Below are 561,134 nucleotides of genomic sequence, written 5' to 3'. Positions count from 1 at the left end.
GGGACACTCAGGAAGGACTGAGAGCCTATTTCTCATCAGAAGCCATGCGAGCGGGAAGGCAGTGGGATGATGTATGTAAGGTACTGAAAGAGAAAAACTGCCAGCCCAAAATTCTTTATCCAGCACAACTATCCTTCAGAAATGAGGAAGAGTTTAATATATTCACAGATAAACAGAAATTGAGAGAGATCATCAACAGAACACATACCTTATAAGAATTACTAAAGGGAGTTCTGCAAGTTGAAAGGAAAAAACAGAAGAGAGTTTTTTGGAGCAGTGTGAAGAAATGAAGATTATCAATAAGGATAACTAAAAGGGTAAATGCAAAACCCAATACTACTGTGTGCTTAATATGCAACTCTAGTCTTTAATTCCTATAAGAGTCAGAATACAATTGAACAAGAAAAAAGCATATTTCCTGATAATAGACATGAATGGAATATTGGAATATTAGCTATAAAAAGTAATGAAGTCCTGATGCTTGTGAAAACATGAATGAACTTTGAGGACACTATGCTGAGTGACATAAGCCGGACACAGAAGGACAAATATTGTATGATCTGACACGAACTAATTAGAATAAGAAAACTCATAGTGTTAGAATCTAGAATATAGGTTACCAGTGTATAGTTTGGGGTAAGAGAATGGGGAGTTGATGCTTACTTTGTACAGAATTTCTATATAGGTTGACTGGAAAGGGGTAGAAATAAATAGTGATGATGGTAAAAAAAAAAAAGGTGGGGGACAGACAGACACGGACAGAGACACACGCAGAGAAAGACTGACAGAGACGGAGAGAGAGAGGAGAGAAGGAGACAGAGAGATGCAGAGCGAATGGGACAAGGGCCTGGAGAGGGAAGAGGAGGGGGTGCAGAGGGGGCTCCTGGAGCCCCGAGAGCAGGCGCAGGTTGGGGTGCTGCGGCTCAGAGTCTGCGTCCTCCCGCAGCCTCCCAGAAGGGCTATCTCCACACTGACATGCTCACACGCACACAGGCTCACAGTCGCGTTCACACACCTGCCACACCGGGACATGCACGCTGAGGCTGTGTGCTCTCGGGACGGGACAGGCCTGAGCCCAGGCGGCTAGGGGGAGCGGCCAGGCCGCCAAGTGACAACAGAGCCACGTTCCAGGCCGCGCCGTGGTGGCCAAAGGAGAACATCCAGCCACGCTCCGAAATACAGAAATAAGGCCTGGGACGCGGGCACTGGGTCCCTACCGCGGCCCCCTGGGAGAGCACATGGCTGGACATATTCGAGGCATCAGCCGAGAAATAAGGCAGCTGCAAAGCAACAGAAGCATTTTTTGGGGTCTTACAATTGCAATTCCGGGAGCACAGACCCAGGTAGCAGCCCAAATGCCTGTCTCTGCACTTCAAAGCAAGGAAAAGAAGATCAGGCAAGTTGTTTGTGGTTAGTGGAATATTTGGGGCCCTTCAGTTGTCCTTCGGGTTAATAAGTAACTGAAGTCTTTATCTTGGGGTTTGTTTTAAGGCCCCATGGCCTGAGGATTCGAGGAGCTTTGTTGCCTGGGGCCCTGCAGGCTGTGGCGGCTGTGAGCTCTGGCTGAGCCCTGCCCAAGAATCACCTCCAGAGTGACCTCCCACCTCCGCTTTTAATCTCTTAGCCAGAGTAACTCTATTTTATTTTATTTTATTTTATTTATCAGAGGATGTGAAAGATTCAAGTCACATTTATTCTAGTTTGCTAATGCTGCCAGAATGCAAAACACCAGAGATGGATTGGCCTTTATAAAAAGGGGTTTGTTTGGTTACACAGTTACAGTCTTAAGGCCATAAAGTGTCCAAGGTAACACATCAACAATTGGGTACCTTCACTGGAGGATGGCCAGTGGTGTCTGGAAAACCTCTGTTAGCTGGGAAGGCACATGGCTGGCGTCTGCTCCAAAGTTCTGGTTTCAAAATGGCTTTCTCTCAGGACGTTCCTCTCTAGGCTGCAGTTCCTCAAAAATGTCATTCTTAGTTGCACTTGGGGTATTTGTCCTCTCTGAGCTTCTCTGGAACAAGAATCTGCTTTCAACGGCCATCTTCAAACTGTCTCTCATCTGTAGCTCCTGTGCTTTCTACAAAGTGTCCCTCTTGAATGTAGCAGCTTGCCCCTTCTGTCTGATCTTATATAGTGCTCCAGTCATTTAATTCAGACCCACCCTGAATGGGCGGGGCCACACCTCCATGGAAATTATCCAACCAGAGTCATCACCCACAGCTGGGTGGGGCGCAAAGAATTACAATCTAATTAACACTGATAGGTCTGCCCACACAAGATTACATCAAAGATAATGGCGTTTGGGGGGACATAATACATTCAAACTGGCACATTCCAGCCCCTAGACCCCAAAATGACATTATCTTTCCATATACAAAATACATTCATCCCACAACAATATCACAGAAACTTAAATCATTTCAGTAACAATAGGTAAGTACAAGATCCCATCAAAATCAATTACAGGTGCAGTCTGTCCAAAAGCAAAACTCCCCTCTGACTGTGGACCTGTAAACTTAGAACAAGATATATGCTTCCAATATACAAAGGAGGGACATTCATATGATAAACATTCCCATTGCCATAAGGAGAAACTGAAAGGAAAACAGGGTTCACAGGATCAAAACAGTTCCTAAAACCTGCAAGACAAACTCCATTAGATTTCAAAGTCTGAGAGTCATTTACAGAACGACGTTGCATCCTTGGGGCTTGAGAGAGCGAGAGTCTAACCCTTCCTAAGGGCCTTTTCAGCAGCCCTTTCCTCTCCAAACGCTGGGGTGAGTTCTCCAACATATCTACAAACTGGGGAGACCAACTTCTCAGCTCCACCCTCCTCAAATATTGGGGCAGCACCCGGATTCCCTTCCATCTCCATGGCACATGCTGAACCCCTTCAGAACAGTGGGGTGGCAGCCAGGCTCTCCCCAATTCCCTGGGAATGTGCTCCACCCTGTTTGGCACTTGGGGTGGCAGAACATTTCCTGAGCATTAAAGGCCCAACCTCAAACTCCAGGGAAAACTCACCTGTGCCAGTTTGAATGTATTATGTCCCCCCAAAGCCATTATCTTTGATGTAATCTTGTGTGGGCAGACCTATCAGTGTTAATTAGATTGTAATTCTTTGCGCCCCACCCAACTGTGGGTGCTGACTCTGATTGGATAATGTCCATGGAGGTGTGGCCCCGCCCATTCAGGGTGGGTCTGAATTAAATTACTGGAGCACTATACAAGATCAGACAGAAGGAGCAAGCTGCTACAGCCAAGAGGGACACTCTGAAGAAAGCACAGGAACTACAGATGAGAGACAGTTTGAAGACGGCCGTTGAAAGCAGACGTTTGTTTCGGAGAAGCTAAGAGAGGACAAATACCCCAAGTGCAACTAGGAGTGACATTTTTGAGGAACTGCAGCCTATAGAGGAACATCCTGGGAGAAAGCCATTTTGAAAGCAGAACTTTGAAACAGACATTGAAAGCAGACTCTTGCTCTGGAGAAGCTAAGAGAGGACAAATACCCCAAGAGCAACTAAGAGTGACATTTTTGAGGAACTGCAGCCTAGAGAGGAACGTCCTGGGAGAAAGCCATTTTGAAACCAGAACTTTGGAGCAGACGCCAGCCACATGCCTTCCCAGCTAACAGGTTTTCCAGACACCATTGGCCATCCTCCAGTGAAGGGACCCGATTGCTGATGTGTTACCTTGGACACTTTATGGCCTTAAGACTGTAACTGTGCAACCAAATAAACCCCCTTTTATAAAAGCCAATCCATCTCTGATGTTTTGCATTCCCACAGCATCAGCAAACTAGAACATCACCCTTTCCATGTGTGTGGGTCACTCTGCTCTCCCAGCCCGAGACCTCTTGACTCCAGACCTCAACCTCTATGGCTCTGTCTTTGAAGAAATTTTTCCTTCAATTTGTTCCTTGTCTGTCTCCTCCAGTCCCGACTGGCAGCGGCTCTGTCTGTAAAGAGCTCGCAAAAATTCTGTTGGCTTCGCATGAAGCACACAGGGGTCAAAGCCATCAGACAATAGGACTTTCCACAAATCCTTTCCGTCTAACTCCTTCTCCAATCTTGGGTTGTACTGAAATGGTGGCTGGGTTCCATGTTTGGTTAAATCCTCACGTTGGGCTGTAGATTCTGGGGTTTTCCCCCTTGGAAGCCCAGAGCTTTTCAGGCCATCAGTTTCTGGTTTCTTTGAAACCAAGGGTTCATTTCTCAGCTTATCTCTGTCCTCTTGTATTTTACTGTAAGCTGCAACTAAAAGCCAGGCTATTTCTTCTATATTTTGCCTGGAGATCTCATCAGCTAAATATTCCAGGTCGTCGCTTTTAAATTCTGCCTTCCATCCAATACCAGGACTCAATTTTGCCAAATTCTCTGCCACTTTAAAACAAGGATCGCCTTCCTTCCAGTTTACAACAACAGATTCATCATTTCTGCTCAAGACCTCATCAGAAGTATCTTTAGAGTCCATATTTCCACAAACAGTCTCTTCGAAACAGTTTAGGCCTTTTCTATCAAGCTCCTCACAATTCTTCCGGAAACTTCCCCTTATGCATTTAAAAAGCCGTTCCAACATGTTTGGTATTTGCAAACTCAGCAGCACCAGCACCGCACTTATCTGGTACCAAAATCTGTTCTAGTTTGCTAATGCTGCCAGAATGCAAAACACCAGAAATGGATTGGCTTTTATAAAAAGGGGGTTTATTTGTTTACATAGTTACAGTCTTAAGGCCATAAAGTGTCCAAGGTAACACATCAGCAATCGGGTACCTTCACTGGAGGATGGCCAATGGTGTCCGGAAAACCTCTGTTAGCTGGGAAGGCACGTGGCTGGCGTCTGCTCCGAAGTTCCGGTTTCAAAATGGCTTTCTCCCAGGATGTTCCTCTATAGGCTGCAGTTCCTCAAAAATGTCGCTCTTAGTTGTACTTGGGGTATTTGTCCTCTCTTAGCTTCTCTGGAGCAAGAGTCTGCTTTCAACAGCCATCTTCAAACTGTCTCTCATCTGCAGCTCCTGTGCTTTCTTCAAAGTGTCCCTCTTGGCTATAGCAGCTTGCCCCTTCTGTCTGATCTTATATAGTGCTCCAGTAATTTAATTCAGACCCACCCTGAATGGGCGGGGCCACACCGCCATGGAAATTATCCAATCAGAGTCATCATCCACAGCTGGGTGGGGCACATCTCCATGGAAACACTCAAAGAATTACAATCTTATTAACACTTGATAGGTCTGCCCACACAAGATTACATCAAAGATAATGGCCTTTGGGGGGACATAATACATTCAAATAGGCACATTGTTAGTGATTTTGATTTCATTTTTATGTAAAGTGTTGTGTGCATAGACAGTACAAATTTCCCTCAAATCACAAAAAGAAAAAAAGAAAAGACTCAAGCCAAGCCACAAGTCAAAGCTCAAAACAATTTCAAAACATTGTTCAGGTCACATTTTCAGAACTTAACTCTGTAAAACTAAATATTAATGAAACAAAAAAGTACAGTAAAACCTGGCCCTTCTCCCCCTACCTGGGACATGACTCCCAGGGGTGTAAATCCCCCTGGCAACGTCAGACATGACTCCCAGGGATGACCTGGACCGGGCATCCTGGGATTGAGAAAGCCTCCTGGAACAAAAGGGGGAAGAGAAATGAAACAAAGTAAAGTTTCAGTGGCTGAGAGATCTCAAATAGAATTGAGAGATCAGTTCTGGAGGTTATTCTTATGCATTATATAGATACCCCCTTTTAGTTTTTAGCTATTGGAATAGCTAAAGGGAAATGCCTGAAACTGTTGAACTGCAGCCCAGTAGCCTTGATTCTTGAGATTGTGTAACTGTAGCTTAAGGTGTGATTGTGCGATTGTGAGAAACTTATGGCTCACACTCCCTTTAGCCATTGTATGCACAGTTGAGTAGAAAAATGGGCACAAAAAGTAAATGCGTAACAGGGAGGGATGGCGGGACGGGATGTTTGGGGTGTTCTTTTTTTTAGTTTTTACTCTTATTTTTTTGCAGTAATGAAAATGTAATTAATTGTGGTGATGAACGTACAACCATCTGATGGTACTGTGAACAATTGATTGTACACTTTGGATTATTGTATGGTATGTGAATATATCTCAACAAAATTGAACTTAATAAATAAATAAAATGCACAGAAACAAACAAAACAAAAAACAAAAAAAACCCTGGTCCCTTGAAAATGTTAAATCATTCAGGAAATCAAGAACTAAAATCATGTTCTGTTCTCAGATCAACAGCCATGAGCACACGTCTAGATACGCAGCTGTCTGGATCGATGCCCTCCCAGATTTTGCCATTATTGCTTAGTTTCATTATTAAATTAAAGAAATGTAGCATTCAACTCTAAACTAGAACAGAAAAGTCATCTCGAAATGAGCAAAAGAAAATAAGGACAAAATAATGAGAAATAAAGCAGAAACTAATTGGGAAACAAGTAATACCTGATTTTTTTAAAATCCAAAAGACAGTTTCTCAAAAATTAAAATTATATAGGGTGGTGAACACCCTGGCCAATTTGATCAAGAAATGAAATGGAGGTGGACACAGCAGCTGGGGGAGGGACTGGTGGGGGAGGGGGTGTTGTGTGAAGGCAGGGGGTGGAGGCGTGGGGGGAGGTGGAGGCGTGGGGGGAGGTGGAGGCGTGGGGGGAGGTGAAGGCGTGGGGGGAGGTGAAGGTGTGGGGGGAGGTGGAGGCTTGGAGGGGAGGTGGTTAAAGGCGTGGGGGGTAGGTGAAGGTGTGCAGGGCGTGAAGGCGTGGGGCAGGTGGGGGTGAAGGCGTGGGGGTGAGGGGTGTGAAGGCGTGGGGGAGGGGTGAGGCGTGGGTGGGGGTGAAGGCCTGGGGGGGTGAAGGTGGGGGGGGTGAAGGTGGGGGGGAGGGGTGTGAAGGAGTGGGGGAGGGGTGAAGGCCTGGGGGAGGGGTGAGGCGTGGGGGGTGAAGGCGTGGGTGGGGGGGGTGACTGTGGGGGGGTGAGGCCGGCCAAGGAGGCCCGGGCACCCCACGCCCTGCCCGGGAGCCGCATCCCGCCTGCCCGCCTCAGCCGTAAATAGTGAGGCCCGACCCGGCCCGGGAGCCCCAGGAGGGAGCGCCCCGCCCGGGGTGCAGCTCGGGGTGCGCAGCCGTCTTTCTCCCCAGATCTGCCTCGTTTAACGCAGCTCCTGCCCAGGTCCCCGGAGGATCTCTGTTATCTTTTGAAACTTGGAAAAGAAAGTTCAGAGTTCATTTCTAAGAATAAATGAGACAAGCGAGTCATAGAAATTCCAAGAGCTCACCGCTTCCTATCTGGAAATGTCACTTTGACCCCGCAGGGGTGTGGACGGCTCCCTGCGGGCAGGACCGTGTCCCTGGGCGCCTGCAGATGGGGAGGGGGCGGCGGGTCAGGGGCGCCCTCGGGGAGGAGGGGGAGCCTGTGGCCCAGAGGCTGTTAGCAGGGTGGGGACCCCCTTTCCTGGGCCCCCAAGCAGGGGACCGTGGGCGGGGCAGGTGGGAGACCCGGGCGGGAGGGGACATGGGGTGGTGACTGGGTGCCGGGAGCACAGAAAGGGGACGGGAGTGTGGTCTGGGGGGGGCGCAGACGCTTCCACGCTGACTGCTCACGGCCATCCCTGGGGAGGTCCCAGGCAGGAGTAGGGGGTCTGCGAGGGAGGGCTCCTGGGGCTGCGCAGGGGCAGAGGGGAGGGGTCCCCATGGGGAGAGGGGCGCGTGTGAAGTCACGTGAGTGCACCCCACCCAGAACCTGCCTGACCGCGCCCCTCACCTCCCGGACTCCAGCTGGCTGTGCCCCAACCTGCAGCGGGGGCCGCAGCCGGGCACCCCAGCCCCAGCTCCCCCGGGGGGTGGAGGGCCGGAGCTTCGGGGTCCGAGGAAGCACCCTCCTGGGGGTCCGACACCTCCTGGGAGGTGAGGGGATCTGTGCCCGGGCCCCGCGCCAAGGCCTTCCGTCAGCTCCTCACCCCACCTTCGCTTGGTGCGGGTCACCTGCAGTAACCCGCCGTGGGAACTCGCAGTGACTGCATTCCCGAGACGCACCAGCAGGGGGCGGGCGCCACCCGTCCTGCTCGCCAGGGGCTGGCCGCGGTGGCCGCCCGCCGTCCCCGCCTGACCCAGGCGCCCTGCCGGCCATCGCCAGCCTCCCACCTGCTCGGGAATCGGGCGCCGGTCTGTGCCCTCGCTCCCCCCTCTCGCTGAGGCCCGTGTCCCCCGCGCCAGGACCGGGGGTGGCCGTGCTCACTTCTGCTCCCCTGGCTCAGCAGCGGGAGGCACGCACATGGGGTAACGGGGCCCCTGGCATGTGGACTGCTTGCCTGAGAGTGGCCAGCTGTGGCCACAGTCCCTGAAGGAGGCATGGCCGGAGCGGGGGACCCTGGTCCTGGGGTGGCTCTGGGGACCTGTGGTGGTTACCGGAGCCAGGTGCCGAGATGCAAACCGACACCAGGTGGCAGAATTGGGCAGAGGGAATGCGCTGGGGCTTGGGAGAGAAGTGGGGTCACATTTCACCCCCTGAAGCTCTGTCCCAGCGTCAAGCGCACCCCGGAGGTGGCCCATATGGCTACAGCATCAAGCTGTGTGAGTGCCTCTTACCCCAGGTGACCCAATCCCAGCTCACCTGGGGCAGGTGGATGGCAGGTGGGTGCTGCTAGCAGCGAGAGTGGCTCACCAGGGAGTGATGCGAGCCCTGGGAGGTGCCAGGCTCCTCGGAACCACCCACCTCCCTGGCAGACCCTGTACCCCTCCCAGACTCACATCCTAGGGGAGTCAGTGACCCACTCAGTGACAAGACAAAGGCTGTCACAGCTCAAACATGGAGCCCTGCTGGTTATTAACAACACAGATGCTTCTAGAAGAAGCAGTAACCGCCTCCTGGGAGGAAATGGGCCTCTTCTAATGACTGGATCCCTGGTCGCGACAGCACCCGGCCTCGGCCCCCCTAACGGCAGGTGCAAGTTAGTGCAATTCCCGTGGTTTGCCCCATTTCTCTGATGCAGAAGAGACTCGTCACTGTTTTGACACATGATCCATTCCTTGGAGGATTCAATTGTGAAGCCACTTATTTGTGGATATTTTTAGGGCTGTGTCAAGTGGCTTGACAATTTAAACACCTGTGACATCCGTGTCCCAAGCCTTATTTTGGTGGCTGGCTTGGGGATGGCAACATACTGAGACAGATTTAACAGAATGAGGAAGTTTCTGAAAGGCATCCAGAGCAGGGAACTCTAGCCAGGCCTCCAGATGGCAGACGGCAGCCTGAGCCAGAAGGGTTTGAAGGTTCCTGGACCCAAGGACGGGCAGAGCTCCCCAGGCCCGGGCGGGATTTGGCTCAGCTGACTCAGACCCAGACGCTGCCGGCCGTGGCTCTGGGACTGGCTCTGGGCGTGGGCTTCTGGTTCTGGCCCGGCTGGCCTTACCCAGCCCCTGAGGAATCCTGAGCCTGAACCCTTCAGTCCTGGCCCCCAAGGAGAGGAAAGCTCCAGGAAAGGAGTTTCCCCCACCTGTTGTTCCCCACCTGGGAACCCTGCAGACGTGGTGGCTCTTCACAAGAAATAACAATTATAAACACATACACACCTAACAACAGAGCCCCAAAATATATGAAGCAAAACTTGACAGAATTGAAAAGAAAAGTAGACGACAATAATAGTTAGGGGCTTCGATATCCCATTTTCAATAGTGGGTAGAACAACCTGAAAAAATCAATAAGGAAATGGAGGACTCGAACAACACTATAAACCAATTAGAGCTAACAGACATATACGGAACATTCCAGGCAAATACAGCAGGTGCATAGTCTTCTCAGGGGCACATGGAACATTTTCTAGGACAGATAATATGAGAGGCCAAAAAAAGTCTTAACAAATTTTAAAAGATTTAAATCATACAAAGTATCTTTTATGATCACAATGGCTTGAAACTAGGAATCAATAGCATAAGAAAAACTGGAAAATTCACAAATATGTGGAAATTAGACAACAGACACATAAATAACTAATAAGTCAAAGAGTAAATCACAAGGGAAACAAGAGAATACCTTAAGACAAATGCAAACAAAAACACAGCATAACAGAACTTATGGGATGTGGTGAAAGCAGTGCTAAGAAGGAAATTTATATCTGTAAATGCTTCCATCAAAAAAAAGACAAAGATCCCAAATCAATAGCTGATGTTATACTTAATGGAAATAGAAAAAGAAAAAAGAATGCTAAACCCAAAGCAAGCAGAAGGAAGGAAATAATGAAGACTAGATTGGAGAAAAATGAAATAGTAAAGAGAAAAACAATAGAGAAAAATCAGTGAAACTAAAAGTTAATTCTTTGATGTAAAGATCCACAGATAGACAAACCTGTAGGTATACTGACTAAGAAAAAGAGAGAGAAGACTCAAATTACTAAAATCAGAAATGGAAGTAGGGACATTACTACCAATTTTACAGAACTAAAAAGGATTATAAGAGAATACATGAATAACTCAACAAATTTGATAACATAGATGAAATGGAAAAATTCCTAGAAACACACAAACTATCAAAATGGATTCAGGGAAAAAAAAGAAGAAAATCTTTACTTTTTTACAATAAAAATTTTGTAAAGAGATTGAATTGGTCATCAAAAACCTCCCAATAAAGAAAAGCCCAGGATGAGATGGCTACACTGTTGAATTCTACTAAACATTTAAGGAATAATGACCACCAATCCTCCTTAAACGCTTCCAAAAAACTGAAGAGGAGAGAACATTTGCTAGCTAACTGTAAGAAAGGAATAAGTTTCGTTTTCACATAGAGACAGCATGGAATAAGGGAAATGGAGGCAAAACCAGTTTAAACAAGCCCCAGACAAAGAGAAGAGAGAATCTGCCTGATGTAAAGAGACATGAGGTAGTATCAGAGGCGGGAACTCACAGCAAAAAAATAAAAATTTGGGGGGAGGCATTGGCTAATCAGTTCAAAATCTCAATAATGAGCTAGTTGGCTCTCTGGGATTGGCTGTACAAATTAAAATCTCAAAAGATGAATTAGTTAGGTTCTCGGATAGGCTGTAACCTCTGTAGTACCCAGTCAATGGGGAAACAGGGGAGGGACTTGCGAATTAGGAGTAGGAGATTTAAACATCGCCATTCTCTTCCTCTGGGGCGCCAGCCTTCCGCGTGTTTGGCTGGACGCCCCATCTTGCAAGATCGTAAATAAATTCTTTTCTCCTCCAGAACCGAGAGAGCGTTTATTCCCTTACAGGTACCGCTTTATTTCCGACAACTTGGGGGCTCGTCCGGGATCCAAAGCTTCGGAGGGGGACCCCCGAGGTGGACAAAGGGAAGGCGCGCCCCGCTGATTGAGCGGTCTCGGACTCCGCCATTGGGGGCCCATCTCCGGCAGCTAAAGGGCCCGAGACCAGACGCTTGGATCTGCCGGTTGTGGATGAGAAAAGGGGGAAAGGGCTTGCCTCTGTTTGACCAGGCAACTCCGTGCACGGACCAAGGTAAGGAAAGTAATATATTGCCTTGGTGGTCGGGAATTCCTGATGAGTCTGGAGCTGCTTGTGTGTGACTGAGACGTGCAACATACTGCACGAAGCGAGTGCGGAGTCTCAATCTGCGGTTCCCTTCTCCCGCGAGGGAAAGGGCCAGAGACAGACGAAGCGAAAGGAACTGAGAGAAAGAAGCCCAGACAAGACTCAGGATGGGAAATAGAGGCAGTTGGCCGGCCGGGGAAGAAGAAAAGGGGGCACCTATAGAGTCCCTCGGGGACATCCCTCCAGATAGCCCACTAGGTAGGATGTTAAAATATTGGACCGATAGCGATCGGACCAAGGGAAAGGACAAAAAGAAAATGATTAAATACTGTTGTTACATTTGGACTGAAGAAAGCATTTCACCGCCAGATGTATTCTGGCCAAAGTATGGGTCAGAGGAGGACTGGCTTTGTGCCAACCTTGTAATTTATGTTAATGAGAAGAAACCCTTTTCTAAGGAGGAGTCTGATTATGCCACGTGCTGGCTAAAGAACAAAAAAACTCCCCTTTACCTTGTGAAAAAAAACCCAAACTTGGAAGATGAGTTGGTAGAATCTAAACCCTGGGACCCCTTATTAAGCCTTCCTCCTCCCTACTATTCCCCTCCTCCCCCAGGGCAGAGATTGTTAGAGTCTGAGGACCTAATAAGGTCCGCACAGGTTCCAGGGGAATCAGGAGGCCCATCGGCGCCAACTGCCCCACCAGATATGACCCATCAATGGTTGAGGAAAGAATTAACACAGTGCAAAAAGGATGTACAGAATTTTCCATTTCCAAAAACTCTTGAAGGAAAGAGAGTAAGGGAACATCACCCCGTTAAATCCCTTTACCCCTTGAGGGAGGTGCCTATGGGGCCAAAGGAAGTCGGGTATGTAAATGCCCCATTAACGAGTGCAGAAGTAAGAAATTTTAAGAAGGAGATGAAATTGCTAATAGAGGACCCAATGGGGCTGGCTGAGCAAATAGATCAGTTCCTAGGCTCTAGCCTATACACGTGGTCTGAACTTATGTCCATATTAAACATCCTCTTTACAAAAGAGGAGAGAGGAATGATAAGAGGGGCTGCTATGAAAGAATGGGAAAGGCAACACCCGCCAGGGCAAGGGGTGATGGCAGCAGAGCAAAAATTTCCAAATACTGACCCTGATTGGGATAATAATGATAAAGAGGATAGGGCACAAATGAAGGATCTCAGAGACCTCATTGTAGAGGGAATAAAATTGGCAGTACCCAAATCTCAAAATTTGGATAAGGCCTTTGAGGTAAATCAAGAGAAAGATGAGTCTCCCTCTGCTTATCTACAAAGATTGAGAGAACAAGTAAGGAAATATTCAGGTATGAATCCTGAAGACCCTGTAGCCCAGGGAATGTTAAAGGTCAGCTATGTGAAGGGATCTTGGCCTGATATTCAGAAAAAGATTCAAAAAATAAATGGATGATTGAATAAGCCATTGGAGGAGTTATTAAGGGAAGCACAGAAAGTATTTGTAAGAAGGGAGGACGAAAAACAAAAGCAGCAGGCTAAAGTCATGATAGCCACTGTTGACCACTTGGTCAAGAAAAGATTAGAAACAGGAAATGGGGGATGCAGACAGAGGCGAGATAGGGGAGGGGGCTGGGCTGATTTAAAAAAAAGGAGCAAGGAAAATGCAGAACTCTGCAGGGTGTTATCATTGTGAAAAGCCTGGCCATTTCAAAAGGGAGTGCCCAGACTTACAGAAGGAGGGTCGAGTTATACCGCTAATGAATTTTGAAGACTAGGAGAGTCAGAGGCTCCTCATCTCAGAAGCCCACCGGGAGCCTTTAGTAAATTTAAAGGTGGGCCCATATCAAGAGGAAATTACATTCTTGGTAGACACTGGAGCAGCTTGCTCCTCTGTAAATCATCTTCCAAAGGGGGCCAGGCTCTCTGGCAGTTCCCTCACCGTCACAGGGGTAAAAGGGGAAGGATTTAAAGTTCCCATTCTTGAACCTACTAACATTTGTTGGGAAAATAATCAAATCATAGCTCCCTTGTTGCACATCCCAGAAGCTGGGAGTAATTTATTAGGAAGAGACCTAATAATACCTATGGGACTGGATTTAGAGGTAAGGAATGGACGGATTGAGGTTTTGGCCCTGCTCACTGAAGAAGATGAAAGAGACATTAAGGAGGAGGTATGGGTAAAAGAAGGAAACAGGGGAGGGTTGCAAATTCCCCCAATTAAAATCAAGTTAAAAAAGGAAGGGGAGGTCGTGTGCCAGAAACAATATCCTATTCCTCTTAAAGGAAGACAGGGACTCCAACCCATCATTGAGGGTCTCCTTCGGGATGGACTCTTGGAAACCTGTATGTCCTCTTTTAATACTCCCATTCTCCCCATTCAGAAACCAGATGGTAGCTGGAGAATGGTGCAGGATCTAAGGGCCATTAATAAAATTGTCCAGGTTCGACACCCTGTAGTTCCTAATCCTTACACTCTCCTGAGTAAAATTCCCTTCCATCATAAGTGGTTTAGTGTAGTAGATTTAAAGGATGCCTTCTGGGCCTGTCCCCTTGATCCAGAAAGTAGAGACCTGTTTGCCTTTGAGTGGGAAGATCCCTTCAATGGGCGAAAGCAGCAATACAGATGGACGGTCTTACCTCAGGGTTTCACGGAGTCCCCCAATCTCTTTGGGCAAGAGTTAGAGAGGGTACTGGAAAAAATTTCCAGTCCCACCTGAAATCACCCTTCTGCAATATGTAGATGATCTATTAATATCAGGTAAAGAAAGGCAAGTGGTGGCTCAAGCTACGAAAAATCTACTGAACTTTTTAGGGGAACAAGGATTAAGGGTATCTAAAAGTAAACTGCAATTTGTAGCAAGGGAAGTTAAGTACCTAGGCCACCTCATAAGTGAAGGAAAAAGAAAAATCCATCCAGAAAGAATCCAGGCCATAGTAGAGTTACCTCTTCCTCAAACAAAAAGAGAGCTAAGAAAATTCCTGGGATTGGTAGGGTACTGTAGATTGTGGATAGATTCTTTTGCATCTCGAACTAAAGAGCTATACCAAAAATTACTAGAGGAAGAGCCTGACAAGATAGAATGGGAGGAAGTGGAAATAAAGGCATTAAATGAGCTCAAGCAGGCGCTGATGCAAGCTCCTGTTCTAGCACTTCCTTCCCTCGAAAAACCCTTTCACCTGTTTGTTACAGTAGATAAGGGAACAGCTTTGGGGGTCCTAACCCAAATCTATGGAGGCCAAAGAAAGCCAGTGGCTTTCCTTTCGAAGGTTTTAAATCCAGTCTCTAGGGGGTGGTCTGGGTGTGTTCAAGCCATTGCAGCAACTGCCCTTTTAGTAGAAGAAAGCAGGAAATTAACCTTTGGAGGGGCATTAGTAGTTAGTACTCCTCATCAAGTGAGAACTATTCTGTCTCAAAGGGCAGGGAAATGGTTAACTGATTCTCGAATCTTAAAATATGAAGCAATCCTAATGGAAAAAGATGATTTGGTCTTAACAACAGATCATAGCCTAAACCCGGCCTCCTTCCTCTGGAAGGGGCCTGAGCAAGTAGAGACCCCTGAGCATGACTGTTTAGACCTTATTGAATACCAAACTCGAGTCCGACCTGACCTAAGGGATCTTCCCCTGCACTCGGGGGAAAGACTGTTCATAGATGGATCCTCCAAAGTCCTAGAAGGAGAAAGGCACAATGGCTATGCAGTTGTGGATGGGATAACTTGTAAAGTAAAAGAAGCTAGCCGATTGCCCAATAAGTGGTCAGCTCAAACTTGTGAATTGTATGCACTAAATCAAGCCCTCAAATTATTAGAAGGAAAGGATGGTACAATATACACTGACTCTAAGTATGCCTTTGGGGTAGTCCACACCTTTGGAAAGATCTGGGAAGAAAGGGGATTAATCAATAGCAAAGGAAAAGAACTGGTTCATGGGGAATTGGTGAAACAAGTATTAACCAATCTACTCTTACCTAGAGAAATATCAGTGGTGCATATAAATGGACACCAGAAGGGACCTACTTTTGAGGCAAAAGGCAATAGGTTGGCTGATGAAAAGGCTAAGGAGGCCTCTCTCTACCCCCCTTTAAAAATAATGATCCTAATACCCTCTATCCCTAAGGAATTTGGGGTCCCTACATTCTCTGCCAAAGAAGTAAAAGAGTTGAAACAGTTAGGAGCAACCTTAAATGATCAGGGGAAATGGTTTCTCCCAGATGGCAGACAAATGTTAAATAAACAAATAATGAGGGAGATATTAGCAGTCCTACACCAGGGGAGTCATTGGGGGGTACAAGCCATGTGTGATGTAGTACTTAGACAATTTGGATGTGTAGGCCTTTATACAGTTGCTAAACAAATCTGTGAGCGGTGCATAATTTGTCAAAAAAATTAATAAAAAGGTTTTAAGAAAACAGGTACAAGGGGGAAGAGAGCCGGGCCTGAGACCATTCCAGAGCATTCAAGTTGATTACACTGAAATGCCACCAATCGGTCGTTTAAAATATATTTTGGTAATTGTCGACCACCTCACTGGATGGGTGGAAGCCTACCCTCTATCCTCAGCTACAGCATTGGGAACTTCTAAAGTTATCCTTGAACAAATCATTCCCCGTTATGGGTTAGTGGAAAATATAGACTCTGATAATGGCAGTCACTTTACCTCCCATGTGTTGCAAAATGTCATGAGAAGCCTGGGTGTCACTTGGGACTTCCACACTCCCTGGCATCCACCATCCTCTGGGAGAGTGGAAAGAATGAATCAAACCATAAAGAAACATCTTTCTAAATTAGTTTTGGAAACAAAGTTACCTTGGATCAAGTGCTTACCTATAGCTCTACTAAGAATCAGGACTGCCCCTAGAAAAGAACTGGGAATTTCCCCTTATGAAATGCTTTTTGGTTTGCCTTTCCCCAGGTGGACTGGAGAGCTCCCCTCCCTAGACACAAAAGATCTTTTTCTTAAGAATTATATACTGGCCTTGTCTTCTACTTTATCATCTCTCAGGCACCGTGGACTGCTGGCTCAGACCCCGCCTCTTGAATTTGCTGCCCATCGACATCAGCCTGGCAGCTGGGTTCTGATCCGGTCGTGGAAAGAATCCAAACTTCAACCGATCTGGGAAGGACCCTATCAGGTCTTGCTGACAACTGAGACGGCAGTCCGAACGGCAGAAAGAGGCTGGACTCATTACACACGAGTGAAGGGACCGGTGCCTGAACCAGACGATAAGTATCCAGCAACTCAACCTGAATCCTGGAAAGTGACTCCTACCTCAGATCCCCTAAGGATCACTTTAAATAGGCAACAGTTGAAAGAACATACTAGGAGGGAGGAAGGGCTGGATTAAACCCTGTGTTTGCATTGTGCTCTGTGTATAGCTTAATGATGAAATTGCTTATACTGATCATAATGTTCTATATTCAAGGAGTAACAGGTTCTGCTAAGCTGGTTATAAGTGTAGTCAAAGGCTTAAAGTCTCAAACTGTACAATTTGATGTTTGTCAAGTAATGAGCTGTAAAAATCTAAAACGTCAGCAACAACTGAGGGAGGAATATAAGCATTTATGTAAGCAGACTGTTCAAATAGAAAGCAAGATTGTTGGGGGGCGAACATTTGAGAGTATAACTTATGAGACAGACACCTAACCCCTGTTATTCTTGGAACACTGCTTGGTGGACCACACAGTATGAGGGATGGGTCTTACCCAGGTTAAAGGAAAAACCATTAACGGAAACTTGGCTGGAATTTAACTCTCCAGTTCAAATTGACCCCAAGGTCATTAGAATACTTAAGGCCAAAGACTTAAAGCAAACCACAGAAATAGAGACAGGTTATGGAAATACAAATGCCTCGGTAGAATGGGGCAAACATACCATCCAGAGTCTAAACAGAAGTGACTGTTATGCTTGTACAACCAAACAACCCACTGTTCAGATTATGCCTTTCCCCTTGGGGATGAAAAAGCATGAAAGGGAGTTTAAATGTATAACACTCCTCTTTCAAAATGCTACTCCTGGTGAAAGTTGTAGTACGTTGTCCTCCCTTTTCCCTCCAGTCCAGAAGGGAAGTGTCAAAGCCATACCAGCGTCTCACCTTGGTCCCGGAAACCACTCTGCCTGTCTCTCCAGATGGGAAGAAGGGCTCCAGGATCTTGGTACCATGGCTCTGTGTACACAGGTGTGGAATGTGAGCAAGGATAGTACTGGCAACTTCTCCAGCCTAACTATACCCCGAGCAGACCTCTGGTGGTACTGTGGGAAGGGCATCCTCTGGCCAACACTACCTGAAAGGTGGGGAGGAACCTGTGCTCTGGTTCAATTGGCTATCTCATTTACCCTGGCATTTGAAAGTAATAAAGTACCAACCCAAGGCAAAGGAGGAAAGAAAAATGTACAAAGTGTACCTAGTTCCTTCAATAAAAAAATTGTTTGTAGATAGTATAGGGGTCCCCCGGAAAGTTCCTAATAAGTTTAAAGCTAAAAATCAAGTAGCTGCAGAATTTAAATCATCCTTATTCTGGTGGGTCACCATCAATGAAAATGTCAATCATCAGCTAAAATTTATCAACTATACCAGGAATGTCATTAAAAAATAGCAGAACAGTTAGATGCCACTAGCCGAATGGCATGGGAAAACAGAATGGCCCTAGACATGATGCTAGCTGAAAAAGGAGGCGTCTGTGCTATAGTTGGGGGAAATTGTCGCACATTCATCCCCAATAATACCGCACCTAATGGAACTATCATCAAAGCCCTACAAGGCTTAACAGCCTTATTTCAGAAACTAGAAAAGAATTCTAGCATTAACAACCCACTCATAGAATGGTTGGAAAATTGGTTCGAGAAATGGAAAGGAATTGCAACATCTATTTTAATTTTCCTTATCATTCCAGCCAAAATGTTTATAACAGCTGGGTGCTACATAATCCCGTGTGCTCAAAAGCTAGTTCAAAAAGCCATCAAAACCACTAGAATCAAAAATAAGAAAGATCCCTATGATGAGGAATGTAAAAAAGCCCTTAGCAAATTTGAGAATCTAAAATGTGAAAACTAAAAGTGTTTAAAAAAAAAAAGAGGAGGGAATCTGTAAGAAAGGAATAAGTTTCATTTTCACATAGAGACAGCATGGAATAAGGGAAATGGAGGCAAAACCAGTTTAAACAAGCCCCAGACAAAGAGAAGAGAGAATCTGCCTGATGTAAAGAGACATGAGGTAGTATCAGAGGCGGGAACTCACAGCAAAAAAATAAAAATTTGGGGGGGGGGGGCATTGGCTAATCAGTTCAAAATCTCAATAATGAGCTAGTTGGCTCTCTGGGATTGGCTGTACAAATTAAAATCTCAAAAGATGAATTAGTTAGTGTTCTCGGATAGGCTGTAACCTCTGTAGTACCCAGTCAATGGGGAAACAGGGGAGGGACTTGCGAATTAGGAGTAGGAGATTTAAACATCGCCATTCTCTTCCTCTGGGGCGCCAGCCTTCCGCGTGTTTGGCTGGACGCCCCATCTTGCAAGATCGTAAATAAATTCTTTTCTCCTCCAGAACCGAGAGAGCGTTTATTCCCTTACAGGTACCGCTTTATTTCCGACACTAACTAATTCTATGAGGCCATCTTTACCCTGCTACCCAAGACAGACAGAGAAACTAGAAGAAAATAAAACCACAGGCCAATACTCCTTATGAATATAGATGTGAAAACCTTCAGCAATGCAAGCAAACCACAGTTGACACATAGTAAAGGGTTATACACCACGACCAAGGGAGACTTATCCCTGGAATGCAAGGGTGGTTCAACATGCAAAAATCAACAATGTAATGCACCTTATTAGTAGAATGAAGGAAAAAAAAACTACATGAGCATCTCAATGGATGCAGAGAACATACTGACAAAATCCAAATCCCTTTCATGATAAAAGCATTCATAGAGCTCGGAATTAAAGGGAAGTTCCTAAACATGATAAAGGCCGTCTATGAAAGCTCAACAGTGAAGCACCTCCCCCACCCCAAGATCAGGAACAAGACAAGGATGCCCATCTTTATGGCTTCTAACTTTCTAATTAGCATTATACTGGAAGTTCAAGCCAGAACAATTAGGCAAGAAAAAGGAATAAAAGGCATTCAAATTGGAAGGGAAGAATGACATGGTCTTATAGGAAACTCTGCAGAATACACACACATACACACACAAATGTACAAATGTTAGCATTAATAAATCAGCAAAGTTGCAGGATACAAAATCAGTGCACAAAAATCAGTTGTATTTCTATACACGAGCAAAGAACAATTCAATAAGAAAATTAAGAAAGCAATTCCATTTATAACAGCATCAAAAAGAATAAAATATGTAGGAACAAATTTAGCCAAGGAGGTGAAAGACTTGTATACTGAAAACTACAAAGCATTGTTTAAAGAAATTAAAGACAACCTAAATAAATAAAAAGACATCCTGCGTTCGTGGATTGGTAGACATAATATTGTTAAGATGACAGCATGAACCAAAGCAATCTAGAGTCAATGCAATTCCTATCAAATTCCAATTGGTTTAAAAAAAAAAAAAAAGTAGAAAAACCCATCCTAATAGACATATGGAATTTCAAAGGATCTAGAGTATCCAGAACAATCTCGAAAAAGAAGAAAAAAGTCAGAAAACTCACACTTCCCAGTTTCAAAACTTGCTACAAAGCTACAGTAATCAAAATAGCATGGTACTGGTTTAAGGTTAGACATATAGACAACAGACCAGTGGAATGGAACAGAGAGCCCAGAAACAAACCATGACATCTACGGCCAGTTGATTTTGAAAAAGGTGCCCAAAACTTTTAATAGGGAAAAGACAGGCTTTTCAACAAATGGTCTTCGGAAAACTGGATATCCACATGCAAAAGAATGAAATTGGACCCCTGCCTCACATCATATACAAAAACTAACTCAACATGGATCAAAGACATAAGTTTAGAGCTAAATCTATAAAATTCTTAGAAGAAAACATAGGGGAAAGTCTTCATGACCTTGGATTTGGCTACAGCAGCAAAAACACAAGCAACAAAAGAAAAAGATAAATTGGACTTCATCAAAATTAAAAATTTTGTGCATCAAGGGACAGTATCAAGAGAGTGAAAAGACAACCCACAGAAAGGAAGAAAATATTAGCAAATCATGTATCTGATAAGTGATTACTATCCAGAATATGTAAAGAATGCTTACAACTCAACAACAAAAGAACGAATGACTCAATTTTAAAAATGGACAAAGGGCTTGCATGGATATCTCTCCAAGAAGATATACATGTGACCATTCAGCACATGAAAAGATGCTCAGTCGTTAGGGAAATGCAACTCAAAACCACAGTGAGAGAGCATCTCACATCACCCACTGGGACGTGAGTGGAGAGCAACGTGTGCTGGTGAGGACGTGGAGAAATTGGAACCCGCATGCGTCGCTAGTGGGAATGTAAGCTAAACTTAGGATTCTCACCTGACCCAGCAATTCCACCCCTAGGATAACGCTGAGTGGACACAAAGGACTCCATCGGTGTGAAGAACCCAGGACAGGTAGCTCCCCGGAGGCGGAAGGCGGGGGGGTGATGACCAGGGCCAGGAGGAGGGGACAGTGGGATGACAGCTTAATGGATGTGATGCGTCTTTCTGGAGAAATGATAATGTTTTGGAACTAAATACATGACTGTGACTGACCTCATGAATGTACTAAATGCCACTGACTGTCCACTTTAAAATGGTTAATTTTAAGTTATGTGAATTTTACCCCAATAAACATACACCTCTGTTAGAGTAAAACCAGGCAAAAGATCTCACCTAGGGCAAATGAGCACTGGAAAAAACATCGTTAGTCATTAGGGAAATGCAAATTAATATTCCAATGAGAACGCAGAACGCCTGTTGGAAAGGCTGAGCTTGAAAGGTCTGCGTGCACCGAGCGTGGGCGAGGCGGTGGGGGGGGCCGCGCGTGGGGAATGTCAGCACGGTGCCGCTACTTTGGAAAGTGGTTGAGCATTTTCTTGGAAGGTTCCAGATGAGCCCACCAGGCGTCCACACCTGGTCATTTATCTGAGAGGACGAGAGGCTGCGTTCATTGCAGCTCTGCTTGTGATAGCAAAAGCAGGAACAGCCCAAATGCCCCCCAGCAGGTGAAGGATAAATTGTGGCACCTCCACGCTACGGAGAAGGGTTTAGCAGTAACAAGGATGAACTCCCGATCCGCGGAACAACATGCGCGAATCTCAGAAGAACTTGCTGAGCACAGAAGTCAGGCTGATGGTGTCCTCACTGCCTGAGGCCACGTGTGTGCAAACCCAGGGAATGCAGACTCATCGGGGGACAGGCAGAGGAGGGGGCTGGCGGTGGTTGCTAACGATCTTGATTTGGGTGGTCGTTTCACAGGTGCATTCTTATCAGATTGTACACTTTAAACGTGGGCTGTTCATTTGTGTCTCATAAGCAATAAAATGGAGGGGGGCATAATGATCCACAAAACTGGAAATGTGGGTTTTTAGGGTAAAAATCTGTGAATTGTCGGGGTCACAGGCAAGGCATGAGGGTGGGGATCCTAGTGCTGCCTCCTGTGTTGGCCTCAGAATTGTCTTCTGGTTCTTTGGAGATTTTAAATGATAAATCTAATTTGGAGACTCCCAAACCTGCAAAAGCAAATAATTTAACCCGGAACACACCAACAGAAGCTGCGTAATGGGACCTGATTAAATTTCACCCTATCTTGTTACACAGTAAACAACTTACATTGAATAATTCATAATTTTAAAGACAAATGTGCATTCTGAATTCTGTCTTTGAATAGGCCTCAGGTTTAAAAAATGACTTTGGGTAAGAGTGCATTTTCCTCCGTGGCTGGGTGGAAACCTGAATCAGGCCTCGCCAGCCTCGTAGCCGGAGGAGTCCAGCCCGCGTGGCCCGTCCTGGGGAGAGGGACCAGATCTGGACCCCAGCGCTCGGGTGGAAATTTCCAGCGATGCATCTCCTGCACCAGGTCTTTAATTTTTAAACAGGCCTCTCTGCTGCTGCGGTTGCCAGGAGGACGGGCTGCCAGGCCCCAGCCCAGGCTGGCCAGCAACCCAGGGAGCGTTTGCGCCCTCCTCAGAGTGTGGCGGCAGCTGCCCCTCAGCGTCTGGGGGCCCAGGGTAGCGGAGACCGGCCAGGGTTTGTCGGACTGCGGCTCGGGGACACTTGGGGATGCTCGGGGACACTTGGGGACACCTGGGAACACTTCTCAGGGATGCCCGGGGATGCTTGGGGCCTCATTCCTGTCTGCAGGGCCGGTGCCGCTCAGCCGCCCTTTCTTCCTCGTTCAGTGGGAGGAAATCGACGTGCAGGCGAATCGCCCCTTCCCCAGGCGTCTGGTTCATGCATGTCCCCCGGGCCGCACCCTCCTCGTCGCCCCACGCAGGGCTCCCTTCTAGCCTAAAGCTCCAGGGCTCTTCAGACCCTGATTCATGCTTTCCAAAACATAAAAGGTAAAGTCGATTTTCTACGATATAAAAGTAAAATGGCACGGCCAAAGGCACCGACGAAGATGAAAGTCTTACATGGTCCCCGCAGCTTTGCATCCAGGGAGAACGCCTGAAGTCTTCTTGGTGTGACTCCTGCAGCCGTGTCAAAGGTCAAAGGTCATTGTTTGGGTACAGGCTGGAGCAGAACACAGCAGGGACTGTTTGAAGTTGAGGCGGGGGTTCAGGGGAACCCTGGGGTAGGGGGTGCAGTTTGAGAACACTTCCTGGCAGAGGACGAGGAGCTGGACGGGGCCAGTTCCGCCGGACCCCCCACTCCTGAGCCGCTGGGGCTCCGTGCTGTTTGGGGAAGGGTGTCCGGGACCCTGGGCTGGCTGCCCAGCCGCCTGCCCCATCTCCCGGTGACTCCCCGTTTGGACGGAGCGTCCACCTCCCCCCGGGAGCCCAGGTCACCGCAGAGGGTCGGGTCCTGTTAGCCGAAGCGCTGGGTTCGGGGGAGGACACTTGGCCCGCCCAGGCCCCCGGGGCATTTCTGGGCCTTTGCCGAAGTTCTGGACGGACACTGCATAGTAGGAAACCTGGTCTCCACCAAGCCGTCTGTCTGGCCTCCGTCCCAGCTCCTGGGTAACCCCGAAATCCTGGGAATTTCATGTGATAGACGGGTCTTTGGGTGTCCATGGTGGCCGCCCCCAATACCTGAGGATTCAGTGGGGAGGGGGCTTCAGAAGGACCAACCGCAGGATTAGAAGGGTGGACTCTGCACCTGGTCCCGGCAGCCCAGCCTCTGGGGGTGGCTGGAGACGGGGTCAGTGAATCCCACCTGTGAATGAGACCCCGGTAAGACCTCTGACACTGACGCTTGGGTGGGCTTCCCTGGTGGGACACGTGGATGTGCCAGGAGGGTGACAAGTCCTGACGCCACCTGGAGAGGACATGGCGGCTTCACATTGGAGACCCTTCCTCACTCGTCCTGTGGGTCCTCCTTTTAGCCTCTTCTTATTTGTATTCTTTCTACCTTTATAAAGCCCTAACAAGCGTGGTCTCTCCTGAGTTCTGTGGGCCCCTCTGATGAGTTATGGAACCTAGGGTGTGTGTAGCCAGTTGGCCAGGGCTGTGGGTGGCCCAGGAGGCCCTGACTTGTGGCCGGTGCCTGAGGGGAGGTCATTCCCGGGCCTGGGCCCTCGATCTGTGGAGTCAGATCTAACTCCAGCAGTTAGTGTCAGAACTGCTCTGTAGTTGGCGTCAGAAATTAGTGCAGAAGCTCTCGCTGTCTTGGACGGCATGGTGAGTGGGTGTGATGCCTGGAACCACTGCAGCTACTTTGACACCTCAAGGGCATCTACCCTGAGGACACATCTGGAACTTGGAAGACAGCGTAACAGAGGGATTTGTAGAGAAAGGTGACTGGAACCCAGAGAACATCACACCTGAAGTCTTCCCTTCCTCTGGCCTTTTTAGTTCCAAGAGTCAGTATTAATTAATAAGTTCATTTTTAAGCTGGTTTGGGTTGGGCAGTCCGTTTCTTGAATCATAGAGGGTCCCAGTCCTTGGTGGCGTGTTTCCGGAGCTCCCATTTGGCTGGAGCGTCTTTCTGTGGGTTCACGTGGATAGTGGTAAAGTGACACATGGGCGGCGGCCAGGACCTAGCACTGGGCCTTCTCGGGCAGCAGCCGCGTCACCCTCAGGAGCAGGAACTGTAATTGTCACCGACGTGCAGTGGGGGAAGCAAGCGGAGCCCTCACACGCAGCCCCCTGCACCCCTTTATTCTTCCCAACTCGGGGTGTGCAGGGGGAGACTGCGGTCGGGCCGACTCCTGCTTCTTTTGGAAGGTTTTGTGTTTCTCCCCCTCCAATTTTTGTTTTTTTCCTCTCTGGATCCACATAGGATGTTTTTAAGTACATGGAATTTAAACAATTCCCAGCATGTCTGTGTTTCTCTGCTTTGTTTTTTTCTTTAAGCAACACAGTAAACATTTCAATCTGCATAAACAGATCCTTTCTGGGCCCAGGAGAAATATTTATTCCCACATATGTCTTTCATCATATTTTCCATTTAAATAGTTTTTGTTTATTCCTCAAAAATATCTGTGATCGTTCGTCTGTGGGGCCTGCCTCCCGTTTCCCACCTCATTTCCCACCGCTCCGTGATGGTTTCCTCGCGCGCTTTCCCCTGGGCCCGGCTCCGGCTCCGGCCAGCCACCGTCTGGATTTTCTCAGGGTCTGTCCAGGTCCCCCCACCCATGGCCCCCGTGCCGCTGCATCCCCTGGAGCCCGCGGGGCTCCCACCCCCGACCACCTCGGCCTCTAGTTCTCCCACTTTCCACCGTGTTCTCTCCAAGGTCGGACCGTCTGTCCGTGTGGGGACCCTACGCGGTTTCCTTGCGTCCTGCAGTGGGTGCTTCAGGGCCGGTTGCCCCCGGCTGCAGCCGCCGTGGCTGGGAGGCCGTGGCTTCTCCGCGTTTCCGTTGGCCCGGCCCCCGCCTGCAGAGACCCCTGCGCCTCGGTGCCAGGCGGTCTCCTCCTCATCACCCCAGCTCCACTGCCCCTGCCCCCTGTGCTGAGGTTGGGGCTCCCCCAGGGTGGGCTGGGGATGGAGAGCTGCCTGCGGTGCCCTCCCAAGGGCCAGAAAGGGAAGAAATGAAGCGGGGATCCAGCCAGCCCCAGGCCCCTCACAGGCCGTTCCCGCCTTTGCCCAACCCCAGCCAGGGACCCCAACCCCGACCAGGGACCCCAACCCCCATCACGGACCCTGACTCCCATCATGGAGTATGACCCCCTGTCAGGGACCCCAAAACCCATCAGGACCCCAAACCCCACCAGGGGCCCCAACCCCTGTCACAGACCAGATCCTGAATCCCATCAGGGACCCCCACCCCCACCAGGGACCCCGACCCCCACCAGGGACCCCAACCCCCATCATGGACCCTGACTCCCATCATGGACCCCGACCCCCTGTCAGGGACCCCCAAAACACATCAGAACCCCAAACCCCACCAGGGACCCCAACACCCGTCATGGACCCCAAACCCTGTCACAGGCCCTGAATCAAGTCAGGGACTCCCACCCTTGTCAGGGTCCCCAACTCTCATCAGGGTTCCCAATCTCCATCACAGACCTTGATCCCTCTAATAGACACTGACCCCTGTCACAGACCCCAACCCCGTCTACCAAGTAGGGCGGCTGGGATCGGAGGTGGGGGATGCTGGGAATCCCCGTGGTGGCCGCTCAGCACTGCCTCCCCCTGCAGGTCACTCACATGCTCACTGGACAGCAGGCTGAGCACCAATGGGCACGGGACCGGGGTTTCCGAGGGGCCGCAGGGTCCCTCACGCACTGACCTGTGCTGCAGCTGTCCCCCAGTGTCACTGCTCCTGCTCCCCAGAGCTCACCCACCTCTGGGTCTCCAGGGTCTGTCCCACATTTTGTTTTCCCAAGCCAGTGCTCCGGGGCAGCCCTAAGCACCCCACACCCCAACCAACACCCCAGAGTGTCCAGGCCCCGTTACCCTCCTTCCTTGTGTGGAAACGAGAAGGCCCTTGGTGTCTAAGTCTGCCCCCTGCCCTCAGTGGCTTCTGAGTTCACCACTTGGTTTGTCCATGACAAAACCAGCCTGTGCCCGCCCTTCTCAGAGCAGATTCAAAACCATCCCCAACGCAAGAATGCTTTCTAAGAAAGGAGGCCAAGGCCGGGGGAGGCATGCGGGGGCCTGTGTTCCAGGGCCGGGTGAAGAGGAGAGGGTGTGGGACAGATGGTGGATGGAGGCAGAAGGAGGATAGAGGGATGGGTGCAGGATGAGGAGGAGGGTGGAGGATGGGGAGGAGGGTGGAGGATGGGGAGGAGGTGGAGGATGGGGAGGAGGTGGAGGATGGGGAGGAGGGTGGAGGATGGGGAGGAGGGTGGAGGATGGGGAGGTGGAGCATGGGGAGAAAGTGGAGGATGGGGAGGAGGGTGGAGGATGGGGAGGAGGATGGAGGATGGGAAGGAGGTGGAGGAGGGTGAAGGAGGAGGAAGGTGGAGGATAGGGAGGAGGGTGGAGGATGGAGAGGAGGTGGAGGATGGGGAGGAGGTGGAGTGTGGGGAGGAGGATGGAGGATGAGGAGGAGTGTGGAGGATGGGGAGGAGGGTGGAGGATGGAGAGGAGGGTGGAGGATGGGGAGGGGGTGGAGGAAGGTGAGAAGGGTGGTGGAGGAGGAGGAGGTGGAGGATGGGGAGGAGGTAGAGGATGAAGAGGAGGTGGAGAAGGAGGAGGTGGAGGATGGGGAGGAGGGTGAAGGAGGAGGAAGGTGGAGGATAGGGAGGAGGGTGGAGGATGAGGAGGAGGGTGGAGGATGGGGAGGAAGGTGGAGGAGGAGGAAGGTGGAGGATAGGGAGGAGGGTGGAGGATGGAGAGGAGGGTGGAGGATGGGGAGGGGGTGGAGGAAGGTGAGAAGGGTGGTGGAGGAGGAGGAGGTGGAGGATGGGGAGGAGGGTGGAGGATGGGGAGGTGGAGCATGGGGAGGAGGGTGGAGGATAGGGAGGAGGGTGGAGGATGAGGAGGAGGGTGGAGGATGGGGAGGAGGGTGGAGGATGGGGAGGAGGTGGAGGATGGGGAGGAGGATGGAGGGTGGAGGATGGGGAGGAGGGTGGAGGATGGGAAGGAGGGTGAAGGAGGAGGAAGGTGGAGGATAGGGAGGAGGGTGGAGGATGGAGAGGAGGGTGGAGGATGGGGAGGGGGTGGAGGAAGGTGAGAAGGGTGGTGGAGGAGGAGGAGGTGGAGGATGGGAAGGAGGTAGAGGATGGAGAGGAGGTGGAGAAGGAGGAGGTGGAGGATGGGGAGGAGGATGAAGGAGGAGGAAGGTGGAGGATAGGGAGGAGGGTGGAGGAGGAGGAAGGTGGAGGGTGGGGAGGAGGTGGAGGATGGGGAGGAGGTGGAGGATGGGGAGGAGGTGGAGGAAGGTGAGAAGGGTGGTGGGGGAGGAGGAGGTGGAAGAGGTGGAGGACCCAGGAGTTGCTGCTCGGCACCCCGCGGCCTCCACCACCCTGGAGCGTCCTGGGCAGGCCCGGCCTTGACAAGTGTCTTTAGAGTGAGGACGACTTGGGCAAAGGTGGGCGGAGGGGCTCAAAGCGGGGGGCACGCAGGGCAGAGGCACCTGGGTCCAGGCCACGCTTGGAGCCCCTCCGCACGCCCGGGACAGCGTCGACGGCAGCCTGAGCAGGCGCTGTCTGTGCGGAGAGCCGTGCTGTCGTGCTCACCTCTGCCCTTGGAGGTGCCGTTTCGGGGAAGTGCCGCCTGCCGTGGGAAACGGAGCGGCGTGGAGCCCCTGGGGAACCCCCGGGGACCTGCCCGGTGCCCCAGTCCCACCTTCCCCGGCCTGTTCGGGCCTGGCTCTGTGTGACCAGGCGGGGACCTGCCTCCCTGGGGGGCTCGCAGCCCTTCCCGGGGGGGACACAGAAGCCCCCTGGCCGCCCGGGGGCTGGTGGGCGAGGCTGTGCTTTTCGCCCCCTCGCTCGGCGCCTCTGCAGGGCTCCAGCCGCCTGGACACTCTCTCCCCAAGCACGGGCACCGCGAGGCCCCGTGTCCTCGCAGGGCCCCAGAGCCTCCCCGGAAGACGGAGCGGGCGGCCGAGGGGAACGCCGATCAGAGGCCGGGACCACACGGGGAAGCCCCGCGGGCCGGGAGAATCCGGTATTTCCCAAATATCTTCCCTCACATCCACCTATGAAAACCTGTGGGGATTTGGGTCCTTCCTTCGAGAGACAACAGCAAGGAAATTTGGTTGTCAGTAGTTCAGGTCATTGTGCGTAACTGAAGTTACTGGCGTACAACAAAATGCTCTTAAGTTAGGTGCTCATGTCTGTGAGGTTTTCTTATTTTTGGTGCATCCAGTTTTCTTTATTTAAAAAAATATATATTTATTTTTAATCATGGTAGAATATACATAACATAAAAATCCTTTTAATCTTTAAAAGTGGACAATTCTGTGACATTAAGTACGTTGACAAGGCTGTGTAACTTTCACTGCTATTTCCAGACTATTTTCATCATCCCAAACTAAAATTCATCCTTGTTTAGTGAGAGCTCTTCTGCCCCTCTCCCCCATCCTCAGTCATCACTATTCTGTTTTCTGTCTCCATGAGTTTGCTTATTAAAATATGAAATACCTATCTCATATAAGAGATATGCAACATCTGTTCTTTGGTGTCTGGCTTATTTGATCAACATGACGTCTTCGAGGTTCATCTGCGTTGTCGCATGTAACAGAACTTCACTTCTTTTTATGGCTGAATAATATTCTGTTGTATGATATGCCACATTTTGTTTATCCATTCTTCTGTTGATGGTCACTTGGGTTGCACCCCCCTTTTGGCAATTGTGAATAATGCCGCTGTGAACACTGGTATGCATTTAAATGTCTCTCCAATCCCTGCTTTCAGTTCTCTGGGGTATAAACCTAAGAGTGGAACTGCTGGGTCAGAAGGTAATTCTATGTTTAGTTATCCGAGGAATTGCCAAACGGTTTTCCGCAGTGGCTGCACCGTTTCACATGCCCGTGAACATTTCTCCATGTCCTTGCCCACAATTTGTTATTTTTAGTTTCATCTAATGGCCATCCTCGTTGGTGTGAAGTGGTATCTCACTGAAGTTTTAATATGCATTTCTCTAATGGATAATGACTTTGAGCATCTTTACACATACTTATTGGCCATTTCAATATCATCTTTGGACAAATGCCTATTCAAATCTCTGGCCCGTTTTTTTTGTTTTTTATTTTTTTTATTAAATTCAGTTTTATTGAAATACATTCACACACCATACAATCATCCATGATATACAATCCACTGTCCACAGTATGATAACATAGCTATGCGTTCATCACCACAATCTATCTCTGAACATTTTTCTTACATCAGAAAGAACCAGAACAAGAATAAAAAATAAAAGTGAAAAAAAAACACCCAAATCATCCCCCCATCCCACCCCATTTGTCCTTTAGTTTTTATCCCCATTTTTCTACTCATCCATATACTAGGTAAAGGGGGTGTGATCCACAAGGTCTTCACAATCACACTGTCACCCCTTGTAATCTGCATTATTACATAATTGTCTTCAGGAGTCCAGACTGCTGGGTTGGAGTTTGGTAGTTTCAGGTATTTACTTCTAGCTATTCCAATACATTAAAGCCTAAGAGGTGTTATCTATATAGTGCATAAGAATGTCCACCAGAGTGACCTCTCGACTCCGTTTGAAATCTCTCAGCCACTGAAACTATTTTGTCTCATTTCACATCCCCCTTTTGGTCAAGAAGATACTCTCAGTCTCACGATGCCGGGTCCACATTCATCCCCGGGAGTCATACTCTGCGTTGCCAGGGAGATTTACAACTCTGGGAGTTGGGTCCCACGTAGGGGGGAGGGCAGCGAGTTCACCTGTCGAGATGGCTCAGTTAGAGAGAGAGAGGGCCACATCTGAGCAACAAAGAGGTACTCAGGGGGAGACTCTTAGGCACCATTACATACAACTTTAGACTCTCCTTTGTGGTAATGAGCTTCATAAGGGCAAGTCCCATGCTCGAGGGCTCAGCACATCAAACCGCCAGTCCCAATGTTTGTGACAACATCAACACCAGTCCAGGTGAGGATGTCCAACACATCCGCACCTTCCCCCAGATCCTCGGGGCTGGGGAGGGGGAGGTTGTAAATATATTTTTAATTATCTGTCTGGCCCGTTTTTAATCAGGTTGTCTTTCTGTTGTCGAGTTGTAGGAGTTTTGTTTTTATTTTTAATATTCTGAATATTAAACCCTTACCAGATATATGGTTTCCAAATATTTCCTCCCATTCTCCAGGTTGTCTTTTCCCTTTCTTGCTAATGTACTTTGACACACTAAAGTTTTTAATTTTGATGAAGTCCCATTTATCTATTTTTTCTTTTATTGCTAGTGTTTTTGGTGTAAAACCTAAAAATCCATTGCCTATTATAAGGTCCTGAAGATATTTTCTTATGCTTGTTTTCTCGTCAGAATGTTATAGTATTAGCTCTTATATTTAAGTCTTTGATCCATTTTGAATTAATTTTTGTATCTGGTGAGAGGTGGGGGTCCGCATTTGTTCATCTGCCTGTGGGTTTCCAGTTGTCCCAGCACCATTTGTCGAAGAGATGACTCTTTCCCCGTTGAGTGGATTTGGCACACTTGTTGAAAATCAGCTGGCTTAGATGTGTGGATTTTACTTGGATTTTCAAGTCTATTCCACTGGTCTATCCTTATGCCTGTACCATACTGTTTTAGTTACTGTAGCTTTGTAGTAAGTTTTGAAATCAGAAAGTGTGACTCCTCCAACTTTGTCTTTTTCAAGAGTGTTTTGGCTCTTCGGGGCCCCTTGCAATTCCATATGAATTTGAGGATCAGCTTTTCCACTTCTGCAAAACAGACTGCTAGAATTTTGATAAGGATTGCACGTAGATCACTTTAGGCAGAATTGACGTCTTTTTAAATTTCTTTCAGCAATGTTTTGTAGTTTTTGTTAGATCCCAGAAGAAGAAACTAACATGTAGAAGGAGTTTCTAACTCAGGGGACCCACAGCTTATCTCACAGAAAACAGGTGCCCCATAAACTAAAGAATGGAGGCTGTTCAAAGCTGTTCAGGGCCGTCCCAGTGGCCCCTCAAAGACGGGTAAGGCAAGGACAGATACGCCCGTAAAAACAACCAAAAAGGCCTGCTCTCCCCAGTTAGATAATGCAGCTGCTTTCCTAAAAGAATATTGTCTCAGAATTCTACCGACCAATCACCCCAAAACTAGATAAGCGCTCACCCAATCGAGGCACAGAACATCACAGCAGAAAGCCTATCCAACGTGGGTCCCTTTTTTGGTTAAAAAAATCTGCTTCCAGATAGACAGCGGGAGCCATTATCTTTTTCTTCTTTTCTGCTGGCTCCCACCTGCTTTCTTCCTATAATAAATCTTAAACTTTATACTTAAACTTTGACTCGCTGCATTGTATGAATTCTTGAACAGCTCCAAACCTAACAGTTTTCAGTGTACAAGTTTCACTCCTTGGTTAAATTTATTCCTAGGTATATCATTCTTTTCCATACTATTGTAAATGCAATTGTTTTCTTCATTTCCTTTTTGGATTGTTTATTACTGGTGAATAGGAGCCCAACTAACCTCTGCGTGTTTATTTTGCATCTTGCAACTTTGCTGAACTTGTTTATGAGTTCTACTGGCTTTCTTGTGGATTCTTTAGGATTTTCGATACATATGATCATGGCAACTGCAAAATGAATAATTTGACTTCCTTTCTGTGCCAGTTTGGATATATTATGTCCCCCCAAAAAGGCCATGTTCTTTAATGCAATCTTGTGGGGGCGGACGTAGTAGTGTGGATTGGGTTGGAACCTTTTGAGTAGATTATTTCCATGGAGGTGTGGCCCCATCCAACCAGTGTGGGTTTTGATTAGTTTTCTGAAGCCCTCTAAGAGCTCAGACAGAAGGAGCTCAGTGCTGCAGCTGAGAGAGGCATTTTGGAGATGGCCGTTGAAAGCATGGCCTTTGCTGATGCTTTGGAGATACTAGCCCAGAGTTTGTCCTGAGAAGCTAAGCCCAGAGACATTTTGGAGAACACCATTTTGAAACACAACCTGGGAGCAAGCAGACACCAGTTGCGTGCCTTCCTAGCTAACAGAGGTGTTCCAGACACAAACGGCCTTTCTTCAGGGAAGGTTCCCTATTGTTGATGCCTTAGTTTGGACACTTTCATGGCCTTAGAACTGTAAAGTTCTAACTTAATAAATCCCCTTTATAAAAGCCAACCCATTTCTGGTATTTTGTATAATGGCAGCATTAGCACACCTGAACATTTTCCGATTTGGGGAAATTTCTTCCTTTTGCCTAATTGCTCTGGCTAGAACTTCCAGTATAATTTTGAGTAACAGTACTGACTGCAGGCATCCTTGTCTTGCTCCTGATTTTAGGGGGAAAGCTTCCAGTCTTTTACCACTGAGTATGATATTTGCTGTGGGCTTTTCATAAATGCCCTTTATCATGTTGAGAAAATTCCCTTCTATTCATAACTTCTAATCTATTCCCTTCTGTTAATATCATGGAAGGATGTTGGATGTTGTCAAATGCCTTTTCTGTGTCAGCTGAGATGATCGCAAGGTTTTTCCCTTCATTTCATTAATGTGGTGTATTACATTGATTGATTTTCTTATGCTGAACCATCCTTGTATTCCTGAAATAAATCCCACTTGGTCATGGTGTATAATCCTTTTACTAATCTGTTGGATTGCTTTGCCAGTATTTATTTTGTTAAGGATTTTTGCATCTATATTAATGAGAGATATTTGTCTAAGTTTTCTTGTACTATCTTATCTGGTTTTGATATCAGGGTAATGCTATCCTCAGAGAATGAGTTAGGAAGTACCCTCTTCTCTTCTATTTTTTTGGAAGAGTTTTAGAAAGATTGGTGTTAAATCTCCTTAAATGTTTTGTAGAATTCAGCAGTGAAACCATCTGGTCCTGGACTTCTCTTTGTTGAGAGATTTTGGATTACTGATTCGATATCTTGTTATAGGACTGTTCAGATTTTTACTTCTTCTTGTGTCAGATTAGGTAATTTGTGTATTTCTAAAATTGTTGTGTATTTCATCAAGGTTTTCTAATTTGTTGGCATATAATTGTGCCTAGTATCCTCTTATAATCCTTTTTATTTCACTTTGGTAATCACGTCCTCACTTTCATTCCTGAATTAGTTATTTGTGTCCTCTCTCCCTTTTCTTTAGCAGTCTGGCTAAATGTGGATTTTATTGATCATTTAAAAAAAAACAACTTTTGGTTTTGATGATTCCCTCTGCTGTTTTTCTGTTCACTATTTCATTTATGTTTGTTCCAGCTTTTACTATTTCCTTCCTTCTTCTAACTTTGGGTTTAGTTTCTTCTTGTTCCAGTTTCTTTAGGTCGGAGTCAGGTTGAGTTGCGATGTCTCTTCTAATGCAGGCATTTAGAGCTATGAATTCCTTTAGTTCTTTGAGGATTACTTCAGCTCACTGAGCATAATTTAAGATGTCTGATTTCATGTTTTTGACTAATAGTTCCATTTTATGAACTTCCTGAGGGGTGGTCACTGGCAAATCTTTTCTTTTCCCCTGTGAATGGGGAATACTTTCCTGTTTCTTTCTGTTTTGTGATTTTTTGTTGCGCACTGGGCATTCTGAGCACTAGGTTGTAATAAGCCTGGAAATCCTCACTCCTCTGGGATTGCCAGGGTTTGTTGTTGCTGTTGAGGGCTGGCCGGTCAGTTTGTGGCTTATCCAAACTACTTTTCTTCCTAAACAGGGAACAGAAAGTGTCAAGAGGAGAAAAATGGAAAAATGCTTGGTAGTTCCTCTTTAAGGTACAGCCTCTTTGCGATCTGCTGCTGCTTTTCCCTGGGGGTGGGAGAACGGCACCCTCGGAGCCAGCGTCCCAGGGAGGTGCAGTGAACGACCCAAAGCCGTGGCCAGTGGCAGCCCCCACTGCCCGGAACAGGGGGCCCGGTCCCTGTCACCCACCCCGGCACCGGCTGCACTGGGAGACCGGGCTGCAGCCCCCTGCGCCTGCCACAGGGCTGGGAAGGGGTGGCGGACGCTGCCGGAGGAGGAAGTCACTGGTGGTCACTGTACTCTCCCGGCCTCCTCCCCAGCTCTTCCCCGGACGCTGCATGGCGCTCCCCGGATGCCAGGCTCCAAAGTAGCCGATCCACAGTTCCTGCCAGTGCAACAGCTGTTTCCAGAGAGGGACGGATTCCAGGAGCTTCTTGCTCCTCCATCTTCCCACAGTCTTCCCCACTTCCATGAGTTTTGACAGTTGCACACGCCATCCGGAAAAAGATACACACCATTTCCGTCACACCTGAGATTTCCCTGGTGCCCCTTTCCAATCCGTCACCCTGTCCTCCTCGTCCCCAGGGAGCCTGGCCTCCATCAGGCACGCCCTCGGAGCCAACCTCCTGCACGGCACAAAGGGTCTTGAGTGAACTGCGGTCAGCTCCTTTTATTGCTGAGCCATCTTCCATTTCAGGAACGTTCCACATTTGTTTATCCGTTCTCCCGTGGAGACATTTGGAACGTCGCCCGTGTGGGGCTGATGTAAACAAAGCTGCTGCACACATTGTGGACGTGTGCCCTGCCTTGCTCTCCTGCTGGTGCAGTGTTGCTGGACTCACCTCTCAGTGCACCTGGCTCCCAGCCCACCTGGCTTGCACCTCACTCCAACCTTGGACTCAGGAAGGACGCGTCTTCTAAGCAGCTGGCGACCTGGCCTGGCACCATTGCTGCTCTGTGTCCTCATCTCCTAAGGACCCGGGAGGATGCTGCGAGCAATGCAGGCTCCGGGCCTGGGTGACCACCTCCCTCGGGGCCCAGGGGTGTGCAGCCCCAGCCTCTTCGGCAGTGGGCACAAGTCGGCAACTGGGACACGCTCTGGCTCCAACTCCTGACCTCTGTCAGGCGCAGGAGGTGGACCCCTGCCTCCTGATTCTGGAGCCTGACCCAGGTGTCCCCCAACATCCACCCATGGACACCCCAACATGCCCCCATCACACGGGCACCCCGTGTAGTGATGCTGTTCTCGGTGTGCATTCAGCCGGCTTCTTACACTTGGAAACCCTCCCCAGAGAGAACAGCGGAGACCCCACCCCCACCCCCCTCCGGCTCCTCCCCGGGTGGGATGCCTGTGGCCTGTGTCCCCGCTGCTCTGGAGGTGTCCTGCTTGGGGGCCTCGGCCGTCAGCCTCCTCCAGGTGCCTCAGCGTCTCCCCACAGGTCTGCTGGTGACGACGCTGCCTCCTGCTTCGGGGCTGGCAGGTGCGGCCCTGCCCAGTGCTGGGAAGGGGCTCGGCGTTTGCCCTGCTGCCAGGCTGGGTGCTGCTGTCCCAGTGTGTCAGGCGGCGTGAGCACCTGCCCTTGAGCTACCGTCCGTCCTTGGCCGGCCTTGGGGGACGGCAGCAGGGGCGGTGCCCGGGGGTGCCCCAGGAAGAGGGGTTGGGAGGGCGGGTTGCTGGAGGTGACTTTCTTTCCACGCGACTCCCCAGCATGGCGGTGCCACTTCCCGTGACGTCTGCCCCGTGGGTCCAAGCAAGCCTGGCCGGCCGGCCCCCACCCAGGCCCACTGGGGGGCTTCAGGGTGCCGGTGGGAGCTGGCAGGGACCGAGGCTGTGGCAGGCTGATTGGTATTTCAGACACGGACGCTCGCCCCTCACTCTGCAGTGTTTACACCGCCCACAGCCCGCACTCCATTAGCGAATTACATTTTTTATTGCCCTTCATTTGTTAGAAATAGAAGTTGGCTGGGTCCCCTGAGCTTTCACGGGGACCTGTGTCTTCTCTGGTCCCATGTTTCTGTCTTCCTCTCCTTCACTGGAGACCCCAGCTCTCCTTTTGACCAAACCAGCCACACCCGGCAAAGATTACTTCCCTTTGCATTGAGCATGGGCCCCACTGTGCCCCTCGAGCCCCCCAGGGGCTGGGCCAGGGCACACACCCCACCTGCCCTCCCGGCAGGCCTGGGGTCCACAGAGGGGGGCGCCTGGGGTCTGCTCCAGGCCGTCCATGTGGAGCAGGTGGGAGCCGTCTGGGTCACTCCATGCACAGGCTCGGCCCCACCCCCACTCGCACATGGGGAGACGGACAGGAAGGGGGTGCCTCCCGCCTGGCTTGGGGGTGCTGGTCCTGCCATGTCAACTGAGCCTGGGCATTCGCAGCCCCTGTAACTGCACTGACCCCTGCCCGCAGCCCCCACTCGGGGCGATCCCCTGAACTTCCGTTCTGGGGGGGCCAAAGGCGTGGCCTGCTCTGTCCTGCTGTCGGTCAAGGTGGGAGGGGGCAGCCCCGGCCCTGGCCGGCTGCGGAGGCGCCTCCCGGAACCCAGGGCTCCCAGGGCCGGCTAACCTGGGCATGTTGCAGGGATCGCGTGTCCTGCGGGAACGGGGGCTGACGGGGGTGCCCCGGCCCCACAGAGAAGGAAAGGCCCCCTGACCCGTCCCACCGGCTTCACGGGCATCCCTCCTGGGGATGCTTTCGCGGAGGGTCAGCGTGGGGTGCAGGCGCCGCTGCTTAGGGGTTCCCCCCTGTGCCAGTTTGAATGTATTGTGTCCCCCAAATGCCATTATCTTTGTGGTCTTGTGGGACAGACGTTTTGGTGCTGGTTAGATTTGCTTGGAATGTGCCCCACCCAGCTGTGGGTGGTGACTTCGGTGGGATACTCCCATGGAGGTGTGGCCCCACCCACTCAGGGTGGGCCTTGATCAGTGGAGCCATATAAAACATGCTGACTCAAAGACTGGACAGAGTGCAGCTGTGAGTGACGTTTTGAAGAGGAGCAAGCTTGCCAGAGAGGAACGTCCTGGGAGAAAGCCATTTTGAAACCAGAACTTTGGAGCAGACTCCAGCCACGTGCCTTCCCAGCTAACAGAGGTTTTCTGGACGCCATTGGCCATCCTCCAGTGAAGGTATCCGATTGCTTATGTGTTACCTTGGACACTTTATGGCCTTAAGACTGTAACTGTATAACCAAATAAACCCCCTTTTTATAAAAGCCTATCCATCTCTGGTGTTTTGCATTCTGCAGCATTAGCAAACTAGGACACCCCCAAACCTCCCTGCCCCCCCAGGCCCGAGCGTTCCGTGGGATCAGACCCCACGCCCCAGGCTGCACCCCGGACCCCACGGCTCTGGGCCACGAGGCCGCCCGGCTGCGGCGCGTCTCCCGGCGGACCCGGCAGAAATTTGCACCTTTCTGGGTGGAAGAAGCGGCAGCCGGGCCCGAGCCCCCCGGGAACGCCTCCGTCGCAGTCTCCCCGGACCCAGCTCGGCAGGCTGGGCAGGAATCCACTCGGCAGACACGCCTTCAGCGCCAGGCGCCCGCCCCGGACGTCAGGGACTCAGGAACCTTCCCTTCCCGGGGCCCACCGGCCCGGGAGCCTGCGGAGACCTCACCACCGCCGGGTCGTGGGCCCAAGGCGCTGCTGCCTTCGCGGGGCCTTCCTCCCCGAGAACACGCAAACCACAGCAGATGATCACAAATTGTGTTTGCAACTGAGTTAGTATAAAGGCAAGGGTCCTAATGTCACATATTAAAACTTATTTCAGGATGTGGCGACTTGGAAGCAGAGCCTGGCTGACGGGATGCAGATGTGCAGCCGCGCGGAGAGCAGTGCGGGGCCCCTCGGGGTGACTGGAACGGCGGGAGCGCTGCGGTTCGCCGCCAGGTGCGCACCCGGCGAGAGGGAGACGGGCTCAGACACCTGCACACCAGCTTTCACTGCCGCACGTTCACAGTTACCAAAACTGGAAACCACCCAAGGGTCCACGGAAGATGGACGGATAAGCGGCGGGAGGGAGAACGGAGCCCCGAGAGCCGCGGCCGCGCGGACGAACCTTGGAAAGGCGCGCAGGCAGCCGAGCAGGACGGTGAGGACGTGTGGGCTGACGACACGCGGGGCACTAGGACCAGCGAACGGGCGCAGGCGGGAAGTCGATTAGAGTAGGGGGCGTGGGGAGGAGGGAAGGGGGTGTATGTTTGCTGGACGTGAGTGTGTGTAAATAAAATTAATTTTTAACTTAAAAGTTCTTTTTTAAAATTATTGTTCTGATTTTAAAAATTAATGAAAACATTGTTGCGCTCGCTGGGCCTGATGGAGGGGCGACGCTGGGCCGGACGGGAGGGGTCTGGGGTCCTAGGGGACCAGGGGACCGCGGAGAGGCGGAGCGTGAGCGCGCCGGGTCCCGAGGGAGAGGCAGCGGCCCGTCCGCCAGGGGCTCAGCGGGCGGTGGGTGCAGCCCGGGGGGTGGGCGTCGCGGCCCAGCGAAGGCCCCGGTCCCGAGCGGGCGCGGACCCCCGGGCCAGGCGCCGTCTGCCCAGGTTGGCGGCCGCGCCCGCCACGCCCCGGGCTAAGGGGGCTCGATCCGCTGCGGGCGGGCGGGGACCCCCGGAGCGCAGGGCTGGAGGCTGCGTCCGTGGGGCGCGGGCCGAGAGGACCCCCTCTGGGTGAGCCCGCGCCGGTCCTCGGCCTGGGGTGGGGGGGTCCTCTGCGGGACGAGGGTCAGCGGCCTCCCCCTTCTCGAAGCTGCCGCTGGGTTCCCGCGGGAGCTCCGCGCTGCCCGTTCCCCGCGCTCCGGGCCCGGGGCGCTCCCCCCCAGACTCATTTCCCAACCGAGGGCGGGGGCTCAGGGCTGAGGCCGGCTCCGCGCAGACGCGAGGGCGAGGGAGGGTCCACCAGGCCGCCTCGCCCTTCGCCCCCACCCCCGCCCCCACCCCGAGCCCGGCCCCGGCCCCTCCCCTGAGTCCCGCCCCCTTCTTTTCCCCGCCCCCTCCCCTGTCCCGTTCGGCCCCGGCCACGCCCTGGCCCCTCCCCGCCCCCTGGAACTGGACCCTCAGTCCGGCTGACAGCCCGTGGACCAGAGACCAACAGCCCTGCTGAGCCTCCCGACTGTGAGCAAAAAAAAAAAAAACCCCGAGGAGGTCCTGGTTACAGGGTCACTCGTTATGCAGCGCAGACAGCGAGAGCCTCTGGGGGAGGACTGTGACGTGGGCAGAGGGCTCCTGCCCCCTCCCCAGGTGCCAGCCTGTGACGTGAAGCCATCGAGACTCCGGAGCTTTGCACACTCCCTGGCATTCCCTTTGCTCCAGTTTTCTGGGGACTGCGGGTCGGGACAAGCTCTGGGAAGGGGCTGTGGTCTTCCTAGAAGCATCCGGAAGCAAAGGGGGTGTCTCCTTTCTAGCCCGAAACAGCCTGATCTGCCTGCCCTGACTTCCTGGGAGGGCAGGAGGCACGTGGGCCACTTCTGGTTTGTGCCGGTGAGGTCCCGGGATCTCTATATCCTAACCCACACCGCTGAGCTTGGGAAGAGAGTCCAGCATGTGGGAAGTCTTGGGAAGAAGTTTCTAAAGGAAGTGGCAGGGAATGGACACCAGCTGCCTCTCCCTAAAAGGCTTGTCCTGTTTTGGTACATGTTTCAATTTTCATAATAAATAGGTTGATGCTCATATACCGTGTTTCTTCTGCTCCTTGAAGAAAGACTCAGAGCAATTATTTCTGTCATTGATTTAGTTTGGCCTCACAATTGGGAAACCAGCTGGGTACCTGTTCTAGTTTGCTAATGCTGCCAGAATGGAAAACACCAGAGATGGACTGGCTTTTACAAAGGGTGCGGGTGTCTGAGCTTGTACCTCGGCTTGCCAGGCCTGGGCCAGGGGACCTGATCACCCCCTGGGGAGGGTAGTAGGTACGGGCGTGAGTGCCCTCTGCAGCCCCCCCGAGCCTGGGGAGCGAGGTCAAGGCAGCTCCCTTTTCCTCACCCCAAATGCCACTGGCAGGGGAGGCTTGCCGGAGGAAACCGCCTTTCTCCCAACTGCCCTTTCCCCACTTCCTTATCTTACCCACTCACTCCCTGGTGCCAAGGCCACTCCTGCCACCGCCAGCGCGCATGCACCGTGGCCAAAACAACCCCCGCCCCGCTGCAACGGCTCCTGCGTCCTCTCAGAACCAATCCTAGCCCCTATCCCTTCAGTATTGCCATTTAAGGCTGCTTCACCTCCTTTCCAGCCCTGCCCTTCTTACCAGCCTATATAACCTGTAATCACCCCTGAATAAATCTCTTTGGCGCATACTCCAACTGGATGAAGAGTGTCTTGTCCCTATCGCCGCCCTGCACACCTTGCACGCCTCTCGCCGAGGACCCCGGCCACGTCCTCCGCCTCGCCCTCGCCTCCGGGAAAGAGCCCCCGCCGCCGGTACCCTTTAAGCAGCCCCGAGAGCTGAGGGCTTAACTACCGGCCGCCCCTCCCCCTAGAAGCAGTAACCGCGACCGCAACTGGTGCCCCGTGTGAGGAAACGTCTCCACACAACAGTTCAGCAGGTCGATCGCTCGCCCGGACGCCTCTTCAGCTCCCCGTTTCCTCGCCTGCAAGGTAGGGCCGCCTCTCCTTCGCCGCTTCCGGAGCCGTGGGAGGTTCACTGCTCCGAAGCCGCTCCTCCCTTCCCCCACGCTCTCTGCGTCCTTTTGTATGCGCACTTCTATGACCCCCGTTCCTCCTAACGCTCTCCCTCTTCCCCTCCATTACTTTGCTGTAGTTCTTTGTATCTTTATTTCCTCATTTGGTGCCGTGTGCCTCTTTGCAACCGCCCCCCCTGACTGCTCCCGTTGCCAAAGGGCACTGCTTTCCGCTCTCGCCGTCTCCTTCGGCCTTGCGGCCACAGCTTATCTCATTCTCTCTGCTCGGTAAACAACTCCTCCTCCTCCTCCCTGCCAGCCGGCCGGCCCGGCTCGGGAGCAATCCCCCCTCCTCCCCCCTCAGCTATGGGTAATCGTATATCTACATGTCAGGCACCTCAAGTTCGTGCTCTAGCGGGTCTCCTAGATACGCATCGCTGTAAAGTGTCTGTCCGGCAGCTGCAGGTGTACTGGGACCTCCTGCTCCCCTTTAACCCATGGCTCACCACTTGCCATCTTTGGGACCCTGTTACTTATGATCGTCTTATTGATCGAGTCACTAATGCCATGGAACATGAGAGCAAGCGCTTCCCTCCCGGCTTGCTCCCCACCTTGATAACCGTCCGCTCCTGCCTTCAAGGCTCCCTCCCCCCTGATCGAGGCCCCGTTAAATCCAAGCGATGACATCAGCCCTAAGCTGGGCCGAAAACCGCATATGCTTTACCCCGCCCTTTCACAGGGCGGAGCTAGTCCAACATCTTGTGCCTTAAACCCCGCCCTTTCACAGGGCGGGGCTGGTCCACCATCTTGTGTCTTAGCCACGCCCACCGCGCCGCCATCTTGCGACGCTTGGGGCCTCCCACTTCCGCCTTCCTCTTCGACAAGCTCCCCCTCGGAGCCGCTACCGGCAGCTGCCGCCGCTCCTTCCACCCCGCCGACTAACAACCCCTGGCTGCCTTCTACACCTCAAGGCAACCCTTGGGGCAACGCTCCCCCTACCCCCACTCCCGCGCCAAGCCCTCTGCAGGCGCGTCTTCCTTTCTCTCGTGCTTTTCGCTGCTTTCCTCTTAACCTTGCCCCCACCCCACAGAAACCGTATGACTGGTATCCCATTGACTCAGATACTATCAAGCAGCTTCGCAGGGCCGTCAAGGAGGACGGGTTAGGTAGCCCATACGCTTCCCAAATACTGCAGGATCTCGGCATGGACTATTGCATCCCCCAAGACTGGGCCTCGCTTGCCCGTTCCATTCTTAACCCCGGCCAGTTTGTTAACTGGCGTGCTCACTTCCAGGCGGAAGCAGCTCAGCAAAGTGAGCAAAACGCAGCCCTTGGAGTCTATCATCCCCCTGAAGCCTATTTGGGCACTGGAGCATTTCTAAATGCGTCTGCTTATATTAATGTCCCTGCTACCTTCTGGACTGTCCTCAGAGGCATCGCCTTACGCGCGTTTGCCAATTGCTCTGCCTGTCGGCCTAATAAATTCACCAAGCTCTTCCAGGAGCCGAGTAAGCCTTTCGCCACCTTTGTCTCCAGAGTCGAAGAAACCTGCGCTCGAAAGGTAAGTAATCCCCAGGCCCAATATTACATGTGCCCATCCTCAAATCCTGAAAAATCGTGCTGTAATTCCCCCAACGAGTACTACTGTGCATACTGGGGGTGTAAAACACTAACCACTAATTGGAAGCCTCCTGTTCCTGATCATTACCTTACCCTAAAGTGGGCCCCTACAGGGTGCAAACTCCCTACTGTTAACTGGCTCGGCCAAGAAAGTAAGGGATCCTGCACACATCTTAATCTTACAGTGCAGCTCCCCACTAATCCCTCCTGGTTACTCAGTCAAACTTAGGGCTTCAGAATCTATGAAAAAGGAACCGACCGAGAATCACTTATTCTAATAAAAAAGAAGGCTGTAAGCCAACCATACCAAAATACTGCTTTAAAAACACCCTCTGGCATAGGTCCCAACAAGGTCATTAATCCTCTTTTTCCACAGCTCTCCAGCCTCACCTCAACTACAAGCAGCGCATCCAGAAGCCGCACCTCAGCTGCAAACAACGCATCGCCAACCCCACCACCCCAGCTTCCTCTGCCCCCTTCTCGTTATTCCTCTCCCCTCCTCAGCCTCATCCAAGCCGCCTTTGCCTCAGTAAACTCCTCCAACCCCAATTTTACCTCATCCTGCTGGCTCTGCCTCTCCACCTCTTCCTCTCTATACGAGCCCGTTGCCTCCAACCTCTCCTTTTCAGAAAACACAGAGGACAGCCCCTTAGAATGCAATTGGAATACCTCTGCCGTCCCCCTGACCTTTCATTCAGTCTCCTATACAGGAAAGTGCGTCCGCCCTCGCTCCAGTAACTCTCCCGACCTCACTGCCTGTGCCAGCTACTCATCTCCCAGCAGCTCTGCAAAATTTCTCATTCCTCATAACTCCTCCCAATGGCTCTGCTCCTCTACAGGACTTACCCCCTGTCTCAGCACGAATATCATCAGTGAATATAAAGAAACTTGCCTCCTAATTGTCCTTATCCCTAGGGTCTTATACCACAGCGAAGAAGACTTCTTCCTCCGTCTGGAAAAAACTGCGGCTCCTGCCCCACTGCAAAAGCGAGAGCCCATCACCGTCCTTACAATTGCCTCCCTCCTAGGTCTTGCCAGCGCTGGCACCGGAATCGCTGCACTAGCCAGTCAAGGCTCCGCCCTAACTCACCTCAGGGCGGCTGTTGACGAAGACATTCATCACTTACAAAACACTATTCACCATCTAAAAAATTCTGTCAATTCCCTCTCTGAGGTAGTGCTCCAAAACCGCCGAGGTCTCGACCTTCTCCTCCTCAAAGAAGGAGGCCTCTGCGCCGCCCTAGGAGAAGAGTGCTGTGTATATGCCAATTCCACAGGTCTCGCCGAGGACAGCCTAAAAAGGGTCCGAGAGGGACTGGAAAAGCGTAAAAGAGATCGTGAAACCACCAGTTATTGGTCCAGTTTTTTCACTCCCATCCTCCCATACATCCTTCCTTTTCTTGGCCCCTTATTAATAATTATTCTAGCTCTCATCTTAGGACCCTGCCTCATCCGCAAAATTGTCCAGCTTGTAAGAAAACAAACGGATGCCATTTTTTCCTCATTCGTGCAAATCCAGTATCAGCGACTCGCCACCTCTGACGCCCCCCACTCCAAAATGACAGCCAACCCTCCGCGACCTCAACGCCACCGGTCGACTCGCCAACCGCGAGACCCTTCTCAATTACCTGAACATCGCTCTCACCTCGAGTTCCAGCTTCTCTGAACCCCTGAACTTTAAACCCCTCACCTTCGCCCAGCCCGCTGCAGCGAAGCCATTGTCAAGCGCCCGGGCACCACACCAACACTGAGCCCCAGCCTCGCTGAGCCACCGTCAACCCCTTTTTCCCTTCCCTAACCTCCCCCTTCCCTCACCCTTAGCGGGCCTCTCCGGTAAAGCCTCTTCCTCTAATTAGAAAAGAAAGGGGAATTGCGGGTGTCTGAGCTTGTACCTCGGCTTGCCAGGCCTGGGCCAGGGGACCTGATCACCCCCTGGGGAGGGTAGTAGGTACGGGCGTGAGTGCCCTCTGCAGCCCCCCCGAGCCTGGGGAGCGAGGTCAAGGCAGCTCCCTTTTCCTCACCCAAAATGCCACTGGCAGGGGAGGCTTGCCGGAGGAAACCGCCTTTCTCCCAACTGCCCTTTCCCCACTTCCTTATCTTACCCACTCACTCCCTGGTGCCAAGGCCACTCCTGCCACCGCCAGCGCGCATGCACCGTGGCCAAAACAACCCCCGCCCCGCTGCAACGGCTCCTGCGTCCTCTCAGAACCAATCCTAGCCCCTATCCCTTCAGTATTGCCATTTAAGGCTGCTTCACCTCCTTTCCAGCCCTGCCCTTCTTACCAGCCTATATAACCTGTAATCACCCCTGAATAAATCTCTTTGGCGCATACTCCAACTGGATGAAGAGTGTCTTGTCCCTATCGCCGCCCTCCACACCTTGCACGCCTCTCGCCGAGGACCCCGGCCACGTCCTCCGCCTCACCCTCGCCTCCGGGAAAGAGCCCCCGCCGCCGGTACCCTTTAAGCAGCCCCGAGAGCTGAGGGCTTAACTACCGGCCGCCCCTCCCCCTAGAAGCAGTAACCGCGACCGCAAAAGGGGGTTTATTTGGTTACACAGTTACAGTCTTAAGGCCATAAAGTGTCCAAGGTAACACATCACCAATGGGTACCTTCACTGGAGGATGGCCAATGGTGTCTGGAAAACCTCTGTTAGCTGGGAAGGCACGTGTTTGGTGTCTGCTCCAAAGTTCTGGTTTCAAAATGGCTTTCTCCCAGGACATTCCTCTCTAGGCTTCAGTTCCTCAAAAATGTCACTCTCAGTTGCACTTGGGGTATTTGTCCTCTCTTAGCTTCTCCGGAGCAAGAGTCTGCTTTCAAAGACTGTCTTCAACTGTCTCTGTAAGCTGAAGCTCCTCTCTCAGCTCCTGTGCGTTCTTCCAAGTGCCCCTCGAGGCTGTAGCAAGCTCGCTCCTTCTGTCTGAGCTTATGTAGTGCTCCAGTGAACTAATCAAGGCCTACACTGAATGGGCGGGGCCACACCTCCATGGAAATTATCCAATCAGAGTTATCACCCACAGTTGGGTGGGGTGCATCTCCATGGAAACAACCTAATCCGAACGTTCCAACTTAATCCCCACAATATGTCTGCCCCCACAAGATTGCATCAAAGAACATGGCTTTTTCTGGGGGACATAATATATACAAACCGGTACAGTACCTTTTGCAAGGAAAGTTAGTCAGATTTTTAAACTGATTTTTCCTTCTTTTTAAAAATTGGTATACAGTGAACACTTGTGTGGTAAACATGATAAAAGGAGTAAACTTGGATATCTAACTTTCTCTTTGCCCTGCTCCCTACAAACTCCAGTTCCAGTCCTCACTATTATATTACTCTTATGTCCTGTTGGAAACATACATGCAAAACCAAATGGCACAGTGTGTGTGCACATACAAACGACTAAGGCATCACTGAGATCACAGCGTGTAACAGGCTCTGCGTCTTGATGCACTGAATAAATCACACTGTGCAGAAGTCTTTCCAGAGGAGTCCAGAGAGACCAACTCATCCTCCAATGTCCTAATTTTGGTTGTTGCCATTGTCGTGATTAGCTGGTGTTGGAGGGTGATGTGTAAAAGTTCTCTCCTGAGTGTGGCCTTGTGAGTCCGTCAGTGTTGCTTTCTGTTTAGAGACCAGTTTCATGACGGTTTGTCTGCCTGGTGGTGTTCCTCTGCTCTTATCCTGTCGTCTCTAACCTCCATGATGCGTGTTTCTTCACGTCTGTCTTGGGGGTAGCAGTGGTGCTTCAGCAGCTTTCTTTTGGGGAGTTTTTGGTTAATCTGTCCTTCCCCTTATTCTCAGTCTTTCTGTGTTCTATGTTGGTGTCTCTTCTAAACAGCCTAGTTTATAAAATAATAGGAGCAATATGTGTACAATGGAGAAAGTGCAGGCATCACAAAAGGTAAGAAATGAAGAAAAGAACTTCCTTCCCCGAGGCAGTAAGTAGTTTCTCGCAGATCCTTGTAGAAAGCACTTGATAAAATTTCTGTGTTTGCAAAGTGCATCGCACTGTGCCCACCTTACCACCTTCCGCAGCAGCACTGCCTGTTGCCCTTGGAGCTCGGCGCACACCGAGGTGGGCGTGGACCCGCGGCCCTGCGCCGTCTCCGGGAGGGGACCGCGGGCAGCTCTGAGGTGCCCGCTCTCCTCCCCTGGCCACGGGACTTGCTTTTCCTCCCTTTGTACCCAAACAGTGATTTTATCTGTGACGAACGTTTACCAAGAGGGGGAAGACTCCTGCCACAGCGGATTTCAGGCTGCCAGCACGAGGCCACTGGACGCGGAGCTGGAAAGAGATTTGCTTCCGTCACGGTCACCTTCCGTGTAGCAGCTGCACCATCTAGAAACAGTAGCCTCCGCATAGGTAGTGGTAAAAGGTAGTAAATAATCAGGAAGCAGGGTTTTGAGTATTTATTGCCTTTTAAGAATATGAGTGGGGTCTGGTGGCTGGGAGTGGGCTGCCTGGCAGTGTGTGATACACACGTGCCAGAGGCTGACGCCATGCCACCCACGCACACTCACCCACACACACTGTGTGCACCCCCACGGACACACTGTGCACAGCCTGGCACACGCACACACTGACACGTGCACCCATGCACACACCTACATGCACACACCATGTACACATACACACATACCCACAGACACACACAGACATGCACATACCATGCACACACATGCTTCTGCCTCTGCACACAATGCCTCCTGCACGCACACCCACACAGGCACACTCTACAAACTCACACATCCACACCATGCAACAGCCCCGTGCACGCCCACGCATGCACACCCCTGCTTATACCTCTGTACACATTACCCACAGCACCCCACAGCTCACACACATACACCGCTCGTGCACATACACCCCTCTCCGCTCCATCCCCTTGCACACAGCTCCCCCTGCGCACTGACTGTGCATACCCCCATGCACACATGGGCGACTCCTACCCCAGTACCCTGTGTGCCCCCACATGCTCCATGCAACCCACTCCCAGCCACCAGACCCCTCGACAGTTTCTCTCCCAATCCGAACTTGGGGCCGACAAGTGTGGGGCTGTTGCCTTGTCCGTGGGGGCACAAAGCCAGGGCTGTGGTGTGGGGGGTTGCTGAGAGGAGCTCAAAGGCCACAGAGTGAGAGTGTCCAGGGAGACGCTCCCCCCCCCGGGGGGTCCAGGCTGCATGTCCCCCCTCTGCCCCCATCACCAGGGATCCTGTGGCCCCGGAGAGCTCCCCAGGGTGGCCAAGGCCTCCTAGGCTCCAGTGGCCTGGCCTGTGTCAAGGCCCATGTCGGGGCCTGTGTCGGGGGCACCAGCTGCTGCCTGGGGGCTCCCCCTGCCCGCCTTTTCTGGGCATCATCCCGCCCACTTCCCCAGCCCCGTCTGCCTCTCCCTGGGCCTCCCATCCCCTTCTTCAGGTTCAGAGGCTGCCCCGACATCTGCTTTTCCAGGGAGCTGGGCAGCCGGTGGAGGCTGTGGGCAGATGGGGCGCAGGGCTCGGACGGGCTCGGGAAGCAGGGGAGCCAGCCCGAGGAGTCACACGTCTTTTTGGGATAAACTCCAAAACATACAGAATTAATTGTTAAGCCTTTAAAAACAAAGTCAGGAAAACGGAACCTAGTTACAATACAGTGATTATAAAGGGTTTGATTTTGTTGAGATGTTACCCTAAAGCTGTGTGGCCACTCATGCCGTTTTCCCAAGTTGTTTCTTCTGTAAGGGGTCCTCGCTGCCCCTGGGTGAACGTCAGGCTGCGTAAACTTACTTGCTGGGTTCGCGACACCCCCCCCCCCCCTCAGGTGACCTCAGACCCTCACGGGCTCCCCACCCCCCCACCTCCCGCCACCCTGCCCTGCCCACCTGGGAGCAAGCACCCCCAGGAAGGAGAGGGGGCCCCAGGGACAAGCCCTAAGAAGGCAGCAGGGCACAAGGTCCCTGCGTGGGGCACGATGGTTCTGGGACCCACCCCCAGGATGCACGGGGGCCTTGTGCACATCCCCAGGACTCGCAGGGGCCCTGCGTGCACCCCCTGGCCGTGTGGGCGCCGCCCAGCCCCCCCCCACTCCCCACGGGCTGAGAGTGAGGCCTTGCTGGGGGCCCCTGGGAGCAGCTTTCCCTCCCCTCACTCCTGCCTCCGGGGCCGCCCCAGAATCATCCCTGGAGCTCGTCCTTGCCTCAGGCTCTGCCTTTGGGGGAGCTCAAATCAAGACGGGTACCAGAAGGCCCCCAAAGGCCCCCAGCGTGAGCTTCTGGAGGAGCCGTTGGGTCCTTCCTGGGGGGAGACCACAGCTGCTTGGGCCTGGGGGGTGGGGGCAGGCGGGGAGCCGCGGGGTGCGGCCGCTCCAGCAGCCCTGCGGTGACCCCATTCACCGTCTCGAAAGCTGGGGAGAGTCAGCGGGTGCAGCACCGAGCTCTCAGGGTGCTCCTCCCAGGTGGGGTCCGGGGACCCCCAGATTGTGCTGACGTTCACCTCTGCGGGGCGGAGCTGCAGGGGGACAGCGTGGGGCCCCACGAGGGAGCAGCGGGACCCACAGACTGGGAAGGGGAAGTGGGGCCGGGTGGGCAGAGGACCCTGGCCCTGAGGTTGGCCCCCCGGGGGGCCTGAGCCGCAGCCCCCAGCCGACCCCCAGGGCTGCCGGGGAGATGGTGGCCGTCCTTGCAAGGTCCTTCCCTTCTCCCTCACTGCCTCAGGGCCAGCAACCGGGGCGATCCACAAATCCTTGAGCAGGTCTCCAGTGGTGGCCCCGGGCCCGGGAGGAGACGGCCCCCTCCCCTGGGAAGGGCTCGGCCTCAGCACCTGCCCCACTTGCCCCGGTAAGGAGCTCCCGGAGCAGCTTCGAGGCCCAGGCCGAGCAAATGGGAGGAGACGCCGGGCCTGTGCTGGCGGAGGACCGGGGAGGGGGTGGGGGTCGCCGTGAGGGTTACTCTCGGCCTTTGCCGAGACGGGGAGGGCTCCGCGGTCCCTGAGCAGCTCGGCGACACTGTCCTCCAAGGGCCAGGGCTGGCGTGGGCGCTCTCGGGGAAGCAGGCCCCGCAGTGCCAGGGGGTGCCGGGGTCCGGGAGGGGCAGAGGCCCGATGGCAGCATCGAGCCCCCGGCGTTAGGCAGAACGGCACTGGCAGCGGCTGCAAAGCCAGGCTGGCGGCCAGAGTGCCTCGGACATGGGGCTGGGCAGAGGCTGGAGGACCTGGCATGATGTGATGGGCTTGGAGCCGGCAGCCAGCTAAGCGCCTACTTGATCAAATCACAAGGAAGAGCAAGAGTGTGCAACAGCGGAAGGGTGGGAAACCATCGTATCTCACAGGGTTTCCAGGTTTCAGCCAGATTTCAGACTCGGAATCCATTCCCCGAGTGGATCTGGGACTCGGAATCCGTTCCCTGAGCTGGAGGTGAGGTCTCAGCCACAGTGCCCCGTGTGTAAACGTGACCCTCCATTCTCCCCTCCTAGGGCGCAGTGTCCACTCCTTGGGGTCAGTGCATCCTCGGAACGGTGGCCCCTGACCTGTCAAGGCTGCTGGACTCCGTCTCACCTGTACCTGGACGGTGCCATAGCTGGGGTGAGGGGTGCTCCGCGGTGGCCAAGTGATGCCCAGAGCCCTGACTTGTGTCCATCCCACGTGGGTCTGGTTGACGTGCAGACCACCCCGTCTGCTTCCTCCAGCCCGGAGTGCACAGCTGGAGGGTGACGTGGTGCTGGAGCACATCTCACATCCGTCCTCTGTCCCGGGGAGCAGAAGCCACCTGCCAGGAGGGGCTGAGCCCTGAGACGCGGCCCTCCTGCCCGGAGCAGCGGGTCAAAGCAGCGCCAGGCCCGGCAGCACTGCGGAGATGAGGGCCCTCGAAGGCGTAGAGGATGCGGCCGGGCGCCCCCCGTCTCTCCTTGCGGCTCACCTGTGCACCGTGGAGGCCGTGATGGGTGGTGGGCGGCTGTCAGCCCCAGGAGCCCCGGGAGTGAGGTTGCAGCGGGAGCAGGTTCCCCCTCTTCTGCCCAGCACATCCTTTCTGTCCCCGTCAGGGGTGGTGGGCAGGGCCGGGTGGGGGCGCAGGCCTGTGCTGACTCTCCTCCTCTCAGGGCGCCGTGGCCGCAGGGAGCTCAGCGCCCCGATCCTCCACAAAGCATCTCGCTGGCCCCCGCGTGGGTGACGCGCCCGCCGGAGCAGGTGGGCACAAGGAGGCACCGGCCCCAGACGTGGCTGCCGGGGGCCTGGAGAGGACCCCCGAAGGCGCGTCGGGACCTTTCCCGGGTGGGTGGCAGAGGACGGCCCGAGCCCCTCTCCAGTCGGACAGAGACGCGGCGCTGGCGGGGCGGGGGCTCTGGAATTTGGGGGCGGTGTGGGCCACGCTGGGGGTGACGCTGCCCTCCGCGGAGCGCGGTTGGAAGGTGGCCCGGGCCGGAGTGGGCCGTGGTGCAGCAGAACCCACGGGGCTGGAGGTGGGAGGCGGAACCGGCCGGTCACGGAGACTTCAAGGCGCTGCGCGCCCCATCGCGGCCGAGGGGCCTCTCGGGGGTCAGGCGGTCTCGGGGCCGGGCACCCCAGCTCCACCTCCCCTCCGCCCACTCTGGGGTGAGGTGCACCAGGAGGCCGGCCTCGGGCGTCCCTCCCGCGGGCCCCCAAGTCTCCAGCCGTGGTGGCGTCAGCTGAGTCGAGGTCTCGTCGTCCACGTCAGGCCCCTGCGGAGGAAGTGCCCAGCGTGGCCCCTGAGGTCAGCTCCCCTGTGGGAAAGCCGGGGCCGGAGGGGCCGGGCCGCCTGCTCCACCCGCCCCCGTGCAATGTGGCGGCAGACGCCGCGGTTCCAGAAGGGAGCGGGGGGCGGTCCCTGCCGACAACCCCAGCGGAGCAGCCCACCTCCCTGCCCTCCTCGGGGGAACGCGCGATGGGAGGGCCAAGGTGTTAGCAGCTGCGCAACCCCCCGCCCCCCTGCCTCCCCGCTCCCTTGTCCCCCCCACCCCACCTGCGGGGCTCCACGTCCCAGGGGTCTCTCCACTCTGAAGTGCCCACACCAGTGGGGCCTCTGCTCTTAAATTCTCTTAAAACTGAGGATTCCCCCTCCTGGGTGTCCCCCACCCCACATCTCCCCCCTCCTCCTGGGCATTCCCCGTCCCCCACGTCCCCTCTCTCCTCCTGAGAATTCCCCGTCCCCCACGTCCCCCTCTCCTCCTGGGTGTGCCCCACGTCCCCCTCTCCTCCTGGGTGTCCTCCATGTCCCCCCCTCCTCCTGGGTGTTGGCCGCAGGCCCCACATCTGTCTCCTTCCGGCCGAGATGCTCTTGGACACAGATGCAGCCTGGCATGTCTGCAGCGGCCTAATCAAATATTTACCCTCCACGGCACAGTCAAGGTGGAGATGGAGGGGGACACTCTGTCTTGTCAAGTTGTAAACCCAGTGGCGCCACATCCAAGCTGGGGGAAGGCCCGGGCAGGGGCCGGCATTGGGGGCGGCCAGGGAGCTGCGGACAGAAACTCCCCAGAATGGCGGCTGGGGCCTCAGGGTGCCCCCAGCCCCAGCGCACAGAGCCCATATCCCTGGCCCGCAGCGGGGGTCCACGCTCCTGAGCCTTCAGGGCTCCTGCTGGGGGTCGGCCCTCGCCTGGTGCCCCTGCATCCGCAGAGGGCTGGCTGGCGAGCCGCGGGCCTCACCTGGGGAGGGGGCCCTGGGGCCCAGGCCATGGCTGGCTCACTGTCCTGTCGTCTATCCCCTCCTGCCCCTCAAGGGCCCCTCCACTACCCCGCTGGGCCTCAGCCAGGAGCCGTGGGGAGAGCGTCTGGGCTGCACACAGCTCCGCAGTGTTGGGGCCACACCCCACTCACGGAGGCCACAGAAGTGGGGGTGTCACCTCCCCAGGCCGGCCCTGTTCCTGCAGAGCTGAGGACGGGTGGGGTGGCGAGGCTGGGAGCTGCTGTCGGGCACTGCAGCTGGGTTAGGGGCAAGTGCAGGGTGCAGGGTTAAGGTCAGAGGGAGGGTGAGGGGCAGGGTTGGGACCCCGAGGGGCTCAGGAGGCCTCGGGGTCCTTTCTCTCACACCTGAACCTGCTCTGCCAGGACATCCCAGCCTCTACCTGCAACGTTTGTGTAGACTCTGCCTTCCCCAGTGTCATTCCCTGCCCCAGCCTTGTCCACGCCTGGTTGTTCTCTAGAATGTTCTCAGAGCCTCCTGGACGGATGTCTGCGTCCACCCTGTCCCGGCCTCCCCCCTTAGCCAGGAAGAGCCTCTGGTCAGCGTCCCCTTTCTGCGCCAAACCCCCAGCGTGGCTGCCGCGAGCGCGGCTCCTTCCCACAGGGGCCGCCCGGCTCTGCCCTGAGACACCACCTGCCTTGCACCTGCTGCGTTCCAGGACGGCTCCAGGCACTGGGGAAACTGCTGGACAGAACAGCGGAGGCTCTGACCACACAAGGCCCTCAGTCTCCCGGGCAGACGGCGACACACCCAGCAGAGAAGAGACGAGGCTCGTCACGTGGTGATGTGCGAGGCAGGGACGCATCGAAGAGCCGGGTGGGCACCGAGGCCAGGCGAGCCAGGGCGGCCGGGGGTCCTGCGGGGGAGCGCATGGCCACGGGGGCCTGTCCGGCGAGGCCCGTGGGGGCTGGCGTGAGTGGAGGGGCTCCGGGAGTGTTGGGGGCCTCACGAGATGCTGACTTTTACTCCTGGAAACAGGAAACGTCATTAGTTTAAAAAAAACAAAATAGCTTATAGAAAAATAAGTAACTAAAAATCATAACAAAGGGTGATGCTCTAGTATCCTTAAATAATTTTATTTTTAGTACGTGACACTCCTCTGCAAAACCCAACTGAAATCTGTTTTACGTTTCTCTGAGGAGCAGATAACACATTGCCCCAGACCACAGAACGCCAAGAGAAAGAACAAGTCCAGACCCCACGGCTGATTCCTTAGCGTCTTGAAGTTCTGCGCGTAAGAAGCAGAAGGCAGACGCGAGCGAAGAATCGGGAAAACAAAGCGCAACATCAGGACGAAGGTTTACGTGACTCCGCCTTAGTTTAGTTCCCTTCCTCCCTGTAGAAGCCCCCGCTCACAGCGCGCCCTGAACGGGTTCCGGGACGGTCCCCCCATCCCTCGCTGTGCCCTCGCAGGGGTCACCTCCCACCGAGCCATGTCCCCCTCTGTGGGCGGAGCCGGGCGGCCCCTGTGGGAAGGAGCCGCGCTCGCGGCAGCCACGCTGGGGGTTTGGCGCAGAAAGGGGACGCTGACCAGAGGCTCTTCCTGGCTAAGGGGGGAGGCCGGGACAGGGTGGACGCAGACATCCGTCCAGGAGGCTCTGAGAACGTTCCGGAGAATGCCTGGGCGTGGACGAGGCTGGGGCAGGGAACGACACAGGGGAAGGCAGAGTCTGCAGAAACCTTGCAGGCAGAAGCCAGGATGTCCTGACAGAGCAGGTTCAGGTGTGAAAGGACCCGAGTCCTGCAGCCGCAGCAGCTGGAAGTGGACGAGGTTCACGGAGGGCCTGGGCGTGGGCACTGCCTGCAGGTCTCCGGGGGATGCTGAACACGGGCGGGTGCGCACCGTCTGCAGTCGGGGGCAGGTCCGCCCGGGCTGGGGGCGAGGGCAGGGCTGTCGGTACAGACAGCGTCAGAGCCTGGAACTGAGGGACCGCACCCCGCGGAGGTGAAACAGGTGGGGAGGAGGGGGCTGAGCCCGGGTCCCACCACAGAGCCGGATCCTGGGCCCCCATGGAGGCTGAGCCTGGGTCCCCCCTGGAGGCTGAGCCCGGGTCCCACCACGGAGCCTGATCCTGAACTCCCATGGAGGCTGAGCCTGGGTCCCACCACAGAGCCTAATCCTGGGCTCCCCATGGAGGGGAAGAGAGAAGAGGAGACTGATAAGGAGTGGCTGGGGGGGGGGTGGGGGCAGGAGGAAATCCAGGCAGCGCAGAGCCCTGCAGACCCAGGACGAAATGTGTCAAGGAGGACGAGCAGCCAGCTTCGTCAAACTCTGCTGCTGCTCAGTTGGGTAAGACGGAGAATCGGCTGTCATTTTACAGAGCCACGCTCTGTCTCCCCACCCCGCACCCTGGTTCCTGTCACGTGACTCCTCCTGGTGGCCTGACCCCACTGCTGGCCGCTTCTGGTCCCCCGTTGCCAGGTCACTGTGGTTGGACGGCGTCCCTGCAGGGAGGCCAGGAGGCAGCGTCACCTTTGGGGGGCAGCTCCCACGGCATGTTCCGAGCACACCCCACCGAGCAGGTGGCTCTTCCCCGCACACGTGGGGTCTCACTGCCCGCGTATTTCTGCTTCTGTTTGGGGGGAGGCAGCTCTCTTCCTGGTGTGCCCTCAGTGTGTAAGCCCTTGCTCTCCTCTCCTCCCAGCTCTGGGTCCGTGACTCCGGGTACGGGGTCCCAATTGCCACCAGGTGCGCGTGGGAGAGCCGGCAGGGCGCGTGTCTCCCCTCGGCAGGTGCACTCACCTTTCCACAAATTTGTTCTGGAGGAACATTTGCACGTGCACACAGAGCACATGAGCATACACAAAAGTGTTCAGCATTGTAGTGCTTGAAATAGCAGAAGAAAAGAAACCATCCACATTTTCATAACAGCACATGTTTATCCACATATAAAAGCCTAGATGAGCCACACGGTGGGGGCCGTAAGTGTATCTTTATGGGACATGTTCAGTAAAGACGTATATGTATATGAGGTACATTCAGTAACAAAAGAAAATCATAAGCCAATTCTACTTGGGAGCAGGGTGCAAAAATCTAAAATTAAAAACTGGCTAATTGAATCTGATAATGACTTAAAAAATAACACCCCATGGTCACGTACGGTTGTCCCAGGAGTGCAGCGATAATTGAACACGAGGACAGTCTATCTGTGTGTTTTGTGCACTCGCCAGACGCGGCCATGCTGGCTGGGTGGTCTGTGGCTGCTCTCCCAATACCACACGGCTGTCTGTGCAGCATTTTATACGCGTCAGGCAGGTGACGGTTTTGTTAAAATCGTCTCCATCCTTGCTAATTTTTTCCTGCTTGTTCTATCAGTTACTAAGGGAGGTGTTTTAAAAATTTCTGCCTTGATTGTGGATGTGTCTATTTCTTTCTTTAGTTTTGCAACTTTTGTTTTATTGATTTTGACACTGTATTATTAGATGCACACAAACTTAGAACTGTGTGGAAGTTTGGAACTGTGCATGCCCTGGGGGCGTGGGCCCATTGGGAGAAGGACCTTTTGGTGAGGCGACTTCAGATAAGGCTTGTGTGGCTCCCTCAGTCTGCAAGGGTCTTAAACTTATTCTTGAGTCCTTTAGACCCAGGGAAATTCAGACAGAAAGAGAGAAAGCCACAGAGAGAGCAGCAAAGCTGAACATCCCTGGAGCCTGGAGAGCAGGGAGAGCCCAGAGAGGCTGCCGTGTGCGTCACCGAGTGGCGGGATCCCAGGGCCCAGGGTCGCCAGCAGCCAGCCCCAGACACCAACTTCGGGAAGAAAGCATCGCCTTGAGAGCTGCTCGATGTGGACCTTTCTCTAACCTCAAAATCACGAGCTGATAAATTCCCATCGTTTAAGCCAACCCACTGCACGGTATTTGCTGTAGCGATGAGGAAACCGAAACAAACTGCATCTTCCTGTTGGATTGAACTTGATCTTGTGAAAAGAGACGCCCTGTCCCCAGCGAGCTTCCCGTCTGCTCGTTTACTTGGTCTCGTGTCAGCATCACTCGACCAGCACGGTTTGGGGTTGTTTGCGTGGTGCATTTTTTTGTCTCCTTTCCGTTTATTCTCTCGTGTCCTTGTACTGGGTTGTGTCACATTGAATCCTGTCTGACAGTCCTTATGCTTTCACTGGAATATTTGGATCTTTCACATTGGGGTTCAATCTACCACATCAGTACTGGTTTTTCACACCCCCACCCCCACCGTTCTCGGCTCTGCCTTCTCTCTTCTCTTGGCTTCTTTCAAGTGGATTATTTTTTATTCTGTGTTTATCCTCTATTGGCCAATCATACTAATATTACTATACTAATGACACTAATATACTACTATTTATCTAGTACTCCTTCAGTAGTTACCTCCAGGATCATAAGAGGTAGCTTTGGCTTGTTAAAGGCTGACGTAAATTAGTACTTTCCTCTCGTACCAGCAGTATAAGGATGCAGAACTCTTTAGCTCCACTTTCTACCTCTACCTTTTGTACTATGTTCTTATGTATTTTAATTTTACTTGTATATATGTAACCCCCAAGGCATTATTATTATTATTACTTTGTAAGATGGTATTTGCTTGCGTTTATTTGGTAGTTGCTGTCCCTCGCTCTCTGTCCCCAGGCTTCCTCTGGGGTCCTTTCCCTCCTCCCTGACGAGCTCCCTTTGTTCTTGATTGTGGGTCTCTGGGTGACTATTCCCCCTTTCTGTCTCTGTATCACCTCCTTCTTTGCTTGGTTGTTGAATCTCACCTCCTCGTGGCCTTCTGGCATTTTCCATGGAGTCACAGGCTTTTCTCGGACAGTGTGCTGTGGCGTTGGGGGCCCCGGGGTGTTCTCTTCACGTGTGTGTGTGTGTGGGGAGCTTGGGCTCCTGCTCCTGCCCAGCAGCCAGGTGGGAGGTGGCCTTGGCCATCCGAGCCTCGGGCCTGTGAGGGTCAGACCACTCTGGTTCTCCTTGGAGCTCCTACCAGAGCCCAGGGCGTTCACCAGGACCCCTCCTTGCAGGCCCTGAACTCCAGCATCGTCCTTTCGGCCTGTGAAGATGGGGACCGCTACACCCTCAGCTCCCAGAAACGGCCGGCAGCCCCGGGGGAGGAGCGTGCCTTCCCTCTCCTTTCGGACCTTGGCCCTAAAAGTCCTCACTGCTTCGGTCACTCTCCAGTGCTTTCAAGCAGACATTTAAAAATAGTTTTCCATCTTTTCAAGTTGTTCTTGGTGGGAAGGCTGGTCAATGCCACGTAGCTCCATCCACAGAGCCTTAAATTTGGAAACGGCTTATTGTACATTTCAGACAGCCTTGTGTGTGCACACGTGTGTGTGCGGGTGTCACACTTGTGTGCATGTGTGTGCATCTGCATGTGCCTGCACGTGTGCACGTGGGGGTGCATGCGCGCGTGTGTGTAGGTGTGCATGCACGTGGGTGTGTGCGTGTGATATCAGTGTGTCTTCTGGATGGCTCTGCCGCTGTCTGCTCTAGTGCCCTCTGCCCAAGCCGTCCATGCAGCATTGTGGGATCCCGCAGCACCCTGTGACCCAGCTCTGGAGATGTCCGAGCAGAGCCGGGCAGCTGGGGGGTGGGCACAGCCACTGGTGACTGGCTGGGGCTGGGGGAGCTGCCCACCTGTCCCCACAGGGCACAGGGATCCCCTCTTTGGCCACAGGGCTGGGGGCACCTGGGCAGCTGCCAGCACGTCCTCCCAGAGCCAGATGCAGCCCCGGGTCAGCAAGCCCCTGTCTGAGGGACCCCGTTTCTTCTGGCTGGGTCTGCTGGGCAAGCACAGCCCTGGCGAGGGGCTCCCTCCCCCAGCCCCCATTCTCCCCGACGGGTCGAGGCAGGACCTGCATGCAGAGAGGGGTCAGGAGCCAGCTCCCAGCCCACCCTCCTGTGGATGACCTCTGGGTCGTCCTTCCGTGGTAGACAAGCACGGATGTGATTTTGTTTCCTTGGCCATGATTTAAAACACAGAAGTCTAGCAACCTACCTGCTGCATGCCAAGGGGAGATAATCCTGACCTGGATGGAGGCAGGAGGCCCCGAGAGCCAGCAGGGATGTCTCCACCAATGTGTGCTCCGAGGTCCCCGGGAGACAGGACCCCGGAAACACGTCATCACGGGAGGATAAAATGCACAGTGCTGAGCGCTGCCACAGAGCCGTGGCCTGGGCAGGCCTGAGCGCCCCGGACCTCCGCGGCGGGGGCCGAGCACGGCTGCAGGCTGATCCCGCAGAGGGGGCTGCCCCCGCCCACCAGCCGCTCAGGGAGGCCCCCGGGGCTCAGGGGCCTCGAATGGGAAAACGTTCATCAGGGAGTCCGTCAAACAGAGCATACTCCGAAGCGAGGACGTCTGGTTGGCTGGTTTGCTGAGTAGGCTCCCAGGATCGGTCTGGTAGCAGAGCTACTTCCAAAGTTAGTGATTCTACGAGGAGAAAGAAAATCCCTACTCGGAGGAAACGGACACATCTTGACAATCAGCATGGATTTACCTTCTCAAACTGGCTGTTACTGGCCACATTTGCCAGAGAGTTTCCACACCTGCAGGTGAACAGACGCACGTCCCAGGAGCGTCGGCTTTGCTCACCAGCACGGTGCTATAGGAAGATACGACACTAAGACGCGCGTCCCCTGGAGCCGCCGGAGCTGCAGGACGAGCAGGACTTGCAGGAAAGCCGCCCTTGCACCTGGAGGCCCGGCCTGTGCGGGGGGTGCCAGGCTGCTGCAGCCCCCGCCCTCAGCTCATGGGGACCCTCACCCCGGAAGAGGCTCAGCAGCCGATGCCGACTGCTCACCTGGGGCCGCCCGGGTCCCTAGGGCCCCCCAGCCTCCTCCATGCTCGCCTGTCCAAGCGGTCCCCATGACCCAATGTGGCCCCCTCCCCTGCACAGACCGCTGCCCCATCTCACCGGCCGCAGGGCCACCTCAATGACATCCTCTCTCTGCCTGTTCCATCAAGAACCCACCTCGGTGTTTGGCGCCTGGGGTGTCACATAAGTGTTGCCCAAAGTTCAACATGGGGCACGCAGAGGAGAAGGGGAGCCAGCCGTGCATCTACAGGCTGCCCCAAGGGAAGGAACATGCTCCGGGCTTGGCCCCGAGGGCGCATAGCTCAGGTGGCAGCCAGCATCTCCCCAGTGCTCCCCTCACCCCCCACACCCCCGGCGGGCAGGGTTCTTTGCAGAGAGGACCCCGGGGTTGTGTGGGTGGGGCCACCCCTGCCGCCTGCTGGTGCCCCACCACCACCACCAGGAGGAGGCCTGGAAGGGCCCCCGACCCCCAGGCACTGCCCCCTGGTCGGGCACCTCGGTAGCTGCCAAGGGGCAAATGGTGTCCCCACGAGGACCCGGTCTGGAAAGAAGCTCCGGGCTGGGCTGTGGACCAGGCGGTCTCGGTGTCGGTCCACGTTCCGGGGGAGAGTTGGACCTTGGATGGGGAGGGTTCTGGTGAGTGTGGCCCAAAGAGAAAGAGAGAAAGTCACAGAGAGAAGCCAGGCATTGGTGGACCCAGAGGCGCCGGGGAGGCCATCCTGGCCATCGGCACGGGGCAGGGGACAGACGGCCAAGGGTGGCGGCGGCCCCGGGCACCACCTTCTCTGCATTTAAGTCAGTCATACAGGTTTTCTCTCTCATTCTGTCGATTACATGGATTGATTTTTGAATGTTGAAATTCCTTGCATTCCTGGGATGGCTTCTGCTGGTCACAATCGTTATCCTCTTCTACATCGCTGTGTTCAGGTTGCTGGGATTGTGTTTGGATCCTGCCCCACGTGGACAGGGAGACCCACCTGGTCCCGGAGTCAGGGTCGGGCCGGCCTGGGAAGGCGCTGGGTGGGCTCTGGAAGGAGCCGGTGCAGGACCGGGTTGGTTCCTCCTTGAGGATCAGGTGGAGTTCACCAGCGGTGCCCGCAGGCCTGACGCTTTCCCTGCGGAAGGTGATTTCATGGTTTTTGTGTCGGCTTGTTTCAACTTTGGCAGGTTGTGTTTTTCAAGGCGTTGGTCCATTTCATGCTTGTCTTAACTTCCAAATATCAGTAAGATCTTCTTTAATGTCCGCATTTTCATTCCTATGAGTAATTTAGGGTTTTTTTTTTTGTTTTGTTTTCCTCTTGCTTTTTCTTTTTATGTGTTTCAGTTTTATTAATCAATTAAAAGAACCAAGTTTTGGCTTTGTTGATCTTCTGTGTGGTACATCTGTTCTATTTAATTGAGCTCTGCTCTGTTATTCTCTTCCTTCTCCTCTCTTTCAGTCTCATTTGCTCTTCCCACTGCCTTCTCCATTTCTTTGTACATCTGTCAGCCTCGTTGCCTCTTCACTCCAAAAACGGCTGGAGATTGCAACAGGGCTGTTTGGGGCCCATGGGCTCTTGTTTGGACCCGGGAGGAGAGGATGCTGAGGTCACCGAGAAACCTCGGGCGGAACACCAGGTGCACCCGGAGGACATCGGGGACGAGCGGCGTCCTGGCGGCGTGCCCGAGACACGCATTGACGGGTGACGCGGGGAGATCTGAGGACGGGGGTGGGGGGTGGGGGGTGGTTGCCGAGGCTCCAAAGCTGCCGTTTCCGGAGACCTGGGCAGCAAACCAGAAGCTTCCGTGCCAGAAAGACGCTTCCGCTCCTCCCAGCAGTGCCTGGCTGAGAACGCATCACGCCAAGGGCCTCAAACCCCGAGACGTGAGGAAGTGTCTCAAACCCCACCCGACGGAGGCTTTCCTGAGTCCGCTGGGGCGCATCGAGGGGTCGCTCTGTCGTCTAGAACCCGAAGGCTCAGGCCTGGGAGTCCGGCTTTGTTTTCCAGGGAGCACTGAGGAGGGAGCAGGGGAGCTGGCGTTGCTCATTCAGCCGATGATTTCCTGGGCGCCTGTTGGCCTCGGCCTGCGACCACCTTCTGGGTTGTGGAGAGGCGAGGCTAGCTCCCACCCTCGGGGACTGCGCGCAGCGTGGGATTCTGGAGGCTGTGAGAACGCGGAGCTTCCTCTCTATAGTTACGTATTTAACCTTCAACCATGAGGAAGAAACTGCTAAGCAGCGTGTCCGAGGGTCCCACACCCCGGCGGTGCTTGCCACCCCGGCGAGGCAAGCGGGGTCCACAAGGTGGGGGCTGGCCCCCTCGGCCCTGCCCTTAAGCGCGTCCTGAGGCCCGTGCGAGGGAAGGTTCGCACTTACCTGCAGCCCTGAGCTGTCCGGGCACCATCGAGCCTCCCGGGGCCCGGTGGCCTGGCCGAGAGCTGCCCGGCTCCACCAGCTCTGCCCCCACCTGGCCAATGCCCCTCTTGGCTGCAGCAGCCGCACCCACCCCGTCCCTAACGGGCTCCAGGTCCCCGCCCGCCGCGGAAGGACTCAAACCAGCCGAGCCCGTGCCCTGTGGGAACCCGCCGGCACTGTGAAGCCGCCACAGCCCCTGTGGCTCACCCTGCCCTGGCCGCGCCTGGTGTGCGGGGTCCTCCTTCCGCAAGTCCTTGTGACTCATGAAGGGACGTCCCTGTCACCTGTCCAGGGCCGGGTGTCGCACGTTTGGCCTCTTGAACTATAAATAGTCATAGAAATGAATAAACACAGCCACACGCAGCAACATACGTGGCTCTCACCTCATGTGAGTGAAACCAGAAGCCTCGGAACAGGCATCCAGGGGTCCCCACGGGTTACGACTGCAAAGCTCCGAGCGGCGGGCTCCGGGGCCACAAGGCTCTCCTTCTTCAGCTGGGTGACAGCTCCACAGGGATTGGTGATGATTCTCTGAGCTGTTCATTTCTGCCTTGTGGACTTCCCTGTGTGTCTGTTACACGGCAGTAAAAGTCAAGCACTTGGAAAAACAGGCAAATGCAGCGTCCTGTCACGCCTCCACGGAGGCAAACCTTTCCGGGACTTCTCACGGTGACAAAGTTTCACAGACTGTGACAAGCGTCTCCTATTCACGCCACATAGCTTATTCCAAGCTGCATTAAGCAGTTTAAATAACAGGAAATGCTCCAGAGCACATTTATCAAGGTTCCATGTGGTCAGCACAGTTCCCGTCGGCAACACCCCACTTCCCCGCGGCCACATGCCCGCTGGCCTCGGCGTCCCGCAGGAGGACCCCACGTGTCCCTTCCCGCCCGTCGGGAGAGGCCAGCAGACCCTCCGGCTCCTGCCAGCTGACGGCATCGGCTTTTCCACCTGCCCAGGTGTGTGGAGCAGACACCTACCTGCAAACTTGGGGGCTGCCCAATAGCCATCTTCAGTCACCAGAGGGAAGGAGCCCAGCCGCCTTGCTGAAATTCGCCACCTTGCTAGCGGGCTCAGGCCGGGTCTCCGGGAATCCTCCCCTCCCCCAGCTCTCCGTCTCTGCCTGGGAGTGTTGTTTGCATTTTAAATCATATTTAAGGACACAGATGCCATGAAACACATTTTAGAAAAGTTAAATGTGTACATTATCTTGAAATGACGCTTTTGAGTTGAATGGCTGAATTAGAGCACTTTGAAGTCGTGGTTCTCAGAATGAGCTTTGGTTCCGGGGTCTATATGTCTGTGCCTTGAAAAGGCCTCCGACAGAGGCCCTGCTCGGGGACATCCCGGCCGCGTGGCCTGGGACAGGCCAGCTGCTCCTGGGCGTCGAGGACGGACGTCCACGCGCCTGCCGACGGCTCTGCATCCCCACGGAGGCGGCCTCGGGACGGCGGGGTGCAGGGCACGTGGCGGGAGCTCTGCAGCCCACCCCACCCCCACTCCGCCATCCCGTTTGTGCTTGATGCGCACAGATGGGTGGGGGGTAAACAAAGTGCGTCCTTCACACGCAGGGAATGGTGCGAGCAGCTGGCTGTGGTTTTGCCTTCGGTAAGCAAATCCGGCTTCTAAAAGGAACATGGCACTCCCACGTGGGCAAACACGTCCTGGCTAGCGAGCTCGCCCGCGCGCAGGGAGGCTTTCTGTCCTGCCATCGCCCCTGCTTCCGGGCTCGGGAGCCTGGCATGGGACGTGGGTCCGACCGTTCTCAGAGGAGCCGGCGGCGGGGTGGGGGCTGCCCTGGGCAGCGGGAGGTGCTGTCCCTGGTCGGTGGGCCGTGTCCTGGGGCTGCCGGAGCACAGGGCCACAGGCCAGGGGCTCGAAGCAGCTTCTTCCCGGTTCTGGAGGCCATGGGGCTGCAGTGCATGTGCAGCAGGGCCAGGCCCCTCCCTCCCAAGGCTCGGGGACCCTTGTTTCCTCTGGGGGCCCTTGTTGTCTAGGGGCCCTTGTTGCTTCTGGGGGCCCTGGTTGCGTCGGGGGGCCCTCGTCGTTTTGGGGAGCCCTCATTGCCTTGGGGGGCCCCGGGCGTTCCGGGGCAGCTGCACCCCTCCGGTCTTCGAGACAGCATCGTGCAGCCTCCCCTCTGGGGTCTGCGTCAACCTCCCCTGCCTCCCTCTTGTGAGGACCCCGCGATTGCATGTGGGGCCCACCTGGGTGCCCCGTAACCCCGTTTTGAGATGTTTCACTTAATCACGGCTGCGAAGAACCTGTCTCCAGATAAGTCACCTTCACAGGACTGATGGGTTCGGGCAGTTACTCAGCTGCTGCTCCAGGCACGTGAACCCCCCGTCTGGAGCAGGCAGGGACCATCATTCCAGAAACTTCCTTGCTGCTTCCAGGGCCGCCAGGTGCCTGACCCCCCAGGGCCCATCCCTGAGAGAAGGGCACCGGCAGGCCCTGCGGTCCATTCTGGACAGGGTGAGATAAGGCAGAGGGTGATGGGGACATGGAGGGGCCCACCCTGGGCTGGGACGTGCAGAAGGGGGTGACTCAGAATCTACCGGTCTCTCCAGGGGCCGAGGGGCTGCAGGCCGACCTCTTACCCCGGTGAGCGGCCCTCCCCCAGCCCACGGCCCCCGCCCGCCCGGGGAGGGGACGCCCGAGGGGGCCACGCTCTGCCTTGACGCTGAGGTGGTCCCGCACTCGCCCTGGGGGCACTTTCCCCAGATGGGCGGACCCCGGAGAGAGGTGAGGGACGGCCCCGATCCCTGGTGCCCTCCCTGGAGCTGGCGCCAGCGGCCTTCCCACTCCCCCAGGATGGGGGCTAAGAACCACAGAGAAAGAGTGGGCCCCTCTCCTTCCCTCCTTTCCCTCCGTCTCCCTGGGTAGCTCCCGGGAGCTCCATCACAGGGCCAAGGGGCTCCTGTCTGAAAGCAGCTGCAGACCCTGCACGGGGGAGGCCCCTGCTCGGCCACCCCTGTGGATGCAGCAGCCCAGGCTCCTCCAGGGGCTGCGGCCAGCAGGACGCTGTGTCCGCGGTCCCTCGGATGCACCGTGTGTGTGGAGAGGGCTGGCGTGGGGGTGCAGGGAGAAGGGGCCGGGCAGTGGGTGGCCCCAGGCCTGGCCCCCTGGTTTGGCCATCGTGCGCTCGCACTTGGCCACGTGAGATCGTCCTGTTCCCCTAGACAGAAGGACGCGACTATGGTTCAGAGGTAAAAGCACGGCCACTTGGGGCTCAGGCCCAAGCCCGGGTGGGGCCTGGGGGGCTGCTCCAGGGCGCCCAGCCTCCCCTCCCCTGGCACGGGTCGTCACTTAGCTTCCCGTGTGAGCAGGTTACCGGAGGGCCACTGAGCCCCAGCAGCTTGCGAGAGAACTGCCCTTGCTCCATGGAACGGCTCTCAGGCCAAGCCTGTGCCCGCAGCCCAAAGACGCACCAGAGGCCGAAGCTGCCCCCCTTTCCAGCCCCGAGGCCATGGCTGGCGTCAACCCCCGGAGAGGCCCCGTGCCTTCCACCATCCAGTCGGTGCAGATTTTTCCCTGAAGATTTTAATGCTGAGTTTTGGCCTGAAATAACTCGTTTGTTATCCCTGGGGGGGCTGGGACCGGCGCTCCGGGGCCGAGGACCTCCAGCTCCCCGTCGTGGGGGCTCCGGGGCTCTCGGCAGATCCGCTGCCGCTGACACACGGAGCCGCTGGTCGGAGCGCTTGGAGGCACTGTCCCAGCTTCGGACTGATGAAAATTCGGCTTTTAAAGAGGCTGGCCGCAGCTGCCGGTCGGTGGCTTTCGTTGCTGTTTCTTTTTGCTTTGCTTTTGTTTTTGGTGCCCGGGGCCAGGCGGGGACGGTGTTTTCCGCAGGGAGCAGGGAAGTGAGCGGAGGCGGCCGCAGCCGAGGGGGCCGCCTCGCAGGCTTGATGACCCCACTCCCCTTCAGCGCCTCCGAGGGCCTCGGGCCACTGTGCCGGGCCCCCGTGTTATCCACGCGTGTCCCCGCGGCAGGGCAGGGCTCTGCACAGAGCAGGCACCCTGGGGTGCTGTCGCGTGGATGGGGACGAGTGTCCCTTCTCCCTTCCCCATCCTCCCCGCCTCCCAGGCTCTCCGAGGACCGCGGCTGGGGAGGTGGGAGCCTCCGACCTGGCGGGTGACAGCGGCGCCAGCATCCCTCCCGGGCAAGACCGCGCAGCAGGGAGTCAACCCACAGCGGCGGCACGGGCGGCGGCTGGGGTCCTGGCCGCACCCCTTACTCCCAGTTCCAGTTACCTATTTCGGGGTGGCCAGTCGCTCCAGTGCTCGGAGGCTGAAAGCAGCACTGGTCATTTGGTTGTCATCGCCGTGGCTCCGGGGTGACCGGGCTCAGCCGGGCGGTTCTCACGCAGCAGTTTGCTTTCGGCCACACTCAGATGGTGGCTCAGGGTCACCCAGAGGCTCGCCCACTCACAAGTGGGGCGCCTGGGCTGGGATGACTCGCACGGGGGCCTGGAGGAGCTGGGGCAATGCTGTCCCCATGTCGTCTCTCCAGCAGGACGGCTTCAGGGAGGCAACTTTCCACTTTCTATTTCCGCTTTCTGAAAGGCAACTTTTAACTTTCTATTTAATCACCTGGCGGCTCAGGGCTCCCGAGGGATCAGCACCCGGGACAAAGCCTGGCGAGAGTCTCGGGCACCCCGTGCCCTCTGGCCTGCACCAACCCTCAGGGTCCACGGGAAGGGACACGGACCCTGCACCTTCACGGCGAGCGGCAAGTGCTGAAGGCGCACGCGGGGCAGGATCTGTTCTGCTTTTAGAAAACGCCGCCGGCCGCCTGTCGCTCCACCGTCTCTGCGCCTGGACCCACCTCTGCACCGGGGTGACGGGGTGACGCTGGCTGCTGCTTGTGGGTCACGGCAGGTGACATTCACACGTCTTCACAGCAGCTCACTCACGGCGGTGGCCACCAGCCTCCGGCGACTCGCGTGTGCCCCCAGTCCTCCGGCCAGCCTGTGGTTGCCCCATTTTGCCGGGGAAGGACTGAGGCAGGAACCCACTTCACATGGCTGTAATCCCTGAAACGACTGCATGTCTCCCGTGTGCTGTCCATTTTCCTCTCATTTAAAATATATTTGTTATGTAACTTGATTAGTGGTCTTTTGATCATCGAGGCCTACCAGTAAAAAACATCTCAGCAAATTCCTTCAAATATGTACATGCTCAACTGTACTAAAATGTCAAATACACTAAAAAACACACAAAAATGAAAAACGATGATCTAAATGAAATGAATAGTACTTTTAAATGTTTCATTATACTTATTAATGAAAAACATTCTGCACCCAATTTAACCTTCTTACTAATTGAAAATTAATTATGATACTATTTTGGGAGGTTAGTGTCAGTGAATATGCTTCACTATTTTGCACACCTTGGTTTGGCATATTGTGAAACCGTGATTTGAAGGATCTAGTCTAAGACTGGCTTATTTCATTTCATCCTTGGTTTTAACGGCAGTCATAGATAAAAAGAACACCTCAAAAAAAAATGTAAATTCAAAGAAGTGCATCGTTGGCTGCACCTACGAAACCATGTGTTTTCGTTTCAGTCTGTCCATCCGTTACGCAAAGGCTTTTGGTGAAATTCCACTGGTCAGCAGCCATCTGTCCCGACACCAGTCACTGCTCTTTCCCACAAATGGGAAAGAGTTGCATTATATCTATATATTTATATATCTATTTTAAAAATGGGTTCAAAACTCACTGAAACTCTTTGGAAGACATTTTAACAGGTGAGAAAAATGTCACTATATTTCTAAAATGAGCAAATAAGAGAGTTAAAGGTGAGAATTTCACGGGCTTTGGCTGTGGCGTCACGTGACCTTAAAAACAGTTCCAAATCCCTGTTTCCAGAGTGCCTTCTCCAATCACCTGTTATTCTCTCCAGTTGTTAAAAACCTCACTTTCACCGTGAAGGGACGGATGGGGTGCCCTCCTGTTTTCTGCCAGCGATGCCGGCCAGCCTTCCACTCTCGCCCGAGGAGAATGTCGCGGTTGTTTCGCCCCGTGAGGTGCCGTGGGCAGCTTGTGCGAGCGGAGCTGGCGTGGCTGGTGCTGTCTGGGGACCGTGGGTGACTTGACGGCCACCTGCCCCCTTCGTGAGGGAGGTTCATCAAAGCAGGACGGGACGGTCTGCAAATCCACGCCATTGGGTACGGGCACCCCTAGATGCAAGGGTCTGCTCTGACCCCTCGGACCCTCCTCGCCACACCTCTCCCCATGGACTAAGAAGACCGTGGGATCCCGCCTTTCTGAGCAGGCCCTGGAATTCCTGGAATTCCCTGCCCAGACTCCCTAGGATGCTTCCAGGGCCCACATGCACAGCATGTAACCCCCGGGCCTGCAGCTGGTTAAAGGGTGGCCGTAGTCAAAGGGCGGTGGACGGAGCTTGGACGGTGGGACAGTGCTGGGGACGGAGGAGAGGCCCATGGGAGCCCGGCTCCAGGCTGCCTCGGCCACCGAAGTTCAAGGTGGGCCTGCCACCACCATTCCCGCTCGGCCGAGAGAGAGGACGCCAGCAGAGCCACTGGTCTGTGCAAAATAAAAGAGGCCTCTCTGATGGCTGGAGCCTGCTGGGGCGCTGCCTGGCGGGAGAGGGCGGCCAGTGTACCCCACTTCCTGTTGTCACGGCCAGGAGCCTTGAGTAAAGGAGCCTTGGGTGAGGACTGGCATGTGGCCGTCCGATGGCAGCCAGGACGTGGGGTGCAGTCGGCAGGCCCCACTTGTCTGTGGGGTTTTAAAACAGGGAGTGACTTCGGAGAGCTCCAGTGTGTGCCTGCCCCTGGAGGGGCACTTTGTGTCGCCCCCCCTGTGCCCACAGCTCGCCTGGAGGACCCCTGGGCTGGTGTCTCGGTTCCCCCTCACTTCCCCGGGTTGGTGCCTGTGCTGTCATTTGTTTTACATGCACAGCTTGCTGAGATTCGCCAACACGTTCTCGGGTCCAGCTCCCGTTGCCTCCCGACCCCAGGCCTTCCTTCCGGCTTGTTTCCTCGTCTCCTGACTGGACTTCACCGACAGCCTGTGATACCCTCTGCCTGTTGTCTGAAAACGACTTTGGCTTCATGCAGTTTTGCAGGGCAGGCCTTCCAGCTTGACTCTGTTTTCCCTCCGGACGGCAGAGATCATCTCCTGCTCGCCTGGTGTCTACCGTGGCTGATGAACCGTCCTCGTCACTCTCATTGTCACCCTTTTAGGCAGTCCACGTTTCCTCTCCAGTCATCTTCCAAGCTTCCCTTGTTCTTTGGGATTCTGTGTTCCAATCTTGCTTGGGTCTTGGAGTCCTGCTTCCATCCTTTTCAATCTTCAGGCATGTCCCATTCTGGAAACTTCTTAACCATTACCTCTTCCTGGTTCTCGCTTATATTGGATCTGCTCATTCTATGTTTAGTTTTTCTTAACGGCTTATATTTTAAATATTTTTAATCTTTCATTGCTATTTCCTGGATAATACTCTCATCTCTGTATCCCAGCTCTGTAATTCTCATTTTCTCTGTTTCACTGGATTTTAGCCTTTCCCTTGAGTTTTTAATTCTACAATTTTATTTTTTTCTTGAGTTTCTAAACTATTTGCTTTTATAAAAATAAGTTTATTTTTTATTCATGTTGCCTCATTATATTATTGTTTCTATTCCTTCCTTTATTTTCAGTTTGGGGGATACAAATCTTACTGCTTCTTACACTTCTCGACTCTCTGATGCTGTTCTTTCCCTCGTACAGCTTGAACATTTTTATTGTAAGCTCATCTTCTAGGTTGTAGAAGTGTCCTTAGGGAAAGCATGCTTTTTTTTTTCTTTCCCAGTCTCCTGGCATTTCAGTTGTATTAGACAAGTTTTTATTTTACTTTATTAGCTTGGGACCTGCTCACCAAGAATCAGTGGAAATTCAGACCGTGCACTGTCACATGCCACAAGCTCAGAGGTTTTATTTCTTTGGGGCGTCTTTCTTTCTCATTCAGATCTCTAGGCAGGTGGAAATTGTCCTTGCTGATGCCTTGGAGCAGCGGGTGGAATTTCTCTCGTCTTCCGTCTTGGCTGGATGCCCTTCAAGGATCTGGGTGTGATGCAGGAGGCCACCCCCTGCCCGGGCACTGGAACCCAGCCTGTCACCGCCCAGGGCTCCTTCCCAGCCCTCGTCCCGCCGGCTGGCCCCCGGATCAGCCCCCAGGACAACACTGCCTTTTTGGCACTGATAAAGATCTCTTTCACCCTTCTGAGCAATGCGGTACAGTTAAAAAGTGATTACTGTATATTGTATATTCTTGGCCTTTGTTTAGTTCCGTCATTGCTAAAGCAAATACCACACAGTGGGTTGGCTTAAGCCATAGGGATTTATTGGCTCATGGTTTTGAGGCCAGGAGAAGTTCAAAATCGAGGTGCCAGCGAGGCGTGCTTTCTCCCCTGCGACTGCAGCGCTCTGGGGCTGGCTGCCGGTGACCCGTGGTCCTGGGCTTTTCTGTCTCACGGCAGCGCACGTGCCGGCGTCCTTTCTCTGCCGGGTTCCATCGGCTTCCAGCTTCTGGCTGCGCCCCGCGGCTCCTCTCTGTGCCCAGCTTCCTTTGCTTATCCCTTCCTGCGAGATTAAGGCCCCTCACGTAGTTGGGTGCCTTAACTCCTGAGGTCTCCAAGGTCCTGTTCACAAACGGGGTCACGCCCATGGGGCCGGGGCTTGGGACTCGAACATGACTTTCGTGGGGACAGGCTTCATCCCCGACAGCTTGGTTTCCCCCGAGAAGAGCCCGAGGCAGAGGTTTATGTGCTAACACCGGGCCGGGGAGAGCAGTCCCAGGGACACAGGCGTGAGGGAAGAGGGGACTGAGGCAGGGAGGAAGGAGAACAAATATAAAAGAAGGTGCTGCTGCCTGGCCACTGCTCCATTGCAAGCTGATTCTTGGCCTCGCGGTATGTGTCCAGTGAGACCAGGCGACGCTGTTGCTTCTCCAACCTGCCTGGCAGCAGACGGAGGGGGGAGAATTTATGTTAGCTGTCATGGCTCATTGGTCAAAGCTCTTTCCCGCAGATACTTACTTCCTCACACTTCCAGGTTGCGTGTGCATGGGTGCTGAGCAGGTCCTCATCCGTCTCACCCCAGGACCCCGTGAGAGCAGGAAAGAAGCCTCTAGCATGGAGTTGAGGAAAGGCACTGCTGGGTTTTGCTCACCCAGGGCACGAGGCCCTGGAGACAGCCACTCAGGTGACCTCCCGCCAAGTGTTGCAATGGCAAGAGGAGGGCAAGATGTAGGGCAGGGGATCCCGCCAGTCCAAAGTGATCCAGTACAGTCCACGCCTGGCTCTTGCCATTTTACGATACGCTTGTCTCAAATGGGAACAGTTGTCTTGACTTATTTCCCAAAGGCGGTGCAAGTACAATTAATTCCTCCAGTTGATAACTAGCTGCCAGCTACTAAAAAGCCATCAAAAAGGGGCGCCAAGCCAAACGATAGTCCCTGCTGCTGTGACGAGTCCCAGGGCTGAGTGACGCGCGTTCCTCCCCTACCTCAGCCAGAACTTGGGCTAGCCTGAGTCCTTCGCCCCGAGGGGTTTGAGTCTTGGCTGCCTGGCCTCTGACGGCTCAGGGCTACTGCAGTGGCTGTCAGGGTCACTGCTCAGCGTGGGAGCAGCAAGAGGAGCCCCCGTGGGTCTGTCAGTTCCAGACATTCTCCGGCCCCATTGCGTAGTCGGGGAACCACGGGGCCTCACAGTAAGGGGGTGCTAGAACCTGCTTCAAGGTTCGGTCGGGTGATTTTGGGGAGGGGCCAAGAAAGCAGGGGTTGTCTCCAGATTGGGAGCTGTTATGAAGTGAGGACAAGTTTATGACTGCATAGCTCAATAAATCCCACCTGTGGGAAGGGCAGACGAGAATGAGGCTGAAGCTGGCATGAGGAGCCGAATGGCGACCCAGGGCTGGTCTGTGCTCCAGCAGGTCAGGCACTCAGCAGCGGCCGTCACCGGGTCAGCCTTGACAAGGAGATGCCCACGCTGTCAGACCCATGCACGCTTCCAACCTTTACTTGTGGCCTTGTCACGGGACACTCGCGTAACCGTGGCGTAGCTGACGAGAGGCTGTTTGCATCGAGGGGATGGGCCCTGCTCCCGCGCAGCTGCACGGTGCCCCCTCGGCAGGAGGTGTGTTCCGGAGTGTTCACGTAAGATCAAAGAGCCTCACAGGCTGTGCCTCTTTCTTAGGGCCATCTACGTGCCTCTTTCTCTAAATTTCTTATTTCCAGTTTTTCTAATCTTGCTTCTTTTAGGTCCTTGATCAACAACCCACGCCATTTGCTACTGCCTGTGAGCGTGGATGTGCTGACCTCAGGCCACTTGTCCTTACAGATAAACGGCGTGATTACACGTGATGTGGAAGCCGTCCACTTCTGGCTAGCACCAACATATTTTGTTGACCCACCTGTGCTGCAGGCTAGGATACCTTGCTCTGCCATCACTTGCCGTTGGGCGTGCCCACGAGACCACGGCCGTAAGCTGAGGGCGGGCACTGGTGTGGTGGAGGTGGGTGACGCGGGGGTCCACACCACCTGGGACCTGTGCCCTCCGGACCCACTAGGCCTGGTCCCCGAGGTTCTGTTTCCATCATGCGACGGACAGCTGCGGCCCTCAGCCAGCCTCAACTCGGCGTCTGACCGCACCAAGCTCCCGCAGGCCTCGGTGGTCACAGGGCCACTTGGTGTCGGACAGTCTCTCCTGAAGTGGGTTTTCTCTGCAACAGGGTGCGGCGGCTTTTCCTGAGAACCATAGGGGTCTCTTCTGTGAGTCTCTTGTAGGATTTAGCAGAAACTGCCCATGCCATGATCTCCACGCCTCTCCCTTGGACCCTGACTCCTGCTGACCCCAGGGGACGAGCGGCCCAGCCTCTGGCACCACAGTGTGCGCTGGCTGCAGAGCCTGTTTGCCGGGCCCTGCTCGAGTCGGGCAGCTTCTGAACCTCCTGACGGGCGGGTTGGAACCCTGTCTCCACCTGGGTAAATGCCATCTCCAGAACCTCAGGAGGTCTGCCTGACCCCGGGCCTCTTTCCTAATGGCCAAAGGTGCAAGGTGAAACAGCTTGTCATTTACCTACAGGGCACATCCAGGCCTGCCCCCAAACTCCTAAAACTCTTTCCTCATCACCTTTAGCTCCCTCCTCTGGCACAAATGATACTGATCAAAAACGGTAGGTTTTCTGCTGGAAATGCTCAAACGACCAATTCCTGAGACACCTGGGTTTCAGAAAGAGAATGTCTATTGCTAGGCAGGAAGCAGGAGAGCAGATGGCCTGTCGGCCTGAAAATCTGTCTCCTTGAACTGCAGTGACTCTGATAGTTTTCCAGTATCAAAAGATGGCAGGTTTTAGGATAATGAGCACAATGGCTCGAGAAGAGGAGGTTAGCGATGATCTAATTATTGAGCATATGCAGATTGCTAACAAGATGGTTTTGGAATTGGGGTGGGTTAGTTCTGGGCTGACCTTCATTAATAAACGTTAGTCTTTGGTGATCGTAAGACTCCAATGTTGGAAAACGGGGTAAGAGGGTTCCAGTGAGGGACAGTCACAAGGTTTTTACGTTCTCTAGATAAAGGCTATATAGTTATGCATTCATCATCAGAGATCAAGGCAGCTGGATTACAGTTCAGAGATTTCAGGCATTTCCCTCTGGCTACTCTAATATACGAGAAAGTAAAAAGAAGTATCTATATAATGATTCAGTAATCATAATCATTTCTTAAATCCCAACTTACTGGTTATATGAATGCATCTCACTAGAGCATCTGGGTTTTGGTCCCTTCCAGCCCCCCAGGCTGATTAGCATAAAAGTTATCGATGTAATGGGCCCGGCAGTCCAGGCGCCGTGGGCCATGCTGTGGAGAATGCAGAACTGCCACCGATGGGGACTGGGGAGCAGGCACCTGTCCCCTCATCCACGTACTGTACTGGAGGCTGGGTTGACGGGCCCCAGGGAAGATACCACATCTGTCGCAGCAGCACAAGGGGCTTCTTGATTCTGGTCACCTGGCCTCCACCACCCCGACCCGTCACCTTCCTTCCCCCGCAGGGCCAAGGCAATGGAGGGGAAGGGGCAACATCTGCTACAGCTTCTGGCATCTCTTTAGAAGGCATATGTGTCTTGGAGGGGCGGGGGCCATGTACTGACCTCCCTCGGCATGGCACTGAGCTGTCATCAAGGTCACTGGGAAGTCCCCTTCAGCTCTGAGCTGCATAACGTGCCCTGCAAACCCGGCTTTAAATCTCTCCTCTCCTCATCCAGATGCCACCCTCAGTTCCTCCCAAATGGAAGCTCACAACACAGAGCAGACATCGTTGCGCTGGTGTCAGACAAGGTGGCGATCTGCCGAGTGCTAGAGCTCGCCACGCTCCTGCTGCAATCGAGCACCTGTTCTGTTCACCTTGGGAGGTCCCAGGTGGGCACCTGGCAAACCTGGGCCGGCGGCGGTGCCTGGGGCGCTGCTTCAGAGGGGAGGAACCAGAAGTAGGGGGCTAAAGCAGTAGCCACAACATCTTGCTTGTGTATGGCATTTGGGGGTTGCCAAGTCCACCAGTGCACAAGTCCACTGTGTGTTGACTTCCTCCTCGAGAAGCTTGCAGGTGCCATCGTCGTAACGTTCACACCAGCGGATGGAGCGCGTGCTGTCGGCTCCTTCTGCGAGCTGGTACCTGTCGCGCTCCAGGGGAAAGCAGAGGCGTGAGGGTCGGTGGTGGCAGAGGGGGCCGTGGGCCGGAGGGCCTGTGCGGAGCTCCCCCCAGGAGGCCGCCCCTGCCCTGGTGGGGGTGGCTGCGGAGGCTCTTGGTGGGCGCTGTGACCCGGGAAAGTGAAAGCGGAGATGTCCCCACTGTCCCTTCAGTAGCTGAGCTGGGGCCAGCACAGGGACGGGGCGGGAGCGGCACTGCGCCCACCAGGGTTTAGGTGCCCGACAGCCACTGTGCTGCTCCCTCCAGGGCAGGTGTGAGTGTAACGGTGTCCGCCCTGCCCATGAGCGACCAGGAGGCTCCCGAGGTGCGACAGGAACGTGGGGCCCGGCCCGGGCTTGTCCAGGCGTCGGGCTAAGGCGGAAGCAGGGCTCCCTCTCTTGCTCTGATCCGCTCCCCATGGTCTCCCTGGGGCTCTGCGAGGCCAGGAGGGCAGTGCCCCTGAGCTTTCTCATGGTTTGCTCTGTCAGCTGGTCGCTGTACCCGGGTTTGCTACGTGCCCGTGCGACGAGCGGTGGCAGTACTGGGGGAGAGGGGGCTTGACAGACCCTTCTGTGGGTCCGATTTGTCTCAAGGATTCCCAGTTTGTGGTCCCTGCCACACCCAAGGGGCTTTCCCCCTTAGCTTTGTATTTTAATAGTTTCTTTCTTGCCACTTTCTTTAATTTTTATCTTAAAACCCCTTGTCAGAGCGCCGTGAGTGCAGAAGGCTAAATGTGTGTGGACTTTACAGTGCAATTACCAGACAGAAGGCGGGGCCCCAAGTAAAGAAAGGCTTGGCAGGGCGGGCAGGCCTGTAGCCCACCGCCCTCCTGGTATGCGAGTATTCGGTTAAACGGTTCTCAGTGTTGAAATCTGTCTCTGCCAGAGAGATCCCTTAGAGACGACTCCATACCTCTAATAAGATAGTTTCATCTGACCCTAGTCACAAAGGCAGCAAACGGATATACGTTAAGAGTCGGTTTTAGAAACTTAAATGTAAAAGCAAGGGGCAAAGCAAGGGGTGCCCACGACACACAGCCACCTCCAGACGGCCAGGCCCCAGCGCTGGCAAGTGCCTGCTCTCCCCCTAGCCTTGCACTTCCCTTCCAAGCACTCCCCGAAGAGAGCAGGTGGTGTGGAGGGAGGGCGCTGGTGACGTGGCAGCGGCAACCAAAACAAAGATAGTAGTTCTAATTTTAGAGACCAATGGTGCCCGTGGAGGCAGACGGAGAAGGGTGGAATTTGGGCTGCCTTCGGGAGGAATGACTTTGAAAATAAGGCAGTCCCAATGACCCCTGACTCTACGGCTACACGTGAGTGTGTGGGGATGTGGGTTTTTTCTTTTTTCCCAGAGAGGGTGATAAAGTCAATACCGCGTGGTTTATGCAAAATACTAGAAACCTTGCATTTAAAAAAAGATAAAAGTGGAGCTGCTCTGCCTGCCGTGGGGGAGGGGCCGGGCCCGCATGTGCTCCGGGACCGCAGCGCACTGTCTCTGTCTCTCACACACATGCACACGAACTCACGCACGCACGCCCGCTCCCTGCCAGCAGTGACTCATCAACTCCGGGGGCTGAGATGTCTGTCTGAAGCTGGGAGAGGCCAGGGGAGGGCAGGTCAGAGATTCGTTCTGCTCTCGAGGGGGAAGGCCCAGAGGACACAGGCAGCTGGCCCCGAGCACAACCAGCCATAAAACACCCCACGCTTATTGTAGGTTAAAACTCGAGAGCCCACCAGGGAAGCTGGGGCTGGCGTGTCCCCGATGGTGTCATCAGGACTTGTGCTCACCTCCAGGATGTTTAATCTGCATGTTTTGGAGCCATCTGTTTCCCTCTGTTCTTTGAACCCAACTTACCAACACTGGGTAACTTCTGGTGTCCTTCGCATCTGCAGATAGTAGCGCAGACGCACATCACCGCGTGTGCTCGGTCCGCGTTTCCAGGAATCAATGTGTGTGGGGGTTGGTAGCAAGGACACACCTTGTGGGAACGCAGAGCCGGTGCCTGCCGTGGCTCTGGGAGAAGTGTGGGACGAGGGCCTCCTGGGGGTTAAACTGCTGCCTGGGAGGAGGGCGTGCAGGCCGCGCCCCGCGCAGCACCAGGATCCACACTTTTCTTCCCTGCGAGTCTTTGGAAGGCTCCACCACACTCACCTCTCCCTTCAGGGCAGATCCCGGGAAAGCGGCCTGGTGGTGCCAGCTTCGGCATCCCGCGCTGGAGCGTGCTTCCCAGCAGCTGGGCCACGGCCTCCTGTCCCCGGGCAGGTGCCCCTGCACCGAGCCCCCTCCCCCAGCCTGGTCAGCGGGGGGGGGGGTGGGGGGGGTGGGGGTGGGGTGGGGGGGGGGGGTTCTGGGGGTGGGGCGAAGGGCACGGGGGAGGGGCGCTTGACTGGCCTGCCTAATAAATTGCAACCAAACACTGCGGAGATCCTGTGACTAGGCTGGGTACATACATTGTGACCCAGTCCTGGCAAAGAAGAAAACTCAAGTCCAGAGGTTTGGTGAGTTTCCTTAACCAGGGCATTTGGCACGGGCTTGGTTCTTGTTTTCCCTCCATCACCCCGGGCTGCTTCCCAAGGCAGCTTTTTAGGAGAGGAAACTGAGGGGCAGAAGTGCAGGGATGTGCAGGGAAGGAGGGGAGGTGGCAAGACTCGGAGGAGCCCTGAGCAGGAACAGTGGCCCCGGGGGCAGGGCCTGGGCAGCGGCCTCTGTGAGTGAGGAAGCGGATATCAGCCGCAGGACGCCGCCTCAGCGGCCGATCTGAGGCTGGGTACAATGCTTTCTCGTCTAGGCCGAGGCCTAAGGGGCCGAGTGCTCCCCGCGTGGAGGCTGCGGGCGGAGCCGCCAGGTGCGGGCAGACACGAAGGTCTCGGAGGGCCGGTGTGCGACGACCCCTGCTGCCCCGTCCTCTTCAGCGCTCCTTCCCCTCCAGATGCCCAGGCCCATGGCCCTGCGGTGGCAGCAGGGAGGCCGCTGTTGCGCCGATCAGGGCAGCCTTTGCGCGTGGAGACTTCCTGGGGCTTGATCTGACACCACTCCAAGAAGATAATTACAGGGCTCCTTCCTCCGCGCTCTCGCATCCCCCAACAAGACACCATGGAGTTATTTATACATGCAGGCTCCGGGGTGCACTTCTCACGGGGAGGACCCCACTGACAGTGACGGGAAGGGGGCGCACAGCACCGGCTCGCGCTAATGGATGGGCGGAAACGCACCGACACACGTTGCCGGCGAGGGCCCAGCGGCTCCTCGGCTCGGGGATAGTGGCCCGGGTCTGCCTGGCCTGGGCGCAGCTGCTGCCGGCGCGGGGGTGGGCTGCTCGGGTCGCAGCTTGGCTTCCAGAGCTCTGATAATACCGGATACCATGCGCGCAGACACACATTATCTTGTGTCGAGGGCGGAGGCACCAGATGAGCTGCTTTTTTCCTCCCAGCTTTGGCAGGAACCTGCGGTAATTGAAAGTTGTTAGGGTCCAACAAGCTGTCCTGAAAACACTATCATTACTTTCCTAATGACTATCTGTGTCTTTCAGGATGCGCCCAAGGCAGCCGGGAGGCCGCGGGTCCTGGAGCTGACGGGAAGTGGGAGGCTGACAGCCTGTAATCGGGGTGGGGGAGTGGGGTGGGGGGGCACCCCCTCCACCCCCTCTGCCGCGGTCCACTGGGAACCCTGGCTTCTGAGCCTGCCTCCCCCTGGGTCCAAGGCTGCGCCATCCCTTCTTGGTCACTTTCAAAGCCACATCCAGCTGTGCTTTGCTAGCGTCCACCCAGGCAACCTCCCTCCTACCCCAGGGTGGGCTCTCCGGAGCGCAGGAGCCTCCTCGGCTTCGCTGGTGGAAACCTGTGCAGTGTCGCCGCTTTCCCGAGTGGGGGCTCCTCTAGCCCCCGCCACCAGGATCCCCCTCTGAAGTATTCATGACCCAGCCACTGCCCCACCTTCCTCATCCGGCCACTCCACTTCGAGTCCCAGCCTGGGGGAGGGGTGGGGGCTGCTTTCCTGCCCCAGCCACCACCTGCTGCTCACCCTTCTGCCCTTCCCTTTCCCTTTAAAATGCTGTCTTTGAATTACACAGGAACATTGAAATACAAATGAGAACAAACCTCTTCCTGAGCCTGCCGCCCATTCTGCTGCCCTGTGCCTAGTGTGGACCTTCCAGACCTTTCTGCCCTGAATAGCGTGTCCCTGTCTCCCAGCTGAGCCGGCCTCTGGGAGAAGTGGCCCAGAATTTTAAACGGGGGAGGGGGTTTCTAACACCTCCACAAAAAGAAGGGAGCATGATGGTGGCTTTGAGGTGCTGCAGCAGAGCTGGGTGAGCTTCCAGGCCCTCAAATCCTTCGGAGCAGGCAGAGAGGGGGGTACGGACCCTGTTACACTTAATGCATAGCTGTTGCCACTGGGTTACGGTCACCTGGAACTACTGGCCGGCCTGAGGTGTGTTAGGACGCCGGAGTTTTGCTGGCTCCCTTTGAGTTCCCGCTGTGACCCAGCCTCTCCCCGACCCCAACCCAGGGCCTGAGGAGGTGGGGTATCAGAGGAGAGGCGGCTGAGGCCTGGAACCGGTCGCCTGGAGAGGGGCACTCGGCCCTGGCTGCGAGGAGAAGCACTGCCTTCCCCTCCAGTCCAGAAGGGGCCAGGGGTGCCCATGTCTCTCCATAGCTCCAGAGCAGATGGGCCTGTGAAGGGGCCGCGAGCGGCTCCCCGAGAGGGCCCGCAGTGGTGGGGCTCAGTCCTGCTCCAGGGCGCCGCCCCGGGCCCCGCCAGCTCGGGTCGCCTTCGCTCGTGAGAAGAGGCTCTGGGTCGGGAAGGCGCCCCCTCCCCAGAGCGTCTGGAGACCCGGCCCCGCCCCGTCCTGCCCCCGGTGTGGGGGGCCTCAGGACCCAGAACCAGGGGGAGGCCCCGCCCCGCCTCCCGGGAGCAGAGGCAGGGCTTCGGGGTCCAGGTCCGGGCGGAGTGCGCGTCCTGGGACCCCCATCCGGACCCCCGCAGCCCACCCTGGCGCCTGGTCCTCGCACAGCGCGGCTCCGAGGACGCGCTGGAAAACATGACTCTATGCTAAGAACAGGCCATAATTCATAGACGAGGAACCAAGGTTTCAGCTTCACGCAAATGAAACAAACAAAAAGTGCAGGCGGCCTCGGGAGGTGGGGAACCGATAATGAAATTAACAACGGCCCGAGGAAGGCCGCGGTGCGGGTCACCCGTGGGACGCACGCCGACAGGTCGTCGGGACTGTGCGCAGACGCCCACCCGCGGTGCCGGGGCCGACGCCCAGGAAAGCTTCCCCGGCGGTCTGGGGCTGAGGGGCCCGGGCGAGGGGCCCAGACCCGTGGGTGCGGGGCCGGGGTCGCGGGGCGGGGACCCGGGGGTTCCGGCACCCAAGAGGACCGCGCGCCCGAGGCTCCGCTTCCGCCCGGGAAGGAGGGGCGGGCCCGGGGCGGGGCGCACCTGTGTCCCTAGCGGACAGGGACCGGCCGGCGCCGCCATTGCCCCGCCCTTTCCGAGGCCCCGCCCCATCCCAGTGACCCGCCCTTCCCGAGGCTCCGCCCCTCCCCGTTCGGGCCCCGCCCTGCCCCATTCCCGTGACCCGCCCTTTCCGAGGCCCCGCCCCATCCCCGTGACCCGCCCTTTCCGAGGCTCCGCCCCTCCCCGTTCGGGCCCCGCCCCGCCCCATTCCCGTGATCCGCCCTTTCCGAGGCCCCGCCCAATCCCCGCCCCATTCCCGTGACCCGCCCTTTCCGAGGCCCCGCCCCATCCCCGTGACCCGCCCTTTCCGAGGCTCCGCCCCTCCTCGTTCGGGCCCCGCCCGGCCCCGCCCCATTCCCGTGACCCGCCCCGCCCCATTCCCGTGACCCGCCCTTTCCGAGGCCCCGCCCAATCCCCGCCCCATTCCCGTGACCCGCCCTTTCCGAGGCCCCGCCCCGCCCCGCCCCATTCCCGTGACCCGCCCTTTCCGAGGCCCCGCCCAATCCCCGCCCCATTCCCGTGACCCGCCCTTTCCGAGGCTCCGCCCCTCCCCGTTCGGGCCCCGCCCCGCCCCATTCCCGTGACCCGCCCTTTCCGAGGCTCCGCCCCTTCCCTTTCGGGCCCCGCCCCGCCCCATTCCCGTGACCCGCCCTTTCCGAGGCCCCGCCCCATTCCCGTGACCCGCCCTTTCCGAGGCTCCGCCCCTCCTCGTTCGGGCCCCGCCCGGCCCCGCCCCATTCCCGTGACCCGCCCCGCCCCGCCCCATTCCCGTGACCCGCCCCTTTCCGAGGCCCCGCCCAATCCCCGCCCCATTCCCGTGACCCGCCCTTTCCGAGGCCCCGCCCCTCCCCGCCCCATTCCCGTGACCCGCCCTTTCCGAGGCTCCGCCCCTCCTCATTCGGCAACCCCCGCCCCGCCCCATTCCCTTGACCCGCCCTTCCTGCGGCCCCGCCCCCGGCACGTGACACGCCCTTTCCGAGGCCACGCCCCTCCCATTCGGGGCCCCGCCCCAGCCCCGCCCTATTCCCTGACCCGCCCTTCCTGCGGCCCCGCCCCCGCCCCTCGGCTTTGTCCCTTCCCAGCTTGGGCTCCGCCTCCATCTCCACCCCCGGCGCGTGACTCGCCCTCCCCGCGGCCCCAGTGCGCCCCTCGCCCACAGCCCCACCCTGGGCCCCGCCCCTCTCTCTGACGCAAATTATTTCTTCGCGGGTTCCGATTGGCCGCGGCTGTCGCCGTTCGGCGGTCCGATTGGCCCGCAGCGCCCGCTTTCGCGCGACTCGCGCCCGGTGGGGCGGGGCCGGAGGCGGCGGGCGGCGCGGGATTGGCCGGCGGCCCAGGGGGCGGGCCCGAGCCGCGCGCGTCGCCAGGGCTGGAGCGCCCGAGCGGCGGCCGCCCGTCAGTCGGCTCCCGCCAGTCGGCTCCCGCGCCGGGACTCGGCCGCCGCAGCGCCGCTGCTCGCGCTTCCCGCCGCCCGGCCGTCTCGGACTCGCGGCCCCGCCCGGCCCGGCGGACACGCCCTCGGCCGCGGGACAGGTGAGCGGCGGGCGGGCGCCTGGGCCCTCGAGGGGCCAGTCCCGGCGGTGGTCCCGGCCCAGACCCTCCCGCCGCCGCCGGGCCCGAAGTTGGGCAGGAGCGCCGGAGCGCGCGGCGCGAGACTGGGGCTTGGCGGGCGCGTCCGCCGGGTCCGCGTTCGGGGCGAGCCTTAGACGTCGCCCTTCCGCGCGCTGCGACCGGGGAGGCGGGGCCGGGGAGCCCGCGGGGTCGGGGTGGGGGGCGCGGGGATGAGGAGTGCGGGGTGAGGGGTGCGGGGTGAGGGGTGCGGGGCGCGGGGCGAGGGGTCGGGGCGCGGGGAGCGGAGTGAGGGGTGCGGGGTCGGGGCGAGGGGGGCGGGATGAGGGGTGCGGGGCGCGGGGTGAGGGGTGCGGGGCGCGGGGTGAGGGGCGGGATGAGGGGTGCGGGGCGCGGGGAGCGGAGTGAGGGGTGCGGGGTCGGGGCGAGGGGGGCGGGATGAGGGGTGCGGGGTGGGGCTCGGGGCTCGGGGCGGCCCGCCCGCCCGCCGGGGGCCTCGGGGACAGGCGTCTGCAGCTCGGTCCTGCCTGTGGGGCAGGGCGGCGCTGTGGTCTGTGTCTCCCGCTACCCGGACAGGGTCGGAGGCGTTTCTTACTGTTCCCACAGCGCTTCTGGAAGTAGAGTTTGGGAAAGCGTTGCTTTTTTGCCAGGTGGTGGTTTCTAGTTTTTTTTGTTTTTCTCTACTCTAAAGCATATTATTTACATAGCACAATCGAAAGTTAACGGCAAGTCAGGGTTTAAAACGTGTGGCCCGGAGCTGGTTGCCTCCTCCTTTCTTTCGAGGCGGCGCAGCCTGCAGGTCTCCGGGCGCTGCTTGTGAGCTTGTGCTGCTCTTGGTTGACCAGGGCATCCGTGGCATTCACCCGAGGGAGAACCCTGGCAGCAGGGAGACCGGTAGAGACTGCACCAGACAACGGACAGGCTCTAATCTCACTCACACTCCTCTGGTACAGGCCCTCTCACCGCCTTCCAAAATTTTGCTTGTTTTCAGGAGCAAACCGTAGTCTCTTTTCTGTTCCTTTGCATTTTCTGGCATGTGGGTCCCAGAGGAAGTATGCAAAGGCGCTTAGCCACTGAAGAAAACCAACGCCCAGTCCCCCATGCACAAGAACAGTTCAGCAGATCCATCTTCAAATGCCCCAAAGATGCCCATTTTAGCCCAAAGAAGACTGCAGGACAGTGGCCCTGGGGGAATCATTGGGAAGATCCAGAAAGACCTGATGGCGCCTCGCGTCTGCGGAGCCAGGAGCCTGGGGTAGTCGCACATGCCAGCGCTGTCACTGACCGCTGGATGCCTTTCACTTTTGAGCACTGCTGTTTGTGATTTGTATGTTGATGCTGTTGTTCAGGGCAAGTTCAGTACAAGTGTTTTCAAATTTATAGAACTTTATGTATTTTCTTAGCCAATTGATACTCCATATAATAAGGTATGGATAAACATTTGATGGTAAAAGGGCACTTTATGACTGAAAAGATAGAAAGAATCCAAGGCTTTGTAGCTGGTGTTGTCACCAGTGGTGCTAATTAGTGATGACACTGGATTTTAGAACATCACTTTTCCTGATAGCTGTGTTAATACTCAGAGTGGGAGAAAATCCTCACAGCTTTATGGTGACATTTTTAGCTATCTATGAGAAAAACATTTTTTTTCCAACACAAGGTCACTTTTTCTTAGGTGTTTAGAAAGAAGTTATCCTTTTTCCTGCTGTTAGAGGGAGGCTGAGGACTGCATTTATCAATTTGCTGAAGTCCCATGAGGTCCTTGAAGCAATCCAGCCATTCAAGCCTAGGTGCCGTGTATCAGTCACAGCGAATTCAGTTCCTGGAACTGTAGCCATGTGTCAGTGGCTAATCATTCCAATTTTCACAGAACTCTCAGGGTTTTATTGTAAGAGTGATCCCTGAAACAGATTTTGGAGGGTGGAGAGTGTATCTCCCCTTGTTGAGATACACTGGTACTTTGGGCCATAACAAAGAAGAATGTGCTCGTGTATAGTGATCATCCCCAGCTTAGACGTTAGAGCGAATGCTGTAGTTTTTTGGCAGCTCCGGTGGCAAGGATTCTCACAGGCAAGTTGTGGGCCCACTGTCCATGGTGCTGAACCCGAGCCATCTGTTTCTGTTTTTCTCTCCTCAAACTTTCTTTTCAGTGTGAGAACTATATTGGAGCATATTTAACATTAATTTCAAAATTCGCGCTATTAAAGAAAAGTTGAACAGAGGCATTCTTTTGACTCTGAATGGGAGCATGCCTTTAAAAATCTCTAGCCATGTTACTGTCTCTATTTTTTTGAAGTGGATAATCGTGCCAACTCAGCATCCTTTTCCTTTGCGTAGTCTTTCTCCCTCTCCCCAAGAGGGAATTTTTGCTAGAGCATGTGTATCAAGTCACAGACCCATGAGATTAAATGAGACCCTGCTTTCTTATCAACTGGTCCTCTAAAAAAAATGGCACCCTTTATTACAATGCATGCATTTATCTAAATGTAGGGGAAATTCATTTGTTCCCAAACAGGGTTGATTGGAGCACCTCTCCCACCTGCCTTTAGGCTGTTTCAGAGTCTTTGCTGGTTCCTGGGGAGGGGCTGGGGCACTCTGGATATTGGTGGGCTGTTGATTGGTTGCCAGGCATTCCTGCTATGTTAGAGCAATTTCTCCTTTTCTATAATTTTGAAGACATCTTTATAAATCATTTTAGATAAATCCTTTGTGTCTCTTGAAGTTAATTTTGTCAGTTATTGTAGAATTGCCCCACTGGTTAGCAATAAAAAATGTTGGGTATCAGATTCTTCCACATAATATATTGTGTATCACAGTAAGCTGTGGATTGTTGAGGGTTCGTTTTTGTTCTGAGCATGTGAACTGTTCTTTTGTACCCTTCTGCCATATATTTAACCCTGGTTACTCTTCACATTTTTTGTTGTTGTTGTTGTTGAGGGAAACTCAGTGCAGTTTCCTTCTAGTTTATCCAAGCTGTGGAGATACTCTCTGATTGCCCACTCTCTGCCAACCCCGTGCTCTGTTCTGGGCACCCACGGGGAAGGCGATGGAGCTCTTAACACTGGAGGGCTCACCCGTTAGGCACGAGGAAGGGACTTGTAAACAGATGGTCACCCTGGGCCACACTCAGTGCTATGGTCAGGATCAAAAGAAAGATGGGTGGGTGTGTTGAGGAGGGGGTGATTCATTTTGGCTGGGAATCATCAGGCATCAGAGGGGAGGTGGCCTTTGAGCTTGGGCCCTGGAGGGTGAGCTGTAATTATTTGGGCACAGGGAACAAACAGTTGATTAGAAAAAGGCAAGAAGGTTGTTGTAACTGGAGAACAGGGTTTGTGGCCTTGTGGAGGCTAGAGGTATGAGTGTGTGGGGGTACTGTGGAGGGGTTGCAGCTCTGCTGGAGGGGTGTGTGTGTGTGTGTGTGTGTGTGTGTGTGTTTGTGGTGGTGAAGGGGTTGTGTGAGAGGAAGAAGCTGTCTATGTCCTAATTCCAAAAACCTGTGAGTATTTTATGCAACCTGGTAAAGGGGAATTAAAGTAGATGGAATAAAGAAATTATAGCTGACTTTGAACTCGGGAGATTATCCTGGATTATCTGGGTGGGCCCCAAAGTAATCACAAGGATCTTTTAATGTGGAAGAGGAGGGAGCAGAGTCAGTGTCAGAGTGTTGTGAGGCTGCAAAGGTGGAAGGGAGTCCTAAGTCAGGAACACATGCAGCCTCTAGAAGCTGGAAGAGGCCAGAAAATAGATTCTCTCTCTGGACACTCCTGAAAGGATGCAGTCCTGCTGACACCTTGATTTTAGCCCAGTGAGACCCATGCCAGACTTCTGGCCGCCAGAACTGTAAGGTGATAAATTTGTGTTCCCATGCCTCTAAGTTTATGGTAATTTGTTACAGCAGCCATAGGACAGTAATACACATTGGGACTTTGCTCTAGGCAGTTTTGGCCAGCGAAGTTTAAGAAGGAAATAGCTTCAGGTTGGCTTTTTAGAAGAGAAAACAATCCAGCTGCTGGTGGGTGAGTGGGGTAGTTGTCGAGGCAGATGTGGCTCTGATCCCCGGTTTCACCTGGGCAAGACTAGCTCCTGATGGTGTCTTAACCGGCCTGAATCCCACCAGCAGTCTTACTGCCAGCAGCGAGCTCAGCCTCTACCCCTGTTAATTGTTGTTTCCCACGGGTGCACTTTTGTTGGGGATTGAATCATGTCCCCCACAAAAGACATGTTCAGGTCCCAACCCCTGGTCCTGTGGGTGTGAACCCATTTGTAAATAGGACCTTTGAAGATGTCATTAGTTAAGGTATGTCCAGAGCCTGAAAGAGAAAGGAAAGGACATTACCATGCATTGGAAAAGCTGAGGGACCCCAATGATCACCAGCAGGCAGTCTCTTCAGGGAGAAAGTACAGCTTTGCTGGCGCCTCGAATTTGGACGTATCCTACCCTCAAACCCATGAGCCAGTAAATTCCTGTTATTAAGTCAACCCACTGCATGATATTTGTTTTAGCAAATAGTCATCTGGAAACTAAAACACCTTTCCTATGTGCTCAGCACTGAGCAGACCAGGAAAATGCCTACAAGTGGAATTATGGGGTCTTCGGGTAGGTGCAAGTCTAACCTCATAGTTGTTGCCAAATTACTCTCTAGAGTTTCGTTTTTCTACATTCTCACCAATCCTCTGAATTTTCAGATGTTTTAATTGTTGTGCATCAGGTGGGTGTGAAGTATTTCAGTGTGTAATTTACACTTCCTTGATTACTAGGGAGTTTGAGGATTTTTCACCCATTTGTTGGCTATTGGTGGTCTCCTTCTATAATTTATATTCTTACATTGTTTGTCTATTTGTCTTCAGGGTTATCCTTTCTATAGCATTCTAAAATCTGGATTCTATTTGTGTCCCCTTCTATATTCTTTTAAAATGATGTTTTGACAAACAGATGTTTAATTTTAATGTAGTCAGATTTGTCAGTCTTTCCTTTGTGGTTTGTGGCTATTTTTTAAATAGGTGATGATCCTTTGTTACTCCAAGGTCATAAGGTGATGTCCTATTTAAAAATATGTTTGAAAGGTTTGAATTTTACATTCTACTTGGAATTTATTTTTGTGCGGAGTGTGAGTTAGAGATCCAATTTTAGAATTTTACCAAATGTATGATCAATTGTACCAGTACCATTTATGGAGTAGTATATCCTTTCCACAATGATTGGCAGTGCTACCTTTGAGACATACCTCATTTCACTGATGTATAGACCTGTTTCTGGTTTTTCTGTGTGAATAATGATAATTTCATTTCTTCCTTTCTAGTCCTTAAATCTCATTTATTATTATTATTTTTTGTCTTATTTCCTTGGTTTGGACCACCAGACAAGGTTGCATAGAAATCACGATAAGGTGATTCTTATATATATATATTTTTTCATGTTAAAGGGAATGATTTTAAAACTTTAAATATGAAGTTTACTGTTTCTTTTGGTAGGTTTTTTTTCTTAGATGATGGGTAGTCTCTGTTCTGGTTTGCTAATGCTGTTATGCAATGTACCAGAAATGGCTTTTCTAAAGGGGATTTAATTCGGGTACAAATTTACAGTTCTAAGGCCATAAAATGGTCCAAACTGAGACATCAACAAAAGGATACCTTCACTGAAGGAAGGCTGATGGCATCTGGGACACCTCCGTCAGCTGGGAAGGCACGTGGCTGGTGTCTGCCGGTCATTTGCTTCCCGGTTGCGTTTCAGAATGGCTTTCTCCAAAACGTCTCTGGGCGTCTGTCTTGGTTCCTCTCTCTCAGCTCTTGTGTGTCCTTGCTTGTTCTCCCAGGGCATTTCTCTCTAAGCGTCTGGGGGTCCTCACTTAGCTTCTCCAGGGCAAACTCTGGGCTTCATCTCTTAGCTTAGCATCTCCAAACGTCCTTCAGTCCGCATCTCCAAGTATCTCTCAGCATCCCTGTCTGCTCTGGCTCTGGAGCTCTCTTAAGTACTCCAGTGAACTAATCAAGACCCACCTTGAATAGGTGGGGTCCACACCTCCATGGAAATTAATTTAATAATTGATTACTAGGGAGTTTATAATTGTTTACTAGGGAGTTTAATAATTGATTACTAGTTAAAGTCTGTTGGTTAGACTTTAACCTAATCAACAGACTAATCAGTCTGCCCCCACAAGACTGCATTCTGTGGGACATAATATATTCAAACCGGCATAGTCTCACCTACTAATAGTTTGATAAAAAAGATTTTTTAGAAGTCATGATTAGATACTGAATTTTATTAAATACTTTTCTGTATTTGTTTAGATGATTTTCTGAGTTGTTTCCTCTTTAAACTATGATTAAGATGAAATATATTGATATTTTAACTTTAAGCCATTCTTGATTTCCTGGGATAAACTGTACTTGTCATGATGTACTGTATTTAAAAAATAATATTGGATTCAGCATGACAATATTTAATTTTGGATTTTGGCATATATGCTCATAAGAGGTATTGACCAATGATGCTCTTTTCTTGTATTGTTCCTGTTCAGATTTGGTATCAAAGCGATGCTTCATCGTCTCTGTAATAGTTTATGGAAGGGAGGGATTTTTGTTCCTTGGAAATTTGGCCAAATTGCTTCTTAAATGGTCTGGTTCTGGACCCTTTTGAGAGCATGGAGAATATCACACCAGGAATTAGATGCTTTGGAAGGATCACCACACCATTCTGCTCATATTTCATCGGCCAAGAGGACTAATTCTTGCCACTCCTAATTTCACACTGGTCAGGAAAATGTAAGCTTCCATGTCCTGGAAGCACAGGAAAACTGGATACTGGTAAATGTCAGTGATAGATACCACATTGTAGAGGCTAATTGATGTCAGTGCTGCTGAGTTAGCCAAAACCCGTATGGTGTTCCTTTCTGAGTCTTGTTTGTAGATTTTGCAAGTGTGTTTGCCATCAAAGGACTAATTAGAATATGAAGGTAGACATTGTATTTGGTTTGTGTTTCTTGTGAACAAACCGTCCTGTTTACTTTCTCCAGAACCTACTTTCGGAATTCCTGCCTCTGTCTCTGCTTATGTCAGAGGAAAATGTTCTTCCTCCTCATTGACCCATTCTTCAAGAGTGGTGCAGGGCCTCCCTTCCTACTGAAATTCTCTGCGTTAACTTTGATCTGTGGGGAACTCTCCCTTCACTTATGCCCCAGCAGTGCAGAGAGCAGTGTTCGGTTTTGCTTATTGGGTAGTCAGTCGATCAGAAGAGTCTTGAGAACCAGGCGCAGGCTTTCTTCCTCTGCTCTCTGTGCTGGGAGTCTGGATGTGGTAAGCAGATGCTGCTCGGAGATTCGTGCCCTTGTAAACCCCTTCCCACTCGGTGTGGGGGACCTGTCACCTTCTTCTAACCAACAGAATACGGCAAAGGTGATGGGATACTACTTCCTTGATTATGTTACGTTATATAAGACTCTGTCTTGCTAGAACCCTCGCTCTAGAGACTCTCCCTGCTGGCTTGGTGACGTAAGTGGTGATGGTGCAGAAGCCCACCGGCAAGGCTCTGTGGGAGGGTCTAGGAGCTGAGGACGGCCCTCACGGATAGTCAGCAGGAAGCAGCGGCCTCGGTCTTAGCACCACCAGGAAACAAATTCTGCCAGCACCTGAGTGACCTTGGAAGTAGATTATTCCTCGTTCGAGTCTCTGGGTGAGTCACAGCCTGGCTGGCACATTGATTGCTGCCTTTGCTGGGCAGCCGACCCAGCAAAGCCTGTGCAGACAACTCACGGACACTGTGAGCTAGTAAACGTGTGTTGTTTTAAGCTGCCAAGTTTGTGCAGTTTGTTATGCAACAGTAAAAAACCAATGCATTGGATCCCTTGGCCTCCCAGTTACCCACTCTAGAAATGGATTGGGTTGCTCTTATAAAGGACGTTTGACTCAATTCAGGGTAATCAGTTTATTATTATTATTATTTTTATTGACATTTATTTTCTCCTTATACAAGTAATACAAATGTTCTGTTTAGAAGAATTGGAGCAAACAAAATTATAAAGGACAAAATAAACATTATCTATAATCTTACCCTATAAATATGGCCAGTGTTTTTTTCTGCTCACGTATGTATGATATGCATATCCTAAAATCGGTATTCGTTACATAATATGTAACAATTTTTATTCTTTGTACTAGGCAGTGAAAATTTCCTTGTGTCATAACATGTTCTTCTAAAATATGATTTTGTGTAGTTGCATACTATTCCAGTGGGTGTCCCAATTTATTGGACCACTTCCCTAGAGCTGGACATTAATGTTGCTTTAAATATTTACCATCATGAGTAATGATCTGAAAAGTATCCTATAAAAATCACTGTATCACTGATTATTTCTGAAGGATACATTTCTGAAATTGGAATTATTAGGTCAATGTGTGTAAACATTTTAAAGGCTTTTCTTACTTAACCATTTAGTTTCCACCATTTCTGAAAAATACTATAAAACTCCGACATCTGTTTCTGTAATTCACCAGGTTGGCGTAGGACAGAACTATTGATTTTTGAGCATTAGGTTCCTGCTTTCTTAACCCATTTGCAAAGTGCTTTTAAATTATTCATTAAAGTGCAGTATGGATTCTATTTATAGACACTTTTGTGTATGAAATTCCTCCTTTCATGTTTGGGCAAAAAGCCTACGAGTGGCTGTTATCCCATCCCTATCTTTGTAAATCCTTTCCCAGTCCCGTCCGCCCTTCCTTTGTTCTCACTGAACCGTACAGACACCGAGAACCCGTCCGTGTGGCCTTACGAACTGAGAGGCAGTGGCTCCTCTGACCAGCTCTTGCTCTTTTCTTCTTGCCCTTCATTAATTAGTTTACCTCACAGAGATGAACAATCAGCAGAATGATAATTATTAATTCAAATGTTTTCTTGGTTCCTGAAGTAATGGGTGTTTATTTAGGAAATTAAAAAAAATAAAGATTAGCTTCAAAAGCAGAATAAAAATCTTGATAAATTTATCGCCCATAGATGACCATTATTTAGACACATATTTTTACAATAGTTTTCTGGGTTTCATTTACTAATATCTTGTTTGGTACTTTTGCATCCTTGTCTATGAGTGAATTTGGCCCATAATTTTCCTTTCTTGTAGCTGTTCTCTTTCTAATTTGAGATGAATAATTTATTAATATTCAGCTTTTCTCCTTTTCTAATTTGTACATTTAAGGTAATACATTCCCTTATAAATATTGCTTCAACTGTATCATACAACATTTGATATGCTGTATTTTCATTGTTGAGTTTAATATATTTTCTAATTTTCATTTTGATTTTTTCTTTGAGCCGTAGGTTCTTTAGAAGTATATTTTCCCATTTCCAAACATGCATGTATTTTCTTATCATTTTATTGTTTTCCAGTACCGTTGCACTGCTTGAAGATCTTGCTCTCTATAATTTTAATCCTTTGAGATATGTCGATGTGCCTTACAGCCGAGAGTATGGCCTGTATGTTTTCTCAAAGTTCCATGTGTGCTTTAGAAACAATTGGGTTCAGTGTTCTATATATTCTATTCTGTTCAGTTGATAAGCCTCGTACTCCAGTGTTCAGTTTTCTGACTAGTTTCTCTGGTTACTATATCCAGTACTGAGATAATTTCATTTTATTGTGGATTTGTCTTGCTTCTACTTGAAATTCTGTGAATTTTATTTATGTATTTTAAGGCCATGTATTGGGGCATATGCAAGTTAAAAATTCTTCTATCTTCCTGGTGAATTGAGTCTTCTATCAGCCTTCGTGTTCTCCTTTATCTCTAGTAACGCATATGTGTTTTTGTGGTGTAGTGCACCTGGTGCTAATGTAGCCATTCCAGATTTCCATATTCGCGTGATAGCTTTGCTTTTTAAAAATAATTTTAGTTTCAACGTTATTATATATACTTATACTTCAGATATGTCTCTGGCAAAGAGTGTACAGTTAGGTTTTTTTTGATCCAGTCTGACAATATTTGTCTATTAAGTGAACATCTGATTTGCACATAATATAATTACTGATCTATTTGAGTTTAAATCCACATTCCTGTTATGCATTTTTCTAGTCTTACCTTTTCAATGTTTATTTTTTTTGCCTTTTCTTGCCTTATTTTAAGTTGATCCTATGATTTTAAAAACCATTCTATTTTTTCGCACTCTCCAGTAGTCTGGAGATAATGTCCTGTTTTTCCTTCTTATAGTGATTACCATGTGAATTAAATAACGTGTTATTATCATACCCGGATAATACATTTTCACCTTTACCTTCTTCCTGGACAATGCAGACATCTTAATTTCTTTGAATGCTTGTGTTCCATTCACTCCTTCAGATTTGTGTGATATTGTGTATTTTAATTCTGTATGCTCTTTTTTAATGCAGTAATACAATATTTTTATTAATATTAGCTGTATTGTTTTTTCATTTATAGTCAGTATTTATTTAGATTATTCACATATTTACCCTTTCTTTGCTCTTCGTTGCTTTCTGACATTTCTGACCTTCATTCTGAGATCTTTGACCTTCTGCTGGAAGGGCCTTTACAAAAATTTCCTTTATTGCAGGTCAGCACATGGGAGACTTGTCAGTTTTTTGTTTCTTTAACCCTAAAAATATTTTTATTTCAACTTTGTCTGTTTTTAATTTTTTTCAATTAAATTTTTTTTAGATATTATTCACATACCATAGAAGTCACCCCTTTGAAGTGTACAATTCAGTTGCTTTTAGTATATTCACAGAGTTGAGCAGCTACTATCACTGTTGTGTATTCACAGGGTGGTGCAGCTGTCACACCTGTCTAATTTCAGACCAAGAGTCGTCCGTATCCATTAACAGTCACTCCCCATCCTTCCCTTTCCCCAGGCCGCATCAGTCATTGATCTGCTTTCTTTCTTAGACATTTCTTATGAATGGAATCATACAATAAGTGGCCTTTTGGGTTTCACTTCTTTCACTTAGCAGAGTATTTACAAGGTTCATCCATGTTGCAGCATGAATCAATACTTCATTTGTTTTATGACTGAATAATATTCTATTGTCTGGATATAACAAATTTTATTTGTCTCTTTATCCATTGATGGACATTTCAGTTGTTTTCACTTTTTTTGTGTGACTATTATAAATAATGACGATATCAACATTTGTGTACAGATTTTTGTATGAACATGTTTTCAGTTCTCTTGAGTGTATTCCTAAGAGTGAAATTGCTGGGTCATATGGTAACTCTGTGTTTACCTTTTTGAGGAAGTACCAAACTTTTTTCCAAAGTGGCTGTAACATTTTCCATTTCTACTGGGAACGTCTGAGGGTTCCAATTTCTCCGCATCCTCACCGGCACTTGTTATTTCATAGTTTTTGGCTTTAGCCGTTCTAGTGGATGTGAAGTATGTCATCTGTGGTAGTAATTTGCATTTCCCTGGTGATGAGTGATTCTGAGCATCTTCTCATGTGCTTATTGGCCATTTGTTTATTTTCTTTGGAGAAATGTCTATTCAGATCCCTTGCTCACTTTAAAATTGTGTGGTTTGTCTTTTTATTGTTGAGTTGTAAGAGTTCTTTATATGTTCAGCATATTAGATGCTTATCAGATATATGATTTGCATATATTTCCCCCCAACTTTCAGTTTTGTTTTCAGTTTTCTTTCTTGGTAGTGTCTTTTGACTATTAAATTTTGATGAAGTCCAGTTTTTCTATTTTTTCTTTGGTTGCTTGTGCTTTAGGTGTCATATCTAAGAAACTATTGCCTAATCCCAGGTTACTAAGATTTACAGCTATGTTTTCTTGTAAGAGTTGTAATGTGTTAGCTTTTGCATTTAAGTCTTGGATGCATTTTGAGTTAATTTTTGCAGTGGTGTGAGGGAGGGGTCCAGTTTCATCCTTCTTCAGGTGGCTGTCCAGTTGTCCCAGCACCATTTCTTGAAGAGTGGTCTTTCACCAGGGAGTCATCTTGTTGAAAACCAGTTGACTATAAATGAAGGGGTTTATGTCTGGACTCAGTTCTGTTCCGTTGATTTATATGTCTCCTATGCCAGTGCCACACAGTTTTGATTACTGTAGCTTTGCAGTAAGTTTTGAAATTGGAAGCCTGAATCCTCCACTTTGTTCTTTTTCAAGATTATTTTGGTTATTACTGGTTACTTGTATTTGCATATGATTTTAAGGATCAGCTTATTTCTGCAAAAAAAGGCAGCTGAGATTTTGACAGAGGTTTCATTGGTTCTGTAGATTAATTTGGGGAGGATTGCAGTCTTAACAGTATTATGTCTTCCAGTCCATCTGTGAACATGGGACTTATTAGCTGTAACAGTTTTTTTAGTGGGTTCCTTAGGATTTTCTATATACAACATATGTCATCTGCAGATATAGATAGATTTACCTCTTCCTTTCCAATTTGGATGTCTTTTATTTCTTTTTTTTTTTTTGCCTAATTGTCCTGGTTATAACCTCCAGTACAATGCTGATTTATTCTGCCAAGGTTGGACATCCTTGTCTTGTTCATCATGTTAGGAGGAAAGCTTTCAGTTTTTCACCATTTCAGTTGTGGACTTTTTCTTAGATGTCCTTTGTTAGGTTAAGGATGTTCCCTTCATTTCAGTTTTTTTTTTTTTATCTTGAAAGTGCATGGGATTTTTTTTTTTTAATTAGAGAAATTGTGGGTTTATAGAACAGTCATGCATAATGTAGAGGATTACTATATACCACCCTATTAGTAACACCTTGCATTGGTGTGTTACATTTTTTACAATTGATGGAAGAACATTTTTATAATTGTACTAATAACTACAGGCCATGTTTTAACATAGGGTTCCTGTTTGTGTTGTACCCTTCCAGGGATTTTTAAAAAAATTTATTCTAGTACCATATATACAACCCAAAATTTCTGTCAGCCGGGAATGCACATGACTGGCATCTGCTGGTCCTTTGCTCCTGGGTTATGTTTCAAAATGGCTTTCTCAAAAATGTCTCTGGGTGTCTGTCTTTGCTGCTCTTTCTTAGCTCCTGTGCATCCTTGCTTCTTTCTCTCTAAGCTTCTGGGGTTCTCTCTTAGCTTCTCCAGGGAAAACTCTGGACTTTGTCTCTTAGCTTAACATCTCCAAACATCCTCTGTCTGCATCTCCAAGCATCTCTAAGCATCTCCAGGCATCAGTGTTAGCTCCTTCAGTTTCTGTGTGTCCTGGCTTAGTGTATCCTGGGGCATTTTTGTCTCTCTGCTCTCTATGTGAGCTCTTTTTGAAGGACTCCAGTAAACTAATCAAGACCCACCCTGAATGGGCGGGGTCCACACCTCCATGGAAATAATTTATTAAAAAGGTCTCGCTCTTAGTTAGGTGAGTCACATCTTCATGGAAACACACTCAAAAGTTCCACCCATCGGAATTGGGTTAAAAGATCATGGTTCTTCTGGGGTCCGTAATAGTTTCAAAATGGCACACTACCCTTTCCTCTCATTTAATCACTTTCTCAAGCTTCAGGGGTGTCTAGGCAGTGACCACCCTAACTTGTAATCGTATTGAAAAAGGGTGTTGACCTTATGGGGAAGGGGGCTGCATCTGGTTGTTATTCTTAAAGGGGCTGTTGCTTCTGGGTTTTAGGACTTGTCTGGCATAGGAACACTCTGGTGGATTTAAGTTTCTGAGCGATAAACTTAGTGACTGAAACTTTTATAGAGTCTCAGATAGGGACCTAGGTATTTCATGACTGCTGTTGGTTAGGGATTGGTATACTGTGGCCATTTGGGATATCTAACTGGAGCTTCCTTAAGGGTACCTCCAGGATAGCCTCTTGACTATTTGAAATCTCTTAGCCACTGTTACCTTATTTTGTTACCTTTCTTTCCCCCTTTTGGTCAAGAAGGCGTTTTCAATCCCTCGATGCTAGGGCCAGTCTCATTCCTCAATTGTTTTTTACACTGCTTTTGTTGTCTCAAACTGCTTTTGCCTGGAGGGCAAATTCTGGGAGGTGGGGCACATCGGAGAAGAGTTTCCCAATTCAGTCTTTCCCAGCCAGAGTAAGACCAGGAACCCAGAAAGGGAGTTCCAGCTACCTCCACACTGCCCTGGAGAGGGGGTTGAGGGAGGGTTCAAGAAGGGCACCAGAAGCTTCTTCCAGGGCTCCCCAAAGCTATGCTTTCTTGACCTGCCCAGCATATGTAGCCCTCCACCTGTCCTCTGCAGCTCTGAGGAAGCAGAGCATCTTTAGTCTCCTCAGCTGCCTTTGTCTGGGGTATGTTGGAATGGTGGCTGCCTCAGAGCTGGGCCTCCAGCAGTCTGAAGTGGCTATTCAAAGGCTATGATTAGTGATCGGCTGGTACCCACCCTGGATTTTGGGGAGGTGGACTTTTATATCCCTTTCTGGCCTCAGCCAGCTACACCCAGGGGCTGGACCCCACTGTGGGCTGCAGTGAGAGTGGGAGATAGGCACTGGTAACCATCAAGCAGAGATAGCACTTTACTGGTCTTTACCGTAATTTACTGACCTCTTCCTCCCGTTCTTTCCTGGATGCCGTGCAGTGTTCTATTGGACTTGGGAGTTTCTGAAGAGTGATTCAGAACAACAATTCAGTGCTGTTGGAGGGACTGATTCCTGGAGCTGCCCACTCCACCATCTTCCCACAGCCCTCTGAGTCATGTTGACTTTTTCAAATGCTTTTTCTGTGTCTGTTGAGATGACTATGTGGTTTTTGTCCTTTGTTCTATTAATATGGTGTATTATGTTGACTTTATGTATGTTGAGCTAACCTTACATTCCTGGGATGAATCCCACTTGGTGTATAATCCTATTTATGTATTGCTGGATTCAATTTGTTAGTATTTTTTTTGAGGATTTTTGCATGTATATTCTTTTTTTTTTTTGAGTAGTTTTATTTTATTTTATTTTTTTATTAAATTCAGTTTTATTGAAATACATTCACACACCGTACATTCATCCATGGTATACAATCAACTGTCCGCAGTATGATAACATAGTTATGCGTTCATCACCACAATCTATCTCTGAACATTTTCCTTACATCAGAAAGAACCAGAACAAGAATAAAAAATAAAATTGAGAAAAGAACACCCAAATCATCCCCCCCATACCACCCCATTTGTCCTTTAGTTTTTATCCCCATTTTTCTACTCATCCATACACTAGATAAAGGGGGTGTGATCCACAAGGTCTTCACAATCACACTGTCACCCCTTGTAATCTACATTATTATATAATTGTCTTCAGGAGTCCGGACTGCTGGGTTGGAGTTTGGTAGTTTCAGGTATTTACTTCTAGCTATTCCAATACATTAAAGCCTAAGAGGTGTTACCTATATAGTGCATAAGAATGTCCACCAGAGTGACCTCTCGACTCCATTTGAAATCTCTCAGCCACTGAAACCATTTCGTCTCATTTTGCATCCCCCTTTTGGTCAAGAAGATACTCTCAGTCCCACGATGCTGGGTCCAGATTCATCCCCGGGAGTCATATTCTGCATTGCCAGGGAGATTTATACCCCTGGGAGTCGGGTCCCACGTAGGGGGGTGGGCAGCGAGTTTACCTGTCAAGATGGCTCAGTTAGAGAGAGAGAGGGCCACATCTGAGCAACAAAGAGGTACTCAGGGGGAGACTCTTAGGCACAATTATATTGCATGTATATTCTTAATGGGCATTGGTCTGTAGTTTTCTTGTGATGTCTTATGTGACTTTGGTACCAGCTTAATCCTGGCCTCATACAATGAGTTGGGAGGTGTGGTGGTTTGAAACTGTATGTACCTCAGAGAAAACATGTTCTTAAACTTAATTCATTGCTGTGGGTGTGAACCCATTGTGAGTAGGACCTTTTGATGTGGGTACTTCAGTTAAGGTGTGTCCCCCCTCAGTTAGGATGGGTCTTAATGTGATTACTAGAGTCCTTTATAAGAGATTGGAATTCAGAGAGAGAGAAGGAGAAAGCCACAGAGGCAAGAAGCTGAAATCAGTGAAGCCCAGAAGAGACCAGCAGATGCCGCCATGTGCCTGGCCAGGTGGCCGAGGAGCTGAGATCGTGGGCAGCCAGGCTTTCAGGGGAAAGCATCGCCTTGATGATGCCTTGATTTGGATTTTTTCCCAGCCTCAAAACTGAAAGCGAATAAATTCCCGTTGCTTAACCCAACCCATTTCATGGCTTTGAGCAGCCTGGGAACTAAAACAGGAGGTGTCCCTGTCTCTTCGTTTTTTTTTGAAGAAATTGTGAAGGATTGGTGTTAAATCTTTAAATAATTGGTAGAATTCGCTAGTGAAGTCATCTGGCCCTAGACTTTTCCTTGTGGGAAGTTTTTTGGTAACCACCTCCATCTCTTTACTTGTTTAAATCTATTCAGATTTTCTGTTTCTTTCTGAGTCGATTTTGGTTGTTTGTGTCTTTCTAGGAACTTGTCCATCTCACCTATATTATCTGACTTGTTGGCAAGCAATTGCTCACGGTATTCTTTTATAATCCTTTTTTTTTTTGGTGAGGTTGATAGTAATGTCCCATCTTTCATTTCTGATTTTAGTAATTTGAGTTGTCTCTCCTTCTTTTTCCTGGTAGGTCTTGCTAAAGTTTTGTCAGTTTTGCTGATCTTCCAAAGAGCCAACTTTTGGTTTCATTGATTTTCTCTGTTGTTTTTCTGTTCTTTCACTTCTGTTTTAGTCTTTTTATAGCTTCTAATCTCTTTCAGAAAATTTTGAGTGTGTATTTTATGTTTTTAATTATAACAAGTGGTAGTTTTTTAGGTAGTCTATATTGGATAATTCTAATTTCCCATGTTTTTAGGTCTGTTTTCATTTTTTTGGATATCTGCAGTTTTGTTTTCCTCATGGTGTGTTGTTTTCTTGCATGTGCTAGACACTGGTTTGTAGAATTGTTTTGAGGAATTTGAGAATGACTGTATTGTTTTCCTGTCTGGTGGTCCTAAGGTTGTCTAGTCAGGAACCACCTGCATCCCAGTAGTGTAAGGCCTGAAGACAAGAGATGAGTGGAAAGAAGCTGTAAGTGATTGTAAGAGCTGGAATGCTTTTTAATCCTTCTCCACCATTAGAGTTTAGCCCTTTGCGTTTCCAAAGCCAATAGAGGAGTCGTTTTTCAGAGTCTCATTCCTGGTCAGACTTGTTTTTACTCTGTACATCTAGCCCCTGATTTCTGTATTATTTAGGGTGACTTGAGCATCTGTAATAAACTCCCCAATTTCAAGGGCCTTAATGATAAAATTTATTTCTCATTAATGTAACAGTTCACTTTAGCTGTTCCTCATCAATGTTCAGCTTTCTTCCGTGGCAATTCAACAGCCCAGGCTGTCTGCAGTTGTGGTTCTGCCATTCCCTCAGTTGGCAGCATCTTCTAGGGCCTCCTAGCCCTCTCTGTCCACCTGGCAGGTGGGGAGTATAGCATCAAGGAGGCACACATGCTTCTCAGTGCCATTGGCCGGGAGGTGACATGTATAATAATTGTGTTAGTTTGAATATATTGTGTCCCCCAAATGCCATTATCTTTGATGTAATCTTACGTGGGCGGACGTTATCAGTGTTCATTAGATTGTAATTCTTTGAGTGTTTCTGTGGCGCTGTGCCCCACCCAGCTGCGGGTGATGACTCTGATTGGATAATTTCCATGGAGGTGTTGCTCCGCCCATTCTGGGTGAGTCTAAGTTGAGTCACTGGCGCTATATAAATGAGCTGACGGACAGAGGGAACTCAGTGCAGCTGTGAGTGAACTTTTGGAGAGGAGCTACAGCCAAGAGGGACACTTTGAAGAAAGCACAGGAGCTACAGATGAGAGACAATTTGAAAACAGCCGTTGAAAGCAGACTGTTGCTCTGGAGAAGCTAAGAGAGGACAAATACCCCAAGTGCAACTGAGAGTGACATTTTTGAGGAGCTGCAGCCTAGAGAGGAACGTCCTGGGAGAAAGCCATTTTGAAACCAGAACTTTGGAGCAGATGCCAGCCACATGCCTTCCCAGCTAACAGAGGTTTTCCAGACACCACTGGCCATCCTCCAGTGAAGGTGCCCAACTGCTGGTGTGTTACCTTGGACACTTTATGGCCTTAAGACTGTAACTATGTAACCAAATAAACCCCTTTTATAAAAGCCAATCTGTCTCTGGTGTTTTGCGTTCTGGCAGCATTAGCAAACTAGAACAGATTTTGGTATCAGAGAAGTGGGCTGCTGGTGCTGCTGAGTTTGCAAATGCCATCCCTGAGAGTTTCATCCTTGTTGTTTGTCTTCCACGGGCACATCTGGTGTGGGAATTGGGGGGGATGTCTTTCTTGATGTGGGGCATGATGTGTGTGTGTGCACACGCACACAGATTGCATAGCTTCCTTCACACTTTTGAAGTTTGGAAGCCTGAGAGTTGTGTTGACAGTCACTGACTTGAATTTAGGTTCATGGTTTCTTTGGCAATACGATTTCCTGCAGACTTTAGTAGGCTTCTGATGTTTGCTTCCCGCAGTTCCATGGATCAGTAACTCTCGCAGAGTTCTTTCCTGGCCACAGCCTTTAAGCCTGTGTCCTATCTTTGCTTTCTCCTGTTTGGGTCTTTCTCCTTCTACTCAGGGTATCTCAAAGCATCGGAAGCAACAGGCATGAGTGTGGCTGGGAGAGAAACCCCTGTGGGTTGATCTGTGTGTGCAGCTGAGCCCTCTTCTGTAATTCAGAAGTCAGCAGGGGCTTTTTCTGCTCATCGCTCTCTGCAGCCTCGTATCTTACACTTGGGGTGCAGAGGGAGTGGCTTTCTCCACTTGGCCTGCATTTCTGGGCTGTCTCTTTCTGCTTTCCTTTTCCTCTCAAGTCAGCCAGTTGTTGCCCAAGTTCATCTTTCTCCATGATGCCTGATCAAGCGAAGCAGGTAACAGTCCCCCAGACTGCTGGCGCTCCCTTTTCACCTCTCCTTCTTGAGCAGTAGGCTGGGTGTGCGTGTGGTTTGACTTGCTGGTGATCACCAAATGCCTTGCAAGTGCATGAAGTGGGTGTTCCACGTCACCAGCTGCCTGTCTGTGGGTTTATTATGGCATCACACCTTTCAAAGAATCAATTCTGTTCTACTTAATCTCTTGAAATATGTGTTTAATGATAGTGAACTTAAATGAGGAAAATGTCTGATCTAAAATCTTTCTTTGGAATTGTTTGACCTATTTTCTATTTCTCTCTGTTTTTCCACTGCTTGAAAATGAAACTGTATGTTCACGTCTGTTTTCTAGGCAGACATTACAAAGGTATGACACTCGAGTTCATCTTTCTTGTTTTTAACTGTATTTGCACTGGAAAATTTAGGTTTTTCTGACTTCTTACAAGGAGTAAAGAAAGACATTTCACATTTTTTGGGGGAATAAAGTGGAATATAAATAAAATTGATGAAGCAATCCATTTTGAATCCAAGCTGCAGTGATGTAGAAGATGTGCAGAGGCATCTCTCTCTGCCTGGTAACCTGGGCTCATCCTTTGATCTTAGTCTTTCTGTTTTGCGAAAAGGGATGAGAGGACTTGATGGGCATTTCTCCTGGAGTCAGGGACAGGAAGTGGGATAATTGACGTGCAGGCACTTTAAATAGTAAAGCTCGCTGGGTGGATAAGGCATTATTATTTTATCCTGAAGTACTTTGGGGGGATAAATAATTTATTTAGCACACTAAGTTCACCCTCTGAGGCTGAGTGCTTGCTATAAGGTACGCAAGCCAGCACTGACAACTTTCGACATTGTAGACAGAAGAGGTCAAGGAAGCCCGTCTGTCCATCTGTGATTTTTTACTAAGGTGAATGCTTTCCCAGACAAGTTTTGAGTTCTAGTCATAATTATTCTTAAGTAAATAAGAAATATTCCAAAGTGGTGGTATCATAGAGAATGCAGTATTATAGTTATTTGCTGTATGACAGAGTTAATCATTTTCCATAATATGTAGTATCCCAGACTTGTATTTGAGCTTTCATGGAATTTCAAAAATATGAAATTTTGTAATAGAACTGTTTCTTACTAATGTCTTCCATAACACATTTTGATTAAATTGTTGGCGTGTTTTCCTGACTTGATAAATTTATTCAATAATTAAACATATAATAATAAAATAGATTAATTTGCTTACAGAAGAATTGTTAATTTTGAGGTAGCCAAACTTTGTCCACCTCGGAACTGAGACTTTTGGTTTAATGATCTTTTCAAGGCTGATTTGTACGTTAGCCATGTGATTGAGCACGGAGGCTGATATTAAGAGAAGATGTGATAGCTTGCTTTTCTTTGAGGGTTTGGAATAAGATGTGAACCACTGACTGCCACAGTGATGTGTGACTCATGCTTTGGCTGGCTCTCTTCCCTACCTCCTGAAACTAGACCCCAGCTCCACACAGCCCTCTTAGTCTGAGTCATTTGGACCTCCACAGGGAGCCCCTGATGGTGCCCACAATTTCTGCTGATCTTGCTGTGAGCACTACCTCATCTTTTAGGCATGGCCACAGCTGCTTCTGGGCTAGTGGTGATGCTGCCCAGCGTTTGGAGGCAAGGTCCCAGCTAGGGAACCGAGCACGGTTGATGCAAGGCCCTGGGTTTCACGTGCCGTCCTGAGGCTCGTCTCTCACTCTCAGGTCTGCCTTTCTTTGGGCCCAGAAGTAAGTCCATGGGACCAGCGGGGTGTGGGCCAGCTCAGGGAGCATGTCCATGGTGAGGCAGAATCCCTCTTCTTTCCGTGGCTCCTGAGGCTTGGTTCTTGAGCCAGACTTGTCTTCCCTGAGTTCCACTGGCTCAGGAACAGGTCTTGTTCAGGTGAGCATGCCCCTGTGGATAGGCCCAAGCCCTGCCCTGGGCACCGTTAGGCTCAAGCTGGGCACCACCAAAGGGAACCCACATTTACTACCTCAGAGTTAGTACTTGCTGCACCCATTAGGCCAAGAATTAGATTGGAAGGGAACTTACAAGTCCCCACTGAACAGAAGAGAAAAATGAGACCCAGAGCGGGCAGTGATATCTAAGGCAGTCATTACCACGCTCGTTCATGAGCACCTGAGATGGATCAGGCTCTGTGCTAAGTGCTTTATGCGTGTTGCATAGCCAGCAGTTTGCAGAACTGGGATGCAAACCCTCTTCTCATCCCGCTAATAACCCATTGGAAGCCCGTCAACCTCATGGAAGCCCAGGGCCCTTAGGGGTTCTGAGACTCTTTCAGGAGGTTTGTAAAGCCAACACTGTTTTCATAATGGTCCTGGGACATGATTTCCTCTTTCACTGTGTTCACATGTGCACTGTTGGCACAGACGCCGTGAGGGGGAGCTGCTGGAGCTCTCGCACCTGTCGAGGCTGCTGAGTGGTGCTGACAGGCGCTGCACTCTCCCGCCACACACCCGTGTGAAAAAAGCCAGCATCGTTCGACAGTGCCCTTCATAAAGCAGTGAAAATTATTAATTCTTTTAAATCTTGACCCTTAAGTGCATGGCTTTTTAATATTCTTTGAGATGAGATCTGAAGTTCTCAAAGTGCACTTCTGCATGTCGCAATACAGTTGTCTTGAGGAAAAGTACTTGTGTGATTTTTGAGTCAGGAACTGAATGAACTGCCTCTTTTCCCAGAACACTATTTTTACTTTAAAGAACAACTGACAGACAAAACCTTGGTTATTTAGATTTTTTGTTTTTGGCAGACAGTGTCTCAAAATTGAACTAAGTGAGCTTGTCATTTCAAAGGAAATAACCACCTGTATTTGTTGCAAATGATAACATTCAAGTTTTCAAGCAAAAATTAGAATTTTGGAAAACTTTTCTCTGCCATGGTGAGCTAGGTTGACAGCTTCCCAGTATTTAAAGATTTTTCTTATGAGGTCAGTGGTAATATCACATTTAAAAATGTGATTTTTTGAGATTATATTTTGAAATGTGTTAAAGATATGCATAATTCAGTGAACCAATATTTTACACATGACTAATGCATAATGTTCCAAAAGTCATGCATGGATAAAATATCTGTTCGAAGTGCAAGACTGATAGAGTAATGGGTTTTAATGAAGAGTCCAGAAAGTTTATTGATAATGATTCAGATTCCATGTAACCTTTAAGAAACTGCCACTTGTCAAGTTTTGGTATGGCATCAAAGAATAATATCCACAATTATCTGATAAGGCAATTAAAATACTCCTTTTTCTAGCCATGCATCTGGGTGAGCCTGGATTTTTTTTTATATACTTCAATGAAAACAACCTATCACAACAGATTGATTGCTCAAGCAGATGTGAAAATCCAGCTGTATTCTATTAAGCCAGACATTAAAGGGATTTGCAGAAGTTCTTTCAATTTATTTTTGTTTTGGAAGTAGAGTTATTTTTGTTAAAAATGTTAATTTTGTTATTGTGTAATGAGTTTATTATTCATTTAAAATAATGAGTAAATATTTTAAAAATTTCTTAGTTTTAATTTTAAATATGTTAAATATCAATAGCTATAACCTGCTCGTGTTATTTGGGAAGAAGAAAGGGGTCCTGAGTCTAAAAAGTTTGAGAACCACTGGTTTAGTCTAACAGGATACTGTGGTGCATGACTGGAAATGCAGGTCATTTTATGAAGAACCATGGAGAGCCACTGAGATGACCAACACTGCCCATTCTCTTCCTCACAGTCAGCGAGAAGAGTGAGTGAGTGAGCCAAACACTCACCCATCCACCATCCACCTATCAGCCATCCATACAACTTTCTGTCTGTCCACCTATCCACCCACCCACCTATCCACCTATCCACCCATCCACCATCCACCTATCCATCATCCACCCATCCATCCACCCACCAACCGTCATCTACCCACCCATCCCCCATCTATCCACCTATCCACCCACCCATCATCCACCAACCTGTCAACCATCCATACACCTTTCTATCTATCTATTCACCTATCCACCCATCCATAATCCACCCACCCACCCATCATCCATCTGGCCTTCCAATATCCACCATCCATCCATCCATCCATCTCACCCACTCCCCTCCCTCCCTTCCTTTTTAGGTGAGTGTTGTTAATAGGAAGGTGGGTTCACCTGGGAAGATTGACACTGAGAAGAAAATCAGTTGCCTGAAAAGTCATTTTAATATTGTAAGTAATTTAAGATGTTGGCGTCATGATTTGATTTCTCCGGCAAAAGCCCTCCAGGCAATTCTACTTTGGGATGGTAGCTCTAAACTAGATCTTTCTGTTGGTCAGTATCATTTATTGAGTATCTGTGGGTCTGTGCCGAGTGTTGAGAAGGTAGTCAAGGGTATGGTAGATGATGTTTCTGATCCTAAAGGTTAAAAAAAATACTTTCATGAGGGAGAGAAGATTGGTAGGACAAGCTCTCAACTGAGAAGCTGCCTGGGAAGATGTAGGACAGAGGAGGAGGAGACAGAAATTTGATGTCCACCAGAGCAGCTCCTCTGCAGCAGGGCCCGTGCTGGAAGGCGCAGTGGCCGAGGTGGTGGCCGGCTTCCGCCCGGAGCTGGAGGGAGCAGTCTGACGGGTTAGGTCACCTGCTGAGAAATTCACGCTTCACTGCCTGTGTCAGGAGGCAGAGCTCGCTGGCTGGCTCACTGTGCGTTTTCTGTGCTCTGAAACCGGGAGAAGCAGATATGTGAGCTCCGGGTACCAGAGAGTGCCCAGCCGTGTGCCCGTTGGGGAGTGCCGGGCCACTGGTCACTGCGGCCACGTGCCAAGGCATCCTTGCCTCACCTCATCCCTTTGTGTACGCTCTGTCACTCCTTATGGTGATATATTCAAGTCTCTTCTCATGTTGGAATCCTGGGGAGAAGGGAATTCTGACTTATTGCATTTCCCTTTTGGTTTCAAGACCATCAGAAAAATTTTGAAATGGGTAAGATTACCTTTCCAATTTACTACCTAGAATGTTAAACATGATCAAATCTTTCTAAAAACACAGGATTTTTCAGGGCATAACCTTAAGGCACAGTTGACCATAGTCTCACCTCAGTACTCTGGACCCCTGAGAACCCTTCTGGTGTCGATCTTATCCCCAGCAGTGGCCTGGAAGCTTTTCTTCTGTAGGTGCGACTTCCCTCAGGGGTTGCAACACACTCCCTGGGGGGCCCAGGTCCCTCTTGAGGCTGGGCACCGTGATGGACACTGCTGCTGGCAGGAGGGTCCATCCCTAAGGTGCCTTGGGAGTATGATTGAAGTCAGAAAATGTGGGTTCCCGTGTCCGGTAGGACTTGCTGGGCATGACTTTGGGCTCTCAGCGCCTGTGCTGCTTTGTCAGAGCTGGGGTGGGGGTGGGAGCAGTGCTGGCCACCAGTGAAAAGTGGGAGAATGGGCTGGGTGGGTGAAATCTTTGCTGGAGGGAAGGGACTGTGGGGCAGTTGTGGACTTCGGCTTATCTTGCAGACACCGTCATCGCTTGCTGTTTAAGGGTCAGTTACAGGGGCCCCAGTATCCCCCACAGGGTCTCCAAAATGAAAGAAGAATGACAATGCAGAAAATCAGCTGGGAGAGCCCTGGGCCCCTCTTGGCTGGGGATTTATTTTCTGATGCCCTCTGAGGTGTGGATTAGGTGGTCGGTGTCTGTTTTAATTTCCTCTAACATCTTTCATTCCCTTGGTGTATGAAGCTTTTCATATGCTTGTGGGACATATTTGAATTGCTACATAAAGCTCAGGGCTGTGGCAGGTGACGCTAATGAGCTAGCTGGTCTTTAAATAGCAAACTCCTATAAACAGAATCACCTGTTTTATAGTCTGATACTGAAGAGGATTGTTCACAGAGGATTCTGAATGGCTGGTAGAACATTAGAAAGGCAGTAAAATACTCCCCCACCCCCATCCCTGCCAGGATGCAAGACCAAGAACACACACTAACAGCAAAGAGACTTCCTCTAGGTTGGACTGGAATCATCCCTCATGATGCATTAAACTCAGGTTGCACTGAAATGGAGAAGGGTGAAGCCAAAATCTTTTCCTTGATTATCGGAAACTTAGTCATTTGTTCTCTGAGTCAGCTTAATGGTGTGTAATGTTCACATCACATTGTTTTGGGGCTGGGCCAAAAAACCAGCAAGCTTGCCAACATTTCAGCAATGAGCTAATCAGCTTTTGGCTCCCACATTTCTGGCCAGCAGCTCCACTGGAATGAATTCTGTTGCTGCATCAGGCCAGACCCTCACTTGGTTGCTCTTTCTTTTCCTGTCTGTCATATGCTGGGCCCTCTTTCTTCAGACGATCCCTGGACCCTTCCTTCCCCAGAAAGCCTTCCCAGGCAGAGGCTCTGAGTTGGGATGCTAGGAAACCAACCCAACAAGTTACTTATTGAAAAATCCTGTCCTGATGGCTGCTGAGAATATAAACAGGTGGGAGGTAGCCCTGCCCTCAAGGGACCACCAGAGCTCTGGAGAGCCAGGAGGAGGCCTGGGAGAGGATGGGGCATTGCAGCCTGATCTTGGAGGGTCTCTGGGATGTCAGTGTTGTGGGGACTGAAGGAAGAACAGTGGCCGTCCTGCCACCTGGTGGTAGGTGACCCAGAGCATGTTGTGGGGATCCAGGCCATGCAGGAAGGGGTCCTGGCGCGAGCTGCCATCACAAACACCACGCAGTGGGTTGGCTTAAAGAATGGGAATTCATTGGCTACCCAGTTTTGAGCCTAGAAGAAGTCCAAACTCTAGATATCAGCAGGTCAGTGCTTTCTCTCCAAAGACTGTAGCATTCTGGTGTTGGCTGCCAGAGATCCTTGGGGTTCCCTGGTTTTCCTGTCACATGGCGATGTCCTCTCCTTTCTCTTCTGGGTTCCCTCTGACTTCCAGCTTCTCTTACTGTGTCTGAATTTCTTCCCCTTATAAAGGACTCCAGTAATCCACATTAAGACCTACCATCATCCATTTGGGCCACACCTTAATGAAAAATAACATCTTTAAAAGGTCCTGTTTACAATGGGTTCACACTCTTCAGGAATGTGGATTAAAATTAAGAACATGTCTAAATTGGGGTATATAATTCAGTCTACCACAGCTGCTGTTGTAACTGTTGTTATATTGCCTAGACTTCTGTTTTCTAATTTGTAGACTAGAAAATATCCCAGAGATTAAATTGTGAGGCCCAGATGACACGACAGGATGCGATGGTGGGCAGCAGGGCACGGGGCAGCCAGGCCTTGGCGGGCGACGACTGAGGTGCCTGAGACTGCCTGGTGTCCCTGCCTCCTCTACTGACTCAGGGAGCAGAGAGAACACCCTCTCCGTTTTCATGGGAAGTAGTAGAGGACAAATAACAAGTTAACAAATAAGCCAAGGCTACGTGTCTGTCTGTCTTACTAACAAGATACTGATAGCAAGGTAATGATCCCTTTGTGATTTTTTTAAAGGTGTTCAGTGTGATAAGGGGAAAAAGTTCTAAAAAATCAGTAGTGAGGGTATTCTTGACAAGTTTGTCCCAGAGCACGTGTTCATAAAAACCTTCAGGGGAAACCAGGAACTGGCTCTAAGGTGAGGCTTAAAGGACGCACTTGGTTCTCAGCATTAACCGTGGGGTCGGGGTTGTGGCTAAGTGAGAGCGGGGGCGGGGGGAGTGGAGAAGGGCCTCCGGTTTAGGCCAGGGTGGACCCGTGACGGGTTATCTGGGCGCTGCAGCGGGCCAAGCTAGTTCTGGCAAGCGGTTCGTGTGCCTGGGGAGTTTGGCTCCATCTGTGGCAACTCAGCAGCGTCCTCCTCCCCTCAGGGCTTTGTCCTTCCTGCACCCTCCACCTGGAGTGTCTCCCTGCTCACAGGCCACCATGTGGAGAGGCCTGCCTGCCTTCCCGCTGCCCCACCCCTGCCAGGCCCCTCTCTGGCACCTCACCCTGTTGAATTCTTCTTGGTAGCACTTGGTCCCTTGGCATTTTATTGTGTCTGTTTATTGCCTGTCCCTTGAGGACAGTCCTCGGGTGGTTGCTGCTTGTGCCCTGCATGATGCAGGGTGTGGGAGATTTTATTCATGAGTGGGTGGTGGCTGGTCACGTGTGCTCTGGGGTCACAGGATGGAGGGGTTAGGGGTCTTACTCTAGGGTCTTTTATTTGTTCATTTATCTTATTTGGCCAAGGAGATGAGGCTGACAGCGTTGGCGAGGAGAGTGTGTACCGGTGCCAGGGTTGTGAGGGTGCCTGTCGGGCCGTGTTCCCTCACAAGCACCCTACAGGGGAGCATCCGCTGCAGCTCCCCCATGATGGGGGCACAGGGGCTTAGGGAAGCGAAGAGCCAGGCGGAGACCTCACTGGGGGGGAGCCGGAGCCTGGCCCCCCTGCCACCCGGGCTTTGACTCAGCCTTCTGTTCTTCTCATCTTCCCTTTTTGTTTTTGTTTGCTTTCTTGAGGTGCAGCGTAACATACGTATAGTGAGATATACAGATCTTAGGAATACAACTGGATAAATTTTTACACACACACACACACTTATATAAGCCCCACCCAGATCAAGATATGGAGCATTTCCAGCCCCCCAAAAGTTGCCCCCCACCCCTGGCCTGAGGTAACCACTTTTCTGAGTTCTGTCACCACAGGGTGGTTTTGCCTATTCTTGAACTTCATTTAAATGTGTCTGGCATCTCTTGATTATTAATATATCTGTGAGATTCATCTAAGTTTTTTGTAGCAGGAGTTTTTAAATAGCTGGGTAGTGTTCTGTTGTACATATATACCCTAGTTTGCTTGTCCATTCTGTTCTTCTGCTGATGGGTGTTTGGGATGTTTCCAGTTCGGACTATTAAGAAGAAAGCTCTTATGAACATTCTTGTTGATTTCTTTTGGTCAAGGCATGCACACATTTCATTTCCCTTGCTTATAAACCCAGAAGTGGCATTATTGTGTCATAGGGTTTGTGTAGGTTTAGTTTTAGTAGACAATTGCCAGTTTTTCAAAGTGCTTGCTCCAGTTTGCAATGTATGAGATTTCAGTTGCTCCATATCCTTGCCAGCACTTGCTGTTTTCTGTCCTTTTCATTTTCGTCTTCCTGAAGGTTGTGCAGTGGTGTCTTATTGTGGTTTTAATTTGCATTTTCCTGTAAATTGCATTTTTCTGATAATGTTGAGCACTTCTTTGTATGTTGACCGTTTCATTGTTCTCTTCGGTGATGTGTTCGCTCAAGTCTTTTGCCCTTTTTTTGGTTGGTTGTCTTTTTAAAAAAATTGATTTTTAGTTATTCTTTATACATTTGGTTACAAATACTTTGTTTAGTATATGTATTGCAAGCACTTTCTCCAAATCTGGCCTGTCTTTTCCCCTTTCACTCTCCTAATGGTGTCTTTTGACAAACATAACTCATTGTTTTTCATGAAGTCCTGTTTATCAATCTTTTATGAGTAGTGCTGGTTGTATCTTATTTAAGAAACACTTGTTTACCCCAGTGTCATGAAGATATTCCTCCATGTTTTCTTCTAGAAGCTTTATTGTATTCCGTTAACAATGAGATCCAATCCACTTCTGTCTGGTATGAGATAAGGTCCAGGTTCATTTATTTTTCCATATGGATATCCAGTTAATTTAGCTCCATTTATTGAAAGACTGTTCTTTCACCACTGAATTGCAGATGCAATTGATGAAAGAATATTATAATTGTACTATTAACTATACTCCATAGTTTATATTAGGGTGCCTTTTCCCCCCATATACTACCCTATTAGTAACATCTTGCATTGGTGTGATAAATATGTTACAGTTTATGAAAGAACATTTTTCTAATTATACTATTAACTGTAGTCCATTGTTAACAATAGGGTTCACTGTATTGTACAGTCCTATGTTTTATCTTTTGATTTTTATTTTAGTAACATATATGTGACCTAAAATTTTCCCTTTTAACCACACTTATATAATTCAGTGCTGTTATTTATACTCTGTGTTGTGCTACCATCACCATCATCCATTTCCAAAACTTTCCAATCAACACAAATAGAAATTCTGTACAAATTAAGCACTAACTCCCCATTCCCTACCCCAGCCCAGCTCCTGGTAACCTATATTCTAGATTCTAACTCTATGAGTTTACTTATTCTAATTATTTTGTATCAATAAGATCATAGCAATATTTGCCCTTTTGTGCCTGGCTCATTTCACTCAGCACATTGTCTTCAAGGTTTATCCAAGTTGTTACATGCATTAGGACTTCATTCTTCTTACCGCCAAATAATATTCCATCGTGTGTATATACCTCATTTTGTTCATCCATTCATCGGTTGATGGACACTGGGTTTGCTTCCATCGTTTGGCAAATGTGTATAATGCTGCTGTGAACATTGACGTACAAGTATCTATTCGAGTCCCTGCTTTCGATTCTTCTAGGTATATATACCTAGTAGAGGGATTACCAGGTCATATGGTAATTCTATATTTAGCTTCCTGAGGAACTGCCAAACTCTTCTACAGTGGCTGCACCATTTTATGTTCCCACCAGCAATGAATGAGAGATCCTATTTCTCCACATCCTCTCCAACACTTGTAGTTTTCTGTTTTTTTAATAGTGGCCATCCTAGTGGGTGTGAAATGATATCTCACTGTGGTTTTGATTTACATTTCCCTAATAACTGGTGATGTTGTGCATCTTTGTATGTGCTGTTTAGCCATTTGTATATCCTCTTTGGAGAAATGTCTGTTTAAGTCTTTTGCCCATTTTTAAATTGGGTTGTCTGTCTTTTTATTGTTTGAGCTGTAGGATTTCTTTATATATTCTGGATATTAAACCCTTATCAGATATGTGGTTTCCAAATATTTTCTTCCATTAGTAAGTAGTCTTTTCACTTTCATGACAAAGTTTTTGAGGGGGGTCCCATTTATCTGTTTTTTTTCTTTCATTGCTTGTTCTTTGGGTATAAAGTCTTAAGAAACCATTACCTCCCACAAGATCTTGAAGATGTTTCCCTACATTTTCTTCTAGGAGTTTTATAGTCCTTGTTCTTATATTTAGGTCTTTGATTCATTTTGAGTTAACTTTTGTATATGGTATCAGATAGGGGTCCTCTTTCATTCTTTTGCATATGGATGTCCAGTTCTCCCAGCACCATTTGTTGAAGAAATTATTCTTTCCCAATAAAGTGGACTAGGTAGCCTTGTCAAAAAACAGTTGGCCTTAGATGTGAGGTTCTCTTTCTGAACTCTCAGTTCAATTCCATTGGTCTATGTATGTATTCATGCCAGTACAGTGCTGTTTTGACCACTGCAGCTTTGTAATATAAGCTGTAAAGTTAGGAAGTGGTGGTCCTCCAACTTTGTTCTGTTTCAAGATGATTTTGGCTATTCAGGGCCCCTCACTGTTCCAAATAAATTTGATAATTGGCTTTTCCATTTCTGCATAGTAGGCTGTTGGAATTTTGATTGAGATTGCATTGAATCTGTAAATCATTTTGGGTAAAGTTGACATCTTAACAGTATTTAGTCTTCCAAACCATAAGCTTGGAATGTTCTTCCATTTATTTAGGTCTTCTGTGATTTCTTTTAGCAGTGTTTTATAGTTTTCCATGTATAAGTCCTTTATGTCCTTGGTGAAATTTATCCCTAGATATTTGATTCTTTTAGTTGCTATTGTAAATGGGATATTTTTTTCTTGATTTCCTTCTCAGAGTACTCATTACTAGTGTATAGAAGCACTACTGATTTTTGCATGTTAATCTTGTACCCCACAATTTACTTAATTCATTTAGTAGCTCTAGTAGCTTTGTTGTAGATTTTTTGGGACTTTGTATATGTATGATCATGTCATCTGCAAACAGTGAAAGTTTTACTTCTTCCTTTCCAATTTGGATGCCTTTTATTTCTTTTTTCCTGCCTGACTTCTCTGGCTAGCACTTCCAGTACAGTGTTGAATAACAGTGGTGACAGTGGGCATCCTTGTCTTGTTCCAGATCTTAGAGGGAAGCTTTCAGTATGATGTTAGCTGTGGGTTTTTCATATATGCCCTTTACCATGTTGAGGAAGTTTCCTTCTATTTCCTGTTTTTCTAAGTGTTTTTATTAAGAAAGGATGCTGGATATTGTCATAAGGCTTTTCTGTGTGAGTTGAGATGATCATGTCCCCCCCCCCCTTCTTTTTGTTAATGTGATATATATAGTAATTGATTTTCTTATGTTGAACCAAACCTTTGCACAGCTGGGATAAAACCTACTTGATCATTTTGTATAATTCTTTTAATCTGCTGTTGGATTCAGTTTGCATGGATTTTGTTGAGGATTTTTGCATCTATATTCCTAAGAGAAATGGATCTGTAATTTTCTTGTAGTATCTTTATCTGGTTTTAGTATTAGGGATGTTGGCTACATAGAATGAGAAATTTAGTGTTTCTTCTTCATTTTTTGGAAGTTTGAGCAGCATTGGTATTAATTCTTCTTGGAATGTTTGGTAGAATTCACCTGTGAAGCCAGCTGGTCCTGGGCTTTTCTTTGTTAGGAGGTTTTTGATGACTGATTCAGTTATTCAATTTCTTTACTTATAATTGGTCTGTTGAGGTCTTTTATTTCTTCTAGTGTCAGTGTGGCTTGTTCCTGTGTTTCTAGGAATTTTTTATTTCATCTACATTGTCTGATTTGTTGGCATACAGTTGTTCATAGTATCCTCTTATGTTCCTTTTTATTTTTGTGGGGTCTTTGGTAATGCTTCTCCTCTCATCTCTGATTTTATTTTTTTGCAGTTTCTCTCTTTCTGTCTTTGTCAGTCTACCTAAGGGTGTGTCAATTTTATCTATCTTCTCAAAGTATCAACTTTTGGTTTTGTTATTTCTATTAAAAAAAATCTCAATTTTCCTTTTTTTCTGCTCTAATCTTTATTTCTTTCTTTCTGCTTGCTTTGTGTTTAGTTTGCAGTTCTTTTTCTAGTTCTTCCAGGTGTGCAGTTAGGTCTTTGATTTTAGTTCTTTCTTTTTTAATATAAGTGTTTAGGGCTATAAATTTCCTCTCAGCACTGCCTTTTTTGCATCCCCTCATTTTGATATGTTACCTGCTTTTCATTTGTCTCAGGATATTTACTGATTTCCCTTGCTATTTTTTTCTTTGACCCACTGATTATTTAAGAGTGTGTTATTTAACTTCCATATATTTGTGGATTGTCCAGTTCTCTGCCTGTTATTGATTTACAGTTTCATTCCATTATGATTAGAGAAGATGCTTTGTATAATTTCAGTCTTTTTAAATTTATTGAGACTTTTTGTGTCCCAACATGCAGTCTGTCCTGGAGAATGATCCATGTGCATTTGAGAAGAAAGTATATCCTGCTGTTTTGGGGTACGGTGTTCTGTATGTGTCTCTTAGACCTAGTTCGTTTATGATAGTATTCACGTTCTTTGTCTCCTTATTGATCTTCTGTGTCGAAGTTCTATCTGTTGATGAGTGTTGTGTATTGATGTCTCCAACTATTATTGTAGAGATGTCTGTTTCTCCTTTAGTTTTGCCAGTATTTGCCTCATGTAATTATGATTGTATTACTTCTTGGTCAATTGACCCTTTTATTGATATATAGTGTCCATCGTCTCTTGTAACACCTTTTGGCTTAAAGTCTGTTTTGTCCGATATTAGTATAGCTATCCCAGCTCCTTTTTGGTTACTGTTTGCATGGAATATCTTTTTCCAAGCTTTCACTTTCAACCTATTTGTATTTTTGTGTCTCAAGTGAGTTTCTTGTAAACAGTATGTAATTGGATCATGCGTTTATATCCATTCTGTGCCCTGTGTCTTTTGATTGGGGAGTTTAATCCATTAACATTCAGTGTTATTGCTATATAGGCAATACTTACTTCAGCTATTTTGTCCTTTGGTTTTTTATGTATATCTTTTTTTGTCTCTTTTTTCCTTTTTTGAAACCTCCTTTTTTCATATAGTTTATTTTTTGTGACGTATCTGACTGATCCCTTCCTAATTTCTGTTTCTGTATGTTTTAAAAAGAGTATCTTTGTGGTTACTCTGGGGTTTATATTACACAACTCACATCTATAACCTACGAATTTGAAGATACAAACTTAGCTTCAGTAGCATACATGTTCTCTGCTCCAGTTTCCCCTTTTTGTTGTTTTTTATCCCATTTTACAACTCTATATTTTCCACGACCATTATCAGGAAATGTGGCTTTTTCTTGTTCAATTGTATTCTGACTCTTATAGGAATTAAAGAGTAGCGTTGTATATTGAGGATTCAGTACTATTGGGTTTTACATTTATCCTCACTGTAATCTTCATTTCTTCACACTATTCCAAGACACTCTCTCCTGTCTTTTTGTTTCAACCTGCAGAATTCCCTTTAATAATTCTTGTAGGATAGGTTTCTTGTTAATCAACTTTCTCAGTTTCTGTTTATCTGTTAATATTTTAAACTCTCTCTCATTTTTTAAAAATTCAGCTTTATTGAGATATATTCACACACACCACACAACCATCCGTGGTGTACAATCAACTTCCCACAGCACCATCGCACAGCTCTGCATCCATCACCCCAATCCATCCCCTGAACACCTTCCTTATACCAGAAAAAGTAAAAATAAGAAAAAAAAACAAAAGTAAAAAACACCCAAATCACCCCCTCCACCCCATTTTCCACCTAGTCTCTGTCCCCACTTTTCCACTCATCCATCCATACACTGGACAAAGAGAGTGTGATCCACAAGGACCTCACAACCACACCGTCACCCTCTGCAAGCTACATTGCCACACAATCGTCTTCAAGAGTCAGGGCCACCAGGTTGCAGTTTGATAGTTTTAGGCACTTACCTCCAGTCACTCCAATGCATTAAAACCTAAAACGGGTTATCTGTATAGTGCGCAAGAACGCCCACCAGAGTGACCTTTTGACTCCACCTAGAATCTCCCAGCCACTAAAATTCTGCCGTTTCATTTTGCATGCCCCCTGCCCCCACCCACATAAAGATGTTCTCAGTTCCATGATGCTGGCTCCAGATTCATCCTGGGGAGTCATATCCTGTATTGCCAGGGAGACCCACACCCCTGGAAGTCAGACTCCATGCAGTGGGGAGGGCAACAAGTTCACCTGGCAAGTTGGGTTAGCTAGAGAGAGAGGGCCACATCTGAGCAACAAAGAGGTACTCAGGGGGAGACTCTTAGGCACAATTACAAGCAGCCACGAACCCCACAAGGGCAAGTCCTGAGATAGAAGGCCCAGCACTCCAAACTGGCAGTCCCCAAAGCCCGTGAGAATACCAGCAACAGTGGAGGCGAGGAAACCCAACACCTCTGCATCTTCCTCAGGGGGTCTCCCTCATTTCTGAAGGACAGTTTTGATGGATAAAGAATTTTTGGCTGGCTGTTTTTCTCTTTCAGGACCCTAAATATATCATGCCAGTACCGTCTCACTTCCAATCTTTCTGTTGAGAAATTGGGACTTAGTCTCACTGAGGATCCTTTGTATGTGATGAATTGCTTTTCTCTTGCTGCTTTCAGAATTCTCTCTTTATCTTTGGCATTTGACTTTCTGATTAGGATGTGTTTTGGGGTAGGTCTATTATGGTTTATTCTGTTTGGAGTATGTTGCGCTTCTTGGACATGTATATTTATGTCTTTCATAAGAGTTGGGAAATTTTTGACCATTATTTTCTCAGATATTCTTTCTGCCCCTTTTCCCTTCTCTTCTCCTTCTGGGACACCCATGATACGTATGTTTGTGCACTTTGTGCTGTCACTCACATCCCTGAAACACTGCTCAATTTTTTCTGTTCTTTTTTTTATCTGTTCTTCTGATTATATGATTTCAGTTGTCTTGTCTTCTAGTTTGCTGTATTCACATCTGTTGTTGTATGCCTCTAGTGTATTTTTAATCTCTGCAACTGTGTCTTTCATCCCTGTAATTTCTGTTATATTTCTTTTTATACTTTCAGATTCTTCTTTGTGTTCACACATTGTCTTCTCAATATCCTTTATTGCTTTAGGCATATTTTCCTTCATGTCCTTGCATTGATTTTTGAGATTTTTTGAACTTCTTCCAAATTCTATGTCTTCTCTGAAGTTTTTATTTATTCCCTTGATTGAGTCGTATCTTCCTGTTTCTTAGTATGCCTTGTAATTTTTTGCTGATGTCTTGGCATCTGATTATCTTGATGAGTCAACTCTGAAGGTCAGTTTCTCTCTCTTCTCTAGAGTTTTATTGTTGATTGATTTTGTGTGAAGACTCTTCTTTGATGCTTGGTACAACTTATTCCAGATCTTTAGAATAGCCTGTGTTTAACTGTTCACATGTTCTCAGCTCTTTGTTATCTGATTCTGCCCCTGGATATATGGTACAATTTATAAGATTGCAGTCTGTATTTGTTTCACTTCCAAGAGAAAGCTTCCTTTCCTCTGTTTCTTCTCCTGAATCTTGTCCTGTTCTCTTTGTTTTTGTGCAGAATTTTCTCCCTATTTCCTGTGGATTTGTTTAAATTCTCTCCCTCACTCAATGCCCATTTTCCTTACACTTTTCAGTTCCTGTACCTTCCTGTCTTACAGCAGTTCTGTTTAACCGTACATATTTTTTTTTTTTTCCTCTGTGAGGCTTTTCTGCCTCCGGTTTCTTCTCCACCAGAGTATTGTGCTCCGTGAGCCTGATGGGTCAATCCAGAAATGTGGGTCACTCTAGAAAAGTCTGTTTGTGTTTAGGTGGTCCAGTCAACAGAAACTGAATTGACTTAGTGCAGCATTTTCCAGTTGCATTTTTACTGTGGGTTCGTGGTTTCTCTCCTCCCACCCCCAGGGGCCTTTTTGTATGCAGCCCTCCTCAGGGGCTTGTGTTCTGCCTGGGTCTCTGGATTTGGTCCCCTGTGCTTGGGCGTGTGAGGGGCTCTAACTCTGTGCAACCCCCCAAGCTGCACTGGGCTGCGTCAGGGGGTGGGGTGGGGATGAGTCCGGACTGGCAGTTCTGGGAAGAAAATATCCTCTCTGATCTTGGAGATTGTTTTTCTTTTTCTTCAGTTCAGCATTTGTGGAGTTCTTCTCCAGTCTCTATCATCCTTCATAGTTCCAAGCAAGTGGAATTTATCCTTTTATTAGTTGATTGTGAATGGAGGCTTTTACAGGGGATTTCTGATGTCACCATGTTGATATTGTCACTCTGCCTTCATTTTTGAAATATTTTCCCACTCTATATAGAATTCTAGGTTGGCAGTTGTTTTCTTTCTGCATTTAAATATGTTAGCATTTTTAGTATCTCTGTGTCTTCTGGCTTCTACAGTGTCTATTGAAAAATAAGCCTTAGTTTTATTGTTGTTCATATAAAAAGAATATTGTTTTTTTCCTTTGGCTTATTTAAAATTTTCTGCATTTTTGTGCCTGTGAATGTGTGTGCTTTATATTTCTCTGGTTACACATGTTAGACTTTTGGACCATGTTCCACAGATCTCTTATGCTCTGTTCTCTTCGTTTCATTTTTTCCCCCTCTCATCTTCAGTTTGGATATTTTAGATTGTATCAGTCTGAGTTTCTTTAATCATCTCTTCAGCTCTGGCTACCTTACTGTTAAAGGCATCCAATAACTTCTTAATTGTAGACATTGCATTTTTCAGTTCTAGGATGTTCATATAATTCCTTCTTTTATAAATTCCATTCCTTCTTTTATAAATTCCAATATTCTGTTGAAATTCTCCATCTTTTCATCCATTTGCTCCTCTTTTCCGTTTTAAAAAGCATATACATGGTTATTTTTCTTATCTAATTTATTTGAGGAATGATTTATGTAATATAAACTATTTCCATTAAAAATGTACAATTTAATGAGTTTTGACAATTGTGTAAAGCCATGAGACCACTACCCTATCAAGACATAGAGCATTTTCCATGCCCCCCCCCCCGCAGATTCTTTGTGTCCCTTTGCAGTCCATTTGTCACTCTTCCACAGGCAAACACAGGTGTGCTTTTTGTCATTTTAGGGTGGTTGGTATTTTGTACTTATGGAATCATACACTGAGTGCTCTTTTTCTGTCTGGCTCCTTTCATTCAGCGTAATAATTTTGTGGTTCCTCCGTGCAGTGGGTATCTGTGCAATATGAATGGAAGTGCTGAGAGTAAACATACTTGATTATTGCCGATCTTAGGAGGAAAATGTTCAGTATTTTATCTTCAAGTATGATGCTAGCTGTAGGGTTTTTATGTAGATGTCCTTTATCAGGTTGAGAAAATTCCTGTCTTTTCCTTGTTTGTTGAGAATTTTTATCATCAGTGGTATTGAAATTTGCCAAATATTTTTCTGCATCTATTGAGATGATTGCATGATTTTTCTCCTTTGTTTTGTTAATTTGGTAAATTATATTGAATGCTTTTTGAATATTAAACCAACCTTGCATTCTTGGGATAAACACCATTTGGTCATGTTACTTTATTCTTTGTAAATATTTCTGGATTTGATTTCATAATGTTTTAAGGATTTTAATGTCCATTTACAGGAGTAGATCATTGTTCTGTAGGTTTGTTTTCTTGCAATATCATTATCTTATTTTGATATCAGGATAATATTGGCTTTATAAAATGAGTTCAGAGATGTTTCTCCTCTTTTATTTTCTGGAAGAGTTTGTGTAGAATTAGTAGTATTTCTTTCTTAAATGTTTGGGAGAATTCATCAATGAAACCCTCTGGGCTTAGAGTTTTAATTAGGAATTAAATTCATTTAATAGACATGGGCTATTCAGGGTTATCTATTTCTCTTTAATGAGTTTTGGTAATTGTTGTCTTTGAAAGAATTTGACCAATTCTTCTAAGTTGTTGAATGTGTTGGCTAAAGTTGTTCATGATATTTTTTATCATCTTATTTTTGTATGGTTTGTAAAGGTAATTCCTCTTTCGTTCTTGATATTGATGACTTGTGCCCCTTTTTTTCCTCCTTAATCTTTCTAGCTATGGATTTATTGATTTTGTTGATCTCGGAAAAGAGCTAGCTTTTGGCTTTAATTTTCTCTGTTTTCAATTTTGTTGAATTCTGCCTTTCTTGTGTTTAATTTACTTTGCTCTTTTTTTTCCTAACTTCTTGATGTAGAATCTAAGCAAATTGATTTATAAATGGTAGTTTGTCTCTTATCTTGAGAATGGCCGTCCCAGAGTTTTGATTGAGACCCTTGCAAGTCCTTATTTCTTCAGTCCTGAAAGTTCAGCCAGGTAAGGATTTGATCTTACTTCTCTAGCCTCTTGCCACACACCAATGAGTTCAAAATCTGGCAGATGTCTTGACGGAGAGGTATATTATTTGCTTGTTGCAGACCCTTTTCTTTTAGTGCAACTTTGTTTCCTAAATACCTGGCAGTTTGGGGAGAGATTTCACTCTAGCTTTCTGGCCAGCCCCTGGCATTTTGTAGATTGCCAGAACTCAGCAATATCTGGTGGGGAATAATACAGGCCTGTGTTTTCAACTCGTTTAGCTTCCTGTCTGTTGCATAGTCCCTGTGACTGCAAAAAAGCTCTGCTGGTTTTTCTTTGCCTCAGTAGAATCCCTTAACTCAGACTAAACCTAATTCTTAGCCAGTGTTCGGAATTAGAGGCTTATTTTTAGTTCATTTAGGAAGGACTCTTCCTTGTGTGGAATTTTAACTCATGTAGTCTTCATTGCTTTGATTAGTTTAGAAATACAGTTTTTACAGTTTTTCATGTTTTCAAAATCTAGTTATTTCTGTGGAGCAGTGCTGGCCTGCTCTGTCCAGCTGCATTCTAATTGAAGGCCAGAAGCCTCTCTCTCGGTATAATTTTTGTGCAATAAAACACATCTGTTTTAAGGGTACAGATTGATGAGTTTTGATAAATTTATGGCCCATGTAACTGCCACTACCGTCAAGGTATAGGACACCTCCCCAAAAGTTCTTGTGCTCCTTTCCCTTCAGTATCCCCACCTCACCCCCTAGCTCAAGGCAATTACTGATATTCTTTTGTCACTTTTGATTAGATTTGCCCTTTTCTGGAACTTCGGATAAATGGAACATATAGTATGTGCTGTTTTGTATCTGGCTTCTTTCTTTCAGCCTTTATGTTTTTGAGATTGAGCCATGTTTTGTGGATGCGTTTCGTTCCTTTTCATTGCTGAGTAGTATTCCACTTTATGGATATAACCGATATGTTTGCTTATTTTCCTGTTGATAGACGTTCAGGTTGTTTCTGACTTTTGAATTTTATAAATAAAGCTGTTGAGAACATTTGTGTAGAAGTCTTTATGTGGGAATATGTGCATATGCTTTCCTTTCTCTTAGGTTAATATCTAGGAGTGGATGGCCAGGTGACATGGTGGGTGTCATGCTAAGGGACTTTATAAGGATCTGCCAAACTGTTTTTCAAAACTGTTGAATGGTTTTACATTCCTGCCAGTAGTGTGTGAAAGTTCATTTCCGCTTGTTTGTATCAACACTTGTTTTATTGTCAGTCCTAATTTTAGCCTTTCTACTGCATGTATTGTATATTGGTTATTCATTGTGATTTTACTTTTTATTTTCCCAGGGGCTCATGATGGGTGTTAGTATATCACTGTGATTTTAGCTTTTATTTTCCCAAAGACCAATGATGGTGAGCAAGCTTTTTGTATGCTCATTATTATTTGTGTATTTTCTGTGATCTATTTGTTGAAACCTTTTGCTTTTTTTAAAAATTAGGCTACTTGTCTTCTTACGGAGTCAGACAAGTTCTTTTATGTTCTGAATACAAGTCCTTTTTCAGATATATGTAGGGCAGATATTTTTTCCAGTCCCTATTTGCCTTTTCATTTTGTAAACAATATCTTTCAAAGAGCAAGAATTTAAAATTCTGATAAAATACGAATGATCGTTTTCTTCCTTTTATTGATTATATTACTCTTTTGGAACTAAGAAATCTTAGTCTGCCCCAAGGTCAGAAAAATTTTCTCCTTTGTTTTCTTCTAAAAATTTTATAGATTTAGCTTTTATATTTAGGTTTATCATCTATTTGGAGTTAATTTTTGGATGCTGTGAGATAAGGATTGAAGCTCATTTTTTTTCTTTTTCTTTTTTTTGGATATGGATATCCAGTTCTACTGAAGCAATTTGTTGAAATAACTTTCCCTTCCTCATTTAGATGCCTTGGCAGCTTTGTTGAAAATCAATAGATCATGTATGTTTGGATTTATTTTTAGTTTTTAGACTCATTGAGTTCTAGCTCTGTACCTGTCTTTATAGTAATATCCCATTGTATTAAATTACTGGAGCTTCGAAATTAGGTAAAGTAAGTCTTCCAACTTTGGTCTTCTTTCTTCCAAATAGTTACGGCTTTTCTAGGTCTTTTGCATTTTTTTTTTTTTTTAATTTTAGAATCTCAACCTCTGGCAGAAAGTCTGCTAGGATTTTAATTGGGCTTGCTTTGATTTTATAGATCAATTCGGGGAGAATTGCCATCTTAACAATATTAAGTTTTCTAGTAAACGAATATGTTTAACTCTCCATTTATTCTCTTCTTTAGTTTCTTTCAGCAGTGTTTTGAAGTTTACAGTGTTCAAATCTTGCACATATTTTGTTGAATTTTATTGTTTGATGCAGTTTAAGTGGTAGTTTTTCTATTTCATTTCCAATTGTTTATTGTTAGTATATAGAAATACAATTCATTTTTGCATATTGAACTTCTATCCTGTAACTTAGCTAAAGTCACTTATTAGTTTTAATATCCTATTTCTCCATAATCTTGTCACTTGGAATAAAGATAGTTTTACTTCTTCCTTTCCAGTATGTATACTTTTTATTTATTTTTCCCACCTTATTTTCAAGGACCTCCAGTATAATGTTAAATGGAAGTGGTGAGAAAGAGTCTTGCCTTGTTTCTCTTTTTGGGGGGAAAGCGTTCAGACATTCACCAGTATGATGCTAGCTGTATGTTTTTTATGGATCCCTTTATCAGCATGAGGAAGTTCCCTTCTTTTTCTTGTTTCCTGAGTGTTTTAAATTTTTTTTATCATGAATCTGTTGAATTTTGTCAAATACTTTTTTTGCATTTGAGATAATCTTTGTTTTACTGATATCTTGAATTGAATTTATTGAATTTTTTAAAAAATATTGATTACTTATGGGTTTTTTTTCAGAAATTGCCTGTTAATATTTTTATTTTGCTGTTTCTTTCTTGTTTTTTTTTATCTTTATTTATTTGGAAGGCTTTTCTTTAATTGAGATTGTTCACATACCATACAATTATCCAAAGATCCAAAGTGTACAACCAGTTGCCATGGTACCATCATACAGCTGTGCATCCATCACCACAGTTAATTTTTTTTCAATTTTTAGATACTCCAGAAAAAAAGACAAAGGAAACTCAAATTTTCTCTTACCTCTAATCACTCCCCCTCCATTATTTATTCATAGTATTGGTATAGTACATTTGTTAATGTTGATGAAAGAATGTAAAATATTACTAACTGTAGTATATAGTTTACAGTAGGTATATATTTTTTCCTATATGCCCCTCTCTTATTAACTTCTAGTTATAGTGTCATACATTTGTTCTAGTTCATGAGAGAGATTTCTAATATTTGTACAATTAATGACGGACATTGTCCACCACAAAGTTCCCTGTTTTATACATTCCCTTCTTTTAACCTCCAGCTTTCCTTCTGGTGACATACATGACTCTGAGCTTACCCTTTCTACCGTCTTCACACACCATTCAGCACTGTTAGTTATTCTCACAAAGTGCTACCATCACCTCTGTCTATTTCCAAATGTTCAAGTTCCCTAATTGAACATTCTTCTCATAATAGGCAACTACTCCCCATTCTTTAGCCTTGTGTGCTGGTTTAAATGTATTGTGTCCCCCAAATGCCATTATCTTTGTGCTCTTGTGGGACAGACGTTTTGGTGCTGGTTAGATTTGCTTGGAATGTGCCCCACCCAGCTGTGGGTGGTGACTTTGGTGGGATACTCCCATGGAGGTGTGACCCCACCCATTCAGGGTGGGCCTTGATCTGGGGAGCCATATAAACGTGCTGACTCAAAGAGACTGGACAGAGTGCAGCTCTGAGTGACGTTCTGAAGAGGAGCAAGCTTGCTAGAGAGGAACTTCCTGGGAGAAAGCCATTTTGAAGCCAGAACTTTGGAGCAGACGCCAGCCACGTGCCTTCCCAGCTAACAGAGGTTTTCTGGACGCCATTTGCCATCCTCCAGTGAAGGTACCTGATTACTGATGTGTTATCTTGGACACTTTATGGCCTTAAGACTGTAACTGTGTAGCTAAATAAACTCCCTTTTTATAAAGGCCAATCCATCTCTGGTGTTTTGCATTCCGCAGCATTAGCAAACTAGAACAGATTTTTTTAAGAACTGTTTTGGTCCTGTTAACCCTGTTTTCCTTACTGTTTCTCCTTATGGCAATGGGAATGTTTATCCTATGAATGTCCCTCCTTTGTATATTGGAAGCATATAACTTGTTCTAAGTCCACAGATCCAAAGCTAAAGGAAAAGTATGCCTTAGGACTGACCATGCCTATATTTGATTTTGATGGAATTGTTATTCAGTAACTATTGTTATTGAAATGATTTAAGTTTCTGTGGTATTGTGGGATGAATGTATTTTGTATTTGGAAAGAATATGTTTTTCTGGGGTTCAGGGGGTGGAATGTGCCAGTTTGAATGTATTATGTCCCCCAGAAAAAGCCATATTCTTTGATGCAATCTTGTGGGGCAGACAGAATAGTGGGGATTAAGTTGGAACGTTTGAATTAGGTTGTTTGCGTGGAGATGTGCCCCACCCAGCTGTGGGTGGTGACTCTGGTGGGATACTCCCATGGAGGTGTGGCCCCACCCATTCAGGGTGGGCCTTGATCAGTGGAGCCATATAAATATGCTGACTCAGAGATGGAACTCAGTGCAGCTGGGAGTGATGTCTTGAAGAGGAGCAAGCTTGCTAGAGAGGAACGTCCTGGGAGAAAGCCGTTTCGAGGCCGGAGCTTTGGAGCAGATGCCGGCTGCCTTCCTAGCTAGCAGAGGTCTTCTGGACACCATTGGCCGTCCTCCGGTGAAGGTACCCGATTGCTGGTGTGTTACCTTGGACGCTTTGTGGCCTTGAGACTGTAACTATGTAGCGAAATAAACCCCCGTTTTATAAAAGCCTATCTATCTCTGGTGTTTTGCATTCTGCAGCATTAGCAAACTAGGACACCTTGTCTATATCTTGGTAACTTACATTTCATGTATATGAGTTTACACATTATAATTAGTTCATATCAGTGAGATCCTGCAATATTTGTCCTTATGTGTCTATTTTATTTCACTCAATATAGTGCCCTCAAGATTTCTTCATCAACCCATTTTTTTAAAGACGGTTTTGTTCACATACCATACATTCCGCCCTAAGTAAACAATCATTGGTTCCCCGTATAGTCATGTATTTATGTATTCAGCACCATTGCCACTATCTACATAAGGACATCTCCATTTCTTCTACAAAGGAGAAGGAAGAGTCAAAGAAGGTAGAGAGATAAAAAAAAAAAAAGAAAAAAGAAAAGAGAGAGGAAAAAACATGATAGCTAGAAAGCAACAAAAGGAAATATAGCATTAAACTAAAGTAGAATAAAGAGTCAGAAAACATCACCAATACCGGGAGTCCCATTCCCTTCCCTTATGTCCCCCCACCCATATGCATTTAGCTTTGGTATATTACCTTTGTTATATTAAAGGAAGCATAATACAATGTTTCTGTTAATTATAGTCTCTAGTTTGCATAGATTGTGTTTTATCCCCAATCCCACCCTATTTTTAACACCTTGCAATGTTGACATTCATTTGTTCTACCTCATGTAAAAATATATTTTACCTTTTATTACAATTGTTGAGCACCCTAGGCTTCACTGAGTTATACAGTCCCAGTCTTTATCTTTCGTCTTTCATTCTGGTGTCCCACGTGGTCATAACTTTCCTCTTTCAACCATGCCCACGGTCATCTTTTTCAGAGTACTTACATTGCTGTGCTACTATCTCCCAAAACTGTTTTCCAAACCTCTCACTCCTGTCTTTTCCTTTCTGTCTGCAGTGCTTCCTTTAGTGTTTCCTGTAGAGCAGGTATCTTGTTCACAAACTCTGTCATTGTCTGTGTGTCAGAGAATATTTTAAGCTCTCCGTAATATTTAAAGGACAGTTTTGCCAGATATAGGATTGTTGGTTGGTGGTTTTTCTCTTTCAGTATCCTAAGTATATCACTCAATTTCCTTCTTGCCTCCATGGTTTCTGTTGAGAAATCCATACATGGTCTTATCAAGCTTCCTTTGTAATGTGATGGATCACTTTTCTCTTGCTGCTTTCAGGATTCTCTCTTTATTTTTGACGTTTGATAATCTGATTATTAAGTGTCTTGGCATAGGCCTATTCAGATCTATTCTGTTTGGAGTACGCTGCGCTTCTTGGATCCGTAATTTTATGTCTTTCATAAGAGATGGGAAATTTTCATTGATTATTTCTTCTATTATTGCTTCTGCCCCTTTTCCCTTCTCTTCTTCTGGGACACCCATGACACCTACATTTCTGCATTTTGTGTTGTCATTCAGTTCCCTGAGATGTTGCTCATATTTTTCCATTCTTTTCTTTATCTGTTCTTTTGTGTATAGGCTTTCAAGTGTCTTATTTTCCAGTTTTCTGGAGTGTTTTCTTCTGCCTCTTGAGATCTGCTGTTGTATGTCTCCATTGTGTCTTTCATCTCTTGTATTGTGCCTTTCATTTCCATAGATTCTGCCAGCTGTTTTTTCTAACTTTCGATTTCTACCTTATGTACGCCTGATGTTTTCATTATATGCTTCATCTCTGTTGCCATATCTTCCCTAAACTTTTTGAATTGATTTAGCATTGGTTGTTTAAATTCCTGTATCTCAGTTGAAGTGTAAGTTTGTTCCTTTGTCTGAGCCATAACTTTGTTTTTCTTAGTATAGGTTGTAGTTTTCTGTTGTCTAGGCATCTGGTTTCCTTGGTTACCCCAATCAGGTTTTCCCAGACCAGAACGGGCTCAGGTCTCAGAAGGAGGCAATAGTATCACATCCCCCTAAGGGAGGCTTAGAAGATTGATACACCCTGTGAGACCTCAAGCCAAAGTGCTTTTCTGCCCAGCAGGTAGTCCCTGTCAGCCTGTGGTTCCAGACTGGTGTAAGGAGGTGTGGCCCATGGCTGTTTTCCCCCAGGCTCTGGGGTCTGGTTCTGAATGGAAGATGGGTGGTAGAGCTTGGCACCACTTTCTTCCTCTTAGGGAAGATACACCCCCTGGGTGTATCTTCATTTGCATTTGAATAGTTTTTCTGACTCTGGGCTTTACTTACAGTTCTGTGCTGCAGTCTCTGTCCTTTCATCCATTCCATATGGTGTATGATGTGTGTCCAGTCAGGGAAATTCCCCAAGCAGTTGTTCCAGACTAGTTACTAGTTGTTCCTGGCTATTTACTGGTTGCTCTAGAGGATTAACTAAATTCCACGCCTACCTATGCCACCATCTTTCTCTCCCTCCAAGGATATTCAGTCTTACTCCACATAGTACATGTGTTGTCTGCAGATGACATAATTGTCTATGTAGAAAATCCCAAGGAATCAACAGAAAACTCTGGGAACTAATAAGTGAGTTCAACCAGGTTGCATGATATAAAATAAATACACAAAAGTCAGATTTTCTTGTTACATGGTCAGTGAACATGCAGACATCAAAATTAAAAATACAATACCATTTACAATCCTTGTAAAAAAAAAAAACTATATACTTAGGTGTTAACATGTCCACATAGAATTTTTTATGCTGAAAACTACAAAACATTGATGGAAGAAATAAAAGCAGATCTAAATAAATATTCACATTTTGGAAAATTCAACATAGTAAAGATAGCAGTTCTCCTGAAATTGTCATACAGTTTTAACACAATTCTTGTAGATACAAAAATTTCTTTTAGATACAGACAAGCTGATTCTAAAATTTATATGGAAAAGCAAAGGAACTAGAAGAGCTAAAACAATTTTGAAAAAGAAGAATAAAGTGGGAGAAATGAGTCTACCAGATTTGTAGCCATAGTAATCAAGACTATGTAACGTTGGCAAAAGGATCCACACAGAGATCAATGGGTCAGTATTGGGAACCCAGTATAGAGAACCACAGAAATATGCTTAACCTATTTTTGATAAAGGTGCAAAAGCAGTTCAATGGAGAAAATAGAACCTTTTCAACAAATAGTACTAGAACAATTGGACATCCATAGGCAAAAAAAGTCTTATACCTTACACAAAAATTAACTCAAAATGGATCACAGACTTAAACCTAAATGCAAATTATAAAATAGAAAAAAAAGGAGAAATTTTTGTGCTGTAGGGCTAGGCTTAGGCAAAGGGTTCTTAGACTTGGCACCAAAGCAACATTTATAAAAGGAAAAATTGATAAGTTAGACTTCATCAAAATTTTTAAAATTTTCTTAATAGGGAAAGACACTGTTAGGATGAAAAGTCAGGCTGCAGATTGGAAGGAATATTTGTAAAACCGTATTGAGAAAAGTCTGCTACTGGACTCTATTAAGAATTCTTGAAACTCAACAGTTTTAAAAAACTTCATTTAGGAACTGTGCAAAGACATGAAGAGACATTTATCCAAAGAGGATATACAGCTAGCAAATAGTGCATGAAAAGATGTTCAACGCCATTAGCCATTTGGGAAATGCAAATTAAAACCACAAGGTACCACTTACTACATACGTATCAGAGTGTCTACAAAAATAGTGACAGTAGCAAATGGTGGCAAAGAAGCTGAGAAATTGGATAATGTTTGCATCGCTGGTGAGATGTAATGTGGTACACGCCACTCCTGAAAACAGTTTGCATTTTCTTATAAAACTAAAACTGCATCTGCCACATGACTCAGCAGTTGTACTCCTGGACATTTATGCCAGAGAAATGAACTTACTTTCATGAGAAACCTATGCAAAAATGTTCATAGTATATAGATATTTGATGTAGCCCTAAATTGGAAAAAACCCAGGTGTCTTCAGTGGAGAAATGGTTGAAAACTGCGTCCATCCATACTAAGGAATACTACTCAGAAATAAAAAGGAAACAGATTACTGATACACACAACAACTTAGGTAAAATACAACAGAATTATCTTTTTTAAAGCCAGTTTTATTGAGATATATTCACATACCATACAATCCATCTAAAGTGTACAGTTAGTGGATTTTATTAATAATCACGGAGTTGTGCATTTATCAACACAATCATTTTAGATCATTTTCATACCCCTTAGCAGTCGCCCTCTCAGTCCCTCTATCCCCTCCCTACATAACCACTAATCTCATGCTGTCTCTATAGATTTTATTTACGTTTTTATATACAAATGAAATCATACCATATGTTGTTCTTTGTGTCTTGTTTCTTTCACTTAGCATAATGTTTTTTTTTAATTAGACAAGTTGTAGATTTAACATAAAAGTCATGTAAAAAATACAACTTTCCCATATACCTCTTATTGTTGACAACTTGCATTGATGTGGTATCTTTGTTAACAGTTGATGAAATAATATTAAAATATTACTAGTCCATAGTTTGCATTAGATATATTTCTTCCCATATACCATCCTATTTTTAACACCTTGAAATAGTGACATACATTTGTTATAATTCATGCAAAAGCATTCTTATATTTGTACTGTTAACCACAGTCATCATCCACAACAGGGTTCACTGTGTTATACAGTCCCATGTTTTATTTTTAAGTTTCCTTCTAGTCTCAGAATTATCTTGAGTTTAAAAAGCCAATCCCAAAGGTTACATACTATATGATTCCATTTACATAACGTGTGTGAAATGACAAAATCACAAAAATGGAGAACAGATTTGTGGTTGACAAGGGTTAGGGATGGTTCCTTAACACTTGCATTAATGTGGTAACCTCTGTTACAATTTTTGAAACAATGTTATAAATATACTATTATCTGTAATCCATAGTTTACATTAGGGTTCACTGTGTCATACAGTCCTTTGGTTTTTAAAAATTTTGTTCTAGGAACATATAGTTAACCTAAAATTTCTCCTTTAAACTACACTGTAATATACAATTATTGGAGTTAATTACATTAGCAATATTGTGCTACTGTCACCACCATCCACTAGCAAAACTTTTCTGTCACCCTAATTAGAAACTCTGTCCTAATTAAGAATTAAATCTCCATTTCCTACCCCCATCCTGGCCCCTGGGAACCTATATTCTAGTTTCTGACTCTGAATTTGCATATTTTAATTATTTCATATCAGTGACATCATACAATATTTGTTCTTTTGTGTCTGGCTTATTTCACGCAACATGATAATCTTCAGGGTTTATCCATGTTGGTTGCAGGAATCAGAACTTCATTCATTTCTGCATCTCAGTAATATTCCACTGTTATGTACTACATTTTGTTTATCCATTTATGTGTCGATGGACATTTGAGCTACTTCCATCTTCTGGCAGTTGTGAATAATGGCACTGTGAACATCAGTGTGCAAACATCTGTCCAAGTCCCTGCTTTGAGTTCTTTTGGATATCTATCTAGAAGTGTGATTGCCAGGCCATGTGGTTAATTCTATACTTAACTTTCTGAGGAATGAACTAAACTGTTTTATACAGTGGCTGCACCATTTTATATTCCTATCAGCAGTGAATGAGGGCTCCTCTTTCTTTAAATCCTCTCTAACACTTATTTTCCATTTTCTAAAAAAAAGATAGTTGTCATTCTAGTGGTTGTGGAATGTTATCTCATTATGGTTTTGATTTTCATTTCCTAATGGCTAATGATGTTGAACATCTTTTAGTGCTTATTGACCATTTGTATATTTTCCTTGGGGAAATGTCTATCAAGTTTTTTCTTTCTTTTCTTTCTTTTTTTTTTCTTTTAACAATGGGGTTGTTTGTCTTTTTGTTGAGTGCTAGGATTTGATTTCTTTATATATTCTGGGTATTTAATCTTTTATCAGATATGTGGTTTCCAAATATTTTCTCCCATTCTGTAGGTTGTCTTTTGACTTTCATGATGAAGTCCTTTATGCACCAAAGTTTTTAATTTTGATTTGATTAAGTCGCATTTATCTATTTTTTTCTTTTGTTGCTGGTGCTTTGGTTGTAAAGTCTGAGAAACCATTGCCTAACAGAAGATTGTGAAACTGCTTCCCTATCTTTTCTTCTAGGAGTTTTTATGATTTGGTTCTTATATTTAGTCTTTGATCCATTTTGAGTTAATTTTGTATATGGTGTGAGTTGGGAATCCACCTTCATTCTTCTATTCGTGTATATCCAGTTTTTCCCATCACCATTTGTTGAAGAGACTATTATTTTTCCATTTCGAGGAATTGGCACTCTTGTCAAAAATCAGTTGGCCATAGATGTTAAGGGTGTATTTTCTGAACTCTCGATTTGATCCATTGGTTCTGTATGTCTGTCCTTGTGCTAGTATTAAGTTTTGATTACTGTAGCTTTTGTAAGAAGTTTTAAAATCAGGAAATATGAGTCTTCCTACTGCATTCTTCTTTTTTGAAGATTTTTTTTTGGCTATGTGGAGGCGCCTAACCTTCCATATAAATGTGATGATTGGCTTTTCCATTTTCTGCAAAGAAGGCTGTTGAGTTTAGATTGGGAGTTGTGTTGAATCTGTAAATCACTTTGGGTAGAATTGACATCTCAGTAATGTTTAGTCTTCCAATCCATGAACACAGAATGTCCTTTCATTTATTTAGGTCTTCTTTGATTTCTTTCAGCAATGTTTGTAGCTTCAAGTCCTTTAAAATATCCTTGGTTAAATTTATTACTAGATATTTGATTCTTTTAGTTGCTATTGTAAATGGATTTTTTTTTCTTGATTTCTTCTTCAGATTGTTCATTACTAGTGTAGAAGCCTACTGACTTTTGCATGTTGATCTTGTACCCTGCTGCTTTGTTGAATTAATTTATTAGCCCTAATAACTTTTTTTGGTGGATTTTTTCAGGATTTTCTCTATATAGGGCCACGTCATGTGCAAATAGGGAAAGTTTACTTCTTCCTTTCCAATTTGGATTCCTTTTATTTCTTTTCTTGCCAGAGAACTTCCAGTACAGTGCTGAGCAACAGTGTTGACAGTGGGTGTCCTTGTCTTGATACTGGTTCTAGAAGGAAAGTTTTCAGTCCTCTCACCATTTAGTGTGATGTTAGCTGTGGGCTTTTCAGACTTGCCTTTTATCATGTTGAGGAAGTTTCTTTCTATTCCTAGTTTTTTGGAGTGTTTTTAATAAAAAGGAATGTGGGATTTTGTCTAATGCCTTTTCTATGTCAGTTGAGATGATTATTGGTTTTTATACTTCATTGTATTAATGTAGTGTATTACATTAATGATTTTCATTGGGCCACCCTGAATACCTGGGATAAATCCCACTTGATCATGGTGTATAATTCTTTGAAGTGCTGTTGGATTTGGTTTGCTCATATTTATTGAGGGTTTTTCATCTATATTCATAAGGGATATTACCTGCAATTTTCTTTTCTTGTAATATCTTTGGCCTTGGTAATATGGTGATGTTGACCTCATAGAATAAGTTTGGGACATGTTCCCTCTTCCTTATTTTTTGGGGGGAGTTTCAAACAGGATTGGCGTTAATTCCTCTTGGAATGCTTGGTATAATTTACCGTAAAGCCATGGTCCTGGGATTTTCTTTGTTGGGAAGTTTTTGATTAATGATTTAATCTCTTACTTGTTAAATGTCAGTTGAGATTTTCTATTTCTTCTTGAGTCAGTGTAGGTAGTTTGTGTGTTTCTAGGAAATGTTCCATTTTATTTATGTTATCTAATCTTGTCATAGAGTTGTTCATAGTATTCTCTTATAATTCTATTATTTCTGTGGAGTCAATAGTAATATCCCCTTTCATTTCTGATTTAGTTATTTGCATCCTCTTTCTTTTTTTCTTTCTCAATCTAGCTAAATGTTGATTTTTATTGATCTTTTCAAAGAACCAACTTTTGGTTTTGTTGATTCTCTCTCCTTTTTTTTAAATTCATTATATCATTTATCTCTGTTCTAATCTTAGTTGTTATCTTCCTTCTCACTTTGGGTTTAGTTTGCTCCTCTTTTTTAGATCTTCCTGTTGTGAGGCTGGGTCTCTGATTTAAGATCTTTTTTCTTTTTTAGTTTAAGCATTTAGAGCTATAAATTTGCCTCTCAGCACTGCCTTTGCTGTTTCCCATAAGTTTTGGGTTTTTTTTTTTTTTTCTTTTTTTCATTTTCGTTTGCTTCAAGATATTTCCTAACTTCCCTTGTGGTTTCTTCTTTGACTCATTGGTTGTTCAAGAATGTTGTTTAATTTCCATTTATTTGTGGATTTCCTGGTTCTCCCTGTTATTGATTTCTAGCTTCATTCCCTTGTTGTCAGAGAAGATACATTGAATGATTTTAATATTTAAGACTTGTTTTGTGACCTAATCTATAGTCTACCCTGGAGAATGACCTGTGTACATTCTGAATCTGAGAAGAAAGTGTGTTCTGCTACTGCTGGGTGAAGTGTTCTACATGCATCTGTTAAGTCTGATTGGTTTATAGTAGCGTTCAAATCTTCTGTTTCCTTATTGATCTTTCATCTCAATGCTTCATTCATTATTGAAAGTAGTCATGCAATGAAGTCTCCTACTATTATTGTGGAACCATCTGTTTTTTCCTTCAAATCTGTCAGTATTTGCTTCATATACTTTGGGGCTCTGCTCTTAGGTGCTTGTATCTTTATAATAGTTATGTCTTCTTGTTGAATTGACACCTTTATCAGTATATAGTGACCTTCCTGCCACTTGCCCCAGCTTACTTGGTTCTTACACATTGACATCCTTGCTGCTTTTCAAACACCAAGAACACAATCAAAATTGTGCAACTCATTTTACTTTCTTTTGCATTTGATTTCCGGAAACACAGCTTTGGCACAAACTGTTCTTTAAGTCAAATTTATGGAGCACCTGCTAGCTGCCAGACCTGCTCTGGGTACTTGGGATTTATCAGTAAACAGACAAGGACCCCTACTATTCTGGCTGGGGACATAGACAGTAGACAGTAAATGTGATAAAGAAGTAACTTGGCTGTTGTGTTAGAAGGTGGTGTGGGTAAGGGGGGCCAGCATGCCAGTCAAAGGAGGGCAGTTCGGTGTTTAAAAGAGGTGGACAGGGCTGCCCTTGTTGAGAAGGTGGCATTTGAGGAAAGTCTTGAAGCAAGTGAAGGAGTTGACCAAGTGGTTGTCTGTGGGAGAGCATTCCTGGGGGAGGGAATGGTTCAAGCCTGCCTGGACCAGCAAGGAGAGGTTGGTGTGCTGGAGAAGTGTGGAGGCTGAGGTGGTAACAGAAGAGTCACGGTGGCAGGAGGGCGAGCAGGTGTGGCAGCACCTTGTTGGCCTCTGTGAGAATTGGCTTTGCCTCTGAGGAAGCTTGGGAGCCAGTGCAGGGTTCTGAGTAGAGCAGTGGCGTGAAGGGCTCAAGTTCTAACAGGAGGACTCTCATCCCCAGCAGGGGAGCAAGGACAGAAGGAGACCCAACAGCTAGTCACTAAACCAGGAAAGGGGCGACGGTGGCTTGTATCGGGGGAGTAGTTGTGGAGGAGTGGAGTGGCTGGCTTCTTGGGTTTGGTCTGGTGGCAGAGCTCACGGGGCGTGCGATGTGGAAAGGGGAGTGCCGAGAGTGGCCTCAGAGTCAGTGGCCTGGGAAGGTGTCGTTGCGTTGTCAGAGCTGGGGAGCCCTGGGTGGAAGTGATGTTGGAGATGTCTGTTCAACATGCGTGGAGAGTGTGTCTTACAAAACAGGGAACAGGCTGTTGCACGGGGATATGATTTGGATATAGTTGGGCACTGGTTTGAATTTAGATGGATGGATGAGATTACTAAAAGAGGAACATGGAGAGAGAAGATGACTGAGGCCCACGGATATCAAGAGGTCAGAGAAGACACTCTTCACCCAAGGAGCCAGTCAGTTGGGAGAAACTAAGAAATACTGGCCAGCAGCTGAGGGACTAGGTGGTGAAGGCTGTGTCAGACGCTGGTGGTGACTCAGCGAGACGAGGGTGGGGTGTTGGCAGGAGGACTGAGCAGCTGGAGTTGCTGGGGCTGGAGCAGAGCAGGTCTGGCCCAGGGGTGGGGCTAAAGCTTGACTGGAGGTGGGAGGAATTGAAGACAACAATTAGGAGAGAACTGGAAGAAAATGGGTGTGGTTGGTGGGGAAGGGAGGTCAAGGGCAGGATTTTTTTTAAATGCAAGACATAATGGCTCACTGTTTGTTGTGGCCAGCGAGCTTGCCATGAATGAGAGGCTGCCAGGGGCCTCCGTCCTTGCCCGTCGCCCACCCATCCTCCAGCACAGGCACCGGGGTGATGCCAGCGGACTGCTGTCCGTAACTCGAGGCACTCCGCTGTGGGGCGAAGGTGGACACGCGGGCACGAAGCACTGTCGGGACGAAGGGCAAGCCTATTCGGAGTAATTTGGAGATTGGCAGGAAACTCATAAAGGGAATATGGAATTCCACGTACAGCAGCAAGAGATTGCCTTGTCCACAGCTTCCTGCCCTCTGAAAGAACAGAAGTTGCTGCTGGCAGAGTTCCAAACATGGAAATGTAAGATGGAATTGAATAATCTCCCCTAAATCAATTTTGTGAGCCAGATGACCTCCTGGTGCTGGGATATGGCGCAGGTGGATGGTGCAGAGCGCTGCTGTCTGCTGAATATATTATGACAATCGATTTTGAAGAGAGCCAGATCCCGACTTTCTTCTGGTTTCTGGAGCCTGGCTGACGCTCTTCAGTGACCTCCACGGGGCCGCGTGTGCCCCCGTCTCCAGTGTGCTGGTTCAGGTTTTGTCAGTTGGAGGGGCTCTCTGTCTGGGCTACTTCCCACTAGCCCCTCACTGGGGCTGTCTGCACAACGTGGCAGTGGGGCACAGCCGCGGGACTGGGGTTCCTTCCCACGGTGGTGTGTTCTGAAGATTCAGGGCGCCCCTCACTCGGGGACCTTCGCAGGTGGCGGCTGGGATTTTTCCTTGAGATTCTGGGGATGACCGAGAGTACAGCTCCACTGGGCTCGCCCTTTCAAGGCTTTCTGGGGCTTTCCTCTGTGCGATTGCCAGCGAAGAACCCATTGTGCAGGCCTGTGCTTGCAACGTCTGTGCCCCTGGAGCTGCCAGGGGCCAGGGGTCGGCAGATTATTTCTGTTATAGGTCCAAGAGTGAATATTTTCAGTTTTGAAGGCCGCATATGGTCCATGTCTTTGTCTCCTTTTTTCCCCTCAATCTCTGAAAGTTGCAAAAACCACTCTCAGCTCATAAGCTGTGTGAAAAGGGCCATAGTTTACCCACCCTACCACCATCCCCGGCGGCAGAGATACAATGTTTGCTTGGTTGTAACTTCCACTAACACCGTCTGCTTCAGGTGAGAGAGTCAGGAGGCACATCCAGTGCTGGGACAGACCGTTGTTTTTGTATGTGTTTATTCATGTTAGTATGAAAACCAGCCTCGGAAAGGGCCCTCTGTGTGTCTTGCGGAGGACTCTTCCACCATTCAGGATGCACAATCGTCATTACTTTAGCAGTGTTGTGTTTTATAAAATCCACCGCATTATTGCAAAATATGTGTTGTGATGAATTTAGGTGAGCCTTTGTCTTCCTTGGGGGGTGTTGCTCTGGCCTGAGAGCTTTCCGTGGCAGAGACGCCCAGACCCCTCTAACCCGCTGAATCAGAAGCGCTGGGGTGGGTGGGGTGGGGCCTGGGCATGGCCACTTCAGAAGCCTGCTCGGGCGAGTCTGGTGTGCAGCGCCTGGGGACCAGGCTCACTCATTTGGTTGTGTGCCTCCCGGTAGCAGGGGCCATGAGATTTCCTGTGGCCAGAGTCTCCATCATGTTGGGTTGCAATAAAAGCTCGTTATTGCTGTTTGAGGTCACCTTGGCCTTTGCCTCACGTATGTGGCGAATGCTCCAGAATGAGGAGAGGGTTGTGGCGTAATCAGCGAGCGCTGGCTCGGTTAGCACGAATCCCAGGTGGCACCGGAGGGCCTCTCAGCACTGTGGGTGGGACGCTCTCGCCAGGCCGAGGGAGGCGCTGAGGGGTGTCCACTCCGTGAAGCTGTGGGACGGACTCACCAGTGTCCAGATGGCATCAGATGTGTTCTTGTTCTTCAGTTGGCCATAGCTGCACTCCTCAGTGGGACTTATCTATAGGAATTGGATGTTTGTTTACTATAATCAATATTTATCTTCGCAGACTTTGATCAGAGAAGAAAATGCTTAGAGGGAGGCTGGTAAAAGATGATGAAAATCTCATGGCTCTGAGACTTATCAGCACGCTTGTTTTTTCTTTTTCTACAGCTTTTATTCTGAGGCTTTTGAAGCCAGTCTCTGTTTACGCTTTGTGCTGACTGAATGTGCACACACGTTATTAATAGCAGGAGTGGTGAAGAAAGAATGCTTTCTACTCTGAAAATGTTACCTGATATAAAGTTGTTAAATATTCCTGATATAAACCCTGGAATTGAAATACTTTGTGTCTTTAGGGATCTAGGCCAGTGCTTCTCAAACATGAGTGTGTGTGAATCACCTGGGATCTTTTCAAATGCAGATCCTGATCCAGGAATTCTGATTCAGTAGGTGCGAGGCTTGGGATTCTGCATTTCTAGCAGGCTCCCCTGGTCCACTGACCCCACTCCGAGAGGCAGGGTTCTTGGCTGTTATGCCTGATCTTCTGCTGAAGTATAATCAGATTTATTCCAGAAGGCACATGGCATCCAGGTGTTGGCGCTGCATTGTTTGCTGCCTGCCTGGCGTTAAGCTACACCTGGAACATGCAGAGAGAGAGCGCGTTAGAAGAGTGGTGGCCCTTAGCCATCCCTGACCCTGAGACATGGGCACCCCCACATGTTGTCTCGCTGAGGCTCTCACTGGCCTGGGATGGCCGCTCTCGGTTACGGATACTGAGATGGAGAGGAGTTTGAGAAACTTGCCCAGGCTTGTTCATCGTCAGAGTGAGGATCTGGGTCCCGCATCACCGTGAATGACAGTGGCTGGGACTGAGGCAGTTGAGCCGGACTCGGGGTGAACCGTGTCGTGGTGGGGGGCTGGGCACTTCCCCGTCCACTTCCTCCGTCGTCATGAATGTTCGCTCCCCGAAGGCCTGAAATTGCAGAAGGAATTAGATCTGTTCTGTGTGCCAGGGGCATGCTGCTGGCTGTGGGGTGCAGCCAAGGTGGCCCTGAGGTGGGTGTGCAGGTGCGGAGGGTGGTCACGCAGAGGCTGGGGAGCCGCCTTGTGGGAGGCCCCAGAAGAGAGGAGACACTCCAAGTGGTGGGGACAGTTGAAGAAGATGACTTCTGAAAATTCCATCCCATTCTGAGATTAAATTTCACCTGGGAGAGTTCAGGGTCCTGTTTCTCCTGTGGTCTGACTTGCTGAACCCTCAAGGGGCCCCGTCTTGGTCAAGAAGCCAGTGAGGGGGACACCACTGATTTTCTACTTTAGATTTGGAAACCAAATAAATTTTGGAAGTTGAAGAGGGATCCTCCTAATATTCTGGAAATAAAGTGAAAGGAATCACATTTAAAGTAATAGCTTTATGTAGTAACCTTAATGGAGGTAGGAAAATAAAATGAGTGTCTCACTTAAGTAGAAAACGAAAAGCCAGCAACTGTAGCATATGGGGTTGTGGGTTGGGTGATACAGTGAAGGGTTAATCCTTTTGAAGGTTCAAAAATACTTTTACAGAATTAATGTCCAGGACCTAATGGCATATTGATGGCTGTGATTCATGTGGGTTCAGTAAAAGCTTTTAGCCCCTGGCTCTGTTTCAAGGGCACAGATTCAAGATGACTCCTGATCTTTCTCCATGTAGGAAGACTCCTTTGTTCCCCACGGGAGCATTTGCACTGTTCACAAAAATATCCACTTGTCCTGAAAGCTCTGCAGGCAACTGGTCCAGGCCCTGCTGGCAGGCCATGTTTTCTATCCCTGACGGTGTGCAGAGAGCCAGAGGCACCTGCAGCGGGGATTGGCCTGGAGGCAGGGGCTGACCCTGAACTTCAGTGCCACACAGGCCTGGGTTTGCACCCTGGCTCCCTTGCTTACCAGCTCTGTAACTTTGGACGAGCTGTGTAGCCTCTCTGGGCCTCAGTTTCCATAGCGAGTACCTCTCTTGCAGAGTTGAGGTGAGAAGAGCCACAGTGCATGTGAGGAGCCTGCTGTGCTGGAAATGCTCTGCGGAGGGTGCTGCTGTGAAGGCAGTGACGAGCCATGAGGGAAGGATTTTACTGTGGATGAAACTGATGGCCCCTCTTCCAGAATATTCCATACCCTGTGCTGCATATATCAATATAAGAATTAAGAAATGTTATTGAGGCAAAGCTGACATGTTATTCTGCTGTAGCCAGAGAGAAAACACTTTGTGTCTTGGGCACACTAAAAGCAACAGGGTCGCCCTCATGATGAAACCTTAAGCATTTCCAGTAAACTTGGACCTTCCAGCAAAAACATCTTCACCTCAGCTTTTACAATATCGTTCATTGTTTGAGGAAATGTGACAATCTAGGTGAAGTTGATAATACCGTGAGAAAGTTGGTATTTTCCCACTATGACCAAACTAATGAAAACTTGGTCATTTTGGTCATTTTTTTCTTTAATTTCTGTTTTTTTAAAGCTTTTTGTTTTAGAACAGTGTGCCAGTTTGAACGTATTGTGTCCCCCAAAATGCCATTGTCTTTAATGCATTCTTGTGGGGGCAGACATACTGGTTGTTAAGTTGGAACCTTTGGATTGGGTTGTGTCCATGGAGATGTGACCCACCCAACTGTGGGTGATGACTCTGATTGGATGGTTTCCATGGAGGCTTGGCCCCGCCCATTCAGCCTGGGCCTTGATTGGTTCACTGGAGCTCTAGAAAGGCTCAGACAGAAGGAGCTCAAAATGTGAGACACGTTTTGAAGATGGCTGTTGGAAGTTGATGCAGACATTTTGGAGAACGCTATTTTGAAACACAACCTGGGAGCAAGCAGATGCCAGCCACGTGCCTTCCCAGCTAACAGAGGTTTTCCGGATGCCAATGGCCTTTCTCCAGTGAAGGTACCCGTTGTTGATGGACACTTTATGGCCTTAAGACTGTAACTGTGTAACCAAATAAACCCCCTTTTTAAAAGCTGGTCCATTTCTGGTGTTTTGCATTCTGGCAACATTAGCAAACTAGAACAAACAGTTTTAGATTTACAGAATTATGGAGATAGTACAGAGAATCCCCATATACCTCACACCCACTTTAACTCTTACATTAGTGTGGTACTTTTGTCACAAGTAATGAGCCAGTATTGATACATGTTTCAGTTTGCTAAAGGTACCAGAATGCAATATACCAGAAATGGGTTGGCTTTTTCAATCGGGTTTTATTAAGTTGCAAATTCACAGTTCTACGGCACTGAAAATGTCCAAATAAAGGTGTCAAGAGGAAGGTACCTTTGAGGAAAGGCTGCTGGCATCTGGGGCTCCTCTGTCACAGGGAGAGGCACATGGTGACGTCTGCTGGCCCTTCTCTCCTGGTTCTGGTTTCATTAGCTGTCTCCAGATGTCTCTGGGCGTTTCCTTCTGAGTGTCTGTGGGTCCTCTTGAGCTTCTCCAGGGCAAACTCTGGGTTTCATCTCTTAGCTTCTCTGAGCTCTCTGAGATTCCTCTGTCCTTTGCCCTCTCATACAGGACTGCCGCAAGGGGATTAAGACCCACTTTCAGTGGCTGGGTCACATCTCCGTGGAAACAACCTAATCAAAATGTCCCACCCATAATCGGTATGCCCCTCAGGGATGGATTGAAATAGCATGGTGTTTTCTGGGGTACATTACAGCTCCAAACCAGCACAATACACTGTTATTAACTATTAATAGTCCTCAGTTGTTTCCTGGTGTCCTTTTCTGTTCCAGGATCCCATCTAAGGTCCCGTTTTGAGTTTAGTTGTCCCATCTCCTTGGGCTCCTCTTGTCTGTGATGGTTTCTCAGACTGTCTTGTTTTTGCTGACCTTGATTGTTTTGAGGAATATTGGTCAGGCATTTTGTAGGATACCTCTCCATTGGGATTTGTCTAATGTTTTTCACATGATTAGGATGGGTTATGGATTTTTTTGGGACAACCATAGAGGAAAAGTGCCGTTTTCATGATATATCAAGGGCACACACTGTCAACATGACTTACCGCTGTTAATACTGACCTTGACCAGCTGGTTGAGGTAGTGTTCGTCAGGTTTCTCCATTCTAAAGCTGCTCTTTGTGTTCCCTCTTCCAATATGGACTCTCTGGGAGGAGGTCACTGTGCATAGCCCATACTTGAGGGAGGGAGTATGCTCTACCTCCTTGATGGGGTGTTTGTGTAAACTATTTGGAATTCTTCTGCATGGGATACTTGTCTCTTCCATTTATTTATTTATTCAATCATTTAATAAGTATGGACTCTGTACTCAGTTCGGTAGCGTATATACCAATTGGAACATTACAGCAATTAGCAAGGCCTCTGTGCAAGGATGCCACGCAAATCAGTGTAGACTCGTGGATCTTTGTTTTATACTTTGGATTATATTCCTGTAGTACTTCACTTATTTTGTTGCACAAACTGTTCCATCATTGGCCATTGGGAGCTCTTTCAATTGTCTCCTGTAATCTCTTTGACATATCTTCATCATTGTGTATGTTTAAGCACTTTCTTTTTTTCTGGCATTACAAGATGCTCCAGGCTCATCTCGTTTAATTCCTGCCTCTGTCCTAGAAGCAGCAATTTGTCCAAGGAGCCCTGGTTCCTTTTATTAGAGAATGGTATTGGAAATCAAGATCTGGGTGCTGGGTATGCTCATTGCTACTAGGATATTTTTGCTTCTTGGTCCTCTCAGCTGCCCGAGCAAGGAGATATATGTCCATATACTAATCTGTGTATATAAACATACCTATAAATATTTCTATTCAGGACCATCTCCATCCATCCATCCATCCACCCATCCATCCATCCATGTATCTAGGTATTTATTTAGGCATCTATCTATTGTATGCTTATCTATATTAAGCAAAAGTTCCTACTGATACCCCAACTCTAATCCATTCTCACATGGATTATTCTAGCACACTCCCTTGCCCATCTGTAACCTTGCACTCCACCCGCCATCCACTTACATCATTGTTCAATTCCATTATGCATGTATTGAGTTTTTAGAATTGTTGACCTGTAGCCCCTTGGGAAACTCCTTTATCAACTAGAGTGCAATGACTGCACAGTTCCTTTTGTCCTTAGTCTTACAGACTCCACTCGTTTCTAGAGTTATGTCAGTGTTTATTTTCGTAACTTGTCACTGAGGAACATTTATAGAATAGTTTTTCTGCCCTAAAAAATGCTCTGTGCTATGATTTCAGCCCCCAAATTCATGGTAACCACGGATCTGTTTACTGTTGCTATAGCTTTGACTTTTCTAGAATGTGACACAGTTGGTTTATACAGAATGTATGTTTTTCAGAATGGCTTCTTTCACTTAGCAATATGCAATTAAATTTCCTCCAGGGCTTTTCCTGGCTTGATAGTTCATTTCTTTTTATTGCTGAACAATATTCCATTGTATGGATGTACCACAGGTAAGCCATTCACTTCTTGAAAGACACTTTGGGGGCTTCTGGTTTTTGACAATAATGAATAAAGCTGTTATAAACCTTCATGGGCAGGTTTTTGTGTGGACATAAATTTTCATATCACTTGGGCACACGTGTGAGTGGGATTGCTGGTTCCTGTGGAAAAGACCATGTTTACTTTGAAGGAAACTACCAGAATGTCTTCCACAGTGGCTGCACCATTTTGCATTCCCGCCAGCAGTGAGTGGGAGCTCCTGGTGCTCCACAGCTTTACCTGCACTGTTGTCAGCGTTTTGGATTTGGCTGTTCTAATAGGTGTGCAGTGGTTTTGCGTTGTTTCAATTTGCGATCCCCAAATTTGGCTGTTTTATTTAAAATTTGGCATGCCACTTTTGAAAACTGACTTGCTGGTACCTCTTTCAACCGGTATTTTTCTTTTCCAAATGATTTTTTCTGAATCTTCTGTTGACAGTATAAACATGAGTTTGTGGTCAATATCTTATTAGCTTGAGCTGTTTTCAGGATCTACATTTATATAATAATTATGATTGTGCATTTTTAGTGATGGTACTTCTGTATTATTTATATTGAAATATTTCTGTTCTTGCAGTGAAATACACAAATCATCTCCTAGTGCCACACTGAAGTTTTGGGATAAGCATATTAGAAAAACTTTAAGAAATTACTCCAACAGTAATTTGACGGCAGATTTCAACATTCTACTACTGCTCAGAGGTTGTCCTTGGCTTCTTATTACCTCTCAGGTAAAGTCCAACCAAGCACGCCTTAGCCGGGCATTCAGGGTCTTCTGGCTTCCTCGTACCCGTCTTGCTTGACTTACCACTTCTCACTCTAAAGTCGCTAAGCTGGGGTGGATCCCTGCACTAAACCTGGCTTTCTACCTGCCAGGACCAGCCTTCCACAGACGCTGTACATGCTACTATGCCTTGAGGGCCTGGCTCATATGCCATCTTGTTTGAGCATGTGGTTTACTTTATCTGCCCAGGAGTAAGCAGTGTTTCCTTTGAATATTGTAGCTCACGAATTATTCCTTTCTTAAGGCTATGGGAACTTTTTACCTTGCCTCATGACTGTTTGTGTACACCTCACCTTGCTCCTCATACAGTGTGTGCTCTTTGAGGACACATTTGAACTGTTGACTCCCTGCTCTGCTCCCTGCTGTGGGAGGGCCCAGCCGGCAGGGAGGATGTAGGGATGGCAGAACGAGCAGCGTGCTTCTGAGACGCCACCATTCGGGCCATTGCACACTGGGTCCCGTGGGAGGGAGGTTCTGCCTCACCCTGGTTCGTGGGTCAGCAGTGTGATGAGAATGACAATATTGCTGTGCATCCTTGCAGCCTTTTCCTACACTGACTTGACCAGACTCGGCGGGAAGAGCTTCTAGTCAGTTCAACTCAGAAGTTCTCCTGTGTGCACAGGCTTACAGTTACCCTTTTAGACATATGCAGATTCCTTTCCTCATGATCTTGTTCTTATCTGCTTCAGTGTCTCTTCCCAGAACTTTCCTTAATGGGGGGCCGACTAGACTGTATTGGCTCTGCTGCCAGTTTCTGTTTTCTTCATTTGCATTTGGCATTCTCATTGTTGGCTTGGAGAAGGAGGCCTGTTGCCAGGACAGCTGGGAGTGGGACATGCTCAGAGCCACTTGGTCAAATTTCATTTGTATTCATAGTTTGTCTCAATTTTGGGATTTGGAGAATGTACACATTTTATCTTTCTGCCCCCTTGTTTTTTCTACTCCTCTAAAGGGCCTAGTTACGCCACACTCACTCTCCTGAATTCACTGCCTTCACTCTTGGTGTTTCTACTCTCTTCAGTATGCTTGATTGCGTCTCCATTTACCTCACTGCTTTGGTGATGTCATCCCATTTCATGGCTGTCAATACTATCTGTATTCTGATGACTCCCACCCGGACCTCTTCCATCAACTCAGGACTAATTTATCTCATTGCCTATTTGACATCTACGCTTACGAGTCTAGTAAGCATTTCAGACTTCACTTGTCCAAAACAGAATTCTTGAGCTTTCCATAATAGCTCCATTTTTTCAGTTGCTTAAGCCAAAAATCTTGGAGTCATCCAAGATTCCTCCTCTTTTTTCAAACCCTTCATCTAATCCACCAAGAAATACTGTGTTTTAGGATACCCAGAGAGTTGGTGAGGACATGAGGCTCATAGGATTGGGTTTAAACAATACAAAACAAATTTCTTTCAATTGCTATAAAAGGCAGTTCAAAAATGAGCAAATCAGAAACATAATCTATTATAAAAACTATTCAGTCTTGGTATTAATTCATGAAATATTAATTGAAAGCTTTGAGATACCATTTCACATTGATCATATTGGCAAACATGAAGACAGTTAATTATTGGTGAGGTATGGGGAGATGAGAACTGTTACCCCTTGCTTTTTTTTTTTCCTTGTATGTTTTTATTTTATTATTCTTCTAACCATACACTGGATAAAGGGGGTGTCAGTCACGAGGATTTTACAACCACATGGTCACAGGATGAAAGCTACATAGTTATGCAATCATTACCAAAGATCAAGGCTACTGGATTACAGTTCAACAATTTCAGTATTTCCTTCTGGCTATTCTAATATGCTAGAAACCTTTAAAAAGAAATATCTATATAATGTTTCAGTAGTCATATCATTTGTTAAATCCTAACTTCTGTGTTACAACTCCTCTCTCATTTGATCATTCTCTCAGTCTTCAAGGATGTCTGGGCAATAACCATTCTAACTTCTTCATGCTGAAAAGGGGTGTTGACTTTAAAGGATAGAGGAATGAAACTGGTTGATGTTTTTGGAGAGACTGGTACCTCTGGGTTTCAGGGCTTATCTGGCATAGGAACAATCTGGAGGCTTTAAGTTTCTGAAAAAAAATAAACTTAAGTAAAACTTCTGTAGAGTCTTAGGTACAGCTCAGGGTATTCCTTAGGGTTTTCACTTGGTAAATAGGCTAGAGTAGTACACCAAAATGAGGACTATGTTGCTCTAAATGCCCACTGTGCGTTGTGCCTCTTTTTTCATTGTAGGAGGAGCCTGATGCAACAGCTTATCTTTCACTTACATTGACATGCCCCACACTGCTGGACACTTAGAAATTTCACTGAGGTGGAAGGCCTGTGGATTTTGTTGGATTTATCTCCCATTGTCTGACAGGCAAAAGCCTTACCAGTAAGTTTAAAGTAGTTGATACTTCTTGCTCACTAGGTCCAGTCAACATATCATCAATATAATGGACCAGTGCGATGTCTTGTGGGAGGGAGAAATGATCAGGGTCCCTGCAGATGAGATGATAACAAGGCTGAAGAGTTGATATACTCCTAAGGTAGGACAGTGAAGGTGTATTGCTGGCCTCACCAGCTAAAGGAAAACTGCTTCTGGTGGTCTTTACCAACAACAATTGAGAAAAAAGCATTTGCCAGAGCAATAGCTGCATACCAGGTTCCAGGGATGTGTTGATTTGCTCAAGCAATGATACCACATGTGGAACAGCAGCTGCAATTGGAGTCATCACCTGGTTAAGTTTATGATAATTGGTTATCCTCCAAGATCCATCTGTTTTTTGTACATGCCACTTACCCCTGCATTTTCAAGTCCTTGATGGTGGTACTAATCTCTGTAATCCCTCCAGGAATGCAGTATTGCTTTTGATTTATTATTTTGCCAGGCAAGAGCAGATCTAGTGGCTTCCACTTGGCCTTTCCTATAGTAATAGCCCTCAGTCCATGAGTCAGGGAGCCAATATGGGATTCTGCCAGTTGCTGGCTATGTCTTTTCCAATTATGCATTCTGGAACTGGGGAAATAACCTGGACCCACTGGACCCACTGTGAGATGGACCTGAGCTAAAACTTCAAAGGTCACCTGACCTCCACAATGACCAGTGGACCAGGGTGATGTTTTGGGTTTCCTGTAATTAATGTCACTTCAGAGCCAGTGTCTAAGAATCCCAGAAATGTCTATTTCCTTTTCTGCATTGCACAGTTACCGTGGTAAAAGGCCTTAGGTCCCCTTGGGGAAGGCTGGGAGGAAGATTAAAAGTATACATTTTTGGCAGTGTAGCAGGGTCCTTCCCCAAGGAGCCTCATTCAGGGGGCTCTGGGTCTGTCTCAGGAAACAGATAGATTCAGGTTGTCTCAGACTGTCTCAAGTCTGGGGATTTATTGATGTGATTGATGCTGCGTTTTTGTGATTCAAGTTAGATTTTTGATCTCTTGACCTAGAACTCTTCTGCTTATACAGATCAAGTAAAACTGTAGTAGACTGCCCGTCTGTTTCATTTCCAGGCATCTCATGATCAAGTAGCCAAATAGGTCTCTGCCAGTCACTATCCTGACTGCTGCTTTAACTCTCTGCTGTCCATTATGGTAACCACCCCCAACTTATCTTTGATGGTTAGGATTAACCTGGGATCCAGTCATCCCCTTTGTGTTTAAGGATCCAAGTTCAGTGACAGCAGTTCCCACAGTAGTATCTGACCTACAGAGAAGAGTGATCACAGAGCTCTTCAGGGGTGACAGAGCTGCTGCCACAGATTTATTCCTCACAGTCCTGGTGAAAGGTGTGTCCTCTGGACATTCCAGGGGGGGGTGAGCAGGTCTTACCTGATAAACCCGCTGTACCATTCCAGTCTCTCTAAGCCTTTGGATCCCCTCGTCTGCATTACACCAGGGCAGTTCTGGCATTTCAGCTTCAGATGATGTAGGCCACCTTTTGGTCCATGCTTCAGCCAACCACCCGAAGAAGGTGTTAGAGCCATTTCTAACCCTGCTGCTTAGTGGTCCATATCAATAAATTCAGCCTGATGGAACTTGATATTCCTTCTACCAGTATCCCACACCCTTAAAGTCCATTCCCACACATATTCCCCTGATTTCTGTCTGTATAAATTGGAAAAAACATGCATTTCTTTTGTAGTGTAGTGCACCTACTCATGGTTCACACTTTGTACCTCACCTTTGGGGCCTGCTGGGACTTCAGTCTAGTTACACGTCTGGAAGAAAGGAGGGGTAGTAGGCGTGGGTCCTGAGAGGAATTAGCAGTGTCTTGCAAGCCCACCATCTCAGACATCCATTGCGGTTTCATCTGGTGAGACAGGGTTAATCTCTTCAGGCAGAGGAGTGAGGGCTGGTTTTCAGGGGAGGCCGGGTTTGGATGTCTGATTCCTCAGGCGGGCTGCAGGTCAGGTGGCTGTTTCCTCAGGGCAGCACACACTCAGCAGAACCTATGTTTCGGTGTCCTCACCACCAGCATTATCAGCCCATATGTTCCCATTCCAGTTCAGGATCCCATCCTCCCCAATCAGTGCCCTCACTTTAAACAGCAGACACTCTGCAATGTTGGAAATTCAATTTATGATGTAATTTAGCCACTTGCACAATGAGACTCTGGGTACACAAAATAGGAGTTTCTTTCAGGGCACACATAGAAACTTTCTTGTCCTCTGTGCAGTGCTTGAATTGGGAATTCAAAGCCTTGACCTCATCCGTTTCTTAACAACTGTATCCAGCGTATTTAGGAAAAGCCAGCCAACACGATTAGACCTTTTAACTCCACAAAACTGTTAAGATATCAGATACTCTCGTGCCCAGAGCCTCTCCTCTTACAAGCCTTAGTTTAGCAGTATTCAGTGTGATGCTTTGTGTCTCTCTATTATCAACTCAGGCCATGGCCTGTCAGCGCCACCCTGATAGTTGGAGATACAGTCATTATTGCCTTTGAATCTGATCATATTAGAGAACCAATCCTCAAAGCTGCAGAACCAACTCAGAGATCTCATCCTTAAGATTCTGCTCCTCAGTAATCTCTCTTGGTTCCCACATCTGTATTAGTTGGGGTTCTCCAGAGAAGAAGACCTGACGGGCTTCAAGGAGGGACACAAAATGCTTTGTGTCTGTCTTTCGTTGCTGGGGTCACTTGCTTTTTCACACATTTCTGCATTTTCTAAAGTGTTCTGAATGAACATACTTTTTATACTCATGGGAGAAACTGTATGTTTTTGTTATTAGAGAAAACTACTGCATAGCAGTCAGCCCTCACGGGGGCTTCTGGGAGGTTCTGGGGTGTACAGAGCTAATTCTAATACTGATTGAAACTGTCATCATTTTGGAAATTTCTTAGAAAGTCTGTTAGATATATTTTTTTGCCAACTTTATTACCCTAGCGAGAGGCCAAACAGACTACCCGTGTCTGATTCTGGTAATCAGACTGACACTCAGAAAACTAGGAAATTGAACATAATGAAGTTTAAAATTTTAATAAGTCCACATATTAACTGACACTTAAACAAAAGTATTTTTTATCATTGTCAGTTTACTTTATAAATAAAGTCTATCAATATAATGTTCAAAGATTTGAACATTGTACGTGTCTGTATTCACACACACGTGAACTATGATCTTAAATAGGAAAACAAAGCAAAAAATACGATCTCCCTGAGAGCGGGTGGGGGTTGTGGTGACGCTGAGGAGAGGTGTGGTCACCGGGCCCAGGGGACGTGGGTGAGGGCGGCCTGTGTCGGGCTAGGGCCTCCTGGAGCCTGTGCACCTGGCCCCTTTGATCGCCATCACCACCACACATTGTCCCGAAGATGCCCTGCTTTGAGGTGGAGAGGTAAAGCTTTCTTCTCCTTGCTGCTGAGACTGTCACCAAGAGTGCTAATTAACTAAACATGGTAACTGCATAGGCGGAATCTTTAGTATAGAATTAAGGTGAGTCATCCTTGTCCCTCCTCTGTTACACTCTGGTTACCCCACTGACTTCTTGTTGGCACTGCAGATCTCTGAAGTCACTACTGCAGGGTGTGAGTTAATGATACACTTGGCCCCCCAAATCTGGAGAAATTCAGAGTCAAGGCTGTCCTCCTCCAAGTCACATCCTCACTGTGCTCTATTTTGTTTTTGGGTAGAAACATAGTGGCATTTTCACTTCTTCCTTTATTGAGATCTGTCAGAGTCTCAGTTGGTGCTGACACATTTAACGAAAAATAGGACTTAGGAAAAAATTCCTGGAAACTACATTATCAAGTGTGTACAGCTGTTGAATCACCAGTGTTACCTCTGGAAGTTACTGGTATTCTGGTTAAGTGTGGTGGGATGGGCAGGAAGCTGGGGAAAGCCAAAGTCATTATAAAGTGGTCTTTGGAAGTGGTGGGAGCAGCCTTCCCCGGGGACGGTGCGTGGATGTTGCTCCACTGTCTGATAGTCGGAGAAGGACGGGAGCCCCACCTGCTGCTCATGCATCCTCTCCCTCATGGGGTAGCCTCAGGAACCAGGACTGCGTATCAGAAGGAGCCCCTCTGGGTGGAGCTCATGCATGTCCCATTCCTGCCACTGCGGAGGGAGGCTGCGGCATTCTGGGAAACTCCCTGCATTCGTGGTGATGGGGCCAGGCCATTCGCCACATGAGACTGAAGTCATATGTAAAATGCTATGGTATCACTATGAGTAAGAGAGCGGCAGTGCGGTGTGCAGTGTGTGGACGTGTGCAGTGGTGGTGGGAGAGGGAAAAGGCAGGGGCAGGGGCTTTGGGATGGGGATGCAGGCCTCAGTGGGATTTAGAGGAAACGCTCCCTCTGCTGAAGTAGAGACCTGCTGGCTGTGGTTTCCCGGCCCTCAGTGCCGGAAGCACCTCTGGTTGGGGTGGGTGGCAGGAGGACAAGACACCTCAGGAAAGAGGGTTTATATTTAGGTAGGTGCTCAGGTTGGAATAACAATATTCCATGAAATTCCTCTTCAAGTGAAAGTTGGAAAATTAAACACAATAGTTCAAATGAGACAGTATAACTATTATATCTATGGTTAAATCTACAAAAGTAATGAAGTTTTGTTTCTTTTGCCTCATTATTAGGCTGTACTTTGAAGATGTCTTTCTAGTGATAAGATCCAGTTTTGGGGTATGTGGCTGCATGAGAGGTGCAGTGTCCACACTGACGACCTGCGGAGAGCTTGGCTCCGGGCTGCCCCACGCCTAGTTCCAGCCCAGGTCTAAGGCAGCTCAGCGATTCTGAGCTTTCACGTGGGGTAAATGACATGGGAACTGCCCTGAGCGATGCCCTGATAGTCTGTACTCAGATGTGTTCCAGTTGTATTTTTTTCTGATTACTTGGTGAGTTAGTTAGGGTTCTCTAGGGAAACAGAATCAACAAGAGGTATCTATAAATATAAGACTTTATACAAGTATCTCACATAACTATGGGTATGCACAAGACCAAATTCTGTAGGGCAGGCAGCAAACTGGCAACTCTAATGAAGGTGTTCGATGAACTCCTCAGGCAGTGAACTGGCACTCCGACGAAGGTGTTCGATGAACTCCTCAGGAAACGCTTCACTGGCTAGCCGAAGAAGAAGTAAAGTTTCTATCTCTCTCTTCCTTAAAAGTTTTCAACTAATTGGGTTAAATCCAGCTGACTGAATTCTCTCATTGTGGAAGACATGCCCTTCGTTGATAAAATCAATCACTGCTGCAGTCAACTGACCGACGATTTAATAAACCAGCCTTCTGGTATATTAACCAGCCACAAACGTCCTTGCAGTAATGGTTAGGCCCGTGCTTGCTTGACCAGACAGCTGAGCATGATCACCTAGCCAAGTTGACACATGAACCCAACCATCACACTTGGATTGCAAGTCTCTTGTGGGAGGTACATCTCTTCCTTTTTTCCTATCCAATAAGTACTTACTTTCAGTGAATGTTTTAAGAAAGAAAGAGTATGTTCTGGGCTGCTCAGCATGCTTTTCCATACAGTTCTGCCTGCTCCCACTTGGGGTTTGCACTGCAGGGAAAGGAGCCCCACGTGTGCCGCAGGCCCTCCTCGTGGTGCAGCTGCCTGCTTTTTCTTTCGTGTGCTTTTTATTCACCCCCTGAGCATCTGAGTGCTCACCTCCTGTCTGGGCACTGAGGTATAGCAGTGGACAGACAGACAAGGTCCCCACCATGGGCTTACCTGGTGGTTAGGTGAGAGACCACAAACAAAATCATGCAAAAGCATAGTAGTGCACATGCTGTGATGACTCAGAGCGAGGGCTTGGCAGACCGCGCTTGTGGGGCTGCTTTGACGGTGGCTGGGGAGGCCTCTCTGGGGAGGTGCAGGTTGAGCTGCACAGCCTGCGAGCGTCTGGGCAGGAGAGTGGCTTGTTCACAGGCCTGAGGTGGGAACGTGCTTGGTGGGGTGGAGAGATGAAGAAGGGAGCTGGAGTGGAGTGAGGAAGAGGCCAGTGAGATGAGGTCAGAAGCACATGGCCGCTCGGTGGCTCTGAGACCGTTCTCAGGAGCTTGGCTCTCATTTCCAGGTGCAGGGAAAGTCATGGTCTGCCTTTCCTTTTTAAAGAGCCCGCGCTGGTGGCAGGGAAGGCAGGATGCTGGTTAGGAGGCTGCCCTTCCCTTTTCGGGAGGATGACAAGGACTCGATGGTGGGGCCAAGCTAAGGGGACTTGCTGAAGAAGGATCAGGGAGGAGAGAGCAAGAGAGGACTCAGGCCGACTCTGAGGGGCACAGTGGGTAGCCTCAGGAGGCCAGTTTGGGGGAGGTCCTGGGCTTTGTGTATTACACGTCTGTTTTAGTTCCCCAGGCTGCTTAAAGCAGTACCATGAACTGGTTCGGCTCAAGCAAATGGAATTTATTCCCTTACAGTTAGAGTCCGGGAAACGAAGGCATCACCAGGGCGACGCTCTCCCCGGAAGACCAGCTGCCGGCCGTCCTTGCCCCTCTGCCACGTGGAAGGACACAGGGCAGCGTCTGCTGGTCTCTCGCTTCTCCTGGGTTTTGTTGATTTCAGCTTCTTATTTCCATGGCCTTCTTTTCTCTCTCTTTCTCTTCATTCTGTTTATAAAGGATCCGAGTAAGAAGATTGAGACCCATCCTGATTGAGGTGGGTCACACCTTAACTGAGGTGGCTTTATCTGAAGAGCCTACGTGTGATGCGTCCACACCCACAGGAATGGATTAAATTTAAGAACATGGTTTTCTGGGGTATATGCAGTTTCAAGTCACCACGTTCCACTCTCTGGACCACAAAAAGACATGTATTTGCCACATGCAAATACATTCATTCCGTCATAGTCTCCCCAAAGCCTTAGGTCATTTCAGTAACAATATTAAGGACAGAGTCTCTCAAAATCAGTTATAGGTGTGGTCTGTCCTGGGGCACAATTCCCCTCCATGTGTGGACCTGTGAAACCTGGAGAGAAAGTTACCTCCTCTCAATATACAAAGGAGGGACAGTGTGGGATAAACATTCCTATCCCATAGGGAGGAATTAGAAAGAAATCAGGGGTCACTGGTCCCAAACAATTCTGAAACAATTCAGGGCAAACTCCATTAGGTTTCACAGTCTGAGAGTCACTTGTAGAATGACATTTTATCCTCCGGGTGTGATGGAGTGGCATCCCCAGCCTTTCCAAGTTCTTGCACAGAGGCATGCTCACTCTGAACACTGGGTTGAAGGCTTTGTGCTCTCAGAACACTGGGGTGATGGCCAGACTCTCTGCAATCCCCAGAGAATATGCTCCACCCTCGCAGTGCTCTTCCTGAACAAGGGGGCGGAGGGCCCGCCCTCTCCAGGCTCCAGGCCAGACTCACCTTCTCCACACATGTGGGTGGGCTCACTCTCCTGGCCCGAGATATCTTTGTTCCAGACCTTAGCTTCCATGGTCCTGCCTTTGACATGATTTTTCCTTCAATCTATCCCTTTTCAGTCCCTTTTAGTCCAGGCTGGCAGTGGTTCCATTCATGCAGATCTTGCAGAAGTCTTGTTGGTTTTGCATGTAGTACACAAGTCCAAACCGGCAGACCGTAGGACTTCCCATAGGTCCTCCTGGGATAGCTTCATTTCCAGTCCCAACTCTCTTCGAAGCAATCAGGGCCTTTTCATCAAGCTCCTCACAATTCTTCCAGCTGCTACCCATCACCCAATTCCAAAGCTGTGTCCACATTTTTGGTATTTGCAATAGCAGCACCCCACTCTCCTGGTACCAAATAGGCAGTTGACATAGAAGCTCAGGGGAGAGAGCAGAGATGACAGACTCATGTAGGGAGTTACCAGTGGAGAACAAGCTTAGTGTGCCAGTTTGGATATATCATGTCCCCCAGAAAAAGCCATATTCTTTAATGCAGTCTTGTGGAGGCAGACGTATTAGTGTTGATTAGGTTGGAACCTACTGATTGAGTGTTTCCATGGAGATGTGACTCAATCAACTGTGGGCAAGACCTTTGATTGGATAATTTCTATGGAGGTGTTACCCCACCACTCAGGGTGGATCTGAATTAAATCACTGGAGCCATATAAAAGAGCTGACAAACAGGAGGAACCCAGAGCAGCTTGGAGAGACATTTTGAAGATGGCCGATGAAAGCTGACACTGACATTTTGGAGAACACCATTTTGAAACACAGCCCAGGAGCAAGCAGACACCAGCCATGTGCCTTCCTAGCTAATAGAGGTTTTCTGGATGCCAATGGTCGTCCTTCAGTGAAGGTACTCTATTGTTGATGCCTTACCTTGGACACTTTATGGCCTTCAGACTGTAACTTTGTAACCAAATAAACCCCCTTTATAAAAAGGCAACCCATTTCTGGTATTTTGCATGACAGTAGCATTTAGCAAACCAGAACACTTGGTGTGGATTGGGTAGGCTCACTTGAGGATCTGCATGTAATAAATAGAGGAAAGCAAAGGGCCCAAGTCCAGCCCCCAGGAAGCTAGTGGTTGGCAACAGTCAGAGTATCAAAGGGTCACTCCTGGAGGGTGGGGCTGGCTCCTCTTCAGTCCCGGAGGGCTCTCTTGCCCCCATTCCTGACAGTCTACCCCCAGGAGTCCTAGCAGAGTTCAGACCCCCACCCCCATCTCCTAAGGCCCTGCGCCTTCTCCTCTCAGTGGATTGCAGGCTGCGGGGAGCACTCTGTCCAACCTGGCCTGCCTGCCCCTGTCCAGCAGATGCTGAGGCCATTTCTGGTGCTTATCCCTCCCTCCTGGAGGCTTGTGTGTACACTTTAGATTCCTTCCACCAGGTGTCAAAGGTTGTGAGGGAAATGTCTCCCAGTGAGCTGCACTCTTCCCTCATTGGTGGGTCCTGGTAGGACAGCAGGCTTTCCTCTCCTTGCTGGACAGCCTTACATTCCACCGTGGGGCAGTCCTTCTGGGCTCCGAAGGAAAGAGGCTCTCCCCTGCCTGAGTCTCGGCTTACCACCGACAGGAACAGGCCCAGGGCTGGAGTTCGGAAGTCCCCCTGACCTGTCTCTCCTGTGACTGGAGCCCATTCCATTCTGTGCCTGTCCCAGGAGCTGTTAGGACTGCCCTTTCCTTACCAAGAGAGGGGCTTTCTAGGAAAAAGTCAAGTACTGCCTTTTTTCAAGCTACCTTTTCTGGTGGCTTTTGCAACTTCAGCAACCCTTTTGTGACTTGAATGCTTTCTGCCTTGTGTTCATTTTTTTGCCCTTAATTTAGCTCACCTACTCCCAGGACCTGGGTGGCAGAGGCATGGTCCTTGGCACAGGCTAGCTCCTGCTAGCAGTGAGCAGCTGCCTTGAATGGGTGGCAGACAGGGCAGCTCACTGTGGAGATGTCTCCGTCTACACTGCTGCCCCTCCTCACCAGAGCTGGCGACGGGACTCAGGGCTGTGAGCACGGGGGAGGGACATGCAGCACTTAGAGGAGTTCCCATGCAAACTCATTCACTCTTTTTTTTTTTAATCATTTTATTGAGATATATTCACATACCACGCAGTCATACAAAACAAATCGTACTTTCGATTGTTTACAGTACCATTACATAGTTGTACATTCATCACCTAAATCAATCCCTGACACCTTCATTGGCACAGACACAAAAATAACAAGAATAATAATTAGAGTGAAAAAGAGCAATTGAAGTAAAAAAGAACACTGGGTACCTTTGTCTGTTTGTTTCCTTCCCCTGTTTTTCTACTCATCCATCCATAAACTAGACAAAGGGGAGTGTGGTCCTTATGGCTTTCCCAATCCCATTGTCACCCCTCATAAGCTACATTTTTATACATCTGTCTTCGAGATTCATGGGTTCTGGGTTGTAGTTTGATAGTTTCAGGTATCCACCACCAGCTACCCCAATTCTTTAGAACCTAAAAAGGGTTGTCTAAAGTGTGCGTAAGAGTGCCCACCAGAGTGACCTCTCGGCTCGTTTTGGAATCTCTCTGCCACTGAAGCTTATTTCATTTCCTTTCACATCCCCCTTTTGGTCAAGAAGATGTTCTCCGTCCCACGATGCCAGGTCTACATTCCTCCCCGGGAGTCATATTCCACGTTGCCAGGGAGATTCACTCCCCTGGGTGTCTGATCCCACGTAGGGGGGAGGGCAGTGATTTCACCTTTCAAGTTGGCTTAGCCAGAGAGAGAGGGCCACATCTGAGCAACAAAGAGGCATTCAGGAGGAGACTCTTAGGCACAAATATAGGGAGGCCTAGCCTCTCCTTTGCAGCAACCGTCTTCCCAAGGGTAAAACTTATGGTAGAGAGCTCAACCCATCAAACCACCAGTCCCTTATGTCTGTGGTCATGTTAGCAACCATGGAGGTGGGGTAGGCGAATACCCCTGCATTCTCCACAGGCTCCTCAAGGGGGCACTACATCATTTTTTTTCCTTGTTTTTCTTTCTTTCTTTTTTTTTTTTTTAACTTTCCCTTCTTTTTTAAATCAACTGTATGAAAAAAAAAGTTAAAAAGAAAACAAACATACAATAAAAGAACATTTCAAAGAGACCATAACAAGGGAGTAAGAAAAAGACAACTAACCTAAGATAATTGCTTAACTTCCAACATGTTCCTACTTTACCCCAAGAAAGTTACATAATATAGCAACCTTTCTGTGAACTTGTTCCTACTATACCCATCAGAAATTAACAGACCATAGTCATTTCTGGGCATCCCCAGAACGTTAGCTTATCTGTTCTTCTTGGATTATTGTTCCTCCTTCCTTAATTGCTCTCTACTGCTAGTTCCCCTACATTCTACATTATAAACAATTTGTTTTCCATTTTTCAAAGTTCACATTAGTGGTAGCATATAATATTTCTCTTTTTGTGCCTGGCTTATTTCGCTCAGCATTATGTCTTCAAGGTTCATCCATGTTGTCATATGTTTCGCCAGATCGTTCCTTCTTACTGCCGTGTAGTATTCCATCGTGTGTATATACCACATTTTATTTATCCACTCATCTGTTGAAGGACATTTGGGTTGTTTCCATCTCTTGGCAATTGTGAATAATGCTGCTATGAACATTGGCGTGCAGATATCTGTTCGTGTCACTGCTTTCCGATCTTCCGGGTATATACCGAGAAGTGCAATCGCCGGATCGAATGGTAGCTCTATATCTAGTTTTCTAAGGAACTGCCAGACTGACTTCCAGAGTGGCTGAACCATTATACAGTCCCACCAACAGTGAATAAGAGTTCCAATTTCTCCACATCCCCTCCAGCATTTGTAGTTTCCTGTTTGTTTAATGGCAGCCATTCTAACCGGTGTTAGATGGTATCTCATTGTGGTTTTAATTTGCATCTCTCCAATAGCTAGTGAAGCTGAACATTTTTTCATGTGTTTCTTGGCCATTTGTATTTCCTCTTCAGAGAACTGTCTTTTCATATCTTTTGCCCATTTTATAATTGGGCTGTCTGTACTATTGTCATTGAGTTGTAGGATTTCTTTGTATATGCAAGATATCAGTCTTTTGTCAGATACATGGTTTCCAAAAATTTTTTCCCATTGAGTTGGCTGCCTCTTTACCTTTTTGAGAAATTCCTTTGAGGTGCAGAAACTTCTAAGCTTGAGGAGTTCCCATTTATCTATTTTCTCTTTTGTTGCTTGTGCTTTTGGTGTAAAGTCTAGGAAGTGGCCGCCTAATACAAGGTCTTGAAGATGTTTTCCTACATTATCTTCTAGGAGTTTTATGGTACTTTCTTTTATATTGAGATCTTTGGTCCATTTTGAGTTAATTTTTGTGTAGGGGGTGAGGTAGGGGTCCTCTTTCATTCTTTTGGATATGGATATCCAACTCTCCCAGCCCCATTTGTTGAAAAGACCATTATGGCTCAGTTCAGTGACTTTGGGGGCCTTATCAAAGATCAGTCGGCCATAGATCTGAGGGTCTATCTCTGAATTCTCAATTCGATTCCATTGATCTATATGTCTATCTTTGTGCCAGTACCATGCTGTTTTGGCAACTGTGGCTTTATAATAAGCTTCAAAGTCAGGGAGTGTAAGTCCTCCCACTTCGTTTTTCTTTTTTAGAGTGTCTTTAGCAATTCGAGGCATCTTCCCTTTCCAAATAAATTTGATAACTAGCTTTTCCAAGTCTGCAAAGTAGGTTGTTGGAATTTTGATTGGGATTGCATTGAATCTGTAGATGAGTTTGGGTAGAATTGACATCTTAATGACATTTAGCCTTCCTATCCATGAACATGGAATATTTTTCCATCTTTTAAGGTCCCCTTCTATTTCTTTTAGTAGAGTTATGTAGTTTTCTTTGTATAGGTCTTTTACATCTTTGGTTAAGTTTATTCCTAGGTACTTGATTTTTTTAGTTGCTATTGAAAATGGTATCTTTTTCTTGAGTGTCTCTTCAGTTTGTTCATTTCTAGCATATAGAAACATTACTGACTTATGTGCATTAATCTTGTATCCCGCTACTTTGCTAAATTTGTTTATTAGCTCTAGTAGCTGTATCGTCGATTTCTCAGGGTTTTCTAGATATAAGATCATATCGTCTGCAAACAATGACAGTTTTACTTCTTCTTTTCCAATTTGGATGCCTTTTATTTCTTTGTCTTGCCGGATTGCCCTGGCTAGCACTTCCAGCACAATGTTGAATAACAGTGGTGACAGCGGGCATCCTTGTCTTGTTCCTGATCTTAGAGGGAAGGCTTTCAGTCTCTCACCATTGAGTACTATGCTGGCTGTGGGTTTTTTATCATGTTGAGGAAGTTTCCTTCAATTCCTACCTTTTGAAGTGTTTTTATCAAAAAGGGATGTTGGATTTTGTCAAATGCTTTTTCAGCATCTATTGAGATGATCAATTGATTTTTCCCTTTTGACTTGTTAATGTGTTGTAATACATTGATTGATTTTCTTATGTTGAACCATCCTTGCATGCCTGGAATGAACCCCACTTGGTCATGGTGTATGATTTTTTTAATGTGTCTTTGGATTCGAATTGCAAGTATTTTGTTGAGGATTTTTGCATCTATATTCATTAGGGAGATTGGCCGGTAGTTTTCCTTTTTTGTAGCATCTTTGCCTGGTTTTGGTATTAGATTGATGTTAGCTTCATAAAATGAGTTAGGTAGTGTTCCATTTTCTTCAATGTTTTGAAAGACAAACTCACTCACTCTTAGGTGGCAAGCTGTTTTTATCAGGGCAGGGATGATGTCTTGCTCATTTCATAAAAGTGATATCCAATAAATACTTACGAAATGAATGAATTGATGTATGAAACAGTGGCTATAATCCAGGAAGCCATTGTTGTGTAGTAGCTAAACACATGGGTTTTGGGCTCAGCTTCAGTTCAAATGTCAGTTTTCACTGAATTTGTTATGTGAACTAGGCAAGTCGTTACATCTCTTCAGTCTTCCTGTAAGTGGGGATAATAGTATATGGTAGATTGAGTTGTAATTTGAATTGAATAAAATGCTTAGCACAAAGCTTAGCTGTCAGTGGTCACCACGTCAGCGACAAAGTGAGTGCTCCATCGACCACAGCTTGGCACCACCAGGTGTGAGGTGAGGAGGTGCCGAGGCCCCGGCGCTGCCCCCTCCACGACTGCACCTGCTGAGGGTGAGCGCCCGGGAAGAAAAGGTGGCTCTGCCTCGAGAGTTGTGTAGACACATGCACCAGGTGGGCTCAGGGTGGTAGACAGGGAATTTTGTGAGGAATTCCCTTAGTTGCTTTCTGTAAGGAGCTCTGACAAGCCGTGTCTGCGTGTGCTTAATCCTTTGGCAGAGCTAAGTGCTTCTCACGGCTTGCGAGCATCATCCGCTGGCTCTCCTGAAGGCTCCCACCTAGAATGAAGTCATCCCTCACTGTCACCTCCACAGGGCTGTGCTGATGTTTTGGGGTCTTTTTTTGTCTTATTTTTTTTTAGTGACTTATAATTGATATCTTTAGTGAGATATAATTGACAAAAAAAATTTAAATGTTTCATAGTAGTCACCTGTGAAACCATCACCATAATCAAGATAATGGATACATAACTGTCACCGCCAAAGATTCCCTGAGCTGCTTTATAATCTATTTTCTGCTCCTTCTCCATCATAAGTGTACATTCTGTCACCGTGTACTTTGGAATCATGTAGTATGTTTTGTTTTTAGTCTTGCTTTCTTTCATGAGCTAATATCTTGAAATTCATCCATGTTGTGGCATGCATCAATAGTTATTTCTTTTTCTTGCTTTTTCCCTTGATGGACATTTGGGTTTCCAGTTTTTGGCTGTTAAAAGTAAAGCTGCAATGAACAATCATGCAAGTCTTTATGTGAACATAGCCCTCCCCCCACTTAATGCAATTTTTTTGAGACACATTCACAAACCATACAAACTTCTGAAGTATACAATCAGTGGCTCCCAGTATCATTATATAGTTGTGCATACATCCCCATGATCAATTTTAGAACGTTTTCATTACTCCAGAAAAGAAAGAAATAAAAAAGAAAACCTAAGTCCTCCCATACCCCTTATCCCTATTATTGACTCATAGTATTGGTGTGGTATATTTGTTACTGTCAATGAAATAATATTAAAATATTACTGTTAACTATAGTCCATAGTTTGCAATAGGTGCATTTTCCCCATATTTCCCACGATTATTAACTCCTTATAATAATGTCATAAATTTGTTCTAGTTCATGAAAGATCTTTTTAATATTTGTACAGTTAGTCACAGACATTGTACACCACAGGATTCACTGTTATACATTCCCATGTTTTAACCTCTATCTTTTTCCTTCTGTTGGCATACGTGACTCTAAACTTCCCCTTTCTGCCACATTCACACACCATTTCAGTACTGTTACTCTTGCTAATGTGCTACTGTCTCCTCTATCCATTTCCAAATGTTTGCGTTCACCCTAGTTAACATTTTGTATATGTTAAACCACCGTTCCCCATTCTTTAACCTCATTCTATATCCTGGTAACCTGTATACTGTGTTTTATGTCTATGAGTTTACATATTTTAATTAGTTATTATCAGTGAGATCATACAATATTTGTCATTTTGTGTCTGACTTATTTCACTTAACATAATGTCCTCAAGGTTCATCCATGTTGTCACTTCAGGACTTCATTCCTTCGTACTGCTGGATAATATTCCATCATATGCAGATACCATATTCTGTTTATCCATTCATCTGTTGATGGACACTTGGGTTGTTTCTATCTTTTGGCAATTGTGCATAATGTAGCTATGAACATCGGTGTGCAGATGTCCGTTTGCATCCCTGCTTTCAGAACTACTGGGTATAGGCTAATTAGCGGGGTTGCTGGGTGGTAAGGTAACTCTGTATTTGGCTTCCTGAGGACCCGCCAAACCATCCTCCACAGTGTACCATGTTACATTCCCACCAGCAGTGATTAAGTGTTCCTGTTGCATCACATCCTCACCTGCACTTGTAGTTGCCTGTTTGTTTAATAGTGGCCATTCCTGTAGGTGTGAAATGATCTCTCGTTGTGGTTTCGATTTGCATTTCTCTAATAGCTTAGTGAAGCTGACATATTTTGATGTCCTTTTTAGCCATCTGTATTTCCTCTTTGGAAAAATTTCCATTCATGTCTTTTGCCCATTTTTAAGTTGGGTTATCTTTTTATTGTTGAGTTGTAGGATTTCTTTATATATTCTGGATATCAAACCCTTTTCAGATTTTTGGTTTCCAAATATTTTCTCCCTTTGAGTTGTGCGGTCGCAGTTGATTTGTCTGGGGGGGGGGGGGCGGCCGGTTGCTGAACCCTCGGCTCTCGGCGTTGCTCGGAGGGTACCGGCGGCGGGGGCTCTTTCCCGGAGGCGAGGGCGAGGCGGGGGACTGGGCCCGGTCCCCGGCGGAGGCGTGCAAGGTGTGGAGGGCGGCGAGAAGGAACAGGCAGGACACGGTTCTTTGAGGGTGAAGAAGCCAAGAGAGTTTATTAGGGGTGAGCACAGGTTATATAGGCTGGCATAGAGGGCGGGGGTAGTTACAAGCCAATGCTGAGGGGATAAAGGCTAGGATTGGTTCTGAGAGGGTGCGGAGGTTAGGATTGGTTCTAAGAGAGCACGGAGGTTGTTTGAAAAGGGGCGGGAGTTGCTCTGGCAACGGTGTCTGGCAACAATGTTGGTGATGGGAGTTGCACTGGCAACGGGGAGTGTCCGGGCAAGATAAGGGGGTGGGGAAAAGGCGGTTCCCTCCGGCAAGCCTCCCCTAACAGTGGTATTTTGGGTGAGGAAATGGGGCCTGCCTCCGGCCTCACTTTCCCAGGCCTGGGGGGCTGTGGAGGGTGCTGTCGCCCGTGCCCACCACCCTCCCCAGGGGCTGATCAGGTCCCCCAGCCCAGGCCCGCCAAGTCGAAGCACGTAATCAGTATCCCGCAGAGTTGGTTGCCTTTCCACCTTTTTGACAAAGTCCTTAGAAGCACTGAAGTATTTGATTTTGAAGAGTTCCCATTTATCTATTTTTTTCTTTTGTTGCTTGTGCTTTGAGTATAAAGTGTAAGAAACTGCCTATCACTAGATCTTGAAGATATTTCCCTAAAATTTTCTTCTAGCAGTTTTATGGTACTGGTTCTTACACTTAGGTCTTTTATCCATTTTGAGTTAATTTTTGTATAGTGTGTGAAATAGGGGTCCTCTTTCATTCTTTTGGATATGGATATCCAGTTCTCACAACACTATTTTTTTAAGAGACTGTTCTGTCCCAGTTGAGTAGAGTTGGGAGCCTTGTCAAAAGTCAGTTGACCATAGATTGGAGGGTCTCTTTCTGAACTCTCAGTTCAGTTCCATTGATCAATACGCCTATCTTTATGCCAGTATCATGCTGTTTTGACTACCATGGCTTTATAATATGCTTTAAAGTCAGAAAGTGTGATACTTCCCATTTCATTTTTCGTTTTCAAGATGTTTTTGGCTATTTGAGGCCTCTTACCCTTCCAAATAAAATTGATTATTAGCTTTTCCATTTTCTGCAAAGCAGTCTGTTGGAATTTTGATTGGGTATTGCATTGAATCTGTGGATCAATTTGGGTAGAATTGATATCTTTATGACATTTAGCCTTCTAATCCATGAACATGGAATGTCTTTCCATTTATTTAGGTCTTCTTTGTTTTTGTTTTTGTTTTTTTTTTTTTTTTGTTAAGAATGTTTGGTAGTTTTCTGTGTACAAGTCTTTTACCCTTTATGTCCTTGGTTAAGTTTATTCTAGATATTTGATTCTTTTAACTGGAATTTTTTCCTTGATTACCTCCTTGGATAGCTCATTACTATTGTATAGAAACACCATTGATTTTTGCATATTGATCTTGTATCCTTCCACTTTGCTGAACTTGTTTATTAGCTCAAGTAGCTTTTTTTTTTTTTTTTTTTTTCATTTTTTCAGGATTTTCTAAATATAGGATCAGGTCACTGCAAATGGTGACACTTTTACTTCTTCCTTTCCAACTTGAATGCCTTTATTTCTTTTTCTAGCCTAATTGCTAGAACCTACATCTTCTAGCACAGTATTGAATAGCAGTGGTTACAGTGGGCATCCTTGTCTTGTTCCTGATCTTAGAGGGAAAGCTTTTAGTCTCTCATCATGGGATATGATGTTAACTGTGGGTTTTTCATATGTGCCCTCTATCATTCTGGGGAAGTTTCCTTCAATTCCTACCTTTTGAAGTGTTTTTGTCAAGAAAGTATGTTGAATTTTGTCAAATGCCTGTTCTGCGTCAATTGAGATGATTATGTGGTTTTTCCCTTTTGATTTGTTAATGTCATATATTACATTAATTGATTTTTTTCTTGTTTTTGAACCACCATTGCATAACTGGAATAAAACTCAATTGTTTATGGTGTATAATTCTTTTAATATGCTGTTGGATTTGATTTTCAGGTATTTTGTTGCAGATTTTTGCATCTATGTTCATTAGAGAGTTTGGTCTGATGTTTTCTTTTCTTGTAGTATCTTTATCCAGCTTTGGTATTAGGGTAATGTTGGCTTCATGGAATGAGTTTGGTGGTCATGTTCTTCAGTTTTGGGGAAGAGTTTGAGCAGGAATGGTATTAATTCTTCTTGGAATGCTTGGTAAAATTTGCCTGTGAAGCCATCCGGTCCTGGGATTTTCTTTGTTGGTAATTTTTTGATGACTGATTAAATCTTGAGATTGGTTTGTTGAGATCTTCTATTTCTTCTCAAGTCAGTTTAGGTTGTTTGTGCGTTTCTAGGAAGTTGCCCATTTCATCTTAATTGTCTAGTTTGTTGGCATACAGTCATTCATAGTAATGTCTTAACGATCTTTTTTATTTCTTTGGGGTCCATGGTAATGACCCTGCTCTCATTTCTGATTTTATTTATTTGCTTCTTCTCTCTTTTTGTGTTTGACAGTCTAGCTAAGGGTTTGTCAATTTTATTGATCTTCTCAAAGAACCAACTTTTTTATACTGATTCTCTTGTTTTTTTTTTATCCTCCATTTCATTAATTTCTGCTCTAATCTTTTTTTCTTTCGTTCCTTTTGCTTGCTTTTGGATTATAGTAGTTTGCTCTTCTTTCTCCAGTTTTTCTAGTTTTTCAGTTAGGTTATTGGTTTTAACTCTTTCTTCCTTTAGGGCTATAAATTTCCTTCTCAGCATTGCCTTCACTGCATCCCATAAGTTTTGATACATTGTGTTCTCATTTTCATTCATCTCAAGATATTTACTGATTTCTCTTGCAATTTCTTCTTTGACCTCCTGATTGTTTGAGTGTGTTGTTTAACCTCCATATATTTGTGTATTTTCCAGTTCTGTTTGTTATTGATTTCCAGCTCCATTCCATTATGATCAGAAAAAGTGCTTTTTATAATTTCGATCTTTTTATATATATTAAGACCTGTTTTGTGCCCCAGCATGTGGTCTATCCTGAAGAATGTTCCACGAGCATTTGAGAAGAATGTACATCCTGCTGTTTTGGGGATGCAATGTTCTGTATATGTCTGTTAGGTCTAGGTCATTTATCATGTTATTTAGGTTTTCTGTTTCTTTATTGATCGTCTGTTTAGATGTTCTATCTATTGGAGAAAGTGGTGTGTTGAAGTCTCCCACTATTATTATCGAGTTGTCTATTACTACCCTCAGTTTTGCCAGTGTACTTTGGGGCACCTTGATTTGGAGCATAGATCTTTATGATCGTTATTTCTTCTTGGTGAATTGCCCCTTTTATTAATATATAATGCCCTTCTTTATCTCTTATAATATTTTTGCATTTAAAGTCTGTTTTGTCTGATATTAGTATAGCTACCCCAGCTTTTTTTTTGTTTTCTTTTTTTTGGTTACTACTGGCCTGTAATATCTTTTTCCATCCTTTCACTTTCAGCCTTTTTGCATCTTGGGCATAAAGTGAGTGTCTTGTAAACAGTGTATAGATGGATCATATTTTTCAGTCCATTCTGCCAGTCTGTGTCTTTTGACTGGGGAGTTTAATCCGTTAACATTCAAAGTTATTTCTTTAAAGGCAGTTCTTACTTCAGTATCTTTTGTTTTTTGTTTGCCAGATCTGTTTTTTTCTCTCTTTTTATCCTTTTAGTTACCCTTACTAATACTCTTCAATTCTGTGCCCTTTTCCAGACCTCTCTCTCCTGTCTTTTCTTTTCAGCTGGCAGCACTCTTTCTAGCAGTTCTCCTAGCACTGGTCTCTCACTAATGAACTCTCTCACCTTCTGTTTATCTGTGAATATTTAAAACTCTTCCTCATTTTTAAAGGGCGGCTTTGCTGGATAGAGATTCTTGGCTGGCAGTTTTTCTCTTTTATTATCTTCAGTATAATGTACCATTTCCTCCTTCCCTCCATGGTGTCTGATGAGAAATCAGTACTTGGTCTTTTTTGGCTTCCCTTGTATGTGGTGAATCACTTTTCTCTTGCTGCTTTCAGAATTTTATCCTTCTCTTCTGCATTTGACAGGCTGATTAGTATGTGTCTTGGAGTGGGTCTGTTCAGATTTATTCTGTTTGGAGAATAAATTTATTCTGTTTGGCTTTTTGGATTTGCATATTTATGTCTTTTATAAGTGTTGGGAAATTTTTAGCCATTATTTCTTCGACTATTCTTTCTGGCCTTTGCCCTTTTCTTCTCCTTCTGGGACACACATGATGCATGTTTGTGCAGTTCGTGTTGTCAGTCATTTTCCTGAGACTATGTTAAAATTATTCCCTTTTTTCTCCCTTTGTTCTTTGGTCTGTTCAAATTCTGTTGCTCTGTCTTCTAGTTCACTGATACTTTTCTTCTCTCTCTTCAAATCTGCTATTTTCTGTTTTGAGTATGTTTTTAATTTCATTTTACAGTGTTTTTTATTTCTATAATATTTGTTCTTTTTCTGTGTTTCTTTAAAATTCTTCTTTATGCTCTTCTAGTGTCTACTTAATATCCTTTATCTCTTTAAACACATTTTCCTTCATTTCTTTGAATTGATTTAGGAGATTTTTTTGAATCTCTTTGATTAGTTGTTCCAGATTCTGTGTGTCCTCCAACTTTTTTTTTATTAATTCAATTTTATTGAGATATATTCACGTACCATACAGTCATCCACAGTGTACAATTAATTGTTCATAATACCATTATAGAGTTGTGTATTTATCACCACAATCAATTTTTGAACATTGTCATTACCACACACAAAAAAGAATAAGAATTAAAGTTGAAGTGAAAAAGAGCACCCCAAACATCTCATACCCCCCTTCCCTACCTATTATATATTTACTTTTTGTCCTCATTATTCTATTCATCTGTCCATACACTGTATAAAGGGAGTGGGAGCCACAAAATTTTCATAATCACCCACAGTCACACGGTGTAAGCTATGTAGTTATACAATCGTCTTCAGGAATCAAGGATACTAGGTTGCAGTTCAACAGTTCAGGTATTTCCTTCTAGCTATTCCAATACACTAACAACTAAAAAGGGATATCTATATAGCGCATAAGAATAACCTCCAGGATGACCTTTTGACTCTATTTGAGATCTCTCAGCCACTGAAACTTTATTTTGTTTAATTTCTCTTCCCCCTTTTGGTCCAAGAAATCTTGCTCAATCCCACGATGCCAGGGCCAAGCTCATCCCTGGGAGTCATGTCCCACGTTGCCAGGGAGATTTACATCCCTGGGAGTCATGTCCCATGTAGAGGGGAGAGCAATGAGTTTACCTGCAGAGTTGGCTTAGAGAGAGAGGCCACATCTGAGCAACAACAGAGATTCTCTGGGGGTGACACTTAGGCACAATTTTAGGCTTAGTCTTTCCTTTGTAGTAACAAACTTCATAAGGGCAAGCCCCAAGATCAAGGGCTCGACCTTCTAAATTGGTAGCTCCGGATGCTTGTGAGAATATCATTAATTCCCCAGGTGGGGAAATTTAATATTTTCACGTTTTCTCCCAGTGTCTCAAGGGGGCTTTGCAATTACATTTTTATTCTCTGCCCAAATTACTCTGGGATGTATTGGGGCTTCACACTAACCTGTACAAAGACAACCAGATTTCACTCCCTGTTCAACATTCCATGTAATTATGTTGTTTGAATAAGCTGGCCATACAAGTTAAATTATATAGTGTTACAAAAAATACAGATTTTTTGCACCTAATAAACATCTCTTCCTTTGGTCTCACACAGAAGTTGAAGATTTAAAAACATCGTCGCTATTGTCCTTTACCCTTCAATCTAATTTACCTTAGTCCTAACCAAGTCCCTTTTGTTCATATGTCTAATTGAAGTCTGATGTCTTTTTTTCAGACTCCTTAACATTTGCTGTATAGCTGCCGGACACTGGCTCTGAGTCTCAGGTGTCACACAGATACCTGAAGTTCCAGGGACTGACCAGGTTATACACAAGCAGTTCAGCATTTCAAAATTTAAAAATAACTGTAACAACTCAGGAATAGATGTAACTGCTGTAAGAGCTTACAATCTAGGAACTTTTATAATAAGCCTTCCCCTGATAACTATGCTCTCAGAATCAATTCTCAGAGTTTATACATTATAGTTAGTCCATATTAGTGAGACATTAGAAAGTTTTTCTTTCTGTTTCTGGTTTATTTCACTCAACATACTGTCTTCAATGTCCATTCATCTCACAACTTCTTGTGGCAGTCCAATATGCCATTGTATGTATACACCACAGTTTGCCATTCCGTTCATCAGTTGATGTACCCTTAGGCCACCTCCATCAACTGCAAATTGTGAATACTGACACCATAAACCCCACTGTGCAAATGTCCACTCGTGTCCCTGTTTTCAGTTCTTCTAAGTATATACCCAGTAACTGGGTTGCAGGACCATATGGCAAACCCATGTTTAGCTTCTTGTGGAACCGCCACACTGCCCTCTAGATGGGCTGGACCATTCTACTTCCCCACCAAGAGTGATTAGGTACATGCCTTTCTCCACATTTTCTCCAGCGGTTGTATCCCTCTTTATTTTTTAGAAGGTTTTATTCACACGCCATATATTCCATTCTAAGTAAGCAATCAGTGGTTTCCTGTGTAATCACATAGTTATGCAGTCATCATCACTATCTGTATAAGGACATTTCCATTTCCTCCACAAAGAGAGAAAGAGGTGAAAAAAGTAAAAAGAAAAAAGAAAAAGTAATAAAATTACCACTAAAAAGCAACGAAAGAAAAAATAAAATTAAAAGAAAATACAATTAAGTCAGAAAACACCAACACCAAGAATCTTATATGCCTCCCTTATATTCCTCTGTTATAGACATTTAGCTTTGCTGTATTGCCTTTGTTACAATTAATGGAAGCTTATTACAGTGTTACTGTTAACTCTAGACCCTAGTTTGCTCTGATTATATTTTTCCCCAACACCACCCCCTTTTTAACACCTTGAAAAGTTGACTTTCATTTGTTCTCCCTCATGTAAAAACATATTTGTACATTTAATCACAGTCATTGACCACTCTAGGCTTTACTAAGTTTACAGTCCCAGTCTTTATCTTCTGTCTTTCCTTCTGGAGGCCTACATGCCCCTAACCTTCCTCTTTCAACTGACTCACAGTCATCTTTGTTCAGTATTCTTACATTATTGTGCTACCATCACCCAATACTGTGCTCCAAACCTCTCTTTCCTGTCTTTTCCTATCTGTCTGTAGTGCTCCCTTTAGTATTTCGTGTAGAGCAGGTATCTTGTTCACAAAGTCTCTCAGTGTCTTGTTTGTCTGAAAATATTTTAAATTCCCCCTCATTTTTGAAGGACAGTTTTGCTGGATATAGAATTCTTGGTTGGCAGTTTTTCTCTTTCAGTATCTTAAATATATCATACCACTGCCTTCTTGCCTCCATGGTTTCTACTGAGAAATCTTCACATAGTCTTATCTTGCTTCCTTTTTATGTGATGGATTGCTTTTCTCTTGCTGCCTTCAGAATTCTCTTTTTCCTTGACATTTGATAATCTGATTATTAAGTGTCTTGGCTTAGGTCTGTTCAGATCTATTCTGTTTGGGGTATGCTACCCTTTTTGGACCTGGAATTTTATGTCTTTCATAAAAGGTGGGAAATTTTCAGTGATTATATCCTCCTCTATTGTTTCTGCCACTTTTTCCTTCTTGTCTCCATCTGGTATACTCATGACACATACATTCCTGTGTTTCATGCTGTTATTCAGTTCCCCCAAACCCTGCTCATATTTTTCCATTCTTTTCCCTATCTGTTCTTTTTGTCATGAGTTCGTCTCTTTATAGGAGAAGGCCTGAGCCTAATCAGGTCATGATTCAATGGGTTTGGGCTTCTTTCAAGCAACTTCCCACTCAATTAAGGGTATAGGGACAGACAGTAGTTTAAAAATAAAGAGCACTCAAGACAAAAATTCATCTTTAACAAATTTTTATTAAAGGAACACTTAAGGTAAAAGGAACAAGTATACAGTATAAAAATTAATTGATACTTTACAAAGCCTGGGAGCCCCCACTCCTCCAGATGCAGCTGGACATGAGGTCAGAGAGCTCCCCCTTGTCTCAGTTAACAGAAAATTATAGCACTTGATTTAGAGTAACTTTAATTGTCATATTCTATTTTTACATTAAATGATGCTTCATGAACATGAATGTCTCATGAAATGAAGCATCTCAACCCATGAGTTGTTCAAGATCAAAGGAAGGTATCCACATTATCAGAAACTTAGCCTTGAATGCACATAAAACTCTACTGGTAATATTTTTACTAATTAAGCTATGATTTCTGTAAGAGCAATGTAACATACTTTTACTTGTATAAAAATTATAAAAGAGATTACTATTACTTGTTTCTAACTTATTATAGTTTTTTCACTTTATTCTATTGATTAGTTTAGCCATTACATCTTATTGAGAAACATACACTTGATTAGGACTATATTCAACCTTGCTACATTATTTATGATTTCTCTATAATTAAAGTAACAACTGCAGTCCATCTTGTTTTCACAGAGGACTAGGTGATTACAAGTTATTTATATCTAAGAAGGTTGAGAGGGCCTTTCTGCTTTCTTGAAAAATATTCAGTTTGTTTAACTGTTTAGCTTCTCCTTCAGTATAATTTTCTAATATAGGACTTGAGAATATGAATCATATGTCCCAGTTATTATTGTAAGGACATTCCACTTGTATCATTTGGAAATTATACTTGAGAGTTTTTAGGTAAAAGTTCTGTTAAAGATGCTTCTATATCAAAAGGAATAACTGGTTCTTCACTATCAGAACAGAAAACATCATGTGGTCTATGAGAGCAGCATAGAGAGAAAGAATCAGCATTTTCATTATCTGATTCCTCAGTAGAGATATTGTCCTGCGATATTTTGTTTGTAGGATTTCAGGTGTCCTGTCCTCCAGTTCATGAATCTTTTCTTCTGCCTCTTCATATCTGCTGTTTTATGTGTTCATTGTTTTTTTTTTTAATCTCTTGTTTTGTGCCTTTCATCCCTGTCAGTTCTGGATATTGTTTTTTCAAACTTTCGAGTTCTTCCTTATGTTTACCCAGTGTCTTCTTTATATCCTTTATCTCTTTCGCCATACCTTCCCTCAACTCATTGATTTGATTTTTGATTTGATTTAGGAGATTTGTTTGATTAATAAGTAGTTGTTTCAATTCCTGTATCTCAGTTGAAGTGTAAGTTTGTTCCTTTGGCACATATCTTTGTTTTTCTAATGTGATTTGTAATTTTTTTTTGTCTAGGTGTCTGGTTTCCTTGGTGTTCTAGTTTGCTAATGCTGCCAGAATGCAAAACACCAGAGATGGATTGGCTTTTATAAAAGGGGGTTTATTTGGTTATGAAGTTACAGTTTTAAGGCCATAAGTGTCCATCAACAAAGGGTACCTTCATTGGAGGATGGCCAATGGTGTCCAGAAAATCTCTGTTAGCTGGGAAGGCACGTGGCTGGCGTCTGCTCCAAAGTTCTGGTTTCAAAATGGCTTTCTCCCAGGACATTCCTCTCTAGGCTGCAGTTCCTCAAAATATCACTCTTAGTTGCACTTGGGGTATTTGTCCTCTCTTAGCTTCTCTGGAGCAAGAGTCTGCTTTCAACGGCTGTCTTCAAACTGTCTCTCATCTGCAGCTCCTGTGCTTTCTTCAAGTGTCTCTCTTGGCTGTAGCTCCTCTTCAAAACATCACTCACAGCTGCATTGAGTTCCCTCTGTCCATTTATATGGCTCCACTGATCAAGGCCCACCCTGAATGAGTGGAGCAACACCTCCATGGAAATTATCCAATCAGAGTCATCACCCACAGCTGGGTGGGGCACATTCCAAGGAAGCACTCAAAGAATTACAATCTAATCAACACTGATAATGTTTGCCCATACAAGATTACATCAAAGATAATGGTGTTTGGGGGACATAATACAAACTGGCACACTTGGTTACCCCAATCAGATTTTCCCAGACCAGACAGGCCCAGGTCTCAAGAGGAGGCTGAGTATTCAGTATCAGTTTTCCCTGAGGATGAGACCCAGCAGTTTGTCAGACTTTCCTGTGAGGCCTCTAGACTCTTTGCTTTTCCTCTCCTTCCCAGCAGGTAGTGCTTGTCAGCCCACAGCTCCCCACTGCTGTAGAGAGGTGTGGTCCTTTTAATTCTCAGCAGACTCTTTCCTGGCCAGGGGCTGAGGGTGTCAGAAGCCAAGCTTAAGTTGTTTCTGGCCCCCAGCTCCCAGGCCCTGGGGTCTGAATTCTCTGAGGGAAGGCAGCCACTTGAGCTGGGTCCTGCCCTCCTTTTCTTAGGGAAGATACACCCCCTAGGGAGTTACCTCCTACACTTGAATTCCTTTTTTGTCTCCCTCTCTTAACTCCACTCTTGCCTGAGTCAGCGCTGACAACTGAAAATGCCTGAGGCTTTCTCTAATGAGCTACTTGGAGTGGGCGGAAAAAAAGAAGGAAAAAGAGTGAAAGCCCCTTTTTAGAGCCAGTCCTCAGCCCTTAATTTTGCTTGTCGACTGGTGTTAGTACCAGTTCTCTGTGCCTCTTTTCTTGGGACACAGCTGTTTTCAAGTATTCTGAGCTCAGATGTCTCCAAAAGCCTCCATTTATTATTGTTATTATATTTTTTCCCATCAGCCCTGTTTCCTGTCTGCTGGGAGGAACCTCCGGTTCCTTTCCTGCTTGCACCAGGTTTATCTGTGCTTGTAGCTTGTATTAAGTAGTCCAGATTTGTTAATTAAAACCACATTTGGAGCTTGGTTGACTTACTTTCTCTCATTCCAGGTAACCTGCTTTTTTTTTCCAGAGGGAATGTTTCAGCTCAGCCTGCTTTACTGGTTGGGTGTGAGGTGCCATCTCCACAGTTTGGGGAGCTTTACTTACAGTTCTATGCTGCAGTCTCAGCCATTTCACCCATTCCAGGCTGGTGTACAATGTGGGTTCAGTCACAGATGTTCCCCAACAGTTGTTCCAGACTATTTACTAGTTGTTCCTGACTATTTACTAGTTGCTCTTGAGGACTAACTAAATTCCACACCTTTCTATGCCGCCATCTTGCCCCGCCTCCCTCCTCTGGCTTTTTTATTTTTTCCTTCGTCTGGACCATTTCTTCTTGTTTTAGTGTGCCTTGTGATTTTTTGCTGATATCTAGTCATCTGATTATCTTGGTGGGCCTATTTTGAAGGTTGGTTTCTTTCTCTTGTCTAGGGTTTAGTTGTTGCCTGCATTTATATTAGGGCACTTCTTAAACTGTTGGGTTGTCCATATTTCTCAGCCAAAACAGCGCTGGGTCCCCATGCAGGGGGTGTAGACCAGCTCCAGTGGGCCTGGGACAGGGTCTGGAGAGGCTCTGAGAAGCCCTGCAGTTTCCCTGCAGTTTCCAGCCTGCCCAGCAGATGGCACTGTTTGGTGACTTACTCATCCTCAGAAGCTGTTTATCTCCTGGAGCCCAGGCTGTGTCTGACCGGGTGGGGCTGAAACTGCAGGCTCCTGGGCCCTCACTTCTCCGGCCAAGATCTGGCTCAATGTGGGGTGTGTCCCCCACTTCACTTGGGGTGAAGGACTCCCCCAGGTACCCCCGTCTGCAGCCACCCCCCAGGCAAGGACTGGACCACCTGCTGCTGTTTCCTTTAGTGTGGGGGGTGGGCACCAGGACCCAGGGCTGGAAACGCAGTCTCTGCCCACATTTTCTCAGACTCTTCTTCCCTCCTGACCTGGGCCTTGAGATGTCTTCTCCCGTCCTCCGGATCCCCAAGTAGTCAATTTGGACTGTTTCTGCCTGGCTACTTGCTGCTTTTGGGGAACATTCTGTGGTTGCCTCCCTAATCTTCTGTTTTGAAACTCCTCCTTGCTGCTCTTTGTATTCTGCCCTTTCCAGCAGCTTGTGTCCTACCATGGGTCCCTGTGGGCTTGGGTCTCTGTCTGGATAGAGTGAGGGTCTGTCACTGCTATGAGGGATTTTACGGTCTGTGTCCCTGGTGGGAGGTGGGAGGGATCCCGGCCTCTGCCTCTGGGAACTTCCTGAGCTGCATGAGACTGAGTGAGGTGGGGGTGAGAGGACTGGCTGGTCTAGGACAGAAGTTTCCTACCGGATATTTCTCTTTCTTTGATTCAGCGTTTGTGGGATCATTCTCCCATCTCTACTTTCCTCCAGAGTTCTGAAGAGGTAAGGACTGGCCTTGTTTCCCCTGACTCTCTGGGGAGAGGTTTTCAGTAGCTGTCCCATGTTGCCATGTTAATGATGTCCTGGTTCTGATTTACACTTCTTTTTGATAAATACCTAGGAGTGGGATGGCTGTATCATATGGTAGATGAATATTTAACTTTCTAATAAACTGCCAAATGGTTTTCCAAAGTGAAGGGACCTTTTATGCATTTCTACCAGCAGTGTGGAATAGTTTCAGTATCTCTGCATCCTCACCAGTGCTTGGTATGGTCAGTCATTTTAACTTTAGCCATTCTAATAGGTATGTAATGGTATCTCTTGGTTTCAATATACATTTTCCTAGTAAATAATGATATTGAGCATCTTTTTCATGTGTTTTGTTGCCATCTGTATATTTTTTGATAATGAGTGTAATCAAATATTTTGTCCATTTTAAAAATTGGTTGTTTGTTTTCTTATTGAGTTTTGAGAGCTCTCTTTATTCTGGGTACAAGTCATTTATAGGGTACATATTTTGCAGATATTTCTCCCGGTGTGTAGTTTGACTTTTCATTTCATAGCCATGTCTTTTGAAGGTCAAAAGTTTTAAATTTTGATGAAGTTCAGTTTATCAGATTTTTTTCTTTAGTAGTTCATGCCTTCTGTGTAACACTTACTTCTTTGAGAAACCAATGGTCAGCAAGATTTTCTCTTTTTCTTCTAGAAATTTGACTATTACATTTAAGTCGCTTGCCCATTTTGAATTAATTTTTGTATTGGATGGGAGGAAAAGGTCAAGGTTCTTTTTCTAGTTTTTGGTATATGATTTGTTCCAGCACCATTTGTTGAAAAGATTGAAAATTCAGTTTACCGTATATGCAGGGACTATTTCTTGGTCCTCTTCCACTCCAGTGATCAATTCAGTTTTTTTATTACTGCGTCTTAAAATTCTTGAAATCAGGCAGTATAAGACCTCCCACTTTGTTCTCTGACAACGTTTTTTGGCTATTTTATGCCCTTTGCATTTGCATACAAACTTTAGAATCTGCTTGGTCTGCTTAAATTTGGATTCAGATTGTATTGAATTGATCAACTTGGGGAAAATCGACATCTTACCAATGTATTGAGCCTTCCAATTCAGAAACAACATGATTTATCTCTTCATTTATTTAGGTCTTTAATTTTTCACAATCGTGTTTTGTAATTTTTAATATGTATGTTTTGTATATTTTTTGCTAGATTTTTCCATCAATACTGCATATTTTTGATGCTGTTGTCATTAAATGATACTTTTATTTTTAATTTCTGATTGCTCCTTGCTGTAGAATATAGGACAGTTGATTTTGTATATTAGCCTTATACCTTTAAACCTTGCTAGATTCTGTAGGACATTCAACAGGCATGATCATGTCTTCAAATACTGTTTTATTCTTCCTTTCCAATCATTATGCCCTTCCTTCCTTCCTGTTTCCCTTTCTCTCCTATTGACATGCTAGAACCCCCTGTCCAGTGTTGAATGGAAGTGGTTAGAAGGGGTGTTCTTGCATTGTTCATATCAGGGGTAAACATTCAGCCTTTCACTCGTAAGTATGGTATTAACTATATGTTTGTCCTGTAGGTTCTTTTTCAGGTTGAGAAAGTGCCCTTATATTCTCAGTTTGCTGAGAGTTTTTAATATAAGTGGATATTGAGTTTTGCCTAATGCTTTTTCTGCATCTAGTGAGATGATAATTTGGTTCTCCTTTTTTAGTTTGTAAATATGGTGAATTACATTGGTTTTTGATTATTCAGTCAACTTGGCATTCTTGGGTTAACCCCCACCTTGTCCTGTTGTACTTTTTTATATTATTGGATTTGATGTGCTAAAATTTAAGATTTTTTGCATCTCTTTTCGTGAGGAATGTTGGTGTGCTCTTTACTTTTATTGTCTTTTTTCTGGTTTTGTTATCAGGTTAATTTTGGCTTCAGAATGGGTTTGGAAGTGTTCCCTCATATTCAATTTTCTGGAAGAATTAATGGGGATTTTTTAAATTTATTCCTTGGATATTTGATAGAGTTCACCAGTAAAGCCATTTGGGTCAGGTCTTTTCTTTATGGGAAAATTTTTATTAGGATTTAATTTCTCTAATAGATATGAGGTCATTTATTTCTTCTTGAGTGAGTTTTGGTAGTTTGTATCTTCTAAGAATTTGTTCCATCTAAATTGTGAAAATTTTTTGGCAGAAAATAGTTCATAATATTTAAAAAAATTTTTGGATCTGTAGTAATAATGTTCAGTTTTTCATTCCTGATTTTGACAATTTGTGTCTTTTCCCTTTTTTTCTGATTGGTCTGTCTGTATGTTTACTGATACTATTGATCTTCTCAAAGGAAAAACTTTTGGTTTCACTGATTTTTTGTAATTTTTAAATTATTTTCTACTTCATTTATTTCTACTCTATTATTTCATTTCTTTTGCTTACCTTGGGCTTAATCTGCTCTTCTTTTCCTGTTTTGTATAGTAGAAGCTTAGGTAATTGATTTGAGACCTTTCTTCTTTCCTGATATGTACTTTTAGTGCTATAAATTTTCCTCTTGATACTGCTTTTTCTGCATCCCACACATTTTGGTATATCATGGTTTCATTTTACTCAGGTCACAGTATTTTCTCATTTCTGTTGTGATTTCTTCTTTGACTCGTGTTATTTAGAATTTTGGGGTTTTCAAGTATTTGTAAAGTTTGCCAAACTTTTCTGTTACTGATTTCTAAGTTAACTCCTTCAGTCAGAGAACATACTTTTCCTGAGTGCATTCCTTTTAACACTTATTGAAACTTTTTTTTATGGCTCAGAATATGGTCTATCTTGGAAAATGTTCTATGATTACTTGAAAAATGTGTATTTCCTATTATTGTTGTGTAGAGTGTTCTATAAATGTCAAATCATGTTTGGTGATAGTGTTTGAATCTCCCAAATCCTTTGCAAATCTTCTGTCTAGTTGTTTTACCAATTATTGAGAGAACACTGTTGAAATCCCACTATAATTGTGGATTTGTCTATTTCTTTCTGTTGTATTCAGTTTTTGCTTCATGTATTTTGAAGCTCTTTATTAGGTGTGTAAACATTTTGAATTATTATGTTCTCTTGATGAATTGATCACTTTACCATTATATAATACCCTTATTTACTTCTGGTAATAGTCTTTGCTTTGAAATCTATTTCTTCTGATAGTTGATATAGCCACTCTTTCTTTAGATTAGGATTAGCGTGGTACATCTTTTTCCATCCTTTTCCTTTGAGCCTATTTGAATGTTTATATTTAAAATGAGTTTCTTATAAATAGCAAATAGTTAGGTCCTGCTCTAGTTAATCCAATCTTACAGTCTTTGCTTTTTAATTTGAATCCTTAGAGTATTTACAATTAATGTGATTATTAATATGGTTTAGTTGTATCATCTTGCTATTGGTTTTCTGTTTCTTCTATTTGAGATCCCCTTTTTCTTTCTTTTTTTTTTTTTTTTTTTTTTTGCCTTATTTTGGATTGAGTACTTTTTATATCCACTTTTATCACCTCTAATAGCTTATTAGCTATAACTCTTTGGTTTATTTCTAGAGATTGCTTTGAGATTCATTATACATCTTTTAGCTTATCAAAGTAACATTATACCAGTTCGCATGTAGTATAAGAACCTTACAACGATATACTTCCATCTCACCTCTCCTGGCCTTTATGTTATTGTTGTCAGGGTATTTTACTTCTACTTTGTTACAAACTCCATTGCGGTCGCAGTTGATTCGTCTGGGGGGGGGTGGTGGCCGGTAGTTAAATTTTAGGCTCCCAGGTTTGCTTTGAAGGTACCGGCGGCGGGGGCTCTTTCCCGGAGGCGAAGGCGAGGCGGGGGATTTGGCCAGGTCCCCGGCGGGGGGGCGTGCAAGGTGTGGAGGGCGGCGAGAAGGAACAGGCAGGACACGGTACTTGAGGGATGATGAAACCAAGAGAGCTTTATTAGGCGAGAACACAAGCTTATATTGGGCGATTAGAGGGCGGGGTAGCTATAGAGGTTGAAGGCTTGGATTGGTTCAGAGAGGGCGCGGAGGTTGAATGACAAGGGGCGGGAGTAGTTTTGGTAACTGCGCATGCGCACTGACGGTGGGGGAGTTGCTCTGGCAATGGGGAGTGTCAGGGGCAAGATAAGGGGGTGGGGAAAAGGCGGTTTTCTCCGGCAAGCCTCCCCTAACGGTGGTATTTTGGGTGAGGAAATGGGGCTTGCCTCCGGCCTCACTTTCCCAGGCCTGGGGGGCAGTGGAGGGCGCTGTCGCCCGTGCCCACCACCCTCCCCAGGGGCTGATCAGGTCCCCCAGCCCAGGCCCGCCAAGTCGAAGCACGTGATTAGTATCCCGCACTCCATGTTATGTTACTTTTTATTTTTTATTTTAGTAATCTATTATTTTTTAAAACAATTTTTAAAAATAAGAAAAAATCATCTTTTTAATTTGTGTACTTATTTTCTCTTCCTGGCTTTTCATTTCTCTTTGTAGATTCAGATTTCCTTCTAATATTGTTTTCTTTTTGTAAAATGGACTCCCTTTAATATTATTTATAATGCAGGTGTATTGGTGATGATTTATTTTAGCTTTTGCTTGAAAAATCTTTATTTTACTTTTGTATATGAAAGTTATTTTCACTATGTGTAGCATTCTGGTTACTTTAAAGATATCATTCCATTAGCTTCTGGTCTGCACTGTTTCCAAAAAGTCCCCTGTTAGTCATATCTGTGTTTGTCCTTCTACATATATGATATCCCCCCTCTGACTGCTCTTGAGATTTTCTTGTTATCATTGGTTTTAGATAATTTGATTATGACGAGCCTTGGTTTTAATTTCCTTCATGTTTCTTTTCTGCTTGGGGATTGTTGATATTCATAAATCTGTGAGTTCGTAATTTTCAAGTTAAAATTTATTGTCATTAGTACTTTAAATAGGTTTTTGTCCCACCCCTTCCCCCCTTCTGCTTCTCCAGTTACATGTGTAGTTGGTTGCCTTATATGATCCCACAGCTAACTAATGTTCTGTTTTGTGTGTGTCTTTTTTTTTTTTTTCTGTTTCATTTTAGTTTCTGTTGTTCTCCTTGCACATAGACTAACCTTTTCTTTTGTGGTGTCTAATGTAATATTAATCCCATCCAGTGTATTTTTCCTTTCAGTTGTATTTTTTTCATCACTAGGTGTTCAATTTGGATCTTTTTGTCTTTCCTTAGCATTTTGTGCATACCTCTATCTTCTTAAACATATGCAATGTATTTTTAATTGCTGTTTAATGTTCTTCTGTACTAATTATCTCATCTGTGCAATTTCTCAGTCTGTTTCTGATTGATCAGCTATTTTCATTATAGAACATATATTCATGCTTCTTTGCATATCTGGTAATTTTTGATTGCATGATGGACATTGTGAATTTTATGTTTTTGGGCTCTGTATTCTTTTGTGTACCTGTAAATATTTTAAACTTTGTTTTGGAATGCATTTAAGTTACTTGGAAAAAATTGGATGCTTTTCTGATTCGCTGTGAAGTATGAGGCAGATGTTAGTCTTCTGCTCATGTAACCTGTTACTGAGGCCTTTCCCTTCGGAGTACCCACGTGTTATAGGGTATCTCCAGTCTGGGTGTTGGGAATATGAACTCTCCCAGATAGGTGTGAACTTCATGTGTTGTTAGTCTGGCTTCTTCCTGGTGGTTCTTTCCCTGGCCTTGAGTAGTTTACTCACTTGCATGTGCTCATCAGTATCCAGGTGATGACTCGGGGAGTTTCCCACAGCCCTCCGGAGTACTTTCTCTGGCAGCAGTCTCTTTTCCAGTACTCTGCCCTGCTAATTCCGGCTGCCTTTGCCTCTGAGTTCTCCACTCGGTCTCTTCTGGCTTTGCCTGGCTTCCCTCTTCCTCCCTGTGGCCTGGAGGCTCTCTAAGCCGTGGGCTGGGGCAGTCATTGTCCTGTGCTGTCTGCTGCTCAGTGTGTGAAAGCCCTCATTTCACATCCTTGGTCTGGTTTTTCACTGTTTGAGGCAGGACACTCAGTGGGTCCCTCTTCCTCTGTCGTGGTTGGAAGAGCATGTCCTCTGTTCCAGGTGCCTGGCAGTCCTTCAGCCTTGAGTCGTCCCTGGACAGGTGGCTGTCCAGCGTCTGTGGGAGTGTCTGGCAGCATTGCTTACTTGTCCGTTAAGTCCTCATTCAGGGCGGGCTCCTGCGTCCTGCTGTCCCGCTGGGGCCACGTGGGGCTCCTGAGGTCTGCTGGGGGTCCCCTCCCACCACACTCTCCTGCCTCCTGCCAGATTCGGCGGGATTCCCGTTTCAGCGCTGCCCAGAAACTTCAGTCAGCCTTCGGATTCAGGGTCAGCTTTCAGAGGAGTCTGGGGCTCTAAGCTTTACTCAGTGTCTTTTCAGTTACAGACCAGGTTTAGAATCTAAACACTTTTTATGGATTTTTTTTCCTCTCGGAAATTGCCTTTGACATTCCAAATAACTGACTTATGAATATATTCTTTTAATAAACTACTTTGGTTTGATGATATTTAATATCTAAGGGTGATAGATGAGCATGGCTTCTGCTTTTCTTTGGGTTCTTTCCTGCCTGTGACTTCCAGTGGTAATTATTTTTTTTAAACTATTTACAGGGGTATCTACAAAGAGAGAAGATTTCCACATGGTTCCATGTAAGTAGTGCTTCCTACAATTCTATTATAGAGGGTATATCTTTAAATCGAGTGGTTCTTTTTCCCTTGATTAAATGGTGAGGCTTCGTGTGCATTTAATGCATGTGTCCTGCTGTCCCTCGTGTCTCACTCCCACCTGGGCCACGTGTCGGCCTCACTGGCCAGGACTTGACCGCAGGCCTTCTGACGTCAGGAGCCTTGAGTCTGCTCACAGTGAGAGGATAAGAGGGAACGGCTTTCTTTGGGGTGGGGTGGGGGCCTTCTTCAGTGTCGATGGCAGCCCCTGTGTGGCCGCTGTGGGTCCCCGTGGAGAGGGGAGCTGCTGCTCGGCACGGCTGCTGCTGGCCACACAGAGCGTCCATCACCCACAGCCGTGGACAGCTGCCGAGTCCAGAGATGGCGTGTGAGGAGTCAGGGGTATCGGTGTGTGGGTACTCGGCTGAGGGTTGTCTGAATCCTCACGTTCACAGAGGAGGGTTCTCCCTAACATGCTGTTTCAACATGGACTGTGGTTCTGTTCCATTCATCTCTCTGATATTTGCTGATTGCCTGTGAGGGGCTAGGCATTCCTCTAGCCCTGGGGGTCCCCCAAAGAACAAGGCTGATGAGAATTCCACTTCCTTGTTGCCTTTATTCTGTGTGTGTGGGTGAAATATGAAAAATGAATGTAGTAAGTAAATATGGCAGATAGCATTGAGGTGGTGATGTCTGCTATGGAGGAAGACAGAAGGGGAGGGGGCTTGGGCGTGCTGGGGTGCAGTTTTGAGTGTGGGGATCCACATGGGCCTGTCCGAGAAGGGGGTGACTGAGCAGAGCCTCGCAGGAGGTGCAGGAGCGAGCCCTGTGGGTGCCGGAGGGTGGAGGCTCCGGGCAGAGGCTCTGGATTGGATCTGCTGGCGTGTTCACGGGGTGGAGGCAGAGGAGGGCATGTCCGAGGGGCCTTGTGGGCACCATGCCCGGGGCTTGTGCTGCTGGCTGGGGCGGGGTGGGTGGGGGGGGCCTTTTCCGACATGGCTTGAGACTAGGCCATGGGAGACCAGTTAGTCTTTTCCTCTTTGTTTCATTGTCTCTTCAAACTAAGGCTGCTGTGTTACCTGTTTCTTAGAGGCCATCCAGTCCCTGGTGGCTCGAGGCCAACTTGGTATCTGGCAGGTCTGACTCTAGCTTCACAGGCGTCTGGAGGGCAGGACCCCTGGAAGCTGAGCGGAACAGCAGCCCTGTGTGCTGTGCCTGCCTTCCTCCAGGCCTCGGGGCCGGGCACGGCCTCCTCCAGGCTGATGGGAAGCTCGAGTCTGGGCCTGACCTCCAGCTCTGGAAGTCAAACAGCCTGTGAGGACAGGCGGCCCGTCCGTGGGCTCCACAACCAGAGCCGAGTCCACAGCAGCCAGGCGGAGAGGCAGGAACAGGAGATGCAGTGTGAGCCGTGGAGACTGCGGAGCAAGGGGGTTGAGGAGGGCGGCAGGTGGGTTCTGGGACCCCTCTGCAGGGGGAGGGCACTGTGAGGAGCACGGAGCAAAGCAGCGATGGGCTTGCCCTGGTCGGCAGTCCCGGGGGCCCTGCGGTTTCTCCCGGTGGTTCCACACAGAGGCCGTGCTCACCTGCAGCGGGCACATCCAGGGAGCGGGCGGCTTTGGGATAGTTGGTTGATCATCCCCGTTTGTCCTGGAAACGCTCACACTTTTAGAGTGAGACCAGCTACAGTCTTTCCCCGTGTAGCCAAAGATGGGCCTTTTCTGGTTTGTAAGAGACAACCTGCGCTTAGAGATGTGTGGACTCTAGAAATCCTGTTTTATTTTGCATGTAAGGAATTGAATCTCACACACTAGTTACTGACAGAACTAACTAGTCCCAGCTCAGGGCTGTTTTTAACAGGAAATTAAGAAACAATAATAATGAAAACTTTGCTGGAGATTTTTATTTACTTTGAGGTCTTTTATTATTTGTAGTACTGCATTTGTTATTTTCTTTAAAAGTTTTTCACATTACCTTAAGTTTCCTTGTACATTTGGAAAATACAGAAAATATAAAAAAGAATTTTAAAGCTTACCTACGGTTGTACAGATGTGATGACTGTGCAGATGGTCCTCGCACTCCGTCATCCAGACGTGGACAGGCGTCCAGGTGAGTGTCCCCGTCCATGACCTTGGGGACCTCACCTCCCTTTTCATCCAGCTTGCAGCCCAGAGTTCACTATCTTATGCGTACTCCTCGTCGCCTTCTCTGCTGCGTCCACATGGTAGAAGGACCACACAGGGCATGCAACCACCCAGACTTGCTTTGCTTTAAATTCATGATCAGAAAGCTCAGAAAGGCTCTCCAGCCCTGCCCCAGACACCAGCACTGCCCTGGTAAATTTGCTTTTATCTGAGATCATTATTTCACATCTGTTCTTCTTTCCCAGCTTTTAATGTAATCAGCTTTCAGCCTCAGCTGGTGGCCGTGCCTCATGGTTCAAGGAGAGGGAGGTGCTCCGTTCCCCATTTCTAGCTCTGCCCACTCCCCATTTGCTCTTCCAGTGGAGGGTGTGCCCTGCTCCCACCTCAGGGCCAGCGTGTCCCTCTTACTTCCCCTGGGCTTTGCTCCCACCATTAATTGGGAGCCTTCCCTCCAGCCCCAACGGTTTCTTCTCACTGGTCGATCATGTTTATCAGCGTCTAAGGTGACCAAGAGGGCTGCGCAGCTCCCATCATACATTTAAAAACACCCTCCTTTGATTTCTGGCAAAAGTGGCAGATTGAATTCACAGTGACCTTTGCTTCATCTTAAAAACCCGCTGAAACGACAGTTAAGGTATTTCGAAAAGGCAGAAGCTACGCAGAGGAGCTGACAGGATTTGGAAGTTGCAAATCAGATCTGGAAAATCAAGACACTAAGAGGTGTGTGCATCTGTGCATATGGGTTCTAGGAGCGAGCACATTTGCACTGCAGATTGTCTCCCCACAGTCTCTGGAGGGGCATTACCAGGTGCCTCTAGAAATGTGTGTGTGTGTATGGGAGAGGGGGTGCTGAGAGGAGGGGATTAGTTGAAAGCCTGTTTAAGAAGCAGATTCTCAGTCCTCCCCTCTCACCCCCTCTCCCTTGGGGCTGAAGACTATGGGTCCTCCCCTGGAGAGGTGGGTCAGGAGATGGCGTCACAGCGGTGGCGGGAGCTTCCTAGCCTGAAAATGGGGATGGCGCCAAGGTTGACCTGTGGCGCAAGATGCCCCCAGCCCCTGCCCCATTGGCTCCCAGAGGACTGCAGCGTGGGAAGGGTTCTCTTGGAGGTAATGGGTGGGCAGACGGGGCAGCAGCCCTGGGGAATAGCTCCCCTAGGGAATGGAGGTGGGCAGGAAGACATGACTCCAGGAGGAACGTCCCCAGAGGAAGAGATGGGTGGAGTGTTTCCTGCTGCATTTGGATGGCGCAAAAGCTGATCGACACTGCTCGCTGAGAGTTTGCAGATTAACTAACAATAAGAACATAGAAAACCAAGCTAGCGAACAAGGCCCTTTTTCACTCCAGGAGACACAAAAACTGTACAAAAAGAGAAGTACTGCATCGGGTGTGAATGATAGCTACACAGTCATCATAAGGTTGGTTGTTGTTCGGCTGATATTATAACTATTTTGAGAGATTGGAGAGGAGGAGGAAGGAGAGGTATGTGGGGTAGCGTAAGAGAGCTGATTCCCATCTTTCATAGTAGGAAGCTAATAGATGACACATGGCATTATTGTCAACCGAGGAAATAGCAGTAGAAACTTGGTAATTAGGAGTCTGGAGATAAATCCCAGAAGAGGTACGAGTTGACAGCGATGGCCTCTGGGATGGTTGCAGGGGTCAGGGTGCGGAATGGGGCAGGAGGCCACTGGGTTTCATTATAAGCCTTGTAGAATTATTTGGTTTTAAAAATTTATGGATATTTGTAGTTTTAATAAAAATTGAAAGGTTTTATATGGCAAATGTTCATAATTTCTTTTTGTATGAAACCAGGGCCCACTCAGGCTGCCTCCTGTTGTCTCTGGCCCTCTTAGAGCACAGCTGTTGGAGCCCCTCCCGGGACGGAGCTCCGCGTGGGGCCTTCCTGTAGCGTGCTCCTTCTTAGGCTTCCTAGACCCCTGCCCTCTTGGCCCCCTCCGGGAAGGCTAGGCCTCACCTCCTGGAGAAGACCCCTGCTGGAGCCTGGTGCTCAGGGCTTGTAGGGAGCCAGGGGACCCCTGCAGGCTTTCGATGCCTTTCGTTCTCTACTTTTGAAGACCTTGGGGACTGACATGGCCGCCCGTGTTTGTGTCCTGCTTCTCCGACGAGTGGTCTATGGAAAAAGGTTCCACGTTAGCAATTTTTAAATGGGTGCCTAGTTTCCACTGTGTGGCTGTAGGTGTCATTTTATTTGGTCATTCCCTCTTTGTTTACTGCATTTGGATTTTTTTTTTCAGATTGTCGCTAATACAGATGGCAGTGAGGTGGGCATCCTTGTGTGTAAATCCGCATCTGCTTCTCCTCTTCCCCAAGCAGTATTCAGAGAGAACGCGTTCCTGGGTTGAAGGAGGTGGGCAGTTTAAAAGAGGCATAATGCGTAGGTGCCAAATTGCTCTCGAGATTGCTGGTTTATACCAGTACCAGAAACAGGTGGCAGTACTGCGTTCATGCGTTGGCATCTGTAAATGGGAAACAGACATACATGTTCATTTTTAACCACAGTTTGGTTAGTCTTACCCTTATGGATTGATAAACATTCTTGATTTATTGACGATATACTTTTATGTTTGTTTTCCCCATTTGAATCCTTACCTCTTAATTTGATCTGTGACATTTTTGGCAGTTACATCATTATTTTCCTTTGTGATGTCATCTTCTATTGTGTTTACAGTTAGAAAATCCTTTCCCATCCTAAAATGTGGGTAATCACTTATGTTTTCTTTTATGCTGTTATTGTTTGCATTTACTTGTTTAATCCAGTTGGGATTTAATTTATTAGCTGATGATATAACTTATTTTTTCTTAAAAGTATTGTGAACACTATTTATTAAAAATAATTCATTTTCCTAATGACTTGTGCTTTTTTTGTCTTTTAATCTTCATCATAAATGAAAATATTGTATATGTTAGTGTTTGTTTCTGAAGTCTAATTTATCTGCTTGTTCTTGCGCTGCTAAAACTTTTAAATATCTCAACTTAGCTTATATTTAAATATCTTGTAGGTTAGGAACCCCATTCTTTTAAAAAATATTTTGGCTATTCTTGCCTAATCACTTTCTATAGGAACTTCAGATTCATCTTCAATTTTAAAAAAGTAATTATGTTGAGATTTCATTTCGAAAGGATTAAACCTATAATTTAAATTGCAAAGAGCTGGTATTTTAACAATATTCAGTTTCCAATAAGGAAGATGTTCTGTCTCTCCATTTACTATGTTATAACCTTTAGTTACATTTTATAGCTTTCTTACCATAGATTATTTCTCTCCTTTGACCTTTTTTCTCAACCTATTTATGTTATTTGGTTGTCATAATTGGGATTTTTCCTATTGTATTTCTCTAATATATACCAGTGTACAGGAAAGCCATCATTTTTTATATATTTGGATGTGGCCATGTAATTTGGGATGTATGTGGAGGACTGTCCTTTGGTTGCTCAATTTCCACTTTTAAAGCATAGTGTTTGCAGAATGTGGCCAGCTTGGGTTAGATAAGCTTGACATGGGGAGAGGGGAGCCCTCTGGGGCTTTGGTAATGAGAGCTTCACATTGGCTAGTGGTCCCAGGGTTAGGACACTGGGGAGTGGGACGCTGCAAGTTACCATCTCCCAGAGTACTGGGCTGTGTGGCAGAGAAGACTCCGAGAGTGGCAACAAGGTTATTTCATTTCTGAGTGGCTGGGAAAATGGAAAGATCATTTTTGACACAAAAAGATCTGGAGTTTTGGGAGATGAGCTTTTCTTTTAGATCTCAAGGAAGAAATTCCTCAGGAGCCTTTGAAATCCCGGTCCAGAGCTGAGGGGTGGGCTTGGGGTCGGAGGCACACATGGGGAACCCTGTGCGGAGAGTAATAGTTGAACCCGTGGGGGCTGCCGTCGGGTGAGGATTAAGCACATGAAACATGGATCTCCCCAATATGTGGCCCCAGTGTGATCGGGTTCATTTCTCTGACGTCCTGTTACGGGTGGGTGAGCGGCTCTCTGTGGGCCATCCCATCCCGCCTGCATCCCCGGCCGCATTGCCGGCCCCAGGCTTGTAGGTGTCCCTGCCGTTCTCAGCGTGTGGTTTCTGTCTCTGGGTCTGAGGCGGCTGCTTCTGCTCTTGTGACCTCACAGATAGTGTGAGCGCATGTGCTCCTCGAAGGTTCTCTAGCCTGTGGGAAGGGGAGGAGGTGCAAGAAGGGCGAACAACTTCATTTTTACAGATTTGAAGCCAGAGTTATGCCAACAACATATCGTGGGAGGTTAGGGTTAGGGTTAGAGTAGCTCTAGGTTAGGTATCTCTAGTTGGGCAGCCCTGTCATTATGGAGGAAGGGGAGACGGCATTTGGGGGAACAGCTGGCAGCCTGCCGTGGGCAGGGGAAAGAGCCCGTGGCGAGTGCCAGGGAGAGACCTGGGGTGAGAACCTTGGCAGATTGTCCACGTCTCAGAGCCAGTGGGGAGCGGGACTCGCTGGAGCGGGTTGGAGTTATTTTGAAGGTATTGGGACTTAACGTGGTGTTTTGTCAGGACAGCTAAACCAAGAAAAGTGCCTTGTTCTGGGAGGGAGTGAGACCGTGCTGAGGCATTGCTTCTGGTGCTCCCCACCGAGGGCAGAGCCTCCCAGTGTGCTGACCATCAGGGGTGCTGGCCGAGGCTCAGGCCCGCCCAGTGGGGCCTGCTGCTCCCCTGGAAATGCTGTGGCAGCAACAGAGTGGGAGCTACCCACCTGCCCATCCCCAAGCCAGGATCACCAGGGCCCAAAGGGGCAGGGATGGCCACTGCTTATTGATTGAAAAGCGGCCTCAGAACCAGGAAGACTCGGGGTCTTGGCATGGTGAGGGAAAGACATGTTACATCCCTGACATAGACGTGCTGAGGCATGGAGGGCTGCAGAAGCTTCGAGTCTGACTTGGTGGTGTTCCCTCACTCTGCTCCTTCCTGGCTGTGTGCCCTCAAAAGTTCTGCAGTCCCACCGGATCGGAAACTGTCTCTACAGTGGGACTCACACATGCCTGAGAAGCTCTGACGTGTCTGGCACACAGACGGGGCCTCCGAGCACGGATCTCCTGCCTTCTTCCCTCCCTCCCTCCCCTCGGGTTCTCTCTCTCCTTAGGAGGGTGGTTTCACTGTGTGCTCATTTTCTCCTCCCGCAGGGATTTTGGAGAGTGCTGCCCTCCTTCCTAGAGGTTTAGATCATTCTCAGCCTGGTGCGGAGGGGCTGCTCATGTTTTGCGAGAGGACTCATTCTTCTATTTTGCTGCGCTTATTTCCAGGCTGCCTGGCTGCCCTGCACTCAGAGATAGGGGTGGATCTGGGGAACTGTTATCACTGGTTGATGGTGGCCAGGGATGATGTGGTATACAGCAAGTTACCTCTAGGTATACATTTATAATATGCAGCAGTCAACTTTTCTGTATGCTTTTGTTTTAGGCATGTTCCATGCATCCATTACAGACTCTGCACATTAAATGTTCGTTAGCATGAGTGGGTTGGGTGTGCCCATGTGCAGGTGGGCTGTGCCCCCTTCAGCGGTAGAGGAGGGTGGCCTGATGTCTTCTAACCCTGGGGGGGTGTCATACATGGTCTTGAGAGGCCAAGAATGCTTCTGTTTCTTTGGTTCCACATTTCTCATTTTATTCACAAACTCATTCTGCTTACTCCAGGCCTTCATTTTCTTTCTCCCTAACTTCAGTGGCACTTGTAGTTTACACTGTTGTACTTGGCGTTCACTCCTATACCATCTTATTTCGTATGTCAGTTGTATCATGGTGGTTGGCTTATCTTTGGATATGCAAGAACACTGATAGTATGCTCCAGAACAGTGAGCGGGAAAGAGGTGGTCTGTGTGGGGCTCACTTTTTCCCGGGTGCTCTTGGCTGTTTTGTTATTCACTTGTTTAAGATCAACCCTGCAGCCTTCATCCTGCTATTTAGTCCATGTGTTTGATTTTACTCACCTGTCTCTAAGCTGCTGCTTTCCAACAAGCAGCTGTGAGACTACCTCTTAACACCCTGAACCCAGGAGCACCTTGTTCTCAGGGCCTGGGCCCCGAGCCAGGTGCAGCAGGGCTGGTCACAGCTGAAGAGCAGCTGTTTTCTGGAGCACAGTGCTCGGCTGTTCTCATCATCCCCTTGTACTAATTTGGCAGAGCATGAGTGGAAATAATGAGAGGAGAGCTTTCGGGTAGGAGGCCCCCTGGCCTGGGAATCCAGAGGATTGAGTTCTGTTTCCAGCTCTTCTCCCAGATCGCTGTGTGACCTTGGCTGCCTCATGTGCCCTGCTTCTCCACCTGTGGAGCTGAACTCTCCTCACCTGTTCCTTCCCAGCACTGCAGGTGGAAGGGGGCAGGTATGAGGAAGGCATGCAAGCAATTTAAGATCTACAGAGAGGGCGAGGGGCCTCAGCATCTTCCAGGGTACAGATATATAACCGTGTCCCAAGCCAGTTCCTCACTTGACCCTAGCATTTCTTCCAGGTCAAGCCCTGGTCTCTCCCATTTTGTCAGTGAGCAGTGAGCAAGCTGAAGCCAAAGATGAGTCAGCTCCAGAGCAGAAATTCAAGTCTAGGGCTTCCCTATTCTCTGTTAAAAAGAATCTTTTGAATCCTTCAGTACATTACTTTTAAACTGTAAGAAGTTCAGATTCTAAGTACTTGTTGAGGATTGCATCATGTCCCCCAGAAAACTCACATTCAGGTTCCCATGACCGGTTCTGTGGGTGTGAACCCATGTGTATAGGACCTTTGAAGATGTTGTTAGTTAAGATGAGGCCAAACTGAGTGAGGTTTGGCCTTAATTGATACACTGAAGTCCTCTTAAGCAATGGAGATTGAACACAGAACGAGAAGCCATGGGGAGCAGCCAGAAGCTGGAAGTCAACGGAACCCATGAGAGGAAGGAGAAGATGCCGCTATGTGCATTGCCAGGGAACCCCAAAGATTGCCAGCCAGCTGGAAGATACTGACCCCTGGAGGAAGCAAGCCTTCTGGCCTCTGAGACCATGAGCCAAAAAATTGCTGTTGTTAAGCCAGCCCATTGTGTGGTATTTGTTTTACAGGAAACTAAAAGCCTACCCATGGTCAAATTACCTTCTAGAAAATTGACCATTTTACATTTTCACCATTTGAGAGTGCCTGTTTTAGTGTACCCTCAGCACCACTGTGTATTACGAGAAAAATGCTTTTTCTTTTTCCAGGTTGAGAAGGGAGAAAAACACAGTAAGATAGGGACTGAGAAATGTCCATTGGATTTAGCGTGAGGATGATCAGAAGGGCATTGGAGACTTCAGGGAGAGAAATTCAGCCTCTGACAAGAAGCACGATTGAGCTGGATCGACGAGTGGTGGGGAGGAAGGAGTGGAGGGGCAGCTGTACACATTAGACTCTGAACACTGGAGGCCTGGGAGAGGCTTGTTTGTTTGATAGGAACTATTTGAATGTGTTTAAACCTGAAAAGGAGTCGGCAGAGAGACACTGATGATTAACAAGACCGGGGAGAGAGCATAGACACTCCTTAGATGTTTGTCTCTAAGGAGTCAGCGAGGGTTTGGGTAAAAGGTATGGGAGGGGCTGTGGCCTGGCCAAGAGGAGCCTGCATGGACTTGAATATCTGTGGCCTCATATTATATCCTTTGTTATTCTCTTATTCCATTTGGATAGATACCTTTATTTTCCTAAATTGGTACTGTATTTTAAATAATTGCAACTTTCTGATGCAATTTAATATTTGGTAATAAAAATGCCTCTGCATTTTCAAAGTTTCTTGGCTAGTATTATGCACTTAGTCTTCCAGCAGAACCTTGGAATCATTTTATCAAGGTATACAAAGATTTCTCATGGGATTTTTATTGAAATTATATTAAATGTACAGATTAACACTTAAAATCATGGAATATTCCCATCCAGGTTGATGGCATGCCTGCCTCTCTAAGTTTTATTTTATAACTGTTACAAAACTACAGTTTATATTAAAATCCTGTATTTTCATTGCTAAATTTTCCCTAGGTATTTTAATAATTTTCCAAGTGTTTTATTTTTAATTATTTTATTTATATACATAAATATATAGGTTTCCTATATATTATTTTGATAGCAGCCACTTTACCAAAATTCTTATTAATTCTGATGACTCTTTTAGGTTTTCTAGTATTTGAGGAAATATTTTTCAAATAAGTATAATTTTGTTTCTTTTCATGTCTTATTGCCTTGTCTAGATTACCTAGAAAACTGATGTGATAATAGTCTTCATTTTCTTTTTCATGAATTTATCATCCTTTTCCCATGGCATCATTCAATTTTTTAAAATTCTCAGCTTATTAAGAGCTTTTAAAAGTAATAATGGATTTTGAATTTTATCTGAAGCCTTTTTATATTTATCTAAAGGATCATTCTATTTATTTCCTCTTTTGACCTATTGATAAAGATGTTAGTAATGTACTTCTTAATATTAAGCCATGTTTATATTCCACTAATCTGTTTTTCCCACTACATCTACCAACCTTTTCTCAGGCCTCATCCCTTTCTTGAAATTTTCATTTAGGAGTCAGAATATAGACAAAATTTGGAGCTCAGGGAAGGCAGCTCGTCAAACTGGTAATGTAGTTATGATCGTGCACCTCTTGATGCCCTGTTGCCTGAGAAGGGGTCCTCCTTCCTGTCAAGGAGTGGTGCCATCACGTGAGCCCTGGGCACTGCCGCTGCTCATCTCCTCAGGGACTTCACTCCATCTGTACCTCTCACCTGGGTCCTTGGTCTTTTCCTGTGTACTGAATTGTTCCCATTGGCATGTAGACACCCTCCAGTATCTTTTATTTTAAAACTGTTTTCGTAGCCTACATCTCCTTCCATTCTTTTCTGTCCTGTCACAACAAAACACATGAACAAGGCTGTCCAAGACACTGCCTCTCCTCTGTTGCTTCCCATCTTTCCCAGCCCTGAACAGTACGGCTTTTGCCTCTTTATCACCACTGGAACTCCCACGACCTCCACATTGCTAAATCCATGGGCCCTTTTCTGTTCTCAGCACACGTGTGCCCAAGAACAGATACATGCGTGGAAAGGACTAGGCAGGTCCCTCTGCTTTGTCTGGAGTCAGCTCTGGATTCACTGTGCGGATAATGCCTGAAGAAGGGCACACAGGTCAAGGGAAACTCTGTTATAAGACTAGATGGATACAATCTTAAGGAACAGGCACCTCAGAGTCTAAACTCCAGTGATACATTAAAATGTCAAAGCATTCAGGTTTCAACAAATGGCTACATAACATAAAGAAACAGGAAATGATGGCCCAGGCAAAGGAAGATTGAAGCATTAGAAACCATCCAGGAGCAGGACCAGACCTGGGACATACCAGACAAAGACTTAAAAAACACAAATTGTCCTAAATATGCTCAAAGTGCAAAAGGGAAATGTGGACAGAGTACTAAAGGAAATCAGGAAAATGATAGCTTAACAAAAACAGGAGACTGTCAATAGAGAGATGGAAATTATGAAAGGGAACCAAACAGAGGTAAAGACCACAGTTAAATTAAAAATTCCCTAGAGGGGTTCTTCAGCAGATGGGAACTGGCAGAAGGAAGAATCAGTGTGAATATCAGGCAATTGGAATTACCCATTCTGGGGAGCAGAAGGAGTGCATGAAGAAAAGTAAACAAAGCCTGAGGAACCTGTGGGACACCATCAAACATACCAATATGCACATTGTAGGAGTCACAGAGAAGAGAGAAAGGAGAATTATTATTTGAATATAATCAATAATTCAAATAATAATGGCTGAAAACTTCTGAAATTTAACAAAAGACATGAATATACACATTCAAGATGCTCAATGAACTCCAAACAGGATAAGCCCCAATAGACCTACACAATGGCGTATTAAAATCACACTGTTGAATGTCAAAGATGAAGAGAGGAATCTGAGAGCTGCAAAAGAGAATCAACGTGTCATGTACAAGGGAGCCTCTATAAGATTGAGTGTTGATTTCTCATCAGAAACCATGGAGGCAAGAAGGCAGTGGGTTGACATATTAAAAATGTCAAAAGCAAAAAATTACCAACCAAGAATTCTATATCCAGCAAAACTTTCTTTCAGAAGTGAGGGAGAGCCACGAGGCTCATTGCAGACAATGTGGTAGCAAAGTCCACGAGCCAGGCGAGTGCCGTGGCAGCAGCTGCGGGGCCTGTGCGTGGTAGGGTGGCCTGGGCGTCGGCTTCCCTCTGGTTCCCGGGAAGCGGGCCGGCGGCAAGTGCGGGAGCAGCAGCAGTAGAGGCGGAGGCTCTGGCTCAGCTCTCTCCTCGCCCTCAGCCTGAATGGGAATTCTCCTCACCAGGATATGGAGACTGTTCAATCACCAGGAGCACAAAGTTATCATTGTTGGGCTGGATGATGCAGGGAAAACTACCGTCCTTTACCAGTTTTCTATGGATGTTGTTGTACATACGCCCCTACAATAGGAAGTAATGTAGAAGAGACAGTCGTTAATAGTACGTGTTTCCTAATTTGGGATATTTGGTGGGCAAGAATCTCTTCATTCTTCCTGGAACATTTACTACACTAACACTGAGTTTGTAATAGTTGCTGTGGACAGTACAGAGAAAGGATTTCTGTAACTGGAGAAGAGCTGTATAAAATGTTAGCGCATGAGGACCTAAGAAAAGCTGGATTGCTGATTTTTGCTAATAAACAACATGTTAAAGAATGTATGACTGTAGGAGAAATCTCCCAGTTTTTGAAACTAACTTTTATTAAAGATCACTAGTGGCCTATCCAGGCATGCTGTGCTCTTACAGGCGAGGGACTGTGCGAGGACTGGAGTGGATAATGTCACGACTTCAGATTAGATGATCTCTGCTGACCTCTTCTCATAAACTTTGTGTAAACAAAGTGCTGGATTTTTCCTGAAAGCTGCAAAAATTAATGGTTTAGCTATATTTACAATAAACTGATTTAAACTTTTTCTATAAGAAGAAAAATTGTGTCCACTTATTTGAAAACAAAGATGAAGTCTCACCTTTCAATTGGCTTTCTCATTAGTTCCTTCCAGAATTAAGTCTTAAAGCTGTGACTGACATTTTTCTCATAATGAAAATGACCCCTCTCAGGACATTGTGTAGCCTATGGCTATGAAAGAAGGAAGACATTTAAGAGCTTTATTGTCAGTATAAACCTCCCCTGTTGAATGTTGTTCTCTTCTTGTTCTATTAAGTCAAAAGACAAATCAGCACAGATATTCAGTTCCCAATATTTTAATATGTAGTGCTACTTATGAAAAATATTTTGCATAATGTTGAGTATGTATTATGTATATACCTCAAGTTTGAGTTAATGGCTTTGATTTATGTTCTCAAAAAAAGTGATTAACATGAAAATTAATTTATCCTTAGTTGTAACCATATGTGATGAGTGCTGGCATTGGTGTTAAGTGCCATCTTGTACTTTTCCCCCTAGGTTCTCTGTATTGTAATAACCAACTCCCAAATCATTGAACTGTTCTTAAAAAAAAAAAAAAGAAGGAAGAAAAAGGAAAAAAAGCTTGATGTTATGTACGTATTTTTTTGTTGATCAAATCACATGGAAACACATACTGCAACTGAATGGAACTTACATCAAATCCTTGGCTTAAGTATTACCAATGGGCAGAATTACACGGCGAATAATTATCAGATCATTCCGTGTATGGTTCTGTATGCCATCTATATTACTGAAAAAATTGTTGATCCACTAATCAGTCAGTCATTACTTGTGATTAAAATTATCAAGTAATTTTTTTCGACATTAATTGAAAACTGTTTGGTGAAACATGTCTATCCAGAGAAGTAACAGAATATTTTTTGGTATTAACTTATATGTCGAGCATTTAAAGTGAATTTCAGATGAAAAGTGAAGCATATTTTCTAAGCAACAACAATAATTTCTTATTTCTAATTTTAGGAATTGGAATAGTTTGAGATATTTTATTTCTATTAGAGTTGTCTCGTATCTTCTTTCACCACATGAACACACTGTTTGACAATTAGAAGATGCAATTGTTTTTTGAATGCTTTTAATTAAGAATTTGGTATAAAAATTGATTGATGTGATGTATCATTTTCACTAAGAAGTAACTTGACCAGTCATAACTTTTATGTTTACTTAGGGTATTTTTTTTTTCATTATCTGAAAGTTGCAGATATTTCTGTCATATTGTAAATTTATCATAAATGTGTTAAAAGAAAAAAAAAGCGAGGGAGAGATTAAGATGTTCCCAGATAAACAAAAGCTGAGGGACTTCTTCGCCACTCGACCAGCCCTACAAGAGATGTTAAATTGAGTTTTGCAGGTTGAAAGAAAAGAACACTAGACAGTAGACTGAAGCTGCATGAAGAAATGAAGATCTCTCATCAGGTTAATGACATGGGTATATGTAAATGCCATTGTTGTATTTTTGGTATGGAACGCCACTTTTACTTCCTTTGGTATCTAAAAGACAAATGCAAAAAATGGAATGATAAATCAGTGGTTTTGAACTCTGTATAAACATTAAATTTGTGACAATAACTACATAAAGGTTGGAATTGAGGGGTACAGGAACATAGTTTGTGTTTATGATTGGAGTTGAGTTGGTGTCTAAGCAGATGAGAGTATTAATAGATACAGGATGTTAAATTTAAGCCCCATGGTAACCACAAAGCACGTAATGGAGAATATGCAAGTACATAGAGACAGAATACGGTCCGGGTTGCTAGGTGTGGGGGACAAGGGGAGTGGGGAGTTAATGCATAAAGGGTGTAGGTTTCTGTTTGGGGAGATGGGAAAGTTTTAGTAATGGATGGTGGAGAGGGTACCACAACAGCATAAATAAGAGTAATTCCACTGAATGGTATGTTTGGGGGAGGGGTTGAGATGGGGAAGTTTATGTTGTATGGATAGTCCCACAGTAAAAAAAAAATGGAGAGATTAAAGAGACAATGGCAGTTAAATATAATACATGCTCCTGGATTGGGTCTTATAAGGGAGGAGGCCAAAAACGACATTTTTGGGACATATGAAAAAAATGGAATATAGACTGTAAACTTTATATCAATGTTAAATTTTCTGTACTTGATAACTGTACTTACGGAAGTTACATATGTGAATATTTTTGTTCTCAGGATATGTACGTGGCAGTATTAAGTGTTCTAGGAAAATGGTGTGTGCAACCCACACTTAAGTGTTCAGAAAATGGATTAATAAATAGATTGATAGACAGATGGATTGATGATGGATAGATAGAATGATGTGTCAAATGTGGCAAAATAGTGAAGTTAATGTTCTGGGTATCTGGGGGTGGGGGTTGATGGTATGTTGAAGTCCTCTGTATAGGGAATTATTTTTTTTGTTTCTGCCCTATAATTTTGAAAGTACTTCAAAATAAAAAGTTTTTAAAAATTAAGAAAAGAAAACACAGTGGATTAAAGCCCTGTACTATCTCCATGAGCTCTTTCGTAAATCCTCGTTGAATGTGTGTGTGGGTCTGGCTCCAACCCGTCCTTACAACGTGGAGTAGAAGTGGCGGGAGCAGGAGCCCAGCCTTGCTCTTGGTTGTAAAGGGAGAACTTTCAGTGTTGCTCTAAGTTTTCTGATTATTGTACATGGTTGTGTAAACCCTTAATCAGCGTAAGGAAACTCTCATTTCAGCTAAGATTTTAATTTTTTAATCTTGGATGGATATTGAATTTTAATATATGATTTTTTGCATCTCTTGAGATAACTGTTTACTTTTACCTTTTATTCTACTAATGTTTAGTGCATTGTATGTTAACTGATTTTCTGGTGTTAAATTGGCCTTGCAGTGTTGGAATAAATCAAGGTTGAGCACAATGCATTAAACTTTAAACAGCACTAGATTCAATTTTTCAAGCATCCGTTGAGAATATTTGTGTCAGTTCTGATGAGTGAGATGGGCCTGTGATTTCCTTTTTACACTGTCCTTGTGTGTGGAAGCCGGATAATGCTAGCTTTAGAAACTGTGTTGGGGATTGCCCCCCTCAGCTGAAATTATTTGTTTCTTGAATATGTGTTATAACTTACAAGTTAAAATTGCCTGAGCCTGGAGTTTTCCTGGAGGAAGATTTTTTTTTCCTTGAAATTATTTTATGAAAATTTGCAGACCTCAGCAAAGTTGTAAGAATTTTACTTCCTACCCCAGAATACCCACCATCTAGATTTTACTGTTAACATTTACCTGTGGTCTTAGTTTCCTAGGGTCACCATGATAAAGCACCACAGACTTTATGGCTTAAACAACAGACGTTTATTCTCTCAGCCGTTCTGGAGGCTGGAGGCCCAGAGTCAGGGCGTCCCTGGCCACACTCCCGCGATGTCGTTGGGGAGTCTGTCCCCTGCCTTTCTCCAGGCTTCTCGGTGTCCCGTGGCTTGTGGCCGCGCTCGCTGTCTGCCTCTGTTGTCGTGTGGCCTTCTGCTCTTGCTCGGCCCCTCCATGTCCCCTCTCCTGATGAGGACAGCAGCCTGTTGGTGAAGGCCCCTTCCAGCGGGACCGCACTCTCACCCACCTTTCCCGTCCGTAGCAACCCCATTTCCAAATAAGGTCGCTTTCTCAGGTGCTGGGGATTTTGACTTTCATGTATCATTTTGGGGGACACAGTTCAACCCATGACAGTTGCTTTATTAAATATCTATAAGAGAAGATTCTTAACCGCTAACTAAAGATCGTAGGGTTAGTTCAAGTTCTCGAGTCAGTTTTGTTATACTGTGTTTCATAGTCCTTCATCCATTTCATCAAAGTGTTCAAATTGTTTGGTATAAAGTTGTAATATTCTCTTATTTTCTTTAGTTTCTTTTCCTCTGATTGGAACTCACTTTTCATTCCTACTAGTGCTTGTTTCTCTCTCTTTTGGAAACTCAATCTTAGCAGAGGATTGTCAATTTTATTAGAAAAGTTATAAGAACAATGTCAACCTGCATGCCGTTTAGCCAGATTCACCTATTGTTAACATTTTATCCCATTTATTTTATCATGTGTACATTAGCTCTCCCTCTTTTCCATATATATATGCATATGTATACATATATGCATGTATGTATATATACAGTACATAAGTATATGTGTATATATTATACATCAATACATTCTATACATTCTATATTTATGTTATATATAAAACAGTATATTATATAATACATTATATATATTATATGGATTATGTACATATGACATACATGTGTATAATTTTGCTTCCTGAACGATTTGAGAGTAAATTTAGTGCAGAATGACCTCTTATACCTAAGTACCTTTGTGTGTGTTTCCTAGGGTAGGAATAGGGATGTTCTCTTATATTACCACACTACCATTATCAATTAACAAAATTTTAATTTATTGACTGTATTCCCATTTTGTCAGTTGACTCGATTTATGGCATTGTTTTCCTCCTTTCTCCTTCCTTTCCCCCTCCCCTTCCTAACTTTCCTATATAATGCTCCAGGATTCTCTTGCACCTAACCTGCCCCAGCCCTTGAATCAGACAGTTCTTTGAAGGACCCAGGTCTCTTGTAGTGGGGAAATGGTGTAAGAGAGTGTGGCGGCTCGGAGCTATACCCCAGAAAAACATGGCTGTCAGTGTAATCTGTCTCTGCGGGTGTGAACCCTTGAAAGCAGGCCCTTCAGTTGAGTGGCCCAGCCAAATCAAGATGTTAAGCCTATTCTTGAAGGCCTTACAGGGAGAGTCATGCAGGGAGAGCCACAGAGGAGCGGCTGGCAGCTGGAAGTCCGCAGAACCCAGAAGCCAGGAGGAGGCCGCCATGTGCATCGCCAGGTGACAGCAAAGCCCAGGACCAAGAATTGCCAGCAGCCAGCCCCATGATGCTGCAGTCCTCTGGGAGAAAGCGTCACGTCGATGGCACCTTCATTCTGGACTTCTCCTAAAACAGTGAGGCAAACAATTCCGTTGTTTAGGCTGACCCGTTGCTAGCATTTGCTTGAGCAGCAATAGACGCATGTGCACATATACCTGTGTGCACATAAAATAAACGAATTCTGCGACATCCTTTCTCTGTTCTGTAACCCCCAGCCCTGGTGCTTAACGGGGTTTCTTCTCAAGGTGGCTCTGCCCAGGTCCTGAGAGCCAACTCTGCACATTTCCCAGCTGCATGTTCTCTGATGTCATGTGACTAGCCTGGAGGGAGGACTTCCACCCTGGACATCGACGAGCCCTACAAACCAGGGCTCTCCTCTGCTGCCCTCCTCTCTGGGAGGCATTGCTTAAACGTTTCCCAGCACACCACTGTAGGGAAGTAACTTCTGATTATTGTTTTTGCTTATTTTTCTGCGTTACTTTGAAAAGAGAAGCAGAAAGAGATGTATATTTTCTAAGTTTCTCTCCTTTTTACACAAAAGATTATATATTTTCTTTTGCACTTTGCAGTTTTCATTTAACACTATCTCATGGAAATTACTCTGTACTAGTTCATAGAGAGCTAGCTCATTTCTTTTTATTTTGTTTCTTTTTGTTTTTGTATCTCTCTGGTGCTTCTTCATTGTGTGGATTTTTACAAACAGTGCTATGATGGATCATCTTGTGCATTTGTGTTTTCATATTATTGTATCTTTAGGGTAGTTTCCAAATTCCTCTTCTTAGGGGTTGCTACAGTTTTCCATTCCCACCAGCAGGGTATTTGAATGCACTTTTTACACTGCCTTACCAACAGAGGGTGGGGCAAAGTGGTGGTGAGTAGTTGTATGTCAGAGTAGTTTTCCTTTGAGTTCTCTTCCTGTAAGTAAAGGTAAACTTTTTCATATGTTTTAGGGCATTTTAATATATATATTTGTGAATTGTCTTTTTATTTCTTTTGCTCATTTTTTGATAGAATTTTTTGGTGTCTTCCCCCACCCTCAGTTTAAAAAAGATTTTTTTTTTTTTATATTAGGAGTATTATCTTATTTTTCTATAATATGTGTTGCAAATATTGTTATCCATTTATTATTTGTCTTTTGTCTTTGCTCATGGCATTTTTGCAATGCCAAAGATTTTTAATTTTTATGAAGACAAATTTATCTATCTTTTCTCTTATTGCATCTGGATTTTTAGTTATAGATAGAATGCCTTTTCTTATACATAGGGTTAAGAGGAAATCACTCATATTTTATTCTAGTATTGTATAGTTTAATTTTTATGTGTTCATTTTTTATGAAAACGAAAATTTTCAATATTTTTGATCTTTTCCATGAGATTTTTTTTTTCTGTTTCGTTTTCTGTTCTTATTATATCTTCCTTTTAGTTTTTGGGGTTCATTTTGCTGTTCTTTTTCTACCTTAGGTTGGATGCATGTTCATTAAAGTTCAGCTTTTTTTAATATAAGCATTTAAAGTTATACATTTTTCTCTAAGTACACACGTTTAGCTATATAGTACTTTTATTATCTTTGACTTCTAAATGTTATCTTGTTTCCTCTGTGATTTCTTTTTTGACTTGAGATTTATGTGGAAGTGTTTCTTACTTCCATATGCATGGAGTTAAAAACCTTTTATATGTAGTGATCTGTATACATTATATAGTGTATGTAATATATATGTGAAATATTTTATGTTCAGCGTGTTGTAGAGAAGGTGCTCTCTGTGTTCATAATCCTTTCACATGTGTTGACGCTGCTGGATGGCTCATGGATGATCACTCACCATAAATGTTTTCTGTGTTTGAAAATAGATATACTGCAGTTTTGGAGTATAGGCATTCTGTATATGTTCATTAGCTGAAGCTTGATAATCTTGTTCAGATATTCTCTATCCTTGTATTTTCTCTACTTGATATATCACTGAAAGTTGTGTTCAAATCTAGTTTGATTGTGAATTTATCTATTTTCTTACATTTCTGTTTCTCCTTTATATAAAAGGTTGAGACTTTGTTTTTAGATGCATGAAAGTTTAGATTTATTGTATCTTGCTAAGAAATTCAAGCTTTTTATCTTTATGTAATGCAGTCTATCTCTGGTAATGCTTTTTACCTTTATTAAAGATGTATTTGCCCAAATATGTTTTTTCTTTTCTCTTCTTTCCCTTCCTCTTCCCCTTTCCCTTCCTTCCTTCCTTCCCTCCCTCCCTCCCTCCCTTCCTTTGTATTTATATTTTAGGAATATCTTTTGAAACAGTATCTAGTGACATTTTGTTTTATTCTCTTTGACAATCTTTTCTTTTAACTGGGACATTTAGTTTACTTTTATTAATTTTAATTACTTGTATATTTGGATCTTTTTCCTGCAGTCTTATTTGGGCTTTCTTTTTGGCTCATCTCATATTTATATTTTCTCCTTTCTTCCCGTCTTTTGATTGATACAAATTTTTTTCCTCATTCAATTTTTTCCTCCACTATGTAATTTTCGTTTCTCTTATTTTTGTGTTTGCCTTTACACATAACGTTTGATTTATCAGTTTCAGCAGTTAATTAGTAGCTTTATCTATGTCACAGATAATACAAGAATCTTAGCAAACTTTATCTCTGATTATCCTCTCCTGACTTAAATGCTGTTTCATTTTCTGTTACTGTATTTTAGTGCCGTGAAGCCTTATTTATTATTTTATACAGTTGTTGCCTGTTTAGTTTAAATTATGCCCTATCACTTCATTTCTTCTTGTACCTCATATGCTGTGTCTTCTAAAATGCATCCTGGAGAGAATGTTGTTGGGAATTTAATTTCATTTAGAATTAAACATTTTCCTTGGAATTTAATATTTTCCTTTCATTGTTTTATTTTAAATATTCAAAATGTATTTTACCTACTAAGTCATTTTCAAGTTGTTTTACCCAAGATTATTTTCTGAAATGAAAACCAATATTGATGGAAAAATTGACATGCAACAAATCCTTTAGGAAAAGCTTTATTTATACATTCAGGAGCAATGATGTATGTATTTGTTAAATGTATTTACAGTACTAGTGTAATGAGAATGGGTATCAAAGAATAGTGCAGATATTCAGTGAAACATTAGTGTACTCTTCATGTGTTGACGTGCTCATTGAGTCTTTGCCAGCCTGATCTTTCGGGCCGGCTGACCGATTTCCCTGTAACTCCTTTATCTCCCTGGGCTGTGTGAATCTGGCCTTCGTGTCCACTGAAAGCTCCCAGAGTCTCTCAGGACCACCAGAAGTGACCTCAGGTTTCCAGCAGCATTTTTTATAGCTTCGTTTTTCCTTTTGGTACATCTTGAACACCTGCATGGACTTGACCCTTAGCCTAGCATCTCGTATTCCTTGCAGCAGCACAGAAATTTACCTGGCAACTGCCAGTGTGCCCTGCTCTATAGTCCGGGGAGAGGCTGGAGGCTCAGGGACAAGGCAGCTCATGAAAGTCCCCATGTCTAGCCCAAAGCAAATACAACAAGCGTGTTCTGAAACAACCTCAGAATTATCCTTTGCCTTTATTTTTAAACTGTATTTCCCTGGCCTGAAGTTCTGGGTGGAAGCCTGTTTTCCTGGGACGTGGCAGGGGATCACCCTCTCCGTTCTCTGGAACCCGTTATTACGATTTAGAAGCCAGCTGTCCATCTAAAGGATGTGCCTTTCACGTGTTCTTTCTAAAGTCTTGAGTTTCTTTGAGATCTTTATGTCTTTGGCCTGCTACAGCTTCACCTTTATGTAACTATGTGTAGATTTCCTTATATTTTTCCTGCTTAGGATTCTTCTAAGTTTTTTTAACATCAACTTTATTGAGGTATAATTTACATAATGTAAAATTCATTTTAGGGATCAGGTTTTATGAGCTCTGACAACCATATGCACACATTACCTGTCAACACAATCATAATACGGAATATTTGTACCATTTCCAAAATTACCTTGTGTCCCTTAGCCTCACCCACCGCAGGCCCTGGAAAACACTGATCTGTTTATTGTAACTACAGTTTTGCCTTCTTAGAATGTTATATAGATAGAATCGTAAGTATAGAGCCTTTGAGTCTTTTTGTTTTTGCTTACCATATGCTTTTGAGATGCATCCATGTTATTGTTGAGTACCACAATTTGTTTATCCGTTTACCGACTGAGGGACATTTGGAGATTTGCAGGTTTTAGAGATTGTAACTAAAACTCCTCTGAACTTTCTCATTACAGGCCTTTGTGTAGTAGTATGTTTCAACTTCTTCCTAAGTGGACACCTACCACTGGGCGTTCCTTGGTTGTAGAAGCGCATGTTTACGTTTGTAAGAAACTGCTATGTATTTTCCAAAGTTCCTGCCCATTCTGCATTCCCAAAAACAATGTATGAGAGTTCCTAGTGCTTTTGAAATGGTCAGTGCTTGACATTGTAAGATTTTAAAAATTTATCTTTTTTAGTGGTTGCGTGGTGGTATCTTATGGTTTTAATTTGCATATTTCTGATGACTTAACATATTGAGTGTTTAATGATTTTTTAGAGTGTTTTTCTTTTGCTTATTTGTCATATGTATCTCTTCTTTGGTGAACTGTGTTCAAATCATTTGCCACCAAAAAATATTTATACTGCTTTTTTTTCCAATTATTGAGTCCTAAGGTTTGTTATATACTCTGGATATCAGTCATTTGCTAAATATGTATTTTCCAAATATTCTCCCAGTGTGTGGCTTGAATCTTTATTTTCTTAAGAGTGACTTTCAAAAAGCAGAAGTTTTAAATTTTGATTTGTCAGTTTTTCTTTTATGGTTTGTGTTCCTTTTTGTCTTTTCAAAGGAAACTTTCTCTATTCCAGGGTCACATATTCTTTCCTATGTTTTTTCCTCTAGAAATTTTATGGTTTTAGATGTTACATTGGGCTCTGATACTTTTCTTCTGTGATCCATTCGGAGTTAATTTTTTAAATATGATGCAAGATATGGGTTGAGGTTCATTTTTTCCTCACATGATGTCCCTTTCTTTTGGCATCATTTGTTAAAAGAGAGTTTTTTTTTTTTTCCTCCATTGAATTACATTTGCTCCTCAACAATCAATCGGCTATTTATATGTGCAGGTCTATTTCTGGACCCTGTTCTGTTTGTTTGCTCCACATGGCTGTCCGTTCATCAATACTGCAGTGTTTTCGTTACTATAGTTTATAATCAGTCTTGAAATCAGCTAGAGATGAGCCTCCCAATGTTTGTCCGCTTTCCAAATTGTTTTTCCTGTTGCTCTTCTGCTTTTCCATATACATTTTAGAATCAGCTGCCCATTTCTGCAAAAGATAGTGCTACAGTTTTGATTGGGATTGGTTGGCTATATAGATCAATTTGGGGAGACGTGGCGTCTTTTCTTCTTTATACTCTCTTACTGAGATGTAATTTGCATAGCATTACAGTTCATTGTTTTGTAGTACACTCACAGGATTGTTCACCCTTCACCACTCTGATTCCAGAACCTTTTCATCTCTCCAGAAAGGAGCCCTATCCGTTGACCATCACTCCCATCTCTCCCTGCCCACAGCCCGTGGCAACTGCTGATTTACTTTCTATCTCTGTGGATTTGCCTATTATGGACATTTCATATAAATGGAGTTATTTAATCTGTGGCCTTTGTGTCTGGCTTCTTTCACTTAACATAATGTTTCCAAAGCTCATCTGTGCAGTTGCCTGTCTCAGCACTTCAGGCCTGGTTAAAGCTGACTAGTATTCCGTGGTATGGATATACCGCATGTTTATCTGTTCATTAGTAGTTGACAGTTGGGTTGTTTCTGCTTAGTGACATCTGATGAATAATGCTGCTATGAATGTGTGTGCAGTTCTTTGTGTGTATATACATTTTCAATTCTTGAGTATACAGGAGTGAAATTTCTAGGCCATATGGTGATTCTATGGTTAACGTTTTGAGAAACTGGAAGACTGTTTTCCAAAGTGGCTGCACCCTTTTACCTTCCCACTAGCTGTGTATGAAGTTTCTAATTTCTCTTAATCCTCTTCAACATCTTGTTATGTCCATGTTTTGATATAGCCATTCTCATGTCTTAGATTAAGGTTAGGCTACACTTAGTTGTATATTTATTGTTACGCACCCTTCTTTCAAATCAGATAGGTAAAAATAATTTACAAACAAAAAATATATTTATACTTTCTTTTATATTTATATATAGTTTCCTTTTCTAGTGCTCTCTTATTACTTCATTGGGATCCGAGGGAATGTCCAGTGTGCTTTCATTTCAGCCTGAGGGCTCCGTTTAGTATTTCTTGTAGAGGTGGGTCGCAAGCACCAGTGTCTTGTTTTTGTTTATTTGGTAATATCTTAATTTCTCCTTCATTTTGGAAGGGTAATTTTGCTGGATATAGAATTCTTGTTTGAAAGTTTTTTTTTTTTAATCAGCACTTTGAACAGGCCGTCTCAATGCCTCCTGACTTCGTGGTTTCTGATGAGAAATCAGCTGTTGATCTTCTTGAGGATCCCTCGTGTATAACGTGTTGTCTTTCCCTTGATGATTTCAGTATTTTCTGTCTTTGGGTATGACAGTTCAACAGTACAATATGTCTAAGAGTGGATCTCTGTGTTTATCGTATTCAGCACTTCTTGAACTTCTTGGATGTGTAGGGCAATAGTTTTCATCCAGTTTAAGGAGATTTTGGCCATTATTTCTAAAACTGTTCTTTATACCCTTTCCTCTCTTCCTGTGCTCTTGTTATGCATGTACTGGTATGCTTGATGGTGCCCTACTGGTCTCTGAGACTTAATTTTTCTTCTTTCTTTTTTCTTTCTCTTCCTCAGATTGGATAATTTCAATAGACATATCTTCAGTGTCACTGATTTTTTTCTTCTGACAGCTCAGATCTGTTGAGTCCCTTGGGCAAAATTTTTAACTCCAGAATTTCTTGTTTCTTTTTAATGTCGTTCTCTTTATTTATATTATCTATTTGGTGAGACATTGCTCTCACACTTTCTTTAGCTCTTTTGACATGCTTTTCCTTTAGCTCTTTGAATTTATTTTAAGTAGGTGATTTAAGTGCTTGTCTAGTAGGACCAAATGCAGGTCGGTTTCTATTGATTCCACCCCTCACCCCATGTATAGTCATGCTGTCTTGTTTCTTGCATGTCTCATAATTTTTTTGTTGAAAATTGGGCGTTTCAAATAAAATAATGTGGCAACTCAGGAAACCAGATTCTCCTCTTCTGCCTTTTATTTGATATCCCCTGCTTGTGAGAACTGGCATCTTAACCATATTGTGCTATCTCCTGCATTAACTTGGTGTGTCTTTCTGTTTAGGTCTTTTTTCGTTTTCCTCATTATTGTGGTTTAGTTCTCAGCATACAAATGCTATACGTGTTTTATTAGATTTTTCCATAAGTATTTCTGTTTTATTTGTTTGCTGGTAAATGTTCATTTTATTTTTTATTTCAATTTCCAGTTACTCTGTTAGATTATAGAAATGTAATTGATTTTTATGTTAACTTTATATCCTGTGACCTTGTTAAATTCACTTACTAGTTTTAGTACCTCTTTTTTTAATTCTTTGCAATTTTATACATATAAAATCAAGTAATCTGCAAATAAAGAGAGTTTTAGGTCGTCCTTTCCAATCCAAATGCCTTTTATTCTTTTTCTTCCTTTATTGCACTGCCTGGGTCCTCTTGTATGATGTTAAATAAAAGTGGTGATGATGGGTAGCCTTGCTTTTTTCCAATATTAGGTAACACTCGGTGTTTCGTCATCAAGTTTGACGGTGGATGGCTATGGGTTTTTATAGATGCCCTTTACCAGGTTAAGGAACTTGTTAATTTTTGTCATGAATGTTTGTTGAATTTTGTTAAATGCTTTTTCTGCATCTGTTGAATAATCATGTGGATTTTTATTTTTAGCCTGTAAATATCCTGAATTACATTCACTGATTTTCCAGTGTTGATATTATCTTATATTTCTGGCTTAAATCCCACTTGATCATGATGTATTATATAAAAGGGATTTTTAGTTAAGGATTTTTTGTGTATATTCATGAGGAATTTTGGTCTGTAGTTTTCCTTCCTTGAAATGGCTTTATGTAGTTTGGTGTTTTAATGTCATTTTGACCTCATGCAATGAGTTGAGAAGTGTTCCCTCCTTTCCTGATTTTGAAAGAACTTTATGCAGGTTTTGCGTTCTGCTTTCATTATTTGGTAGAATTTTCCTTTAAAGCCATTTGGGCCTGGGGTTTTCTTTGTTGGAAAGTTTTTAACTATAAATTCAATTTCTTTCATTATTATAAGAAACTATATTTATTTGTGTAGTCCCAAGGTTCTGTTTGGTATCATAATTCTGCAGCCTCAACAGTTTCCTTTAGTGTTCGATGTTATGTGTTAACTTGCAAGATATTACCTTTTCCACATTATTTTACTCCTCTTCTGGAGCCCCAGTTATGTTATGTTAGATCTTCTTACTCCACTGCGGTCGGGGTTACTGCTTTTAGGGGGAGTGGCGGCCGGTAGCCGAGCCCTCAGCTCTCGGGGCTGCTTAAAGGGTACCGGCGGCGGGGGCTCTTTCCCGGAGGCGAGGGCGAGGCGGAGGACGTGGCCAAGGTCCTCGGCGAGAGGCGTGCAAGGTATGGAGGGCGGCGATAAGGACAAAAACACTCTTCATCCAGTAGGAGTATGCGCCAAAGAGATTTATTCAGGGGTGATTACAGGTTATATAGGCTGGTAAGAGGGGCAGGGCTGGAAAGGAGGTGAAGTAGCCTAAAATGGCAATATTGAAGGGAGAGGGGCTAGGATTGGTTCTGAGAGGACGCAGGAACCGTTGCAGCGGGCGGGGGTTGTTCTGGCCACGGTGCATGCGCGCTGGCGGTGGCAGGAGTGGCCTTGGCACCAGGGAGTGAGTGGGTAAGATAAGGAAGTGGGGAAAGGGCAGTTGGGAGAAAGGCGGTTTCCTCCGGCAAGCCTCCCCTGCCAGTGGCATTTTGGGTGAGGAAAAGGGAGCTGCCTTGATCTCGCTCCTCGGGCTCGGGGGGGCTGCAGAGGGCACTCACGCCCGTACCTACTACCCTCCCCAGGGGGTGATATCAAGTCCCCTGGCCCAGGCCTGGTAAGTCGAGGCACAAGCTCAGCTACCCGCACTCCACCCTTCCTGTCACTTAACTTCTACCTAGCTGCCATCTTCCTATGGCTTTTTTTGCTGTAATTTAAAGTGCTTTTCTAGAATGAAGCACAAGGAAAACAGATATAAAATATGAAATGGAGGGTAAGCAATTTGGAAAGATTGTGATAGATATGACAAAATTTATTGGTGTTCCAGAAAGAGAAGAGAGAGACAGGTAGTATTTGAAGAGATAATGGCTGATAATTTTCAAGGATTGATGAAAGCCAGTCTACAGCTTCAGAAATCTTAACACATACCAACCAGATTAAATGAAAAGAAATCTACATGTCTGTGGTGGTTTGAAACTGTGTGTCCCCCAGAAAAGTATGTTCTTAAAGTTAATCCATTCCTGTGGGTGCAAACCCATTTTAAGTAGGATCTTTTGATGAGGTTACTTCAGTTAAGGTGTGGCCCGCTCAATCAGGACACGTCTTAATTCTCTTACTGAGTTCTTTATACAAGAATGAAACTCAGGGAGAGAAAGACCTGGAAGCAAGAAGCTGAAAGCAACAAAGCCCAGAGGAGAAAGGAGAGGCCAGGAAACGGCTCTCTGTGCCTTGCCATGTGGCAGAAAAGTCAAGAATGGCCAGCAGCCGGTCTTTCAGGGAAAAAGCATTGCCCTGATGATGACTTAATTTTTCTCAGCCTCAGACTGTAAGCTGATAAATTTCCATTGTTAAAAGTCAGCTCATTTCATGGTATCTGCTTTCAGCAGCCTAGCAAACTAAAACATTGCCATATAGGTGTATCAAGGTAAAACTATGTAATACTGAAGACAAATAAAAGATCTTAATGGTCAGAGAAAAGAGGTATTGCCTTCCAGGAAGAAACATTCAAGCTGACAGATGACTTCTTAACAGCTCCAGTGGGAATGAGAAGAGTTGAATGATATCTTTCATGTGCTGAGAGAAAAGAAATCTTTCACCCAGCATTCTGTGCTTAATGAAGATATCTTTCAGGAATGAGGGCAAGATAAACACATTTTGATTCAAAGAAAAATTAAGATAATTTGGTACCTATAGGTCTTTTAAAAAAGAATTTCTAAAGGATGTATTTTAGGAAAAAATGAAGTTGTCCTGTATGGATGATCTGGTATTTAAGAAACAATTAAGAACAAAGAAAGTTCTATGCATATGAGTGAATCCAGACATGCAATAACTGTGTGAAGCAATGAGGTTAATGTCTTCTGGGATTGAAAACAAAAGGCAGAACTGTCATACATTACCACTGTGTCAAGTCGGGAGGAGTGGGTGGGATTATAGAGTTCAGATCCTTGGGATGTTGGCGTGGAGTGTGAGGTTATTAGAATTTGGTAAGTAGGGATTTATGTGATCATTTCTAGGGTAAGAAGTAAAAAGAAAAAAACTTATAGTGGAAGGAAAAAATCCAAAAGAATGCAAAAAAAGGGTATTTAAAAGAAACCTAGAAAGATAAGACAAATAGAGAACATAACATAAAATGGAACATAAATCCAGATATATTAGATACTTCCATAGATATTAATGGGCTAGCTGTTTAAAACAGCCCATTGAAAGAATTTTCACTCAGAACTCTAGTGTTTTAGTTTTCTTTTTAGTTTTCACTGTTTCTGTGTTGAAATATTTAGGGCTCTCTCTTCATCCTTGGATTTTCTAGATTTAATTAAGATATATCTAGATGTTGTTTATTGGGTCCTTTCATTCTAAAGACTTTTTTTTTTAGCACAGGGAATTTTATTCTATTATGTCCTTGTATTTTGTTTTCTCTCTGTCCATATTCTGTGTTTATTCCTTCTGGAACTTAAGGACTCTTCTTAATGCATTCTTTCTCTTTTGCCTTCAGTCCGCATATTCAAGAGTTGCTTGGCTTCATCTCCTAACTTTCTACTTCGTTCTTTTGTTGTGTCCATTCTCCACTTGAACTCATATATTAGACTTTTTATTTTGACAGTAATACTTCAGACTTCCAGTATTTCCAATACTTTTTCTCTCTCTTGTATGGAGAATCATCTCTTTATCTTGAGTACATAGGTGAATGTTTTTTGTTTCTTCGTATGTCTAATCTTATTTTAAGAGATTACCACATGGGTTTTCTTCAAATATTGTGTCTTTGTTGGCTGAGATTCACATGTTGAGAATGCCTCTTGATCGTTCTGTGGGTGTTGGTGATTTCACTGTGGCCCCTTCCTGGTGGCTGTGGGAGAAAGTTGCGGAGTGCATAGCGAGTGTGGGGTGCGGTGAGGGCCTGTCTTGTGGGGGTGTGTGCTGTCACACACCTCGTGGAAGGCAGGGACTGCTGCTCCCCTCTGTCAGCCTGAACCTGGGAGCAGAAGGCACCACTGCCCCGGTGGGGAAGCTGTCAGCGGCCGCAGCTGCCCCAGTTCCGCCCTCCGCTTCCCCTCCTGGCAGTGTCGCCCTGCGCCCATGTACAACTTGCACCTGTTTTCTCTATACCTGACATTTCTGTGGCACTCACGGTCATAATTGATGCAGGCTTCTCTGGGTGTTTCGTGCTCTGGTTTTCTTTAGGATTGTTTCTCCATGAATCTTATCCCATCTTTTTTCTTTCTAGTGGTTTTCTTTCGCTGTGTAACAAATTACTCCAAAACTTAGTGGTGTAAAGCAATAAATACTTACTATTTCACATTTTCTGTGGGTCAGGAGTTCAGGAGGGGCTTACTGGGTGGTTGTGGCTCAGGGTGTCTCATGAGGTTGTGTCAGAAAGTTGTCCAAATTGCAGCCATCTGAAGGCATGACCGGGGCGAGAAGACTCGCTTCCAAGATGTCTCACTCACCTGGGTTTTGTCAGGAGACCTCAGGTCCTCATCACATGGGTCTCTCCTTATAGCTGCTTCTGTGTCCTTATGGAATGGCGGTTCACTTCCCCCAAAGTGATCGACGGAGACAGAGCAGGGAGGAAGTCACAAGGCCTTTTACATCCGGATAATCAATGTCACAGTGTCCCTTCTGCCACACAGTGTTCCTTAGAGGTGCATTACGAGTATGGCCCTCCCTGAAGGGGAGACAGATTAGTCTCTACCTTTTTAAGGGAGAAATATCAAAGAACTGGTGGACATATTTAAGACCTCCTCACTCCTGTTAAGGAATTACTCCAGTTTTCTTGTGGCCTACTGAGAAGGAAGTGCCTGTGTAGGCCCAGTGTCCACACTGCCTCTCCTTTCATATGTCTTATACTTTTTGTGGTTATTTTCATTGTCTTCTCCATCCCAGGTTTTTGTCTTGGCAATTCAATTTTAAAAAGCAGGGTAAGTGTCCCTTCATTACTGTTCGCTTACTTGCTGGCTCACGACTGATTTTGACATTCATCTCTAAGAAGTTCAAATTGGGTCACGACTGGGCAGCAGATGCTGCAGGAGACTCTCGAAGGTGGCCTCCCTCAAACCCACCATTTAGCTGCAAACCAACATGGACAGCAACAATCTTTCTGTTATTTAGGGCATATTTTGCAGTGCTGAGGCTTTGCAATTTCCTTCATTAAGTGATAGGACATTTCTGTATCCTGGCTTAGATTGGATAAAAATTTGTTTATTCAACATTCATTCAGCTCTTACTGTATCAAACATCAGGCACTGTGTGAGGCACTGGGGACATGAAAGTTCACAACACAGCTCCTCATCTGAGGAAGCTTAGCATCTAGGGGAGAAACATATTTTATTAATTTTTCTATAAAACATACTGTAATGTGTGTGAGAGTGCCATGAGAGCATGACAGTCTGTAGGTAGATTTTGTTTTTCTCTTTCATTTAAAAAAATTAATTAAAAATTTTAATTAGAGAAGTTGTAGGTTTACAGAAAAATCATGTAAAAAATACAGCATTCCCATATACCCCCCTATTGTTGACACTTTGCCTTAGTGTGGTATCTATTACAATTGAAGAAAGAATATTAAAATTGTACTACTAATTATAGTCCGTAGCTTCCTTTAGATGTTTTTTTTTCCCATATGTCTCCCTATTATTAACACCTTGTATTAGTGTGCTACATTTGTTATAATTTATGAAAGAACATTTTTATAAATGTACTGTTAATTGTAGTCCATTGTGTATGATAGGACCACTGTGTTATACAGGCCTCTATTTTATCTCTCAACTTTTTATTCTAGTAAAAAAATATGACCTAAAGTTTCCCCTTGTAACCACATTTGCGAATATATTTTATTACTGTTAATTATACTCACAATGTTGTGCCGCCATCACCATTACACATCTCCAAAACTTTATAATCAACCCAAGTAGAAACTCTGTACAAATTAAGCATTAACTCCCCATTCCCTAGCCCTAACCCAGTCCCTGATAACCTGTATCCTAGACTCTTCTGTGACTTTGCTTATTCTAATTATGTCATATCAGTGAGATCACACAATATTTTCCCTCTTGTGCCTGGCTTATTTCATTTAGCATGATGTCTTCCAGGTTCATCCATGTTGTCCTGCGTATCAGAATTTCATTGCTTTTAATGGCTGAATAATATTCCATTGTGTATGTATACCACGTTTTGTTTATCCAGTCATCAGTTGATGGACACTTGGGTTGCTTCCATCTTTTGGCAATTGTGAATAATGCTGCTATGAACACTGGTATGGAAAAAATCTGTTTGAGTCCCTGCTTCAATTCTTTTGGGTTTATATTTAGTAGAGGGATTGCCAGGTCATATGGTAATTCTATACTTAGCTTTCTGAGGAACCACCAGACTGTCTTCCACAGTGGCTGCACCATTTTACATTCCCACCGGCAATGAATGAGTGTTCGTATTTCTCGATATCCTCTTGAACACTTGGAATTTTCTGCATTTTTAATAGTAGCCATTCTAGTGTGTGAAATGGTATCTTGTTGTGGTTTTGATTTGCATTTTCCTCATGGCTAATGATGTTGAGCATTTTTTCACATTCTTTTTGGCCATTTGTATATCCTCTTTGGAGAAATGTCTATTCATGTCTTTTGCCCATTTTTTAATTGGGTTGTTCATCTTTTTATTTTTGAGTTGTAGGATTTCATTATACATTTTGGATATTAAACTCTTACCAGATATGTGGTTTCCAAATATGTTCTCCCATTGAATAGGTTGTCTTTTCACTTTTGTGCTAAAGTCCTTTGAAATACAAAAGTTTTTTTGATGAAATCCCATTTATCTATTTTTTTTTCTTTCTTTGCCTGTGCTTTGGCTGTAAAGTCTAAGAAACCATTGCCCAACACAACATCCTGAAGATGCTCCCCTACATTTTCTTCTAGGAGTTTTATAGTCCTGGTTCTTACATTTAGGTCTGTTACCCATTTTGAGTTAAGTTTTGTGTATGGTGTGAGATAGGGGTTCTCCTTCATTCTTTTGCATATATATGTGCAGTTCTCCCAGCACTGTTTCGTGAAGAGAGTACTCTTTCCCGAGTGAATGGACTTGGCAGCCTTGTCAAAATCAGTTGGCCACGGGTGAGAGTCTGTTTCTGAGCTCTCAGTTCAGTTCCGTTTGTCAAGGATCAGTGGCAGCCAGTGTGTGGGCAGGAAGCACTGCGTTGATGATGCCTTGATTTGGACATTTCCATGGCCTCAAAAGGGCAAAGCTTGTAAGCTAGTAAATTCCCATTTTTAAAAGCCAACCCATTTTATGGTGTATTGCTTTAAGCAGCCTAAGAAATTACAACAGATACAAAGTTGGCTTCGATAGCATACGTCTTCTCTGCTGCCACATCCTTCTGTTTCCCTTCCTTTTTGTTTTCGTCTCACTTCACCTCTTTATATTTTGCATGTCCATTGTTTGCTAAAGCTGCTGAAATGCAGTATACCAGAAATTGATTGAATTTTAACAATGGGGACTTATTAGGTTGCAAATTTATAGTTCTCAGGCCATGAAAATGTCCAAATGAAGGCATCAAAAAGTAGATACCTTCTCTAAGGAAAGGCGGATGGCATCCATGGTTCCTGTGTCACATGGGAAGGCACGTGGCTGGTGTTTGCTGGTCCTTTGCTCCCAGGTTCTGGTTTCAAAACAGCTTTCTCCAAAATGGCTCTTGGCTCTGTCTCTCTTAGCTTCTCTGAGTTTCTGTGGGTCCTCCTTGCTTCTCCTAGGAGCAAACTCTGAATTATGTATCTTAGCTTCTCTCCAAAATGTCTCTCTCAGCTTCTGTCTCCTGGGATGTTTCTAAGTGTGTCTCTTAGCATCTCTCTGCTCCTGTGAGTGCTCCTTGCTTCTTTTGAGGGCAAAGTCTGGATTTCATCTCTTAGCCTAGCATCTCCGAATGTCTTTCTGTCTGTATCTCCAAGCACCTGGGATTGTGTTGCCTCTGAGCTCTCTTATGGACTCCAGTAAGCTAACTACCACCCACCTTGAATGGGCAGGGGTCACATCTCCATGGACATAATCTAATCCAAAGCTCCCACCCACAGTTAGGTGGGTCACATCTCCGTGGAGACAACCTAATCAAAAGATACCACCTGTGATAGGTCTGCCCCCACAAGACTGGATTAAAAGAGCATGGTCTTTTATGGGGTACATAACAGATTCAAAGCAGCACATCCGTTATCAGGAAGTACGACATTTTCTTACTCAGTTGTGTTTTGGCTCTTGCAGGAATTGGAGAGTGGGGCTGTACATTGAGGACACAGCGCTGTCGGGCTTCGCACTTACCCTCACCGAAGATCTCATTTCCTCACGCTGCTGCAGACCACCCTCTCCTGTCTCTTCCTTTCAACCTGCTGAACTCCCTCTAGTAACTCCTGTGGGGCAAACCTCTTGTTGGCAAACTCTCTTAGTTTCTTTCGTCTGTGAATATTTTAAACTCTCCCTCATTTCTGAAGGATGGTTTTGCTGAATAAAGAATTCTTGGCTGGCAGTTTTTCTCTTTCAGTACCTTACATACATCATCCCACTGCCTTCCCGCCTGCATGGCTTCTGATGAGAAACAGACTCTCAGTCTTCCTGAGCGTCCCTTGTGAGTGACGGGTCACTTTTCTCTTGCTGCTTTCAGGATTCGCTCTGTATCTTTGGCATTTGACTTTCTGATTAGGGTGTGTCTCTGAGTAGGTCTGTTAGGATTTATTCTCTTTGGAGTATGTTGTTGTGTTTTTGTGCAGAATTTTCTTCTCAGCTCCTATGATTTGTTTAAATTCTCTCCCTCACTTGGAGCCCCCTTTTCCTCACACTTGTCAGTTTGGAGACCTGTCCTGTCTTACAGCAGTTCTGTCCCCTGCTTCCTTTTTTTTCTCACTCTGATTTCTTCCCCGCTAAGCTATCCTGCCCTGGGGAGCCAGATGGCATCAATCCAGAGAGGTTGATCACTCCAGAGAAGCCCATTTTGCATTTTGGCGTTTCAGCCAACAGACAGTGGATGGACTGTGCACACCTCTTGCCAGGAGTCCTGCTGTGGTCTTTCTCTTTTGTTTTGTACCCCTGGGGCCCCTTTTGCATGCGGCATGACTTAGTGGCTTGTGTTCCTCCCTGGGTCCCTGTGAACTCGGGTCTCTGTGCCTGGGCGTGCGAGGGGTTCAAACTCGCGGCCCTGAGCGCCTCCAGAGCCTGCATCTGCACCTGGAGGGGCCCGGCTGCTGCCGCTGCGGCTCCCAGGTGGTGCGGACCGATTGAGGGCATCCTGAATGGCAGGTCTCGGTGGAATTTTCATACCTGATCTTGGAGATTAGTTTTCTTTTTGATTCGGCATTTGTGGAGTCCTTCTCTATTCTCTGTCTCCCCCCAGAGTTCTCAGCAAGTAGAGTTTGTCCTTTTATGAGCTGATTCTGAGGGAAGAGTTTGCCAGGGGATATCTTATGCTACCATGTTGATGAATCACTCCTCTCCCTTTCTCATTGTCCTTCCTTCCGTTTTTACTCTGAAATCTCCTTGCATAGAGGAGTGTATGAAAGAAAAATGAGTAGAGGGTGGCAAAATTAACTGCAGAGGACTGATTTTGTGGAAAGCCTATGAGATAAGAGTTGCAGCAAAAGGGGAATTCAGAGTTGTGGAAAATGTCACGGTGGTGAGTTGTTAGCCGTCTGGTACAGATTGTCACAGTGGTCAGGTGCCAGTGCTCATCCAGTTCACACGCGTGTGGATGGTCACAGTGGTCAGGCGTCGGTGATCGTCTGGCTCACGCGTGTGTGGATGGTCATGGTGGTCGGGAGCAAGTGCTCACCTGGCTCACATGCGTGTGGATGGTCATGGTGGTCGGGCATCGGTGATCATCTGGCTCACACGCGTGTGGATGGTCATGGTGGTCGGGCGTCGGTGATCGTCTGGCTCACACGCATGTGGATGGTCACGGTCGGGTGTCGGTGATTGGCTCAACCCTTGTGGATGGTCACAGTCGGGTGTCGGTGATCGTCTTGCTCACACACGTGTGGATGGTCACAGTGGTTGGGCACCAGCACTCACCTGGCTCACATGCATGTGGATGGTCACAGTGGTTGCACGCCAGCGCTCACCCGGCTCACACACGTGTGGATGGTCCTGGTGGTCGGGTGCAAGTGCTCACCCGGCTCACATGCGTGTGGATGGTCATGGTGGTCAGGTGCCAGCGCTCACCCGGCTCACACGTGTGTGGATGGTCATGGTGGTCACACGCCAGCGCTCACCCGGCTCACACGTGTGTGGATGGTCATGGTGGTCACACGCCAGCACTCACCCGGCACACACGTGTGTGGATGGTCATGGTCGCATGCCAGCACTCACCCGGCTCACACGCGTGTGGATGGTCATGGTGGTCGCACGCCAGCACTCACCCGGCTCACACGCGTGTGGATGGTCATGGTGGTCGCACGCCAGCACTCACCCGGCTCACACGCGTGTGGATGGTCACGGTGGTCGGGTGCAAGTGCTCACCTGGCTCACACGTGTGTGGATGGTCATGGTGGTCGCACGCCAGCGCTCCCCCGGCTCACATGTGTGTGGATGGTCACGGTGGCCAGGTGGTGGCGATCATCCTGCTCACCGTGTTCCTGGTACAGAAGCAGCGGGCTGTGGGAGGGTGGCGGGGTGCAGGGCTCCTTCCTGCTCAGCCCCTCGCACTTCCATAGCTCTCTGAGAGTTGCTGCTTCTTGACCGGGGTGGTCTCGCCCGTGCAGCCGGCTGCGGGAGGACTGTCTGTAGCTTCCCGGGCCTGCTTCTGGCTGCCGAGCAGCATGCAAAGGTTCAAAGCTGTTTGGTGACCCTCTCTCTCACCCCACATGGGTTCTGGGGACACTGACTTCACCCTTGTTTATCCAGTGTGGCTGTTAGAGCCTTTGTCTGCACACTGGCTCATTTTGGTCTGGACCTGTGTGCAGGAGTTTCTCATTATTGTTTAGGCTTGATTTTGTCTGTACCAAATAACCAATTAATTTAGCTTTAATAATTGAATGCATTTAATGCTGTACTTGACTTTTGTTACTAAATGACTGCAGAAGAGAGATTTATGGTTGGGAGTCTGAACCTTGCTAGTCCCTACGCACCCCCCCTTTTTTCTTTTTTGAGATAATTGCTTTTGTAGTGCCGAGTCTCACAACCACGATTGTGCTGTGCGGAGCCAGCCGGCTGCCACACTGTGCGTGGGTGCTTGCTGTTCTTGCCTGGCTCCCGGCTCTTTCACGTAACCTCGCCGCCCTTCACGAAGCCTCCTGGGAAATGCCGCTGCAGGGGCGAGGGCAGGGAGCTTGCAGAGGTGCTGCTACCCCAGGCTTCTGGGAGAGGCAGGCAGATGCGGGCAGGGGTGCATGTGGGGGAAGGAATCGGCCAACTCAAGGGTGCTTTTGTGCTTTTAGTTTACACAAAATCATAGAATGTAAAAATTAGCTTAAACATGTTAGTTTTCCTTTTGCCACATCTGGCAAGGGAAAGAGTGGTGTAATCTTCCTGTGTGTATTCGCTGAGTGTTAATTACAACTGTGGAGACAGACGTCAGCTTCCTGGGAGCTGGGTGGGGGCTTTCTACAGGAAGGGAGAGGGGAGGGGGCATTTGGCCTGTTGACTGGATGGCACTCTGGGAGGCTGGGGGCTGGGACGGAGGGCTGGTGGCCGAGGCCCAGGGCAGCCCGTGGGGCCTGGGCTGGGGCGGCTCTGGCAGGGTCTTGCGTCACTGCTCTCTGCGCCACAAGCCTGGCCCTGCCTACCTTGAGCTCTTCTCTTGCCGCCATGTGAGCATGTGCCCATGGGCGTAGAGCCACGTGGAGAGGCTGGTCCAGGGAGCTGCAGGGACCTGGGCACAGGGCCACCCTGATGGGGGTCGGGCCTGGCCCGGCCTAGTCCGCAGCTTCTTGGTGTAACTAGTGGCTTGAAAGGTGCTTGGGGTGCACAGGGCATTGTGGCTTCTGGAGGCCTGCTCTGCAGGAGGGCAGCCTCTTTCCCCACCCCTGCACTCCCCAACGGAGGCCATTCTAGGGATTGGGGGATGTGCCCTCCATGCATTTCTCCCACCACGGGAACCTCATCCCCTACAGCTCACACTGGGCCCATACACCATGAGCGTGGCCTGCTCTGACCAGCTGGGCGACTCGAGCAACTCGCTTCATCTCCCCCAGACTTGGGGTCATCAGCCACCTGCTACCAGGGGTGGCTGTGAGGACTAGTCAGGAACCTCAGGTAACTGCACGGGAACCTCAGGTGGACACACAGGAACCTTAGGTGGATGCATAGGATCCTCAGGGAGACGCAGAAAAACCTCAGGTGGATGCATAGGAACCTCAGGTGAAGGCAGAAGAACCTCGGGTGGACGCGCGGGACCCTTGGGTGGAGGCCTAGCCTAGGAACCTGGCCCCTGGGGGCTCCCTGTTCCTCCTGGGAGCAGCACTGATACCCAGCCCATCTCCGAGCACCTGCACTTTCCTGCTTTTTTCACAGGACCACCACCTGTGGGGAGGGTGGGGCCTCTTCTCCTGTGACTCCCCACCTTGAGCTCTCTGACTGCCCCTCATGGGCTCCCTGCACCACACCTCCTGCCCTACCTCCCTCTCATCCCCTCTGAGCCTGGAAGATTTTCCCAGTCTGAGTTCTGCCCAGGCCTTTCGTGAAGATGGACATTGAGAATATCCAGGGATCACTGACCGTAGAAATGGAACTGCTGGTTGTTCTCATCTAGAGAGGGGTTACCTGGGGCCCAGCTCCTCTCTGCTTCTGGGTAACCTTGGCCTGTGGTGCAGTTGCAGTACCTTGGGCCTCTCCTGGTTGAAGTGTCTCCATCAGGGCTGCTCGCGGACACAGGAGAGGCTTGCACAGCGCTGCGTGGACCTGAGGAACCTCCGTATCATCTTCAAGGACCCCTTTTTAAAGAATTAAGAACACTGTTTAACGTGCACGTCATATGCACACACAGCAGACTGATGGACAGTAGAGGGTAGACAAGTTGCCAGGTGCCTGCTGTGAACAATCCCGTGTGCTTGGTAATCCCGTGTGCTCGGTAATCCCCTGTGCTTGGTAATCCCGTGTGCTCGGTAATCCCCTGTGCTCGGTAATCCCGTGTGCTCGGTAATCCCGTGTGCTTGGTAATCCCCTGTGCTTGGTAATCCCCTGTGCTTGGTTTCTGGCACGTAGAGAAACCTCAGCACGGGTGGTCTGTGCTCTTCTCCAGCCCAGGGCCTTCCCCTTGGTTCTCACGTGCACACACACGCTGCTGGCCCATCGCCCCCACCCGGATCCGGAGCGGCCGTTGCCGCAGAGCTTCTCTGCAGTCCAGGGCAAGGCTCTGCCTCCGCGGTCTGTGGGGAGTGGGCTATCTCTGTACCTGCAAGACGAAGACTGATGCCAGCTCATTTTGCTTGGGTCTGGGAGACGCTGCTTTCTGAAGCTGCTGTTTTGTTTTCAGAGGTGACGAGGCTGCAAGGTCAGCCGGACGCCATGCTGACTCAGGGCTGCAGAGGCAGAAGGGGGTCCTCAGGGGAGGGGCAGCGTCCTTGGGCCCTGACCTGTCTTACCTTCCGGGGCATCGGCTTCCCCGTCTGCACAGCGGATGTGCCCATGAGGTGCCCCTGCCCCTCCACTACCAGGCAGAGTTGGGAGGTCTCACGGCTGGTCGCGGCAGAGCTGGGTTCAGAGCCGGAAGGTGCCGGCCCTCCAGCCACATGCCGCAGGGGTCTGGGTGCAGAGTTCGGTTGCTGCCCAGGAGGAGGCCGCTGTTTGGGTGGGGTGGGGGGGGCGTGCTTCAGGTGGGCAGAGCAGCACAAGTGGATGCTCTGAGTGGGCCGGGTGACAGGGCCACGGGCACCCCCCGCCCAGGGCTGCTCGGATATCCAGGTGAGGGCAGTGGAGCCAGGCTGGGCAGGGCTCAGGAGACCCTTCCAGGGCACGGTCTGTGGCCCTAGCAGGGCCAAAAATGTGGGGAATGATGAGGCTGGGTTTTGTGTTAGAAATACCATGTTCTTGAAGTGAAGCTGGTAGAGTAGGAACACCAGCCTGTGATGGGAGGAGGGTGCAGGTACACAGAGGAAAACACCAAGGTTGGACCTGAATTGCCGAGGATGTGCGAATGTGCAGGTTCGGGGCCTTTCCCAGCCATGACGGTTGGAGGGGCCCCCCAGTGCCTCAGTCGGGGTCCCAGGTCCTGTCCCTGCGGCCTCCTGGGGTGGGGCCAGGCCCTGGGGCTGAGGCTGTGCTCCTTGGTCGCGTACCCCCAGAGTGAGTTGCAGCAGCTCATCCTGTGGCACTGCCCTCTCCTGGGTGGGTTGGTGCCAGACCCTCCCACTTCCTGCCCAGTCCCAGCCGTCAGCCCTGGGCTGAACAGGCTTCCGTGGGGACGGACAGGCTGCCAGGGCGCGGGTTCTGCGCCGGCTTGCTCATGAGTTTGATAAAGGTGCTTGTGGTGCTTCAGTCCGGGGCAGGGCCACGTGTCCTTGCTTGCTGCGGTGTGCCCAGCTGGGGCTTTCCGAGCTGCTTCTCCTTTCCTGGGTGCGCTCTTGGGGATTGTTGTCTCGCCTCCAACCCTTGGCAGAGAGGCCACTCCTTTGTGTGCCGCGACTCTGTTGTGGTGCCTGGTGGAGTCCGAGCCCTGGGCTTGTGTGCACTTGTGTGAGGGGAGGACACTGGACCACTCTTAGGTTCTGTAGCAGAAAATGACACCTTTAGCTCTTGGACAAAAGGAGATCTCTGCCATCCGGAGACTCTCACTTAGAATGCCATGTTACTTAACTTTGCTTTTACAAATAATACATTGCTGAAGGCACTTCAGTTACCCTGGGAAAATCATTAGCAGAATTCTTGTTTCTTAGCATCTGGTTTCTTAGGGTGGTGAAAGAGATCCACTTGAAGTGGGATTTATTCACATTCACATATGTCATTACCTCTTGTGTGGTGGCTCACCAGCAAGTCAGTACATCAGTGCAGCTTTTCTTTTATAAGCTGTGGAGATTTAAATTTGTTTAGCAAAGGAGACAACAAAGACGCTAGAAGGTGCTCCTGTGTAGTGTGCACAGCATGTGAGAATGGGTGGTTTTGCCTCCTGGTGGCCCTTGTCCCCTGGCACCAGGCACTTGTGCAGACAGTGCTCTGGGGTCCCTGGCCCTGCCCGACTGGAGGTGCAGCCAGAAGGGCTCAGAGGATGCCCTGCACCTCTTGCTGCCAGTGTGCCCTGTCTGCGCCTGCATTTGCCCTCCTGTGGCATGGGCCTTCACAGCCTGCCCCGCCGGCCCGGGGGTCTCAGTTGCAGCACGAGGCCCACACAGACACACAGGCCAGCGAGAGGCTTCCTGCCCGGGGATGAGTTTGGTGGTTTCCAAGAGTAGCAGTCAAGCTTTGTGTGACTTTGGCCACAGACCCAGTTGGTACATCTCTGTCACTCATTCATTTGCTCCCTCACATGCCCCAGGCATTTGCTCACTTACTTGGTCCCTGCGGAGTCCCAGCTGAATTTATGCCCCACAAGGTGTTGCAGGGATGCGGAGATTCTGGGGCCCCACAAGGTGTTGCAGGGATGCGGAGATTCTGGGGCCCCCGAGGTGTTGCAGGGATGCGGAGATTCTGGGGCCCCCGAGGTGCTGCAGGGGATGCAGAGATGCTGTCCCTCCTCAGTGGGGTGCTGCCTCGGGCCACAGCCCACGGGGTCTCAGCAGCTCCCCGCAGCGCCGTCTCCTTTACCCGGTGACCGAGTCTAGTTGAACCGCTTCCACAGCAGGCAGGGTGGCAGCTGGCCCACTCTCACCTGCCCCGAATGTCAGGTGGCCGTGTGTGCTCGCCTTGGGGATGTGTGGGTTTTAGTGTCGGGCCTGCTGCTGGCTGGGGATAGGGCTTTTGAGTAAATCACTCCCTGTGGGGGCTGGAGGGTCCAGTGTGCCACATGAAAGGGGGGTGCTGAGTGGCGCTTCTCAAGTGGAACGCTTGCCACTCTTACAGCCGGCGTGTCCAGGCAGCGCGCTCTTCCCATCAGCAGAGACAGGTGGGATCTGGGCAGATCTCTAGGCCCGAGTCCCACAGCCGCAGGGCAGGGCTCCCGGCCCCGGCTCACCAGGGACTGCAGGGCCTCCTGCGGGCCTGCATGTCCCGTGCGTCTGTGCAGATTCATCACTCTAGCCAGTTTCTTTGTACGTGGGGTTTCTCTAGTGTAATTGGTATGATATTCACGGAGAGAAAATGGCCCACTCATTTCACAAGTGATACAAATTTGATAGTAAACTTATTTCATGGAAAGCTTGTGACAGCATAACAAGTCCAAAATACAGTTCAGTAAAATCTGTGTAACTCCTATTGGGAAAATTCAGTTTATTATTAACCTGTGGGAAGCATAAGATGAAGAAATAACTGCCCCACGGTGTCTTTCGGCCTGTGGGGAAGTCTCCCAGCAGCCGCAGCCAGCCCTGCCTGGACACTGGCAGCGGGGGACAGCTTGCGCTTCAGGCCCTTGTGCATGGCGGACGGGAAGGGACAGCCACTGCCCCTCCTCCCCCAGCCCCCTCTGGGCGTCACGGCGGGACCCAGGAGCGCCAAGGGGCTCGCCTCTCTCCAGCTGGCAGGTCACATCACAGGCACAAATTAGGAATATGAAAAATAAATAAGCAAATTGAAGTTAGTAATTTTGAAAATTGTTTCATCTCATGATTGCTTGATTTTGTTTTTCTTTTACAGTTCAAATCCAATCTTTGTCTAAAGCTATTTTAAATTCTCTTACATTTGTTTCCTGATAGTTTTATTTCCTTTTCTTTGTAGACTGCCATCTTAACAATTTTTGTATCTCCTGTTTCACTGAGTTTTTGTGTTCTTTCTTCTCCCTGAAAGCAGGTAGCAGGCTGTTGACTGCAAGTGACTCACATTTCTTTTTGTACATATTGTCAAACATATGTTCTTCTACCTCCTGCTGTATTTCTGTTTTTCTTTACTGGTGGGACTTTTTTCATGGTTTCTATGTTTGTTTCTTCATTCCTGAAGGGGAAGTCAGGTCTTGTCTTATTTTGCCCCTGGCTGTGTGGACCTGCTCTGCTAGGGCTCACTCGTCTCCCATCTCCATCAGAAGGCCCTGCAGACTCGGAGCTGGGTGGCGGTGTCGTTGCGCCCCCACAGTCTGGGGACCAGTGGCCTGGGAGGGGCGCTGTGAGGTGACTTGGTGCCCCTTGCCCCTCTGTGGGGCGTGCTGTTTGGCTGGGACCAGCCCTTTCCACCAGCCCCGGGGGTGCCACCCTGGGTCCCTCCATTCCACCTGCCTTTCTAGAAGCGGGTTCAAAGGGAGCCCTGGCCACTCCCAGCCATCCGAGCTGGCCCGTTGGAGCACCAGAAAGGACCCTGTGCTTGTGGAGCTGGGAGGTCCATTTTGCTGGATTCATCAGAAGGTTAGGAGATGTGGAGAGTACAGGCGTGTTTCTGGATTAGCACTTCCTGTGTTAGAGCTCCTGTCTCCCTCCTTCTTTCCTCTTAGCTTAGCCAGAGATCTAGGTTGTTGTTCATTTGGCAGGAGTCACAGGTGCCTCATGGACCTGCTGCTCTTGTTGCCTTGAACTAGAATTTGAATTTTGCAGCATTTAGATTTTCCTGGGTGTATACCCAACAGATGATCTATTTTGAGGCCAGGATGATTGCCAACTAATACTCAGCACAAGGTCTGGTAGGTTGAGTGTTGAGTGACTTCACTACAGTTTTACGTGAAGCGCATGCTGGGTATGTGGTGAAGACTTGGAGATTTTGGTTGACTCTAAACTTAGTATTAATTAACAGTGTAGTGCGGTGTGTGGCTAAAAAGTAAGCGTAATGGATTGTGTGGGTGTGAATATATGTCAGTAAAATTGCATTGAAGGAACAGAAAAGTAGGCTCTGAGCATTTTCTGAGCCTCCTGCTGCCTGGACCAGGAGGTCCAAGTCCCTGGATAGCATGGTGGTTCCCAGCATCCGGTTGTTTCTGGAGCAGCTCCCTTGCAGCCAGGTCCAGAGGAGAGCCAGACTGGGTAAGGTCGGCACACCAAGTCGTGTGGCAAGTTATCGTCTGGTTCACAGACACCTAGCGTGTGGCTGAAAGCCCGAGGGGTGTGGAGTGGTCAGGGAGGGAGGGCATGCTGACAACTGTTCCTAAGTGACGGGGTCTCACTGACAGCACCACATGACAGCAGACAGCGTAACTGGAACCCAGGGTGCACACAGAAGGGTCTGCCCTGGGCTCGTGAAGAGGAAGCACTGAGGATCTTAGGGGCCTGTCACGAAGGCCCTGCGGGGTGGTGTGGATGCCAGTTGTCAGCAACCACACGGGCGTAGCAAAACCACGTGATGCTTCACAGTCCCCACTCAATTCTTAGGTTGTGTGGTTATGTGAAATATTTTTAGATGGCAAATTCAGTTAAAATAACTAAATTAATTTCCTCTGGTAAAATATATATGAAATTTGAATTTAGTTTTAGTATTTGAGGAAAAATAGGACACTAATTTAATGAGGAGAGACAGTACATTTTATTCAATATATCAGTAGGTATTCTTGTTAAACAGAAGATCAGTGGAATTCCCTTCCCTTCCTTTTTTTTTTTTTAATGCTTCCTAACAGGCTGACCTATTTAGGCTAAGGAACAGGTTTTTCTTTTAGTATTAGCATCAGTTTCCAAATATTAGCTTCCAAAACAGGTGCACTCTTTAGCTACTGGAGCAACCAAGTCTTCCTCCCAGGCAAGAATGACTCAATTTTTGTATTTTCTTGGGAATCCTGATTTTTTATGGAAGAGGGCACATCCCTGTTTTTTTCCTCACATCCTTTTGGGCTAGTTTTCCCAGGGAGCTTCTGCCTCTGCCCAGCTGGCTTTAGCCGTGCCTTGAAAACCCTGATGACAGCCATCGTCATCTCCGTTCCCAGGCATCTGCTACTCAGATGAAGAGGAAAGCGGTGGCCTGAGGCCCCGTGGTGCTCCTCTCTCTTCTGGTGTCACTGCCGTCACACAGACGTGCCTGATAGGAGTTTGAGAATGTCTTCTCTCCCACTAAACTTCTCGTCCAGGACCAGCAGTTCCAGGACTAGAGCACTTGGAGTGGATGATATTTAAGAGAGGGCTAGTTAGGAGCAAGCTCATGTTCTCGTATTAATTACCACTCCCCTCCCACAGTAAGTTCTATCACTTCGAACATTTCTCGAGTGCTGGAAGCCAGTATGTTTAAAACTTAAGAGCCCAGAATGCTTTCATTTTGCAAAGCATGTGAGAAGTTAACCTAAAAGGTGGCCGTGGACATCAAGAAAGGAAAACTGCATTGCAAGTCTCAAGGTCTGGGCCTGAGATGTTATCTGCATTAACCAGCTGCATGGCTTCCATCTGGTCACTTTCCACCTGGAAGACTAGAGTTCCTGGGTGTGAAAAAAAGGGTATTAGAGAAGGTTATAGGTGGTGTGCCAGTTTGAATGCATTTTGTCCCCCAAACGCCATTATCTTTGATGTAGTCTTGTGGGACAGACTTTTGGTGCTGGTTAGATTTGCTTGGAATGTGCCCCACCCAGCTGTGGGTGGTGACTTTGGTGGGATACTCCCATGGAGGCATGGCCCCACCCATTCAGGGTGGGCCTTGATCAGTGGAGCCATATAAAACATGCTGACTCAAAGACTGAACAGAGTGCAGCTGTGAGTGACGTTTTGAAGAGGTGCAAGCTTGCTAGAGAGGAATGTCCTGGGAGAAAGCATTTTGAAACCAGAACTTTGGAGCAGACGCCAGCCACGTGCCTTCCCAGCTAAAAGAGGTTTTCCGGACGCCATTGGCCATCCTCCGCTGAAGGTACCCGATTGCTGATGTGTTACCTTGGACACTTTATGGCCTCAAGACTGTAACTGTATAGCCAAATAAACCCCCTTTTTATAAAAGCCAATACGTCTCTGGTGTTTTGCATTCCACAGCATTAGCAAACTAGAACAGGTGGGTTCATGCGGTCGCAGTTGATTTGTCGGGGGGGGGGGGCGGCCGGTTGCTGAACCCTCGGCTCTCGGCGTTGCTCGGAGGGTACCGGCGGCGGGGGCTCTTTCCCGGAGGCGAGGGCGAGGCGGGGGACTGGGCCCGGTCCCCGGCGGAGGCGTGCAAGGTGTGGAGGGCGGCGAGAAGGGAAAGACAAGACACTCTTCCTCCAGTAGGGGTAGAACAAAAGGGTGGTTTATTCAGGGGGGTAAAGCCAAGAGCGTTTATTAGGGGTGAGCACAGGTTATATAGGCTGGCATAGAGGGCGGGGGTTGTTACAAGCCAATGCTGAGGGGATAAAGGCTAGGATTGGTTCTGAGAGGGTGCGGAGGTTAGGATTGGTTCTAAGAGGGCACAGAGGTAGTTTGAAAAGGGGCGGGAGTTGCTCTGGCAACGGTGTCTGGCAACAATGTATGCGCACTGGTGGTGATGGGAGTTGCACTGGCAACGGGGAGTGTCCGGGCAAGATAAGGGGGTGGGGAAAAGGCGGTTCCCTCCGGCAAGCCTCCCCTAACGGTGGTATTTTGGGTGAGGAAATGGGGCCTGCCTCCGGCCTCACTTTCTCAGGCCTGGGGGGCAGTGGAGGGCGCTGTCGCCCGTGCCCACCACCCTCCCCAGGGGCTGATCAGGTCCCCCAGCCCAGGCCCGCCAAGTTGAAGCACGTAATCAGTATCCCGCATTTCCCCCTTCTTTTCTAATTAAAGGAAGAAGCTTACCGGAGAGGTCCGCTAAGGGATGAGGGAAGGGGAAGGTTGGGGAGGGGAAAAAGGGTTGACGGTGGCTTAGCGAGGCTGGAGCTCAGCGTTGGTGTGGCGCCCGGGCGCTCGACAAGGGCCTCGCTGCCAGCGGGATGGGCGAAGGTGGGAGGTTTAACTGGAGCTCGAGGTTGGTACGAGGTTCAGGCGATTGAGAAGGGCCTCGCGGTCGGCGGGTTGACCGGTGGCGGTGAGGTTGCGGAGGGTTGGTTGTCATCTTGGAGTAGGGAGCGTCAGAGGTGGCGAGTCGCTGGTACTGGATTTGCACGAACGAGGAAAAAATAGCATCTGTTTGTTTCCTTACAAGTTGGACGATTCTGCGGATAATGCAGGGTCCTAAAGTGAGAGCTAGAATGATCATTAGTAGGGGGCCGAGGAGAGGGAGGAGGTAAGGGAGGAGGGGGGTAAAGATGTGGGACCAATAACTAGTGGCTTCACGGTCTCTTCTACGTTGTTCCAGTCCCTCTCGGACCTTTTTTAGGCTGTCCTCGGCGAGACCTGTGGAATTGGCATATACACAGCACTCTTCTCCTAGGGCGGCGCAGAGGCCTCCTTCTTTGAGGAGGAGAAGGTCGAGACCTCGGCGGTTTTGGAGCACTACCTCAGAGAGGGAATTGACAGAATTTTTAAGATGGGAAATAGCGTTCTGTAGGTGACGAATGTCCTCGTCAACCGCCGCCCGGAGGTGAGTTAGGGCAGAGCCTTGACTGGCTAATGCAGCGATTCCGGTGCCAGCGCCTGCAAGACCTAGGAGGGAGGCAATTGTGAGGGCGGTGATGGGCTCTCGCTTTTGCAGAAGGGCAGGATCTGCAGTTCTTTCCAGGCGGAGGAAGAAGTCTTCCTCGCTGTGGTATAAGACCCTAGGGATAAGGACAATTAGGAGGCAAGTTTCATTAGTGGTATTGAGGGTTTGCACGTTAAGGCAGGGGGTAAGTCCTGTAGAGGAGCAGAGCCATTGGGAGGAGTTATGAGGAATAAGAAACTTGGCAGAGCTGCTGGGAGATGAGTAGTTGGCACAAGCTGTGAGGTTGGGAGAGTTACTTGAGCGAGGGCGGATGCACTTTCCTGTAAAGGAGACTGAATGAAAGGTTAGGGGGACGGCAGAGGTATTCCAATTGCATTCCGAGGGGCTGTCCTCTGTGTTTTCTGAAAAGGAGAGGTTGGAGGCAATTGGTTCATACAGGGGGGAAGGAGGTGGAGAGGCAAAGCCAACAAGAGGAGGTAAGATTGGGGTGGGAGGAATTTACCGAGGTGAAGGCTGCTTGGATAAAGTCGAGGAGGGGAGAGGAGTAACGAGAGGGGGGCAGAAAAGGTTGGGGTGGTGGGGTTGGCGATGCGTTGTTTGCAGCTGAGGTGCGACTGGTTGGAGCTGAGGTGCGGCTGGAAGGCTGTGGAAAAAGGGGGTTCACTCGGACTGGGGTCCAGGCCCAGGTGTACTGTTGTCATTTGGTGCACCAGGCTGCGGAGACGACGGCGTTCTCGTCTCGTTAGACGCGTGGTCGCTGGTGGCAGGCCGGATTGCCCTTCCTGGGATCCAGATTGGTTGTGCTGCATCATCTGGGAAAACACAAGCAAACCCGCGCCCCTGGGCGAGGAGTGGGGAGGGACCCTTCCAGGCATTATTCTCTGGGTTTTTCCAGTAGACCATCGGGGCCTGGGTGGGCCTATACGAGGGCCCCCAATGTTTATGTAGGGGCGAAAGCCCTTCTTTATTGAATGTGAGTAGATTAAGGTGAATAAGGGCTGCTATAACAAGGTCCCCTGGAGTTGCCTGGGGGAGCATTGCCCTTTTTTTTTCAATTTGTGTTTTTAAGCGGCGATGGACTGCTTCCACAATGGCTTGCCCCTGTGGATTATAGGGGATGCCGAAATGATGGGTGATGTTATATAACTGAAGAAAGGCCGCAAAAGAGGCACTGCGATAGGCAGGCCCATTGTCCGTTTTTAGGTCCCAGGGGACTCCCATGAAGAGAATTCCCTGTCTTAGGGCCTTGATACAGTGTTTGGCCGTTTCCCCGGCGAGGGGGACTGCATAACACATGGCCGAGAAGGTGTCAATCATTACATGTACATACTTGAGGCGTCCAAAGGACGGAACGTGAGTTACATCCATTTGCCATCTAGAATTGGGTTTTAAGCCTCGTGGGTTGACTCCCTGAGGTTGCAGGGGGCCAAGCGGCGCAAAGGGCGCACAAGTTGCACAATTGCGGACAAGATGTTTACAGGTGTCTAGGGGGAGGCCACATAAATGATGTAACGACGTAGCCGAAAAGTGAAACCTGGAATGCAATAACTTGGCCTGGTTAACAGCATCCCCCGGAGGGGCTGCCGTGTGGGTTAGCATAGCTTGGGTATTCTGAGCTGAGACCGCTTGGTCTACTATACTATTGCTATTAGCCAGGGGCCCCGGAAGGCTTGAGTGACTACGAATGTGGCTAATGAACCAAGGATCCTGTTGATGCTTCAGGATGCTTCTGAGGTCAGAAAGTGCTTTATCAATGGCTGAGTCTCCCGGGAAAAAGGTGGAAAACGCGAGGACTCGGCAGACCTGATACGTGTAGAGGCTGTCGGTGAAAATGTTTACTGGGTGGTTACAGTGGGTGTTTAGCGCGTATGACACTGCCAAGATTTCCCCCACTTGGACTGAGTGAAGGTTGACATAACTGAATAGGCGGGGTTTCGGGTGGTCCTGGGAATAAGAGAGGAAGGCGAAACGGGTTTTGGAGGCGTCAGTGAAGACGGTAGTGGCACCCGGGATGGGTGCAGAGGAGGGGAAAGGATGGAAGGGGCTGCGGAAGGGAAGCTTGGCGAGCCCCTGTAACAGTCGATGGCTAGGATAGTGGCAGCTGAATTCCCCCTGAAATCCTTCCAAGAGGATTTGCATGTCCGGGTTATCACGGATAAGTAGGCGGGTTTGGCCTGCGTTCAGGGGCCAGATAATTTTTTCCGGCGGCTCTCCAAATACATGAACAGCTAGAGTGACTAGATCTGAAGCTAGGCTGATCCAGAGCCACACTGCGGGGCAAATTTTCCTAAGCCGGCTTTTAGCAGGGTGCACTCAAAGTAGAGGGCCTGGCACGGGAGTGGGGGTAGGGGGAGCGTTGCCCCAAGGGTTGCCTTGAGGTGCAGAAGGCAGCCAGGGGTTGTTAGTCGGCAGGGTGGGAGGAGCGGCGGCAGCTGCCGGCAGCGGCTCCGAGGGGGAGCTCGCCGGAGGGGGAGGCGGAAGTGGGAGGCCCCAAGCGTCGCAAGATGGCGGCGCAGTAGGCGTGGCTAAGACACAAGATGGCGGACTAGCTCCGCCCTGTGAAAGGGCGGGGTCTAAGGCATAAGATGGCGGACTAGCTCCGCCCTGTGAAAGGGAGGGGCCTAAGGCATAAGATGGCGGACTAGCTCCGCCCTGTGAAAGGGCGGGGTAAAGCGCATGCGGTTTCTGGCCCGGCTTAGGGCTGACGTCATCACTAGAGCACTTCCTCCCCTCAGTGGAAGAAGAAGGAGGAAGTTCGCCATTTTGGAGCAGTCTGGGGGGGCGGTTGCAAAGAGGCACAGGGCGCCAAACAAAGAGAGAAAGACACAAAGGAGGACAGCAAAGTAATGGAGGGGAAGAGGGAGAGCGTTAGGAAGAATGGGGGTTATAGAAGAAAAGAAGGAGAGGCAGCCGGGATAAGTGGGGAAGGGAGGAGCGGCTCCGGAGCGGCGAGGGAGAGGCGGCCCCTAACGCGGGGCGGCGAGGGAGAGGCGGCTCCGGGAGCGGCGAAGGAGAGGCGGCCCTTACCTTGCAGGCGAGGAGAAGGGGAGCTGGAGAGGCGTCCGGGCGAGCGGGTGGTGTACTGGATCGCTGCGTGGAGAGGTCGCGCCCCACGTTGGGCGCCAGTTGCGGTCGCAGTTGATTTGTCGGGGGGGGGGGGGGCGGCCGGTTGCTGAACCCTCGGCTCTCGGCGTTGCTCGGAGGGTACCGGCGGCGGGGGCTCTTTCCCGGAGGCGAGGGCGAGGCGGGGGACTGGGCCCGGTCCCCGGCGGAGGCGTGCAAGGTGTGGAGGGCGGCGAGAAGGGAAAGACAAGACACTCTTCCTCCAGTAGGGGTAGAACAAAAGGGTGGTTTATTCAGGGGGGTAAAGCCAAGAGCGTTTATTAGGGGTGAGCACAGGTTATATAGGCTGGCATAGAGGGCGGGGGGTTGTTACAAGCCAATGCTGAGGGGATAAAGGCTAGGATTGGTTCTGAGAGGGTGCGGAGGTTAGGATTGGTTCTAAGAGGGCACAGAGGTAGTTTGAAAAGGGGCGGGAGTTGCTCTGGCAACGGTGTCTGGCAACAATGTATGCGCACTGGTGGTGATGGGAGTTGCACTGGCAACGGGGAGTGTCCGGGCAAGATAAGGGGGTGGGGAAAAGGCGGTTCCCTCCGGCAAGCCTCCCCTAACGGTGGTATTTTGGGTGAGGAAATGGGGCCTGCCTCCGGCCTCACTTTCTCAGGCCTGGGGGGCAGTGGAGGGCGCTGTCGCCCGTGCCCACCACCCTCCCCAGGGGCTGATCAGGTCCCCCAGCCCAGGCCCGCCAAGTTGAAGCACGTAATCAGTATCCCGCAGGTTCACAGTTCAGCCTCAGATGTGTTTGTTTGGCCTTTACAGTGGTATATTGCTTTAAAGATTTTTTAGTTTAGTGTTTCAAAGAAAACCTAATTTTGTTTTCAGTTTTTAAAAATTGGGCAAGTTTTCTACCTTTTCAAAAATGTGGAAGATCTGTCAAAACTTGGCCTACTTTCCTAAATAAAATTATGGCATAGGCAGAGAACTCTTGGACAACAACCAGGACATATGATAGTGAAAAAACAAAAGTAGATGCTTATGATAGTTAATCTTTTTAGGGGTAGGCAATGATTACCTTTGAAATATTACCAAACTTATTTCCACCATACCCTCAATCTTCAAAAAAGACATGAAAAGCAGGTAGTACTCAGGAAAAGGAATGAACATAAAGTTATATTTCAGAAATGTGTCATGTTACAAAGAATTCAAAGTAAAGACAGAACTGAAAACTGGTGTACAGAAGATAAACCGTGGGAGGAAAGCAGGCAAAATAATATAGAAAAGAATGAAGAGTTAACACAAAATGACAAATGTGGACAATGTATACCAGAGATAACCTACCTATAATGGGTGAACCTGAAAAAGAGGACAAAAGAAAAGTAAAAGTCGTAATGGAAGAAAAAGTTTTTAAAACACAGGAAGTTTTGAAATTACAGACTAAAAGGGCACACCGTATCCAATGGAAAGAGGGAGATCAAAACTTGTATGTGGACTATGGACATTAGGTTAGATAATGATAGAAAATTTTTTTTTCTTCCTTTTTCTTTGTTATTGAGAAATGTAAGAAACCTACAGAGAAGAACATAAAAAACATAATGCATTAGAAAGTAAAAATCTAGGTTACAATCACTGAAGTAAAAATATATGTCTATCATTGGAGATTTTTGGTTCTGGCCATGATGGCATAGCTTATATTGAAATAACCCCTCTTATCCAAAACAGCTATAAAAACTGGAGGGAAAAAGCCCATATAGCTCAAGGAGCCAGCAATGTGTTAGGACTTAGGAGCTACACTCCTTAAGAGGATGGCAATGCAAGAGCTGAGCTGTCCAGTCATAGTGGCTTGTTCTGGAGGACATTTCCCATGTCATGATTTGTGAGAATTGAGCATAAGTTGAAGGGGCAGGTTTTCTGGATTGAGGAGACAGAAGTTGAGGTTTAGGGCCACCAAAATGGCTGGGACTTAATGAGCAAAATCCTGGAGAGAAGGGAATTATAGGAGCCCAAATTTCTGTTTAGAAACTTACTTCGAGTTTCTGTCTGACTGTTAAGCTGCTTGAGTTGATGGTAAGACAGTGGCGGGGAGGCTCAAATCCGAGCAGAGTTTCCAGTAGCCACACACTGCTGAGGAAACTGAGATTGGACTTTAAGTACCTTCAAGGTGGAGGACTTCAACAGACATTCTAGATTTTCAAGGGCTATGCTGTAGGAGTGTGGACCACACCCTTGGAGGAAGGGCAGACTAACAGATGACCTTTTAACAAAGACTGAAATCGAGCCTCAGGTGAACCAAGATGTTCTTCTGGTGCTCTGCTTGTGGCCAAGTTGGAGCAACAGGGACTGGTTATGCTCTCCTGCCTAAAACAAGTAAAAGCCTGGACAAAATGTATGGAACAGTGGTTGTTAGACAATAGACACCAGGCAGTGAAGGACAGTGATACTTGAGAGACAGGGAACAAATGCAGTGAGCCATACAATTGCCCTGTCTAACTGCCCAAAACAGTTTCTAGGTCACGGCTCACTGATGGGAGAACCCAGGAGGAGCCTGGCAGGCTCTCTGGGTTGAGGAGATGGAGCCAGGAGTCTAGGACACCAAAGCAGCTAGATCTCACAAGACAAAGTGCTGGGGAGGAGAGAGCTGTACACAGAAAGAGCAAGCAAAATCTGCACATGGTCCCTGTTGAGTTTTCAGCTGAGTACTGATCAGCATATCCATGTGAGGAGACTACCTAAAGCCAGGGAAGGAGCCACGAGACAGAATTAGAGAGAACAAGCCTCAGAGCTCACATAGGGCCAAGGAGCAGTTTGCTTTCCCAACAGCCATGATGTAAAACCTAATAATCCCTGGGGTATTGGGAAGAGAACTCTGGAGTTCACCTAGCCCTATATAGACACTGCTCCAGTCCCATTTAACAAAGATTACAAGCAAGACCTGAAAGGATCAAACTTTCCAAGTAACTTAATTGCATCCCAGAACAGAGCTCAAGAGTGTATAGGAATCCAGAAATTTCTAGCACCCACCAAGAAAAAATTCACAATATCCTCTAATAAAAAATTTATCAGACATGCAAAAAAGAAGAAAATTATGACCCATCATGAAGAGAGAAATAAAAAAAAGGAACCAACTCAGAAGAGATACAGATGATAGAATTAGTAGAGAGGGAAATTAGAACAGTTGTTGTAAACTGTATTTAATATACTCAGGAAGTAGGAGGAAAAGTTTAGCATGTCAAGTAGAAACATGAAGATTATATTTATATGAAGTGAACTTCTAGAGATGAATACTGCAATTTCTGAAATAAAAATTTCACTATATGGGATTAACAGCAAATTAGACCCTACATAAGGAAGGTTTAGTGAATTTGAGGAAATGCAATAGAAACTCTGACTGAAAAAATAAGTACAGAATTTCAGGGAGCGATGGATCTTCAGTTAGCATATTTCTATAACTGGATTTCATGAAGGAAAGGGGGGCAGCAAGAAGAAAATCAGTGAAGAAATAATGGCTGAAAACTTTCTAAATTTGATGAAAACTATACACTCATAGATCAGTGAACACCAAGCACAAAAACATGAAGAAAAACGGCACCAGGACACATCAAAATCAAATTGCTTATAACCAGTGTTAAAGAGAAAATCTTAAACCTAGCCAGAAGCAGACGCACATTGTGTACCTAGGTGCTCCTTGTCAGAGGCAGTGAAAGGCAGGAGACGGTGGAGCAGCATCTTTAATGTACAGCAAGGAAAAAACCCATCAACCTAGAATTCCATAACTTAGTGAAAATACATTTCAGAGATGAAGGCGAAATAAAGACTTTTTCAAACACACAAAAGCCTGTAGAATTCATCACCCATAGACCTTAAGTACGAATGTTAAAGGAAGTACATCACGCAGAAGAAAAATGATACCAGAGAGAAATCTAGATCTACACAAAAGAATAAAGGACACAGGAGATGGTAGCTATGTGGCAGTTACAAAAAACACTACTTTAATTTACATCTCTTTAAAAGATAATTGACTGTTTAAAGCAAAAAACAATAGTGATATAACATATAGTTGTATAATATATGACAATAATAGTACAACAGTTGGAGGGGAGAAATGGAAGTACACTTCCGTTGCCTATTATATATGTAAAATGCTGTATATCACTTGGAGGTTGTGCCAGATGGAAACTGTTAGGTACCCCAGAAAAGCCATACTCTTTTAATCCAGTCTTCTGGGTGCAGACTTATTGTCGGATCTTTTGATTAAGTTGTTTCCATGGAGATGTGACCCACCCAGTTGTGCATGGGACTTTTCAATTAGATTACTTCCATGGAGATGTGACTCCTCCCATTCAAGGTGGGTCTTAATTAGTTTGCTAGAGTCCTTAAGAGAGTTCAGGGAGAGAGAGAGCCCTCAGAGCCGACACAGACCCGGACACTTGGAGATGCAGACAGAAGGCATTTGGAGAGAAGTTAAGAGATGTAATCCAGAGTTTGCCCCCGGGAGAAGCAAGGAGAATTAACCCACAGGAGCTGAAAGAGCTCAGAGAAGCTGAGAGAGACATTTTGAAGAGAAGCTAAGGTATGTAATCCAGGGTTTACCCCCTGGGAGAAGCTAAGACAGAAGCTCAGAGACGTTTTGGAGAAAGCCATGTGTTCTAGTTTGCTAATGGTGCCAGAATGCAAAACACCACAAATGGATTGGCTTTTATAAAAGGGGGTTTATTTGGTTACACAGTGACAGTCTTAAGGCCATAAAGTGTCCAAGGTAACACATCAGCAATCGGGTACCTTCACTGGAGGATGGCCAGTGGTGTCCAGAAAACCTGTTAGCTGGGAAGGCACGTGGCTGGTGTCTGCTCCAAAGTTCTGGTTTCAGAATGGCTTTCTCCCAGGATGTTCCTCTCTAGGCTGCAGCTCCTTAGTTGCACTTAGGGTGTTCGTCCTCTCTTAGCTTCTCCAGAGCAAGAGTCTGCTTCCAACAGCCGTCTTCAAAATATCTCTCATCTGTAGCCCTTTGCTTTCTTCAAAGTAGCTCCTCTTCAAAACGTCACTCACAGCTGCACTGAGTTCCTTCTGTTTGTCAGCTCATTCATATGGCTCCACTCATCAAGGCCCACCCTGAATGGGCGGGGCCACGGCTCCATGGAAATTATCTCATCAGAGTCATCACCCACAGCTGGGTGGGGCACATCGCCACAGAAACACTCAAAAAATCACAATCTAATCAACACACTGATACCTCTGCCCACACAAGATTACATCAAAGATAATGGCGTGGAAACTGGAAGCTGTGTGTGCCTTCCCATGTGACAGAGGAGCCCCAGGTGCCATCGGCCTTTCTTCAGAGAAGGTATCATCCTGTCGATGCCTTAACTGGAACATTTTCACGTCCTCAGAACTGTAAATCTGCAAATTAATAAACCCCCATTGTAAAAACCAATCCATTTCTGGTATTTTGCATAGTGGCAGCTTTAGCAAACGAGAACAGAAGAAGACAATGATAAGGCAAAGATGGATGCTATAAAACCCGCCAACCATTATAAAGTACAAAAATAGTTAATAAGGCAATAAAGGAAATAAAATGGGAAAAATGGAAGAGAGAAGAGACAATACAAATAACAACAAATGTAAGATGGTGGTTTTAAACCCAATTATATCAATAATTACAGTAAATGTGATCAGTATAAAATAACAAGCAGGGATTGTCAGATTGGATGAAAGAGCAGGACCCAACCTGCCTGATGCTTCCCACAAGAAACTCCCTTTAAGTACCAAAACATAAGTTAAAAGTGAAAGATTGGATTGTAGAATGTAAGGGACCTAGTGATAGACAGCAAGTAGTGAAAGGGAATGAGAATCCAATAAGAACCGATAAGTTATAGAGGGTAATATTACATGTTGAAGCAATGTAGTTATTTTAGATTATTTGTTTTTCTTATTCTTTGGCTTCATTTGAAATGTAGTTTTTTTATTGTTTTTTAATTTTTTGATAAAGTTTAAAAAAAGTAAAAGATTAGAAAAAGATATAGCATACTAATGTTAATATAAAGTGTTGGAATGGCTATTTTAATAACAGAAAAAGTAGCTATCAGAGTAAAGAATAGTACCATTAATAAACAGAGTCATGCGTAATAGGGAAGGGACTGAAACGGTGGAACTGTAACCCATAACAATTTTTGAAATTACCTATATAACTTCTTGTTGAGCTGTCCATCGAAAGTTGAGAACTTTCTGTGTATTTTACAATAATGGAAATGGCTGAAATTGTGGGACTGTGATCCATGACATTCTTTGAAATTTGCTCTCCATCTGCTTTTTGAGTTGCACTTTGAAAGTTATCACTGTTATGTATATATGTTAGAGTTCACAATAAAAAAATGCAAAACAAAAAACAAGGTCTTATCATAATGATAAAGAGGTCAGTCCACCAAGAGGAAATACAGTCTCCAAAGTTTATGTACCCACTGATAGAGTTTCAAAATAGATGAAGCAAAAACGGATAGAACTACAAGGAAAAATAGACAAATCCACAGTTATAAAGCAGGGGATTTCAACATACTTTCCCAATAATTGACAGAAGAGAGATACAGAATCTGCAAGGATACAGATTTGAATAACACTCTCAACCAATGTGACTTAATTGACCTTTATAAAACATGTCACCCCAAGAGCAGAATACATACTTTTTAGGTGTACACAGAACATTTACTGTAATAGGACATATTCTGAGCCATAAAGTAAATTTAAAGGATTTCAGATTGCACCAAGTATATTCTCTGACCACAATGGCATTAAATTAGCAATCAGTAACAGAAAGATATTGAGAAGTCTCCATATACGTGGAAACTAAACAGTACTTTCTTAAATAACTCATGGGTCAAGAAGAAACCGAAAAAGAAATTTAAGTTATTTAGAGATGAATGAAAATGAAAACGCAATATGCCAAAAATATTTGGGATGCAGCCAAAGTAGCACCTAAAGAGAAATTTGTAACACTAAACATTTATATTAGTGAAGAAAAAATGTCTCAGATTAATAATTCAACTTCCACCTTAAGTAATTAGGAAAGTTAGATTAAAGTAAGCACAATAAGGAAAATAGTTAACTATGAAAACAGGAATCAATGAAATATGAACTAGAAAAAAAAAAACAACAGAGAAAATCAATGAAAGCAAAGGCAGTTATTTGGGGAGATCAATGAAATTGATAAACCTCTAGCCAGATTCATAGGGAAAAAAAATAAGACATGAATTACATATATCAGGAATGATAGCAGCAGCATCACTAGAGATTCTACAGATACTAAAATGTGATATATTATGATCAACCCTATGCCAAACATTCAACAAATCCAGCACATTTTTTTTTTTGGAAGACAGAAAGTACCAAAGCTCACTCAAGTAGAAGTGGGTTATCCTCATAGCCCCTATAGCTAGTAAAATTGAATTTTTATGAAAATCCTCCTCCCTCACCCAGAAAAAGATCTCCAGCCCCTGAGGGCTTCACTAGTGAATTTTACCAAAAATTTAAGGGGGAAATAATAATTCTACATTAACTCTTCAAGAAAATTGAAAAGGAGGGAATACTTTCTAAATCATCCTGTGAAACAAATCGGTGGTTGCCTGGAGTCAAGGGGTTGGTGCAGAGAGAAGAGCGAATGTGTGGGACAGTGTAGTCGTTATCCTGATTGTGGTGAAAGTTTCATGGGATGTACATATGTTAAAACTTTCCAACTTGTACACTTAAAATATGTACATTTTGTAATATGTCAGTTGTAGCTCAGTGCTGATATTTTGCCAAAAAGAAAGCAGCTCACTTCTTTTTAGAGCCAGATAACATTGTCTAGAACCAAAATTATTTTTTCAGCTGCAATGTGCAACATCCATTCAAAACTTACGAAGCAGGCTAAAAGCGGGAGCAAATGAGCAAAAAACGAGACAGAAAACAAATGAGAGAGAGACCCTTAGGTGATTCATATGATGCTGTTACCAGACATTAAGAGTGATAAGTTGTAAAAAATAGGGGGAAAGATGGAAAACATACATGAAAAGGTGGGAAATTTCAACATGGAGTTCTTATTTATAAAAAGAATCAAATGGATGTTCTAGAACTGGAAAATGTAGGATCTGTAGTTAATAGTTGCCTGGACGTGTCTTAACAGCAGGCAGGAGACAGTGGAAGGCAGGCTTATATGTCGGGAGCAGTTCAGTGAGTGAACCCACGTTGAAGCACAAAGGAAAAGGGGTGGGATAACGCGGAGCAGATGGAGGAGGCCTAAGGGGCGGCTCGAAAGGGCTGAGTGAGAGGAGAGAAGAGACAGAGGAGGGGTCAGAAAGAGTGATTGAGGAGATAAGGCCATGGATTTTCCCAGTCCACTGAAAGACGTCCGCGTACAGATCCGTGAAGCTCAACCTACCTTGAAATGAATAAATAAAAAGCAAACAAATAGCAAATTGAACTTCTCACACCTAGTCATGCCATTGTGTGTTGAAAACTAAAGACAGAGAAAATCTTAAAAGTGACAGATTTTAAAAGTGGCCCCTTGCTTCCCAGGAGCCACGGTGCACTCTGGCTGGTTTCTTGTGATCTGTGCCAGCTCAGCCGTTCCCGAGGCATGCGCCTCGGTGTCGCTGCCGGGCCACTGGCGATGCACGGCTGCACCTTCACCTGCGGGGCCCCAGGGTCCTGCTTTGCTCACGTGTTTGTATTCCTGCAGCAGAATGCAAACGCTTCTCATACAGGGACGGTTCAGGCAACCACTGTTTTTACCCAAGTGCTCTTGGAAAGCAGTACCAAGTTTTGGACTGCAGCAGCTGTCATCCCCCCACCGCCACCCCATGCAACGACTTTTTTTTTTAACCCCCAAACATATTAAATAAATAAACCATATGGAGTGATCTTGCAGCAGTATGGTTTAAAAAAACTTACCAATTTCCACCAGAAAATATCATATGGAATATGATATCATATGGAATGAGTTTGCATTTCATACAACATTTGGATGAGCGCCAGGCCGTTTTTACTTGCTTTACTTGTCTTGTGAGGGGCTGAGGAGGAAGCATCTCCCACGTGCGTGGTTCTGTGGTGTTTACTCTTTCCAAGTGTGTCCAAGTATTCTCATGCCTGGCTGTCATTCTGTCCCCACGGTGTCTGCTGTGCTGTAACTGTTTTTAAATGCACTCGGCGTGCACACTGTCCAAGAGCCTCTGAAAGGTTATACATCAGTGAAGACATGGTGCAGAAAGAAGCAGGTACTTCCAGAGAGGGCCTCCCCTGCACCCCACCCCGGCCAGTGCCACCTAAAGTCTCCTCCTCCTCTGCGGACCCTGCCGCCAGCCCTCACCTACCACGGTTTGACTGCTGCAGTCTGGGCCTGTTTGCTTTTGAGTTATCACAGACCCACCTCAGAGACTTCAAGGGCTCGGTCCAGACCTCTGAACAGAACAGGCATCACGACAGAGTATCGTACAGGGGTTATGTTACACTATCCTCTAGTCCAGTCGGTGTGCAGTGGCATTATGTCGAAAAAAACAGCGTGCATCCCCTAATAAAAACGTGAGAGACCCAGCGCACACACCTGCTGTTGGAAAAATGGCACCAACAGACTTGTTCTTCACAGGGTTGCCAGAAGCCTTTAATTTGTAAAAAAGGAAAAAAAAAAAGGCACACTAGGTGAAGCACAACAAAACAAAAATCCTTGTTTGGTTATCTTTGGGATTGAATGCATCATACTTTTAGTGGATAACTTTTTTCCCATGATAGCCGAAGGATTTTCAGAACAAATTAATCACATTAAGTGGCTGGAAATTTTTAAGAGTTCCCATTGCTCTTGGTTCTTGCTGACACTTGATGAGATGTTGGTAGACTCTTAACTTTTAGGTGTCTGGAAGGTGTGCATTTATAGCTACTTTGTGTTTTCTTTTTAATTAAATTCAATTTTATTGAGATATATTCACATACCGTGCAATCATCCATGGTGTACAATCAACTGTTCACAGTGCCATCATATAGTTTTACATTCATCACTACAATCTATTTTTGAACATTCTCCTTACACCAGAAAGAATAAGAATAAAAAATAAAAGTAAAAAAGTAAAAAACACCCAAATCATCCCCCCATCCCACCCTGTTTTTCATTTAGTGTTTGTCCCCATTTTTCTACTCATCCATCCATACACTGGATAAAGGGAGTGTGATCCACAAGGTTTTCACAATCACACTGTCACCCCTTGTAAGCTACATTGTTCTACAATCATCTTCAAGAGTCAAGGCTACTGGGTTTTAGTTTCAAGTATTACTTCTAGCTATTCCAATGCATTAAAACCTAGAAAGTGTTATCTATATAGTACGTAAGTATGTCCACCAGAGTGACCTCTTGACTCCATTTGAAATCTCTCAGCCAGTGAAACTTTATTGCGTTTTCTTTCATATCCCCCTTTTGGTCAAGAAGATGTTCTCAATCCCAAGATGCCGGGTCCAGATTCATCCCCGGGAGTCATATCCCATGTTGCCAGGGAGATTTACACCCCTGGGAGTCAGGTCCCATGTAGGGGGAAGGGCAGTGAGTTCACCTGCTGAGGTGGCTTAGCTAGAGAGAGAGGCCACATCTGAGCAATGAAGAGGCACTCAGGGGGAGACTCTTAGGCACGATTATAAGCAGGTTTAGCCTCTCCTTTGCAGTAACGAGCTTCATAAGAGCGAATCCCGAGATAGAGGGCTCGGCATACCAAACTTTCAATCCTCAATGTTTGTGAGAACATCAGCAACAATCTCCCAGCTCCTCAGGGGAACCCTGCATATATATTTTTATTCCCTGCCCAAATTACTTTGGGATGTTTCGCTATTTCACACTAACTTATACAAACCTACCAGATCTCACTTCCTATTCAGAGTTCCATGTAATTATGGTGTTTGAACAAACTGACTGTAGAAGTTATATTGTTTAGAATATATAGATCCTGCACCAAATAAACATCTCTTCCCTTGGTCTCACATGGAAGTTGAACTTTTAAAATACAGTCAGTTTTGGCCTTTACCCTTAGGCCTGATTTGCCCTAGTCTTAACCAGATCTGCTTCATTAATATCTCTAGTTGAAGTCTGGACTCTTTCAGCCTTTTCAACAATTGCTATATGTTCTAATACTGACATTCATATCTGCCGAGTTCTAGCTCTGAGTTTCAGGTGTCACACAGATACCCAAAGTTCCCAGGATTGATCAGGTTATACACAAAGGCATCAGCATCTCAGAATTTGGAGATAACCATTACAATTCAGGAAGAGATGTGACTGCTGTAAGGGCTTACAATCTGGGGACCACTACAGTAAGCCTTCCCCTGATAGACTGTGTCCTTTGTGATTTAATTTGTGTATCTTTGATTCCTGAGGAGGCTGAGCACCTCTCATGTGCTTATTGGCACATGTGCTTATTGTTTGAATCTTGTTAATCTTGTCTTTTGGGGAGTGATTATTTAGTTTTCATCCATTTTTCTATTTATGCCTATGTTATTTATAAGGGGGAGAGATCAGGCTGGCCCCAGATCTTTCTACAGCAGTTTTTATGCCAGAAAAAGGTGTAGCAATGTATATAGCATCTTCAGAGAAAGAATTTTCTCTGCAATACATTTTCAAACCTGCAAGAACTTGGGGAAAGTGGTGCTCATGAGCCCTTGTTGAAAAAACTCCTCGAAGACGGAACCAAAGCACAAAAACTAGGAAAGGAATAAAGGAAAGGTCAAAGGGAGACTGGAGGCGATGCCCAAGTGCACACTGCACAGGGAAGTGAGGGCAGGACTGAGAACAGAACTTAATGTTGCAGATGGTGCCAGGCAGAGATGCCACTGCACTGGTGGTGATGGAGGAGGGCAGTGTGGGCAGGAGCCGTGGTTACTGTCTCACGCTCCCTCAGGCCAGTTACTCAGGCAGCAGGAATTTAGGAACAGCATTCAAAGATTCCCGTGTGCTGGTTTGAAGCTGTTATGGACCACAGAGGAGCCATGATCTTTTAACCCAATCTTGTTGGGTGGAAACTTTTGATTGAGTGTTTCCGTGGAGATGTGACTCACCCAACTGTGAGTGAAGCCTTTGATTAAATTATTTCCATGGAGGTGTGGCCCTGCCCATTCAGGGAGGTCTTGATTAGTTCACTGGAGTACTTAAGAGAGCTAAGAGGTGACACAGACGCTGAGGCTTGGAGATGCTTGGAGATGTGGATAGAAGGACGTTTGGAGATGCTAAGCTAAGAGATGAAGCCCACAGTTTGCCTCAGAGAAGCTAAGAGAGGATCCCCAGATACTTAGAAATGTCCGAGGAGAACCAAGCAGAGAGCTGAGAGAAGCTCAGAGAGACAGAAGCCCAGAGACATTTTGGAGAAAGCTATTTTGAAACACAACCTGGGAACAAAGGACCAGTAGACACCAGCCACGTGCCTTCCCAGCGGGCAGAGGTGTTCCGGATGCCATTGGCCTTTCTTTAGTGAAGGTATACTTGTGGTGATGCCTTAGTTTGGACACTTTTATGGACTTAGAAATGTAAATTTGTAACCTAATGAATCCCCTTTATAAAAGCCAATCCATTTCTGGTATTTTGCATTACAGCAGCATTAGCAAAACTGAACAACCCATAAAGAACCCCAAATAGCAACATATCCTATTCATGCCCTGTATTGGGTGGGGGATAAATATGGTAATTCTCTCATCATTCCTGTGAGCCATCAGTTTATTCTGCTTAATGGACAAAGGCCATGAGCAGGCCATTACATGCACATGCACCAAGGAGAACAGGTAACTAATAAATACAAAAAAAAGAGCTCCGTCTTACTAAACATATTTATAGTTCTAAAAAATTAAAAGGTTGAGGTAACAGTTTTCCCTTTTTGGTTAGTCAGATGTTTGAGTGTGCATGGTATGAGCAGGTGTGAGAATCGTGCTCAGATTTTGGTGGGAATAAGATTTTCAGAGAGCTCTTTAGAGAAGGTTTTGGTTAGCATCTCTGAAATTAAAAATGCATGATACTTCACTTCTCGTGCTGAGGTACTTTGGAATGTGTTGATTCAAAAAGTTCTAAGATGTATTGATTTATAAAGAATAATACAAAGGTATTGATTGTTAAGAATATGCAACATGTAGAACAAGGCACGTGCATTTCACGTCCATTGCATAGAAAACTTCCGGATGGACCCCCAGAGAATAATAATGTGATTCTGAAGTCGAAATTAGTAGCAGAGAGTCTTATTTTTCACTATATACTTATATTTTACTCTTTATATTTGAATGTCTGTGGTTTTGAAGAGTAATGAAAACCACATAAGAACAAGAAGAGTTTAAGTAGTTATTATTGTTAATAAAATAATTTACATTTCTTGCTACCTTCATCCAAATCTTGCTGGTATGTTAATACTTCACAAATGAGAAACCTGAAGTGAAGCAATTCACCCACAAGTTTGCAGTCTGTGCAGAGCAGACGCTGCTCTGCATCTTTACTGCTCCCACATAGAAGGAACACAGAATAACAGTCATTAAAACGCTGCAAATAGCGGTGTGTCCCGACTTCACCCACCCTCGGAGGGGGCTGCTGGAGGCCCTCCCGCCTCTTCCCGGGAGCCCGGTGGTCTGAGGAGGCGGGCGGCCTGCTGCTGCGGAAGGGACTCGGGGCCTCGGCGCTGAGATTACGAGCCGTGGGACCCTGCCCAGCCACGTTCCTCCGTAAAAATGGTGCTGACAATTCCCACTTCCCGGCCTGGTAAATATTAGGTGTAGGATAATAAACATGAAAGTGCTTGAGAATAGTAAAGGGCTTAAAAATGGTTAGTTTCACCCCCTTTTAAGATTTAAGATTTATGTTTTCATAATCCAGTGCCTATTTCTGGAAAATAATTCTCTTGGTGAGATTAGGATAGACTTAGGATAGTGAAATATTGAGATTTCCTCTTAAGTTTTTGGGAGGTGTTTTCGTGCTACCTAAATTCCACAGAGGAGCCTTCTGGAAACTGAGGCAGCTCCCTCCGGCTGGTGCGGTCGTCCCCTGTGCACTCGAGCGGCCGCACGGGTAGGGAGCAGCGGGGAAGACCTCCCAGCGCTGAGAGCTGCCCCGGGCAGGGTCCTTTCTCTTGGCTGCTTTGCTCTGTTAAAGTGGACAGGACACCTGGTTGGGTCCACAGGACGCAGGCCCCTCGGAACCCTTCGCAGACCTGCCGCCAGGCTCTTGCGAATGCGTTTCTGCTCCACCCGAGGATGCCCGCTGCTCTGGCAGTGTCTTGTGAGTCAGATGCTGCACTTCAGGGACCGCGCTTGGAGGTGTCGTGCAGGTGGAGCTGTTAGTGCACCGGAGCAGAGGCAGGGGCCCGAGGGTGGCGGAGCTTTAGGGGTGTGCCGGGGAGCACAGTCGGGGGTGCTCGGTGTCCCGTGAACAGCGACCCATGGTGGCACTCCGCCCCCTGCTCGCGGAATGTAGCACCACACTCAAGTAGGCGGGCGGTTCTGTGACCCCCGAATGCGAGAAAGGTAAGGCACTGAGGGCCAAGCGGGATGTTGTCTGTGTGCATTGACATTCGCCTCGTTGAGTTCCCGGGGTCATCTGACTATTTTCCCTTGCTTTTTGTTAGATGGACAGTGTTCTCACCCTCGGGGGAAGCAGGTGGGCTGGCATGACAGGCTTCCACGGGCCGGGAGAAGGAGACGCTCCCAGGTACTCGCGTCCACCCCTGCTGGTGAGCTGCCTGCCCACCCCATCCTGCCAGATGATGGCTCACCATGACCCCTGCCTCTCCTCGCGTTGCTCTGCCCACCTGTGCCCACCTGTGTGCCTGATCTCAGTGCCTGTTGGTTGACCGACCTCAATCCAGCTCTCGATCCTCCCTTTTCCCACCCGGACTCGGGAACGTGATCCTGACTTCTGGTTGCTCCCTTTGCTTGTCAGTTTCCTTTGGGGCTCCTACTCGTGAACTGCACCCTCAGTCCCATTAACCCTCCCCACCGCGGGCTTGTCCAGGGGCCCCCTCTGACAGAGGCAAGCCACACCTGTGATGGTCAGCGGCCTCTCGGGTGCTGGCCTGCTTCTCCTCTGTTCATTTCCTAAATTTAACACGGTAAATTTGTAATGAATGGAAAAAAGTTTTGTTCCTTAACATAATCTGGAGTAAATTGTGATTGTTATTTTCCATCTACCCAGAATGTTAACTCTGATTGGCCACACAGTAATCCGTAGCTGGTTAGAAACAGAATGAAGATAATGAGACATTTCAGATTAGAGCTGATTTGAGGAGTAATTCTAAATGATGGTGAAAGGACTGGATTGTTATCTATGATTCAACAGATCCTTCAGCAGACATACTCCAACACGTGCTCTGGGCCAGGAGCTGGTTCTGGGGCCGGCGATAGATTCATCCATGAACAGAACCAGCAGATTCTGTTCTCAGAGACAGGCGGTCCGCAGTAGAATTAATATGGAAGTAGACCAGAAGTTCAACAAACGACAGAAATGGTAGTGCCCAGGAGTGTGGGAGTGTGTTTGGGGGTAGCCATGTTCAGAGGGGTCACCAGGCGGGCCTCTTTGAGGTGCCTTCTGAGTGGCGAGGGGTGAGCCACAGCAAGGCAGAGCATTCGGGGGTGGGGGTGGGGGCAGCCAGCCCAAGAGTGGGGCTGGAGCAGAGGGGGCAGCGGGCAGCAGAGGGGCGGGCTCTAAGAGGCGAGGGCCAGGCTGCTGTGGCTTCATGGCTATCGTAAGCACTCACTCCAATGCATTTTTTTTAAATTCAGTTTTACTGAGATTATTCACATAGCATACAATCATCCACAGTGTACAGTTGTTTATATTGCCATCATATAGTTGGGCCTTCATCACCACAATCAATTTTTGAACATTTTCATTACTCCAAAAAAGTAAAAATAAGAATAAAAATTAACGCCCAAAACATCCTACCCCCATCCCACCCTATTTTTCATTTAATTTTTGTCTCCATTTTTCTACTCATCTGTCCATATGCTGGATAAAGGGAGTACGAGCCATGAGGTTTTCACAATCACATGGTCACACTGTGTAAGCTACATATACAATTGTCTTCAAGAATCAAGGCGACTGGGTTGCAGTTTGACAGTTTCAGGTATTTCCTTCTAGCTATTCCAATCGTACAAAAGGATATCTATATAACGCCTAAGATTAACCTCCAGAATGACCTCTCGACTCCATTTGAGATCTCTCAGCCACTGAAACTTTATTTTGTTTCGTTTTTCTTCCCCTTTTAGTCAAGAAGATTTTCTCAGTCCCACAGTGCCGGGTCCAGGCTCATCCCTGGGAGTCATGTCCCACGTTGCCAGGGAGATTTACACCCCTGGGAGTCAAGTCCCACATAGGGGGGAGGGCAGTGAGTTCACCTGCCGAGTGGGCTTAGAGAGAGAGGCCACATCTGAGCAACAAAGAGGCACTCTGGGGGAGACTCTTAGGCACAATTATAAGCAGGTTTAGCTTCTCCTTTGCAGTAACGAGCTTCATAAGGGCAAGCCCCAAGATTGAGGGTAGTCCTCAATGTTTGTGAGAATATCGGTAATAACCCAGGAGGGAAGTTTAATATTTCCACATTTTCCTCCAGTTTCTCAGGGACTCGGATGAATTTTGAGCAGAAGAGGATCTGAACTGAGATTAGGTTCTTACAGAATTGTCCTGGCATCTGGGCAGAAAACAGACTCTGGGGGTTCGGGGAGGAAGGAGAGAGTGACTGGGAAGGAGGCTCTTCCCTGCCCCCAGGTGAGGGGTGCCGGTGACCAGAACCAGGTGCTGTGGAGGAGGTGGTGAGGTCTGCTTGGATTGGGATGTGTTTTGAACTTGGAGCCCCTGTGGTCTCCTGGCAGAGTGGAGTGGCCATGGTACGGGAGAGAAGGGGCCCGGAGGGTGCAGGCCTGGGCCTGAACTGCTGGGAGATGGCACTGTATGCACAGGGGAGGGGCGAGGACTATGAAAGAGCAGGTTTGGGGGAAGGCGGTCAGGGGCGTCCCTGCTGTGTCACTTTGAGATTCCAGACGTTCCAGTGCAGCCATCCCAGACACAGTTGGAGTGATGAGCTGGAGCTGGGGAGACGGATGTACAGACTTGTGTTTGTGAGTTACTGGCGGAGGCTGAGAGACCATCGGGGGCGGGGGTGTTGGCAGAGAGGAGAGGCTAGGTCGAGGCTGTAGCCTTGCAGGCCGGGATGACGGACGAGCAGGCTGGAGTCCGAGCAGGTCTGCCCAGGGAGTGAGGCAGAAAACCAAGGACTGAAGGCCCAGTGCTCAGCTGCTCTGGGGGCCATGGATGGCCTCTGTGGGGGACTCGGGAGCAGCCGTCAGGGCTTGTGGAGGTTCCTGATGCCTTGAGTAGATTTGGGTGGGTGGCGGGGAATGGGGGTGGGGAGCCAGAGTGGGTGCATGTAAGAAAGAGGACAACAGAGGAATTGGGGCAGTGAATATAGATAGTTCTGAGGAGTTTTGCTGCAAAGGAAAATAGAGCAGTAGGGGAGAAGCAAGGCCAAGAGAAGTTTTATTTGAAAGTGGGAGAAATAGCAGCTTGTTTTTCTGCAGACAGCAGTGATCAGCGGAGCTGCCTGCAGGTGAGGGCAGGTTTGGGGAGAGCTGCCTGGGGGTGAATGCGGGTTTGGGGGGAGCTGCCTGGAGGCCCCGAGGTCAGCAGGAGGGGCGATGCGGGAGGTGGCAGCTGAGCAAGACCTTCTCTGGGGTTCCAGCGTCTCAGGCCATTGGCCAAGGGAGGGGATGGGGGCGGTGTGACGACCGGTACAGAGTCTAGGTTAATCTGTGTGAAACTGCCACCATTCACCTGTTTTTGGCATACTGAAAAAGGCAGTTTCCTCTCACTCAACTTAAGATTTGTGAAGGGTGGGAGTTCGAGTCCGCGGGAGTGCAGTGTGATCCTTGGTGCTGACTCCCGGGCAGCTGTGGCTTCGTGTGCTCCTCCAGGTTGGGGCACCCGCATGGGCACACGCATGGGGCTGGCAGTGCGTTGGACGGCAGCAGGCACGAGGGAGTGTGCCAGGGCCTCGGGAGCCGAGCGTGGGGTGGGGAGGAGATGAGGGGATCTGTGGGTGGAGGGGAGCAGCGGTGCCCCAGCAGGTTCTTTTGCATTTGGTGGCTGTCCTAAATTAATCTCTACCCAAGTGGAATGCACCTAAAAAGTTTTGATACAACCACCTTTTGGAGTTAGAGAACAGTCACTGTCAACCATTTTAAATCCACGCTAAACTTTGGGTAATTTAGGGCACAGGGTAATTACAGCAGGGAAATTGCAGGGCAGGTCTTAACTCCATGCAGCGCGGCTGGGTGCTTTGCTGCAGTCCCCAGAGGGAGGCACAGGGTTTCTCTCCGGGTGGGGCTGGTGTTGGACCCCGACGGCGTGCGCCCCGCTGGCAGCACCCCTCGCTCTAGGAGCTTCTGGGGTCCACTGGCCAGAGCCCCTGAGGAGACCCCTCCGGGCAGACAGGCCGAGAAGCCTGGAGGCCATGCAAGTGGTCCAGGCCCTGGCTGTTAGGGTTAATTTTATCAACCACAACTTTTAAAAATGTGTTTCTAGCCTCTGGGTAGCTTATAGGTTTGTTACAAAACGAAAACCTAAATGGGTGTTCTTTTTAAAAAAGGGCGATACAGATCAGTACACCACTCCTCCCCGTGCTAGCCTGTCTCCGCTCTGCGCCGGGATCCTGGGGAGGACGGGTTTCCAGAGCAGCACCAGCGGGAACCGTGAGGCGCTGGAAACGGGGTAACCGCAGTGGGGGGCCCGGCGCCGAGTAACTGCCGGGCTGGGGGCAGGCAGAGGGTGGGCAGGCGGGTGGGCCGCGAGCACTGGGGGTGGGCTCTGGGCCAGGAGTGCGGCACGTGCGCCCTTGTCCCAGCTCAGGGACCCGCTTCCAGAAGACCCAGCGCTGGCACTGCGGCCCCGAGGCCCGTGTGGGCCAAGCAGGGCTCGGCTTCGGAAGGAAACCAGCAGCGGAGGAAGGAAACATCACAAGCCTCAGGAAGGGGACACTCGGGAGCAGACTGAGTGCCTCAGGTAAAAGAAAATACTGAGCCTGGAACAGAAGCAACCAGAGACTTGGGAAGTGGAGGTCAGTCCACGTGCACCTCTCCATGATTTGCCCGGCAGAGGGGACAGGCGCGAAGGAGCCAGCGACCGGCGGAGCGGACCCCACGGGTGGGCACGGAAGCCCGGGGGTCCCATCTTCATCTTCTGTTGCATGGAGTTTGAGGAGAGAACAGGGAAGATTGGGGTGGGGGGCGGAAAGTATGAAGAAGACGCGCCCGGAGCCGGGGAGTGCAGCCGCAGGCCGTGAGCGTGCGCAGTGAACGGGGCGGCGCAGGGCTCGCTGAGGGTCTCGCCGGCTCCCGAGGACTGAGCTGTGTTCCAGGGGCCATCGGAACAGTGTCTCACAGCCCTCGGCCGGTACGTGGCCCGACTGGCGTTCACCGCAGCGACCCAGTGAAGGCGTTTGCAGACGGTTAGGGGCTCAGCGTTTTCCAGCCTCACCCCGTTCTGAAATAAGCACTTGGGTTAAACTGTGGCAAAATGGAAAAAAAAAAAAAAAGACTTTATAAAAGAGGGTGATGTTTGATACCACAAATAATGGTGAGGAAAAATATAGCATAACCTGTAGCTAGATCCAAATAATTGTTGATGTATGTTTGCAAATTAACATAATATTCTAAATGAAAATCTTAGATATATTTATATAGTGATGGGAAAGAAAAAATGAAAGTTTACTAAACTTCTGGTCTTTTTCAGAGGGACTATATAGATACTGTTGTAACTTACAGTACATAATATATATTTAAATGTGTTAACAGTTCAAAAGAAACCACCAGAGGAATAAACACAGACTGAATAACTTCTAATCTTGTAGAGGAAAAGTTCTGGAACAAAGAAAACTTGATCAGTCGACCAAAAGAGTAGAAGGGGAAAAAAATTAGATATTATAGAAAATATGTAAGGCAATGCTTTTAATGCATGTTAGTTCAAATATATCTATTAAATTTCTCTATTAAAAGAACTCAGATTGTCTTAAAAATAACATGAAACAAAATAAAGGGATAGAAGAGAACACTAAGGAAATGGTAACCATTGGAAAGCTGCCATGATAATATTGTCAGTAAAGGATGAAAGCATTGAATAGGACGTAGGTATTTCATCTTGATAAGTTCTCTAAGATGTGATATTCATGAATTTTTGTATACATAATTATATAACAATGAAATTTATGACAGAAAAATTTGAGAATACAAGATGGACAAATCCACCAAAACTGTAATTGTCAAGTGAAGAAGATAAAAAAATTCATAAGGTTATGACAGGTATTTATTTTAGATGGAACATTTTGTCCATTTACCTTTTATGCAGTTACTGATATTATTTGGTCTTAAATTTAGTATTTTATTTTGGGCTTTTCTTTGTCCTGCCTGTTACAATTTTGTTTTTCTTGCCTACTTGCTTTCATTTCAGTGGAGTGCTTTTTTTTCCCACCTTTTCCCCAGTATTAATTTGGAAGTTTTCCCCTCTGTTTTCTAGTATTTTAGTGGTTATTCCATACGTCATTTGTCAAATTCTAAAACAAGTAAATACATTTACTTCCTCTCAAGTATACCAGGTCCTTAGAACTAAGTCCATTTATGCACTTCTCAATGTATGTAACTACTGTCATGGAATTTGATTTTACCTTTTTAACTTTGCAAGTCATAATTAATATTGTTTTATATAGTCACAGTGTTTATTTAGACTTTCACATGTGCTTACCTTTTAATTTTGCTCTTCATTTCCTCTTGCATCCTAGGTCTTCTCCTGGGGATCATTTTACTTTTGCCTGAAATATTTTCCTTAGAACTTTCTTTAGAATCTAGGGTCTCTTGGTGGTGAGATCTTGTTTTTGTCTGAAAATATCTATTTTATCTTCATTTTTGACAAGTATTTTTACTCAGTAGAGAATGTAAGATTATTCCTTCTGCCCCAGCATTTTTTTTTTTTTTTCCACTGAAGGGTCACCTGTCAGGCTAACTATTGTTCCTTTGGTAATGGTGTTTCTTGTTCTGTTAGCTTTGAAAATTTCTCCCTATTTTTGGTATTCTGCCAATTCATTATAATGTGCATGGGTGGGAATTTCTCTTTATCCTGTTGAATCTCTGGGTTGATGGTTTTCATTAGTTTGGGAAAATTTCCAGCCATTATCTCTTCACAATTTGTTTTGGATTCTTTCTGTTCCTCTTAACTTTTACTCCAGTTGAATGATATTAGTTTTTCTCACTTTCTTTTCACATTTCTTAACTTCTCTTCTGTATTTTCCTTCAAATAATCACTCACATTTTGTTTAATTTCTTCCAACCATCTGTGTGTAATCTTGTTAACTCACCTACTGAATTTTAATATTGTTTAGTCTTTTTCTTTTCCATGTATTTTGTTTTTATTTTAATTTTTTACTCTCTCAGTTCATTTTAATGGCTCTCATTACTTTTTAGGTATTTTCAAGGTATGTGTTTGTGCTGGTTTGGGTCTATTATGTACCCCAGTCTTGTGGGTGCGGACCTATTGTGAGTGGGAACTTTAGACTAGATTGTTTCCATGGAGATGTGACCCACCCAGTTCAAGGTGGGTCTTAATCCTCTTGCTGGAGTCCTTTATGAGAGGGTGAAAAGCAGAGACATTTTGGAGAGCCTAGAGAAGCTAAGAGAGAAAGAAAACTCCCTGGGAGAAGGCCATTTTGGAGCCAGAACCCAGGAGAAGAAGGACCAGCAGACGTTGCCTCCTTGTGCCTTCCCAGGTGACAGAGGAACCCCGGATGCCATTAACATATGATAATGTTATTATATGTTAACATCCTCTTGATGCCTTAATGTGGACATTGGCATGGCCTTAAAACTTTAAGTTTGCAACCTAATAAATCCCCATTGAAAAAGCCAGCCCGTTTCTGGTATATTGTGTTCTGGCAGCTTTAGCAAACCAAAACAGTGTTTATTGCTTTAAGCATGCTAAGAATAATTATTTTTTTTAATTCTATACCTTTGTCTAATAATTCCATTATCTGAAGTTATCTATTCCTATCCACCTTTGCTGTCTATGATTTTGAGGGTTCTTGCTCCTACTACCTTAGTTCCTTATGGTAAACTTCTTTTTGTCTTTAAAATTACTTGCTGGCATTCTTTGAGCCTAGAATGAAGATGCTACCCTCCAGAAAGAATTTGCATTTATTCAAGTGCCTTGGGAGATTACCCTTTATTAGAATCATCTTAACCAAGTTCACGACTTGAAGTTTTCTGGACTTTCTAGACCAGTGGTTCTCAAACATTTTGGTCTCAGGATCCATTTATACACTTAAAAATGATTGAAGACCCAAAAGGCTTATGTTTATATGGATTTTGTCTATTAATATTTAGAAATTGAAATGAAAATTTAAATATATGTTAATTTATTCAAAATAGCAATGAACGCATTACATGTTAATATAAATACATTTTAATGAAAAAATAGCTATTTTTCAAAAAAAATATCGAGAGGAGTAGCATCATTGTTTTTTACATTTTTGTAAATTTCTTGAACATCTACTTAATAGAGCAGCACTGGGAATTCATAACTGCTTCTCCGTATAGTCTGTTTGATATGTTGTTTTAGTTGAAGTTTATAAAGAAAATTATCCTTCCGCAAATATGTTTTGGGAAAGGTAGGAGTATTTTAATGGCCTTTTTAGATAATTGAGGATATTCTTTGGTATGACACCAAAATGCAACAAGTAGTAATTTGTTAGTTGCAAAGTGGAGTATTAGTACTTCTCCATGAACTTTTTCTCCTCTGTTACATTAAAATCAATTTGTCTGTCTTGAACTTTGAGTGGATCTTTTACCCATTTTGTAACATGACACAAATGTGGCTCTGGGGCTCAAATCTTCCCTGACTTTTCTTGGTCCCAAATGTCCTTGAGATTTTTGCACTGCTAATTTCTTACAAAATTATCAGCTATTCGGTGTTTCCAAGGCAATTAAAAATTATTCTCAATTGTCTTCCATGGGTTGTTGTCCAGCTGCCTAGACCAGCGAGCCAGAGGGCAGCAGGGGCCCCTGTAGGAGGCTGTGGTGTTGCGAGCTTTTGCTTGATGTGAGCCACGGACAACCACGCTGTGGAAAGGTGGTCTGCTGATGGCAGTCTCGGACCCTGAGGGACAGATGACTGTTGCAAGACTTTGTTATCATGGATGTCCTTGCTACACTTCCTATTAAATATTTTAAAAAATAAACTTTATTTTTTTGGAACAGTTTAGATGTACAAGAAAACTGCATATATCCCCATATCCAGTTTGCTGTTGTATTAGTATGGTGTTTGTTACAATTAATGAACCAATATTGATGCATTTTCTAAACTCAATGATTTTTTCAGATTTCCTTAGTTTCTTACCTAATGTCCCTTTTCTGTTCCAGGATCCCATCTAGGACACCAGATGACATTTACTTGTCATGTCTTCTTGGGCTCCTCTTGGCTATGACAGTTTCTCAGATTTTGTTGTTTTTGATGACCTTGATAGTTTTAGGCATTGATTAGATATTTTATACAATACTGCCCTATTGGAATTTGTCTGATGTTTTTCTTGTGATTAGGTGGGAGTTATAGTTTTTTGGGGGAAGACCACAGAGGTAAAGTGCTATTTTCATCGCGTCATATCAAAGGTGTATAATATTAAGATGACATCACTGTTGATTTGACTTCGATCACCCAGATGATGTAACATTTATCAGTTTTCTCCACTGGAAATTTACTCTTTTTTTTCCCTCTCCGTTTCCGTTCTGTACTGTTTGGAAGGAAGTCACACTGTGCGGCCCAAACTTAAGGAATGGGAAGTGTGTGTTCCCCGCCTTGAGGGCAGAGCACCTGTGTCAATTATTTAAATTATTCTGCACAGATTTGTTTCTTCTCCCCATTTGTTTATTTATTTATCCAATCACTTCTTTATATCAGTATGACTCAGGGACATTTATTTTATACTTTGGGTTATAATACAATAGTACTTCACTTCATTGCTCAAATTGTTCCGGCTTTGGCTACGGGAGCCCTGTCAGTTGGCTCCTGTGTCCCTTTGACAGACCCCATCCGCTGGGTGTGTTGCTGAGCATTTCCTTATTTAATTCAGGCACTACAAAATGCTCCAGGCTCATCTAATTTTATCTTGCTTATTCCTAGTTGCAGTCACCCTGGTTCCTTTTTTGGAGAATGGTACTGGAAACCCAGATCTGGGCACTAGGTTTACTCATTGCTACTGGGGTGTCATTGCGTTTGGGTCCTCTCAGTTGATAGAGGAAGGCGATAAGTGTGTATACACTAACCTGTGTGTATGTACGTACCTATAAATATTTCTTTATGTAATTATCTGTATCTATATTTAGCTAAACATTTGTTCATATTGATGTATCCAACTAAACCATTATTGCATGGATCATTCTAGCTTCCTGCCTACAAGGATATTCACTTATATAATCACCTTAAATGCAGTTACCAAGTGCAAGAAATTTAATATTGATACGAAGCTTTCATTCTATATTCCAATTTTTTCTTATATCCCAGTAATGTCCCTTTAAACCTTTTCTCCTCCCTGACTACATGCCATCCAGATTCATATATTGCATTTAATTGTCATTATCTCTTTAGTTGCTCCACTTTTTTTAAATTGTGGAAACATATATACAACATAAACTTTTCTGTCTCAGCCACTCCCAAGCACACCATTCAGTGGAATTAATCACATTCACAATATTGCAGTATGCTCTCCACCTTCCATGACTAAAACTTTCCCTCTTCCCAAACAGAAACCCTACTCCCATTATGCATTAGCTGCCCATTCCCCTGCCCCTGGCAACCCATACTCTAATTTCTGTCTCAGTGAGCTTGCATGTTCTCCAGTATTTTCTTGGGTTACCAAGGAACATAAATTTGACATCTTTTTTTTTTTATAATAAATTTTATTTTGAAATAAGTACAATCTTACAGGAACAGTTGTAAAAACAGTACAAACCCCATACATAGAACTCCATCACACCCCGACCCCCCTCCCCCGATACCCCGATCCATCATCCTTAAGATCCTGTCACATCACTGTCTCTTTCTTTCCCTCCCTCTCTCCCTCCCTAACACCCATCATCTATTGCTCCGTCCTCTGAACATATGGGAGCAAGCTGCACATATCTTTGAACAAACAATATAATTCACATATACCTTTCCCATGGACAAGAACATTATTTTATACAATCTCATTAAACACAGCTAAGAAGTTCAAGAAATTCAACATTGATATAAAGCTTACATTCTATATTTCCTTTTTTTTTTTTTTTTTCTTTGTGTCCCATCTGTGTCCCTTTGAGCCTCCTCTCCTCCGTCCTCAGATCCCATCCAGGATCATCCTTGGCATTTAATTGTCATCTATTTAGACTGTCTTATTTTTTTTTTTTCAATTGTGGAAAGATATATATAGCCTAAATCTTCCCATTCCACCCCCTCCCTAGCATTCCATTAGTGGGATTAATCACATTTAGAATGTTGCAATGCTGTCACCTTCCGACCATCCATTTCTAGAAGTTTCCCTTCACCCCAAACAAAAACCCTACTCTCATTTCTTAACTCCCCATTGCCCCTTCCCCCACTTCTTGGAACCCCTACTCTACTTTTCATCTGTTTGGTCATATTCTCTGATACTTTCTTTGTGTTTACCATGGAGCTTAAATTTAACATCTTAAATCTATAACAATCTTGTTTTTCTTTGATACCAACTTAACTTCAATAGGACACATAAACAATTTTCCTATACTCCTCCATTCCCTCACCTTTGTGTAGTTCTTGTCAAGAATTACATATTTTACATTGAGTCCAAAACCACCGATTTATCATTACAGTTTATGTATTTTAGACCCTGTAGGAAGTAAATAGTGGAGTTATAAATCAACAATACAGTAGTATTGGTCTTTATATTTACCATGTGATCTTTACTGGAAATCTTTATTTCTTTATGTGGTTTCAGTCAATTGTTTAGTGTCCCTTCCTTTCAGCCTGCTTAGGACTGATCTACTGGTGATGAAGTCCCTCAGCTTTTGATTATCTGGGAATGTTTTCATCTCCCCCTCATTTTTATCCTCCAGGTGTTTGTGAATTCTCCAAGTCTCTGATGGTTATTGACTTCTATTTGTATTCCATTGTGGGCAGAGAATGTGCTTTGAACAAATTCATTTTTTTTTAATCTATTTTATTGAGGCTTGTTTTTATGTCCCCGCATACAGTCCATTCTGGAGAAGGATCCGTGATCACTAGTGAAGAACGTGTGTCCCAGTGACCTGGGATGTAATATTCTATATTTGCCTGTTAAAAGTCTCTATACCTCTCTCTCATTTCTTTGTTTCTCTGTCGGTAGGGCTCGCTTTAGTATCTGAAGTAGGGCAGGATTTTTATTAGCAAACTCTCTCAGCATTTGTTTGTGAAAAATTTAAGCTCTCCCTCAAATTTGAAGGAGAGTTTTGCTGGATAAAGTATTGGTTGGAAATTTTTCTCTCTCAGAATTTTAAATATATCGTGCCACTGTCTTCTCGCCTCCATGGTGGCCGCTGAGTAGTCATTACTTAGTCTTATGTTGTTTCCTTTGTATGCGGTGAATTGCTTTTCTCTTGCTGCTTTCAGAACTTGCTCCTTCTCTTCAGTATTTGACAGTCTGATCAGCATATGTCTTGAAGTGGGTTTATTTGGATTTATTCTATTTGGAGTTCACTGGGCATTTATGCTTTGCGTATTCATATTGTGTAGAAGGTTTGGGAAGTTTTCCCCAACAATTTCTTTGAATACTCTTTCTAGACCTTTACCCTTCTCTTCCCCTTCTGGGACACCAATGAGTCTTAAATTTGAACGTTTTATTTTATCTGTCATATCCCTGAGATCCATTTCAGTTTTTTCTGCATTCTTTCTTTTGTTCTTTCATTTTCTGTTCTGTGCTCCTCGAGGAGGCTGAGTTGTTGTTCAGCTTCCTCTAATCTTGTATTATGAGTATTCAGAGTCTTTTTAATTTGGCCTACAGTTTCTTTAATTTCCATAAGATCTTCTGTTTTTTTATTTACTCTTGCAATATCTTCTTTATGCTCTTCTAGGGTCTTCTTTATGTCTTTTATATTCTGTGCCATGCTCTTCTTCAAGTCTTTTATATCCCGTGCCATGCTCTCATTGCCTGTCTGTAGTTCTTTGATTAATTCTGCCAGGAACTGTGTGTCTTTGGATCTTTGATTTGAGTGGGTTCGGGTTCTCCATGTCATCTGGTTTTATCACATGCTTTAAGATTTTCTGTTGTTTTTGGCCTCTTGGCATTTGCTTTACTTGATCTTTAATTTGTCAGAATTGCAGCTTGGTGACATACACTTTCTCTAACTAACCAGCAGATGGTGTCCGTGAGTCACTTATTCCCCTCAAGTCAGTTCTCCCCAACTTTGTGGAGTGTGGGGATCTGATTCTTTTGGGGTCCAGTTGGTGCACTTAATTTGGGTGTGTTGTTGGTGCTGTCTGCCCTCAATGAGGGGCGTGTGCCTGAGTGGTTAGGGAGGAAGGGCAGGTTTAACAATCAAACCCCCCCGGTGTTCCCGGAGATTTAAGGCTGTTCTCTGCTGCTGACACAAAAGTCCTTGGTATTGGCGTAGGTTCCCTGGGATTTCCGAGCTGTTCCCCCCTCCCTGCTGTGCTCTTCCAGGACCTCTGTTGAGGGGGGGAGGGCCATGCCACATCACAAGTGAGCGCCGGCCTCCGGGGAAGCCCTGGGACACTGGGCTGTGTAGGGGCATTCCCAGCCCGCTTCAAAGATGGTTGAATGGGACACGTTAACTTCCCCCTTTCCTCACAGCTCTGCTCTCCCAGCTCCGGGAGAATCAGCTGTGGGTGTATTCAAGGCCACTGTCCACGGCTGATATTGTGGCGTGTGAGCAGTGCTGCGGGAAAGACTCCCTGTCAGGCTGGGTTTCTTGGCTCGGCTCTGTGCTGTGTGTTCGGCCCCGGGCAGGAGTAGCCCCGCCCGCTGGGGAGACGGCTGCAAGTCGTGCATCTCCCCTTTGCTCCCCTGGACCTGAGACAATCAGCAGTGGGTGTGGGAAGGGGTATCCTCCACCCCAGACACTGAGGCATTAGTCCAGACCGCTCCCGTCTTATCTGCAGCTGTTCCCGGGCTTCTTTTTTTTTTTTTTAAAAAACGCCAACCCACTGTTTCCCCACACTGCAGCGTGGCCGAGGGATTCAGCCAACTCACTCACTCATTTCAGAATGCAGACTCCTGGTTTCACCAAACGCACGTTCCCTGTGGCTTTAGCAGAACTTGTCCGGCTGGTGCTACTCTGGAAGTGGTGTTCTGGGTAACTTTCTGTTTTTTTATCTAGTGTTTTCCACAGAGGTGTTTTTTTCTCTGTCTCATCTAGCCGCCATCTTAGGTTCCTCTGAATTTGACATCTTAATTCTATAAAAATCTTGTTTGTTTTGATAGCAGCTTAACTTCAATATTATACACAATGTCCTATTCCCCATCCCCCCCTGCCTGTATGTAGTTCTTGTCACAAATGACTTATGTATGAGTCCAAGGCCATTGATTTTTTATTTCATTTTCTTTTAGATCTGTAGGAAGTAAAATGTAGAGTCACAAACCAAAAATTCAGTAGTTTTGGCGTTTGTATTTGTTCACGTCATTACCTTCACCAGAGATCTGTATTTCATCATGCAGCTTTGACCTGTGCCTTTTGTCTTTTCCTTTCACCCTGAAGAACTCTCTTCAGCATCTCTGATAGACCTGGACTAGTAATGATGACCTCCCTCAGCTTTTGTTTATTAGGGAATGTCTTAATCTCTCCCTCAGTTTTCAAAGACAGTTTTGCTGGGTATGGAATTCTTTTAGTTCGCAGATTTTTGCTTTCAGCACTTTAAATATGCCATCCTCCTGCCTTCCTGCCTCCATGATTTCTATGAGGAATCAGCACTTAATCTTACCAAGATTCCCTTTTACATGACATGTGGCTTCTCTCCTGAGGCTTTTCAGAATTTTCTCCTTATCTGTGGCATTCAACAGTTTCATTTTAATATGTTGCAGAGTAGGACTATGTGGGTTTATCGTGTTTGGATTTCATTGAGTATCTTGGATGTGTATATTAATGTCTTTCATTGAATTTGGGAATTTCTCAGCCATTCTTTCTCTGAATAGTCTTTCTGCCCCTTTCTCTCCTTCTTCTTCTGGGTTTCCCACAACACATTTGTTGGCATGCTTGATGGTGTCTGTATTAGTTAGGGTTCTCTGGGGAAACAGAATCAACAAGAGATATCTATAAATATAAGATTTATAAAAGTGTCTCACACAACTGTGGGGATGCACGAGTCTAGATTCCGTAGGGCAGGCAGCAAACTGGCAACTCTGATGAAGATGTTCTATGAACTCCTCAGGCAGCGAGCTAGGGACTTCGATGAACATGTTCAATAAACTCTTCAGGAAACGAACTGGCAACTTCGACAAACTCCTCAGGAAACACTTCACTGGTCAGCCGAAGAAGTGAAGGTCCTCTGTCTGTCTCACTTAAACGTCTTTAACTAATTGGATTAAATCCAGCTGATTGAATTCTCTCATCATGGAAGACAGCCCTTCATTGACTCATCAGTCACAGCTGCAGCCAGTTGACTGATGATTTAATAAACCAGCCTTCTGGTTTATCAAGCAGCCACAAATGTCCTTGCAGTAACGGTTAGGCCAGTGCTTGCTTCACCAGATACCTGGGTACCATCACCTGGCCACGCTGACACATGAATCTAACCATCACCATGTCCTATCAGTTCCTCGGGCTCTGTTCACTTTTCTTCATGCTTTCTTCCTTTTGCTCCTCAGAGCAGATGATTTATATGGTCTTATCTTCAAGTTCATTGATTCTTCTGCTAACTATAATCTGCTGTTGAACTCCTCTAGGGAATTTTTAATTTCTATTACTGTGTTCTTCAGTTATGTTTGGTTCCTTTTCATAATTTCCATTGCTCTAGTGATATCCTCTTTGTGTTCATCTGTTGTTTTCCTTATTTCCTTCAGTTCTTTGTGCATAATTAGGACCACTCTTTTAAAGTCTTTGTCTGAAACTTCTCAGTTCTGGACCTGCACATTGTTGGCTTTGAATGTTTTAATCACCTTTATTACATTAAAGGAAGCATAATACAATGATTCTGTTAGTTACAGTCTCTAGTTTATGCTGGTTGCATCCCTCCACCAATGCCTCCCCATTTTTAACACCTTGCAAGGTTCACATTTGCTTGTTCTCCCTTGTAAAAGAACATATTTGTACATTTTATCACAATTGTTGAACACTCTAGATTTCACCAAGTTACACAGTCCCAGTCTTTATCTTTCCTCCTTTCTTGTGGTGTCTCACATGCTCCCCACCTTCCTCTTTCAACCGTATTCATAGTTACCTTTGTTCAGTGTCCTCACATTGCTGTGCTACCATCTCCCAAAATTGTGTTCCAAACCACACACTCCTGTCTTCTATTACCCTGTAGTGTTCCCTTTAGTATTTCCTGTAGGGCAGGTGTCTTGTTCACAAAGTCTCTCATTGTCTGTTTGTCGGAAAATATTTTGAGCTCTCCCTCGTATTTTAAGGACAGCTTTGCTGGATATAGGATTCTTGGTTGACGGTTTTTCTCTTTCAGTATCTTAAAAATATCACACCACTTCCTTCTTGCCTCCATGGTTTCTGCTGAGAGATCCACACATAGTCTTATTAAGCTTCTTTTGTATGTAATGGATTGCTTTTCTCTTGCTGCTTTCAGGATTCTCTTTCTGTCTTTGCGATTTGATAATCAGATTATTAAGTGTCTTGGCATAGGCCTATTCATATCTCTTCTGTTTGGAGTACGCTGCGCTTCTTGGCTCTGTAATTTTATGTCTTTCATAAGAGATGGGAAATTTTCATTGATTATTTCCTCTATTATTGCCTCTGCCCCTTTTCCTGTCTCTTCTCCTTCTGGGACACCAATAATATGTACATTCTTGGACTTTGTTTCATCTTTCAGTTCCCGGAGATGTTGCTCATATTTTTTCATTCTTTTCTCCATCTGCTCCTTTGCATGTAGGCTTTCAGGTGTTTTGTTCTCCAGTTCTTGAGTGTTTTCTTCTGCCTCTTGAGATCTGTTGTTGTATGTTTCCATTGTGTCTTTCATCTCTTGTGTTGTGCCTTTCATTTCCATCGATTCTACTAGTTGTTTTTTTGAACTTTGGATTTCTGCCTTATGTATGCCATGTGTTTTCTTTACAGACTCTATCTCTTTTGCAAAATATTCTCTAAACTCTTTGAATTGATTTAGCATTAGTTGTTTAAATTCCTGTCTCTCAGTTGATGTGTACGTTTGTTCCCTTGACTGGGCCATAGCTTCGTTTTTCTTAGTGTAGGTTGTAGTTTTCTGTTGTCTAGGCATCTGACCTCCTAGGCCACCCCAATCAGGTTTTCCCAGACGGGAACAGGCTCAGGTCACAGAAGGAGGAAATATTCAGTATCTGGTTTCCCTGGTGGTTTTTCTTAGAGGATTGATCCACCTGTGCTTTTCTGCCCGGCAGGCGCATCTGTCAGCCTGTGATCGCCTGTGTAAGAGGGTGAGGCCTGTGGCTCCCTCCCCCCCCCAGGCTTTGGGGTCTGGTTCCAGTAAGGCAGGCAGTAGGCTGGGCCCCTCCCTTTCCTCTTGGGAAGCTATGCCCCCTCCAGAAAGGTCATCTGAATATCAATAAGTTCTTTGTTTCTTTGACTCTGCTGATCAAAGTGTTTTGATTTTAAAATGGCTGAGGCTGTCTTTACTGCAAAGTGCTGCGGGCTGAAAATGGCTGAGATTTTCTCCACAGAGAGAGAAGGGGACAGAAAAGCTCCCAGGTTCACCCGTCAGCCAGAGATAGCACCCGATCCTCTGGGCTCCCTGTCCTGAGACAGATGTGTCCTGCAACTCTCCGAAGGTCAGTTGTCACCAAAAGCCTCTGTCTGCTTGTTGGGGATTTGCTATCTGTATTGAGCAGTTAACATTAAAACCCCAGTTGGAGCTGGGCTGAGAGAGTGCTGCTCTCTAGCACTGTGAGGCTTCCGTGAGGGAGGGGCTCTCGGCTCTTGGCTCTCAGCTCTCAGCACGGGTCCGCCGTTTTACTTACAGATTTTATGCTGCTATCTTGGGCATTCCTCCCAATTCAGGTTGGTGGATGATGAGTGGACAGTCACGTTTTGTCTCCCCATAGTTATTCCAGGTTACTTACTAGTTTTTTGGTCATTTATGAATTGTTCCGGGGGTGGCTAACAGGCTTCCACTCCTCTCTATGCCTCCATCTTAGCTCCTCAGTCACGAATGTTCTTAGTGGCATCTAGAATGGTGAATTCTTTCCAGGAGGTTTTTTATTTACTTTGCCCAGATTTATCAAAGGAATCACTATGCAGCTGTAGTCTTAAGAAATATGTTTCTTAAAGAATGGGATTTGAAAGTCAAAGTGACTCCTGGATCCATGGACTACAGAATGGATATTGTGTTAGCAGGCATGAAAACAGCACTTATCTCTTTGTACATCTCCATCAGAGCTCTTGGGTGATGTGCCAGTTTGAAATTGCTATCGACCCAGGAAAGCCATGATCTTTTTATTCAGTCTTGTGGGTGAGATCCTTTGATTAGGTTGTTTCCGTGGAAATGTGACCCACCTAATTGTGGGTGGGACCTTCTTAGATTATTTCCATAGAGAAATGACCCCACCCATTCAGGGTGGGTCTTGATTAATTTACTGGAGTCCTTTAAGAGAGCTTATGGAACAAGAGAGAAGCTGAGAGAGACACTTTGGAGAGAGGCTAAGTTTTATAATCCAGAGTTTGCCCCCTGGAGAAGTTAAGAGCCAGCATAGACCCAGACACTTGGAGATGTGGACAGAAAGACAGTTGGAGATGGCTAAGCTAAGAGATAAAGCCCAGAGCCTGCCCCAGAGAAGCTAAGATAGAAACGCCCTGGGAGAACAACCAAGGATACACAGGAGCTGAGAGAGAAGCTAAGAGAGACAGAAACCCAGAGACATTTTGGAGAAAGCCATTTTGGAACCAGAACCCAGGAGTAAAGGACCAGCAGATGCTGGCCACATGCCTTCTCTGCTGACAGAGGTGTTCCGGACCCTATCAGCCTTTCTTCAGTGAAGGTGTCCCCTTGCTGATGCCTTAGTTTGGACACTTTTATGGTCTCAGAACTATAAATTTATAACCTAATAAATCCCCTTTATAAATATAAGGCCATTCCATTTCTTGTATTTTGTATAATGGCAGTTTTAGCAAACCAGAACAGGTGACCAGGTGCATTGTCAGTGAGCAGTAATATTTTGAAAGGAATCTTTTTTTCTGAGCAGTAGGTCTCAACAATGGGCTTAAAATAGTCATCAAACCATGTGTTAAACAGATGTACTGTCATCCAGGCTTTGTTGTTCTATTTACTGAGCACAGAGTTGATTTAGCACAATTCTTAAGAGCTCTAGGATTTTCTGAAAGGTAAATAAGCATTGGCTTCAACGGCTGCGTCAGCCCCTAACTAGACAGTCCGCCTGTCCTTTGAAGCTTTGAAGCCGGGCACTGACTTCTCCTCTCCAGCCAGGAAAGTCCTAGATGGCATCTTCTTCCCGTGGGAGGCTGTTTCATCAACGTTGAGAATCCGTTGTTTACTGTGGCTGCCTTCCACAATTGTCTTAGCTGGATCTTCTGGATAACTTGCTGCAGCTTCCACATCAGCACTTGCTGCTTCCCCTTGCATGTTTATGTTACGGAGTCAGCTTCTGTCCTTAAACCTATGAACCCACCACTGCTAGCTTCAGACTTTTCTTCTGCAGCTTCCTCACCCCTCTCAGCCTCCACAGAATTGAAGAGAATTAGGGCCTTGCTCTGGATTAGGTTTTGGCCTAAGGGATTATTGTGGCTGGTTTGATCTTCCATCCAGAACACTAAAACTTTCTCCATATCAGCAATAAGGTTGTTTCTCTTCCTTATCATCCATGTGTTTACTGGAGTAGCATGTTTAATTTCCTTCAAGAACTTTCTCTTTGCATTCGCAGGTTGGCTAACTGTTTGGCACAAGAGGCCTAGCTTTCAGCGTGTCTCAGCTTTTGGCATGCCTTCCTCCCTAAAAGTAATCATTTCTAGCTTTTGATTTAAAGCTCTTCCTTTCACTTGAACACTTAGGAGCCATTGAAGGGTTAATTGGCCTAATTCCAGGGTGATTGTTCCTCAGGGAATAGGGAGGCCTGAGGAGAGGGGCAAGGTGGTGAAGCAGCCAGAACACGCATTTGTTAAGCTCGCTGTCTCATATGGGTGTGGTTCATGGCACCCCAAAACAACTACAATAGTAACATCAAGGATCACACTGATCATAGATCACCGTGACAGAGAAATTAATAATGAAAAAGTTTGAAATATTGTGAGAATTACCTAAATATGGGACCGAGACACAAAGTGAGCACCTGCTGTTAGAAACATGGCACGATGGACTTGCTCAATGCAGTGTTGCCACAGACCTTCAATTTTTAAAAAGTGCAAAATCTGTGAAGCACAATAAAGCAAAGTGCAATAAAATGTAATATGCCTGTATAGATCCTATATATTTTTTGTTAGATTCATACTTAAATATTTCATTTTTTGGTGGTAAGGTAAATGGTGTTGTGCTTTAAATTTCAATTTCTAATTTTCATTGTTGATATGTGGGAAAGCACTTGACTTTTGTATATTTTCTTGGTATCCTGCAGCCTTGCATTAGTTGCTTATTAGTTCCAGAAGTTACTTTTTTTATTCATTTCAGATTCTCTACATAGACAATCACGTAGTCTGTGAACAGAGTTTTATTTCTTCCTTCCCAATCTGTTTATCTTTTGTTTTCTTGTCTTACTGCATTAACGGGGACTTATGGTGTGGTGTCGAATGGGAAGGGTGGGAGGGTGGGAGTGCTGAGAGGAGGCGTGTAAGGCCACGCTCCTGAATTGGAAGACCCCCACTCTCAACCGTAACTAATATTTTTTAGGGTAAGGCCAATTAAAATCCAACTTTTTTTTCTTTCAAAATTGACAGAATGACTCTAACATTCATTTGGAAGTACAGAATTGTGAAATAACCTAAAGTTTTGGAGAAAAAAATAGGAAGATGTGTCTTGGCATGGCTTTGCTGTAGAAATAAATGTGTATTAATGAATAGAATGTATCAGAACATTCTGAAAGGGGCATGTACCTATAATGAGTTACTATGCGATAAAAGATGCGGTTCCTCATCAGTAGAGAAACGTTTGATTCATTGTAAAATGGTACTGAGACAAATGCTGACCCTTTAAAAACAAACTAAAAAATCAAATGCAGTCATCACTCTGCCAGTTAATGCAGCTCTTCTATGCTGCTGGGGCTAGAAGTCTGTAAACTACATCTCCAAGGTTCATCTGTGTATTAGTTTTCTGTCGCAGCCTTATGAATTATCAAAAACGTAGCAGCTTAAAACAACATTCATTTATTAGTTCACAGCCTTAAAGAAGCCTGGTCTCACAGCCTGGCTGGGTCTCCCCATCGGAGGGCTCACAAGGCTGCAGCCAGGCTGTCAGTCGTTTGGGCGCCCGTCTGGAGCTCAGGGTGTGCCTTCAAGCTCACGCGTGGTGGCTGTAGGACCGAAGTCCCCGTTTCCTTGCTGGCTGTCAGCGTCTTCGGGCTGCCTGCATTGCTTGCCACAGGGCCTCTCCATCTTCTGAGCCTCAAAGGCTCATGGTGAATCCTCTCACGCTTCCCCTCTCTGACTTCCTTCTTCTTGGCCTCTGGACCCAGATTTAAAAAGCTCCTGTGATTAGGTCAGGCCCATCCAGGTACTCTCCCTTTTGATTAACTTGGAGGCTATTAGATGCCTGAACTACATCTGCAAAGTCCCTTTTTCCAAATACAACACATCACCTTTCTAACCAGTTCCCTGTATTAAATGTGCTCTGTCTTGCAGTGTGAGAGTGGGATCCATTTCTGACTGAATCTTCACTTATAGAGTTATCAAAATATATTCTAGATAAATTAGAGATCAAAATACAAAAAAAAAATGACAATGAAGTTACTATATGAAATCATTAAATAATTATATATTTGTGTGATGAGGAAGACATTTATATGCATGAAACCAAAAGTGGAAAATCATAAGTGAAAATCACTCTTAGAAATCAGTAAGGAAAAAATTGATTCTCCCTAAAGGCAAATGGGGAAAACAGTTAAGTATATAATTCACAAAAGAATAAAAACAACTAGTAGGGGATTTTAAAAAATCCTGTATACTGTATCCAAAGAGAAGGTGGGGGAGGGGCCCCAGCAGCAGGCTGCAGGAGCTCGGGCGTGTGCCCAGAAAGTGCCAGGGCCCATGCCTGGGGCCGTGTCCCAGGACGGACAGACGGGCTGCTGGGGCCTTTGGCTCTGCCCCCAGGCGACCGGGGACCAGGGGCTCTCCTGGGGGCAGGCTGGCCCTGCAGCCTGGGGTCCTGGTTCTGTGGCAGCCTCCTCTGTGCTGGCCCCGTCTCATCTCTCTGACTCAACTCTGCTCAGCTCAGTTCTCATTCCAAAGGGGACAATGAAAATACCCACCTTTCAGGGCTGCGGTAAGGCACATTATAATTTGCAAACTGCTGTACAAACGAGAGGCCTGTAAGCCTTGTTTTCCAGTATAATTCTAGACTAAGAGTAGGAAGTAAGAGAAGGGGCAGAGACAAGGGTGAGGAGTGCATTTACTGTGTGATTTCTGATTTCTGGATGTTTCCAGGTCCAAACAATGCCAGGATGCCATCACTTGCTGCTGGGGTAGAGAAGACAGACAGACTTCTGCTGTGTGACCCTGGTGGAACGTGTCTGCTGACCTTACCTCTGTTTCCTCCTCTCCAAACTGGGTGGGTGGGTTACAGGAACCCTGAGCCCCTCCCTGCACCCGGTGGTGACTGCACTTGGCCCCGGGCAGACAGGCGGCCCCTTCCGAACCCTGCTGCTGTGCGAGCAGAGCCGTGTGCCTGTGTGCCTGGACCCTGCCAGGCACTGCTCAGAGCCGGCGCTGCCCTCACCCCTTCTGCCTTTGCCCTCTGGCCAGGGCTAACGTCTGCCTTCAAACAGGAGTAACTCAGGGTTTAAAGAAAGTCTCCAACAACGCTAGTGTGTGCTGCCCTTGTGCCTTTTGATTCTTCTGTCTCCTTGTGCATCTGAGGTTTTCTCGAAGTCTCAGCAGTGGGAACAACAGGTGGCCATACCTTAAAAACACTAGTTAACGTTGGGAGGGAGAGTCTTCCAGCTCCGGAATGTGGCAGGCTCTCTGCTCATGCTGCATCCGGGGCATCCGGTTAAATGTTGTAGTTTTCTTTGTGTAGATCGTGCATGTTCTCCTGTTGAAGTTATCTTTGGTCATTTTATGTTTCACGGTTTTGATTGCTATTTTAAGTATTACTGATATGTAGTAAAGACATTTATTTTTGCATCTTTAGTTCCTCACCAGCCATCTTAGGAAACTCTCTCTTCTGGTTCTCATAGATGGGGATATTTTAGGTGGAGAATCATGTTTTCACAAATAACACGAATCCCTTTCCTGTTTAAGTATCTATACCTCCTTGTTTTCTTTAGTTTACCAACTGCATTGGCCACAATTTTTAAGGATAATGTTAAATTGCAGGCATCCCTGTCTTGTATGTGACTTTTACTCATGCTTCAGCCATTTACCAGACATCTACCCCTTTCCTGATCTGAAACTGCGAGGATGAAACTTTTGCGTTATCTGCTGATTTTTAAAATCGATGGATTATTTGCCATTCTTATGTTCCTTTCTTGGAAATTCTTCTCTGGCTGGGGCCCTACCCCTCCCCAACTCCTCTGTGCCCCTGAGAATGCTCCTTTTCTATCTCCTCAGTAGGTTCTTTTTCTTAAAAGTCGAGGATCCTAAAAGTCCTGTGATCTGCCTGCTCTCTGGGTGCCCCTCTCACAGAGGGTGGGCGTGAGCACCGCTGTCCCACGCGAGGCCTCTCTCCCACACTCCGTCCCTGGCCTGACCAGCTGTCCGCTGGCAGTGTCGTCCTGGATGCCCTCCCTGCAGGACCCTGGTCCCGGAGTCTCTGCTCCGTCCGGGCCTCCCTCACCCGGCCGCACCCTGCGTCCCTCCAGGAGATGCCCCTCACGCACTCCTGGAAGCCTGCCTGCCGGCTCATGCCCTCGGCCTCAGTCCCACCTTCCCTCACGCTCTTGTTCGCTCTGTCCTCATGTTGCAGAATACACAAAGAAGGCCTGCAAATCAGTAGGAAAAGGGACAGAGCGCCTCGCAGAAAACTGGGTAAAGAATGAAGAGTCTCGGCAGAGGCAAGCCGCTGGGCCGTCAGCACACGTAGAGGCATGTGGCCTCAGCAGCAGGGAAACGTGTAGTGACATGATGCTGAGGTGCCGTTTCCTCACCACCCCTGCAGACCTTGTCTGGAAGTATCAGGGCGGATCAGCTCGCTGGGGGAGGGGCCCTCCTGCGCTGCTGGGGCTTCAAAAGGTGCACCCGCCCTGGAGAGCAGCTCGGCACCACCCCGGAGGCCGAGGACGGCCACTGCTCCCTGAGCCAGCAGCGGCCCCGCTCCCAGGAACACGCTCAACAACGCAGCACGTGTGTTAGAGAGACACATAGGAGTGGGTGCATGTGCAGATACTTGGAAATAACCAGTCTGCATGGGACTAGATATATGAATACACTTCATTTAAAAAGAAGAATCAGATCTGCTCGTGTAATCATGAGTAAATCTTGGCAACAGAGATATCCAGCAGGAACCTGACATAGAATATAAGCAGGAGTAGGATGTGTGGAGGGTGATGCCACTTATGCCAGTTTCTGAATGTATAAAGCAGTAGGATATGTTGTTAGGGGCACACGCGTACGGGGCAGAAGTATGAAAATACGCCTGGAGAGAACATCCCCACTGCAGATGCACCTGTGTGGGGAGACCGTCCCATTGCAGACACAAGCATCTGTGGGGAGATTTTGGGGGATGTTTGGAAAACACAGTGCCTTCTTCCCTGCAGTTCTAGTGCTCCTGTGCCTTGTGGTAAAATTTAGAGCATTTCTCAGAGAAGAAAAAACATCCTGTGTTCACTTTTATTCACGAAATAGTCACTACAATAATTAAAATGTCCAGGCTCATGTGCTTTAGTTGAGGAATGCCATCTGGCATAACAAACACAAAAATGAGCAATGACTCAAACATGATAGAGTTTTCTGTTTTTCCTAATCCTTGATCACAGGGATAAAATTGAATTGCTGTTTCAATTCTAGATTATATTAGAAATATGGATTAGAAGGAAAGAGGATGAATATCTCCCAAATTACTGACAAAGATAAACAAAATGTCCAGTACCTAGCCCAGTTTTTTTAAGCAACTGAATATTAAATGAAAATATATTTCACATGTGCCAGAAACATTAAATAAACAGCAAAAAATCATAAGGGAGAGTTGATAAGATTAATTATACAACTACTGATAATAAATGGAAATTATTAAATGCTATTTCAAAATAAGCAATCATTAAATTGTCCTATTTCAGAACAGTTCTTAAATTGGTTTAGAAAATGAAACTAATGCTGTGATATTTTAGGAAGACATGCCTAAAATTAAACAACAGCTAAGTCCTTGGGTGGTCTGAGGAGTCAGACACTTCATGCCTTGCTCAGTGGTGGATGTAGGAGTGTGGCGGCAGCACCGAGGGGGAGAATTCGTCAGGATCTAGAAAAATTACGTTTGCATTTATCCTTTGATCCAACAATCTTGTTTCTAGAACTCTATCCCAGATCATCGCTGGCAAAGCTATGAGATAAGGTAATCACTGTAGCATTATATTAATAGCAAAAGATGGGAAGTGATCCAGAGATTCACCTAGGCCGAGTAAATTATGGGGTCAGGAGTGCGGGACGGTGCAGCCAAGGAAAGGAATGGGGGGTGTTCCAGTGTCCTAAGGCTGCTGGAATGCAGAATACCAGAAATGGGTTGGCTTTTACAATGGGGTTTATTAGTTCACAAATTGACAGTTCTAAGGCCATGAAAATGTCCCAATTAAGGCATAAACAGGACGATACCTTCCCTGAAGAAAGGCCGATGGCATCTGGAATTTGTCTGTCACATGGGAAGGTGCACGGCCAGAGTCCTCTGGGGTTAGCTTCTCATTTCCATTGCTTTCTCCAAAATGTCTCTGAACTTCCATCTTAGCTCCTGTCTCTCAGCTCTTGTGCACCCTTGCTTGTTTCTCCCAGGGTGTTTCTGTAAGCATCTGGGGGTCCGCTCTTAGCTTCTCCAGGGCAACACTGTTATTTCATCCCTTAGTTTCTTTCCTGGTTCTGGTCTCCAAAATGTCTCTTGGCATATTCTCTCTAAGAGTCTCTGAGCTTTCTTCAAAATGTCTCTGTCTTTTATCCTCTCTAGAGGACGCCGGTAAACTAATGAAGACCCACCCTGAATGGGCAGGGTCACATCTCCATGGAAACAGCCTAATCAGAAGGTTCCCCCCATGATGGGTCTGCACCCACAAGATTGGATTAAAAGAATATGGCCTTTGTGGGGTACATAATAGATTCAAACAAGTATGGAGGTATCTCCATATTCCAATTTGCAGTGATCTCTAGAATATATTAAGTAAAATAAGCAAGGTGCAGACAATGTTTCTAGTATTCTACCTTCTACATATACAAGAGTGAATGTATATAGCGTATTTGTTTATATTTTCAAAAGAAACAATGGAAGGAAATATTAAAAGTTGGTAAAGAATTATTACTTATATGGGAAGGGAGAGACCAGAAATGGACAGAGAAGAGAATATTTCTGTGATTAAAAATTTTATTATATAATTTATACCTTCCATATAAAGGTTTTTGTATAATCAATAATGTTTTAGTTTGCTAATGCTGCAGAATGCAAAACACCAGAGATGGACTGGCTTTTATAAAAAGGGGGTTTATTTGCCTACACAGTTACAGTCTTAAGGCCATAAGGTGTCCAAGGTAACAAACACATCAGTAATCAGGTACCTTCACTGGAGGATGGCAAATGGCGTCCAGAAAACCTCTGTTAGCTGGGAAGGCACGTGGCTGGCGTCTGCTCCAAAGTTCTGGGTTCAAAATGGCTTTCTCCCAGGACATTCCTCTCTAGCAAGCTTGCTCTTCTTCAAAACATCACTCACAGCTGCACTCCGTTCAGTCTCTTTGAGTCAGCATGTTTTATATGGCTCCACTGATCAAGGCCCACCCTGAATGGGTGGGGTCACACCTCCATGGGAGTATCCCACCAAAGTCACCACCCACAGCTGGGTGGGGCACATTCCAAGCAAATCTAACCAGCACCAAAACGTCTGTCCCACAAGACCACAAAGATAATGGCATTTGGGGGACACAATACATTCAAACCGGCACAAATAACATTTAAATCAGGAAGAAATAAGAAAGCCATTTCTAAATACTGAAATTATATGGAAATGAATTAGTGCAAATGTATGTCAAGTTGGTGATAAAATCATATAGGAAAAATAAATTACTTCAAGTGACTTTGTAACATGGTAGTTTTACTCTATGTCCCTAGTGGGATATATTCCTAAAACAGCAACAACAGCAAAACAGAACAGTCCTGTGGAGTAATTGTTGGTAATAATATTGTTACTGTTATTTTTCAACTATTACATATACTTTGGTAAACTTTTTCAGTATCCCTGTCTTACACTCTGGTCTGTTTTTTTCTATCCTTTTTTATTCCTCTCTGTACCTCATTTGGACCTTTTCTGTTGACTTCTTCGAGTTCGCTGATCTGAACTTGTGCTGTGTCCAGTCTGCTGTTAACCCCATACAGTGATTTTTTTCTTTCATATTTTATATTTTGCAGTTCCGGGATGCGTTTGCTTTTTTTTTCTTTAAATTTTAATCTTTGTTGAGATACTCGTTGCCCATTTTGCCCAACGTTTTCTGCATATTCTATAATGTAATAATCACTGTAATATTTGGATCACCTCTGCATATGCTTCTTCTGACTTTATTTGCTAAATACCAGTCACTGTTTGCTGCTTCACTGCATGCCCAGGAACGCCTTGTTATGTACCGTGTGTCGTGGGTGAAACGTTGCAGGGACTGAAGAGAGTTTCCCTCTGACAGCGTCAGCTTCTCTCCTGGCAGACACCTGTCTCTGTGCCGGCTCCAGCAGGACTTAGGCTCCTGCACGTCTGTTTCCGTTTGGCATTTCCTCCCAGGCCGTGAGCCTCAGTCCTGGGCATGGCCTCTAGGCGTGGGGTGTTGGCCAGAGCTCTGCTCCCCAGCCGGGCTTGGAGCTCCCGGGCTCCTTGGCAGGGTCCACCGCAACTTCCAGGGAGCCCCCAGTGACCTAAGAACCCGGAGTCCCCTCGCCCCCGCAACACACCGTTGTGAGGTACACTCGAGGTCTGAGGAGGAGGGTTTTTTTTTGTTTTTTTGTTTTGTTTTTTTTTGCATTTTCTTGCCTGTGTGCATTCTTTTTTTTTTTTTAAACTAAATTCAGTTTTATTGAAATATATTCACATACCATACAGTCATCCATGGTGTACCATCAACTGTTCATAGTACCATCATATAGTTGTACATTCATCACCCCAATCTATTTCTGAACATTTTCCTTACATCAGAAAGAATCAGAATAAGCATAAAAAGTAAAAGTAAAAAAGAACACCCAAATCATTCCCCCCATACCACCCTATTTTTCATTTAGTGTTTGTCCCCATTTTCTACTCATCCATACACTAGATAAAGGGGGTGTGATCCACAAGGTCTTCACAATCACACTGTCACCCCTTGTAATCTACATTATTATATAATTGTCTTCAGGAGTCCAGACTGCTGGGTTGGAGTTTGGTAGTTTCAGGTATTTACTTCTAGCTATTCCAATACATTAAAACCTAAGAGGTGTTATCTATATAGTGCATAAGAATGTCCACCAGAGTGACCTCTCGACTCCATTTGAAATCTCTCAGCCACTGAAACTTTATTTCGTTTTATTTCACATCCCCCTTTTGGTCAAGAAGATGTTCTCAATCCCACAGTGCCGGGTCCAGATTCATCCCCAGGAGTCATATCCTGCGTTGTCAGGGAGATTCACTCCCCTGGGAGTCAGGTCCCACGTAGGGGGGAGGGCAGTGAGTTCACCTGCTGAGGTGGCTTAGCTAGAGAGAGAGGCCACATCTGAGCAACAAAGAGGCACTCAGGGGGAGGCTCTTAGGCACAATTATATGCAAGTTTAGCCTCTCCTTTGCAGTGATGAGCTTCATAAGGGCAAGTCTGAAGAGGAGGTTTTACAAGGATGTTGGGGTTCCCTCTAAGCTGAGTGGGAGCCCCTCACTGCATCTCTGCATCGCAGTGTGGAAGACGCCTCAGGGCTCTCCCAGGAGTCACCCTCCCTAGGATCGAGTCTCCTGTCCAGCAGCTGGCGTCCAGCTCCCACCATTGGGCTCATGGCCCCGTCGTGAATCCGATCCTGGAGGCTTCGAAGCAGGAACCCAATCACTAGTTACGTGGATGTCATCACAAAACAGGATTTTTAGCTTAATAGCGCAAGGTGTTTGTTGAGAAGTTTTGTTGTGTATGGTATTGAATTTTGTGAAGTTATTTTTTCCTGCATCATATTATCTTCTCTATATATTCTTGGATTTGTTTTGCTAATATTTTTTAAAAGATTTTTGCATCTGTGGTCTTGAGAGATTACTTATTTGCAATTTTCATTTTTCTCATATCTTTGTCATATTTTAAAATCAGGGTTATTCTTGCTTTATCCAACAATTTTGAAAGTCCCTCTGCCTCTGTTTTCTGAAAGGGTTTGTGTAGGACTGGTGTATTTATTTCTTTGCATGTTCGAGAGCATTTGCCAGTGCCTGGAGTTTTCTATATGGGAAGATACTTGAAAACAAATTCAATTTTGTTTCTATAGCTATAGGAATATACAGATTTTCCTTTTTAGTGTATGTCAGTTTGGGGAGATAGCATTTTTTTAGTTTGTCTAGTCCACCTAAGTTGTTATGTTTGTGGGCCTGAAGTTATCGTAACAATCCTCTATTACCAGTTTAACACCTGTAGATTCTGTAGTGAGAACTTATCTTTCATATCTGTTATTTGTGATTTTTTATTCTCTTTTTTCTTAATCAAGGGGATTTTCAATTTTAAAAAACATTTACAGAGAACTAACAATTTTGTTTTCCTTTATTCATTATTTTTCATTAATTTCCATGCATAGTTATTATTTTCTGCTGTATTCATTCTCTATTGCTGCTATAAAAAAAGTTACTACAGACATAGTGGCTTCAAACCACGCAAGTTCATTGTCTGAGATTCTGAGGTCAGAAATCTGACCCAGGCCCCCTGGGCGGAAGCCAGGTGTGGGCAGCGGAGCCCCTTCCCCAGGTGCCAGGCGAGGCCCCGTCCTTCTGGACCACACCCGCCTCCTCCCCTTACAAGACTTCACTTGCTCTACCTTTTCTAGCTTCCATACCTTTCCTCTTTTCTAATGAAGCAAAAATTTTTCTCTGTGCTCTGCTTTAGCTGTACCCCATTTTTACAAATTCTGATAACGTAATTTCTCATTATATTTCATTGCCAAAATATTTACTAATTTCTCTTGTAATTTCCTTCTTTGACCTGTGAGTTATTTAGAAATGTTTTTAGGTTCAGGATATTTGGGGAGTTCGCGATATCTTTTTGTTACTGATTTATAACTCAGTTTTATCACCGTCACAGACATGCCCTGTTATTTCAGTCTTTCTGAAGCTTTGGATCTTTCTATGGGCCGAGGCACAGTCTGTCACTGCCAGTGCCCAGGGAGACTTGGAAAGCATCTGTGGTCTGCAGTTGCTGGGTGTGACATTCTAGAAGCAGTAATGAGGCCAAGTTGGTTGATGGCTGCTCAGATCTTCTCTATTCTTATTAATATTTTGTCTATACATTCTTTCAGTTATTAGTAACAGAGTTTACAATCTCTAATTGCAATTTTGGGTTTATTTAAATCCCTTGATTTTGTTAGTTTTTGCTTCATGTATTTTGAAGCTATGTTTTTAGTGGCATACATATTTAGGATTATTATGTTGACTTGAGAAATTGACTCTTTTATTACTTTGAAATCTCTCTCTTTAAGTCAGATAATGCTTGCTGTCTTGAAAGCTGCTTTGTCTGATATTAATTAGCCATTCCAGGTTTTCTATAATTTCTGTAGTATTTTCATGATACATCTTTTCCCATTGTTTTACTTTTAACTTGCATCTTCAGAGTTGTTTCTCTTAAAAGTGTCACATACTTGGGTCTTGCTTTTGTTATCTTAGTACACGAATGTTTAATTGGAATGTTAAAATCTATTTACATTTATTATAAAAACTGATGTGGTCATATTTAATTCTACCATCTTGTTATATTCCATTGTCTGATCTATTCTTTTATCCTATTTTCTTCTTTTCTTGCCTTAAATTGATCAATTAACTATCCCTTAGTATTTTATTTTATTTCCTCTATTTTTGTCTTTTAGTAGTTGTTTGTGTTATTTTGTTGTTATTGCTTTAAAGATTACAATATACATCCTTCTACCAGACCACTTTGAATTTATGTTATATATACCTTTTTACATTTACTGTAAGAACCTTAATACAATATACTTTCATTTAACTGCTTCTGACCTTTGTGGTCTTACTGCCATATAATTTACTTCTCATATTATAATCCATACAGTATATTTTTATTATTTTGCTTTATACAGTCAATTGTCTTGTAAAGAAATTAAGAACCAAAAAATATTCTTTTTATTTACAAATACATTTTCTGTTTTCTTTTGGCACTCTTCATTCCTTCTTGTAGATCTGAGTTTCCTTATGGCATCATTTTCCTTTAGTCCAAAAAATTTCATTTAATATTTCTTGTAATGTGTTTTTGCTGGCTGTGAATTCTTTTAATTTTCATTTATTTGTCAATGTCTTTATTTTGCCCTTATTTTTAAATTCTGTATAGAATTTTCAATTAGAGTTTCTTCCCCCCTTCTACCTGTAAGGTGTCATTTCATTGTCTTTTGGCTTCCATTATTTTTTACGAGAAGCCATCCATCATTCTTTTTTAATTCCTGTCTGTACAATGTGTCTCTTTTTTTCTATTGCTTTGGAAATTTTTTTCTCTAACTTAGTATTTCAGTATTTGCCTATGATGTGGCCTTTTTTATGGCTTTCTCTTCCTTCCTCCCTGCCTTTTTTCCTTTCTTTTTCGTTGGAGTTCACTGAGTATCTTTTCCATGTGTGTGTGAACTTATACTAGTCATCACATTTAGAAAATGTCCAGCCGTTATCTTCAAGTATTTTTTTCTACCTCAATCTTTCTTCTGTTTTTCTGGATTCCAGTTAAAGATATTTCAGATCTCTCAGTATTTCCCCACAGGTCTTTGAAATTCTTTTATTTTATTTTATTTATTTATTTATTATTTATTTTTATGCATTATATAGATATTCTTTTTTTTATTAAATTCAGTTTTATTGAAATACATTCACACACCATACAATCATCCATGATATACAATCCACTGTCCACAGTATGATAACATAGTTATGCATTCATCACCACAATCTATCTCTGAACATTTTCCTTACATCAGAAAGAACCAGAACAAGAATAAAAAGTAAAAGTGAAAAAAAACACCCAAATCATCCCCCCATCCCACCCCATTTGTCCTTTAGTTTTTATCCCCATTCCTCCACTCATCCATATACTAGATAAAGGGGGTGTGATCCACAAGGTCTTCACAATCACACTGTCACCCCTTGTAGTCTACATTATTATATAATTGTCTTCAGGAGTCCAGACTGCTGGGTTGGAGTTTGGTAGTTTCAGGTATTTACTTCTAGCTATTCCAATACATTAAAGCCTAAGAGGTGTTATCTATATAGTGCATAAGAATGTCCACCAGAGTGACCTCTCGACTCCATTTTGAATCTCTCAGCCACTGAAACTATTTCGTCTCATTTTGCATCCCCCTTTTGGTCAAGAAGATACTCTCAGTCCCACGATGCCAGGTCCACATTCATCCCCGGGAGTCATACTCTGCGCTGCCAGGGAGATTTACACCCCTGGGAGTCGGGTCCCACGTATTGGGGAGGGCAGTGAGTTCACCTGTCGAGATGGCTCAGTTAGAGAGAGAGAGAGGGCCACATCTGAGCAACAAAGAGGTACTCAGGGGGAGACTCTTAGACACCATTACATACAACTTTAGACTCTCCTTTGTGGTAATGAGCTTCATAAGGGCAAGTCCCATGCTCGAGGGCTCCGCACATCAAACCGCCAGTCCCAATGTTTGTGACAACATCAACACCAGTCCAGGTGAGGATGTCCAACACATCCGCACCTTCCCCCAGATCCTTGGGGCTGAGGAGGGGGAGGCTGTAAATATATTTTTTATTATCTGCCCAAATTACTCTGGGATGTGTCACTATTTCACATTAACCTATACAAACCTACCAGGTCTCACTTCCTAGTCAAAGTTCTATGTAATTATGGTATTTGAACACACTGTACAAGTTAAATTGTTTAGAAAATATAGATCCTGTACCAAATAAACATCTCTTCCCTTGGTCTCACATGGAAGTTGAAGTTTTAAAACACAGTCAGTTTCAACCTTTATCCTTTGGCCTGGCTTGCCCTGGTCTTAACCAGACCTGCTTCATTCATATCACTAATTGAAGTCTGGGCTCTTTTTCAGTTTTTTTTTTTTTTTTTTTTTGACAGTGGCTGTATGCACTAATACTGACATTCATATCTGCCGTTCTCTAGCTCTGAGTTTCAGGTGTCTCAGAGATATGCATTGTTCCAGAGACCAATCAGGTTATACGCTAGGGGATCAGCATCTCAAAGTTTAGAGATAGGCCTTACAATTCAGGGATAGAGTTAACTGCTGGAAGAGCTTACAATCTAGGGACTATTACAATTATTGTGTCCACGTTAGGCTATGTTCTAAGATTCAATTCTGAGTTTACACATTGTAGTTAGTCCATATTGGTGAGGCATCATCCCTCTCACCATGTTTTCTCCAACACTTTTACTCCTATATATATTTTTTCCTACAATTTTATAGAGTTATATTCACATACCATACATTTATCCACAGTGTACAATCAGTTGTTCATGGTATCATCATAAAGTTGTACATTTATCACCACAGTCAGCACTTGAACATACTGATTACTACAAGAAAAATTGTTTTGTTTTTTTTTTTAGCAATAAGAAAAAATGATAAAAACAAAAATAACATGTCATACAATACAATATACTACTAAGGACAGCAAATAACACCACTACCAAGAATCCCATATTACTCCCCTATATCCCCTTCTCATATACATTTAGCATTGGCATATTGCCTTTGTTACATTTAATGGAGGTATATTACAATGTTACTGTTGACCATAGACTCCAGTTTGCTTTGATTATGTTTTTTCCTGAATACCATCCCTTTCTCAAATTTCTACATGGTTGACATTCATTTGCTTTCCCACATGCAAAAACATTTTTATATTTGTGTATTTAGTAACAGTCATTGGCCACTCCAGTTTTTGCCATGTTATACAGTCCCAGTCTTTATCATCTATCTTTACCTCTGGTGTCATACATTCTCCTATCCCACCTCTTTCAGCTTTACTGACAGACATCTTTGTTCAGTGTACTTACAATACCGTGCTACCATCACACAGTATTATGCTATCTATTTCTGGATCTATGCAATCAATCCTAAACATTCTGTAGTCCTTCAGCATCAAATGGCTGATCTCTGCCCTCTTTCTATCTCCTGGTCGCCTGTGTTGTCAGCTTTTAACTCCCAAGTTTGTTCATTAATGTCTGTTCATATTAGTGAGACCATACAGAATCTGTCCTTTTGTTTCTGGCTAACTTCACTCAACATAATGTCCTCAAGGTTCATCCACATCATTACATGATCCATGTCTTTGTTCTGTCTTACAGCTGCATAATATTCCATCATGTGTATATACCACAGTTTGTTTATCCACTCATCCTTTGATGGACATTTGGGCTGTTTCCATCTCTTGGCAATTGTGAATAATGCTGCAATAAACATTGGTTTACAAATGTCTGTTTGTGTCTTAAGTTTCAGTTCCTCTGAGTATATACCCAGCAATGGAATAGCTGGGTCATATAGCAAATCTATATTTAGCTTCCTGAGGAACCTCCATACTGCCTTCCAGAGTGGTTGCACCATTCTACATTCCCACCAACAATGAATAAGTGTGCCTCTTTCTCCACATCCTCTCCAGCACTTGTCATTTTCTGTTTGGATAATGGCCATTCTGGTAGGTGTGAGATGATATCTCATTGTGGTTTTGATTTGCATTTCCTTAATAGCCAGTGAAGTTGAGCATTTTTTCATATGCTTTTGAGCCATTTGTATTTCCTCTTCAGAAAAATGTCTGTTCATGTCTTTTGCCCATTTTTTAATTGGATTGTTTGTCTTTCTGTTACTGAGATGCAGGATTCCTTTATATATTTGGAATATTAAACCCTTATCTGATATGTGGTTTCCAAATACCATCTCCCATTGTGTAGGTTGCCTTTTGACTTTTCTGACAAAGTCCTTTGATGTACAAAAGTGTTTAATTTTGAGGAGATCCCATTTGTCTATTTGTTCTTTGGTTGCTCGTGCCTTGGGTGTGAGGTCTAAGAAACCACCTCCTTTCACAAGATCTTTAAGATATTGCCCTACATTTTCTCCTAAGAGTTTTATGGTCTTGGTGCTAATGTTTAGGTCTTTGATCCAGTTTGAGTTAATTTTGGTATAAGGTGTAAGATGGACATCCTCTTTCATTCTTTTGGAAATGGATATCCAGTTCTCCAAACACCATTTATTGAACAGGCTGCTCTTTCCCAGTTGCTTCGGCTTCCCTGCCTTATCAAAGATCAGTTGTCCATAGATGTAAGGGTCTACTTCTGAACACTCAATTCGATTCCATTGATCAGTATATCTGTCCTTATGCCAGTACCATGCTGTTTTGAGCACTGTAGCTTTGTAATATGCTTCAAAGTCAGGTAGTGTGAGACCTCCCACCTCATTCCTCTTTCTCAAGATATTTTTGGCTATTCGGGGCACCTTACCCTTCCAAATAAATTTAGTTATTGGTTTTTCTATTTCTGTAAAGTAAGTTGTTGGGATTTGAATTGGTATTGCATTGAATCTGTAAATCAGTTTAGGTAAAATTGCCATCTTAACTATATTTAGTCTTCCAATCCATGAACATGGTATGTTCTTCCATTTTTTCAGGTCTTGTTCAATTTCTTTTAGCAGTTTCTTATAGTTTTCTATGTAAAGGTCTTTTGTGTCCTTGGTTAAGTTTATTCCTAAGTACTTGATTCTTTTGGTTGCTATTGTAAATGGGGTTTTTTTCTTGATTTCCTCCTCTTGTTGCACATTACTTGTGTATAGGAACACTACAGATCTTTGCGTGTTGATCTTGTAGCCTGCTACTTTGCTGTATTCATTGACTAGTTCTAGTAGCTTTGCTGTAGATTTTTCTGGATTTCCTACATATAGAATCATGTCATCTGCAAATAGTGAAAGTTTTACTTCTTCCTCTCCAATTTGGATGCCTTTTATTTCTTTTTCTTGCCTAATTGCTCTAGCTAGAACTTCCAGCACAATGTTGAATAGCAATGGTGATAGTGGGCATCCCTGTCTTGTTCCTGATCTTAGAGGAAAAGCTTTCAGTCTCTCCCCATTGAGTGTGATGTTAGCTGTGGGTTTTTCATATATTGCCTTTATCATATTGAAAAAGTTCCCTTCTATTCCTATCCTTTGAAGTGTTTTCATCAGGAAAGGATGTTGAATTTTGTCAAATGCCTTTTCTGCATCAATCGAGATGATCATGTGGTTCTTCTGCTTTGATTTATTGATGTGGTGTATTACATTAATTGATTTTCTTGTGTTGAACCAGCCTTGCATATCTGGGATAAATCCCACCTGGTCGTGGTGTATAATTCTTTTAATGTGCTGCTGGATTCGATTTGCGAGTATTTTGTTGAGGATTTTTGCGTCTATATTCATTAAAGAAATTGGTCTATAATTTTCTTTTTTTGTAGTATCTTTGCCTGGTTTTGGTATTAGGGTGATGATGCCTTCATAGAAAGAGTTAGGTAGCTTTCCCTCTTCTTCAATTTTTTTGAAGAGATTGAGCAGGATTGGTACTAATTCGTTCTTGAATGCTTGGTAGAATTCACATGTGAAACCATCTGGTCCTGGGCTTTTCCTTTTTGGGAGCTTTTTGATGACTGACTCAGTCTCTACTTGTGATTGGTTTGTTGAGGTCATCTATTTCTTCTTGAGTTAATGTTGGTTGTTTATGCTTTTCTAGGAAGTTGTCCATTTCATCTAAGTTGTCTAGTTTATTAGCATATAGTTGCTCATAGTATCTTCTCATTATCTCCTTAATTTCTGCAGGGTCAGTAGTTATATTTCCTTTCCCATTTCTGATTGCATTTATTTGCATCTGCTCTCTCTTTTTTTTTATTAGCCTAGCCAGTGGTCCATTGATTTTATTGATTTTCTCAAAGAACCAACTTCTGGTTTTATTGATTCTCTCTGTTGTTTTCCTGTTCTCAGTTGCATTTATTTCTGCTCTAATCTTTGTTATTTCTTCCCTTCTGCTTGCTTTGGGGTTAGTTTGCTGTTCTTTCTCTAATTCCTCCAGGTGAGCAGTTAACTCTTCAATTTTTGCTCTCTCTTCTCTTTTAATATAGGCATTTAGGGCAATAAATTTCCCTCTCAGCACCGCCTTTGCTGCATCCCATAAGTTTTGATAAGTTAGTGTTTTCATTGTCATTTGCCTCGAGGTATTTACTAATTTCTCTTGTAATTTCTTCCTTTACCCACTGGTTTTCTAAGAGGGTGTTGTTTAGCCTCCATATGTTTGTGAATTTTATGACCTTCTGCCTTTTATTTATTTCCAACTTCATTCCATTGTGGTCTGAGAAAGTGTTTTGTATAATATCAATATTTTTAAATTTGTTGAGACTTACTTTGTGACCCAACATGTGGTCTATCCTAGAGAATGTTCCATGAGCACTTGAGAAAAAAGTGTATCCTGCTGTTGTTGGATGTAGTGTTCTATAAATGCCTGTCAAGTCTAGTTCATTTATCATACAATTCAACATCTCTGTTTCTTTAGTGATCCTCTGTCTAGATGTTCTATCCATTGATGAGAGTGGTGTATTGAAGTCTTCAACTATTATTGTAGAGGTATCTATTTCTCCTTTCAGTGATCGCAGTGTTTGCCTCATGAATTTTGGGGCATTCTGGTTTGGTGCATAAATATTTATGACTGTTATGTTTTCTTGATGAATTGACCCTTTTATTAATATATAGTGTCCTTCTTTGTCTCTTTTAATTGTTTCGCTTTTGAAGTCTAACTTGTCTGATATTAATATAGCTACTCCCGCTTTTTTTCTGGTTGTTGTTTGCATGAAATATCTTTTTCCAACCTTTCACTTTCAGTCTATGTTTGTCCTTGTGTCTAAAGTGAGTTTCTTGTAGACAGCATATAGATGGGTCCTGTTTTTCAATCCATTCTGCCAGTCTGTGTCTTTTTATTGGGGAGTTTAATCCATTTACATTTAGTGTTATTACTGTAAGGGCAGTACTTTCTACTACCATTTTGTTTTTTGGAATTTATATGTCATATCTTATTTTTTCCTCTCCTTTTACCTTTCCTGATAATCTTCATTTCTGCACTCTTCTCCAACTCTCTCTCTCCTGTCTTTTCCTATCAGCCTGTAGCACTCCCTTTAGTATTTCTTGTAGTGCCGGTCTCTTATTCACAAACTCTCTCAGTGTCTGTTTGTCTGAAAATGTTTTAATCTCTCCCTCATTTTTGAAGGAAAGTTTTGCTGGATATAGAATTCTTGGTTGGCAGTTTTTCTCTTTCAGTATCTTAAATATATCATGCCACTGTCTTCTTGCCTCCATGGTTTCTGCAGAGAAATCTGTACATAGTCTTATTGACTTTTCCTTGTATGTGATGGATTGCTTTTCTCTTGCTGCTTTCAGAATCCTCTCTTTGTCTTTGACATTGGACAATCTGACCAGTAAGTGTCTTGGAGTAGGTCTATTGGGATCTATTCTATTTGGGGTACGTTGTACTTCTTGAATCTCTAATTTTCTGTCTTTTATAAGAGTTGGGAAATTTTCAATGAATATGTCTTCTATTACTCTTTCTGCCCCTTTTCCCCTCTCTTCTCCTTCTGGGATACCCATACCACGTATATTTGTGCGTTTCATGTTGTCACTCAGCTCCCTAAGACCCTGCTCATATTTTTCCATTTTTTTGCCATCTGTTCTTTTGTGTGTATGAATTCGAATCACCTGTCTTCCAGTTCACTGATCCTTTCTTCTGCCTGTTCAAATCTACTGTTGTGTCCCTCCATTGTGTTTTTCATCTCCTCCATTGTGGCCTTCATTCCCATGAGTTCTGCCATTTGTTTTATTAAGTTTATGAATTCTTCTTTATGGTCAGCCAGTGTCTTCTTTATATCCTTCAGCTCTTTTGCTATATCTTCCTTCATTTCATCAAATTTATTTAGCATTAGTTGCCTCCACTCCTGTGTCTCAGCTGAGCTATTAGTTTGTTCCTTTGGCTGGTCCATGTTTTCGTGTTTCCTGGTATGGCTTGTTATCTTAAGTTGTCTAGGCATCTGATTCTCTTGATTAGTTTATTTTGGAGCTTGTTTTCTGTCTTTTACCTAGTGGTTTTCTTGTTGGTTGGCTTTGTTCTCTGGCCTCTGTTATTCAGTTCAACTTATTCTAGACCTCTAACTTAGGTTCTATTTAGTTGATCAGAATTTTTCCCCTTTTGTTTTTTCTGTTTCTTGCTCTGCCTCTATGTAACCTTTTTGTGAGTGGGTCTCCTCAGATATGGTCGACCCTAGTCAGATTTTCCCAGTCTAGTGAGGCCCAGGTCTCATTGGAGGGGTATGGAGTTTTCCTGAGAATGAGACCCTCCTATGAGGCCTTTAGAATTGGTGCTTTTCCTCTCCTGTCCAGCAGGTGGCGATGGCCAGCCCGCAGCTCCCCCACCAGTGTAAGGAGGTGTGGAGCCTTTAGTTCTCCTGGTGACTCTGATCCTGTCGGGGGCGTGGCTGATGGAAGCCGGAATCTGAATTCCAGCCCCTGGGGTCTGAATTCCCAGAAGGAGGACTGCCAGTTGAGCTGGACCTCCCTCCACTCTCCCAATCCTCAGAACTCCAGTTGTCTCTCAGAGGCACTATTGCCTTCTCCCCTCTCCTCTTTGGGGCCTCTCCAGGCAGATTCCTTGGTCAGCCTGAGTTGCCAATTAAAGACGGGGGTGGAGGCCTTCAGTAGTGAATACGGAACTCAAAGACACTGTGGGTACTCTTATCTCCCCCAAGCCCAGCCTAGTCCCTCAACCTGGGCTTTCCGATAGAAAATAAACACATATATTACTTTTAGATTAAAAAAAAAAAAAAAAGTAGAAAAGAAATCAAGAAAAAGAAAAAAGGAAAAAAAAAGAGTCTCTTTTAAAAGTCTTTCCCCAGCCTGGAAGTTGGGTGAGGAAATGGGGCCTGCCTCCGGCCTCACTTTCCCAGGCCCGGGGGGCTGTGAAGGGCGCTGTTCACCCGTACCCACTACCCTCCCCAGGGGTGGCCGATCCCCTGGCCCAGGCCCGCCAAGTCGAAGCACATAATCAGTGTCCCGCACCTAATTGCTCTGACTAGAACTTCTAGCACAATGTTGACTAATATTGGTGACAGTAGGCATTCTTGTCTCGTTCCTGATCTTAGGGGGAAGGCTTTCAGTCTCTCACTGTTGAAAATGATGCTGCCTATGGGTTTTCCATATAAGCCCATCATTATATTGAGGAAGTTTCCTTCAATTCCTGCCTTTGAAGTGTTTTTATAAAAAAAAAAAAAGGATGCTGAGTTTTGTCAAATGCTTTTTCAGCATCTACTGAAATGATCATTTGATTTTTCCCTTTCAATTTGTTAATGTGTTATATTATATTGATTGATTTTCTTATGTTGAACCACCCTTACATGCCTAAAATGGATCCCACTTGGTTGTGGTGTACAATTCTTTTAATGCGCATTTGGATTCAATTTGCAAGTATTTTGTTGAGAATTTATTAGGGAGATTGGCCTGTAGTTTTCCTTTCTTATAGTATCTTTATCTGGTTTTGGTATTAGAGTGATACTAGCTTCATAAAATGAGTTAGGTAGTGTTCCTTTTTATTCAATTTTTTTAAAAAGTTTGAGCAGGAATGGTGTCAGTTCTTTTTGGAATATTTGCTAAAATTCCCCTGTGAAGCCATCTGGCCCTGCACTTTTCCTTGTAGGAAGATTTTTGATGACTAATTGGATCTCTTTACTTGTGATTGGTTTGTTAAGGTCTTCTGTTTCTTCTTGGGTCAGTCTAGGTTGTTCATGTGTTTCCAGGAAATTGTCCATTTCCTCTAAGTTGTCTAATTTGTTGGCATACACTTGTTCATAGTATCCTGTTATGATTTTTTTTACTTCCTTGGGATCCATAGAAATGACACCCCCCTCTCATTTCTGATTTTGTTTATTTGGGCCTTCTCTCTTTTTTACTTTGTCAGCCTAGCTTGTTGATCTTCTCAAAGAACAAACTTTTGGTTTTATTTATTCTCTCTTTTGTTTTTGTTCTCCAGATCATTTATTTCTGCTCTAGTCTTTGGTATTTCTTTTTTTCTACTTGCTTTAGGGTTAGTTTGCTGTTCACTCTCTAGCTTCTTCAGTTGTTCAGTTAGGTCTTCGGTTTTAGCTCTTTCTTCCTTTTTAATGTATGCGTTTAGGCCTATAAATTTCCCCGTCAATACCACCTTTGCTGCATTGCATAAGTTTTGACATGTTGTGTTCCTGTTTTCTTTCATCTCTAGATATTTACCAATTTCTCTTGCAATTTCTTCTTTGACCCACTGATGGTTTGGGAATGTGTTGTTTAACCTCCACATAGTTGTGAAAGCTCTGGTTCTTTGGTGGTTATAGATTTCCAGCTGCATTCCATTATGGTCAGAGAATGTGTTTTGAATAATTTCAGTTTTTTAAAATTTATTGAGACTTGTTTTGTGCACCAGCATATGATCTATCCTGGGGAACGTTCCATGAGTGCTAGGGAAGAATATATATCCTGGTAATTTGGGATGCTACGATCTATATATGTCTGTTAAAACTAATTCATGTATCACATTATTTATGATCTCAGTTTCCTTATTGGTCCTCTGTCTGGTTGTCCTGTCTTTAGAAGAGTGGTGTATTGAAGTCTCCCACTCTCATTGTAGAAATGTCTATGTTGCTAGTCAAGCTCCCTTTAGTATTTTTGCAGGGCAGGTCTCTTGTTAACAAATTCTCTCAGCATTTGTTTGTGAAAATTTTAAGCTCTTCCTCAATTTTGAAGAAGAGCTTTGCCTGATAAAGAATTCTTGGCTGACAATTTTTCGCTTTCAAAATCTTAAATATGTCATACCACTGCCTTCTCATCTCCATGGTGCCACTGAGAAGTCAGTACTTAGTCTTATGTGGTTTCCCTTGTATGTGGTGAATTGCTTCTCTCTCACTGCTTTCAGGACTTTCCCCTCTTCAACATTTGACAATTTGATTAGTATGTGTCTCAGAGTGGGTCTCTTTGGATTTAATCTATTTGGAGTTCATTGGGCTTCTTTGATTTGCACATTTATGTTGTTTTATATGGGTTTGGAAGTTTTCCCCATTTATTTCCTCAACTACTCTTCCTAGCCCTTTGCTCTTCTCTTCTCCTTCTGGACACCAATGATTCTTATATTTGTGCACTTCATGTTATCTATTATTTCCCTGAGATTCATTTCAGTTTTTTTTTCACTATTTGTTCTTTTGTGTGTTTACATTCAGTTGTTTGTCCTCTAGTTCACTTATTCTTTCTTCTGCCTCTTCAAATCTGCTGTTGTGTCTCTATTATATTTTAAATTTGATTTACAGTATCTTTTATTTCCATACAATCTGCTATTTTTCTGTTTACTCTTTTAAATTCTTCTTTATGCTTTTCTAGAGTCTTCTTGGTGTCCTTTATGTCTTTAGCCATCTTTTGAAGTTGTTCTGGAGGTTTGTGTGTACTTCTTTAGTTAACTGCTCTAAATTCTGTGTCTCCTCTGGCTTTTTAATTTGGTATTTGGCCTGTCCATATCTTCTTGGATCTTCATATGCTTTGTGGTTTTCTGTTGACTTTGTGACATTTGCTTATCTTGATAAGTTTTTTGGGGAAATGCAGGACTATTGGGACATTTAAGTAAAATTTGGCAGAACCGCAGCTTGTTGGAGTGCACTTTCCCTTTCCTACCAGCAGATGGCACTCTTGAGCTACCTGTTACTCTCAAGCCAGCTTCTCCCAACTTCACCTGGCTGCGGTGCCAGCTGAGTGGGAATCCAGTCAGCGCACCGGTTCTCCAGGTGCACTGGGCACTGTGTGCCCTGGAGTTACGATGTGGGCCCTTTGCAGACCAGCAGGGAGTTCACTTAAGGGCACCGTGGGTCTGGTGACCCCCAGGCCTCTGAGTGGATCAGTCTCGGGCTGTGGGGCTGCACGTTTCACCCTTCAGCTCAGATGTGCCCCTTCCCTGCCCACCGTGTGCCTGTGAGACTCTGGGGTGTTGGAGGGTCTCCTTCTGCTTCTGTGTGGCCCCCTCCCTTATTCCTGATACTTGCCTCTCACCCATGCACACCCCGGGCTTCCATGGAGCAAGAGTAAATGCACCACATGTTTTGTGTGTGGCCAACACAGGTCTTCTGGTTCCCTAGTCCCCTCATGGCAGCTCCTGGCCACAGGGCTGAGAAGGGTTCTGTCCCCAGCTGACTGCTGAGATGAGCTGCAGGAGTGGAGAGCTCCTCCCTCCCCTGCTCCGTAGCTGTCCCAGTTGAATAAACTCCCCCCATCCTTTGACACGTAATTTCTCTGCTCTTTCAACCACGTCCCCCTATATATTGTAGCGGTGCTTCTCTGGCCGCTCATACCCTGGAACCACCGTCCCGGTTGTTTTCTGCCTTTTCTCTAGTTGTTCCATGGGGTAGAAGTTTGCACTGCCTCTCCTATTCCACCATCTTCTGGAAGTCCTGTAAAGACTGTCTAAATGGCAGATTCATTTCTTTTCTTTTCTTTTAAATGGAACACAGAAGACTGGGCTCTCTGCTGAGAAGTACAAGGCCCAGCACAGTCTCAAGTGGGCTCATGATTGTCTTTTAAAATTCCCCATCTGATGATTCCAAAATCTCTGCCTTATCTGAGTCTGGTACGGATGCTGGCTTTTGTCTCTAGACTGTTTTTTTTTTTTTTTGGCTTTTAGCATGCCTTTTAATTTTTTGTTGAAAACCAGTCATGATATATTGGGTAGTAACACTGAGGTAAAAGGTAGGCCGTTAGTGAGAGCCGGTTTATGTTCAGTTTGCTGGTAGTCTGGGTCTGATATTTGCTATAGTCCTAGCTGCCGGGGCCTCACATTCTCTGAGTGAGCTTGTTTTTGTCTCCTTTTTAAATGAAGACAGTATCTGTCGGTTTTCATCTGGAATCCACTGTTATTATACTGGAGCCCTGTTGATAAGGGTGGAAAGGTGTGGTGGGGAGGGTAAGTGTTTATGATTAAATCTCAGTCTTTTAGTGGGTGTGTTCATGAGCTGTGACCTTCTCAAGTTTTTCTTAGTGTTTGCCCCATCGCACTTGGGTGAGACAGGGAGGCTAGAGGGGCTGGGATCTGAGAACTGTCCTCCCCCTGGGCGAGTCAAGGCTTGTGCCATCCTCTTCTGGAGAGAGTGGCTCTGCTGCTGAGGACACTCTGCCTTACCTGACCGTGGTTGCTCTCCCCCAACCCAGCCAGAGCTGGGAGAGTGTTCCATAGACCTTCCCTGTGAGAGCCTACATGGGAATGTGGGCGCCCCTTAACTGCAGCACCCTGGAGTTCTTGCTCGTGGACTCGTCCACTGCCATCCTCCTGCAGTTTGTCAAATCTGCCATTGAAGTGTCCTACCAGTTTATGGCTCTCGCAGTTTCTGATCCAGGTAAGCAGGTCTTGGCTTTGGTTCTCTGTATTCACCTTTTTCTCCAGAGTTTGGCTTGACAGTTTTCCATAACCTCAGTTCTCTGATGAGTCAGTCCAAGAAAGGTCATTGAATTTTAGTGTGTTGCGCCTGTTTCTTATCGTTAGGACAGGTGTGATGACTTCCAAGCTCTTTATGTGTTGGGAAACTGATGCTATTTTGTTGTAGACAATGTTTATTTTTCTAAATATTTTAATCTTTGGATTCATGATTACTCACTTTTCTTTCTTGAGTCTGAGGGGAGTTATGTATTGATGTATCTATTCTTAAAGTTTTAACTCTTATTTAATTCCACTAGTATTTATGTTGGTATAGTGTATGAGGTAAGAATCAGACTTGGTGAGTCTGAATAAAAACCTAACTGGGGTTTTGACCAGGGTTTCATCGAGGCGCTTTGTTGTAGAAAGTGCAGCCACTTGGCCGCGTTGTGTCTCCTCACCCAGGGCCACGTGGCCTTTCTTTCCACTTACGCAGATTTTCTCTGACGTCTTGTCAGAACCATTTTGTGTCAGTTATTTCTGGAGAGTTTTGCCCCCAGGAACTCATCTAATGTGAGGGCAACTAGGTTTAATCCTTTCATTGCTGTGATTTACCAGTCATTCCCAAAAGTGTGGTCAACAGACAGGCAGTGTGACAGGAGTCCTGGGGTGCATCGGAGGAACCCCATCCTTGACAGGCACCTTGCATTTTGTGGCGCCCCTTCTCTTCGGAATCTCCTAACATGCTCATCAAGGGATGGGTCTGTGGCTCTGCGTGGACAGTGGGAACTTCACCCGCTTCCAGACAGTGATTGATCAGAAAGCAGTTAAACTGGCAGCGGTGCGGGATCCCCTCCCTGCAGTGGTTTCTGGATCTCTTGGCATGGGGTTTTCCCTTGAGTCTGTGGTGTTTTTGTTTTTTGAATAAACCCAAACACATACATGGTTTTCTGTATTTTTTTATTTGAAGCTCAACAGCCATGTCGATTTTGATATGTCAGGTTTGATTTACTCTCCTGCTGACAGACCTTTGCCCCCACATATCTGCTGCCCAAAGGGGGCTGCAGGATAAATTGCCGGGCTCCCGGCAGCATCCTGAGTTCAGAGGTGGCCTCTCCGGCTCCGTCAGTGGGGCCCGCGTGGCAGGGGAAGCCCCACTCCGTGAACCCAGCACATGCACCCTCTGCCCGGAGCCGCCAGCAGCCCCACTGAGGGGTCCTCAGCCCCGACGCCCACAGGTCCCAGGAGGTCGGTCTACAGCTCAGGAGCCACCCGGGGAGAACAACGCACGTGGGTCCTGCCCGCAGACACACTCCGTGCCCCCATTTCCCACAGCTGGGTTACTGCTTCCAGACTGAACTTCCTCTTCGCCAAGAAGGCCAGCTTTTCCACCACGCTGTCTGCACGTTACAGGGCTGGAAGACTCGGGGGGGGGGCGCCGGGAGCCCCCGCTCTTCCCTCCAGATGGGGGATCCCAGCCCACGAGTCCCCTCCTCTGGCGGTCTGGTTTCGCCCAGGTTTCATCACACGGAACGCGCCCACGCAGACCATGGCTCGTCAGCAAGGCTCTCGGCCCAGAGTGACAGTGCCGCTGGCCCGGTCATGGTCTCCAGGGACAACCGGCGTGCAGCAGCGTCTCTACTGAGGCCACGTGTCTGGGTTTTCTGCTGCCTGAAGAATGCTGGAATCTGTCTTCTCCACAGCATGTGACTGCTGATGTCTCTGCTCAGCTTTGTTTTGTTTTAATTTTTGTTTCCATTTTTAGGATGACTTCCTAGTGATTGTCATATCAGTCATCACAGCTACCTGCTCCACCAATTACTGGTCTGAGGTTCTGCTAAAAACGTGCCCAATGAGGCTGCCACCCTTTGCCAGAGGATTTGAGGTTCAGTAATTTTCTTTAATAAATCCTCCCTAAGTTGTTATATGCCTTTGGTTGACTCCCAGCATCCTGTAATGGTTTTGACAATTTGTCTGGTTTTGTCACTTCTTTTTGGGGAGAGGGTTTTCTGAACTATTCACTTTCCATTCCAGAAGTGTCACCTCCCTCACGATTTCTTTAGAATACTTACTTCACTTCTGTCATTGCGCTGAGATGTGAATCAGTTTACAGAGGATAGGCTGTTTTAAAGCACTTAGATTGTTGCTGTATTTTTGGATCCCGTGTTTTCTTCCCGTTCTACATTCTTTCATTTTCCATCCAAGAGGATCTTAGAGCCTTAGGCCAAATCCTAGCAGAAGGATGGGCTACCAGATCTAGTTTCCCAAAGTTCTTCAATCATGGAAGAGGAGTCTCAAACTGACATCATATTCCATAGGCCCCAGAATGAAATTTTAAAAATCCTGTTCCTTAACTCACAGACACTTGTCACAGTATCAGCCTGGGATTTTACAGTAAAATTCTGTTTGCTTTTCAAAACAAATCAGCAAGCTTGTCACCTTCTCTGCCTGGGCTTTGTCCTCTACCACATGCAGATCTTAACGGACTGGTAATTTGCGTGGGGGGCTGAGGTGATGTCGGTAGCAGTGGAGACTGCATGTGACGAAGTCCGGACAGCTGGCCCCAGTTCTGCGCCGCACAGGCTGAGTGCTGCTTCCTCAGTGCACATCGGCAAAGGTCTTTTCTTCCATTTAATCCAGTGTTTCAACAGGAACACGAATCACCCTGTTTTTGTAGAAGATGCTTTCAAAAAACAAAACAAAATAAAATATGCAGGACTTTTGGGGCCCATAAAAAGAGTTGAGATTTTTGCCAACAGTAAATATTTAAACTTCCTGAGGAGCCCACATCATGGCTTTATATATATTGGGGTCTGAGAAAAATTTTAGTTGGGAGAAATATGTTTCTCCTTATAAAGTGTTCACAAACTCCAAACCCCCCATTTTACAGATGTGGCAGGTGAAGAGAAGTGGCACCTGAGGTACCTGCAGATCCCCCGAGATGGCTGTTGGGTGTCTGGCTCCCTGAGACCCATGGCCAGCACTTGTCTGTGTGCTACTTTGGGTATATTATGTCCCGTCAAAAGCATATTTTTCAATGTGGTCTTGTGGGGGCAGAGGTATTAGTACTGATTAGATTGAAATCCTTTGAGTGTTTCCATGGAGATGTGACTCAGTCAACTGTGAATGAAACGTTTTATGGGATGATTTCCATGGAGGTGTTGCCCCGCCCATTCAGGGTGGTGTTGATTGGATCACTGGAGTTATGTAAAGGAATCACAGACAGAAGGACCTCAGAGCAGCTGAGAGTGACATTTTGGAGACTGCCATTGGAAGCTGACACTGACACTTTGGAGAACGCCATTTTGAAATGCAACCTGGGAGCAAGCAGACACCAGCCACGTGCCTTCTGAGCTAACAGAGGTTTTCTGGACGCCAATGGCCATCCTCCAGTGAAGGTGCCCTATTGTTGATGCCTCACCTTGGACACTTCATGGCCAAAGACTGTAACTTTGTAACCAAATAAACCCCCTTTATAAAAGCCAATCCATCTCTGGTGTTTTGCTTAATGGCAGCATTAGCAAACCAGAACACCTGGCATACAGTAAGTGCCAAGTGTCGGCTCTCGTCTCATGCTGCACATTCGGTGATGGCAGCTTTTCCAAACACCACCCTCGCGCCTTGCCCTCAGGGTTCCAGGCCATTGGCCTCGGGTATGCTCAGGTCATCCCTGTGTTTGCAAGCTCCAGAGTGAGTCTAAAGGGAAACCAGGGATAAGTCACTTGAAAATCTTGATGAAAATGTTTTGGATGTGTTCATTTGAATAAATAGCCCCTTTAGACTACCGCTGTTTCTTTGTCTCAGTTTTTGCAGTTGAGCCTCATCCGGATGGTGAGACCCTGGGAGAGGAGAGAACGGGGCAGCCAGGTGAAGGGAGGGAACGTCCCCTTCCCTCCCTGCTCCTAGGAGGACCTGAGGGTGCCCGGGCACAGCTGCCCTCGGGGAAGACAGATGGGTGAGCCCATGGCCAGCCCCCTGGTGGGCCTCCCAGTGTCTGGACCCTCCTGTCTCCTCAGCCCTGCCCAGTGGGGGGAAGTGGACAGAGAGTTTGCAATCTGGCCACCCCCTTACCTGGCCGGCTTCACCCTTATGTGAGGAGGATCCCTGGGCAGCCGCCTTCCCTGCAGTTCTGTGTCGCCATGCTTATGATCTGGGATGCAATGTTCTATATATGTCTGCTAGGTCAGATTCATTTATCACATTGTTTGGCTTTTCAGCTTCCTTATTGGTCCTCTGGTTGATCTATCTATAGGAGAGAGTGATGTATTGAAGTCTCCCACAATTGTGGATCTGTTGCTTCCTTCGGTTTTGTCAATGTTTGCACTTTGGTGCACCTTGATTGGATGCATAGACATTTATGATTGTTATTTCATCTCGTTGAATTGTCCCTTTTGTTAGTATATAGTGACCTTCTTTGTCTCTTATAACATCATTGCATTTAAAGTCTATTTTATCTGAGATTAATATTGCTACTCCTGCTTTCTTTTGGCTATAGCTTGCATGGAATATTTTTTCCATCCTTTCACTTTCAATTTCTTTCTGTCTCTGGGTCTAAGATTAGTCTCTTGTAAACAGCATATTGATGGTTCATACTTTTTAATCCATTCTGTCAATCTGTATCTTTTAATTGGGGAGTTTAATCCATTCACATTCAATGTTATTACTTCGAAGGCATTTCTTGAATCAGCTATCGTATCCTTTGGTTTTTATTTATCAGATATATCTTCCCCCCCTCTCTTAATGTCCTTTAAGGTACCCATACTGAATATCTTTAGTACTGAACCTTTCTCCATATCTGTCCCTCCTTTCTTTTTTTCTCTGCCAGTAGGGCTCTCTTTAGTATCTCTTGTAGGGCAGGTCTCTTGTTAGCAAATTCTCTCAGCATTTGTTTCTCTGTGAAGATTTTAAACTCTCCCTCAAATTTGAAGGAGAGCTTTGCTGGATAAAGAATTCTTGGTAGGCAATTTCCCCTTTCAGAATTTTAAGTATGTCATACCACTGCTTTCTCACCTCCACTGTGGACACTGAGTAGTCACTGTTTAGTCTTATGTTGTTTCCCTTGTATGTGGTAAATTGCTTCTCTCTCGCTGCTTTCAGAAATTGCTCCTTCTCTTCAGCATTTGACAATCTGATCAAAATATGTCTCGGAGTGGGTTTATTTGGATTTATTCTGTTTGGAGTTTGTTGGGCATCTATGATTTGTGTATTTATGTCTTAGAAGGGTTGTGAAATTTTCCCCAACAATGTCTTCAAATATTCTTCCTAGTTCTTTACCCTTCTGGAACACCAATGATGCTTATATTTGTGCGCATCATGTTGTCCATATATCCCTGAGATCCATTTCAAATTTTTCATTTTTTTTCTCCATTTATTGTTTTATACTTTCACTCTCCAAAACATTTTCTTCAAGTTCACTTACTCGTTCTTTGAGTTCATCTAATCTGCTGCTGTATGTTTCCAGGTCTTTTTAATTTGATCAACAGTTTCTTTTATTTCCATAAGCTAATCAATTTTTTTATTTACTCCTGCAAATTCTTCTTTGTGCTCTTCTATGGTCTTCTTGATGTCCTTTATGTCCTGAGCTATGATCTTACTGTTTGTGACTACTTCTTTATTTAATTGCTCCAAGTTCTGAGTCTCCTCTGGTTTTTTGATTTGGGCATTTGGATTATGCATATCTTCTGGTTTCTTCATATGCTTTAGAATTTTCTGTTGTTTTTTGGCCTCTTGGCATTTGCTTCTCTTAATAGGGTTCTTTTAGGATATGCAGCTTATTTGAACAATTATCTATAAATTGATGGAGCTACAGCTTGGTACAGTGCACTTTCTCTGACCTACCAGCAGATGGCACCCCCAAGCCACCTATTACCCTCAAGCCAGTGCTCCCCAACCTCCTTGTCTATGCAGCAAGTGGGGGTCCAAAGCTTGTGGGGGTCCAATCAATGTGCCAATTTTCTGTGTGTAATTGGGACCTCTGGCCCTGAGGGTGGGGGCGTGCCCTGTGCAGTTAGGCAGGGAAGATGGCTTTAAGACCCAGACCACCCAGCCGTTCCTGGGGCTGTGACTGTAATATCCTAGGGTTGTTGCACGAGTCCAGCCTTCAGCTCAGATTCCCCACAATCTCTCTCTGTTGTGGGCCCACAAGTCCCTGGGATTGGTGGTGGGCTCTTGGCACCTCCATGTGGGACCGTGCCTCTAAGCTGTGCACTTCATGGACTGCCACGGAGGAAGACTGCACAGTGTCACAGACTCGCAGAATCCCTAAGGAAGCTCTTGGCCATGGCACCATGAAGGGGCATCTCCCAGCCCGCTGAAAAGATGGCTGTTCGGGGCATGGTAACATCCCACTCCACAGTCCTCTGCCTGCTGCAGCGGTCCATTCCTGACTCTGGGACAATTAGCTGTGGGTGTGCGGAAGGCTGTCACCCACGCCAGATACTGAGGCAGATGCTGGGGTGTGGAAGGCTCTCCCCACCGCGCTCAGCTGTGTGGCTGTCACTACTGGATCCACAGCTGCTTTCTTAAACAAACCCGTCTCCAAACGCCGACCCCAGGTTTCTCCCCATCGTGGCCGCCGAGTGCCGCTTCCCAGCAGCTCACTCACTCACTCAATTCCATACGCAGTCTCTTGGTTTCACCACGTGCGCGGTTGCTGTGGATGTAGTGGATCTTGTGTAGCCAGTAGAACCCTGGAACCACTATTCTGGAGCACTTTGTCTTTTTTCTAGTGTTCTTCACAGAGGAGTATTTTGCTCTGTCTCTCATAATCCGCCATCTTGGATCAGCCCTGGTCACTGTGTTGAGATTCCTGGAGGTTATTTGCCTGTTTTTAGTGGGGGCGTCCTTTCTTGGTTTTCAGTGTTTATACAGATTATTCCTTGTGTTATATTTCTTGTTATATCTCAGTAGGAAAGCCCAAGATGACAGAAACGGGAAGGGGGAGCTCTAGACGCCTGACGTGACACTGCCGGAGATGTTAGCTGGGCTCAGCGGGAGGCAGCCAGGTGGGGTGGCCTCTGGCAGTGCCCTCCACCTGCTAGGAGACAAGACTGAGGTGACTCCAGAAGTGGAGATGGGCTGGTGGGATGGGTGGCATGTGAGGCGCTTCATTTTACAGGGAGGGATTCATTTCCATTTCATTCTTGATGTTGGCAGAGAAATAAATTCAAATGTGTGTTCTCCTTATTTTACCCTCTAGTATTAAAATCCAATTACTTCCAAATTACTATCGATGACACAAAAATATATAAATGCAGACAGGAAAATAAAACAATAAAGCACAAAAGAGAATGCGACAAGGCCAAGCACCATCAGTTATAGCAATAAATTTGAATGGTTAAACTTTGCTATTAAAAGACAAACATGTGTGAACTACTGATACACACCACTACATGGGTAAACATGAAAGTAATTATGTTGAGTGAAAGAAGCTGACAAAAAAGAGCCTATACTCTGATTTCCAGGAAGTCAGTCTATAGTGACATAAAGTAGACCAGTGTGGGCTTTTGCTTCCAGGAAAGTGGAGTAGACATACTTTCCCGTTCTTCCCCATCAGTACAGCAACAGCCCTGGACCCTACATATAAAACAGGCAGTGGACGTCTGAAAGCTGGAGAGAAGAAAGAAGACTGGAGAGAGGTCTTGGGACATGGCAGCGAGTTCCCTGAGCTTTCACCCAGGTTTTATCCCAGATTAGGTATTGGAGAGGCTGGCAACCTGGAAGTGCCAATTGCACAGACAGAAACATCAACAACAAGAAAACCCTGCTCTCTGTAGCCAGAGGAACAGGAAAGGGGCAGCCTAAAAAAGACAGAAACTTTTAGACAATAAGCACTTTACTCTAGGCAACCATGTACGGAAAAAACTGTGACTCCACCTCTACCCCTGCTAGCAAAGGTCAAGTGGAGGGATTTCTAGCCTCAGCAGCCCGTGACAAGGCTCTCCACCCTACCAGGCTGGAATCAGAGAAGGCTGAGTGGGGGGCCAGTCTCTAGAGGCCTCCCCCCGCCATGTCAGTGGAAGCCCACGTGGGGGACAGGAGAGTGGTGCCAGCAGAGGTCTGGTGGGGACTGGGACTCCCCCTCCCCCCTTGCTGAGCAGGGAACCCCCTCCGCCCTTGCTGTCAGCAGAGGCTGAGCAGGGACCTGGACCCCTGCCCTCACCTGGCAGTGTTGCGGCAGTGTCCCCCCCTGCCTTGCCGATGCGCTCTCAGAGGACCGCTGCCGAAACATGGGATTTAAATGACATCCAGGGTCTCATAACGTAACACCCAAAATGAAAGGCATTCATCATGTCAAGAACCAGGAAGACCTCAACTTGAATGACAGAAGACAATCAGTAGACACCAACACTGAGATGACACAGATATTAGGATCATCTGAGAAGGATTTTAAAGCAGTCTTCATAAAAATTCTTCAGTGAAAAATTCTGAATACATGTGAAACAAATGAAAAAGATAGAAAATCTCAGCAAAGAAGTAGAAGATGTAAGAAAAAAGCAAATGGAAATTTTAGACCTTAAAAATACAATAACATATATATACACATATATATATATATACATATATATACATATACATACATATATACACATATATATAGATAGAGAGGGAGACAGACAGACAGACAGACACACTGACTTTACTGGTTAGGTTCAATGGCAGAATGGAGAGACCAGAGGAAAGAATCAATGAACTGGAAGATAGAACAATAGATATTACCCAATGTGACAATAGAGAACTGACTAATAAATAAAAATTAACAGAGCCTTAGGGACCTGTGGGTCTATAACAAAAAATCCAACGTTCATATCACTGTTGTCCTGGTAGAAGTGGAGAAAGACAGTGAGGCTGAAAAAAGCATTCAACGAAATAATGGCTAGAAATGACAAAAGTCATATGCCTACAAATTCAAGAAACTTGAGCAAAATCCAAGTAGGATAAACCCAGATAAAGCCCTGGCAAGACACATCATCATCAACTTCTGAAAAGTAAAGACAAAATATCTTGAAAGCAACCAGAGGGAAGCAACACATTACTTATAGAGGAAGAAACATCTGAACTGAAGCAGATTTCTTACCAGGAACCATGGAGGCCAGCGGGAGGTAGCACAGCATTTTTCAAGTGCTGAAAAAACTGTCAATGCAGAACCCTATATCCCAGTGAAAATATCCTTCAGGGATGAAGGGGCAAGAAAGGAATCTTATAATACCAGCAAGGAAATAAGAATGGGAAGAGCAAAAAATATGGTTAAGTACAATAGGCTTTTCTTCTCCCCTTGAGTTTTGTAAATTATATGTGATGGTTGAACCAAAAATCATAACAGTGTCTATTGTGGGCTCCCTGTGTGCGTAAAATAAATATTTTAGACAATTATTTTATAAATAGGGAACGATAATGGTTGTTAGGTTCTATACATTCAAATGGGTTCAATGACACCACCAGTAGACTATGATAAGTTATTCATTTATACTACAATACCTAGAGTAACCATTTAAAAAGCTGTACAAAGACATGCACTCAAAAATTCTACAGATAAATCAAATGGAATTCTAAAAATGTTAAAATAACTCTTGGGAAGGTGGGAAAAAGAAAATGGAAATAAAAAACAGAGAGACTAAACACAAAACAAAAATGAAATGGCAGCACTAACCCTGACATATGAGTAATTACATTAAAAGTAAATGGTCTAAATACATCAATTAAATAACAGAGATTGGGAGAGTAGATTTAAAAAAAAAAGTGACCCAACTCCCAAAATCTCATTTCAAATATAATGATATAGGTAGAATGAAAGAAAATGATGGAAAAAGATATGCCATGCATATGTTAATAAAGCATATCAGTGGTTGTCTGGGAATGGGAGTGGGGAATGGGATGAGAGGGTGGCATTACAAAGGGGCATGAGGAAACTTTTGGGGAGATGGATATGTTCATTATCTTGATTGTGGCAGTAGTTTCATGGGTGTACAAATATGTCAAACTCCTCTGTTGTAAACTTCAAATATGTGCAGTTTTGTGCACATCAATTACACCTCAATTAGGCTGTTAAAAAATGATCATATTTGGTCCCAGAGAAATTCGACACATGTTCTTTACAAGACACCTAAAATAATGACCCAGAAAGTTTAAATTTAAAGAGGTCAGGGAAATTAGTAGATTCATGCCAACAAAAAGAGGGAAACGAAATGTGGAACTAACCTGCTTTCTTTATTTTCCTTGCATGGAGAAACTGTTTTCCTATTTAGAAGCATATAATTCATTTTAAGTTCATATCTGAAAGTCCAAAGATCCAACATTTAATTACTTTTAAAAAATTTTTCATTAGAGATGACTAAGCAAATAGGAAAGTATATGGTATATGTATCTAGGGTGCAGTGTGATAGTTTCTACAGCGTGGGCACACCCATGTAAGAAGCCCTTCCTGTTTCCTCCCCTCACAAAAGTACCCACCATCCTGACTTCCCACAATGGATATTATGTTTGCCTGTTTTTGTGTTTTATGTGAATGGAATCATGCTTTATGTGTTGCTTCTCTTAGCATACAATTCATTAATTTTTGCCAGGTGTTTATTAAACTCTGTATCAGTCAGGATAGTGTAGGTTAGAGGTTTTTAAACCTTAACTTTCATCAGTCTCTCCTAACAACTGGCTTGTTAATGATACACAGTTTGCTGATCCCGTTGCAGAGTTCTGATTTCGCAGGGCTGGAGCAGGGCCTGAGAGCGTGCACTGCTCACACGCTGGCCTGGGGACAACGTGTGGCGAAGCCCAGTGGGTGCCTTCACAGAGTCTGGGTCAACTTGCGATGACAGATGATCTTCAAGTCTCAGCGGATTATGAATATAAAGGTTATTTTCATTCATGTGGGTCAACTGTAGCTCTTGTTTATGTTACCTCCACCCTCTTCCCAGGCTAAAGGTACGGCCTCTTTCAGGACTTTTCTTAGTATTGTGGCAGAGGGAAAAGAGAACGTGGAGACCTGTGCACTGCTCATCGTGCTTCTTCCCAGAAGTGCTTCAGCTCCTATCTTGCTGGTCAGAGGAGTTACCTGGCTGAGCCTGACACCAGTAGGGCTGCGAAGTGTAGTCCTCTCCAGGGGCGGGCACTGGGTCTTTAGGAGCAGTGACATGGTCACCATGGTTTGCCCTTCTAGCCACAAATATCTGCCTCTCTGGTTTCCCCCTGAAAAATGTGTCTTACCTAAGAGAGATGACCGCACGCCACCAGGCGTCACAGCCGGGGTCTCATTGCAGTTTGGCTCCTCTTGCTCTGGACACCCAAGAGCTCCTGAGGGTCCGAGACCACGTACAGGAGTGAGGTCAGCCCGTGGTAACTCGAGCAAGCCCTCCTGCAGAGGGACTCTGCCTGCCCCCTGGCACATCCAAAGCACGCTGGGCAGGCCTGGGGGCCATACCAGGCTGGCCAACGTTTCTTCCCCCAGACCCCAGTTTTGTGCCCTGGGCAGTGCCCTCCACTCAGTTGTTCCATTGTCCTCTCTGTCCCTTGTCTTGAATCCTCCAGAGCAGGGTGGGCAAACTGCAGAGGGCTGGATAGTAAATGTTTAGGCTTGTGGCCACACACAGCCTGTGTGTGCTGCTCATCTCTGCTGTTGCCGTGGAAAAACGCGAGGGGACATGCAGGCTCCAGCAAAACACTGTTGACGGAAGCAGGCAGTGGGGTGGGCCGGCACTCCACAGTGATGGACCCTGCTCCAGAGGTCTTGCTCTCGGCTGGACTCTCGGCCATGGGAGTCCGTCGCTAGAGATGGCTTCCCCGAGGGCTGAGCAGTTTCCCGGCTCACCGCCGGCGTCCCCCCAAGTCTGGCAGCCATTTCTCTTTACTGGTTCTTTGCCAGGATGGCACTGTTGAAATCAGCTTCTCCACTGAAGGGCAGCCCTCTCCACTCCAGCGACCACTTGCACATCCCTCTCTCTAGACCGAGCTGCCGCCCGAGGCTGTGATGCTCCGCAGGGAGCCTGGCAGCACGCGCAGCTGCGGGGTTTGCGGGGGGCACTCGGCCAGGCGGCGGTTTAATAGAGGGTGGGACTGGGCCTATCCGACTTTGACCCTTGTTGTGAAGGGGAATTTTAATAGATGTTTGCTCCTCACGGGATTCTGTTTTATCCTTCAGTGTTGCAGTCCTCAGAGGGGGGTCAGTGGGTCCTGGGGGTCCCCAAAACACTTCCAGGGGTTCTGCAAGGTCTAAACTGTTCTCATGAAGATCTGAAGCTGTGATGTGCCCTTGTCGCCTGGGCTGGGGGTGGGGTGGACTGCTGGTCCTCAGCAGGGGTCAGGCTGCGGGGGTCACTGCAGGAGCGAGAGGCCGGCCCCACTCAAAGGTGTCCCTGATTTAAGTGTAGGAAGTCTTGAGCCCTGAGTATGCCTCTTGTTAATATTCTGTGAGGTGACGGGGAAGTTCGCGTACAGCATTTCCGCTGCAGACTGAAGTGCAGTGGCTGCTGGGGAAAAGCACTCAAGCTCACGGCGGTGATGGTGGACACCACTCGTACCTGAGAGAAGAGCTGGCAGACGAGCGGGCTGGTCCCCCGGGCATTCCGCAGACATCCTCAGAACGGACAACGTGAGCCTGTCGCCGCAGGGAAGAAGCTGAGGGTTCCATTGCCACTGATGACCTTTGAGCTCTCAAGCAAAGAATTTTGGAAAACTTATCTGCTACTGTTGACAGCTTCCTAATACTTTAAGCCCTTTGTGTTGAGCTTTGTAGTGATATTAGCAAATGTGATTTTTTTTATATTATATAATAAAATATGCAACATTTGGAAGATCTGCAGTACTCAGTGAACCCATGATTTCCAAATGACTAAAACATGATGTTATAAAATTCAGGCATTGATAAAAGGTCCAGTCCATGTTTCGGGTAGATCAACAGCTTTCAGAATGTAATAGAGTCCAGAAAAGTCATCAATATGGTTTTTCATATGATTTCAGATTCTTCTTTGCAACTAACCCTAAAGAAACTACCATTGGTGTGTTTTGGTTTTGTATCAATTATCTGAAAAGGCGATTGAGATATTCCTCCTTTCACATCTACATGTCGGTTTGAGTTCAGTTGTCGTCATGTGCTTCAACCAAAACAATGTATCACAGCAGGTTAAATGTAGACACACAAAGGAGAGTCCAGCTGTTTTCTATTAAGCTGGACATTAAAGAGATTTGCAAAAATGAAAACCACCACCACACTTTTCCCTAATTTTTTTGTTTTGGAAATTATGGTTGTTTCATAAAAATGGTTTTTGAACTTGTAATGGGTTTTTTATTATTTTTAAATGAAATAATAAATTATTTTAAATCCCTCAGTTTTAATTTCTAATGTAAATGTCAATAGATACAACCCACATAAACAAAAGTGCTTTTTAAGCAATTTTTAAGTGAGTACTGGGGTCCCGAGATGAAAAACTTGGAGCAGCACTGCCCTCTTGGCTGCAAGGTGAAAGCAGCTGCAGCTTCTCCCCTTGCAGTCCCTTGGGCTGGGCTCTCTCTGTCCCTGTCATTTGTGCTTACCCACCAGCCCCTGCACCATTCTTTCACCGGTTTTGTCTCTTTCTTGCACCTTCTTAACCACAAGAAGCAAGGCGGAAAGGAATTGCCCTCTCTGCCTCTGCCCAAAGCTCTGCCTTATCAGGAAAGCGTCTGCTTCCCCAGTCCCCACAGGCAGTCACCGTGCCAGCCCCTCTGTGCTCTGCCATGGGTGGCCATCATCCCAGCCTCGGACGGGCTCTGCTGCCGCTGCCCAGCCCCTCTGTGGGGCAGCCCCTGGCCTGGCCAGGCCTCTGCTGGCGTCTGTATCAGTCTATCAGTCAGGATGGGCCGTGGCCACCCGTGAGCCCCAGATCTCTGCAGCGTGGGGTGCACTGATTCATGCCCTGCGCATGCTGCATGTCGGTGCTGAGCCAGCCAGCAGGACGTCTCCAGGATGCAGGTGGCCAAGAGGCCCATCACCAGGGCAGAGAAGCCACCGTGTCACGTCTGCTCGCATTTCATTGGTTTGACACTGATGGGATAGCAAAGTATTCTCTCCAGGGAGGAAAAGAATTTGTTTTTAAACAATAATAAAATGAATCACAAACACTTTTGAACTGAAAGTCTAAGGTTAACTTGGCTTGGGGAGAAATGCCTTTGTCTTTTCTCTGATGACTTTTCCTGCATCTTTTCTGTTCTTGCTATTGACCTGTCCAGATCTGCCCACCGCCTCTGGGAACCCCCCGAGGCCCCTGCTGTGCACACCTGCTGCTGCAGCAGGAGGGGGCAGGGGCCTTCGTCTGCTCGCCTTCTGCTTCAGGTCGGGTAGAAGCTGTTGTCTGGTGGCTCCTTGTTGAACCTGGCCTCCGTTCCAGGTGTGGCGTGGACAGGCCCAGCACCCTGTGCCGGGTCAGGACAAGTTCTGAGGCGGGGCCCGTGCCTCCCGTGGCCGTGTCACGGTGGGCTGTGCTGGGAGATGCTCTGCAGCGCTTTCCTCCCGGCCGGCCTGCCCTTGGGCACCTGCGGCCCCACGTGGTGAAAGCAGGTTCTGCCAGGGCCCCCTCGGCTCAGCCTCCGCCTTCACTCGTCTTCCTGATCCTCATCTCTTCAGCATCTTCCTCGCTCACTCTCCGTGGATGGCACCTTGCTCTGGGATTGGAATACTTTTCGGGGGTTGGGACATGATGCGCTCAGCCTTCAGGGGGGAAGGTGGAGAGTTGAGCATAAAGCCCCTTCTGGATGCCGTTGCTGGGGAGGTGGGCTGCAAGGCTGTGAGAGCTGGAGGAGAGGGTCTGGAAGGCTCAGAGGAGGTGATGGCTGTGCTCTGTCTTGGTGCATGGCAGGAAGTGCTGGGTAGGAGCGAGTCCCTGCAGAGGGGAAGCAAGGCCCTCCGTGTGGCGCTGGGTCGGGTCGGGCAGAGGAGTAGGACGTCCTGGGGTTGAACCCAGCTGTGACCTTGGACTTCCAGGTCTTCCCCTGTGAAGTGGGTGTGATTATAGTTCTCATCTCAAAGGGCGGCCGTGAGTATTAAACAAGTGAACATACCTGGCGTTCGACGATGGGGGCAGCAGGGTGTGCTCACAGGGCTGCAGGGATTCTCGACTGCACTGGAGGACCACAGCGAGACTGGAGAGAGAGGGGCAGGCTCTGGATTGTAAGTGTAGGCTTCATCTTGAAGGCACTGGGAAGTCTTTGAGGCTAGAATGAATAAGGGTTGGGCAGAAATGCACTTGCATTTTAGAAACCTCGGCCATAAGCCACAAAAGGGTCTGAAGCTGTGTAGTCAGCCATGCCGAGGCCCTGAGCTCAGGCCTGTCCATGGAGATGTGCTGGGGGTGGTAATAAGGCAAGCCATGTGTTTATCATGACATTTTATGCATTTGCAATTTTGATCCTGTAGGAAGTAAAAAATGAGATTACAAATCAGAAACGTGATAGCACTGGCATTTATATTTACTCATGCCATTCTTTACCGGAGATCTTTATTTATTCGTGCAGCTGCAGTCTGTTGTCTAATGCCCTTTCCTGTCAACCTGCAGAACCCATTCAGCATCTCTTGTAGGGCTAGTCTAGTGGTGACAGAGTCCCTTGGCTTTTGTTTATCTGTGAATGTCTTAATATCTCCCTCACTTTTATAAGGCAGTTTTGCCAAATATAAAATTCTTGGTTGGCAATTTTGTTTTCAGCATTTATGTAGATTGTCTCACTGCCTTCTTGCCTCCATGGCTTCTGTGAGAAACTGGAACTTAGTCTCGTTAAGCTGCCTTGTACATGCTCCTCTCTTGCAGCTTTCAGAATTCTCTATCTTTGCTTTCGACAATTTGATTATCATATGTCTCAATGTGGGTCTATTTCGGTTTATTCTGTTTGGAGTTCATTGAGCTTCTTGGATGTGTATATTCATGTCTTTCGTTAAATTTGGGAAGTTTTCAGCCATCGTTTATTTGAATATTCTTTCTGCCCCTTTGTTTCTTCTCCTCTGGGACTCCTACGATGTGCACGTTGGTGCTCATGACGGTGTCCCACAGGTGGCTCAAGCTCTGTTCGCCCTTCCTTCCTTCCTTTTGCTCTTTGGGCTGAATAATTTCAACCATCTTATCTTCAAGTTCACTGATTCCTTCTTCTGCCAACTCTAATCTGCTGTTGATCCCCTCTAGAGAATTTTTAATTTCTGTTACTGTGGTCTTCAGGTTTGTTTGGTTCCTTTTCATGATTTCTGTCTGTTTATTGACATTCTCTTTGTGTTCATCTATCATTTTCCTGATTTCCTTTATTCTTTGTCCATGTTTTTCTTTATCTCTTAGAGCATGTTTAGGACCATATTTGAAAAGCCTTTGTCTGATATATTGAAGCACTGGTCTTTCTCATTGGTGGTGCTTCTCCTTGGCACATACCATCATTTCCTGTTTCTTTTTATGTTTGGTAATATTTTGCTGCAACATGGACATTTTGATATTTTAATGTGTTATCTCTGACATTTAGACACAGACAAGCATGTGTTTCTTAAGCTTTTATCCTGCTAGTATTATGACACAGATTTCCTTGAATGCCTGGAGCTAAGAAAAGAGGAGCAGGAGGAGGAGGGGAAGGAGCGTGAAGACGGGGAGGGGAGGAGGAGGGAGGAGTGAGAGGAGGAACTGCCTTTCTCAGTCTTCCCAGTTGACCTGTGTGGTTACTCTCCTTCAGAGCTTAGCTGACTTAACAGTAAGTTTAGAGACTAGCCTGAGGCAAAAACACAAGGTCCTACCTAGTCTTTCTGTGCAAGTGTATTGCCCTGGGCATACACATGTGGCCCTAGGGAATCCCCCATTTACACAGATCCAGCCGTCTCCTTTTCCCTAGGAAATGATGTTTCCTCCCAGTCCCAGGCACTGCCATGTACATCTCACAGCCAACAAACCTTTGCCCCTGGCAGCTGCAGTTTGACTGTCCTGCAGTGTTCTGTAGGAGAGCTCGCTGGGACTGTACATGCTGGGCAAGTTCTGCGATGGAGAGCCTGTGATGGTTATCCTAGTTTGGTCCTTCAGGCTCCCACAAGACAGGTTGGCACAGATATACATGTTCCCAGTATGTGCATGAGGAGTACTCTGCTCCCTCCAGAACTGGGACCAGGCACCTGCACTGGGAGAGCGGGCCAGCTCCATGCTGAGCTGGTGAGGGCATGTTGGCGGGACCAGCCAGGATGCCATGAGATCCTGCGTTTTTATGTTGCTTTTTCTTGATTCTACACTTGTCCAGTTACTGTAACCCTTTAACTGTTTTCAGTGTATGATGGATACAGTATCTTTGCATCCCTGTCAGCATTTGGAATTATCACCTTAAAAAAAATTAGTTCTAATAGATACACATTTATACCTCACATTGGTTTTAATTTGCATTTCCCTAATGGCTAATAATGTTGAATTATTTCCATGTGCTTATTTGCCATCCATATATTTGCTTTGGGGAATGACTATTTATGACCTCTGCCCATTTTCTAATTGACTATTTTTTTACTATTGAATTTTGAGAGTTTTTTACATCGTTGACATATCAGTCCTTTGTCAGATATATGGTTTACAAATATTTTCTCCCAGTCTACAGCTTGTCTTTTCATTATCTTGACAGTCTTTTGCAAAGTAGAAGTTTTAAATTTTGATGAAGTTCAATTTATTAATTCTTCCTTTCATCGATCATGCTTACCATGTTGAATTTAAGAACTCTTTGCCTAGCCCTAAATCCCAAAGATTTTTTCTCCTATGTTTTGCTCTTAAAAGTTTTATAGTTTTATCTTTTACATTTAAGTTATTTTGAGTAATGCATTTTGAGTTAACTTTTATGTGAAGTGCAAGCCTGAGGTTGCAATTCTTTTCTTTCTTTTCCTTTTCTTTTCTTTTTTTTTCCCTATGAATGTCCACTTGCTTCAGCACTATTCATTGAAAAGGCTATCCTTTCTCCACTGAATTGTTTTTGCACTTTTGTTCCATTGATCTGTGTCTGTCCCTCTGCCAATACCACACTATCTTAAATACTGTAGCTATGTAATGGACCTTACTGTCTGATAGAGTGATCCTTCCTGCTTTATTCTACTATGTCAAGATATTTTAGCAATTCTAGGGCCTGTTTCTGGCCATATTAATTTCAGAAAAAACTTGCCTATGGCTACAGAAGATCTTGCTGGGATTTTTATAGGATTCCCATTAAGTCTCTAGATCAGTTTAGGGAGAATTGAAATCTTTATGTTGTCTTATAATCCATGGATATAGGGTGTCACACCTTTATTTAGGTCTTCTTTGGTTTCACTCATCAGCATTTTGTAGTTTTCAGCATACAGATCCTATCTATGTTTTGTTAAGTATATGCCTAAGTATTTCATTTTATTTGAGTGATATTAAATGGTATTATGTTTTTAATTTTGATTTCTCTCTGTTTATTGTTAGTACATAGAAATGTAACTAAATTTTCTGTGTTAATTTTGTATCCTGTGATGTTTCTGAATGCACTTATTAGTTCTAGGAGCTCTTTTTTAGATTCTTTGGGATTATTTAGGTAGACAGTTGTCATCTGCAAATAAAAATAGTTTTAGTTTTTCCTTTCCAACTCTTATTTGGCTCGTTTCTTTTTCTTGCCTTATTGCAGTGACTGGTTAGTGGTGAGAGTGGATATCCTTGCGTTGTTCCCAATCTCAGGGTGAAAGCATTCAGTTTTTCACTGTTAAGTATGATACAATTTCTGTGGGGTTTTTTTGTAGATGTTCTTTATTAAGTTGAGGTAATTCTCCTCAATCCTTAGATAGGTTTTGAGTGGGTGATTTAAATAGATTTTGCCAATTTCTTTTTCTACATTAATCAACATGATTGAATGATTTTTCTACTTTAGCTTGTTGATATATATTGGATTATATTGGTTTTTTAGTATTGAACCAGCCTTGCATACTTGGAATAAACTCCACTTGGTCACAGTTTTTTAAAATACATTGCTGGATTCACTTGCTGATGTTTTGTTAGTTTTCTTGCGTCTGTGCTCCTGAGAGAGATGGGTTTATGTTTGTTCTCTTTGTGCTGTCTTTGTCTCTGGTTTGGTGTCAGGATACTAGCAGCCTCACACCACAGGCTGGGAAGTGGCGCCCCCTCCCCTACTTCTCTAAAAGGCTGTCTCGGTTGCTGTTAGTGCTTCTTACATTTGGTAGCATTCTCCAGTGAGATGATCTGGGCCTGGAGGCTTCTTCTGGGAGCTCTTAATCCTAAATTCAGTTTCTTTAATGGTTATGGGGATACTGAGAGTGACTGTCTCATTCTGGTTAATTTTTGATACTTGTTAGCTTTCCTTCACATCTTCTTTCTCTTTGTTGAGGCTTTATTTTCTTCACTTGTTTCAACATGTGTTCCTAAATGTTTGTTAAAGCATTTTTATTACAGCTGCTTTAAAATCCTTGTCAGCTAGTTCTGACATCTCTGTCATACTGTGTTGGCATTTGTGGATTTTTTTTTTTTTTTTTATCTTTCACCTTGAGAATTTCCTGGTTTTTTTGTATGACAAGTGATTTTTGTTTGTGTCCTGGAATTTTTGTTGTTATGTTGTGAGGCTCTGATCTTAGTTAAGTCTGTTTTAGTGTCTTCCACTGACAAGTGGGTAGGGAGAGGGGCGCCTTGTTGCTGCTGTGGGAGCGGCAGAGTGGGCCCCCAGCTCGGCCCCTTCTGGTAGGGGTTGATGGGCTGGTGCAGTTTTCCTCCGGGACTGGAGTAGCTTGGCAACATTGACAGGGTCCCCACTTGCTGGGCCTCCCCTTTCCCAGTCCTTGGCCTGGAGAGCGAGACTTTTCTTGGTACTTTGTTTTTTTATTGGCCTGGGCCCGTTCACATTTTCAGGTTGTGGCTTTTCCAGTGTCTAGTGTGGGATATATGACAGGAAGGAATTAAAAGCAGCAGACTCACTGCTGTGTTATCCTTTGAATCTGAGGTTCTGGGCCATCCTCCTTCTCGCCACCTTTCGGGGTCTCATGCTTGTTTTATATATAATGTCCCGAGTTTTTAGAACTCAACAGAAAGAACAGGGAGAAGTATGTCTGCTCGGTCTTGTCCAGAACCAGAAGCCCTTGTCTTCCTTTTAATTACTAAAATAATTTGTGCCTTCTCAGTTTTTTTCTTTATCAATCTTATCAAAGGGTTGCATATACTTTTAGACTTTTTTTGAAGAACCAACTTTTGTATTTGTTGATCTTCTTAATTGACTTGTTTTTTTCTTTACTTTCTGATCTCTTATTACCTTCTTTCTACTTTCTGTGGATTTAAGTATCTTCTAATTTACATGTTGTTCCCATCAATTCTGATTGAGGCATTTAAAAATTTGTTTGACCAAGGGAATTACAAATTATCTTTCTGCAGTGGTTTTCTAAATTAATTGCCTAGTGGGTAGAAACCATGGTCTGTTGATTCTGTATCTTCAAAATTTATTGACACTTGCATTATGGGCTAGAACATTGCCAGTTTTTGTTTGTTTTGTTTTATATGAGAATGTATAACGTCTGATTTTCGGGTGCAGATACACGTACACACGTGCACTTCATCAGGTTTGCTGTGTTGTATATTTCCTATCTTTATTATTTTTCTGGTGTCCTTGTGTGAACTGTAATTGAGGTGTATGTGGGCATCTACTATCTGGTGAGGGGTTGGTGTTGGTACCTTTAGAGCTCGGTTGTGGGCTCTCGGTGCGCCTCTCCGCGTCCTCATTACCTGCAAACAGTCCTATTCTCTCCTGACTGGACTGTTACTATGGTACCCTAAATTCTCTCCTGGCTTCTCCTCCTGCCCCTTTTCACCTTCAGCCAGTTTTCCACGCCAGCAGCCAGAGTTCGCGGGTTAAAATATTGCGATGTAGGACGCGGCTCCTTTGCTCCCATCCCTCTCTCAGCTGTTTCCTGCCGCTCCAGCCACGCGCCTGGTCTCTGCTCCGGGTCCTGGGCTCGCCCGCTGCCGCCCTCCCCGCGCGCCCCTCCCCCGCCGGGTGGTCTCCTGCCCCTCCCCGCGCGCCCCTCCCCCGCCGGGTGGTCTCCTGCCCCCTCCCCGCGCGCCCCTCCCCCGCCGGGTGGTCTCCTGCCCCGTCTCCGTCCGCCCCTCCCCGGGCGTGGCCTCCTGCTGCTGCTCAGCCCCCGACACTCCTTCTTCGGGGCCTGTGGGCGTCTCTTCCCTTTTCTCGGGCCGTCCCTCCCCTGACGAATGCTCGTCTCCCCCCTTCACCGCCTTCAGGCCTTTATTACCAGCATTTCTGGTTAAGATGGCAGCCCCCACCTCCAGGGGACCGTGCCTGCTTTAGTGGGCCGCCTCCAGCCCGGCTCCGGGGTGTGCCCTCCGAGATGGGGTGACCCCTGCCCTGCCCCAGCTCAGGACGTCTCGGGGGTCGTCGCGCCAACTCGGACACTGCAGTCCCAGCGAAAGCGGAGGGTGTCCCAGCATCTGGAGACCCTGTATCATTTGGGGTGGTTGGGAGGGGGCGCTGTGTGCGCCCCCATGATGCCCAACTCCACAAGAAGGAGCTCTCGGGGCGCACTGCCTGCGCCTTCCTCCACCCCGTCGGGGCAGCCGGACGCCTGCCGTGGCAGAATTCCGTGCAGCAAAAATAAGAGACGCGCTGAGCAGTCTCGGCTCCCGCACGCCGGGAGCGCCCACCCGGTGTCGGGCCTTGCGGGCCTCCCCGCGGACACGCTCCACGTCGTCGGGGGGCGCGCGTGTCCAGGTCCCACGCCAGGGCGCCGCGGCCTCGCAGAACCTGACCGCGCGTGAGAGGAAAGCTGGGTCTGATTGCATTTTGTTGTTTTTGAACACATTTTTGTGTTAAGCAGAGCTCTAGTCCCATCAGTTTATTCTCAGGCACTTTGTTCCGCGCTCCCCGGAGGTTTAGACCATCCTCTCCGAGCTCCCTGAAAGCAGCACCCGCAGTTCCTGAGGCGCCAGGGAGGGGGTTGGCAGCGCAGGGGTCCTAATCCGCCTGTTTTTCTTAACCAGTCTTGGTTAACAAAGGACGCCTCCTGCCAGATGATCTCTTGGTGGGTCAGGAAAGTGGCCGTCCTGGCGCCTCTGAGAGCAGATGGCGCGTGGAGGAAGCCTGAGGAGGGAGCGGGGACCCTACGTGGCCTCATAGTTGTCTGACGTTTCAAACCCCTGATGAAGCGCAAGCCATTCGCTTGGAGCACTGACTAACGCGTGTGCACGCGTGTCGGCAGCAGCGGCGTGAGCTGCGTTTGTCTGGCGGGTGCCCCGGAGGCGTGGGCCATCTCTAGGGACTCTCTGACACTGAGTCCTGGGCTGTGTCCCGTTCAGCAGGACGTTAAAGTCTTTTCTGTCCTCACTCTGAATGGGCTGTACAGCGAGGGAGGCCGCGGAAAGGGGTCACACACTGCGGTTCATCTTCTCGTCTCCCCCCGTCCAAACACCACCTGTGTTTTCCCACTGGAAAGCAAGCAGACCCCTCTCATTGTGAGTCTTAACTGCACAGGGTGCTTCATCTCCCAGGCTCCCCAGAGCTTGTCAGTGATGTTGGAAGAAGTGGGTCACTGCGTGTGTCTGTTGTCACATTACCCTCTGGATTTGGGGGCACATGGTGCTTCTTACCAATTTGGTGACTGATCCGTATCACAGAGATGAACAAAAACTTGCGCGTGTGTGTGTATAATTATACATATACATACATGCTGTATATATAGTGAACCGGTTTCCTTTAGGTGTTTTTAAAACAATATCAATTAGAAATGGAATATCTTTTGGTTAACATTTATCATTTTCTGTTTTGATTACATTATCAGACTGTTATCTGTACTATTTACATTTTATGGAAGTTACTGATACTTTCTTTTTGACCCAGAATATGCTAAGTTTTTAAAATATGTTTCAATAAGTTTATATGTAAATGTTCCACATGTGTTTGAGAAGGCCTAGTCTCTGTTGCTGGAGTGTAGTTTGATGTATATATCCCTAATATCCACCACATTATTTTATTAGGTCCCTTTCGTGTTTACTTATTTTTGTCCCTTAACCTGTTTTGGATGAGAGTGGTGTGTTCACATTTGCTATTATTAGGGTGTTTCTGGACCTTTCTCTTTCCAGGGCCTCTGGCTTCTGTTTTCTGGTTCATGTATGTTTGTAACTGTTGCATCTTCATTGTGGATTGTATCCTTTAGCATTAGCAAGTCTCCTTCACAGTCTCCTTTAATGCCTGGGGACCCAGGTTGGGCCTTGTCTGCTCTCCAGGTTACCCCACCCCTGCCCTTTACCTTCTGTATCAGCCTGATACACTCTTGCCCATTCCTTTGGGTTTAGCGTTTACTAATCACTTTGCTATTGGGGTGTCTCTTGTATAAAGTAGACTTGGGTGAGCCAACCTGAAACTTTTAACAGGTGGCTTAAGTTAATATATTCAGTTTTGGGTGAGTGCCCTATAACTTGTTGCTGTATTTAATGTCTGTATGATGTTATAGTAATTGTGAATCTCTTTCTATATGGTTCTGTTTCCTGTGCTTTTTTTTTTTCTTTTTTTCCTTCTTTTAATGCTTTGAAAAATTAGGAAGGTTTGTATTTTTTGCTCAGTTATTTACCTTTATAGAATAACTTTTGGTATGCCTTAGTCTCCATTTTTATCTATCTTTGGCTTTTTAATTTGGTTTCTCAACTGTAAAGGGTATCATTTTCTCCTTTTTATTTTCTACGTGGTAATCCAATGAGCTTATCCTATTTTCCCTTTATTTTTGACTCATTTTCTTCTGAATCATGTAATTGTTTTTACTTCTTCAGAGCAATGCCTCCACAAAACAAAATAAAACAAAAGTTTCCTACTACTTTTTCATCGTCATCTTCACCATTTGTTTTAGTCTTTGATCAACAAAGACTTGTTACTTTTGTTTATGCCGAATTGCCCCAATTATCCTTTGGTTTGAAGGAGCTGGCACTATAGATTTCCCATGAAGGGCTTGGATATACAATGTTCCTTGAGTTCTTGGATATTTAAAACTATTTTTCTATTGCTTTAATTCTTGACAGGTGGACTGAATATAAGATTCTTTGGTCACATTATTTTTATTTGAGTTTATGAAAATAATGCTCCATTGTTAATTTATTTTTGTTCGCTGAGGTTGGAAAGTCTTACACCAACCTGATTTTCTTTCCTTTGTGAAGTGGGCTGGTCTTTTAGCCTTAACCCCCAAGAATTTTTTCTTTACCTTTAAGTCTTAGTAATTTTACTGGAATATGCCTCAGAGGTGACCCAGCAATTCTGGATCAACATGCCCAGTTATGTGACAAACCTTTTCAGTTAAATATTAGCATTTACTTTTTTATTTCTAGAAACATTCCCAAGACTCCTTATTTTAAGCATTAGTTCTGTTGCATAGTTTTGTTTTTCTTCTTTGGGAACTCTAATTATATCTTTCTTGGAGTTTTTTGTTTTGTTTTGTTTTGTTTTGTTTTTTGTGCCTGTATTCTATACCTGTCAGTTGCTCTTTGATCATTTTTTAACCTCTTGCTTTGTTTCTTTTTCTCTTGGTGCTTTCGGTCCTCTCTCCAGCATCCTTACATACATTCAGTTGAATCTGTTCTCTGACATCTTACAGTATTTATGAACTAATTTTGTCTTTCTCAGTAATTTCTCTCCTAAGTTAAGTTAATTTTCATTTCACAGCTTCTCGTTTTATCTTATTTGTCCACTTCTGTTCTGAGATGTTTAGTTTTTCATTTCTGGTGTTTTCATATATGCCCATGCTTTTGAAGTTTTTTCTTTTTGCTGGAATCTTGCCCCAGAGTTCTTTCAGCTCCGTGGTTGGGGAATAATTTCATCAGCTGAAAAGCGCTGAATTTTTCACCTTCTGTTTTCTTCTTTTAACCTAGGGTGCTGGGCCCCCTGCTTTGAGAAGCCCATTTCCCTTAAGGAATTTTGCTTATCTTTTTTGATTTAATTTAGAAGGTGCTTCTAATTGGGAGGAGGGTCTCGAGGTGGTATGGGGTTGCTTTCCAGGTTTCTTTGTCCAAAAGCATCGTTTTGTGTTGACTGGCGAAATTGTTGTTTTGTTTTCTAGTAAGTTGTACTCTTAGAGATGGGGTTAAATCAATGTGTCTTCTGATTGTGTGATAGTTTCTGTAAGAACTTCCTCTGTTTCTGTACTTAGTTGCTTTCACCACCAAACTTATAAGATGTGCATCCTTCTTCCAAGTTTGCCTGACTCCAAAAGCACTTTCCCAGGATTGTCAACCTCTGGCCTTGTGCACTGTCAAATCCCTTCTTTTTGATTCCCCAGAAGTCAGTGCTTTGGCTCACAAACCCACAGGGTCAAATATGTTCTCATTATTTGCCTTTTGGGCTGAAATCTTCTCTTCTTAGTAGTGATATTCTCTGCGTTCTGCTGCTGCTGGGGCCCCAAGTTCTCTCCCCTTTGTACGAGCTCCACCTGTCTCTGTGCTCTGGCTGGTCTCCAGAACTGATTCTGGCAGTTTGGGATGTTCATTTCTCCACTGACATCAAATTAAAAGATGTGGTGTTCACTGTCTCCTAGTTGTGCTCTAGTGATGTGTTATGTGCCGTTTCTTTCCTCTCTTTGTTGATTGGTGCCTTTTGTGGAAGATGTGGAGAGATTCCGACTTAGGTAGCCTGTGTTATTTTATAGGACCCCGGAAGTCTACACTCCATTTAGATGTTTCTAGCTTCTAATCTTGTTATAATTTGAGTCTAATGTCGTGATCCTTTGTGTGTGGCCTGTAATATTTTTAATGTCTGGAGGGTTTTATGATCTTTTTCCCAATTGTATGTAACATTTCCTACGCTTGGGGTGGACTTTTCCATCCGTCTTGAGAACGAAGGTTATCTTCACCTTCAGAGGGTGACCCCCTGGGATGTTGACTGTGCGCGCGTGTCCGGGAGGGAGCGGAGTAGGTCAGAGCCTGGAGAAGGAGGGGAATGCAGGGCCCTCCCCAGTGCCAGTTTCGGGAGAACGGAAGGAGAGAGGGGAGGAAGGAGCAGGAGCAGAAGTCCAGGATCCTGAGAGCAAGCAGAGGCGTCAGGTCGCAGAGCCTGTGCGGCCACAGCTGGGCCTGTTTCTGTCCTTACCAGTCTTTCAGCCCCCACCCCCCGTACTTTTTAGACTTAAGAGACGGGGTCCCACTGAGCAGGGCAGAGCCGGGGTGGCCCCAGCTCAGGAGTCCCCGTGGCTGGGAAAGCAGCTTGGCCCCCCACCAGTGCTCTGCCTGAGGTCGGGGGCAGGCGGACCCGGAACAGCCGCAGCCTCTGCAAGGGGGTGGGGGGCAGGTCACGCAGGGCTACAGTGGCGGAGAACCCCAGCCTCAGGCCCAGGATCCAGGCAGCCTGGAAGCTGGCGTGGGTGCCCTTCCGGCTGCAGCCTCCCTGCAGGGCCCTGGAGACTGGAGGGGCCGGTGTAGGGGCAGGAAGGGCGCCCCAGGGGAGCGGGGCAGAGGGGCGTCAGTCACACCTGGGCCCGTGGTGCCCCCGGAACTGTAGATGAAAGGGAGAGCTGAGGCCAGAAGGGCAGGACGGGGAGGGGGGCTTTGGGGCTTAGAAACCTGGGTCCTCTCATGCGCAGGGAGCAGGGCCAGTCAGGGGGCCCAGGGAGTTGGAGGGAGCCCACGGCCTTGGGACCCCAGCACCACCCCAGCACCACCCCAGCAGCCGCGCCAGCAAGCTCCCGACACACTGCCCCTTCCCCAGCCACTTGTCAGGGCCAGTCCCCGTAGCCCCGCAGCCTGGGTGCCACCCGAGATGCCGCCCTCGCAGGCCAAAGTTGGTGTCCGCTCTGCCCGGAAGGGGAGTGTCGCAGCCCATGAGGGCCGTGCCAGTCCAGAGGTCAAAGTAGACCACGAGCATTTTCTGATACATGAACATTTATTCAGGGCTTACTTACAGGGTGAGAAGTCTGGAGAGATCATGACGGCTCTCTCAGGCCGGGCAGACATCGTGTTCACAGGGAAGACGACTGAGCTATGCAAAAAGGGCAGAAAGCCTTTATATAAGGGTTTAAGACAAAGGCCTTCCTAAGGGTGGGGGGAGCATAGATGCAGGAATAGGTCATTCTGACCTGGGGGATGGTGCAGGAAGGACTAGAATAGCACTTGAATAATTACATTTTGCTCTTTTTGTGAGACTAAGAGCCTCTCACTTCTTGCCTGCTTGTATAAAGTTACATTTTAAGGTCAATTTACCTTTTTTCTCTTTACTGGCTTAGAAAGACAATAGGTTGAACATTTAGCTGCCTGGGTCATGCAGACTGCTGGGCACCAAGGATCTGCAGGCCTGTGTTGCTCAGGCCACAGGTTGCCACAGGGAGGCAGGCGGGAGAGCGCGGGGTGCAGAACTCGGATTCCCACGAACCCAGAACCTAGAAATCCGGGGAGAGTCGGAAGCTGGAAACCAGCCGTGCAGGGCAGGCCTGAGGGCCAGAGAGGGGGGAAGGAGCGTCCCAGGGCCGCCTCCCGTCGCGGGCGTTCCGGAGGATGAGCGGGAGCGTGGGAGACACCCCTCTTCTGCAGGTTTCCTGTTTAATCTGTTCATTAGCTCATAGACACGGAAGTGTTCTGGATCTAACAACCCTGTATTGTTCTTAAAAGAAAAATATTTAGTGTGTCCTTTCATAGGGAAACGCGTGTCCTTCGATTCAAATATATTTTTGTGTTTTACCTTTGAAGACCTTTTCTCCAATTTCTCTGCACACTTTTTCTACAACAGTTATTCAGATGTGCCTCCTGGATTTATCCTCCAGTTTCTTACCTTACCTCCCCCATTTTTTATTCCTTTGTCTTTGTTCCTTTAGGAGATTCGTAACCTCATGTCCAACCTTTCAGTTCATCTTCATTTCTTCATTTTCTGCTATCACGTATTTAAATTCCAAGAGCTGTTCTTCTTTCCTGACTTTCATTTGTAACTTCCTGTTCTTCTTTCACGCTTTTGCGTGTTAATTTCAGGAGTTGTCCGGGTACTCTCCTGCTCCCCGTATGTTCTCTCCCTCGCTCCCCCCATCTCTACTTGCTGGTTGCCGGGGCTGGACGGGGCCTCCCAGCCGAGGGTGCAGGAAGGGCTGACCCGGCAGGCATGTGGCCATTTAATCGCGGGCCATCAGGTGACAGAATTGGGCATCGCATTTCACTAACAGGTAAATCCTTAATTCTGATTTCAGAGAATGATTCTGTCTGCTAAAAATTCTGAGAACCTCTTGGGAGAAGAAGCAAGAAGTCTTCATTTTTCAGTCCACTTTCTTCCACTTAACTCTTCTCCCTAGCAGGTTTCGGCATCTCACACTCTGTCACTGTCCTCATGTCCAGGGCCGCCGTCTTCAGAGGGTGAGCCGTCAGCCTTCCGTGAGGACAGGAGTTGTTAGCTGGCAGTGGGAAGTGCAGTGTGTTTTCTGGGGGTCTGATGCTTCTCTGGAAATTTTTGTTTTATTCACTCACTTCCAGACTTACCTTTCAAGTCACCCACAGCCTCTGATTCCTGCCGCCTGCCAGAGTGCCCAGTACCAGCCGGCTGGTTTCCCGCTGCTGCCTTGTTTGCCTCCTCTACACCCTGCTGGTGAGGGAGGGACGACCCTCCCTAGAGTGTTCACGAGGCCAAGCATGCGATGCCTGGCCCTGGACAGACGAGAGGGACGTGTTCATGTGAGAATGATACCAAGTTTAGCTTCACACAGAATAGGTGTGCCTTGCAGGGTGGGGCAGTTAAGAAATTGGCAAAAGGTTAAAAAGACAAACTGTAATCCACACTCAGTCCCCCTGCTTATCCACCCACTATCTACTATCCTTGCAAGATGGAGACTCCGGGTAAAGGTTCCGAAAATAGTCTCATAACTTGCTACCAAACTAGCCCAGACTGGCTCTAAAGAGGCCTGGGCATAACCATTATAGTCAAGGGTGAAGATTTGTTCCAAGGGTTCCTAATGTTGCAAATTTGCACAGGAAGGGTATTTCAAATGTTTCCAGTTTGGGTGGGTTGCATGTTTCAAATTTGCTGGGCTAGTTAGGCTTGTTGAATACAATGTAACCTCTGGAGTATCCAGCTAATGGAGAAACAGGGGAGGGACTTGCAGTCAGGCGTAGGAAATAAATACTGCTGAGTCTATTGTTCTGCGTGCCAACCCCCACATTTGGTTGGGCACCCGTTCTTGCAAAACCATGAATAAATTCTTTTCTTTTCCACAATCAGGTGAGCGTTTATTCCTTTTTAGGAATAGTGCTTGTTTCTCACAGTTCATGAGTCATGGGAACTTGCAACCCTGCACGAGGACCCCATACACAAGGCGGGGCCACTCGGGCCACTTGGGGCCACTCAGGACACGGTGAGCTGCAGGGGCTGTGGCGGCTTTGCAGTGATCAGTGGGTTCCTGCAGGGGACAGGCTCGGCTGGTTTGAGCCTTCCGTGGCTGGTGGAGACCTGGAGCCCGTCCTTGGGGATAAGCAGGCACCATGCCTGGTCCCTGTGACGAGGAGGGGTGCTTGGTTAGGAGGTCCCACACAGCAGAGGGGAAGGGGGTCTTGTGGGTAGGCATTCGAGGCCCTCCCCAGTTTACCAGAGGTCAAGGCAGCACTCAGTGCAGGGCTAATTTCAGACCTTGCAGCTCAATCCACCCTTTGATGCCTTGACATCAGTCTAAACCTTGGCGAGGACTGAGACATTCAGGGCATCAGGGAAGTGCCTCCCTAGGAGGCTAAGTAGGCACATGACCAGGAGGCAGGGGCCAGGGCACTGTCAACAACAGGGGCTCTGGAGGTGCTCGCCGGACGGGAGCTGTGAGGTGCTCCCCTTTGTGGCAGTCAAGGCTGTTGGGGCGTCTGTTTGGCTTTGGTATAGGGGGTGTGTCTGAGTTAGACTAGCAAGAAGGGTATCCATTTGTCCCTTTTCACTTAGATACGAGTTCTTCAGGGAATCCCACGGGCCTCTGAATTCAGCGGCCACCTAGAGTGTACGGGGAGGGTGGCAATTCTGTTGCACACCTTTTCCAAGGATGCAGCGTTGTGTGTGCTGAGAAGTGAACTGTCAGCAGTGCTTGGAGCCCTGGAAGGGTCAGGAGTGTTCTGGGGAGGCCTTGCCTTGTGTCCTGAGCGTCCGTGGAGACATGGTGATCTGTATTCCCAGAGTTTTCTGCCCCAAGGGGCAACTCTTGGGGAATGGCCCAAGGAGCTGTAAAAATGTGCAGATGGGGCCATCTGTTGACCAAGACATCCATGCTAAGATGATGGCCCTCCACCAGTTGTGCTGACCCTCTGTTCCTGTCCTTTATCAGGGACTTCCTGGTTAAAGGGTGTAACACACTAACATTCTGCTGAGCTCCAGCGCTTAGCTACGGTGACAAATCTGTCTGTAAAACGTGTGGACCCCAGTTGTTGTCTTGGAGAGGTGACTTCCTGCAGCCCTGCGGCACCGGCACGGAGGAGACACCAGGTGCCCAGGCTTGGCCCCTCCCGTGGCAGGCAGGCCTTGGTGACCACGCCGGGCTCCAGGGGTGCTGCTTCTGTGACCCAAAGCACGGCTGCTCCCGCCCAGGGTCTGTGAAAGCTGCTCCCGGGCGAGCCCAGCGTGCCAGCATTGGCCGCTCTAACGTCAGGTGTATGCGGATGTCCTGGGGGAGGCTGTCACCAGTGTGATGTCACTCCGCACTCCTGGAGGAAGGTGGGTGCCATCAAGATCTTGCCTGCAGAGGCTGGGCAGTGCCACGGGCACCAGGTCGAGGTGGGTCATGTCCCTTCAGAAGCAGACGCAGAAGGCTCCGACAGGACACGCTGGCCAGGTCTTGGAGAGCAGCGTCTCCCGTGCCGACTGGACAGTGTCAGTAATTCCAGGGCTGCTGGGTGCTGGGCCCGGTGGTGTCCCTCCTTCCTTCACACCCAGGAGCGGCCGGCCGGGCTGCTGAATGGAGACGAGGGGGGAGAATCTCCCCTTCATTAACTGGGTCCTACCTAAGAAGCTTTCACCCTTAGAGGCCCTGTTTTAATTACATTTTATAACCATGAAGTCACCCAATACAGCCGCCCGAGAGGCAGACATCATTACCTTTGTCTTCTGGATAAGGACACAGGGAGGCAGCGAGGGGCAGCGACTTCCCGGAGGACACTGGCCAGTGGGAGCCGCGGCTCTGACCCCACAGGGTGCCGTGTGAGATTGGAGCCCCCGCGCCCGTGTGGGGCGTCTCAGGGCAGTGGGTGCTGAAAGGGGAGTTTAGGGTTTAGGCAAGCCCGGGGCTCAGGGAGACGTGCCTGCTTGTCCTCTGTACTGCAGTAAGTACCTCCCCTGCAACGAGAGGGGTTACCGTGTTTACACTGAGTGAGATCCGGGTCTAACTGTAGGTCGAGCCTCCCGAGGGGTTTCCAGTTGGTGCATTTCAGCAGATGTCAAAGTGAATTCAGACCCTACATTGTAGAGACACAGAATCAAGCAGCGTCCTTTCATCCTTTTACTGTATACATTATTTCAGTAGTCTTTTGTTTCCAGTTGGGTCAAATTGTGTACCTTTGTTTCAATTTAGTTTTTTAAAATGTATTTTTTCATTGTGAAATTTAACATATATACATAACAGTGACAACTTTCAAAGTACAATATAACAAGTAGTTGCATAGGTAATCTCAAAGAATGTTATGGCTTACAGTTTCACAGTATCAGTTCTTTCCCTATTGTGAAATATAAGATGTATACAGAAAGGTGATAACTTTCAAAGTACAATTTAACGAGCAGCTAGAGAGCAAGTTTCGAAAAATGTTATGGGTTTCAGTTCCACCATTTCGGTTCTTTCCTTCTAGCTATTCTAATACCCTAGCATCTAAAAAAATATTTATATGAAGATTCAGTATTCGTAATCCTTTGATAAATCCTATCGTGTCTGTTGCTACCCTTCCTCTCCTTTAATCACTTTCTTGATCTTCAGGGGTGTCTAGGCAGTGACCACCGTAACTTGTAATCATATTGAAAAGGGGTGTCGACCTTATGAAGAAGGGGGCTGCATCTGGTTGTTATTCTTAAAGGGGCTGTTGCCTGTGGGTTTTAGGACTTATCTGGCATAGGAACACTCTGGTGGATTTAAGTTTCTGAGACATAAACTTACTGAGTGAAACTTTTATAGAGTCTCAGATAGGGACCTAGGTGTTTCATGACTACTGTTGGTTAGGGATTGGCATACTGTGGCCATTTGGGATGTCTAGTTGGAGCTTGCATAAGAGTAACCTCCAGGATAGCCTCTTGACTCTATTTGAAATCTCTTAGCCACTGACACCTTATTTTGTTACTTTCTTTTCCTCCTTTTGGTCAAAAAGACATTTTCAATCCCTCAATGTCAGGGCCAGGCTCATTCCTGGGAGTGGTCTCCCACGTTGCCAGGGAGGTTCACTTCCCTGGGAGTCATGTCCCACATAGGGGGCGGCTAATGAATTTATTTGCTGAGTTGGCTTAGAGAGAGAGGCCACATCTGAGCAACAAAAGAGGTTCTCTGGAGGTGCCTCTTAGGCAAAATTATAGGTGGGCTCAGGCTCCCTTTTGCAACCCTAAGTTTCACAAGAGCAATTTAGTTTTGTTTTTTGTCACTGGATGTATTTCAGGGGGGGTGTCACATCCTGCTCATGTTTATAAATTTCTTCCTCCGGAGAGCCTCAAATCACTATCTTCAGGGTTAGGGGTCTCCCTTGTGCCTCAGCTGGGCATGGCTCCCACCAGCTGACACGGGCTGAGGCAGTGGGTGGTGCTTAGAGGCGCCCGGGGGAGAGCCTCCCTCTGCCTCCTCCTCCCAGCCCCCCACTATGGGCTTACCCTGTTTTTTCTGCTTTTTTTTTTCTGCCCCTCATACACATTCCCTCAGATGGTTTAGACCTATAACCGTGTCTCTGCTCAACCACACCTGTCATGGGCCTTCTGGGAGGTTCCGGGGAAGAGGAGCCAGCAGCCCCCATTTGTTGTCTCCTCCTGTAGAGGCTGCCGGCCTCCGGGATTAGAGTCCTCATCCAGGGAGGCGGCTGTGTCCACCATACCCTGAGGCTGCAGCTGGGGGCCCGTGGCACCCTGCAGAGCCCGGCACCCTGGCTGGGGAGCCCCAGAGCCCTTGAGAAGCAAATGCCCTCAGAGTCCGGGCCCCTCTCCTGGGTGTGCCCCGTAGGCTTGGGGGGCAGGGGAACACCCCACAGCAGCAGGGCAGCACCCGCCTCCCCGCATGGGCTTGTGTTCCAGCTTCCTTTGCTTGGTACCATATTCACCACGAATTCAGCCACTTTCCAGAGTCCAGGGCAGTGTTGGGGACTCTTGTTTTCTCTTGACTTCTTAGAGCTTATGGGTTTGTGCCTTATGCAGTGTGTAATTGGAAGTCTTTTCCACTGCTTTCTTTTTTTAATGTTGATTAATCCTTTTTTAAAAATTTGAGGTATAATTCACATACCATAAAATTCACCATTTTGAAGTGTACAATCCAATGGGTTTTGTTATATTAACAAAGTGTGCAGCTATCACCACTATATCACTGTCACCCCAAAAAGAAACCCCTATCCTTTTGCAGTCGCCCCCCTTTTCCCCTCCCCTGGCCCTTGGCAGCTGCTTGTCTGCTTCCAGTCGCGATGGATTCCCTCCTCTGGGCAGTTCATAGGAGTGGAGTCGGGTAGCGCGTGGCGTTCCTGTGTGGCCTCTCTGTCTTGTCATGTGCTTTCAAGGCTCGTTATTATGTACCAGGCTTCAGTGCTTCCTTCCTTTTCATGGCTGGATAACATTCTGTGGTAGGTTTGTGAAGTTTTTGCATGAACATGTGTTTCCAGTTCTCTTGGGTATACACCTAGGAGTAAAATTGCTGGGTCATGTGGTAACTTGATGCTTAACTCTTTGAGAAATTGACAAACTGTTTTCCAAAGTGGGTGTAGCTCTTTATATTCCTACCAGTAGTGGATGACGGTGTCACATTCTCATCAAAACTTACTGTTTTCTCTTTATTTGTTTACTTAATTACCAACTTATAACATTATTGCCATCCTAGGAGCCTGAAATACTATCTCATTGTGGTTTTGAGTTGCATTTCTCTAATGTGCAATGATGTTGAACATCATTTCATGTGCTTTTCGGCCATTTGTGTATCTTCCTTGAAGAAACCTGTTTTGCAGATCCTTTGCCCATTTTTAAATTGGGTTGTTTTCTATTGTTAAGTTATTATAAGAGTTATTTTTATATTATAGATACTAGTCTCTTACAATATACATGATTTACAAAAATCTTATCCCATTCTTTGAATTTTCTTTTCACATTCTTGATGGATTCCATTGAAGCACCACAGTTTTTAATTTTTGAGGAAGTCCAGGATATATTTTTTCTTTTGTTGCCTGTGCTTTTGGAGTTATATCTAAGAAACCATTCCTTAATTTATAGTTCCAAAGATTTTTGCCTGTGTTTATGTTTTCTTCTCAGAGTTTTATAGTTTTAGCTCTTAATTTATCGTCTTTGATCCATTTTGAGTTAATTTTTATTTGTGGTATGAGGCAGGGGTCAGACTCATTCTTTTGCATGTGGCTATCCAGTTGTCCCAGCACCATTTGTTGCAAAGACTGTTCTTTCCTCCTTTGAATCGTCTTGGCACCTTGTCAAACATTCTTCCATCATTTTCAGATAATTCCCACTCACCAATTTCAAGACCTAATTCAATGGCCAACATCTCTGTACTCCTTTTTTTGCACTTGTATGTGACTGTCTTCCAACCTAATGTAATATGTGCCCATATAAAAGGGGAAGTTTTACTAACAAGTATCTTTTATGGAATTTCCTTACATTTGAGTCTTTACAAAGTATTTTTTTCATTATGCTATTTTACTATTTATTTCATTTTGTCCCTCAGATTTTATACGGAGACCAAATATTAGCTTCAAACAAATGTAGTCAGTGCTGTGTTTGTTGCCTCAAGAGGTCTTGGACTAAAGAAAAAGACAAAGACATTTAAACCCTATTTCTAATTATTGTTGATGCAATGAACTCACAGTTCCAAATGTTGGATGCTCTTGTAAACAGGCCTTTTAAGATGTCCATGACAATGATTCCTAGAGGTCATAACATACACCCACAAAATAAGTTTAAAAGTACAACAAAAGGGTAATGTTTATGAAAACAGGTACTTGTGACTGGAGACCAAATTTCCAGTGTCAGCAGCAAAAATTAGTTCAAAAAGTAAAAAAGTCAAAAAACTTAGAGCAAGGTAAGAGCAGTACACTCTGCAAAAACATTGTTGGCACAGAAGGTGGCTGCAGTGGGCAGAATGATGTGCTGAAGTTAAAGAGTTTGAATGAAATTATTTACTAACTATGAAAGTACAAAGCCAGCAATGTATTTAGATTAATATTTACTTTTATAATGCTATTTTAAATCAACATATATGCAAAATAAGCAGACTAAAATATTGTAAGTAGACAGTTGTGCGGTCGCAGTTGATTCGTCTGAGGGGGGGGGGGGGGCGGCCGGTTGCTGAACCCTCGGCTGTCGGCGTTGCTTGGAGGGTACCGGCGGCGGGGGCTCTTTCCCGGAGGCAAGGGCGAGGCGGGGGACTTGGCCAGGTCCCCGGCGGGAGGCGTGCAAGGTGTGGAGGGCGGCGAGAAGGGAAAGATAAGACACTCTTCCTCCAGTAAGGGTAGAACAAAAGGACCTTTATTCCGGGGTGAGCACAGGTTATATGGGCTGGCATAGAGGGCGGGGGTTGTTACAAGCCAATGCTGAGGGGATAAAGGCTAGGATTGGTTCTGAGAGGGTGCGGAGGTTAGGATTGGTTCTAAGAGGGCACGGAGGTTGTTCTAAAAGGTGCAGGAGTTGCTCTGGCAACGGTGTCTGGCAACAATGTATGCGCACTGGTGGTGATGGGAGTTGCATTGGCAACGGGGAGTGTACGGGCAAGATAAGGGGGTGGGGGGAAGGGCGGTTGGGGGAAGGGCGGTTTCCTCCGGCAAGCCTCCCCTGCCAGTGGCATTTTGGGTGAGGAAAAGGGAGCTGCCTTGACCTCGCTCCCTAGGCTCGGGGGGGGCTGCAGAGGGCACTAAACGCCCGTACCCACTACCCTCCCCAGGGGGTGATATCAGGTCCCCTGGCCCAGGCCTGGTAAGTCGAGGTACAAGCTCAGTCACCCGCACAGTTGAATACTTTATTCAGATTCTTAAAAGTTTAGACAATTTTCTTAAGGGCGTCTTTGGTCTTCTCACTCATATTTGGAGTGGCCTCATGTGGGGGTGAATGCGGCAATTTTCTCAGGAGAAGTTCCCAGTGGCATGCTTATTCCTCTCCATAGACCATGTGGGGCCTTATATTTGAATGCTTAAGAGACGTTTGCTGCTTTGTTGGATGCAAGAAATCAATTCTGTTGAAGCTGAGCTCTTAACAGCCAAGCTTGTAAATATGTCAGCTCACATGTCTTGTGTTTTTGTGTTTTAGGTAGCTGGGCTCCACAAAAAACATCACTCCCTCTATAAATCAGCAGTTCCAGTCACGATGCTCAAAGTTACAATATGTGAGGACACTTGGTCTCTGTGGATCTGCTGTAAACCCTAGAGCCTGCTCATGGGGGAAGGTGAGTTACTCTAAAGTATCCTTTGTTTGCTTGTTGGTTTGTCTACGAAGATTGTATATAATGTGCTTGAGAGATGAATTGAAAAATGAAATATGTACTGTGCATTTTTCTGCTTTAGCCCATGAAATACTAGCAAATCCAATCTAATAGCATATTAAAAGAATTACACACCCTGACCAAGGGATTTATCCCAGGAATGCAAGGATAGTTCAACATCAGAAAATCAGTCAATGTAATACACCACATTAACTGAATGAAGGGTGAAATAGCATGACCATCTCAATTGATGCAGAAAAGGCTTTTGACAAAATCTAACACTGTTTCATGATAAAAACATTCAGAAAAATAGGAATCAAAGGTAACTTCCTCAACATGATAAAGGGCATATATGAAAAACCCACAGCTAACATCATACTCAGTGGTGAGAGGCTGAAAGCTTCCCCCAAGATCAGGAACAAGACAAGGGTGCCCACTGTCACCGCTGCTCTTCAGCATTATAAAGAAAGTTCTGGCCAGAGCAGTTAGACAAGAAAAAGAAAGAAAGTGCACCCAAATCAAAAAAGACACCATGATCCTTTATATAGAAGATTCCAAAGAATCTGTAAGAACACTCTAGATCTGATCAGCAAATTCAGCAAAGGCACAGGTTACAGGATCTACACGTAAAAATCAGTTGCATTTTGGAAAACACAGCTGTGAAATGAAAATTTAAAAAAATCCGGTTTGCAATAGCTCATGAAAGAATAAAATACTAGGAGTAACTTTAACAAAGGAAGTGAAGGACTTGTCCCTGAAAACTACAAAACATTACTGAAAGAAGTAAAAGAACATCTAAATAAATTGCAATCTAAATAAATGGCCAAAATTTAGTACTCTAATAAAAGGCTCTTGAGATGAGACGAATGTAAGGAGGACGCTTCATGCTTTGAAGAGAATGACTCCATAATGTGTCATAATGTGTTGGTTCTCCTCATCAATTCATTCATGCAGTGTAATGTCAAGTCAGAATTCCAAGGAGACTTTGAAGAGCTCAGTAAATCTAATTTAAAAGCCAAATTAATGTCCAAAGATCACCAAAGATTCAAGAAAAGATAAGTTAACATCAAAGAAGAGTAAAGCTGGAAGACTTGCCTTTCCAGATGTTAAAACATAACACAAAGTCATCGGTGTAAAAGCAGCTTTTTGGAGGCAAGATGGCGGCATAGAGAGGAGTGGAAGCTAAGCAGTCCCCCGGAACAACTACAAAAAACCAGAAACAACTAGTAAATAATCCAGAATAACTGCGGGGGGACAAACGAGACCATCCACTCATCATACACCAACCTGAATTGGGAGGAATGCCCAAGAACACAGCATAAAATCTGTAAGTAAAACCTGTGGAACCAAGTCGTGAGACCCCCTCCCCCATAGCCCGAGCTGCGGAGCCGCGTGGTGCCACAGAGAAGCTCTCTCCCAGCAAGCGAATATAGCTCAGCTGAGCTCCAACTGGGGTTTTAAGTAGCGAGTGTGAACTGCTCACTACAGGTACGCAGCCCCAAAAAACAGACAGAGGCTTTGGGTGACGACTGACCTGGGAGAGCCGGAGGGTCGCCTTGACTGGGTCTGAAGGGGACTATCTGTTTCTTTTTCGGCTCAGTGGAGAAAGCCCCAGTCATTTTAAGTTTCCAGGGCTGTGACTCGGGGAAGGGCGGAGACACCACAAGCAGAGAGCGAGACCATTGAAATGCTAATGACCTCCACCTGAGGGCTCTGTCTTCTCTAGGAGGAAAGGGGTGGGGCCCTTTCCATTCAGAACCAGACCCCAGAGCCTGGGGGAACACGGCCATACCTCCTCACACCAGTCAAGAATTATAGGCTAACAGGCGTCACCTGCTGGGCAGAAAAGCACAGTGACCCGAGGCATCAAAGGGTGGAGCAATTTTCTAAGACACACCCGCAGGGAAACCAGATACTGAATATTTCTTCCCTCTGTTCTGGTCTGGGAAAACCTGATTTGGATAAACAAGGAAACCATGACTAGACAACAGAAAATTACAACCTACACTAAGAAAAACAAAGTTATGGCCCAGTCAAAGGAACAAACGTACACTTCAACTGAGATACAGGAATTTAAACAACTAATGCTAAATCAATTCAAAAAGTTTAGAGAAGACATTGCAAAAGAGATAGAGGCTGTAAAGGAAGCACTGGACCTGTATACGGCAGAAATCAAAAGTTCAAAAAACCTACTGGTAGAATCTATGGAAATGAAAGGCACAACACAAGAGATGAAAGGCACAACACAAGAGATGAAAGACACAATGGAAACATACAACAACAGATCTCAAGAGGCAGAAGAAAACACTCAGGAACTGGAGAACAAAACACCTGAAAGCCTACACACAAAGGAGCAGATGGAGAAAAGAATGAAAAAATATGAGCAACGTCTCCGGGAACTCAAAGATGAAACAAAGTACAATAATGTACGTATCATTGGTGTCCCAGAAGGAGAAGAGAGGGGAAAGGGGGCAGAAGCAATAATAGAGGAAATAATTCATGAAAATTTCCCATCTCTTAAGAAAGACATAAAATTACAGATCCAAGAAGCGCAGCGTACTCCAAACAGAAGAGATCTGAATAGGCCTACGCCAAGACACTTAATAATCAGATTATCAAATGTCAAAGAGAGAATCCTGAAAGCAGCAAGAGAAAAGCAATCCATTACATACAAAGGAAGCTTAATAAGACTATGTGCGGATCTCTCAGTAGAAACCATGGAGGCAAGAAGGAAGTGGTGTGATATGTTTAAGATACTGAAAGAGAAAAACCACCAACCAAGAATCCTGTATCCAGCAAAGCTGTCCTTCAAATATGAGGGAGAGCTCAAAATATTTTCTGACAAACAGACAATGAGAGACTTTGTGAACAAGATACCTGCCCTACAGGAAATACTAAAGGGAGCACTACAGGGTGATAGAAGACAGGAGTGTGTGGTTTGGAACACAATTTTGGGAGATGGTAGCACAACAATGTAAGTACACTGAACAAAGGTAACTATGAATACGGTTGAGAGAGGAAGATGGGGAGCACGTGAGACACCACAAGAAAGGAGGAAAGATAATGACTGGGACTGTGTAACTTGGTGAAATCTAGAGTATTCAACAATTGTGATAAAATGTACAAATATGTTCTTTTACGAGGGAGAACAAGCAAATGTCAACCTTGCAAGGTGTTAAAAATGGGGAGGCATTGGGGGAGGGATGCAATCAGCATAAACTAGAGACCGTAACTAATAGAATCATTGTATTATGCTTCCTTTAATGTAACAAAGGTGATATACCAAGGTAAATGCAGATAAGAGGGGGGGATAGGAGAGGCATGTTAGACACTTGACATTGGTGGTATTGTCTGATTCTTAATGGTGGGTAATGTCCATGATCAACTGTACAAATACTAGAAATCACTTCATGAACCAGAACAAATGTATGACAATACAATTAGAAGTTAATAATAGAGGGGCATATAGGAAAGAACTATATACCTATTACAAACTATATACTACAGTTAGTAGTATTTCAACATTTTTTCATAAACAGTAACAAACGTACTATATCAATACTAGGAGTCAACAATTGAGGGGGGTTGGTTAGGGATAGGGGAGGATTAGAGTTTCCTTTTCTTTTTTTCTTTTTTCATCTTTCACTTTATTTCTTGTCTGGAGTAATGAAAAGTTTCTAAAAATTGAACAAAAATTAAGTGTGATGGATGCACAGCTGTATGAGGGTACCCAGGGGCAAGTGATTGTACACTTTGGATCTTTGGATAATTGTATGGTATCTGAACAATCTCAATAAAAATGAAAAAAAAAAAAAAAAAAAAAGCAGCTTTTTGTTTACATAAAATAAGAGAAAGAGGTGGATGTATGAGAATAAAGTGCTCAGTGACAGACTTTTGGGGCCCTAATGTACAATAAAGCCTCCAAAATTTAGTGAAGGCAGGACAAATTGTTTTAAAGATGCTGGTGGGGAAAGGCGGCTCACCCTGCAGAAAAATAAAACACAACCCTTTCCTCACACCACACACCACGATGGGCTCCAGATGGATTCAAGACCTGGATGTTAAGGTAAAAACATAATGGAAAAAACTGTATTTTTAATAGCTGAGGGCAGAAAAGGACTTCTTAAAAACAAAAACAAAATATGACAAAAATTTGGTAAACTGGGTTATACCAAATTAAAGATTTCTCTTCATAGAGGACTCCATGGATAAAGTCAGTGAAAAATGAGAGAAAGGAGAAGATCCATCCAAGTCTGGAACCGAGAAAGCGTGAGGCCTGCTGCTGCCTGTGTTCCGGGCTCGGCTCAGGGTCCGGTGAGGGTGACCGGCTCTGTCCTCCCTTGGACGGCGGGCGGGGCCCTTCCCGGGCACGGAGGCCTCGGCTTCCCGCGGTGCTGACCAGCTCCGCTCCTCCTTTGCGTTCCAGTCTGGCTCGGAAGGACTCACAAAGAAGTATGCGCTGTACCCTGTGCGCCGCAGCTGAGGCACATTTTGCATTATTAAATATTAGTAAGTTTAGACTTGAAATATCTAGAGCATCGCGCCTTTACGTTGGCAACTGAATGGACACTGAAAACTAGAATTGTGAATGTTTTATTTTCATGAAATAATAAATTAATAAGATACTGAAATTCTTAAAAATTAAATTTTCCTGTTTTATATAATTTGTTTTAAAATCATGTTCATTAATTATAATTTGTACTTTGCCTTATAATTTTGAATATTTTTAGAAAACATAGCCTTTTTTAAAGCATAAAAGTAATTTTAATTTTTATTCACATTTCATTTAAATGTTTTGATGATGGTAATTCAAATTTTGACTGCTTTATATAATAATCTGCGGTCGGGGTTACTGCTTCTAGGGGGAGTGGCGGCCGGTAGCCGAGCCCTCAGCTCTCGGGGCTGCTTAAAGGGTACCGGCGGCGGGGGCCCTTTCCCGGAGGCGAGGGCGAGGCGGAGGACTTGGCCGGGTCCTCGGCGAGAGGCGTGCAAGGTATGGAGGGCGGCGATAAGGACAAAAACACTCTTCATCCAGTAGGAGTATGCGCCAAAGAGATTTATTCAGGGGTGATTACAGGTTATATAGGCTGGTAAGAAGGGCAGGGCTGGAAAGGAGGTGAAGCAGCCTTAAATGGCAATATTGAAGGGAGAGGGGCTAGGATTGGTTCTGAGAGGACGCAGGAGCCGTTGCAGCGGGCGGGGGTTGTTTTGGCCACGGTGCATGCGCGCTGGCGGTGGCAGGAGTGGCCTTGGCACCAGGGAGTGAGTGGGTAAGATAAGGAAGTGGGGAAAGGGCAGTTGGGAGAAAGGCGGTTTCCTCCGGCAAGCCTCCCCTACCAGTGGCATTTTGGGTGAGGAAAAGGGAGCTGCCTTGACCTCGCTCCCCACGCTCGGGGGGGCTGCAGAGGGCACTCACGCCCGTACCTACTACCCTCCCCAGGGGGTGATCAGGTCCCCTGGCCCAGGCCTGGCAAGCCGAGGCACAAGCTCAGCTACCCGCAATAATCCTTTGGACTTTTTCTGCTAATAGAATACGAATTGGCTAAAATATTTTATTATAAGAACATAATCAGTGCTTTTACTAAGATGAAAGCCATACAAATAAATTTATGGAAGAAATACATAATAACATTTTAATATGTTTGCGGTCGGGGTTACTGCTTCTGGGGGGAGGGGCGGCCGGTAGCTGAGCCCTCAGCTCTCGGGGCTGCTTAAAGGGTACCGGCGGCGGGGGCTCTTTCCCGGAGGCGAGGGAGAGGCGGAGGACTTGGCCGGGTCCTCGGCGAGAGGCGTGCAAGGTGTGGAGGGCGGCGATAAGGACAAGACACTCTTCATCCAGTAGGAGTATGCGCCAAAGAGGCTTTATTCAGGGGTGATCACAGGTTATATAGGCTGGTAAGAAGGGCAGGGCTGGAAAGGAGGTGAAGTAGCCTTAAATGGCAATACTGAAGGAAGAGGGGCTAGGATTGGTTCTGAGAGGACGCAGGAGCCGTTGCAGCGGGCGGGGGTTGTTCTGGCCACGGTGCATGCGCGCTGGCGGTGGCAGGAGTGGCCTTGGCACAAGGGAGTGTGCGGGCAAGATAAGGAAATGGGGTAAGGGCGGTTGGGAGAAAGGCGGTTCCCTCCGGCAAGCCTCCCCTGCCCGTGACATTTTGGGTGAGGAAAAGGGAGCTGCCCTGACCTCGCTCCTCAGGCTCGGGGGGGCTGCAGAGGGCACTAACGCCCGTACCTACTACCCTCCCCAGGGGGTGATCAGGTCCCCTGGCCCAGGCCTGGCAAGCTGAGGTACAAGCTCAGCTACCCGCAATTCCCCTTTCTTTTCTAATTAGAGGAAGAGGCTTTACCGGAGAGGCCCGCTAAGGGTGAGGGAAGGGGGAGGTCAGGGAAGGGAAAAAGGGGTTGACGGTGGCTTGGTGAGGCTGGAGCTCAGTGTTGGTGTGGTGCCCGGGCGCTCGACAAGGGCTTTGCTGCAGCGGGCTGGGCGAAGGTGAGGGGTTTAAAGTTCAGGGGTTCAGAGAGGCTGGAACTCGAGGCGAGAGCGATGTTCAGGTGATTGAGAAGGGCCTCGCGGTCGGCGGGTTGACCGGTGGCGTTGAGGTCGCGGAGGGTTGGCTGTTATCTTGGAGTGGGGGGCGTCAGAGGTGGCGAGTCGCTGATACTGGATTTGCACGAACGAGGAAAAAATGGCATCCGTTTGTTTCCTTACAAGCTGGACAATTTTGCGGATGAGGCAGGGTCCTAAGATGAGAGCTAGAATAATTATTAATAGGGGGCCAAAAAAAGGAAGGATATATGGGAGGATGGGAGTGAAAAAACTGGACCAATAACTGGTGGCTTCACGATCTCTTTTACGCTTTTCCAGTCCTTCTCGGACCCTTTTTAGGCTGTCCTCGACGAGACCTGTGGAATTGGCATATACACAGCACTCTTCTCCTAGGGCGGCGCAGAGGCCTCCTTCTTTGAGGAGGAGAAGGTCAAGACCTTGGCGGTTTTGGAGCACTACCTCAGAGAGGGAATTGACAGAATTTTTTAGATGGTAAATAGCGTTTTGTAAGTGACGAATGTCCTCGTCAACAGCCGCCCTGAGGTGAGTTAGGGCGGAGCCTTGACTGGCTAGTGCAGCGATTCCGGTGCCAGTGCCGGCAAGACCTAGGAGGGAGGCAATTGTGAGGGCGGTGATGGGCTCTCGCTTTTGCAGAAGGACAGGAGCTGCAGTTTTTTCCAGACGGAGGAAGAAGTCTTCTTCGCTGTGGTATAAGACCCTAGGGATAAGGACAATTAGGAGGCAAGTTTCTTTATATTCACTGATGATATTCGTGCTGAGACAGGGGGTAAGTCCTGTAGAGGAGCAGAGCCATTGGGAGGAGTTATGAGGAATGAGAAATTTTGCCGAGCTGCTGGGAGATGAGTAGCTGGCACAGGCAGTGAGGTCGGGAGAGTTACTGGAGCGAGGGCGGACGCACTTTCCCGTATAGGAGACTGAATGAAAGGTCAGGGGGACGGCAGAGGTATTCCAATTGCATTCCAAGGGGCTGTTTTCTGTGCTTTCTGAAAAGGAGAGGTTGGAGGCAACGGGCTCGTACAGTGAGGAAGAGGTGGAGAGGCAGAGCCAGCAGGAGGAGGTAAAATTGGGGTTGGAGGAGTTCACTGAGGTGAAGGCCGCTTGGATAAGGCCGAGGAGGGGAGAGGAGTAACAAGAGGGGGGCAGAAAAGGTTGGGGTGGTGGGGTTGGCGATGCGCTGTTTGTAGCTGAGGTGCGGTTTCCGGATGCGCTGCTTGTACTTGAGGTGCGGCTGGAAGGCTGTGGAAAAAGGGGGTTAATGACTTTATTGGGACCTATGCCAGAGGGTGTTTTTAAAGCAGTATTTTGGTATGGTTGGCTTATAGCCTCCTTTTTTATTAGAATAAGTGATTCTCGGTCGGTTCCTTTCTCATAGATTCTGAAGCCTTAAGTTTGACCAAGTAACCAGGAGGGATCAGTGGGGAGCTGCACTGTAAGATTAAGATGTGTGCAGGATCCCTCGCTTTCTTGGCCGAGCCAGTTAACTGTAGGGATTTTGCACCCTGTAGGGGTCCATTTTAAGGTAAGGTAATGATTAGGAACAGGAGGCTTCCAATTAGTGGCTAATGTTTCACACCCCCAGTATGCACAGTAGTACTCGTTGGGGGAATTACAGTACGATTTTCCAGGATTTGAGGATGGGCACATGTAATATTGGGCCTGGGGATCACTTACCTTTTGAGCGCAGGTTTCTTCGACTCTGGAGACAAAGGTGGTGAAAGGCTTACTCGGCTCCTGGAAGAGCTTGGTGAATTTATTAGGCCGACAGGCAGAGCAATTGGCAAACGCGCGTAAGGCGATGCCTCTGAGGACAGTCCAGAAGGCAGCAGGGGCATTAATATAAGCAGACGCATTTAGAAACGCTCCAGTGCCCAAATAGGCTTCGGGGGGATGATAGACTCCAATGGCTGCATCTTGCTCACTTTGCTTAGCTGCTTCTGCCTGGAAGTGAGCACGCCAGTCAACAAACTGACCGGGGTTAAAAATTGAACGGGCAAGCGAGGCCCAGTCTTGGGGGAGGCAATAGTTCATGGCGAGATCCTGCAGTATTTGGGAAGCATATGGGCTACCTAACCCGTCCTCCTTGACGGCCCTGCGAAGCTGCTTGATAGTATCTGAGTCAATGGGATACCAGTCATACGGTTTCTGTGGGGTGGGGGCAAGGTTAAGAGGAAAGCAGCGAAAAGCACGAGAGAAAGGAGGACGCGCTTGCAGAGGGCTTGGCGCGGGAGTGGGGGTAGGGGGAGCGTTGCCCCAAGGATTGCCTTGAGGTGCTGAAGGCAGCCAGGGGTTGTTAGTCGGCAGGGTGGAAGGAGCGGCGGCAGCTGCCGGTAGCGGCTCCGAGGGGGAGCTCGCCGAAGGGGGAGGCGGGAGTGGGAGGCCCCAAGCGTCGCAAGATGGCGGCGCGGTGGGCGTGGCTAAGACACAAGATGGCGGACCAGCCCCGCCCTGTGAAAGGGCGGGGCCCAAGGCATAAGATGGTGGACTAGCTCCGCCCTGTGGAAGGGCGGGGTAAAGCGTATGCGGTTTCCGGCCCAGCTTAGGGCTGATGTCATCGCCGGAGCATTTCCTCCCCTCGATGGAAGAAGAAGGAGGAAGTTCGCCATCTTGGCGTGGCGCAGTGTTATTTTGCTTTTTGGGAGTCACCTCGAGCGCGTTGTTAATCTGCTCGACTAAGGACTCCGTGTCCGAGTCATGATTTGAATTAGTATCGCTATCTGAATCTGTTGGCTGGGTTGATAGGGCCTCTTTGGATTTAACGGGGCCTCGATCAGGGGGGAGGGAGCCTTGAAGGCAGGAGCGGATGGTTATCAGAGTGGGGAACAAGCCGGGAGGGAAGCGCTTGCTCTCATGTTCCATGGCGTTGGTGACTCGCTCAATAAGACGATCATAAATAACAGGGTCCCAAAGATGGCAAGTGGTGAGCCATGGGTTAAAGGGCAGCAGGAGGTCCCAGTATATCTGCAGCTGCCGGACAGACACTTTACAGCGATGCGTGTCTAGGAGACCCGCTAGAGCACGAACTTGAGGTGCCTGGCATGTAGATAGACGATTACCCATAGCTGAGGGGAGAGGAGGGGGAGTTGTTTACCGAGCAGAGAGAATGAGATAAACCGTGGCCGCGAGGCCGAAGGAGACGGCGAGAGCGGAAAGCAGTGCCCTTTGGCAACGGGAGCAGTGGGGGGGGGCGGTTGCAAAGAGGCACACGGCGCCAAATGAGGAAATGAAGATACAAAGAACTACAGCAAAGTAATGGAGGGGAAGAGGGAGAGCGTTAGGAGGAACGGGGGTCATAGAAGTGCGCATACAAGAGGACGAAGAGAGCGTGGGGGAAGGGAGGAGCGGCTTCGGAGCAGTGAACCTGACACGGCTCCGGAAGCGGCGAAGGAGAGGCGGCCCTTACCTTGCAGGCGAGGAAACGGGAAGCTGGAGAGGCGTCCGGGCGAGCGGGCGACCTGCCGAACTGTTGTGTGGAGACGCTCCTCACACGGGGCACCAGTTGCGGTCGGGGTTACTGCTTCTGGGGGGAGGGGCGGCCGGTAGCTGAGCCCTCAGCTCTCGGGGCTGCTTAAAGGGTACCGGCGGCGGGGGCTCTTTCCCGGAGGCGAGGGGGAGGCGGAGGACTTGGCCGGGTCCTCGGCGGGAGGCGTGTAAGGTGTGGAGGGCGGCGATAAGGACAAGACACTCTTCATCCAGTAGGAGTATGCGCCAAAGAGGCTTTATTCAGGGGTGATCACAGGTTATATAGGCTGGTAAGAAGGGCAGGGCTGGAAAGGAGGTGAAGTAGCCTTAAATGGCAATACTGAAGGAAGAGGGGCTAGGATTGGTTCTGAGAGGACGCAGGAGCCGTTGCAGCGGGCGGGGGTTGTTCTGGCCACGGTGCATGCGCGCTGGCGGTGGCAGGAGTGGCCTTGGCACAAGGGAGTGTGCGGGCAAGATAAGGAAATGGGGTAAGGGCGGTTGGGAGAAAGGCGGTTCCCTCCGGCAAGCCTCCCCTGCCCGTGACATTTTGGGTGAGGAAAAGGGAGCTGCCCTGACCTCGCTCCTCAGGCTCGGGGGGGCTGCAGAGGGCACTAACGCCCGTACCTACTACCCTCCCCAGGGGGTGATCAGGTCCCCTGGCCCAGGCCTGGCAAGCTGAGGTACAAGCTCAGCTACCCGCATATGTTTTTATTTTATTTTTCATCCACACATCACCATCCCTTCAACAGAACACCTGGCCATACACAATGATAATTAGATTATGCGTTTCTTGATATTTTGTCAACTTTCCTGGCATATGAAAACCATACTTTGCACGTGTTTTTCCTCTCGTTGTCAGGAAGGTAGAAGGGTGGTGTGCATTTTACTTAGCAGCGGGACTTGTCATTTGGCTGTGTAGATACATGGACCAGCCTGGGCCTCACACCTGCTGGGGGGCTGTGTGCAAGCCCCCACCCCCCCACCCCACTTTGGGACTGCATGGGTGCCTGGGGAAGGAGGAGACCTGGAGCTGGGTGGCTGTGTTAGAACCTCCCAGAGGCCAGACGTCTCTCTGCTCCAATTCTGCGTCTCTGTCTGGGGGTCGTGGGAGCCTGGGCCTGGGGTCTGCCACGCGGGTCATGTGAGGAGTGTGTGTGGCCAAGCGTGCTGGTGGCTGGCCGAGCTCGTGCCGTCGGCAGTCCTGGGTGAAGCCACCTGGCTCCCGTGGGTGGGCAGGGTGCATGGAAAGGTGGTGTGGGGGTGGAGGGGAGGAAGAGGGGGGTCTCGCCACGCTTGACGGGCCATGTGGCCTCAAATGCCCACAGGCTGCCCAGTCTTCCCCCCATGACCTGGCCCTGGGCCCCAGGCACCTCCCGGCCTGCCTGCCCCTCCTCTCTGCAGGACCCTGGCCCAGCTCTGCGCCTGCTGGCCCTGCTGCGCCCCAGGGGTCTGGTTTGGGAGCAGGGCCAGTGCGGTCGCAGCTAGGGGCGGGCACCCACGGAACCCTCTGCGCTCAGCGTTGCTTGAGGGGTACCGGCGGCAGCTCTTCCCAGAGGCGAAGGTGAGGCGGGGGACTTGGCCGAGTCCCCGACGGAGGCGTGCAAGGTGTGGAGGGCGGCGAGAGAGGGACGCGAGACACTGTCCTTTAGAGGTGGTAGAACAAAGGCCTTTATTCAGGGGTGAGCACAAGTTATATAGGGTGGCATAGAGGGCGGGGTCGGTGTTAGGGGTGTGGGGTCCTTATATGGCAATGCTGAGGGGATAAAGGCTAGGATTGGTTCTGAGAGGGCGCGGAGGTCGTTTGAAAAAGGGCGGGAGTTGCTCTGGCAATGGTGTATGCGCACTGGCGGTGGCGGGAGTTGCTCTGGCAACGGGGAGTGTGTGGGCAAGATAAGGGGGGCGGTTTTCTCCGGCAAGCTTCCCTTAACGGTTGTATTTTGGGTGAGGGAGATGGGCCTGTAGCCGGCTCCACTTTCTCAGGCCTGGGGGGCTGTGGAGGGCGCTACTGCCCGTGCCCATCGCCTCCCCCAGGGGCTGACCAGGTTCCCTGGCCCCGGCCCGCCAAGTTGGAACTCAGCACCAGCAACCCGCAGCCAGGGCTCTGCTCCCATGGGTGGCATGTGAGTAGAGCTCTGCTGGGGCTCCCGGGAAAGTCCCCCAGCTGTGGCCCAGCAGGTGTGGGGGCAGTGCTGCCCCGGGTCAACTTGGAGGCCCTGCTGGCAGACTTCTCGCTTCATGGCCTCCACACCCGGACCCCAGAAGCCACTTCAAGTTCAGTTTCCTGTTACTTGCAGCTGGGATCATCCTCAGAGAACCAGATCATGACAGAGCAAAATTCTAGTGCTTCTAGTTCTAATCAGTATTTTAAATGGAGACTCCTGGCTGAACAGAGATTACCACTTAGGGGTTTTCACACAGAATTTTGAGGTTTTAAGGGGTTGACTAATATGTCTCTTTTCCCATCTGGACTTAAGAAGCAGTAGCCAAGAGAACCAAGAGACAAATGGCGGTGTCCTAGTGCCACAGAGGCTGCCTGGAGCCAGCCTGCAGAGCACCCTCCCTGGTGGAAATGTCAGGAGTGAGAAATGAGCCTTCTGTCCTGCCAGTTCCCTGGACTGTTGGATTTAGTCTGTAAGGCAGTGGCCCACAGGGAGGTCAGCCCTTTGCCCTGTCGCCTGAGGCCCTCCCAGCTGGGTGGCTGGATAGGCGAGCAGGTGGGCAGCTCAGCTCTTCACCCCCCATGCAAACAACAGATGACTGAAAGCTGAAGTTTCTGTTCCTGCGTGTTCTGTTCCCTGCCCCAGGCAACCTTTTTTCCTTCCATTTGAGGAAGACTATTGTAAAACTCCATCTTATTTCATGTCCCACTAAGAAAAAAGCTGCCAATGAAACCAAGACCCACTTCCAGCTTCAGAGCTGCTGCAACGTGAAAACGCTGCCGTGAGCACGTGCCCTCCCGCAGCCCCCGCCCGCCCCCCTGGGTGGGTTCCGGCCAGGTGCTCCTCTCCTTGTCCTCGTCCGCGGGCCGGGAACATCTGTTTCCATCACCTGCTCGTGCAGTTGGTCTTTTGGACTCTCCCGTTTGAGAAGCCAGTGGAGGCTGTGGCTACCCAGACCCCAGCCGTGTGCAGTGAGCCGCGTTCGTCCGTGAAAGCCAGACAGTCTCTCGTGTACCCATGGGGCCACCCCAAGCCCTGCTCCCATGCCCCGATGACAAAACTGGTCGGCTGGACCCCGCCCGCAGGTCTGGGCACCAGCCCTCATCGTCCATCTTCCCCTCGCAGATCTCTGCGGCTTTTTACAGGACGTGGCCCTTCCAGAGGGTGGCCCCCCAGCCGCTCTGTGCCTCGCTGCCCCCACAGCACGGGGCGGCCGCCTCCGTGGGGTCTCCTGAGCGCACCCTGCATGGGACGTCCCCCTCCATGCCGAGGCCCTGTCTTCCTGCCTCTCCTACCTGACAGCGGGCCCCAGGCACCACTTCTGATTTTTTAAAACAGAAACACCCTGTCCTTTCCCAAGCGCTCATGTGGAGCGGTCAGTGCATTTCCTGTGGACAGCTGTCCGAGAGAACTGCAAGGAACAGTCTTTCTCCCCAAGAGATCTCTCTCCTCCCCCGCGGAATCAGCCAGGAGTCCTTAGTTTTCTTTCATGCTGGTCAAAGTACATTTTAAAAACCAGTCCAGTTGCTCCTTGGTCTCCTGAGTGAATTTGCTCCTGGATGGGTGTGTTGGCCTCGACGCCCCTGGGTTTGTGGTGATGTCACCAAGGCAGTTTCTCGGCCTCCCCTGGGCCCCTCCTCCTCGGTCACTCCTGCGCCCGCCCGGGTCCGAGGACACGTGTTGTTTCTCAGGACGTGTGCTGCAGCCAGCAGCTGCGGAAGTGGAGTCAGAGCTGGGCCGGGGGAGTCTGTGAACCCCAGAACCGCACACTCTCCCCACCCCCCCGCGCTTCCGAGCCCGAGGCCTGGCCCAGGACGGCGCTGAGCAGCTTCCCAGGGCCCTGGCGCAGGCCGCCGAGCTGTGGGCCTCGGTGACAGGCTCCTCAGGTGGCCGAAGAACCGGTTGTTCCTGGTTTACCTCATTTCCTGCAGAAAGAGCTTTCTAAACCACTGCGTGAGTTTCCACGATCCTGAAACAAGGATTCTGAAACTTAAGAAAGGATGAGAAAGACTGCGAGCCGTTCTCATTTATATGTTGCATTGGAAACAGCAGGGATAAATATCAGCAAATTAGATCCAGTCAAATATGAAAGGAAAACCTACTAAGAAAGACTTCATATCCCAGAATAAGAAAATACTTAAAAATATTTGAACATCGATTAATATAATGTGCCATCAGTAGCTAAAAGGATAAAATTCTTAAGAGTTTCTTAGTGAAAGCCCTTGGGGAAATTTTAACATCGGATTCTAAGGAAGCTCTTCGTGAGCCGGGAGCCGAGAGCGTCTCGCCCCCCAAGTGGGGGTCCCTCTTGGAACCCGCCAGGCTGCAGGGCGCCCCGGGCACGTGACGCGTTGCCAGGCTGGCCGAGACGGCAGGGCGGCCACACAGACGTTCCACGCGGGTCAGGGAGTTTGTCAGCGCAGTGATGAAAGACACCAAAAGAAGGATGCATTCGCGTTTCTGTCAGAGGAGGAGACAAACTACCTAGAAGAACTGAAAGAAATAGGTGAAAACTTGGTTGAGTAAGGCAAGGGGACTCAAAATAATATGGATTTCCCGTACACCAAAAGTACACGAAAATGTCATGGAATTCAGACATCAAGGCCAGAGACGGACCCACTCGGGCTACAGGCTGTCGGTGCTGCCTCACCTGCGTGGGCTGCCGGGAGGAGGCAGCGGGTGCTGTGCTGGGTGCACCTGCTGAAACGGGGCTGCGTCGGGAGGTGGCGCGTGATGCCCGGGGTCAGAGGCCTGCCCCAGTCCTGCAGCGAGTGCGTGGAGCTTGGCACCCAGCCTGGCTCCATGTCCCCACCCCGAGTGCGGGTGCAAGCGTGTGGACAGGTTCCCGCCACAGTTCCAAAGGGCTGCAAGTCGCCGAGAGTTTTAGGAAATGGGAAGGAATTTTAATGCAGACATGAAAATGTCTAACGAACAGATACGAAAACATACAATGTTTAAGATAGTGTGTTCCATGTATTGCTAGAATATTGTCTGAGGGTTAGCAGGGGTAACCTGGGAAGCCGGCTGTCTGTGTCTGCTCCTCAAGGTGGAAAATTGATAGCACCTCCCCCAACCCTGATCGCTGCACACTGTCCCCTCCCCTGCACCCTCCCTCTCCCCCGCTTCCCCCCTCCCCCAGCCTGCCGAGGCTGTGAATTAAACAGCCGCCCAGCGCCCGGGCTGTGCCTGCTCCTGGGGTGCCGAGACCTTGGCTGGAGGCTGGGGTTTATCTGCAGTTCTCAGGACAGAGGCGCTCTCCTAAGCTCTGCCCCTCTCGCCAGTGGTGGCTCCACCTTCCGGAACCACCCTGGACCGTCTTGTCTGCTCCCTGCTCTTCCCTGAGGCTGGCTGGGACGCCGAGCAGCATCTGAAAATTATTCCCGACATAGTTTGCCAGCACGCAGGCATAGCACATCCTGGGCCTGTGGCTTTCCGTTATAACTAAGTCTGAGCGCAGACTCGGGCTCTGGGGCCGATTCTCAGGTCTGTCGTGGTGGGCTGACTTCCCCAGGTATTTGCGCACGCGGTGCCTCGACGTCTGGAGTTTAGGTCTGTGTTTATCAAGGTGTTCTGCAGCCTGCTCGCCTGGGTCTGGGTGTCAGGGTGCAGCCCAGTGTGCGCTGGGAGGCTGCGGTCGCAGTTGATTCGTCTGGGGGGGGGGTGGCGGCCGGTTGCTAAATCCTAGGCTCCCAGGATTGCTCGGAGGGTACCGGCGGCGGGGGCTCTTTCCCGGAGGCGAGGGCGAGGCGGGGGACTTGGCCAGGTCCCCGGCGGGGTGGCGTGCAAAGTATGGAGGGCGGCGAGAAAGGAACAGGCGGGACACGGTTCTTTTAGGGTGAAGAAGCCAAGAGAGTTTATTAGGGGAGAGTACAAGCTTATATCGGGCGTTTAGAGGGCGGGGTAGCTGTAGAGGTTAAAGGCTTGGATTGGTTCTGAGAGGGCGCGGAGGTTGATTGAAAAGGGGCGAGAGTTGCTCCGGTAACGGTGTCTGGCAACAATGTATGCGCACTGGTGGTGATGGGAGTTGCACTGGCAACGGGGAGTGTCCGGGCAAGATAAGGGGGTGGGGAAAAGGCGGTTCCCTCCGGCAAGCCTCCCCTAACAGTGGTATTTTGGGTGAGGAAATGGGGCCTGCCTCCGGCCTCACTTTCCCAGGCCCGGGGGGCTGTGGAGGGCGCTGTCGCCCGTGCCCACCACCCTCCCCAGGGGTTGATCCGGTCCCCCAGCCCAGGCCCGCCAAGTTGAAGCACGTAATCAGTGTCCCGCATTTCCCCCTTCTTTTCTAATTAAAGGAAGAAGCTTACCGGAGAGGCCCGCTAAGGGATGAGGGAAGGGGGAGGCCGGGGAGGGGAAAAAGGGGTTGACGGTGGCTCAGCGAGGCTGGAGCTCGGCGTTGGTGTGGCGCCCGGGCGCTCGACAGGGGCCTTGCTGCTTGCGGAATGGACGAGGGTGGGGGGTTTAAAGTTGGAGGTTCAGAGAAGCTGGAGCTCGAGGTTGGTGCGATGTTCAGGCGATCGAGAAGGGCCTCGCGGTCGGCGGGTTGACCGGTGGCGGTGAGGTCGCGGAGGGTTGGTTGTCATCTCGGAGTAGGGAGCGTCAGAGGTGGCGAGTCGCTGGTACTGGACTTGCACGAACGAGGAGAAAATAGCATCCGTTTGTTTCCTTACAAGCTGGACAATTCTTTCGAGCACAGGTTTCTTCGACTCTGGAGACAAAGGTGGCGAAAGGCTTACTCGGCTCCTGGAAGAGCTTGGTGAATTTATTAGGCCGACAGGCAGAGCAGTTGGCAAACGCTCGTAAGGCGATTCCCCAAAGGATAGGCCAAAAGGTGGCAGGTGCATTAATATAGGCAGATGCATTTATAAACGCTCCCGTGCCCAAGTAAGCTTCGGGGTGATGATAGACTCCAGTGGCTGCGTCTTGTTCACTTTGCTTAGCTGCTTCCGCCTGGAAGTGAGCACGCCAATCAACAAACTGGCCGGGGTTAAGAATGGAACGGGCAAGCGAGGCCCAGTCTTGGGGGAGGCAAAAGTCCATGGCGAGATCCTGCAGTATTTGGGAAGCGTATGGGCTACCTAACCCGTCCTTCTTGACGGCCCTGCGAAGCTGCTTAATAGTATCAGAGTCAATGGGATACCAGTCATACGGTTTCTGTGGTGTGGGGGTAAGGTTAAGAGGAAAGCAGCGAAAGGCACGAGAGAAAGGAGGACGCGCTTGCAGAGGGCTTGGCGCGGGAGTGGGGGTAGGGGGAGCGTTGCCCCAAGGGTTGCCTTGAGGTGTAGAAGGCAGCCAGGGGTTGTTAGTCGGCAGGGTGGGAGGGGCGGCGGCAGCTGCCGGTAGCGGCTCCGAGGGGGAGCTCGCCGGAGGGGGAGGCGGAAGTGGGAGGCCCCAAGCGTCGCAAGACGGCGGCGCGGTAGGCGTGGCTAAGACACAAGATGGTGGACTAGCTCCGCCCTGTGGAAGGGCGGGGTAAAGCGCATGCGGTTTCCGGCCCGGCTTAGGGCTGACGTCATCGCCGGAGCACTTCCTCCCCTCGATGGCTCAGTGTTATTTTGTTTTTTGGGAGTCACTTCGAGCGCGTTGTTAATCTGCTCGACTAAGGACTCTGTGTCCGAATCGTGGTCTACATTAGTATCGCTATCTGAATCTGTAGACTGGGTTGATAGGGCCTCCTTGGATTTAATGGGGCCTCGATCAGGGGGAAGGGAGCCTTGAAGGCAGGAGCGGACGGTTATTAAGGTGGGGAGCAAGCCGGGAGGGAAGCGCTTGCTCTCATGTTCCATGGCGTTGGTGACCCGATCAATAAGGCGATCATAAGTAACAGGGTCCCAAAGATGGCAAGTGGTGAGCCATGGGTTAAAGGGCAGCAGGAGGTCCCAGTATACTTGCAGCTGCCGGACAGACACCTTACAGCGATGTGTGTCTAGGAGACCCGCCAGAGCACGAACTTGGGGTGCTTGGCGTGCAGATAGACGATTACCCATAGTGGAGTGAGAAAAGAAAAAGGGGGGTTGATTATTGAGTAAAGAAAATGAGGTAAACCGTGGTCGCGAGGCCGAAGGAGACGGCGAGAATAGAAGGCAGGAGCCTCTAGTAGCGAGAGCAGTTTGGGGGGGGGCGGTTGCAAAGAGGCACACCGCGCGAAACAAAGAAACAAAGACACAAAGGACCACAGCAAAGTAATGGAGGGGAAGAGGGAAAGCTACTGGAGGAAGAGTGTTAGGAGGAATGGGGGGACATAGGAAGAGAAGACGAAAGGTAGTCGGGGGTAAGAGTTAGGTTAACACGGAAAGGAAGAGCGGCCCGGGCGCGGAGCGGCGTGGGAGAGGCGGCTCCGGACGTGGAGCGGCGAGGGAGAGGCGGCTCCGCGGGGCGGCGAGGGAGAGGCGGCCCTTACTTTGCAGGCGAGGAGAAGGGGAGCTGGAGAGGTGTCCGGGCGAGCGGGTGGTTTTACTGGACCGCTGCGTGGAGAGGACTTTTAATCCCAGTGCCCCACGTTGGGCGCCAGTTGCGGTCGCAGTTGATTCGTCTGGGGGGGGGGTGGCGGCCGGTTGCTAAATCCTAGGCTCCCAGGATTGCTCGGAGGGTACCGGCGGCGGGGGCTCTTTCCCGGAGGCGAGGGCGAGGCGGGGGCCTTGGCCAGGTCCCCGGCGGGGTGGCGTGCAAAGTATGGAGGGCGGCGAGAAAGGAACAGGCGGGACACGGTTCTTTTAGGGTGAAGAAGCCAAGAGAGTTTATTAGGGGAGAGTACAAGCTTATATCGGGCGTTTAGAGGGCGGGGTAGCTGTAGGGGTTAAAGGCTTGGATTGGTTCTGAGAGGGCGCGGAGGTTGATTGAAAAGGGCGGGAGTTGCTCCGGCAACGGTGTCTGGCAACAATGTATGCGCACTGGTGGTGGCGGGAGTTGCACTGGCAACGGGGAGTGTCCGGGCAAGATAAGGGGGTGGGGAAAAGGTGGTTCCCTCCGGCAAGCCTCCCCTAACAGTGGTATTTTGGGTGAGGAAATGGGGCCTGCCTCCAGCCTCACCTTCCCAGGCCTGGGGGGCTGTGGAGGGCGCTGTCGCCTGTGCCCACCACCCTCCCCAGGGGCGGATCCGGTCCCCTGGCCCAGGCCCGCCAAGTTGAAGCACGTAATCAGTGTCCCGCAGGAGGCTGGTGCTCCCCATGTCGAGGGGCTCCGGGGAGTCCCACTGCAGAAGGAATCGCCTGGGTGTGTCCTGGAGGCTTCGGAGATGCCCATGCACACAAACTCGGAGCTTCTCGGGGAGGACCTGCTCCCAGCCCTGACGGTGCCTGCTCTGGGAACCAGGCGTGTGGGGCTGTGGGGTCCCAGCTCGTCGTCGTGTCGCTCGTGTTTAGCCAGTGTCTGCACCACTTTACTTGCTAGGAAATGAAACGCAGCCTCCAGGAAGGTGCCCCATGCAGAGCAGCCTGGGGCCCTGAACCTGGCACCAATGTTGCTTGGTCTGTTTGGACGGACACATAGACGGATGGCTGAGTGCACTTTCAAAGAACAGGCTTAACCGCCTTCCTGCACCTGGCACCAGGTGAAGCGGGCACAGCCTGCCCCCGAGCAGGGCACAGCTTCCAGACGGGGCAGCCCGGCCCCTCCATGCTGCTGTGTCATGCCTGCAGGGAGACCAGCCAGGAATGCACTGCGCAGCGTGGGCTTCTGTCCTGGGCATGGGCGGGCCCAGCCAGGGATCAGGCTCATGGGCCGTGGGGTGCTGCTGCCCCTCTGGGCCTGCCCTGGAGACCTCCGTGAGTCCAGGGCCGTGGCCAGGGCTCTCCCAGTACGTCTGATTCTTCTTGGCACGAGAAGATGGGTGCATTCAGGGCCTCACTCACCCAACTTAATACCCAATTTGGGGAAGGCCAGGAATGCAGATGCCAGCCCAGGTGCCCCTGCTCAGCAGCAGGTCTAGGTAGAAGCCTCATTCCCGGAGGCTCAGGCAGCCACATGGCTCTGGTCTGGAAAGCAGAACATGACCGTGGCTCCTCCCCCGGGCAGCCCTGCAGAGCAGATGTGATCAGGGGCAGGCTAGCCTGTCGTGCCCGCCGTCTCCTACTGGGTAACAAAGCACGTCAAAACTGAGAGGCAGAACGGCCCTCGTTTACGTGCTCCCACACCTGCAGCTTGGGCAGGGCTTGGCAGGGAGGAGCCCTCTGTGGCCGCCCACAGCTGCGGCCTCTGCTGGACATCTGCATGGCCGGGCCTGGGCTGCTGAGGGCGGCTTCCTCCCGCGGGTGCTCTCTGTAGGGGCTGGCCTTCCCCAGAGACAGCCTTCCAGCCTGCGTGGGTATAAGCTGCAAGGCTTGTTGCACTCTAGCTGGGGCACCCCTGGAGGTCACGCCGGCCGCACTGCCTTGATCCAAGGAGCCGCTGTGGCTGCCCCGATTCAAGGTGAGGGGAGTTAGCCCCTGTCCATCGGAGCAGGAGCAGGAGCCAAGGGCTGGCAGAACCTGCAGCCCACCTCACCTGGGGCCTGCGCTGTGGAAGGGAATTTGAACGGCTGCTTTCGAGTGTAACGGTGTAACATTTCCCTTAACTACGCGGCGTCAGTAACTGATAGGTGTCAGTTGGGGGTGCTGTTGGGAGAGAAGTGAAACAACTGAAAATAGAAGTTTAACACAGAAGAGGAAGTATGTCCTACAATGGAGCGATAGAATTCCTGGTTGCTCTTGAAAAAAACACGTTTAGTTTAGTTGGAGTTTAGTGAAGGCAGTGGGTTAGGAGGCAGAGAAACTTTTCCAGCAGCATTTTTTCTGTGAAGTTCTTAGGAACACGGGTCCCCTCCGAGCTCTGTTCCCTTAAATGTTCCTTGTACGAACCCCTCCTAGGCCTTCACTCCGTCGTTCGGGTGGGAACCTGGAGAGCTGGGTCACTGCGTGTTCATGGTTCACACACACATGAGTACTCACTATGGGCAAGGCCGGTGCTGCGCTCCACGTGCTAGCCCCGCCCTGGGTGCCTGTGGTGTGAGCACTGAGAGAGGGCGGGAGCATGTGTGCAAGTGCAGTGTGAACAGAGATGTGGAGCGTGTGTGCATGTGCGGGAGTATGTGTGCAACTCCTGGGAGCGTGCGAACTACAGAGCATGTGTGCAAGTATGGAATGTGTGTGTAGGTACAGGAGCATTGTGCAAATATGGAGCATGTGCACAAGTGCAGAGCATTATGCAAGTGCAGAGCAAGTGTGCAAGTGCAGGAGCATGTGTGCCCTAGGGTGCAGTGTGTCTGCAAGTATGGGAGCATGCATGCAAGTGTGGGAACATGTGTGCAAGTGCAAAGCATGCATGCAAGTGTGGAGCATGAATGCAAGTGTGAGAGCATGTGTGCCCAAGGGTGCAGAGCATGTGTGCAAGGGCAGGAGCGTGTGTGCAAGTGCACAGCATGCATGCAAGCGTGGGAGTGTGTGCAAGTGCAGAGCATGCACACAAGTGCAGAGCATTGTGCAGGTGCAGGAGTGTGTGTGCCCATGGGTGCAGAGCATGTGTGTCTGAGGGAGCATAGCATTGTGCAAGCGCAGGAGTGTGTGTGCAAGTGCAGGAGCATATGCATCTCAGGGTGGGGAAATGTGTGTGCCCCTGGGTTTGTGAGCGTGTGTGGGTGCAGAGCATGTGTGAAAGTGTGCATATGTGGGAGTGTGTGTACAAGTGCAGGAGCATGTACCACCAAGGGTGTGGAAATGTGTGCACCTTTCGTTTTCCCAGCGTGTGCCCGTGGGTGTGGGAGCACGTGCATGGGTGCAGCATGCATGCCGGTTAGGGAGCATTTGCGCCCGTGGGTACACAGCGTGTGTGCGTTGCTTTGCACCCAGAGCCTGAAGCGCTCTGGTAGCCGCCCAGACCCAGGTTCTGCCCACGTGGACACGGCACTGCTCGGGCATCTGTGTTCTGACCTGTAACCTGAGGCCTCTGAGATTCCGAGGCGCCTTCCCTGGTCATCTCCAGTGAGTTCTGATTTGTTAATCCGGGTGCGTTGCGTCACGAGGCCCTTGCCAACACCTCGATAAAGCATTCTGGGGCCCTGCTCTTCACCCAGGGCCACAGGTTGGATACTGAGAATCTATTTTAAAGTGTCACTCAGTACAAATTCACAGTCTCCGTGTTGGGTCCGAGCTGCAGCGCCTCTCGGCAAATGACAGGAATATGCTCGTTCTTCAAAGTTGCGGTCGCAGTTGATTTATCTGGGTGGGGGGGCGGCCGGTTGCTGAACCCTCGGCTCTCGGCGTTGCTCGGAGGGTACCGGCGGCGGGGGCTCTTTCCCGGAGGCGAGGGCGAGGCGGGGGACTGGGCCTGGTCCCCGGCGGAGGCGTGCAAGGTGTGGAGGGCGGCGAGAAGGAACAGGCAGGACACGGTTCTTTTAGGGATGATGAAACCAAGAGCGTTTATTAGGGGTGAGCACAGGTTATATAGGCTGGCATAGAGGGCGGGGGTTGTTACAAGCCAATGCTGAGGGGATAAAGGCTAGGATTGGTTCTGAGAGGGTGCGGAGGTTAGGATTGGTTCTAAGAGGGCACGGAGGTTGTTTGAAAAGGGGCGGGAGTTGCTCTGGCAACGGTGTCTGGCAACAATGTATGCGCACTGGTGGTGATGGGAGTTGCACTGGCAATGGGGAGTGTCCGGGCAAGATAAGGGGGTGGGGAAAAGGCGGTTCCCTCCGGCAAGCCTCCCCTAACGGTGGTATTTTGGGTGAGGAAATGGGGCCTGCCTCCGGCCTCACTTTCCCAGGCCCGGGGGGCTGTGGAGGGCGCTGTCGCCCGTGCCCACCACCCTCCCCAGGGGCGGATCCGGTCCCCTGGCCCAGGCCCGCCAAGTTGAAGCACGTAATCAGTGTCCCGCATTTCCCCCTTCTTTTCTAATTGAAGGAAGAAGCTTACCGGAGAGGTCCGCTAAGGGATGAGGGAAGGGGGAGGTTGGGGAGGGGAAAAAGGGTTGACGGTGGCTCAGCGAGGCTGGAGCTCAGCGTTGGTGTGGCGCCCGGGCGCTCGACAGGGGCCTTGCTGCTAGCGGGATGGGCGAAGGTGGGAGGTTTAAAGTTGAAGGTTCAGAGAAGCTGGAGCTCGAGGTTGGTATGAGGTTCAGGCAACTGAGAAGGGCCTCGCGGTCGGCGGGTTGACCGGTGGCGGTGAGGTCGCGGAGGGTTGGTTGTCATCTTGGTGTAGGGAGCGTCAGAGGTGGCGAGTCGCTGGTACTGGACTTGCACGAACGAGGAAAAAATAGCATCTGTTTGTTTCCTTACAAGCTGGACAATTCTGCGGATAATGCAGGGTCCTAAAGTGAGAGCTAGAATAATCATTAGTAGGGGGCCGAGGAGAGGGAGAAGGTAAGGAAGGAGGGGAGTAAAGATGTGGGACCAATAGCTGGTGGCTTCACGGTCTCTTCTACGTTGCTCCAGTCCCTCTCGGACCTTTTTTAGGCTGTCTTCGGCGAGACCTGTGGAATTGGCATAAACACAACACTCTTCTCCTAGGGTGGCGCAGAGGCCTCCTTCTTTGAGGAGAAGGTCGAGACCTCGGCGGTTTTGGAGCACTACCTCAGAGAGGGAATTGACAGAATTTTTAAGATGGGAAATAGCGCCTTGTAGGTGACGAATGTCCTCGTCAACAGCCGCCCGGAGGTGAGTTAGGGCGGAGCCTTGACTGGCTAATGCAGCGATTCCGGTGCCAGCGCCTGCAAGACCTAGGAGGGAGGCAATCGTGAGGGCGGTGATGGGCTCTCGCTTTTGCAGAGGGGCAGGAGCTGCAGTTCTTTCCAGGCGGAGGAAGAAGTCTTCCTCGCTGTGGTATAGGACCCTAGGGATAAGGACAATTAGGAGGCAAGTTTCATTAGTTGTATTGAGGGTTTGCACATTAAGGCAGGGGGTAAATCCTGTAGAGGAGCAGAGCCATTGGGAGGAGTTGTGGGGAATAAGAAACTTGGCAGAGCTGCTGGGAGATGAATAGTTGGCACAAGCTGCGAGGTTGGGAGAGTTACTTGAGCGAGGGCGGATGCAGTGTCCTGTAAAGGAGACTGAATGAAAGGTTAGGGGGACGGCAGAGGTATTCCAATTGCATTCCGAGGGGCTGTCCTCTGTGTTTTCTGAAAAGGAGAGGTTGGAGGCAACTGGCTCATACAGGGGGGAAGAAGTGGAGAGGCAAAGCCAGCAGGAGGAGGTAAGATTGGGGTGGGAGGAATTTACCGAGGTGAAGGCTGCTTGGATAAAGATACAAAGGACTACAGCAAAGTAATGGAGGGGAAGAGGGAGAGCGTTAGGAGGAATGGGGGTCATAGAAGAAAAGAAGGAGAGGCAGCCGGGATAATTGGGGAAGGGAGGAGCGGCTCCGGAGCGGCGAGGGAGAGGCGGCCCCTAACGCGGAGCGGCGAGGGAGAGGCGGCCCCTAACGCGGAGCGGCGAGGGAGAGGCGGCCCCTAACGCAGAGCGGCGAGGGAGAAGCGGCTCCGGGAGCGGCGAAGGAGAGGCGGCCCTTACCTTGCAGGCGAGGAGAAGGGGAGCTGGAGAGGCGTCCGGGCGAGCGGGTGGTGTACTGGATCGCTGCGTGGAGAGGTCGCGCCCCACGTTGGGCGCCAGTTGCGGTCGCAGTTGATTCGTCTGGGTGGGGGGGCGGCCGGTTGCTGAACCCTCGGCTCTCGGCGTTGCTCGGAGGGTACCGGCGGCGGGGGCTCTTTCCCGGAGGCGAGGGCGAGGCGGGGGACTGGGCCCGGTCCCCGGCGGAGGCGTGCAAGGTGTGGAGGGCGGCGAGAAGGAACAGGCAGGACACGGTTCTTTTAGGGATGATGAAACCAAGAGCGTTTATTAGGGGTGAGCACAGGTTATATAGGCTGGCATAGAGGGCGGGGGTTGTTACAAGCCAATGCTGAGGGGATAAAGGCTAGGATTGGTTCTGAGAGGGTGCAGAGGTTAGGATTGGTTCTAAGAGAGCACGGAGGTTGTTTGAAAAGGGGCGGGAGTTGCTCTGGCAACGGTGTCTGGCAACAATGTATGCGCACTGGTGGTGATGGGAGTTGCACTGGCAATGGGGAGTGTCCGGGCAAGATAAGGGGGTGGGGAAAAGGCGGTTCCCTCCGGCAAGCCTCCCCTAACGGTGGTATTTTGGGTGAGGAAATGGGGCCTGCCTCCGGCCTCACTTTCCCAGGCCCGGGGGGCTGTGGAGGGCGCTGTCGCCCGTGCCCACCACCCTCCCCAGGGGCGGATCCGGTCCCCTGGCCCAGGCCCGCCAAGTTGAAGCACGTAATCAGTGTCCCGCAAAAGTCACAAACCAGCCGGTTGTCTGCCCGGGCCAGAGGCCGTGTGGGCAGGCAGGCCCGCACCCAGGCTTGCTGCCCTGTTCCCTCGTTCTTCCCGTCACCAGCTGCTCTCCCACCCTCTCCAAACGTCTGCTGTCTGGGGTTTTGTTTGGGCTTTGGAGATGGCAGCTCAGCGTTGAATCCCTGTGGTGCTGGGCCTGCTTCCTTCAGCCTTGCTCTCCTTCCCAGGAGAGCCGTAAGACACCCCAACCTGGAGGCGTCTCGCGGTCACGCCGATGACTAGTCCCAGCAGAATTGGCACAGGCTGGGGACGCTGTGGCTGTGCGGTGGGGCTGGCTGAGTGCCGGAGGTGGCAGCTGGCCCAGCCCTCAGTGCCGTGGGGGCCGCCTCCGCTTGCTGGGCGGTTCCGGGCCCTCATGCAGAGTCCTCGGGTGCGGTCGCAGTTGATTTGTCTGTGGGGGGGGGGGGGGGGGCCGGTTGCTGAACCCTCGGCTCTCGGCGTTGCGCGGGGGGTACCGGCGGCGGGGGCTCTTTCCCGGAGGCGAGGGCGAGGCGGGGGACTGGGCCCGGTCCCCGGCGGAGGCGTGCAAGGTGTGGAGGGCGGCGAGAAGGAACAGGCGGGACACGGTTCTTTGAGGGTGAAGAAGCCAAGAGTGTTTATTAGGGGTGAGCACAGGTTATATAGGCTGGCATAGAGGGCGGGGGTTGTTACAAGTCAATGCTGAGGGGATAAAGGCTAGGATTGGTTCTGAGAGGGTGCGGAGGTTAGGATTGGTTCTAAGAGAGCACGGAGGTTGTTTGAAAAGGGGCGGGAGTTGCTCTGGCAACGGTGTCTGGCAACAATGTTGGTGATGGGAGTTGCACTGGCAACGGGGAGTGTCCGGGCAAGATAAGGGGGTGGGGAAAAGGCGGTTCCCTCCGGCAAGCCTCCCCTAACAGTGGTATTTTGGGTGAGGAAATGGGGCCTGCCTCCGGCCTCACTTTCCCAGGCCCGGGGGGCTGTGAAGGGCGCTGTTCACCCGTACCCACTACCCTCCCCAGGGGTGGCCGATCCCCTGGCCCAGGCCCGCCAAGTCGAAGCACGTAATCAGTGTCCCGCACTCGGGCACGGGTGGGATCGGGACACAGCGGGCACCCCAGGCCAGGGGCTGCAGCCCACCGAGTTCTGGGCGCAGAGGGGGCCCCTGTGGGCTGGCACAGGCCCCCCACTGGGCTTTCTCGCCATGGGGTCTGCATCTCTTCCCAGCCACCCTGGACAGAGGGTGTGGGGCTGCATGGCTGTACCTCCTCCACCCCCGCTCTGCTCCCTGGGGTGTGAGCTGAGTATGGGAAGAAGGTTCTGGAAACCACACAGCCAGGGAGGGACTGGCAGCCTTCTGGTCCAGACCAGCTCCAGCAACTGGGGAGCAGGCCCAGGCTCCAGCACTGCCCCCTCCATGCCAGGACCCCACCTGGAGGTGGGGATGAAAGCCCCGGGGACGGGGAGGGATCCGGGACCCTGGGCGTGGGGCGAGGCGGGGACTCAGGCTGCGCAGCCGCCAAGGGAGGGGCCAGGCCCAGAGTCAGGCTCGGGGTGGGGTGGGGAGCCCGCCGCCCTCTGCCGCTTGCGGCCTGGGCCCCGGTGCTTCCTGGCGACCTTGTGGGTGCTGCCCCTGCAGTCACCTCCCGGGAGGCCCCCCTAGGACCCCCACACGCCTGCCGCGCTCCCTTCCCAGCGTCCTGCCTCCCACCCGCTCCCGGCTCCGTGCGCGTCACTGGTTCGTTGCTCTCCTGCGCGTCTCCCTCCCCAGGCGAGCCCTGCGAGGCGGGACGGGGTGCTCGTCTGCGTGCCGGGAGCAGGAGCCCCGTGGAGACCCGCAGAGCAGGCGGCTGTGTCCTCGCGGCCCCGAGGGTGCCCTGGGCTGGGCGGATGCGGGTGGGGTTGGGTCTTGGGCCTCGGACCACACGCTTCACCCGAGGGCCCTGCGGCAGAACGGGGCGGCGCAGAGCCCCGGTGAAGGTGCCCCAACTCGCCCTGATCTTCGGGGTCAGGGCCCGGCACAGGTGGCTTTAGGGAGCCCTGGCAGCTGACCATCCCCACACGTCTGCCAGCCCCGAGGCCTTCCCGTCCGAGGTGCCGAGAGCTGCCCCTGCCCCGGCCCAGAGGAGGACGGCGGCTCCTGGTTGTGCAGAAGCTCGTGTGCGGCCCGGCGTCTCTTGCCCCGAGCACCATTTGGTAGCCCGTCCAGGTGGCTAGAGGCCCCTGGGTGCCACAGTCTCTCAGACCCTGCTCCACGGCCTCTCCCAGGTTGGCAGAGGGCACTGTGTCACAGCCACATGGGGGCAGGCGGGTGGTGCGGGCCGGCCCCGGGGTTGGGCTCCGAGAGGGCGGGTGAGTGGGCACAGCCGGGTGTGCCCGCTGCCCTGCCTCCCGGGCTGACCCACAGGCTCTGGCTGAGGAAGCGGGAGGGGGCACTGCCCCCACCACGAGGATGTTTAGAAAGGCGCTGGCCGCAGCGGGCGAGCTCCTCCAGGATGGTCCCTGGCTGCTCGGCCGGAGGGGCTTGAGGCCAGCTCTCAGGGAGGGTGGGCCCAGCGCCCAGCGGCTGTGTGGCTGCCCCTCCGGGTTGTCCAGAGCCTCGGGGTCCCTGTCAGCAGGTGCTGCGTGTGCATCACCCACGTGCCAGGCCGGCTCTGCGCCCTTCTTGTGTGTGGGAACCTGGGCAGGTCCTTCCTCCAGTCGGGAGCCTCATTGCAGACTGGGAGCTTTTACCCTATTTCTTGCAGCTTCTCAGAGCACCTGGTCTTGTGTGTGTCCTTGCGTGTCTCAGTGGTTTCAAAGAGAAGGCAGTGGAACAGCTCTTTGCACACTGGCAGGGACTGCATTGCTGACATGAGTTAAAACTGCAGTTCAGTCTGGGCGGCTGTTTTCCCTCCAAGTCGTGAGTTACGGGTGTGAAGTGTGCGCTGTGTGGTTGTACTTGTGTGGGCTTGATCCCCGTCTGCCCAAATGGCTCAGAAAAAAAGGGACCAGGGCTCCTGGAGAAACGGCCATCCCAGGGCTGGGGCAGGCGAGGATAAGACAAGCCTGGAGCACCCCGCAGCGATGGTGCTCACTCCCACCCCGAAAAACGACGGAAATGAGAGCCTCAGAGGGACACAGGAGTGGGCCTGAAGATCCTCCAGTGGCCAAACAGAATAAATAATGTGGGATCGATTATGACCCAAAATATAAAATAAATATTGCTGTAAATAAGTGACAGAATAAACACATAAATTATAAAGGCATCTCCAGTAACACATGTCTGTCCCTGGCCCCGTAATCCCATCTTCTTGAGTGTGGCCTTCATGGAAAATGGAAAAGGGAAAACAGAAGCTGCACAGTGGAGAACCCGGGGACACACCTTGACCCCAGATCAGGCCACCGCGCCCAGGGCTGGCCCCGTGGACAGGCTGCACTGCGGTGACCTGACCCTGAGGGCACTCCCGAGGGGGGCTGCCCCCGGGCTCCGCTGCCCCCGGCAGCCCCTCCAGCTGCTCTGGGGTGCAGCCTCTGCTGCAGGGTGGCCCTAGCCACCCCAGGACCCTCCCCCAGTCCCTCCCCCATCCCTCCCTGGGCCCCTCTCCAGCCCCTCCCCGGGTTCCTCCCCTGCTCTGCACACCCCCCACCTGCTCCCGGCAGCCTCAGCTCACTGGGGACCCGCCTGTGCCTCAGCCCTTCCCGGCTCCGGTCCATCCGCTCCCTCTGGCTTTGGCCACCGCGGTCCCCTTGAGGCATCTGCACCCCAAGCTCTGTCCCTCTCCTCCAGCCTCCTCCCGGGCAGCTGCGGCAGCCCTTCCTTTTCCCTGCCCTGTGTGCTCGGCCACGGTGCCCACCCTGAGACCCCAGCCCAGACCCTGCCCGGTGTGGCCGCCTGGCCCCTGGTGCCCTCCGACCACAGGCCCCGTCATGGCTGCTTCCTCTTCCCCGTTTGCCCGAGCACCCTGCAGACCGCTCTCGTCACGGGCACCGAGGACCTGCACGTGACCAGGCAGAGCGGGACTTTCCGTCGCAAACGGGGCGCCCTCCAGCACCCGGGGGCCCGGGAGACGCCTGGGCCTGGCCCTGCCCACCCCGTCCGACCTTGAGCCTGTCCTTGGTGCCTCTGCGCTGTGACTTCCCACGGCGAGACGGAACCACAGCGCCTGCACCCAGAGCCGCTGCAGGGGAGAATCGGGTCACTGTAGCATGCGGGCGGGGAGCAGCGCAGGCACGTGGCCGTGTCCTCCTTGCCGTCCTGGCCCCCACCTGGCCCTCAGGCGGGCCCCTCCAGGTGGCCTGGTGGCAACGCCGGGCCAGGGGACGAGGACTGGGAGGGCCGCTTGTCACTTCTTGCCAGGAGCCTCAGAGTGTGCGGCCTCTGACCCAGAAATTGCTTTTCTGGGAGGATAATCCAAGGAAACAAAAGGACAGAAAAAGGGTCGCCCAGAGGTCACCACTAAAGCACCAGGTGACATCGCAATTCAACACAACTGCGGTGAGCCACTGCTGCGATTTGCTGCCTACACTCATAAAATGGCCACTTCGTGTGGATCCAAATGTATTAACATGAAAACTATTTAGGATATAAGGTTAAGTGAGAAATATAGAACAGGCGTGTGGTTCAGTCCTGTTTTTGTTAAAATATGTGATAACACAGACATTCTAGAAACAGGTCCTACTGGGTGCTCCATTGTTGGGTCGTGATAGCGCAGGTAATTTTTTCATAGATGCATTTTCTATTTTTTTTCTGTAACAAACAGCCAATACTTGTAATTTTTTAATTTTTGTTCTGTAATGGAAAATGAGGCCAACTCCTATGGTCATAAGCCATGCAGACCCCAGCTCTCTGCCTGCTTGGGGTGAGAACACGCAGGCCAGTGCTGCCCGGCCACCGCGTCCCTCACTTCACGGCCCAGCAGCTCCTTTTGTGTTCCTGTTCTACAGCTGCTCACACGTCTGTGTCCTTACGTCTTCTGCATCTGCTTTTGTGTACACTGGTGGGATAATAATAACAGGAGGCGCTGGAGGGTGACTTTCTTTGGCTTGGTGGCCCGGCTCGCCCGGTGTCCATGGCTGGCCCCACACGTGCCTTCTTGCGCGTCTCCCGGCCCCGAGCGCCTGAGCTCTCGTGCCGTGTCAGGTCCTCACACCCCACACTTCCCGGACCGCGCCGCAAACATCGGGATGGGATGTCTTTCATGGCGTAGCAGAGCCTTGCGTTTCCAAGTGCACTTTCAAAGCCAGGCCAGAGGCTCTAGATTACGACACAGAAGAAGCTGGGAAAGGAGAGAATTTCGCGTTTGTGCCGCCTCGGGTACCTCGTGGTGGTGAGGAGCGGCCCCTCCCACGTTCCCGGGGAGCCCAGGACCAGCTGCCGCGGGCTGGCGAGGCCAGCTCTGTGCGGACACCCAGCCTGTGCCCACGGGGCCTCAGCTGCCACCTGGAGAGCTGCGTGCTGACTCCTGCCGGACCCTGAGGTCTCACCCCCGCCCTCCGATTCCGAGGCCTAAGCCCAGTGTGTGTCCTGCGGGCACCCTGTTTTGCTCAGTGGCCCCTTTGTGGGGGACGGCATCATTGAAGTGACAGCGCCTCAGTGCTCACACTCACCCCCAAGGAAACCAAGGGATTGGGGCGAAAAGTAGGTCACATGTGCCTGGTCCCGTCACGAGGGCTCCAACCCGAGGCCAATGGGATCGCAGCCCCCGTTGGTTTAGAACAAAGCCCCACGCCGGTTTCTCTCCTTTAGCATTTTCCATCTTCTCTAAACAGGGAAAGAGTGACCATCTGTCTGAAATCCACGTCAACCCCAATCCTTCCCGGCCTCGCAGAGCTGCTTTGTTCTGAGGTAAGGAGATTTTAGGAGGGTTCTCAGCGAGACGTGAGCCCAATCCTCCGAAAAGGCCTCTAAGCGGGGCAGGGGACTAAGACAGCGCCAGTGTGGGGAACGGTCTCCGAATCCCTCCTCAGAAGCCCCTGACTGCTCTCGAGAGGCCGATGGTGAGCTGAGTGACCCCGAGAACTTGCATAGATTGTTGAGGAAAATGGTGGGATTGTGGCAGTGCAGACAATTTTTCTCTATGATGAGAAGCATGGAAATTGTATGTTGTATTTATAAATAGTTTTAGACATTCAGGTAATGGTATTTGCGTAAGCTCCTCTATTTTAATAATATGGTTAATTTCTAAGAGTCAATGTCGACTGTTAACACTTTGTAAAGTTAACATGTTCTTATTTATAGAGCAATAAATGCTCGAGTTTACAGACGTTCAGTGGTGAATGATGTGGTGATATCCTTCTTCCCCGTGGAAATCTTCAGTGCTCCTGGCGCCCGCCTCCATGTAACACCTGCCTTCGCCCCCTGCCTTTACTTGGTAGCCTCGGCCCGAGTGACCGAGTGGGCGACGGGCTCCCGCTGTTAGGAAAGCGCTGTGGATCACAGCCTCAGAATGAAGTCAACACGTGGCGCATCCGTCAGTGCAGGACACAGGCTTTGGAAGCTTGATAGTCACCTGGAGAAACAGAACACGCTTTTCTTACCTCGGGAAGGCCGAGGAATGTGACTCCATCACGATGGATGGAGCGTGTGCAGAATGTGTAACAGCTTAAGGTGTTTCTAGAACAAACCTGAGTTTTGTGGCTTCTAGGTAATGAAGCTTCATGTTTTCTGCTTGTCCTGTGGGTGATCTGGAGTGTCCCTAATGCCAGGGTCCCCAGGAACAGAATTCGACTGTCCACAGCCGCTGGGCAGCAGCAGCTCCGGGGCCACGCTCAGAAGTCCTGTGCCGTTGGGAGGCACGGTGGTGTTGGATCTGAGCGTGTTCTGTCAGAGGAAGGTTGATTTTTGCCATTTCAGAGATAAGATATTTCAGCTTTGTGTTTTACTCAGTTTTCTGGGAAACATGGCTCCTCTAGAATTATGGCCAAGCTCACAGTCGTAAATGGCTTCTAGGTGAAAAACCGTATGTTGTAAATTACTCTCCATGTTGGTTGTAAGGAACGGTAGTTGCACCCTTGGTAACAAAAGAAGCTTTTCTATTCTTGAAAGTAGTGCTTTGTAAAAATATTCTGCATTTAGGGTCATAGCCAGTTCCTTCCAACTCCAGCCTTTGAAGGAATCTAATGTAATTTTTCTAAAAGAGTTTCTTTGGCAAGGGGAATTTTTTCTATTTCATTAAGGTGGGGCAGAAAACTTCAATGTTTTTAATACTTACGATTATAAATGCTTCTTTCATGCTTGGGAAAAGCCCCACGTATTTTTGATGCAGGTTTTACTGTTCTGTCTTTTCTCCTGTCCCTAACACAAGCCCAGATGCCTCGGCTTAGCGTGGCAGTGGCGTCTTCTGTGTGTGGTGGGAGAGGACAGGCTGGCGGGTGTGATGACTGTGTGAGCCACGTTAGCACAATTTAGACCCCCCCCCCCCCACCGCCCCTGCCAGCTGTAGCCGTTCGGGGAGAAAGGAGCACTGCTCTCTACGAATAAAAGCTGTACCCCGGCAAGCGCTGGAGGATGTTTAATGCCCCTTCCTTGTTGGCAGAATATATGCTTGTTTTTTGAGAAATGCTGCAAACGTAACAACGCAGAGTGGAAGGTTATGTCCCCTCTGTGATTTTCAAAAGAAGACTCTCATGATACATAAGCGAAAGGCGCAGTGCCCCAGTCCTTGAGGAGCTCGGCGTTCGGTATTTGGGGACCCCCCCCCATGGGCACGCTGAGGCCCAGCAGGCAGGCTGGCTGCCCCCTCATGCCGACAGGGGGAAGAGGGGGGCTGGTTCCTGACTCCGTCCTCACTCTCGGGGTCTGGTCATTTGGGCTTTGGGGGAGGCTGCGACGGGGCTGGGGCTGAGCGTGGCCGCCACGAGCCCCGTCCGGAGTGCCCCTCTCGGTGCCGTGCTGTCGGGAGGGCGTGCGGCTCTCTGAGCAGCGGGCTCTGGGCGGAAACAGAGGCAGATGCCTCAGCAAGGCCGACGTCACCACGCAGGGCCTCGGGGAAGGGGGCACGGGTCGGGAGCTGGTGCAGTGGGAGCCCGCTGAAGCGACATCCTCACTTCAGCTGATGCGGACTTAGGGGCTTCAGGGTCAGGGGTTCTGTGACTGGGGTCACCAGGATGAGTGAGCAGCAGAGGCCGGGGCAGGGGGCCGGTGTGCGGGGCCTGCCCCGCGGTTCACCTCACGCTGCGGAAGCAGCAGGCGTCCTTCCCTCCCCGCACGGCTGCCTCGGGGTGAGGAAATAGCCTGGGTCAGTGCTCCTTGAAGTGTGGTCCCCAGGCCATCAGCCCCACCATCACCGGAGAACTTTCCAGAGAGGACATTTGCAGACTCTGAACCAGAAACCCTGGGAGGGGCCCGAGGCCACGCTGGGTAGACCACACGCGGTAAGAGCTGGACTGCAAAGCAACGTGGGGCTCCCACACCTCCCGGAGCAACACCGCCTGCAGCGTCCTCCAGAGCGGCAGTGGCCGTGCCTGTGTGTGTACACGTGTGTGCACTTGTGTGCCTGTGTGTAAGCGTGTGCTTCAGTGGGCACTGTGCGGGCACACGTGGACTGTGCATCTGTGTTCAGGTGGAGACTAAAGGAGACTGTTTCACAATCATTAGGTTAAAAATAAAATTGAGAAGAGATTGTCAACTCACCCAGCGACTTTCTTCTTAGCTGTGCAGAGAAGAGTGGGACTGTCCCCCGAGCTGCGCCCTTCGCCTCTTCTCTGTCCCTCCTGCACGGGGGGTGCCCGGTGAGGGGCTCAGGCCGTTGGGAGGGAAGTGCCTGGGAGGGGGGCTGTGCCCACAGCAAGCAGCTCTGCAGCCAGGGCACTCGCAGGGCACCGGGTGGATGTGCTCGGCTGCCTCCTCCAGGGGCAGGCCGCAGCCAGGCCCAGGGTCCGAGCGCGTCGCCCACGGCCTGCTCGGCTGCTCTCGCAGCACCCACGCCTCAGGTTAGTGGGTGCATGAGCAGGAGCTGCGTGTTCTCCTGCCGTGCGCGTGCGGCCGCCTGACTGTGGCCGTGCAGACCGCAGCGCACCAAGGAGGAAAGTAATGCAAATCTCAGGGGCTGTTACCCTGAAGAGTCACGGAGCTGATTTTTAAACCATTTGAGCTGTAGTGACAAGGAGGCTAAAATAAGCCTCAACAGATAAAGAAAATAATTTTGATGTTTGAATGTAGATTTAACTTAAAAAACTCTGAATAATTATATTGATGGTTTCGTTAGCCAGTAGATACTAGTCTGGGCAGTACCTCTGCTTGTGCCCGGCCCCACCAGGCCGCCCAGGTCAGTGTCCTGCAGGGCACGGCCGAGGGACCTGCAGCACCGGGTGAGGCCAGGCGGGGAGGGGGCCCAGGCCTGGCCACAGGGCTTGGCTTCCCCTTTCCACACAGGGCCCATCCTTCAGTGGCAGTGTTGGGGTCCGTGGAGCCCCAGGGCCTCTTGCCTGTGCCAGCACTGGCCACTTTACAGCTCCTTCCATTTCCTACGGGAGTCTGACCGCCGGCACTGTGGGTGCTGCCCTTCGCGTCTACCGAGGGCAGCTGAGCTGCCCCAGGTGGAGGCTCCCGCGGCCTCTTTGCAACACAGCCTGCGTGGGGGTCCGTGGTGGGTCTGGGTGGGCCCCTGGCAAGGACCAGCCACCTGCACCTTGCTCAGCCCCTCTCCAATGTCAGACAGCCTGGCAGGAAGGCAGAGGCCAAACAAGTAATTTTATGTGAAGAGCAGAAGGAGCAGTTCTTTTTAACCCTCACTGTGCCACAAGCCCACACAGTGAATGGGATGAGCCACGTTTCCCAGGTGCAGTCGGGCTGTGTGAGCTGGAGGGGACGAGCCAGAGAGGGATGAGCCAGAGAGGGTCTCACCGAGGGCACCTGTGGAACCGGCTCAGGAGTGGTGGGGGATGTGGGCTCAGTTAAAGGATGGCAGATGCAGGCTCAGTTAAGGGATGTGGGATCTGTTAAGGGATGGGGATGCGGGCTCAGTTACGGGATGGGGATGTGGGCTCAGTTAAGGGTTGGGGAATGTGGGATTTGTTAAGGGATGGGGATGTGGGCTCTGTTAAGGGATTGGGGATGTGGGCTCAGTTAAGGGTTGGGGGATATGGGCTCAGTTAAGTGTGTTTTATGTTGCACTTGACCCAGCAGGGCAGACCAGAGTCTTTATTGCCCTGAACATGATACAGGGTCTGTTCTGTCTGTGCCTTTGCTGAACAGTGAGAGAAGAATCGCGGACGGGCCATAGAGGAAATGGTCCAGATCACACACGTTCAAGGTGAGCGGTTCACGCTCACGTTCAGTTGGAGTGAGCAGGTTTCCACGTGGGCGGGTTCACACTCGGGTGGGGTTCACACTCGGGTGGGGTTCACGCTCAGGTGGGGCGAGTGTCCACATTTGAGGTGAGCACAGGAGCCTGGTGGGGGAGGGAGGCCGCGGCAGAGGCTGCACGGCCGCTCCGGAGTGCCTTGGCCTCCCAGTGCCTTTGTCCTCACCCGTGAGGGGTGACAGTGGCCGTCGCGTGTGGGAGGCTGAGTGGCCGCTGCCGTGCCGGGCATCTCTGGAGCCTGCTCTCCTTGGGGGCAGGGCAGGTCTGGCTAGCAGGACTGCTGGGGGCTGAGGGACAAAGTCCTCAGAGCAGGGCGCCAGGCTGGCCACCGAGGGGACCTGCCACTGCCCCTGGGCTGTGGACTGCCCTCCCGCTGGCCACGGGACCCTGGGAAAGCTCTCTCGGCGCCACCACAAAACGGGCCACCTCCCCTGCCCAGGGCCCAGCAGCACCCCCTCCTATGCCGCCCTCCCCCTGCCGTCTTCTGCCTCAAAAGTCACCCTGGGGGTGCACCCTCCATGCTCCCCCCACACCGAACCGCTCGGGGCTCCTTCCTGGCCCCGTCCAGCTGTGGTTCTCAGCCCCTATCATCTGCTCCCCACGGTGTCTGGCTCGGTGGTGGCGCCTCGCCCTCCTCACGCCGTCTGTCCCTGGCTCCCGGGATGCTGCTGTCCCCAGTCCCCCTCCCACCCCTGGCCACTGCTTTGCCTGCTTTGGGGTCCCCCACCTCCTCAGCTTCTTCCCCTTGCCGGGGGCTGGGAGTGCCGGGCCCCGTCCTCCGCCCTCCGCCTGTGCTCACTGCCTGAGCCTGCAGTGCCCGGGGGTGGGGGGAGCCATCAGAAACAACCAGAAGATGGCAGGGAGGAGGGGGAGGGGGACCCACCCGGAAACGTACTCATCAGGCAGGGATGGGGGTGGGACAGAGCAGTTCTCAAGAGCAGGCCTGTGTGTGGGCGGGTGTGGGGGTGTGAAGTTATAGCAGCGCACATCTGTAGGAACGAATGGACTGTTTAATGAACTGAGTCAGTTCAATATCTATTTTAAAAACAAACACTGTAGGAACATGTTGGAAGCAAAGTAGTTATTTTAGGCTATTTGTTTTTCTTAATCCTTTGTTTTGTTGAAATGTGTTTTTTTTGTTTGTTTTAATTTTTTGATACAGTTAAAAAAATAAATAAAATTTAAAAAAAACACTGAATTTGGAACTTTCCCTCATACCAAATACAAAGCATATCAAGATGGAGTCATGAGCTAAAGGTAAACAAACCTGAAGGATCCGCAGGAAATGCTGATTCTGTTATAGTCTTTTACGTCCTGAGCAAAAACACATCCCAGAGGGCACAGGAGTCGAGATGGGCAGGCTGAAATGGGCACAAGAGTGGCGGGCTCAGTGGGCCAGTGAACGTTGGGGCAGTGCGGCGTGGCAGCGGGGGCGGCTGGGCGCAGTACTGACAGCGACGCTCCTTAGGAAGCCCTCAGGCAGGACCTGTCAGCGTTTTAAATGTGAAGCCCTCTGGCCCACGGCGTCGGTCCAGGAATCCATCCTACCAAAGCACTCGCAGCTGGGCAGAGACAGATCCGCGTGGGCTGTCTGAGAGAGAGAGAGAGAGAGAGAGAGAGAGAGAGAGAGAGAGAGAAAGAAAGAGAGAGGAGGCAACATGGGTGTGCTGGAGAAGGGGACAGGGCCGGAGCTGCCCCAGTGAAGAAGCGAGCCCCGCTCCGGCCAGCCCTCCTGGTGCCCGCGCCTGTGGGAAAGGAGCACTCACACACTGTCCGGCAGCTGGAACCTGCGTGGCAGACACTGGGAGCAGCTGGCTGCCATCAGCAGGAGAGAGGGCCGCCGCGTGGCCTCGCCTGGCCGTGGGATCCGACACAGCAGTAGAGGCCAGTCAGTCGAATTGCCCAGCTCCACTGTGTGCAGTGGCTTAGAAAGCCTCAGGGTCATTCTGAATGCAGGAAGCCAGACCCAGGAGGTGCACAGTGCGTGAGGTTCAAGAAGTGGAGTGTGGAGGGGTGTTGGCCGGAAGAGGCCAGAGGTACCCAGAACTGGCATGGTGCGTTCTCTAGAGTGGACAGGGTCACCTGGGAACGGGCATGTGCAGAAGTCGAGCTGCACCCCTGAGGTCTGTGCGTTTGCTGCCTGTAAATTATGCTTCTGCTTAAAATCCAGTTGCAGAACACTGAGAGTGTAATATTTATGCAAACAAAAAGAGAAGGTGTGTATTTGTGTGTGAGTGCTAAGCACAGGATGCTTTGACGCTGACTCCAATTGCAGGTGCACACCTGCTGGGTTTCGTGGGCCCGGCCCTCAGCTCACTCTCCTGGCCCTGGGCACACTCGCCTGGCTCTGAGTACACTTGCCCGGCCCTCAGAGCGCTCGCCTGGCTCTGGGCACACTCACTCACACTCTAGCCAGGGCAGTTCTGCTGGCATTTGATGCCTTTTTATTTTGCTCTCCTTTCTGCTGCGATGACTGAATCTTACAGACACCGCTGCTCTGGGTGCCCTAGACGTTTCTGTCTTTGACTTTCTGGATCAGGAGCAGTGGTGGGGGTCGATGGCTCCAGGAGTGGCGAGAGCCAGCCCAGGCCCCAGAGCCCTGGCCCACATGCTGGTGCAGACCCCGGGCTATGGCCCTGGGGGCTCCTTCACAGAGGAGGAGGGGGTGGTTGGCGGTGCCTGGGCCTCCCTGTCCCCGCCAGGCAGAGAGCGGCCGGCCCGGGTCTTTCTTCAGTCCCGATCCTGCTGCAGCAAAACCTTTAAAGGACCTGCCGCCGCAGCGGCGCAGCAGCAGAGCTCAGGAGAAGACGGTCCCAGGGCTCTGTGCTTGCCTCTCCGGGGTCTGGGAATGTGTTGTCCCGCATTTGTGTGTGGGCACGTAGAAGTACGGCCTCCACCCGGGGCCGCGCACCTGAATTCAGAGCACAGGTGCAGACAGAGACGAGGCCGCCCCGCTGGGATGAACGCAGGGGACAGCCGGCGGGGCGCGGATTACCGGCCAGCGCGGACTGAAGTCGGAAGGGGGTCACGGGCGCGCCCTCGCCCTGCGGATCCGCGGATTAAATGCGATCAGAGCAGGAGGCCCGAGGGGTCGCGGAGCAGGAGGGACGCCCCTCAACGTGCCCTTGGCCCCTGATGCCGCAGGGCCCCCCCGCGCCCTGGGGTCGCCCTCGGCTTGCCCCTCCCGGGAAGGGTCTGCGCCCGCGGACCCGCGCCTGGGGCCCTCGCTGCGGCCGGGGGCGGCAGGGACGCTCCGGGGGCTGCGGGGGCTGCGGGGGCCGCGGGGGCTGCGGGGCTCAGGCTCGGGGCTCAGGGCTCGGTCCGCTCACGCACGCTCACGCCTGGCTTCTGGGTCTCATTTCCTGTGGCTTTTTGCCGCACCTTCCCCTTTGACTTTTTTCCCTGTCTTTTTAGCTTCTTGCTCTATTTTTTTCTGAATTTAATTTTGTTCTGTCCATCTTTAGGTCTCCTGTGCTCTCTCTTTACCATTTCAACCTTTTAGAATCTTCTTTATTCGTCATCATTTTAGTAATTCGTTTTTCTTGTATGGCTTTCATTTTTAATTCCTTTGAAGTTTTGCCCACATTTATTGTCTGTTTTTATTTTCCATAATTTTTCTTCCCTTTATTTGGGAAGATTCTAAGTTGCTTTAGCTTATATCTTAAAGTTTATTTTAGTTTTACTCGGTGCCATTTGTCAGTGTGGTGATGAAATGTTGTTCTAACACCAGACGCTGGAGTAGCGACTGGTCAGATAATTCAGTGCGCTTGTCCTGTCCCGTCCTGGGGAAGAGCGATCTCTGATTTTGCCTTAGATTCTGAACGAGGCCTCTGAACCCATGTGTGGTGTCTCCCAGGAGCCCCTGCCCCCAGGCCCTCCCCGGCCGGGACGCGGGACCGAGGCCTGAGCAGGCTGTGCGGCCGCCCCGCAGCCCGTCTCGCTGGGGTGGGGGTGCTGGGGCAAGAGTGTGGCCTGAGCAAGCCCCACTGCACCCCCACGCACAGCCCCTGCCACCCCCGCCCCGGGCTCCCGCCTGCCCCTGCCGACTTCGCGTCTTTATTCCCACGGTGCCCCCCTCATCGTGAGGCCTTGCAGGAAGAGAAGCTGCCCCTTCCAGGTCGCCCCCCAGGAAAGCAGAGCCCCCTTGGCAGCCGCCCCTTCGGCACCCGCGCTCCTTCACCCTGAAGACACCCGCCGAGGGAGGGGTCCGGGAGAGGCCCGTGGCCCTGGCCTGCACCGCCTCCTGCCTGCACCGCTCAGCCGTCCCCTTCTGGGCAGAGACCCTCCTCTCAGAGGGGCCGGCGTCCTGGACCCCTCAGCTGACCCTGCTGACCAGCCGCCTGGCCTCCCTGCCCCCGGGTGCTGCCTCCGGGCACGTCCTCCCGTGTCCTCCCAAGTGTGCCCTGTCCTGGGTCCGAGGGCAGCGCTGGGGGTGGACGGGGCTCCCGGTCACACGGCGGCTCTGCTGACCCCCGCTTGGAGGACGACTTGGGGCCTGGTCGTCAGCGGCCGGTGCCCTCCCCTCGGTCCTCGCCGACGTCGTGGTCCCCAGCGCTGACCGTGGACGTGCGGAGGAGGCTGAGGCCGACTGCGAGGGTGGGTGCCAAGCCCCTCGTGAACAGTGCCGCCATTCGCGAGCTCGCCCCTCACACCCCACAGTTGTCGCGGAAGGAAGGACGGTTTTTAGGGCTTTTTCCTGGGACGTTTTTCTCCGTCAACCCCTGGGGGGATCGGCTGAGCTTCCTGCAGAGGGAGTGCAGCTCCTGTGGAGACGGGCCAAGCACCCGAGCACCCGGGGCTGTGCGAGCCACATCGAGAAGCAGAGTAAACGCCGAAGGCTCGTGAGGAGTCTGTTCCTGTCGGCGGTGAGACCACCTGCCGTGGGGCAGGGGTGGTAGCAGGGTGCTCGGCGTCACCACCAGGCCAAGGGCCGGGCCGGGCCCCCTCAGAGGAGACCCGAGCTCGGGCGGCCTGGCCCCAGCCCGCCTCTGTGGCCTTCGTGTGGGTTTCCCCTTAGAAGTCCCGTATTCACCTGACGTGAGCCTGCTTTTCACGCCAACAGGGCAACAGCCTTTCTGTAGTTATGTCCGTCTAAAGTCTTACCCTGTTCTTACTTTCTTGTTTGCGTCAGCTGCTCTTTGTGGTAATGAAAGCTGGGATTTAGGCCTCCTCCCCACCCCTAGCCCTGTACACTCTGAGGTCAGTTCTTTGCTTTCACTTTTCATGGACGGCCCTTCCTTACTGAAGGTCCCAACTCCTAGTTTATTTTCAGACCCTTTTTGTCGGTGATGGTGTCTGTTTTAGTAGCAGCGTGTGCGAGCAGGGCCCGGGCTGGGAGCCTCCTGCCCAGGTCCGAGTCCGTGTGGCCGCGAGCACCTGCCCTACCCCCCTGCGCCGGGCCCCTCGCCTGCAGATCAGAGATGGACTGTCCCTGCGGGGCTGTCGGAGGATGAGGAGGCTGACAATCCCGCAGCCCTGAGCACAGCCCTGGCAGCTGTCAGCCGCGTGTGTCAGTGTCAGCCGGTGCTTACCGTACAGACGAGATCCCTGACGTTAAACTGCCCGTCCACTCCGAGAGGAGGCAGAGAATAATGTGTGTTTCTAGTCTTCATGTACACCGCTGATCCTGTTCTCTAATGTTTGACTCAGAATATTAGCCGGGACCTATTCTGGAGTTGTGAGGTCACCTGGATAGGATGGTCAGCTCTGCCGGCTGGCACTGAGCAGCCCCCCCCAGTGAACAGACGATGGTTTCAACTCACCCAAGCAGGCACGGGGGGCCCATTGCTCCGTGTAACCACCAGGGTGTTGTATTATGCTTTTTCGTTGGTTTTGTTTTGTTTTCGCTATTTTGGGGCACATGGTGGGATGGTGCTGTGGCTTTGGTTTGCGTTTTCCTAACGTGATTAAGCACCATTGATACATTTATTGGCCTTTTGCGAGTCCGTTGGCTGTGCCTGCTCCAGCTTTGGCCCAGTTTTGTGGTGAGCGCCGCGCGACTGTGTCCCGGGTGGGGGCCCCCCCGGCTGACCCCGCGGGGTGCAGAGCTGTGTCCCCTCCGCCGTCACCTTGCACCCCCCAGGATGCCTGTGGACGGTCAGGAGGTCGCCGTTCAGCTGTGGTCATCGTGGAACTCTTTTCCTTAACGCTGCCTTCTGGGTCTGTTGAAGGGTCCGTCCCTCCCCAGCTGCCGGAGACGCATCTTCTGTGTGTCAGCAGCTGAGCTGTTGACGTTGCCCTTCAGCGCCCGGCCCGCCGAGCTGCCGGGGGTGGTTCTGGTTTCCTGTCGTTGGCGGACCCGCTCTCCCAGGCCGGTCCCTGCCATGCTCGCCTGTCCTCACCAGCACCACGTGGGCGTCACGGCTGTGGCTTCAGCCCAGATCCTGGTAAATGGATCGTTCCACTCCGTTCTCCTCTGGAATATCTGGGCTCCTCTCGGCCAAATGGCATCACCATCGATGTTTTTAAACCACCTCCTCTATGGGATTGAATCGCTACATCAATTTGGGAGAATTAACATTTTATGTTATCAAATAGTCAAGTCCATGAACGTAATATATTTCCCTAATTCTTAAGTCTTTAATTTCTTTTACTAACATTTTACAGTTTTCTACATTAGATTGTATGCATCTTTTGTTCAATTTATCCCAACTCTGATTTTTTTATGTTCTTGTAAATGGTATCTTTGTTTAAAAATTCTTTTTCTGACTGTTGCTGGCATGGAGATGGGTGGTTCCAGTCACCCTGTTCAACTTGTTTGCTGGACCTGGATTAATCTGTAGGTATATTGTTGGTTTTCTGTCCCGTTTCCTCCTTGCTGGCGTCTTGCTTGGTCATTGGGGCGCTCGCTCTGGCAGCTCAAGAGGAGCCTTCTGAGCGCACTCAAGGGGCTGCAGGGGCCCCGGGAGCTGGGGCGGCGCCTGCGGTGGGGCAGAGTGCCCCACTGCTCGCCCCTTGAACCGGTGCTGGCCTGCCCTGTCGTGAAGGAGGTGGCGCGTCTGGAGTGGCTGCGATAACCCCTGGTGCAGCCCCTTTCCCCAAGAACCCGACTGGTGACCCCCATCAGGACCAAGCCCGGGCCCTGCTCACTGGCTGAGGGGCTGGGGGCCGCTGGCCGTAGGCCTGGCCCCCGCCAGTGCTCTCCCCATGCCGAGCAGTCACTGGGCTCGTTGTGAGATCAGAAGTGGACATCACGTGCCAACACTTGGGCCGGTCCTCCCAAGTCACAGCATCGTGGAGTTGTCCTTTGGAATCGAGTGTGGGCTCAGTGACACCCCGCCCCCTCGCTGTCACTTTTCCACTGCCCGTGTCCACGGGGAAGCTGTGGGTCAACCTGCAACATGAGACATTCAAATAGGCTCCGAAACAAAGGTCTCTATCAATTTGGTGCTCGGCCCACGCCGGGCTCCGCACTGTGCTCCCACGTCTGCCCACAGTGGCCTGGGCTTCCCTGTGTCTGGGCTGAGGGCAGGAGTGACGAGTGTCTCCGGAAGCTCCCCCGAGGCAGTGGGGCTCCCTCCGCAGCCCCTCCTTCAGCCTCCATGGCCCCTTCCTTCCAGGGCAGTGGGACCTCCCCCTGCTGGGGCATGGCTTGTGGGGTGAGGTGGGGAGTGAATGTTAACCACCAAGCCCATGGATTCCAGGCCCAGGCCTCAGTGGGGCGCCCAAGACAGCAAACCCCAGGGGGGCTGAGCCGGGCTCCTGTCCCCAGGGCCGAGCAGCCGGTGGAGCCGAGTGCAGACGTGGTCGTGAAGGCTGTGCCCTGAGAACACACTTTCGTGGCCAGCAGAATGACACCGCCTGCTCCGGCCCCACCTGACACATGGGTCTCCGGGCAGTGGACACCTGCAGACACACCCAGAAGCTGCTGTGCGCTGGGGCCAGGCTTGTGTCAACCCCGGGGAAGGCCCCACACAGACACAGCCCCTCTCAACAGAGGCTCTCGGAGCCAGGGACGGGCCATGGGTTATGACCAACTTGAAGTGTATACTCGAAGGGGGCTCCTGAGCTGTGTCCCCTAAAGTGGGACTGAGCATCTCAGCACCACAGTGAAGCCTGGCAGATCCCCAGAAAGAGAAGCACACCCCTCGGTCTCAGATGGGGGTCGCTGCACAGGGGAGTGAGCAGACCCCCGCCCAGCCCTGGGTCGTCTGCACACCCAGGCGCTCGGAATGTGGCTGAGGCCTGGCTGAGGCAGCTGTAAGCCTCTAGTGCCAGCCCTGGCTGGCGAGCGCATTGGACCAGAACCCCACCCTCAGTGGCCTTGAGGCCCTGGCATGCATCAGTTGCTTCTGAAGGAGAATGCAGAGCTAATAGGCTGTGTCAGTCTCTGCTGCCCGCCCTCATGCAGCCTGATGTGGGCACTGAGCTGTTAAATAGAATAAATCAAGCTGCTTCCTTCCAGGGCCACGTCCCCCCCGACAGCGGAGGCCCAGGAGCGGCTCGGGCAGCAGTTCACTGCTGGAGGCACAGCCGAGCTGCCAGCCCCAGCCAGGGCTTGCTGCAGCCCCATGAGCCACGGATGGGGTCTGCTGGCTGCCCGGCTCCCGTTCGTCTCTCTGGTGAGAGCACTCATGCTCTGGGAGAGCTTGGGGAATTGTCTGCCTGCAACACTCGTGGTTTTTATGGTCGCTGATATAAGTCCCAGTAGACATTACCAGACCACTTCCACTTTAATATCCAAGCCTATTTACCAAGCCCCCAGAAGCCTTACAACCTGGGCATGACATGGCACTCCCCGACATGGAACCCTGCTCGGGTGTGAAGTAGATCTGTTTTCATGGCTACACGAAGTAGAGCCGAGTCCACTTGTTTGATGGCTGAGAGCAGGGCCCTGGAGCCTGGTGGCCGTAACTCTGTCTCACAACACCCCAATTTCCCAGTAGGTTAAACAGGCTTAGCCCTAGCCCCTGCTCTCCTAGGCAGTTGTGGGGAGCAAATGAATGTGTACGTGTGGGAGCGAGTGGAGCTTGTGCACCGTTGGCTGCGACTGCGGAGGCCAAACCTCAGCTCCTGTTATGACAGTGTTTATCGCACTGGGATTCTGTTGCTTGAATATTCTTCAAGAAGGATTGGAAAATTTATCAGAATTTCACTATTGGCTTTAAGCTTTAAGCTTAATCAATATGAAAAATTAGTCGGTATCACAAAGTAAACGAGGTTTTGGTTCTGGTCAACATGGAGCAAACAGCGAGCACACAGCACCCTACCTCTCCCATCACAGGCAGCCAGAATTCGGGGCCCTCGGGACTGGAAAGCCAGCGGGAGCAGCAGCCCGAGAAGGGAGCCAGCCCCAGAGGGGGGACAGCCTGGGTGCCCCCAGCATCTGCTGGCCGGGCTCAGAGGCAGCCGGGGCCAGAGCTGCTCGCTGGTGCCCAGGGAAAGCGCCCCAGGACACACCACTTCAGGTCTGGGCAGCGGGACAGAGAGCGTCCGTGCGTCAGGGGAAGTCAGGGTGGGGGGAACAGGGTTCATTTGTTTTCATTTCTGTTTTTCCTGCTTCCCCCACTCCACCCCGGCGGTCTTGTGGTGGCTTCAAGGAAGTGGTGCCCAAGAGGCCAGAAACGCTGACAGTTAGTCAGTTAAAAGGAGAATAAAGATGTGCTGGGAACAACTCTACATATATTACTTTAACACTGAGAGGAAATCCAGAATCAGTAATATTTGTATATACCAGCAATGAACGGTTAGAAACCTATACTAAAACCACACACCTTGTACAAAAATGAGTTCACAAAGGACATTGATATAAAGATCGCACATAAAACCACAAGACTTTTAGAAGAAAACGTAGGAGAGAATATTCCTGACCTTGGGTTAGGAATAGAGGTCTTAGATATAACACTAAATGCATGATCTATAAAAGAAAAAAAAATGGTCAGTTAGACTTCACCAAAAATAAGAACCTTTGTGTAAAAAACCCCCTTCAGAGAATGAAAAGAAAAGCTACCAACTGGGGAGAAAATATTTGCTATCACATATTCAACAAAAGACTTGTAACTAGCATCTATAAAGAACTCTGAAAACAACAGTAAAACTTAAACGACCAATTCAAAAAATGGGTGAAAGAGTGTACAAGACTTCACCAGAGAAGGTAAACTGATGGTGAATGAGCACATGAAAAGTTATACAACATCCTTAGTCACTAGGGAAATGCAAATTAAAACCAGAATGAGATTCTGCTGGACACCTGGTCGAATGCCCAAAAACCGACCAGTAGGCAGAAACTATGTGGAGTCACTGGGGACACTCAGCCACTGCTGGCGGGAATGCAGAGTGGTACAGCCACTTTGGAACAGTTTGGCAGTTCTTATAAAGTCAGACACAAACTAACCATATTACTCCACAATCTTACTTTTAGGTATTTATCCTAGAGAAATATCTTACGTTCACACAAAATTATAGGGATGGAGAACGCATCAGTGCTTCCAGGTTTAGTTGGGGGAGGAATTTTTCTGTATCCTGATTGTGGTGGAGGTTTCATGAATATGTTAAAACTCATATACCTGTACACTAAAAAACTCAGTTTTACCATATGTAAAATAATAGTAATTTAAAAACAAAATTATCCCTGGGTAAGCGAGGCTAAAACTAGAATTAACTGAATTGAGTGCTTTATACAACCTTCGTTTGTTTACTCATTCAACAGATAACCTATTACAACCTGCTGTGTATCGGATCCGGTCCTGGCCCGTGCTGCCCCAGGTGCAAGGCGGCCTCCCGGAGAGGGCCACGCGCGTAAGCAGGCTCGGCTGGGGCCCGCGGGTGCCCTCCCAGCCCCGTCCAGGGACACGCCGAGCCCAGAGGCCCGGCCCATGCAGATTCCTGCCCTTGCTCGCAGGCGCGGCCGTTCTCCTCGGCAGGGAGGTCGCCTCCAGGCTCGTGCTCCAGGAGCTCGGGGGTCACCGGGCACTGCGGGCCAAGGGGCGTCCCGGGCATCGCCGTTGGCGCCGAGACGGGAGGGCAGCCCAGGCGCCTGGGGGGGCGCGGAGGTCTCGGCGGTTCACCGCGTGCAGCCGGCCGTGGTTTCCTCGTGAAGGAAATGCCATCCCTCCATCACACACACTGAGAAGCAAACGTGGGCATTTATATTTAGTATCTTCTCGTGAGGAAACTCTTAAACTAATGCAGAAAGCATAAGTCATGAAGGGAAAAGCCAATAAAATTGATTTCATCAAAATTAAAAATTCTTCTTGGTAAAGGATACTGTAAACCACAGGAAAAGCCACAGATTGGAGCAAAAGAGAAGGATTAATGCCCATAATATCTAACGAATTCCTACAGAGCAGTAAGAAGATGCTAAACAGCCAAGTAGAGGGAAAATAAAGATTTCTGCCCCCCCCCACACACACACACTCACACTCACACATGCAAAATCCAATTGGCAGATTCTTCCAAGGAATATGGTGGAGTAGGGAGTGCTGGGACTGAGTCCTTCCACCAGAACAGCTGTTGAACAGGCCAGAACTGTCGGAAACAACTATTTTGAAACTCTGGAGGCTGTAAGGACACTGTACAACATCCCAGGAGAAAGAGGCTGATAAAACCTGGTGAAGGACAGTAAACTCTCTCCACGTAGTGGCTACTGGTGCCCACCCCCCACTCTCACAGCGGGTCGCCTTGGGGTCCAGTCCCAGCTCGCTGCTGGTGACAGAAAGACCTAAAAACCCTCTTTCCCAACAACAGGCATGGGCACGGCTGATCACTGAGCACGGCTTTTGATTAGGAAAGTCGTATCTCCAGTGGCCTGGCTATGAGGACAGCCACTGTGTCAGCCCTTCCCGAACAGGGGCTGAGGTAGCAGGGATTTGAAGACACAGGGCTTCTGCAGGGCTGCGTGGACAGTGGCTGAAGGGCTGCATTTGTTGGGCATTTGCAGGAAAGCTCAGCTCTGGGGAGCTGTCAGAGAAGGTCTTGGCTCCCTTTCTGACCTCTCCCCAGGGCACTTTGGAGCAGGTCTGTGCCCCCTTCGTGGGACCCTGGCCCTGTTTTGGCTGGGAAGGGCCGACTTGGGAAAGTCCTTTCTGGGGTGACCCTCTTCCCAGAATTTTCCCTCCTGGCAAAAGCAGCTTGATACAGTGAGAGGAGTGTAAAAATCTACAGAGGCACAGTCTGGGACAAAGGCCTGCTGGCTGCAGACACCCAGGAGAGGGACGTCTGTCTCATGGGAAGCAGAGGGGACGAGCAAACTCCTGTAAACGGGGGAACTGCACAAGCCCAGCACAAGACAGGCCCAGGAAGACCGAGAAAACCATATGCACTGCATTCGACCTTCACGATAGGCTGAAGCTCAGGGACATCTCTGTCATCACCAGCTGGTTATGTAACCAAGAAAAGACATCCCACAGCATAAATCCCAGAGTTAACATTTTAAAATATTCACATATACTGTGTATAACCAAAGTGTATGAGGCAAACAAAGAAACAGGAAATGATGGCCCATCCAAAGGAAGAAGAAAAAAATCCAGAAAACACCAATGAAGAAGACAAGAATGTGGATGTACCAAACAAAGCCTTTCAAAAATGATCTTAAAAATGCCCTAAGAGATGAAGGAAAGTATAGAGAAAGAACTAAAGGATCAGGAAAACAATGAATGAGCAATATGAGAGTCTAAGTAAAGAGACAGAAAGTTTTAGAAGGAGCCACACAGAATGACCAGAGTTGACGACCAAAATAACTGAAATGAAAAATGCTCAGGAGGGTTTCAAGAGCAGATTGGAGCTGGCAGAAGAAAGAATCAGTGAACCTGAAGACAAGACACTTGAAACAAATCAGGCTGAAGAGCAGAAAGAGAAACGAAGTATTATAAGTGAAAATAGCCTAAGACAGCCATGGGGCACCATCAGGCACACCAGTGTATGCATTATGGCTGTCCCAGAAGGAATAGTGAAAGAAATGACGACAGAGAGCTCCCTAGGCTTGGCAGAAGATGTGGATATGCTCGTCTGGGAAGCTCAGAGAACACTAAACAGGATAAATGTGAAGAAAAATACACCCCATCAAATATTTATTACACTGTCAAGTGCAGAGGAAGAAGAGAGAGTTCTGAAAACTGCAAGAGAAAAGCAACGTGTTAAGTACAGGGCCAGTTTCTCATTGGGGGCCACGGGGGCAAGGGGACAGGGGGTTGGGACACTTGAAGTGCTGAGGGGAACAACTGCCAGCCAAGAATTCTATATCTGGTGAGACTCTTTCAAAAATGAGGGTGTGATTAGGACATTCTAAGGTAAACAGAAGCTGAGGGAGCTCATCACCACTGGACCTGCCCTACAAGCTATTCTAAAGGGAGCCCTTCAGGCTGAAAGGAAAGGACACTACACAGTGGCTCAAAGCAGCGTAAAGAAATAGAGACCTGGGGTACAGGCCATTTGGGTAATTTTAGATGTCAATATTATTGTTTTGTTTGGTATGTGACTCCACTTCTTCCTATAGGTGCTAAAATGCAAATGCATAAAAAGTAATGATAAATCTAGGTCTTTGGACATACTTATAAGTGGCAATAAGTACAAAAAAAAAGGTGGAGGGACAGAGGGGTATACTAAAAATATACGTGCATGCTATTGAAGTTAAATTGGCATCAAACCAAATATGATTGTTATATATTTAAAATGTTAAATCTTAACCCCATGGTAACCATAGGGAAAATATATGAAAAATATATCCAAATAGAAATGAGAAGGCAACCAATATTGTACAACACCAAAGAACAAATAAATATAAAAGTAGATAGAAATGAGAGACAAAAAAGGTAAAAACTTACAAAGGCAAAATAGCAAAATGGCACAAAAAAGTCCCATATTCTCACTAGTGACTTGAAAGGTAAATCAATTACACTCTTCTGTCAAAAGGCAGATATTAGCAGAATGAATAAAAAAATCACAGCCCAACTATATGCTTTCTGTAAGAGACTCACCTTAAAGTCAAAGATACAGGTAGGCAGTGAAAGGATAGAAAAAAAATATACCATGCAAGTACTAACCAAAAGAGAACTGGAGTGGCTATACTAATATCAGATAAAATAGGCATTAGGTAAAAATTAGTTATGAGGAAGAAAAATGTTCGTTATATACCTGTAAAGGGGACAATTCAACAGGAAGATGTAACAGCTATAAATATACATGCACCCAACAGCACAGTCCCAAAATACATAAAGCAAATACTGACAGATTTAAAGGGACAAATTGATGGTTGTACATTAATGGCAGGAGACTTTACCACAGCGCTCTCAATAAGGGATGGGACATCTAGTCGGAAGGTCAGTAAGGAAGCACAGGACTCGGGTGATGCACTAAATCAGCTCGACCTAACAGACATGTCCAGAGCATCCAGCAGGAACAGAACACACATTCTTCTCGAGTGCACGTGGGCCAGCCTCCAGGGTAGACCATATGTTGAGTCACAAAACAAGTCTCAATAAATTAAAAAATATTGAAATCATACCATGTATATTCTTTGACCACAGCTGAATGAAGCTAGAAATCAATAATGGAGGGAGAAAAGGAAAATTCATAAATATATGGTAATTAAACCATATACTCTTTTTTTAATATTCATTTTATTGAGATATATTCACATACCACACAGTCATACAAAACAAATCGTACATTCGATTGTTCACAGCACCATTACATAGTTGTACATTCATCACCTAAATCAATCCCTGACACCTTCATTACCACACACAAAAAGATAACAAGAATAACAATAAAAGTGAAAAAGAGCAATTAAAGTAAAAAAGAACACTGGGTACCTTTGTCTGTTTGTTTCCTTCCCCTATTTTTCTACTCATCCATCCATAAACTAGACAAAGTGGAGTGTGGTCCTTATGGCTTTCCCAATCCTATTGTCACCCCTCATAAGCTACATTTTTATACAATTGTCTTCAAGATTCATGGGTTCTGGGTTGTAGTTTGATAGTTTCAGGTATCCACCACCAGCTACCCCAATTCTTTAGAACCTAAAAAGGGTTGTCTATATTGTGCGTGAGAGTGCCCACCAGAGTGACCCCCCGGCTCCTTTTGGAATCTCTCTGCCACTGAAGCTTATTTCATTTCCTTTCACATCCCCCTTTTGGTCAAGAAGATGTTCTCCGTCCCACGATGCCGGGTCTACATTCCTCCCTGGGAGTCATGTTCCACGTTGCCAGGGAGATTCACTCCCCTGGGTGTCTGATCCGATGTAGGGGGGAGGGCAGTGATTTCACCTTTCAAGTTGGCTTAGGCAGAGAGAGAGGCCACATCTGAGCAACAAAGAGGCATTCGGGAGGAGGCTCTTAGGCACAACCATAGGGAGGCCTAGCCTCTCCTTTGCAGCAACCATCTTCCCAAGGGTAAAACCTATGGTAGAGGGCTCAACCCATCAAACCACCAGTCCCCTATGTCTGTGGTCATGTTAGCAACCATGGAGGTGTGGTAGGCGAATACCCCTGCATTCTCCACCAGTCCTCAAGGGGGCTCTGCATATTTTTTTCCTTTTTTTTTTTTTTTTCACTTTTTTTTTTAATCAACTGTATGAAAAATAAAAAAAATTAAAAAAAATTAAAAGAAACCGACAACAAAAGAGCATTTCAAAGAGACCATAACAAGGGAGTAATAAAAAGACAACTAACCTAAGCTAACTACTTTACTTCCAACATGTTCCTACTCTACCCCAAGAAGGTAACCTAATATAGCAACATTTCTGTGACCTTGTTCCTACTATACCCATCAGAAATTAACAGACCATAGTCATTCCTGGGCATTCCCAGAACGTTAAATTTACCCATGATAGCTTATCTGTTCTTATTGGATTATTGTTCCCCCTTCCTTAATTACTCTCTATAGCTAGTTCCCCTACATTCTACATTATAAACCGTTTGTTTTACATTTTTCAAAGTTCACATTAGTGGTAGCATATATTTCTCTTTTTGTGCCTGGCTTATTTCGCTCAGCATTATGTCTTCAAGGTTCATCCATGTTGTCATGTTTCACGACATCGTTCCTTCTTACTGCCGCGTAGTATTCCATCGTGTGTATATACCACATTTTATTTATCCACTCATCTGTTGAAGGACATTTGGGTTGTTTCCATCTCTTGGCAATTGTGAATAATGCTGCTATGAACATTGGCGTGCAGATATCTGTTCGTGTCAGTGGCTTCCGATCTTCCGGGTGTATACCGAGAAGTGCAATCGCTGGATCGAATGGTAACTCTATATCTGGTTTTCTAAGGAACTTCCAGACTGACTTCCAGAGTGGCTGAACCATTATACAGTCTCACCAACAATGAATAAGAGTTCCAATTTCTCCACATCCCCTCCAGCATTTGTAGTTTCCTGTTTGTTTAATGGCAGCCATTCTAATTGGTGTGAGATGGTATCTCATTGTGGTCTTAATTTGCATCTCTTTAATAGCTAGTGAAGCTGAACATTTTTTCATGTGTTTCTTGGCCATTTGTATTTCCTCTTCAGAGAACTGTCTTTTCATATCTTTTGCCCATTTTATAATTGGGCTGTCTGAACTATAGTCATTGAGTTGTAGGATTTCTTTATATATGCAAGATATCAGTCTTTTGTCAGATACATGGTTTCCAAAAATTTTTTCCCATTGAGTTGGCTGCCTCTTTACCTTTTTGCGAAATTCCTTTGAGGTACAGAAACTTCTAAGCTTGAGCTTAGGAGTTCCCATTTATCTATTTTTTCTTTCGTTGCTTGTGCTTTGGGTGTAAAGTCTAGGAAGTGTCCATCTAATACAAGGTCTTGAAGATGTTTTCCTACATTATCTTCTAGGAGTTTTATGGTACTTTCTTTTATATTGAGATCTTTGGTCCATTTTGAGTTAATTTTTGTGTAGGGTGTGAGGTAGGGGTCCTCTTTCATTCTTTTGGATATGGATATCCAACTCTCCCAACCCCATTTGTTGAAAAGACCATTATGACCCAGTTCAGTGACTTTGGGGGCCTTATCAAAGATCAGTAGGCCATAGATCTGGGGGTCTGTCTCCGAATTCTCAATTCGATTCCATTGATCTATATGTCTATCTTTGTGCCAGTACCATGCTGTTTTGACAACTGTGGCTTTATAATAAGCTTCAAAGTCAGGGAGTGTAAGTCCTCCCATTTTGTTTTTCTTTTTTAGAACGGTTTAGCAATTCAAGACATCTTCTCCCTCCAGATAAATTTGATAACTAGCTTTTCAAAGTCTGTGAAGTAGGCTGTTGTTGGAATTTTGATAGGGATTGCACTGAATCTGTAGGTGAGTTTGGGTAGAATTGACATCTTAATGACATTTAGCCTTCCTATCCATGAACATGGAATATTTTTCCATCTTTTAAGGTCCCCTTCTATTTCTTTTAGTAGAGTTATGTAGTTTTCTTTGTATAGGTCTTTTATATCTTTGGTTAAGTTTATTCCTAGGTACTTGATTTTTTTAGTTGCTATTGAAAATGGTATCTTTTTCTTGAGTGTCTCTTCAGTTTGTTCATTTCTAGCATATAGAAACATTACTGACTTATGTGCATTAATCTTGTATCCCGCTACTTTGCTAAATTTGTTTATTAGCTCTAGTAGCTGTATCGTCAATTTCTCGGGGTTTTCCAGATATAAGATCAAATCATCTGCAAACAATGACAGTTTTACTCCTTCCTTTCCAATTTGGATGCCTTTTATTTCTTTGTCTTGCTGGATTGCCCTGGCTAGCACTTCCAGCACAATGTTGAATAACAGTGGTGATAGCGGGCATCCTTGTCTTGTTCCTGATCTTAGATGGAAGGCTTTCAGTCTCTCACCATTGAGTACAATGCTGGCTGTGGGTTTTTCATATATGCTGTTTATCATATTGAGGAAGTTTCTTTCAATTCCTACCTTTTGAAGTGTTTTTATCAAAAAGGGATGTTGGATTTTGTCGAATGCTTTTTCAGCATCTATGGAGATGATCATTTGATTTTTCCCTTTTGATTTCTTAATGTGTTGTAATACATTGATTGATTTTCTTATGTTGAACCATCCTTGCATGCCTGGAATGAACCCCACTTGGTCATGGTGTATGATTTTTTTAATGTCTTTGGATTCGATTTGCAAGTATTTTGTTGAAGATTTTTGCATCTATATTCATTAAGGAGATAGGCTAGTAGTTTTCCTTTTTTGTAGCATCTTTGCCTGGTTTTGGTATTATACTGATGTTAGCTTCATAAAATGAGTTAGGTCGTGTTCCATTTTCTTCGATGTTTTGAAAGAGTTTAAGTAAGATTGGTGTCAGTTCTTTTTGGAAAGTTTGGTAGAATTCCCCTGTGAAGCCATCTGGCCCTGGGCATTTATTTGTGGGAAGCTTTTTGATGACTGACTGGATCTCTTTGCTTGTGATTGGTTGGTTGAGGTCTTCTATTTCTTCTTGGGTCAGTCTGGGTTGTTCATATGTTTCCAGGAAATTGTCCATTTCCTCTACATTATCCAGTTTGTTGCCATACAGTTGTTCATAGTATCCTCTTGTAATTTTTTTAATTTATTTGGGCTCGGCAGTAATGTCACCTTTCTCATTCATTATTTTGTTTATATGGGTCTTCTCTCTTTTTGATTTTGTCAGTCTAGCCAGGGGCTTGTCAATCTTGTTGATCTTCTTGAATAACCAACTTTTGGTGTTATTTATTCTCTCTATTGTTTTTTTGTTCTCTATGTCATTTATTTCTGCTTTAATCCTGTCATTTCTTTTCTTCTACTTGGTTTAGGATTGGTTTGCTGTTCATTTTCTAGCTTCTTCAGTTGATCCATTAGTTCTTTGATTTTGGCTCTTTCTTCCTTTTTAATATATGCGTTTAGTGCTATAAATTTTCCCCAGTACCACTTTTGCTGCATCCCATAGGTTTTGGTATGTTGTGTTCTCATTTTCATTCATCTCTATAAATTTAGCAATTTCTCTTGCTATTTCTTCTTTAACCCACTGATTGTTTAGGAGTGTGTTGTTTAACCTCCAGGTATTTGTGAATTTTCTAAGTCTCTGATGGTTATTGGCTTCTAATTGTATTCCATTGTGGTCAGAGAATGTGCTTTGAATAATTTCAATCTTTTTAAATTTATTGAGCCTTGTTTTATGTCCCAGCATGTGATCTATTCTGGAGAAAGTTCCGTGAACACTAGAGAAGAATGTGTATCCTGGTGATTTGGGATGTAATGTTCTATATATGTCTGTTAAATTGAATTCATTTATGAGATTGTCTAGGTTTTCAGTTTCCTTATTGGTCTTCTGTCTGGTTGATCTATCTATAGGAGAGAGTGATGTGTTGAAGTCTCCCACAATTATTGTGGAAACATCAATTGCTTCCTTTAGTTTTGCCAGTGTTTCTCTCATGTATTTTGTGGCACCTTGATTGGGTGCATAGACATTTATGATTGTTATTTCTTCTTGTTGAATTGCCCCTTTTATTAGTATGTAGTGGCCTTCTTTGTCTCTCAGAACATCCCTGCATTTAAAGTCGATTTTATCTGAGGTTAATATTGCTACACCTGCTTTCTTTTGGCTGTAGCTGGCATGAAATATTTTTTCCATCCTTTCACTTTCAATTTCTCTGTGTCCCTGTGTCTAAGATGAGTCTCTTGTATGCAACCTATTGATGGTTCATTTTTTTTTTTTTTGATCCATTCTGCAAATCTACATCTTTTAATTGGGGAGTTTAATCCATTTACATTCAACGTTATAATCGTGAAGGCATTTCTTGAATCAGCCATCTTATCCTTTGGTTTATGTTTGTCATATATATTTTTCCCTCTATTAATATCCTTTAATGTACCCATACCAAATCTCTTTAGTACTGAACCTTTCTCCAAGTCTCTCTCTCCTTTCTTTGTTTCTCTGTCTGTAGGGCTCCCTTTAGTATCGAAGTAAGGCAGATCTCTTGTTAGCAAATTCTCTCAGCATTTGTTTGTCTGTGAAAAATTTAAGCTCTCCCTCAAATTTGAAGGAGAGCTTTGCTGGATAAAGTATTCTTGGCTGGAAACTTTTCTCACTCAGAATTTTAAATATGTCGTGCCACTGCCTTTTCACCTCCATGGTGGCTGCTGAGTAGTCACTAGTTATTCCTATGCTGTTTCCTTTGTATGTGGTGAATTGCTTTTCTCTTGCTGCTTTCAGAACTTGCTCATTCTCTTCTGTGTTTGACAGTGTGATCAGAATATGTCTCGGAGTGGGTTTATTTGGATTTATTCTATTTGGAGTTCACTGGGCATTTATGATTTGTGTATTTATGGTGTTTAGAAGATTTGGGAAGTTTTCCCCAACAATTTCTTTGAATACTCTTCCTAGACCTTTACCCTTTTCTTCCCCTTCTGGAACACCAATAGTGTTATATTTGGACATTTTATATTATCTATCATATCCCTGAGGTCCATTTCAATTTTTTCAATTTTTTTCCCCATTCTTTCTTTTGTGCTTTCATTTTCCGTTCTGTCATCTTCCAGGTCACTGATTCGTTGTTCAGCTTCCTCTAGTCTTGTACTATGAGTATCCAGAATCTTTTTAATTTGGCCAACAGTTTCTTTAATTTCCATAAGATCATCTATTTTTTTATTTAGTCTTGCAATGTCTTCTTTATGCTCTTCTAGGGCCTTCTTGATGTCCTTTATATCCTGTGCCATGCTCTTCTTCATGTCCTTTATATCCCATGCCATGGTCTCATCATTCATCTTTAGTTCTTTGATTAGTTGCTGTAGGTACTGTGTCTCCTCTGATCTTTTGATTTGGGTGCTTGGGCTTGGGTTATCCATATCGTCTGTTTTTTTCATATGCTTTAAAATTTTCTGTTGTTTTTGGCCTCTTGGCATTTGCTTAACTTGATAGGGTTCTTTTAGGATTTGTAGAGCAATTGAAATCCTTATCTCTAATTTGTCAGCTCTACAGCTTCGTGGAGTACACTTTCTCTAACTAACCAGCAGGTGGCGTCCACGAGCCACGTGTTGCCCTCAAGTCAGTTCTCCCCCGCTTTGCTTTTGTGGTGAGTGGGGGAGTGAGTCTTGTGGGGTCCAATTGGTGTACCAAGCTTGCGTGTGTATTTGGTGATGCCCACTCTGTATATGGGGCGTGTTTCTGGGCAGTCAGGGAGTGGGGGTGGCTCTAACAATCAAATCTCCCTGGTGATCCTGGAGTTTTAAAGCTGCTGCAATAGTGTAATCCTTCAGTTCAGTCCTGCCACAGTTTGTCTCTGCCACTGACCCACAAGTCCTTGGTATTGGCGTATGGCCCCTGAGACTTGCAAGTGGGTCCCTCTTCCAGGCGGTGCACCCCCTGGTCCTCTGTTGAGGGATGACTGTGCTATGTCACAGGTGAGTGCCGTCCCCCCAGGGCGGTTCTGGGCTGCTGGGCTGTGTAGGGAGGCTCCCAGTCTGCTGAGTGGATGCCCCCCTTTTCTTGGGAAGTTGTGGTGTTTAGTGAATTTTCTCAGCCACTGGATTATTGCCTTTTGTCTCAGAGCTCTCTTAGTTTTGCTCTTGTCTTGACCTGCCCAAATTGCAAGTCTTAAGGCTTTCTGTATTGGGCTTCTTAGAGTAATTGTTTTAGAAAAAGGAAAAAAAAAAAGATTAAAAAAGAAAAGGGCCCTCCTCCAAGATCGAATGGGTTATTGAAATGCTAAGAGACAAAGGAATTAGGGCCATTAAGGAAAAGTCCAGGGGGCAGAGAGATCAGTTTTTGCATATGAGCCCTGAGCTCTGCCCTTCCCCTTTGTATGTTCACCAGAACTCCAAAAAGCCTCCACTTTTCTTTTTGGGCTTTTCTTGCTGTTTCTTGCTATCCCTATCTCCTCTCTGCTGGGCTGGCTGCGCCCGGATTCTCTGGTGTCTGGCCCAAGTCTATCTATGGTTGGAGTTTGGATCAGCAGAATGAGTTTCTGATAAGGGCTGCCACTGCAGTTCTCCCTTCTCCTTCCCGGAGCTGACAGCCCCTCCTCCCACGGGACTGAGCCTGGCAGGGAGGGGCGCGGGTCCCCTGGCCGCAAAAACTTACAGATTTCGCTGATCTCAGCAGTTCCACGTTTTCATGAGTGTTGTATGAAGTATGCCCAAAGTCAGATTGCTCTGTGGTGTCCAGTCCACGCAGTTCCTGGCTTTCTACCTACTTTCCTGGAGGAGTAACTAAAACATACAGCTCACCAATAAGCCATCTTGCCCCCTCAGCAAACCATATACTCTTAAACAACCAATAGGTTAGAGAGGAAATCAGAAGCAAAATTGCAAGATATCTTGAGGTGAATGAAAATGAAAATACAGCATACCAAAACTTATGGCATGCAGCGGAGGCAGCACTGAGAGGGAAATTTATAGCTCTAAATGCTTATGCTAAGAAAGAAGGAAGATTTCAAATCAGAGACTTAACCTCAAAACTAGAAAAAGAACCAGAAAAAGAAGAGCAAACTAAACCGAAAGTGAGCAGAAGGAAGGAAATAGCATAAAGATCAGAACAGAGGTAACTGAAATTGAAAACAATAAAACTATAGAGAGAATCAACAAAACCAAAAGTTGGTTCTTTGAAAAAAATAAATAATAACAATAAACCTTTAGCTAGACCAACAAAGAAAAAAGGAGAGGATACAAATAACTAAATTCAGAAATGCAAAGTGGGACATTAATACTGACCCCACTGAAATTAAAAAGATGAATAAGAGGATACTATGAACAACTGTATGACAATAAATTAGAGAACCTAGATGAAATGGACAAATTCTTAGAAACATACAGACTACCTACATTGACTCAAAAAGAAATAGAAGATCTCAACAAACCAATCACAAGTCAAGAGGTTGAATCAGTCATCCAAAAACTCCCAACAAAGAAAAATCCAAGACCAGATGGCTTCATAGGTGAATTCTACCAAACATTCCAGGAAGACTTACCTCCAATTCTGCTCAAAATCTTCCAAAAAATTAAAGAGGAGGGAACACATCCAATCTCATTCTATGAGGCCAACATCACTCTCACACCAAAGCCAGATAAAGATTCCACAAAAAAAGAAAACTACAAACCAGTCTTTCTAATGAATATAGATGCAAAAATCCTCAACAAAAATTAGCAAACCAAATCCAACAGCACATTAAAAATTATACACCATGATCAAGTTGGATTTTTCCCTGGTATGCAAGGGTGGTTCAGCATAAGAAAATCAATTTGATTAATGTAATGCACCACATTAACAGAATGAAGGAAAAACACATGATCATCTCAACTGACGCAGAAAAGACTTTTGACAAAACCTGACACCCTTTCACGATAAAAACATCCAGTAAAATAGGAGTCGAAGGTAACTTCATCAGCATGGTAAAGGGCATATAAGAAAACCCACAGCTAACCCTATATGTAACGGTGAGGGACTGGAAGCTTTCCCCAAGACCAGGGGCAGGACAAGGGTGCCCACTGTCACCACTGCTCTTCAACATTGTAAAGGAAGTTCTAGCTAGAGCAGTTAGGCAAGAAAAAGAAATAAAAGGCATCCAAATTGGAAAGGAAGAAGTAAAACTTACCCTATTTGCAGGTGATATGATCCTATATAGAGAAAATAACAAGAGAGGATGTGGAGAATTAGGAACACTCATTCATTGCTGGTAGGAATGTAAAACGGTGCAACCGCTGTGGAGGACAGTTTGGCAGTTCCTCAGAAAGCTCAGTATAGTGCAGATATTTGTACACTGATGTTCATAGCAGCATTAGTCACAATTTCCAAAAGATGAAAACAACCTAAGTGTCCATCAACCAATGAATGGAAAAATAAAACGTGGTATATACATACAATGCAATATTATTCAGCTGTAAAAAGGAATCAAGTCTTGATACATTCAACAGCATGGATGAACCTGGAAGACATCATGCTGAGTGAAATAAAACAGACACAGAAGGACAAATACTATGATCTCACTGGTTTGAAACAATTAGAATAGGCTGACTCCTTGAGTCAGAATATAGGTTACTGGGGGATGGAGCAGGGACAGGAACAGGGAGTTAAGGCTTAGAATGTGCAGGGCTCCTGCTTGGGACGATGGAAATGTTCTGGTGATGGATGGTGGTGATGGTAGCACAACATTGTGAACACAATTAACAGCACTGAGGAATAGATCTGAATGTGATTAAAAGGGGAAATGTTAGATTGTGTATATGGTAATGTAATAAAAGTTACAATAAAATTTTTAAAAAACCATAGAACTACACTACACAAACAGCAAGCCCTAGATTAAACTATGGACTTCAGTTAATAGTATAATTACAGAAATGTGCTATCATCCACTGTACAAGTTTTCCACACCCATGCAAGGTGATGGGTATTTTGTGCATGATTGTTCTGTAAACCCAAGACTTCTCTAATAAGCAGGGGGGGTGGGAATCTATTTGGTTGATAGGCAGGCCAGTTTCCCCAATGGGGAAATGCAGATGCTGCGAGGTTCTTTCTCACTCATCCAATTTGGCACATACTACTACGTCGACAGTATCAAGTATGGTCCGCGGGTGTCTCGTCCCTGCTGGTGGGGGGACTTGGCGGAGCCGCTGGGGGCACCGAGGGGTGGTACTTGGAAATGGTGACAGGTGCGCCTCCCAGGCCCGCAGTCCTGCTTCCAGGCGCTTTCTTAGGTGAAGCTGCCCTGGTAAAGCGTAACTGCAGGTGCTGCTCTTAACGCGTAACTGCAGGTGCCAGTGCCAGGAAAATCTGCATGTGCTCTTTATTCCCCGGGTTTCCTGCTGCATGGGCTGAGGAGGGTGCTAAGGAAACCTTGTCAAGCCGGTGCAGCTCAAGGGGGCGACTTCCTCAGGCACTCGGGTCTTTCAGGAACCTAGAAGATCGTGGCAGTTCTCTGTTGTTCTGCTTCTGTTTTATGGGGGTGGGACCCTGACTCCTGTGTTCCTGATGTTTTCGTCTCCATCCTTTTTATTGGCCTTAACGCACACGTCCCGTTTCTGAGTGGGTTTATTCCGCCCTCTGCCGGGAGCCGACGGGTTTGCGGGGGTCTGAGCCTCAGCCCGGGAGGGGCGGTCACGGCCTCCGAGGGGGCAGCCCCCAGCCCCCCGCGTCTCTGCTCCGCCCGGCCGCGCGCCCTCTCCCCCTGCGCCTCGGCCCGCCCTGGCCCGGCAGGTGGTCGTGTGCCCCCCCACGGAGCCCCGTCAAGCATGAGCCTCCCGCACGGTGGCCCCGCACAGAGCAGACGCGAGCAGCGACGCGTGACTGAATGCGTGAGCAGATGAACGGATGTGCCGGGGAATGGAAGGGTAATCCTGGGGGCTGATGATGTCCAAGTCTCAGGAACTGCCAGCGTCCGGGCTCCGTAGCGTCCCGGGCTCGGCGCTCGCTGCGCCTCCTCCGTCAGCCCGGGGACGGCTGCAAGTGCCTCCCGTGGGCCGGGCCCAGGGACCCGGGGTGCAGGCGGCACGGCTGCCCTCTGCCCTCGGGGCACACACCGGGGAGGACGTCAGACACCCCCGCTGCCAGATGAGTGTGGGGCCGGGCTGCTGCTCGGTAATGCGGCAGGAAGGGAACCATCGAGCGTGGAACCTCTGGTTTGTTTTTTTTCCATTTAGCCTAGTTCCCTGAAGAGTCACGCCTGCTGAGTGTATCCGCGATACCTTCTTTTCCAAGAAACTGCCAACTGTTTCCCAAAGTGGCTTTAAATTTTATATTCAGCATGTGTGAGTGCCCAGCTTCTCTACCTCCTTGACAACAGTTGGCAGTGTCACTGTTTTTTATTTTACCCATGGTAGTTTGTAATGATATCTCGTGGTTTTAATTTGCATTTCCCTAATGGCTAATGATATTGAATATCTACTCATGCTTATTTGCTATCTAGATATCCTCTTCAGTGAAATGTCTGTTCATTTCTTTTGCCCGTTTTCTAATTGAATTGTTTTATTGCTTTTGAGTTTTGAGCATTCTTTACATAGGCTGGCTACGAGGCCTTTGTCAGATACATGGTTTGCAAAAACTTCCTAACAGTCTGTAGGTTGTCTTTTCATCATCTTAACAGGATCTTTTCTAAAGCAAACTTTTTAAATTTTGATGACGTCTAGTTTATTACTTTTTCCTTTTGTGTATCAAGTCTGGCCCTAAACCTGAAAGATTTTTTCCCAGTTTTTCTCTAAAAGTTTTATAGTTTTACATTTAAGTCTGTGGTCCATTTTGAGTTAATTTTTATTTATACATAGTATGAAGTTTAGGTTAAGGTTCATTTGTGGGAGGAAGGGGGAATAGATTTCCAATTGCTCCAGAACCATTTCAGACTATATTTCTTCCATTAAATTGCTTTTGCACCTTGTCAAAAATCAGGTGGGCATATTTGTGTGAGCCTATTCTGGGTTCTTATTCTATTCCGTTGATCTATGTATCTCCCCCTACACCAGTACCCCACAGTCTTGATTACAGTAGCTATATGATAAGTCTTGAAATCAGGTAAATGAATTCTTTCCACTGTTATTATTTTTCAAAATTGTTTTAACCATTCCAGTTCCTTTGCCTTTCTATATAAATTTTACAATAATCTTGTTTATATACAGCTACAAAATCTTGCTGAGATTTTGATAGGAATTGTGTTAACCTGAATACCAATTTGGAGATAAATGACATCTTTACTATGTTGAGTCTTAAAATCCATGAACATGGTGTGTCTCTCCCTTTATTTAGATCTTTCATTTGGTCATCAGCATTTTGTGTTTTTTCAGCATACAAGCCCTGTACATATTTTGTTATGTTTACACCTAAGTATTTCACGTCATTGCAAATAGAGACAGTTTTATTTCTTCCATTATGACCTGTGTGCCTTTTTTAAAAAAAATTGTCGTCTTATTGCACTGGCTAGAACGTACAGCACTGTGTTGAATAACAGTGTGAGAGCAGATATCCTTGCCTTGCTCCAAAGTTTCCTGCTAGCTGTAGGGTTTTTGTGAGTTTTTGCTTTTTTTGTAGATGCTGTTTATCAAGTTGAGAAAGTTCCCTTCTGTTCCTGTTTCTTTTCCTCTGAGATTTGTTAATCATGATTGGGTGTTGAATTTTGACAAATGCTTTGCTGCCTGCTTTGATGTGATCATGTGCCTTTTCTTCTTTAGCCTGTTAATGTAGTGAATTACACTGATCTATTCTAAAATATTGAACCAGCCTTGCATCACTGGAAGAAACTTCACTTGGTCATAGTGTACAATTCTTTTTAAATATTGCTGAATTCTACTTGATAATATTTCAAAGGGTTTTTCTGCCTATGTTCATGAGTGCGGTTATCTTTTGTACTGTTTTTATCCTGATTTTTGTGTCAGGGTAATACTAGCTTCATAACATGAAATAGGAAGTGTTTCCCTCCTCTTCTGTTTCCTCAAAGAGATTGGGTAGAATTGTTGTTGATTCTTCTTTAAACATTTGGGTTGGGAGGATTCTTTAGAGAAACCATCTGGGACTGGAGATTTCTTTTTGGGGAGCTTTTAAATTATGAATTCAATTTCCTAAATAGCTATATAGGGCTATGCAAGTTATCTATTCATATTGGGTGAATTGTAGTAATTTGCTTTTTCGAGAAGAAGTCAGTTTATTTAAGTTGTCAGATCTACCTGTGTAGAGCTGTTCTTAGTATTCCCTCTTCTCTTTGATGTTTTCAAGGTCTTTAGTGACATCCCCTGTTTGATTCCTTGTATTGGTAATCCATGTCTTTTCTCTTTTTTTCTGTTAGTCTTGCTAGAGGTTTATCAATTTTATTGATCTTTTCAACAAACCAGCTCTTTATTTTGTTGTTTCTCTAGTTTTTCTGTTTTAAATTTCATTGGGTTTTGCTCATTCTTATTTCTTTTATTCTGGTTACGTGGACTTCTTTTATTCATCTTTTTCTAGATTCTTGAGGTGTGAGCTTGGATTATTGAGTTTAGTCTTTTCTTGTGTATACGTTTAGTGCTAGAAATTTCCCTCCCAGGACTGCTTTATATATTTCACAAACTTCAATATATTGTATTTTGGTCTCATGCAGTTTAAAGTACTTCTTGATATCCCCTGAGATTTAATCTCTGACCCAAGGATTCCAAGTGTTCAGAAATTTTCCTTTCCTCTTTCTGTTATTGATTTCTAGTTTGATTCAGTTGTGGTCAGAGGACACAATGTGTATGATTTCAGTTCTTTTAAATTTGTTGAAGTTTGTTTTATGGCCTAGAATATGGTATATCTTGTTATACATTCTGTAAGCACTTGCAAAGAATGTGTGTTCTAGTTTGCTAATGCTGCTGGAATGCAAAACACCAGAGATTGATTGGCTTTTATAAAAGGGGGTTTATTTGGTTACACAGTTACAGTCTTAAGGCCATAAGTGTCCAAGGTAACACATCAGCAATCGGATACCTTCACTGGAGGATGGCCAATGGTGTCTGGAAAACCTCTGTTAGCTGGGAAGGCACATGGCTGGCGTCTGCTCCAAAGTTCTAATTTCAAAATGGCTTTCTCCCCAGATGTTCCTCTCTAGGCTGCAGTTCCTCGAAAATGTCACTCTTGGTTGCACTTGGGATATTTGTCCTCTCTCAGCTTCTCCAGAGCAAGAGTCTGCTTCCAACGGCCGTTTTCAAACTGTCTCTCATCTGCAGCTCCTGTGCTTTCTTCAAAGTGTCCCTCTTGGCTGTGGCTCCTCTTCAAAAGTTCACTCTCAGCTTCACTGAGTTCCCTCTGCCCGTCAGCTCATTTATATGGCTCCACTGATCAAGGCCCACCATAAATGGGGGGGGGGCATGCCTCCATGGAAATTATCTCATCAGAGTTATCACCTACAGTTGGGTGGGGCACATCTCCAAAGAAACACTCAAAGAAATCTAATCAAAACTGATAACATCCACCCACACAAGATTACATCAAAGATAATGGTGTTTGGGGGACACAATACATTCAGACTGGCACAGTGTGTATTCTGTTCTTGTCGAGCGGAGTGCTCTGTAACGCTGATTTGGTCCTGTCAGTTGTTGGTGTTGTTGAGTTCTGTATCTTTGGTGATTTTATGTCTAGTTGTTCCATAATTATTGCGAGACAGTGTTGTTGAAGTTTCCAGCTTATCAGGTCTATTAGTTTTTGCTCCACATATTTTACAGCTCTGTTGTTTGGTGCATACACATTGCTATTCCTTATTGGTGAATTGACCCTTTTATCATTATATAATTTCCTTCTCTCTTTCTGGTAATTTTCATTGCTCTGAAATTTATTTTATCTGATATTAATATAGCCACTGCTGCTTTCTTTTGATTAGTGATTTTATGAACCATTTTGGTCCATCCTTTTACTTTCAGTCTGCCTATATTGTTCCGTTTGAAGTGAGTTTCTTTTAAATGGCATGGATCACGTTTTTTAATCCATTCTGCCAATCTCTGCCCTTTTTTTTTATCTTTTTTGTTGTAGAATATAACATATATACATAAAAGTGATAACTTCCCAAATGCAATTTAACAAGTAGTTAGAAAATATCAAGGAATATTATAGATTACAATTCCACAGTTTCAGTTATTTCTTTATTATGAAATATAACATATATACAAAAAGATATAGCTTTCAAATTGCAATTTAACAAGCGGCTATAGAAGAAATTTCAAAGGATCCTATGAGTTACATTTCCACTATTTCAATTCTTTCCTTCTAACTATTCTAATACCCTAGTAACTAAGAAAAAGAAAATTATATAAAGATTGAGTATTCATAATCCTTTGTTAAATTCCATCTTGTCTGTTGCTACCCCTTCCTCTAGTTTAATCACTTTCCCAATCTTCAGGGATGTCTAGGAAGTGACCACCCTAACACGTTCATGTTGAAAGGGGGTGTCAACTTTATGAGCAAAGGGGACACATCTAGTTGATGTTCTTGAAGAGACAATTGCCTCTGGGTTTGGGGACCTAGCAGACATAGGAACACTCTGGAGGATTTAAGTTTCTGATGAATAAACTTAGTGAGTGAAACTTTCATAGAGTCTCAGATAGGGATCTGGATATTCTTTAAGTTTTTCAGTTACTGTTGACTTGGGCTTATCATATTGTGGAATCTCTGCCTTTTAATTGGAATATTTAGACCATTTACAATTAATGTAATTATTGAGCTTTTTTTTAAGGATTTAAGTCTGCCATTTTATTTTTGTTTGATTTTGTGTTTTCTCTGTTTTTCATTTCTTTTTTTCCCTCTGCCTTCCTGTGGGTTACTGAACATTTTCTAAGAATTCCATTCTTATTTATATGTAGTTTTTAGTGTGCATCGTCATATGGCTTTTTTATTGGTTGCTACAGGTGTTTCATTATGTATACATAACTCATCACAGTCTACTGGTGTTGTCATTTTCCTGTTCAAATGAAGTAGAGAAAACTTTATGAATATTAACCCATCCCCACTTATGATGTAATTGTTGTAACTATTTCCTCTACATACAGTTAGAATCACATTATACAGTGTTAAATTTTTTTGCTTCAACCATCAAACATAATTTAGAAAAAGAGGAAAAGGAAGTCTATTGTACTTGCCTGTAATTTTGTTTACCATGTCCTTTCTTCCTTCCTGATATTCCATGATTCCTTCTTTTGTCGTTTCCTTTCTGCTTAGAGAACTTCCTTTAGCCATTCTCCTAGGGTTCGTTGAGTGGCAACACATTCTATTTGCTTTCCTTCATCTTAGAATGTCTTATTTTCCCCTTCATTCTTGAAGGATATTTTCACTGGATATAAGATTTTGGATAGATGGTGCCTTCCTTTCAGCATTTGAAAAATCTCTCTCTGACCTCTGTGGTTTCTGGTGAGAAATCCACTTTCATTCAAATGGTTTTTTCCCCTATAGGTAAGGTGTCGTTTTTCTTGCTGCTGTCAAGACTTTTTTCTTTGTAGTTTTTAGAAGTTTGATTATGGTGTGTCTTGATGTGAATTTCTTTGGGTTTATCATATCTGGGATTCACTCAGCTTCTTGAATATGTACGTTTATGTCTTCAGCCGCTATTTCTTTGAGAATTTTTTCAGCCCCTCTCATTCTCCCTTTTCCTGGGAAGCCAGTGACATGCATGCCAGATCCTTTGTACTCGTCTCACAGGTCTCTGAGGTTCTGTTGATGTTTTCTCAGTCTGTTTTCTCTTTGTTGTCCAGATTGGGTAAATACTGTTCTAGCTTCCAGTTCACTTATTTTTGTCTGTGACCCCTCCATTCTGCTGTTAAGACCATCCATTGAGCCTGTTTAAAACTTTATTATATTTTTCAGTTCTAAAATTTTCATTTAGTTCTTTTTGTCTTCTCTTTCTTTAGTGAAAGCTTCTGTTTCTTTCCTGAGACTTTCTATTTTTGCATGTGTTTAAATAATTTTTGTCATTGCCCACTGAGGCATTGTTATGATAGCTGCTTTAGTATCTTTCCCCTGTAATTCAGACATCTCTTGTCATCTTAGTGTTGGCATCTATTGATTATCTTCTTTTGTCAGTTTGAGATCTCCCTGGTTCTTGGTTTGAGTGTGTTTTAATTGAAACCTGTGCATTTGGGATGTTACATTAAGAGTTTCTGGATCCTATTAAACTACTGTTTTAACTCGCGTCCTGTGACACCACTCCAACAACTCATGCAGGGTGATCCCTGGGGGACAGCAGCTCTGTGAATCGCTGCTGGTTGAATGAATGAATGAATGAATGAATGATGCAGCACAGGCCCCTCAGCACCACCTCCTGGTCCTGCACCTGCTGCCCCCTGAGTTCCTGGCATTGGCTTTCTCCCCACATTGCTGCATCGGGGGTCAAGCCCTACAACTCCTTAGCCCAGGGGGGCAGAATCCCAGCACCCGAGCATTGGGGTGACCACAGACCCACTGCCCTCCCCAGGCCCCATACCCCTAAGGGTGGCTCTGGGACACTGCTCTGGCCAAGGACATTTGGGAAGGATCTTTACTGGCCCTGTCCCTCCCCCTTCTGCCTGTCCAAGGATGGAAAACTGGCCAGAGTGCAGGCCTCTGGGGACAGTGAGAAGCCACAGCCTGCAGCCTCCTCCCAGTCCCTTTAGACCAGAGACCAGCAGCCCGAGTTGCCCGGGTCACCATCCTTGGGAGACGAGCCCGAGTTACCCGGGTCACCATGCTTGGGAGACCAGCCCGTTACTGGGTCGCTGTTGTATGGGGAGACCAGCCCGAGTTACTGGGGTAACTGTGCCATCTGGTTGGCTGGGTTCTGTTACTGGCTTCCCACCAGAATCCCTGAAGGATAAAGTGGGAAAGAGTTGACGTGGGAAGTAGGATGAGTTGTTCCCCATGTGGCTTCTCTTAAGAGGAATCTAGAGGACCTTAAAATGCAGTGTCCTGGGCCTCCTGGGTCTGTGATGCAGACTCTGCGGGGGTGCTGAGCACCCAGTTCAGCTCCAGTGCAGTGTCCTCCTAGCTCTGCCACAGCAGGACGGCCGGAGGGGCAAGGCCTGCTCCCCAGGACTCAGATCTCAGGTGGCAGCCGCAGCCTGGCCCTCCGGCGATGACCCTGCTGGGCGCAGCCCCGTGTGGTCACTCGGGAGGGCGTGCACTTCCTAGGGCTTCCTTCAGGGACGCCCACAGCCCTCGAGCTCTGCAGCCTCTAGTGCTGGTGCCGTGGGCTCATTCCCAGGGGTTCCGTAGCAGGCACGGCCTCCCTCGTCTGAGTGCCTGACTCTGCCAGTGCCGGCCCTGTGGGGTCCGCTGTGGCCGAGCTGAGGTGACCACCTCCTCCTCCTCCTCCTGCCCCTGTGTGTCTTCCAGCGTGCCTGGGTAGTCACCGTAATGACCTGTTTGCAAGCTGGTCCCTCGGGGAAGTCCCTGTTTTATTTTTCACAGCACAGTGCCTGAGCCTGGTAGCTGCCAAGTACATATTCATTGACTTGCCAGTCTGCTTCTTGCATCTGTGCATTCTAGTGGAAGAGCTGGGCTGGAGCAGGCAGTGCCAGACTCTGCTTCTAATCCCTGAGGCCCTGCCCTGGTCCCTGAGGCCTCACCCTAGTCCCTAAGCTCCCCACCCCCATGCTGAGGCCCTGCCCTCCCCCAAGGCCTTGCCCTGGATCCTGAGGCCCAGCCCAGCCTTTCACTTCTCCTGCCTCTTGTGCGGAATCAGGAGCTGGCAGTGTGGCTCCCGGAGCTTGGCCTCCCCAATGGGGCCATCAGAGAGCATTCCCCTGTAGCCTGAGCATCTTCTTTGCTGCCCACGGCTGCCCAGTGGCAGAACTTGCCTCACAGTGACGGCATGTGGTGTCGTGCATGACCACACTCTATAAAGGCAGTTTCAGGGCTGCACACACAACCCTCTTTTAAGTTGTGCTTCATTAAATTCATCACAGATTTTAAGTAACATTTAAATGGATACATGTATTTTGCCCACGCAGTCTATACACATGTGATGATTATAAAGTTTTCACATCAAATAGCCCTTATATATTTGCTTCCTGAATCTGCCTTTATGGGCAGGTGTACCATAAAATGAAAAAATAAAATAGACCCTCTCTTCTCAGCTCCTGCTCCACTGTTTTCAACTGTAGCTGGAGACAGAGAGCTGGGGGGACACGGTGCATAGCAGAAAGCCCAGAGTGGGGCTGGGGGGAGCACCGAATGGAGAGCAGACTCTCAAATGCACGCCCCACGTAGAGCTGCAAGGAAAACAGCACAGAGCTCCATACCCTTTGTTTTGTATTTACTGAGACTGGAAAAGACACGTCCATGAGACACGTGGAGCCTGGAGCGCACTTAGGCCCCGTCAGGGCTGCTCCCCCCCCCCCTCCCAGGCCTCGTTTGCTGAGCCAGGCGTGCACGCGGCAGCACCAGCACCGGGGGCCGGCGGGGCTGTCTCGGACGGGCCTTCAGGGGAGCCAAGGACCGGGAAATCCCTGACAGGCCTGGCACTCAGCAGGCCGCGTGGTCTCCCCAGGGCTGTGGGCACCTTCCCACTCACACCCCGCTGTCCAGAGCCCTCTTCTCTCTCCTCCTTCCAAATCCCACTCTTGGGAAAGGGTTTTCAGTGGTGTTTAGAGGCCGGATAAGTTTCAGGCCTGGCTCTGTTTTTCTCTAACTTTGTGATTTTGGACACTCCATGTCTTCAGTCTCCCCACCACGGTGCACGTGGCAGGACTTGAAATGGCTGCAAGGGCTGCTCGGCTCTGGGGCACTTGTACTCCCATCTGTTCTCCTAAGTGTGTCCTCAAAGTGAGCACATTTAGGTACCTGGAGATTTACTGTAGACACAGGATTAAAATCTCCCACAACCCTCCTCCACCCCCCAGAATCCTCTCCAACCTGGCATTAGAGAGCAAACACCTTTGAAAACCAGGGGAGCTTTTACAAGTAAATGTGCCACATGAAAGCTGTGTTTGACTGCGGTCGCAGTTGACTCGTCTGGGGGGGGGTGGCGGCCGGTTGCTAAATCCTAGGCTCTCAGGATTGCTTGGAGGGTACCGGCGGCGGGGGCTCTTTCCCGGAGGCGAGGGCGAGGCGGGGGACTTGGCCAGGTCCCCGGCGGAGGCGTGCAAAGTATGGAGGGCGGCGAAAAAGGAACAGGCGGGAGACGTTTCTTTTTAGGGTGAAGAAACCAAGAGAGTTTATTAGGGGAGAGTACAAGCTTATAACGGGCGGTTTAGAGGGCGGGGTAGCTGTAGAGGTTAAAGGCTTGGATTGGTTCTGAGAGGGCGCGGAGGTTGTCTTTGGTTGTTGGGTGTTGCACAATGATTGGTGCATGCGCACTGGCAGTAGGGGACGTTGCATTGTAACGGAGGGGTTGAGTGGTTAGACGAGGGAGGCGGTCTTACCCGGCAAGCTTCCTCCAACGGTTGGTTTTGGGTGAGGAATTGGGGCCTGCCTCCGGCCTCACCTTCTCAGGCCCGGGGGGCTGTGGAGGGCGCTGTCACCCGTACCCACTACCCTCCCCAGGGGTGGATCCGGTCCCCCGGCCCAGGCCCGCCAGGTTGAAGCACGTAATCAGTATCCCGCATTTGACCTTGGAGTGGAGAGCAGCTCCACCAGTGCTTCTCTGCTAGAATGTCTCAGCATGGAGCAGTGGTGCCTGGGGGTGAGTCTGGGCTGCAGCCCCTGACCCATCCTGCCAGGGTGGCTGGAGCCCTTCCTCGGACGTGTCAACCTTGAATTGAGTCCATTGCAGCTGGTGTGACAGGCAGTGGGAGATGCGAGATGCAGGCTCAGGAATTGTTGCAGGGGCCACATCCCTGGGTCCTTCAGCTGGAGGAGAGTGTGGAGTGCACGCATCAGGAGAAAAGGGGCGAGGGCAGCGGGGGGTCCCCAGCACTGGCTCACACTGTGCCTGCAGCCAGCTGCACCCAATGCCTTCCCGCCGTTCTAGGTTCAACCTGTGCACCAACTGTGCAGCATGGTCTCCGCCCATCCAGGAGTCTCCTCTGTCGCTGGGCACTTGGAAACCAGCAGGCTTTCAAATTCGGGCCGTTTCGTTGTGTATCAAACTGAACTGTGTGGCACCCAAGTCTTGTGCTAGCCCACCCAGATCAGACAGAAGGAAGTGGGGCTGGAGGAGGTGGTCCCCCTCATCACCCTTCTGATACGAGGGAGGGAGCTCCTGGGTCCCTTCATTCTGGGCTTGTCACTGGTGGCCACGCTGGCCCTGGAAGGATGGTCTGAACAAGGGTTCTGAGCTTGGTGTTAGGGTCAAGGAGAAAGAACTCGTCAAGGCCACCATGGCCTGTACTAGGGAGAAAGAAAAGCCTTAATGCTGACTTAAGCTTCCACTTAAGAATCTGGAAAAGAATAAATTAAACCCAAAATAAGCAGAAGAAAAGAAATAATCAATTCAGAATATAAATTAAGGAATTCTAACTCAGAAAGTTAGAGAAAAAAAATCTCAAACCAAAAGCTGTTTCTTTGGGAAGAACACTAAGTTGATAAACTTCTAGTTGGACTGATCAGGAAAAAAAGAGAAGCACAGATTACCAATGTTAGGACTGAAAGAGCTGAGACCACAGATCCTACAGATACTTAAAGAATAATGAGGGAATAATATGAACAACTTCATGCCAATAAATTCAACAACTTAAAAGGCCCAAACTACCAGTGATCACTGAGGAATAAGTAGAAAAACTGAACAGCCCTGAATCTATTAAAGAAATTAATCTGTAATAAAAGAAATTTGCCACAAAGAAAACTCCAGACACAGATGGCTTCACTGGTGAATTCTACCAAACATTACTAATATGGCAGTTCTGTACTAACTCTTCTAAAAAAAAAAATTGAAGAGTAGAAAACATTTAACATTTATTCTATGAGTCAAATATCCCTCATGAATACAGATACAAAATTTTTTAACAGCCCAAGAATATATAAAATAATATGTCATGATCAGTTGGGGTTTATTACAAGAATACAAGGTTGCTTTAACATTCAAAAATCAACCAATGTAATATACCATATTAACAGACTTCAAAAAAATGATCATCTCATAGATGCACAGGAAGTACTTGACTGAAGTCAACATCCATTCTTGATCGAAACTGTTGGCAAACTGGAAATATTCGGGAACATCCTCAGCCTGATCAGCGGCTTCTATGGAATGCCTAGAGCTAGCATCATACTTAACAGTGAGAAACTTAGATCAGAAACAAGGCAAGGGTGCCCTCTCTCCATCACGGCTCCTCCACACTGTACGCTGTTGTAGCCCGTCCACCATGGAAAAACAAATAAATAAAAAAGGCACCCAATGGTAAAGTAAAAATTAGACTGTCTTTATTGGCAGACAACATGATTTTCTACACAGTCAGTCCTAAGAGATCATAAAAACAAAACAATCTAGTGGAGTTTACAAGTGAATTTGGCAAGGTGAGAACATACGGTCAACAAAGAAAACTGAATCGTATTTCTCTATATGCCAGCAGTGTATACTTGAAAACTGGAATTGACAAAACAGTGATTTACATTAGCTCCAGAAAATGAAATACCTAGACATAAATCTAACAGAACGTGTGGCATCTCTACATTGAGAATTATAAAACCCTGATGAAAGACGTTAAAGACCCAAGAGACAAACTGTGTTCTTGGCCCAGAAAGCTGAATACTGTTGACCACTGTTTCTCCCCAAATTGATCTATAACTTTAATACCATCCAAAAAACAAACAAAATTCCACCACCACACAATCCCAGTTAAAAATAAAATTTTTATATAAATTGACAGATTTTAAAATTCATGTGGAGATGCAAAGGACCTAGAATAGTGAAAACAATTTTTGAAAAAGACCACTACCTTCCTCAAGGCTTCCTGTAAAGTTGCAGTGACTGAAACAGGGTGGTATTGGCATGACACAGGCAGAGAGCAACAGATTATGGCAACTCGGTAGAGGCCAGAAATAGATTCGCACATATATGGTAAAGTGATTTTTGTTAAAGGTTCAAAGCCATTAATTCAGTGGGGAAAAGTCATCTTCTGAACAAATGGTGCCTGAAGAATTGGGCATCCATAGGCAAAAAATGAACCTCAAACCACACCTTGTACCATATAAAAAAGTTAACTTGAAATGGATCACAGGCCTAAATGTAAGCTCCAAAGTTAGAAAAACTTTCTAGAAAAAAATACAGGCGAAGATCTCTGTTGACCTTGAGTGGGACGATGATTTCTTAGGTATGACCCCTAAAGCACAATCCATAAAAGAAAATTTTGATAAATTGGACTTTGTCAAAGGAATGAACATATGCTCTTGGAAAGACACTGCTAAAAGAATGAGAAATCACCTACTGGGAGAAAATATTTGCAAATCACAAGTTGAATCCAGAATATTTAAAGAACTCTTAAAATTCAGTATTAAGAAATCAATCCAATTTGTCAAAATTGACAAAAGTTTTTAGTGGACACTGTGTCAGAGAACATATACAATGGTAAACACATGAAAAGATGTTCAGCAGCATTCATCATTAAGACATGCTAGTTGTAGCCACACGAGCCATCACTACAGATCCATCAGAGTGACGGGCTCTTAAGGACCCTGCCGTCGTACACTGCTGGTGGGAACAGAAAAGAACACGGGCACTTTCCAAAGAAGCTGAACCTGCACTACCAGATGACCCAGCCAGTCCACCCCTGAGTCTTCACCTGAGGGAACTGAAAGCGTATTTCCCAACACAAATCGCTTGCAGATCCTCATCGCAGTTTTATTCTCAATAGCCCCAAACTGCAAACAATCCGTGTTCTTGAGCGGGTGGCTGGGAACCTAACTGTGCCTGACTGTGGTTTATCTGGACGATGGATGGATGCTCAGCAATGAAAAGAAACAAACTGTTGATACACCAGCAAACAGCATGGATAATCTTCAAAAAAAATTGTACTGAGAGGAACCAGGCATGATGACTGCAGTTCCCGTTTTGTGAAATTCTAGACAACACAGACAGCCTAGAGAGGGAACACAGGCCAGGGGCTGCCTGGGGCAGGGGCGCAAGGAGACATCTGGGGGTGCCGGGTGTGTTCACCGTGGTGGGTGTGGGGTCCGTGGCCGCACCCATCCAGTTGTAACTGTGCACATGCACCGTGTACCATTCGTCAGTCGTACCTGTAAGAACCAGCCACGTGCACAGGATGGAGTGCTGACCGGCCTGCACTGCTGCTGGCCGCTGGGGCCTCTGGGAGCAGCCTGTGTCTCCCTGGTGGCCCTGCTGTCCCGTCAAGCCCACCTCTGCTCCCCGTCCCTGGCCCGTTCCCCTGGGCCCGAGCACCTGCTGTGTTGGGCTGCCCCGGAGCAGGCCCTGAGACAGCCCGCAGGCATCATGTGTGTTCGGGGTGCCCTCCGAGGGGGCAGCGGGGGCGAAGAAGACCTGGAGCTGCCGCACGGCCCCACAGGGAGATGGATGTGGCCACCCCAGGAAGGCCTGGCCAGGTCCAGGTGCCACCGTGCGGCCGAGGCAGGCCACACCGGCCCCAGGGGGCTGGCAGGGTCTGCAGGCAGCAGTGGCTGAGCCAGCCCGTCCCTCCCCGTGGAGGACCAGGCCAGGGCCTTTGCTCGGACGGTCTCCAAGCCTGGTGCACTGTGCCCCGGCTCTCCCAAGACCGGACCTCCCCACCCTGCCCCGAGTCGCCCCTTCCCGGCCTCCTTTGTTCTCACAGCCCTTTGCGCTCCCTTCACGGCTGCACCGTTTCCCAGTTGTTCAGTGGCTGCAGTGCAAATGCCCAGGCCGCATCTTCCTGCCCTGAGGACTCAGGCTTCACTCTGCGAGATTGAGGGGTGGTAGAAAGGGGTCAGCTCTGTGTCCAGCTGTGGATTTGTGGATGAGTTGTTGGGGTACAGGGGTGGCCGCTGCAGCTCTGGAGCACCTGGAGGGCAGGAAAGCCGAGGGGGTGGGAGTTGGGGGTGGGCCAGGATGCTGAGGGCCGCGGGTGGGATTGGGGAGTCTGTCAGAGCCCCGTGGCTGGGCCCCCCACAGCCGGTGCAGACCACTCCAGGCTGAGGCTCGCCTGTGGCCTGGGTCAGCACCAAGCGGAGCCAAACCACGGCTGGAGGGTGTCGGTGGCCACCCGTGGTTCTCTGCCCTGACTTGGGGCGCACCCTGTTCCTAGGGTGTGTGCCCCCCCCCCCAGCCCCTTCTAAAATTAGAGTAATCGGGTTAAAAGGATCCTAAATCCCCGGCACTGAAGAGAAAGGAGGAGGCTCCTCTGCCAGTTTCTGGGACACCAAGTAGGGGAGGGTTTGGGGCTTTAGGCGTCTGCCCAGGGCACACCCGTCCCATCTGGCTTTTGGGCACCTCAGGACTCGTGGCTACTGCCTGGCTACTGAATAAGCCCACGTGTTCCAGTGCATTCCTCGTGGCAGACCCCTGCACCCTTCCCTCCCTGGTGCCCACAGTGCTGCCCCATGACACCGTGGGGAGGAGCCACCGAGGCAGACTGGGGCAGGGCCAGGGCCACTGCCCTTACCGCCCTGGGGGCACAAGCACCCAGGGTCTAGCAGGGACAGCTGAGGACGGGGCAGGAGCTGCAGCAGTGGTGGGTTTCTGTGGGGACAGCCTCCCCGTGCCCACCGCCTGGAGCAGCCTCCTGCCACTCGAGCTCTGCCATCCTGGGGAGACGGCGCTGGCGTGTGCAGCGGCCTGGGGCCCACGTGACTGATGGCAGCTGACAGCGCCTGGGCCTGGAGCCATGGTGACTGCTGACCCACTTCATGCTCCACAGCAGGGACATTTACGTAACAGGCTGCCCCAGACGCTGGTGCACAGCCGCCGGTGCTTGACAAATCACCCTGGCACCCGGACGGGCTTCCAGCGGGGTCCGTGCCTTGGGGAGTGGGTCTGCTTGGGATGGGGGGGTGGCTGCAGGGTCTCTTCCTCCCGGAGCTCACCCTGCAGTGCCCGGTTGACCATCAGATGCCTGCAGGGATGTGCGACGGCAGTGCGGGGGACACCCCGTGGGGACGGCCGGTCTGTGCGCTGCCCTGCTCAGCAGCTGCTGGCCACTGGGCTGCCTTTGCACTTCTGAGGTGGCCAGTGAAGTGACGATTCCAAGTTTAAGGTCAGTACCACACGTGGCTGGTGGCTACCGTGATGGACAGCAGTGACAGAGAACACGGACGTCACGGCGGAGATAGCAGTAAAACAGCACCTGTGCTGGGTGTTACATCTTCATGCCAGGTCTAGGCATCCAGAGAGGTCAGTTTGCCAGGATAACAATTACGAGTGGTTGGTTGTGAGTTCCCCGGACACAGCGCCCTTTCCCACTCATGAGTCGGGCACAGCTGCGCGGGCCTGTGTGCTCAGCTGCACGTGCCCACGTGCTCGCCTGTGTGTGTCCCTGTGCTCACCTGCGCGTGTACCTGCGCGTGCCCACGTGCTCACCCGCGTGGGTCCATGTGCTCACCTTTGTGCATCCATGTGCTGACCCGTGTGTGTCTGCGTGCTCATCTGCCAGCACGGCCCGCAACACTCTGCAGTGTGTCTCTGCACACAGCACGGAGGTCGTTGGGGTGTGCTCTGTTTTCATGCTTTATGTTTGTTTTTTTTTTAGCATATTTCTCAGCAGAAACAGTTTGATAAAAGAAAACCGCCTCAGCCTTCAAACAAGTTACTCCTGTGTGTGGTTGAGCCTGGTCTTTACGGTTAAACCAAAGGGCCAGTGGCACGGACATGGGGAGGCCCCCCTGGGCCCCTCGCCTGCCCCCACCCTCAGTGTCCTGCACCCACACGTGGTGTTACACTCTCCTTAGCCTCCAAATCAATGAAAACGTTGTATTTCGCAAAATAGATGTTGACGGTGGCAGTGGCTGCCCAAGGGCCTCCGTGGACGTCTGGGTGGCCTGGGCAGCCATGGCTCCCACAGTGCCAGGGTTCTGGGGGCGGAAATCAGGGGGAACTTTTTAACATCTTTTCACTAGGAAAAAATTGTTTTTTTTCACAGCAGGAAATGTGTGTTTTTTTATTGCTCAATAATAATTAACACGTAAAATATTCATGTTTACCATAAAGTCTGGTCACAGCAGCCCCCAAGGTTCCCGTCCCCGATGAGGCAGCAGGAAGCCACAGACGGCACCCACAAAGGAGCAGCCGCGGGCACAGGGCCTCTCGCAGGGTGGGGGCGTGGGGTCTGTCCATGAGCAGGTGCAGCCTGGGCCTGGGGGGTACCCCCTCTCCACTCGGGGAGCCCCCCGAGAGCCCCTCTTGCCCTGAGCCTCTGTCCTGCGTCTTGCCCTCCCGTGGCCAGGCTGCTTGCTGCAGGGCCCCCGTCGCCCCGTCCTCCCGTGGCCCCCAGGCCTGCCCAGGACTGGAATCCAGTGTTGGGCATCCGGCCCCCCTGCAGCCTCGCACCTCTGCCCCTCTGGCTCCGTCTAACGTGCCTGGGCCCGAAGCCTCTCGGGGTGGAGTGGCCCGAGCCCCTCAGGCCCCCACCCTCTCCTGAGCCCCTCCCGGTCCTGCCGGCCCTCTGCCCCCTGCACGCGCCTCCTGCTGACCACAACCCGAGGGCCGGGCCCCACTAGGACTCCTCGGAGCCCACCCGGCACAGGAGGGAGCCCCTCTGGTGCCCCATCCTCCTCAGCCAGCCAGGGCGCCTTGGCTTGCTCAGGCTCCCCGTGGTCCCCGAGACCTCACCCCGCCTAGGGAAGGGTGTCGGGTAGGTTTACTGCCAGAAAACCCTTGGCACCCAGCAGACTAAACGTGGAGCAGCGTTGGGGAAAGGTAGAGCGTTTGTGGAGAACTTGAACAGGGACGGTTCAGCTGTTTCGCTGCTCAAGTTGACAGAGACTAAACAGACATTGGGAAATCAAGGTCCTCATGGAAGGGGACCCTGGTGCCCTGGGGGGTCGGGCACGGTGGGGGCTGCTCAGCCATGTGACTGGATGTGGACAGGGCTGACAACAGACTTGCCCCCCACCCCCACCAGGGAGGCCCCAGCCCCTGCAGGGGGGCCTCGTGCGCCTTTTCAGGCAGTGGGAACCGAGCGGGGACTCCAGACTGGCAGTGCCCTGAGGCCCATCCTCCTCACCCTGGGTGCCTGGGTGCCACAGCCAATCTGAAGGTGGGTCCCCAGGGACCCCCCGGCCTCCTGGGGCCTCAGCCCCGTCCCCGCTCCTGCAGCCAGGATGGCCGCAGCAGGCACTGGCCATTGGTGGTTCTTGGCCGCAGCAGCTGTACCTTCTTTTCCAGGCGATTCTATCTGGGCCCCAGCTGTCCTTCCTCACGGCATCCTCCACACCATAGGCCACCACCCCCAGCCGTGTCTCGGGAGAAAGATGGAGTCCAAGGTCTCAGAAGGTGGCCTGAACGTGACCCTGACGATCCGCCTGCTGATGCACGGAAAGGTACAGACACGGGGCCGGAGGACGGTGTCAGAGGGGACCCTGCTGGGCGGGCCATCGCGTCCTTGTTACTTATTTCTTAAATGTAAACACTCTCAGACTTGCAGAGCAGGCACGAGCCCCCCCAAACCACATTTTCCCCTGGACCGTTCGTTCAAGACTAAGTTGTCAACCTGGTGCCCTCCCCAGCACCTCAGTGGGTGTCACAGACGAGGACATTCCCCGTCACCCATAGCCCCGGGACAGCCACCAGGCCGGGGGTCCGCACCCTTGGCCCCAGGAATGCCCTCTGTAGCAGGGAGCCCACGTGGAAGCAGGCGTGGCCGGGATGTGGCCAGGTGTCCCTTGTGACCTTCGCTCTGGGACCGTCCCTAGGCTCTCGCTTCCGCTCCTGAAGGGCACCGTCCAGCTGCTTGTAGACTGTCCCTCCCTTCGAGCTGGGCAGGAATCTCGCGGAAGCCATCCTTGCAGGGGCAAGTTTCCATTTGTCCCACGGACCACTTGGCCCGAGTGGTGCTGCCAGGCCCCTCCAGGCGGCCGTTCCTCTCCCACTGAACCAGAGCCGCTTGTGGGGACACCGAAGCCGTGCAAATGTTCCAACTTGTCAGCAGACTTGAAGCGTGTTCGTTTATTCGTATCTGCACAGGCCCCTGGTCTCCTCTTTACTCCATGGGTCGCTCCGCGTCACTGCCCTTTGTCCTGATGGCAGACACTGTCCCTTATCAGCTCGCAGGAGCCCCTGCGAGCTGCCTCCTGTGTCCCTCTGACAAGTCCCCTCGTGCTCTGGGCACCACCTCGCTTTCTGCACAACCTGCTTGCGGCTCATTTCTGCTTTCCCTGCCACAGTCCTGGAACCAGCTGTCTCCAGGCAGCCCTGCTTCCTTGCAGTGGAGGAGGGTGTCTTAGAAGCAGAGGCCTGGGTGCTGGGGGGCGGCTTGTTGCTCCGGAGGCATTGCAGCCCCGAGGCTGAGCTGGGGAATCTAGGTATACACGTGAATGTCCATGTGGAAACGCGTGTGCATGAGCACGCACATGCAGACTGACAGGTTTGCATCTAAAGCAACAAAACCCAGAGGCCCGGGGATGCTGGCGGCGCAGCCCCGAGAGCTGGGAGCGCAGGAGCCCTGGGGTGGGGGGAGGTGGGTGCACGGGTCCCTGCCCGTTTGCTCCCACGGTCCCCGGCGCACGCCCTGCCACCGAGGACTGCGTTGGAGTAGAGCCCGTTGGGAAAGGCTCCCTGTGGTCAGAGACCCGCAGCTCCGCCCCCCGCGGGGACACGCAGGTGGAGGTGGAGGCCGCGCGGTGCCCTTGCTGCGGAGGGCGGGCTGCAGGGGGGCGTCGTCCGAGTCCTCCGCAGACAGCCAGGGCAGTGCTAAGTTTTTAAATCACGAGACCTCAGGGCAATTTTACTTTTCATCCACTTCTTGCAGGGTTTCCTTGAGGCCCTCGGGACGTAAATACTGTGCCCCCTGAATGATCTGTCTGGGAGCAGCCACCCTTCCCCTGCTCGTGGGAGAGTCAGCGCTGCCCCTGGCCGTGGGGACCGGCGCGCTGAAGGCAGGGCGGGGCTCCCTGTTAAACCCAGGGCGCCGAGTTCCGCTGGGGGAGGGAGCCGTCCCGGGCTGGTCTCCCTCCTGCCCCGTGACGCCCTCCTCTCTGATTTTTCCTGCAGGAAGTCGGAAGCATCATCGGGAAGGTAATTACCGCACGAGCTCTGTGCTGTATCGGGGGCGCTGTCGGGGAACGGGGGGGAGCAGGCCCCTGGGCGGGCGGGGGGCGCGCAGCGGCGTCTGGCACTGAGCTGGGAGCCGCGGAGGAGGGTCCACTTCGCCCTGGAACCCAGCGCCTGCAAGGCGCCTCCTCGAAACTCCGCGCCCTCCGAACAATCCTCCCATCCCCCCTCCAAGCACCGCCCCCTCCTCGCCCCCCCCCCCCGAGCTCCGCCCCTCCGAGCAACCCCCGCCATCACCGCCCCGTCCAATCACCACCCTCTCCAAGCAGCGCCCCCTCCAAACCTCGCCACTCAGGCCCCTAAGCTGCACCCCAAGCTGCCCCCGAGTGTTGAAAGAGACGGCGGTGGGCGCCCTGGCGCAGTCTCCAGTGCCGGGGTCTTCCTGAGTGTGGTGTCCCTAAGAGTGGGCTTGCATTCCCGGGAGCCTGACCTGCCCTGAAGTCCCCGAGGTCTCCCCACCTCTGGCCATGGGATCCCAGCGAACCCTCTTCGGCTGCTGCGGGGCCCTGACCTCACGGCCTCGCAGGGCGGCGGGGGGGGGGGGGGGGGGGGGGGGGGGGGGCCTCGGTGAATGCCAGCACCTGCTGGGCCTCTGCAGGCAGTACGGGGCCTCTCCCTCCCGACAGGCTGGCCCGCTTTCCCGGGGTGCTGGGGTGCAGCAGACAGCCCCTCTCCAGCCCCGGCAGTGCCCCCCGTGAGGCTGGCGGGCAGCAGCGGCTCCTAGCACGTCGCACTGGTGCACCAACCTCTGTACGCCTTCAGATGGGAGCCCCGAGTGACCCCGTTTTCCTCAGTGTCTCAATCTTTATTTCAGAAAGGAGAGACCGTGAAAAAGATGCGAGAGGAGGTGAGTGTGCCTTGTCCTCCAGGATGCCCTGTGTCTGGTGGGCCTTTGGCAGCTCCCGGCTGGAGCTTTGTGGGCGGCCGTGCAAACCCGCCAGCATCCCCCAGCCACACTGGGTCATCGTGCAGCTTGGGGCCCCACACGGGAAAGGGGAGCGCGTCTCCCTCCATGCCCTGACTTCACCTGCGAGTCCTTCCAGCTGGCAGAGGCTGCCCCCGGGCACTCAGGCTCTCCTCTGCAGGCCGCACGGAGCTGGCACGCGGCATGCCCTGGCACAGCTTGGATGCCGTTCGCTAATTAATCCCTTGTAGTCAAGGGATTACTGAAAGAATTCCGTGATTTAATGTTGACGGCTCATCCGTCAGGCGCCCCAGGGATGTTTGCTTCAGTCGTCAGTCAGTTATGCCTACAGAGACAGGCCCTCCTGAGCCCCGCGCCCTCCCCAGGGCGGGTTTTAACTTGGCTGCAGGGATTTGCTCAGTTCTCTCCTCCAGAGCGGGGCGCGGATCAACATCTCGGAGGGGAACTGCCCGGAGAGGATCGTCACCATCACCGGCCCGACCGATGCCATCTTCAAGGCCTTCGCCATGATCGCCTACAAGTTTGAGGAGGTGAGACAGGCCGCCTCGTGGGCAGGCTGGAGACCACACGGGGGCCAGGAGAGGGTCTGCTCCAAGCATTTTCCCACCTCCTGCTTCTCCGTGCCACCAATGGGGCGGGCAGTGCAGGAGAACCCTGGGCTCCCCCAGCAGCACCCCAGGATGTCCTGCTTGGCCAGGAGGCCGCCTTTGGCTCCTTGCCTCCTCTCTTCCCAGGACTCTCCCCTGCTCCGGCCCCCTTGGAATAGAGCAGCATCTCTCCCTCTTCCCCACAGTTTAGGGGGCCACAAGGCCAAAGTCAGGGATTGACAGGGTGGGCTCCTTCTGGAGCTCCCAGGGAGAATCTGCTCCACGTCTGTCCTCCAGCTGGTGACCCTCGGCAACCCTTGGCGACTCCAGCCCCTCTCTCTGTCATCCCTCGGCGTTCTCGCTGTGCCCTTTCTTCTTCCCCCGGGAGCCCCAGTTGTTGGACTCAGGCTCGCTCTGATCTGGCATGACTCCACTAGCCTAATTATATCTGCAGAGACCCCCTTCCAAACAAGGGCCCAGGTAGACATGAGTTTTGGAGGTCAGTTTTCAGCCTGTCTCTAAACCCCTTCAGTGGTTCACTAGTTCTTTGGGGCAAAGGTCAGGCTCCTGAGTCATGGTGTCCTCTCAGCTGGCCAGCTGGGAGGCCCACTCCAGTCATGCTGGCCTGTGCCGATGTGTGCGCCAACACGTGCTGCTATGCGTGCCACTGTGTGTGCTGTGTGCCATCATGCAGGCTGACTTGTGCTGCCATGCACCACTGTGCATGCCACTGTGCACCACCATGTGCCATGTGCCACCATGCATGCCAACATTCGTGCCATGTGTGCTGCATGCCACTGTGCATGCCAACATGTTTGCCACTGTGCATGTTGAAGTGTGCCACCATGTGCCAATATGCATGCTGACATGCCAACATGTGTGCCAACATGCGTGCCACTCTGCCTGTTGATGTGTGCCACCGTGCGTGCTGTGTGCCAATGCTTGCCACTGTGTGTGCCACCGTGCATGCCATGCACCACCATGCTTGCCGACGTGTGCCACCGTGCATGTCGACATGTGCCTCTTTGCATGTCAACATGTGCCACTGTGCTTGCTGTTAAGTGTCACCATACGTGCCACTGTGTGCCAGTGCATGCCACCATATGTACCACTGTGCCTGCCATGTGCCACCGTGCATGCTGACGTGTGCACCGAGCTTGCCAACATGTGCCACCGTGTGCCCGTGCATGCTACCGTGTGTGCCACCATGCATGGTGTCACCATGTGTGCCGTGTGCCACCATGTGTGCCAGCGTGCATGCCAGTGTGCATGCTGATGGGCCATGCTCGGTGTGTGCAGCTCCCCTGGGGCGACATCTGCTCCCTTGTGTCCGTCCAGCCATCGTCTCCTTGCCCTTCAGCCTTGTCCTCTGTGCCCCTCCCTGTGCACACACGGCTGTCGGCCAGGGGTGTCTGTGCGCTGGTCTTTAGGGATGACTGTGAGCCTCTCAGGGTGGGACCTCGTGCCGGGATCTGTCACGGAAGGGGCCATGAGTGCTCCTGAACCCAGGTGCTGAGTTGAGAGTCACCGCAGCGAAGGCTTCCTGGCAGCTAGGGACTTGCTCACGCAGGGCGGCATCAGGGCCCTGGATGCAGGTGAGGCGTGCCCTGCTGGCCGACGCAAGTGTCCCCCGTCCCCTCCCCCAGGACATCGTCAGCTCCATGAGCAACAGCCCAGCCACCAGCAAGCCCCCGGTGACACTGAGGTTGGTGGTCCCGGCCAGCCAGTGTGGCTCGCTCATCGGCAAGGGCGGCTCCAAGATCAAGGAGATCCGGGAGGTGAGGGGCCTTTGCCAGCCCAGAGCGCCTGCTGCGTCCCTGAAGGTGGCCATGCCGCCGGTTCAGGCTCTGGGGAAGGGCGGAGCGGTGGCAGGAAAGCTCACAGACCCGCACCCAGGCAGCGGGCACTGCCAGAGGGGGCATGTGCCAGGCCCTCATCTGACCGGGACGGGGGCTGTGCCGGGTGGGGGTGCACTGAGGGTGGGTGGCCAGGGGCCCAGGGGACAGGACGGGCTGCGAGGCCCCACTGGGGGACACAGGTGCCTGGGCACTGCCCTCGGGCTCTCTGCTCCCATGGTGGGCAAGGGTCCCTCCCGGGCTGCCCAGCGTTGATTTCTGGGGAATCCGAGTGGCTCACCATGGCCAGCTGGGATCGCTGTGCACACAGTGTGGATTTTCTATTCACACACTCTTCTGATTTTGAGAAAGGCCTCAGCCTGGCCCTCACCTGGGAGGACGGCAGCCCCCTGATTTTTGTCACTGCGGGGAAAGGCGGCCGCAGTTAGGCCCCCCCCGGTCCTTCTCTGCGACCTGGGATTCGAGAAGGCGCAAGCTCTCCTTTCTTTTGGAAGAATCTAGAGAAGACAGAGTTCCACGTATCTGGAAAATAATAGTGTCTCCCTGCAAACGCCCCATCCTGAGGCCCAGTGCTTGCTTGCACCGTGCCGGGCAGCGGCGGTGCTGAGGCAGGGCCCACGGACAGCGTGCATGGGGAGGTGGCCGCCCAGGACATGGGGCACACGGAGCCTCCTTCACTGAGGCACTGTCGGCTTGCTAAGGCCGTGTCTCCGAGTGCCGCCTGCCTGCGCGCGGCCGCACCCCAGCGTCCCTGCTTCTCCAGTCCACAGGTGCGCAGGTTCAGGTGGCGGGGGACATGCTGCCCAACTCCACCGAGCGGGCGGTGACCATCTCCGGGACTCCCGACGCCATCATCCAGTGCGTCAAGCAGATCTGTGTGGTGATGCTGGAGGTACCGAGCGTCGCCGTGCCAGCCTGCCGTCATCGTGGGGTTGAGAGTCACCGCGGGGTTTGGGGTCACCACGCCAGCCCTGTCCATCACTGTGGGGTTAGGGGTCACCGCACCAGCCCTGCCCATCACCGTGGGGTTAGGGGTCACCGCGCCAGCCCTGCCCATCACCGTGGGGTTAGGGGTCACCGCGCCAGCCCTGTCCATCACCGTGGGGTTAGGGGTCACCGCGCCAGCCCTGCCCATCACCGTGGGGTTAGGGGTCACCGCGCCAGCCCTGTCCATCACCGTGGGGTTAGGGGTCACTGCGCCAGCCCTGCCCATCACCGTGGGGTTGGGGGTCACCGCGCCAGCCCTGTCCATCACCGTGGGGTTGGGGGTCACCGCACCAGCCCTGCCCATCACTGTGGGGTTGGGGGTCACCGCACCAGCCCTGTCCATCACTGTGGGGTTAGGGGTCACCGCACCAGCCCTGCCCATCACTGGGGTTAGGGGTCACTGCACCAGCCCTGTCCATCACCGTGGGGTTGGGGGTCACCGCACCAGCCCTGTCCATCACTGTGGGGTTAGGGGTCACCGCACCAGCCCTGTCCATCACCGTGGGGTTAGGGGTCGCTGCACCAGCCCTGTCTGTCACTGTGGGGTGAGTGGTTGCTGTGCCCCCCCTTCCTGTCACCATGGGGTGAGGGGTCACTGTGCAGCCCTGCCCATCGCTGCAGGGTCGCGGCCTGCTCGGGTGCCGTTTCTTAGTGCCGTCTGTTGCGGCTTTGGCTCCTCAGCGCCCTGCAAATCCACATGCCCATGGCTCTGAGAAGGGTGTTGGGAGAGTGGCCAAGCCCCTGGGACGCAGACGAGGGGCAGCTGGCCGTGGTGGGTGGGCTGGGCTGGCAGCAGCGAGCCTCCCCGGGAGTCTGGGGGGAACCTGGTGAAGGGAGGGCACCTGCTCCCCTCTTCTGGGTGAAAAGCTGTATTTCCATGTGAGGGGATGTCAGGAAAGGGCCGACAGCCTTAGACACGGTGGGTCCCCGAGGGGCGGGGTTCTCGGCATCTCGGGCGGGGGGTTAGAGAAAAGGGTGGCACGGGCTGTCGGGGCTGGCGGACATTCAGGGTGCTCCTCTCGGGCTGGGCGCTGCGCTCTGGCCTGGTCCTCGGGGACTGCGCTCTGCCCACTGGCCGGGACGGCCCGGGAGCCACCTCCAGAGCGGCCTCCTGTCTTCAGGCTCTTCGCTGTGGAAACCCTGTTTTGTCTGATTGCTTTTGGTGAAGGGAAGGCTTCTCTGTGAGGGCGGCTGGGGGCACGCACGTCCCTGCACTCAGAGGGCGGTTCTGCCGGGTGAGGCCCCAGCCCACAGGCCCCGGGACAGGAGGTGGCTGTTGCCGCCTCCCAGAGCCGCCCCTCCAGGGAAGCCATGAGGGTGGGAACTGGAGTCCGAGAGGAGACGGGGCAGAGACAGGAGGCGCCTGGAGGAGGAGGGCGGTGAGGAGGCGGCGGAGGGCACCAGGTGGAGGCTGCCAAGATGAGGCGTGCCCCAAAGACGGTGTCACCCCAACACCAGCCTGGGCAGCCTCGTGCCAAGGCACACCCGGGGCCTGAGGCTGTCGCCCCAGCCCTCTGTCCGGCAGCCCCAGCACCCTGCTTCTGCCCCCACGCCCAGTGCGGCCCCAGTGGGAGCGGTGGGGTTGGTGACTTACGGCCACGAGGAGGAGATGGCAATTTCCGAGACTTTCTGGATTCTGTCAGAATCGGTCACTTCCAGAGTAACCCCAAGGCCGTCCTCGTCGTGACCGTGAAGCGTTGCACTCACACCCGTGAGCTTTTTTTGAAGACAATTCCTGGTTTTCAGAACTGAAGCTTGAGGTTTCACGGCCCCTGCACGTCTCTGCACATCCAGGCAGGGCCGATGGGGCATGGAGTGCCCGTGCGAGTGTGCAGGCCCAGCGGATGGAGGACACCCGAGCCGGCCCAGGGGTGCAGCCACAGCAGGGCCTGGCGCCAACCGTGCCCTGCACGTCCCCACATTCTCACCACAGTCTGTTGAGCCATGTGGGGGTCCCTGGGCTGTGACACGGAGCACGGTGACCCAGAGGGTGGTCGTGGGGGTGACACGGAGGGTGGTCATGGGGGGGGCAGGGAGGGTGGCCGTGGGGCAGCAGGGCGTCTCACAGAGCGTGTGCTGGGCGTGCTGGGCCGCGGGCTGCCCGGCGTGTCCTGTGCCCTCCGCCTTGGGTCCCTGGGAGGCCCCTCGGGCAGGGCTGGCGGTCGCCGGGGCGGGGCGGGTGGCGGGAAGGCCGTCTCCCGCTGCCCGTGTTCTGATGTGCTCTCTCCCTCTCCTGTCCCTCTCCTAGTCCCCACCGAAAGGTGCCACCATCCCCTACCGCCCAAAGCCCGCCTCCGCCCCTGTCATTTTTGCAGGTGGTCAGGTAAGAGCAGACCCGCTCGCAGCCTCCACTGCCAACCTCGGCCTTTTGCTGCCGCACCCGCCGCTGCCTGTTAGTGCTCTCAGGTTTTCTCGCTCCCCTGCATGCCCCTCGCCGTGCGCCAGACACAGAGCTCCTCGTCGCCCCGGGGGGTGGGGGCGACACCCGGGGTGCCACCACACGGGGCCTGGGAACCCCTGAGAATGGCTGGGTGCCGAGCCTGGGGTCGCCTCCCCGCGCCGGGGCCTGCTGGGCAGCAGCGTCTCCTTGGTTCTCCAGAACCTGGCGCTGGACTAGTGACGTGCAGGGATGGGAGGCATTTTGACTCATCTCGAAGCAAGTGGGTGGCTCCCGCTGCCCATGCAGCCCCAGCTCAGAGCAGGCAGGGGACGGGGCCGAGCGGGGCAGCTCCAGGCTGGCACCCCTACTTGTTCGGGGCTTGGCCTCGCTGGCTCCTTTCCTTCCGGGATGTGCCTGGGAGGGCCAGGAGGTGCTGAGGAGCGTCCTTGGCCCTCAGTTGCCCAGAGGGGCCCGGGGTAAAGTGGGGGGGGGGGGCACCTTCTCCTGAGAGCCCCCAGCCCACCCTCGGGGCCTGCCCTGGAGGCGCCCGCCCCGGGACCCCATGCACAGCAAGGACGTTGGACACTGACCACGGGTGGCCTCGAGGAGCTCTGGGTCCGGTCGGTCCGCGACTCATGTCTTTATTCGAGGGAGAGTGAGACAGAGGCCCCCGAGGGGTGACCCAGATCCGGGAGCAGAGTGGGGTCAAAAAGGAAAAAAGAGGCGAATTGCCTTGCTGTTTTTCTTTAACCCGTAAAGGAACCTTTCCAGGTCTTCTGGGCTCGTGTACACATTGGCTGAAGAGACAGGACGTTTTCCTGTTCCATTAGCTGCACTTGGGGTGCTTTACCCTCAGGCGGGAAGTGCCAGGAACCCCACTTCCCGCGTGTTGCTGCGAGAACTGAGCTTGGCCCCCGTGCTGCGGCCAGGGCCCCCTTAGAGAACCGTGGGGGCTCCGAAGGCGCCTTTCCTGGCCCCCCACTCGCAGGGGGCAGAGAGGCCCCCGTCCTGCTGGGGCCTTGCTGTGTCTGGTGACCACGAGGGCCAGCCCCTGCACCCCAGCACCCACACCCCCCTGGGGGCCGACCGGCCTTGCTCCAGACCGGGACTGTTCATGGAGGATGACAAGGCAGATTGAAAACCTGCATTTTTCCAGAATCTGGAAAATGCCACCCCTTTCCTGAGGCATCCTTCCTGGGGCGCAGAGGCTCCCACATGTGCCCAGGCATGGCGGGGGGGTCTCCCCGTGAGTGAGCTGGACCCCAGGACTCCGACAGCAGGTCTCGGGTCTTTACCTCCCCTATTTGTGGCCACGAGTTTCTCCGTCTCCTGGAAGCACCTTGGGGGTGACGGGGCCAGGCTGGTGGTGCCTCCGCCGAGCCCTGTGGTGCAGGGGGGGCTGCGGGTACCCCCTGAGGTCCGTCCGCGTCCCTGAGATTGAAGTCCAGGAGGTGACGAGCCGGAGCAAGGCCTGACCCTGCTGCCCCCCATCCGCAGGGCCGGTGGCTAGAGGTTTGAGAGGAAGGACCGAGTGGGTCATTATAGGAGTGACGTGGATCGTTTCTTACTTAATCCAGCTTTTGCAAATTTGTTTTTGGCCACCTTTTGTAGCTTTGCTTTTTTGTTCGGTTTTCTTGGGGTAAATATTTCCTGTGATGAATGGCTACGTTCCCCGAAGGTTTCTGGGGGAGGGAGGTGCAGATACTTCTTAGATTTGTTTCTTTTAAGAAAAGTGGAGGAGAAGAGCCAGAGAAAGTTCCGAGCGGAATTATCCCCCCGCCCAGGTGACCTGGCCAAGCTCAGTTCTCTGCAGCCCCAGACGGAGCGGGGTGTGGGCTCCCTCGGGGTTCCCGGCAGCTCCGCGGGAAGAGTGGCCATCCCCTCAGCCAGTCAGGGCCGTGCAGGTGGCAGCGCGGGCAGAGCTGGCCGAGGGCCTCGGGGCCACCGTGCGTGGGGCTGTGTGGGGGCACCGGGGCCCGCGCCCGGGGCTGACGGCTTCTCTCTTCCGCAGGCCTACACCATCCAGGGCCAGTACGCCATCCCCCACCCGGACGTGAGTTCTGCTTCGTTTCCTTTCACGCGCCCTGTCTTGTTGTCGTCTGCCGGCGTGCATGCTGCTGCTCGTTACGTGTGTCCCGATGACGGGAGAGCGTCAGTGCCGTGCCCTAGGTGTGCCTGCCTGTGCCGTGTCCCTCTGCCCCCGAGGGCCCTCCTGACCTCGTGCTGAGGACTTGGCCTGATGTGAGACCGGGCGACCGCTCGGCCCGGGTGTCTGCGTGCATCCAGGGCCCCGACGGGCAGGTGCAGGGCTGCTTACCGGGCGCCTGGCCACGGGCCACTGCCTAAGACAGTGGAGGGTCTTCCCTGTGGGCAGGTGGCTGCGTGCACACCTGAGGGGCAGATGTTCTGCTCTCAAACCCGTCCCCCAGAATGTGCCCAGAGGGGACTCTGAGCGCCGAGGCAGCGCGTTCCTCTGCCCTTTCAGAGCCACAGTTAAAAGCAGGACACCCGTGCAGACTTTGCTTTCCTCCTGGAGGCGGCGGGTGCTGTGTGGGGGCAGCCCTGCCTCGGGGCCGCTGGCTTCCGCTGCTCCTTCCCACCGAGCACATTAAAATCTGAGTGTCCGCGCTGGGTGGCGGAGGCACCCGCAGTGAGCGGTGGGGAGAGCAGCGGAAGGCACCTCTGCCTGCGGGCGGCGGTGTGCGGGCCTCGGGGCAGCCCCGCGCCAGAGGGCTTCCCTGTTGGGAGTTTAGACGTGCTGGTGGGTGGGGGCTCTGCTGGTTGGTGCCAGGGAAGAGAGTGGGGGAGAGAAAGCGAAGAGAGGAAGAGAAGAGAAAAGGCCGTGTCTCCGCCGCGGGGAGGAAGGAGGAAGTCGGAGTGCGCTGCGTCGGTGCTGCTTCTGGCCGGTGACGCGACCTGAGATCCTTGGTGGGAGGTCTCTCCTCTCAGCCCCCGGACGTTGTGGCCCGGCAGGAGGGAGGGCGCTCGGGGGGCCGGGCAAGCACGGGGCCTCTGCAGGTGCCCACCCTTGACTTGGGCAGGAGCTGAGCAGCAAGTCTGCAGAGGAATCAGTGGGGTGGGGGGTGCTGAGCATTGACGTAACACTAGGGAAATATTTGAAATACTTGACCCAGCCCCCAGGCGTCTCCCGCATCCTGATCAGGCCCCGGGTTTCGACCTGGGCTGCTTTCTGCTGTAGCTGAACAGACTTCGTTCCGCGGCTGGTGGCCGTGGACGCCCCTTCCGTGAAGAGCTTTCGTTCCAGGAAGCGGGGGCTGCCATCCACCCACACCCAAGTGGACGTGGGGCTGGCCCAGCGGTCCCCACACTCACTGTGACCCCTGCCTGGACTCCTCTCCGGCCCCACAGTTGGTGTGTCCACGCGGCTGCCCCTCCCCGCAGGGTCTCCCAGGCTGTCCAGCCGTGGGGGTTTGGTGACACCAAGTAGAAGGCCCTGAAGAGAGAAAGTCGGGAAGCCGGGGCCTGGTGGTCAGGACGGCCCAGTCCCCACTGGCCGCCGGGTGTGGGAGGTCTTAGACGTACGGAGACGCGCACGAGCCCACGGGCAGGTCCGGGCCGTCTAGAGCTCTGCGACTCCGGGGGCCCGGGGCCTGCACTCCAGGGGGACAGTTTCAACTGGCTGGTTAAGGTTTATTGTTCTTCTCCACGAGAATTGTTGTAAAATCACATGTAAAGATCAGCCGGTGACCATCTGATAAGTGTCTCATGGACTTTCTGTGGCCAGAGAACCACAAGTTCTCCCTCAGGCCTGCTGAGGCCGGACTTTGAGTTGACAGAAGAACGATTTCTCCTCCGAGATTTCCAGAGGGCGTGGGCCCAGCACACGAGTGAGAATGAGAGATGGTGATTGGTTTGCTCGGTTGATTTTTATATCAACTGCTTGTCTTGACCTTCCCCGTGTGACTTTTCCTTTAGGTCTTATAAGTGAGTAGTTTCACCAATTGTTTTGTGTAAGTTCAGACTTTCTCATAATTAGCTGTTATCCTACACCCGCACTGCCTGTGGTAGAGATTTGAAATACTTGGTTATTCATCAGGAAATGGTTTTCGGTGCAAGGAATACTGTTTTCTTATGTCAATATCATGCAGTTGGGTGAGCAGCTATTATTAATAAAATAGTGTAAACTTTCACAAGTTCTTTCTTTTGCAGGCATATAAAATGGAAGACTTGGGTGTTCACTTAGATAATCACTCTTCCAATTTAAACAAAAATAAAAAGAACATTTAAAAGCATAGGTGATGGTTCAGAGGGTGATTTTTATCCAAGGATAGTATTCAATAGGAATTTCAAAAGTCTCAATTTCTTAGAACCCAAATGTAATAATTATGGGAAATATTAATGAATATTAATTTTTTATTTTTTATATCTGCTATATTTTAATATCATTTTTTATTTTTTATTTCTGCTATATTTATTTTAATATTTTATTTTTATTTTTGCTATATTTATTTTTAATACATTTTTTGAATTTTTATTTCTGCTATATTTATTTTTAATATATTTTTTATTTTTTATTTCTGCTATATTTATTTTTTAATACTTTTTAATGAATATCAATTTTATTTCATCATGTAATTGGATATGCAATCTAAATATCTCCATCAAAATAGTGGGCACATGTATCTTATAGTATACTTTTAACAATTGTAACTTCTGGATGTTAAGTTGGTTCATGTGTCAACTTGGCCAGGTGATGGTGCCCAGGTGTCTGGTCAAGCAAGCACTGGCCTAACCGTTACTGCAAGGACATTTGTGGCGGGTTAATGAACCAGAAGGCTGGGTTATTAAATCATCAGTCAGTTGACTGCGGCAGTGACTGATGACATCAACGAAGGGTGTGTCTTCTACAATGAGAGAATTCAGTCAGCTGGATTTAACCCAATTTGTTGAAAACTTGTAAGGGAGAAGAAAGAGAACTTTCATCTCTTCTTTAGCCAGCCAGCCTCTCCTGGGGAGGTCATCGAAGACTTTCATCGGAGTTGCCAGCTCGCTGCCTGCCCTACAGAATTTGGACTCATGCATCCCCACAGTTGCATGAGGCATTTTTATAAAACCTCATATTTACAGATATCTCCTGTTGATTCTGTTTCCTAGACAATCCTGACTAATACAATCTTCCTGAGATTTCTGGGCCCATAAATCAGACACATAGACTATAAGACAACGTATTTCTTAGATCAGAGTATTTCTTTATCTAGTACTAGAACATGCATATTTCTTTGGTACTCCATTTAAAAGGATACTTTCTGTTTTATAATTATTTAAGAATTAGCAGCGTGTACACACACATACACACACACACCCTCGCTGTTGACAGTTTTCCTCCAGATTCTCTGTGCAGACGTCGTGCCCTTTCACCCATGTGCCTGGGAGCTTGTGCTTGGACGTGCAGGCACCCGAGGCGGCACCGAGTCCTGAGCGGTGGGGAGAGCTCGGGCGACTGCCATGGACGCCTCTGCCTGACCAAGTCTCTGGGGTGCTGCTCTTTCCCCGGGGACCTCCCGTGTCCTCCCACGCTCTGCTGGGGTCGGGCCAGGGGCAGGCTCAGGAAGGGGAAGGGGCAGCTGGACGCGGCCTGGAGCAGAGCTGGACGCCTGGGAGCTGCAGGGACACGGCTGGCTCCTCCCCTCGCCCAGCATCACTGCCTGTAATCGCGGAAGAGCGGTTACACTGAGGAGTCGTTTTCTTCTGGGAGGAACTAGCAGACTTCAGAAATGCCTTCTTAGGGGCAAATCTTTATTTCTGGGGATGCTGAAAACAAGTGAGATCACTGCTGTTGGAGTTGATGAAGGTTTGCCAGGTGCTGCCTCGCCCGGGCCGCGCGCCCTGTGGAGCAGGTCCTGCAGCCTTTGTCCCAGGTTCGCCCACAAGGAGCGGAAGCCAGGGGCGCTCGGGTGCCCGGTGCACGAGCCCCGAGGGGCAGGACTGACAGACTCGCCAAGCTCTGGGTTTTAGCCGAGGATATCGGGGCCCTGGGGGTCAGTGGACACCAGTACCCGGCTGCCTGCCCAGAAGCTCATTCTTCGGTGAGTAAACAGTGGCGAGAGGGAGAGACGTCAGGGAAGGGTGCGAGGCCGCCCTGCAGCCCCCAGCTCTCTCCAGGGTCCCGTGGCTCAGCAGGTGGGCTGTGAGCCCGCGGCCCCTGCCGGCCCCTGGGGAGCGCCGCCCAGCCAGGTCCACTCCACAGTCGATGCGAGCAGCACCTCTCCTTGTGCTGGCTCCCCCGGGGGCCGGGCTGTCAGCCACCCCCGAGGTTCCTCCCGGCCTCCCCCTCCTCGGAATCAGAATCTGCATTTTTACAAGACACTTGGGTGGCTTGTTTGCCTGTTGAAGCCTGAGACCCGCTGACGAAGAGGACTGGGCGAGAAGGAAGAACGTGTCTGATGGGGAGGCAAAATTCCAAGAGATAAGCACTGAGAATTTTCCAAAGTTAAAAAAAAAAAAGCCAACCTTCACATTCCGAAATACCAACAAATCCCAGTCAGGATAAATAGAAATTCATGTTAGACATATCAAATAAAATTATATAACACCAAAGACAGAAAGCAAATCTTAAAATTAGTCAGAAAAGAATATTAAAAGGGAAAACTGAGAAAATCAGTTGACTTCTCAATAGCAACAGCCAAGCCAGAAAACAGTGGCAAAATAAAGAAATTGTCAGCCTACAGTTCCATCTCAAGAGGCTCTTTCAAGGACCTAAAAACAGGCGTTTTAGACAAGCAGAAACCAAGGCCGCTGTGGCCAACAGGCTACAGTGAAGGGGCTTCTGGTGGGTGCCCTTCGGAATAAGGAAGGAGATCCCGAAAGGAACATGAGGATCACAAAAAGGAAGGGCTGGCAAAGAACATGGTAAATATCTGGGTGAATGGAAACGAATGTTGACCCTAAAATCAGCATCATTGCTGTCTAATCTGTGGAGTTAATGTAACAGAACTAAATGGACAAAAGGAGCATATAGAGAACACTAGGAGGTGGGTGACAGGAATTAAAACATGTCGTAGGGCTTTATGTCATTCCAGAAGAAGGCAGAAAGATTGAATTTAGACTAGACGTGTGTTAAAATTCCAAGGTGACCACTAGTGGAGCAGAAGTCAGTGTATAACCTCCACAAAAGTAGAGGGGGATATGGGTGGGGAATAATTATTAACCAATCCGAAGGGAGAAAAGAGGGGGAAAGAAAAGAAAAGAAAACCTAGAGTAGCAGGAGAATTAGAAAGTACTAAATAAGATGGCAGAAATGATTCTAAATGTATGGATAATTGTGATTGAAGTAAAAGAATTAAACTTCCCAGTTAAAAATCAGACTGCCAGAATACATTTTTTTAAAAAGCTAAGCAATAGACACACACATAAAACCCAGCAATTTTTTTTTTCAAGAGATACACGTAACATATAAGAACCCATAAAAATTCAAAGAGTGGAAAATGGTATGTCAAGAAAAATACTAACAAGAAATAAAACCCTAGCTACGTTAATATCATGGGGAAAAATACAAGACTTGAGGACAGAAACTGCCTTGGGTCATTATATATTGATAAAAGGTTTCATTCACTTGAAGGTTTAACAGTTCAAAATTTGTATGCCCCTAAAACATAGCTTTCAAAATATATAAAGAAAAAAATTGGCCAACTACAAATAGAACGTGATAGTCATTGTTGTGAGAACGTCACCTGCCTCCCCCTCAGTAATTGTTGGGTTGAGCACGCAGGTACAGAGAAGATTCGGACAGGAGAGCTGGCGGGCCCGACAGGATTGTCATGTATAGGGGACGGTGCCCAGCCAAGCCGTGGACGCCGTGGAAGTGTTCACACTCCTCACTCACGTAACAGCCGTGAAGCAAATCTCCACACCCTTCAAAAATGCAGTCCATTCAGACCATGCTTTTACCATAAAGCAATATAAGGTGAGATCAACCGTGAAAAGATGACTACAAAAACCAAACTGGTCCGTACTGGAGGGTACTAAAGAGGCCCCAAAATCCCAGATAAATGGGGAGACACGCCCTGTTCACAATGGGACACTGGTTATCTTAAAGATGTCGGCTCTTTCCAAACAGATGTGCAGAGGTGACGCAGCTCCCGTCGGTCCCCAGCAGCACTTTCGAGGAACTTGGGGCACTGTTCCTGCATTTCTGTCGGAGGGCAGAGGGCAGGGATCCTCAGACATTCCTGAGGAGGAGAGGGAGAGCGTCCTGCCGGATCTGAAGGCTCGGTACGAAGCGTGGTCACTGGGGCCCTGTGGGGTCAGGAGGGAAAAGTAAACCAGTGGACGGGACCGGAGACCCCGTCACAGACCGCAGGGCACAGCCTGATGTGGGGGCGGCCGCTGCAGGCGGGGACAGCGGGCACCAGGGCCTGGGAAGCCGGGACTGAAGGGGAGGGTGCGGCAGCGGCTCTCGGCTCTCAGCTGGGGACAGTGTCTTGCCCGAGACGTGAAGGTGCAGACCATGAAGGAACGCGCTGACGACTTCAACTGTATGTTTACCTAAAGACGCCACAGGGGAGTGAAACAGCAGGTCACAAACTGAGCTAGGATCTTTTCAGCACACAGAACCCAGGGGGGTCAGCGTCTGAAATGCACAAGGAGTTCATGTGTCAGCAAGACCAACCCAATGGAAAAATGGACAAAAGGCACAGACAAGCATTTCACAGGAAAGGAAGTGAAAATGCAAATTAAAACCACTGTGGTCTCTGTCCTGGCCTGATGGTTGGGGGAGGCCTCACAGCGACCCCAGACCCCAGGCCCTGCCCGGCCGCCCTGTCTGCGTCCAGCCCCCCGGGGTCGAGCACCTGACGCTGAGCCAGGCACCGTGGGGGAGCCTGGTTCCCTTTTACTTTACATTTGTCATCTCCAGGAATGAGGTTTCTTACTTTGTCCTAGGACTGTGTTGTCTCTCCACTGTCAAGATATGTAAAATCAATGGTTTATAATGTAAAAAAAAAAAGGCAGAACTAGTTAAAACTCTCCAGTGTGGAGAGCGCAGCCCCCACACCCAGCTTGAGATATTCATGTGGGGGCAGCCCCCCTGGCCCCCCACGGGCACTGGTGACGGCTGTTTGGGGTAACGTCTCAGGAGGAGTGTCCTGCTCCTACGGAGCGCACGCGCTGAGCCGCTGTCCCTGCCCCTCGGCGCACCCTCCGGCCGCGAGCCTGGGCAGTGGAGCTGCTGGGGTGCCACTCACCGCTCCTGCACCCGCTGCAGGGTCCCAGCGTCCAGCAGGGGCTCTTCCCGGGAGCCGTCCCCCCTGAGAGGCCACCCCGGGACGTCTGCTCCCAGACAGCCCCTCGCCTCAGGAGGTGGGTCCCACAGGGGCGACCCAGACCCCCCGGGGCTGCTCTGCTGTGGGTCCTGCTTTGGGGAAAGCCATTGGGGTCAAGGACACGTACCCCCAGGACATGCCACCCGCCCTTCCGGGCCCTGCCCATGTCTCCCGAGCCTCGTGGGACTCCTGCCCCGGATGGGGGGCATGGGGGACGTCCGGGGGGGTGGGGGCCGGATGCCGAAGCGGGGACTCTGTGCAGCCCCCGGTGGCCCCGCGAGGCCGAGCCCCCACGTTCACCTGTCTCGTCTCTTGTTCTTAGTCTACATGTAAGGAATGACAACCGCGGTGCTGTGGCAGGGTGGGGGCGCAGGAGCAGACGAGGGCCGGCTGCCTGGATGGGGCGCGGGTGCCAGGGCTGCCTCGCCACCACCCTCCTGGCACCCCTGACTTGTGTCCCTGAGCCATCGGTGCGGCCTTCCCCGGAAGGATCCCAGGAAGGGCCACCGTGGGCGGGTGAGGCCTGGGGACCTGGGGTTAGTGGTGGCCAAGCGGAGGTTGCCAAATAGACCCCCAGAGCTCCTGCAAGGCAATGGCCGGGCTTCCTGAGGACCCAGGTGTTGGTCCCGCAGGAGCCGGCTGTCTTGGCTTTGTACTTGGAGCTGCCACCCCACAGGCCTGCTGTCCCCGCACTGCCCCACGCCAGCCTGTGGGTTCGCCAGGGCCTGGGGCAGCCCTCGCTTCTGTCCACTGTCCATGCATGGGTGCCCCTTGGAGCTGCCCCTGCCTGCACAGGGCACCCCCTTCTCCCCATGCTGCCCCTGCCCCTGGCCCCTCTGGAGCCACCAGGCCAAGCCCTCACGCGTCTGCCCTGCACCCACATGGCCGCTGTCTGTGAGTCTGTGACTGCCTTTTATGTGGTGACTGTGTGCGATGACGATAACCTTCTTAGCTCTCGTGTCCCTCCTACCCCCAGCAGCTGACCAAGCTCCACCAGTTGGCCATGCAGCAAACCCCCTTTCCTCCCCTCGGACAGACCAACCCCGCTTTCCCTGGTACGTACCCCCCGCCCTCACCACCTCCTCCTCTCACCCGGGGACACTTGCGCCGAACCCCTCATTCGGTGAGCTGTTGGCACACGTGCAGTCAGGGTGGATGCCAGGCGAGCGCAGCCCCTGCTGGTGGGCACAACGCTGCCAGGGGCGGCCGGGGGGCTGCCTGTCTGTCCCTCCCATGGTTGGCCGAGCCGCGGCCCCGGTCCCCTCCCTGGGTCTGCACCCCGTCGGGCGTCTCCGTGCTGCCCACCTGGGTCCCAGCAGCCCCTGCTCTGGACGCAGCTGCCACCGGCCCTGCGCGTCTTCCCCGAGCGTCGGGGCTCGGACAGGCTGTCTGGCCGCTCCGGGTCCCTCCGGCAGGACAGCGAGGGGCGCGGTGGGCCTGGGGGCTGCCCGCTCGCTGCCGCCCGGGCGCCTCCACGCCTGTCGCTGCGGGCCGGTCGTATTTTGAGCTTCCCTAGTTGCGGTGAGCTTGCTTATCTCCTTGAGGGCAAAACATTAAACCTGTTTCTTCTTTGCTCTCCAGGAGAAAAGCTGCCTCTACACTCCTCCGAAGAAGCTCAGAATCTGATGGGCCCGGCGTCAGGTACCGCGAGCGCTGGCGTGGAGAGGCAGCCAGGGGTGGGCTGCTCTGCGCTGTGGCTGGCAGGGGGACCCCAGGGGGGCCACCCAGATGCGGAGGAGCCGCGGGTCTCCCCGGGACTCTGTCCCCGAGCGGCACAGTGCGGTTGAAGCCTGTGGTGAAGATGTCACGTTACCACGACGGGAGGCGCGGAGGCCCCTAAGGGGAAAGACGACCAGGGCTGAGCCTCCCGCCACCTTCCGACTGTCGTTATGAAAGCTCAGAGAGGGGACGTCCCGGGGCAGAGGGCAGTGGCTGGGGTGGACTCTCCGAGCGCTTCCCGGGGAGGAAACACCACCCTGGACCCCGGGTCACAGCCAGGGCGTCTCCCTGAGGGAGGGGCGTTTTCCGGGGTCGGCTGCCACCCGTCCCGCTGAGTGTCCTCACGCCGCCTCCAGGCAGGCCCCCATGGTGGCTCCACACGCCCCCCCTCTTTGCCTGCGGCGGGGGTCAGTCTGAGCAGTGCCAGGATGAGGGGCACACGCCGGCGGGCTCCAGAGGCCAGAGCATGGGCCCTGGCCCCCCATGCACACAGGTCCGCTCCTTCACAGCACTGTTTCTGATTAGGTTAATTTAATGCAAAACTTAATTAATGAAAATTGGAGGAAAGTGTTTTTAGAATGTGTGTGATTACAGAACTGGATCCCAATCATGACAAAATTACACACCTGGCCGTCAGCGCACCTGGGCAAACGCCCCGTCTCTAAGCCCTCCCCGTCTGTAGGGGCGTCTGCCAGGGGTGGCCGGGCCGGACCCTGCCGGTGTCCTCGTGTGGACCCGCAGTGCACACGTGGAGCAGGCGGGTGGGGGCGCTGAGGCTCGAACGCCTACAGCCAGCGTCTTCCCCGCCCCGTGGGTTGACCCGGGAAAGTATTCTTTGTTCCCGGCCCGTGGACTGTCAACATCCGCACTGTTTAATTACAGTGTCTCAAGAAAAATGGATGCAGGCTTTCAACAGTTCAGTCTACACACTGTTAGTTGAATTTTCATTTCCTGTTAAAAAGGATTTTGACACTTTCCTCCCTTGATCAAAATGTACGGAGTTCAGCAGCTCTGACTGCTCTGTACTCACCCCGAGCTCTGCCCTACTCAGAGCCCCGGGCACGGCAGGGCCAGGGAGGGTCCAGATGACAGTTTAGGTGTCACCAGTTATGGAATATGTGTGCTTGAGAAACCTAGTAATTGTTGCGTTTGAAATAGCTATATTAGAAGATGAGAATGAAAAATAACAGTTTGGAATGAATTGATTCATTTAACACCTATCACCTGAGCCCCCGTGTGCCTCAGCCACAGGCTCAGTCTTGGGGCTCAGTCTCGGGGCTCACTCGGGGCAGGGAGAAGGGAGCTTTAGATGACACAAGTACCGTGGAGGAGAAAGAAAACCAAGGGGAAGGGGGATCACTGTGTGTGGGGGGGGGGGTGACTGTAAATGGGCAGTGGGAGGGTCGGCGGCGGCTCAGGGCCTCTGGAGGGGAAGGGTCTTCGGAAGGGGCAATCCTGGGGAGAGCTTGGCCCCAGAGGGCTGCTGAGGAGGGCAGAGCTGGGGTGGGGGCAGGAGGCCTGTGTGGCAGGAACGGAGCATGGGGGAGGAGGTGGGCCCTGAGGATTTGGAGCCGAGTGGGGACAGCACTGAAGTGGGTTGTTTCCAGACCCCCTGGGCCAATGCAGCCAGATGAGGGGCAAGTGGGGAGCAGGTCCAGCAAGGACCAGGGTGGGGAGAAGAGCTCAGACTCACTCTGGAACCTTCTGGCGGTGGGTGGAGAGAGAGCTTGGCACCCCTGAGTCTGAGCTGAGCTTCAGGGCCGGGGACGCTGCAGGGCTGGGGGCAGGATGGCAAGGGTCTCCACCGTGGGGTGCCAGGTTTGAGATGCCTCTTAGATGAGGAAATGGAAACTTTGGGCAAAAAGTGAGAGGGTCGCCTGAAGCCCCTGCCTAAGAGCCGAGCTCAGCCCAGGCCCCTGGGGCAGCCTCCGCGCTCGCTGCCCCTGCCACACCTCCTCGCCACAGCCACTGCCCCTGCCCATTGGCCCCTTTGTGTGTTGTCCAGCACTGTAAATCTGTGTTTTATTGTCACTTCTCCTGCAGCACAAGTAGATCTTGTATTTTAACTCTGAAAAATTGTCTTATGTCATGGGTGCTGAACTGGGATTTTTACAGATAAAAACAGGGCTGTAAGATAAATTAGACCCGTGCTTCATTCTTTGCCATAAGGAGGATATCTATGTAGAAATACGGACTTTCGTTATGTCCAGCACCTGCTTTTCAAGTCTGGATGAGATGTTGGGGCTCCTTGTCTCCACCAGAACTACAAGGTGGGCCTGGGGCCACCAGAGCTGCACTGTGTGTAGTTCTCGGCACCACCAGGCTCAGTCCCTCCGCAGCGGCACTTGGACATTAGCTCAGAAGACGCAGCGCCACCCCCCCCCCCCACTGTTGGCTGCGCAACTGCAGCTGGCACCAGGCAGGGTTGCACCAGGAAGCTGGCCCGTGGGTCCATCGGGAGGGTTGAAGGAGCTGCTCTGAACCAGGGGTCCCTGAGAACTGAGGGAGAACAGGCCCCCAGCCAGCCGAGGGCATTACACGGCCTCCTGAGACCAGCTCGGCTGGGCCCGCTGTGTCCTGCGTCCTGCTGGGGCCTGAGAGTGTCTGCACCACACAGTGGGGTGCCCTGCCACTCAGCTCAGTGCTCTCCACTGTTTGTGAGAAGTGTCATGAAAGATACACAGACCTAGCAGAAGCTTTTTAAATGATGTGTCCAAAATGGAAAAGTGAAACCTCATTCTACTTGGATTTGTCTTTTTCCTTGTTTTCTTTTTTTGAGAGCAGCTAGGACTCAGGAGGTTGGATCTGCAGTTTGGGGCTGAAAGCTCAAAGGGCTCTGGGTCTCTGAGCTGTGGTGGCTCCTCATCCTCAGGCCTCACCTGGCCCAGCTGAGGGTGGAAGAGCAGTGGGGTGTGGCCACATGTGGTCCTTGTGCCAGCCTGACTGTGTCCCCTTGGTATGCCCAGGTCTGGATGCCAGTCCCCCGGCCAGCACCCATGAGCTCACCATTCCCAATGATGTGAGTATGCCCCCTTGGACCTTCCTGTGCTCCCGTGGGGACACCTGGGCATGGGGTGGCCAACAGCTCTGCATCTTTGGGCAGAGGGGCCCATGGGGAGCCACCACTTAGTTCCTCTCTCACCTGCTCCTGATCCTATCGAATATCCCTGTGCAGTGTTTCTTTTCTTTACCTCACTCCTTTCTCATCTTAAATGAGTTTAATTTTCATAGAAGATATGTAATTTTACAGCCCTAAGCTATTAAACAAGGAGCTTATACAAGGGTTTAGTCAGAACTCAGGTGTCCAAGGCTGGGCTGGAGAAGCTAAGGTCCCAGTTAATCCAGTGTTGCCATGAAAGTGCTGCATTGGCTCAGGGTCGGCCCTTGAGGAATCGGGGTGCCCAGGAGTGAACCCCACTACAGCAATAGCCCTGTGTGCCATGCTTTTTCTGGAGGGGGTTTGGATTTCTCTGTGAGTCTGCTCAAGGTCTGACCCTCTCCGTAAGCATGAACTCCAGCAGACCTGAGATTAGCGGGGTTCCTGTGTCTACATGCGCTGCGATCCATTCATGCTTCAGGTGTGGCCTCACGAGCTCCCCTCAATATAGTCCGTCACTAGTCCTATTGGGAGGCAGAATCATTCTTTTAATCCTTGGATGATCCTAAGAATGTTGACTTATGATCCCAAAACCAAGACACCAGAGAGTGTGTGGGCCATGTGCTTTTTACAGGTAATAGCCAGAGCAGCAAGGACAGAGCCCCTCTGGGTTTAGAAAGTGGCAAAGGCTGGATGTGCCACCTCTCTCATTCAAGTATCAATAGGCATTTTCTACCCTGGAACTGTGGGCTCCAAGTACCTTCATTGTTTGGCAATAACCAGGTCAGCCCCTCACACCAGTCAGGCAGCACATCTTAGTGCTTAGTTACATACAGTAACCTGTAGCGGCAACTGGTTTGGAAATTCAGAGAGATTACCAGTGCTGTGCATTAAAGGAGGAAACATCAGGCACCTGGAGTAGAGGACCAATGAGGCCTTCTCACTAGGCTGCCATTTAAGAGCTAGAAGAGCCTGTCCTTGCTTTTCAAGATGAGGAGCTTGAGAGATCCCTGCAGGGAGGTACAGGCTGGTAGTGCCATTCTAGGCCTCCTTCTTCCCCAGGGCCACTTGGGCATGGATCCACCCCAGGCTCTGTTCTGCCCTGCCTCACCTCAGAGCAGCATGGGGACTGCAGGGACTCTATGTGGCTCTGCTCATCCAGCCTTCTGGCTCCCATGAGCATTTCTGAGGTCTGGGCAACCTGAAAAGCAGCAAGAGAAACCATCTCAGGCCTGGAGGAGTCACAGCTGTTTGCCTTCTTGCATGGGATAAAGTTCTACCATGAGTCCTTAAAGGAAAAGGATTTCTGTTTCCAGTGGCTTTTTGCAGCCTTCCCCCCACTCCTCTACCCTCCCTTCTCTCTCCCTCCTTCTCCCCCCCTCCTCCTCCCACTGAATGATTCCTTTGGCATCTGAAGCCTCTGGCTGTTTGCTGAATCTTTTCACCCAAATGATGAAATGGAATGCTCAGCAGATTTTTTTCTTTTAAGCCTAAAAATCTAAATCATTCTTTCACTATTATCTGGTATCTCATCTTATCCCACATTAGTTTTAAAACTGAAATAAGCCTATAAAAGAGGCTGCAAGCATCTCTGGGGAGCTGTTTATAACATCTCCTGTGGCCAACTTAGGGGAATGAGGGACGAGCCGGTCCCCAGGCTCACGAGCAGCCCCCTCCCCTCCCCCCAGGAGTGACTTCCAGTGAAGGGAAAGCTCCTCCTCGGAAGGAAGGCGACGTTCCCGGCCGCCTGCCTGGAGCACACCCTTGGCCCTTCTTTGCAGCGGGACCTGCTGGCAGCATCGTTAGGAGGGCTCTCTCCTGCCCACCCCACACCCCCCGAAGCACCTGTGTGGGATGGCACCTGGGCCACAGGTTCAGAGGTGTTCCCACGTCAGCCGACAGCGCCACATGTGGCAGCCTCCTGCCATGTCTTGGAGAAAAAGGCAGGAATCACAATATGCATGTTTGTTCTGACACTTGCCCATCAACTTGTTGAGCTCTTTCTCATGGTCAAAATTAGATCATCTCAAGGGAAATTATGCTGATGTTTGCAAGTCACCACTGATCACCAAAAAGAAGGAGCTTCTTGATCACAGGCACATCTGTTACTGACGCAGAACACTGCACATGTCTGGTAGAGCAGCCAGGCTGCCCTCACCCCTGGGAGCAGAGGCTGGGGCCAGGGGCCCAGGAGCCAAGGCACGTGAGGAGTCCCCGGCAGCCCTGGGGTGGTCCCTGCGCCCATCCCAGCTCTCTGGTTCCATTTCTGACCCACTGTGGGCCGCCCTCCCCTCCAAGTCTGCCTTCATCCAGGCGGTCACCCCCGCCCTGCCCTGAGCACCCAGCACCTGCCTGCTGAGGCTCCAGCACCTTCACCTGGTCCCGGTCTGCAGAAATGCCCGGGGCCTTCTTGCTGGGAGTGTTTTGACAGTTTTCTTTAAATGCCCAGTGGCGGCACACAGGGTGAGAGGAGGCAGCTCATTTCCCAGGCTGACTTCACACAGATGGGGCGCCTTGGCTGCGGGGCCCAGCTGTGCCTCCTCACTGGCATCGAGGTCCTGGAGCAGACTGAGCTAGTGCAGAGCGAGCTGCTATATCTTGCGTCTTCCTCCTTGATCCCAAACTTTCCATTGCCGCTCTGCTGGGGATCGAGTCACGCCCCCACAAAGGACATGTGCCAGTCTCAGCCTGCGTCCCTGTGGTTGTGCACCTGCTGTAAACAGGGCCTTCGAAGACGTCATTACCAGGGAAGGTGTGGGCTCATTTGCAAATACGATCTCTGAAGACCCCATTAGGTGAGGCCAGCTTGAATCTGCGTGATTGGAGTCCTTCCAAGCAAAAGAAGTTTGGCCATAGTCCTTCAGAAGCAGCCAGAGGAGGCGAGAGGAAGCCAGAGGGGTGGACTCAAGAGACATCCATGGGACACAGTGTGGCTGGAACGCCAGACCCCAGAGCACACAGCCCTGCCAATGCCATGATGGTGGAGCCCTGGCCCCCAAGTCTCCGAGAGCACAGTTGAAGCCAGCCCACTGGGTGGCACTTGCCGTAGCAGCCCCGGCAAACCTCAGCAGCTGAGCTGCCTGCAGCCCCATGTCTGTCCACCAGGAGGGCAGCACCACCATGCATTTCTGCTTGGCGTGACCAGTTTCTTCTGGAAGGAGGGGCAAAGGGGCTGCAGGAGGTGCCCCACAGACCTGGAGAGCAGCTGTGGGGCAGCTCCGGTCCTTGGGATGTCTGCACCAGGGATGGGCCGACATCAGGGAGGAGCTCGAGGTGAGCAGAATGGGAGCAGGGCAGGAAGAAGGCCCCGGAAAGACAGGGCCAGTGTGAGTTGGAAAATAAGAGGAGGACACTGCAGAAATGACTCAGGACGAAGACGGGTTCTGTGTGTCAAACAGGAAATCATTTCCTTGAAACAGGCTTTTGGGAGGAGAAACGAAACCGACTGTGCAGCAAACAGGAAGATGCAGGGAAGGCGGACACAAGGGTTTCCCTTGGGAGGCAGCTGTGTGTGGGAGCCAGGTCCCTCTTTTGCGTCTGTGTCCTGCGTGGGGGCTGTGGACGCCCCAGGTGGCCACGTTCCTATTCCAAGCATGGGCAATGCTGCTGGTTCCAGGGTCAGAGGGGAGCAGCGGCCTCGGTGCACGCGCTTCCCACTCCAAAAGCCCTGGAGAACTGGGAGAGCGAGCCAGGGTGTGGGCGGCCCGGGGAAGTGGGCAGGGCCTGGGGAGGTTGGAGGTGCCTAGTGATGTGGGTGGGGGTCCTGGGAGGTGGGCAGGGCCCAGGAGGAGTGGGTGGGCCGAAAGCTTGGGCTGGAGGTGGCTGAGCATGGGCTCTGGGACTGTGAATCCTGTGGGTTTTTGCAAAGGCTGTTTTACGGTCTGGCGAGACAGCGGGCATCACCTGGGAAACTAGCGGGGCCACCTTCAAGTTGAGCAGAATTGCAGCCCCGAGAGCTGGTTGGTGTCGCAGGTGCATCCAGCCCGTTGGCATCGCTTCCCGACACTTAGCTCTGGGGTCAGTTCACACCTGGAACCGGATTTTCTCTGCTGGATCCCCACTTCCGGCACCCCATCCCACATCCCTCCATCTAATACACTATCGCCCTGAGAACAGACGTGTTTTTTGGCCCTTAATTTCACAGGCTCTGAACACCCCTTGGTTGCAGCTGTCTGTCCCCACGGAGAGGCGACCCAGAGGCTCTGCCACGCAGGGCCGCCTTCCAGGCCTGCTGCCCGGTGCCTTCCCTTCTGCCCGGGTGCTCCCTCCAATGCTCTCTCTGCCCCTTTGCCACCCGCCATTCTCTGGGCGGCCCCTCCACCTTTCACTGCCTCTCCCTGTGAGCAGTTAGCTCTGGGCCCAGCTGTCCCCCCAGCAGGCCAACCGCGGTGGGCCCTCAGCACCCCAGGGCCGGGTCTTGGCTCCGAGCTGGCCCAGCTTGTGTCCTGGCTGCTGTGGGTCCCAGCTCACCGCGGCACAGCGTGGCCAGAGGACACTGCATCCTATCCTTGACAGAGGGCAAAAAAGGCAAGGAGAGGGAAATTTGCTGCTGTCAGAATATCATCCAGCAGATTAATCTCAAACAGGCATGTAGTGGCAGGAGCTTTACTCGGCTCCAGACAAGCATTGGTCCAGCAGTACTTGCTGCTTGCTCTCTGTGTCGGGGCCCCCAGCCCTGCAGGTGAGCAGGGCAGGTGCAGCTGGCCCTGCCCTCTGTCCTTGGTGCCCACCTGGATGCTTGGGCTCCCAGAGGAAACCAGGTGGCATGATGTGGCTACGTGACGCTCAGGCCTCTCAGCCCACGGCCAGAGCCCCGGGGTGCTTCTCACCCATGGGGACCCTCGGCCATGGCAGCTCCAGGGCCAAAAGGCAGGGGCCCCAGCCAGCAGGGCCACCCTTCCAGAAGCAACGAGTCCACAGATGTGGGGGAGCCAGGGTGGCAGCCCCCGCCCCGTGGTCTCCCCTTGGCTCTGCCTGCTGTCCACACGGGGCTGCCCTGGGCTCCTCGCTGAGAACCCCCCATCCTCTCTTCTAGCTAATAGGTTGTATAATTGGACGCCAAGGGACCAAAATCAATGAGATTCGACAGATGTCCGGAGCACAGATCAAAATCGCCAATGCCACGGAAGGGTCCTCAGAGCGCCAGATCACCATCACAGGGACCCCGGCCAACATCAGCCTCGCCCAGTATCTCATCAACGCCAGGTGAGTGGTGGGCAGGGCCTCCCGGGCTGGGCGCCAGAGAAGGAGGGCCCCAGGGGTCCATGCAGGGGCTCAGGGGGCCCTGCTGGCCAAGGCCTGGGCCCCTCCACCCCGGAGCTCTGGGCCCAGACGCCTGAGCCTGGGTGGCGTGTCCATGGGTGGGCGCCCAGGGCACTGCCTCCTCGGTGGCTTCTCGTTGGCCTGGGATATAGGGACAGCGTGGCCCCAAGCCACTCAGTGCAGTTAGAAAGCCGTAGCATGTCCAGGACAGCAAATGCCCGTTTAGTCCAAGATGAGTCCCCGGACGTCCTGTAGAGGTCCCGGCCCTTGTCCACGCAGAGTGACCTGGAAAGCGGCTTTTCAGGATTTCCTGTTTCTGGTCCTCATTGTTCAGTCTCAAAGGGAAGTGTCAGAACTGGGACTGAAGGGCAAACTCGGCAGGCCCGCTGCTCTGTCCCTTGTCGGAGCCAGGGTGGGCAGCACGCCAGGCCGTGACACCGGCTTGCCGCTGTGCTTGGCGTGAGGGACGCCCAGGGGTGGCAGGCAGCCGCGGGTGTGGGTGGAGAAGGGACCCCGCTGCCCAGCCTTGCCACCATCCTGTGGGGTTTCTCCCAGGTCCATGTGGCCCCTGCCAGGGCCAGGCAGGGCCTCCAAGAGCTCTTATCCCCGCAGCTGTGGCCTTCCTGTGCCGGCCGCTGGGCCCAGGCGCTGCCCGGTGGGTATTGGTGCCGGTGGCTCCCGCGCCCCCTTTGTGCCCGGGCCCGGCAGCAGGAGAGCGGCCGGCACAGCGCAGGGTCGGGGCTGGTGGGCCCGTGCCCTCTGCCAGCGGAGAGTCAGTGGGAGGGCTACAGGCTTCACAGACCTTGGGCTGGGTCACTCTGCACGTGGGTGTCCCCCTCCCCAAAACGGCCTGTGGAGCCATGGAACTGAGAGAGGCCGGGGTCAGGCGGCCCCACTGTCAGCCCCTGGGGTGGGGCCGGGGCTGCACTCACCTCAGACAGGGACAGGCCCCCTGTGCCCGCTCCCTCCCCAGGCGGCCGCACCCTCCTCCCAGGAGGGCCCCTGGGGCTTCTTGGCAGCTCGAGGTGATCCAGGGAGGGGCTGACCTGCCCCAACAGAGGGTCCTCGGGCTCCTCATCGAGCCTGCCCAGCAGCGATTCCTGTGGGTGCCGTCCCCTCGCCCTCCAGGGCTGAGGGTCATCACCCTCAGGGCCGTGACACCACCGTGGGTGCCCCAGGCCCCTGGGGACAAGATAGAGATGGGAGACACCAGGTCCACTGGGGACAGGGAGGAGATGGGGGCGCCCCGGGTCCCTGGGGGCTCTGCCGGGCCTGCTGGGTGTCACCCCCACCCGTGTGACGCCTTTGAAGCGACCCCCCTGCCTGTCCGTTCTAGGCTGACGTCTGAGGTCACCGGGATGGGGGCGCTCTAGCCCCCCGTCGCCGCCCCACGGCTGCCCCTGCGCCCCGCCCGCCCCTGCAGCGGCGCCCTGGACGGGATTTTCTTTACCGCCGAAAAGCGTAGCTGCACCCTCCCGCCCCTCCGCGGGGCCCGGTGTCCCGGTGTCGCGGCCCCTCGCCCCTGACATGCTCTTCACGTGTAGACTCACGCGGCTCCAGCCTGTTACTTTCAGTACCTTGTGACTTCTTAGAGACGTTGCTGCTTAGTGTAGACGTGACCCACCCGTTTCAAGAGTCGAGTTGGCACCTGGCAGCTCCTGTGACCCGCCCTCGCGAGCCCTGGCCGCTTCCGTCCCTCCCCACTCCGGCCCCGCGCGGCCACCAGTGTCCCGGCTCGTGCGTCCACCTGGGTCCTGTCCTGGGGTCGGGGCTCTGGGGGTGCTGGTCTGGTCCCTAGGAGTGGGGAGGCAGGGAGGCCTGTGCGTGCACGTGCGTGTGCATGGGCGTGCGCGTGTGTGCACACACCGCCCGCATTGGAGCTCAATAAATGTCTGCGCTCCCAACCAGCTCTGGCTCGTCTCTGTGTGTCCACCCACCTGCCATGCACTCAGCCCCCCCTGCTCACACACATGCACACTAACTACACGTGTGTGCGCCTGCAAGCACACTCGTGCACACACATGCACACTTGCACATGCAGGCAGCACACGCACACGCGCACACAAACTCACACTATGCACGCTCACATACGTCTGTCTGTGTGACCTCCTCTTTCGGCCTGCCTTCTCTGAAAGCAGCTTGGCTTCTTCCTGACGCAGGAGGATTCCACTGCCTTTTTCCCCAGCCCATTTTTTAATGTTTAACTTGCATAACTCATTGTATTTTTATATTTGTAAAATGTCAAAAACGACAGCCCATCCCTGCCCCTGCGCCAAAGTGCCTGTTTCTAGTGGCGGCACTCGCCCCTCCCGCCACCTGCTGCCGGCACGGAGGCCGCGCTGGCGTGAGCACACCTGTCCCCTCGCTCGCGCGCGTGCTCTCGCCCACACACCCGCACGGTCTCCAGTGGAACAGTTTTCAACAGTGGATCCGTTTACCTGCTGAAACTGGGTGGGGAATTCCCCAGACCTTCCGCCAAGGACACGGACAGGCGGGGCCCACGGCCGCCGGGGAGCCTGCTGCTCGGACGGGGGGGTGCAGAGGGTCCCCCCGGGCCCCTCCTCCCGCTCCCCGCAGCTCCCCTCCCCTCCTCTCCTCCCCGCTCCAGCTCTCTGTCATTCCCTCCCTGCTCTGTCCCTTTCTTCTCCAGGCAGCTCTCTTCCTTGTTTTCCTGTCTCAGAATTCCCAGAACCTTCCTCTCTGCCTCTACTGGGTTCACTGCAGCCATTCACAGAATTGTTTGCTCAGCTCACTCGGCAGCCAACAGGCCTCTTCACCTGTGCTGACCCTTACCACCTGCAGCTGAGCCCCTTTGACTGCTGAAGCCCTGGGCGGGACACAGCCCCAGGTGGCAGGCAGCCCCCCATGGTCCCTCAGGTGGTTCACGCCTGCAGGACCCCAGACTGGGGCAGAGAGGGGCACCCAGCTCCTCTCCCACCACCTCTTGCTGCAGACCCTGGGGTCCATGGGACCCTCCAGAAGGTGGGCAGAGCAGGGGAGGGCTGTTGTCTGGACCTGCATCCCACGGGGTGGCAGTTCCACGTGGGTGAGAGTCTGGATGTCTCCACGTGCTCTCCCTGCACTCGGTGCTGCCCGATGCTTGTGGGCAGAAGCCAGCAGTGGTGGGGGCACAGGACGGCTGCCCCAGCTAGCCTGGCCCCATGTGCTGGGCGGCCACGATGCCCACCGCTCCACAGGGAACCCCCCACTCCACCTGCGAGGAGGCCACACCAGGTCATGTCTTCAGCGGCACTGCTGCCCAGTCAGTGCCAGCCCAGCCCAGGCCCTTGGGCGTGCCCGACCTCAGGGTGCCCAGCCTCAGGGGTGCCCTAGGCAGTCGGGTGACTGACCTTAGGGGTGCCCAGCTTTGGGAGTGCCTGGCCTTAGGGTTGCCCGTGCAGCCATAACCCAGGAAGCTGGACATCCCCCGGAGCCTCTGTTGATAAAGGGGACTGCAGTTAGGGCAGGAGCAGCGCGGTGAGATGAGGCCCCCGGAGGCCCCATGGCGGCAGGGCCCTCTGCACCCCACACCACTGGGGATGCAGTGCGGGCCCAGGAGGCGAGGAACCCAGAGACAGCCTTCCTGTGTGTGCCTGGGGTCAGCGCAGCAGCTGTGATGCCCAGAGACTGGGCGGGGAGCTCGTTGGAAAGCAAAGTGGAGGGAAGACCCGGAGGGCGCCGACTGGGTGAGAGCCGGGCCAGGCCAGAGGAACGTGGGGAGTCGGCAGTGCACGTGTCCGGGGGAAGGTCAGGGAGCAGGTGTGGCCAGGCTGGAGAGTGTCCAGTGGGTCCACTGAGCAGCCAAGAGGCCAGCGAGTAACCAAGGGGAGGGCAGGAAGGTGCAGGGGAGGGGGGGTATGCAGGTGGGCAGGGGAGGGGAAGGGATGCTGGTGGGGAGGGGAGGGTTCGCAGGAGGGGAAGGGGTGTAGGTGGGGAGGGATGTGGGTGATGGTGGGAGAGTGGAGGGTATGAGAGGGGAGGGGAGAGAGAGTGGAAAGGCAGGGGAGGGGAGAGGGTGCTAGAGGCGAGGAGAGGGGTGTGGACGAAGAGGGCAGGGGAGGGGTGTGGAAGGGAAGGGAGCATGAGGGCAGGGGAGTGGATGAGGTGTGGGAGGGTGGAGGAGTGGAGGGGAAGGGTGTGGGCAGGCAAGACCCTGGAGCACCAGCCCTGGAGGACTATGGACCCCCTCCACGTGGGAGTAGTGGCTGCTGAGGGCAGGGTGGAGCCTTTGGGGGGGGTGTTGTGCCCAGGGCTCGGGCCACAGGCTGGGGATGGATCATGGGTCTGAGGAGCCGTGAGGGGGCTCCAGGGCTGACCAGGATGCCTGGGCTTGGCTGTGGCTTGTGGTCATTTTCTGGAGAAGGGTCTGAAGTTCTTGGGTGCTGGGGAAGAAGGAGGTGTCCAGGCTTCCAGGAGGTTCTGGTCTGAGCCCAGCGGGCCGAGGTGCCCCCCACGAGGCAGGAAGGTGGCAGCGCAGGCTGGGGAGATGAGGCTGCATTTGGACACATGGAGCTGGCAACAGGCCAGACCCCCACGTGAACGTCAGAAAGGAGTGTGTGCCTGTGGTAGCCCCTGGGCAGCCCCCAGGATCCCCGTCTCCTGGGTTCACACCCTCGTGCGGTCCCCTGCCCTGGAGAGTGGGGGACCCCATGGCTTGGGGTAACCATGGAACATCTAATGCCCTCCCATTGGCTGTGGCCATGAAGAGGCCTCTGTGTGTGGATGGCCCATCGGGAGGGCACCTGGGACCCAGCCAGGGAAGGGGGAACTGTGGGTGCCTCTAGGGGCCAAGGACAGCCCCCAACCAGCAAAACAGAAGTTCTTGGTCTGAAGTCACAAGGAAATAGATGAGCTGGCAGTGCCTTCCTCCCCAGCCACGCCTCCAGATGAGGCCTCAACCAGCCAGCCCCTCGCCTGCAGCCTGGGAGACCCCAATGCGGAGGATCCAGATGATAACACATGTGTTGCTTTAAGCCACTAATTTGTGATGATTCATTTATCAGCATAGAAAATGAGCACAGCGACCTCAGCACATCACCCACTTTCCTGCTATTGCCTTAACTAATTGTGTCTCATTTGTTCATTCAGCAAGTGCTCCTGGGCACAGGTGCCCCCTTGGTCACCTGCTGTGCCCACCCCCACTTCCGTCCAGGCCCACCCGCTGATCTGCACCTGCTCTGCACCCACCCCCATCCAGGCCCACCTGCCCTGCCCACACCTGCCATCAGTCCTTGGGGTCTTCCAAAATGTGGGATTAGGGAGGGAGTGGCAGAACCTACTTTTCTCCCCAAAAAAGCGAGCAGCCAGGCAGAAATTATCCAAATCAACTGGGCTCAGAGACCAGGGCCTCTGCTCCACACCCAGGGAAGTACAGGATGAAGACAGAGAAAACCGGGGTCAGAGACTGTGGGGGAGGCAGCAGCAGGCAGCCCGACCCCTGCCGGGGGACAGCTGTGGCCCGGGACCACCGCGGGGGTCCTCAGCCCCCAGTACAGAGGGGGACACAGCCCCACACTGAGCCAGATAGTGGCCAGCGAAGTGAGAACGCGGGATCCCCGCAGCTTCAGCTCCTCCCAGTCAGATCCACCGGGCACCACTGTTTCAACAATGTCACAGGCAGAACTGGCAAAGGGCCGTGTGCTAGTTTGAAATTGTTATGGACCCCAGAAGAGCCATGATCTTTTAATTCAATCTTGTTGAGTGGAACCTTTTGATTGTTTCCATGGAGATGCATCCCACCCAATTGTGATGAGAACTCTGATTATTTCCATGGAGGTGTGACCCCGCCCATTCCAGGGGGGTCTTGATTAGATCACGGGAGTCCTTTAAGAGAGCTCACAGAGAAAAGGAGCTCAGAGAAGCTGAGGGAGACATTTTGAAGAGAAGCTATGTGATCCAGAGTTTGCCCCCACAGACCCAAACGCTTGGAGATGCAGACAGAAAGACATTTGGAGATGCTAAGATTACAGATGTAGCCCAGAGTTTGCCCTGGAGAAGGTAAGAGAGAACCCCAGATGCTTAGGGAGAAATACACTGGGAGAACAAGCAAGGAGGCACAGGAGCTGAGAGAGAGAAGCTAAGAGGCAGAAGCCCAGAGATGTTTCAGAGAAAGCCATTTTAAAACACAACCCAGGAGCAAAGGACCAGCAGACGCCAGCCTCGTGCCTTTCCAGCTGACAGAGGTGTTCCGGACACCATCAGCCTTTCTTCAGTGAAGATATCCTCTTGTTGGTGCCTTAGTTTGGACACTTTTGTGGCCTTAGAGCTGTAATTTGTAACTTAATAAATCCCCTTTGTGAAAGCCAATCCACTTCTGGTATTTTGCATAACAGCAGCTTTAGCAAACCAGAACAGGTCATGACACCCACCTTTGTAGGGCTGATGGGAATAGGCAGTCAAAGAGCACCATCTTCTGGGCAGGCCAGAAAGTGCAGCCTGGCAACATGGAGTGAAAAAGGGGCTTTTCGGTGTCTTTCCTGACACTCGCCCAGGATCCTGTGGATGGGGTCTGCATCCCCTGCACAAGTGCCCGGCCCTGTCTGAGCTAGGAAATACTAATGAACCAACTGTCAAAGAAGAGCCTTAATGACAAACCCAATCAACAACAAAATCCTAGACAAGAGAAAGAAACCGATCTTCAGAATAAACCCATTAAGGTAGTCAGATGCTGAGATATCAGCAAAAAATCACAAGGCATACTAAAATTCAGGAAGATAGGGCCCACTTGAAGGAATAAATTAAAAAGAGGAGATACAAAATTTGAAACTAATCAAGTATGTCCAAACAAATATCCTAAATCAATTCAAGGAGATGGTTAAAGAGATAAAAGATAGTAAGAACACACTGGGTGAGCATAAAGAAGAACTTGAAAGCATACAAAGAAAAATAACAGACATGAAAGACACAGTAGATGAAATTAAAAACACTAGAGACACACAAGAGCAAATTTGAAGAAGCAGAAGAAAGGATCAGTGAGCTAGAATAAAGAGCATCCAAATTCGAACAGACAAAAAATAGATGGAAAAAAAATGGAACAATTTGAATAGGGTCTCATGGAAATGATTGATAACATGAAGCACACAAACATATGTATCATGGGTGTATCAGAAAGAGAAGAGAAGGGAAAGGGGTCAGAAAGAATATTTTAAGAAATAATCACCAAAAATTTCCAAACCCTCATACAAGGCATAAATATGCAAACCCAAGAAGCCCAAAATTCTCCAAACAGAATACATCTGAATAGACCCACAATCATTGTCAAATGCTAAAGAGAAAGAATTCTGAAAGCAGCAAGACAAAAGTGATTTCACCACATTACAAGGGAAGCCAAAAAGACTAAGTTCTGATTTCTCATCAGAAACCATGGAAGCAAGAAGGCAGTGGTGCAATATATTTAAGATACTGAAAGAGAAAAATTGGCAGCCAAAAATTCTTTATCTTGCAAAGCTGTCCATCAAAAATAAGGGAGAATTAAAAATATTCATAGATAAACAGAAGCTGAGAGAATTAATTAACAAGAGACTTACCCTATAAGAAATATTAAAGGGAGTTCTGGCTGAATAGATAAGACAGGAGAGAGAGGCTTGGAGGAGAGTATAGAAATTAGTATTATCAGTAAGGGTAACTAAAAGGATACAAAGAGAGAAAAAAAATAGGGTATGACAAATTAAAGCCAAAGGATAAAATGGCTGAAGTAAGTAATACCTGTATAAAAATAACATTGAATGTTTGTGGATTAAACTCCCCAATCAAAAACAGATTAGCAGAATGGATGAAAAATATGATCCATCTATATGCTGTTTAGAAGAGACTCATTTTAGACACAAAGATACAAATTGGTTGAAAGTGAAAGGCTGGAAAAAGATATTCCAGGCAAACCATAAGAGCTGGGATAGCTATACTAATATTGGACAAAATAGACTTTAAATGCAAAACTGTTAAAAGAGACAAGGACATTATATATTAATAAAAGGGGCAATTCACCAAAAAAAAATAACAATCATATATCTTTATGCTGTTCTAGTTTGCTAATGCTGCCGGAATGCAAAACACCAGAAATGGATTGGCTTTTATAAAGGGGGGTTATTTGGTTACACAGTTACAGTCTTAAGGCCATAAAGTGTCCCAGGTAAGTCATCAACAAATGGGTACCTTCACTGGAGGATGGCCAATGGCATCTGGAAAACCTGTTAGCTGGGAAGGCACATAGCTGGCATCTGCTCCAAGTTCTGGTTTCAAAATAGCTTTCTCCCAGGACATTCCTCTCTAGGCCTCAGCTCCTCTTCAGAATATCACTCGCAGTTGCTCTTGGGGCATTTGTCCTCTCTTAGCTTCTCTGGAGCAAGAGTCTGCTTTCAACGGCCATCTTCAAACTGTCTCTCATCTGTAGCTTCTGTGCATTCTTCAAAGTGTCACTCTGGGCTGTAGCTCCTGTTCAAAATGTCACTCTCAGCTGCACTGAGTTCCTCCTGTTTGTCAGCTCATTTATATGGCTCCATTAATTTAATTCAGACCCATCCTGAATGGGCCAGCCAACACCTCCATGGAAATTATCCAATCAGAGTCATCACCCACAGTTGGGTGGGGCACATCTCCACAGAAACACTCAAAGAATTACAATCTAATTACACTGATAGGTCTGCCCACACAAGATTACATCAAAGATAATGGCTTTTGGGGGGACATAATACATTCAAACCAGCACATGCACCTAACCAAGGTGCCCCACAATACATGAGGCAAAACACTGGCAAAATTGAAGGGAGTAATAGATGACTCTACAATAATAGTGACAGACATCAACACACCACTCTCATCAATAGATAGAACACTTAGACAAAGGATCAATAAGGAAACATAGAACTAAATAATATGATAAATGAGCTAGACATAACAGACATATATAGAACATTACACCCCAAAACAGCAAGATACACATTCTTCTCAAGTGCTCATGGAACATTCTCCGGGATAGACCACATGCTGGGGCACAAAAAAGGTCTTAATACATTTAAAAGGACTGAAATTATGAAAAGAACTTTCTCCAATCATAATGGAAAGAAGCTGGAAACCAAAAACAACTGCAGAACTGGAAATTTCACAAATATTTGGAGGTTAAACAACATGCTCTTAGACAATCAGTGGGTCAAAGCAGAAATTGCAATAGAACTCAGTAAATATCTAGACAAATGAAAATAACACAATATATCAAAACTTAGGAGATGCAGCAATGGCAGTGCTGAGAAGTAAATTTTTAGCCTTAAACACCTACATTAAAAAGGGAGAAAAGATCTAAAATCAAAATCCTGAACACCAGGAGGAACTAGAGAAAGAATAGCAAACTAATCCCAAAGAAAGCAGAAGGAAAGAAATAACAAAGACTAGAGTATAATAAATGAACTTGAGAACAACAACAACAAAAAGCCAATAGAGAGAATCAATAAAGCTGAAAGTTGGTTCATTGAGAAGAGCTATAAAACTGGCAAACCCTTAGCCAAACTGACAAAGACGAAAAGAGAGAAGATACAAATAAAATCAGAAATGAGAAGAGGTTCATTACCACAGACCCCAAAGAAATAAAAAAAAAAATCATAAGGGAATATTAATTGCAACTGTATGCCAACAAATTAGACAACATAGATGAAATGGACAATTTCCTAGAAGCACATGAGCAACCTAAAGTGACTTGAGAAGAATAGAAGACCTCAACAAACTAATCACAAATAAAGAGATTGAATCAGTCATCAAAAACCTCCCAAAGAAGCAAAGCTAAGGACCAGATGGCTTTACAGGTGAATTCTACCAATCATTCCAAGAAGAATTAACACCAATCCTCAAATTCTTCCAAAAAATTGAAGAGGAGAGAACACTACCTAACACATTTTATGAAGCCAACATCATCCTAATACCAAAGCCTCACAAAGATACTACATGTTCTAGTTTGCTAATGCTGCCAGAATGCAAAACAGCAGAAATGGATTGGATTTTATAAAAGGGGGTTTCTTTGGTTACACAGTTAGTCTTAAGGCCTTAAAGTGTCCAAGCTAACACATCAGCAATTGGGTACCTTCACTGGAGGATGGCCAGTGGTGCCCGGAAAACCTCTATTAGCTGGGAAGGCACATGGCTGGTGTCTGCTCCAGAGTTCTGGTTTCAAAATGGCTTTCTCCCAGGGCGTTCCTCCCTAGGCTTCAGCTTCTCTGTTGTCACTCTCAGTTGCTCTTGGGGCATTTGTCCTCTCTTAGCTTCTCTGGAGCAAGAGTCTGCTTTCAACGGCCGTCTTCAAACTGCAGCTCTTCTCTCAGCTCCTGTGCGTTCTTTGGAGTGTCCCTCTTGGCTGTAGCAAGCTCACTCCTTCTGTCTGAGCTTATATAGTGCTCCAGTAAACTAATCAAGGCCCATACTGAATGGGCGGGGCCACGCCTCCATGGAAATTATCCAATCAGAGTCATCACCCACAGTTGGGTGGGTCACATCTCCATGGAAACACTCAATCAAAGAATTACAATCTAATCAACACTAATACATCTGGCCACACAAGATTACATCAAAGATAATGGCACTTGGGAAGACATAATCCATTCAAACCAACAAACTACAAGAAAAGAAAATTACAGACCAGTCTTTCTAATGAATATAGATGCATAAGTCTTCAAGAAAATATTTGCAAATTGAATCCAATAGCACATTAAAAGAATTATACACCATGATCAAGTGGATTTTATTCCAGGCATGCAAGGTTGATTCAAAACAAGAAAATCAATCAATAAATACATCACATTAACAAATCAAAAGGAAAAACCACGTGATCATCTCGATTGATGTAGAAAAGGTATCTGACAAAATCAAGCATTTTTTCTGATAAAAACACTTCAAAAGGTAGAAATCAAATGAAACTTCCTCAACATAATAAAGAACATACATGGAAAGCCCGCAGCTAACCTTGTACTCAATGGTAAGAGACTAAAAGCTTTCCCTCTGAGATCAGGAAGGAGACAAGGGTGCCCACCGATATCCCTGTTATTCAACATCCTGCTAGAAGTTCTAGCTAGAGCAATTAGGCAAGGAAAAGAAATAAAAGGCAGGAAGTAAAACTCTCCCTGTTTGCAGATGATATGATCCATATTTAGAAATTCCAAAAAAGCCTATGACAAAGTACCAGAGCTAATAAACAAATTCAGCAAAGTGGCAGGATGCAAGATCAAAACGCAAAAAATAATGGTGTTTCTATACACTAGTAATGAGCTATCTGAGGAGGTAATCAAAAAATCCATTTACAATAGCATCTAAAAGAATCAAGTATCTAGGAATAAATCTAATCAAGGATGCAAAGGACCCATATTCAGAAAACTATCAAAGATTGCTAAAAGAAATCAAAGAAGACCTAAAAAATGAAGGACAGTCTGTGTTCATGGGTTGGAATGCTAAATGTTGTTAAGATGTCAATTCTACCCAAATTGATTTACAAATTCAAAGCAATCCCATTCAAAATTACAGCAGCCTACTTTGCAGAAATGGGAAGCTAATTATCACATTGATTTGGAAGAGTAAGGGGCCTTGAGTAATCAAACAAATCTTGAAAAGAAGAATGAAGTTGGAGGACTCATGCTTCCTGACTTTAAAACATATAAGGCTACAGTGGCCAAAACATCATGGTTCTTTTATAAAAGACATATTGTTCACTGGAATTGAATTGAGAGTTCAGAAATACACCCTCAGATCTATAATCAATTGATTTTTGACAAGGCTCTCAAGTCCACTCAACTGAGACAGAACAGTCTCTTCAATTAGTTTAGCTAGGAGGACTGGATATCCATTTGCAAAAAAAATGAGAGGACCCCTATCTCACACTCCATACAAAAATTAACTCAATATTTTAAAAATGTCTGCATTTATACAAATTCCTTGAATTATTCCCTCCCTTGTTGTGCTTTGCATTATTTGGACACAGTATGTAGTCTCTCTGGATGACTAATTGCTCCAGTTTTTTTTTTTGTTTGTTTTTTTTTGGTTTGTTTGGTTTTTGTTTGTTTTGTTTTGCTTTGTTTTGTTTTAGAGGCTAACTTGTTGTCCGGGTTGAGTTTTGCTGCATATGAGGGCTCCACCGTGAGGAGTTCATCAGTGGACTGTGGGAGGAGCTGGGAACTGTTTGGAGTCTACATCCAGCAGTGAATCTTACGATTTCAGTGATTTTGGGTGGCTTCATGTTTATTTTTCAACAAGCTCCTTTCAATCATTTAGAGTATACATCATGAATTCTGTAAAGCGTGCAGGGGTTTCAAGTTCCATGAATGACATTTCTAGTATTCAAGATTCTATCTGAGAGTAAGTGTTACTTCTTAGACTAGTCAGTACAATTTTCTGGTAATGGAGGGATGAATAACAGTCTTATCAGCTGACCCTAACTATTTCTGGAGCATTTCTCCAAACATGTTTTCCTGAAAGTGTTGTTAGAGCAGGAGTACTACAAAATGAGTTGTGGTACTTCTGAATAAAAAATTAAATGATTAAAAAAATTAAGTCGAAATAGATCAAAAAACTAAATATAAGAGACAGTACCATAAAACTCCTTGAAGAAAATGTAGAGGAGCAGCTTAAAGATCTAGTGATAGGCAGTGGTTTCTTAGACCTCATACCCAAAGAACAGACAATGAAAGAAGAAATAAATGGGACCTCCTCAAAACTGAAGACTTCTGTGCTTCAAAGGACTTTGTCAAAAGGGTGAAAAGGCAGCCAACTCAATGGGGGAAAATATTTGGAAACCACATATCTGATAAGAGTTTGATATCCAGAATATATAAAGAACTCCTACAACTCAACAATAAAAGACAATCCAATTTAAAAATGGGCAAGACATGAACAGACATTTCTCCAAAGAGGATGTACAAATGGCTAAAATGCACATGAGAAGATCATCAACATTACTAGCTATTAGGGAAATGCAAATCAAAATCCCAATGAGATACCATTTCACACCTATAGAATGGCCGCTATTAAACAGACAACTACAAATGTTGGGGAGGAGGTGGAGAAACAGGAACACTTACTCACTGCTGGTGGGAGCCTAAAATGGCAACTGCTGTGAAGCACAGTTTGGCGGGTCCTCAGGAAGCCGAGTATCGGAGCACCACATGATCCGGCAATCCTGCTGCTGGGTATATCCCGGGAGATCTGAAAGCAGGGACACAGATATTGGCACACTGATGTTCACAGTGGCATTATTCACAGTTGCCAAAAGACGGAGACATCCCAAGTGTCCATCAAACAGAATATGTTACATACACATGATGGAATGTGATTCAGCAGTAAGAAGGAAAGGAGTCCTGAAGCAACATGGATGGACCTTGAGGATATTATGTTGCGTGAAATAAGTCAGACAAAAGGACAAACATCGCATGGTCTCACTAATATGAATTAATGAAAAAAAAGTAAACCCAGAGATAAAATCTAGAATATACACGGTCAGGAGATAGAATGAGAGCAGAGAATGGGGAATAGATGCTTAATATGTGCAGACTTTTAAACTAAGTCAACTTTAAATGTTTGGAAATAGAGGTGGATATAGCATATTACAGTGAGTGTAATTAACAGCACTGACTGATGTGTGTGCCTGTGGTTGGAAGGGGAAGTTTAGAGTCACGTACATCACTAAAGGAAAGCTAGAGGATAAAACATTGAACTGTAAAACACAGTGAACCCTGTGGTGGATGATGACTGTGATGAACAATACAAATAGAAAAATATTCTATCATGAACTAGAACAAATGTACATCATTATACCAGGAGTCAATAATAGATATGGAAAAATGTACCTATTTCAAACTGTGGACTATAGTTAACAGTAATATTTTAATATTTTTTCATTAACAACAACAAGTGTACCACAACAACCCTAGGGGTCAATGATAAGGGAGGATAAGGGGTATGGGATGCTTTAGGTTTTTTGTTTGTTTGTTTTTTGAGTAATGAGAATGATCTAAAATTGATTGTGGTGATGAATGCACAAATATGTGATAATACTGTGAGCCTTGATTATATACTTTGGATGAATTGTATGGTGTGTGAATATATCTCAATAAAACTGCAAAAAAAAGGAGAACTGCAGCAACTTCAGATAAGAAAATCATCATTGATGCAGAACTCAGAAACACCATCACTCAACAGGATCTAATTGGCATTTATAGAACACCCCATCCAGCAACAGCAGAATGCGCATTCTTTTTAAATGACCATAGAACATATAACAAGATAGAGTATATTCTGTGCCATTAAAGGCCTTAAATAATACACTGTTTATTATTAGTGACCACAATGGACTCAAACCAGAAGTCACTAAAAGAAAGATACGAGCATCTCCAGACACTTGGAAATTGAACAACACACTCCTAAGTAATCAATCCATGGGTCAAAGAGGAAGTCTCGATGGATATTTTTAAAAAATACATTGAACTGAACAAAAATTAAAATACAACATCACATTTGTGGTTCATAGCTAAATCATTATGATAGGGAAATTTATATGACTAAATGATTACATTAGAAAAGAGGTTGTCTTAAATCAGTAATCTAAGCTCTTACCCCAAGAAAATAGAAAAAAGAATATCAAAATAAAACCAAAGCAAGCAGAAGCAAGGGAATATTAAAGGTTACAATAGAAATAAATGATACTGAAAAAAAAACAATATAGAAAATCAGTGAAACGAAAAGCTTGTTCTTTGAAAAGATCAATAACGTTGACAAACCTCTGGCAAGATTGACAAAGAAAAAGAGAAGACACAAATTGCCAATATCAGAATCACTACAGACCCTGCAGACAGCAAAAGGAAGATAAGAGAATTCTATGAACAACTCGTCACATAAATTTGACAACTTAGATGAAATGGACCAATTCCTTGAAAATAAACTACCACAATTCATCAATATGTAATAGATCTTTTGAATAGGCTTACAAATATTAAGGAAATAGAATTCATAATTTAAAAGAGCCATTTCCAATCCCAGATGGTTTCACTGGAGAATTCTACAAAACTTTTAAAGAATTAACTGCATTTCTGCACATTCTCTTCCAGAAAACATAAGAGGAGGAAAACACAACCCAATTCACTTTATGAAGCCAGTAGTTTCTTGATATCAAAACCAGACAAGGACCATATGAAAAAAAAGAAACTACAGGCCAATATCTCTCATGAATATAGACTCAAATATTAACAACTTTTAAAATATTAACAAATAGAATACAGCAATATATTTTAAAAAGTTATACACTGTGACCAAGCAGACTTTGTTCTAGGAATGCAAGACTGGTTTACTCTTTGAAAATCAATCACTGCAATCCACTGGATTATCAGGCTGTCTGAATTTGCCAGGGCTGCCATGACAAGCACCACAAGTCTGGCTGTTAGCAGTCCAAAATCGATACACTGGCGAGGTCACGCTCCCTTCCGGTGTTGGCGGCACTCTGGTGGTGGCAGTTCTCTGTCACCTGGTGCCTGTCTCTCCTCTCTAGCTTCTCTGTCTTCTGACTTCCCCTGTGGCCTCTGAATTTCCACTCTGTGTAAGATCTCCAGTCACACGGAGCAAAGCCCACTCTGAATCAGTGTGGCCACACCTTAATTGATAAGAACATCTTCAAATGTCCTATTTACAAATGCATCCAGATTAAGATTTGAACTTGCCTTTTGTGGGGGGCATGATTCAATCCCCAAAACAAGCTAAAGAAGAAAAACCTTATGATAATATCAGTTGATTCAGGAAAAACATTGGGCAAAATTCAGCATCTAGTCATGATTTGAAAAAAAAAAACTCTTAGCAACTAGGAATAGAAGAGAACGTCCACAATTTGATGAAGAACATTTTAAAATCCTACAGCTGACATAACACTTAATGGTGAAAACTTAAGTGGTAAAAATATAAAATAAATAACAGGGCAAAAGTATAGCCAAATATGTTAATAATCCCAATAAATGTGAATGAGTTAAGTTTACATGTTAAAATACTTAGCCCCTTAGAGTGTGTTTTAAAAAATCTCAACCTAGCTATGTGATTTTTCAAGAGATACATTTTAAGCCAAGTGATATAGAAAGGTTTAAGATAAACAGATGATATACGATACACCGGGCAAATGCTATGGAATATTAATTTTAGAATAGAATTCAAGACCTTTGCATCAGGATTTGGTCTGGAAAACTGCAACATCTGTAGTACTTCAAGAAGGAAGAGTTTTAATAAAGGGAATCGGAGGATTATCATTGGAAAGGCTAAGAGAACAAAGGTCAAGGCTGCTGCTCCTGGCATTCAGCAAGTCGGGGAGGGGGTGCAGGAGTCAGGGGAAAACACCCACTGTAGTCTTAGCTGCTGCAGCACAGAAGTAGGTATTTCACTAGAGGACACCTTAGAGTGAATGGACAAACATCCCTCTACTGCTCACTGAAGCCCACACATCTTCCGGGCACTTCAGGAGCAGTAGTAGCTGCTGCTCCTCATCTGTCTTTCATGTCTTGTACTAACTCTCCGTGGAGGGACTTAAACCAGAACCCTGGTGATAAGGTCGTTTTCCAGCCCCCAAAGTGGAGGGAAGGGCACAAAGGAGAAGGGGATTGGCTGAATTGCTGGTGGGCTGCACCATCCACCCCTCCTGCACATGGTCTCCACAACCATCTTCTGCCAATATTTGACATCTCTCAACAGCATCACACACTCACCTGTCACAATACAACTATCTGTCATACAAACTAAGATGCAATTAATGTCTCCCCAAAAAGAAACACTCGAATTTCCCTCTTCCTCTGGGTGATGTTACAATCCCTCTGGATATTCCAGAACCTGAGGTTAAATCAATCACCACTGCCAGCCTGGACTAAAAGGGACAGAAAAGGGTCAGAGTGAAGGAAAAATCATTTCAAAGGCAGAACAATGAAAGCTGAGGTCTGAAGTGAAGATGTCTTCTTGGGCCAACAAAGTGTACTCACCCACGTGCGTGGAAAGGGTGAATCCGTACCGATGCTTGGAGAAGGCAAGCCTTCAGCCCCGTTGTTCAGGAAGAGCCCCTTTTAGTCCAGGCTGGCAGTCGTTCCATTCATACAAATCTTGAAAAAACTTGTTGGTTTTGCATATAGTATTCAGGGATCCAAAGTGTCAGACAGTAGGACTTCCCACAGGTCCTCCACAGATAGCTGCATTTCCAGCCCTGACTTGCACGGAAGTGGCTGCCTGGTTCTGTGCTCAGTTAGACCCTCACACGGGGCAGTATTCTCTAGGGACTTGCTTGCTGGAAGCTCAGAATTTTCCAAACCATCAGTTTCTGGTTTATTTGTGTCCAGGAGTTCAGTTCTTAGCTTATCCCTTTCCTCTTCACATTTTACCATAAGCTGCAGAGAGAAACCAGGTGGCACATTCCACATTTAATTTGGAAATCTCTTCAGCTAAATATCCAAGCTTGTTGCTCTCATGTTCTGCCTTCCATCTGACACCGGGACTCAATTTCACTGTGTTCTCTGCCACTTTAAAACAAGGATCACCTTTCTTCCAGTTGGCAATGACACATTCATCGTTTCTGTCTAAGGCCTCATTGGAAGTACCTTCATCCTCCGTATTTCCACCAAGAGTCTCTTCAGAGCAATCGAGGCCTTTCCTATCAGGCCCCTCACAGCTCTTTGGCCTCTACCCATGACCCGATTCCAAAGCCATTTCCACATTTGTGGTATTTGCAGCAGCAGCACCTGGGAGGCCTCACCCTTTTGGCCAAGGAGAAGGAGAGTCCAGTGCCCAGTGCCTTTGTGGGACCCCAGAGTCTCGCTAGGGGCCCAAGAAGGCAGGGAGTCTCCTAGGGGGCACCTTGTGCCCAGCACCAACCACACAGCTGGAAAATGCACTTTCAGCCTTCACCCTGAGCTATGGACATGAGTCAACCCTGACTTGGGGTCCCCCAAAGGGGAGAAAGATGTCCAAGCAGCCTACCCTCTGACATGAAGAGAACCCAAGGAAATTCATAAGGTGGTAGAAGATTAAAAGTACATAGAGCCACAGCCAAGAATGCATGTAAGCTGAGAGAGGAGCTGAAGCTTACACAGACATTTTGGAGATGGCCTTTGAAAGCAGACTTTTGCTCTGGAGAAGCTAAGAGAGAACAAACACCCTAAGAGCAACTGAGAGTGACATTTTGGAGAGTAGCTGAAGCCTAGAGAGGAACATCCTGGGAGAAAGCCATTTTGATACCAGAACCCCTGGGCAGACACCAGCCACGTGCCTTCCAAGCTAACAGAGGTTTTTCCGGACACCATTGGCCATCCTCCAGTGAAGGTACCCGATTATTGATGTGTTACCTTGGACAGTTTATGGCATTAAGACTGTAACTGCATAATCAAATAAACCCCCTTTATAAAAGCCAATCCATTTCTGGTATTTTGCGTTCCAGCAGCATTAGCAAACAGGAACACACCTCAATCAAGATACAATTGGGATATTGTTTCACTTTAATGAAACAATCTATTAACTATTTTCAAAGAAATATGCTAAATCAAATCAAAAACCAAATCAACAAGTTAAGGAAAGATATAACAAAAAAGATGAAGGCTATAAAGAAAACACTGAGTGAACATAAGCTAAAAATCAAAAGTTTGAAAAAACAACTGGCAGAATGGAAATGAAAGAGATGAAAAAGACAATGGATACATACAACAGCAGATCTCAAGAGGCAGAAGAAAACATTCAGGAACTGGAGAACAAGACAACTGAAATCCTACACACAAAAGAAGAGATAGGGAAAAGAATGAAAAAATATGAGCAACATCTCAGAGAACTGAATGACAACATGAAATTCAGAAATGTATGTGTCATTGTGTCCCAGAAAGGAGAAGAGATGGGAAAGGGGGCAGAAGCAATAATAGAGGAAATAATCAATGAAAATTTCCCATCTTTTATGAAAGACATAAAATTATGGATTCAAGAAGTGCAGCGTACCCCAGACAGAATAGATCTGAATAGGCCTATGCCAACACCCTTAATAAGCAGATTAGCAAATCTCAAAAACAAAGAGAGAATCCTGAAAGCAGCAAGAGAAAAGCAATCCATCACAAACAAAGGAAGCTTGATAAGACTATGTGTGGATTTCTCATTAGAAACCATGGAGGCGAGAAGGAAGTGGTGTGATATATTTAAGATAATGAAAGAGAAAAATCACCAACCAAGAATCCTATATCCAGCAAAACTGTCCTTCAAATATGAGGGGGAGCTTAAAATATTCTCTGACAAACAGACAATGAGAGAGTTTGTGAACAAGAAACCTGCTCTATAAGAAATACTAAAGGGAGCACTACAGACAGATAGGAAAAGACAGGAGTGAGAGGATTGGAACACAATTTTGGGTGATGGTAGCACAGCAACGTAAGTACACTGAACAAAGGTGACTGTGAGTATGGCTGAAAGAGGAAGGTTAAGAGCATGTGGGACACCAGAAGGAAAGAGGAAAGATAAAAGACTGAGACTGTATAACTCAGTGAAACCTAGGGTACTCAATAATTGTGATAAAAGGTACAAATATGTTTTTACATGAGGGAGAACAAATGAATGTCAACATTGCAAGGTGTTAAAATAGGGTGGGATTGGGGGAAAAATACAATCAATGCAAACTAGAGACTATAATTAACAGAAACATTGTATTATTCTTCCTTTAATGTAACAAACACAATATACCAGAGCTAAATGCCTATAAGAGGGGGACATAAGGGAGGATAAGAGACTCTTGGCATTGGTGATGTTGTCTGACTCTTTTATTCTACTTTAGTTTAATTCTATCTTTCCTTTCATTGCTTTTTAGCTGTCATGTTTTTTTTTCTTCCTTTTTCTTTTTCTTTTGTCTCTCTACCTTCTTTAACTCTTCCTCCTTCTTTGTGGAAGAAATGGAGATGTCTTTATATAGATAGTGGTGATGGTAGTAATACATAAATATGTGACTATACGGGGAACCATCGATTGTTTACTTAGGATGGAATGTATGGTGTGTGAACAAAACTGTCTTAAAAAAAATGTGATGATGAAGAAACCTTGAGGGCACTACATTGAGTGAAATAAGTCAGACACATAAGGACAAATATTGCAGGGTCTCACTGATAGGAACTAATTTTAATATGTAAACACATAGACATGAAATATAAGCTACCAGGATATAGAAAGAGGCTAAGGAATGGGGAGCAGTTGCTTATTATGAGCAGAATTTTCAACTAGGTTGAACTTAAGTGTTTGGAAGTGGACAGAGGTGACTGTAGCACGTTATTGTGAGAATAACTAACAGTGCTGAATGGTGAGTGAATGTGGTGGAAAGGGGAAGCTCAGAGTCACGTATGTGACTGGAAGGAAAGTTGGAGGTTAAAAGATGGAAGTGTGTAAAACAGTGTATCTTGTTGTGGACAATGTCTGTGATTAGCTGTACAAATATTAAAAATCTCTTTCATGAACTAGAGCAAATGTATGACACTATAACTAGATGTTAATAATAGAGGGGCATATAGCAAAAAGTATACCTATTGCAAACTATGTACTGTAGTTAACAGTATTTTAACATTCTTTCATCAACAGTAACAAATGTACTATACCAATACTATGAGTCAATAATGGAGGGGGATGTTTAGGGGTATGGGAGGAACTGAGTTTTCTTTTTTTGTCTTTATTTCTTTTCTGGAGTAATGAAAATGTTCTAAAAATTGTGGTGATGGATGCACAGCTGTATGATGTTATGTGGGCAATTGATTGTGCACTTTGCATCTTTGGATAATTGTATGGTATGTGAACAAGCTCAATAAAATTGAATTTAAAAAAATAAAATAAATAAAAAAATAAAAAAGTACATGGAAAAGCCACCAGTTTCTGCAGCAGTTTTGTTTGAGCTTGGAATGGGTGAGGGTTGTCAGGGGCGAGAACCCCTGACAGTAACCAGGGGGAGCTCCAGCCCAGGAGCCACACATCTGGGTGGGGGGACAGGATGGTGTGGGCCAGGGGCAGCTACATTAGCACCGTGTGGGTTTAACACTTGTAAGTGAAATTGTATTGTTTCTTTTTTATTATCTAAGCAATGTATGTTTATTTTAAAAATCGGAAAATGGAGACAAGAAAAAATAAGAAGGAAAATTGAGCTAAATGTAGCCCTCACTCAGAGATAATCCATCCTTTGTTTTCTTTCTTTCTGGTGGTGCAGTCTCACAACATGGTGGTGCCACTCAGCAAACTTTTCCCCAAAGAAACACCAGTCCATTGGTCAAGATTAGCAAAGGCTATCATTTCAGGTATCTGGATAGTGACCAAAGGGCTCTGTCGACAAATTGAGAAGCCGTTATCAGCAAATACCCATGAAAATTGGTGAGAAGCGTGAGAGGGAACGGCGTCTGAGCTGGGGGCTGCACCCATCCCCTCCTAGCTGTGCAAGAGCTAGTCTGCTGGGCTTGGCAGCCGAGTGGCTACTCCCTTCTCCCCCAGGTCCCTGGGGGCTGTTCCAGGCCAACACGGCAACCAGTGAATGACGCAGATCTCCTCCCTCCAGCTGGGTGCTGCTGAAGAAGCAGGATACGAGTGAAGGGTGGCAGCTGGGTGGGGGCACAGGCCGGGCCGCCAGTGGAGAGTGACCCCCACAACTCCCACTCCAGAGCACAGAGTTTCTGCCATGGGAGGGGGTGTCAGGAAATCTCAAACACTGGGAGTGCCCTGGCCCTGCCTGAGGGGCCAGATTGTATTTGGTCAGACTGGGGAGGCATTTATGCCCCAGGACATTGTCAGATAAAGCTGGTGAATCTTAATGGAACTAAGTATAAACCCAAAGTAGATTCTGATAAGTTAGGTGTATTGTAAGCCCTAGAGCAAACACTAAGACAATAACTAAAATTATATGATTAGAAATAAAGAAATGATATCTACTTGATACCAGAATAAGGAGAAATAAAGGAACAAAAGACATGAGCTATATAGAAAACAAAACACAAAATGGCAGACATAAGTCTAACCATATCAATAACACTAAATGTAAATGCATTAAACAATCCAATGAAAAGACAGAGATTATCAGACAGATTAAAACACAAGATCCAAATGGATGGCATCTACAAGAGACACTTTAGATTCAATGACACAGGCTGAAATTAAAAGGGTGGAAAGTTATGCCTTACACCGTAAGAGAGCTGGAGTGGCTCACTAAAGAAAGCAAACTAGACTCTTTTTTTGTTTTGTTTTTTTATTAAGATTTATTCACACACCATACAATCACCCAAAATATACAATCATATAGTTGTCCATTCATCACCCTGATCTATTTTTTTAACATTTTCCTTGTACCAGAAAAAGTGAAAATAAGCATAAAAAAAAAAAGTAAAAAAAGAACACCCAAATCATCCTTCCCTGCCCTATTTTTCCTTTAGTTTTTTGCCCCCATTTTTCTACTCATTCATCCATACACTGGATAAAAGAAGTGTGATCCACAAGGTTTTCACAATCACACTGTCACCCCTTGTTAGCTACATTGTTATGCAATTGTCTTCAAGATTCAGGGCTACTGGGTTGTAGTTTGATAGTTTCAGGTATTTATTCCAATTCATTAAAACCTAAAAAGAGTTATATATATAGTGCATAAGAATGCCCACCAGAGTGATCTCTCGACTCCATCTGGAATCTCTCAGCCACTGAAACTTTATTCATTTCATTTCACATCCCCCTTTTGGTCAAGATGTTTTCCATCCCCAAACTAGACTTTTAAACATCAGCGAAAAAAACATTACTAGCGATAAAGAGGGACATTTTATATTGATAAAAAAAGGTCAATTCATCAGGAGGATATAACAATTATAAACATATATGTAACTAATAAGAGAGCCCAAAATGCATGAAACATAAACTGAATTAAGGAAGAAATACAGTTCAACAGTAATAGTTGGAGACTTCAATACTCTACTTTCAACAAAGGGTAGAAGAACTGGCTAGAAAATCGGTAAGTGTTCAAAATACTTGAACAGCACTACAAACCAAGTCTTCCTAACAGACACCCTAGAACCCCCCCAGCAGCAGACTGAGTGCATGTCCTTCAGGAGCACGTGGACCCTCCTCTAGGACAGACCACATGCCAGGCCACCGCCCAAGCGTCAGTACAGTTAACGGGATTGAAATCATATGCAGTTATGTTCTCTGTCCGCAGTGGAACTAAACCAGAAATCAACAACAGGGAAAAGTTTGGTGAGTTTACAAATGTATAGGAATTAAGGATCATACTCCTAAATAACTGGTGGTCAAAGAAGAAATCACAGAAAGCTTAGAAAATACTTTGAGATAAATGGAAATGAAAATACAACATACCAAACTTATAGGATGCGGTGAGAACAGTGCTTTGTGGGAATGTTGAATCTATCATGCCCATGTTGAAAAAAAGGAAAGATCTCAAATCAATAACCCAACATCCCACCCCACAAAACTAGAAAAAGAAGAGCAAACTAAACCCAAAGCAAGCCGAGGAAGCCATTGGATTTTGTTTTTAGCCAGTCTGGCCAACTCTGGAGAGGAGAAATTGGAGCTCTCCCAACTGCAGTGGGGAAGCAAATGGTGCAGCCACTTTGAAAACCAGTGCCGGTTCCTCAGAAGGCTACACACAGAATTAGCATAAGGCCCACGCCTAGGTTTATACCTAAAAGAAATGAACACCTGTCCACACAAAATGAACCCATGTGTTCACGAGAGCATTTTTCATAATTGTCTGGGCTGCAAATTCAACTGTGGGCTTTTTTACTCCAAAGCTCTTTCCTTGCCAGCTACACCACTTCTGCCTTCCAGAGATATTTAACCACTTATTTCCACACACCAGAAGTAAGAACAAATTGCTGTGAGCACTCACGTTTGCCTGCGTTATGATACCAGCATATTCCAGCTGGTATATGGTATCATCTGGGAGAACATTTGTATACGTGTCCCAAGGTTCTGCTGCTGCACGTTTAGCAGAGCAAAGCGTCTCTCCCCACCCTGCTGACCACAGATTGCAAACCCAGCTGTTGCAGAGGCTTCCCAGCCGGTGGTCCTGGCTCCCACAGTGGGCTCCCTGGGGGACGTGGAGAAGAATGCTGAGAAAGCACTGACCCCGTGACCCCACGGGGCCTGCAGGACTCCCTGGGGCTGGGAGGGGCCATGAGGCGGATGTGCGTCCTGTCCTTGCTTGCTTCCAGGAGCTCATGCCACCAACTGCTTGCTTTGTGAATTGTTTTACATGTTCTCATGCTCGAGACCTTCCACCTAAGAATTGGAGCACTGTTTCCTTTTGTAGGATTTACTGTGAGAAAATAATCACAAACAGGCTCAAATATTTGTGTGCAAAGATGGTTATGAATTGTTTTTATAAGAGTGAAAAACTGAGATGAAGAACAGAGGACTGTTGACGTAAATTGTAGCACATTCGCATGCTGTCATTGAAACCCACATTCCCCGTAATCAGGAAAATGCTTATGACATTTACTTTTTTTTTTGAAAAAAGCAATTGTGACTGTTGATTTCATGTGTCCGGGTGACGGGTTGTGGCGTGCAGACGTTCAGCCAAGCACTGAGGGTGCCTTGAGATGAGATCTGCCTCTGCAGTCGGTTGATGGCATCTACTCTCAGCAAAGTCCCCTCGTCGCCTCCGTCAGAGACTTAAAAGCAGGCGCCGAGGCTGTCGGGGTTGGGGGCATTTAGACTCAGCTGCAGCGCTGGCTCCCGCGGGGACCTCCAGCTTCCCCTGGGGGGTCCGTCTGAAGGGCGTCAGCAGTAGCCCTTTTTGGGGTGCCAGCTCGCGGACTGCCCTGCGGAGTTCAGACTTGCCAGGACTTACAGTCGCCGGAGCCAATTCACAGAGATACGAATATCCTGTTATTTAACACCCATATTTGAAGCAAAATTGGTGTTAGTTGCTTTATTCCTTTTTAGCCCCCGTTTGGCTTTAGAACTGTAAACTTGGCTAGTCCGAGCTGGGCTTTCCTGTAACTTACTTTTTATGGAAATGAAGTTTGGAGGCGTGAACTCCAACACATTCCCTCTGGGTGGTGCAATTTCAGCGATTGTTTCCCTTGTGTTTTCCGAATTTTATTCAATGACTCTATATCATTTTTTATAATGTGAAACTATGCCAAGAAATGCAATTTTTTGGAAAGAGGCACTGAACACCCTTGAAAGCAGACTGGAAGGGTGCAGAGGGTCACGGTTTCGTCAAGTCGCTGGTCGGCCCCAGTGGAGTGGAAAGGTGCTCATCTCATCGTATTTGAACAAGTGATAACAATCTGAGGAAGAAGTTTGGGCCTGGGGGCAGGAGGCACAGGGAAACACATGATTTCAGGGGTTTTCCAATGTGCTCACGGTGCCGCTACGGCAGGCTGTGTGCACAAGGGGACAAATAGTACAGGCAGGCCAGGATTGCTGCCCCCGGGACTGCTGATGGTGTGCACCCTACAGGTGAACTCGGCCGGATGGGGTTGGGGATGGGGCATCCCAGTGTGCTGAAGTGGAGGGACAGCGTCCACACGGAGCTGAGACCCTCCTCGACAGCCTGGATCAGAGAAGCCAAGAAGTCAGCCCCTCCTGCAAAGAGAGAGCCATCTGGAAAGATGAGCAGTTATAGAACGGAGCACACAGAGCCAGCACTCAAGAATCAGGAGTTTTCTATACGCAATCACCTGCTAAACATGTTGGGAAGTGGTTCCTGTTTAAAATAGTAAAAACCCAAGACATAAAATAACAAAGAATGAAGTTAAAGCATGAAAAACTGCAAACTCCACTAAATAACATCAAAGATGATTTGAAGGAGTCATACTTTGGCCCTGGACTGCTGGATTCTATAGTGGAAAGATGTTGATTTTCGTTAAATTGTTTTGTGAACCTACAGCAGCCCCTCACTACCCATAAAATTGGGGTTGGGATGGTCAGTCACCTTCCTGGAGCAGAGGGTGTGGGATGGGGGAGCGTGCAGTGGACAATGGGGGCAGAGGGTGGTGCCCAGCCTGCCCCGAGGGGTTGAACCCCCTTCCACAGGTTTCAGTAAGGGAAGTTCCGTGATTAGATCCATGCTCTAGAAAGTTCTGGAGGAAGAATGGAAGATTACCTGGGGAGTGGGGGTGGATGGCATGGGAAGGCAGAGGGTGTGCCAAGCAGGAAGAGGTCTGAGGAGGAATCAACAAGTGTGGGTGAGAAGGGAAGTGCTGAGTTTGGTAACTGAGTGACGACCAAGAAACCCCATCCCTGAGGGTCAGGTGGGCTCATGGTCCTCACTCTGGGAGGTGCTGGGGGAGCAGCTGTGCCCACCAGACCCGGTGCAGCTTTGCCTGCATCGCATGGAAGCATGTGTTAGTTGAGATTTGTCATACTGTCACACCAAGTGTTACCGGCCCATTCCAAAATTGAAAAATTTTGGAGAGGTGGAGCTAAGATGGCAGCATAGAGAGGAGTGGAAGCTAGTTAGTCCCCCTGGAATAACTAATAAACAACCAGTGACAACTAGTAAATAATCTGGAATAACTGCAGGGGAGCAAACACGACCATCCACTCATCATACACCAACCTGAATTGGGAGGGATGTCCGAGATCGCAGCATAAAATCTGTAAGTAAAAACTGCGGATCCAAGTCAGGAACCCCCTCCCCCCACAGACCTGAGCTGCAAAACCTCGTGATGCTAGAGAGCAGCTCTTTCCCAGCAAGCAAATACAGCTCAGCTGAGCTCCAGCTGGGGTTTTAAGTAACAAGCATGGACTGCTCACTGTGAGCTAGAATCCCCAACAAGCAGATGGAGGATTTTGGTGATGACTGACCTTGGAGAGCTGGAGGGTGGCCGTGGACTTGCCCTGAAGGGGGCTTTCTGTCCCTGTTTTGGCTCAGTGGAGAAAGCCTCAGCTATTTTCACTTCTCAGAGCTCTGACCCAGACAAGTGTGGAGATAGCACAGGCAGAGTCTATTCAAATGCTAATAACCTCTCCCCGGGGGGTGTATCTTCCCTAAGAGGAAAGAGGTGAGGCCCAGCTCTACTATCCGCCTTCCATTCAGAACCAGACCCCAGAGCCTGGGGGAAAACAGCCACGGGCCACACCTCCTTACACCAGTCTGGAGCTACAGGCTGACAGGCGCCACCTGCTGGGCAGGTGACCTGAGGCCTCACAGGGTGCATCAATCTTCTAAGACACCCTCAGGGAAACTGGATACTATTGCTTCCTTCCAAGACCTGAGCCCATTCTGGTCTGAGAAAACCTGATTGGAGTAACCAAGGAAACCAGATGCCCAGACAACATATAACTACAACCTACACTAAGAAAAACAAAGTTATGGCCCAGTCAAAGGAACAGACTTACACTTCAACTGAGATACAGGAATTTAAACAACTAATACTAAATCAATTCAAAAAGTTTAGGGAATATATGGCAAAAGGTAGAAATTGAAAGTTCGAAAAAACAACTGGCAGAATCTATGGAAATGAAAGGCACATTTCATCTCACAAGAGATGAAAGACACAATGGAGACATACAACAGTAGATCTCAAGAGGCAGAAGAAAACACTCAGGAACTGGAGAACAAGACACCTGAAAGACTACACACAAAAGAACAGATAGAGAAAAGAATGGAAAAATATGAGCAACATCTCCAGGAACTGAATGACTACATGAAACACAGGAATGTACATGTCATGGGTGTCCCAGAAGGAGAAGAGAAGGGAAAAGGGGCAGAAGCAATAATAGAGGAAATAATCAATGAAAATGTCCCATCTCTTATGAAAGACATTAAATTACAGATCCAAGAAGCGCAGCATACCCCAAACAGAATAGATCTGAATAGGCCTATGGCAAAACACTTAATAATCAAATTATCAAATGTCAATGATAAAGAGAGAATCCTGAAAGCAGCAAGAGAAAAGTGACCCATCACATACAAAGGAAGCTTGATAAGACTATGTGTGGATTTCTCAAAAGAAACCATGGAGACAAGAAGGAAGTGGGGTGAAAAAAAGATACTGAAAGAGAAAAACCACCAATCAAGAATCTTATATCCAGCAAAATTGTCCTTCAAATATGAGGGAGAGTTTAAAATATTCTCTGACAAACAGAAAGTTACTGAGTTTGTGAACAAGACACCTGCTCTAGAGGAAACACTAAAGGGAGCACTATAGACTGAAAGGAAAAGACAGGAGTGAGAGGTTGGAACACAGTTTTGGGAGATAGTAGCACAGCAATGTAAGTACACGGAACAAAGATGACTGTGAGTATGGTTGAAAGAGGAGAGTTAGGAGCATGTGGGACACCAGAAGGAAAGAGGAAAGACAAAGACTGGGACTGTGTAACTCAGTGAAACCTAGGGTTTTCAATAGTTGTGATAAAAGGTACAAATATGTTTTCACATGAGGTAGAACAAATGAATGTCAACATTGCAAGGTGTTAAAAATAGGGTAGGATTGGGGGAAAATACAATCAATGCAAACTAGAGAGTATAATTAACAGAAACATTGTATTATGCTTCCTTTAATATAACAAAGGCAATATAGCAAAGCTAAATGCATATAGCAGGGGTGGGGTGGGGTCGATAGGGGAAGGGTATGGGATTCCTGGCATTGGTAATGTTGTCTGACTATTCTACTTTAGGTTAATGCTATCTTTCCTTTTGTTGCTTTCTAGCTGTCATTTTTTGTTTAGTTTTTTGGTTTTTTTTCTCTTTCTTTCTTTTTTCTTTCTCTTTTGTCCTTCTACCTTCTTTGACTCTTCCTTCTTTTTTGTGGAAGAAATGGAGATGTCCCTACATAGATAGTGGCGATGGTGCTGAATACATAATACGTGACTATACAGGGAACCATCAGTTGTTTACTTAGGATGGAATGTATGGTGTGTGAACAAAACTGTCTTAAAAAAATGGGTTGAAGAAAATTTAAGGGCACTATATTGAGTGAAATAAGACAGACACATAAGGACAAATATTGCAAGGTCTCACTCATATGAACTAATTATAATATGTAAACTCATAGACATGAAATATAAGTTACCAGGATATAGAACAAGGCTAAAGAATGGGGAGCAGTTGCTTATTATGAGCAGAATGTTCAACTAGGGTGAACTTAAATGTTTGGAAATGGACAGGGGTGATGGTAGCACATTGTGAGAATGAATAACAGTGCTGAATGGTGTGTGAAGGTGGTGGAAAGGGTAAGCTCAGAGTCACGAATGTCAGCAGAAGGAAAGTTGGAGGTTAAAAAATGGGAATGTATAAAACAGTGAATCTTGTGGTGGACAATGTCTGTGATCGACTGTAAAAATACTAGAGATCTCTCTCATGAACTAGAACAAATGTATGACACTATAAGTAGAAGTTAATGATGGAGGGGCATATAGGAAAAAAATATACACCTATTGCAAACTATATATTACAGTTAGTAGTATTTTAACATTCTTTCGTCAACAGTAACAAATGTACTACACCAACACTATGAATGAATAATGGAAGGGGGTTGGTTAGGGATGTGGGAAGATTTGAGTTTCCTCCTTTTGTTTCTGTTTCTTTTCTGGAGTAATGAAAATGTTCTAAAAATTGAATAAAAAATTGTGGTGATAGATGCATAACTGTGTGATGATACCATGGGCAATTGATTATACACTTTGGCTCTTTGGTTAGTTGTATGGTGTTTTAGTTTGCTAAAGCTGCTGGAATGCAAAACACCAGAGATGGATTGGCTTTTATAAAGGTGGTCTATTTGGTTACACAGTTACAGTCTTAAGACCATAAAGTGTCCAAGGTAACACATCAGCAATCGGGTACCTTCACTGGAGGATGGGCAATGGTGTCTGGAAACCCTCTGTTAGCTGGGAAGGCACGTGGCTGGTGTCTGCTCCAAAGTTCTGGTTTCAAAATGGCTTTCTCCCAGGATGTTCCTCTCTAGGCTGCAGCTCCTCAAAAATGTCACTCTCAGTTGCACTTGGGGTAGTTGCCCTCTCTTAGCTTCTCTGGAGCAAAAGTCTGCTTTCAAAGGCCACCTCCAAAATGTCTCTGTAAGCTGAAGCTCCTCTCTCAGTTTCAGTGGGTTCTTCAAAGTGTCCCTCTTGGCTGTAGCAGGCTCCCTCCTTCTGTCTGAGCTTATATAGTGCTCTGGTAATCAAGCCCACGCTGAATGGGCAGGGCCACACCTCCATGGAAATTATCTCATCAGAGTTATCACCTATAGTTGGGTGGGTCACATCTCCATGGAAACACTCAAAGGATTACAATCTAGTCTGCACTAAAACATCTGCCCCACAAGATTGCATCAAAGAATATGGCTTTTTCTGGGGGATATAATACATTCAAACCAGCACATATGGTATGTGAAAAGTCTCAATAAAAAATTTTGTAAAGTTTATGGTATTTACCAGATCATGTTCTGCCAGAGGCACATCTCAAGTGAGACCTTTTCACTGATTTATCAGCCATATCTGCATCTCCAGGATGTTGCTTGAAGTTGAGGGAAGTGGTAACATATTCTTCTAAAATTAGAACAAGATGTCTGTCTCCTTTTCTTTGAAAATAAAATAGCTTTGCTGACTGTAAAAAAAAAAAAAAAGGAGAAATTCAAAAATACAGAACAAAAGATGAAAATCAACCTTAGTCCTACCATCCAGAGTCAACCACTGTTAATATTTTATTAAAAATATTTTCAATATCACTTTCTGAAATAACCCCAGCCTCATATCATACACACAAAAATATCAATTCCAGATAGATTTCAGATGTGAATGTTAAAGGTAAAACAATCAGCTTTTAGAGGTAAGTGCTGGAGACGTGCTTCCAGTCCCAATCAGTGGTCAAAGACTTACACTCAGGCCACAAAATTGCTTACCGTAAAAGAAGACATTGAAAAGCTGAACTAGGAACTATAAAATGAAGAACTGAACGGCAAGAAAATATATTCACAATACATGTATCTGAAACACAACTCAATTCCAAAATAAATAAATACATAAATAAAGACAACCCAATAGACCAATGAGAAAAATACTTGACTAGATACTTGGTGAGCCAGGAACAGGCAAGGACAGATTCTTCCCTGGAAACTCCCCAGGGAGGGGCTCCAGCACCTGTATTCCGACCCCCAGAACTGTGAGACTAAATTTATGCTGTTTTAAGCCACCAGATTCTGGAACTTTGTTGTGCAGCCCTAGGGAACAAATATACCCAACATCATCAAATGTCAGTTTTCCGTAAGTTTATTTAGAAATTTAAAACAATCCCAATAAAACATCAGCAAGCTTTTCTGTGGATGTAGACATACTGACATTTGATTTCATATGGATTAACAAACCCGAGAGAATAGCCAGGAAGGAGACTCCTTGTGAAGATGGCGGAGTAGGGAGCCCCAGGACCCAGTCCCTCCACCAGAACAGCTACTGAACAGGCAGGAACTGTCAGAAACACCTACTTGGAAACTCCTGAGGCCAGAAGAACCCTGTACAGCAGCCAGGGAGAAGGAGGCTGATAAGTTACTGTAAAGGACAGTAAATTGCTCTCTGCATGAGGCGGCTACTGGTGCCCACCACACACTCTCACTGCAGGCCACCGTGGGATCCAGCCCCTAGCTAGCTGCTGGTGACAGAAAGGGACATATATTCCTCTTCCCCAAGAAGATCGCTGATCTCAGCTTTTGATCTGCAAATTTGGATTGCTGGATCCTGCTCTGAGGGCAGGTGCTGTTTCAACCAGACCAGGACAGAGGCATTGGCAGCCATTTTTTCAATCCTTCTGTGTGGGTTTGGATGTATTATGTCCCCCAAAATGCCATGTTCTCAGATGCAATCTTGTGGGGGCAGAGGCAGTAGTGTTGATTGGTTGGAATCTTTGGATTGTCTCCATGGTTGTTTCCATGGAGATGTGACCCACCCAACTGAAGATAATACCTTTGATTAGATTATTTCCTTGGACGTTTGGCCCTGTCCATTCAGTGTGGGTCTTAATTAAATCATTGGAGCCCCATAAGTGCTCAGACAGGAGCTTGCAGCTGCAGCTGAGAGACATTTTGAAGATGGCCGTTGAAAGCTGATGCTGACATTTTGGAGAACACCATTTTGAAATGTAACCTGAAAGCAAGCAGACGCCAGCCACATGCCTTCCCAGCTAACAGAGGTTCTCCAGACACCAATGGCCATCCTCCAGTGAAAGTACCCTATTTTTGATGCCTTACCTTGGACACTTGATGGTTTTAAGACTGTAACCTTGTAACCAAATAAACCCCCTTTATAAAAGCCAATCCATTTCTGGTGTTTTGCTGATGTTCCAGCATTAGCACACTGGAACATCTCCCCAGACAGGTGAAAACGTGATGGAATTTGAAGACACAGGGCTTCCTCAGGGCGATGGGGACAGTGGCCAAAGGGCTGAATTTGTTGGGCATTTGCAGGAAAGCTCAGCTCTGGGGAGCTGTTAGAGAAGGTCTTGGCTCCCTTCCTGAGCCCTCCCCAGGGCACTTTGGAGCAGGTCTGTGCCCCCTTCATGAGACCCTGGCCCTGTTTTGGCTGAGAAGGGCTGACTTGGGAAAGTCCTTTCTGGAGTGACCCAGAATTTTCCCTCCCAGAATTTTCCTTCCTGGCAAAAGCAGCTTGAGACAGTGAAAGGAGTATAAAAATCTATAGAGGCTATCCCACATCGATGGTTGCTAACATGACCACAGACATAGGGAACTGGTGGTTTGATGGGTTGAGCCCTCTACTATAAGTTTTACCCTTGGGAAGACGGTTGCTGCAAAGGAGAGGCTAGGCCCCCCTATAATTCTGCCTAAGAGCCTCCTCCCGAATGCCTCTTTGTTGCTCAGATGTGGCCCTGTCTCTCTAGCTAAGCCAACTTGAAAGGTGAAATCACTGCCCTCCCCCCTACGTGGGATCAGACACCCAGGGGAGTGAATCTCCCTGGCAACGTGGAATATGACTCCCGGGGAGGAATGTAGACCCGGCATCGTGGGACGGAGAACATCTTCTTGACCAAAAGGGGGATGTGAAAGGAAATGAAATAAGCTTCAGAGGCAGAGAGATTCCAAAAGGAGCTGAGAGGTCACTCTGGTGGGCACTCTTATGCACACTTTAGACAAACCTTTTTACGTTCTAAAGAATTGGGGTAGCTGGTGGTAGATACCTGAAACTATCAAACTGCAACCCAGAACCCATGAATCTCGAAGACAGTTGTATAAAAATGTAGCTTATGAGGGGTGACAATGGGATTGGGAAAGCCATAAGGACCACATCCCCTTTGTCTAGTTTATGGATGGATGAGTAGAAAAATAGGGGAAGGAAACAGACAAAGGTACCCAGTGTTCTTTTTTACTTTAATTGCTCTTTTTCACTTTAATTATTATTCTTGTTATTTTTGTGTGTGTGCTAATGAAGGTGTCAGGGATTGATTTAGGTGATGAATGTACAACTATGTAATGGTACTGTGAACAATCGAATGTACGATTTGTTTTGTATGACTGCGTGGTATGTGAATATATCTCAATAAAATGAAGATTTAAAAAAAAAGAGATAAAAAAATCTATAGAGGCACAGTCTGGGACAAAGGCCTGCTGGCTGCAGACACCCAGGAGAAAGAACGTCTGTCTCATGGGAAGCAGAGGGGACAAGCAAATTCCTGTAAACGGGGGAACTGCACAAGCCCAGCACAAGACAGGCCCAGGAAGACCGAGAAAACCATATGCACTGCATTCGACCTTCATGATAGGAGGCTGAAGCTCAAGGACGTCTCTGTCATCACCAACTGGTTTAAAACCAAGAAACACACATCCCACAGCATAAATCCCGGAGTTAACATTTTAAAATATTCACATATACTGTGTATAACCAAAGAAATAGGAAATGATGGCCCATCCAAAGGAAGAAGAAAAAAATCCAGAAAACACCAATGAAGAAGACAAGAATGTGGATGTACTGAACAAAGCCTTTTAAAAAATTATCTTCAAAATGCTCAAGGAAATGAAGGAAAGTACAGAGAAAGAACTAAAGGATCAGGAAAACAATGAATGAGCAATATGAGAGTCTAAGTAATGAGATAGAAAGTTTTAAAAGGAGCCAGACAGAATGACCAGAGTTGACGACCAAAATAACTGAAATGAAAAATGCTCAGGAGGGTTTCAAGAGCAGATTGGAGCTGGCAGAAGAAAGAATCAGTGAACCTGAAGACAAGACACTTGAAGTAAGTTAGGCTGAGGAGCAGAAGGGAAAAAGAAATATTAAAAGTGAAAATAGCCTAAGACAGCCATGGGGCACCATCAAGCACACCAATCTATGCATTACAGGTGTCCCAGAAGGAGAAGAAAGAGAGAAAGGGGCAGAAGGAATGGTGAAAGAAATAATGACAGACAGCTCCCCAGGCTTGGCAGAAGATGTGGTTACACACATCCAGGAAGCTCAGACAACACCGAGGATAAACATGAAGAAAAATGCACCCCATCACGTACATATTACAGTGTCAAGTGTGACAGATGAGGAGAGAGTTCTCCTCTGCAAGAGAAAAACAATGTGTTAAATACAGGTGTTCCAGTGTCCTAAGGCTGCTGGAATGCAAAACACCAGAAATGGGTTGACTTTTACAATGGGGTTTATTAGTTCACAAATTGACAGCGCTGGGCGATGAAAATGTCCCAATTAAGGCATCCACAGGACGATACCTTCCCTGAAGAAAGGCCGATGGCATCTGGGGTTCCTGTGTCACATGGGAAGGCACAAGGCTGGAGTCCGCCAGGCCTCTCCTGGGATTGACATCTGGTTTCTCTCACTTTCTCCAAAATGTCTCTGAGCTTCCATCTTAGCTCCTCTCTCAGCTTCTGTGTGTCCACTTCTCTGGTGCAAACTCTGGGCTTCATCGCTTAGCTTCTTTCCTGGTTCTGGTCTCCAAAATGTCTCTGGGCATTTTCTCTTTAAGCATCTCTGAGCTCTCTTCAAAATGTCTCTGTCTTTTATCCCCTCACAGAGGACACCAGTAAACTAAAGAAGACCCACCCTGAAGGGCAGAGTCACATCTCCATGGAAATGACATAATCAAAATGCTACCCCCATGATGGGTCTGCACCCACAAGATTGGATTAAAGTGCGTAATCTTTTATGGGGCACATAACAGATCCAAGCCAGCACAGCAGGGAGTCCCAATTAGACTGAGGGCCGATTTCTCATTGGGGGCCATGGGGGGAAGGAGGCAGAGGGTTGAAACACTTAACATCTGGGGGAAGCAACTGTCAGCCAAGAATTTTATATCTGGTGAGACTTTTTCAAAAATAAGGGCACGATTAAGACATTCTCAGATAAACAAAAGCTGAGGGAGTTCATCACCACTAAAACTGCCCTACAAGTTAAAGGTTGTTCTACAGACTGAAAGGAAAGGACACTAGATAGTGGTTCAAAGCAGCATAAAAAAATAAAGACCTGGGGTAAAGGTAACCAGTATTATTGTATTGTTTTGTTTGGTACATAACTCCACTACTTACTTCTTACAGGTGCTAAAATGCAAATGCATAAAAAATAATGATAAGCCTAGGTTTTTGGACATACAATGTACAAAGATATAATAGTAGGGGAATGGTGGGGTATAGGAAAAGTGTATGTGCATGCTACTTAGTTGTAGTTGGTATCAAACAAAATATGATTGTTTTATTTAGGATTTTAAATCTTAACCCTATGGTACCACAAGAAATAAGTGAGAAATATATTCAGATAGAAATGAGAAGTCACTCAATATGGTGCAATACTAAAAAGCAAATAGAAAAGTAGGCTTTAATGGAAGTTGAGAGAAAAAAAAGTTATATCTTGCAAACATTAAATAACAAAATGACTGAAGAATGTCTGGTACTATCAGTAGTGCCTTTAAATGTAAGTGGATTAAACTTTCCAGTTAAAAGGCAGAGATTGGCAGAATGGATCAAAAAGAATGACCCAACTCAATGCTGTCTGTAAGAGGCAGAGACTCACCTTAAAGTCAAAGGTACAAATAGGTTGCAGGTAAAAGGAAAGAAAAAATATATGCCATGCAAGCAGTAACCAAAAGAGAGTTGAAGTAGCTATTCTAATATTGGATAAAAATAGACTTTAAGTAAAAAAAAAAAAAAAAAAAACATTATGAGGGACAAAGATGGTCATTATATACTGAGAAAGGAGAAAATTCAACAGGAAAAGGTAACAGTTATAAATATAAATATAAATATGCACTTAACAGCAGAGCTCCAAACTATATGAAGTACATACTGAGAGATTTAGAGGGAGAAATTGATGGTTCTAGATAATAGTAGGAGACTTTAACACACCACTCTCAATAAAGGATAGAACATCTAGTCAGAAGGTCAATAGGGAAGTATAAGACTTGAATGATACACTAAATCAACTAGACCTAACAAACATATCCAGAACACCGCATCCAATGATAAGAGAATTGACATTCTTCTTGAGTGCTCATGGACCATTCTCCAGGATGGACTGCATGTTTGGTCACTGTTTTAGTTTGCTAATGCTGCCGGAATGCAAAACACCAGAGATGAATTGACTTTTATAAAAGGGGGTTTATTTGGTTACACATTTACAGTCTTAAGGCCATAAAGTGTCCAAGGTAACACATCAGCAATTGGGTACCTTCAATGGAGGATGGCCAATGGTGTCCGGAAAACCTCTGCTAGCTGGGAAGGCACATGGCTGGTGTCTGCTCCAAAGTTCTGGTTTCAAAATGGCTTTCTCTCAGAATGTTCCTCAGAAATGTTGCTCTTAGCTGCACTTGGGATATTTGTCCTCTCTTAGCTTCTCTGGAGCAACAGTCTGCTTTCAACAGCCATCTTCAAAATGTCTTTCATCTGCAGCTCCTGTGCTTTCTTCAGAATGCCCCTCTTGGCATCACTCACAGCTGCACTGAGTTCCTTCTGCTTGTCATTTCATTTATATGGCTCCACTGATCAAGGCCCACCCTAAATGGGTGGGGCCACGCCTCCATGGACGTATCCAATCAGAGTGATCACCCACAGCTGGGTGGGGTGTATTCCAAAGAAACACTCAAAGAAATCTAATCAAGACTGATAACATCTGCCCACACAAGATTACATCAAAGATAATGGCATTTAGGGGACACAATATATATTCAAACTGGCACAGTCACAAACAAGTCTCACTAATTCAAAACTATTGAAATCATACAATGTATATTCTCTGACCACAGCAGAATGAAGCTAGAATCAATAACAGAAGGAAAAATGGAAAATTCACAAATATGTGGAAACTAAACAACATACTCTTAACCAATGGGTTAAGGAGAAAACCAGAAGCAAAATTAAGAAATATCTTGAGGAAAATGAAAATACAACATACCAAAACTTATAAGATGCAGCAAAAGAAGTGCTGAGAGGAAAATTTATAACCCCAAGTGCTTACATTAGAAAAGAAGAAAGACTTCAAATCAGAGACCTAACCTCAAAACTAGAAGAACTAGAAAAGAAGAGCAAGCTAAAGCCAGCATGAGTGGAAGGAAGGAAATAACAAATATTAAGGTGGAAATAAATCAAATAGAAAACAAAACAACAACAGAAAAATAGAGTTTCAGTAAACTCAAAAGATGGTTCTTTGAAAAGATCAATAAAATTGACAAATCTTTAGCTAGACTGACAAAGAAAAAAGAGAAGATACAAATAATTAAAATCATATATGAAAAGGTGGACATGACTCCCATCTCTGTTGAAATAAAAAGGACTATAAAAGAGTACCATGAACAACTGTGTGCCAATAAATTAGGGAACCTAGATGAAATGGACAAATTCTTAGAAACACATGAACTGCCTACATTGACTCAAGAACAAATAGAAGATCTCAACAAACCAAGTACTAGTAAAGATATTGAATCAGTTATCAAAAACCTCACCCCAAAAGAAAAGCCCAGGGCCAAATGGTTTCAAGAGGAATTCTACCAAACATTCCAAGAAGATTTAAGTCCAATTCTTCTCAAACTTTTCCAAAGAATTGAAGAGGATGGACTGCTCCCTATCTTATTCTATGAGGCCAATATCACCCTTATACCAAAGCCAGATAAAGATACTCCAAGAAAAGAAAACTACAGACCAATATCTCTTATGAATATAGTTGCTGAAACCCTCTACAAAATACTAGCAAACCAAATCCATTAGCATAGTAAAAGAATTGCACACCATGATCAAGTGGGATTTATCTCTGGTATGCCAGGTTGGTTTAACATAAGAAAATCAATTAATGTAGTACAGCACATCAACAGAATGAAGGAAAAAATCTACATGATCATCTCATTTGATGCAGAAAAGGCATTTGTGGAAATCCAGCACCCTTTCTTGATAAAAACACTTAGAACGCTAGGAATAGAAGGAAATTTCCTCAACATGATAAAGGGCACATATGAAAAGTCCACAGCTAACATTCTACTTTATGGTAAAAGACTGAAATCTCTTCCTCTAAGATCAGGAACAAGACAAGGATGTTATTCAATATTGCACTGGAAGTTCTTTCCAGAGCAATTAGGCAAAAGAAAGAAAGAAAGAAAAAGAAAGAAAGAAAAGAAAGAAAGAAAGAGAAGGAAGGAAGGAAGGAAGGAAGGAAGGAAGGAAGGAAGGAAGGAAGGAGGGAGGGAGGGAAGGAAGGAAGGAAGCATTCAAATTGGAAATTGTGAAGTAAAACCCTTCCTATTAGCAGATGACATGATCTATGTACAGAAAATCCTGAAAAATCCACGACAAAGCTCCTAGAGCTAACAGATGAATTCAGCAAAGTGGCGGGGTACAAGGTCAACACCCCCAAATCAGTAGTGTTTTTACATACAAGCAATGAGAAACTGGAGAAAGAAGTAAAGAAAAAATTCCATTCACAATAGCAACTAAAAGAATGAAATATCTAAGAATAAATCTAGCTAAGGATATAAAGGACTTGTACACAGAAAACTACAAAATATTGCTAAAAGAAATTAAAGAAGACCTAAATAAAGAAGATGTGTTCTTGGATTGGAAGATTAAATATTGCTAAGTATCAATACTGCCAAAGCAATTTACAGATTCAATGCACTCCCAACCAAAATTCCCACAACCTTCCTCATAGAAATGGAAAAGCCAATCATCAAATTTATATGGAAGGGTAAGGCACCCTGAATAACTAAAGCCATCTTGAAGGAGCAGAAAGAAGTTAGAGGACTCACACTTTCCCATCTTAAAACTTATAACAAATCCACAGTAATCAAAACAGCATGGTACTGACACAAGGGCAGGCATATAGACTAATGGAATTGAATTGAGAATTCATAAATCAACCCTCACATTTATGGCCAACTGATTTTTGACAAAGTGGCAAAGACCACTCAACTGGGAAAGAATAGCCTCTTTAAGAAATGGTGCTTGGAAAACTGGATCTCCATTGTGCCAGTTTGAATGTATTATGCCCCCCCAAATGCCATGTTCTTTAATGCAATCTTGTGGGAACAGATATGTTAGTGTTGATTAGGTTGGAATCTTTAGATTCGGTTGTTTCCATGGAGATGTGACCCACTCAACGATGAGTAATACCTTTGATTAGATTATTTCCATGGAGATGTGGCCCCACCCATTCAGCATGGGTCTTGATTTAATCACTGGAATCCTATAAAAGAGCCCACAAAAAGAAGGACCTCAGTGCTGCAGCATGAGAGAGACATTTTGAAGATGGCCGTTGAAAGCAGATTTTGCTGATGCTTTGGAGATACTAGCCCAGAGTTTGCCCCAAGAAGCTAAGCCCAGACATTTTGGAGAATGCTGTTTTGGAACACAACCTGGGAGCAAGCAGACACCAGCCCCTTGCCTTCCAAGCTAACAGAGGTTTTCTGGACACCAACAGCCTTTCTCCAGTGAAGGTATAATCATGTTTATGCCTTGGCTTGTACACTTTTATGGCTGTAGAACTGTAAATTTGTAACCAAATAAACCCCCTTTTAAAAGCCAATCCATTTCTGGTATTTTGCATTCTGGCAGCATTAGCAAACTGGAACATCCATTTGCAAAAATAAGAAGGAGGACCCCTACCTCACACCAGATACAAAAATCAGTTCAAAATGGATCAAATACCTTACTATATAAAAGCTTGAATTATCAAACTCCTAGAAGAAAATGTAGGGAAGCATCTTCAGGAACTTGTATTAGGCAATGTTTTCTTAGACTTTACACAAGCAACAAAAGAAAAGAGATAAAGGGAACCTCATCAAAATTTAAAACTTCTGCTCTTCAAAGGACCTTATCGTGAAAGTAAAATGACAACCTACACAATGGGAGAAAATATTTGGAAACCACATAGCTGATAAGGGATTAATATCCAGAGTATATTTTTTTAAAATCTTTCAACTTAACAAGAAAAAGAGACAACCCAATGAAAAAATGAGCAAAAGAGTTGAACAGACATTTCTCTAAAGAGGAGATATAAATGGACAGAAAGTACATGAATTGATGTTCAACCTCATTGGCCATCAGGGAAATGCAGATCAAAACCACAATGAGGATTCGTTCTGACATCCTTTGGCATGTATTAACACTGCCAGAGCTGAAAGCCCCTGAGCTGTAGCCCCCAGGAGCGGTCTCTCTGCTTGGAGGCTCCAGCCTGACAGTTCCCTCCGAAACTCAAAGCCTTGATGTCACCTTGCTGCTGGCCTGTCCCATCTGTGGAATCCTTCTCAGTGGACCCCAAATCTGGACTAAGATTTGGCTCCGGTAGGGGCCCGGCCGTACCCAGTGACTGGTAACACCAGGATGACACTTGATGGGGTGAAGGTTTTCTCCCAGTTCTCTAAGGACAGAATGAAACATCATCAGGCAAGATGAAAAGTCCCAGTGAATCGTGTTCAACATTACATTTTAAATTAAATGATCAAAATAATTCCATGCAAATCAAGGCAGAGAGAAAGCAGGATAATATGTAGATTATCATAGATAGTTTTGTGCTCAGACATTGACCATATGCTGGACTCAGATGAACAGATCTGATGAGACATTCTGCACATAGTCAGAAATTCCAGTCTTTCCAACTAGGACTGTCTTATATGATGATGATATTGTGCGATGACTTGAACTCCACCTGCACAATGTTCATGCGTTCTTACTGTTTTCTTTTCCTTGGCTTGAAGTAATAGAGATGATTGAAAATATTTCAATTTTTATTTTATTTCATTATTTCTAGAATTCAATAGGACCATCTTTAGGTTTAATATTTCCACATAAAGGAATAAAATATCTAGGAAAATTCAGCTAAGGATATAAAGGATTCGTATGCAGAAAACTATGAATCATTACTCAAATAAATTAAAGAAGACCTAAATAAATGGAAAAATAGTCTGTGCTCATGGATTGGAAGATTTAATATTGTTAAAATGTTAATACTTCCTGTGCCGGTTTGAATGTGTTCTGTCCCCCAAACGCCATTACCTTTGATGTAATCTTGTGGGCAGACATATCAGTGGGGATTAAGTTGGAATGTTTGGATTAGGTTGTTTGCATGGAAATGCGCCCCACCCAACTGTAGGTGATAACTCTGATGAGATATTTCCATGGAGGCATGGGCCCACCCATTTAGGGTGGGCCTTGATCAGTGGAGCCATATAAATGAGCTGACAAAGAGAAAGAACTCAGTGCAGCTGAGAGTGACATTTTGAAGAGGAGCTACAGCCAAGAGGGACACTTGGAAGATAGCACAGGAGCTGCAGATGAGAGATATTTTGAAGACAGCCATTGAAAGCAGACTCTTGCTCCCGAGAAGCTAAGGGAGGATAAATACCCCAAGTGCAACTAAGAGTGATGTTTTTGAGGAACTGCAGCCTAGAGAGGAACGTCCTGGGAGAAAGCCGTTTTGAAACCAGAACTTTGGAGCAGACTCCAGCCACGTGCCTTCCCAGCTAACAGAGGTTTTCCGGACACCATTGGCCATCCTCCAGTGAAGGTACCCGATTGTTGATGTGTTACCTTGGTCACTTTATGGCCTTAAGACTGTAACTGTATAACCAAATAAATCCTCTTTATAAAAGCCGATCCATCTCTGGTGTTTTGTATTCTGGCAGCATTAGCAAACTAGAACACTTCCCAAAGCAATTTACAGATTTAATGAAATCTCAATCAAAATTCCAACTGCCTTCTTTGCAGAAATGGAAAACCTAATGGTCAAATTCATATGGAATTCATACATGGGAATCCTGTATTTTATGCATGATTGCTCATAAACCCACAACTTCTCTAATAAAAAAACTCAGAAAAAGGAATTATGATTTGAAACACAAAGAAAAGAAGTAAAGGGGAGAGAGCAACATTAGATACATAGCAAAAATATAGACTAGGAAAGAACTTCCTGACAATTTTTTAGTCAGTGTCCTGGTTAGCCTTGGGACAGTACTTGCCTGCAAGTGGTGCCTGAAATGTAAGGAGGAAGATATAAAAGATAAAGAAATACACAGAAAATATTCACATGGAAGGCAAGGGACTATGAATAAACAACACCCTCTTGATAAAGAAAAACAAAGTTGGAGTTCTCACACTTCCCAATTTCAAGATTTTTCACAAAGCTATGGCACTCAAAACAGTGTAGAAGTGACACAGGACAGACATATAGGTCAATAGAATAGAATTGGGATCTCAGAAATAAACCCACACCTCTATAGACAATTGTTTTTTGACAAGGGAGTCAAGTCCACCCAATGGAGAAGGAATAGTCTCTTCTACAAATGTTTATGGGAAAACTGGACATGCAAAAAGAAAGAAATGGACTCCTACCTCACACCAAATAAAAAAATTTACTCAAAATGGATCAACAATCTAAATATGAGGTTTAAACTATAAAGATCTTACAGGAAAATATAAGGAAAAATCTACAGGACATTGTACTAGGCAATGGATTCTTAGACTTTACACCCAAAGCATGAGGAACTACAACAACAACAAAAAAGCTAGATAAATGGGACTTCATCAAAATTAAAAACATGTATTTAAGGACAGTGTTAAGAAAGAGAAAGGACAGTCAACAAAATGGCAGAAAATATTTGTAAATATCTCACAAGGGTTTAATATACAGAATATATAAAGAACTGCTGCAATCAACAACCAACAGATAAGTGCGGTTTCAAACTATATGTAACACAGAAAAGCATGTTCTTAAAGCTAATCCACCCCTGTGGGTGAAACCTATTGTAAGCAGGACTTTTGATTAGGTTACTTCAGTTAAGGCACGGCCCAGGGTGGGTCTCAACCTTCTCACTGGAGTCCTTTATAAACAGGATGAACACACAGAGAGAGGCAGAAAGCTACAGAGGCAAGAAGCTGAGAGCAAAGAAACCCAGAAAAGAAGGGAGAGACCAGCAGATGCCGCCATGTGCCCTGCTAACAGAGGAACCCAGGATCACCAGCAGCGTCATCTTAATGATGCCTAGATGTCACAGCTTCAAAACTGTGATCTTGTAAGCTAATAAATTCCCCTAGTTAAGGTCAAAGCATTTCATGCTATCTGCTTTGAGCAGCCTAGCAAATTAAAACAACAAGCAACCCATGTTAAAAATGGGCAAAAGACGTGAATAGACATTTCTCCAAAGAAGCTGTTTCTCCAAAGGCATTTCTCCAAAGAAGATAAACAAATGGCCAATAAGCACATGAAAAAAAAATAGCCTTTAGGGAAATGCCAATAAAAATCACAATGAGATCCAACCTCACATTCACTAAAATGGCTACTATATTAAAAATGGAAAATTACAAATAATGGTGAGCAAACAGAACAATAGGAAACCTGGTGTACTGTTAGTGGGAATGTAAAATGGTGCATCCACTGTGGAAAACAGACTGGCACTTCCTCAAAATGTCAAACCTAGAAATACCATTTAACCTGGCAATACCACTTCTAGTTGAATGGAAAGCAGGACGTGAACACGTATTTGTACACCAATGTTTATTGCAGAATTATTCACAATACACAAAAGGTGGAAGCAACCCAGTGTCCATCAACAGATGAATCAATAAACAGAATGTTGTATATGCATATAATGGAATTTATTAATCATCCCTAAAAAGAAGTGATATCCTGATCCAGGCTGCTACATGGATGAACCGTGAAGACATCACGCTGAGTGAAGTAAGCCCAACACAAAGGGACAGATATTACATGATTCTACTTTCATGAAGTAGCTAGAATATGCAAATGCATACAGACATAAAGCAAGGTAGAGGTTAGGAAGGACAGGTTAGGGGAATGAGAAATTAATGCCTAATGGGTTTAGGGTTTCTGTTTGGTGTGAGGGGAAAGTTCTGATAGTGGAAGGTGTCGGGGTAGAACAACATTGTGAACGTGCTAAACCCACTGAATGGCGTGCTTGGGCGTGGCTCAGATGGGAAAGTTCACATGGTGTACGTTTCCCCATTTTAAAAAAAGCACAACTAAAGAGACAATGTCAATTAAATGCAATATATGAACTTGGACTGGACCTAATAATAAGAGAAAATATCCATAAGGGCAAAATTCTAATATAGACTTTATATCAATGTTAAATTTCTTGAACTTGATAACTGTACTTACGGTGGTTACATAAGTGACTATCCTTTTCTTAGGTAACGTGTGTGAAAATATTAGGTGTTCAAGGAGCATAATATATACAACCTACTCTCAAGTGTTTAGAAAGTTGATATATAAACAGATATATACACAGACATACAGACAGACAGATGGATAAATAGACAGGTGGAGAGATGGATTGATAAGTAGATGGTCAGATGGAATGTTGTGGCAAATGTGGCAAAATGTTAAAGCTGGTGGATCGGGGTATCTTGGGTGGGGTATGTTGTAGTTCTGTTTGTGGTTTGTATTATTTTTGTAAATGTTCTATAAATTTGAAATTATTTAAAGGTAGAAATTTTAAGAAAAAATGAAAACATCAAAAAAATTCATTCACTGGACTACAAAATTTACCTGTAATGTGTTTTCTTTTTTTTTCTTTACTACAAATGCAATTTATCACTTATCAGAAGCTCAAAAGTGTAAAGTTTTGAGCTTCAAATAAACAGTGTATAGGGTTCCTTGGGAAAAAAAAAACACAATGAGATGCCATTTCACATTCATTAGAATGGCTGCTATTAAAAAAATGGAAAATCACAAGTGTTGGAGAGGATGCAGAGAAACAGGAACACTCAGTTTTGTGGTTCCTCAGAAAGCCAAATATAGAACTACCACATGACCCAACAATCCCACTACTTGGTCTATACCCGGAAGAACTGAAGCAGGGACTCAGAGATATTTTCACACTGGTGTTCATAGCGGCATTATTCACAATTGCCAAAAGATGGAAGCAACTCAAGTATGCATCAATTGAATGGTATATACACACAATGGAATATTATTCAGCTGTAAAAAGGAATGAAGTGCTGATACATGTGACAACATGGATGAAACTTGAAGACATCATGTTGAGTGAAGTAAGCCAGACACAAAAAGACAAATATTGTATGATCTCATTGATTTGAAACAAGTAGAATAAGCAAACTCAGAGAGTCAGAATCTAGAACACAGGTTACTAGGGGATGGGGCAGGGATAGGGAGTGGGGAGTTAAGGTTAAAATGTGCGGGGTTCCTATTTGGAATGATGGAAATGTTTTGGTGATGGATGGTGGTAATGGTAGCACAACATTGTGAATGCAACTAACAGCACCAAAATATATATCTGAGTGTGATTTAAAGGAGAAATGCATATATGTGGCAACAGAATAAACAATTTTAAAAAAATCCATGGAACTGCACTGCACAGTGAACCCTAGGTTAAACTATGGACTTTAATTAGTCATACAATTATAAAAATGGGGTATCATCAGTGGTAGCAGATGATCCACACCAAGGCAAGGTGTTGGTGGTGGGGCATTGTATGGGAATCCTGTATTTTATGCATGATTATTCTGTAAACCCCCAACGTCTCTAATAAAGAAAGAATAAAAAGGATAGCCAGCAAAACACTGAAAAAAAAATCTATAAGGGTTGGGGGTGGAGGGTATTGTTAGCAGACGTTAAACTTACAATAAAGCTGTGTTTGAAACCATGTGGTACTCGCACAGGACAAAAAGACCAGTATGTCAGAACAAAGGCCAAAAATGCCATAGAAAGCCAAGTACTTATGGAAACTATTTTACAATAAAATGGCACCTCAAATCATGGGAGCAAAGGCGGCTTTTTAAATAAATGGTGCTAGGATAACTGAGTAGCCATTTGAAAAAAAACAAAATTACTATATGTTCTAGTTTGCTAATGCTGCCGGAATGCAAAACACCAGAGTTGGATTGGCTTTTATAAAAAGGGTTTATTTTGTTACACAGTTACAGTCTTAAGGCCATAAAGTGTCCAAGGTAACACATCAGCAATCAGGTACTTCGGCCAGTGGTGTCCGAAAAACCTCTGTTAGCTGGGAAGGCACGTGGCTGGCATCTGCTCCAAAGTTCTGGTTTCAAAATGGCTTTCTCCCAGGACATTCCTCTCTAAGCCACAGCTCCTCTTCAAAACGTCACTCACAGCTGCACTTGGGATATTTGTCCTCTCTCAACTTCTCCGGAGCAAGAGTCTGCTTTCAACGGCCGTCTTCAAACTGTCTCTCATCTGTAGCTCCTGTGCTTTCTTCCAAGTGTCCCTCTTGGCTGTAGCTCCTCTTCAAAAGTTCATTCTCAGCTGCACTGAGTTCCCTCTGCCCGTCAGCTCATTTATATGGCTCCAGTGATCAACTTAGACCCACCCTGAATGGGCGGAGCAATATCCCCCTGGAAACTATCCAATCAGAGTCATCACCCACAGCTGGGTGGGGAACATTCCAAAGAAACACTCAAAGAATTACAATCCAATCAACACTGATAATGTCTTCCCACACAAGATTACATCAAAGATAATGGCGTTTGGGGGACATAATACATTCAGACCAGCACACTATATTTAGTCACACTTTACACAATAATAAATGTCAAATGGACTAGAGGTCTACATGTCAAAATTGAAACAGTGCAGGTATTAGAGAAAACATGGATGAAATCCTCTATAACTTTGTGTTTGGTTTGCTAATGCTGCCATTATGCAAAATACCAGAAATGGATTGGCTTTTATAAAGGGAGTTTATCTGGTTACAAATTTACAGTCTGAAGGCCAAGAAAATGTCCAAATTAAGGCTTCAACACAAGTGCACCTTCACTGGAGGAAGGCTGATGGCATCCGGAAAACCTTTGTCAGCTGCGAAGGCACGTGGCTGGCGTCTGCTGATCCCAGGTTGTGTTCCAGCTCCTCTCTCAGCTCCTGTGTGTTCTTCAAAGTCTCTCTTGGTGTCAGCACCTCCTTCTGTCTATAAACACTTTTTTAGGACTCCAGTGATTCAATTAACATCCACGCTGAATGGGTGGGATAACCTTTCCATGGAAATCATCCAGTCAAAGATCTTGCCCACGGTTGATTGAGTCACATCTCCATGTAAACACTCAATCAAAGGATTCCAACCTAATCAACACTTATATGTCTGCCCCCACAAGATTGCATCAAAGAACATGGCATTTTGGGGGACGTAATAAATCCAAACAGGCACACTTGGGTATAAGGAAAGATTTTTCTAAGAACCAAAACAGAAGATTGATAAATTTGACTACATTAAAATAATAGCATTCTGCATGACCCAAAACATCATAAACAAAGCCCAAAAAGAGCTAGGAAACTGGGAGAAAATATTTGCAACATATATTGCAGTTAGCTAATATCTATTATATGTATAATCTCTTAAAATTTGAGGAAAAAAATACAAAAATCCCTATTGAAAAATGGGCAAAAGACATGAGCATACAGTTACAAAAACAGACATGTAAAAATGACCCTTAAGCATAAGAAAATTGTTCAACCTCATTCTTAATGATAAATGCAAATTCAACTTCACTGAAATACCATCTCCCAAGTCTCCAAATGGTAAAAATTAAAAATCATAACACATTCTATTGGTGAGCCTGTGGGGAAACAGGCAATCACACGCTGATGAAAGTCCAAATTGGCAAAGCACTTATGGAGAGGAATTTGATATCAGATAAAACCACATTTGCAATTACTTTTAGACCCAGCAATTCCACTTTAGGAATTTACCCTGAAGATACACCTCCAACAATATGAAAAATTTATGCACAAGGTTGTTCATTGCAGTTTTATTTGTGAGTGCAAAATACTGGAAATGAATAAAATGTCCATATGTATGAGAGTGATTGAATAAATTGGGGTACTTCCACATATTGGAGTACTATGCTGCTATGTAAAACAATGAAGAAATCTCTATGAACTGATATGGAGAGATTTAAAGATATATGACATCTGGTTTGAATCTGTCATGTACCCCATAAAAGACTATGTTCTTTTAATCCACTCTTGTGGGGTCAGACCTACTGTGGGTGGAATATTTTGATTAAGTTGTGTACTGGTTTGTATATATTATGTCCCCCAGAAAAATCCATATTCTTTAATACGATCTTGTGGGAGCAGACGTATTATGTGGATTAAGTTGGACTCTTTGCATTAGGTCGTTTCCATGGAGATGTGACCCACCCAACTTTAGGTGATAACTTTGATTAGATAATTTCCATGGAGGTGTGGCCCTGCCCATTCAGCATGGGTCTTGATTAGTTTACTGGAGCACTATGTAAGTGCTCAGACAGAAGCGGCTCAGAGCTTCAGCTAAGACAGAGAAACTGAGAGTGACCTTTTGAAGAGGATCTGCAGCTAAGAGAGGACAAAACACCCCAAGAGCAACATTTTGGAGAATGCCATTTTGAAATGCAACCTGGAAGCAAGTGGATGCCAGCCACGTGCCTTCCAAGCTAACAGAGGTTTTCTGGACACCAATGGACATCCTCCAGTAAAGGTACCCCCTTACCTTGGACACTTTATGGCCTTAAGACTGTAACTGTGTAACCAAAAAATCCCCTTTATAAAAGCCTATCCATTTCTGGTATTTTGCATAACGGCAGCATTAGCAAACTGGTGCAGGTTGTTTCAAGGTGGGTCTTAATTAGTTTACTGGAGTCCTTAAGAGAGCTCAGGGAGAGAGTGCTCAGAGATGACACAGACCCAGACAATTAGAGATGCAGATAGACATTTGGAGATGCTAAGCTAAGAGATGAAGCCCAGAGTGTGCCCCAGAGAAGCTAAGAGAGAAGCTGAGAAAGACATTTTGGAGAGAAGCTAAAATACATAATCCAGAGTTTGCCCCTGGGAGAAGCAAGGAGAACCCACAGGAACCAAGTGAAGCTAAGAGAGACACTTAACAGAAACGCCCTGGAGAAACAAGCGGAGAAGCTAAGAGAGCAGCTAAGATATTTAATCCAGAGTTTGCCCCCAGGACAAGCAAGCAAGGACCCACAGGAGCTAAGACAGAAGCCCAGAGACATTTTGGAGAAAGCCACAGAAACCAGAAGCTAAACCCAGGAGAGAAGGTTCAGCAGAGCCAGTCATGTGCCTTCCCAGCTGACTAAGGTGTTCTGGACGCCATCAGCTGCTCTTCAGAGAAGGTTTCTTCTTGTTGATGCCTTAGTTTGAACACTTTTATGGCCTTGGAACTGTAAATTTGTTACCTAATAAATCCCTTTTGTAAAAGCCAATCCATTTCTGGTATATTGCATTTTGGCAGCTTTAGCAAACCAGAACATATGTTTAAGTAAAAAAAAAGCAAAGTGCAAAAAATTATAGTATGTTATCTTTTGGATAAGGAAGAAGAAGACTAGGAAAACATACACTTATCTGTTTAGTTGTGCATATAGAGACACAGAAAGCCTGAATCAGAAACCAATGTGATTGTATACCTGCAGGGTTTGGTGGGAACAGCAGGGCATGGATGGGAAGTTGGAAAGGAGAAATCAGGGATGGGGGAGGGACCATCTCTGAGTACACCTTTTTTTGTAGTTCTAAATTTTAGAGCTGTGTTATTGTTTTCACATAATCAAAAACATAACTGAAATCAGGAACCAAAACACATTACAAATCTAATTATTAAGAAGACTGAAAGTGAGGGATAAGGAGAAAAACTAACCAAGAAATTTGAACAGAATATTTTGGCTCTTGGATCCCCAAGAAACTGTAAAAATATTAAACTCTAGTTAGTAGGTTTCCTTTTCAGAGGGGTATGATTTAGCAACTCTGAAGCTCGTCTGTGTGTATTCTATGATTGAGAAAATAGGCAAATATATTGTGACTAGTGGGACTTACAAGTATGGAAAGGAGAATGGCTAGAATAAATTCCATGATACATGATAGGTAGATAGAGGTTGATAGATAGATGGAAGGATGGATAAATAGATTGATCATAGATAGATAGATACATAGATACATAAGTAGATAGATGATGGATGATGATAATAGATGGATAAATAGATGACTGACAGATAAACAGAAGATGGATAGATTGATGATTGATAGATAAATAGATGGATAGATAGACAGATGGATGGACAGTTGGGTGGATAGATAGACAGACATATAGATAGATGGATAGACAGATAGGTGGACAGATGGATAGACAGGTGGATAGATGGATAGACAGACAGGTAATTAGGTAGATAGATGTGGATGGATAGATGGAAGGATGGAGGGACAGATGACTAAATGGATATACAAACAGGTAGGTAGTTATGTCGATAGATAGATATAGATAGATGGGTGGATGGATGGATGGATGGATGGATAGATGGATAGACGATTGATAGGTAGATGGGTAAATGGATAGGCAGATGGATAGATGATAGATAGACAGGTAGTAGAGGTACGTAGGTAGGTAAATAGGTAGATAGGTAGAGATAGACATATAAAGATAGATAGGTGATCCATATATAGATAGATGACACATAGCTACGGTAGATGGTAGAGATATAGATAGATACAGGTATCAATGGATTCCCCAGCTTGGTCTGCTGAGAGGAACCTAGATCAATGACACTCCAGTGGCCGTGAGCACACCAACTGCCCAGAGCTTGGTTTCTAAATACCCTCTTTACTTGTTCCAAAAGAAATCAAGTCTCCTTGGAGAAATGGCTGAGTCCAGGCCTGGAGCAAAGAGAGCAGATCTCTGTGGAACATCTTGCCGGGTAAGAAAGTGTTCAAAATTGACGGAGTCAAAAGGACACAGGACCTGGCTTGAAGGGACAAACCTGAGACAACTTGAGTCTCTAAAAAATAATGATCACTCAGATCATAGCCCACGGAATAAGGCAAGACTCTGTTTTAGTTCCCTGGCTCCTAAAACAAATACCACCTATTTACAAGGATCCGCACCCACAGGAATTCATAAAGATTAAGAACATGTTTTTTTTGGGTACATACTCCCAAGCCACCACAGACTCCATGAATCCCTACTGAAATAAAGAAAGAAACAATGGGGGGGGGGGAGAATACTCCTCCTTACAGTAGAATGCTCGAGGAAACTATAAAACCACCATTACCAAAAAGCCCACATGTCTGTAATTGTTTCAGGCAAGAATCATCAAAGGGTGCTCAAACTACAGGGTGAAAGGTTAATGAGAAACAGGACATGTACATATTCTCCAGGAGATGGGGAAATTGTAACTTTCAGTGGCAGATGAGCTTGGTAGAGGTCACGTAGCAGAGTGTTGTAGTCAGCATCGTCCCTGACGGGACAAACGGACATCAGGTGACTCCTGACTTGACTGTCACTGCTGCGCGATTCCTGCAAAAAATGCATGATCTGAATCTGCTGGGGTGGAATCATTGGACAAACCAAAACTGAGAGACAGTTTACAAAATAAGTGGTCCATACCCTTCAAAAATGTTCAAGTCAGGAGGAGCTAAGATGGTGGCATAGCTAGAAGTGGAAGACTGTTAGCCCCCTGGAACAATTCATAAACTACCAAAAAACTAGTAAATAACCTGGAATAACTGTGGGGAGAAATACGTGACTATCCACTCATCTTCCACCAACCTGAATTGGGAGGTAAGCCCGAGATCACAGCATAAAATCTGTAAGTAAAAACTGTGGACCCACACCGAGAGCTGCGAGCCCCTTCCTCACAGAAGCCTCACGGTGCTAGAGAGCAACACTCTCCAAATAAGCTAGTGTACCTCAGCCCAGCTCCAACTGGGGTTTTAATGCTAACTGCTCAATACAGACAGCAAATCCCCAACAAGCAGACAGCGGCTTTTGGTGACAACTGACCTTGGGAGAGTCAGGGGACATATCTGTCTCAGGATGGGGAGCTCAGGTGATTGGGTGCTATCTCTGGCTGACGGGTGAACCTGGGAGCTTTTCTGTCCCTTTCTTTCTCTGTAGAGAAAACTTTGGCCATTTTCAGCCCACAGCGCTTTGCAGTAAAGACAGCCTCAGCCATTTTAAAATCAAAACACTTTCACCAGAAGAGTCAGAGAAACAAAGAACTTATTGATATTCAGATGACCTCTCTGGAGGGGGCATAGCTTCCCAAGAAGAAAGGGAGGGGCCCAGCACTACTGCCTGCCTTACTGGAACCAGACCCCAAAGCCTGGGGGCGGGGGGGAGCCCTGCCAGGCAGAAAAGCACAGGGTATGTCAATCCTCTAAGAAAAACCACCCGGGAAACCAGATACTGAATATTTCCTCCTTCTGTGATCTGAGCCTGTTCTCATCTGGGAAAACCTGATTGGTGTGGCCTAGGAGGTCAGATGCCTAGACAACAGAAAACTACAACCTACACTAAGAAAAACGAAGTTATGGCCTAGTCAAAACAACAAACTTACACCTCAACTGAGATACAGGAATTTAAACAACTAATGTTAAATCAATTAAAAAAGTTTAGAGAAGATTTGGCAAAAGAGATAAAGGCTATAAAGAAAACACTGGGCATACAGAAGGCAGAAATCGAAAGTTCAAAAACACAACTAGCAGAATCTATGGAAATAAAAGGCACAACACAAGAGATGAAAGACACAATGGAAACATACAACAGCAGATCTCAAGAGGCAGAAGAAAACACTCAGGAACTGCAGAACAAAAACCTGAAAGCCTACATGCAAAGGAGCAGATAGAGAAAAGAATGAAAAAATGTGAGCAACGTCTCTGGGAACTTAAGGACGAAACAAAGTACAAGAATGTACGTATCATTGGTGTCCCGGAAGCAGAAGAGAAGGGAAAAGGGGCAGAAGCACTAATAGAGGAAATAATCAATGAAAATTTCCCATCTCTTATGAAAGACATAAAATTACAGATTCAAGAAGCGCAGCGTACTCCAAACAGAATAGATCTGAATAGGCCTATGCCAAGACACTTAATAATCAGATTATCTAACGTCAAAGACAAAGAGAGAATCCTGAAAGCAGCAAGAGAAAAGCAATCCATCACATACAAAGGAAGCTTAATAAGACTATGTGTGGATGTCTCAGCAGAAACCATGGAGGCAAGAAGGAAGTGGGGTGATATATTTAAGATACTGAAAGAGAAAAACCGCCAACCAAGAATCCTATATCCAGCAAAGCTGTCCTTCAAATATGAGGGAGAGCTCAAAATATTTTCCGACAAACAGACAATGAGAGACTTTGTGAACAAGACACCTGCCCTACAGGAAATACTAAAAGGAGCACTACAGAGTGATAGGAGAAGACAGGAGTGTGTGGTTTGGAACACAATTTTGGGAGATGGTAGCACAGCAATGTAAGTACACTGAAAAAGAAAACTGAGTACGGTTGAGAGAGGAAGTTTGGGAGCATGTGAGACACCAGAAGAAAGGAGGAAAGATAACGACTGGGACTGTGTAACTTGGTGAAATCTAGAGTGTTCAACAACTGTGATAAAATGTACAAATATGTTCTTTTACAAGGGAGAACAAGCAAATGTCAACCTTGCAAGGTGTTAAAAATGGGGAGGCATTGGGGGAGGGATGCAACCAGCATAAACTAGAGACTGTAACTAACAGAATCATTGTATTATGCTTCCTTTAATGTAACAAAGGTGATATACCAAGGTAAATGCAGATAAGAGGGGGGATAGGGGAGGCGTGTTAGACACTTGACATTGGTGGTGGTGTCTGACTCTTTATTCTACTTTGATTTAAGGTTATTTTTCCTTTTGCTGCTTCCTAGCTGTCATTTTTTTTTTCCTCTTTCTTTTGCCTCTCTACCTTCTTTGACTCTCCCTCCTGCCTTGTGGAAGAAATGTAGATGCCCTTATATAGATAGCGGTGAAGGTGGTAAACACATAAATATATGACCATGCAGAGAACCATCGATTGTTTACTTAGGATGGAATGTATGGTGTGTGAACAAAACCATATTAAAAAAAAAAAATGGGTTGATGACAAAACCTCAAGGGCAATATACTGAGTGAAATAAGCCAGACACATAAGGACAAATATTGCAGGGTCTCACTGAGAGGAACTAATTACAATATGTAAACTCATAGACAGGAAATATAAGGTACCAAGATATAGGATGAGGCTAAAGAATGGGGAGTGGTTGCTTAGTATGAGCAGAATGTTCAACTAGGATGAACTTAAATGTTTGGAAATGAACAGAGGTGTCAGTAGCAAGATGTGAGAATAACAGTGCTGAATGGTGCGTGAATGAGGTGGAAACGGGAAGCTTAGAATCATATATGTCACCAGGAGGAAAGCTGGAGGTTAAAAGATGGGAATGTATAAAACTGAATCCTGTGGTGGGCAATGTCCATGATTAACTGTACAAATATTAGAAAACTCTTCCATGAACCAGAACAAATGTATGACAATACAACTGGAAGTTAATAATAGAGGGGCATATAGGGAAGAAATATATACCTATTACAAACTATTTACTACAGTTAGTAGTATTTCAACGTTCTTTCATAAACAGTAACAAATGTACTATATCAATACTATGAGTCAACAATGGAGGGGGGTTGGTTAGGGATATGGGAAGATTTGAGTTTCCTTTTTTTTTTTCTTTTTTCATCTTTCGCTTTACTTCTTGTCTGGAGTAATGAAAAGTTTCTAAAAATTGAACAAAAATTAAGTGTGGTAATGGATGCACAGCTGTATGAGGGTACCAGGGGCACCTGATTGTACACGTTGAATCTTTGGATAATCATATGGTATGTGAACAATTTCAATAAAAATTAAAAAAAAAAATTCAAGTCAGAAAAGGAAAGAAAGTCTGAGGAACATTCCAGATGTGCGGGTGACTGAGCTTGTACCTCGACTTACCAGGCCTGGGCCAGGGGACCTGATATCACCCCCTGGGGAGGGTAGTAGGTATGGGCGTTAGTGCCCTCTGCAGCCCCCCCCGAGCCTGAGGAGCGAGGTCAGGGCAGCTCCCTTTTCCTCACCCAAAATGTCACGGGCAGGGGAGGCTTGCCGGAGGGAACCGCCTTTCTCCCAACCGCCCTTTCCCCACTTCCTTATCTTACCCGCACACTCCCCTGTGCCAAGGCAACTCCTGCCACCGCCAGCGCACATGCACCGTGGCCAGAACAACTCCCACCCGCTGCAACGGCTCCTGCGTCCTCTCAGAACCAATCCTAGCCCCTCTCCCTTCAGTATTGCCATTTAAGGCTACTTCACCTCATTTCCAGCCCTGCCCTTCTTACCAGCCTATATAACCTGTAATCACCCCTGAATAAATCTCTTTGGCGCATACTCCTACTGGATGAAGAGTGTTTTGTCCTTATCGCCGCCCTCCACACCTTGTACGCCCCCCGCCGAGGACCTGGCCAAGTCCTCCGCCTCGCCCTCGCCTCCGGGAAAGAGCCCCCGCCGCCGGTACCCTTTAAGCAGCCCCGAGAGCTGAGGGCTCCGCTACCGGCCGCCACTCCCCCCAGAAGCAGTAACCGCGACCGCACAGATGGAAAGAGAAGAAAGAGGCAACTAAATGCAACATGTGTGAGCTGAGACTGGATCCTTGTGTATGTGTGTGCATGTATGTGCATGAGTGTGTATGTCTGTGTGTATGTGTATGGATATGTATGTGCATATATGTATATGCATGTGTGTATGTGTTTGCAGTATGTGCATTGTGTGTTTGCATGTATATGTTATGCGTGTGCATGCATGTATGTATATTTTTTCTTTTGCTACAGAAGACATTAGTGGCCAGTAGGTGACATTTGAACAAATTTTGTAGATTAGATAATAGTATCAAATCAATGCTAATTTCCTGATTTTCGTCATCATGCTGCAGTTAAGTCGGAGCATGTCCTTGTTCTAGGAATTACACAGCAAGGTGTGCTCAGCCTGACCCCACGGGGAGCTCTCAGCGTGGAAGTCTCCCCGGTGTATTGACCCCCGGGCGGGAAACACCTCTGGTATCTCCACAGAGCTGCACCCGCTGGTCGGGGCGAGCAGCGTGCACAGGTGTGCGTGGGGCCCGGGCTCGGGCTGGGAAAGGCTCTGAGAGGGGCCGCCTCGGGGTCTGCAGCCACGGCCTCCTCCACAGTCCCAGGCCCGGCTGGGGGCTTCCGCCAACGCACGTGGGAAAAGGCAGTTCGAGGCGCAGGAATAGAAAGGAAGACGTAACATATGCTTGGTTATATATCTGCAAACCCTCAAAAAAATCAACAGAAAAACTACCTCAGGCAATAAAATAACTTAGGAAGGTGTGAGGTTATAGAATCAGCATGCAGAAATTACTAGCCTTCCATACACAATAACATGTAGAGGACGTAATGCAGGAGAAAATCCCACTTACCATAGTAAAATAAAATAAGACAAACACATCCATAGGCAGAGACTTAGCCGGGACTGTCCAAAACATAGCTAAGGGGACCGAGAGGGCAACCCCGGGAGGAGCGGCGCCAAGGAGGGTCTGCGCGGGGGGCCCACCCGCCAGCCCCCCGGGGCCCTGAGGTCGCGGACCGCGTGACCACGGGGTCAGGGCACTTGGGCTGGGCAGGGGCTGTTATCTGACTGCCCACTGGGCGGGGGCCCCTCGGGGTCCCACAGGCCCGGGCTCACCCCTGCTGAGGCCAGGGCTGGACCTGGGGGTGTGGACCGGACGCAGAGGAGGGGGGTCCCACAAACCCAGGCACCTGAGCGCGGGAGAGGCCTGGGGGAGCCCCTCGCAGCAGGCGGGCTGGGGACGGTCCAGCGGGGCCCCCGGCGGGCAGCAGAGGGAGCCCCGACCCCGCACGCCCCGGCCCCAGCTGCGCTCCCGGCGCCTGCGCTCCCGGATGGTCCGTGCGCCCGGGAGCGGAGCCAGGACCCCTCGGCGGAACGAGCCCGGGCGGGGCCCTCGGCCGACTGGGACGCGGCCCCGGTGTCCTGGCCGCCAGGGCCCGGCCGCGCCACCCCGTTGCCCGCGCCGCCGTCCGTCCGTCCCTGCCCGCGGGTCGCCTCGCTGGCACCGGGACCCTCCTCGCGGGGCAGGGGCGGTGTCGCGGGGGGCTCTGGGGGCCTAAAGCCGGGCTGCCCCCCTCCCCACGTGTAGAACGGGGCGCAGACCCGCCGCCCGTCTCCCGGCCCGAGCCCCCCGCCCCGGCTGCCGCGCAGGCAGAGCCTGTGCGCGTTCAACCTCGGGTCAGGGGGAGAAGACCAGGGGAGGGGGTCCGCGGGGTCCTTGTGCCAGAACCCCGAGGGGCTGCCCCCACTCCCCCTGGAGAGCCTCACCCTCCACCACCACCCTGGCCGGAGCCCCCTCCCCAGCACCGCTGGGCCCCACCCACACCCAGATCCGGGGTGACCCGGCACAGCCCCAGAGGGGAGCCCACAGCTGACAGCCTGGGTTACACTTCTCCAAACTGAGAGGGCAGTGCAGGATGCTGTCCAAGGACCCCAGTGGCCCCCTTGGCTGGACATGGAGTCCCCAGCAGGTGTGACTGAATGTTCCGGAGAACCCAGGATATTTACCCAGCACACATCTGCCAACTTCCATCTACCCCATGAAAATGCAGACCAAATGCCTGAAGTTGGGGTTGGGGGTGGGTCGGTGTGTCCATCTGGACCTGTTCCCACGTCCCCCGTGGGGGTCATCACGTGACCACCCTCCCCACAAACCTGCCGCTGCTCCCACCACAGGCTACCACCCCCGAGCTCGGACCCCTGCCATGTGGACCACCTGGCTCTCCTGGTGCCCCGGGGCCTCTCACTCTGTGGTGTGGTTGGGCCGAGGGAGGGAGGGTCTGAGTGGACCCCTGCAGATGCCTGGGTGCTGGGTGGAGTCTTCCAGATATCCGAGGGTCCTGGGGCATCGTGGAAGGTGGGGCGCGGCCTTGGGATGGGACCCTGTGACCTGGCTGAGGCCACTCAGGGCTTCCTTCCCGCACAGCCAGGCTCTGCCCTGCGGGAGGGGCAGCCCACCTTCTCCCGGGGCTGGTGGCCTGGAGGGCCCAAGCCTGGGGGTGCAGGGGGCCTGCTGCTCTGTGGGGCACCCAGCAGCATCCACCCTCCCTCCTTCCTGCTAAGTCAGGCCCCACGTGTCGCTGAGACTTGGCAGGCAATGGGGCCGCAGCCAAGGAGTCCTGCGGCCAAGAGCTGATGAACCGGAAAGGACGTTTTCCATGGGAAGGACGCATGTGGAGGCAAAGCCCCGGCCTGGGCTCCAGCCCCAGCCCCGGCCCTGGCCACACCACACCCCACCCACACGGGGGGTTCCCTTGGCATCTGCCTGTAAGGACCCTGGAAGCCAAGGGCTGGAAAGGGGGTGGAGGCCAGTGTCCCCGGGTCCTGGCTGGCCCCACGCACTGTCCACGGAGGCAAGGGCCTGAGATCCCCCAGCCGCCGGGCCCCGCAGTGCCCGGGAAGCCGAAGCGGGGGCCCCAGCGTTGCAGGGGCTGTGCGGGCCTCGTGCCAGGGCTGGGGTGGGGAGGGCACACGCTCAGGCAGAGCCTGGGAACTGGGGGGCCCTGTGTGACCCCGAGCCACCCCATCCAAGGGTCCCCGCCTCTCCCTGCAGACCCCGAGCCCCTGGGGACCCCCACGCAGCGGCCCTCAGCGCAGGAAATGACTCCAGTTCTCGGGAATGCGCTGCACCGCCCAGGCCCAGCTGCAGGCCCCGCGGGTCGGGCCTGGGGAGCCGTGTGGGCGGCGGGGGTCCCCTGTGGCTGCAGCTGCCTGGAAGCCGCCACCCCCACCCCCGCCTTCAGCACCCCCCCAAATACGCTGGTGTCTCCCACAGGCTCAGACAGCTATTCAAGAAATATTGTTACCAGATGTTTTCTCTTTCCATAGAACCAGAAGCCGCGGTGAGGTAACTGCAGAGAGGTTAACCCCTGCGAGCCCGCGGGGCCCTCAGCACACAGTTCCAGGAAAGGGGCCCCCCGAGGGGGTGGAGGCTGGGTTCCCCCAGATGGGCTGGGCCTCCTGTGCCTTTGGGCTGTGGGCCCCAGGGTCCCTGCCTCAGCCTGTCTCTCAGGCTGTGGGCCCACTATGGACACGCCTGAGCTCAGCACACGTGGACACACACATGGCACTCACAGCACACACGACACACTGATGTGTGCACACATGCGTGTACACGCACACACAACACACGTGTGCACACATGACACACCACACGTGTGCATACCCAGCACACATGGCATATACATATGTGCCTGTGGTGTACACCTGGTACATGCATGGCACATGCACACATGTACACACTCAACACACACCATGGCAACTTGGGTTGCGGTGGGTGCTGGGCCCCTGCTCTGACCGGGGCCTCACCTGCCTGCTGACTTCCGTGGAGGGTCTCTGTGTCCTGTGGCCCCCTTCCCTGACATCCTGGTGTCCCACTGAGTCCTGGGGGCCCCCAGGCATGGGCACAGCTGGGCATGCAGGCTGGGACCCCTCCCCTGGCCGCTCAGAGCAAATGATACCCCACCACCACCAGGGGACGTGGTAGAGCAGAAGGTTGAAGGGAGGGTCCTTGGGGGTTGGGGGGCAAAGGCCCAGCCCATGTGGTGGCTTCCTGGGCCCCTGTGCAGGTTGGGACAGGGTGACCATGTCCCTCCCCTCGGCCCCTCTCCCGTGCTGTCCTGGCCAGCCACCCTGCCCTCCCTGCCCCTGAGGGTGCCCAGCTCTGTGTACCCCGTTCCAAGGGCAGAGGGAAAGAGGGCGGAGGGGCTTCCAGAGCTCAGGGCTGGAGCAGCGTCCTGGAGCAGAGGCTGCACAGCCCAGTGTGGACATCCAGGGCAGACGGTCCAGGAAGAAAGGTCTGGAAAGGGCACACAGAGCCTCATGGGGTAGGGTTGCCCCCAAGACCTGGTCCCCATTGTGAGCATCCCCCTATGTGCAGCTCCCTAACACCTGGGCCCCTCATGAGTGTCCACACAGTGTGGGGTGCCCTCAGTGACCAGGCCAGTGAATGTGCATTTTGGTAAGTTTGTAAACCAGTCTGTAGGGTGCATCCGAGCAATGAAATGATGTTGCCAATTGGACAAAAGCTGCCAAATTGCTCTCTAAGAAGCTGGTCCTGATTCACACGCCCTGGACAGGCTCGGAGACCCCTCCTCATGTTCTTGCCAAAAATAGGCCCTGATGACTGTCCACTCGTCCTCCAGCTCCTCCCACCTGTCGGCCACGCGCAGGTTTCAGGGAGAAAAGCCCTGTCCTTCCTCGGACTCTTGTCTGTGGCCTCGGCCTGGCCTTGCTGAGCGGCCCGTCGAGCTCTGAGTGCCCCTGGGTGACGCTCCCTGCAGGGACAGTGAGGACAGCCAGCCCCAAGGCCACCCGTGCCCACCCCTGGGCGCCTAGCATGGCTGTCCTCACCGAGGGCAGAGACACAGGGTGCAGCCTCGGCCAGGCTGGCTGACTCAACCGCCCCCCGGGCGCTACGGGGTGGGGGACAGGGCGAGTCCCGCCCAGCCAGCTCCAGAGCTGCCTTGTCCGGGGCACCCTGCAAACCCGTGGCCGAGCGGCCCTGAGCCCAGACCCCGGCAGCACTTTGGCACCGGGAGCGGCCCCGCGGCAGCCTGGTGTGCCCTGGGCTGACCGACTGCCCAGCGGCCAGCGAGCGAGGATGCGTGAGGGTCGGGACCGGCTCCAGGACAGTGGCCACTGTGCTCCCGGCGCCACGGAAACCTGGGTGTGACCCACACAGACACGGTTGTCCCCAATGAATCATGTTCCAAGTTGGGAGGAAAATTTGCTCGGTTGTTGAGGCAGTAAAAAAGAAATAAAAACGTTCTTTGTTCAGCAGATGCTAAGACGGCTCGGGCTTTGGTGTTTGTAAGCGAAGGCCGTGTTCCAGCACCCACGCCCGGCGAGCAGGATGTGCTGCAGACCCGGCCGTGGGCCTGGAGGGCGCGTCCTCCGCACGCCTCGGGGGAGCCCGTCTTGGCCCCAGCCATCACCTGCTGCAGGCGCCCTTGTCACAGGCATGTGGCCGCTGCACCGAGAGAGGCATCTGGGTGGACACCCCTCTTGACAGTTCCCTCCGAGCCCTGTGTCCACAGCCGATTCCAGAAAGACACCTAGACATGGTTCTGCAGAGGCACCTGCAGTGTGCTGGGCACCCGGGACATCAGGCTCAGGTGCAGGTCCTGGTGGCTGAGTGCTGGGGTGCCCCCTGCCCCACCCAGTCGTGACCCCCAAAACACCCCGCTCCTTGGCCCCCAGAGGCACGTGGCTTCCTTCTCCAGAAAAGGGTGCCACAGGTGGGGGCCAAGGGACTCAGAGCATGGGGTGACTCACCATCTGAGACCAACCCCTGGTGCTGAGGACCGACCCCCAGCCCTGTGGCCCCCTCGGCTCCATCCACGTGTCACTGCAGAGCTGGGGGATGTCACTGTTGGGGGGCCCAGCTGGCGAGGAGGCTACCCCTGACCTGGGGCGCAGGGGGCCTGGCCATGGGCTCGGGTTTTTGCATGTGTCCAGGTGATGCTGGCTGGCAGCGTCCTTAGTGCAGGGTGGGCTTGCTCTGCTGAACCCCCCCCCCCATGGTGACCACGGTGTGGTAAGGCCACGGGACGCCCCCGGGGTGCATCTGCCCTCGGGAAGGGGCTCAGGCAGGGCGGGGCCCTGGGCCTCTTCACCCCCATCTGGGACCCAGGAGGCCCCTCGGGCTCTGTCTCTGAGCCTCCACCTTAGGACCACCTCTTGGGGGTTGAGGAGGGCATCAGTGACAACAAATATCACAGAAAGAAAACTCGGGTGGCTCGGCCTTTGCCCAGTACGTGGCGAAGTGCCACTGGAGGCCGGTCAGCTCGGGCCGGGGGCAGGGCCGGACCCTCCCCGTGCTGGGGTCCTCGGCCCGGTGCGCTCCCTCACCCTCCGTGGTCACCGCTGCTGCCGTCCTTTGGGTGGGCCCTTTTCTGTGAGACCCTGACCTGGGGGCACCAGCAGGGGCCGGTCAGCCGGGAGGCCTGGGACCCCCAGCTCTCAGCCTCCCTCAGAGCCACCCCACAGCTCATCCAAGGGGCGGGGGCGTAAAGGGGAGAAGCTGGGGAGAAGGACGGAGAGGCACAAGGGGAGGACAAGGAAGAGGAAAAGGATTTTTCAAAGGTGGAGAAAGACAAACTCTGTCCTCTGAGCTGGGTTTAGGCAGCCTGTGGGGCCAAGAGGGCGCTGGTGCTCCACGGAGGGAGGGTGGGAGGGGGGAGGGGGAGGGGAGAGGAGGCAGGAGGGGATGGAGGAGGGAGAGGGGGAGGGGGAGGGAGGAAGGAGGGGGGAAAGGGGGGAGGAGGGGAGGAGGAGGGGAGGGGGAAAAGGAGGAGGGGAGGGATGGAGGAGGAGGAGGGAGGGGAGAGAGAGGGAGGGAGGCGGAAGGGAGAGAGAGGGGGAGGGGAGGGAAGAAGGAGGGAAGGGGAGGAGGGGGGAGGGGAAGGGGAGGGAGAGGGGAGGGGAGGGAGGGAGGGGAGGAGGAGGGGGAAGGGGGGAGGGAGGGGGAGGGGAGGGGAAAAGGGGAGGGAGGGATGGGAGGAGGGAGGGGGAGGGAGAGAGAGGGGGAGGGGGGACGAAGGAGGGGAAAGGGGAGGAGGGGGGAGGGAAGAGGAGGGAGAGGGGAGGGGAGGGGAAGGAGGAGGGGGAGGGGAGGGAGGGAGGGGGAGGGGAGGGGAAAAGGAGGAGGGAGGGATGGAGGAGGGAGGGGAGGGGAGGGACGAAGGAGGGGAAAGGGGGAGGAGGGGTGGAGGGAAGGGGAGGGAGAGGGGAGGGGAGGGGAGGGGAAGGAGGAGGGAGGGGAAGGAGGAAGGAGGGGAAGGAGGAGGGGGGAGGGAGGGGGAGGGAGGGGGAGGAGGGAGGGGGAGGAGAGGGGAGGGGGAGGAGGGAGGGGGAGGGAAGGAGGGAGGGGGAGGGGTGACAGGGAGGAGGAAGGAGGGAGTGGGGAGGGAGGGGGAGGAGGAGGCCAGGGCTTCCATTTTCCGCCTCCAGTGCAGACAAGGAGTCTCTCCCACTTTTATCAGTTTTTAATTTATTTTTAACCTAAGAACAGAGTCTCGGTGGACAACTTCTTTCCAGAAAGGAGAAGCCCTGCCCTGCCCCGTGGTGCCTCAGCCTGAAACAGCCACCCCCACGGGGTGAGGCCGGGGCCCAGCAACCAGCAGGGGCTCCCCCAGGCCGCCGCTCCTGGACCCCGCGCTCGTCCCTCCCCTCCAGGTCATGCCCTGACCCCGCCCACCTGGAGACCCCTACTCTTAAAGACCCCATGGCCTGGGGGTGGCCCAGATCTGCTCCTGGGACCAGGGGACACAGGCCCCAGTCACCCTCTCGCGGCCGCAGGCCTTCCAGCTCCTTCCGCCCTGCCAGGCCCCCCTGTCCGGAGAGCCGTGGGTGACGGGCAGCGGGAGGGAGCCCCGCTCCCCCAAAGGCTGGTTCTGGGGCTGGGGCTCCCGGGCCCCTTGGCCCTCCCAACGTCAACTGCCCGGCTTTCTCGAGGTCTCTTGAGCACTTGCAGGCCGCCTGGGTCCCTGGGCAGCTCCTGCCCGTCTCCCGGGCCCCCGGGCGCTGGCCTCACCCGGCGGGCAGCCACGACCGGTCACCGTCGCCATCAGGTTCCTGTGATGGGGCAGAGTCAGGCCGCGGCCTCGCACTTCTCCCTGCGACGTGGGGTCCTGGAGGATGGAGCCGCAGCTGAGAGGGAGAGGGTGGCGAGAGCAGGAGGCAGGCAAAGGCTCCTGGCAGCCATCCCGGAAGGGCCAGGGCGCAGACTCGATGGACCGCGTGGGGGAGCGTCGCAGGAGACGCGCAGCTGGGCAGCCCCGAGCCTGGCCCCCGCGTCTCCCCTGGTGTGTGGAATGTGTCACCCCAAGGCAGGCTGGAAGACGGCTGGGAACGTTAATCCCCCAGCGTTTCCTGTCCCCCCACGGGGCAGAGCTGGGGAGAATCAATCGGCTTTCATCCAGTTCCGCGACCCCAGCGGAGGGCCCCGGGGGCCGGGGGTTTGTCCGCCTCGTTCGATGCTTCACCCCAGATCCGGAACCAGGCACCCAGGAGCTGCTCTGCATGGCCGGAGCAGTGGATTTGGGGGCTGCCCCTTGACTGTGGGCTGGCCTGGATTTGTGTGTGTGTTGGGGTGGGGGGAGGCGGACCCCATGCCGGAGACCTGGAAGGTTCCAGAGGAGAGGAGGGACCGAGAGCGTGAGGTAGAGGAACACAGCCTCGTTTCGACTGGGCGGGGGGGCGGCACAAAGTACCTCAGACGGAAACGACGGGCACATCTGAGGGCTCTGGGGGACGGAGCGTCTGTGCGTGACCCACTGCTCCAGGCGGAGCAGGCCCCGGGGCGGGTGTGCGCCATCAGGCCGCAGGTCACCAGCCCGCTGCAAACTCGCCTGTGCAGGAAGACGCGGCGCACAGGAAGATACGAGCGCTGATCGCCTAGTGATGCTCTCCTGCTCTTGTGCATATCCATGCTTTCCATAGTGAGCAAGTGCATTTTCAGTCAGAGGAAAAACAAAATGTTTTTAAGACCCTGTTGCTGAGCCCCTGGGAGGAGCAGAGGCCCCGGGAGCAGGAGCCCAAGCACTAGCATTTGGACGTGCTTGAGCGCAATTGTCTGCCTAAGTGATGCTGTCGGCGTTCACTGCTAGCACTGGAATCGCCACCCGTATTCTCGCCGAACGTCCACGCAACCCTGTGAATCCACTACCATGGAGCCGGGGGTTCTGCAAACCGGCACATGATCTCAGCAGGGCCGGGAAAGCCGCCGGCCAAGAGGCCTGTCCCTGTCCACCACTAGAGATGATGTGTCAGTTATCGCCGCTGTGTAACAATCACCCCCGGGCGTGGCAGCTCCATGCACCACACATGCAGCATCTCACAGTTCCTGGGGGCTGGAAATCCGGGTCTGGCTCAGCTGGGTGCTTCAGGGTCTCTGACTGCACTGGGCGTTTCCCACAAGTTGTTTGTGTGCCTTCTCCCAAGCCCACATGCTCACGAGGGTTGCCTCTCTTTGCAGGTGGAGCAGCTCAGATTTCGGGGCCACAGACCAGCGGTCAGGCCTGCACAGGGTGCTGGACCAGCCTGTCTCGGAGCCTGGAACAACTGAGCCTGAGCCGCGAGAGAGGTGCCCACGGCACGATTTGGAAGTGAGCGGCAGGTACATCAGCTTACTCTGTAAAGTGACCGGGGACGATGCCGGAAAAATCTCAGAACAGCTCTGAAGTGCGGAGGTAAAGTTAGATTTTACATTTTTTTCTGTAAATATCAAAGTGAATGACATTAGACAAGTGTCACCAGCACCAGCTCTGGGAAAGGACTTCTGGAATCTTCTCTCCTTTCTCATCAGGGTTGGGTCTTGATTTACCCTCAGAATCAGGGACACTCTAAGTAACCTTTTTTATTCACTTTATTTTCACACAGCAAAAATGAAATATCTTTTGAAAATATGTATTTGACTAAACTGTGAAGAAATATTTGCATGAAAAACAACTCAGAAATCTGACAAAGTGATGGACTTGAAACATTTAAACAAACAGCAGCATCGCAAAGAGTGGTCAGCAGTGACTGTGAGCGCAGACGATCAATTCCACATGAAGACATTCGGATTGGAAACAGCTGAAAAGCTCCAGAAAGTTCGTTTGACTTTGAATGTTCTTTTTCAGACATTTTTAACTCTGCTGCAGTTTTGTTCGACTTCGCATGAGATCTTTGGTCCACCGCAAGCAAATACAAACACCCACAGACCTGTGGAAAAGTGGAATTCTTCCTTAGCTGGTCGCAGGCTCGGCTCAGAGCTGCCCGGGGAGGGGCCTTTGCCCCCAGATGGCTCCGGAGGGAGAGGCGGGCGCGGCCCCTCTGAGTCACCCGCAGCTGGGCCTGCCCCTGCCCCTGCTCCGCGGGCCCCTCCCCTCTCCTCTCTCCTCCTCCTCCTCCCCCGTCCTCCGTCCGTCCGTCCCTCCCTCCTCCCTCCTCCCTCCGTCCTGGGCTGTAAATCCGGCGAAGGAGGGCAGACGGCAGCCTCTCCTTGGTGCTCACCGGCCACCCTGACCCCGGCTCCCCGTCGATGGTGACAGGCCGGCCGGCGACATGAGGCTGGCTCACGCTCTGCTCCCCCTGCTGCTGCAGGCCTGCTGGGGGGCCGCGCAGGACATGCCCGCAGCGAGGGCCAACGCCTTCCAAGGTGAGGGGTCTGCTGCCTCCACTGGGCAGTTGGAGGGACGGCCCGGGGCCCCCAGCCTCTTCCACGTTGGGACAGTGCTCTGACCCCGGCTCCGTTCCCTGTTCCGGGTGGCTGGGGTCCTGCTGTCCCCCAGGAGAGCCTCGGGGCTGGGGTCCCCAGGGCCTGTCTGCTCTCACCGGATGTCAGGCGGGTGGGGGGCGGTGCACGGGGCGGACGGAAACCAGCCCGGGGCCTCGTCTTCAGTTTTGCACGGCAGGGGCTGAACCTGGCCCGATGTGATGGTTGCTGCCATGGGCCAAATGGGGTCCCCCTTTAGCTGACTTAGTGCCACGTGGGTCCCTGCCTGATGCCCACCAAGGAGCAGGGCTACCTGTGCAGAGCACACCTTTACCTGGAGAGGATACCCCCCGGGAGCTGCGACTCTGACCTGAAAACTTAATGAGAAACCGCCTTAGCTGTCAAGGGCGCCGAGAATCCCTGTCCCCCGGGGGTTGGTCATGGGACGGTGCTCTGAGTCCCAGCCGCTGGGATTCTGCAGAAACGCCAGCGGGGTCCCTCGTGTCCACCCTGGTTCCTATCTCCAGGTGTTGGCGAGTGTGTGAGCGCCGTGGGCCGGGGGGGTGGCAGCGGTGCGTGGCCGGGGGGATGGGAGGGGTGAGGCGTGGACCTCTGGGCAGGGGCCCCCGGGCACAGGCCGTGATGCCCCGTCCTCCCGGCCCGCCACAGACTGCCCCGTGGACCTGTTCTTCGTCCTGGACACCTCCGAGAGCGTGGCCTTGAGGCTGAAGCCGTACGGGGCCCTGGTGGACAAGGTCAAGGCCTTCACCAAGCGCTTCATCGACAACCTGAGGGACAGGTGAGGGGCCGGGACCTCCTCTCCTGCTCCTGCTGGGCCCTGGGGGATGGCGGGGACGGGCCCGCGGCCTCCAGGCTCCCCTGGATGGGAGTGTGTTGGGGGCTGCTCAGGGTGCCCTCTCTGGGTCAGGGTGTGTCCCATCAGCCGGGCACATGTGGGGCTCAGGGCACCCCGAATGCACCCTGTGGGGCGCGGCCGTCCCTCCACGCACTGAGCGCCTGCTGCCCTGTGGCTGGAGAGGCTGCCCCTCGGCCAGCCTGGCTGCTGTCCCTACGCTGGGCTGGTCAGAGCCCCCCTCAGGACCGCGTGGGTGCTCACAGGGTGGGGGGCCCGATGGCTGGTGGGGGGGGCATCAAGAAGGGGGAAGAGGGCTGGGAGGGCTGAGGGTGGACTGGCCATGGGGAGAGGAGCCGGCAGAGATGGGGAGAGGGCTGGGGGGTGGACAGGATGGGTGGGGCGCCAGGGTTGAGGGACCATCCTCTCAAGAAGCAGAAATGCTCAGAGTGGGACAAACGGGGCTCAGCCCTGGGTTTGGGGTGTGGGCACTCCCTCTTCCATTGGCCCCACAGGTCCGCACAGGCTCCCGGGTGGGCGGGGGCGGGCACAGGGGATCCCGGGCGGGGCCGGCAGGGGGCGGGGATGGCAGGGGCGGGGCCGCGGCCGTTGGGGCCCTCAGAGCAGCGGGCGGGGAAGGGGGCGGAGCAGGGGGCGCGGCCATTGGGGGCCTCGGAGCAGCGGGCGGGGAAGGGGGCGGAGCAGGGGGCGCGGCCATTGGGGGCCTCGGAGCAGGGGGCGGGGCAGGGGCGGGGGCCGACAGGGGCGGGGAAGGGGCGGGGATGGCAGGGGCGGGGATGCGGCCATTGGGGGTCTCGGAGCAGGGGCGGGGCAGGGGGCGGAGCAGGGGGCACGGCCATTGGGGGCCTCGGAGCAGGGGGCGGGGAAGGGGCGGGGAGGGGCGGGGATGGCAGGGGCGGGGACGCGGCTATTGGGGGGCCTCGGAGCAGGGGCGGGGCAGGGGGCGGAGCAGGGGGCGCGGCCATTGGGGGCCTCGGAGCAGGGGCGGGGCAGGGGGCGGAGCAGGGGGGCGCGGCCCTTGGGGGCCGGAGCAGGGGGCGGGGCAGGGGCGGGGCAGGGGGTCGATGGCAGGGGCGGGGACTCGGCCTTTGGGGGGCCTTGGAGCAGGGGCGGGGCAGGGGGAGGAGCAGGGGGCGCGGCCATTGGGGCCTCGGAACAGGGGGCGGGGAAGGGGCGGGGATGGCAGGGGCAGGGACGCGGCCACTTGGGGGCCTCGGCGCAGGGGGGAGGGGAAGGGGCGGGGAGGGGCGGGGATGGACAGGGGCGGGGACGCGGCCATTGGGGGCCTCGGCGCAGGGGCGGGGCAGGGGGCGCGGCCATTGGGGGCCTCGGGGCGGGGGGCGGGGAAGGGGCGGGGCCAGGGCCTCTGTGCAGGCTGTGGGGGTCCCCTTAGCGCAGCCCCCGCCCCGGCGCTGCCCGGCGCTGCTGGGCCGCCCCGAGCCTCCCGCCAGGAACGAGGCCGCAGGACGGGGCGCGCCGGGCCTTCCGCGCGGGGACCCCCGCCCCTCCCGTGGGGCGCGTCCGCCTCGCCCTGCCTCGGTTTCCCCGTCCGTGAACGGCGGTGTCCGCCCCCCCCAGGTACTACCGCTGCGACCGCAGCCTGGTGTGGAACGCGGGCGCGCTGCACTACAGCGACGAGGTGGAGATCATCCGCGGCCTCACCCGCATGCCCGACGGCCGCGACGCGCTCAAGGCCAGTGTGGACGCCGTCAAGTACTTCGGCAAAGGCACCTACACCGACTGCGCCATCAAGCGCGGCCTGGAGGAGCTGCTGGTGGGGTGAGCCCCGGGGGCACCGGGACCCCCAGGCGGAGGGCAGGGGGAGGGACAGGGACAGGAGGACAGAGGGACAGGGACAGGGACAGAGACAGAGGGACAGAGAGACAGACAGGGAGACAAAGACAGGGACAGAGAAACAGAGACAGGGACAGAGGGACAGAGAGACAGGGACAGAGACAGAGGGACAGAGAGAGAGACAGAGAGAGACAGACAGAGAAACAGAGACAGAGACAGACAGAGACAGAGACAGAGGAACAGAGAGACAGAGACAGAGGGACAGAGACAGACAGAGAGAAAGACAGAGAGACAGAGAGAGACAGAGAGACAGACAGAGACAGAGGGACAGAGACAGAGGGACAGAGACAGAGAGACAGAGAGAGACAGAAACAGAGAGAGGGAGACAGAGACAGGGACAGAGAGACAGAGACAGGGACAGAGAGATGAACAGACAGAGACAGAGAGACAGAGAGAGACAGAAACAGAGAGACAGAAGGACAGAGAGAGACGGGCAGAGAGACAGAGAGAGACAGACAGAGACAGAGGAACAGAGACAGGGACAGAAGGACAGAGGGACAGGGACACAGACAGAGGGACAGAGGAAAAGAGAACAGAGACAGAGAGACAGAGACAGAGAGAGGCAGAGACAGAGGGAAAGAGGGAGACAGAGAGACAGAGAGACAGAGGGACAGAGACGGAGAATGAGAGAGAGAGAGTCCATCCTAAACAAGCACGTAGCTGTGTCCTAAAAGCATGCTTCTGATGAGTTGTCCTGAGCTGTCTGTATTTTCTGGCTTTTTCCTTTTCTTCTTACCCTAAAGTCTTTCTGAGGAGATGCCCTGCTCCGCATGGAGGGCCATTTGCATTTGAGGCAATCTGTGAATTATCCGCTATTTGCTCATCACATCCATTTCCCACAACAATCAAAGGTGCCCTTTTGATTGAAACGATTTATCAATAAATTTGGCCGAGCCGGCTTTCCTGGTTAATTCCTCGTCGCCTCACCTCCCAGTGAGGTGGGGTCATGTGGCACCTGGGGAGGGAGAGTCCCTCTCAGGTTAGTGGGTGCAGCTGGGACCCACTCGTGCCCCTCTCTCCTGGGTGTATACACACTCTCCAAAATCATTTCTGGGGAAATGTGACTCCAGGAAACTTTATTTTCTGTTTTAATATCCTTTGAAAAAGGAAGGGAGGAAGGGAGGGATGAACCCCAATTTATAACCAGGACCAAGGAGAAACTGGGGCTCCACATGCAGCAGATTAAAGGCCGCCTGGCAGAGCTGCACTTGGGCTCCCCAGGGGTCTCCAGGCCTCCCCACCCCCCGCTCTGCAGTTCACGACCCGCTCAAGGGGGACCTGAGCTTTCGAGGTGCGAGTGGCCTGGGGGAGCCAGGGCGGGGGGCTCACAGCTGGCCCTTGCAGGGGCTCCCACCTGAAGGAGAACAAGTACCTGATCGTGGTGACGGACGGGCACCCCCTGGAGGGCTACAAGGAGCCGTGCGGGGGCCTGGAAGACGCCGTCAATGAGGCCAAGCACCTGGGCATCAAAGTCTTCTCTGTGGCCATAACGCCTGATCACCTGGTAGGAGCCCACCTGCACCCCTGCCCCCGTCCCCACAGAAAACTGCAGGGGGCTTCACCAGAGCAAGGAGTGTGGGGGCCGGGGGCTGCTTTGTGCCCACCCCCGCAGGCCTGCAGAGGGCACCCCCCCCCCCCCACGCCCCGACTACACAATGTTTAGGCCAAGCCGGCACTGGCTGAGGCTCCACCTCCCCCCTTGCCCCTGCCCAGGGCAGAGAACACACCCGGAGGGGGCTACCAGGGGGCGGGGGTGTCAGTGAACGCTCTGGGTTGGCAGGGCAGGTGGCTGTCCCCAGGAGGTGGGCTTTCCCTGGGTTGGTGGGCTATTCCCCTGCAGGTGGGCTGTCCCCGGGAGGGGGGCTGTCCCCGGGAGGGGGGCTTTCCCAAGGTGCAGGCCTGCTCTGGGGCCATCACCCCAACTCCGCCCGCTGTTCCGGTCCTGCCCGACCCAGGAGCCCCGGCTGAGCATCATCGCCACGGACCACACGTACCGGCGCAACTTCACGGCCGCCGACTGGGGCCAGAGCCGCGACGCGGAGGCGGTCATCAGCCAGACCATAGACACCATCGCCGACATGATCGTGAGGCCCCTGCCCGCCTCGGCGCCCCTCCTTTCCCTGGAGCACTCGGAGGCTGTAAATAGAAATTAATCAACTTTTCTGTTTCACTTTCCAGAAAAACAATGTGGAGCAAGTGGTAAGAGCCCACCCGCAGCCCTCCCCGCCCAGCCCCCACCCAGGGCACCCCAGCACCACTGACCCTGGGCGGGGTGGACACCCACAGGGGGCCTCTCCCTGATCCCACCTGGGCGCAGGTGGGCCTCGGGGCTCTGAGCCAAGCCGAGCCTTCTGACTTGTTGCTTCTGTCCCTCCCACACCCCCCAGTGCTGCTCCTTCGAGTGCCAGGTGAGTAGGGGGACGGCTGCCCCAAGCCCTCTGGGGGGGCCCCGGGAGGCGCTGTCTGGGGCTGACGGGGCCCTGTGTCTTGCAGCCTGCCAGAGGACCTCCCGGGCCCCCCGGCGACCCCGGCTACGAGGTGAGCAGCTGAGGATGGGTCAGGAGGGCTGTCCCCACAGCGTACAGCCCTGGGGTGTGGGGAGCGGGGAGTCCGGGGCTGGATGGGGGGGTGTCCAGGGCGGGGCGGGGGCATGGCAGGGCCTTCCTCCCGGGCTCGAGGACCGGCGTGGTCTGCGGGGCCACGGGCAGCAACGGCCTTTGGGGACCCAGCAGGGTTGCAAGTGGGGCCCACAGCCAGGGATGACGAACTGCAGACGTTTCCAACGTTGTCAACGGCAAGCACTCGCCCAGGTTCCGGGGGAGGATGGCCAGGGGCCGGGAAGACCGGAGACCTCGGCCCAGCTGGCCTGTGCTATGGGCGGCCACGGCCACCACCCAGCAGACGCACGGGCTCGGCAGTCAGACTGCAGGACAGGCCACGCTGACGGAGCCGCCTCAGAGCCACGCGAGTCTGAAGACGGCACGAAATAGCTTCTTGAAAACCACTCTGCGCGCAAGGGGGGCTTCCTGTTGCGGCTTTTAAGAAGTAGCTGGACGCTGTCCCCCACCGTGGCCTGTTTCTGTGTTCCAGGGAGAGCGAGGGAAGCCAGGCCTCCCGGGAGAGAAGGGAGACGCCGGAGACCCCGTAAGTGCCAGGCGCCGGGTGGGGGGAGATAAACCTGGGGCTTAGACCCAGCCACGGAAGCTTCCAGATCAATGGCTGGTGTCCAGGTGTGGGGTTGGATGACCGACCCTCCTGAAGGCTCAGTCTCTGTGGACACAGTGAGGGCTGGGAGGTGGCACTGACACCCCCATTTCCTCCAGCGTGGCCACCCCCAGGGGCCTCCAGACACTCAGTGGGGCAGGGGGCAGGGGGCCGCACCACAGGCCGAGTCACAGGCACTGCTTCCCTGCAGCCAGTCTCCCCACTGCCAGCCCCATCCTCAGTTCTTCCTGGGCACCCTAGAGGACCCCTCCCAAGGGCCCCACCCTGGAGACTTCAGTGGGGGTAGGGAGGGGGTGGGAGGTGGGGTCTTTACTGCAGGGCTGTCCAGACTAGGAGGGAGTGACCACTTCCCCTGCCCGGCCTGACCACCCTCCACCCCCCACACACACCACAGAGCTGGGGGCTTCTCTGGGATGGGGTCTGCCATGCCCCCCATGTCTGCCAAGGACTCCCCCCAGGGAAGGGGCTCCTGCCCATGCAGTGTCGTCCCCCCACCCCTCCCGGAGCCTACCAGCCTCCTGTAGGGAACCTGTGTGCTCCCACAGATGCCGGCCTGAGGGGTGGGGGTCCGGCCTGGGCGCGGGGCAGGCTGCCAGTGTCTGGCAGTCGAGATTCTGCAGCTGCTCAGGCCTGGAGGCAGGGGGTTGGGGTGGGGTCCCCACCCATCCGGGTCTGACTCATCTCCTCTGCGCTGCAGGGAAAGCCTGGGGACCTCGGCCCTGTCGGCTACCAAGGCATGAAGGTACGTCCCCCACCCCACTGTGGGTGGCACCCCGCCCCTGGCTGAGCTGCAGGGAGACCCCTGCCCAGCCTCTCCCCAGCCCAGCTGCTCCCTGGCCCAGCTGCTAGCCACCAATCCTGTTGCTTTCTTCTTTTATTTTGGTGTTTAGGGAGAAAAAGGAAGTCGTGGGGAGAAGGTGAGTAAGATGCCAATTCGGGGTGCTTCTTCTCTGCAAGTGCAGCATCGCAGCATGCCTGGGGGTCTCGGCCTGGGTGCAGAGCGTCCCCCCCATCTTCAGCTGAGCCGCCCCAGCCCCAGGGGCCTTCTCACCTGAATGGCAATAACACCCCCTCCCCGTGTTGCTGTGAGGCCCCTGGAGTGGTGGTGGGACTTGGCTTGCACCCCTGTCGTGAGGGGCCTGGGGGAGGCGGCCCCCTCACCCTCCTCCCTGACCCTGGGAGCCAGGGACCCCGCAGCTGGCTGGGAGCTGGGTCCCGTGAGCTTGGTCTTTGGAGCACACCCGCCCGGCAATGGGGCAACGGTCCCCAAAGGCTGCTCAAGGACACGCACGCCGCAGGCCCAGGAGCTGTTTCTCAGACCGGGTCTCCTGATTCTTTCCTTCCTTGGCCCTCGTCCACGTCATTCTCTATAGTGGACGCTGCTCCTTCTGGTTGGGGCAACTTGAAACTGGTGGCACACGTGGGATGGCCTGTGTCCTGCTCTGGGCAAGACCCCAGGGGACCCAGTGAGTGGGGGGCGGTGGGCCCTGCTCCCTTCTCACGCTCCCCTCCTGTCCCCACAGGGCTCCCGAGGACCCAAGGGCTACAAGGTGAGTGCGTGCGGAGGGGCTGGGGTTTCTGCCCTGGGGGCGGCTGCTGGCGGACACTGTCTGACCCTCTCCTTCCTCTCCACGCTGCGCAGGGGGAGAAGGGCTTGCGAGGCATCGATGGTGTGGACGGCATGAAGGTAACCCCGGGCCAGTGGGAGGCCGGGCGAGCCCAGGGGCTGTGGGTGGAGCCAGGTACTGGCCCCTGGTTAGCAGAGGGGTGGGGTGGGCAGCTGCAGGGTCATGGGGGTGGCCTGGGCAGAGGTGGTGTGGAAGGCAGGGGAAAGTTCCTGTGGATGCTTTCTGCCAAGCCCCAGGTCCCAGTGGACCCCAAGCCACCCACCTAAAGCTCAGAGCATCTGACCAGGGTGGCCTTTCCCGGGAGGGGCCGAGGAGCCCACCTGATAGTCCTGTCTTTCCTTTCTTCTTCTAGGGGGAAACGGGGTACCCAGGTCTGCCCGGCTGCAAGGGCTCACCCGGATTCGATGTGAGTGTCTGTTTTCTCGTGATGGGTAGAGCCATAAGCTTGCAGGAACGAGAATCGGCTCAAATGCTGCTTTCTGCAACAATAACGAGGCGCCCTGTGGTTGCACGTGGGCTCTGCCTCCAGGCCTTGACTTGGGGTGTCTGTGGGGGAGCCGGAGCCGCCCCTGCATGTTGTCACAGTGCCCGGGGCTGTCTTTTTTCCAGGGCATTCAAGGCCTTCCTGGGCCCAAGGGCGACCCTGGCCCGTTTGGACTGAAAGGAGAAAAGGTGGGTGACGTGAAGGCCCTTGGGGGCTGGGAGGGCAGGGGGCCTCTCTCGCCGGCCGAGACTTAGATCAGAAACTTCCCACCCCGCGGTTGGGGAGCAGGGTGAGCCAGGGCGCCGGGGGGAGAGGACTGTGGCACAGGTTGGGGTGACTGCTGGGCCGCCGGTACCGAGGGGGCGTCCGTGGCCGCGTTGTCGAGGGTCCGCTGTCCCCGCGGCGGCAGAGGGAGGACTGCGCGCGCCCCGGGGGCCTGGGGTTCGGTTTCCCTCCCACGGTCTGTCGTGTAAAACTCAGTCTGAATGTAAGGAGAGTCGCAGAAAAGGCAGCACAAAGAAAGGCTTCTTCAGAGGCTGACCTAAAGCTGAGTTCTCCGGGGCTGGTAATTTTCTCCTGAGGTTTCACAAGAGGAAGTGTTAGGAAAGATGAAGGAAAAGCCACGTTAGGTCAATCCCAAAAGGTTGGGCACAGATTTCCTGGAATTGCAGAAACTGGCTTTGGCATCTTGCCTGGCAGGGCCGGGGACCGCGTTTGCTGATCCACCAACCTGCCGAGCCCGGGCTGTGCCTCCCGTGCGCGGGGATGTGGCTGCACCCGGTGGTTAGCAAAGCTGGGTTCATGCAGAGATGCGATGTGGGTGGGGGTCCTTGCAGTGTTGCTCCGAGAGTGGCCTGAAGTTTGGGGGACAATGCAATCCTCTGGGACCAGCCCAGGTGCCCCCAGGCCCCGCCGAGCCCCCTAACCCCGTGATGCTTCCAGGGCCAACCAGGAGCGGATGGGGAGCCGGGCAGACAGGGCAGCACGGGGCCCCCCGGTGAGGAGGTGAGGACGCCTGCAGCCCAAAGCCCCCGGCTGCACCTCCCCGGCCGCGGGGCGCTCCCGGGCGGACCCGGGCTTCCTCGTGAGCGGTCGGGCCCACCCCAGCAGCCCCCACCACCGTGCAGCCCTGTAGTGTCCACTCACACCCCCTCCAGCATCCTCCCCATGCCCTGTCCCACCCCACTGCCCCACCACCCCACAGTCCTGCAGCCCCCCGCTGCCCCCCGCCACCCCCCGCAGCCCCACAGCCCTGCAGCCCTCGCCAGCAGTCCCCTACAACTCCCGCTTGCGCCCTGACTGCACCTGCTCCCCCGTAGGGCCAGCCCGGAGAGCCCGGCCCCCCTGGGGAGAAAGGAGAAGCCGGGGACGAGGTAAGTGCGGGGCCCTCGTGTCTCCTGCTCGGCCGAGGCCACTGCCTGCTGTGCGCTAACACGTGTCCCATCCGCCCCCCCAGGGGGTCCCGGGACCCGACGGCGCCCCCGGAGAGAAGGTGAGTCGGAGAGGGGGAGGGTGGCAGCCAGCGCTGATGACCCCACAAGCCCCTGTGGGGCAGGCCCGGGCCTGAGAGCCCCTGCCCGAGACCGGCCGCGGTGGCACTGGTGGTGCTGGTGGCGCCGTGATGCTGTGGCCGGTGGCATGGCAGGTGGTCAGGGGCTCTCGGGGCACTTGTGGGGTCTGGGGTCTCTGGGGCCGTGGCAGCCCATCCTGGGGCATCCTGCTGGGGTGGGGGTGTGGCGCCGCGCTGCGGCAGGGGTCCCAGCCTCCGTCGCTTCTCTCCTCTCAGGGTGGTCCTGGAGAAAGAGGCCCGCGGGGGACCCCCGGCGTGCGGGGCCCCAGAGGCGACCCGGTGAGTTGACTCCCAGGAGGGCCCGGCTCGGGGAAGCGGCTGCCAGGGCCCCACGCGTCCCCCTCCACCGAGAGCCCGGCCGCAGCTCTGGGCCTCTCACGGGGTCTGGCACCGGCAGCAAGCCCCCAGGAGTGGGGCTGGGTTGGGCCGGGCATGTGTCCCTACGCCCCCCGGCTCTGTCCGTCCCCGCAGGGGTTGGCAGGACTCCCGCAGCCTCCAAAAGCCAGGGTCTCCATTGCCGGGGTCCTGGGTTACGGGCAGTTTGGCTGCGTGGTTTTGCCCGTGGCAGAAGGACCCGGCGTTTACTTAGCCAGTCCCCTCACCAGCACCTGCTGGGCTCTTGTCGGTGTCTGCAGTTCCCCCAGCCTCTTCCTGGGAATAATTTTCCTTTGTTGGAGTTTTGAAAGGGGGTGTGCTAGGTCAGACCCGAGCAGTTGGGGGCACGTGATCTCTCCCAGGCCGGGGCCCCTTTGTCCCGCTGCCTCGCTGAGCTGGCGCCGGCCCCGATGGGCACCAAGGAGGGCTCCCTCCAGCTTGTGACTCACTGGGAAAGTTTCGCTGGACCCAGAGGAGGCAGCCGGGCAGGCTCGGTGCTGTGCGTTGGAGACACGGCGGGCAGTCCCCTGCCCACCCCCTGTCCTGGGGGGCGAGGTCCTGGCTGGGGGCCGGGTGGGGAGGAAGGAATGTTTCTCATCACAGCTGAGTCAGGAGCCTCGGATGCAGGCCAGGCCCACCCGTCTGCCCGCTGCAGGCAGCGCCCCGAGGACGGGACACCCTGGCCCGGGTGCTGCCCAGGGATGGCCACACGGTTTCTTGTGGTGACCACGGGCCGGGCTCACCCTCCACGGACCCACTGTCCCCATTGGCCTCACTCCCAGCAGGGCAAGGCGGCTTTGCCCGGGCCGAGCCTCCGTGGGGAGAGCTGGCTCAAGGAAGGTTGGAGCTTTCTGAACCATGTCCCCAAGTCCCCAGAGGGTCCCCGACCCCATGACCCTGTGGAGGCGTTGGGGAGGCACATTGAAGCTGACGTGTGTTTGTCCTCTCCAACCCCACCCTGAGTTCAGGAAATGGAACCTGGTCCCTGGGCTCCCCTGGGTCCTGGGGGCCTTGAGGCCAGGCGGGAGGAGAGCTCAGGCCCTGGGTGGCCGCTGCCTTCCTGACTGGGCTTCTGAGCAAAGAGCAAGTCCTTTAAGGTCATGTCTGTGGCAAAGCATGGAGGAGAGATGACACATGTGCCCACGGGAAGCCCGAGCCCATGGGCTGGTGGCCGCTCATGCCCGGAGCCCACCAGGCCTGCAGCCCCAAGGCTGTGCTCACCACACTCATCTCCCACAGGGTGAAGCTGGACCCCAAGGGGACCAGGGCAGGGAAGGCCCCATTGGCGTTCCCGGAGACCCGGTAAGGAGCCGGCTGGGGGGCTGGGGGGCTGGGGGCTGCCTCCACACCAGCCCCATCCCTGAGATGCTCTGCACAGCTGCAGGGGGGCACGTGTGCTGTGCATTCCCTCTGTTACAGCACAGGGCTCTTCGGGGGTGGTCTGGCAGACCGAGGGGTGTCCATGCAGGAGCAGCTACAGGAGGCCAGGGGTCAAGGGGCAGGTCCGGGTGTGGTTCGGGGAAGGCGGGGGCTGCCCCGGTGGTGCCCAGGGGCTCCGCCGCTCACCTGCAGGACCCAGCCCCTCAGGAGGCTGCCTGGACCCAGAGACAAGGGCTCAGGGCCCTGAGAGAGGGGTCCTGAAGATGGCCAGGGCCGGGGTCAGAGGCCGGTGGAGGGGATTGCAGGGTGCGAGGCTGGAGGGCTGCCAGGTCCATGGCTCCCAGATCACCTGGGACTTGTCACCAGCCTGTGGGGAGGGGACAAAGGTGGGTGGGTTCTGTAGCCCGCGCACTGTGGGGTGGTGAGGAGGGGGAGAGCGGGTTTCCAGGACCCCAGCGTGGGGGTGCTGTGCATAGATGCGTTGTCCATGTGACTCCGTGTAAACTCCCCGCCCTCACCTTCGAGGACAGGTGAAAGGCTGGTCACTGGGTTCCTGGAAATGTGTCTGTGTCTCACAGGCCGCCGTGCCTTGGTCTTGGCCTTGCCCCGGGGCTGGGGGGCTTCCAGGCACTGGCCCTGGTTGGCTCTCTGTGTCGCAGCAGAGCAGCTCCTCCCTCTTGGGAGCACCTGCCCCACTGCCCCATGCCACAGGCCCTGCGGCCACTCCCGCCATTAGCTCACGGGTCCTCTGACCTCTGGCTGGAGGGTCCAGGTGGCCCATGGCAGTTGAGCTGCTCTTTGCAAGGCAGGCCCCTGAGGGAGCCCTGGACAGGAGCTGGGCGGCCCGGCTGCAGTGGGAGCTGCCCAGTGTCCACTGCAGTCTTGGGCAGCTCGCCCACCCGCCTCACCCACCCAGGTGGGGGTTTGATATGGCGTAAACTGCTGCACAGACAGTGGACCCTTTAGTTTTAGCATCCATTAGTAGTCCCACATCCAGAGCGGGGCATGACAGCGTTTCGAGTGGCCGAGCACATGGTCCATCCTGGAGAGTGCTGTGCGTGCCCTTGAGAAGAGTGCATTCTGCTCTCGTGGGGGCAGGTGTTCTGTGGCGTCCGCTGGGTCGTGGTCCCTGTGGTTCTTCAAGTCTTCTGTCTCCTTGTTGATCCCCTGCACACTGGGGCTCTCTGTTACCGAAAGGGGCATTGACGTCTCCAGCCACAGTTGTCAAACTGCCCGGTCCCTCATCACTGTCAGTTTCTGGCCTTGTATTTTGCTGCTCAGGTATTCGGTGCCTGCGTGTGCAAAGCTGTTACACCTTCCTGATGGAATGACCCTTTCATCATTATGACACGTCCCTCTTTATCTCCTGTAAAATTTTTTGTTTCTAAGTCTGTTTTGTCTGATAGTAGGGTGGCCCCTTCAGCTTTCCTGGGGTGGCTGTCTGCATCGTACGTTTTTTTCCACTCTTTTACTTTCAGTTTATTTGTATCTTTGAATCTAGACTGTGTCTCGTATACACAGCATAGGGTTGGATCGTGTATTTTTATCCAGTCTGACAGTCTGCCTTTTGATTGGATTATTTAACCCATTCACATTTAATGTTTTTATTGATAGAGCTGGATTTTCATCCACCATTTTACATTTTATGTGCCTCATGTCTGTTTTGTTACTCAACTCCTCCTTTGCTTCTCTGTTTTGAATTAAGTGAATTTTTCTAATGTAGCATTGCAGTTTCTTTATGACTTCTTCAGTATATTTTTGAGGGCTTTTTTTTTTTGGTAGTTGCTCTGGAGTTTATCATATACATTTTAGCTTATCAGTTCAGCTTCAAACTTGTAATAGTTTAATATGTACATTACTTAACATACACAGGCATCCATGTCCATCTGTCCATCCAGCCCCTGGGATCAGCACACATCCATGTCCATCTGTCCACCTGTCCATCTCCTGGGTCAGCCCCTGGGGGTGTCCTTGCCTGCACTGTCCCTCCCCCTGAGAAGGAACTGCCCCCGAGGAGCCTGCAGTCTAGTGGGAGGGGGGGCAGACAATAAGTAAATGAGCAGGTAAATGAGCAATTTTTAAAAATAATTAAGGATGAAATTATTTTTAATTTATATTAGAGTTACATCTGGCCTGACATTCAGGCTGGTCTGCTCAGGAAACAAAGTTATGATGTGAAAGGTTATTGATGTTTATGAAATCAGAGTAGGGAGCTGGCTCTTAGCAACAGCTGCACTCTCCTGCAGATGCCAGATAACTGCTGTCTCCTCCAGGGAAGGCTCATTCTTTGGACTCTCTCCTTTAATACCTGGGGGAGCTGCAGGATCCAGAAGTCCCTGTTTCTCAGCAGAGCCTCTGGGTTCTGCAGTCACCTGTGCAGCAGCCAGAGCTCCCAGCGTGGCCTGTTGCCCTCCAGCAGGCTCCCATGCTCTGCTGCTCTTTTCACAGCTGGCTCACTGCTCTGCTGTCCCTGCTCCCCTTCTCGGTGTGCACCTCCACCTTTCTCCCCATGGCCTGTGTCCTGGTTGGGGATGTGGGAGCTGTGCCTGGCTGCAGCTCCTGTGGGTGGGTCCAGTGCATGCTGGCTCCCCAGTTCTACCCACCATCTCCCTACAGGGTTGAGGGTGCTGCAGGCCATGGGGAGCAGACATGGGCTTAGGCCTCTGGGAGACTCACACCCCAGCAGGGTGTAGGCTGCCCCAGTGCAGGGGGCCCTAGAGCCTCAGAAACACCCCGAGATGCTGTGTCTGCCCAAGCTGGACCTGGAGTCAGCGTTCCACCCCCGCCAGCCCCCTGGGCCCAGAGTTCCAGGCAGTGGCCTGGCTCTGCCCACTGGCCTTAGATGGAGTCTTCCTCTCCAGCTCATGTGAGAGGCGCTTGCTTCCAGGAAGATTTAAGTCTGAGCTGGTCTGTGTGTTTTCCTGCCTGTTGTTGCTGAGAGACATTTCTGCCAGAGCCTCTTGCCAGGATCGGCTTTATGACTCTGAAATCTCTGCAAGGAATTACTAGTCACAGTGCTCCCTGCCAGTCCACATACCTTGGGTTTGGGGTGCCTGAAATTGGAGTGACTCCTTTTGTGCCCTGCCCTGGCCCCGGGGATGCAGGCCAACCTCTCAGGGGGTCTTGGCTGAGCCCACCCAGCCTCACTGCGTGGCCCCGTGAGGGGAGCTGGGTGAAGAAGTCAGAGGCCAGCCCTGCCTTGGGCCTGAGCATCCAGAGCAGAGGCTGATGTCACTTTGGCTACCAGGGTGGGGGCTTTGCTCCTCCTTCCTTCGCACCACTGACCACCCCAGTGTAGGTGACGATATGAGGGTGGGGGCCAGGTGAGTGCCACACCAGGGGGACCATGCAGAGCCCCGCTGCAAGGACTGCTGATCCCCCCAGCATGTCAGGAGTGGAGCCCCAGGACCCTGCCCACACTGGTGGGCTCTGGCCCCACATCAGGCCTCTTGCCCATGTCAGGAAGAACGCCCCCCATGCCCAGGACTTACATTCCTTTGAAGACTGTAAAACGGCCACTGTGCCACCACTTCACCCACACTGGATGCTGTCAAACTTCGCAGGTCTGTGTTTCCTGCTCGGGGGGGGGGGGCGTCTGGTTTGCACATCTCTGTGTGCGAGTGTCGTGTGCCCACACTGGCCTCCGCTGGATCCCGCGTTTCTCACGGTGTGTCCAGGCTCTTTTCCACATTACAGGTTTGTTTAAGTTTGTCTTTTGACTTTGTGGCATTTTTTGTTTAGAACATCCTGCTCGTCTATAAGATTGAAAAGTACCCATTTTGTTGTATTTTATGCTTGGATCTTTGATTCGTGTGGAACTTGTGTTGACGGGTTAGAGGTGGGGTGGGTTCTTGGTGGGCTTCTCTGTGAACAGCGAGCAGCAATCACGGGACATTTACTGTGTGAGCCGTCTTTCTCCCTGTGGTTAAATTGCATCTTCGCCATGTTCTAGGCTCCTTTAGCTATGTCTGTCTCTTTCTGGAATCGCCAGGTGCCCTGTGTCACCTGTCTTGTCCTCGATGCTGAGGGCCACAATTATCATGGTCCTTGTAGTACATTTAACATCAGACGTCGCTGTGATGTCTCGGATGCCAATGCCTCCGACTGCCACGCTTGGCCTGTGCTCCTGCAGGTGGCCTAGTTTTAGGGTCAAAGTGACTTTTCACCTGCCAGAGCCAGAATGAGGGGAGCTGTTGTAATGCACGGGACACTCCAGCAGGAGTGGGTCTCGGCCCCGTGGAGGGTGGAGGGGCTGCTGCAGACCAAGTCGCATTTTAATTTCCGTGCCTGGGGAGAAAGCACCCCATCATGCTGCCAGATTAACAGTAACTGTGCGAGGTCTAGGGCCCGGACGGGCCGGAGAAGCAGAGTGGGTGCCAGGCATCCTCCCCCAGGGCCAGGGACTGGGACACATGTCCCCCACCTCACGGCTCAGGGCCGGGCTGCCCTGGGGCAGGGCAGAGCTGCAGGGACAGGCTCGTGGCCTGACTGTGCTGGTCACCTGGACCCCCATTACTATGGGCCCTGTGCCTCAGGCCCCCAGAAGCTGGTTCTCTCTTGACTGAGAGAAACCAAAGCACACATGGCTGGGAGGATCCTGCACCCCCAAAGTGAATAGGGTACTTGGACCTAAGCATCTCTCAGCGCCCACGTGGCATTCGGCTCCGGCTGCCCAAAGGCCCCACACTGCCCACTGCACAGAGAAGGCTGTGTCCAGCCACAGGGGCTGGCCAAGTCCTGAGGCCGAGGTATCTGGGGGGCTTCATGGTCTGCAGCCGGTGCCCACTGAGGTGACAGAAGAGATTGCGGACCCGAGCCCAGCCCCTGGACATGACCGGGTTGTAACTGACCCCCTGGTGGACTGAGGGGCCAGGGGCCTTGGGGAAGGAGGGCTCAGGCCGAGGGGGCAGGCTGGGATCTGACCAGCCCATGTCTTTGCAGGGCGAGGCTGGCCCCATCGGACCTAAAGGATACCGGGGTGACGAGGGCCCCTCGGGGCCTGAGGTAAGTGGCCCCTGCCCACCCCTGGCCCTGAGCCCTCCAACGCCTCCTCTGTCCCCACCCTGCCCCCTTCTCAACCCTGGAGAAGCCGCCCTCTTCGTCCCATCTGCACATTTTGTTTCATTTTATAACACAGGCAGCTTTAGAAAATCCGGAAAATGCAAAATATTTGAATTAAAATATCCTGAAATTCTACCTCCCAGAGACAACCACTATGAACATTTTGTGTTTACTTCCAATTTCTGTTTTTTTCCCAATTTCTGTTTTTTCTCCTTCATAAATTATGCCTTACAAATTTGGCTTCACATGTTTCCTTTTTTTCCCCATTAAGAGCATTTTCCTAAAACCTTCAGGATTTTTCAGAGCTTCTGGATGTGCACTTACAATAGCCACACCTTGGGGTGCAGCTTTGTTTCCCCAACTCCCCTTTTGGAGCTTTTGGGCCCTTTGCATTTCCCAGTTCCGCAGATAACCTGCGCCTCGGCCCCTGCCCGCTGCACCCTTGGGCCCCTTCCCTGAGGTGGAATCGCTGGGCCTGCGGCGGCCGGGGCCCCTCCCAGGCACCCCGGGAACCTCGGGGCGCCTGCCGACCCCCACGGCCCTGCAGCCCCACCCACTACCCAAGCCCCACCCACTATCATGACAGCCCCGCCCCCACTTACAGCCCCGCCCATTAAACGGCCCCACCCACAGACCCCCAGCCCCTCCTCCCACCCCACAGCACCTGCTCACGGCCCTTCAAGGTCTGCTGTGCTTGCCCAGCACTGGGTATCATTTTTAAGTATCTTTTCAAAATCTTCACCACACTGAGGCGAGAAAACACTTTATTTTATGTAAGGCCCCTTTTACTGTCCTAAGAGCAGCTCTGTGCCCAGAAGCCTGCAGGGCCACTCGCTCACCCCACAATTCCCACCTGGTTTTCCCCAAGCTGCATCTCCTCTCTCCGTAGGGTACCAGAGGCGCCCCTGGACCCGCAGGGCCCCCCGGTGACCCCGGGCTGATGGGCGAGAGGGTGAGTGAGGCTGTGCCGTGTCCCCGCAGCCGTCCTCTAGGGTGTCAGGAGAGGGGCGCCTGGAGGGAGAGCAGCGCCCAGAGGGCTGGAGGCCGGGCTGGGCCCAGGGCCCTGCTGTTTGGGGAAGGTGGGACAGGCAGGCAAGGCTGCGGGGCAGGACCCAGCTCGGCTGGCAAGCAAGGGCGGGGGTGGGGGGTGGGGGCGGCAAAGGCCATCCGGGTTGCAGGCTCCTGGCAAGTTGGGGGTGGCCTCCGACACGTCCCGGACCGGGCTGCTTGCTGGGGCACGGCATGGGGGGCCGAGCCCACAGACACTGGCCCATGGGGTCCGCTGAGTCCGGGGATCCTGAGTCGGTCCTGTGGGCTGGGAAGGGAGCAACGTGGGACCCAGGGCCACGCAGGCCTACCTGCCCCAGGGCGGCCCCAGAACCCACGGCCGGGGGTGCAAGGCCTGGCTGAGCCGGTCCGTTCAGAGGCCATAAGCCAAGGCGGGGCTGGAGAGAGGGGGTGTGCAGGGCCAGGGCCCCGGCTCAGGAGGTGGGGGGCCACCCAGGCCTGCTCTGCAGGATTTGCTGGGGGTCTCGCGGATGGTACCGGCCACAGTGACTGGACAAGGAGTGTCCTCCGCCACTGTCCCTGCAGCCACCTGCACACTGCCAACACCTCCGAGGGCTCCCTGTGTAGGAGCCTCAGCGGGGCCCCCTGCCCTGTGACTGCTGGGGGGCAGGCCCTGGGCATACTCCTGCGCTGACTGAGGGCCCCAGACCCCTCCATCCACTTGGCGACAGTGCCCCTGGGCTGCTCTCTCCACAGGGTGAAGACGGCCCCCCTGGAAATGGCACCGACGGCTTCCCTGGCTTCCCTGTAAGTGCCCTGGGCCAGCCCCACACCACCCGGGATGCTCTCGGGCAGGGGCTGAGCCAGGGATCTGACGAGGGGCTCCTCCCGGCCCTGGGGACCCCGTCAGAACCAGGTGACCATCCTGCCTTCTACCTGCAGGGGTATCCAGGCAACAGGGGCCCGCCCGGGACAAATGTAAGTACGCACCCCATCCCGCCCTGTCCAGCCATGTCTGCAGAGGCCCATGTGCACACACAGGCTCACAAACATGCACACACACACATGCACACAACTGCCTGCATACCTTATGCACGCAAACTCCTGCGTGTGGTGCACACGCATGCACGTACATGCATGCATATACACACATGTATACACATCGTTTACACACTCCCTTGTGCATATGCACACACCATGCACACATACATATGTGCACATATACACATGCACACATACACACGTGCACATATACACATGCACACACATCATGCACACATACACACATGCACACAAGTGCATGCTACCTTATGCACACAAACTCCTGCATGTGGTGCACACACATGCATGCACATAAATGCACACATATACACACGTGTATACACATCATTTACACACCCCTTGTACATACACACACACACCATGCACACATACACACGTGTGCACGTACACACATGCACACTGTGTGCACATGCCATCAGGTCACGCGTATGCCTGTGAAGACCCAGGCCTGTTACTGAGGTGACCCCCTGCAGTGTCCGATGGCGGGGGGTGCACATGTGCATGCACCCCCCCACCCCCCCAGGCAGAAGCCAGGAGAGCTGAGTGACTTCCCCAGCCCCAGCGTGGCCCCTTGGCCCCTTCCAGATTCCCTTCACCCTCAGCCTGGCTGCCATCCTGCTGAGCGGGGCCCTGGTCATTCCTCCATTTTCTCTGGAGAGACTGGGGCAGGGCTAGTGGGGTCTCTGGGGGTCTTTGGCCACATGACCACACACTGGTCCTGGGGGCCTGAGGGGAGCAACGAGGAGGCTTGCAAGCCCCTTGGTCCCCACCATCTCTGGGGGCTCACTCAGCCCTCATGTGGGCCTCATGGGGGGACAGGTGCCGGCCAGGCCCACCTCAGGGACACAGGCCTCCGTCCATCCCAGAGGTCTAGCTCCTCAGGAATCAGGGGCTGCAGCCCCCAGCCCCTAGTGACAGGCCCCCAGTCACGTGCCTCCCCACGGGGCCACCTGCCACCACACTGCCTCCTCCTCGCTGCACCCCCCAGTGCACCCACCCGTGCCCACCTCACGTGCGGCTCCCCTTCCCCTGCAGGGCACAAAAGGCTACCCTGGCCTCAAGGGGGATGAGGGCGACGCTGGGGATCCTGGAGAGGATGTGAGTGTGGGTCAGGGCTCCAGGCCCTGCCCCCTGGGGCACCCCTTCCAAGGCTCTGCCTCCCGGGGGTGGGAGGTGGCCCGGCTGAAGCCTGAAGGGCCGGGGCCTGCGGTGGGTGAGGGGCGGGCATGGGCACTGCCCAGGCGGCTGGTGCGCTGGACGAGCAGCACATGGCTACCGGCTGGTCCAGAGGCCGGTGCCGCGTCTGTGACTCGATGCTGTCCTCCTCCAGAACAACGACATCTCCCCACGTGGCGCCAAAGGAGCCAAGGGCTACCAGGGCCCTGAGGGCCCCCAGGTGAGCCCGGCAGGCCTGCCCTGGGGAGGGTCTCTGCGCAGGGCCCCGGGTGAGGGCAATGGCCGAGGAGCCGGAGCAAAGCCGCTGCCCAGCTCCAGAGGTGCAGCCTGGGCGGCCGCGGGCCCTGGGCGGGGGCTTGCTGTGGGGCCCGGGGGGCTGTGAGGACTCGGGCAGCAGTGCGTCCCTGGCGGTGCGAGCCATGGCTGAGTGGTGCACGGTGCCCTCGGCTGTGCCCGGCCTCCGCGTAACTGGGGTCCGCGTGACCGTGTCCCGCACAGAGAGCTCCCGGGGGGGACATTGGGGCCGAGGGGGAAGGGAAGGTGGGTGAGGGGTGCCTCGAAGGCCAAGCCTGGGATGTGGACCTGCAACAGGCCCCCTCAGGAGCACAGGGGCCGTGGGGACCCTCCCCCTCAGAGCCTGTTCTCATCTGTTCTCTACAGGGACCCCCAGGACGCATGGGACCCCCGGGACCAGACGTAAGTGGGCCCAGGAGTCCCCCTAAGACAGCCCCCAAGACCTGGGAGGGGTGGGGCTGTCACCCCCTGCTCGTGGCTTCTGGGGGCTCCTCGGACCCCACTGTGTGACCACCGAGGGGGGCCGCCATGTGAGGTCCCTGGAGCGAGGCCCCCAGGTGCAGAGCTGGCGCCCTGGGGAGGGTCCCCGCTGCCTGCACCCACCTCCTGCAGGCCCAGGGCTGGGGGGGCCTTGGTGCACGGGGTCCGCAGGGGCGGGTGGCTCAGTGATGCCCCTTCCCTCCCCAGGAGTGTGAGATCTTGGACATCATAATGAAGATGTGCTGTGAGTGGCTCTGACCCTCTGGAACTGCTCAGGCAAACGAGCAGCCCCTCCTGCCCCGCGCCCAGCGCCCCCTCACCGGGCCCCCCTTTAGGCTCGGGGTCTGCGTGGAGGAGGGGGCACCCGGTCCCCTCTGCAGGGGGGCCGTGGGGGTGCTTCACGCGCGGGCGAGGCCTGGGTGGCTGCTCCCCCACCTGCCCAGCCACTGTGCCGACCCCGACCACCCAGGGCACCCCGGCCAGGACGGGTCCAAGGAGGCCGGCGGGGGCTGTGTGTCTCCAGTTGTCGTGGCACGGGGTCTTGACAGCACTTTAATTTCCTATTTTTCCTCTTTTCCCAGCTTGCTGTGGTGAGTTTCACTTTTTAACTCATTTGAAACGTTCTCATATATTTTTGTCTTTTATGTGGAATGAACGGCCATGGCGGGTGCGGGGGGAGGGGGTCAGTTCCGACGTCCCAGTGGGCACCCCGGCCTTCCGCGCGGCCAGCCGCCCCGCCCCACTCCCCGTCCCCTTCCCTCCTTCCCTCCCTCCCTCTGTCCCTTCCTTCCGTCCCTGTGTCCAGGACTGCTGGCCTCCTTCCCCAGTAACACCAAGACTCAGCCGCAGGTCAGGGGCAGAAAGCCTGGGGCCGGCCCTGTCCCTTGACCCCCGCGGGCCCTGGGTGGGGTGGTGGAGCAGGGCTGGGCAGGCCCCGGCCACGTGGGGTGGGTGCGTGAGAGGAGGGCTGGGGGCAGGCAAAGCAAGGGCCCCTGGCTACCCCAGGCGGCGTTCCGGGGTCCCTGGTCGGGGCCTGAGGGCTGCCTGGCCACCCCGTCCCTGTCCCGGTGTCCCCGTGCAGAGTGCAAGTGTGGCCCTGTTGACCTCCTCTTCGTGCTGGACAGCTCCGAGAGCATCGGCCTGCAGAACTTCGAGATCGCCAAGGACTTCATCGTCAAGGTCATCGACCGGCTGAGCCGGGACGAGCTGGTCAAGGTGAGGGGTCACCCGCCTCCCAGTGAGGCCGGAGGTGCCAGGGCCGGACCCAGGGCCGGAGGCTCTGTCCAGGGTGTGGAGCCCAGGGTCAGGCAGGGTCAGGCTCGGGGTCTGTTCAGGGTGAGACGTGCGTGCCCCCCGCAGTCTGCTGCGATGATGGGCTGCGGGGCCTTCCAGACATGCGTGGCGGCCTCAGGCCCCGTCATTTTGGGCGGGCGGTTCCCACGGACGCAAAGGCCCCGTCCCTGGAAGGCCCGGGAAGGCCCGGGGGTCGGTAGGGGCTGTCAGGGAGCCGGAGGGGCCGTGTCCTCGTGACGGAGGCGACAGGACCTGACCTCCGGGGAAGCTGCGCCCTGGGCCTCGGCCCCTTCTCGGGGGATGGAGGACGCGCGTCGAGGCGGCCCTGAGTCTTCCGCTGCCCGGCGGCCTGACGAGCCCCGGCTCCGGTTTGCCGAAGCTGCCGGCACGCGGTACACCAGCCACGGGCTGGCCTTTACAGTGGGATTCACCAGTTTACAAATGCAGTTTTAAGGCCGTGAAAACGCCCAAATTAAGGCACCCACAGGGTGACACCTTCTTGGTGTTCCTGGCTCCTCTGTCACTTGGGAAGGCTCGTGCTGGCGTCCGCTGGTCCCTCGCTCCCGGGTTTCGTTGTTTTAGCTTCTGGCTCCAGTGGCCGCCTTTCTCAGCTTCTCTGGGAGATTTTTCTCTTTCTGGGCTTTTTCTGCCTTTTATCCTCATAAAGGACTCTAATAAAGGACCCTGAATGGGTGGGGTCACATCTCAATTGAAATAACCTCATCAAAAGGCCCCGCCACAGCAGGTCTGCACACAGGGTGGCTCAAAGGATGTGGCCTTTGCTGGGTCCGTAACAGCCCGAACCAGTGCAGCCTCCACCTCCAGCCCAGCTTCTGGGGGCTGCCTGTCCTCAAACCAGGGCCAGGGGTCCTCAGTCGGGCCAGGGGTCTCTCAGAAGGGCCAGGGGTCCTCAGTCGGGCCAGGGGTCTCTCGGAAGGGCCAGGGCTCCTCAGTCGGGCCAGGGGTCTCTCAGAAGGGCCAGGGCTCCTCAGTCGGGCCAGGGGTCTCTCGGAAGGGCCAGGGCTCCTCAGTCGGGCCAGGGGTCTCTCAGAAGGGCCAGGGCTCCTCAGTCGGGCCAGGGGTCTCTCGGAAGGGCCAGGGGTCCTCAGTCGGGCCAGGGTCTCTCGGAAGGGCCAGGGGTCCTCAGTCGGGGTGGCCCCTGTTCTAGCCCTTGGCTGGTCTTCAGCTACACCCTGGACAGAGGCTCAGAGGTGCCTGCTCAGCACTCAGGCTGTGCATGGCCCCTGGAGAAGCCTCTGGAAGGCCCCCGGGCCTCCTGCCGGGGTGCTGTCTCCCGGCCCTGAGTCTGGCTGGGGCTGGGCCTCGGCCCCTCAGTCCCTCAGGGCAGACCCTCCCCCACCAACGGGTTCCCTGCTCCCGTTCATGGCATTTCCCAGGACCTTGGTGGGGTGTGGTAGTGGGGCCCTGACCGTGGCCTCGGTTTCCCCGGCTGCAGTTCGAGCCGGGACAGTCGCACGCGGGCGTGGTGCAGTACAGCCACAACCAGATGCAGGAGCACGTGGACCTCAGGGACCCCAACATCAGGAATGCTCAGGAGCTGAAGGAGTGGGTGCCCCCACCCCGCCCAGCCCTGTCCCCAGCCCCAGGCCCACCCCACTCCCGCCCTACCCCACCCTGCCTCAGTTCCTTCGTGGTGCTGACCGTGACCCCTGACCCGGACCCTGACCCCACTCTAGCTCTGCTCCGCCCCACCCCTCCCCACCCCACACAGCCCCCAGGAGCCCCAAGCCCCGAGCCCCGGCCCTCACTGGCCTCTCGCTGCGCAGAGCCATCAAGAAGCTGCGGTGGATGGCGGGGGGCACATTCACTGGGGAGGCCCTGCAGTACACCCGTGACCAGCTGCTGCCGCCCACGGCCAATGACCGGATAGCGCTGGTCATCACAGACGGGCGCTCGGACACCCAGAGGGACACCACGCCCCTCAACGTGCTCTGCGGCGCTGACGTCCAGGTGGGGGGTGTCCCTGAGCTCCTCGGGGGCCCTCAGGCCGGGGGTGGGGGCCCCCAGTGCCTTGCGCCCTGAGCCGGGGCCTCTGGGGTGTGAGCCGCAACTGCCCCCCGTGCAGGTGTTCTCCGTGGGCATCAAGGACGTGTTCGGCTTCTCTGCTGGCTCTGACCAGCTCAACGTCATCTCCTGCCAAGGCCTGTCACCCCAGGGCCGGCCCGGCATCTCGCTGGTCAAGGAGAACTACGCGCAGCTGCTGGAGGACGCCTTCCTGAAGAACGTCACGGCCGAGATCTGCATAAGTGGGTGTGGGGGCCGCACGGTGGGGGCACGGGGGATGCGGGGGACGCGGGGGCCGGGCAATGCCCCCGGGGGGGCGGGAGCATGAAGATGCGGGGTGCGGTGGCCTCCCCCCGCCACTGCCACTTCCCAGACGCACGGAAATGTGTGGAAACGGCACCTGCCACCACTCTCTACCTGGCGGGAGGAGAGGCTGCCAGGCCGCGGGCCCTCACCGAGACCCCGCCATGTCCTAGGGCTGTGTCCGCACACGCACACCCAGGGCAGCGTCCAGGTGACGCCTGAACCCACGCCTGGGGGCAGGGGTCTGCGGGGTCAGACCCAGACCACCCCCTGACGGGCAGTGACCCCCCAGGGGACTGGCGTGGGGACATTGGGCTTCTGGCCCGAGGCCCCAAGGTGGGCACCTCTTGTGCCGCACAACCCACAGACCCTCCTCGTTCCTGAGCCTCAGGCCCCCATTCTCGGTGGCCACAGCTCTGTCTGGCCACCCGCTGGGCTGGTCAGGACTGCCCTGGCCCTCTGTTAGGGCGGCTCTGGAGGGGGGTGGCCCCAGCGTGGCCTGCGCAGACAGGGATTTTCTCTTACAGATAAGAAATGTCCGGACTACACCTGCCCGAGTGAGTATTGGCCCCAGGAGCTGCTGGGGCGTGCAGAGGTGGTGCTGCCAGCTGGGATGGGGGGACACTGCCAGGGAGGGTGGCCTGGAGGCGGGTCTGGGGGCCCCTCCCCACAGTGGGTGGGCCTGGGCCGGGCCAGGCTCTGCGCTGACGTCCAGGCCGTCCCCCGCCCCGTAGTCACCTTCACCTCCCCAGCCGACATCACCATCCTGCTGGACGGCTCGGCCAGCGTGGGCAGCCACAACTTCGACACCACCAAGCGCTTCGCCAAGCGGCTGGCTGAGCGCTTCCTGACAGCGGGCAAGACGGACCCCAGCCACGACGTGCGCGTCGCTGTGGTGCAGTACAGCGGCACTGGGCAGCAGCAGCCCGAGCGGGCGGCACTGCAGTTCCTGCAGAACTACACGGTGCTGGCCAGCTCCGTCGACGCCCTGGACTTCCTCAACGAGGCCACCGACGTCAACGATGCCCTGCGCTACGTCACCCGCTTCTACCGCGAGGCCTCGTCGGGCGCCGCCAAGAAGAGGGTGCTGCTGTTCTCGGACGGCAACTCGCAGGGCGCCACACCCGAGGCCATCGAGAAGGCCGTGCAGGAGGCCCAGCAGGCGGGCATCGAGCTCTTCGTGGTGGTGGTGGGCCGGCAGGTGAACGAGCCCCACATCCGCGTCCTGGTCACCGGCAAGGCGGCAGAGTACGACGTGGCCTTCGGCGAGCGGCACCTGTTCCGCGTGCCCGACTACCCGGCACTGCTGCGTGGTGTCTTCTACCAGACCGTCTCCAGAAAGGTGGCGCTGGGCTAACCTGGGCCAACCCGGGCCAACCTGGGCCAGCGTGGGCTAACCTGGACTAACCTGGGCCAGCCTGGGCCAACCTGGGCCAGCCTGGGCTAACCTGGGCCAGGGTGCCTGGCAACTGGGCCCCTCCCCTGCTCCCCCAGTGCTCTAAAGAAGTAAAGATGTGACGGGAACTTTCCCAATCCCCCCATTAGGTTTTTTATAAAGAAAAGCTTGAAACACTGCGACACGCAGACCTGGGTCCTGTGCGCTGAGCCCCCGCCTGCCCTTCCCAGGGGCGCTGTGCTCCGGCCTCCCGCGCTGGCCGCCACTCCCGCCCCGTTTGCCTACTTTAGGGCCGACCCAGCAGCCGGCTCAGAACCCCCATGGCTGCGTTCTCCTTCCTCAGAGGCCGGCCGCTGACCTGGCTTCCTCCTTTAAGTCGCTTACCCTGGAACCACCACCCGCTGTGCTGGCTGCTTCCTGTGAGGCTGGCTTCTGTGTCATTTGGGGGAAGCCAAGCCCTTCAGGACTTTTAAACACCAGCCTGGGGCTGGGAGGTCCGCAACCCCGGCCCTGCTCCTCCCCGGCGGGTCCATGCTGACCGGCATCAACACCGCATCCCCTCAGACCCCCAGAGAAAAGGTGCTAACCCTGCCTTGCGCCCCTACAGACCTGGGCTCGGACTGGACGCTCCAGTCCCCACCGCCGTGTGAAGGGGTGTTTGTCAAAACCGTTCAAAGCTCCTTCTCCTCAAGATAGCAATTCGGTCTGCATCCTAATGAAGGTCTGCTCCACCGGTTAGGTTTATTTCCACTCCTGCCCGGGTTTTTCTCAGCTACGTCTGTGTCAGTGATTTTACCAAATAAAATTTTCCACTTTGTTATCCTCCTTTCCACGTTGTCTTTCTGGTGAACTAACACCACGCTGTGTCTGCGCCTCACACCAAAGGGAACCCCTGGAGGCGCTGGGGCCGCAGGGATGGGCGCTGCTGGACAGGGATGGGGGACCCTGGAGGAGGACAAAGGCCATGAAAGCTGCATCCTAGAACAGGCAGCGCTGGGCAGGTCAAACCCCAGAGCACCGGCATCTTGTCTGCACCCCACTCCCAGGACCTGATGGGGTGTAGAGGCCATCCAGGGGGCTCAGGGTCAGCGGCAGAGGGTGGCCCCAGCTGCAGAAAGGCTGGTGTGGAAGGCGGGGCTCTTGGGGAAGTGTCCAGAGGGAAGCTGCCCTGAGAGGCCCGGGGTCCTGAACGCCTGACCCCAGGCCATGGCGCTGCTGGGGATAGTGGGACGTGGGAGGGCACCCGTGGGGGGCAGGAGGGGTGCCCCCAATCTAATGCATCCAAGAGCCGAGCTGCACGATGTGGTCACATGGGAGCGGCCCCTGGGGCCCTTCTGTTTGTGGCGGGGAGCAGCCTCCTCCATGGGGGACAAGGGAGGGGACGGGCTATGGGGGAGCAGGTGCTCAGCAGACCCGACAGGAGGGCAAAATGTCACAGCATGTCCTTCCCCCGGGGCCCACGCCGAGCCATGCGAGCTGACAGCTCAGAGCCCCTCTATTCCAGTTTGCTGATGGTGCCCTTTTGCAAAACACCAGAAATGGGTTAGCTTTTATAAAGGGGGTTTATTTGGATACAAGGTTACAGTTTTAAGGCCATAAAATGTCCAAGATAAGTCATCAACCATTGGGTACCGTCACTGGAGAAAGGCTATTGGCATCTGGAAAACCTGTTAGCTCGGAAGGCACGTGGCTGGTGTCCACTTGCTCCCAGGCTGTGTTTCAAAATGGTGTTCCCCAAAACGTCTGCACCAGCTTCCAAAGGCCGTCTTCAAAATGTCTGTCTCAGCTCTAGCTGCGAGCTCCTTCTGTCTGAGCTTATATAGTGCTCCAGTAAACTAACCAAGGCCCACGCTGAATGGGCAGGGCCACGCCTCCATGGAAACACTGAACCAATAGGTTCCGACTTAATCAACACTAACTCGTCTGCCCCCACAAGACTGCAATAAAGAACATGGCTTTTTCTGGGGGACATAATACATTTAAACCAGCACACCCTCCATGTGCACGGTGCACATTGTGAGCCCCCCGCCTGAGGAGGGTCTCCCTGCAGTCACAGACAGCAGTGCCTGGAGCTCAGCTCCCCAGACCCCAGGCTCCTCTTGCCCCTGCCAGCAGCTGAGCCACTAACTGCTCCCTGCCTCAGTCTCCTCAGCCACAAAACAGGGTAACCACTCCGTAGCCCCCACCAAAGACGGCTGGGGCTCCCAGGGACCTCACAAGGGTCCTGCCACCCATGGAGAGGCCTGGGGTGTCCCTCTGCTCTGCTCCAGCCCCACGGCAGGACTAGAGGGGCCGGAGGGTGGCCTCGGGGCAGGGGTGCCCTCTTCCAGGGCTGTGCGGTGTCTCTGGCTCACCAGAACTGGGGTGAGGGTTCAGCCACTGGCTCCCAGGGTGTGGCTGGGTTTCTCCTCGATGTCTCCACGTTCTCTCTCCCCGGAACACTCACTGGGCACTGAGGAGATTGCAGGCATCTGGACAGGGGAATGGGGACCTCCTCGGTGCCCGCTTGCTCACGGTCTGGGGCCACGGAGCTCCATCCCCGCACCAGGCCTGATGCTCTGCCTGTGTCGCAATGCTCCAGCGTGGGGGCCGCTGTGGACCCACCCGGAGACTCCAGGCTTGGGAGCCCATCCACACCAAGCCCCCCAGGGAAACAGGTATGGTGGGAGGCTTCCCCAAAGCTGTGCCTGCCACTTGCCATCCCCAAGCCAGGACCCTCAGGCCCAATGCTCAGAGTCTCAGCCCATGGGATCTGCACAGGGTCTTGCCGCCATGTCCTGGGCTCCCCTCCCCATCCCCGGCCCCTAGGTCCCTCCCCTGCAGGCAAAAGGAGGCAGCTGACCTCTGGCTGCCAGGCCAGCCCTGACCACGTCCTCCCCAAAGGCGCTTGCCAGCCCTCACCCGTTCGTGACAGGACCCTGTGCCGGGCAAGGGTCGCCTGCTGGCTCCACTGCTCCCCACAGGGGCAGGACCCCCGCCCGGTCCTGTCCCTGCCCCATGGGCCTGGAGCAGATGCTGGTCTTGGGCTCTGGGCCTGGGTCTCCCCCCAATGCTGCCTTGCGGGGTCAGGCAGGAGGCGAAGCCTGGGGCTTGGCAGTGCCGCAGGACCCTGCCTGGCCTCCTGGGTCTCCCGGAAGGTTCCAGAAGGGCTGGGTGCTTGTCACTCATACAGGCCCCTAAGCCTCCCATCCGCCCCCTGGGGAATCTGTCACTGCAGGGAAAGGGACAGCAGTCGCCAAAACGTGTGCCGCCTCTTCCATCGGGGCCGCCAGGCTACACGGCGACTGTGGCTGGAAACTCCTGCGCATCATCAAAATCCAGTAGAACTTTATTTCGTTCTTGGTTCCACCAGAGCCTCACACGAGGCTGGCTTCATAGTCGCTCCCCACCATTGCAGGTGCGAGTCTCCCTAGAGAGCCACCGAGAGCCAGAGGCCACCCTGCGGAGGGGCCTGGGCTGTGTGTGTGAGCACCTGGGAAGTCTGTCCGTCCTGCTGCCGCCACCTTCTGCCTCCCAGGGGCTGAGAAGTGGCATCGCCTAGAGCACCGGCCCGTCAGGCCCAATGCCGTGCTCCGGGGGACTGATCCCCACCTTCCTCCTGCACGCCATAGCCCCCGGAGGCTCCCAGGCCCCTGGCCCAGCCGGGCTCCCCAGCTGCCCAGGGCACCAGCCACAGCTGTGTGTCCCAGGAACGTCTGCGGCCACGGCGTCCCCATACTTGGCGAGACCCCACTTCTTCAGGGAAACGGGAAATCAGACCTGAGCGTCCTCTTTGCCGAGGGAACCGGCCCCGAATCGTGCATAGTCTTTGCAGCAGGAACCGCTGGCTGGAAACTCGCGCCTGAAGCCGGCGGGGGCTGCGACTCTCCAGCCTCCAGGAGGAGAAAGACCAGGGGCTCTTGGCCGCAGGCCTTGGCTTCCTAAAAGGGTGACAGCCCTACGCCTGCGTCCCTCCCCAGGCTGCGGCTTCGCCTGGGGCACGCCCACGGCCCCACAGCCCCCGGGGTGAAGGAAACCCCATTCCTTGGGGGCCAGCGAAAGCCCTGAGCCTGCCAGGTTGCCTCCCGCCGCCTCGGAGCTCCCCGTGGGGAACTGATGCCCCGAAAGAGTCGAACTGCCACCTCCTCTCTCAGGAAGAATCTGGGGCTGGTGAAAGGCAAACGTTGGGGTCTGAGAGCAAGGGGGGTCCCACCACCTGCACCCCTAATTGTCCCAACCCAGAGTTGCTGGGGACGGTGCCTCTGGCCGCAACTGCTCCCCACTCTGGGGAGGGTGACCCCTGAAGGAGGACATCCGGGGGGCTGGGGGAGGGCTTGAGACCAGCAGGCTGGGGGATCTGAGGCCTCCCCTTGCCAGGCACCCCCATCTGTCCCCCGCCCCGAGAGCCCCCCTGGTGGAGCCACCGGCGCTAGGCATAGGCGGGCTCTGTCCACTCCAGGACACGGCCGCCTGGCAGCGGCTTTCTAGAGTCGGCGGCAGGAAGAGCAGGTTTGTCATTCAGCCTCTGGAAAGCGATTCCCTCCAAGGAAGGAGCTGAGTTCAGCAGATCCTCCGTCCTTCCAGCTGCCCAAGAGGCAGACACTTAACTCACCTGCAAGCTGAGAAGCCACCTGCCGCGTCGGGGCTGGTGCCTCTTCAGGGACTGCGGGTGTCTGAGCTTGTACCTCGGCTTGCCAGGCCTGGGCCAGGGGACCTGATCACCCCCTGGGGAGGGTAGTAGGTACGGGCGTGAGTGCCCTCTGCAGCCCCCCCGAGCCTGGAGAGCGAGGTCAAGGCAGCTCCCTTTTCCTCACCCAAAATGCCACTGGCAGGGGAGGCTTGCCGGAGGAAACCGCCTTTCTCCCAACTGCCCTTTCCCCACTTCCTTATCTTACCCACTCACTCCCTGGTGCCAAGGCCACTCCTGCCACCGCCAGCGCGCATGCCCGTGGCCAGAACAACCCCCGCCCCGCTGCAACGGCTCCGGCGTTCTCTCAGAACCAATCCTAGCCCCTATCCCTTCAATATTGCCATTTAAGGCTGCTTCACCTCCTTTCCAGCCCTGCCCTTCTTACCAGCCTATATAACCTGTAATCACCCCTGAATAAATCTCTTTGGCGCATACTCCTACTGGATGAAGAGTGTCTTGTCCCTATCGCCGCCCTCCTTGCACGCCTCTCGCCGAGGACCCCGGCCACGTCCTCCGCCTCGCCCTCGCCTCCGGGAAAGAGCCCCCGCCGCCGGTACCCCTTGAGCAGCCCCGAGAGCTGAGGGCTCGGCTACCGGCCGCCTCTCCCCCTAGAAGTAGTAACTGCGACCGCAAGGGACGCGCAAGCGAGATGCATGGGAGCCCTGCAGGCCCTGGCGGAAATGAAAGGCCAACAGGCACTGGCGAGGAGCAGAGCCCGGGACCCCACTGGGCCTGCAGGAGCACTGACCGCTGCAGCCATTCTGGACTCTCTCCAGCAGTTGCTTAAAATTAAACACAGTGACCACACAGCCAGCAATTCTGCTCCCAAGTGTTAACCCAGGGCAGCAAAAGCTTATGTCCAGAGAAAGATTTGCACAAACACGCTCGTAGCAGCTTCACTCCCAACAGTGACAGCCTGGAAGCAGCCCCAACGTCCCCACGATGGAGACACACAGTGACAGAGACAGTGCGAGGGAGACGGAGCAGTGGACATGGTGCCGTGGAGATACGTGATGGAGACCATATGACGGAGACAGCGCAGTGGAGATGTGTGATAGAGACACGTGATGGAGACCACGCAGTGGACATGTGCTGTGGAGATGCATGACGACTGTGCGATGGAGACGGTGTGGTGGAGACGCATGATGGAGGCATGATGGAGGCAGTGTGGTGCAGTGCAAATGCATCTCAGACACAAAAGGCTGCAAACATGTGAGTCCCACACAGGAAGTTCAAGAACAGGGAAAACTAATCAAGGGTGATAAGAATCAGAGCAGCGACTGCTTCTGTTTGTGCAGACTGGCTGGAAGGGAGGAGGGAGCTTTCTGGAACTATCGTGCCTCGGGATGGAAGGTGGATTACGGGCACATCTGTCAAAGCTCATACTTTCCTTGAACGTGCACTTTCCCTGGGGGAGAAAGAAGACTCGCTGCCCCTGCCCAGTGTCCTCCCGTCCAGCCCCAGCTCCTGCAGGCTCTCGGGCCTCCTCTCCTGCTGCCGCCCCCACCCCAGTACACCGGCCTCGGCTCCACACTCACCTCCCTGGCCGGCTCCTCCTGGGGCAGCTTCCTGTGCCATGGCCCCCTCACCCCAGCTCTGGTCCAGCCCTTGGGGGACGTCCACCAGCACCGTCCAAACGCTTCCATCACTGCAGCTTCACGTCCTTTCTGTGGAGAGAACTTGCTGTTTACTCATGCTGAGAGGCCCCACAGTTCCTGACTCCTAGGATTTGTGCCCACGGGGGCCACTGCCCTCGAGTGAGAATGAGGGGGTGTCCCTCCATGATGGCGCTGCCCTAGACAGCACGTGGGGTTGTGCAGGCCTAACTGGCATTCCTCTTCAGTGGACACCGAGCTGCTCAGTGGGAGGGGACTGAGGGGGTCTGTCCTGGTTATGGAGAGTCCTCGGGAGCCGTTGGCCTCTCCTGCTGGCCTTGAAGAAGCCACAACGCGCTGTGAGCCTGCGAGGAAGGGGCTTCAGTTCCACAACTGCAGGGAACCCTGCCAACAATCGGGGAGCGCGGGGAGGACCCTGAGCCAGCGTGGGGCGGTCCAGGAGGGGCCAGCAGGGACGGGCGTCAGCAGGTGGGCGCTCAGGGCGCTGCTGAGTTGGGTCCACACTGCAGCTACCCAAGGCTCTGGACACCCCTCTCACTGGACCTGAAGCTAAAACTCCCAGCGTGGATTTCCTGCTCAAGCGGCCCAGGCCCCAGGGCTGGGTCCTGCCCCTACCGGGAGAGAGCAGGGTCCTCTGCAGCGGCACCGAGAGGTGGGGCGTGGAGCTGCGTCGCAGTCCAGACCCTGCAGGGTGTCACCTGCGTGGAAATGCGACTCTGCAGATGGGATTACGGGAAGGAACTCAAGGTGGGAATTATCCCAGATTATCCAATGTCATCACAGGGTCCGTACAAGAAGGGGGCAGAGAGACCGGAAGCTTCTCCACTGCGGGCTCTGAAGACGGGGCAGCTCCTGAGGCCAGGGAATGCCAGGACAGAAGGAATACAGCTCTGCCCATCCCTTTTGGACCTCGGACCCCCAGAAGTTTGCAACAGCAAGTTCCAGTTATTTTAGGCCTCAGAGTGTGTGGTCACCTGTTGTGGCAGCAAAGGGAAGCGGACACAGGCGAGAGCACCTGCAGTGGCCGGTAGTGTCTCTCCCTTCCCTCCTCTCCAGTGCAGCCATGGCCGGCCTGGGTGCTCTCGAAGCTCCCTGCTCTGGTAGAGAAACCTGAGAAACCTGCCTGAGATCCTACACGCGGCCTCTCCGGCCCCGGTCAGTGAATGAGGAGGTGACATAACCTAGAAAATGAAAGTGAAGTTGTTTTTTGCATGGATTATCGCAACTTGGATTCCAAATGCTTTGGGTTCTTCAGAAAAACATTCAGCCCAAAGGCTGGACAGGCCTGTCTGGAGTTGGCCGCTGGCTGCAAGGACGAGCCGGGCTTCTGTCCCCACCACAGGGCCCTGGCCTCCCTCGGAGAAAGGGAAATGAACAGAACCCTCGAGACGTCTTCTACACCCAGAAAGGAATATCCTGCGGAAACCTGTTCATGGAGTTGTGGAGGCCCCTGATTTCATGTCCCACTAAGAGAACAAGGTGTCAGTTAAACGGGACCGATTTGGGAGAAGTCTCGCCTGTGTCTGGGACTCCATGGAGGGGTGAAATGAGCGACAAAGTGGCCCAGGCCTGGGCTCCGGGCCCTGCCCCTGCCTGGGCCGCTGAGGGCTCCACAGGGAGCTGAGCAGATGTCCCCCTTCTCGCCCGCGCCGGGCTCAGCGGCCTGGTCCCTGTGGCCTCCCCTCGTGGTTTCCGGAGAAGCTGCTGGCCCAGGGTGAGAGCATCTGGTTCATGTCACAGGGAAGCCAACCCTTGGCTATAAAGGATAAGTGATTCCTTAGCAAAATACCTCCCACTCACGAGTTTTTTGAGAAAATTACTTTTCAAGAGAAAAGAAAGATGCTAAAAATAAGGGCTGGGGCAGTGTGTCACCCCCTGCACCCCAAGCCCCTGCTCCTGCCTGACTCCCTCCCCAGCTCTTTGAACGCTAAGTCAACTCACATGGCCCCCACCGGCCGCCCTGCCGAGCTCTGGGTCCAAGTTACAGTCCCTTGTTGTTCTTTTAATTAGCATTTTTATTTTCTGTTCATGAAAATTTCCCAACATACAGACAATGGAAAGGATATTGTAACGAACATCCACATACCCATCCCTGGATTTCCCAGCTGATAGCATCTGTGGTGCTCTAATGAGTTTACAGTGGAGATATTTTAAATTACAGCCACCGTATGGCACCTGCCAACACGTCAGTGCTCATCTTTAAGAATTCAAAGGCATAATACCCTTTCTGCACCTGACCAAATGAAAGATGACCCTTCACATCATCTACCACCCCGGCCATTTAAAAATTTCCACAATTTTCCAAAAATGTCTTTTCCAGCTGTTTTTATTTATCTCCAAACTTCTAAATGACATTTCAGCTTCTTTTCATTTCTTTTTTTCCTATATCACATTAAGGGTGGATGATGGTACAGTATTTTTAAATTATTTGAAATGATTTTTTCCCTTTCACATCTGTAAGACATGACATTGGGTTCATCTTTCCCAGTTTATTTTCAATATCAGGTTTTTTTTTTAAATAATTTAATTTTTCAAATGTGCAAAACACTGACCTGGTTGACAGGTGAAGGCCTAAAGGGCGTCCTGAAAGCCCCCACCCTCCCCTGCTCCCCTCTGCCACCCATCTAAGGCGTTTCTGGTCTACTCTTTCAGCGTTTCTTTTGTGATGTCTTTATTATACGGCTCCCCTTGTTCACCTCACAGACCGCCGGCCGGGCCGCCTCCCGCTTTCTTTGCGGTGATGGGTTTTCCACCGGTGGACCCCCGCGAGGCTCCAGCAGCGCCCCACGGGAGATGTCTCAGTGGTTTCCCACCCTTTCCATAGACCAGGAAGGCTGTAAAAATGCCTGTGTGCGCGTGTCATCTCCTGCTTTCACACGTCAATGCACACACAGGATGGAGCAAGGGCAGCCCGTCTGTGACTGTGGGGTCAGCCCCTGTCCTCGGCAGGGCGAGTGTCCCACATGGCGGCCACTGGGTCCGCCCGGCTGGCAGCATGAGCAGCCACTGGGCAGCCTCAGGGGTGAGTCCTGGTGCCTCGACTTGCCTTTCTCTTCCCCCAGTGATGCTGAGCTCTGCTCTGCTCTTTGCTGGCGTCCATCCTGTTTGTGGTCCGGGCCCGTTGTCCTGACCGTCGTTGGCTTTTTCTGTCCCATTTCAGGAATTCTTTACCTATTAGTAGATCAGCCCTCGTTCTTTATGAGAAGTTGTGAATATTTGTTCCCAATTTGTCATCCGTCTTCTGATTTTGTTTTTGATGGGTTTTGCAGGAATTTTTGTACTGAAAAGCTACTAAAACAAGAAAATTCAGCAAGGTAGCAGGATATAAAATTAACATACAGAAATTAGTGGTCCTCATGGAAACAACTACCAAACAATAGTAAAAAGTAGATACAATAATCAGAAATAAACTTAAGAATATACCAATCATTTCCTCTACTTATCCTAAACTTTGAACAATATTTAGGGTTTCCCCACTCCCAGGTTATAAAGCAATTCACGTTTTCTTACTGTATGATTTCATATTTTATATTTAGATCTCTGATCCATTTGGAGTTTGTTCTACAGTACATGTTGTGACATAAGGATCCAATTTTATTTTTCCAAATGGCTACCTTTTCCCCAATTTCAGATGCTGCCTTTGCCACATTTAAATTCTGTACGTGTACATGGGTCTCTTTTGAATCTTATAGTCTGCTCCTGAACCACACTTTTAACTACAGACACTTTGTAATACTTTTAACATCTGCTAAGAACAGCCCCACACCACTCCCTATTGCCAACCTTTTTGACAGCCTTCCTGACTTGTCTTTGTTTTTTCATATTAACTTTAGTAGCAATCTGTCTGGGCCCTTTGGTATTTTTATTTCCAAATTAACTTAAGAGAGATCTGACACCTTTATGACAGTGAGTCTCCCTGTCCAAGAACATGCCACGTCCTTTCATTGGCTTAAGTGTACTTTGGTGTTTTTCAGGATGGTTTAAAGTTTTTTCATAAAGGTTTTGCATATTTCTTAAGTTTATTTCTGATTACTGTATCCACTTTTTACTATTGTTTGGTAATTGTTTCCATGAGGACCACTAATTTCTGTGTGTTAATTTTATATCCTGCTACCTTGCTGAATTCTTGTTTTAGTAGCTTTTCAGTTGATCATCTTGATTTTACCAGCACTACAATCTGCAAATAGAGATCCTTTCCCATTCTTATGCCTGTGTGTGTGTGCATGTGGTGTGAACATGCGCGTGTGTGTGTGTGTCCAACTGCATGCGGTAACGCCTCCACAGCATCTGGCAGGGTGGTGGTGACCGTGGCCTCCTTTGTCTTGTTCCTGATTTTAGCAAATGTGCCTTATGTGCATATGAGTGTGCATGCATGTGAGCATGTGTGCATGCTTGTGTGAGGATGTGCATGCATGTGTTCATCTGAGCATGCGTATGTGTGCATGTGAGCATGTGTGTGCCTGTGAGCATGTGTGCACACGTGAGGGTGTGTGTGCATGTTGAGTATGCGTATATGAGTACGCATGTGCCTGTGTGCCTGTGAGCATGTGTGCACACGTGAGGGTGTGTGTGCACATGAGCGTGTGCATGTGAGTATGCGCGTGTATGTCAGCATGTGTTTGAGTGAGCATATGCAGGTATCCACTCATGGGTGTGTGTGCATGCACATGTATGCATGTGAGTGTGTGTATGTGTGAGCTTGTGTATGTGTGCATGTGAGAATGCATGCTGTGTGCATGTGAATCTGTGTGTGCGTGTGGGAATGTGTGCGCATCTGAGCATATGAGCACACCTCAAGTGGGACCTGTTAAGTCAGGTGCTGTTTTTTCGTTGTTTTGTTTTTGTCACTGAAACACAGGGCAATGAATCTGCGCATATGGAGATAACCATATGATTTGTCTCCTTAGCTCTCTTCGAATCGCTTAGGGCTGATGATTTGGGTTGGGGGAGAGGGAGAGCAGATCCATCTAATTTTCTTATATGAATTTATCCACTTAAACTTTTTATATTTCCTTACTCAGTTTTGGTAAGTCACAAAAAATATCTTTTCATCTAGTTTTTCAAGTGTTTTGACCTAGAGCTACAGAAATCTCTTCAGATTTGTTTAATTTCCTCCATTGTGATGGTAATTAACTCCTTTTCGTATTTGGTTCTGTGCATTTATGGTTTGCTTTTTTTTCTGCATTAGGTTAGCTAGTGATCTATCTATTTTATTGACTGTTTTCAAGGAACCAGGGTTTTATTTGTTAATTCTACTGTTCTCCTGTTTTCTACTGTTCTCCTGTAAAATTTTGAACTGGTCCTTATTAATGGCTTCTTTCAGCTTTCTCAGTTGTTCTTACTTTAAATACTTCAGGTGGATATATAATTCATTTACTATTCTTTCATTTTATTGATATAAATTTAAAGCTGTAAGTTTGCCACCGTGTATTGCATGAGCTACACCCTTTAGATTCTGATCTGAACTGTTTTCATTATCATCATCTGCATTTATCATTTGATGCAAGCGGTTTTTAATAGTGTATTAATATCCAGGCAAAAGGGCACATAAAATTTTCATTTTAATTTCTAGTTTTATCATGTTGTTTACATTCTTCTACTTTCTGGAATTGAGATGTTTTCATTGTGCTTAATTTAGGGTCAGTTTACATAAACAGCTTGTGTGTCCTGGAAAAGAAAAGATGCATTCCCTGTTCTCAGGCAGCCATTTTGGTACCCTCCTGTAAGATCTACCGCGCCACAATGTGCGGGACTTTTGCGTTCTCACTCACACTTTCTGTCCTCTTGATGTGTCTTGGACGGAGAGAGGCACGTCGGGCCCCCGTTGTCAGGGTTCCCTGATGCTGACCCCATTGTCTCCTGTGGCTTCTGCTTCGGGGTCGTCTGGTGCCCAATTCGCCATCACCCCAGCAGGTCACTGCCAGGGACAGCCCACACTGTGACAGCGTTCTTCATCCCACTCATGTTTCTTGGCCCAAGTTCTGCCCTGTACAATATCAGGGACACGGCCTCTTGTTGTCTTCTTTATTAACTGACTTCCTGAAATGTACTTTACGTGCAGTACAGCAGGGTCATTTTAAGTGTAGAGGTCAAAGAGTTTTGACAAATGCATTCTCCCAGGTAACATCCACCAGCTCAAGAACATTTGACCATCCCCCAGAGTTACCTGTGCCCCTTCCCACGTGTCCCCCGACCCCACGCAACCACTGATTTCTTTCTCACACTACAGATTCAATTTGTCTTTCTGGACTTGCATATCAGAGCAACCAGACGATATGTACTCTTTTGTGTCTGGCTTCTTTCACTCAACTTAATAATTTCTATTAGTGTTCTCAAGGGAAACAGCACTGACAAGAGATGTCTATAAATATGAGATTTTATGAAAATTGTCTCATGCAACTTATGCGGATACAAATTCCACAGGGCAGTCTGCAATCTGGGGACTCTGATAAAGGCTTCCAGTGAATTCCGAGGAGAAGCTGCCTGGCTGATGTAGAGATGGAAATTCTCTCTTCTGACTGCTGAAGTCCTCATTTCTCCTTGCCTTCAACTGATTGGACGACATGTCTCTCGTTGTTGAAGGCCATCTCCTCAGTTGATTGCAGATGTGATCACCACATATGCAGTCAACTTACTGATGATTTAAGTCCATGAAATGTCCTCACAGTAACAATCAGGCCAGTGCTTGCCTGTGCAGACAACTGGACGCCATCACCTGGCCATCACGTGTTCTCCAGATATACCCACATTGGCACATGCATCAGGAGGTTTCCCTTTTTGTTGCTGAGTAGAAACACATTCATTGCATGGATGGACAGAGTTTGATGATCCTGGCACTGGACTTGTTTCCCAGGTTTTGCTATTATGAATATAGCTGTTCTTAACTTTTCTATACAAGTCTTGTACTGAGGTTTAGACCCATATTTTCATAGTAAGTGTATGTTTAACTTTTTAGGAAACTCTCCCAAAGCATTTGTACCATTGAAAATTTCTCCAAGAACTGTATAAGGATTCCAGCACTTAGTGGTGGCAGTCTTATCAATTCTAACCATTCTGGTGGGTGTGCAGTGATAACTCATTGTGGTTTTAATTTGCATTTCCCTGATGCCTAACGAGATTGAAAACGTTTTCATTATGAAGTGCTGGTTGAAATCGTTTGCCCAATTTTATTGGGTTGTGTAATTTTGTAAGAATTAAGTTGTACAGTTTCTTCTAATATTCTGAGCCCAGATCCTTTGTTAGATATATTTTTCAAATATTTTCTTCCACTCTGTGACTTACCTAGTCATCATCATCTCAATGTTATCTTTTGATAAACAGAAGATTTCAATTTTCATGACATTTAATATTCAATTTTTTATCACATAATCATTGCTTTTTGTGACCTGAAATGTCTTTAGCTAACCCTAAGGCCCAAAGGTACCCTCTCCTGTTTCCTTCCGGCATTTATAGGCTCAGCATTTACACTTCGGCCTGGGCTCCATCTCCAAGGACTCATTTCTTTGAGTCTCTGTGTGAAAAGCCTGTCAAAGAAGAGACCCACGACGGGGGTGGCTGTTCCCTTGTCCGCCTACTGACCCCCAGACTCCCTGAAATGGAACTTGCCTGGGGAGAGGACCTGGGCTGCAAGAAAGCAGCAGCTGAAAGGTGGGGGAAAGCAAAAATTCAAGCTGATGGGAAAGAAACTCTTTTCAACTAACAGTACAAGAGAAACCAAACATCAATAGATAAAAAAAATAAAAGAACCCCCTAGACCTTGTGGGCCTCGTCACAGACATCATGGGATGGACAGACAGACATCACAGGACAGACCTCTCGAGCCTCCTGAGACAATGCAGTCAGGACACAGCATCCCCTCTGTGGTGTTCCTACCCAAAGTGCACAACCACATCTAATCATGATGAAACTTCAGACTAGCCAAATGGAGGAGCGTTACACAAAGCAACTGGCTGTGCTGGTTTGAATGTATTATGTGCCCCAGAAAAAGCCATATTCTTTGATGCAATCTTGTGGGGCAGGCGTTTTAGTGCTGATTAGATTGCAATCCTTTGAGTGTTTCCACAGAGATGTGACCCACCCGACTGCAGGTGATAACTCTGATTGGATAGTTTCCATGGAGGTGTGGCCCTGTCCATTCAGCGTGGGCCTTGATTAGTTTACTGGAGCACTATATAAGCTCAGACAGAAGGAGCGAGCTTGCTACAGCCAAGAGGGATACTTTGAAGAACACACAGCAACTGAGAGAGGAGCTCCAGATGAGAGACAGTTTGAAGATGGCCGCTGAAAGCAGACTTTTGCTCTGGAGAAGCTAAGAGAGGAAAAACACCCCAAGAGCAACTAAGAGTGACATTTTTAAGGAACTGCAGCCTAGAGAGGAACGCCCTGGGAGAAAGCCATTTTGAAACCAGAACTTGGAGCAGACACCAGCCACGTGCCTTCCCAGCTAACAGAGGTTTTCCGGACACCATTGGCCATCCTCCAGTGAAGGTACCCGATTGTTGATGCATTACCTTGGACACTTTATGGCCTTAAGACTGTAACTGTGTAACCAAATAAACCCCCTTTATAAAAGCCAATCCATCTCTGGTGTTTTGCATGCTGGCAGCATTAGCAAACTAGAACACTGGCCTACAGATTTCCAAAATGTCAGAGTCAAAAAACACTAAGAAAGGCTAAGGAACTGCTTTTTATTACAGGAAATAAAGGCACATGACAACTAAATGGAACGTGTGATCCTGGACTGGATTCTGTGCCAGGAAAAAATAGCTATAAAGGACATTATTGGGACAATAATCAAAGTTTGAACATGGCCTGTGGATGAGACAGATGATGGCCTTGCATCAATGTTAAATTTCCCAATTCTGAGCACTGCACATGTAAGAAAATGACTTTGTTCTTAGGAAACACACACTGAAGTATTTAGGGATAAAAATACTGCCAGCTATTCTCAGTGATGAGTCTAGCTTTTGTTTAGAATTTTTAATAGGCAACAATTAAAATTTTTCAACAAGGGTTCCATTTTGCATGAATTTACTAATGCCTTCCAATGAAGCAAGAAAAATAGGGCGTGCAAAGAAAAATCCTGACAAACACATAACTTTCATATTTCGGTGTGTATTTCGAAGGCAGTTCAATTTCTATTGTTTTATGAACATCCAGATTGTCCCAAAATGTTCCAAATGAAGGACATAACCAGAAAGCCAGCTTCATAAATAACAAAACTTGAGTCCTGCAAACAGTTCACAGCAGTGTCCACTTATCCACACACTCATCAGCTACGGACATTTGCGTACAAGTCTCTGAGCAGATATATCCTTTCATTTCTTTTAGGTAAATATCTAGAAGTGGAATGGCTGAGTCATATGGTTGGTATGTGTTTATTAAAAGACTGACAATTTGTTTCCATAATGGTTGTACCATTTTTACTAGTAGTGAATGAAACTTTTCCGGTTGCTCCTCATCCTTACCAACACTTGCTATGGTCAGCCTTTTACATTTTAGCCAGTCTAATGGGTGGTTTTAAATTAATTGCATTTCCCTAATGAATAATGATATTGAGTATCTTTCATGGGTTTTTTTTTATCATCCATGTATCTTTGCCCATTTTCTTTTCTCATTATTAAGTTTTGAGAGTTCATTATATATTCCAACTTTTATCAGATACATGATTTGTAAGTATTTTCTCCCAGTCTGTGGTTTATTTCTGTCATTCTTATAATAATGTCTTTCAAAGAGCAGCAGGTTCTTAATTTTTACAAATTCTATTTCAAAATTTTTAATAGCTAGCACTTTTGGTGTCATATTTACGAACTCTTTGCCTAACCCAAGGTCATGAAGGTTTTCTCCTATATTTTCTTCTGAAGTTTTACAGTCTGAGGCTTTGCATGATCCATTTTGAGTAAATATTTGTATGTGGTGCAAGATACAGACCAAAGTTGTTCTTTTTTTTTTTTCCTTGCACATGGATATCCAAGTGTCTCAGCACCACTTGCTGACAAGACTACCCTTTCTCTATGAACGGCATTTGTATCTTTGTCAAATTATCAGTTTTGAATCTATGTATGAACCAATTTCTGGACTCTATTCTGTTCCATTGATCTATTTGTCTCTCTTATGCCAATACTAGACCATCTTAATTACTGCGGCTTTACAAACCTTGAAATCAGGTAGTGTTAATCCCACGATCCTGTTCTCGTTTACAATTGTTCTGGGTATTCTAGGTCCTATGCATTGCCATAGGAATTTTAAAAGCAGTTTGTCAATTTTACAAAATGGCCTGCTGGAATTTTTATTGAATCAATAGATCAATTTAGGGAGAATTAGCATCTTAATAGCATGAACACAGTATATTATCTCTCTATTTATTGAGTTCTGATTTCCTTTTACTCAGCATTGCTTTGTAATTTTCAGTGTACAAGTTTACACTTATTTTGTCATATTTATCCCTAAGTATATCATATTTTCACTGCTATTGTAAGCAGAATCTTAAAATTTCAATTTCCAATTGTTCATTGCTAGTGTTTAGAAAAACGATTTTTGTTTATTAATCTTGTATTCTGCACCCTTGCTAAATTTATTAATTCTGGTAGCTTATTTTTCAATCCCATTAGATTTTTTACATAGATGACCATGTTGTGTCCAAATGAAGACGGCTTCTTACTTCTATCATACTAGTCTCAGTGATGTATTTCTTGCTCTACCTCGTTGCACCAGCCAGAGCCTCTACTGCCACACTGAGCAGGAGCAGTGAACACAGACAGCCCTGCCTGCGCCAAGGGAGAACATTTCGTCTTTCACCATCAAGTATGATTCTAGCTACAGGTTTTCCATAGATGCCCTTTATCAAGTTGAGAAGATTCCTTCTAATCCTAGTTTGCTAAGAGTTTATTCAAATAAATAGATATATATTTATCAAATGCTTTTTCTGCATCTTCTGAGATGATCTTATGCGTTTCTTCTTATTTAGTTTGTTAACATGGTGAATTGCATTGATTGATTTTCAAGTATTAAACCAAACTTTCAGTTTCATGTATTTTTGAAAACATTTTAAAACACTTTATTTTGAGATCATTGTAGATTCACATTCACTTGTAAGAAATAATACAGAAAGATCCTGTGTGCCCTTTACCCAGTTTCCCTCCAATAGCAAAATCTTCCAAAACTGTAGTGCAAGGTCACAGCCAGGATTCCGACACAATACGGTCATGAAGCAGCCAGTTCACCACCACGAGGATGCCACACGGAGCCCTTTACACCCACTTCTCTCCTGCCCTCTAACCGCTGACAACCCCTAGTCTGTTTCTGTATCTATAATTTTGCCACTTCAAGAAGTGTTATATGAATGGAATAATTCACTATGTAGTTTTCTGGGGTTGGCTTTTTTTCATTCAACATAATTCTCTAGGGATTCATTCGTGTTGTTGCAGGTACTTTTCTCCATTGAATTGTTTTTGCACCTTGTCAAAAATCACTGGACGTATCTGTGTGGGTTTATTTCCAGGCTCTCTTCTCTGCCAACAACCACACAGTCTTGATTACTGAAGGTACATAGTAAGTCTTGAAATTGGGTAGACTGAGTCCTTCCACTTTACCCTTCTTTTTCCAATGTTTCAAGTTATTCTAGTTCTTCTGTTTTTCCATATAAATTTTAGAATGTTCTTGTCTATATCTTCAAAAAATCTTGCTGAGATTTTGGTAGGAATTGAGTAAAACCTGTATATCAATTTGGGGAGAACTGACATCTTTGCTATGTTGAACCTTTCAAACTATGAGCACAGTATGTCTCTCCATTTAGTTAGATCTGCTCTTATTTCTTTCTTAGTTGTTGTCTAGTTTTCAGCACATAAGTTGTTTACATGCTCTTTTTTAGCTTTATACCTAAGTATTTTATTTTTTTTAGCAACTATAAATGGCATTTTATTGTTAATTTCAGTGTCCACAAGTTCCTTGCTAGTACATAGAAATATAATTTACTTCTTAATGTTTATCTTGTATTTTGCAACCTGGCTGAACTCACTTATTCCGAGGAAGTTTGTGGTTTTCCTTTTATTTTATTTTTTTTTTTTTTGCAGGTTCCTTGGAATTTTCTACATAGACAATCATGTCATCTGCAAATAGGAATGGTTTTATATTTTCCTTTCCAAGTTATATGCATTTTATTTCCTGTTCTTTCCTGGCTAGAACTTCCAGCAGTAGGTTGAATAAGAGTGGTTGAGAGTGTACATCCTCACCTTATTCCCAGTTCACCATTTCATATAATGCCAGCTGCAGGGTTCGCGCAGATGCTCTTCATCAAACTGAGGAAGTTCTCCTCTATTCTTAGTTTTCTGAGAGTTGTTTTTTTATCAATGGGTGTAGAATTTTGTCAAATGCTTTTTCTGTATCAATTAACATGCTCATGTGATTTTTCTAATTTTGCCAGTTTATATGGTGGATAATATAGACTGATTTTCAAACACTGAACCAGACTTGCAACACTGAAATAACCCTTGGTCATGTTGCATAACTGATATATATATATATATATGGGGGGGGGGATTTTGGATCTTTGTTCCTGGAAGATATTAGTCTTTGGTTTGGGTATGAGGGTAATACTAGCTTCATTAAATGAATAAGGAAGTATTCCCTCCTCTTCTATTTTCTGGAAGATATTATACAGAATTACTGTTAATTCCTCTTTAAACATTTTAGAATTCTCCATTGAAATCATTTTGGCCTGGAATTGTCTTTTCGGGGGATTTTTAAATTATAAATTCAATTTAATAGTTGTAAGTCTATTCAAATTACCTCATATTGAATGAGTTGTGGTAGTTTGCCCTTTTGGAGGAAGTCATCCATTTCATCTAAGTTGTCATACTTGTGTGTGTATAGTTGTTCATAGTATTCTCTTACTATCCTTTTGATGTTTGCAGGGTGTGAAATTATAGCCCCATGTCATTCCTGATATTTGTAATTTGTACCTTCTTTTTCTTTGTCATTACTGTTGGAGGTTTGTCAGTTTTATCGATAATTTTAAAGAACCAGCTCTTTGTTTCATTGATTTTCTGTTTTTTTCTTCTGTTTTCAATGTTACTAGTTTATGCTCTAATCTTTATTTTTTCTTTCCTTCTACTTGCTTTGGGTCTATTTTGCTCTTCTTTTTCTCTGTTTTTGAGCTGGGAATTTAGACTATTTATTTGAGACTTTTCTCTTGTCTAATATATGTATTTTATGCTATAAGTTTCCCCTCTCAGCATGGCTTTAGCTGTGTCCCACAAATTTTGATATATTGTATTTTCATTTTCATTCAGTTCAATGTATTTTTTTTAATTTACCCTGAGAGAGTTCCTCTTTTACCAGTGGATTATTTAATGTCTGCTATTTAGTTCCCAAGTACTTGGAGAATTTCCTGTTACCTTTCTGTTACTGATTTCCAGTTTCATTCCATTGTGGTTGGAGAACACACTTTTATTTCAATTATTTGAAGTTTGTTGAGGTTTCTTTTATGGCCCAAGATAAGATGTATCTTGGTATATGTTCTGTGGGGTCTTGAAAATAATGTGGTTAGTTTGCTGTTGTTGAGTGAAGTGTTCTATGAATGTCGATTACAACCTGGTGGTTGATAGTGTTGAGTTCCTCTATATCACTGCTGATTTTCTATCTAGTTTCCCTTCCAATTGTTGAGATAGAGTTGAATTCTTCAGCTACAATTGTGGACTTACATATTTCTCCTTTCAGTTCTCTCCATTTTTGTGTCATATATTTCACAGCTCTGTTGTTAGGTACATACACATTTGGGATCACTGTGTGTTCTTGCTGGATTGACACTTTTATCGTTACATGATGTCTGTCTCTGTATCTGGTCATTGACTTTGCCCTAATTTCTACTTTATCTGATATCAATACAGCTACCCCTGCTTTCTTTCTAAGTGTGATACATCTTTTTCCATCCTTTAATTTCAGCTTGCCTGTATCACTATATGTGAAGTGTGTTCCTCTCAGACACATTTAGTTGGGCCTTGTTTTTAATCCACTCTGCCAACCTGTCCTTTAATTGGTGCATTTAGACCACTTACATGTAATGTAATTATTGAGACAACACAGCTTATATTTGACATTTTTGTTTAGTTTTGTTTCCTGTTTGTTCTGTTTCTCTCTGTTTTTCTCTGCTTTTCTAGGGGCTATTTGAATTTTTTTAGAATTTCATTTTGATTTATGTATACTGGTTTTTTGAGGGAATTTCCTTTCATATCTGTTTTAGTGGTACTCTACATATTATACTATAGTCACATAACATCACAGTCTACTGGTATCATCATTTTATCAGTTCAACTGAAATCTATAATCTTTACTTCCCTGTATATCACTCTATTCTCCCCTGTGTAGAATCTATTTGTCTTCAGTAGTTCTTCCCTTTATATCACTTTATTCTCCCGTGTATACTCTGTCTTCAGTAGTTCCTCTAAGTGCATTTAGAACCACATAAGACAGGTTATAATTTTTGCTTCAACCATCAAATTAGAAAACTCAAAAGGAGAAAGAAAGTCTACTGTATTTAGCCATATTTTTTGCTTTTTGTGTTCTTTTCTTCTATGTTACAAGGTTCCCTCTTTTTTGGTTTTCTTTCTGTTTAAAGTAGTTCCCTTATCCATTCCTTTAGGGCTGGTCAGCTGGTAACAAACATTTCTTATTTTTCTTTATCTGAGAAAGTCTTGGTGTGCCTATATAGATGTATTATGTCCCCCAAAACGCCATGTTCTTTAATGCAATCCTCTGGGGGCAGATGTATTAGTGTTGATTAGGTTGGAATCCTTTAAGTGTTTCCATGGAGATGTGACTCAGCTGTGAGTGAAACCTTTGACTGGATTATTTCCATGGAGATGTGGACCCCACCCATTGAGGGTGGGTCTTGATTTAATCACTGCAGTCCTATAAAAGAGCTCACAAACAGAAGGACCTCAGAGCAGTTGAAAGAGACATTTTGAAGATGGCCGCTGAAGGCAGATTTTTTGCTGACACTTTGGGGATGCTAGCCCAGTGTTTGCTCCAGAGAAGCTAAGAGAGGACAAAATGCCCCATGAGCAACATTTGAAGAAAGCACAGAACACAACCTAGGAGCAGCAAATGCCAGCCATGTGCCTTCCCAGCTAACAGAGGTTTTCCAGACACCACTGGCCTTCCTTCAGTGAAGGTATACTCATGATGATGCCTTAATCTGAACATTTGCATGGCGTTCAGACTGTAAATTTGTAACCAAATAAACCCCTTTTATAAAATCCAATCCATTTCTGGTATTTTGCATAATGGCAGCTTTAGCAAACCGGAATACTTGGTTACCCCCTTCATTCCTGAAAGATGTTTTCACTAGCTATCAGATTCTGGGTAGACAGTTCTTTCTTCTCAGCACTTAAAAAATATTGTTCCATTTCCTCCAGAGCTTCATGGTTTCTAACAAGACATCCACTGTCATTAGAACTATTTTCCTCCTATAAGTAAGGTATTGTTTTTCTCTGGCTGCTTTCAAGATTTTCCTTTCACATAGTTTTTCAGAAGGTTAACTATGGTGTCTTGGTCTGTATTTCTTTGTTTATCCTATTTTATGTTTCTCTGCCTTTTGAGTCTGTGGATTTTTTGCCTAATTTGGGGAGTTTTCAGCCACTATTTCTTTGACTACTTTTTTAGCCTACCTGCCTTCTCCCCTCTCTTTGAGACTAGTGGCACTAAATTTAGACCTTTTGTCCCTGAAATTCTATTCCCCTTTTTTTTTCAGTCTGTTTTTCTCTTTTGTTTAATTTGGTTAATTTCTATTATTTTATCTTCTAGCTCAATGAGTCTTCCCTCTGTTTCTTCCATTCTGCTGCTGAATCCACTGAGATTTTTATTTTGGTTACTGTATTTTTCAGATCTAAAATTTCCACTTGGTTCTTTCTTCTATCTTCCATTACTTATTGAGACTTTATATTCCTTGCCGAGGCTTTCTATTTTTTCATTTGTTTCAACCATTTAATAATTGCTTATTAAAGCATTTTTATCATTGCTGCTTTAAATCTTGTCAGATAATTCTAATATTTGTCATTTTCATATTAGCATCCAATTGATGTCTTTTTCATTCAGTGTGAGATCTTCCTGGTTCTTGGTATGATGAGGGATTTTTTATTCAAACCTCAACATTTTTTGTATTATCTTATGAGACCCTGGCTCTAATTTAAGCCTTGTATTTCAGCTGGATTTTTTAACAACACTCTGGCACAAGAAGGTGGAAGACACTACCTTGTTACTGCCAGGTAGAGGTAGAAGTCCAGGTTCTCTCTCCCAGCCTCATTTGACACCCAAGAAGAAGGGCTCCCCCTTACAGCTAAGAGACAGTAGGATGCTGGCTCCCCATGTGGTCTCCACTGACAGCACAAGTTAGGTGGCCTCATTATCACTGGGTCATGGTGGAAATCCTGACTTTTTACTAAGCCTCCCCTGACACCACCCCAGTGGGGAGGGGGTGGGATGCTTCATTAATGTCGGGTGGGGTGGAAGTCCAGACTCTCATGTGGTCTTCACTGAGCCATGGGGAATTGAGCCAGTTTGAAACTGTACCCCAGGAAAGACTATGTTGTTTAACGCAATTTCGTGGGGGCAGACTTATTGCAGGTGGGACTTCTGGATTAGATTGTTTCCATGGAGAAGGGACCCACCCAATTGTGGATGAGACCTTTGGATTAGATTACTTGCATGGAGATGTGACCCCTGCCCATTCAGGGTGGGTCTTAATTAGATCACTGGAGTCCTTAAGAAAGCTGAGAGCCCACATAAACCGAGATGCCTGGAGACACTGGGAGATGCAGACAAGGATGTTCGGAGATGCTAAGAGATGAAGCCCAGAGAGGACTCCCAGACGCTTAGAGAGAAATGCCCCAGGAGAACCAAGCAGAGAGTTGAGAGAAGCTAAGAGAGACAGAAGCCCAGAGATATTTTGGAGAAAGCCCTTTTGAAACCAGAACCCCAGAGCAAAGGAGCAGAAGACACAAGCCACATGCCTTCCCAGCTGACAGAGGTGTTCTGGATGCCATCGGCCTTTCTTCAGTGAAGGTATCCTCTTTTGATGCCTTAGTTTGGACAATTTTATGGCCTTAGAACTATAAATTTGTAACCTAATAAATCTCCCTTATAAAAGCCAATCCATTTCTGGTATTTTGGGTAAAGGCAGCTTTAGCAAACCAAAAAAGGATCATGCTTCATTGCCAACTGTTGAGGACGAAAATCGCAGCTCCCCTCTCAACATTCTGTGACACCACCTGGCATGGTGCTGAGGTGCCTCATTACAGCCTCTTGAGGACTGAAGTCTAGGCCCTCAACTTGGATTTTACTGGTGTAAGTGTAGGCAGGGCCACATTTTTGTTGTTATTTTCGACTGGAGCAGACAAATTATTGTCTAAAAGTTTTCTGCCTTCTTAGGCTGGTCCTCTGACTAGAAAAATAAAGCTTTCATTGTGGGTTTGTTTGTTCATTTGTTTGCTTTGGTCTGTGCCCATTGCATTTTGAGTTGCTAACTTCTTCAGCTCCAAGTCTGGGATATATGAGGCAAAAAGAAAACCCAGGGAACTCATCATTATGATGTTTTTAAGGTGTCAAACGACCTAGTCGGTATGTCTTCTTAACCTAACCTTCCAGAATCTTTTTGTTTGTTTTACATATAACATACAGAGTTTTCAGTTGTAATTAGCAGAAGAAATAGGGAAAGTATGGCCACTCCATCTTTCCAGAAGTGGTAATCTGTTTTGTTTTGTTTTGTTTATGTTATTTTGTGCACTGAGATTTGTGATAATTTTATTCTAATTATCAGTGTAATGTTCTGTTTCATTTTATTAATTGATTTAATCTGCTTGCCTTTTCTAAATTTAACGTGCCCTTTCTGAATCACTTTGTTTTTGGATGACTTTATCTACAACATGTACTTGGACTTTGCTTTTTCTTTCAATAGGTGAAATTATCTAATTTGCATTTGACATATAGGTATCTTGGCTTAATACCAACATCTTATGTTTTCTACTTATTATGCTTGCTGTGTGAATTTCTTCTTTTGGAAGTGTGATGCTTTCCTTCTGGTAATTTGAAGGAGTGCTTATTACTCCAGTTTCTTCTTTAACAAATTACTCCTAAAACTCATTTCCTAGATTTAGCATATTTAGACAACATTTGAAGCTCTACAAAAAAAAAAAAAAAAAAAAAACTAAGAAAATCAGCACACTTCCTCTTCATCACAACTCTTCTCCCATTGTCTATTTTCTGATTTTTCCTAGTTATAATTTATTCTCTAATTTTATTTTAGTTCCTCTCATGGGGCCTTTATTTCTTGATTTTCCCACTTAGAAACTATCTGTGCCTTCTGTGAAAGCTCAATTATGTAATATCATCACACTCACTCCCCCAAACTTCTTGATTTGTTTTGTCACTTTTATCTCATGCTCATCACTGATCCTTTTTCTTGTAACTTTTCCTTTTATTTCTTGGTTAAAGAGTTCTGTTTCACTTTACAGAAAGTCCATGGAGTCATTTCATATTTCAGATCAATTCCTTGTTGCTTTTTTACTTTAATGACCACTTGGCTTGGCATAGCATTTCTGGGACACTTGTTGACTTTTCAGTGCCTCAGTAGCCTCATCTGCAAAATGAGGACAATGATTGTAACCTCTCCTCTGAGGGTGATTGGAAGTTCTGAGGTCATGTCTTGCAGAATCCTCAGAGCAGAGCCAGACAAAGTGAGCACTCACAAGAGAATGAACATCACAACTTAGATGCTTTCCTTTCCCTCAGCAGTTCACAGACATTACCCCTTTCTCCTCTGGCATTGGCAGCAGTGGGGAGAAGTCCAAATTAGCATGGTTTTCTCCTTCACAAGTCACTTGTCTTTTCTGCCTGAATGCCTGGTCAAGTCTTTATTGTTGAAATTGCATAACTTGAAAAGTTCTCTTTATGGATTGTTCTATATAAAATTTTCCTGAAAAAAAAAAATTGCTTCAGTATAAAGATCCAGGCCTTCCTTCATTCCAGGAGAAAAACCTTCCATCATGTCTGAGCATGTTTCCCATTTTATTTGCTCTGTATCAGTGGTTAGCCTCATGTTGGATGCTTTCATTGTCTTATTTCCCCTCCCTCACCCCACTCCCCACCTCATGGGGAATCATTCACTACCCTTGTGGTGGGAGCAGGAGAAAATGGGGTGAGAAAGGTTCCAACCTCTTTGAAATTCCCACCTCCTTTCCCAGGGCTGCTTCCTGCCATCTTCTTCAGCCTCCCTTCTGCTGGTGGGATCAACAAGGATTTTCTTCAGGGCTCTGACTTCTGTCCTCCTTCTGCAGGTTTCAGGCAGGGTGGAATTAGGTGTGGCAGAAAGCCAAACTCCCCTTCCCCTTTCAACAGCGAAAGATGTTGCTATTACTTGGCTTGGCTTGTTTAGACCCTTTTCTTGTTCATATCCTTGGGTCTGAACTGCGTGGGTGTGTGTGTGTGTGTGTGTGTGTGTGTGTATCTCAACAGATGACAGATAGTGTTCCAGTTTGCTAATGCTGCCTTTTCACAAAACACCAGAAATGGATCGGCTTTTATAAAGAGAATTTATTTGGTTATACAGTTACAGTCTTAAGGCCATAAAGTGTCCAAGGTAATGCATCAACAATCGGGTACCTTCATTGGAGGATGGCCAATGGTGTCTGGAAAACCTCTGTTAGCTGGGAAGGCACGTGGCTGGTGTCTACTCCAAAGTTCTGGTTTCAAAATGGCTTTCTCCCAGGACATTCCTCTCTAGGCTACAACTCCTCAAAATGTCACTCTTAGTTGCTCTTGGGGCAACTAAGCTTAGCTTCTCTGGAGCAAAAGTCTGCTTTCAAAGGCCATCTCCAAAATGTACCTGTAAGCTGCAGCTCTTATCTCAGCTCCTGTGTATTCTTCAAAGTGTCCCTCTTGGCTGTGGCAAGCTCCATCCTTCTGTCTGAGCTTATATAGGGCCCCAGTAAACTAATCAAGGCCCACGCTGAATGGGTGGGCCACACCTCCATGGAAATTATCTAATCAGAGTTACCACCTACAGTTGGGTGAGTTGCATCTCCATGTAAACACTCAGAGAATTACAATCTAATCAACACTAATAAATCTGCTACACAAGATTGCATCAAAGATAATGGCGCTTTGGGGGACGTAATACATTCAAACCGGCACAGGTAGATAGATTTATTTTAAAGAATCAGCTTACAAGACTGTGGGTGCTGACAAGTCCAAGATGCATAAGGCAGATTGGAAGCCTGGAAATTCAGGTAGGTCAAGATTTGCAGTCTTGAGTCTGAAATCCAAACAGGAAGCCAGAAGACTGGGGATTCCTAGAGCAGCTGATGTTGTAGTCTTGAGGCAGAATTTCTTCTTCTCTCTGGACCCCTCAGTTCCTTGACCTTAAGGCTTCCAACTGATTGGATGAAGATCATCCACATTACAGAGGGTTATCTCCTTTACTTAAAGTCAACTGATTGTAGATGCAAATTCCCTCTATAAAATCCCTCTACAACAACATCTAGGTCAGTGTTTGACCAAACAACAGGACACCATAACCTAACCAAGCCATCACATAAAACAACCATCACAGAAGCCACTAACCACTCTTCAAAGGTATACAGTAGTTGCTATGGTCCTCAGTTTACTGGCAAGGAAACTAAGACTAGATGAAGAGACTCTACTTCCTCCATGTCCCTCAGGCAGCAAATGACAATGCCACAGTCTTCTCACTGTTTGTCTTGTACTTTTATTTCTCTAGTCGGATGGAGCTGGGACTGGCATTTTCTGACCAGACAACAAAGACTGCTTTTTTCACCAGGAGGTGTCTAAGTGGAGGGGTTAGTCCCCTCTCCCCTCACTGTGGCCAAGGAGAGCAACAGCCTTCAAAAAAGGGAAGAGATGGAATGGATGGTCGCCACAGTAGAGAGAAAAGAGTTTAAAAGTTACCAGAGAAAATGTGGGAGGGAAGAGAAAAATGTTAACAGTGAACAGGGTGTGGGCCTGGGGAAAGGAAAACAGACCTGAGAAGGCCAGGCACATCTTAGTTTATTACATGCCTCTTCTCACCTCCCGTTTTAGCACTCGATACAGTCAGCACTGCTCACCAAAAGCTTCCGAGGTGTGCTGGTGTGTAGGGTCCTGCACGTGGTAGCTGCAGGACATTTCGGGGCAGAGCACAGACCCAGGTCCTGGGGTATGGGGTCAGGAGAGCGGATCTCTGTACCAACCAGCAGAAATAGCAGGAGCCCTTCAGCCTTTCCCATGGCTGGGTCAAAGCCGAGTGCATCAGAATCTGTGACGGCAGAGTGGGACTTGACCTCAGACCTGCCCAGCTCCTGGCCTTGGCCCTTGACTGCGGCGCTAGAGGTGGTTTGGTGCTGAGGTTAAGAGCAAGGGCTCTGGAGTCAACTGGCCTGGACTCAGGTCTCAGCTGTGGGTACCTCCATTTCCTCACCTGTGATGTGGGGGTAATAGCAGCGCCACCTCACAGGGCTGTCAGAGGATTAGCGTGATCTCTGTAAAGCACCTAGGCCAGTGCTTGGGGCATGGTGAGTGCGATGGTAAGTGTAAATGTGTGAACCTGGTCGGAAGTACCTGTCCCACGGCTGAGAGGAAGTGGCTGTGCATTCAGGGGGTTGTCGCAGAGCCTGGTGCATGGGAAGAGCTCAGCGTCATCTCTGCTCCATGAGGCCTTCCACAGGGCAGCGTTCCCGCAGCCAGACCCCCAGGACTTCCATCCTCGTGTTTCTTTTCCACTGGTTCTGCCTCTGTTCTGCACGTTTGCTCGTCTTTGACCAGCTGGGTCTAATGAGGTTCCTCTCAGGATTGCTTTTGATCTCGCTTCTCCCAGATGTTCCCCAAATGTGGCAGGAGATTCTATCGGGCAGCTGGGACGCTGCTGGCCAGACTTCCCTCCCGGCAGGTAGGCGCCGCGGGGTTTTCACCGGTCACAAGCTCTTCCGGAGACGAAGAGGAGGGTTAAGCAGGAATGTTCCCATCGCGGAGCGGACCCTCCCGACGTCAGGCTCTGCTCACTGAGCGCGCGGACGTGAAGGCGCAGACCCCGGCCACCCGCGGGAGGGACGGTGCCTTCTGCCCCAGGTGGTTCTCAGTTCACCCCAACAAAGCCCTCGCTGGAGAGGCGCTCGCTGGCGTCCCCAGGATGACCGCAGGGCCGGGGAGGGAGCAGAAAGGCTCTGCTGTGGACACCCCGCCCCGCACCCTCCGCTCCAGGTGACCCCGAGGCGCAGCCGGCCCTGGAAAGGTCCCGGCGGGGGCGGGTGGTAACGAGCAGCCCCGGCTGCAGACCCCGGGGACCAGGCCCGTGAACTCGGGTTCAGGGGTGTCAGCATCCCTCCCGCGCTCTGGAAGCCGCACAAGCGAAACGAAACACTCTGTGCAGACACCACATGGAGGGAGACAGCTGCCCGCCCGTGAGGGGTGAGCTTTCTTGGCAGGGCTTTGGCGAACGCTGGAGTCGGAAACACTTGCAACATTAACTGTCTCCCAAGTCATTTCCCAGAAAACAAGTCGGGGGGGGGATGGGCTTTAAGCACATGTGACAGAACCGGAGAGCAAAGGGCTGCGAAGAGAACGTTCTTGCTGCCGCCCGCGGCTTCTGCTCTTTCCCTTTTGATCTCACCTGAGAGAAAGCCTCCACCTGGAAGGTTCCGGGCCCGCCTGGAAGGTTCCGGGCCCACCGGTCTTCAAGGGCCTCGGCCTCTTGGCGGCGGGACCCACTCCCACAGCTGTCCCTGGGGTCCAGGTGGCCCAGCGCCCGCGGGTCCGCGCACCAGGCCCACCGCACCGGAGGCCATCACCCGGGGTCCGCCGCCGGGCCCGCCGCTCCGGGACCACCTGAGCAGGCCCACCGCGCCGGGGACCACCCTCACCAGCGCCGCGCGGAGCCGCCTCCGCCCCTCTCTGCCAGAAAAGAAAGCCTTTCCCATAATCCCTCAGGAACGCGTGCTTACAGCTCATTGGCCAGAGAGCCATCACGTGTGCGTTTCTAAACCAATCACGAGCCGGGGGGCTGAAGAACGCGTCCTGGGGCCTCCCGGGGCGTCACCGCAGGCGCCTCCTCAGACCGCGGTCTGGGCCCCGCCCCCGCCGGGCCTGAAGCTCCCGGGGACCCCGCCCGGGGCTGGTGGGCTGGAGGCCGGGCCTGGGGACGGCACTCCCGGAGCCTGCAGAAGGGTGACCGCCTGAGCCGCGGGGCCGGGAGGACAGTGGTGGCTGCCCCGGATGCGCCGACGTCCCTGTCCCGCCCCAGGTGTGGGCCCAGCGAGCTGCCCCTCCTGGGAGTCGGAGGAGCCGGGAGCGTTTTCCTGGGACCTTGCACTGTGCGGGGCTCCGCTCACGGCAGTTCACCCGCGTTGGGTGGTGACAAACCCCACGACAGGCTGTGTCATCACGCCCATTGCACAGATGAGAAAATTTAGGGCGGAGTCGGATCTGAACTCAGGGATGTCTCTTCCAAAGCCTGATGACTCCAGAAAGTGCCCGTGGTGTCCTAGCGCCACTGCTGTGGCCAGTCTGGGCTCTCCCGGGTCCGCGCGCTCCTAGTCACTGGGGATTCAGCTGAGGGTGAAAGCCACAACCACACTGTCGTATAGCCACTATTACGGGCCGACTTTTGCTGGAAACTGCAGCAAGTGCTGTGATACAACCACGTGAAGAAACGGTTCCTGTTCCTTTCTGCATTTAGCACATGCGGACAAGGAAGCACAGAAAGGTGAAGTTAACCAAACTGACACAGCCAAAGAGTTCTGGAGCCAAGATTTGAACCCATGATCAAATTCAGAGCTCTTCAGTCACCAGCCACAGTGCCTCCACAGTCTCGGGTAGACCTCAGATGGTGTTTATTCATCCGTGGACATCTCAAGTCCTTCCTAACCTTAGGTGTACTCAGCTCTCTCAAAATCAGGATCCTAAAATGGAAAAGAGTCCACCTCAGGTCTAAGTGAAGGAGCTGTTCCTGATGTGAGCAAAGAAAAAGAATCCTGGCTGAGGGGAGCATCTAATTTCTGTCTCAACAGCACAGATCAGGCCATGTCAACCAAAGCCAGTGACTGCGAGGCCTGGAGGCCCCAGGAGCGTGTCTAACCATAGCACATCTTCTGGTGGGTTCCAGTTGTCCTTGGGCTGCTCTGCTGTGGTGACAAGCAGTAAATCGTCATCTCAAAATGCCTTATTTGAAAGAGCAGCCAGTAAAGGAAAACCAGGGAAATGCACCCATCCATGCTGATGTCAAAAGGAAGGAGGACCCCAGAAAGAGCATTTCAAGGAAGAGGAGAATGAAAACACAGCTTGAGGACTGGCCTGGGGCTCTGCATGAGAAAAACCTCCATGCTTTGTTACAATATTTTGATTCCAAGTTTCAGCATCACAGGAGACAAGGCAGCAAGCTGCTGGCAGGGACTTGTGGAAAGGCCATGAAGGGCTTTCCACAAGAGGCTCACTTGAGATCTGACTGCAGCGCCAAGTGCCCCGAGACCTGTGCCCAGAAATACATGGGCTCTGAAGTATGATCCAAAGGTGTGCACTGCAACATTGATTTTAAAAAAGAAAATGGAAACAAAGATAATTCCCATCAAGAGGGAAACTAAATAAGCTATAGCACATTCATGCTGGACAATACCATGCAGCCACTAAAAATAATAGGGGAGCATCAGGGAAGTGCAAATTAAAACTCAGTGAGACTCTACTGCACACCCAATGGAATGGCAAAAATCTAAAAAGTTTTCTTAAAGATGTGAAACAAGTGGAATTCACAGACACGGATGTGAGAATGTGAAAAGGTTCCATCACTTGGGAAAACTAGTGGCTTCTACTAAAGCTAACTGTGCACCACCCTATGATACAAAAATTTCAACCTAGGTAAAAATATTTTAAATTAATGCATATGTCACTTAAAAACAGACACGAATGTTCATGGCAGCCTTATTCATAATAGTCAAAAACTGGAAGCAACTTAATTGTCCAACAGCTGGTTAATGGATAAATAAATTGTGGTATAATTCAACAATGGAATATTAAACAGCAATAAAAAGATTAGCAACAGGCAAAAATCAGTAGTATTTTTATGTGCTAGTAATGAACAATCTGAATAGGAAATTTTTTAAAAATCCATTTACAATAGCAATTAAAAGAACCAAATATCTAGGAATAAATCTAACCAAAGATGTAAAGGATTTTCACACAGAAAACTACAAAATATTGATAAAAGAAATCATAGTATAGTCAAACAAATAGAAAGATATTCCATGTTCATGGACTGGAAGACTAAATATTGTTAAGATGTTAATTCTACTCAGAGTGATTTGCAGACTCAATGTAATCTCAATCAACATTCCAATAGCCGCCTTTGAGAAATGAAAAAGCCAATCATAAAATTTATGTGGAAGGGGAAGGGGCCCAGAATAATCAAAGCCATCTTGAAAAAGAAGAATAAAGTTGGAGGACTCACAATTTTCCATCTTAAAACTTATTACAAAGCCACAGAATCAAAACAGCATGGTACTGGCACAAGGGCAGACATATAGAACAGTGGAATCAAGAGAGTTCATAAATAAACCCTCACATCTATGGCCAACTGATTTTTTAAAAAGATACAAAGTGCACTCAGTTGGGAAAAAATAGTCTCTCCAACAAAAAGTGCTGGGAAAATTGGATGTCCACATGCAAAAGAATGCAGGTGGGTACATATTTCACACCATATACAAAGTCAACTCAAAATGGATGAAAGACTTACGCATAAGAGCCAGAACTATAAAACTAATAGAAAAAAATATGGGAAGCATCTCTAGGACCTTGTGTTTTGCAGTGGTTTCTTGGATGTTACACCAAAAGCAGAAGCAATTTAAAAAAAAAAAAGATAAATGGACTTCATCAAAATTAAAAACTTTTGTGCATCAAAGGACTTTATCATGAAAGTAAAAAGACATCTTACAGAATGGGAGAAAATATTTTGAAACTACGTATTCAATCAGGGTTTAATATCCAGAATATGTAAAGAGATCTTACAACTAAACACCAAAAAGACAAACAACCCAATGAAAACATGGGCAAAAGAATAGACATTTCTCCAAATAAGATAAATAAATAGCTAAAAAGCACATGAAAAGATGTTTAATATCATTAGCCATTAGGGAAATGCAAGTCAAATCCACAATGATATGCATTTTCATACCCACTAGAATGGCTACTATTTAAAAAATGGAAAGTTACAAGTACTGGAGAGGATGTGGAGAAATAGGAACGCTTATTCATTGTTGGTGGGAATGTAAAATGGTGCAGCCGCTGTGGAAGACAGTTTGACAGTTTCTCAGAAAGGTAAACATAGAATTACCATATCACCCAGCAATCCCACTTCTTGGTATACACCCAAAAGGACTGAAAGCAGGGACTTGAACAGATATTTGCACATTGATGTACGTAGCAGTATTATTCACTGCTAGGTGGAAGCAACCCAAGCATCCATCAACTGTTGAATGGATAAATAAAATGTGGTCTATACACACAATGGAATATTATTCAGCTGTAAAAAGGAATGAAGTGCTGACACATGCAACAACATGGATGAACCTTGAAGACATCATGTTAAGTGAAATAAGCCAGACCCAAAAGAACAATTATTGTGTGATCTCACTGTTATGAAGTAATTAGAATAAGCGTATTCACAGAGTCAGAAACTAGGATACAGGTTACCAGGATCTGGAGTGGAGATATGGAATGGGACGTTAACGCTTAAATTGTAACAGAGCTTCTGTTCGTGGAGATGGAAAAGTTTTAGTAGTGGATGGTGGTGATGGTAGCACAATACTGTGAGTGTAATTAACAGCACTGAATTATATATTTGAATGTGTTTGAAGGGGAAAATTTTAAGTTGTAAACATGTTACTAGAATGAAATTTAAAATAAAACAACACATAGGTCAGAAACGGTAAACCCTAACATAAAACTTGGACTATAGTTAGTGGTACAATTGTAATATTCTTTCACCAATTTTAACAAATGCTCCACACTAATGCAAATTGTTAATAATAGGAAGTGTATACGGGAACTCTGTATTTTCTGCATAATTTCTCTGTAAACCTATGTCTTCTTTAATAAAAAAAACGATTAAACAATAGAGACATATGACAATATGGTTGAATCTAAAGACACTATTTAAGCAAAAACAAAACAAAACAAAACAGAAAAAACAAAAACAAAGAGCCAGATACTGGAGAGTACATACTCTGTTTTAAATTTTATTAAACTCAACAAGAGGCAAAAACGATCTATGAAGCTAGAAATAAAATTAGTGTTTACCCCTGGGAGGAGCACTGCTGGGAAGGGTCATGCTTTTTATTTATTTTTTGTGCATGTTAGTACTTATCCAAGTTGCCTACAATGAAAAGGCATTATTTTTGTAAAATAAAAAAATAAGTTTTTAACGCTCAGAAATGATGAGGCTGACCCATTTGCGTCAACAGGGGAAGGCATCCGTGACTCGAAGAGCAAGGACCAAACTACAAATGCAGGAGATCTCTGCAGTAGGTTGGGATGCGAAAGACCTTCAGTCCTAGGGGCACAAGAAGAAAAAACCAGCAAAATAAAAACTGTACTTTCCTGTAAGACTAAGGGGAGTCTGAAGTTTTCTGTAAGACTAAAAGGAATTCCTTATAACTGAATTTCATAAAGAAACAAGCACTTCCCGGTGAGCAGAGCGACGTCCCAGTCCCCGGCTTCCGTGCTGCGGTCTGGGCCGGCTGTCCCCGTGGTTGAAGAGCCTTCGGAACTTCACACAGAGGGCTGTGGGCCAGACTCTGGCTGAGTCTGGAGAGCCAGGACGTCAAGGGGAGACCACGTGACCTGAGCAAGTCTCTCCCACTCCTGGTTTTCCATTAAAGCGGCAGTGCAGGAAGGCTGGGAAAAAGGGAGAAATCTCAAAGCCCCATGTTTGCGTGTGGTTCTGGGATTCCACATCCCTGCATGAGTTGAAATTGCAAACAGCCCCTTCCCAGCCCAAATGCCAAAAGATCACAAGGGCCTAGCCCAGGAATTTGGGGTTGGGCAAATCACAGGTTAGCTCAACCCCATGAAAGCTGCAACTGCTCCAGCTCTCCTGAGCCTTAGAGAGCTGGGTGAGGGGCTCCTCGCCCCACTGCTTTTAGGGAACAGACAAAACAAAACAAAAAGACTCCAGTCTTTATTTTTCAGTTTTAAACTATGTGCATAATACACCAAACATTATAAAACATGCAAGAAAGCAGAAAACGTGACCCATAGTGAAGAGAAAATACAGTCTTTATAAAGGGGCCTTCAAATGGTTCAGGTATTGGAGTAAGAAAAGACTAAAACAATTATTTCAAATATGTTTAAAATTTTCAGTAGATGAGTAAATGGTTAAAGAAATGATATATTTCAGAAGATGAATGGAAACTCTAAAAAATAAAAATGAAAATTCCAGAACTGGAAAATACATTATGAGAAAGAAGAGAAAAAAGGAAAAAAATCAAGGGATGGTCTTAGATTGCATAACACAGAAGTAAGGAGCGTAAACTTGAACACAGATCAATGGAAATTATCCAAACTGGAGAAGAGAGAGAAAAAAGAATTTTAAAAATACCAACAGAACATCTTTAAAATGTGGAATAATTCCAAGCAGACTGAAATACAAGTTTTTGGAGTCCGAGCATGAGCAGAGAGAAAGAAAATGACAGAAAAGGTATATGAAGAACTAATGACCCAGAAGATTCCAATATGATGAAAAATGTCTACCCACATCTAGAACTTAATGAATTCCAAATAGGATAAATACAAAGAAAACCAAACCTAGGCACATCATAATCAAACTAATGAAAAACCAAATATAAAGGAAAAAACTTAAAAATAGAGAAAAAGGTTGCATTACATGGAGGAAACAATGATTTTTTTAAAGATGCCTGATTTTTCACTGAAAGCATTAGAGGACAGAAGGCAATGGGGCAAAGAGAAATGCTGAGATAAAAAATAATCTCCAACCTAGAATTTTAGAACTAGTAAAAGTATCCTTCAAAAATGAAAGTGAAATAGAGACATTTTTGGATAAATTAAAGCTTAAAAGCTGTAGCAGTTGAACTTGCGCTACAAGAAATGCAAAAGGTAGATTTTTAGGCCAAAGGGAAATGAGGCCAGATAGAAATATGCATCCAGAGCAGCTTTCTCACCAAAAGCTATCGATGTTTGGGGCCCGGAAGTTTTCACTGCGCGTCATACTGCGTTTTCCCGCCTCCCCGCTCTCTCTGCACCAGATGCCAAGAGAGCCCTCCCCCAACTGTGACAACCAAAACCGTCTCCCATTGGACAAAAATCCCCCTCAACTGGGAACCACAGATCTACGGGAAGGAATAACGTCCACAGAAGATAATGAAGAGCATAACAAACAATATCTATGTAGGTTAATATAAAAAATATTTTTCTGTATTTTTAAATTATTTGAAAGGCAATTGAATTTAAATAAAAAATAATAACATTACATTTGTGGCTTGTAAGATATTTAAAAGTAAAATATATGACAAAAATATTAGAGAGGCAGGGGTAGTAAACGGAAACACACTATTGCAAGGTTTTTATATTGCAATGAAATGGTATAACATTAATTCAAGGTAGGCTGTGAGAAATTAAGTATATATGAAATTTATAAAGCAGCCACTCAGAAGGTTTAGCTAAAAGCCAACAGAGGAGAAAAAAATGGTATACATAAATATACTTAATTAGTGGAAAAAGTAAGAAAGGAGGAAGAAAGAAATGCAAAAGAGATAGCAAGACAGTAGATATAAACTTAACTATATGAATATAATGTAAATCTTTTAATTGGAAGAGATTGTCAAACTGGATTTTAAAAAGTAAAACCCAATTATGTACTGTTTATAAAAGATGTTATAAAGTTACAGATAGGTTAGAATTTAGATGGTGGAAAAAATATATCATGCAAACCTTAATCCTAAAGTGGAGTAGCTATATTCATAAAAAACAAAGCAAACTTTAAAGTGGGAAATATTAGTAGTGACAAAGAAGAACCTTTCATAATGATAAAATGTCACTTCATCAATAAAACTTAACAATCCTAAATATATTTCTACCCAAGAAGAGATGAATTCAATATCATAGTCAGAAACTTAACACACTTCTCTTAGTAAATGATAAAGCAACTACACAAAAAATATTAGTAAGGATATATATTTGAACAATTATCAATTGACTTAACCTAATTGACGTTTATAGAACACTGCACCCAGTGATTCAAGAAAATATGTTATTTTCAAATTCACATCAAACATTCTCCAAGATACGTTATGCATTGGGCAATAATATAATCTCAATAAAATTAATAGGATAGAAATAACCAGAGTATGCTGTCTGGCCACAATGGAATTGATTAGAAACCAATAGCAGAAAGATAAATGAAAAATCCCCAGATATTTGAAAATCAGGCAATACACATACAAATAACACAGGGATCAAAGAAGAAATCACAAGATATAAAATATTTGACTGAATGATAATTCTAAAAAACATCATATTATGACACCAAAACCACAAGCAATGAAAGTAAAAATAGATAATATTTTTCAGGGAAATGCATTTTGCATTTTCAAGGAAATGAAAATTAAAACCAAAATCAGAGACCTGTCACTTTGGAGTCACTGGGATTGCTAGAATAAAAACGACAATATAAGCATTGATGAGGTTGTGGAGAAACTGTAGCTGTCGTGCATCATGGTGGAATGTAAAATGGTATAGCTGCTGTGGGAAACAGTTTGGAAGTTCCTCAAAAAGTTTAACCTAGATTCACCTTATGACCCAGCAATTCCACCCCAAGGCATGTACCCAAGAGAAATGATAAATATACCCATGCAAATACTTGCACATAAATGTTCATAGCAACCTTATTCATAATAGCCCCAAAGTGGATACAACCCTAATGACCATCAACTGCGGAATGGATCAACAAACATGGCATATGCATGTACTAGAAAATTACTTCGCCAAGAAAAGTAATGAAGTTCTGATCCGTGCTATGACATGGATGAACCATGAAAACATTGTGCTCAATGAAAGAAGCCAGATGCAAAGACCACATGTTGTATGAGTCCATTTATGTGAAATGTCCAAACAAACAATTCCACAGAGACAGAAAGTAAAAGTGGGAGGTGGGGTAAATGAGGAGTGACTGTGGATGGGACAACCCAAGGGTTTCTTCCTGGGGTGATGAGAATGTCCTGATATTAGACAACGGTGGTAGTTGCACACTCTGTTAAAATACTAAAGCCACTGAATTGTATATTTTTAAAAAGGAAGATTTTATGGTATATGAGTTATGTATCACCAAGGTTAATATTAAAAAATTAACAGAATATTATGAATAATACCATGAACTCAGCAGCTCAAACAAATGGATAAAATCCTTGAAAGACACGCCTTACCAAAAATGACCCAAGAATAATAGAAAACTGAAATAGATTCATAATTTAAAATATTCCAACAAAGGAAACTACCTGTTCAGGTGGCTTCACTGG

General features: G+C 48.5%; 3 protein-coding genes and 1 pseudogene across 12 annotated transcripts; all 4 read left to right on the top strand.

The window, feature by feature from the left end:
• The first annotated feature begins 50,382 nt into the window (after positions 1-50,382).
• On the top strand, positions 50,383-52,854 carry LOC119538495 (skin secretory protein xP2-like). The gene is made up of 4 exons (XM_037844765.1): positions 50,383-50,526; positions 50,627-51,258; positions 52,164-52,304; positions 52,752-52,854. Exons 1-4 carry the CDS (start codon positions 50,383-50,385, stop codon positions 52,852-52,854), a joined length of 1,020 nt encoding a protein of 339 aa, XP_037700693.1.
• Positions 52,855-75,370: 22,516 nt separating this feature from the next.
• Positions 75,371-433,233, top strand: PCBP3 (poly(rC) binding protein 3). 10 transcript variants are annotated; one of them, XM_037830146.1, is made up of 17 exons: positions 80,928-81,086; positions 179,443-179,481; positions 324,934-325,069; positions 356,307-356,382; positions 403,364-403,518; positions 405,188-405,211; positions 406,062-406,094; positions 406,586-406,702; positions 408,406-408,537; positions 409,379-409,507; positions 411,851-411,994; positions 413,994-414,035; positions 422,240-422,318; positions 422,845-422,904; positions 425,949-426,001; positions 431,115-431,284; positions 432,678-433,233. In XM_037830146.1, the coding sequence occupies exons 5-17, from the start codon at positions 403,450-403,452 to the stop codon at positions 432,712-432,714; spliced, it is 1,089 nt and encodes a 362-aa protein (XP_037686074.1). In that variant the 5' UTR covers positions 80,928-81,086; positions 179,443-179,481; positions 324,934-325,069; positions 356,307-356,382; positions 403,364-403,449; the 3' UTR covers positions 432,715-433,233. The 10 variants fall into 10 exon arrangements, with proteins under 10 accessions (XP_037686033.1, XP_037686074.1, XP_037686025.1 ...); XM_037830105.1 differs by lacking the exons at positions 80,928-81,086; positions 356,307-356,382 and adding an exon at positions 75,371-75,405; XM_037830097.1 differs by lacking the exon at positions 356,307-356,382.
• On the top strand, positions 140,377-140,476 carry LOC119510542 (annotated as a pseudogene).
• Positions 433,234-497,530: 64,297 nt separating the features above from the next.
• COL6A1 (collagen type VI alpha 1 chain) lies at positions 497,531-524,115 on the top strand. The gene is made up of 35 exons (XM_037830073.1): positions 497,531-497,745; positions 498,472-498,601; positions 500,255-500,455; positions 501,875-502,034; positions 502,486-502,614; positions 502,709-502,729; positions 502,918-502,938; positions 503,024-503,068; positions 503,621-503,674; positions 504,453-504,497; positions 504,646-504,672; positions 505,279-505,305; positions 505,398-505,442; positions 505,736-505,789; positions 505,993-506,055; positions 506,810-506,872; positions 507,187-507,240; positions 507,324-507,359; positions 507,654-507,716; positions 509,052-509,114; positions 514,134-514,196; positions 515,143-515,205; positions 516,018-516,068; positions 516,204-516,239; positions 517,359-517,421; positions 517,654-517,719; positions 518,160-518,195; positions 518,481-518,517; positions 518,855-518,863; positions 519,355-519,488; positions 521,023-521,132; positions 521,354-521,537; positions 521,653-521,833; positions 522,422-522,451; positions 522,629-524,115. Exons 1-35 carry the CDS (start codon positions 497,652-497,654, stop codon positions 523,249-523,251), a joined length of 3,081 nt encoding a protein of 1,026 aa, XP_037686001.1. The 5' UTR covers positions 497,531-497,651; the 3' UTR covers positions 523,252-524,115.
• The last annotated feature ends 37,019 nt before the right edge of the window (positions 524,116-561,134 follow it).

The sequence above is a fragment of the Choloepus didactylus genome, chromosome 1 (genome assembly GCF_015220235.1).
Source record: "Choloepus didactylus isolate mChoDid1 chromosome 1, mChoDid1.pri, whole genome shotgun sequence".
NCBI lineage: Eukaryota > Metazoa > Chordata > Mammalia > Pilosa > Megalonychidae > Choloepus > Choloepus didactylus.
The sequence above is the reverse complement of the archived record's forward strand: the minus strand, read 5'-3'. Positions and strand labels throughout refer to the sequence as shown.

Bases quoted from the DNA above. Each gene is read 5' to 3' on its own strand.
- LOC119538495 (XM_037844765.1), top strand. From the start codon at position 50,383: ATGAGGGCCCTCGAAGGCGTAGAGGATGCGGCCGGGCGCCCCCCGTCT. The intron at 51,259-52,163 runs GTCAGCTCCCCT...CTGCATCCGCAG, and splicing joins TGCCCAGCGTGGCCCCTGAG to AGGGCTGGCTGGCGAGCCGC. The intron at 52,305-52,751 runs GTGGGGAGAGCG...CTCCCCCCTTAG, and splicing joins CTGGGCCTCAGCCAGGAGCC to CCAGGAAGAGCCTCTGGTCA.
- PCBP3 (XM_037830084.1), top strand. From the start codon at position 386,009: ATGCGTGAGCAGATGAACGGATGTGCCGGGGAATGGAAGG. The intron at 403,519-405,187 runs GTACAGACACGG...TTTTTCCTGCAG, and splicing joins GCCTGCTGATGCACGGAAAG to GAAGTCGGAAGCATCATCGG. The intron at 422,319-422,844 runs GTACGTACCCCC...TTTGCTCTCCAG, and splicing joins GACCAACCCCGCTTTCCCTG to GAGAAAAGCTGCCTCTACAC.
- COL6A1 (XM_037830073.1), top strand. From the start codon at position 497,652: ATGAGGCTGGCTCACGCTCTGCTCCCCCTGCTGCTGCAGGCCTGCTGG. The intron at 506,873-507,186 runs GTGAGGACGCCT...GCTCCCCCGTAG, and splicing joins CGGGGCCCCCCGGTGAGGAG to GGCCAGCCCGGAGAGCCCGG. The intron at 516,240-517,358 runs GTAAGTACGCAC...CTTCCCCTGCAG, and splicing joins GGGGCCCGCCCGGGACAAAT to GGCACAAAAGGCTACCCTGG.